General features: G+C 40.8%; 5 protein-coding genes and 1 pseudogene across 17 annotated transcripts; 1 reads left to right on the plus strand and 5 right to left on the minus strand.

The window, feature by feature from the left end:
• Positions 1–2,493: 2,493 nt before the first annotated feature.
• SYNE2 (spectrin repeat containing nuclear envelope protein 2) lies at positions 2,494–432,410 on the minus strand. Of its 13 annotated transcripts, none has more exons than XM_060174840.1 (116): positions 432,068–432,410; positions 371,131–371,260; positions 346,448–346,509; positions 343,615–343,710; positions 343,443–343,520; positions 343,272–343,364; positions 340,664–340,845; positions 335,568–335,764; positions 326,413–326,513; positions 322,690–322,791; positions 319,977–320,114; positions 302,187–302,351; positions 300,093–300,205; positions 298,705–298,867; positions 297,989–298,067; positions 296,474–296,661; positions 294,556–294,720; positions 293,012–293,161; positions 286,297–286,470; positions 281,397–281,555; positions 280,268–280,441; positions 275,351–275,485; positions 269,813–269,971; positions 266,215–266,426; positions 265,509–265,599; positions 264,019–264,131; positions 263,355–263,481; positions 261,385–261,542; positions 259,389–259,536; positions 257,899–258,488; positions 252,411–252,590; positions 246,708–246,858; positions 235,018–235,176; positions 234,259–234,420; positions 231,246–231,347; positions 228,677–228,859; positions 227,908–228,079; positions 227,261–227,373; positions 225,091–225,293; positions 223,914–224,033; positions 223,528–223,816; positions 219,858–220,009; positions 217,441–217,750; positions 215,353–215,517; positions 205,962–206,303; positions 201,809–201,964; positions 199,864–200,129; positions 194,499–196,587; positions 192,210–192,532; positions 186,239–186,383; positions 184,416–184,634; positions 177,301–177,557; positions 175,034–175,202; positions 171,858–172,013; positions 169,584–169,724; positions 167,788–167,970; positions 166,612–166,749; positions 162,557–162,742; positions 159,175–159,297; positions 157,284–157,466; positions 150,624–150,755; positions 148,236–148,430; positions 147,640–147,714; positions 145,331–145,441; positions 140,245–140,361; positions 134,424–134,654; positions 129,417–129,599; positions 126,107–126,232; positions 124,743–124,819; positions 124,099–124,240; positions 122,479–122,610; positions 115,944–116,096; positions 115,599–115,808; positions 113,899–114,000; positions 112,363–112,482; positions 112,006–112,206; positions 110,598–110,771; positions 108,173–108,304; positions 103,245–103,441; positions 102,331–102,463; positions 100,867–101,049; positions 100,305–100,451; positions 98,407–98,583; positions 97,305–97,460; positions 94,719–94,871; positions 91,699–91,869; positions 87,607–87,737; positions 84,844–85,048; positions 84,085–84,264; positions 81,213–81,344; positions 78,096–78,250; positions 77,844–77,988; positions 75,662–75,756; positions 73,972–74,206; positions 69,812–70,012; positions 66,642–66,767; positions 54,481–54,636; positions 51,178–51,336; positions 48,637–48,803; positions 28,844–29,006; positions 25,374–25,561; positions 24,710–24,860; positions 23,529–23,711; positions 20,259–20,396; positions 18,725–18,919; positions 17,164–17,443; positions 16,544–16,612; positions 15,485–15,627; positions 11,554–11,668; positions 10,659–10,861; positions 8,967–9,167; positions 8,005–8,133; positions 5,843–6,034; positions 4,783–4,869; positions 3,776–3,825; positions 2,494–3,509 (listed from the first exon to the last, which is right to left on the minus strand). In XM_060174840.1, the coding sequence occupies exons 2-116, from the start codon at positions 371,207–371,209 to the stop codon at positions 3,287–3,289; spliced, it is 20,655 nt and encodes a 6,884-aa protein (XP_060030823.1). In that variant the 5' UTR covers positions 371,210–371,260; positions 432,068–432,410; the 3' UTR covers positions 2,494–3,286. The 13 variants fall into 13 exon arrangements, with proteins under 13 accessions (XP_060030823.1, XP_060030825.1, XP_060030824.1 ...); XM_060174842.1 differs by having other exon boundaries at positions 3,776–3,822; positions 432,068–432,409; XM_060174841.1 differs by having other exon boundaries at positions 2,494–3,512; positions 3,776–3,822; positions 432,068–432,409.
• LOC132533559 (U4 spliceosomal RNA) lies at positions 67,855–68,028 on the minus strand (annotated as a pseudogene).
• On the plus strand, positions 250,169–250,772 carry LOC132533334 (histone H2A-Bbd type 1-like). Its single transcript, XM_060174136.1, has one exon. The coding sequence runs from the start codon at positions 250,292–250,294 to the stop codon at positions 250,640–250,642; it is 351 nt and encodes a 116-aa protein (XP_060030119.1). The 5' UTR covers positions 250,169–250,291; the 3' UTR covers positions 250,643–250,772.
• Positions 432,411–461,993: 29,583 nt separating the features above from the next.
• LOC132533532 (uncharacterized) lies at positions 461,994–463,465 on the minus strand. Its single transcript, XM_060175719.1, has 3 exons — positions 463,334–463,465; positions 462,543–462,843; positions 461,994–462,334 (listed from the first exon to the last, which is right to left on the minus strand). The coding sequence occupies exons 1-3, from the start codon at positions 463,463–463,465 to the stop codon at positions 461,994–461,996; spliced, it is 774 nt and encodes a 257-aa protein (XP_060031702.1).
• A 33,135-nt stretch (positions 463,466–496,600) lies between these two features.
• Positions 496,601–498,079, minus strand: LOC132533533 (uncharacterized). The gene is made up of 3 exons (XM_060175721.1): positions 497,948–498,079; positions 497,150–497,450; positions 496,601–496,941 (listed from the first exon to the last, which is right to left on the minus strand). Exons 1-3 carry the CDS (start codon positions 498,077–498,079, stop codon positions 496,601–496,603), a joined length of 774 nt encoding a protein of 257 aa, XP_060031704.1.
• A 33,153-nt stretch (positions 498,080–531,232) lies between these two features.
• LOC132533534 (uncharacterized) lies at positions 531,233–532,707 on the minus strand. The gene is made up of 3 exons (XM_060175722.1): positions 532,576–532,707; positions 531,782–532,082; positions 531,233–531,573 (listed from the first exon to the last, which is right to left on the minus strand). The coding sequence occupies exons 1-3, from the start codon at positions 532,705–532,707 to the stop codon at positions 531,233–531,235; spliced, it is 774 nt and encodes a 257-aa protein (XP_060031705.1).
• Between the last annotated feature and the right edge of the window lie 44,009 nt (positions 532,708–576,716).

Genomic DNA, 576,716 nt, shown 5'->3' on the forward strand with positions numbered 1-576,716 from the left:
AAGATGAATTCTATTGTTCCTACTCTTCTGTTCTAGGCTCTTAAAGCTAGCGGGTAGATTTCTACTGCTGCCTCTTGTTTATTAACGCTTTCCCAGATGCATTTGAGTGTGTTCTTTGGAAACTTAAACTTACCCATGTAAAATTCTCACTTTTTTTTAAAGCAATGATACTTTCCTGTGGAGTTTGGCATATTATGGTGTAAAAGTTATGTCACTTATCCTTTGTAGCTCACAAAGTTGCTGGAAGTTGTGACTCTAGTGGCAGCTCTTAGGTATGTGTTGTCGCTAATGCAATCTAATATCTTCTTACAACCCTTGCCACTGCTGTGGAGTTGAGGATTATGTTCACTTGTGGGGCCACTATTATGTGATGGCGTGTTTTTTTTTTTTTTTTTTGAATGGTTTGACAAGACTTTCCCAGGACAGCTCCTGTTAATTGCACAATCTATGCCCCACATTTGTTTCTATATGGGTGTCTGAATGCCGTGGTTATGGTTCTTATACCTTTATGATTCAGTGATCCTGTGTACCTCAGTCTCTTGGTGGTTTATGATTTGTAATTTCCCACCCTTAAGACAAATGCTTTGTACCATTAAGCAGGCTTTGATATTTTGGCCCTTTATACAAATATTTCCAATTGTGTGGAAGCAGATTTTAAGATATACTTTCCATTCCTCCGAGTACTACTTTTTATTTGCTGTGCTCTTTAAATGTCTATAGAACTGTCACAGAAAGAAATTTAATGTGATATAAGCTAAATAAAATGTTTTTTCATATATCTGCTTTTAAGAAAGCATTTATTGGGAACTGAATGTAAGACCTCTCTAACCTAGGCTAAGTGGTCGGTGTTCTCATTCTATTCTGAAATCTATTTTAGGTTTAAAGAGCCTTTAAAGAATTCGATAACAACGGTAGCTGCTCTTCCTACAGGGGAAAAGACAGCAGCATAAGATTGCATCCAGTTTCTGGAACATTAAGAATCTCCAGTCAGCTAATCTCATACTTGTGATTTATGACCATGAGTACTGTGTGCTCAAGTCAAATGTAGCCTCACATGCTGTGTGTCAAACAGTTCAGTAGATTTTTCCAGTCATTACTCATCTGCATTAGTTGTTTTATCCCTCTAGGGGTGATCGGACAACTACTTCACTCACAGTGAAGCTATCTTAGTGCTACTAGTCACTTGAAATTTTTCTCATGTGTGGGAGTGATGGTGTAAGACAGATTATGTGGTAATGATGTGTCTGTCCAGAGGTTCGGACTGAGGTAAGTTTTTTTTTTTTGGGGGGGGGTGGGGGCAGGGGAAGGAGTGGGAAGCAGGCAGGGTGACAGAAGACTATATATAGTAGACTCCAGACCCTCAGGCCTTTACCGTGAGCACTGGAATGCACAGCGTGGCAAACCAGCTTTCCTTTTACTGCAATTTGCAGTAGAGTTCTCTGAAAGTATCTTTATTTATTTTATGACCAGAGCACGGCTCAGCTCCGGCTTCTAGTGGCACTGGGATAGAACCTGGGAGAGCCTCTTTGCATCACCATTATGCTATCTCACTGGCCCAGAACTTAATCGGTTACTGGAAAAGTGATGATGCATTTTTCCATTGATAAACACGCCATGACATTTCCAACAGCCCATTATCTTTAGAATAGTTACCTCCTTTGGATTAAAGATAGAGGACAGAAATTCTGCCTTTTGTTTCTGGCAAATGTAAAAACAAGGACCATTCAATAAAGTAACTCAAAAGGCTTGGGTAACACTATTCTCTAAATTGCCCCCTAGAATTCTTATGTGTGAGATGAAGTGCATTCTTTTAAATAATTAACTTCGAAAGTGTGTGCCAAACATGTCCCTTTCCATATCACTAACAGTCTGTAACTTGAAACTCTTGAAGGAAAAAAATGAAGATGGACTCTCTCTGCCCGGTCCCTTTCCAGCGTGTTGTTCATGAACCCTGCACCTTGGACCCCAAGCACTGGCCGCCTGAGCTTCACATGCTGACGAGCTTCCCCTGAGGTGTGTGCTTTGCAGAAATGGGAGGGACTGAGGTTGCTGTTAGGCTATTGGTGTCAGGAGGTGTAGATACAGGTTGTGAACAGTTAACCAAGGAAGTGGTTTAGTGACTGGGAAGGAAAGCAGGTGTCTGGAACAACTGTTCCACTTAATCTGTTTGTTTGCACTAGAAACAGGCAAGTTTGGGTGAAATAGTTTTCCTGTGCACCTGCTATGTCAGCCTTCCTGCTATCCTAGTGGGTTTCTAGAGCTTAGAACTTATTCTGTGCAAAGTAGAATTAAAACTCTCAAATTTTGCCAGATTTTACATTTTTTTGCCCTACTTGGGCTTCATGCACATGCAATTTAACTTCTCCCAGGCCAGCTGTTTTCATTATTTTTGAGACAGAGAGGAAGAGACACAACTCATGTGGTGCCAGGGCTCAAGCCTACGCTGTCATTCCCAACCACTAAACTGTTTGAAATAATCTAGTACAACAAAAGCATGGCTATTTTGTTTTAATGAGAAACATCTTGAGTTGTGCATATCACAAACAGCTTCAAGTTTCTGCACCAATCTCTCTGTTGCCAAACAAAACCTGAAGCAGCACATTAAATGTGAAGTCTTATAAAATTAACTTACAAAAATGTCCTTAGTCAAGTCTGTCATTTGGCATTTACTGTACATTAGTCAAAAGCTCAAGCTAAAATCTGATTTTTTAAAAAAAAAATCAAAGTTTACAATATTCATACACATTGAGCATTGTTAAAAATATGCACAAATACCCACATCCATGCAATATAAAAGAGCAGACCCCCCACCCCCAGTACTGAACAGAACATTCTGGTTTAGAACCTATATAGTTCAAGATAGCTGATTGGAATAAAATTCATTCTGAGCATTTAAAATGATTGTTTCAAACAATTAGTCAGGAGTTTAAGCCGGTTTCTGAACCATCTCTAAGGTAAAATCTGCTAGCTTGTTTCTACAGTGTAATTAAGTGATGGGCACTACTGCTTAATAATGTTGTTTCACAAAGTGCTTGGCTTTTCAGGAAACAGCAGTTTCCAAGGATCCTGAAACCAATTACCTTTGCCAAAATGCCTTAGGACTGTTGCGCAGGCTCCCTGGTGGGGAAAATTATCACTGGACAGCTGCCCCGGATCCCTAGAGAGAGGTCTCTGCAGCAGGTCCCTGGATGTGTCCCTCAATGTCACTCACACAATGCCCGGGGGCCATGAGCTGGGTGCGGTGTAACAGGCTGGTGGTGGTGTGGTGCAGGTCAGGCGGAGCCCTCTATGTGGGGGGTGGCCCATTGGTGTACCTCAGCATGGGGTAAAAGGACCTGGCGAAGTTATTGGCTTGAGTGCAGCTATAGTCCTCTTCGGAGGATGGCAGCAGGCAGGCCAGAAACAGGAGCAGCAGCAGGAGCAGCTGTAGGGGCAGCGCTGCCCTGATCACCCGGGAGAGGAAGGAGCGCGGAGGTCTGGAGCTGCTGGAGCCTGAGGGGCTGGGTGCCCTGCTGGCAGAGGAAGTTGAGAGGTGATCAGTAGGTTCCAGATGGGAAACCCATTCACATCACCCACTCCTTATGTAAAGAGGTCCAGGACCTGAGACAGGCCCAATAACTGGAATTTTGTGTTGGAAGGGAAGCCCAGTCCTCTCCACAACAAAAGAAGGGTTTTTGTTTTTTTTTTTAGAAGGGCGTTGAAAAGTGAGTGGCACTGACTGGCAAGACTGGTGAGGGTAAGCGGGAACTTGTATCTGCAGCTACACTGTCCTTACCTGCTGCCTGTCTGGTTCTTGCCTTTCGTAGTTTTCTCTGCTCCAAACTGCTGGGTGAAAAATACAGTTAGTCAGTTGAAGATTATACCTGTAAGTAGTAAATAACTTTTCCTTTTTAGTTATTCAATATATACCTGCCTTACATTGTCTTTCTGACAATGTACAGTGAAAGTCTATGAGGTAAGAAATTGTGTCTGTCAAACTGTCAAGTTTCACATTCGTGTTTTTTGTTTGTTTGATATTTTTTAAATTTTTTTATATTTATTTTATTTATTTTTTCCCTTTTGTTGCCCTTGTTGTTTTATTGTTGTAGTTATTATTGTTATTGGATAGGACAGAGAGAAATGGAGAGAGGGAGGGGAAGACAGAGAGGAGGAGAGAAAGATAGACACCTGCAGACCTGCTTCACCGCCTGTGAAGCGACTCCCCTGCAGGTGGGGAGCCGGGGTTCGAACTGGGATCCTTATGCCGGTCTTTGTGCTTTGCGCCACCTGCGCTTAGCCCGCTGTACTACAGCCCGACTCCCTGTTTGATATTTTATGAAGAGATGAGGACCCTTCCCCACTACAAGTTATGAGGGCTCTTGTTTTTCTCCCCCCACTCTGGTCTCAGAGTAGAGCAGCTAAGAGAAGACAACTTTTGAGTTATTTTCACTATAAAGGTTCTTTGGATCAAGTCTCTCCATGGATCAGCAGGTTGAAGCAGATCTGTATTACCTTGAAATCTCCTGGTGGGCTCCTTCACCCACAGAAGGTGAAAGAGAGGGAGGAGAGACATCATAGCACTGCCTGAGAAATTTCACTTTATATGATGCTCCAATCCAGGCCCTTGTGCATGGTCAAGTGTGCGCTCTACTAGGTGAGCCACCACCCAACTCCCTTAGTAACTTAAAAATTACTAATGACAGACCACCACTGTCATAGGGAGTGTCAGGGGTTGGACTCAAGGCCTACACTTTCAACAGCCTCCTAAGCCACTTAACTTAAACAAACCAGTAGGTTTCTCACCTTCACTTGGGGAGCACGCAAGGATGCTGCTGACAGCTGGTCTCCAGAGTCTACCTTGTCAAAGCCAGGCAGAGGTAGGTCTGGGTTCTGAAATCCACAAGCCAGAAATTCAGCATGGGGAACCAGAAGGTTCTGAATAGTTTCAGAGCACAAAAATGCACTTGGTGCAGATTCTTCATTACACCACTCACCCCTTTCCTAATTCAAATCTTTCTTAAAAGGAGAGCACACTTCTCCCTTCAACAGGGCTTTTTGGAAAAAAAAAAAAAAGACATGGGCTGGGCGGCAGGCTAAGTGCACATGGCACCAGGACCAGTGTAAGGGTCCTGGTTCAAGACCCTGGCTCCCCACTTGCAGGGAGGTTGCTTTACAAGCGGTGAAGCAGGTCTGCAAGTGTCTTTCTCTCCCCCTCCTCTCTCGATTTCTCTCTGTCCTATCCAACAACACTGATAAACAATAAGGGCAACAAAAGGGAAAAAAATAGCCTCCAGGAGCAGTAAATTTGTAGTGCCCCAGCAAAAAAGAAAAGAGAGAGAGACACCTGTATCATTGCTCCACCGCACATAGAGCTTCCTCTTTCCCTGCAGGTAGAGTCTGGGGGCTTGAACCCAGATAAGACTTTTTTTTTTTTGTCCCTGGGGTTATAGTCAGTGTCCTTACCAGATTTCTTTTACTTTTTCTTACTCTCAGAGAGAGACAGACACCTGCAAGCACTGCTAGTGAAGTTTCCTCCCTGCAGGTGAGGAGCTGGGGCTTGTACCCGAGTCCGAGTCCATGCATATGGTAAAGTGTGCGCTCTACCAGATGTATTCCCAACCCCCACCGGTTTTTAGGATATAAAGAAATGTAAACAAGGGAAAGCCAACCACATGCAGGTAGTGTGGAAACTGAGATTAAAGGCAGCATTTCCAGTGGATGGTGAGTTTGCTGCAAGTAGTGAAGTGATCAATCATGTGGCCATCAAAACAAGACAGCCCTGGCAGCACAGATGAGTCTGTTTAGTGAGGCTAGGTGTACAGATTTCCTTTTGAGTTGACTACATTTGTATTTTGAGACTTACCTGGCTTTCCTGTAAGGACATTAAATCTTGGGATACTTGCTCCAGTAGCTGTTTGAGTTTCTTCTCAATAACATGAACCTTTTCTTCTGCTTCAATGTAGTCTTCACCATGTCCCTTGATCAGAAGGCTGTTTGAAATCTCTTGCAAGGAGTTTACTTGAGGTTGACATTCCACTAGCTCCTTTTCTAGTTGCTAAAAACAAACGTATATTAAAATAGTTGCTGATCAAAAGAGAAGCGAGTGTGACCAGCTGCGATTTGTCAATTATCAGGGAAGCTCCTGTCAGGATGAATGTGGGTGGTGCCGAATCCAAAACCTTCTAATTCTGTATGTGGATCATGGAGTGAGCAGGCAAATGTACATCCTATTCCTTTTCACTCTAGAGATATCTGTGATGCTGGAAAGAACTAAAGCATCAAGGGAATAGTCTGAGAGGACCAGGTTTTTAGGGCCAGCAAGGTAACTCACCTGCTTTGTCCTGCAAATAACCCAGGTTCCAGCCCTGCCCTCTGCTATGGAGCAAACTCTGGTATCTACTTTTTCTCCCTCCCTCTCTGTATGAAAAAACTGGCCTGCAGTGGTGAAGCCAGAGCATATGAATCAACACAACAAAATCCAGAAATTTGAAATATACGTTTGTTCAAGGATTTAGGAGTTTCTACAAAACAAAGTATGTATGTGAAAATATGGTGATTAATATGAATGAATAGGCTATTTTCTATTGGGGGGGCTTCAGGTGCATGATGGTGGAGGAGGACCTAAGTTAGGGGTAAGAAACTTTACACAGGTATCAACAACTGTATCTACTGTAAACCATTACTCCCCGCAAAAGAAAATAGCAAAGAAACACTACATACTGCGAAAAATTATTTCCTCATCTAGATTTGACTATATATTCCTTAAGCTCACTATAGATGTTTTCCTTTATTTATATTTAAAAAAATTAAAAAAGGAAGAGTCCCTCATCCACTATGGCAGGAAGTCAAGGTTAAATATAAAGTAAAAACATTAAACAATCTAGAGGTAAGTGAATCAGGTTTAGTCATCAGGGTGTGTCTCTTCCTTGCAAGCCAATTTAGTAGTCACTAGACAACCTCTGGCTATTTCAACTGAAGTGAATTCAAAACAGTTTATCAGAATATAAGCACTCAGTTGCTACCGTCATTACCATCTTAAAATCTAGAACATCTCCTTGCTGCAAAAAGTTCTTAACAGTGCTGCTGTGGAAAACTGAGCTTCACAAAGGTCTTAGCACACTTTCTTTTTTTCTTTTACTTTTACTTCAGGATTATCAGTGGGGCTTGGTGCCTGCCCCATAACTCCTCTGCTTGTGGTGCTGATTTTTCCTTTTATAATAGAGACAGACAGACACCTGTAGCACCGTGTCACTACTTGTGAAGCTTCACTCCTGCATGTGGGGACTGGGTCTTGAATCCACTAATTCCAGTGGCCTTTTTTTTTTTTTTAAATAGAGATTGGGAGGGATGCAGTGCTTCACTGCCTGAAGATGAGGACTGGGGGCTTGAACCCAGGTCCTTGTGCATGGGGATGTGTTTTTTACCAGGTGTGGCCTAGTCCACAAATATTTTTAAAACAGTGATCAAGATTTTGATTAGATTTAACTTATTTAAAATTAATGGACATGGGAAACTCAGCCACAAATGACCCCTAGCACATTGCCTGCCCATCACATGAGCTGTATTCACAAGAGGGGGAAAAAGACTTTTAGTCAAAAGAACAGAAGATACTGCTTAAATATCTTTGTCCTCAATTCCTGAATATTTTGAAAACCCTGGACCAAGGCTGCTCAGCAAACACTAACTGGGACACGAGAGCAGCACTCCTGAGCAGGACTTTGATATTCACACCACCGGTTTCCTTGCTCCCAGAAATGCCAGGTGAGGAAGCATAAAAGAAAAAAAAAATTTTTTTTATCACCACCAGGGTTATTGCTGGGCTGAGTGCCAGCACTATGAATCGACCACTCCTGACAGCCATTTTCTCTGTCACTATTTTGACAGGAGAGATAAAGACACCTGCAGACCTGCTTCACTGCTTGTGAAGTGTCGTCCCTGCACATGGTGCAATGTGTGCTTAAACAGGGGATGCCACCACCTGGCCGCATACAGCGGCATGTTTAGAACTCCTAGAAAGAAACTTACCATGAGTTCATCCCGACACTCCAAGAGAACCTGGGGGTCTGCATTTGGCTCGGTGACATGGGCCTTCTGCCTGCGGCTCTCAGCGTTTGCTAACCACAGTAGCAGGTTTTGACTCAACTGGTGGAAGTCCTTCCAAAGAGAAAAAAAAATTCTGAGCATTGCAGGTGTGCTGGTTGGTGTTTCTAATTCATTACAGACACTGTTTACTTACTCAGTGACTAAAAGGGCCCCCAGCCAGGGGAAGAGGGATGTAGGGAAGGAGTTTGGCCCAGCCCAGAAGGTCTGATGCATTTTGCCAAATGAAAAGTGGGCTATCAGAATGTCCCCAGTGATGTAAAGGAAGAGGGCCATCCATACCAACTGGCCAACAAATCTGTGGGGTTGAGTGGCTAAGGGAGCCCTACAAGACAGGCCATGGCTACATGTGGTGAGTGGCCTTATAATGGAGCCAGAGGTACAGTGTGGTGCAAAGCTGATGAGTGCTGAGTGTTTACTGAGTCAGGTACTGGGCTAATTCAGTGCTCCGAGTTCTACAAAAAGACCCAGTGAGGTACGTGCTAAATTTACTCCCCTTTTCAGCTGAGAAAACTGAGGCTTTAGAGGATGCAACGAAGAGGCCAAAGTCAACACAGCTGTTACACTGTAGAGCTGGCTTAAAAATGTACTTTGAATTAATCACTGTGCCCTAGGGCTTTCCTGACACAGGCCAATACAGAGATGGTGCTTCAGACCTACGGGAACATTTGTGGATGCCATTCTGAGAGGAGTGGGCCTGGGCAACAGAGCAAGAGGCGGCAGGCGGGCCTCTCTGAAGTGGATGGTAAAGGCATGTTTCCTAACACAAGGCATAGCTGGCTATGCCAAAGCAGTCTGCTGATGATAAAAATATCTGCTTCTGCCACCCATGTTGGTCCGGCTGTGCCAGGACAGGACATAGGCAGCTGGGTGCTGAATCAGCGTACCTGGCACTGCATGAGCGACCGCCGCAGGCTCTCTCTCCAGCTCTCCACCGCGCACCGTGCCGAGTCCCAGTGCAGACTCAGCTGGCCCACTCTACTCTGGAGCTCTTTGGATTCGGCGCTCTCGGCTTGCAGAAATTCCCTGCTGTTCACGCTGACAGAGACCATTAAAGCTTTGTAGGCTTCAAAAGCCTTTAATATCTCCTATTGTAGAGGGAAAAGACCAAGTTAGGCACTTTGAAAATAGTGATGTGGGGTTCACTGTGACCCTCAGAAGAGAAAGGATCTGCTCAATGCTCTCCCAAGTGGCAGCCACAGAAATAAGCATGACCTTGCCTGTGACTGGCTGGGCAGCATCAGGTGACGGAGCTGCCTTATACAGAGCCAGTGCACTTGGCCAGCCGGGCCCATGAGCTGAGGCCTGTTTCTGGCTGGCAGGCAGATGTCATGGGAGGGTTGAACAGACACTATTTACTAAATAGTAGTAAACAATCATCCTGCATTTGCCCAGAGCTGCCAAAGAAGTGTTATTCCTTTGTATGAATGATAACCCTTAACACAAAGTAAAATAAACGTACAGATCTAAAGAATTGTCTTTGTGTTTCCCCAAGCCATTGCCCTGAGACCTCTTAGGAGCTCAGGCTAATGGTCAGGACTGAGGCTGCCAGTTCCTGTGAGGTGAGCGCTGACAGTGTGGAGAACAAACTGTAACTGCACAACAGAAGAGCCAAGCCATAGAATTCATCCAGGTGAGCTGGTTCTTCCAACGCTCTACCAACAGACTTGGGAGAGACAGAGAGGAGAGATACCTCTGTACCGCCCTGGAGCCCCCATGTGGTGTCAAGGCTTGAACCCAAGGCCTTATGTATGGTAAGGTGTGCACCTTACCAGGTGAGCTATTCCCTAGTCCTCCACCACCAGTCTTGGTTGGAACCACTGCACACAGTTTGGAAGGGTGGTGTGAAGCTACCTAATGGTGGCTGCTAGCACTTCCATAGAGTTCAGAGGGGCTAGATGGTGTTGCCCCAACTTAAGCACACATAGTATGAAGTATCAGGACCTGGGTTTGAGCCCCCGCTCCCTACCTGCATGGGGGATGCTTCACAAGTGGTGAAGCATGTCTGCAGGTGTATCTTTCTCTCTCCCTCTATCTCCTCCTCTTTCAATTTCTCTATCCTATAAAATGGAAAACATGGCCTCCAGGAGCAGTGGATTCATAGTGCTGGCACCAAGCCCCAGAGATAACCCTAGAGGCAAAAAAAAAAAAAAGTCCATAAAATTCAGAGGTAGGGGCCAGGTGATGACACACCTGGCTGAGTGCACACATAGTGTACAAAAACCTGGGTTCAAGCCCCTGGTGCCCATCTGCAAGGGGATAACTTCATGAGCAATGAAGCAATGCTGTAGGTATCTCTCTATTCCTCGGTCTTCCCCTCTCCTCACAATTTCTCTGTCTCTATCCAAAATAAAGATTTGCTAAAATCTTTTTCCCCAGAGGTGCCTCTGAAATTAGTTGTTTCTAGAACTAGGCATTTGGGCCTCACCTGCCCAGTGCTGCTTTAGGATCATTTGTAAAATGCTCTGCACCTGGGTCCTTGCATGTTCCAAGAAGTGAGATGCATGAGATTCTACCCTTGTACAACTGCAAAGTATCCCCTGCTCCACTAATCATGCCTCTCCATGCTTCACACGCACCTGCATTCTCTTCACTCTGAGCTGCATTTCCTGGACATCAGAGGGAGGCTTTTCCACCTTGAATGTTTCTAGCTCTGCTTCAGTTTTTTTCAGCCATGTGGTAATGTCACTAATATCAGAGTTCAGCTGCTGCAAGTTCTGTTTTAGTCTGAGTTTATCATGGAATTCTTGTGCTTGAATCAACTCCCATCTTTCAAAGGCACCTGGAATAAAAAGCCACCATCAGAAAGAATCAATAATGCAAACATATGTCTCTTCCTTCAACTATTTCAGGGTCAGTGTGATAATACTTGTAAGGAATGCCCCTTACAGGAGGCTCAGGCGTTTGAAGTTATCATTTCCCTTAGAAAGCAGAATAGCAAGTTTCCCTTGCTCTGGTTCAAGGCCAATGTCCCTACACTCCCATGAGGGCTGGAATGTGCTCCGTGTATGCGGAGGAGGGCAGGGAACAGAACCTAACATGTTGCCAGTATGTGCTGTAGGAACAAGTTCAGAATTTCAGTCCACACTATTTGAGGGGATTTTTTTTCCCTTTGGTCTGTGAATGATGAGGCCAATATGATCAACCTGACTCTGACTTAGTCAAGAAGTTAATTTCATAATTGTTGAACGTGAGACACCAAATGGTCTTTGATCACCACCTTCATGTGTAACCGTACAAGTGAAGTTTTTAAGAGCGATTTCGAAAGTCAAGAGAAAGCATAGGGAATTTGATCATCTACACAAGAAAGCTCACTCTGTGATGGCATTGGCTGCTGTAGAGTAAGAGCAGCCGCTTTGGTGAGATAGATATTGAATTGACATTTATCTTGACATTCCATTAAGCAATGAAAAAACAGATGCCCAATCAGCACCAAACTCCACGTCCTGTAGCTACAGCCTGATGTAACTGTACCTGGCTGCTGCCCAGCTAGACTGGCCAGGTCCTCATTGCCTTGCTGTGAGTCACCTTTCAAGACACTGGGGTCTTCCTTGCCACCATCGGTGCCTGGAGATAACAGCAGCTTGACCTAGAATGAGCCAGTGCTTTAGTTACCACCTATCCATTTTCAAAGCCAGCAAAAGAGTAACTTAACCTATGTCAGGAAGTCAAAAATGAAGTTAAGAGCCCTTCCTCATAAGGTTAACTGTTAGCAATATATGTGTATTTTGGTATATTTGCACAGCTAACAGTTAAGGACAAGCAGGGCTGGGGGCTGGTTAGTAGCACAGCGGGTTAAGCATACATGGCACAAAGTGCAAAGACCAGCATAAGGATCCCAGTTTGAGCCCCTGGCTCCCCACCTTCAGGGAGTCACTTCACAAGTGGTGAAGCAGGTCTGCAGGTATCTGTCTGTCTTCTCTCTCGATTTCTCTCTGTCCTAGACAACAATGATAAACAACAAAAACAATAAAAGGGGAAGAAATGGCTTCCAGGAGCAGTGGATCCGTAGTGCACGCATCAACCGTCAGTGATACCTTGGAGGCAAATAATAATAATAATGATAATAATTAAAAAAAAAAAAGAACAAGCAGGGCTTTGGGCAGAGAAAAGGTCGAGGGAGGGGAAAGCAGGTGAGCCTTCAATATTGGAAATAAAGTGGCCTGATTTAATTTGCAAGTGTTCACACAAACCATAGAAAAGAAAGTCACTGAGGTGACCAGAAAACTATTGTGTGAGCACTTTTACATTTGTAGCATCTCATACTATTTTAGTCATCTCTCTCAGATCCTGTCTGGAGCTGGCTGACATTATTGTCAATGGCAATCGGAAGCAAAGAACAAACCCGCCTTCAAGGGTCATTTGTGACCAAGTATTTATCTTTCATGTACTGACTTTTATTACTGACTCTTTTGCTATCACAGAGCTGATTGGGCTATTTTACTTACCCAAAGGAAAAAGTCTTTTCCAAAAATAAGTGTATTCTTTTTTTAGAAAAGTCATGCTTTCTTTGGGCAATGCCCATACAGGATCTTTTTGTGGAATGAAAAACACTTCCTAGATTTGTTACTCATTTCGGATTAAAAAAAAAAAAGAAGAAATTGAGTTTTTGCAACTTCCCAGGTGAGGAACACAAGTACCAAACTGATGAAGCCAAATTATGTAGCTGTGGTTATACTGCAAAAATGAGACCCTGGGGTCTCTCTCCTCCACACTGTGAGGACTTACTCTGCACCAGAGAAGGGGCAGATCGAAAGTGACACACTGGCAGTGTCCTCAAGGGGCCCCTTTCTAGGAGTGAATATTATTAGTGGAGAATGTTCTGCCTGTACATGGTCAGACCCAAGGTACTTTGTAAAGGGGTGTCCATGCCCACTTCTGGTCAACATTAAACCTTGGGCTGTGTGCCCTCCATCAGCTGCCAAGACAGGGCATACCAAGGATTCATGTTGTCTCAAGAACATACCTCATGGCCCAGCCAAAGAACACCTATGTGTATACCTATGCTCACAGAAGCACAAACTGTAATAGCCCAAACCTGGAAGCAACCCAGATGCCCAACAACAGATGAAAGGGTAAGAATGTTGTGGTACACAAAAGGGAATACTACTCAGTCGTTAAAAATGATGAAGTCATCCCCTTACCCTCACCTTGGGTGGAATTTAAAGCAATCAGGTTAAGTGAGACATGCCAAAAAAGAGGACAGATACTGATGATCTCACTTGCAGGTGGAACTTAAGAAAACAGGGACAGAAAGGGAAAATCTCAAGTGAAACTTGAACTGGGCATGGCGTGTTGCAGTAAAGCAAAGGGAAAGGAGGGGATGGAGCGAGAGGTGGGAGTCCTGGCCTATGACAGTGGAACTGGACCTAAGTTGAAGGTGAGAGTGCTATACAGACACCTATCACAGGGAGATGAGAAATTGGACCCATATGTCAACAACTATACTGTAAACCACTAAGCCCCCAGTAAAATTATTAAAAAGGAGAAGAAAGAGGAGGAGGAGGGAAAGGAGGAGGAGGAGGAGGAAGGCAGCAAAGAAAGTCACAAATGTCTGCCGAGGAAGAGGAGATTCTGGATTGGGTATGGACATCCCTTTACAAAATAACTTGGGTGGGGGGCTGGGTGGTGGACACTCAGTTAAGCACACATATCACCATGTATAAGGATCCGGGTTCAAGCCCCTACCCCCCCCCCCACCTGCAGGGAGGACACTTTGCGAGTGGTGAAGCAGGTCTGCAGGTGTCTGTCTCCTCCTTCCCTCTCTGTCTGTCCTTCCCTCTCAATTTCTCTGTTCTGTCAAAATAAATAAATATAAAAGAAAGGGAATGGAAAGGGAGGGGAAAAAAGGAAAAATGACTATCAGGAGTGAACCCCAATAATAACCCTGGTGGCAAAAAACAAAACAACAGCACAAACTTGGATCTGAACAGGTGCAGGCAAAAATCTTCCCCAATGATTTAACAATGTTCATGCCTAGAAAGAGGGCTCTTTGAGAACGGAGTCAGTGATGTTCATATTGCTTTGGTTTTAAGCAGTGATACTAAATGTACACGAGATATTATATTATCTATTTTTGTTTTGCTTTGTACCAGAGCACTGCTCAGCTCTAGTGTATAGTGGTACTGGGGATTGAACTTGGGACCTATGGTGCCTCAAGCATGAAAGTCTTTTTGCATAGCCATTATGCTATCTCCCTAGCCTTACATAAAACATTTTGATTTTAACCTACTCATCACTCATCCTCTGCACTGAAAATCATTGTGGCAGACATTAAACCTCAGGATGGCTGCCCTCTAATAGCCACCAAGCCAGAGCAAGCCAAGGATTCACGCTGTCTGAAAATGAAGCAGAAGGAACTGTCACTGTTATAAACAGTAACTCAGAGCCGTAACAGGAGTGGTGATGATCACTTCTGAGGGCCTTTCTTTTTTTTTAAATTTTATTTATTTATTTATTTATTTACTGGCTAGAGACAGCCAGAAATTGAGAGGGAAGAGGATGATAGAAAGGGTTAGGGACAGAAAGTCACCTGCAACACTGCTTCACCACTTGCGATGCTTTCTCCCTGCAGGTGAGGACTGGGGGCTTGAACCTGGGTCCTTGTGCATTGTAACATGTGTGCTCAACCAGGTGCGCCACAACCTGGCCCCTTGAGGGACTTTCTTATATTTTCACACACAGAATCCTGGGTGGGAAGGTTGACACTCAGGTGAGGAAAACTTAAAGGGAAAGGCAAAGTGCTTGTCCCCCAGAGGAATCCACTGGTAGTGCTAGGATTCAAACAAGTCTGCAGTAGCATACTGGTAAATCTGTATCACCATCATCTTAATTTATTAGATAGAGACCGTCAGAAATCAAGAGCAGAGGGAGAGAGGCAGAGAGATACCTACAGAACTGCTTCAGCACACTCAAAGCTTTCCCCCTGTAGGTAGGGACGGGGGCTCGAACCTGGGACCTTGTGCATTGTAACATGTGCTCTCAACCAAGTGCACCACCACCTGGCCTCCCTGGTAAGTCTTTCTGAATATGAAGTTGTAATTTTCTGAACAGGGTGTGTGATCAAAAAGTAAGTAACGGTTTGGGAGATCAGGAGCAACCCAGAAAAGCCAGCACTTTGCTTTTCCACTATTTGCATGGATCACTGAGTCGACAATAATAATCACCATGAGATCACATCCACAGAGAGATGGGTTTGGGCTAGAAAGTGACTTCTAACTCTGGTCATTCCCCCCCCCCCCCGGAATTCTAATAAAGTATAAACAACTCAGCAGAGAGAGTGAGTGACAAGGGAAAACTAAAAATATGTCCAGCGAGTGAATACAGGCGGTATACACCAAAATCTCCTAAAAACTCTAACTGGTATTCATGCACTTGGATTTACTCCTGGGTGTTCAAGACTTACATAGCCTGGCTTGTAAGGGGTGCTGGAATCTTCGGGGGGGATGGGCTGAATATTCCTCTCGCCTCCCATTTGTTTGTAGCGATGCTTGGGGCTGGAAGGGCTGTCAGGAACATGCCATGAGTGGCCCTCAGAGATGGATTTACCTGCAACAACAAATACCCAGTAACAATCCATTCTCTCCAGAGGACCCATATTTGGTTACACAGAAAAGGTCATGGGTAACATGGATTACAGTAGGACATGGATTCTGCAGCTTTCCTTGCAAAGCATGCACGTTTGCAAAATGTCAGTATGTCCCAGAAGGGAATGAGATGAGAGTCATGCAGCTGAGCAACACTGGGCCTCCACAAGATGGAATCACAATGGAGTATGACAAACATGGTTTGCTGCAGGATGTGGGGTGTTTTGGAGCCGAGGTCGCTAGTGAGGGGGGGCGGGGACAATGGGCAGCAAGGCCGGGTCTGAGGTTAAAGAGGTTGGGGGGCTGGAAGCACTGTCAGGAGTGAAGGGGAGATTGAACACCAGGGTGGACATGGGGATCACAGGTAGCTGTTTGTGGCTCTACCCCATCACTACAGATAGACATGAGATGGGGATAAAGATTAAAGCTGCAAGTCAAGGAAGAGGAAGCTTCTTCTGGTAGATGAAATAGTACCTCTGTCCCTCCCCACATGCCCTCACCGTCTCCCCAGGAAGTCACCATAAGCAAGGAAATAGTTCCAAGCTAAGCCACCATGAAGAAAGCCTGGCCCATCCCAAAGGACGTCAGTTAGATGGAAGGAAAAAAAACAAAACACAAATCGTAAGGCATCATGAAAAATCCACTCTGCACAGGCCTGAGGGGGAGGAGAGGGGTGGTGCTGAGACGTTGCGATCTGGGTAGAAGGAGCACGCAGGTATGTGTGAGTACAGCAGTGTAAATACACCATGACACAAGGACCAAGGCGCATGGTGTCCACAGAAGGCAGAGGTCAGACATGACATGGGAGCGAGGTTTAGGATGCAGTGTGTGCCACAGGATGCTGCCATGTTGAGACACATGCACAGGCAGGGGCCTACCAGAAGACGCTTTCAAAGTGTTTGTGGTCATTTTAAGATATGCCTCAGGATTTTCAGGGATTTCTACATCTGAAAAAGAATAATGTCGGTTTCCTCACTGCAGGAGTCTGTAGATGAATGCCCACAAGTATTAAGTTAAAACAGTAGAAACATTGTTGGCGGGGAGGAGAAAAGTAACTACCTTTTTATCTGTTTTCTTAAAAAGTTTTCAAGAACCAGAGGGTTTGTTTTAGCCAACTCCTGAGGGCCTGAAGTACTGAAGGGGGTGGGGTGAGGGGGAAGTGCACAGAAAAGATGGAGACACACAATCCTCTGACGCTCTGAAAGACCCAGCAGAAAACGTCACTGATGAGCTTCCCAAAGAATCAGAGACACCAGCCAATGGGCTTCATGTCCCAAATGTGAATTTCATTTTCCTCCCCTTACTCTGCTTGTAATAGAAGTGAGCCAACTCTCAGGTAAGTCACAGGTGGGCAGGACAAGACACAGGAAGTCACAGGAAGTCTGGGCCAGCCATTAGCTGAGCCCTTTGTGCTTGCTGAAAGGTGGCCATATTGCTAAGGTGCTAAAACCATAGCCCATTGGGTCCATTGCCAGGGCTCTGGAAATGCAGCTGTTACCTGACAGTGCACTGTAGAATGGGGCCTCCTCGTCGTCTTCATGAGAGGACGAGCCCCCCACGTCACCTGTGTGGTCCCACTCCAGGGGGATGGAGTCCACACTGACCGGGGTCTCACAGCCAGATCGCTCAGGCCCAGGTGCCGGGGGCACCAGATGACAAAGGGACTGTGGGGATGAGGGTTCACTCTCTCTCCTTTTACGCCAAGTGTCAGTCTGGATCTCTCTGGGGTCTTCCATGTCTGCTTCATTCTCAGAGGCCTCCTTTTCATCTTCCAAGCCCTAAAATGGAAATAGCAAGGGTTCAAAACGAACTAATCACAGGTATTGTGGTTACAGGAGCATCAGAATTCTGAGGCACCAGCAGTATCTGAAAAAAGATCACCGCCAGCATTTGAGGCTTTTTCCTCCCTCTTCTCTCCCTCCCTCCCTCCCTCCCTTCCTTCCTTCCTCTCTCTCCCCCCACCCTCTTATTCCTAGGTCCTGCTGTCAGATTTTTCAATTTACATGGCGAGTTAGGCGTAGCAAGGGCACTACAGTCTGATTTTTCTACAAATTCCAGCTTCTGTCCAAGGCAAGCTGTAGGTTAAGTAACTTTATCTAGAAGAAAAGGAAATGAAGGCCAAATTTCATTGGTGGTCAATGGCAAGTTCTGAAAAAGAATAGTTAAAAATGATTTTTAAAAGCTTTTAGAGTGTTATGGATAAGACTCACAGGCTCCAGGACCACGTGTCCTAGGCCCATTCTTTCTTATTCCCTAATCTTGTTTAAAAGACAGACTGTCCTGTAATGCCTTCAAGAAACATGACTGTAAATTACTATATTTAAGAATGAGATATTACAGGGTAATTTTTTAGGCTGACTGGTGAAGAAATAATTACAAGTTAGTTAGATGGACATTAAAAAAAGGAAGAGAGTGAGTGAAGCGAGTCAGTTACATTGGCATACAAACCCAGTGAACCCTAAAATTCCCCAATACTAGAATGAAAAGGTTACTACTTCCCAAGTTACTACTATATAAGCAAAACCAGAACAGTGAATGATATATTCAGAAGGGTTGGCACATGCTGGAAAAGCCTGAACTGAACGGAACATAAAGAACACAGGTTATAAGAGTACGGATTTTCAGACATGTCATCCTTTTCACTGGGTAATGCAAACTTCCAAGTCACTGTGGCTCTGTATTAGTGAAAACAGGAAAAAAAAAATTACAGGTTTTCTGCCACATAATAAATCATAATTAAGCAAAGCAGAATATGTCTGATTATTTTTTAAAAGAAGAAGAAGGAGGAGGAGGAGGAGAAGAAGGAGAAGGGGGCAGTGACACATCTGGTCGAGTACACACATTACCATGTGCAAGGACCTGGGTTCAAGACCCTAGTCCTTGCCTGAATGGGGCAAGCTTCACAAGTGGTGAAGCAGTACTGCAAGTGTCTCCTCTTCCTATTTCCACTTTCCCTTTCAATTTCTCTGTCTCCAGAAAGAAAGGCAAAACACAAAAAGAGATTTGGCCACTCAACTGTAAGTGTCCCAGAAGCCCTCTGTGGGCAGAGACCCCCTTACCGGAGCATGGGAGGTGAGCCGTCGGTGGAATCGAGAGACTCTGCCAAATACTTCCTGGCAGTACCGGTGCAGTTCCTCCAACTCATCTTCAATCAGTACAGCATCTAGGGGCTCACTCTTTTGAATGAGCTGCTCCCCAAAGACAATGAGCTGATCAATCTTGTTGGTATTTAATGTGATCTCCTGCTGGAAACCCTAGTCAGAACACGAGAGAAAGGTATTTCCCTAAGGATCCAAACAATCTCTCTTAAAACTCATCATTACTGTTTTATTCTTTTGCCTGATACACTAGCTTCCTCAATTTCCAACTAAGCGACAGCCACTAATAATTTTAAGTGATCATATATACTTTTTTTCTTCTCTTCTTGGCACTGACTTTTTCAACTAAAGTAATTTTGAAAGTTTGCATGGATGGACACCAACTGTTAGTGGGTATGCAAGACAGAACCTGTCTTACCATCCTACTGACACTGGAGGGAAATAGGAAAATTTCCCACAATAACCATGCAACAGGCATTGACTTCTGCTGACAGTAACAGTGCTCACTGGTCCCATTATAGCAGAGAAGGCAAATTTCTAGTTTCAACTTCTTGTAAAATATGTAACCAAGGGGGAGTTGGGTGGTAGCACAGCCAATTAAATGCACGTGGCGCAAAGCTCAAGGACCGGTAAAGATCCCAGTTTGAGCCCCCAGCTCCCCACCTACTGGGGAGTCGCTTCACAGGCGGTGAAGCAGGTCTGCAGGTGTCTATCTTTCTCTCCTCCTCTCTGTCTTCCCCTCCTCTCTCCATTTCACTCTGTCCTATCTAACAATGATGACAACAATAAAAACAAGGGCAACAAAAGGGAAAAATAAATAAATAAAATTTTAAAAAAGATATGTAACCAAGAAGGGAATTACAGTGAGGTTTAAGTGTGACTGGGAAGCAAGACTGTATCTGCTCCTGACCTCACTGCTGATACAAACTTTCCTTCTGAAAAATCAATTGGCCTCTAGTGCTAGAGAAACAGGATCTTATCAGGCTGTGAACTTGATGTATATTCCCTCCTTGAATGATTATAATGACAGAGGGTCTCATTCTAGTGACCCCTCAACTGAGAGGAACAGTATCCTTGCTCTGATGACCCTAAGTGCCTACATACAGCCTGACTGCTTCAGTGATTCTGGAATCTGTTCTTGGGGTATCAAGCATGCTCTTGGCCAGCTCTGCACTGCAGAGGCACCTTCTTTTTTAAATTAATTAATTAATTAATTAATTTTGTTGCCCTTGTTTTGTTGTTGTAGTTATTATTGATGTCATTGTTGTTGGATAGGACAGAGGGAAATGGAGAGAGGAGGGGAAGACAGAGAGGGGGAGAGAAAGACAGACACCTGCAGACCTGCTTCACCGCCTGTGAAGTGACTCCCCTGCAGGTGGGGAGCCGGGGGCTCGAACCGGTCCTTGTGCTTAGCACCACCTGCACTTAACCCGCTGCGCTACCGCCCGACTCCCGAGGCACCTTCTTTTAAGAGAAGCTAAGGAAGTGGTCTTACATTCAGTTGACGCATCTTGTCATCAGCATCACTCTCCGAGAAATGCTCTACGTTGGTCAGCTGCAGGTCCATCTCTGTGAGCCACACCAGGATGCTCTCTCTCGTCCCCTCGAATTCTTCTCTCTGGTTAGTGAAATGCTGTGAAGGGGGAAAGGAAGGCACATATTTGTATGGATGGTGAAAGGGAACACAGGAGATCAAGGTCACTATGAGCCAATAGAAAAAGGGGTCTGGGTGCTGATAGTATGAAATCTGCCATAGATCTCACTGGGGTACCTGGAGTGTGTCTCACAAAGCATTTGTGGCCAGTGTGGGGCCAGAAACTTGCAGTCTACTTTGGTGGTGGGAATGGGGTGAAATTATACTTCTATTAACTTAAAATACTTAAAATCTCATAAATCACTATTAATTCAACATGTCAGGGGAAAATAGATTTAATACTTCAAGTTCTCTAACTGCCTAGCCCATAGTTCTGAGCATACATATTTTCTTTAACCGAAGTAGTTAATGTTTCAGATCTGTAAGATGATCAAATTCTGACACTAGGCTTAAATTGTTTAAGCAGCTCTAAAAATATGTATGTATGTGTGTGTTTATTACCTACAACCTTAGGCCAGATAGATTAAAAAATAAAAAAAAAAACATTTGGCTCTGTCAGTATCTAAGATACGGTGATTAGTAGATAACCCTAAAGGGCATAAAGCATAGTGAGATCAAGTGGACCCTAACCATTGAATTTTCAAAGAAAAACAAGTCCCCAAAGACTTGATTATAATAATAATAATTATCTACTGCTATTTTAAATCCTTTTGAAGACTACAAGGAACCCTGCCACCAAGTTGCAGGTGCTACTGATTCCATTCTGACTTCCCTGGGCAGACAACCTCACCAATGTGTCCTGGAACCTCACAATTCTAGACCCCCTACCCGACTAGGGAAAGATAGAAACAGGCTGGGAGTATGGATCAGCCTTCCAATGTCCATATCCAGTGGAGATGCAATTACAGAAGCCAGAATTCCCACATTCTGCACCCCATAAAGAATTCTAGTTTAAATTCCCAGAGGGCTCTGAGCTCTAATTCCATCAGGACCCAGAGAGAGAAGAAAAAAAAAAAAAAAAGGAAGGACATTTGAAAGTAGCAATAGGTGTAGGTATGACTTAGAAAGGAAGGGGCGGTAGGAACATAGAAAAATAATGGGCAAACATATATAAATATGTATAGATAGTTACAGAAATAATAGTGAACTCATGTGGGTGGGAGGGATGGGTCACAGTCTTTTGGTGGTGGGAATGGTATTTATGTACACTCCTAGCAAAATGTAGACCTGTTCTTTAAGTGGCTCCATGAAGATTCATGCCAGGCTCCTCACCTGTTTTTACTGTTATATGGCAAGCGAAGTTTTGGCTTAGACAAAAGGGATTGAGCAGTTTCAGCCTGGAAAAGTACTGCACTGACGTAATTCTGAGTGTGTATCATTAATGAAAGAGGACCCATAGGAGATTTACACCTCCAATTAAGCATGCCTCTCCTGCTACCACTTCAGATGTGGGCAGCTGATTTTTAGAAAAATATAGCATTTGGTGCCAGATGAAGGGTTAGACTGGTAACAGTCAAATCATCAGGGAATAAAGAAGTTAATAGTGGTCTGGGAGATGGCTCAGTGGATAAAGCACTGGACTCTCAAGTGTGAGGTCCCAAGTTCAATCACTGACATGCACCAGAGTGATGTCTGGTTCTCTCTCCCTGTCTTCTCCTATCTTTCTAATAAATAAATAAATAAATATACTATTAAAAAATTTCACAGTTAAAAAAGAAAAAGGAAGTCAATGTAAGGAAGTAGTTTGAAAAGCTAATCAATTGTGTCCTGAGAGAGCTAAAAAGAAGGAAAATACTGCCTATAGTTTCATCTTTCTACCTTTATTTTAAGAGCATTGTGCCCTTAGAACAGAAGCAGGGATTTAAATGATTTCTTGGGGATTTATGAAACAATGAGGGAGAAGCACATCTGGTTGGAGTGCCTATGTTACAATACACAAGGACCCAGGTTCAAGCCTCTAGTCCCCACCTATAGGGAGAAAGCTTCACAAGTGGTGAAGCATTGTTGCAGGTATCTCTGTGTCTCTCTTTTGTGTCTCCCTCTATTCTCCTTTCTCTCTCAATTTCTGTCTCTATCCAGTAAGAAATTACACACACACACACACACACACACACACACACACACACACACACGAAAAAAAAAAAAAACAAAAAACAAGGAAGGAAAGGTGAAGCTTAGACTAGATGTAGCCTGTTGTTTGAGGGCATCAGGGCCCCAGTGCATGATGGTAAAGAAGGGCCTGGGTTAGTGGTGGGAGTGGTGTGCAGATACCTATTATAAAAACAAAAGGAATGGTACCCATGTGACAACTGGATTGTAAATCATTACCTCCCTAATCAATTTCCTGCAGGGTCAGTATGACAGCTCACCTGAGAAAGTGCCTGCTCTGCTCTGCATGTGACCCAGGTTTGAGCCTGGCCCCCACCACTGGGGGAAACTTCAGTGCTGCAGTGTCTATCCCTCTATCTAAAAAAAGTCCACTGTGGCAAAGCCCCAGTGATAGGTGAATACATAAATTAATTTCTGTAGCCACTATTTACACCAGTTCTGTCAATTTACTTAACTTATTTATTGAATAGAAAGAGAGAAATTTGGAGGAAGGAGGGAAAAGGGGAGAGAGACAACTGCAGTACTACTTCACTGCTTAGGAAGCTTTCCCCTTGCAAGTGGGGACCAGGGGCTTGAACTCAGATCCCTCAATGTTGTAACGTGTTTCTACTGCCTTCCACCCCCACCCCACTGTGACAATGAAGACAGGGTGTAGTCCATTTCCCTCACTGTAAGAACCAAGAAGATATGCAGAATAGGCAAAGGGGGTCTCATGCCAGAGTTCATGGGCACCTTTGCCACACTCAGTGACAGCAGCAGTCAGGCTCTGAGCTACCTGTGAGCTGATGTGCACAGGGGGTTACAGGGTCTGAAAACAGAGGTGTCTGGTGACTCTAATCACATAAGCTCCACCTAAGGACTGTTCTTTGGCAAATACATCTTTTTAAAAAATGAATGCTGGCAGCTTTGGGCTTAGACAAAAGGGAAGGCTGTGTTTGGGAGAATGTTAAGGTAGCACAGACCCCACAGGAAATTGACTCTCGGCTTTGTGACATGCCTGACATATCCCGTCCGCCAGAAAAATCTACAAAGAGCCAAGGGGATGCTGAGAAGGTTAGTTACCCTGAGCCTTCGCAGGATGGCCGTGACCCGCCTCTGGAGGTTGTCCCAGCGCTGGTTGCCCTCGTGCACCATCTGCTTCAGTCGGCTGGCCGTGTCAGTGCGGTTTTCACGGGCCAGGCGTCGGTACTGCTTGTTGATGAGCTCCAACTGCGTGAGCCGCTCGTGGATCTGCCGCTGAAAGGCCTGCGTCCCAAGGGAGAGCCATCAGTGCCAAGCAGGCAGGGTCAGGACACCCCTTCTGGACTCCACCACCTGGTGGAGTGTCAGAAGGCTGACCTCTACAGTCAACAATATTTATACACCTTTCCCATATTTGGGAGCTACTCTCTTCCCTGATCCAGCTTTCTAGCCCTTTTTCCAGCCATGACATCTCCCCAGACAATAACTTCGGTCCACCTGCATATCAGGTGTCAGGCTCAGAAAGAAAAGAAAAAAAGTATAGTCATGGACCCTTTGGAATATAATTAAAATAAGCCTACTAGCTATCTACGAAATGGAGACCCACAAATCTTCATCTGCAATATTCCAGCCTTTAGGTTCATGATTAGTCAACAATTTGTTTGGCTTTATATGTTAACTCTTTTTTTAGCCACCAGGTTCCAGATGCTAGCATGATGCCAACCAGACTTCCCTGGACAGACAACCCCACCAATGTGTCCTGGAGCTATGCTTCTCCAGAGTCCCACCCCACTAGGGAAAGAAAGAGACAGGCTGGGAGTATGGACCAACCTGTCAACGCCCATGTTCAACAGGGAAGCAATTACAGAAGCACCTTCTGCACCCCATAATGAGCCTGGTTCCATAATCTCAGAGGGTTAAAGAATAGGAAAGCTTTCAAGGGAGGGGATGGGATATAGAGTTCTGGTGGTGGGAATTGTGTAGAGTTGTACCCCTCTTATCCTATGTTTTTTGTCAGTGTTTCCTTTTTATAAATAAAAATTAAAAAAAAAAAAAGGCTGATCTCACCTGTCCTGACTGGCAAGGTCACAGCACAGAGATGGCAAACATCTGCCATGCCTTGCACAGCTGTTTTAGTGGCTGGTGGCAGCTTTTGGACTGGGTGGCTACGGCCTGAGGTGGGGGGAATGACTGCCTGCCTCTCAGGGGATGCCTTTAACTAGCTAAGCCTGCATCTCTGCAAGCCTGGTTATCAGGGGCATTGGAATGGAGAGGGACTTTACCTCAAACCTCTTCAGCTCTTCTTTGGCACTTGTGTACAACACCTCTGAGGAATTCGGGTAAGCTGCCGTCCTCTCAGCTGATTTGAGCCAGTCCTCAAAACGGGAGTAGTCATCTAAGAACTTCTGCCACAGGCGCCAGGTCTCCTCAATTCTGACAGAAGACAAGCAGCTTACTGCTAGAAACCCACTTCCACCGTGAGCTTCCAGCTGCTTCTCTCTGAATGGTCCCTTTCCCAGCCTCCCTGGTCATGGTATAGTTGGGGCTGGGGGAGGGGAGATTCTGCCACCCCCTGCAAGAAATAACCAGGGTCATTCCTTTTGGTCAGGACACCATGCTTCTGGGAGCACCAAGTACCTCAGAGCTCCTGCTTCAGAGGTTAAACAGGAGTCAGGACTTTCCTCATGAATTTATAGTTGGATACATCAGAAGGACAGTGGCCAGCTATGCTTATAGCCTGGGACATGGGAGATTTGGGAAAGGACACTGTCCCAGTGATATTTTTCTCAAAGAAGTTCTCTAATAATCACCAGTCACATCACCTGTGCTTCCCTGCTAATAGCCACAAAGTGAAGTGAGCAGAGTGGTTATTGTCATTTAGCTCAGAAGGCTGCACTGAGTTGGGCTGGCCACCCTGAAAGAATTTAGGGGCCGCTCAGTTCTTACTTCATCCGTCGCTCCATGGACATGGCACAAATATTCCTCCAGCGCCTGTCCAGGCTTCGGGTGGTCTGCTGGATGGAGTCACACTCAGTCTCATTGGCACAGGCATCAGAGTCATGCAGAAGCACATCGCAGATGTTAAACACAGACTCCACGCCAGCACTGTGCTGTTCAATGTCTCGCTGCAGGTCCTACACGAGAAGAGAAGCATCTTGACGTGGTGGTGTTGGTGGCAGGGGCAGCGCTAAAGGTCTCCAGTGCCCTCCCATCTCCCAGCCCAGGGGGCATAGTCCTGGGTGCATTCCCACCTGGGAATCAGCAACATGACCCCAATCCCTCTCATTTTGGGGCGATCACTATGCTGTAGCACCTGACAAAGAGCTTAAATGCTGGTGCAGATGAGAATGTACTGAACTGACTATGTGAGTGAGTGGGGATACCCCAAAACTGATTGGTGGGATCTAAAAGTTTTATTATTATTTTCCTCTCTCATATTGATTAAATAGTGATTTATAAGATCATAAGTTAATAGGAGTGTATATTAACACCATTCTTGCCACCAAAGGTCTGTGTCCCTACACCTACCCCCTATAGTGGAGCTGAGAATCTACCCTCCCCCCCCCCAAGTTTTTTTTTTTTACTTTGGTGCAATACTCCAAGCTCAGTCAATTTCTAAATGTCTAATAGCTCCCTCAGTCTCCACATCAGATCATGGGTGCAGTATAGTCTGTAGCCTCCTGGGAGCTACACAGAGCTTTGGGTCCTGGGAGAGAATTCAGGAGCAGAGAAACCACCTCCAACTGTTGGGGTCCACTCAAGGCTTAGCTCAACAAGGAGGTGGGGAAATCTCTGGAATTCTTTTCTCTGATGGTGACCAAGATGCATGCAGTACCCTGGTTTAGGAAAAAGAATGCTCACAAGAGAAACTGTATGGCCATAGGAAATGAAATTATATATATATAGACAGTGACACACCTGGTTAAGTGCACATAATGGTATTTCATATGCAAGGACCTAGGTTTGAAACCCCACTCTCCACCTGCAGGTGAGGGAGGCTTCATGAGTGGTGAAGCAGGGCTGCAGGTGTCTATCTTTCTCTCTTCCACTATCTCTACTTCCCTTCTCAATTTAACTCTGATCTACTGAATAAAATAGGAAAAAGAGGGAGAGGGAGAAGGGGGGGAGAAAGAAAGAGAGAGAAGGAAAATATGTCTAAGATTAAACATGACACTTTCAGCACCGAGAGAAGATTTATTTTGCAACCATGCAACCATCTTGAGAAGAAAGAACAGAACTGGAGACATCACAGTCCCAGATCTCAAATTGTATTATAGGGCCATTGTCATCAAAACTGCTTGGTACCGGAACATGAATAGACACAATGACCAGTGGAATAGAACTGAGAGCCCAGAAGTAAGCCCCCACACCTATGGACAACTAATCTTTGACAAAGGTGCCCAGACTATTAAATGGGTAAAGCAGAGTTTCTTCAACAAATGGTGTTGGAAAAAATGGGTTGAGACATGCAGAAGAATGAAACTGAACCATTACATTTCACCAAATACAAAAGTAAATTCCAAGTGGATCAAGGACTTGGATATTAGACCACAAACTATCAGATACTTAGAGAAAAATATTGGCAGAACTCTTTTCCGCATAAATTTTTTTTATAATATTTATTTTATTCCCTTTTGTTTCCCTTGTTGTTTTATTGTTGTAGTTATTATTGTTGTTGTCATTGTTGGATAGGACAGAGAGAAATGGAGAGAGGAGGGGAAGACAGAGAGGAGGAGAGAAAGATAGACACCTGCAGACCTGCTTCACCGCCTGTGAAGCAACTCCCCTGCAGGTGGGGAGCCAGGGTTCGAACTGGGATCCTTATGCCGGTCCTTGTGCTTTGCGCCACCTGCACTTAACTCGCTGCGCTACAGCCTGACTCCCCCGCATAAATTTTAAAGACATCTTCAATGAAATGAATCCAATTACAAAAGAGACTAAGGCAAGCATAAACCTATGGGACTACATCAAATTAAAAAGCTTCTTCACAACAAAAAAAAAAACCCACTACCCAAACCCAGAGACCCCTCACAGAATGGGAGAAGATATTTACATGCCATATATCAGACAAGAGTTTAATAACCAAAATATATAAAGAGCTTGCCAAACTCAACAACAAGAAAACAAATAACCCCATCCAAAAATGGGGAGAGGACATAGACAAAATATTCACCACAGAAGAGATCCAAAAGGCTGAGGAACACATGAAAAAATGCTCCAGGTCTTTGATTATCAGAGAAATGCAAATAAAGGCAACAATGAGATACCACTTCACTCCTGTGAGAATGTCATACATCAGAAAAGGTAACAGCAGCAAATGCTGGAGAGGTTGTGGGGTCAAAGGAACCCTCCTGCACTGCTGATGGGAATGTAAATTGGTCTAACCTCTGTGGAGAAGTCTGGAGAACTCTCAGAAGGCTAGAAATGGACCTACCCTATGACCTTGCAATTCCCCTCCTGGGGATATATCCTAAGGAACCCAACACACCGGTCCAAAAAGATTTGTGTACACGTATGTTCTTAGCAGCACAATTTGTAATAGCCAAAACCTGGAAGTAACCCAGGTGTCCAACAACAGATAACTGGCTGAGCAAGCTGTGGTATATATATATATATACAATGGAATACTACTCAGCTATAAAAAATGGTGAATTCACCATTTTCAGCTGATCTTGGATGGACCTTGAAAAATTCATGTTAAGTGAAATAAGTCAGAAATAGAAGGATGAATATGGGATGATCTCACTCTCAGGCAGAAGTTGAAAAACAAGATCAGAAAAGTAAACACAAGTAGAACCTGAAGTGGAATTGGCATATCGCACCAAAGTAAGACTCTGGGGGGAGGGGGAAGTACAGCTCCAAAAAGGATGACAGAGGATCTTGTGGGGATTGTATTGTTATATAGAAAACTGTGAAATGTTATGCATGTACAAACTATTGTATTTTGCTGTCGAATGTAAAACAATTCCCCAATAAAGAAATTTTAAAAAAATTAATCTTCCAGTTATATTCTTCACTGCTGCCTTCCCTAAGTTAAACAAAGCAAAGCTAAAATCAAATTACTGCTGCTCCCCTCCCCTTCCCCCAAAAGCACTTCATTCACTTTAAAGTTAAGGCCTGCATCTTAGACACTATTCAAAGCATCTCATGAGGCACTATGGGAATGTTGGTGATGGGGTGGATGCTCAAAAGACAGATGCCTCACATATACAGGAACACTGACAGGCGGCTGGTCTCTAGAAAAGGCAAACTGATGATACGTAATGTGAACAGCATAAATCACACAGATAATCCAGGCGAGGTTGAATGAGCAGAAGACTGTATACTCTCTTACAAAGCTCAGGCCGAGGGGCCAGGCAGTGGCCCCACACCTGGTTAAGCACACACATTACAAAGTTCAGGCCTCATTTCCCCACCTGCTGTTCAGCGAGCCTCTTCTGGATCTCCTGATCATCACAGACATCATAGACAACCGGCTTCGAGAGTTCAGACTCAATCTGAGCCAACCAGGTGCGAAGGTTGCTCATGTTCTTGTCTAACTGCTGAATAAAAGCAAAGGTCTCCTTCAGCTTCTTCACCCTAAACACATGTACAGGGAAAAAATGAGGAGGAAGATAAAAGCTCAACATTTAGTGGTGAGAAGAACGCACCAACAAGGGTGGCAGAGGTTAACAAGTGACCTTACATTGGTTACTGATTTTACGGAGAGTGCCCAGGTCACCAGACAGGGGTGCTCACAGAACTTCCCAAAGTTAAGGATTCAGTGACACAAAAGTGATTTGCTATCATCCTTAGGGTGGGATCCCCTGAGACCTGGTCCATCTTTCTGGGATTTCAGAGGAGAGAGGAGATGCCACTTCTTTCTTCATAGGTTAAAATATACTACTCCTGACTTCTGTCCAGTTCCAATGCGGAGAACACCCCAACTGCAGAAGTCGCTGGTTCTCCTTACAGGTTTTAAAGATACCTGGTCCACTCTCATAGGAGTTCTCCAAAACAAGCACTGAAGGTATTCCCAGGTCCCACCCTATCCAGTCTGAGGGTGCTATAGGATGCGCATATTATGGGGTTGTCAGGCAGTGCTAATGATGATATGCAAACACAGTTTGCATCAAAATCTCCACCTGAGTCAAAAATTCACTGCCTTGGCATGAAGCTGATTTGAACTAACTCACATGGCATTGGTATACTTGGCGAGCTCATCAACATACATACAGCCATGTAGAATTGCTACATCTGCTGAGGGAAAACAAACTTTATATAAAGCCTGGGAAAAAATGCTTCTATAAATTGCTTCCAAGAAAGTTCTAAAGTAAGAGCAGGCGAGGCTTGCTTTGCTCTGGCTACCCGATCTCGGAGACAGTTGGAGACAGTTATAATAGAAACCATGTTATTTCAATGTCTATGTTAGAACTGAGTCCACACTAACGAAAGAGAAACTAGGACAATGCTAATTCAAAAGAATCACACTGCCCTCCCTGCCACCCATTTCGCTCTCCTGCCTGCTTTCTAACCTGCAGCAAAAGTATCCATTCTGGATGGCAGGTCTAATCTTCGCTCAACGCTCTTCCATACTCTCCCTCTAAATGACTTACCAGGTTAACCCGACCCATTCAGTTTGCTCCTTTGCTCTTGGCAAAGCAGTCCACGTTGCCTATTCCTGGAGCTTCTCTCATTGCTCAGCAATGAACCAGGGCCCCTTTCCCACATATTCCTGCAATTCATGGGCCTTCCTGCTGTCCCATGTTGGCATCCCTCCTCCGCAAAGCTCCCACCACAACAGAGCCTGCGCCAACCAGACTGCCTACTTGTGCACAGCTCCTCCCACACTGGCTGGTGGGCAGGTGTCAATAAATATTTCTTAAATGAATAAATGTGTCTGAGTACTTCTACTGCATACTATTATTTTAGGAAACCACAGAGTGCACACACCCCCCCCCCCCGCCTGTGTGTGTGTGTGAGGGGGGGGGAGGGGAAGGGAGAGAGAGAGAGAGAGAAACAGAGAGAGAGAGAGAGAGAATTACTTTGGCATCCTACAATGGACCAAATGAACTATTCTGGGGACTGACTTTTAGCACCAGCTCGATTGCCAGCTAGCTTTATAATTTGGGGAAGCTTTCCTTTACCTCTGTCCCTTTATATCTACTAGGCTTTGGGTGGCAGTGATGGGGTGTTTCTCAAACTTCAGGGAGGTAGTAGTAGCATCTGGGTGACATTTTGGCCAGAGCTATGGATTCCAACAAACCTGGGTCTAAGCCCTACTGCATCACCTCTGCCCTGTGGACCCTGAGAGGAGTCTTAACCTCCTGTCTTCTTATTTCCTTGTTATCTACAAAAGTGCCCATCTTGCATGTGGTTTTGAGGATGAAACAAGAAAATGCATGTAAAACCTTTAGTATATAGTAAGTGCTCAGCTTAACACTAGTTACTACTATGAACTAGGACCATATAATGCTATAATAGCATCTCATTTATACAGTGCTGGACCTCACATAGTCCTTTTACAAATAGCTTATTCTTTTTTTTTGCCTCCAGGGTTATTGCTGGGGCTCAGTGCCTGCACTACGAATCCACTGCTCCTGGAGGCCATTTTTCCCATATTGTTGCCCTTGTTCTTACCCTTGTTGTTGTTATTATTATTACTGTTGTCACTGCTGTTGCTGTTGTTGGATAGGACAGAGAGAGGAGAGGAGACAGAGAGGGGGAGAGAAAGACAGATACTTGCAGACCTGTTTCACTGCCCATGAAGCAACCCCCCTGTAGGTGGGGAGCTGGGTCTCAAACCAGGATCTTTTTTAAATTTTTATTTATTTATTTATTTAAAGATTGTATTTATTTATGAGAAAGATAGGAGGAGAGAGAAAGAACCAGACATCACTCTGGCCATGTGCTGCCGGGGATCGAACTCGGGACCTCATGCTTGAGAGTCCAAAGTTTTACCACTGCGCCACCTCCCGGACCACATCAAACCGGGATCCTTATGCTAGTCCTTGCACTTCGTGCCCATAAATATCTTATTCTCAACAGTCCTGTGAGGTAGGCAAGCTTGGAAAGAGGCAGTAAAGTCTCTCTAAAGAGAATGCATAGCTGTTGTGACCAGGATGTGGGTTTGAGTCCTGACTCTGAAAAATTGTGTCAGCAGCAGTATCTTCCTTCATTGGATGGCAGGGGATGTTGAAGGCATTTGGCATAGTGCCCAACATAGATGAAATCAAAACAAACAAAAAACCATGGCCATGATGCTTTTCAAGAAGGCATGCTTTCTAAATTGCATTCTTGTTGCAAATAACACAAAGAAATGTTCCCTTCAAAGCCATATGATGACTTATTAAAAAGGCAGTAACTGGATCCCAAACCAGGCCTATAACCTAGATCCCTCCTTTGTTCCCATGGCTACAGAAGTATATTCTTCTCTCCTGAATGTCTTGTCACCTTCACTGCCAAGGAGCTAGAAAGGACATTTCAGATAATGCCACCATAGCTGGGAACTCTAAGCTCCATGGGACAAGAAGCCTTGTGTGCAGTGTGTACACAAGGTCCACTTCAGGAAGGCTCTGGCTAGAGAATCCACTCAACAGTGAGCATCCCACAGGTGGAAGGGGAGCTCAGGCTTGGGGTCTCACAGAACCCTCCCTGTGCTGCTTCATCCAGCATCTAAGCCTGGTCCATCCAAAGAATCACATCCTTTCTGTTTTAAAGAGTGGAGGGTTAGAAATCACTACTGTAAATGAAGGGGAACAGAAAGCTATAAAATAAGCCAGGTGTGAAAACAGACATGCAGCAAATGTGGATACCCAGGGTGAGGTTGCCGTAACCAGGGGTAACTGTGGGGAGTATGGAGAAGGCAGAGGCAGGATTTACTTGGCTTCTGCAGGTGATGGTACTCCGTACCACTGGTGCCCAATAGCACGCCAGATAGGCCAAAGGGAAGTGGGGATTAAAATAATGGGCTATAATAAGTATCCATTCCTTTTATATTTCTATATTGGATATACTTTGTAACTCACAAGCTTGATCATTACAAAGATGGAACATATTGCACCAAAGTAAAAGACTCTGGTGGAGAAGGTTCAGGTCCTGAAACATGATGGCAGAAGAGGACCTAGTGGGGGGGGGGGGCTGTTATGTGGAAAACTGGGAAATGTTATACATGTACAAACTGTCATGTATTTTACTGTCAACTGTAAACCATTAGTCTCCCAATAAAGATATAAAAAATTAAAATAAAATACAGATGGTTAGCATTTATAGAGCAAGCTGACATCTACATGCACCAGGTCTAGTGTGCTTTTACAAATGTCAGCAACTTAATTCTCAAAGCAGTGCTGCAGATCCTACTGTTAGCATCCCCATGTCATGAGCTAACAGAGGCATAGAGACTAAACAACTTTCCCCAGTCACATGGCCATTCAATGGCAGAAGTAGGATTCTAACCTTGCCAGTCTGGTCCAGAGCTGCTGTTCTTAAGTACCTTCCTTGTGATGATTTGGACAAACTTGTATATGCCAAGGTGCACGTGAACTAATATTAGGTAAAAGACAGGCTCGTCGCTCTCAGAAAACATGGCCCAAAGTCTAGACTCACATTTCAGGCAAACAGGCATGCACCCACTAGGTACTACATTTGGCACTTAGGGTGTCCTCATTCACCCACCTATGATTTGCTTCCAATAAACACACAACCATTTGCTTTGTTTTTAAGTCCTGTGAAGCCTGAGGACTCAAAGTTAATTGAAATATAGATATTATTCCAAAAGAGCTCAGGAATGAATTTAGATCTAACTTGGACATTATAACAGTGTAGGCACTCAATAAAAATATTTTGTTTTCCATCGGGGTTATTGTGGGGCTCAGTACCTGCACGATAACTCTACCACCCCTACCATACCTGGTGGCCATTCCCCCTTTTGCTGTGACAGAGGGTGAAGCTAAAGGGGAACAGAGAGGGAGAGAGGGAAAGAGTAAGGGAGGCAGTTAGATACAGAGAGATGGAGCTGCAGCACTGCTTTACCACTCATGGAGCTTTCCCCTTTCAAGTGGGGGCCAGGGGCTTGAACCCAGATCCTCATACTTGGCAATGTATGCTCTTTTACTGGGTGTGACACTACCCAGCCCAAATAAATGTCTTTTTTTTTTTTTTTTAACCAGATACTGTTCAGATCCGGCTTACGGTGGTGCAGGGGATTGAGCCTGGGACCTCAGAGCTTCATAATGTATCACCATTATTCTATCTCCCCTGCCTGATAAATGTATTTTCCTTGAGTACATGATGTTAATTCATACCTTCGAATGTGTTTTAGTCATAAAAGATGTAGCCATGCTGGTTTTATAGAAATGAGCTAAAGGCTAGAGAACCTCGGAGCCATTTTGCAATAAATAATCCATCACCGCACTGCAAGGCATGTATACTGCTAAACCTTGTTTCCATACTGGGCAAGTAAAATACTGACAAATAAGCAAACAAATCTCACATATATTTAGGGTGAAATTAAAGAGGAAGGGTAGGGGTCAGTGATTAAAGGACACACCTTACCCAGGGCATGAGCCTCTGGGTTTAAACCCTGGCACCACATAGAGGCACCAAGGACAGTGCCAAAGGAACTCTATGAGAGATAATATGGTCTCGGTCTCTCTCTTTCTCTCTTCCTCCCCCCTCTCTTCTCTCTCTCTCAACATAGAAGGGGAAAAAACTGGGCCATGGAGGCTGCTCAATGGTGTCATGCATGTGCAAGGCCTTGGGTTCAGTCCTCAACTCCACATTAAAAAGAGGGAATGGAAGGGAAGTGGGGGGCGCAGGGAGTAGCACACCCCTCAGAGCATATACATTACAATGCACAAGAACTCAGTTTCAAGGCTTTGATCCCCATCTGCACAGGGAAAGCTTCACAAATGGTGAACTAATATATATGGTCTCTCTTTTGCTCTCTATCTCCTCATTCCCTCTTGAGGGAAGGAGAGAAAGATCAGGTTCAAGAAGCTACAGCACATTCATCCTACAAAAGCAAGATTCAACTTGCTAGTTACTTCCCAACCTCTGATTGATATTGGTAGCATACTAGCCAGAAATGACTAGTGAAATAAATGTTGTTTCTTAGATAATCATGTTACAAATGCTAGGAAACATCAAATGTGTTATTGAATTTATAGCCAGTCCATTCTCTGTATAGACACTATCACCATTCCTAGGACAGGAAGCATGTGTGATTTGCCAACCTAATGCAACTAACCTCCAGGTTCAGTCTCATTAAAATTGATCCTGGAGAAATTTCATTTGGGGAAACAAGGAAGCCTATTCAGAAACCGGACCACTGGCATAGGGAGCAGCCTCAATACTGCATTACACCAACCACTGAGGCAGTTTGTTTACATAGTTGCTCACAGGTGCCCTTGACCATGCTTAACCCAGGTGCTCTCCACATGTATTTCAACAAATCCTATTTCGCCAGAAAAAAATAAGCATGACTTTTGGATCTGGATTCCAATTCTGAGAACTGGAAAAACAAATTTCTTAAGAGCAAGTTTTTCACTTGCACAGACTACTAGAAGACCTGCACAGAAATAAAAACAATTTTATATGAAACCAGACAAATTGAGAACCTTGTCTCGGAATAGCCACAAACCAGAAGTTCTTTTGCAGGGACTGTGGGGAGAAATGCAGAAGTAATCAAGGTGAGTGTGTTGCTTTTTTGTTTAGCTAGTGAAAACAGATCAGAATATAATACTTATGAACTCTGATCTTCCTCTAAAACCAAAACCAAAACCAAAAAGCAAACAATTAGGTATCATTCTATACATTAAGCTTAAGAACCTAAGTCTTACAACGTAAGATGGAGACTTTAAGGAACAATATGGAGTAATTTGCATTTCAGTCCTACTCTTTACATGCTAAAAGGACTAGTTAAGAATCTATATCAGCATTAACAGGAAAAAAAGTCCCTATGTCAGCATAGAATCAAAGAAAACACACACACTAAAAAAAAAAATCTTGAAATAGTCTATCTACAATTTGTGCTGAAATTAACAGATAACTCAAACCAGTGGACAGCTGTCATTTGTCAAAGACACTCCAGAGTTGCGTACAATTGCATCTTTTTAAAGTAACTAAACATCTTTATAGCAAAATAGCCAGTTACTTCAAGATCTTGAAGCCCTGACTGGGGGTGGGGGGAGGTCATGATCATTACAACACATTTGAGCTAATCCCCTACTGAAGCGTCGATGTTGCTAGAGGACTTCCATTTTCCACACAGCATAATCACTGCCTCTCCCCTGCTTGTCAAAGGCTGACTGCAGACACCACACACATGCTGACACTGGGAAAGAACCCATCCCCCGATGGATGGCTGAGCACACGCTCAGCGGCTACCAGATCATCCGTCATTCTATTGTCACCAAACTGAGAGAGAGCAAGACACATAGAGCCAGAGTCTGCCCTGGCCAGATTCAGAGCTGATGACTGAAATGGCACTTACTGTTGATGAGGGAAAATCATTCCTTATGTTTAGCGAGAGCTCCAAGTTCCCAGCTGCATCGCCACCTCCCGGCTGAGGCAGCCCCTCCCCCACTTCGCTGGCCCCTCCATTCACTGCTTCAGCATCTTCCACAGGCCGCCCTCCTGCAGCCTCCCGTGGGCTCACTCTTGCAGCCACAAAGCAACGCCAGCAGGAAAGGAAGAGACCTGCTTCTCCGTTTAATGTGTTTTCTTCCTTCCAATAAACAAGTATCTCCAGTTCTCTCTCACTCACACACACACACACCCTTTGTTCTGATGCTACAGGATTGCAATGTTGGGGTGGGGGGTGGGGGGGGACAAGTCACAATGTTATCTTGGCTATGGGTTATTTATGAAGTGCCATAAACTCAGAAGAGGAACATTTATATTTGGGGTACAGAAAAGTGAATTTCTGTAATCAAACCTCTTTCAAGGCACAGAAGATAGTACGGCTATGCAGAAAGACTTTAATGCTTGAGGCTCTGCAGCCCCAGGTTCAATACCATAAGCCAGAGCCCAATAGTGTTGTGGTTAAAATATTGGGCTGTTGGAAAAGTCAGGAGACATTTTTTTCAATCCAATAAATATGAAATAAATTTCTCTGTTTCAAACGTAAAAGAAATGGTGAACTGTGAAGCCCTTGACTTTAGTAGAGCTGCCTTCCTAATGTTCACCTAGAAAACACTGGGGGAGGGGATGGAGGTGGGAAGTTATTTCTGCCCTGCTATTTTAATTCTGCACATCCAGGACTAGATGGGGGGGGGGGGGTTGGATTCATTCAGTCAATTCGTCTTTCTGCAGAAAATGGATCAAGGATGCTGACTGTCCACGGATCCTGCTTGGGGAAGCAACTGCTCCTCTGAAAGGAGTTTCTGCAGGTCCAGGAGTTAGCTGCAACCACCTGGCTTCTAGAGAAATGACCAGCCTAATGGGAAAATGCAAGCAGGGGGAGGCTAACCTCACATCTGGCTCTGTGTGTGCTAAATCCTCCCAGTCCCAGTGGACCAGAGCAAGTCAACTTTATGACTAGCAGCACTGTTTGGTCTTCCAGGATAGCCTTGAGAAAATGCAGATAAAAGGGGGAACAATGAAACACTTTAATCAGTTTTAAAAGGAACATATGGCCCTTGCCCATTCTGCAAGGGATGGAAAAATGATCTTTACACACCAAGAGCTGCCATGATAATAAGGACTGAATTTAAATGACAACATTTTAACTGTGACTATTACAAAGCAGGTAGGCTTTTCACATTGATTGGCGAAATATAAAAATTGCTTAGTGAAGAAGTTCCTTTAGGGCCAGAGAGAGAGAGAGAGAGAGACCAACCGACCGACCGACCGCTGGGTAGGGTGTGTGACTGAGACTATGTATGTGGCCCAGTCTGAGCACTGACACCATATGGGAGGTGCTATCACACTGGAGGAAGCTCCAGCACTATGTTTTTTCCCCTTTCTCTATCAGAAAGAAAATGCAAGCTATATTGTGAAATTGTATATATGGGAGGCACAGGATTCATAAAATTAAAATAAAATGTAGAATTCCTTTCAGGAACTTGACCCTTCTGATAGTGAGAGAGCGAGCTAGCTAGTCTAAATAGGAAAGGGCATATGGTAGCATGTCTGAATAAGTATTCCTATCATAACATTGGCTTAAGGGTGCCAAGTTTATTTTATTTTATTTCTGCCTCCAAAGTTATTGCTGGGGCTTGGTGCCAGCACTATGAATCTAATGCTCTTGGGGGCCATTTTTTCTTTCTCCCTCCCTCCCTTCCTCCCTCCCTCTCTTTCTTTCTTTTTTTCCTTTCTTTTGTTTTATTTGACGAGACAGAGAGAAATTGAGAGAGGGAGATAAGGACACACACACACACACACACACACACCTGCAGATCTGCTTCACCACTCGTGAAGCATTCCCACTGCAGTGGGGAGCATGGGCTTGAACTTGGGTCCTTGCGCATAGTACTATGTGCACTTAACTGGATGCAGCAAACCCTCCCCAGCCCCAAACCAAGTGTGTTAATAATGCTACCCTCAAAGAGAAACTAAGGAAAAAGAAAAATTAATAACATTCATCATGTCTTAAAGCTAAAACAAATGCCCCCATGGGATCAGCAAAACAGCTCATTTGGCTAGTGGCCAGCTTTGCCATGTACTTAACCCAGGTTTAAGCCCAGCCTTCACTGCATTGGAGGAAGTGTTGTTCCCTCTATCTGAAAGAGTCTGTCCAAAGTGGTGAAGTCCTAGCAACCCATTCCTCTTTCCATGATAAATATTTAGAAAAATATGCAATAAGATATAAAGTATCTTATAAATTCTGATTGGAATGCTGCTAGCACAAGAGATAAAAAATATCATCATTCTGGGATATCTTTCTGCTTACCTGCCTCATCTATTCTAGGTACTGAAGAGCTCTGACCAGATCATTTTTAAATGTTGCTAGAAAAAGTCTTTGTAGAGAGGCCCTCTAATGTCTCCAAAGGGAGCTCCAGAAAGGGGGAGCTTTATTGTCCTGGTACATGATGACAGAAAAGAGCCTAAGATAGGGGTGAAAGTGTTTTGCAGACACCTATCATGGGAGACGAGTACTCATAAGTCAACAGGTATACTCTGAACCATCAGACTCCCAATAAAATGATAAAAGGGTGAAAAGAAATCTCCAAGACACATAACTTCTAGAGCAACTCATGAAAGGCAGCCTAACATGCAGCCACAGGGCTCCTGCTTTCAAGGAAACAGCTAAAGCAAAGATTACTGAAATGGACAGGGGCTTCTGGGAAACAAGCAAACACATTTTTATAAAGTTCAAGTACTGGGATCTGGAAATCAAAGGTAGTGTGTGTCAGTTGAGTATTTCTCTGGCATTAGTCCCATGGAGAGGAGGCTGTCTAGAACCCTGCTTCCATAAGTTTTGTGCTGGCTGAAATAAGTCCACATTTTTTGGGGGGCGCCCAATACCCACATCCTGTGCTTAACCTGCTAATAACAGGTTACCTAATTTCCTACAAAGCAGAGGACTGTCCATATTGGTAGTTCTGAAAAAGAATTTATGTAATTTTGTTGTCTCTCCTCCATTCAGATTGTACTGGGTCCATTTTCAAAGATCTTATTTAACAAAACACTGGGGAGAGGAAGGGGTTATCGCTAAAATTGTAAAATTTGTTATTTTGCTTACTATGTTAAATCAGTACAAGAGTATATTATCATTTCTTTTTTTCCTGAATATTTTTATTTATTTTGGATAGAAGCAGAAATTGAGAGGTGAGGGAGAGGTAGAGAAGGAAGAAGAAAAGGGAGAGGGGGTGAGGAAGAGATATATCATTTTATCATTGGAACAGATGGTTTTTAGAAACACACACACACACACACACACACACACACACACACTGCTTCAAACAGTCTTTCTGTTGATTTGATGGCAGTATGTTTTATAAGAGTTTAGATGTAGGCCAGAAAAATAGCTCCTCTAGATAGTCTGCTGCTTTGTCATGTGTAGAACCCCCAGGCTTGAGACGAGCCCTCGCTGCACTGGAGGATCGGTTTCAGAACCGTAGTGCAGCAGCAACCCCCACCCCAAAAAAAAAAAAAAGGTGGCACAGAGCAGTGAATCACCAGTGACTTTAAAAAAATATCTATTTATTTATTCCCTTTTGTTGCCCTTGTTACTTTTATTGTTGTAGTTACTATTGTTGTCATTACTGGACAGGACAGAGAGAAATGGAGAGAGAAGGGGAAGACAGAAAGGGGGAAAGGAAGACAGACACCTGTAGACCTTCTTCACCACCTGTGAACTTCTTCAAGGAAGTTCATCTACGCCGATGACATCTGCTGTGCAACTCAGGCATCCAAGTTCGACATCCTCGAGGAAACACTCACGAAAGACATGTCTCTGATATCTGATTACTGTAAAAAATGGCGACTAATCCCTAGCACTGCAAAAACGGTATCATCTGTTTTCCATCTACACCATGCCTCGGCCTCGCGTGAGCTTAATGTGCAGCTTGGCGATACGAGAATCCGGCATGAAGCCCAGCCAGTCTATCTTGGCGTTACTCTCGATCGCACTCTGTCATTTCACGAACATCTCATAAAAACTGCAGGAAAGGTGGACGTGAGGAATAACATCATTGCAAGACTGGCCAGCTCCTCATGGGGCGCAAGCGCTTCCACACTACGATCATCATCCCTGGCATTATGCTATTCCACTGCAGAATACTGTGCCCCAGTATGGTTCCGTAGCCCCCATGCCCACTTGGTCGATTCCAAATTATATTACTCCATGAGGATAATTTCTGGAACCATCCGTTCCACCCCGGTTCCATGGCTGCCAGTTCTTAGCAACATCGCCCCACCAGATATTCGTCGGGAAGCGGCATCATCTAAGTTCATTTCCCACATCTACGCTCGACCGGACCTGCCAATATACGTGGATATCTTCGCCCACCCTGTCCAACACTTGACGTCTCATCACCCAATCTGGTCCCCTACGCCTACACTGAACTTCTCTGTTCCAGACTCTTGGAAACAGAGTTGGCAGTCAGCTGAGGTAAAGAACAAACACCTCATCACAGACCCCTGCAAGCGTCAACCCGGCTTTGACCTAGCACGTTATGATTGGGCCCTCCTCAATCGCTATCGAACAGGCCATGGCCGGTGCGCCGCTATGTTCCATCGCTGGGGAGCCAGAGACAACCCGAACTGCCCCTGTGGCTCCAGACAGACTATGACCCACATAGTCAACGACTGCCACCTCTCCAGATTCAAAGGAGGTCTCGAAACTTTACATCAGGCTCAACCTGACGCTGTTGACTGGCTACGGAAGATGGGCAAACGCTAGAAGAAGAAACCACCTGTGAAGCGATTCCCCTGCAGGTGGGGAGCTGGGGGCTCAAATCAGGATCCTTATGCTGGTCCTTGCGCTTTGCACCACCTGCACTTAATCCGCTGAGCTACCGCCCAACTCCCATCTTTTTTTTTTTTTAAAGTTTAGATGTTAAGGGCCCCAAGGACAGCAAAATTTTCAAACAGCAATTTGGTGAAAAGTCAGTATGGTGAACTATAATGTTCACATCAGGCCTATCTTTTTTTTTTTTTTTTTGCCTCCAGGGTTGTTATTGGGGCTCAGTCCTAGCACTACAAATTCACTGCTCCTGGTGGCCATTATTTTTAAACTAACTTTCTTTCTTTCTTTCTTCCTTCCTTTTTTCCTTTCTTTCTTTCTTCCTTCCTTCCTTTTGGATAGGACAGAGAGAAATTGAGAGGGGAGGGGAAGATGGAGAGGGAAAGAGAAAGAAACATCTGCAGACCTACTTTACTGCTTGTGAAGTGACTTCCCTTTAAGTGGGGAACTGGGGGCTCCAACCAGGATCCTTGTGCGGGTCCTTTTCCTTTGTACTACGTGCCCAGTGTGCCACTGCCCGACCCCCAGGCCTATCTACTCTTAAGTGAGCATTTTAATTACTTAGTTATGCTGGGAGATACGTCCTTCAGGTTTTGGCTTATAGAACTTTACAGAAGCTGCAAGATACTTTATGAGAAAAATAGTGTTTTGGAACTAAGTTCCCTTTCTTGATCTCCTTCCTCATCTTGTCAAAGTGAACAGGCTATGAATATGTGGGCATGGACCCAAGTCATCCTGGTACTTTCTCATCCAGGGTCTTGTGCATGGCTTTTCAACAATCAAACAGGTTTACAGAACTCCCAAGATCTGTTCACAGTAACTGGCAAGATTTCTGACTCTTGGTGCCGTACTGTGTTGCTTCAACCTGCTACTTGCTTCATCTGTACTCCCAGACCAGTGCCACTGGCAATAACTAGGTGTGGGGTGGGGCACTGTGAGGTAAAAAGCACAAGGCCGCTGGTTCAAACCCAGTACAAGAGATCCTCACTGTATGTGGTAAGCTTCACAGACAGTAGAGCAGTGCTATGGTGTCTCTTCCTCACTCTTTCTAAAGTAAAAAAAGAAAGAAAAGGTTGGCCTGGTGGTGGTAGCATCATGCACACACAAGGCCCTGGTGCCAGAATAAATCTTTATTAAAAAGAAATGTACATTTTTGGTACCATTCAAATCTAGGGCATCAGAAACTTTGGCGGGGGGAATAGGGTCAAGCAATCTATGTTTGAATTAGTCTTCCAGGTATTCTGATTCATATTCATGGTTAGGAACTATGGTTCTGTAAATTCTTTAGTCATGCCACTTTTTAATATGGGGGAAGGGTACCAGGGCTAAGTCCCAGGGTTGCATACTCATTAAACACATGCTGAGTTATTGAGGTACATTCCAAGCTGTCCTGTTAATTCTAAATTGAGTTCTAAGTTGTACAGCGACTCTGATAATTGGAATGTAAGGTCTCAAAAGAGTCACAAGTTTTATGCTGCCTGGTGCACTGGGGAAGACAGGACATGGCTCCATCCAGAACCACACTGCCCTGGATCAGGGATTTGTCCTCTGAGTTGTACCACTAGTGTAGTAATGAAATGAAGCACATGTGATTTCAACACTTGAAGAAATAAGTAACCACGGTTTCTTTCCCTATCTATTCTTTCCCTATTATCCATAATAAAGTTTGGAATCTGAATTGATTAGAAAATTACTTTAAAAATATTTATTTATTTATTTTTAATATGATAGGACAGAGAGAAATTGAGAGGAGGAAAGAGGAAATATGAGTGAAAGAGAGACCTGCGGCACAGCTTCAGCACTCATGAAGCTTTTCCTTGCAAGTGGAGACCTGGGACTTATTGGGTCTGTGCATATAGTAGCACCTCAACCTGGTGTACCACTGCCTGGCTCCAAAGGTTACCATGTTTTTAAGTTACCCTGTTCTCAATGCTTTATCTGTTCTCTTAAAAGCTATATCTTGGGGGTCGGGCGGTGGCGCAGTGGGTTAAGCGCATGTGGCGCAAAGCACAGGAACTGGCGTAAGGATCCCGGTTTGAGCCCCCGGCTCCCCACCTGCAGGGGAGTCGCTTCACAGGCGGTGAAGCAGGTCTGCAGGTGTCTATCTTTCTCTCCCCTTCTCTGTCTTCCCCTCCTCTCTCCATTTCTCTCTGTCCTATCCAACAACGAATTGCGTCAACAAGGGCAATAATAATAACCACAACGAAGCTACAACAAGGGCAACAAAAGGGGGGAAAAATGGCCTCCAGGAGTGGTGGATTCATGGTGCAGGCACCGAGCCCAGCAATAACCCTGGAAGAGGAAAAAAAAAAAAAAGTTATATCTTGTTGAGAATGAACCTGAAACAACAGGTCTTTCTTTTCATTTCTATACCAGTGAATTAAATCCAATTTTTTAAAAACATTGGATGCCTCAATGCCAAACCAAACTTTGAAGTTAAAGGCTCCTAACTCGTTTTAATTAAATTTTGAAATCATGAGATTGTGTATCAGTATAGGGTGTTCTCACCAAATCCACTTAACATTTTGAGAGAGATGTTGTCCCCTGCCACAATGAAGCTACTGGTTTACCCTGCAGGGCTGCAGGTTCTGGTTGCACTGTTCAAATCTAAATCCTGTAGCCCGTGCTCCCCCTCTTTCCCAGTGGTGATGTCGTGATGTCAATGGCATTGAATCAGACAAGGAGCTGACTCTACATGAAGGTGACACTGAGCCAGCCCAAGTTTGCTGCCTCATCCCATAGATTCACTTGTTAGTCAAGAGTTTCCTATATTCTCTGCTGTCTTTCTCAGTCTGGATTTGAATATAGAAATTACCCCTTACCTATTGACAGTTCTTCAGTTTTGAAGGGATAAGGCTTGTAGTCACACATTCTCTCCCACCTCACCCCTATATAAATATTACTTACTTTCATGAGACAGAGAGGGTGGTGAGAGAGGTCAGCAGTACTTTGACATACGCCATACTAGGGATCAAACTTGGGACCTCATGCCTGCAAGTCAAAAGCTCTACCACCGTGTCACCACCTGGGTTGCAAAGGTTCTGCGTATGTTCTACCCATTTCACATAACAAATTGGAAGTCACTGGAGTGGAAGAAATGCAACACAGCTGCGTGAGCTGAAAATCCTGCTTGTGTTATGTGCTGCCTATTGACTGATCTATGGGCATGTGACTTCCATGCTTCAGTTTGATCAAGCCCTTAGTTTGATAGTTTGGGATAAACTATCTTTCAGAAGTATAACAACAATCAAATGAAATCAAACATAAAAAGCACATTATTAAGAATACAGATGGGAGCCACATATCTGCTATTATTTCAAGTCTTTATATGCTCAATTGTTCTTTCCAAAAAAAGAGGCTAATAAAATCACCTGCTTTTTTAAATCTCTTTCTCACTAAGGAATTATCTGAAGACAGGCAGCCAGAGAGGAGGATGGAAAGAGTCTGTTAAAATGCTGAAGTGGTTGGGAGTTGGGCAGTAGCACAGTGGGTTAAGCGCACATGGCGCGAAGCACAAGGACCGGCTTAAGGATCCTGGTTTGAGGCCCCGGCTCCCCACTTGCAGGGGAGTTGCTTCACAAGTGGTGAAGCAGGTCTGCAGGTGTCTATCTTTCTATCCCCCTCTGTCTTCCCCTCCTCTCTCCATTTCTCTCTGTCCTATCCAACAATGACTACAACAATAAAGCAACAAAAGGGAATAAATTAAAAAAATTTTTTTTTAAATGCTGAAGTGGTATGATCAAGCATGAATAATTAAGGATGGACTGTCATTCTAGTATTCAGGAACAACAATCTAGATCTTGTTACTGAATGATCCATAAACAGGAACAATGTCATCATACCCCAGATCAGTGTCAGGTGCCCAAGACAACTTAGGATATAAAACAATGACAATTAAGAATACTAGATACAACTGGCCAAACAGAAAATTGTCTTTTTCTTTTTTTTTTTCCTCCAGGGTTATTACTGGGCTCGGTGCCTGCACCATGAATCCACTGCTCCTGGAGGCCATTTTCCCCCCCTTTTGTTGCCCTTATTGTTGTAGCCACGTTGTGGTTATTATTATTGCCATTGTTGATGTCATTCGTTGCTGGATAGGACAGAGAGAAATGGAGAGAGGAGGGGAAGACAGAGAGGAGGAGAGAAAGATAGACACCTGCAGACCTGCTCCACCGCCTGTGAAGCGACTCCCCTGCAGGTGGGGAGGCGGGGGCTCGAACCGGGATCCTTACACTGGTTCTTGCGCTTTGCACCATGTGCTTAACCCACTGCGCCACCGCCCGACCCCCAAATTGTCTTTTTCTTATGTACAAGGATATGCATTCATTTCAACAAATATCTGAAGCACTTTTGAGATAATCATGGAGGAAAGAATTCTCACTTCTAGATACAACCAACTCAATCCATTCCCACGCAACAAACACATGTTTTAGACTTAGTGGAAAAACAATAACCACTCAATAAATGCTGGCTCCCATGTGCTGGTTATGTGTCAAATGGAAGACACACATCATTCATTCTCATAGCAGCCTCTGATGTAAACAACACTGTTAGCCACATTTTTCAGATTTAGAAACTGAGGCATAAACCCTCATCATGAGCTACTTAATTTCTACTGTGGACTGTAACCAGAGATAATGAACCTGAGAAGTCACCCTCACAACTCTTCAAATCTGGTGAGACCTTTGCTAACACATAGGACTAACTACATTCACGTTAGATGGCACATCATTTAACTAAATGACAGATACCAGATTAGGCTAGGGTTTAGGGTACTGGGTACAGATGTACATGTATCCATAAACAGGGGGCAATTATATAACTCAAATTCTAAGTGCTCAATATTGGTTGAAGAGCCTAAAGAAGGCATCATAAATTCTCTAATTGATTGGACTTAGATCAAATTAGCTGGGCAGCATAAGCAGAAAGGCCCAAAGAATCCAGATCCCAAAAACCTAAATCTGACTGGGCTCAGCAAATGATATTCAATGCCTAAACAACTGAGAGAAAAATCTTACAACATCAGATGAGGAGAGGACTACAAAAGTTGGATATGGGCAAGAGAGTGGCCATTTAATAAAGGCCCTTTTAGTCAATATCACACCACATCATCACCTGGGGCCCTAGTTAGGGAATCCTTGGATACCCATACACATGATGGGCCTAGACCTCTAAAGGGCTCCTCTCTCCACCACCACTGGTCGCTTCCATAAGGAATGGCATCTTGTGGGCCCTCCCAGGACCTTGTCCTCACCATAAAGCAATGACGGTAGGGATAGCCCCAGTCTCCAAAAGGTTGGGGGTACCCTGCCCTGCCACTTGAAAAAGACTGGTTCTGAAATAAGTGTAGCCTGCAATGTTCCCACTTGTGACCATGAGCTATAAGCTCAGACCAATAGGGACTTAGAGGTTACACAGGCTCTGGCACTAAATATAAATATATATATGGGCCCTGAAGCAGGTGGATGGAGGAAAATAGTTAATTTTAGCTACAGAATTTTTTTTTTTCAAGAACAGTAGCTACTCTCTGCCCTAATCCAACTTTCTAGTCCCTTTTCTCTACTCTGACACCATTCTCTCAGACAATATTCTTATGCAATTTCAAGCTAGCTACCTAACTCAAGCAACACTACCATAGTTGTGTGCCCCCAGGAACATGCCTAAAATGGACTTTCTAGTTTTCTTCGACCCTAAAATCCCATGACTCCATCCTGACTTCTCTGGGCAGACAACCTCACCAAAGTGTCCTGGATCCTCACATCTCCAGAGCTCTGGTCCACTAGGGAAAGACAAAAATAGGATGGGGGTATGGACTGACCTGTCAACACCCATGTTCAGAAGAGAAGCAATTACAGAAGCCAGTACTCCTACCTTCTGCATCCCCAAAACAACCTTGATCCACACTCCCAGTGAGGGAGAAGTTATAGGAGGAAGAGGACAAGAGGGCTCTGACTTCCGCTCCATCAGTTTATGAACTTCCCTTGTACTGTCCATGGTGCTCTCAGGGATCAAATCCAGAAAGGGACAAATGGAGATGCACACACAGATACACAGATACACACACACACACACACACACACACACACACACACGACATGGACTTTTAGAGGCCAAGCCTCCAGTTGAGATTTAAAGTCTTCTAAGATTTTGTCACAATCTATCTTTCTAGCTTCATTTCCAACAACTGAGGCTATGAGCTTCTCCTCAGGGCTGTTCTAGCCCTGTACCTTTTTGTTCACGACATAAACCTCCTCCTTTCTGTCACCAGTATCATTAGAGAATCCCAATCCTCATCTGGGATCACAGCTGTTCTGCAAGGCTCTTTCTAGTCCCCGGCCCCACTCCAGGAAGATGAGACCTGAGTCCTCAAACCACTTGACTGAACAGCTGCTCAGATGTCCACTCCCATTAGTGTAACTGACTCATCTCACTACCTACTTGTAATTTACATAGCATTTAGGTTGATGCTTTTGATGACTGAATCAGGTTCAGTGTTTATAGTGAGGTATAGGAAATGCCACATTATTATTGTTTTCAGCACATATTATGTGTAAAATAGATAGGAGAAACTCTAAAGTAAATAAAGAATTGAGGAGTACTGAAAATAGGATGTTTGAACCATCTTAGCACAATGACATGTAAAAATAGGAACTAGCTAGTGGGCACACAGAGCTGCATAGTTGAGTTACTGTTCATTTAATGCCCGCTTGCAAGTGAAGAACACTTTGGTTGGGGGTCTATCTGGGGGGAACTTAAAGATAAGAGATATTTAAGAGTATGTGTGAGGTATAGATAATTGAAACACCTGAACTTGCAAAAAAAAAAGCATCCAAAATGTCTTTAAGATTGTGAGAATGATGGTGGACATGGCACAGGGGGTGGCATGTGGGACACACAGAACTTCACACAATGAGACATTTCAGTGCACAGTCAAGGTAGACCTGAAGTTCCCCTCTTCCTGCCTGCAGGAGTACAGGACCTCATCTCCAAGCTGCTCCTGGCCCAAGTTTCAACCTTTGGTCCAGGCCCACTCTCAGAGGCTGCTGCCTTTCTTTGCCATTAAATCTGTCCCTTGAATTTCCTATCATTTACTCACTCACTCATGCCTTTGTTTGTATGCCTCTTGTGTGTGTGTCAGGAGGGGTTTTTGGCCTGTTCCCTTCTCTGTCTTCCACCTCCTTTTTATTTAATGAAAGCTTAAGCTTTTTACATTAAAAAATAATGGTGGGTATGGTGTGGAACAGCAGCACTTCAATTTTATAATCTTATAAATCATTATAAGCTCATTAATATAAATTATATTAAATCAAAAATGAAAGTGTTGGGTAGCATCAACATCATTCTGTGAGGCGGGATAGAATTATTAGCCATATTTCTAATAAGGTTGTACCATAGAATATATCTTTGATTTGTGGTTTCCTAAGTCCTCCCCAGGGGATCTGGCATGCTGAGCCCCCACAGAAGTTCCCTGCACTTAAGTGTGCCAACCTTTTGAAGTGAGGGAGATGAGGGACCTCCAGGCCCACATCTAGAAATCAGGGCTATGCCCTGACCTGGTTGCGTTGGCCACATACAGGCAGGAACTTGCAGGCAGGACATACAAATCCTAAAGCAGAGTAAGAATTTCTCAAAACACATAAACATCTCAGAAAGATCTCTTTTTCAAATTTAGTATCCAGTGACTACTTCAACTGAATTTACTTCATATTAAAATTTAAGCTAAAGAAAAATATTAAAGTGCATCATACTAGAACGTAATCTTCCGTGAGCAATCATGTGGCTGTTAAAACTAGAGAGTAGGGATCACTTTTAAGCCCTTACCTCGATCCAATGACATCAAAAAGATGCTGCCAACGGTCGTTAATTTTGTTGAGCTTGTCGTCGATCTCAGCGGCTCTTGTTGTATTGCTGGCCTTGATCAACTGGTCACCCATTTGCTTTAACTGTAACTTGTTTTCACTAAACAAGTTTATTTCTTCCATGCAGTCCTGGCAAAGGTACCAAAACACAAACCCTGAATTACTAGTGAAAATTCATTGATTTCTTCACCACTCAACATAGCTGTCTCTTGAAATTGAAAAAACAAAACAAGGGGACAGTGTGGTGGCACACTTGGCTGAATGCACACATTACAGTGCATAAGGACCCAGGTTTGGGATCCAGGTTTGAGCCCTGGTCCCCACCTGCAGGGGGAAAGCTTTGCAAGTGGTGAAGCAGGTCTATAGTTATCTCTCTATCTCTCTACCTCCCCCAACCCTCTGGATTTCTGGCTGTCTATATCCAATAAATAGATAATTAAAATAAAATTTAAAAAAAAGAAAGAAAAACAAAACAAAAACCTTTAAGGGCTGGGGAGATAGTTTACAGTTAACCTGAGAAAGTGCCTCTTTAAGCCAAGTCCCAGCCTAGAACACACGGCAATGGCATCCTTCCCTTTCTCCCTCTGCTTTTGTATCTTTCTATCTGAGAAGTCAGCCTGGAGCACTAAAACCCCAGTCACAACAAAATAAAAAGGCAGAAAAGACGGGGGCTGGTGGTGGTGCATCCAGTTAAGTGCACATATTACCATGCACATGGGGGCACATTTCACTAGAGGTGAGGCAGGTCTGCAGGTGTTTACCTTTCTCCTCTATCCTTTCTATCTCTTTCCTTCTCAATTTCTCTGTCCTATTTAAAAAAAAAAAAAAGGAAAATGGAAAAAGGAAAAAAATGGTCACTAGGATTTGTAGTGTGAGGCCTGACCCTGGTGGCAATAAAAAAATAAATAAGAAAAGAAACAAAACAGCACAAAGTTATCACCTGTCAGCAACTAACCTCAGAAAGTCGTTACAAACAATGGCCACGTGACACAAGTGGCAAATGAAAGGCCATAGTTAGCTTAATGAGAAAGCCCTGGTTTCCTCTCACAGCTCTCTTCTCAGGAGTTAAGGACAACTGAGTGTGGCAATTAAATTAGCTTAATATGGGTAAAGTTTTCCTGAGGTTTGACTAAGTGACATTTTAGAAGACTGAAGTAAAAATGTTCTTTCTGGAGTAGGGCACCAAAGTAAAAATCTTTGGGTGGAGGATGAGGGCAGATGTTCAGTTTCATGGGGTGGTGGGGGTGGGGGGAATGGGACACAGACTTTTGGTGGTGGGAATGGTGTTAATATACACTCCTATTAACTTATAGTCTCACAAACTAAAAATTTATGAGAGGGGAAAAATGGACCGATTGTCTCAAACTTTTTGTCGCATAGACCATAGCTCTGAGTGTATGTTCCTTCAATCTAAGCACTTAAGACTTAAAATTAGTAATTGGATTCACAGTTAACCCAATTGCCAAATGATTTGATTATAGATATAACTATCTATTGCTTTCTTAAACCCTAAGAAAGCAGGAACCTCCCCCTTTCTCTATAAGGCCCACATTTCTCCCAGTCCTGAGGATCTAGGGCAGGGTTCACTTTCCTGCATGCTTCTCCCAATTCATACCAACTGATACTGCACCTGCTGATCACAACCTAATCAATACAGCTAGTATCACCTGTTTCCCTTCGGACTGCATCCAGAGATGTCAGGCATGGAATGTGAACCCACCAGCTTCATTACTCTTCTACCAGGTTCCAGATGCTACCATGATGCCAACTGGACTTCCCAGGGCAGACAGTTCCACTATGTGTCATGGAGCCCCACCTCCCCAGATCCTTGCCCCACTAGGGAGAGAGAGAGATAGGCTAGGAGAATAAATTGACCTGTCAGTGCCCGTGTTCAGCAATTACAGAAGCCAGACCTCCCACCTTCTGCACCCCATAATGACCCTGGGTCCATGCTCCCAGAGGGTTAAATAATAGGAGTTATCAGGGGAGGGGATGAGATATGGAGTTCTGGTGGCGGGAATTGTGTGGAACTGTACCCCTCTTATCCTATGGTCTTGTCAGTGTTTCTATTTTATAAATAAAAACTTTTAAAAAAAGTTCTTTCTACCTTTCCTTATGGAGATTAATGACCATTTCAAAATTAAGTATCCTGATGTTGCTGGGCTCTCTGAGCAAGGAGCACTTTATAACAACTAGAACAAACCATAATTCACCTGGGTGTGAACTCACACTTCAGGTGTGAGCCCCTTTTCTGGCTAGACTTACTAGGAAAAAGCCACTCCCCTCAACACCAATAACAACAAGCCCAACTAGAATGTCTCACACTTTCCATTATCTCTGGAATTCTAGCCATCTTTCTTTTTCGGAAGGAGTAAAAATAGTGAGAAACTTGTCCTGTTTCTAAGATGTTACTAGAAACATCTGTCACATTATCCTGTATTGGGAGTGAGAAGGACAGTCCCGTGCTTGTCATAAAGTTCACCTCTTGGATGCCCCTGCTTACCTTCTGTAACTTCTCAATCATTTCCTCAATACTAATATCTGCTGTCTGCAGAACTTTGTTTTCCATCTGCACCAGCCATGCACATAACTCTTTATTTTTCTCATTGAACACAATCCAGGAATTGAGTCTGTCTTCGATCTCCTGTTTGCGTATAGCCACCTGGAAATAAAAATGCATTTGGCAGCTTAAAAAGCAGGAAGGAAAGCAGATTCCTCTCTCCCCTCCACCAAAAACACTATAGATTTCAGAAAGGGGGGGCAGAAAACCCCAAACCACTATTAATTTCATTTTAATCAGAAGCCCTAGAGACTTAAATCACTTATTTTTCTTGGTTGCTGGGACTCCGTTCCTTCAGTCTGACTTTTATCAGGAAGGAAAAGGGAGAAGGAATAAGAGAAAGATACCACAGCATAGAAGCTCCATCTGGTGAGGGATTCAAACCTGGGTCATGCACATGACAAAGGGGGCACTATACCCATGTACACTGTCTTGCTAGCCCCATCAGTTTTTGCCTTTGAATCACCGGGATTTAGGGCCAGGTGGTGGTGCATCTGTTTGAGTGCACATGTTATAATGTGCTAGGAGCTGGGTTCAAGCCCCCAGTTTCCACCCGCAGGGTGAAAGCTGTGTGAGTAGTGAAGCAGCATTGCAGGTGTCTCTCCCTCTCTATCATCTCCTCTTTCAATTTCTGGCTGTCTCTAACAAAGATAACAACAACAATAACAACAAAAAGCAGCACCTGGATTTAACATCAACATAAATTTCTTACACCTTTGATGAGTGCCATAGAAAGCAACAAAATAAAATTTCATCAGATGCTCTTTTACCAGTGAACTGTAGCTGACTAAAAAGATTGACTTATTCAATACTTATTAGGTTATATTAAATATTAGAAACAGAAAAGGTTAGATAAATACATGAGGCACCAGCTAAGTTTCTTCCGATTCTTATTCTGTCAGTTCACATTTATTGCTATTTGCTGCATGCTAATTTATAACTTTTTCATCCAAATCCTTTCCCATTTTAAAAACACGCATGTCAGGCCAATGAAATAGCTTCTATAGCGCACCACTTTGCTATGGGTATAACCCAGGTTCTAGCCTAGCTCCCACCACCATGAAGGACACTTTGGTGCTGTGGTCGGTCTCTCTCTCTCTCTCTGTCTGTCTCAAATAAATAAGTAAATAAAATAATTATAACTGAGTCCACCAACAAAGACCTTGTCTTTATTTCTATTTAAGGTCCATGTCCTATTTGTCTAATTATAAAAACTATTGATATAATCTACATTACACTGTAAATTTAACATTTTAGTGCAAACAGAACCACAAAAAAAAAAATCCTCCCAAACCTGAATGTTTTAGAGGTGTTATTTAAAAAGTGAAACAAAATGTAAAAATACTGTTCTTTATTCATCTAGTTTACCTTTCCATTATGAACTATGATTTTGTATGGAAACCATGGAAATGGGACCTAGCATTGGTCAGGAGAAAGTAAGCAGGCTGACCTCAAAATACCCAGCATGCTCTACTACATGTACAACTTCTAAGTTGACATCAGCACAGTCTTTCTCCTTACAGAGTGTAAATGTATTACCTAATACACACATTTAAGGAATGCAAAAAGGTTTCCGGATCTTAAAAATCTTTACTATTTGAGCTGAAAAGGGCAGTTAAGTATTCTTTTAGTAAACTTTTTTTGTTTTTTTTAAATATTTATTTATTTCCTTTTGTTGCCCTTACTGTTTTATTGTTGTAGTTATTCTTATTGTTGTCATTGTTGGATAGGACAGAGAGAAATGGAGAGACGTGGGGAAGACAGAGCGGGAAGAGAAAGACACCTGCAGACCTGCTTCACTGCTTATGAAGTGACTCCCCTTCCCGTGGAGAGCCGGGGGCTTGAACTAGGATCCTTATGGCCGGTCCTTGCACTTTGTGCCACATATGCTTAACCCGCTGCACTACTGTCCGACTCCCTTAGTAAACTTTTTAACACTTCACTTTAGAGATGGGGAGACAAAGGTTGAGTGCCCAGAGATTTTCCTACTATGTACAAAAAGACCCACCACTCTTTTCAACCAGACAAAAATGCCTAGTGTTTGAATATCACCCAGCCATATGTGTTCTGAAGGCTCAAAAACAAAACAAAAGAAAAAACCAATTCCCGAAACACAAGTTTTGTGTTTCCATTCCTCAGGGCATTAAGCTAGCATTTTAAAGCCCCGGAATTTTATACAGGCTTTTTTTTTTTCTTTTCCCCCTGACTGGTTTCATAATGGCAACAATTGGGAACATCTGGATTCCAGTCTGTTCTTCTACCTTAACTTTTAGCATATGCTTCACACGCTCTATTTTTCTTTATATACATATGAATAAAAATCCTGGGACCTCTAAAAGAGTACACTGTGACGATTAAATACTAAACTCAAGAAATATGTGTTTAGCTTTATTAAAATGCAACCCAAAGTATCTGAATTTCAACTTTAAAAATAAATCTCATCACAAAAATGAGATTAACATTTGTTTTACAGAATTGTATATATATATATATATATATATATTTAAATGCCTAATTATTTCTATGAGAGAGATAGAGAGAGAAAAGCATTGGTCATATTCCGTGCTAGGGATTGAACCTGGGCTCTCACATGCAAAGCACGTGCCCTAGCCCTTCAACTACTTCCCTGGCGGCAAAACTATGTTCTTAAAATAAGCATCAGTTTGAACCTTGTAGTTCTGGTAAATTAAAATAATCACAATACAGTTTTCAATAAGTAGATAGCTGCTCAGATACTTTTCTTCAAACAAAAAAAAGCTATCCAAAATAAACACCAAATTCCAAACTGAATGACTGAGGAGTTCTCACATAAAAGACACAGATGCCCACCTAACAGTTTGTCTCGGGCAGAAGAGACCCTGCAGCAGTATTACTCTAAGGTTGGACCTCCGACCTTTCCTCTGATTCCTGATTCTAATATACCAGTCTTTGTCATTTACACAAAGCAGCATGCAGTGTATACAACTGCTTATAATTGCATACCCCCCCCACCCCACACACACTTAGGGTGACTTTTTAAAAAGCTCATTCAAAGTGTACAAGTCTCAGCATTTAAAGCTGGAGAAACAAAGAGTCAAATCTGTTTTAAAGCATGTTGCTGCCTTGTAAAGGAATAGCATCAGCCTGGGCTCCAGCTGAAAAGGGCCACTGGTTCAATGAAATTAAGCTCCTTTTCAACTTTGTTTAGCCTTCTAAGACATTTCTATAAACTACAGGACAGCCGTGCCCTGCAGTTAACTGACTTACTCTTAAGCAGAGGTCCTCCCATTGTCTGTGCAAATGCTCTATTTGCTCCTTCAAAATCATTACATCTTCCACAAGAATGTGCTGGTTTAAGTCGGCCTTCATGGTGTGAAGTTCTTTCAAGTTCTGAATCCAGTTAGCCAAAGCCTTCTCTAGTTCCTGCATTTAAATATTAGAAGGAAAGCAAAACTTCAACACAAGCTGCTGTTGTTTCCAAACCTGTAGGCTAATCCTTTGATTGGACTTTGGGGGAAGGGAGACCAAAAAGGGGGCGGGGCGTGCTGAATGAGAAACAGCCCGTGGAGGGTGTCTGCAGTCCTGGTTGGTCAGTTCACCTTTTCTGGAAAGAAAACTTTTCTACTTGTTTCATCTCTTCAGGTGGTTCAGATTCTTATGTAACTACTTCTATTTTAAATTCACTAAGGACTATTTAGAGAAAAGTATCTTTGAAGTCTAGAAACAATCTCACCCACCCACCTTTAATCCTGAGACCATGTAAGAACATAGTTAATACAATGTGACTCCCCATTTTTCAAAAGCACCTAAGAATGCATCCTTGCTATGAGGCAAGCATAGAACAGTCTCTACTCAAAGGAAATTGTTACAGTCAACTTTCAAAAAGGGTGAACTCGATGGAAGAAAAAAATTAATTGTGCCTTAATAATTGGCAGAGCCAGCTAGCAGAAAAATTCCTCTGGTAACCAAAACATTTGCTTTTTAAAATGAAGCAATCATTAAATTATAAACATTTTTGAATTTAGAACTTAACAAAGGAGGTCATTTTCACCACATGGGCAAGGCAAAAGTCCAAACACTTAAGAGTCCTCCAGACTGACTGCTCTTCTTCTTCCTGATGCTTTTGCACATTTGAAGAGTCTCCATCATATCTGTCTATGAAGCTGAAATGGATTATTTCATGTACATCAGAAATCAATCTCAGGAGTAGCAACAATAAAAATGTGTTAATTCTAAATGATTTCTGGAGTTTTTTAAAAAAATTTATTCCCTTTTGTTGCCCTTGTTGCTTTATTGTTGTAATTATTGTTGTTGTTGGGTAGGACAGAGAGAAATGGAGAGGGGAGGGGAAGATAGAGAGGGGGAGAGAAAGACACTTGCAGACCTGCTTCACTACCTGTGAAGTGTCTCCCCTGCAGGTGGGGAGCTGGGGGTTCGAACCCCCAGTCCTTGCTCTTTGAGCCACGTTCACTTAACCCGCTGCACTACCGCCTGACTCCCAATTTCTGGAGTTTTAACAACTACCTTAGTATGATTTCATTACTTGCCAACTAGAATTCACACTTAATAATCCAGAAACTTCTTTGTTAAAGTTGCATGGAGGTTAAGAAATACCCCTTTCAGAAAGTGAGTCATTAGGTTCTGCTTACCTAGCTTTAGCCTCACAACCTTGACAAAATGAATGAGAGTAGTGGGATATTCACTAGGCCAAATAACAATGGAGAGAACTTAGAAGCAGAGGCAGGGATTTCTGAGATAGGTCATCCTTTACCATGCAGTAAAACAATGTTGTTGTGTCTCTTGTCTCTCCTCTCCCTCTCTGTCTCTTACCTTCTATCTGACTAAAAAAAAACAAGCAAACAAACAAACAGAACAGTCTACCAGGAGTGGTATAATCTTGCAGCCTCCAAGGCCCAGCAAAAATCCTAGAGGCAAAAACATAAAAACAGAGGCCAACTACTCAGTTAAAACTGAAGACCCCTGAGCCTCATCTAGCAGTCAGGCACCAGGAAGCCCCGCATAACCAAAGCCCTGCTGGCTTAGCTGCCTGCACAGTAAGGAGGTGTATTTAAATTATCCACGGCCAGATACAAGTTTGCAGACTTGGTTTTCCTCCTAATCAGGATAACTAGCAGGTAAAGAACTTCTGAATATGAACAGTTGTGTTTCTTAATAAATACTGCCAAACTGTGTTCTCAGAAAATAAAGGAAGGGAGGGAGGGAGGGAGGAAAGAAGGAAAGAAGGAAGGAAGGAAGTTAGGGAAGGAGGGATGGAGGGAAATAACCTTTACTACAATCTTTTGGGTGCTATGCTTCATATATTTGGGGGAGGGAAATGTAGAATGTATAATGATTCCTTGATATTATTAAAATTAGGCAGGCACCAAAGGTCTCAGGTTCAATTCCCAAGACCACTATAAAACCAGACTAAGCATTGCTCTGGTGAAACAAAAAAAAAAAAAAAAGAAGAGAAAAAAGGAAAGAAAAAAGAACAAATTGTATTTCTTAGGGCTGAGATGATAGTATAGTAGTTATGCAAAAGACTTTCTGAGGCTCCAAGATCCCAGGTTCAATACCCAGCACTACCATAAACCAGAGCTCAGTTTTCACTAGGTGAAAAATAATAAAAATAAATAAACAAATGTGCACTTTTCCTATTAATCATCATACTGAAATGTTACCTATTCCTTCATCTGATGCCTTTCAAATTATATTTACGTAAACTTTTGAAAAGACCAACTAGTAGTTGCCACAAAGGAAGAGGGAAGGAGGGCCTGGGTGGATCAGGACATATGGGACAAGTGTCTAGTGAAGGACAGATTTGGACTTCCAGTGGTGAAATTGATATAGTATATACATAAGTTGATTTTCAATGATGCACTATGAAACATACACTATAGTGTATTCTTCAGTTTAAATAGAAATATATATTTAGTCAATTCCTTCAAACACTTTCAGATCTCAGATAATTCCTCAAAGGGACCTTTTCTGAGTCATGTATGAGTCTGGGCCTCTGTTATTTTTTACTGCCCCAAGGTTACATACCAAGTTTACAGTTACTGGCATAGATCTGAGTATGCATATAGTGGGCTCTTGGTTAACATGTCTTTCCAAAGACTGTCAGTACCATGCTGGCTGGGACCAATGACAATCTTGTTCACCAGTACTGCCTAGTGTACTAATATATATCTACCTCTCTCTCCTTTTCTTTCTACCCCTACACACACACACACACACACACACACACACACACACACATTAAGTAATTCCTTTGTGCATCAACTTGGTGACAATTGGAATATAATTTTTCTAGGAGGAAAATAAAGTTTTGATTGATTAAATGTTTACCTTATCTCCCCCATGGTGCCCTGTGCATGGCAAATCCTCAAACTATTTGGAAGGAAGATGATTTTAGAGTATCTCTGAGTTTACAAATGCTCATAAAATATAAGTGAAAAAGGCAAGAAATCAAACAATGTATACTGCAAAGTCTACAGTGTAAGTTTATGGTAGTCCTGGAAATTGAATCTGGGACCTCGGGAGCCTCAGGCACAAAAGTCTGTTGTCTGTTGTGCCTCAGATGCCACTACATCCCCATCCTACAATGAAAGGAAGTTCATTACAGTTGACCATTGCTATTTGTCTTCCATCCAAGTATGAATCAGGGCTGACCCTGCTTAGTGTCTGAGATCAGACAAAATTGGGCATATTTGGAATGGTATGGCAGTAGGATGACAATGATTATTTTTACATTAAAAAATTCTTTCAATGAAAATACTCTAAGCTTGCTTCCAAGTTAGTAACAAAAGAGAACATATTCGTTTGGTTGTACATTTTAATTTTATTTATTTATTTATTTAAAGATTTTATTTATTTATTAATGAGAAAGATAGGAGGAGAGAAAGAAAGAATCAGATATCACTCTGGTACATGTGCCTGCCAGGGATTGAACTTGGGACCTCATGCTTGAGAATCCAATGCTTTATCCACTGTGTCACCTCTCGGACTACTACTTCTTTATTTTTTTATGAGAGTGTGGTAGTGACAGAGAGTGAAAAGACAAGGGGAGAGAAAGCTGGTGAGTGAAGCAATGCTCTACCAGCCATGGAGTTCTGCTTGCTTTGTTTCTGTTGCTCTCACATGGTGGTGGTGCTGGGGATCAAACCCAGGGACTCAACTATAGAAAGCAGGTGTTCTACCACTAAGCTATGTCCTCCTGGATCATTTATTTATTTATTTATTCCCTTTTGTTGCCCTTGTTGTTTTATTGTTGTAGTTATTAATGTTGTCATTGTTGGACAGGACAGAGAGAAATGGAGAGAGGAGGGGAAGACAGAGAGGGGGAGAGAACGATAGACACCTGCAGACCTGCTGAATCTACCGCTTGTGAAGCGACTCCCCTGCAGGTGGGGAGCTGGGGGCTCGAACCGGGATCCTTATGCCAGTCCTTGTGCTTCGTGCCACCTGCGCTTAACCCACTGCACTACAGCCCGATTCCTCTGGATCATATTTTTATTTTATGTTATTTTATTATAACAGGGGTATTGCTCCATACCACATCCACCACCAAAGTTCTCTGCCTCCTACCAAAGATAACCACCATAGTTCTCTCAAACTCTTAAAGACAGATTGGCTTTTTTTTTTTTTTTTTTTTTTTTACTTTATAAGTAGAATGGCCTATGTTTTTCCTTACTTAATTTAATCAGATAAATTGTCTACATTGCAAATATGCCTGAATGGTCATATAGAAAACAATATAAAGCTTAGCGCCGTGTGACAGAGTGTGTTGTTTGGGACTTGACTGGATTCTTTTACTCAGCACAGTAGCATTTACATCTTTGCCTGTGAACTCAGTTGCAGTGGAGTTGTGGAGACTCATATCACTATACTACTACTAAGTGAAAAGAGGACAGAAAGAATGTGTATATATATACACACACACACACACTGGCCTACATATACAAATATTAATATGAGAAGATAATCTACAAATATATACCTTTCAAGGAGCTCTATGCATCCTTGGAAAGATATACAGAGCACTACTGATTGTGCCTATGGAAAAGGAGAAAAAAAATTCACTTAGGGCTTTTGTGCCTTCTAAATTATGAACCATATCAAAACTCATTTTAAAAATAAAACGGGCTGGAGAGCCAGTGGCAGCAATAGCGCTATACGCTCATGCCTGAGCCTTAGAGACTCCAGGTTCAGTCCTTGGCACCACCCTAGTGAGAGCTGAGCTGAGCAGAGCTCCCGTCTTTTTCTACCTGTCTCTCATTAAAATAAATACTTGAAAAAATAAAAACTGACTCAAAGAATTGTTGGTATGCTTCTAAATTCTGCTAAGACCCCTTCTGTTTCATTGGTTTAATTCCCCTGCTTAACACTGTATTCTATTTACATAACCACTGTTACCTAAGCACCGCCCTGCCTCCAGGGCATTGGTTTAATCCTCACTGTTTTGCAAGCTTTTTCCTTTTCCCCACCCCCATCTTACGTACATCCTCTTCGGACCTGACTCTTCCGCCTCAGGATATATAAGGACAAGATTGTGTTTAGAGATAGCTTAGACTGCGCTGCGTTCCACATGACTAAAGACTGAACTGCTACGACTCAGCCATGAGTCCCTGGTCATCTCTCTCTCCCGCTCGCGAAGCTAGCCCGACAAAGAATTAGTCATTTGACAAGTTTTAGAAGCATGAATACCCCTTTTAGCAGTTTCATAATAGTGAAATGCCAGTAAATTGGGGCCAGGCAGTGGAGCACCTGGTTGAGTGTGTGCATTACAGCGCACAAGGACATAGGTTCAAGCTCCTGGTTCCCACCTGCAGGGTTTCAGAAGCGGCCAAGCAGGTCTGCAGGTATGTTTCTTTCTCCCTTTCTATCTCCCATCCCCTTTCAATCTCCCTCTGCCCTATAAAATAAAATAAATATATTTAAAAAGTAATGTCAGTATATTATCTATCTGTATTTACATACACAAACGCATAAAGATGTAAAACAATTTTTTCCAGGCATCAACTTGGCAGGAATGGCAATGCAATTTCCTAAGGAGGAAAGTAAAGCTTAGACAGAACAAATGTTTAACATATTCCTTCCTGTGACTCAGGGGTGATAAAAACCATCGTAGACTGACTTCTTAGCTACTAGGGCTCTTCCAGAATATGGTTTGGGTTGAGTGAACTCAGTGCTCTTGGATTCAGTGCCTCTCTCTCTGACTCTTCCCAATGAGAAACAGAATACTGAAGCTATGGAAACTAGCAGGATATCACTGGAAAATGAGATGTGAGATACTTGGAGAAACTAATTCCTCCGTATAGGTTTACAGTTTATATTCTGTATTAGTTTCTATGCCTTCTGAAAGGAAACTCCAAATGTCTCCATATGCTCTCATTTGTTCATGAAGTCTAGATCTAATCCTAAAGATGTAGAGGTGATTAAAATGGAAAATGAGGAATAGACATAAACCTCCTTAGCTTAACTAAGCCATCTACTAACATGCACTGGCAAATACCCTATCAGTAATGCAATGCTATACTCTTCGTTGTGCTCTTTACAAACAGGAATGACATAAAGGAACTAGCTATCAATGCATATATTTAACACTGTTCTGGAATTACTGACCAGTGTAGAGAGAACGGGGAAAAGTTTAAGAATTAAAAGAAAGAAAAAGTCATTATTTGTAGATAGTGATTTTTATAGACATCTCAAAAGAATATATAGGCAAATGATCCACATTAACAAGAGCTTAGCAAGATGGTTGTAGCAATGTAGACGTCTATAGGCACCAGTAATAACTGAAATGTATAATTAGAAAAAGGCAGCATTTTAAGCAGTCTCAAAAATTACACAATGTTTGTCTTTTGCAAAGGCAACTATCTATCTTCTTTACCAAAGTAGCCACTTCTGACATGAGAGCCTAATTTGCCTGTTTTTGAACTTAATATGAAAAATATATCCAGCACATTTTTAAAAACAACAATATGGGATCCATGATTGCTCAACAAATTGTTTGGCTTCGTATGTTAACTCTCTTTTCAATCACCAGGTTCCAGATGCCACCAGGATGCTGGCCAGGCTTCCCTAGATTGAAGACCCCACCAATGTGTCCTGGAGCTCAGCTTCCCCAGAGACACACCTTACTAGGGAAAGAGAGAGGCAGACTGGGAGTATGGACCGACCAGTCAACGCCCATGTTCAGCGGGGAAGCAATTACAGAAGCCAGACCTTCTACCTTCTGCAACCCTCAATGACCCTGGGTCCATGCTCCCAGAGGGCTAGAGAATGGGAAAGCTACCATGGGAGGGGGTGGGTTATGGAGATTGGGTGGTGGGAATTGTGTGGAGTTGTACCCCTCCTACCTTATGTTTTTGTTCATTAATCCTTTCTTAAATAAAAAATTTAAAAAAATAGTCTAAAATATACAATACTACATAAAGACAATTATAGAACATTGAAAATCACTAAACAAGACCAAAGGAGAAATACAATATAGTCAGGAACAGAATTACCCAATGCCAAGATGATATTAATCTTCACCAAGTTTACTTATAAATTCTACATAATGCCATTATAACTCTAATGAGGACTTTCCTACTATTTAACAAAAGTTAAGGAAGTTCTAGAAGTTGCAAAGATAAAAGACCCAAAGTGGGAGTCGGGTGGTAGTGCAGTGGGTTAAGTACATGTGACACAAAGCGCAAGGACCAGCGTAAAGATCCAGGTTCAAGCCCCCACTCCCCACATGCAGGGGGAGTCGGTTCACAAGTGGTGAAGCAGGTCCGCAGGTGTCTGTCTTTCTCCCTCTCTGTCTTCCCCTCTTCTATTTCTCTCTGTCCTATCCAACAACGAGACATCAACTGTAACAATAAAACAACAAGGGCAACAAAAAGGGAATAAATAAATAAATATTTTTTAAAAAGGACCCAAAGTATCCATACTAAAGTGCAAGAACAAGTTATGGACATAAATCACATCTGAAATGAACATGTTATAATGAAACACAGCACTCTAGATAATTTGATATAAAAATCTGAGATAAGTAGATATCAATAATTGAAATAGAATCAGGGGACAAATCATGCATACAAACTAATACAATATTTAACACTGGATTATTTAATAAATAGACTCCTAGACATCTGGTTATCATAGGAGTAAAGGAAAAAAAGAGATGATTACCTTAAAATATGCTAACCTCAATTCTTCAGTGAATGAAGATGTGCATATAAAAAATAAAATGTGGACCAGGGAGAAAACATAACGGTTATACAAAACAGCTTCCTTGATCACAGTGCAGTGGCACATCTAGTTAAGCACACAAAGTATGAAGTACAAGGAACCATGCAAGGATCTGAGTTCAAGACCCTGGCTCCCCTATCTGCAGGGGGGAAGCTTCATATGCAGCAAAGCAGGTCTGCAGGTGTCTATTTTATCTCTTCCTCTCTATCTCTCCCTCCTCTCTGTTTCTCTATGTCCTAGTGAATGGAATGGAAAAAATGACCTCCAGGAGCAGTGGATTTGTAGTGTTTGCACTGAGCCTCAACAAGAACCCTGGAGGAAAAACAAACAAACAAAAAACAGCTTTCTTGCCTGAGGTTCTGAAGTCTGGTTCAAGCCCTGGCAGCACCATAAACTAGAATTGAGCAGTGCTCGGGGTTAAAAACAACAACAAAAACAAGAGCAAAACTTAAAAACTTTCATAAGGAGGGCTGGGGAGACAGCAAGCACTATCAGTAACACAACAGACGTTCATGCTTGAGGTACCAGAAGTCCTAGATTCAATCCCTGATATCAGCATAAAGCAGAGCTAAGCAGTGCTTTGTTAAAAAAGGAAGTCAAACAAAAACCCTTTTAGGATACAGGAATGCATCTTTGTGTCTTTAGTATTCAATATTCTCCCCGCAAAAGATCATAAGTAAATACACTGATAAACCCAATTGTATTAAAATAATAACAATCTTTTGTTTAACCAGAAGTACTAAGAAAAAATGGAAATCCAGAAGGTTGGGTGTTGGCACACATGTTACCATGTGCAAGGACCTGGGTTCACATACCCAGATCCCATCTGCAGAGAGGAAGCTTTAAGAGTAGTGAAACAGTGCTATAGGTGTCTCTTTTTCTTGCTCCTCTTTCCTCTCTCAATTTCTTTCTCTGTCCTATCAAATAAATAAATATATGTATATAAAAAAAAGTAAAAAATAGAAATCCAAGTTCTGAATGGGAAGGAGAAATTTTCAACATTAACAGCACAGTGGTATTTAAAATAAACAAGCAGCTACTTCAAATTCATAAGAAAAAGACAACATTCCAACAGATGAGTGATTAAAGGCTATAAAAAGGCATTTTGTAAAAGGGTAGGTCTGAAGGAGCAATGAACACGAAAAAATACTCAACTTCCTAGTAATGTAGCTACAGAGAGAAACCATTTCATTCCATCAGAGTATCAAAAGTTTATAAAAGTCTGGCAAAAAAGAGGAGGAAAAGGAGAGCGTTTTTACCTGAAGTAACTGACAGAGATAGACCTTTTACTACAGAAAGCTTTAAAATCCCCAGTAAAATAAAATAAAATAAAATAAAATAAAATAAAATAAAATAAATCCAACCTAAACTCAGCAAGACACATAGTAATTACAATGGCAAAGATCAAAGATAAAGAGGGAATATTAAATGGAACAGACAGAATCAAGGACACACCTATAAAGAGCCACACCATAAATAAGACTACCAGGACATTTTGAGAGCTTTTTATGGGAAAAATACTCACCCAAGGATATTTTATCCTGCTAGGTCATCAATCAGGCTTGAAGGAGTCATGGATTTTTCAGACAAACAATAGTTAAACAAATTCACTAACACAAAGTAAGCCCCATAAAAAAAATACTAAAGTGACATATGTAAAAACGAAATACCTGAATTCTCTCTCTCTGAGTGAAAGAAGAAACAAGAGCATAGGGAACAAGTAAGGTCAATGGAGAATAGCCTTTGGTCTCACTCGGCCTGTAGAACTGAGGTTATTAAGGAGACTAGAGTAAGGGCTGGGTGCCAGCATACTTTGAGGGAGGGATGCTGGTGTTTTGGTGGTGGCTGAGATATGATAATACATTTTGAAGAGATGAGAAATTGGATTTCTAAAAACATTTATAGTCTTATAAACCAAGATAATCTCAAAAACAAAACTATTATAAAACAGATGAAAAAAATGTGATGATACTCCTGTGACTGGTGAAGGGAGATAATACCTCAGAGACCATATCCATTTCAGCTGGACTTATAATTTTTTTATTTTGTCAGCTGGGCACTGATTGCAAGGCAGTTGGTCATATTCTTTATTTATTTTTTATTTATTTTTATTTTTATTTTTTATTTTTCCTCCTCCAGGGTTATTGCTGGGCTCGGTGCCTGCACCATGAATCCACCGCTCCTGGAGGCCATTTTTTTCCCCCTTTTGTTGCCCTTGTTGTAGCTTCGTTGTGGTTATTATTATTGCCCTTGTTGACGCAATTCGTTGTTGGATAGGACAGAGAGAAATGGAGAGAGGAGGGGAAGACAGAGAAGGGGAGAGAAAGATAGACACCTGCAGACCTGCTTCACCGCCTGTGAAGCGACTCCCCTGCAGGTGGGGAGCCGGGGGCTCGAACCGGGATCCTTACACCGGTCCCTGCGCTTTGCGCCACATGCGCTTAACCCACTGCGCCACCGCCCGACCCCCCATATTCTTTATTTTTATTGCCATCAGCGTTATCACTGGGGCTCCATTATAGCACTATGAGTCCTGTGGTTCTTTTCCATTAACAAGACAGAGAAAAATTGAGAGAGGAGGGGAGATAGAGAGGGAGAGAGAAAAATAGACAGTTGCAGACCTGCTTCACCACTTGCAAAGCATCCCCCCATACAGCTGAGAAGCAGGGGTTCAAACCTGGGTCCTTTTGTATGGTGTTATCTGTGCTTACGGTGCGCCAGTGCCTGGCTCCTGGTCATATTCTTTTTATGCTAGACTTTTTAGTATGTTAGAAATTTCTTAAAGATTTTTTTATATTTATTTATTTTCCCTTTTGTTGGCCTTGTTGTTTTTTATTGTTGTTGTAGTTATTGTTGTTGTTGATGTCGTCATTGTTGGACAGGACAGAGAGAAATGGAGAGAGGAGGGGAAGACAGAGAGGGGGAGGTAAAGACACCTGCAGACCCGTTTCACCGCCTGTGAAGCGACTCGACTCCCCTGCCACGTGTGCTTAACCTGCTGCGCTACTGCCTGACTCCCGTATGTTAGAAATTTTTACAATGCAGAAAGAAAGACATTCATTTCTGGCACTCAGTTTCTTGAGCCTGTTTTCTAACTTTAAATGTGATAATAATATTTGTTATGTCTGTCTCCTAAGGTCATTATAATCATGAGATAATGAAATTGAAAATCCTAAGAATCTTAATGATCCAAATTCCTATCCACAAATTTGTCTGTCATCTGCTAAAATATCCAGGAATTATTGCTAGGTTGATATTTACTAGGAAGGCTACTTGGAAAGTTTTACAAAAGGGTATGTTTAAGTTAAAAATCTATTATCTCTTCTTTTTTAGATAGAGACAGACAGAGAGAGAAAGACCTCAGAGCACAGAAGCTTCTGTCAATGCAGTGGTGAGTGGGGGTGGGGGAGAGAGCATCTTAAACTTGGTTAACAGACATAGCAAGCTGTGCACTATCCAAGTGAGATATTTTACCTGTCCCTGTGAGATTTAAAAACAGGAATTGTGGGAGTCAGACAGTAGCACAGCAGGTTAAGTGCAGGTGGTGCAAAGCGCAAGGACCCGCATAAGGATCCCGGTTTGAGCTCCCAGCTCCCCACCTGCAGGGATGTTGCTTCACAGGCAGTGAAGCAGGTCTGCAGGTGTCTATCTTTCCCTCCCCCTCTCTCTCTTCCTCTCCTCTCTCCATTTCTCTCTGTCCTATCTAACAATGATGACATCAATAACAACAACAATAATAACCACAACAACAATAAAAAACAACAAGGGCAACAAAAGGAATAATAAATAAATATAAAAAATAAAATAAAAACATGAATTGTTTACTCAGACATGATCACCCTTGTCTCAAAGACTATGTTATTCTTCAGAGGAGCTGATATCAGTGTAATCTCAGAGGCTAGATCTCATATCACAGAGAAATAGAAAGAGAAAAAGTCACAAGATCCTAGGAAATACATTTCTGTAAAAATCTTTCTCTTCTTCATACAAAATCTGCAAAGTATGCTGGTTCTAATTCCTTGAAAGATTAGAATGCTGTGTTTGTTAAACGACAAGAGAATGCTCTCCGACTATCTATGAGAACTCCATTTCAACAAAAAAAAAAAAAAAAAAAAGAAAGGCAAACACTTGAACTTCTTAGAAAATAGCCTAGCTGTTATCTGGAGCACTACTTTAGATTTCAATACCTTAATCAACTCTTTTTCTTTATGGAGGTCCTCATGAAGCTCTGGAAGAGGCTCTTTGCTTTGTGCCTTTAAAACTTGCAGTCGAATTTTCAACTCCTTGATTTTCTTTTCACATTGGTCCCAGGTCTATTTGAAAATAGTTTTTACAATTTCAGTTTAAGAATGAATTGTAGAAACAGAATAACTTATTTACACCATGTAATTGTTCTCTTGAATAAACATACTTCTGTAAATCACACAGAAACCCCACTTCTTGTTTTGAGCAGGCTGTGGCCTTGTCTAAGAGAGCAAACTGTGTAAGTGTGGCTTGATTTGTTGTTGTTGTCTGGGACTTCATCATCACTCCAGGCTAACTTTTTTAGATAGCAGGGGACAGACAAGATAGAGGGAGAGAGGGAATGACATAGTTGAAGCTTCCTCCAGTGAAGTGGTGGACAAGCTCAAACCTGGGTTGGCAAACTAGCCAAAGCAAGCACCTTCCGAGGTGAACTATCCTTCTGGCCATTTCTAGTTTTAGTCATGGCCCATTTCAGCCATTGGGTTATCTTGTGATTTGAAATGTTTCTTCATCCTCCCCCATGTCCCTGATCTCTATAATATGATCTTTATTTTGATTCTGTAGAAGTTCACATTTGAGGGGACTGAGAGGTATAACACCTGGCTGAGCACACACCTGGGTTTAAGCCCCAGCTCCCCACCTGCAGAGGAGGAAGCTTCACAAGTGGTGAAACAGTTCTTTCTCTCTCACTCTCTACTTCCCTTTCCCATCTCAGCTTCTCTGTCCTTTCAAATTATATATTAAAAAAAATAAAATAAAATAAGCCACCAAGAGCAGCAAAGGCTTAAAGCCCCAGTAATAGCCCTGGTTGTAATTAAAAAAAAAAAAAGGATGAAGTTCACATTTGAAAGGCTACTATAAGGATTAATTCTTTTCATTTAGTCTTGGAATATGCTATCATAGCATCAGAAAGAAAAAGCACTCAACCACTTTTCTTGTCTTCTTTTCTAATGTGATCCTTCTGCTCTTTCTTACCCTTCCAGAAATAGCTTGGCTTTATAGACCCTTTCACAATCAAGCTTCACTCTCCATTCCTTACCACTGCTCTGACTTCCACTTTCTACTCAAACGATTTTACTTCTTATAAAGGATTTTCAATGCTATTATCTCATGATTACAATGACCTTCGGAGACAGACATAGCAAACATTATTACCACACTGAGGGTTGGAAAACTGAGGCTCAAAAAACTGGCTGGCCCAAGTATATGTGGCTAGAAGCAGTCTAAGACTGCAGTTACCTTGCCAGGGTATTGGGAAAAGTTTTTAATTAGCAATAATCATGCCTCGGATAAACCTCATTGGCTACGATACTGCCACTGTGCAAACCTAGATGATCTTATCTCTTTTTTCATTAAAGTTTATTATGAATGGACAAATAGCTGCCTGCACTTTCAATTTTGTTTCATTTCAATTCAATTTTCAATTATAAATGATTCATCGGAGAGAATTTTCATTCCTCAGGTTACTAAAATAGAAAATTAAACACATCTATTCTCAAGTACTTTCTTTTTACCTAAATGAAATAGGGTTGGCCCAATGAAGAGGCTGTTTACCTAGCAACATCCATTCTCTGAAACAGAACCAAGAAGAAAGTAAAGAGAGAAATGGAACTAGCCTTCCCTTCTCTTAGCAAACCCTTAATCGTATCTGCCATCATTACTTTTTTCTGCAAATGAATTGGGCTCAGCAGATGTTTGCTAGCTAATGAATTTCACATAGACTGTATAGAAAAGAGAATTCAGAGACTTTATTCACAAGAGAGATGCTCAGATCTTAACACAGCAGATATTTCTTCTACATTTAGAACAACATCTCTGATAAGCTTGGTTATCTGGTTTTGGTGCATGACAATAGATAGGGGCCAGACTGGACTAGAAGGAATAGCAAAGAGTTTGCACACAGTAATAAAAAGCAGAAATTGACATAAGAATTCAAAAAAGCAAAGCAACGTAGGGTCATTGGTTCAAGGCAGCTTAGAGTCATGGGTAATAACATGTGTATTTTAGCCTAACTAAGTAATGTTCCCACTAACGACCTAAAACTAAACATTTTCTACTAGTTCCAGGGCCAGCTTTTTCTTTCCTTTTCCTTTTTTTTTTTTTTTTTCATTTCATTTTAGAGAGAGAGAAGCAGAGTCAGACATATAGGACTACTCCACTCTCTGTGGAGACTCTCCTGGCCCCACACTGCTCCCATATGGATTTGGGCCTGAAACCCTGCATAGTAATACTTGCACCCTACTGGGTGAACTATTTCCTGGCCCCAAAATATTTTTATTTAAATGGTATATCATAAATTATCTGGGAGATTTACCTGTGGAGAAAAGTGCATTCTCTAGTGAGAGCAGAACAGGAAGGTTTATTTATTTTCCTATACTATACTGGAAGTCAGACCATATATGTGGAAGATTAGTTTTGTGAGCTGACTCTTCAACTGAACATCTGTTAAGTTTCCTGTCCCATAAAAGCAAACATAGAACAGAACTTCATTATATGCTTGACACTGAGCTTCTCATTTTATTTTTTTGTATTTATCGTTATTCTTTCTTTTTTTTAAAAGAATTTATTTATTTATTCATAGGAGAGACAGGAAAGAAAGAACCAGCCATCATTCTGGTACATGTGTTGCTGAGGATCTAACTTGGGACCTCATGCTTGAGAGTCTAGTGCCTTAGTCACTGTGCCACCTCCTGGGTCACCATTATTGTTTTCTTTTCTTCTTCTTTTTTTTTTGTTATTATTTTCTAACTGGATTGGGCCGAGAGAAATTGCGGGGAGGGGGAGACAGATAGACAGAAACATCTGCAGCTCTTGTGAAGCTTTCCTCCTGCAGGTGGGGGCCAGGGTCTTGAATATGGATCCTTGTGCATGGTCATCTGTGTGCCCAGTCAGGTGCATCACTGTCCAGTCAGCACTGAACTTTTTAAATGGTGTAATTTTTCTTTTTCCATTTGGTCATAGGTGTGATTCATGGAATAGCAGGATTCAGGGTTTCTTGGAAAATTCACAATACCGTGATTTCCTAAAATTCCTCCTCTCTTTATGAAGCAAACAATAATTCTAGGTCCTGTACTTAACAGCTTGTGCATGGGAAGGTAAAGGGTGAGGTTACCTCGACTGTGCTCTGTAGCTGCTTAATCATCTCCCCTACTTGGAGCTTTGTGTCCTTCCAGTTGTCCTGAAGGTGATGGATTCTCGTGTTAAGCAACTCTTTAGTTTCCATGTCAGTTGTGCTTGTGTTCTGTAACTTCTCCCCAGCTTCTATGGTTAGTGCATAGGTGGGCTGCCATCTCTGAAAACGAACTTCTTTATTCTGAAACAAAAAAGAAAAAAAAAATAGCTTAACCTCTGGTGTGTTCAAAATGTAATTCCTTCTTAGTTTTTCTTAAATGTCAGACACAAATTAAACAAATCTTGTTGGAATGTAAACACACACTTATTCATACAGAAGCTAATATTTTTGGGGGACCAGGCGCAATGGTACACCTGGCTGAGCACACACGTTACAAAAGCTAATATTTTGCAATGAATAGACAAAATACTACTATATGATGTGTTCTCAAGTTAATTCGCAAGAACTAGTAGGAGTAAAGATTTTTAGTGTAATCACTAGAACCATGAAGGGGGGGCACCAAATATAAGGGCTGGAAGGTGGCGCATCTGGTAAAGCACACATATTGTAGTACGTGAGGAACCAGGTTCAAGCCTTCGGTCAGCACACTCTTTTTATTTATTTTATATTTACTTAGTTATTTTCCCTTTTGTTGCCCTTGCTGTGTTTTATTGTTGTTGTTATTGATGTCATCACTGTTAGATAGAGGCAGGGAAGACAGAGAGGGGGTGAGAAAGATAGACACCTGCAGAACTGCTTCACCACCTGTGAAGCGACTCCCCTGCAGGTGGGGAGCTAGGGGATCGAACTGGGACCCTTATGCTGGTCCTTGTGCTTCACACCACATGCACTCTACCCACTGCACTATTGCCCGACTCCCTGGTCAGCACACTTTTAACCCCACCTGCAGGTAGAATGCTTCATGAATTGTGAAGCAGTGCTATCAGTGTCTCTCTTTTTCCTCCCTCCCCCTCTCCCTCACTACTCATCTTTCCTCTCTATCTCCCCACTACCTTTCTTTTTTTCTGTCTCAATTCATAAATAAATAAATAAATAAATATAATGTTAAAAGATAAAAACACACTTCATACATTAAGCCTATAGGATAAATTAGTTTAAGAGCATTAAGAAAATAATGACAAAATATTAGATGTGAAATAAAAAGCAAATCTTTGTTACCATCATAGTACAAGAATCAGTTTACCCCAGACCCCTAGCTGCTCTCTTCCCTGATCCAGCTTTCTGGTCCTTCTGCCAGCCATGACACCACCTCTCCAGACAATAATTAGGATCCACCTGCCTATCAGATTTCAAGTTCAGTCAAAATAAACAAACAAACAAAAACACAAGTATAACTACAGGCCCTTTGGAATATAACTAAAATATGCCTACTAGCTATCTACAAAATGGAGGACCTCCCCCCAACTCTTCATCTGCACTATTCCAGCCTTTAGGTTCATGATTAGTCAACAACTTGTTCGACTTTATATGTTAACTCTCTTTTCAACCACCAGGTTCCAGATGCTAGCATGATGCCAACCAGACTTCCCTGGACAGACAACCCCACCAATGTGTCCTGGAGCTCTGCTTCCCCAAAGCCCTTTCCCACTAGGGAAAGAGAGAGACTGGCTGGGAGTATGGATCGACTTGTCAAGGCCCATGTTCAGCGGGGAAGCAATTACAGAAGCCAGACCTTCAACCTTCTACATCCCACAGTGACCTATCCATATTCCTAGAATATCCATATTCCTAGAGGGTTAAATAGGAAAGCTATCAGGGGAGGGGATGGGATATGGAGTTCTGGTGGTGGGAATTGTGTGAAGTTGTACTCCTTTGATCCTATGGTTTTGTCAGTGTTTCCTTTTTATAAATAAAAAAAGAAAAAGAAAAAAAAACATCTTCATGGCTCGGGAGGTGACTTAGACAGGTGGATCACAGGACTTGCGTATGTGAGAACCTAAGTGTAATCCTTGGGCCAGAACTGGTGGTCTGGTCTCTCTCACAATGAACGGGGATAAACAAACCTTAAATAACATCTTATAATTGTGGATTTGTCCTTTGAAACTTTTTAAGGATGGTTAGGTGGCTCTGTAGTACAATGGATAGTGCAATGGACTAGTGACAAAACTTTTTAAGGATGGATATTGAATGATATTTGATGTGTTCTTGGCTTTCAACGAGGATGCATCTTACTAATATGAGAAATTATATTGCTGTGTTGTAATGAGCCTTAAAAACTCTTGAATTAAGAGAACTTATTATGTGTAACAAAAAAAACAAACAAAACAAATCAGCTCACTCCTATCCTACAAGAATAGCCCCCACTGCATTACCCTAAGCAAGAACATCCTGAGTGAGCCCTGTCGACCCCCAGAACTTCGGAGTTATCTGTAATACACTGGTATACTTGTTTCTCCTTGGGATTTTCTCCAACCCACCATCCTCACAGCAACTGGAGGATCTGTTAAACACACAAATTGTGCTGCCCCTCTTCCAACTGAAAAGTCTTCATCCCTACTCTAAGTCTTCAAGTTTTATTCCGTGCAGATGGTACAACAGCTATCACACTTTACCTACAAAATGTTCTTCCAAGACTGTTTCACAAATTCATTCCCTATCAAAACTGCCTCACTGGCTGAATTCTAGTCATAACTAGCCTTTTTTTTTTTTTTGCTTCCAGAATTATCGCTCGGGCTCAGTACCTGCACTACGATCCCATTGCTTCTGGAGGCCATTTTCCCCATTTTTGTTCTTTGTTGTTGTTGTTATTGCTGTTGTTGTTGTTGGACAGGACAGAGAGAAATGGAGAGAGGAGGGGAAAACAGAGAGGGGGAGAGAAAGACAGACACCTGCAGACCTGCTTCACTGCTTGTGAAGTGACTCCCCTGCATGTGGGGATCCAGGGGCTCGACTGGGATCCTTATGTGCCATGTGCAATTCACCTGCTGCACTATAGCCCAACCCCCTCATAACTAACCATCTTTTTGATCTTCGGCTTTGTTAAGCTTGTTCCCATCTGGCTAGCTTTAGAGTCCCCCTGTCTGATAGACTCCTCAGATTTGTCCTTCTTGTCAGTTGAGTTTCAGTTTATGTAAACATTCCCAGAGATGACCCAATCAAAAGTAGCCTACTAGCCGTTCCATTATCTATGCATGCTTTACTGCAATATTCTTGATTTGCTATTTATCTGGTTTTATCCCACCAATCTGACACATTAATATGCTCCTGTTTATTAATTTGCATAATTGCTCCCCTATAAGAGTGAATATCTTTTCTTTGCTCAGAACATAATCCCAGCATTTACCACAGTGTCTGGCACAAAGCAGGTCCTCAGTACCTGAAGACTGGATAAATGAATGAAGAAAGCACAGGAGTAGAAGGGTGGTGTTTTGTTTAGCTGTTATTTCTACATTAAAGAGTGGTTCTATAGCTAAATGGAACATGCCCTGAGAACACTACCAACTAATTACTATAATAATGTGCTCATTACCCAATCTCATCTCCTAACTGAAAACCCTGGTGTCGAAATGAGATTTCTCTTTAAGAGGAAGTGTGAGTTCCATGGCAAATACTACACAGGCAATTTTATTATAAATTAGCTCCTTAAGGGGAGCTGGGCGGTGGTGCAGCAGGTTAAGTGTACATGCGCAAAGCGCAGGGACCAGCCTAAGGATCCCAGTTTGAGCTCCCAGCTGCCCACCTGCAGGGGGGGGTCGCTTCACAGGTGGTGAAGCAAGTCTGCAGGTGTCTATCTTTCTCTCCCCTGTCTTCCCCTCCTCTCTCCATTTCTCTCTATCCTATCTGACAACAACATCAATAACAACAATGATGATAAACAACAATGGCAACAAAAGGGAAAAATAAATTAAATTAGCTCCTTAAAAACTTGGCTGTTGTGAATTTATCACCACAGTCTTCCCCTAATTTAGCCATTACTTTATCCATATATCCAGCAGTCAGATTGCTGGGTGAACTGAGAAGCCTGGCTGTCTGACAACACAATATTGGAGCTTTGTTTCTATTACTCAGCTGTTGTTCCCTTACTGCTGAAAGCATCACAGTTGCACCACATCACGGAAACGTACAGCCTATGATGAATAAACCTCTCTGCAATGATTCCCCACTCTGCTGTTCCTGAACTGCTACTGTGCACACGCTACCTTCAGCTTGTGGATCAGGCTTCTGGCTTGACAGTGGCTGTAGCAATCCTGGCTCTTCACTGCAGACAGCAGGTGGCTAGTATTGTTGAGGAAGTGAAGCAACTCCTTCTCCGAGGAGGTGAAGTACTGCCAGCGCCTCACCAGCTCATCTATGTTACTCTTCCTCTGCCGAACACCCTGGGCAGCACTCTGCCACTGGTCTGTCAACTTTGTGAAGTCTGAAACAAACTGCGGTCTTGGGAAAAACACATAGTTAGAGAATTCTGACAACAGCATGGCAAATAATAATTTCAACATATAATAGTGGGCAAGAAGTCAGCAAAATGGTTACTCAAAAGACTTTCATGTCTGAGGCTTTGAGGCTTCAAGTTCATTCTCTGGTACTACCATAAGACACAGCTGAGCAGTGCTCTGGGGTGTCTGATTCTGTTTCTCATTATAATAAAGTAAACATTTAGAAACATGTAATAGAAACTCAAATTATATATATAATTTACATGGAAGAAAACCCTTACAATCTGAGCACCATCCAACTTAAACATGCTGGGGAGTCTGGGGGCAGGGGCTGTGAGTGGGCTGGAGAAAGGCCTTTGGTAGAGTATATTGCCAGTCAGGACCAAGAGCCATTCCCTTGAACAAATGGAAGTTTTAGCATCTGTTATGTCAAATATCAGAAGAAAAACTAAGCATATGGACAGGAAGGTAGCTTACAGTGTTAATAGCCACTTCAAGTTTGTATCTGATGTAACTGCAGCAATAAAGAATGTATTTTCTTTAACTGTGTGACTTGTTCTTTCCCTAGGTATAACACCCTTCACATAATGCTTTTCATTTACTATGTGGAAAGTCATGCTTTGTTGTATTAATCAAATCAAACCTAACTTATCCTAAAACTAACTGGAATTTATTCCAGAACTAGGAAGAATCAGGTTTTATATTTCTTAGTTACATTGAAAGAGACGTGTGTACTGCTGATTGGAAGAAACACAATACCTATAAGGACCTCTATACTTATCAGGTCAAATCACAGCCAGGTTCTGTCTCCTTGTGGAGAAGCACTGCGAATAGTTTGTTATCATCACCAGTCTGGCATTGGCAAGTAATTCCAGTCTTATTGCACATACTACAGAGAGACAGCCATTCCTTCACAACTAGCTCTTTTCACACACCTATCTTCTAGAAACAGAATACTTTAAAACTTAATTTATGGGGCTGGGTGGTGGTGCACCTGGTTGAGTGCACACATTACAATGCACAAGGACCTGGGTTCAAGCCCCCAGTCCCTATCTGCAGGGGGGAAGCTTCACAAGTGGTGAAGCAATGCTGCAGATGTCTCTCTCCATCTTAATTTCTCCCTCTCTTCTCAATTTCTCTCTGTCTCTATCCAAAATAAATAAAGATTAAAAAATTAATTTATATAGTTTTAAATAGCAGAACATCATGATACCATAAGTATAGGGAGATACAATAGAAAATCCTTTGGGATAAAACTTGATAAGTGGGTATTGGCAATATATTTGATCTGCTAACCCCACCTGCCCATCACAAGAAAAGTGCCATAGATGACAATATGGCCACATAGTAAGACCCCCCTGTTAGGAGATTGGTCCCACAGTGGACTGTCTTCAGGCATTCTGGCCTATCCTACCATCCATGTCCTCAGAACCATCACAGACCCCAGATAGCTTACCTCTTATCTATTGCTGTTGTGTCCAGGAGTTGTAAGGACTGGGTAACATAGGAATCAGCAATTGTCTGGTTTATAGAAACTTGAGCATCCAACATCTGTATATCAATTCAAATATAAAAATATCACTTTATGGAAATCAGCCTGTGAATCTAGAACTTCAACTTTCTATTAAAATCTAGGCTCATAGAGTATATATATAAAGTGACTACATTTCAAATTATTTGAGTCTAGCTGCAGAAGGAAAAAAAAAGTTCAACTATCACTAAAACATCACCTCTAGATGCAATTTAGAAGTAAATAGAAGAAATGACAATGTCAGATACCTATTTACTACTTACTAGATCCTATTCAAACATGCATTCTCTTTTATTCCTCACACGTAGAACTTAAGTACTATTATCATTTCCCATAACATATAATAAACTAGTATTTTATTTAACAGCAATAATCATACATTTTTATGGGAAAGGAGGAAATTAAGGTATAAAATGGTTCAGTAAAAAAAACTTAGAAAGGGGACTCAGGCGGTAGCGTAGTGGGTTAAGCGCATGTGGCTCAAAGCACAAGGACTAGCGTAAAGATCCTGGTTCAAGCCCCCAGCTCCCCACCTGCAGGGGAGTCGCTTCACAAGCAGTGAAGCAGGTCTGCAGGTGTCTATCTTTCTCTCCCCCTCTCTGTCTTCCCCTCCTCTCTCCATTTCTCTCTGTCCTATCCAACTACAACGACATCAATAACAACAATAATAACTACAACAATAAAACAACAAGGGCAACAAAAAGGGAATAAATAAATATTAAAAAATAAAATAAAATAAATAAAATAAAATGCAGGAGTTGGGGCTGGGTGGTGGTGCACCCAGTCGAGTGCACACATTACCATGTGCAATGAGCCAGACTCAAGCCCCTGGGCCCCATCTGCAGGGGTGGAGTGGGGATGTTTCAGGTGAAGCAGTGTTGTAGGTGTCTTTCTCTCTCCCTCTGTATCTCCCCTTTCCCTGACTCTATCCAAGTAAACAAAGAAGTAAAATAAATATACAATAAATTTTCATGTAGATAGAAACAGAAGGAGTAGGGCAAGGTGTGTGACCTACTAGGTGAGCTACCCCCCAGTTCTCACCTTTTTGATACAGACTATTCTCATAGGTGTGAAGTGGCAGCTCATTATTGTTTTGATTTGTATTTCCCTGCTAAGGGTAGGGTGGCTCTAGTCATCTTTGGGGTTGTTATAGGATGTGGTAACATACATCAGGAAAAGGTATAAAACTATACCCCTAAACCAGATAATCCTTTTTTGCTTCAATAAAAATCAAAAAGTTGGGAAAAAAACAAAATAAAATGGGAGTCGGGTGGTAGCGCAGTGGGTCAAGCACACACGGCACAAAGCGCAAGGACCTGTGTAAGGATTCTAATTCGAGCCCCTGGCTCTCCACCTGCAGGGGAGTCGCTTCACAGATGGTGACAACAACAGCAACAATAATAACTACGACAGTAAAAACAAGGGCAACAAAAAGGAAATAATTTTTTTTTTAATTTTAAAAATGGGGGTTGGGCAGTAGCGCAGCGGGTTAATCGCACGTGGCACAAAGCACAAGGACCGATTAGGATCCTGGTTTGAGCCCCCAGCTCCTCACCTGTTGGGGAGTCACTTCACAGATGGTGAAGCAGGTCTGCAGGTGTCTATCTTTCTCTCCCCCTCTCTGTCTTCCCCATCTCTCTCCATTTCTCTCTGTCCTATCCAACAACGAACAACATCAATGATAACAGTAATAACCACAACAAGGCTACAACAAGGGCAACAAAAGGGGAAAGATGGCCTCCAGGAGCAGTGGATTCATGATGCAGGCACTGAGCCCCAGCAATAACCCTGGAGGCAAAAAAATTTTTTAAATGTGAAATTTACCCTCTCTGTCTTCCCCATCTCTCTACATTTCTCTCTGTTCTAACAACGACGACATCAATAAAAAACTACAACAATAAAACAAGGGCAACAAAAGGGAATAAATATTTTTTAAAAAATGTGAAATTTGTAAAATGTATGATAATTCTTCTAATTATCATGTGACAACTGAATTTGCTTTAGGTTTAGGGCTTGATGGGTAGCCTCTATTTTATTTTTATACATATTTCCCGAAACCCTGCCCCCAGAGTGAGAGGTGTAGGGTTGGCAGAAGGCACAGGTTTACCTCATATGTTTTCTGTTGTTCCAGGAGGCCTGGAAGACTCCCAGCAAGATTTGCTTTGAGAATTTCTTCTGTCTTCTCCAAAAACTGGACCCACTTTTCACAGCAAGAAAGAAACTTTTCATTCAGTCTAGTTCCCTGAAGTTCACTATAAAGGTTTAAAAATAAACCCAACAGGTCATGTACCATCAACATTACTGAGCTCAAGCTGCTAATCTTACTATAAGTGAAACAATGATTGATGGGGTGCCTGACCTGAAGCGTTCCAGTGCTGTCGCTGTAGCCCGGATCCACTGCCGCTTCATGTTTTGTAATGTCTTGACAGCGATGTCACTAAGTGGGACTTTGAGGCTTTCTTCACTCAAATGTTCAATATCAGGTGACAGCGCTGCCAGTGCCAGCACATGATTCTGTGAAAAAGATTAGATGTCAGATTTTTGGATGACAATAAGGTATCTAAATGATCAGAAAGGTACAAAATTCTGTAGACTACCCTTACCTCAAAATGAGGGAGAACTGAGGCTTTAAACAGGTTAATGCTTGCCCATACTCAAAATCTCTCAACCCTATAGCTTTTCTAGAACAATGAGAAGCATACTTGTCCAGTAATGACTTAAACACCAAAAGAAATAGCAGTTAGCCTCTGATATTACCTTTGAAGAAGATGGAAATGAGCCAGTTTTCTAGAGGATCTAGTCTGCTTTCCATGGACCTTCTAATCTCATTTCGTCTACAATCAAACTGGCCTTGAACAGATCATGCAGTGTGCCCAAACGAAGATGAAATCAAATTTCCCTACTATAGTCCTCAAGCATCTGTATTTTGGTAGGGTGTAAAATTACAAGGAAACAAACTCAACAAAAATTAATTTTTTTGAAACAATATTTCAAGGCCAGGGAGATGCTCAGCCTCTAGAGCACAGAACTTGCACAGCTGAGGCTCCAGAAGCCACACAGTCCATCCCTGACACTACCACATGCCCTAGCTGAGCAGTGCTCTTGTGTCTCACACACATTCTCTTTCATAATCCACAAATAAACCCTGAAAAAAAAAAATCCAGACAACAAAGCTACACCAAAACCACAGATTAAGCTGCACAGAAACAGACCTGAAAACGAGATGAACATGCTTCCAAAACAAAGGACAAAAAACAGCATTCAGGTAACTAGGAGACAGGAGAGAAACCTTCTGCAAGAAAGAACTCCCACAGCACAATAAGGAGCTACAATTAGGAAGGAATCTCTAAGATGCAGAACTTGTTCAGGGGTGTGGGGGAGGGGTCATGATAGGGCTACAGCAAACCCTTGGCTCCGCAATCGAGTTATTATGTTATACTTACAATACTGGAACAGGAGACAAGAAACTATATGATAAATCAGGTGAGAGCTGTGGTAGCCATCTTTCTGATGACCTCTACAACCTTGCAGTGTGAGTGGACACCAAGAACTCTATATCCATAGAAACAGACCCTAGAGGCAAATTCCTGGAGGAATTTAGCAAGTAGCAGATTTAGCTTAGGGACTGAAACATTTATCAAGAATATAATCTCCTGGTAGATAATCAGACCTGCCTCTCACAAGCATGTATCTGATGGTTAGCAAATAAGCCCTAACATTACAACGAACACACCGAGGACCCTCCAAAGCATAGGCAACTAGCATGGGGTCCTCACTGCGTGCTCAGCCCAGAATCTATCAGACTGTGCTTTTAACAATCCGAGGGTGTATGCTCCTTTACCACCTGGGATTGAGGCACTAGGCTCCTTTCAGACCCAATCTATGCCTCAGGAGCCTAACAGCTGTTAGGCCCTTGGAACCTCAAACTTCTGGTTTGATCTAGATTTGCTTAACCTCAGTTTCTATCAAGCACTGGCAACTGCAAATCCCTGGTTTCTGTTCAGTCCTGCTCAAACACAGACCCCTGTCTTAGGTCCTTACTGAACAACACATATAATGAAAAGGAACTATGAGAAATGTCATGACAGAAATTATAGAACTATAGAATGCAACAGATATACTAAAAATACAGTTGGGAGAACAGCAGCAGAAAGGCAGAAGGTAAAGGTTAAATCAATAAACTTGAGAATAGGGTAAAGGGAACAAATATTTTTGTTTTTCATAAGCCATAAGAACTCTGAAGCAAATGATTCAGCTCTGCTCTTGGAGCATGAAGACTTCCACAGATAATACGCAAATGAAAGGGCATGGCTATGAGGAAAATATACCTTAGTAGCCAAAAGAGGTGGTAAGTTATATTTAGACAGCGAATCAGTTTGCTTACTCTTAAATGAAGTTATAAACATTAGGTCTTCAGGCATTTGCAAGACCCTGAAAATTTTTCATTTTTTCCATTCATTTATGTTAACTATTCTATACTAAGAAATGAAAAAAGGAAAACACTCAACTTCAATTAGCCAGAAAAATTCTGTTAATGATGACAGTCAATTCCAGCTTATTTTAGTTCACAGAAACTAAATGGCAATGATATTTTAATACTTATTAAATTACCATGATATGCTACAAAACAGACCACTATGTCATCATAATTTCTGGGTCCTAGAGAGAAAAGCATGATAAATCACCATGCTCAAGAGTTAGCAGCCCACGAGGCTCTGAGATTTCAGGTTTAATCTCCTATATCACCACAAATCAGAGCAGAACAGTGCTCTGGTCTTTCATGAAAGGAAGGAAGGAAGGAAGGAAGGAAGGAAGGAAGGAAGGAAGGAAGGAAAGAGAGAGGAAAGGGGGAGAGAGGCAGGGAGGGAAGAAAGGGGGCAAGGGAGGAAGGCAGAAAGAGAGAAAGGAAAGAAAGAAGAGATAAATAATTAAAAACTATATTTGTGGAGGCTGGGTGGTGGCATAGCGAGTTAAGCACAAATAATGCAAAATGCAAGGACCAGTGCAAGGATCCTGGTTTGAGCCCTGGCTCCCCATCTGCAGAGAGGTTGCTTCACAAGTGGTGAAGCAGGTCTGCAGGTGTCTATATTTCTCTCCCTCTCTCTGTCTTCCCCTCCTCTCTCAATTTCTCTCTGACCTATCTAACAATCACAGCAATAACAACAAAAATGGCCCCCAGGAGCAGTGGGTTCATAGTGTAGGCACTGAGCCCTAGTGATAACCCTGGAGGCAATATATGTATATATCCCAGGAGGTGGCACGATGGATAAAGTGCTGAATGCTCAAGCATGAGATCCTGGGTTCAGTCCCTGACACTGCATTGTGAGAGTAATGCTGATTCTTGCTCTCCTTCTCTTTCTCATAAATAAGTCTTAAAAAAGAAAAAAATTCAGGATGCACACAGATTCTACAATGCAACTATAGTTTGATTTCCATTTATCATTGAGCCCCAGGAAAGGAGAAATTTTGTCAATACCAGGAGTAAGTCAGGAATTTCTTCTTTCTCTTGTTGTTCGTAGAGTTTATTCAAATTCTCTTCTTCAAGCATAATAAGGCTTTTTAAAGATTCCAACTGGTTCCCCAAACCCTGGAACTCTGATAGGACAAACTAGAGATATATAGAGAGATTGTCATTAGAAGCAATGTTCATATGTAACAGAATTCAATGTAGCGTTAGGCACTTGACAAAAGTTCAACCTGTTTTGAACCTCCCAGCAGCTCACTATAAACTTTAAAATTCAGAGACAAATCTTTAGTCTTCTGACTTTTTTCTTTCAGTTGAGCAGTTAATGGTTAAGAGTACAGTTACTGGGAGTCGGGCTGTAGCGCAGTGGGTTAAGCGCAGGTGGCGCAAAGCACAAGGACCGGCATAAGGATCCCGGTTCGAATCCCGGCTCCCCACCTGCAGGGGAGTCGCTTCACAGGCGGTGAAGCAGGTCTGCAGGTGTCTATCTTTCTCTCCCCCTCTCTGTCTTCCCCTCCTCTCTCCGTTTCTCTCTGTCCTATCCAACAACGACAACAACAATAACTACAACAATAAAACAACAAGGACAACAAAAGGGAATAAATAAATAAATAAAATATTTAAAAAAAAAGAGTACAGTTACTGGCACTTGGGTACAACTCCTCATCTTGCCATGATAGGTATCTGCAAAACACTCTCACTCCCTAATTAGGTTCTTTCCCACCACTATGCACCAAGACCTGAAAGCTCTCCCTCTCCCTCACCTTCCTGTCCCCATTCCCCAGAGTGCTTTGCTTTAGTGTAATACACCACATCAATCCAAGTTTTACTTTGTGTGGTCTCTTTCTGTTTGTATTTCTTAAGTTATAACCATGAGTGAGATCATATCATATTAATCCATTTTCTGGATTATCTCACAACATGATTCCTTCAAGCTCCACCTCAGATTTTTACTCTGTGCTTCTGGCAAAGCACTGAGCTTTTAGGGGTGACTTTGTTAGTTTTCAGGAGGACAGACAGAAGAGGATTATTAAGTACAGTGCCCCTCAGGTCTGCTAATTTAAAAAGTTTTCCTGGGGTGGGTAGTGGTGCACCTGGTTGAGCACACGTATTACAATGCGCAAGGACCCAGGCTCGAGCCCCCAGTCCCCACCTGCAGGGGGAAAGCTTTGCAAGTGGTGAAGCAGTGCTGCAGGTGTCTCTCTACCTCTCCCCCTCTCGATTTCTGGCTGTCTCTATCCAATAAATAAAGATGATTAAAAAATTTAAAAAAAATAAAAAGTTTTCCTGGGGCCAGGCAGCAGTGCACTTGATTAAGTGCACATATTACTATGTGCAGGGATCTGGATTTGAGTCCCCACTCCACACCTGCAGGGAGAATATTTTATGAGTGGTGAAGCAGATCCGCAAGTGCCTTATCTTTCTCCCTATCTATTTCCCCCTTCTCAATTCCTCTCTATCCTGTCAAATAAGAAAAAAAAAGAAAGATAATTCCCCAATAAAGAAATTAAAAGAAAGAAAGAGAGAAAGAAAAATATATTCTTTTTAGGGGGCAGTGGTGCACCTAGTTAAGCGCATATAGTAGTAAGTGCAAGGACCTGCACAAGGATCCCAGTTGGAGCCTCCTGGCTCCCTACTTGCAGGAGGAAGGTACGCTTCACAAGCAGTGAAGCAGGTCTGCAGGTGTCTATCTTGCCTATATTACTCTCGCTCTCTCTTCCTCCCCCTCCTTTCTCAATTTCTCTCTGTTCTATCCAATAAACTGGGGAAAAAAATGACCACCAGAAGCAGTGGATTTGTAGTGCGAGTACCGAGTTCCAGCAATAACCCTGGAGGCAAAAAAATAAGTTTTCCCTACTGGTATCCCATTGCCACTGAGATCTGAGAATGGCGATCCCTGACCTTTTTTGTACCTTTTAGATAGCTAATTCCATCCCTCAATGAGCAAAAAAATACAATAAATCAGCTATGCTTTAACAAGTACCTCTATGACTCAATTATTCTACTTAGAGATCCAAATAACTATGTGATCTAAGCAGTGTTAAGAAATACGGCATCTGGAGTCGGGCAGTAGAGCAATGGGTTAAGCGCAAGTGGCGCAAAGCGCAAGGACCGGCGTAAGGATCCCGGTTCGAGCCCCCGGCTCTCTACCTGCAGGGGAATCGCTTCACAGGCAGTGAAGCAGGTCTGCAAGTGTCTTTCTCTCCCCTCCTCTGCCTTCCCCTCCTCTCTCCATTTCTTTCTGTCCTATCCAATAACAACGACATCAATAACAACTACAACAATAAAACAACAAGGGCAACAAAAGGGAATAAATAAATAAAAATAAATAAAATAAAATAAAAAGAAATACGGCATCTAGGGAGTCGGGTGGTAATGCAGCAGGTTAAGTGCACGTGGCGCAAAGCTCAAGGACCCGTGTAAGGATCCAGGTTAGAGACCCCAGGTTCCCCACCTGCAGGGGAGTCGCTTCACAAGTGGTGAAGCAGGTCTGCAGGTGTCTGTCTTTCTCTTCCCCTCTCTGTCTTCCCCTCCTCTCTCCATTTCTCTGTCCTATCTAACAACGACGACATTAATAACAACAATAATAACTACTACAACAATGAAAAACAACAAGGGCAACAAAAGGAAAAATAAATAAATAAAAGAAATATGGCATCTCACTTCCTGAACTAAAATGTTCAAAAAGAAGAACTAGTTTGCTTAAGATATAGCAATTGCTCATGTGCTTGAAGGTAGATATCTGATCGAAGATATCTTCAGGGCATCTCTATCCTCTAGCTTCCATAAGAAGTGTCCACCAAACACTAATAATTGAAGTAATGTGCAAATGTCTGAGACCACAAGTTGAATGAAAAAAAAAAAGAAAGAAAAAAAGATGAACCTCGAATTCATTTGACTTCATAAGCAGCATCTTTTCCAAGTAAGAAGCCCTCTGTATGGGCTGTTGTTGATCACAGAGGGACACAGGGGTGCTGGGCTCCATAGGTTTGGGGAGTCGATCCAGGAGAGTGGAATGTTGGAGAAAGGCTTCTTTTGTCTTGTGCACTTCAAGCTGCAGCTCCTGGAGAAGAAAAGTGATAGCAAAACTCTTAACTCTTTTCACCACACAAATCCCATGCTTTACCACTCAATGAACATTAAAAGAATTTCTGCATAAAACTGGGAAGGTGGGTTATTTTCAAGTGTTGAAAAAGCTAAGAATCTTTTTTTTTTTTAATTTATAAAAAGAAAATACTGACAAAACCATAGAGTAAGAGGGGTACAACTCCACACAATTCCCACCACCAGAACTCCATATCCCATCCCCTCCCCTGATAGCTTTCCTATTCTTTAACCCTCTAGGAATATGGACACAAGGTCATTGTGGGATGCAGAAGGTTGAAGGTCTGGCTCCTGTAATTGCTTCCCCGCTGAACATGGGCATTGACAGGTCAATCCATACTCCCAGTCTGCCTCTCTCTTTCCCTAGTAGAGCTCTGGTGGTGTCAGGTGGCTCTTGCCCAACTGCCTGGACACTGCCTTTGACTTGCCACTTAAGCCTCCCAGGCCCACATCCTCCACAGTCTGCTCATATCCCTGTGGTTTGTCCAGTCTATAGGGCTACAAAGACTTTTGTATTCCCAGTGGGCTCTGCACCCACCTTTATGTCCTGTAGGGCAGGGATCAGGATTTCTTCCAGGTTGTTTCCAGACATATTGATGTTTTCAAGCTGTTGGTACTTTGCTTCCTGCTGTTCTAGCTTTGCCACAGTTTCGGTGTGAGCACCGTTATGGGTCTTCCAGAGCTGCAGCAGACTCTGGGCTTTCAGCAAATGGTCTGCAATGTCTTGGTTTATCTGGGTCCACCTGTCATGGCAACATGGATATCAGAGCCCTTATTCTACCCTGTCCCTTGCAAAAAGTACGGAACACACTTTAATTGCAAGTGAGTAACAGAGAGATTGTTAAGATGAAACACCCCAGGGGAGTCAGGCAGTAGCGCAGTGGGTTAAGCGCACGTGGCACAAAGTGCAAGGACCGGACATAAGAATCCTGGTTGGAGCCCCTGGCACCCCACCTGCAGGGGTGTGGCTTCACAAGCGGTGAAGCATGTCTGCAGGTGTCTGTCTTTCTCTCCCCCCCTCTGTCTTCCCCTCCTCTCTTCATTTCTCTCTGTCCTATCCAACAACGACAACATCAACAACAAAACAAAGGCAACAAAAGGAATAAATAAATAAATAAATAAATAAATAAATAAATAAATAAGTATGACACACCCCATTAAGCACACAAATTACCACGTGCAAGAACCTGGGCTCAAGCCTCTACCTGTAGGGGAAATGTCACCACTCCTGAGCAGTGAAGCAGGTCTTCAGATGTTTCTCTTTGTCTCTCCCTCTCTATCTCTCTTGTCACATCTCAATTTCTCTCTTTCCTATCCAATTAAAAAGAGAGAGAGAGAGAAAAAAGAAAGAAGAAACTGCTGCTGGGAGCAGTGGATAATAACTCTGGTGGAAGAAAAAAAAAGGACAGTGCTAAATAAGTTCTAAAAGCATTATTATTAATGACACCACAGTTATATAAATGGAAGTTCAAATTACAGTGTTTACTTGATCTATAATTCTCAACAAAAATTACAAAATTGTTGATGGGAAAGAAATACCTTGTAATATATTTCTTAGACAATGGTAGGGAAAGGACTAGATTATGTCTGATGGAACTTCTTTACATAGGAAGTAGTGTTATTGTATAGAGGGGTCTTTAATTAGTCTCTATTTTAAATATTTTATTTATTTATGGCTAGAGGCAGAAAGAAATTGAGAAGAAAGGAAGAAAGACACCTGCAGTACTGGTTCACCACTTACAAAGCTTTCCCCCTGCAGGTGGGGACCGGAATTTTGAACCCAGGTTCTTGTGCATTATAACAAGTGCCTGGCCCCAGCCTGTATTTAAATCATGTTTACAGCAAATGTACTTTTCATTTATAAAAGAAATATATTCCTTATATAAAAAATGGAGATAAAGAATGCTTTTGTTTCATATATAGATTACAGTATTTTGTTTCTCACTAACAGGTTTCTTCATGCTATTAATAAAAAGTAAGCAAGCTGAATTTTAACTAGTTGTATAAAACAGTCTATAAAATTGTTTTTGTTTAATCACCAAATTATTTCTTAGTGTGGATATTGAAGGTATTTTTACTTTTTGCTTTCATCAGGATGTTCAGATATAGTTTTTTGTTTGTTTGCCTCCAGGATTGTTGCTGGGGCTCTACAAATCCACTGCTCCTGGAGGCCATTTTATCCCTACTGTTGTTTTTGCTGCTGTTACTGTTGTTGGATAGGACAGAGAGAAATTGAGAGGGGAGGGGCAGACAGAGATGGGGAGAGAAAGGTAAGCATCCGAAGACCTGTTTCACCCTCTGCAGGTGACCCTGCTGCAGGTGGGAAGCTGGGGGCTCAAACTGGGATCCTTGCAGGATCCTTCAGGGATCCTATGTGCACTTAACCTGGTGTGCCACCGCCTGGCCCCCCAAATACAGTTTTTATTCAAAGGTATTTTTCTATATTTCAAGATACTGGTCATAAAGTCCATCTTTTGAGGGAATAATTCAGTCAAGATATAAATGTACACATACTTTAAAGGCTAGCTAAACACGGTCAAACTATTTTCTGAAAGCACTATATCTACTTTCTCACTTGAAGCAAAGGATAATTTACAATATCCTCCATTTTGCTAGATGTGGAAAAAAAAAAGCATTTGTTTCACTTTCATACTCTCAAAAATATCACCAGACATATTTATCATTGGTGAACGAGATGTTCACCAACGATAAATCAACAGAATGCCCACTGGGTACATCCCTTGATCCATTTCTGCCTATGATTCTGGTGTCTTTGAGGGCTGCATTGAGCATTCAGCCTATGCCCTTGAAAGTGACTACACTGGGACTATAATTAGGCATTTCTTGACTGATTACACCAAACACTTGTACAATGATGTAATTAGACTTGACAATTTTAAGTCTTACAAGAATTAGATTATCCTTTGATGCAGAAGACCAGGACAGTATGAAATTAGTCATCTCAGATAATGAAAATAAGACTTTGCAAAGTTCATGTCACTTCATATACTACATGCTATTATGATAAAGATATTTAAGTTTTGTCTTAAAGCATACCTTGGAGGCCAGGCGGTGGCACACCTGGTTAAGCACACACATTACAGTGTGCAAGGACTCAGGCTCGAGCCCGTGGTCCCTACCTGCAGGGGGAGAGCTTCACGAGCGGTGAAGCAGGTCTGTAGGTGTCTCTCTCCCTCTCTATCTCCCCCATCCCTCTCGATCTCTATCTCCGTCCAATAAATAAAGATAATAAAAAAAACCTTTAAAACCTGCTTTATTTAAATATATAAAAAAAGCATACCTTGTGTGAGTATCTTGGCACTTCTCTTTGATTATTTCAGCAACTGAAGGGCAATAATCTTTGAGTTTTCTAATAACTTCCTGAAGTTTCTCCCATTTCCCTTCACTGTTCTCAGCTTCATCTTGAAGAGACTAAGAAAACATAGCAGCAAGGTTAGCTTCAGAATGATGTGGTCACTTCCAAAGAAAGCAACATCTCTTCAACACTTGCTATTATTCCATAATAATAATGATATTCAAACCTTATTCCAACAGAGGTAAATTTTTAAAAAACTGTGAAGAGAAAAAGTCAACTGAGGTTTTCTTTTTGAGTCTGGAACTTTTAAAAGCCTACTACAGGGCTAGAAGATAGCTTAGCTTGTAGAGCCTATGCCCTATAATGCATGAGGCCCCCAGCCTGATGGGAACATCAGGAACAGCACTGGGGAGCTGCATGGATGGTGTAGTGAAACTATAGTGTCTTTCTTTTCTCTCTTTGTCTCTCAAGAATAAAGAATAAAAAATTAAATAGAAGAGGTTGTTCAGCAGTATTATGTGTATAAGAGGCACTGGGTTCATTCCTTGGTGCCACATTAAAAGAAACAAAGAGACCCCTCACAGAATGGGAGAAGATCTTCACATGCCATACATCAGACAAGAAACTAATCACCAAAATATAGAAAGAGCTCAGAAAACTTAGCACCTAAAAAGCAAATGACCCCATCCAAAAATGGGCAGAGGATATGAACAAAACATTCACTACAGAGGAGATCCAAAAGGCTAACAAACATATGAAAAACTGCTCTAGGTCACTGAATGTCAGAGAAATGCAAATTAAGACAACACTAAGATAACACCTCACTCCTGTAAGAATGGCATACATCAAAAAGGACAGCAGCAACAAATGTTGGAGAGGTTGTGGGGACAGAGGAACCCTTTTACATTGCTGGTGGAAATGTAAATTGGTACAGCCTCTGTGGAGAGCAGTCTGGAAAACTCTCAGAAGGCTAGACAGGAGAGTAATTCCTCTCCTGGGGTTATACCCCAAGGACTCCATAACACCCAACCAAAAAGAGGTGTGTACTCCTATGTTCATAGCAACACAATTCATAATAGCTAAAACCTGGAAGCAACCCAGGTGCCCAACAACAGATGAGTGGCTGAGAAAGCTGTGGTATATATACATAATGGAATACTATGCAGCTATCAAGAACAATGAACCCACCTTCTCTGACCAATCTTGGACAGAGCTAGAAGGAATTATGTTAAGTGAGCTAAGTCAGAAAGATAAAGATGAGTATGGGATGATCCCACTCATCAACAGAAGTTGACTAAGAAGATCTGAAAGGGAAACTAAAAGCAGGACCTGACCAAATTGTAAGTAGGGCACCAACGTAAAAACCCTGTGGTGAGGGGTAGACATGCAGCTTCCTGGGCCAGTGGGTGGTGGGAGTGGGTGGGAGGGATGGGTCACAGTCTTTTGGTGGTGGGAATGGTATTTATGTACACTCCTAGTAAAATGTAGACATATAAATCACTAGTTGATTAATATGAGAGGGGGAAAATTAATTGTATGTCTCGAAGTTTTTTAAAACACAAACTGAATCTTTTTAATATATAGGCTGTGTAATTGATATGCAGACTCTCTCAAAAGCCTAGACCAAGTAGAAAAGAAGCAACCAATAGCACAGCTATATACAAGATACTGGGTACTGTACAGCAAACCCTAACAAAAGGACTTTTCAAAGTTAACCCAATTACCAAATAATGTGATGATAACATTAACTATCGATTGTCTTTTTGAACCCTAAGACAGCAGGAACCTCACATCTCCACTATAGAGCCTCTACTTCCCCCAGTCCTGGAACCCTTAGATAGGGCCCACTTTCCCGTATGCCTCTCCCAATCCATATCAAATAATATTGCATCCGCTGATCACAACCTAATCCACGCAACGATTGCTACCTCAACATGCTTCAGCTCAGACTGTGTCCAGAGACTTCACGTGTGGAATGACAACCCTTCAGCTTCATTACTCGGGTGAGACCTTTCCTTTCATAGTATACTCTAATTCCATCCCAGGTGGTTCACTTTCTAACAAAGTCCCAAAACCTAGATATAGACCAGGTTCTGTGAGAGAGAGCATATGTTCACACGTATCCATAAACTAGTGCAAAATATATACCTGAAAGCAGAAGTACACTAGAGTATGCAGAGTACCCCCCTAACACTTCCTCTCCACTATTCCAAGTTTGGGCCCTTGATTGCTCAACAATTTGTTTGGCTTCGTATGTTAACTCTCTTTTCAGTCACCAGGTTCCAGATGCCATCAGGATGCCGGCCAGGCTTCCCTGGACTGAAGACCCCACCAATGTGTCCTGGAGCTCAGCTTCCCCAGAGACCCACCCTACTAGGGAAAGAGAGAGGCAGACTGGGAGTATGGACCGACCAGTCAACGCCCATGTTCAGAGGGGAAGCAATTACAGAAGCCAGACCTTCTACCTTCTGCAAACGTCAACGACCCTGGGTCCATGCTCCCAGAGGGATAGAGAATGGGAAAGCTATCAGGGGAGGGGGTGGGATATGGAGATTGGGTGGTGGGAATTGTGTGGAGTTGTACCCCTCCTACTCTATGGTTTTGTTAATTAATCCTTTCTTAAATAAATAAATAAATAAAAAGAAACACACTATACAGATAGAGACACTTGCAGACCCTAAAATCCAAATCTTTATTAATTGCTTAATCTGGGGAGAGGTGCCGAGGTCTCCTGCATAAATAACTTCACACTCCAGGGTTGGCCTTTTTATTTTTCCCATTCTTTATTTGGGCAAAATCTATATATCTTCGTATGTTGGGAATTGAGCAGTAGTAGCACAGTGGATTAAGCTCACGTGGCGCAAAGCACAAGGACTGGTGTGAGGATTCCAGTTTGAGCTCCCGGCTCCCCATTTGCAGGGGAGTCGCTTCACAGGTGGTGAAGCAGGTCTGCAGGTGTCTGTCTTGCTCTCCCCCCTCTACATTTCTCTCTGTCCTATCCAACAACAACGACATCAACAACAACAATAATAACTATAACAATAAAACAACAAGGGCAACAAAAGAGAATAAATAAATAAATATTTTTTAAAAAACAGCTTCACACTCCAGGGCTGACCTTTTAATTTTTCCCATTCTTTATTTGGGCAATATCTATATCTACATCTATATCTATATATTTCTTTGTCTATGACTATTCTACTCTATTATATTCTACTCTATTATATTCTACTCTATTATATTCTACCCTACCCTACCCTACCCTACCCTACCCTACCCTACCCTACTCTGTTGGTATGCTTCTAAATTCTGCTTATAAGACCTTCTATTTTGATCATCACATTAGGTTCGCTTGTATTACTTATGATGTGGTCTATTTACATAATCACTGTTTTACCTGGGTCCCACCCTGCCTGCAGGGTATTGGTTTAATCCCCACTGGTTAGATGGAAGCTCTCTGTTCTGTTCCAGCTCTTTTTTTGCTCCGCCCCCTCTCCTAGTCATTTCCTTTCCCTTGTCACTTCCAGTGAAGAAATGCATAAAAGGCAAAGTATCTGATTAATAAACAAGATACTGCTTCCCAGCTCAGACATGAGTCCCTGGTTGTCTGTCTCCTGCTCGCGAAGCTAGCCCGGCAAATGGTGCCCTGAACTATACCCTACCCTACCCTACCCTACCCTCTCCTATCTTTTACACCATGAAAGATTTCCTCAGTGCCATAGCACTCCCACATGGTGTCAGAGCCTGGAATCAAATCTGTGCACATGGAAAGACATCCACCTTATCAGGTGAGCTATCTTCTGGCCCTCCAAGCCTTTAAATTTTGAAGTAATATGGACATTAAAATGAAGAAAAATCCAATATATATATATTTACACACACATACACATATAAATATACACACATTACAATATTTAACCCATTTGGCTCATGTGATTTATTCTGGAATTTAGGCTACACTTTTTGATGCTTCTGTTTAAAGTACTTATTTGTGCTTCTCAGTATCCATGCCTGTGCTTGCCTCCATTGGAAATTTTCCACCAGTAATGCACTGTGCCAAGATCCAGTTGAATTTACCTGCAGTTTCTGCACCTGGCATCTCAAGGCCTCCAAGGATAAAAGCACAGGCTTGCTGTGTTCCATGCAGTACTGGAATCGTATTGTCATCACAGTCACTTCATCATACAGTTTATCATACATTTTCCACTCCTGCAAGACAGACTGTGTGGAGGCTTTCAGATCACTGACCTATAAGATAATGGGAAACATATTTAGAAAATCACTAAGAGGAGGTTCACTCATTTCTTTTCCTTCTAAGAATTCTATTATTATACCCAGGTTAGTCATTTCAGTTTGAATAGTACTGGGCGTATTTCAGTAATGAGCTGAAAATGAATCAAAGGACAACAATACTAGATAAGGCTAATTTTTAGAACAGGTGAATGGGAAAAAAAAAAAAACCCTTCAGAACAGAAGGAAAAGCATGCAGAGAACTTGACTTAGGAAAGGAAAGACTAGGGAAAGAATCAGAATATGTGAACGCTATTTTAGGTGTTACAAATTTTTTTAACCTTGGGCAAGTTTTCTAACTTTTGAGTCAGCTTAATTGTCCAAAATCACATTTAATAAACTTCAGAATAAAGGTGCCTGTGAAAATACTTTGAAAACTGTGAAGCACATAACTAAAATATCAAATGGTACTTAAAATAACTTTATTTTAATGAGAGAGATATAGGAAGAGAGACCGGAGTACTACTCAGTTCTAATTATTAAATCACTTAGAAAAAGAAAAAGGAAACCATTAAGCAAAAACTCAAGGAAACATGAAGGGACATTTTCATAAAGAAGTGGAATCAGTGTGTAGGGCAGCATTCACTGAATATCATACAGGCAACACTACAAAGTTAGAGAAATAAGTGAATGAGTACAATCATCTTTATTTTACAAGCCAAATTGAAGCTTAGAGTTAACCATCTGTCACTGAATACACACAGAAAACAGTGCTTGCTGTCAGGGTCTTTATTTAGGCAGAAATTCAAAAGCTGTTGTTCTTAGACACTAGGCTATGCTGACTGGGCAGTTTATGGATGGATGATTTAGCTTCCATGTCCTCAGCATTAAAAATACAACAGTAGTTTTATTGAAATATAGTCCATATACCTGCAATTCACTAACATATACTGTCTGTTTTAGAACATTTTCATTACCTCAAAGAGAGACAGAGGGAGAGAGAAAACCTTTGCTTAGTAGCAGTCACTCTATTTTTCTCCCCAGTCTAATCTACTTTCTGTTTCTACAGATTTGTCTATTCTGGAAATTCTCCATAAATGCAATTACACAATATATATATGGTTTTTTGCAACTGCATCCTTTCACTTAGCATAATGTTCCCACGACCATATATGATATACTGTACATTATCTCTTTTAATGGCTGAATAATATCCCATTGTCTGGATATACCAATTGTATTTGTCTAGACAATAAACTTACCTAGATCTAGATGATGGGCATCTGGATTATTTCTACTTTTTGAATTATGCTGCCATGAACATTTGTCTTCCTGTTTTTAGTGTGGATATGCTTTCAATTCTCTTGGATAATTAGGAGTAGAATTGCTGAGCCATTTAACCACTTGAGGACCCATCAGATTGTTTACCACTCTGCACTCACCAGCATTGTAAGAGGGCTTCAATTTCTCCAAAGCCTTCCTAACAGTTGTTTTTGTCTACCTCTATGAAGAATGTGAAATGGTATTTCATTGTAGTTTGAGTCCATATTTTCTTGATGGTTAATGATATTGAATACCTTTGCATGTGCTTATTGGGCTTAAGAGAATGTCTATTCAGATCCTTTGCTACTTTTTCCATTTGACTATCATTTTATTATGACTTGTAATGATTATTCATTCTAGATACAAGTGCCTTATCAGATATGTAATTTACAATTTTTTCATATTCTGTCATTTGTCTTTTTACATTTATATATTATGTCCTTCAAAGCAATGAAGTATTTATCTATTTCATTTTTTTATTGTGTTTTTGGTTCAAAACTAGAAAATTGATTTATGTCTTTATTTTCCTCTAACAGTTTTATAGCTGTAGCTTTTGAATTTATATCTCTGATCTATTTTGAGTATGCAGTATGAATATGAGGGAGGGTGTCTAACTTCATTATTTTGAATGTGGATATCCAGTTCATCTAGTAACATTTAAAAAAAAATCTTTTTCAATTCCACTGAACTGGAATCCTTGCTGAAATCAACTGACTATAGATGTGAATATTTATTTCTATATTCTCAATTCTATTCCGTTTCTTCGTATGTTCATTCTTATGCTAATAACCATCTGCATTTTTATGTACATTGTATCACTTGATTTTCCCCCTTTCTACATTCTAATCAATGACAAATAACTCACAATGAGGATTATCTAGGAAATACACCTATAGTTATTTAACGCTTTCTCCCTATATTGTGAGGAAATGACAAAGTAGCAAGATCTAGAGATGTCTGTTCTTTCTCTTGAGGCCTTTCTCTTGGAAGAGAGTAGCTGCAGACTTTGGCATACCATCTGTAAAATTATCAGATGTTTTCCCACATTTCCCCCCTGCACTTTCTCCTCACTGTAGTGCTATGTCTCTCCCACTTCTGGAATTTCTTCCATGCTGCCCATGCTCCTAGCTTAATTGAGGGTCCATGAGATAGGGTCATAACCTCTCCCCTATAACTCCCTGTATGTGAGGAATCTGAGCTACTTCTTTACAGCTGCTCCTGTCTATCTGGCCAGGAAAAAAATAAAACACCAGAGGATCTGCTGGGCTTGCACTGAGGGAAACATTTCTGTTCTTGTGAGTACATTAGAAAAAACAAACAAACAAAGGTAACCAAGTATATTTCTAGCCTATCAGTGATGCTATTTTTGGTGGCTTTGCCTTTAATTATCCAGTGCAAAAAATAAGATTTGAGATGTTTGTCCTTTACTTCACCTTAATAACTTTCTCAACTGTGTTTTTGTGTGTGGATTCTTTATGACTAAACAACAATAAGATAACATAAGGATATTGGAACAGGCAGTTTACTTCAAAATAATTCAGTACCTGGTGGATAACACTGTTCCTTTTCTTGAGTAATACATCAATTCTGGATGCTGTATCTTCTAGCAATGGCACTCTCCCACTCTCTGAAGTCAGATAACTTTGATTTAATTCATCTAGTGCTTTGGATTTAATTGCAAGCTGGTTTTCTATATCCTGGAAGGTCAAGAGGAAAGTGTTTTTAAATGTAAAATATTACAAATGAATAAATAACATGATAATAGTAATGTGGGTATAGGAATGCACTCTCTTTTATTTTTATTTATTTGTTTATTTGCCTCTGGGGTTTGATACTTGCACAGTTCTACAGCTCCCAATGACCTTAACCTCTCTTTCTTTCAATCTTTCTTTCTTTCTCTTCTGATAGGCCATGAGAGAGAGAGAGAGAGCTAGTGAGCAAAAGAAAGGTACTTGCAGCACGGCTCCACCTCTTATTACCCTCTGCAGGTGGGGAGCAGGGACTGGGACCTGAGTCCCTGCAAAAAATAATGTGTAAATACTACTGAGTGAGCCACTGCCCAGTCACAGAACTTCACTCTTTTCAAATAAAAATACCATCAGAGTATATAATTAAATAACATTATACAACAGAAAATCTAATCATAGCACACACTTCATTTTTGAATCTTTTATTACTTGGCTCTAGGCTTCAGAAGAATCTCAGAACAAGTCCTTAGCACCATGGTATAGAGAGTTTCGGAGCGCTACTAACCATTCCACATCTACTCCACACTGACTATTTGAGTAGGTGTTCTGTCACTGCACCCTGAAATCAGGAAAAGAGTGATGATACAGTAGGCTACACAGAGCTTAGAATTCAAGTGAATCCAGGGCAATCAGTTGGGTGATGGTATAACACTCAGCTGAGGAATGAAGTCAATCAAGAGGCATGTTGAACCTGAGGTGGCTGTGAGACTCAAAAAGTAGAAATGGCTAAATGTGTAGTTAAAAAAACAAGATACAACCTTTGAAAAGATCTATCATAGTGGTGCTGCTGCTCACATATGATGTTGAGATTATTCTATAACCATGTGAGTAGAACTGGGGTCTGACTTGACTTTCCATCCCAATATGCAGCATAACAAGTACTGCCTGCTGCTATAGGGACTGGCTGTGTTTGGGGCAGGAGTGGTGCAATCAAGAGAGTGCTTAGGGATTAACCTACACACTTAGGAGAGGGCATCTCAGACACTAAATGACCTGGCACATGACAGTCAAATTTAAAAGGGTACAGTGAATACCCTCAAGTCCCAATGTGATTTTGATAGTGCTGCCGAGATACAAGCAGTCCCTTTGAAATGCAGTATAGTTCAGGTGAAAGAAAATAATTTTCCTCTGAAGAAACAGAATGAAACTACCCAGAAGGACAGAAACTATAGTGATTCTTTGAATTTTATGTATGGTAAAACACATTCACAAAAGGGAAAACATCTAAATCAAAACCCTTTTTGAACATTTTTGTGTGTGTGTGGGGGTAACAAACAAACTTTTTTTTTGCCTCCAGGGTTATTTCTTTTATTTATTTATTTCCCCTTTTGTTGCCCTTGTTGTTTTATTGTTGTGGTTATTATTGTTGTTGTTATTGATGTTGTTAGATAGGACAGAGAGAAATGGAGAGAGGAGGGGAAGACAAAGAGGGGGAAGAGAAAGACAGACACCTGCAGACCTGCTTCACCGCCTGTGAAGCGACTCCCCTGCAGGTGGGGAATTGGGGGCTCGAACCGGGACCCTTATGCTGGTCCTTGCGCTTTGCATTACATGCGCTTAACTCATAGTTAATCCGAGTCCCTCAAACTTTTTTTTTTTTGGCTCCAGGGTTACCGCTGGGGCTTGGTGCCTGCACTACGATTCCACTGCTCCTGGAAGCCATTTTTTCCATTTTTGTTGCCCTTGTTATTGCTGTTGTTGGATAGGACAGAGAGAAATCAAGAGGAGAGAAGCAGAGAAAGGGAGAGAAAGACACCTGCAGACCTACTTCACCGCTTACAAAGCGACCCCCTGCAGGTAGGGAGCCGGGGGTTCTAACCAGGATCCTTACACCGGTCCTTGCTCTTCGTGCCATGTGCGCTTAAACCACTGCTCTACAGCCCGGCCCCCACAAACTTCTAAAGAACGTCCATGATAATATCTATAGTAAGAATAACACAGGGAGTCGGGCTGTGGCGCAGCGGGTTAAGCTCAGGTGGTGCAAAGCTCAAGGACCGGCGTAATGATCCCGATTCGAGCCCCGGCTCCCCACCTACAGGGGAGTCGCTTCACAAGCGGTGAAGCAGGTGTCTGTCTTTCTCTCCCCCTCTCTGTCTTCCCCTTCTCTCTCCATTTCTCTCTGTCCTATCCAACAATTACAACAACAAAACAACCAGGACAACAAAAATGGAATAAATAAATATTTTTTAAAAAAACAATAGCACAATGAAATTCTGTCATACTCATAATTCAATGGGAATTCTGTTTGACATAATAAAGTAAATAGTTGGGAGTTGTAGAAGAGGCCCTAGACATTATAGCAACCTGAACTACCCTTGGGGCATGAGTAGGGGCTGACCAGCCGCACCAGGACACATTGGGCAGGGGCAGGTGTTTTCTTACTTGACAATCCAAGAGCATTTTCTGCACTGAGATCACACTTTCAGGCTTCTGCATAGTTTTTAGTCTCTCCTCTTGTGCCTCCATCCAGTTGTTCAAAATTTGTATTTTGTTTTCATTCTCGGTGATACTTTCCAAAAGTTGTTCTAAATGTTGTATCTACAAGTTAGAAGAAAGTTAAACCCTACGAATTAAGTATGATTTGATTAAGTACCCTTCAGTGGTTGGAAACTGAGACATGCCACATTTCCCATCAATAGAAATAATGTAGAACTGAACATTTTGTAAAGACATCTTTTCCTTTCTGAAGGATTACCTACTTAAAAGAAATGTAAGTGGTAGTTTTTGAGCTAAAAAATAAGGTAATCCAGGTTCTTAAAAATCTTCTGAATGTTATTCGAAAGCATGTTTAAGCCATTATCTGCAATCTCCAAATGTGATGGCTTTGGGTTTTATCTTCATCTTATTACAAAATTCTAATTTAATAAGTATATAATACTATAGAAATTTTTTGTTGGATAGTTGAATAATCTGCTCCTGCTGATTTATTGATTTTAATTTTCTCTTCCAAGAACTGTTCATGTTCTTTGTACATTTACATGAATCTTAATAGTATAAAACATGTGCATGTGTTCTCTACATAAAAAAGAAACCAACCAATCATCACTATCAACTATATGTAGATCATGAATGTTTTCCCACGAATAAGTTCATCTTTTTTAGGGCCATGGAAAGTTCCAAATGATCATGCTTTCCTGCCTTTTAATAATAGGTTTAAAACTAAAATACCTCTGCCCTTGTGAACGTTGATTTTCACAGAGAGTATTAAAATCTCTGACCATTAGTCTCCCTAAGCAAATTTTCTCCACTTCTCTTGCATAACTCTATACCCCTCTAAGGAAACTCAGAAGAAATAAGCAATATTTCCATATACACTTATGAACCAGTGAAGAATGCTGAAACACAGACTTTATAAGAGGCGGTTATAGTGGAAACAATGATTAGGCTTGACTGATAATAAACTGTATGAATGTCTTTGAAATTTTTCAGTAATTTTCCAAATGTCAAACTATACATCAAAACCACCCATCCAACAAGAGCACACCTTGGTATTTAGTGATCCATGTATCCGTTGCCATTGGCGGTTCATCTCGCCCAGGTGCTCTGCAAATTCAGTTCTCTCATAGCGCTTACTCTCTACATCACAGGTGCTTAGTTGAAGCAATGATTGGTTCACAAAGTCAACTATCCACTGCTTATAGTCCATTTCCATTCTAAACTCCTAAAGCAAACAAAGTACAACCTGAATTAAAATAGAATAAGAGGTTTTTTTTTCCCTTTAGTATACTCTAGGGGGTGCCAAGCAGCATGAATCACTAAGTGTTCACTTCATGTAAGTGTTTAAGGATTCACATTTCTCGTGACAGAGAAGATCACAGCTTTCAGATAAACTGAAAAGTCAAAGGCAACACCACGTACAGTAGCTAGCTGTATTATCTGAATCCAAATCAGGATCTGGAGCTTGACAAAGGATTCCTGGCTGAGGGCTTCACTGGAACTCAAAGTGAATTTAAAATTCATGTGAGATCATGGTAACACTTGGATTTCGGGTCTGAAGTTAAGACTCACCCAGAGGGGGCCAGGTGGTGGCACATTTGCTACAGTGCTCATGTTACAATGCACAAGAACCCCAGTTCAAATCCCTGGCCCCTACTTGTAGGGAAGAAGCTTCATGAGAGAGGTAACAGTGCTGCTAATGTCTCTCTCTTTCTATCTCTTTCTCTCTTTCTATCTCTGTCTTTCCCTTCCCTCTCAATTTCTGTGTCTATCCAAAATAAATTAAAAAATACATATATTAAAAGCAAAGAAAAGAATGCCCAGAAAAACCAGGGGATTTTAAGGATCTCTGTTAGTTTAAGCAGAGCTTCCATCAACTCCTCTAGGCACCATACCAGCCTCCCTGGATGAGGCAGTTTACAGCAATCTTAACCCACCCAGCACCAACATTGCTGCTACTTTGGGGGTTTTGTCCTGGCAAATTCTAGCATCCACTTTGGAGATGTGGGGACAGCAAGTAAGTGTGTGTGTGTGTGTGTGTGTGTGTGTGTGTGTGTGTGTACACTGTGTGGTACATACATGTGTGGCAAATACAATATCACATAAAATAAATAATATCTGTGGCAAATATAATATCACATAAAAATAAAAAATCATATATGTAAGTAAAAAAAACAACAAATATGTGTAGTTAGCTAAATGTTAGTTAAATCTACTTGATATCAAAAATCACTAGGAAAGCTAATTTTTTATAGTAGGACATCAACTTTCCTTACACTTTCTCAGTCAGTGAACATTCACTTAACACCTACTGGATGCCAGGTATTGAACAAAGTGTGCTATTTCAAGGAGGTAGAGGATACCTCTTGATCTTAGGGCAGGTAGAGAAAAAAATAAGCAAATAATTATCATACCACCGCATAGGGAACTAATGATAGTAGCAGGGAGACACCAAATCCTGTAAAATAAACTCATCGGGTTGGAAAAGTCAGGTCTGGGGTAGATTTCCAGAAGATACTGAGGTGACTCCTAATAAATGATTAAGAGGACTTTTACTAAGAGGAATTTTACAACTAAAAGCAGGTCACTGGAATTTCAGGTGGAAGATGCAACATTTCCAAGGCATGAGGAGAAACTGAGGGCCTCAAATCATTTAGTTAAAATTGAGTTCGAGGTTTACATGGGGGGAAGAGAAGATGAAGACTGAGAAGACCAGAAAGGTCCGAGATAGTCAAAGTCTTAGATTCTGTCTTGTGGTGCTGGTCATTACCAAACTAGAATGATTCTCAGTTGAGCAAATATATTCATGTATCTCTCTTGAGTCAGACTCCACCCTTAGAATTTGTTTTCTAAATTATATCTTGCATGCCTTGGTTCATCATTTCTCCTTGACTAACCTGTCTTCTTATTTAATGAAAAGGCTTTTAGCTCTTTTTTTATAATTACCTTGTATTTCTGAAGAAGATTTTTAACTTGAGATGCAGAACTCAGTGAATGTTCAGAGTCTTCATGTACAGTCTGATGTTCCACATTGTTCATCCAGCTAATCATTTCTGTGATTGCTTTACGAGATGGCAATTTCTCCATCTGAAGCTGCAAGGACAAAATGATTTCCATTTAATTACCTACAGTTAACAAAATGAATCAGGGCATCACTAAAGATGATATCTGGCTTGATAAAAGGTCTTGCTACATAATTATGCAGGTTACTCGTGAAAACAAACCAAGCATTCAGGCTTAGAATAAATGACCCCAAAACAATGACAATGACCTTCACATAAACTAACACAGTGGCACAGATAAATTGGGAAATAAAGTAATTAAGCCTGATTTCTCTCTTAAGAAAGATCCCATTGGAGGAGAGTCCAGTAATTAAGCCACATATTCAGTGGCTCCAGAGAAAAATAGATAATGTCAATGAAAATTATCGCCTCGGAGAAATAATTTTAAAAGAGCTGTGTGCTAACAAGTGAATGCTAATTCAAATGGTAGGGCTTTAAGTACTTACCTGGTGAAGTTTTTCTTGAATATCTGGAAGCTGAGTTATGAACATTGCCCATTTTTGTTCAAACTGTGCTAAGGAAGCCCTCAGGGTAGCTGTATCGGCTTCTTTCAGGTGAAGAAGTTGGTTTCCAGTGCTTATAACTGCTGTCTTTAAGGAGGATTTGTCATCAAGTTCCTTTGTAAACTCCTGAAAAATTCAGAAACTTGTGCTGGGGAGATAGCTGCTGGTTATGCAACAGTTGTGAAGCCTGAGGATGTAAGGTCCCAGGTTCTGTCCTCAGCACCACCATGAACTAGAGCAATGCTCTGGTTAATTTTTTTTTTTAAATAAGAAATATAAAGTCCAGAAACTTGAAAATTTAAATATAGCACAAAGTAATTAAGGATAAATGGTCAAAATGCAAAACTAAATAATGGAATCCAATTCAAACAGTAAATATTTAGAGCTTGGATTGGGGAGATAGCATGATTATGCAAAACTACTTTCATCCCTGAGGCATCAAAGGTTCCCCAGCACCACCATAAGCTAGAGAAGAGCAGTGCTCTGGGTAAAAACAAAACAAAACGTAAATATTTATATATCTATGCATATATATATATATATATATATATATATATATATACACACACACACACACACACACACACACACACTTTTTTTTTCCTACCTGTTGTCAGGCACGAGTCCAGGCATTAAATATAAGATGTTTGGAATTCTTGCCCCTTGATTGGCTATAATCTAATGGATTTGTATTTTTAAAAAGTAGGCAGATCATTGCTTTAACTTTAAAAATAAAATTATAAAACACAACACAAAGTTTATATTAAATGAACTGCATGTACTTTGTAATAAAACTATTTGAAATATTTCTTAGCATTTTTGGATTTTTTAAAGTATATTTTTAAATATCTATAGCTTAATACCAATGTGAGTAATCATAGCCAAAAAATGTGAAAATTGGGGAAAGAAGACTCTGTGACTTTGTAATTTATATTATAGAAGAAATACTTTTCTTAAAAAAAAATAAAACTACCATTAGAGCAAAGATATTTGGCTTATTTATTTATTTATTTACTTTTGTGGTGCTAGAGCCTACTGCATATATGATTCCACTGCTCTCAGACCAAAATTTTCATTCCTATTCCATGATGTATATTTATTAGGGTAAATTTAAAAATGTACTTAACTATTGTAAAGGTATAAATGAAGATTCTAAACATACACTTCTAAGTTTGAAGAATGTAGCTGCTTTTAGTCCAAGTCTTATCCTCTCCCCTTTTTTGTGTCAGTGGTCATACCCAGGAATTCACACACGCCAAGCATACACTCTAACACTGAACTATATCTTCAGACTGAAGACCTAGCCTGTACCCAGTTATTACAGAAACCCTCACACCAACCTGATATTTTTCCAGATATTTATTTCTAGCCATCAGTTATTTGAGTATATATTTTTGTGTGACTTACAAAAAATTTGTTTATGTTGCTTCTGATTGTTTCCAAGTCCTGAGACACATTGAGGGACTGCTCTTTCCAGTAGTTCAGAGTTTGCTGAGAAGATTCTAGCCATTTGGTTAATTGATCTGAATCTCTGTTATAACTAAGAGGAGCAAAGTGAGTGAGAAAGGAAATTAGAAAATGTACTTTATTAATAACAGGTATAATGAGCATAATTTTAGTTTCATGATACATTTTCAGCCCGTTTAGAAAAGCATGAGATATCTGAGGATTATCTCCTTCTATCTTATGTCCCAAATCTAATGGGTTTAGTACTTTTCTATAACTCTTTTTATTTTTGTTTATTTTCCCTTTTGTTGCCTTTGTTGTCTTTTTATTGTTGTTGTCGTTGTTAGATGGAACAGAGAGAAATGGAGAGAGGAGGGGAAGACAGAGGGGAAAGAGAAGGATAGACACCTGCAGACCTGCTTCACCATTTATGAAGCGACTCCCCTACAGGTGGGGAGCCAGGGGCTTGAACCGGGATCCTCATGGCGGTCCTTGAGCTTTGTGCCAACTGCGCTTAACCAGCTGTGCTACAGCCCGACTCCCTATAACTCTCTCTTTACAGATAATTAAGAACAAAGCGATAATTTCTTTTTACAACTACATAAAAGTATAGGAGGTACATCATAGTATAAACGTAATGTGTACCATCTTCTAGGAAATACCTTAGATATCATAAAACCAAATGTAGGCATGAGTCTAGCAAGTCTTTACTGGAGACTCGAGATCTCATTTCTCCCAGGAAGAGGGATGCAATTGCTTTACATTCAAAAAAAAAGAGTAAGAAAGGGGAGGGGAGTTTAAATTTTGGTTGGCTGCAGAAACTCTCCAAGGTCTTTTTAAACAACAAAATCTGATGTAAGTCCCTAAGAACACACCTGAGCAGATACTTGAGAAGAGTTTGTAGTCTGTGGAGTTCATGGTCGATTCTTTTGTTTAAGGATAACCACTGCTCTTCCAGTTTTGCAATCTGCCCCTCTAGTTCAGGACAGCTCACAGATATCACCAGTTGTTTGCCTTCATTCAGAGTCTGGTAAAGTCGGGCACGCTTTTCATCGACGTTTCTTTTTATTTGCTAGTAAAAGTAAAGTCATAAAGTGCATTATTTAAAAATGAAGTCAGTCAATCTACACACAAATAACCTCTTTTTAACATTTTTAAAATAATTTTTTAAAGATCCTTTATTTACTTATTGTTGGATAGAGACAGAAAGAAATTGAGGGGGGGAGGTAGAGAGGGAAAGAGGCAGAGAGACACCTGCAGCCTTGCTTCACCACTTGTGAAGCATTACACCCTGCAGGTGGGGACCAGGGACTTGAACCCAGATCCTTGCGCACTGCAGTGTGTGCACTTAACCGGTGCGCCACCTCCTGGCCGCTCAAATAACCTCATTAACCTGCAGTCAAGTCTGGGAAAAACATTAGCACTCTCCTAAGCTTCAAGGTTCTTGCTGTCTGCTGGAAAAACATGATCAATGGATTATTGATCACTTTGCACTCAGAGAGTTTTTGATTAATGCATTTCTGTGGCACAAGTTCAGCTTTAGAGGTTTATATATGCAAATACTAATGCACAGATCTAAATCTCACACTTAACTCCTCCACTTAAATACAAAAACCAAGAACAAGCTGGAAGTCTACTAGCCACCCTGAGCTTGTTGACAGGTTTTGTGTGATCAGATTATTTTGAAAACCAAGTTACCGTGTTGCAGGGTTCAAAAAACTGGGGTTAGTGTGAGATGATATGCTACATGAGGATGAAGATAAGAGAAGTCATGGGGGCAGGGCGGTAGTGCAGTGGGTTAAGTGCACATGGCACAAAGTACAAGGACAAGAAAAAGGATCCTGGTTCAACCCCCTAGCTCCTCACCTGCAGGGAGGTAGCTTCACGAGTTGTGAAGCAGGTCTGCAGGTATCTGTCTTTCTCTCCCCCTCTCTGTCTTCCCCATCTCTCTCCATTTCTCTCTGTCCAGTCCATCAACAACAACATCAATAACAATAATAATAACAACAACAGTGATAAACAAGGGCAACAGAAAGGGAAAATGGCCTCCCAGAGCAGTGGGTTCATAGTGCAAGCACTGAGCCCCAGCAGTAACCCTGGAGACAAAAAGAAAGAAAGAAAAAAAAAAAGTCATACAAAGGCTTCCTCTGAAATTATTAGGACAGATCTTGCCTACAGAGCTGTGAACAAAATATGAGAATAAATTTCACCTTGACCCATTTCTGAAGTAACCATGTACTTGAAATCTGTGGATGTTATTTGATGAGTCATCTTCAAATAAAGTATTTTTATTATGTGGTTAAATCTGAAATTGAAGAACTATTGAATTTAAGAGTAATTTAGTAGCAAATGTACCAATTTAAATAGATATCTGTCCAAGTATCAAAAAAAAGTTGAAGTAGTTGTTTGAGTTGTCCATTAATTTGTGATATCCAAATGGTAAAGCATTACCATTAATATACTATTTGCATCTCCACCAACACTGAATTCTGTGGGTGAAACTAGTGTACTGTCATACACAGTTGTCTACACATTCGCACACAATTACAATATGCTATCTGCTAAAAAAAAATGTGAGCTTGTTAAGAAATCAGGATCAGCTAACAAAAGTTGCTCAGTGCACATTCACATAGGCTAAATTATATCATTTATACTAAAGCAGTTCAGGTGTACACTCTGGGGAAGGAGGGCAAGGAGAGGGCTGGGGTGGAGGTCTTTGAAGTCCTGGTGAATGATGATGACCTAAGTTGGGGCTGAGAGTCCTTTGCAGACATCTGTCATGGTGAGATAAGAAATTTCCCCCATGTGTAAACAACAGTACTATAACCCATTAACACCACAATAAGATAATGAAAACAAAAATAAAGTAAAACTGAGTTTACTATATTTTATCATGTTATTTTTTCTTTCTTTATTTAAATTTTTTCCCTTTATTGGGGGATTAATGTTTTACATTTGACAGTAAATACAATAGTTTGTACAAGCCATCTGTTATTTTTTCATTATGCCAGTGAAGATGGCTTCTTGACCATAAGAGGAAAAAAGCCCTATGAAGGATCTGTAATATAATTTTAAAATTGTTTTGAAGACAACATGTGTGGTTTTTATAGTATAATATTAAAAAAATTAAAATATTAAATTCTGAAAAAAAATCAAAAAGGTCACGTGTATCCCCACCATTAGATAATACAGGGGTATTCGATATCTCTTTGGTATAGAGGACCTGGACCAAGGTATTGATATGTAATTCATAAAAACATATTAAACAGGGGGCAGGGTGGTGGCACACCCAGTTAAGCGCACACAGTATGGAGTGCAAGGCCCTGGATTTGAACCCCCTGCTCCCTACTTGCAGGAGGGACACTTCATAAGCACTTAAACATGTCTACAAGTGTCTTTTTCTCTCTCTATCTTCCCTTTTCCTCTCACTTTCTCTCTGTCCTATACAATATAATGGAAAAAAATGTCTACCAGGAGCAGTGGATTCATAATGCAGGCACTGAGCCCCCGTGATAAACCTGGAGGCAAAAGCAAAACAAAATAAAACAACTTATTAAATGGAGTACAAAGAAAAATGTGCTCCAGATAAAATTATTTAATACACAACAGGGAATTTCAGATAAAAATCAGAATTCCTTGTGACTTGGGGAAAATGGAATCATCTAGCAAGTGAGCCTGCAATCTCACGCAGCAGATGGTAACCAGGCCGTAGCAGTCTCCCTCTGAAGAGCCTGCTCTGAGGTTTTCCTCCATCTTTGTGCTCTCTTCCCCTTCCACCACAGAGCCCATACGTACCCACTAACTTTTCATGAAAGGGATATGTAAGAAAATCCTCCTCTGCTCAAATAATAGGAATAAAATTAACTTCTAGAGTCTTCTGAGTAAAATAATTTAGTAGGACCTTAGGAGAATTAAAGCAAAGAACCAGATAGCACATCATTAACCCACTGCATGAAAAGAAAAAGTCTTCAAGACTGTGAATACAATGACTCCCTGAAGAGAACACTGTATAGAGACAATTATTTTCCACAGTTAGGTTCAGCTAATGATAGTTATCCTGGCAGCTATTAAATTTAGTCTTTAAAAATCAATCGCCATCGAAACAGGACTTGTGTTATTTTCAAATGAACATAAGTCTCTCTCTTCCCATTTTTTTTTCTCTTTGCCAGAGAGGTTATTGCTGGGGTTCAGCATCTATACAACTTACTTACTGTTCCTGCGGCCTTTCTTTCTTTCTTCCTTTCTTTCTCTTTTCTTTTATAGAAGAGTCAGACTGCACTGGTCACTTGCTTATGAGAAGTCAAGTCAGAACTAGAAAATGGTTTGTTCAACTCCAAAGCCACACAACTAACTGAATGCTTCTTCTCCTTTTTCCTCTTCTTCTTCTCGGTATCTCTCCCCCCCACTCTATTGCCTCCTTTCAAAAAAAAAATGACCACCAAGAACAGTGCAGTTGTGCAGGCACCAAGTCACTTGTGGCAGTGGTATCATCATCATCATATTGTCACAAGTCACATTTTAAGGGCTATGGATCTTTTGGGAGGAAACGATCAGGCTTATATTAGCTTCTTAACAACAGAGGATTCAAACTTACTTCAGAGTTAGATTCAATGTCATTAGATGGCAGAAAGAGCAACTCTAGCTTTCTAGGGATGTAGAGAACACAAATAGAGTAGAGCATTCCAACTTTTGGGGGACATTCCTTATAGAATCTTAAACACCTCTGAGGAATGGTGGGATCCTGCCAAGTATTTCATGCTTTCATTTTCCATCCAGTCTGTTCAGTTAACAAACCTGCTTTTGAAGTTTTAATGTTATCTCAAAACTAACTTTAGCTGGAAAACTAAGATTCTGACTATACACCTAATGTTAAATTCAAGTATGTCAAATTTTTGCTAAGACTTAAAAATTTGTTTCATCTAGCTGTCTGTGTTCTTTTTAAAATTTTTTTCTTTTTTAAATATTTATTCCCTTTTTGTTTTATTGTTGTAGTTATTATTGTTGTTGTTATTGATGTCATCATTGTTGGATAGGACAGAGAGAAATGGAGAGAGGAGGGGAAGACAGAGGGGGGAGAGAAAGACAGACACCTGCAGACCTGCTTCACTGCTTGTGAAACAACTCCCCTGCAGGTGGGGAGCCGGGGGCTCAAACTGGGATCCTTCTGCCAGTCCTTGTACTTTGTGCCACGTGCGCTTAACCCGCTGCACTACTGCCGGAACTCCCCGCTGTCCATGTTCTTAATGCCACTTGAAAAGCATTGATATTTGAGACATAGAGACTTTGAAAATAATAGTCCCAAAAGTTATACGAGAAATACTTTCAAGTTTGAAGTTTTTGCATAATTTTGACAGGCAATAGACTATTTCTGTTTTGTAGAATATGCCTAATTAGGGTTTCACTAGAGTAATAAAACTAAATAATACTTGTTTAGAGACCCATATGGTTTACAAAATTTATTCCATCCATAGGCTGATTTCCACATCCACAGGCAGACAGAACTAACTTGATTATCTACATGCTATAGGTAAAGAAGCTGAGGCACAGAGGCAGAAAGATGATGAAAGTATAAATGATATAACTGGGACTCAAACCAAATTCCTTGACCCTACATCAGACACTGGTTAGCCTAAGGAGCTCACAATGAAATCTACTCTCTCACCAAATACTGCATTGTGTGAGGAGCAGAATTTCACTTCAATTCAAACCATTCACCTTCAAAGTAAGTAATTTATTCAAAACAAGACAAAGACACAAAGTAACACAGACCATTCCGTTGATGGCTTAAATGAATGCAAAATACCTGGTAGAATGAAATCCTTTCCACTAATCTTTCCTCTGTCTCTTCTACCAAACTCACAGAGGGCAATGTAGCTACAAGAATTTCCAGGTCTTTTTCAAGAGATGCATAGTTCTCATCAAATGCTTCCCATTTCTAGAGAAATAAGAATATCAAATCAGTGGGAGCCCTTTTATAGACTAGTTCTAGACAATGACACAATCATAAAGAAAGAAATAAACTGAGACCATACAAAATGAAAGCATCGATGCCAAGAATTTCTGACAGCTACAAACCACACTAGAAGGGGTAAGTCTCTAGTGGAAAACTATTTTACTGCCTGTGAGAAGGTTACCAGAGGGCTAAAGAATAGGAAAGTTATCAGGGGAGGGGATGGGATACGGAGTTCTGGTGGTAGGAATTAGGTGGAGTTGTACTCTTTTAAGCCTAATTTTGTCAGTGTTTCCTTTTTATAAACAAAATTTTAAAAAATCCAATTGGCATCACCATGTGTCTTCTCAAATACAGTATGAATTAATATGACTATGTTAAAATGGAACTCTTGGGGGTCGGGCGGTGGTGCAGTGGGTTAAGCACATGTAGCGCAAAGCGCAGGGACCGGCGTAAGCATCCCGGTTCGAGCCCCCGGCTCCCCACCTGCAGGGGAGTCGCTTCACGGGCGGTGAAGCAGGTCTGCAGGTGTCTTTCTCTCCCCCTCTCTCTCTGTCTTCCCCTCCTCTCTCCATTTCTCTCTGTCCTATCCAACAACAAAGCAACGTCAACAATGGCAATAATAACCACAACGAGTCTGCAACAACTAGGGCGGCAACAACAAAAAAAAAGGGGGGGGGATGGCCTCCAGGAGCGGTGGATTCATGGTGCAGGCACCGAGCCCAGCAATAACCCTGGAGGGAAAAAAAAATGGAACTCTTAGCACATATACATTTGCAGAAACCTGACAATGATAGTCTTTATCTTATTCTTTAGAAACCTTTTTTTTTTTTTCCCCCTCCAGGGTTATCACTGGGACTTGGTGCCTACACTTTGAATCCATTGCTCCTGGCAGCCATTTTTTCCATTGTTGTTACTGTTATTGTTGTTGTTTCTGCTGTTGTTGGATAGGACAGAGAGAAACTGAGTGAGGACAGGAAGACAGAGAAGAGAGAAAGATAGACACCTGCAGACCTGCTCCACTGCTTGCGAAGCAACCTGCCTACAGGTGGGTAGCTGGGGCTCGAACCAGGAGTGCCAGTCCTCGCACTTTACACTATACGTGCTTAACCTGGCGCTACTTGCGGAGCCCCAGAAGCTCTTTTTTTTAGACTACATCTTCAATGTCAGATCCATCCAACACTATCCTACTATGAACTGTTTGAAGAATGTGAGTTTACAATTTCTCAGTGGTACCACTACTCAGCATAGTTTTGTTTCCATTGAAGTTGTCTGCATACTCTACAGTTCATTCATTGACAACAATACTATCGATTGTAAAACAAACATACTAGTTCTCGTAGCTATTAGAATAGTGGCTCACTTGCTCTGAGGTGCACTCATTAGACTCATGGGATCTTTCTTTTAATACCATGAAATGTTATGATAATTAACAATTTGGCACACTGCTTACAAAGTTAATGTTGCTAGTATAAAATAACACCATCATATCATATTATCACATTATACAGCTGAACATTCCCATTGCTTTTTATGTCCTTCATGTGCTAAAATTCAATTTTTTAAAAGATAAAGGAAAGATATAAAAACTAAGGAAGTACTTTATGTACCTGGTCAAGTGCACATAACACTAAGTGCAAGGACCTGCACAAGGATCCTGCTTCTAGCCCCCAACTCCCCACCTACAGGGAGGGCGCTTTACAAGTGGTGAAGCAGGTCTGCAGGTGTCTCTCTTTCACACCCTCTATCTCCCCCTCCTCTCTAAATTTTTCACAGTCCTATTCAATAAAATGGAAAAAAAATGGCCTCCAGGAGCAGTGAATTTGTAGTGTTGGCACTGAACCCTAGTGATAACCCTGGAGGCAAAACCTGGAGGCAAAAAACAAATCAAAACAAAAAATTTTTTTGAATGGGGCAAGATTTCATGAGTCTATTTCAGCAACAGAACATTTGTGTCTGTCCTCTTTGTGAGGCATAGTCTCTGGACTACTAACTGTTTCATCTAAATGATCACATTCAAGATAGTAAATGCCATTGTTTTTATTTGTCCATATACAAACCCAAGAGGCAGACATGCTGTACACCCTAACTTACACATGAGAAATGGCAGCTAGTATTTTATTCAGGGAGTAGTATTGAGAACTGGAACATAGCTCCATATTACTTTGTTAGTTTCACTTAAGCATTGCATAATGATAACTAGATACTTAGGTTTGACTCCTCATGGCAGTGAAAGCTGGAAGTGGCCATTTAGGAACAAAGTTTATGCAGTGAGTACCTGCAACAAACTCTGCAGCTTTATTCCACAATGAAGTGATCTTTCTTCTAGTAACTTAACTTCTTTTACTTGTTCTGCCCACAGTGTCTCTTTCTTTTGCAATAAGGAAGGAAGCATTTTGTTGGAGTAGGTTTGGATTAACAACATGTCAGCAACAAGTTTCTGGAAAAAGAGCTGTAAATTGGAAAAGTTTCAATATTTATTTTTTTTAATTACCAAAAACACCTTAAAACAGAGTTACCTACACTTATATACAATTATTTCTACTTTTTAGTTTAAAACTCCAAGACAGCCAGGAAAAGCTAAACATATGAGGAAAAAGAAAGAAAAAGAAAACTGATTGCCTCTGAAGACAAGTGGCATTTCAGAAAAGTCACCCTACGTAATATTTTCACTAGTCTATGTCAAAGTGCAAACATTAATAACTAAGTTCATTTTCAGTGTGATATTAGTCAGATATTCTGAATTTTTTAAAAAACTTCATAAAAAGGTAAAAAACGGATGTGGTTAAATTCAAGACAACTAAATTGGGTGGGTAGATGTTTAAGCCCAGTAAGTCTGCAAAATCAGCACCCAGGGTTTCTAAACTTTGGCTCTAACTTCTATGCAACAAAATGGTTACATAAAGGGAATTTGTTGATAGGGTCTACTGGGATCTGAGTTAGTAAGAGCTCCCAGAACAGGTTTAAGAACCTTTAGAGAGGAAGGCTTGCCTTCATGTAGTTTTTCTCCATTTATTTTTGTTGCCCTTCTAGTTATTTGGAGGGACCTTGTATTATGTGAAATCCTTCTCCTTTTCCTTGAAAATGGACACATGAAAGTGTGTTTATGAAAGCATCTAGCAATTGTGCCTAGCACACTGGAGATCTGAATTAATATTTATTTTTCCCCTCTGTCATTTATGCAATATCTACCTTCTTATTTTTCCTAGACCAAGGTCTAGTTAACAAAGATTTAGATTACAGTGGGGAGGTGGGGGATGGGGGGTGGGAACTATGTTTACTGAGGTTTTTTTTTTATCACCATAACTTAATTTACTGTATATTTGTAGACATTTATGTATTCCTTTTGATCTCAGCTCTCAGGAAATTAAATTTCCCTTACTAAATGCTTTCCAAGCATGGATCCAAATTTTAACTTTAAATCTATTTGAATGAGTTTGTGATAAAAATCTCCCCAATGGATTCAACTTAAAAATACCATAAAAGAATGAAATGTGCTTCTTTCCACTCAGAATCATATCCTTAGAGTTTAGTACAGTTTTTGGTACATAGTGAACACTCTAATCAATTTTTGTTGATAAGATGAATGAAGAGTATACATTTTATCAAAGAAGAAATAGATGTTCTCTACTTACAACCAGCAAACTGAAAAACTAAAGAAAGATGATCTGATCCTTGCATTTTACCTTGTGATTTTGTATTTCAGTCTGTAAAGCACTTTTACTTTTGGTTTGTTGTAAGAGATCGTGAGCAAGCTTTTCCTTCCCAGTGACCACAAGTTCCGCCAAGCCCTGCAACAGTGCATCTTTCTGGCTCTGAGTGATGAAAGGGCTGCTGAGTTCTGTGTACCAGGCTCTCAGGATTTCCCACATACTGTCCAGTACATCCTGAAAAGAAACAGTAGGTATGCACCAACATTTCCACTTGACCACAAAAATAATTCAGCATGAAGAATAAATCCAAACTGCTTTGGTGAAAGAGAAATGCTTTATTCTTTAGGATTATAGTTACTCATGGACTGAATGTTTTCTGCTCAGACTTACCTCTAATTTGTAAACGTCTTGGAGTAAAACATAAGGTAAATGAAGCCTTTCCCCTTCATCTCTCAGCTTTGCCACTCGGCTCTCAGAATTCTGTAGCTCCATTGTATGTGCATCTGCTTTCTAAAATGAGAGACGATACCAGAAAATGAAACTCTTAAATAATTAAGTGCTACAGGGGAGCTGGGCGATAGCGCAGCAGGTTAAGCACACATGGCGCAAAGCACAAGGACCAGCATAAGGATCCCACTTTGAGCTCTTGGCTCCCCACCTGCAGGGTGGTTACTTCATAAGTGGTGAAGCAGGTCTGCAGGTGTCTATCTTTCTCTCCCCCTCTCTCCATTTCTCTCTGTCCTATCCAACAACAATGACATTAATAAATACAACAATAAAACATCAAAGGCAACAAAAGGGAATAAATATTTTTTAAAAATAGAAAAGATAATAAGTGACACAGGAAAGAAATAAGGGGAAAATTAAAGTCTTGTTGTCCTCCCTTCATCTCCAATTCTCCCCAAACAACTACAATGCCATGTCCTAAGCATGTATCTGAAGAGCTGTCTATGCATATCTTCAGACTCACTGAACTACATAGATTACTCTGCAGCTTGCATCTCTCACTTACTATTTCTTCACATCAGTACATATGCATCTGGGTCTTTTAAGACAAATACATATGATCTCACTGTTAAGGCGTCACACCACTTTAATAAACAGCCTGTTTCTCAATGTTTTGGGCTAATTAGTGTTTTTAATTCAAGAAGTACTACCAAATTCACTTTTGAATATATATACATATATATATATATATATATATATGTATATATATATATATAGCCTCAAGGGTTATTGCTGGGGCTTGGTGCCTGCACCATGAATCCACTGCTGCTGGAGGCTATTTTTTTCCCCTTTTGTTGCCCTTGCTGTTTAGCATTGTTGTTGTTACGGATGTCATTATTGGATAGGACAAAGAGAAATCGAGAGAGGAGAGAAAGACAGACACCTGCAGACTTGCTTCACCGCCTGTGAAGTTACCCCCCTGCAGGTGGGGAGCTGGGAGCTCGAACCGGGATCCTTATGCTGGTCCTTGTGCTTCATGCCATGTCCACTTAACCCGCTGCACTACCATCTGGCCACCACTTTTGAATATTTATTATATCTTTATGCACTTATTTCTATTCCTCAGGATATACTAAATCAGTACCTGAAGTAGGTGCTCAATTAATTCAAGCTGAATGAATGACATAAAATTGTAGCTGACTAGAATATTTATGTTTCAAATTCTGATATAGAGGCAAATTATTCTAAAGAAGCCCAACTGGTCAGCACTGCTATAGCTAGAGGAAAAGATTCATTTCCCAACACAGGAAAATGTCTTTCCAGTTAACAGATGACAACTTTTTGTTAGTTTACATATCATTTTTAAAGGTCAATGTAAAGTTTTTACTTTTATTTATATATTCTGTATACAGAAGCACAACGTACAAACAAGAGTATTTGATCAAGGTTAGGTCAGCTTAAGTTATTTGACTTGGTTACCTGTAGTTGTTCATCAATATTCTGGCTACTAATTTCATTCAAAGACTGTTGTAAAGATGCTTTATTCTTAATTAGTTGATCATATAATCTCTTTATTTCATTCTGGAAGTAAATAGGAAATAAAAATAATAATAAGCAGGAAGCAATGGGAAACTCACTTAGTCCCCTTATTTTTACCTTTTAAAATGTAGTTGTCCTTGAATTAGTGTAATAAATATGATAAATCAGGGGCAAGGAGGTGGACCCCTGGCTGAATGCACACATTGTAGTGTGCAAAGATCCAGGTTTAAGGCCCCATTCTCTGCCGTCAGGGAGGAAGCTTCACAAACTATGCAACAGTTCTGCAAGTCTCTCTCATTTTTTTCTCTCTCCCTACTCAATATCTCTCTCTATATCTAAAATAAATAAATAAATATATAAAACACTATAAATCAGTGGTAATTCATTATTATTAACTATCTAGACAGGCTCACATTTCTCTAATTGCTTACAATTCTTTCTTTGTTTCTTTGGGATCTAAGTGAGGTCATATAGGTTGACTGGATTGGGTGATATTTTCTGGAACGTCCTCCCATTCAATTCTCTTTTATTTCTTGGATCTAAGGGGAGGGTACAAATCATGGGTCACTCCTCTTTCTCTTTTCTCTGCTACTGGGGTCCAGTGCCTTTACAATGACGCCACCTCTCCCAGAGGCCATTTTTCTTGTTGTTTTAACCAAAAGATTCAGAGAAATATAGAGGAAGAAGGGGAGCAAGGGAGAAATAGAAACATCTGAATTCTACATTGCCACTCATGAAGCTTTCCTCCTGCAGATGGGGGCCTGGAGCTTGAACCCGGGTCCTCATACATGGTAATGTGCCTGCCACTGCCCAGTTGGGCCATTTTTCTCAGTACAGCTTCCCTCTGTCTAGAGTTGGCTAACTATACACTAACTGTGCAGCCATTCTACTACCTATGTGAGTATTTTACTAGGGTTCTAGAGGCTTGTTTCAATTCAGGTTTGATTTTATGGCCAAGTCCCATAAGTGGTATGCTTAATTTCTTTCATACGAGTCTAACAGTTTCCTAACTAATCTCCCTGTCTCAAATGTCTTCTAATCCACTTAGATAACTACCAGATGATTCTACCCAAAACACACAGATTGCCATTTCCTCTGCGCAGACATTTTAATGGTTTCCTTTTACCTAAAAAGAGCACAACAGGTGACAAAGAGCCAGGTGACAAAGTACTTGGTGAGCACATACATGGCCATGCATGACAACATGCTTCAAGTTCTGCAGAGGGAAGCTTTACAAGCAGCACTGTAGGTGCTTCTATTCTCTGTCTCTATTTCTCTCTCACCTTCTATCAAAAAAAAAATAAATAAAGAAGGAGGAGGAAGAGGGGGAGGAAGGAAGGGAAAAAAGAAAGCCAAAGGGGTGGGGGAGGAGAAAAAGAAAGACATGCTTACTAAATGACTGACTGTAATACAGGAGAGAAACAATACTTTATCCTAACAAATTCATTCCTGAAATTGTGTAAACTAGCTTCCCATTTAGATAGACTCCAGCAGCAGAATTAATTAAAAAATCTCCACTGAATGTCTCATCACGTTCCTTAGCAATTTCTATTAACAAATACCCAGTGGAAACAAGGGAAACAAGAGGTGCAGGCTGTACCCTCAATAATGCCAAAGTGGGCCCTGTGCCAGGCCCCTACCTGATAACTGCGCTTATAGTCGAGACCCGCTTTCAGGGACTTGCTTCTGGAGGCAGCAGTGGCCTGGGTGTGCTCCAAGTAAACTTGGAGGTTATCCACACAGCCAGGGAACAGGGTGGTGGTTTTTCCAGGCCAGAACATGGCTTTCAAAAGATCATCCTTTCTGTCACTTAGAGCAAAGAAGAGTTTTTTCAACTCCAGAGCCAGCGTCTGCAGCATGCAGAGAGAAAAAAAAAAAAAAAAAAAAAAAAGAGTGAGTGAGTGCTGGTCTTAGGTGACCTCAGCTCTGGCTTACTTAGGGACCTGTGTGATGGCCAATACATGATCCTGTTGGAAGTTACTTACCTCGTAATGGACCTGCTGGGCACAGACATCCTCTCTGAAGAGCTCTGGTGTCTGTAGCATCTCTTCTACACTGCCAAGACACTGGGTGAGGGTCAGGAATAGTTCAAATAATTTTTTATCCAAGTTTAAATATGTTTCTTCTGTCATGTTTTCCTAAATCAAGAGAGGGAGAAAAAAGTCAGATTCTTTGCTTTTGTTTCTTTATTTTAGGATTTTAATTTTGGATACTAAAGTTACAAAGATTTACTTAGTAAGATACTTGTTATTTTTACCAGACCACTGTTCAGCTCTGGCTTATGATGATGTTGGGGCTTGAACCTGAGATTTTGGAGCCACAGGCATGAGAGTCTCTTTTGATAATTATGCTGCTATCTCCACCCCACTCCATCCTTATTTGTTTAAACCAAAGCACTGCTCAGCTCTGGCTTATGGTGGTGCTGGTGATTGAACATGGGACCTCAGAACCCCAGATATGAAAGTCTTTTTGTATAACCATTTTGCTATCTTCTCAGCCCTTCTTGCTTTTATTATTTTTTAAAGAGAGAGTGAAAGAGACCATAGCATAAAAGCTTCCTTCAAAAGTAGAATACTGAGTTATTTTGCCAGCCCAGATAACTTTGTGTTCCTAAACGTACATTTTGCCAGGTTTCCAGTATGGCTTACTTTTGAGGAACAAGTCATTCCAGGGATGGGAAGACAGCTTACTGGTTATGCAAAAGACTCTAATGCCTGAGGCTCTAGAGTCCCAGGTTCAATCCCTAGCACCTCCATAAGCCATAGCTGAGCAGTGTTCTGGTATCTCTGTATCTCATTAAAAATAAATAAAATAGACTTCCTGTTCTGGAGGCGGAGCTACAAGCAGCAGATCGCTTTCTCTCCTCTCCTCTCCTCTCCCGGATCAACTAGGAATACCAAAGGAGACCACCCGGACCGAAACAAGACAGGACTAGAATGACCACAGGAACCCAGTAAATCACCCGTGAGTACAAATACGCGTGGCTGGTGACAGAGAGGAGAGAGGGGCCTAAGGAGAGATTAAGTGACTCCTAACAGTTCAACAGTTTATCAGTGGAGACACCACCTCCAGTCTGCTCCACAACAAGGGGACAGCTGAAGGGAGGAAAGGACTCCCCAGAGACTCACCAAGTGCAACTCAGAGTCTCCATTGCTACTACCCTCAGAATCTGGAGCAGCAACAGGGAGGGACACCAGGGCACAGAGATCTAACCGGGAAACTCAGGAGAAGACCTATACCTCGGTGGCATAGCTGAGGGGCTGTGAAAGTCTCTTTGCATAACCACTGGATTATCTCTGCCACACCCTGCTTTATCTCTTGGTCAGGAGTCAGTGATAAAGCTAAGAAGCCTATTGACAGTTTAAAAGCCCTCAGGCTCCCATAGCCTATAGGGAAGGAAAAAAAAAAAGAGGCTTTTACACCACTGAGCTCCAACTCAGGGATTGAAAAAACTGTTAACTTCTACCACGGTAAACCCTTTAATTAAATTACTTAGACACAAGTCAGTCCAGGCAATAGTGATCAATAATTTGAAAAGTACTGATAAAGGGAACTCATAACATAATATATAAAATGGTTAAAACAACAAGAAAAAATATTGGAGACTCGAACCAGGACAAAAGTCCAGCTAAAAGTCCTCCAGAGGGTGAAGCACAAAACAACGAGTTCAACATCCAAACATTAGTTAAAGAAATAATAACGGGAGTGAGTAAAGAATTTGAAAAAATTGTAATCAGAAATGCAGGAACAACAAATGAGAATATGGAAGAAAATTCTAATTATCTCATGGTTATTAGAGAGCTGAAAGCTGAAATCGCTGAGCTAAGAAGGCAACTAGCTGAACAAGCTAAAACAGTATCAGAGCAGGGCAACAAAATAGATGAACTCCAGAAAGCAGTAGAGGGCAGAGAGAATAGAATCTATGAGGCTAAAGACAGAATTAGCAAGATTGAGGATGAATTAGAGACAACTAAAAAAGAAGTAAGAGATCTCAAAAAGAGATTAAGAGATGCTGAAAACAACAACAGAGTCCTATGGGATGACTTCAAAAGAAACAATATACGCATTATTGGCTTACCAGAGGAAGAAAGAGAAGGAGAGGAAGAAAGCATTCTCCAGGCCATAATAGCTGAAAATTTCTCTAGTCTAGACAACACCAAAGACATAAAGATTCAAGAAGCCCAGAGGGTCCCAAACAGAATTAACCCAGACCTAAAGACACCAAGACATGTCATACTTAGAATGGAAAGGAATAAGGATAAAGAAAGGATCCTCAAGGCTGCAAGAGAAAAACAAAGAGTCACCTATAAAGGCAAACCAATAAGATTAGCAGCAGACTTCTCCATACAAACACTACAGGCCAGAAGAGAATGGCAAGATATCTATCGAGTGCTCAATGAGAAAGGCTTTCAGCCAAGAATACTATATCCTGCTAGACTGTCATTCAGACTAGATGGAAGCATCAAAACCTTCTCAGACAAGCAACAGTTGAAGGAAGCAACCATCACCAAGCCTGCCCTGAAAGAAGTTCTGAAAGGTCTCCTATAAACAACCAGACCACCACAAATAGGACATATATCAAAACACTCTAAAACTCTTCAAGAATGGCGTTAAAATATCTTCAGTCTTTGATATCAATAAATGTCAATGGCCTGAATTCACCTATTTAAAGACACAGAGTAGGAAGATGGATCAGAAAACACAACCCAACAATATGTTGTCTACAGGAAACTCACCTAACTCAACAAGACAAACACAGACTTAAAGTGAAAGGATGGAAAACTATCATACAAGCCAATGGCCCACAAAAAAGGGCAGGAACAGCTATTCTCATATCTGACATGATAGACTTTAAAATAGATAAGATTAAAAAAGATAGGAATGGACACTACTTAATGCTCAGAGGATCAGTCAATCAAGAGGACCTAACAACTATTAACATCTATGCACCCAATGAGAAGCCATCTAAATACATCAAACTTCTACTGAAAGAGCTACAGCAATATATTAACAGTAACACAATCATAGTAGGGGACTTCAACACCCCACTATCTCAACTTGACAGATCATCCAGGAAGAAAATCAGTAAAGACATAAGGGAGCTAAATGAAGAGATAGATAAACTAGAACTATTGGACATTTTCAGAGTCATTCATCCCAAGAAACTGGAATACACATTTTATTCAAATGTGTATTTGAATAAAGCCTATTCAAATAGGATCATTCCTATTAGACCAGAAACTATCAGATACTTAGAGGAAAATATTGGCAGAACTTTTTTCCACATAAATTTTAAAGACATTTTCAATGAAACGAATCCAATTACAAGGAAGACTAAGGCAAGTATAAACCTATGGGACTACATCAAATTAAAAAGCTTCTTCACAGCAAAAGAAACCACTACCCAAACCAAGAGACCCCTCACAGAATGGGAGAAGATCTTTACATGCCATACATCAGATAAGAGTTTAATAAACAACATATATAAAGAGCTTGCCAGACTCAACAACAAGACAACAAATAACCCCATCCAAAAATGGGGGGGGACTTGGACAGAATATTCACCACAGAAGAGATCCAAAAGGCCGAGAAACACATGAAAAAATGCTCCAAGTCTCTGATTGTCAGAGAAATGCAAATCAAGACAACAATGAGATATCACTTCACTCCTGTGAGAATGTCATACATCAGAAAAGGTAACAGCAGCCAATGCTGGAGAGGGTGTGGGTTCAAAGGAACCCTCCTGCACTGCTGGTGGGAATGTCAATTGGTCCAACCTCTGTGGAGAACAGTCTGGAGAACTCTCAGAAGGTTAGAAATGGACCTACCCTATGACCCTGCAATTCCTCTCCTGGGGATATATCCTAAGGAACTCAACACATCCATCCAAAAAGATCTGTGTACACATATGTTCTTGGCAGCACAATTTGTAATAGCCAAAACCTGGAAGCAACCCAGGTGTCCAACAACAGATGAGTGGCTGAGCAAGTTGTGGTATATATACACAATGGAATACTACTCAGCTGTAAAAAATGGTGACTTCACCGTTTTCAGCCAATCTTGGATGGACCTTGAAAAAATCATGTTGAGTGAAATAAGTCAGAAACAGAAGGATGAATATGGGATGATCTTACTCTCAGCCCGAAGTTGAAAAACAAGATTAGAAAAGAAAACACAAGTCGAACCTGAAATGAAATTGGAGTATTACACCAAAGTAAAAGACTCTGGGGTGGGTGGGGAGAATACAGGTCCATGAAAGATGATGAATGACATAGTGGGGGTTGTATTGTTAAATGGGAATCTGGGGAATGTTATGCATGTACAAACTATTGTATTTACTGCTGAATGTAAAACATTAATTCCCCAATAAAGAAATAAATTATTAAAAAAAAGAAATTATGAGACATAAAAAAAATAAAAAAATAAAAAATAAAATAGGGAGTCGGGCAGTAGTACAGTGGGTTAAGCGCGGGTGGTGCAAAGCCCAAGGACTGGCGTAAGGATTCTGGTTCAAGCCCCCAGCTCCCTACCTGCAGGGGACACGCTTCACAAGCGGTGAAGCAGGTCTGCAGGTGTCTATCTTTCTCTCCCCCTCTCTGTCTTCCCCTCCTCTCTCCATTTCTCTCTGTCCCATCCAACAACAATGACACCAATAACAATAACAACAATAAAACAACAAGGGCAACAAAAGGGAATAAATAAATAAAATATTTTTTAAAAATCAAGTCATTCCAGACACTTTGTGAAGTAGGCAGCAAAATAAATAAGGAAAATTCAGCTGTCAATTTCAAGAGAAACAAATGTAAGAAATTTAACATTATTTAATTGACTATTGAATGGAATTAAAAAGCAAGTCATGAGATGAAGAACATTCTTAGCTGGGCTATCCAGGTGAAAACATGGTTTCAGGAAAATAATACTATCACTGTTCCTACTGTTCTCCATTTCCTACATATTCATGCAGGTAGAAGTGGGTTAATTAAACCAAGTAAAGAAAACTTAGTCAAGAATCTCAGGAGGTGGTGGTAGAGAGGTGGGGGCAGACTGATAGATGAGATAATTCACTGGGTAGGTCCACATGTGCATGGTCCAGGTTTGAGCCCCAGTACCACCTGGGAAGTGCTCAAGTATTAGTATCTCTCCTTCTCTGTCTGTTTCTTCCCCTCTGTCTTTCTGTCTGAATGTAAAAGCAGTTGCAGTGGTAAAATGGTACATTTTTCTTGAGGGAAAAAAAAAAATCTCAAAGGGGTTGAATAGAAAACTGTATAAGACCTTAAAGATAGCAATAGGGAGTCGGGCAGTAGCGCAGCGGGTTAAGCGCATGTGACACAAAGCACAAGGACCAGCCTAAGGATCCCAGTTTGAGCCTCTGGCTCCTCACCTGCAGGGGAGTTGCTTCACAAGCAGTGAAACAGGTCTGCAGGTGTCTATCTTTCTCTCTCCCTCTCTGTCTTCCCCTCCTCTCTCCATTTCTCGCTGTCCTATCCAACAACAACGACATCAATAACAACAACAATAATAACTACAACAAGGGCAGCAAAAGGGAATAAACAAATAAATAAAAAGATAGTAATAGACTGTGGAGCAGGAGGAAGTTAGGAGTGTAATCTACAGGTTGATAGAATTAAGATAAGTTTTTTAAGCATGTAACTCCTGAGGACTTCTAGGACTGTGCAACAGTACTCTGGTAAGGTTGGAAGCAACAGGCCTGTGTTAGTCTAGGCTACTGGGCCCACCTCTTTTTCTTTTTCTTTTTTTTTTAATATTTATTTTTTACTTATTTATTCCCTTTTGTTGCCCTTGTTGTTTTATTGTTGTAGTTATTATTGTTGTTGTCGTTGTTGGATAGGACAGAGAGAAATGGAGAGAGGAGGGGAAGACAGAGAGGAGGAGAGAAAGATAGACACCTGCAGACCTGCTTCACCGCCAGTGAAGCGACTCCCCTGCAGGTGGGGAGCCAGGGTTCGAACCGGGATCCTTATGCCGGTCCTTGTGCTTTGCGCCACCTGCGCTTAACCAACTGCGCTACAGCCCGACTCCCCACCTCTTTTTCTGTACTGATAATCACCTTGAAGTCCTGACCAGGCACAAGTGATTTAGGAGCACACAAATCTGGTTACCATTGCCCCAGACTTGAGCTCTGTCTTTAGCTGTCTTCTCTGATGACACTTAACATGACCCAGCAAGCCATTTTAGCATCGAGTCTGCTTAAGGTAGAATCCTTGCCAGTACTCCCTTCTCTCCTCATCCTGCTAATATCAGATCACCAGTACTACCTGTGCTGGTTTCTGCTCATCCAAACTCAATTTGGATGCCTTTACACAAAATCCCCTAGGCCACTTATTACCAAATATCCCAGAGATGGCAAGAGAAATTAATTCCACTTGGAAGCCTAGGGCCCATGCCATGATATGATCTATTATTTGTTCAATAAAATAAAAGATAACTAATTTGTATTGATAATCTTATTTCCCCTCCCTTTTGTTATTGCAATAAGGAAAAATAAAAAGCAGCTGTTACCTGTGTCTGAAGATTATTTGCTTCTTGACGCAGGTCTTCAAGAAGGGTGGTGTATATTTTCAGTTCTTCAGTTGTTGGGTATCTAAAGTTATACACACTCACACTTGGTAGAGTCCTCATATTTGTGGCAACCTTTTTGGAAAAGGGAAATTCTATTATATATAGTTTCTGATGCTATAGATAGTAAGACAAAACATCAAAAATGCCTTTGAATGTTATCTTCCGAGTTAACCTTTTTGGGTACATATGTTTATCTACCTTCCATAATACATACATACATACATATATATAACATCTAAAATCTTGAAAAGACATAACAGATTTTACTTAAGACACTAAGGATCCATTCAGAAAAAAATGAGAGGATATAGAGTAAAATCACTACTAAGCCCTGAAAAAAATGAGTTATAGATTCAAAAGGGAGAATGGCTCAGGGTTCACTTTTTATCAAGGTAGAAAAGTACCTTCTGAAAAGAAGGGGAGCAGGGTAGCAAATATGCTAGTTGCACAAGTAAATACTAATGGCATTTCACCCTTGGAAAGAGAATATATGGTATAGGGAGCCAGTGGTGTCCCACATTAAGTGCGTGTATTATCATGCCCAAGGACCTAGGATCGAGTCCCTGCTCCCCGTCTGTGGGGACACACACACACACACACACACACACACACACACACACACACACTTCACTAGTGGTGAAGCAGTTTTTGCAGGCCTATCTATCTATCTATCTCTATCTTTCTCCCTTCCCCTCTCAATTTCTCTGTGCTTTCAAATAAAATAGAAGAAAAAAAAAAGGAAGAAAGAAGGGGGGAAAATGGCCACTAGGAGCAGTGGATTCAGAGTCCACTGAGCCCCACTGATAACTCTGTTGGAAAGGGGGGAGAAAGAGACAGAGGGAGAGAGAATATGTAATATGTATGTTCAAAAAGGAAAAACCAAGACTGGAACTCTACCACTTAAGTTGAACAAATAAGGTTCTCAGCAGAAAATAATTGAAATGTTTCAACCAAATTAGGCAATTGGGAAAACATTGAAACAGGCAGTATCTGTGCAAAGTTGAAGGCAGAAACTGGATTGCAATAAGTAATTATTCTGCTCATAGGCTCCCTGTTTGAAAAGAAATCCAGCAGAAGTTGGCACAGAATGAATAAACCATGTAATGTTAATGACAAGGTAGGAATACCTTTGGCACAGAAGCCAGCATACTGCAGATTCCAAACACCATTTTGATGAGTGAATTGACACCTATGTAGCATTCTATTGTTTTACATACCCTTTATTCCCCCCAACATATAGTAACTGATACCTTATGATGGTTCAGATACTGTACCAGATAATCAAATGTGAACCGGAGAAATGTGGTTTCTCCATTCAGGGCAGAAAACAGACAAACAGGCACAGGATGTAGTGAGAGCCAAGAAGACAGAAAGAAGCCCAGGGCGCTACAAGAAGCTAAAAGGTAGACACCTTTTAGCTCCTGGAAACCCAGGAGGGTGAAAAGGCATTAGTGAGCGAAAAGCTTTCTGGGCATGCCTGCTTTCTGAAAATATATTGTCCTTTAAGTGATTTTAAAAAACACTGGATTCTCAAAGGTAAACAGGCACATGCAAACCGACCTGAGTCTCCACAAGCTGTGGGGGAGATGGAGTTATTTTTGATGAAAGTTCATTATGTAAATACTGCCACTTATCTCCACTTTGGCCTCGGGTTGCTAAGGCTAAGTCTGGATTGTCAATTTCAGGCTTAGATTCCTTATTGCTTGTAAGGGAAAACAAAAGATGAAAAGAATAATGAATATATAAAACTCTGTATTATATTCAGACAATGTTTTATAAGTTATCTTTAATGATACACTATTTTTCATGCCAAGAGATATTACTAAACTGATTGGGAAGAATACAGACATTTCTGTTTTTTAATGCTTTTCTAAGATCATAAGAGATATTGCTGGGGTCAGGCAGTGGCACACCTGATTAACTACACATATTACAGCCTGTAAGGATGCAGGTTCAAGCCCCTGGTCCCCACCTGCAAGAGGAAAGCCTTACAAGTGGTGAAGCAGGGTTGCAGGTGTCTCTCTGTCTCTCTCCCTCTATACCTCCCCCTCCCATCTCAATTTCTCTGTCTCAATCCAATAACAAATAAACAAATCATATTTAAAAAAATATTTAAAAAGAGACATTGCCTTAAATATAACCTCCCCATGGAAAGATAAAATTATGGATTCTCCAAATTATAAAACGGTGTAAATTTGTTTTACCTGACAGATGATATCTGAGTTTTAAATTCTATAAATTTGATCAAATCTTTCTGTTCCACTGGTTTTAATTCCAGAACCTAAAATTGAATGAGATACAAATAGGTCAATCAAAATTTACAGTAGTGGCCAAGGTCATCTTCTCTTGAGAGATGTGTATTGTATACTACTTTATAAATCATTTCTCTTTCTTGCATGTTCCTTTTAACAAAAAAAAAACCCAAAAACAAAACGTATTTCTTTCATAAGAGAGGTGACGAGACAGACAGAGTCAGAGGCCTATTCTAGCATATGTGACACCAGAGTCTGAATCTTGGGCCTCATGCATGCAAGCACTATTAATCATCTCCCCGGCTACTTTTATTTTGAGAACTTTTAATCAAAATTTACTCAAAATCCTATATAAGACATTTACACAATGATCAACTGTTGTTTAGTATACATTACGTAAAGGAAAAACTACCACAAACAGATGAACACATCTTGAAACAGCTGTAGAAATTGTCTTGTTTATAGAGATAAAATTTACCCTGAAGATATTTGTTCAATTTACATAAGATGCAAGGTAATAAAGGAGTGAGGTTAGTGCAGCAGATGAAAAGCAAAAGCAGATGGCTCAGGAAACACCAAAAATTCTGAGTTCCTGCCCACACATTACATTTTCTACCACTCAGTCACATGAGAAAATAATCCAGTAGCAGTTCAGCCTTCAGTCCAAATGGAAATTTCATTTTTTTTTCTTTTCTTTTTACTTTATTTTTATTTAAGAAAGGAGACATTAACAAAACCATAGAGTAAGAGGGGTACAATTCCGCACAATTCCCATAACCCAATCTCCATATCCCATCCCCTCCCCTGATAGCCTTCCCATTCTCTATCTCTCTGGGAGCATGGATCCAGGGTCGTTGTGGGTTGCAGAGGGTGGAAGGTCTGGCTTCTGTAATTGCTTCCCCGCTGAACATGGGGGGTGGGGGGAGGCGGGGGTGGGGGGGGATGGGACACAGTCTTTGGGTGGTGGGAGTGGCATTTATGTACAATCCTATTAAAGTGTAAACATATAAACCACTATTTAATTAATATGAGAGGCGAAAAACTGATGATATGTCTAGAACTTCGTAAAACACAGACTGAGTCTTTTTAATACATAGGCTGTCTTTGATATGTTGTCTCTCTCAAAAGCCTAGACCAGGGAGAACAGAAGCAACCGGTAGCACAGCTATATACAAGATGCTGGGTATTATACCCCAAACCCTAACAAAGGACTTTCCAAAGTTAACCCTATCACCAAATAATGTGACGATAACAAATGGAAAATTCAAACTGGAAGTCATATTCTGATCCTTAGAATGGTTAGGGACTGAAATTACCTGTGGTTGGAAATCTTTTTGTCTGCTGAATTGTGGCCTTTCAGTTATAACTGATTCAAATCCGGGAAGGTTATCTAGTTGGAAAACTTTTTGATGCTCGGAAGATTTCTTTAGAAAGGCAGAATTCTGTAAAAAAAAAAAAAAAAAAAAAATTAATGATGGTACACTGTTTTAAAAGATGACTCATTTTCCTTCAATTCTAATAATGACAGCACATAATGGAAAAGCATAATGTAAAATAGAATACTTACTTTGCTATTTCCTGTAATTACATACTGATTTAATTGGTTTCATAACTTTACCATTATTATTATGTGTGACTTCACTGCTCTCAGGCAGACTTTTCATTCTATTTTTTAGAGACAGAGCTAGAGACCAGGGCTTTCTCTGATGCCATTGGCACTTCCGTGTGATGGTGACACTTGAATCCAAGAGCTGTGTGTGTAGCAAAGCATGTGCCCTAGCAGGGGAACCACCTTCTGGCCATTATATCATAACAAAACTGCCACTTTTGAAGTAGTCATCCTTTAAAAAAAATACTTATTTGTTAAATAATAAGAGAAAGAGAACCAGAGCATCACTCTGGCCTATGTGATGCCGAGGACTAAACTTGGAACCAAGGCTGCTGAAGTGGCCATTTTACTATTTCATCAATTTAATGCAGCCAGTGGATTATGAAAAGGAAATCTACTCCTCTTCTTTTATTTAAGGAAAAAACTAAAAAAAACCACATTTAAACATTGTTATGTTCTGGCTCTACCCTCCCAGGCAATATTTCTAGTCTACAACCATGTTAACTAGTAAGCTCAAGCAAACATTTCACCCCAGGGTCTCTATCTCATTTGCTTTATTTGTATGCTTTGGTTCCTGGTTATTAAATATTTTGCCCTGCTTACTATTTTACTGTCTTTCAGCCACCAAGTTATAGATGCTGCTGATTCCATCCTGACCTCCCTGGCCAGATGACCTCACCAACATGCCCCAGAATCTCAGCCCTCCAGAGGTCTACCCTTCTTGGAAATGATAGAAACAGGTGGGGTGGGGCCTGGGTAGTGGCGCACCTGGTTAAGCGCACGTATTACAATGTGCAAGGACCAGGTTCGAGCCCCGGGTCTCCACCTACAGGGGGAAAGCTTCATGAGTGGTGAAGCAGGGCTGCAGGTGTCTCTCTGTCTCTCTCCCTTTCTATCACTCCCATCCCTTTTGATTTCTAGCTGTCTCTATCCAATAAATAAAGATAACTAAAAAATTATATATATACATATACATATATATATACATATATATATATATATATATATATATATATATATATATATATATATATATATATATATATAACAGGTGGGGTGATGGATCAACCTGCCAACATCCATATCCAGCAGAGAAACAATTACAGGAGCCAGAACTCCTTGCTTCTGCATTCCAAAAAGAATTTTGGCCCATGCCTGCAGAGGGGGGATATGTTAGGGGAAGATGACCAGAGGGTTCGGGAAACCAATTCCACCATGACTTGAAGTTTTTGTCTCAGGAATTTTTGGTTTTATACCATCACTACAAAGAAAGTGGAAAACTGGAAAACACCAAGAAGTCAGGCATTTTCACTTACCTGACAGAGAAGAGTAAAAAGGAAGGACCCTCAGAAGCAGTAATAGGTGTAGATGTGACTTAGAAAGGAAGTGAAGGCAGAGCCATAGAAAAAATGAACAAAAAATAACCAAAGATATAGAGTCAAATCATATTTGTGACCTTGGGAGAACTATTGCAGTTTCCACTGGATGGGGATGGTGTGGAATTATCCCCCTATTATCTTAGAATTTTGAAAAATACTACTAAAAAACAAAACATTGTTATTCACATGAATTCAAATTTTCCCTGTATTAAAAAATTGCCTTTAGGGGGCTGGGTGGTAGCGCAGTGGGTTAAGCGCACATGGCATGAAGCCCAAGGACCGGTGTAAGAATCCCGGTTCAAGCCAAGCCCCCGGCTCCCCACCTGAGGGGGGGGAGAGTCGCTTCACAGGCGGTGAAGCAGGTCTGCAGGTGTCTATCTTTCTTTCCCCCTCTGTCTTCCCCTCCTTTCTCCATTTCTCTCTGTCCTACCCAACGGTAATGACAGCAATGACAACAATAATAACAACAGCAACAATGATCAACAAAAGGGAAAAAATGGGCTCCAGGAGCAGAGGATTCAAAGCGTAGGCACTGAGCCCCAGTGATAACCCGGGGAGGGGGGAGCTTGCCTTTACTTTTTTTTTTTTTAATGAAAAAGAGAGAAAGACTGAAGCACTGCTCAGTCATATGCAATGCTGGGGATTGAATCTGAGGCCTCAGGATTGCAAGGCATATACTCTGCCTGCTGAGCCACTTTCCCTGTCTAAAATTCAGTTAGATTTCTCTTAAAAGAGCAAATCAAAATAAGGGCAACAAAAGGGAAAATAAATAAATATTAAAATTAAAAAGAAAGAGCAAATTAAGATGAAAGGAGGAACCATAGGTCTGTGAATCTTCAGCTAATCATACATTATAAGCATAGACCCTCTAGGTAAGATTCATCACCTTGTAAGCAAGGCTGCCTACTTGTAAAATAAACAGCTAAAATGATAGACACAGAAAACTTTTAAAGTCACAAAAACATTTAGCTGCATGATACTTTGATCATTATGTATAAATATTTATAAATGAATAACTAAAGTACTCCAGAAACAGGGTTTGTGTTACTGAGGTGAATTTTTAATCTTATCTGGGGGCTGGGTGGTGGTGCACCTGGTTGAGCGCACATGTCACAGTGCACAAAGACCCAGGTTCGAGCCCCTGGTTCCCACCTGCAGGGGGAAACTTCACGAGTGGTGAAGCAGGGCTGCAGGTGTCTTGTCTCTCTCCCTCTCTATCACTCCCTTCCCTCTCAATTTCTGGCTGTTTCTATCCAATAAATAAAGATAATAAAAAATTTTAAAACATTTTAATCTTATCTATAAAGGCTTTATTTTTCATTTGACTGGAATTACAAAATTCCTTTAAAATACATCCTGTCTTTCGGAAGAAAGTTTACACCAGACTTTATAGGCTGCATGATCAATCCAGTCAAGCCAACCTAAACCAAACCAACACCATCACTAACCATCACCTAGATGGAGAAATGCTGAGCAAAATAAAACCCGCAACAAAGCCAGAGCAAGAATTCCTTATAGTTTCAAGAGATATAACTCACTCTTACTTAAATTCTTCTGCAGTTGCCTCCAAGAGTTCTTTTCGAATGAATCTACTATGTATGACTACCTCACACATGTCTATATATAGCCATCTATTACCTGGTCCTCGCTGTACTTCTCCTGAAGCATCATCTGGACTTTTTCCAAATTACACTTCACTGTTTTTAGTTTCAAGGAAAGTGCTTCAGCCTCTTGTTGTGTGGCTCCACTATCTCCCAGGCCTTGTTCTTTGCAATTCTCCAACAGGGAGGCAACCTTGTGCTCAATCTCTGTTAGCATGGTCTAGGAGATAAAAAGCCATTTTACTATTCATAATTTTAGTTTTGAACAAGTGTTATCCACCAAAAAAAATTAAGCACTTTCTCTCCATGGGTTATATATTATACATTTTGATATACAGTGTCTCAGAAACACAGGTTAGAAGTAGGGGGGAACAACTTGTAAATACTATCCGTGCTCTTGGTTGCAAAAATACAACCAAACCAAACAAGGTATAACACAACAGTTAAAAACAAAAATGCTGGGTGTCAGTGGTAGTGTACCTAGTAGAACACACACATTACCATGTTTGAGGACATGAGGTTCAAGCACCCAATCCTCACCTGCAGGGAGAAACTTCATGAATGGTAAAGAAGTGCTGCAGTGTGTCTCTTTCTTTCCCTCTATGTCCCCTTCCCTCTCAATTTATCTCTGTCTTAAAAACAAACAAAGAAACAAAACTGCCAGCAGTGGTGGATTCATTATGTAGGCACAGCCACACTGATAACCCTGGTGGCAATTAAAAACAAACACACCCCACAAATCCTGGAAGTAGACTAATTGCATTCAGATCACAGCCCCGCCAGTTAGTTGAATAAACCTGGGCATCTAACTTTGTATCAGCATGCCTCCAGTTATCTTTAAAACAAGGATCGTTACAGATTTTACTTCCTAGAGCCACTGCAGGATGTTAAAGAGTTCAATTCACGTACTTTGTTTAATAATTCCACTTACTTTGTTTAGTAATTCATGCCCAGTCTATGCTGACTATAACCCACCCCATTTCTTGACCTTTTTTTTTGTTCTAATACAAATGTTGAATAGTAATATAAAAAAGAACTCCACAACACAAAACCATTTGAAAATTATTTCCTTTGCTGTTTTTTCTTCCTCCCTATGACACCAGGAACTGAGGCCAGGTTCTCATGCATATCTTTTTTTGGTCATCACTGAGGTTTTACTGCTCTAGGCCAAGTTTTTCAGATAGAAAGAGATAGAAAGACACTACAGAACAGAAGCTCAAACCTGTATCCCATACCCACAACAAAGCAAGTGAGTAGGTGAGCTATCTTGCCAGCCCACTTTAGAAATAGTAATTTTATTTATACATATGAAAGAAAGAAAAGAGAGAGAGAGAGAGAGAGAGAGAGGTTTACATGAAATAGAGAAAGAAATCAGAGCACCACTCTAGTACATGTCGTGCTGGGGCTCAAATTAGGAACCTCAAACATACAAGTTCAAATCTCTGACCACTTCATGCATGCCTGAAACTACTTCAAATGGGTTCTCTAGTTCAATTTTTCTTTTTTTATTTCTTTGACAGAGGAGGGGGGTTAGATACCACAGCACTGATCTACTACCCATGGTGCTCCCATATGGTGCTGGTGTTCAGATGCAGAGCTGTATTCATGAAAGGTAGTGATCTCTAGCAAGGATACTATGTCCTAGTCTTTCCCTTATTCTTGCTCTATTTCTCAAGTCAAATAACTTCCTAAACTATCAGAAGAAATAATTTGGAACCTAAAACATTGGGTCCTTGTTACACTTGGTCAACTTACAAGTCTAAAAATAAATCAGCTGGATGCAGTCAGCTTCCCAGTAAGCCACCATCATTATATTCTTCAATATATCAAGTTTACCCTCTCCTGGGCACACATGCCAATAGACTGGACATGCAAACACAGCAAGAGCATTTAGACTCATGTTTCAGCACCATGAACACTGGTGCTCAAATTCAGTGCGTGCCTCAGAGTAAGTTGTTTGTTTTTGGAGAGGAAAATAAAGACAAAATATCCTTAAAACAAAATTAGTAAAGCTTATAATGCCTTCATCTAAGATAACTACTTGTATCTGCTACAGACTCTTGTAAGCTTAAATGATATATGCTTGTAGATTTTAGAGTGACTATAAGCAAAGTGTACTACAATTGTGTCCTTATCCACTTAGCTATAATATATATATATTTTTCATGTAGCTATGTCAGTGTACTTCATGATTTTCATTTTTATAGTTCCAAGCTGATACTCCATAATTCCCCATTGTTAACTTCTTTATTAACTTCTCTACTGTTAAGTCTAGAAGCTGTTTTCAGGTTTCCATTTTCTAATAAATGCTTCTTCCATAAGTACTTTTCCCCTTCTGGACTTATTTTTAGAGAGTAAATTTAAAGTAATAGTATTATCTGCCAAAAGAAGAACATCTCACATACTGACAGCTCCAAAACACTGAACTAATCATACAGAACTATCAGACATTAGTGGAGCTATTTTCCCAAAATTAAAAAAAAAATTCTCAATGTAATGTAGGAACAAAATAATAGCAGTTTGAGCCACATGTTCAAGGCTGAGCACCTTTTCTCAAATACTACAGTGCTAAATGTAATTTTTTCCTTGACTGATCTGTTTAATTTTGCTCTTTGGACATTCTCCCACTGAGAACTTAATATTTTTACAGGCTAGTAAAAAGCCTTTTATATATTTCAATATTAAATTGTATTGGTATTGTGTTACAGAAATTAGGCAAAAATGATCCCTCTGTGCTACGTATTTTCTTTACAAAAGGGCTGCTCATATACCATTGGCACCACCCTCAAAACCAGAACCCACAACTGCTTGTCAGGAGAAAGACAAAGAGTTGAAAGTCCTCAATGCCTGCTGCCCTCTGGAATGCTCACCTAGAGACACGTAGTCCCTCTGGATTCCCTGCTCGCTGGGAGTTCACAGGTCTTCCCCTCCTAGTGTGGCCCAATGCCCACCTCAAGTCACACCCTATGGGAGATCTGTGTGATCAATTTCCTAGTCCCTGATGGTCTTGCCCAAACATCGCCCAGCTAAAAGCTGGCTGTGTCCTACTGCCACCTCGTGGTTGTGCCATATCCCCGAGCAGCCGCAAATCCTTGAACTCACTACGAGAACCACGAGGATGAGATTTGAGAGATGACCATGGAATTAGCATTTAGTTTACCCAAGCAGTGAAATAACCAATCAGCAAATTGATCCTGGATGGTATTACATAGATACTGTAGAACACAGTTACTTGGGGAGTCGGGTGGTAGGGCAGCGGGTTAAGTGCATGTGGCACAAAGCGCAAGGACTGGCTTAACGATCTCGGTTCAAGCCCCCGGCTCCCCATCTTCAGGGGAGTCGCTTCACAGGCTGTGAAGCAGGTCTACAGGTGTCTGTCTTTCTCTCCCCCTCTCTGTCTTCCCCTTCTCTCTCCATTTCTCTCTGTCCTATCCAACAACAACAACATCAATAACAAGAATAACAACTACAACAATAAAACAATAAGGGCAACAACAGGGAATAAATAAATAAATAAATAAATAAGAACATAGTTACTTCACAACACCTCAGGCTCAGTTCAGCACAGTATCATTCTGGGCAGCAGTATGCTCTCTTTTTTTAGATTGCTTTTTTGCCTCATACTCAGGCCACATGGCAGTGCCAGTCATGGAGTGAACCCACCTCATCAGAGCACTTGGGGTCACAGCATTTGTTGGATTGAAGAGAAGACAGTTCATCTCAGTTCCCTTACTGGGTTTTCGGCCAGCACTGGATTTAGAAAGTCCATGGGCCTGAATGGAAGAAGAGAAGTACCTACCCAGGACCATTGGACCTCTGCCCTTGCCACTGACGATGCTAGGAAGAGCTCCCTGAGGCCTCAGCAATGACCTGAGGTATTTTTCTTGCTTTAAAAAATATTTTGTTTATTATTTATTGAATAGAGCCAGAGAACAATCGAGAAGGAAAGGGGTGAGAGAGACACCTGCACACTGCTTCCCCACTTGTGAACACAGGTTCTTGCACGTGGTAACATGTGCATTCAACCAAGTGTGCCACTGGCTGGCCCCTGATCTGAGGTATTATGTGAGGATATCTTCCTCCCTGGAGAACCAATAAGGGAGAGACACCAAGCCCAGGCTGGCTCCTAAGAGTCACTGGAGGAGGAGCCTCAGCTGTTGTGACACTCAGTTATGATATCATTCTATCCCCTCCCTGGAGGGAGGCAGAGATCCCAGTCTTTGGGCTCAGGAGGTAGATGTGTTATTCCACAAGATGACTAACCTCAGGGAAGTTTCTATTCCTGCTCCTCCCATATAAGAGTGGGAATACTTGTAGTGAAATAGCAGCAAGACCCTTGATGCTATTTCTGCAATCTTGCAAATGACAGCACTGTCTCATTTATAGTTGATAATTCAAATATTTTGTTTTTTAAAAGAAATTTTAATTAAATTTTTAAAAATTATCTTTACTTATTTATTTGATAGAGACAGTCAGAAATTGAAAGGGAAGGAATGAAAGAAAGGGAAAAAGACAGAGAAACACCTACAACAATGCTCCACCACTCGCAAAGCTTTCCCCCTGCGAGTGGGGACTTGGGCTCAAACCAGGGTCCTCCCTCACTGTAACATGTGCACTTAACCAGGTGCACCACCACCCGGCCCCTAATACAAATATTTTATTATTCCGAATAAAAACCACATTTATCAAGCAATTTTTATGTTTTATATACCTAGTCTCTTTGAATCCTGACAAAATCCTATGAGATAACCTGCATTATACAAAAAAAAAAAAAAAAAAAGAGCCAAGAAGTTAGTATGTGACAGTGACAGAGCAGGATTTGAAACTCCAGATTTTGAGCTTTTACCCACTACTGGCTCCCCAAATACTCTGCTTACATATAGCAATTCAAAGAATTACCTGGAGAACAAAAAACGGAGATCAAGATAAATGGATGGGTCTGAGTAATAGGAAGAAACACACCATTGTTTTAAAAGACATTCGCCCAGGCTAGGGAGGTGATTCGTGAAGAGGCCAGCCATGAACTCTGACCTGTCAGTCTTACCTGGCACCCTACCAGCTGCTGTTCCACTTCCTGTTGCATGTCTGCGTTTAATGTTTCTGGCTCGAATGCCACGTTAGCCTGCTGCAGCCACACCTCCAGCTCGGCCACTTGGGTCTTGCAGACATGGAGGACTTCCGCAGGCTCAAGCCTAGGTGTCTCCACTGTGGCCTCCAAAGCTCCTTGCTCATCAGAAAAGCCCAGAACTGCAGCCTTGGTAGGGGGTGTGGCACCCTAAAATAAATACAAAAATAATCCAGCAGTGAAAAGTCAGGTGTCCTAAATTTTTAGACTTGGACTAGCAAAAACCTATGAACTTGCATTTCCCAGAGAGGAGAAAACTAAAAGCTGGAGAAGGAAGAAAGAAAAAAGAAAAAAGCACCTGCACATTCATAGCAACAATCACGTGACCTAGCGCCCCAGGTTTCCAAGCAGCCGCTCTGCATGTACACAGGTACCGTATTCCGGGGCACAGAGGACGCAGACGGGCTCGCAGTTCATTAAACAGTGGGCCCTTGGAGACAGGTGAGTGGCAGTGGGAGGGTGTGAATGTGGGTGTGTGTGTCTGAAACATTTCATCGAGTTGGTTAGGGTTTAAAGTTACATGACACATGATTAAGCAAAGCTTACATTGCTGTGTACTCTACTCCAACAAAAAATAGTTCTTTTACTACTGGGTGGGGGGTGGGACATGAGAGCGATACTATACACTTTCAGCATCTTGTCAAGTGAGATTACAAACTATTTTAGTGTTTTCCCTAACATTCATATTACAAATAGCTTTAATCAAATAATGAGCTTTAGTGGGATAATTTGGAAACTTTTTTTTTAGACTTTATTTTTTAAGATTTTATTTATTCATTCATGAGAAAGAGGAAGAGAGAGAGAAAGAACCAGACAACACTCTGGTATGTGTGCTGCCAGGGATTGAACTGGGGACCTCACGCTTGAGAGCCCAGTGCTTTAGCCACTACACCACCTCCTGGACCACAATTTGGAAACTTTTCTATCCTGCCAAGAGTGTTGTTAAAATTCGGAGGCTCCAGCTGGCCGGGCTAGCTTCACGGGCGGGTAACAGAGATGACCAGAGACATACGGCTGGGCAGGGAAGCTGTATTTCTTTATTCAAGAACAACGATTCATAAACTAAACCAAACTAATCACCTAACAGAACTCTGCTGCCTCTTTCCCCCGCTGCGGCGCCAAGAACTGTCGAACTCTGCAACTCTGGAACTCTCCGGGGGTTCCTTGGGGCGGGGACAAGTGGGCCGGCGAAAACTAGCAGGACTGAACCAATTTTCTTGGCAGGGGGAGAGCTAGAACAACCCAATGTAAAGCATACAACACAAGAGAAACCCTAAAACTTCTATAAACCTTCTATACATAGGAATACGACTGAGTTGAGGATTAGCTGTTTATAGTACAGCATAAAGACAGCATGATTTTATTTTTTAATAATGCAGTTATTAGGCTGCTTTTAATCCAAAAGAAAACATTTTCATAAATAGCAAATGTGGATGTAAAAGATTGTTTGCTACTTCTATTTATTATCTATTTCCCATCACTATACAACCTATCATTTTTCAGAACACTGATACAGTACACCAACTCTTCTAGAGGAGTTCTCTAGGAACCAGAATTTGTATTTTGGGGACCAGGGGAGATCACGTGATGGTTTTACAAACAACATTCATGCTCAGGTTTAATCCTTAGCACCATCATAAACCAGAGCTGAGCAGTGCTCTGGTTGTCTTGTTAATGACAAAATAGCATTTGATATATCTATATCTATCTGTAGACAAAGATATAGATACATATAGATAGTTACAGAATGAACCCATATTGGGAGAACTACTGCGGTTCCCAATGGAGGGGAATGGGGACACGCAGGGGGTGGGAACTGTACAGAATTATACCCCTATTACCATACAATTTTGTCAATCAATATTAAATCACTGATAAAAATTAAATAAAACAAAATACCATTTGATAAGGCACAATTCTAACCAACTGACAAACTACTAATGGGAAGTGTTTACAGTGGATACCTTAAATACACTTCAAATGCATACTTCTTAAATGTTTGTGAAATTTCATTCATACATAAGCTTTAAGTACAACCGAGTCGGCGTACAGAATAAAGCATGCAGGGCATTCTCACACACACCGACGATGACTATGAAAGCTGGTTTGCAGAGAAGTGTCTCTGGGGTGGACTTACTCCTTTTGAGCATCTATTAACTCTGCATGTGTGTGTTATTTTTCTCCCCAAATGCCATTTTCCCCTTGCCTTCATCAATGTTTTGTATAATTTACTTCAAGAATCACATTCTTGGGAACAAACATGGTGAAACATATAAATTATGTCCCATGTGTGCAGATCTGTAATCAGCTCAGTAAAGGTGGCTGGTGGTGGTGACGTGTGTGCGGGGAGGGCAATCCCCTGCAGTGGAGAGAAAGGAAATGGTGGTGGTGGGTGAAGTGGTCTAGCATGTATTTGAGAAGATGTGAAATTATACTCCTGAGACAATAACACTCTTGTAAGATATTTCCCCAGTAAAAAAAACAACAACAACAAAATACATCAATTAAAAATAAAATACATGTATAAGAAGAAAAGAATCATTTTCTTAAGGAAGTTCTTCCTGGTCTTATTCATACACAGATCTATACTTAAATTAATTTGTATCAGTTTTTAAAAGTGCAGCCTAGAGTGTTCCCAGCTGTGACCACAGAATGACAGCTCAGACCCATAGGGACTCAGAGATTTCACAGACTCTTGTGCTAAATATAAATATATATGGGCCCTAAGTCAAACTGATGGGGTAACAGTTAATTGTATTTATGTACTTTCTCCAAGTTTGGGAGTTACTCTCTGCCCTAATTCAGCTTTATAGCCCTATTCTCAACTCTGATACCATCTCTTCAGACAGTATTTTTAGTCCACCTACCTATTAATTATCAAGCTTAGGCAAAAGCTACTGATGTCATGGGCCCCTTGGAACATACTTAAAACAGATTGCCTAGCTTCTTCCCACCTGAAGACGCCTAATTTCATCGACTCTATTCATAGCTTTGGGTTCCCATTTATTAATAATTTTGTCCTGCTTTGTATCGTACCACCTTTCAGCCACCAAGCTGCAGATGTATGATTCCATCCTGACTTAACCTGAGCAGACAACCTTACCACTGTATCCCAAAGCCTCACTTCTCCAGAGCCCTACCCCACTAGGGAAAGACAGAAACAGGCTGGGGGTATGGATTAACCTGCCAATGCCCATGTCTAGCAGACAAGCAATTACAGAAGTCAAAACTCGGGGCCGGGTGGTGGCGCACCTGGTTGAGTGCACAAGGACCCGGGTTTGAGTCCCTGGTCCCCACCTGCAGGGGGAAAGCTTTGCAAGTGGTGAAGTAGGTCTGCAGGTGTCTCCCTGTCTCTATCTCTCCCTTCCTCCTCTCAATTTCTGGCTGTCTCTATTCAATAAATAAATAAAGATAATAAAAAGAAATTTAAAAAAAAAGTCAAAACTCCCATCTTCTGCTACCCAGAAAGAATTTTGGTCCATACTCCCAGAGGGATAAAGAATAGGGGAAGTTTCCAATGAAGGGGATGAGACACAGAACTCTGGTGGTAGGAACTGTATTGAATTATACCCCTATTACCTTACAATCTTGTAAGTCATAATTAAATCACTAAAACAAACAAACAAACAAACAAACAAACAAACAAACAAACAGTATGCTTGGCCAGCCATGTATGTGAGCCAGGTTTGAGCCCGGCTACAACCACAAGGAGAAAGCATTCGTGCTATGGTATTTTTCCTCATCTAACTCTGGCTCTCGCTACATGTCTACAGGGGTCAGCCTGGAACAGTAAAGCTCCAGTGATGACCAAAAAAATAAACAAATAAAAATTTAAAATAACAGATGTGTGATCTTCATTATAAGATTGTTTTCTGGTATTGCTGTATCTTAGTAGTAAGGATTTTTGGATACTTTCTTTTTTTGGTCCCTTGAGATAACAATCTGTTAATAAACTGACTTACATTTAATAATAGATTTACCACCAACTTCCTTTATTTATTAAAAAAAATTATTTGAGTACCTATCATAGGCCACACACATTTTGAAATGGCAATATTGAATTTCTTTGCTTTCTCACTAGCTCTCTGAATCAATCAGGAAACAAGGAAGCTAAGTAACTAATCTGGGCTTTATATGCTAGTCATTTGAACCTGAAAATAATCCAAAGGTGAACAGAAGGAAAAAGTATTATTTACTGCCCTAGTTGAAGGTGGCCTGGGTACTAGGTTCACCCACCTCTTTTTATAGTAAAACAAAACAAAACAAAAACAAACAAACAAAGTGCATTTACTGTTTAATCCGTCCACACATCTCCCATTTCACCATGTCACTTCTGAGTAGTTCTCGCCTAGACATAAGTTACTTGTCCAAGGTCACACAGTTCTATGATCTTTTAATTCTGAATTCATAATTTTCATAGATTCACAATGGTAACACTGATAACCTCAAGTTTTAAAAGCAGAAATTACTTAAATAAATATTTGCTGTCTAGGAGGTGGGGCAGTAAATAGTGTTGGACTCTTAAGCATGAGCCCTGAGTTTGATCCAGTGCATTGCATGTTCAAGAGTGAGGCTCTGATTCTCTCTCCTTTTTCTCTGTCATTAATAAGTAAATCTTTAAATAAATAAAACAAGACTGGGTGGTGGTACATTCAGTAGGGCACACACATTACCATGTGCACAGACCTGGGTTCTGGCCTCAAGTCCACACATGCATGAGTGGTGAAGCCGTTAGAGGTGTCTCTCTTTCTCCCTCCCTCCCCTTCCCTCTCTCTGTCTCTATCAAAAGAATGAGAGAAAGAAAGAGAGAAAGAGGGAGTCAGGCGGTAGTGCAGTGGGTTAAGCGCATGTGGCACGAAGCGCAAAGACCGGTAAGGATCCCGGTTCAAGCTCCTGGCTCCCCACCTGCAGGGGAGTCGCTTTACAGGCGGTGAAGCAGGTCTGCAGGTGTCTCTCTGTCTCTATTCCTCTCTATCTCCCCCTTCTCTCTCAATTTCTCTCTGTCTCTATCCAATAACAAATAAAGTTTAAAAAATTTTAAAAGAAAGGATTATTCTTAAAAAAAAAGAGAGAGAGAGAGTGAAACAAAGAGGAGGGAAGGAAGAAAGAAAAGGGAGAAGGGGATGGGAGAAATGGCTACCAGGATTAGTGGGTTTATTGTGCAGTCACCAAGCTGCAACAATAACCCTGGTGGCAATTAAAAAATTAATAAAGAAAAATAAATGAAATGCTTAATGATTACATACTGAAAGGGGAGCCACAGATGTATTACATAAGAATTCCTTGTTACAGAGAATTTTGTCATCTCTATGGTATAACTGAAAATTAAACTACGTAATCCTTTACTGGATTCAGAGCCAGGTTAGTTTATGAAGTGTGATACTCAGTCTACCCATTATTTCACAAAACAAGCCATTCAATGTACATCGGAGAAGACTAAGGTTTAGAGGGATTATTCAACTACTTCTAGTCACATAGTTAGTAAATAGAAGCAGGATTCAATACCTGATTTTCTTTTACCATGGAGTCTACAAATCTACATTCCTTTTTTCCCTTCCTTCCTTCCTTTTTAAATTTTTTTCTTTATTTATTTCTTCCCTTTTGCTGCCCTTATTTCTTTTATTGTTGCTGTAGTTATTACTGTTGTTACTGATGTCGTCGTCATTGGATAGGACAGAGAGAAATGGAGAGAGGAGGGGAAGACAGAGAGAGAGAGAGAAAGATAGACCTGCAGACTTACCTCTTCTGTTTGAGTGGGTCTCAAGGAGAATTCTTGGTCCTGCTCAGTTGTTAGTGAGTCTGGTGCAAGACTCTGTGCCATGTTATTAGAGCATGTGCTTATTTTCTTAGCTGCCTCCTATAAAGAAAACATTCAAATGTCCAGAAAAGTTCCTGGCCTGCTTCACCCAATTCACTCCTCCAACTGCTCATTTTATAGAAGCTCTCCTTGCAAAAATTCCCAAAGAAGTCAGGTATACTTAGGAAAAAATAAACTTTTTCTGGCTTGCCTTTAAAATACTTAACTTCTCCAAAGTTACCTAGCTAATGAGCACATAAAGAGTACAGGCCATCACATCTTTAAGTGAATTATGAGAATGAAACTAAATGAGCATAAATGAAAAAAGCTATCAAATTCTAATCATATACATTCAACTTTAAAACTGAGACCATAAAAATCATTGAAGAAAATAAGAGTGAATCTTTTTTTTCTAATCTAGGAGTGGAAAAAGACTTTCAAAGTCACTATTATATAAAAATGTCGAGAAAAAAAAAAAAAGAAAAGAAAATGTCGATATCTGTTTGGTCCTTAATATAATTTAAATTTGGGCAAATTTATTCTAGTTAAGCCATAAGTGTCAACATGTAAACTTGTTTTAATTAAAGACTTTTTCTATATATATAAAAAAAGATTGAACATGGGAGTCAGGCGGTAGCACAGCGGTTAAGCACACGTGGCTTGAAGCACAAGGACCAGTGTAAGGATACTGGTTTGAGCCCCTGGCTCCCCACCTGTAGGGGAGTCACTTCACAGGCGGTGAGGCAGGTCTGCAGGTGTCTACCTTTCTCTTCCCCTCTCTGTCTCCCCTCCTCTCTCCATTTCTCTGTCCTATCCAACAACAACGACATCAACAGAACTACAATAAACAATGAGGGCAACAAAGGGAATAAATAAAAATAAATAAGATTGAATAATACGAAAACACAAATTCAAATAACACAGAGTATCAAGAAAAGTATGAATATTGGAATTGACTGGTCTGGGTTGTCTGAGTCTTAGTTACTTTATCTTCAAAATGGGAATACAATCTTCCTTATTCATGCTTATGATTATTATGCACAATAACATATATAAAATGACTGATAGTTGGGAGTCAGGCGGTAGCACATCGGGATAAGTGCACATGGCATGAAGTGCAAGGACCGGCATAAAGATCCCAGTTTGAGCCCCTGGCTCCCCACCTGGGGACTGACTCGCTTCACACATGGTGAAGCAGGTCTGCAAGTGTCTATCTTTCTGTCCCCCTCTGTCTTCCCCTCCTCTCTCCATTTCTCTCTGTCCTATCCAACAACGACAACAATGACAACAATAATAACTACAACAATAAAACAAGGGCAACAAAAGGGAATAAATAAATATTTATAAAAATGGTTTTAAAAAATGACTGATAGTTTCCAACAAGTATTAGTTCTTTTTCAGCTATTTCTAGTTGACAACAATAACTATTATCAGAAAGGTATGAGCCAGTATAGTCACTATGGTAAATAGTATAAAGGACCCTCAAATTAAAAAAAAATTAAAATTCCACTTATATATTTGCAGGATGTTCTTCATCTGTATATATTCACAACAACATTACTTATGGTATCCAAGAGTAAACAACCACAGTATCCATCAACAGACGAATGGAAGAAGCCATAGTACACATGCACATGCCCAAGAACATTTAGAGAGAGAGAGAGAGAGAGAGAGAAAGAGAGAGAGAGAGAGAGAGAGAGGGAGAGAGAGAGAGAGACAGACAGAAAGAGAGAGAGGGAGAGAGAACTCAGTCATAAAAAATAAGAGAAATCCAGGGGCCAGGCGGTAGTGTAACAGGTTAAGCCACATGGCACGAAGCACAAGGACCAGCACAAGGATCCTGGTTTGAGCCTCTGACTTTCCACCTGCATTGGGGAGTGGGGGGGGGGGTTGCTTCACAAGTGCTTCCCCATCTCTCTTGATTTCTCTCTGTTCGACCCAACAATAACAATGGGAGCAATGATAACAATAACAATAATAACAACAAGGGCAATAAGGGCAACAAAACTGGGAAAAAATGGCCTCCAGGAGCAGTGGATTCATAGTGTAAGCACTGAGCCCCAGCAATAATCCTGGAGGCATAAAGAGAGAGAGAAATCTTATCATTTGCAATAAGATGGATGGACTGTGAAGGTGAATGAAGTTGAAAGACAAATACTGTATGATCTCATTTAAATATAAAATCTAAAAAGCAAAAATCAAAATCCATAGGAAAAAAGATAAAATTTTTGTTGTCAGAGGTAGGGAAATAGGGATGGGCTAATCTGAGAAGTATGGCCTAAAGGTGGTTTGAGAGGATAAAGGTGTTGGACTCTCAAGCATGAGACCCTTCCTGAGTTCAATCCCTAGCAGCACATGTACCAGAGTGATGTTTGATTCTTTTTCTCTCTCCTCCTATCTTTTTCATCAGTCAATAAATAAAATCTTTATATAAAAAAGAAAGAAATATGGTCAAAAGGTACACATTTCTATTTACTACATAAACAAATATGAGGGGGCTAGAGAGATAGCCTATTTTTATGCAAAAGACTTTCATGCCTGACACACCAAAGGTCTAGGTTCAGTCCCTAGAACCACCAAAGGCTAGAACTGAGCAGTGCTCTGGTAAAGAAAAAAAAGAGAGTACTAAGAATGTTATAATATGAAGCATGACTGTAACTAGTATTTCTGTAAGATACACAGAAGAGTTGTAAGAGGGTAAATCCAAAGCATTTTCATCACAAAGAGATGCTAGACTACAATGTAGCAAAAATAATGAGGAGAGATGGATGGAAAGACTGAATGGACTTTATCTGACCACAGAGTGGCTGTGAAACATAAGAGGAATGAAGTATCTGAACTGATTCTGAAGTGCCACAACTAAAGACTGAAAAACTAGTAGAAAGAGAAAGCTTTGATGAAGAGTTGGCAAAATAGGTTTGAGATAACTATACTCCCCACCCCCTCAAAGAGAAGTCAGGAAGGTAGAAATCTGAAACAGATTTTAGGGGGAAATCAAGACTAGAAATTTAACCTGGGAATCACTGACATAGAGGGGACCACCTAAGACATGGGAAGCTATGAAACTGCCCTGAGAGAAAACAAAGAGGGAAGAGAGTGGAATTTTGGGGGAATGTCTACAATTGCAGAGATGGTACAAGAGAAGAAGATGAAAGGGGTTGTAGGTAGATGAGGCAGGCAACTGCAGGATCAAGTCAAAAGAACACTGTATTTCCAGAGGGGAGAGGCGGTCAATAGAGCCTGGTGCTGAAGAGATCAATAAAGATTAGGAAAAATAAATGGGTATTAAGTTGATGTTCTAGAAGTCAATGGCAGTTTAAGTATAGCCAGGGGCACAAACTTGATTACAACAGGAACCCAGGGTGAGGATCATCAAATAAAGATATTTAAATGAGAGGAAGCACTGTAATGGACACAGGAAGCAAGAAATTCAACAAATTTCCATAAAGTACCATATTGAGCCCAGTATAGTGCACAGTAAAGGGCACACAAATAGAGCTCAACTCAGGAGATTGTGCCAGGTGCATGCATAAAAATAAGTAAGAAAACAAAGACTAAGAAACGGGGTAGGGGAGAGAAGGTGAAATGGGGCTTTTTGGAAGAGAAGGGAGTCTGCAGGCAGACACAGGAAAGTAACCCAGTTGCTGCAAAGCAGTTTCTGAAAGACTCACTGAAGAGAGTCTGCTTGTGGGACACCCATCTTATTTGCAGGGGTGGGGTTACTAGGGAGGGAATTTATGTGGCACAGGAACCTCATACTTTCTCAAGGTGGAGAGGGAAGGAACCTGTTCACAAGCAGACAGGATATTCAGGTCCAAAGCAGAGCCATTGTCAGAGATCAATGGAAGAACTGGCCTGAGAGTGGAGGGGGAAGTCAAGCTGGACAGGAGGCAGGAGTGGGGAGTTCATGGATATGTGATTCAGTGATAGTACAGGAGCAAGAGGAAAACAACTGTTTTCATATCAGTTCATAGAGATTTCTCACAGTAAAGGGCACTTGCCCTCTATTTTGAGAGGCTAAAGATTTAGGGGATCAGGGGAGTTGGGCTGTAGCGCAGCGGGTTAAGCGCAGGTGGTGCAAAGCACAAGGACCGGCATAAGGATCCCGGTTTGAACCCTGGCTCCCCACCTGCAGGGGGAGTCGCTTCACAGGCGGTGAAGCAGGTCTGCAGGTGTCTATCTTTCTCTCCTCCTCTCTGTCTTCCCCTCCTCTCTCCATTTCTCTGTCCTATACAACAACGACAACAATAACTACAACAATAAAACAACAAGGGCAACAAAAGGGAATAAATAAAATAAATATTAAAAAAAAAGATTTAGGAGATCATAAGCAACAACAACAACAAAAACCTTTATTATCTTTTACACGACTTTGTTCAGAAAAGGGATTATAGGAAGTCCACTACCCTGTTCCACTTGCAAAGAGTGTGTTAAGTGATTTAAAATACTATGATGAGTCTGTAAGGTGCTCTTTTATGATTTTTTCTTTTCAGCTCAGATTTCTAAATAAGGAACATTCCTCAGAGGAAGTTCTCCTTTATCAATGAGTGCAGAGATGCAAATAGCAAACATTTAGCTGTCTTTGCTTTTGATCAGAAGCAACTATGAGAAGGTTTTAAGAAATTTTCATCCTTACTTTGGAGGTGGTAATAAGGTGTGTTATGGTTTGTAAAACATCTCTGTAACAATGACAACAATAACAATAGCCAGAAGAACAACATTTTAGTGCATGCAGACTCCATCCTAAAGCAATCATTCAGTCAAGAAATTATTTTCTTGGCTGGAGAATAGTTCTTCTGGTGGTAGAGCATGTCTGAGCCTCTAGGTTAGATTTCTGGTACTATGTGTACCAGAGGGGTTCTCTTTAAAATGAAACTGTGTGTGTGTGTGTGTCTATACTGTCTGTAATAAGTGAAATTTATATGACACAATTAAAAAAAATCTTTTAAAAAAAAAGTTCTTTAATTTACTACGCCTTACTATCTCCACCCTGCCCCCACCCCTCCGACAAATGTGTTGTCAGGGTTACCTGAATGACTGTTCCAGAAGATGAGGATTCCCCGTCTTCTTCCATGTCTTTGTCATGTTTCCAGAGTGAAGACCAAGATATAAAAGATGGTTCTGCTTTTTTATCTCCATTCTAGTATAGTAATCAATTAATTAGCAAAGAGAAATGATTTTCAACCACCATAAACAGCATCCTACTTAGCTCTAAAGCATTGGACTCAGCTTACCAGGAAGCATAAATGTAGATCTTAATTATTCTATCCCTTGATTTCTAAAAAAATTAATTTATCTGGCTAATGACATCAAATGTGGCTACATTTCCTGATGGCTAATTTGCCCGAAGGGTGACAGCTGGGGTTTAGTGACTGCATTGTTCCTAGAAACCATTTTTTGTTTTAGTAAAAGGTGAGAGATGGAGAAGTAAAGAGGGAGAGACAGAGAGAAGGAAATACATCTGCAGCACCTCTCCCCTGTAGGTGTGCGCTGTACTGAGTGTACAAAATTTTCTCACAAGCTGGGAGACATGTTACACAAAGGAGATCTTTAAACAGTGCTTCAGGAATGGAACCTGCTTGAGTAAATGTAATCTGTAAGCGCAAGTGGTGCAAAGTGCAAGGACCGGCGTAAGAATCCCGGTTCGAGTCCCCGGCTCCCCACCTGTAGGGGAGTCCCTTCACAGGCAGTGAAGCAGGTCTGCAGGTGTCTATCTTTCTCTCCCCCTCTCTGTCTTCCCTTCCTCTCTCCATTTCTCTCTGTCCTATCCAACAACATCAATAGCAATGATAATAATAACCACAACAACTATAAAAACAACCAGGGTAACAAAAAGGAAAAAATGGCCTCCAGGAGCAGTGGATTTATAGTGCAGGCACTGAGCCCCAGCGATAACCCTGGAGGCAAAAAAAAGAAAAAGGAAAAAAAAATGCTATCTTTGAAATACAGTCTAGTGAATATGTTTTTTTTTTTTTTTGCAGTTAAAGATAAACCATGAACATTATAAATGTCGACTCAGAGGCATATGCAGATCATTTCCAATTAGAACCAAAGTGAGGTATACTGCTTTTGGTCCCTGAAACTGTCTTTATTCTCACAATTCTCTCTGCAATAAAAGGGAAAAATCAGACAGTGAAATTGGTAATCAGGATTAATAAACATGTACTCTTCCTTGACCTGCCACTCAGTTTCACAATGTCCTGGCAATACACTTGGGATAACAGATTGTTCTCTGTGACAATGGTGCTATTTTAAAATGTATAAAATGAGCAGAAAAGAATCATAAGACATAAATACTAAAATCGCTGAATTGCTCTCCTTTTTGGCATAAGATCTGTTATAACTTTTTTTTTTTTTTTGCCTCCAGGGTTCTTGCCAGGGCTCTGTGCCTGCACTATGAATCCACTGCTCCTAGAGACCATCTTTCCCCTTTTGTTGCCCTTGTTGTTCTATCATCGTTGTGGTTATTATTATTGTTGCCGCTGCTGCTGTTGTTGGATAGGACAGAGAGAAATGGAGAGAGGAGGGGAAGACAGAGAGGGGGAGAAAAAGACAGACACCTGCAGATGTGCTTCACCGCCTGTGAAGTGACTCACTCTCCTGCAGGTGGGGAGCCGGGGGCTCGAACGAGGATCCCTATGCTAGTCCTTGTGCTTAACCCGCTGCGCCACCACCCAACTCCCATAACTTTAGTTTTTAAGGTATAAAATAGAAACTGTTGTCAGAAAAGTCAATTGCAAATGTGTCATCCAACCAGTTGTAATGAAGTATTAAGAAGTTGTAGCTGATATGTCATGAACAAGACCCTCGTTCAAGCCTGGCCCCCACTTTGTAGGAAACTTTAGAGTCTCGTATCTTTCCCCCTCACTCTATTTGAAAAAGTCAGCCTGGAACAGCAAAGTCCCACATTGAGAAAAACAAAGACGAACAATTTAAACAAGCAAGCAGTATTAGTAGTCAACACATTTCTCCACTGAAAAAGTAATTCAAATATGAGAAAGCAAATTCTAAAAATCACACCAGGAGAGTCAACCAAACAATATACTCTTAAAACTTCCGAGAAAGTACTCAGAAACCAAGATACAACAAAGGAGTGTCATCTCCTCCGTTAGGCCTACAAGTGTGTCTGAATTACATTTATCCCACTCGTGTGAAGTAGGTTTAGATGGATTTAAACAATGCTAATAACCTAAGAGGATGACTTCAATCACCCTTATTGGAATTAGATTTTAAAGTTCTTTCTCTACACATTTCCATTTCATGTAAGAACTACTCATTGGCCTTCTTGCAGAGGTTTTGGTTCTATATAAGCTTTAAGGAGAAAATCATTTTCCTTACTTCACTCTTCAGGGAGCTCTCTTCTGCCTCTTCCTCCACTGCTGGCAGGAAAGACATAGAGCCTGTTCTGTTCAGCTGAAAGACAGCACAAAGTTACCTGCACTCAGCTTGCCTTTTGATACTATCAAGATCCTGGCCTGGCCAAGATTTTATGTAGCCAATTCTTCACTCACTTTATCTAAACTACCCACCCATTCATTTGCATTGCTCTCTGTGGCCCCTCATCAAACAATTCTAGAATGTGACACGTTGATGTAAATTCAAGGTGGACTTAAGAGAGGTGCTGGCCCATTTTGAGTCAGCAAGGGGCTGGCTAATAGGAGGAGACTTTAAAGCAAGGTTTCCATTTACTTGTCTGTGGAATTTCATAAGCATTACCTTAAGTAACTCGGGCATAAGCATTCTGGGCTGAGTCCAGACAGACACACCCTGAGGATTTATATTTACAAATGAACAATCTCAGGTGGAGTATATCTGGGCTTGAATTTTTCTTTACTATAGAAGCCATGGGCATAGATTGACAGGTTACTCAGGTGAAAATTCCAATAATGTTCTTGTAGAAAGCGGAGCCACTGTCAAAGTAATGTTCGACCCACCTGCCGTGTAGAGACATCCCTCTCAGCTACTCCATCCTCCTCTGATACTCCTCCTGACGGAGCTTCTTTTTCTAGTTCTGGTTCTTGCTGCAGATGCTGATGAAGGTTTAGGAGGGTAGCCTTCAAGTCTACCAACAGATCTTCTTTTTTCTGGTTCAAACTCAGAATCTGCTTTTCCATGTCTTCCATTTCTCCCTGTGCAGAGAAAGAGTGTTTGCAAGGCTCTGGGATCTCTGAGGAACTCTGTATGTCCACAGGAGCTGGCTTCCTTCTGTACAGGGACAAAGCTGTGCCTATGCTATTTGGTTTTCAGAGTCAGTATACTTTTCCATGCAACCTCTTTCCAAATGACCCATGGAGCATTTATAAACTAGGATGTCTGAATCTCACCTGACAACTTGTCAGTCAATCTTTGGGGGTGGAGTTGAGATCAGGACTAAAACAAGCTCTATCCAATCAGGGAGGGGAGCCAGGGTCCCAACAGCACCCCACAGGGTAAGAGCCCTAAAACCTGTGCTTTACCCAGCTCTCCAGGAAATTTGTGAGTTTTTCAACTCTATTTGGGAGCTACTGAGAAAAAAATAAGTTTGGGAATCTCACATGTTTATGTCCCCTGAAGACTTTGTTTAAAAAAAATCCTCTATCTGAAATTCAAAGAAAAAATAAAAAAGAATGATTCAAGGGGGTGGTGGAATTGTACTGGTGTGAAATCCTAGTATCAAGTAAATAAATGCCTGTTCCACTTAAAAATAACCTTCATATAACTTTCTCCACAAAAATGTTGTTTCTGTTATAATGTAATGGATTTATAATTGTTATTTTTAAATTTACTAAATAAGTGTTTTTATATTTTCTGAATTTTAATTTCTATATCAGTAGATGTAACTCACAAATAAAAGCTTTTTAGTATCTTAAAAAAATTTCTTTTGCCTCCAGGGTTATTGCTGGGGCTCAGTGCCTGCACCATGAATCCACTACTCCTGGAGTCTATTCTTATCCTTTTTGTTACCCTGGTTGTTTTATTGTTGTTGTAGTTATTATTGTTATTATTGATATTATTGTTGTTGGCTAGGACAGAGAGAAAACGAGAAAGGAGGGGAAGACAGAGAGAGGGAGAGAAAGACATCTACAGACCTGCTTCACCACTTGTGAAGCGACTCCCCTGCAGGTGGGGAGCCGGGGACTTGAACCAGGATCCTTGAGCCAGTCCTTGCGCTTTGTGCCACGTGTGCTTAGCCCCGCTGCGCTACCACCTGCCCCCCCCTTTACTTTCTCATAGCTGACACGTGTTTAGATGTATCACTTAAGTGTGATGTCTGTTGTGCTTCATATAAAATCAGGCAGTGAGTGCTGAACAACAGTTTGCCAGGCAAGGTGCCTGCAGAACCCTGCTTTCTGGTTGGGTTAGAGCTTAACCCGCCGCACTACCACCCAATCTCCCCCCCAAATTTTTTTTAGTAAGGGAAAATTTGGAATCTTTACAAATATTGAGTCTTCCTTGAATTTATCACTTTAGAGTTGTGTGACCTTGGACCCGCAGTACTTAAACTTAGGTTAAGTACTTGCCCTTGGGCCTCATAGCTAGCAAATGGTGTAACTTATCCTTGAACACCATAGCAACTGCCTGCCTAAATCAACTTGATGGCAGGAGAAAAGCTATTTTCTGCAGTCCTTGGCACACAAACAGGTTTTCTTCATTATAGAAGCATGGCTGCCAAAACAAAGACTGAAAAAGACTCCAGTGTACAGGGTTAATATGAAAATATATAACTGGGTGCACTGCTTTGTAGGGTAGATGGAAATGTTTCTTAGTGTGTGGAAGTCTTCGTTATAATAGGATTCAGGGTCTCTATTTCTCAAGCCCACCTTGCCCACACGTCCTGATGGCCTCTATCCTGGAAAGCTAGTCAGAAGCTCAGGTTGACAACAGTCTCTTTGGTAACAGTACAAATTCAGACCAAGAAAGTGGAGACAGGATAATGGAAGGTCCTTCCATGATTACAATGCTATAACCATGTATTTTTATTAGCTGTAGCCATAAAGGGAAGTACACATAAGAAATGCCTTCATTCAGTGGGGAAGCAATTACTGAAGCCAGACTTTCCACCTTCTGCACCCCATAATGACCCTGGGTCCAAACTCCCAGAGAGATAAAGAATAGGAAAGCTACTAGGGCAGGGGATGGGATATGGAGTTCTGGTGGTGGGAAGTATGTGGAGTTGTACCCCTCTTATCCTATGGTTTTTGTCAGTGTTTCATATATATATATATATGTTTTCAATTTGAAGATAGAAGTAGGAAATAGACTGTGACCATCACAATGGATTCAAACCAATGGGTTGGTGATCACTGAGTAATCTGCTAATAGAATAAATGAAAAAAAAATACCTGTATATGTGGTATGTTGGAAACTTGATCTGGTGACCTGTCTTCATGGGACAACTCAGTTGAATAATTATTTAAGACCTGTTGTAAATTTTCTACTTCTTCATCACATTCATTAGTCTGTTTTATGGCTATCTGTAAAACACCCCCAAAAGAAGGTCTGTCATAATCTAAGGAATGAGTGGGTTACTTCTCACATCTACCTCATCACAAGTTCTAATAAATGACAGCAAAGCTATAAAGGACAACATTTGCAAAGCCGGCATGTTACCTTCTGGTCTACCTAGATTGCAGGACAGAGTTTAGAATGCAGATTAATTAGACATACCTTTGCTTTCCAATATTTCCAGGCTTATTCTGGAAAGTATTTTAATGCATGCCTGCATAAATCTGCTTCATTTTAACAAAATTGCTGATATATGTTACATACACAATATTAATACATACTACACATTAACACATATGTTAATATATATTACACATACATAATACACATAGTAATACATATTTCATATAAGGGTTTCCACACAGAAAGGTAACATTATTAATTCAGAGTAGAAAGGGCATGTGGTTTAAAAAAATAAAATTTCCTGTTCCAGCCACATCCCCACTCAGTCCCCACTTAGCAGTACCCACACCTGATCAGTAATGCATATCTTATGAGCAAGAGGTTGAATTTTTGAGAACCATCAGAGCTTGCACAAAAAGGCAAAAGTCTTATAAGCTAAATAAGTTAATAATAAGATGAAGAAGGCTTTTGGATTGAATGATATGACAAGTATGTTGAAAGGTAAGGATATGGACTTCAAAGGAAAGTCTAGGTATTTTCTTGGTATGCTTCACAGTGAAGTACAATGCCTTTTAAAATACACGAGGGTTTGGCCAGTGCAAATGTCTTCCTTGCACTTTCTTTAATATTTAACCATAGTTTTAGCTGCAGGCCGGAAATGAGTTAGCATATTCACAGCACACACCTGTTCCCTAGTACTAAATACTGACTTATATCCAATTATTACCCCACCACCACTGAGTAATTTGTTTGCCACAAAGACTGCACTTACAATACCTGAAGCAGGAATTAAAAGAACTGCACCATTGTCTAATAATTTCCATCACCACTGGCTTATTTAGTTTTGAGGCCTAGGAGATGGCATCTGACATCCACTAACATCAGAAGATGGAAATTTTTAACAGAACACTTAGATTCCTAGCTCACAAATAGCACAAAATATAATTTCTTCTATTTTTCACCTTTCATCTTGTGAAGAAAGTACTTTAAAGTATAGTTAAGACTTTTATTTTTCTTTCCCTGGCCAGGAGACCAATAAAACACAAAAGATGAAAAATAATAGATAAAAAATTCTTTTTTTCATCTCTTTGTGCTATTTTTAAAAAGAGTACATGGAGGGGTGGATCTGTTTTTCTCTGTATGAATGTTAGAAAATGAAGTCAGCTGATCAGCAGCCAGATCAGAGAGAGTATGTCATTAAAATTCAAAGTGGCGACTGTAGTACCCTCAAATCTTTACAGAACAGAGTGACCACCTTAATGTAGTAAAATAATAAAGTATAAGAAGAAAAATATTAAAGTAGTTTTTCTTTTATATATGTTATTTAATTATTATTGGAGAGAGGCAGAGAGAAATTGAGGGGCAAGGAAGAGAGAGAAGGAAAGAGACAGAAAGAGACCTGCAGTACTGACTGTTTCACCTCTTGTTAGGATTTCACCCTGTAGGTGGGTACCAGAGGCTTGAACCAGGGTCCTTTTGCACATTCATGTGTGTGCTTAACCACTTAACCAGGTACACCATGATCTGTGCTCCAGTATGGTTCCGTAGCCCCCATGTCCACTTGGTCGATTCCAAATTATATTCCTCCATGAGGATAATTTCTGGAACCATCCGTTCCACCCCGGTTCCATGGCTGCCAGTTCTTAGCAACATTGCCCCGCCAGATATTCGTCGGGATGCAGCATCATCTAAGTTCATTTCCCACGTCTACGCCTGACCGGACCTGCCAATATACGCGGATATCTTCGCCCACCCTGTCCAACGCTTGACGTCTCGTTACCCAATCTGGTCCCCTATGCCTACACTGAACTTCTCTGTTCCAGTCTCTTGGAAACAGAGTTGGCAGTCAGCTGAGGTAAAGAACAAACACCTCATCACAGACCCCTGCAAGCGTCAACCCGGCTTTGACCTAGCGCGTTATGATTGGGTCCTCCTCAATCGCTATCAAACAGGCCATGGCCGGTGCGCCGCTATGTTCCATCGCTGGGGAGCCAGAGACGACCCAAACTGCCCCTGCGGCTACAGACAGACTATGACCCACATAGTCAACGACTGCCACCTCTCCAGATTCAAAGGAGGTCTCGAAACTTTACATCAGGCTCAACCTGATGCTGTTGACTGGCTATGGAAGAAGGGCAAACGCTAGAAGAAGAAGAACCATGATCTGACCTGAGAGTAGCTTTTCTAGCCAGATGTTGGTTGGAAAGAAGGGAAAATTACCTTTTCTTTAACCCTGGCTAAAAAAAAAAAAAAATCAGGAAAAGCAGGCAGGTGGGGTGTCTACCAAGAAGGCAAAAATGTGGAATTTAAAGCTATTGCAACAACTCTCTATTCTTGTGAGGGTGTTTCTTAATTTAGGAATCAAATCCAAAGTAAAATATCATTTCCATCTAATGACTATTCATAATTTAAGAATGGAGATCAAACAAAACAACAGAAGAGGGGCCAGGTGGTGGTGCACCTGGTTGAGTACATGTTATACTGAGCAAGGACCCAGGTTTGAGCCCCAGCCCCCACCTGCAGAGGGAAAGCTTTGCAAATGGTGAAGTAGTGTTGCAGGTGTCTCTCTGTCTCTGTCCTTCTCTATCACCACCTTCCTTCTCAATTTCTGGCTGTCTCTATCCAGCAAATAAATAAAAATAATAACATAAAATAAAAAACATAAGAAGCAGCAACTCAGTGGTAAAACACGTGAGTTCCATGTGTGAGCCGTGGGTTCAATCCCCAACAACACATAAGAGCAACAAATAGAAAAACCTAAAAAATTCAGCAAGAAGCTTTTGGAAATTATCAGGCAATACAGTAAGGTGTCAGGATACAAAATTAACATCCAAAAGTCAGTGGCATTCCTTTATGCAAACACTAAGTTAAAAGAAGATGAAATCCAGAAATAAATGCCTTTTACAAAAACAACAGAAACAATAAAATAAACCTAACAAAAGAAGTGAAAGACTTGTATACCGAAAATTATGAGTCACTATTCAAGGAAATAGAAAAAGACACAAAGAAGTAGAAAGATATTCCATGTTCACGGGTTGGAAGAATTAACATCATTAGGTGGATATACCACCTAGAGCCATACACAAATTTAATTCAATCCCCATCAAGATCCCAACTACATTTTTTAAGAGAATAGAAGAAATGCTACAAAGTTTACCTGAAAACAGAAAAGACCTAGAATTGCCAAAACAATCTTGAGAAGAAAGAACAGAACTGGAGGCATCACACTCCCAGATCTCAAACTGTATTATATAGAGCCATCAAAACTGCTTGGCACTGGAACATGAATAGACACACTGACCAGTGGAATAGAACTGAGAGCCGAGAAGTGAGCCCCCACACCTATGGACATCTAATCTTTGACAAAGGTGCCCAGACTATTAAATGGGGAAAGCAGAGTCTCTTCAACAAATGGTGTTGGAAAATATGGGCTGAAACTTGCAGAAGAATGAAACTGAACCACTGTATTTCACCAAACACAAAAGTAAATTTCAAGTGGATCAAGGACTTGGATGTTAGACCAGAAACTATCAGATACTTGGAGGAATATTGGCAGAACTCTTTTCCGCATAAATTTTAAAGACATCTTCAATGAAACGAATCCAATTACAAAGAAGACTAAGGCAAGTATAAACCTATAGGACTACATCAAATTAAAAAGCTTCTGCACAAGTAAAGAAACTACTACACAAAGAGACCTCTCACAGAATGAGAGAATATCTTTACATGCCATACATCAGACAAGAGGCTAATAACCAAAATATATAAAGAAATTGCCAAACTCAACAACAAGAAAACAAATGACCCAGTGGTCTGGGAGGTGGCACAGTGGATAAAGGGTTGGACTCTCAAACATAAGGTCCTGAGTTCAATCTCTGGCAGCACATATACCAGAGTGGTATCTGGTTCTTAATCTCTTCTAGCCTTCTCATTAATAAATAAAAATATTAAAAAAAGAAAACAAATAACCCCATTCAAAAATGGAGAGAGGACATGGATAGAATTTCACCACAGAAAAGATCTGAAAGGCTGACAAACGTGAAAAAATGCTCCAAGTCATTGATGGTGACAGAAATGCAAATAAAGACAACAATGAAATACCACTTCACTCCTGTGAGAATGTCACACATCAGAAAATGTAGCAGCAACACATGCTGCAGAGGTGGGGACAAAGGAACCCTCCTATGCTGCTGATGGTAATGTCGATTGGTCCAACCTCTGTGGAGAACAGTCTGGAGAACTCTCAGAAGGCTAGAAATGGACCTACCCTATGATCCTGCAATTCCTCTCCTGGGGATATATCCTAAGGAACCCAACACATCCATCCAAAAAGATCTGTGTATACCCATGTTCATCGCAGCACAATTTGTAATAGCCAAAACCTGATGCAACCCAGGTATCCAACAACAGATGAGTGGCTGAGCAAGTTGTGGTCTAAATACACAATGGAATACTACTCAGTTATTAAAACTGGTGATTTCACAGTTTTCAGCCCATGTTGGATGGAGCTTGAAGAAATCATGCTAAGTGAAATAAGTCAGAAATAGAAGGATGAATATGGTATGATCTCATTCACAGGCAGAAGTTGAAAAACAAGATCAGAAGAGAAAACACTAAGTAAAATCTGGACTGGAGTCGGTGTATTGCAAAAGACTCTGGGGTGGGTGGTTCTGAAAGAGTACAGGTCCTGGAAAAGGATGACAGAAGACCTAGTGGGGGTTGCATTGCTATGTTGAAAACTGAGATATGTTATGCATGTAGAAACTATTGTATTTACTGTCGAATGTAAAACATTAATCCCAAAATAAAGGAAAAAAATAATACCTTCTTCCCATCTTCCCCTGGTCTTTTTCTTAATTGTGCACATGTGTGAGAGAAATAAAGACACAACTTTGCCACTAAAAAGGGGGGGGCTGGGTAGTGGTACACCTGGTTGAACACACATGTTACAGTGCACAAGGACCCAGGTTCGAGCCCCCAGTCCCCACCTGCAGGGGGAATGCTTTGCAAGTGGTGAAGCAGTTTTGCAGGTTCTTTCTGTATCTCCCTCTTTATCACCACTTCCCTCTCGATTTCTGGTTGTCTCTATCCAATAAATAAAATAAAGATAATAAGAAAATTAAAAAAAAAAGTGGTGAGGGGAGTCGGCCAGTAGCGCAGCAGGTTAAGCGCATGTGGCGCAAAACGCAAGGACCGGCGTAAGGATCCCGGTTCGAGCCCCCGGCTCCCAACCTGCAAGGGAGTTGCTTCACAGGCGGTGAAGCAGGTCTGCAGGTGTCTATCTTTCTCTCCCCCTCTCTGTCTTCCCCTCCTCTCTCCATTTCTCTCTGTCCTAGCCAACAACAATGATGACATCAATAACCACACAATGTTAAACAATAAGGGCAACAAAAAGGGAAAAAAAAAAAGTGGTGAGTCGGGCAGTAGTGGGTTAAGCACACATAGCGCAAAGCACAAGGGCTGGTGTAAGTATCCCAGTTCGAGCATCTGGCTCCCCACCTGAAGGGGGGTCACTTCACAGCAGTGAAGCAGGTCTGCAGGTGTCTATCTCTCTCTCCCCTGCTCTGTCTTGCCCTCCTCTCTCCACTTCTCTCTGTCCTATACAACAACGACGACAATAATAACTACAACAATAAAACAACAAGGGCAACAAAAGGGAATAAAGAAATATTTTTTAAAAAGTGAAAATGGGTGTATGAAGAAAAAAAGAGCAACAAAGACAAGATACGTGAAACTCCATGGATGGGGGAGCTATTTTTTGCTCTCTCTCTCACTCTCTCTATCTCTATCTAGAAATAAATAAGAGAAATAAATAAAATCTTTAAAAGAGAGAGAGAGAGAGATTAAGTGGTGCTATTACTCTATAGGTCTGTTGGCCTTATGAGGTTGCATATGCATTCTTCAAGTTTAAGTCTCCTTTCCACAGTTTTTTCTCCATGTAAGTATTTATCAATGACACTATATAGAGCATAACCATGCTTTAACATGTTGACCAATCTACAACAAAGATAACAGCAATGGGAAATAACCTTAGCTCCCTTTGAGCAAGAAGATAAGCTCTTTTATCAAATGCTTCCTCTTAAATAACACCACAAAAGCCCAACAAGAATTAACAAAGGCAGCATCTAACTGTCATCAGAATTTGATCTACCCAACCATTAAAACAAGAAACAGAGGCCTGGAAGGTGGCACAGCAGATAGAAGGTTGGGTTCTCAAGTGGGAGGAACTGAGTTAAATTCCCAGCAATGCATATACCAGAGTGATACTCTGGTTTTCTCTTTCCCCCTCCTATTTCTCTTGTTAATGGCTAAACTAAACAAAACAAAAACAAAAACTGAAAACAAAGCCAGCTTTTGCTGTGCAAACTGCTTACCTTTAATAACTCATTTTGTTTCTGAGTCACATTTTCCAATACTTTGATATCATGTAAAAGCTGATTTGTTCGTTGAAACACAGGCAGAGACTTCATTCCTGTCTGTGGGAACCTCAGTTCCACATGGTAAGACATTATTTCAGCAATGGCTTTCTTCATGGGACATATGTTTCCCAGTATAACCTTCATTGTATAACATAAGCATGGTACATAAATTAAAAAGGAAGCACATTGCTAAATCTAATTATTGGAAATTAAACTACTGTATAATCTAATCTTTAATCTAGTTTTGATTTTAAAAACACTTCCTTAATCCAGATTGAAAAAAATATAGACATATCACTTGTGATCTTGTAGTTAAAGGTCTCAGAAAAAGTGCCTGGGGCTGGAGTTGCCTATCAACACTTATGCATCCGGACACTTCTTCCCCATCAGAGACCTGCCAGTTTGCATTGAGGCTTACCAGGAAGTGAGCAACGGACTATATGATGATTGGTACTGCATCTTACTCACTTTCATAGCAACTGTACCCAGCAGAGAGTTTTTATATAGTGAGCCCCACAAAAAGTTCAAACATTGAACTGAACTAACTTGCCAAATTTTATACATCCCTCAAATATAAGTGCATTGTTTTAAGAATATTTACATAATAGAAATGTGGATTTATATGCTAAATGAGAAAAGATGATTTACTAAGTATCATACGGATGCTTCATTTAATCCTCAAAACTACCGAGTGTTGGCAAATTATATGCTGCTTTTCCATGTGCAAGACCCAAGTTCAAACCCAGCCCTCACTGCACTGAAGGAAGTTTCAGTGTCATGGTTTGTCTGTCCTGTCTGTCTGCCTGCCTCTCTCTCTCTCTTTCTCTCTCTCTTCTCATTCTCCTCCTCCCCTCTCTTTATATCTGAAAATGTTATCCTTGGAGCAGTGAAGCCACGGAGATGATCAAAACCAACCAACCAACAAAACAAACAAACAACTACCCTGAGAGCCAGGGTAGTTTCATAGATAAGAAAAACTAGGTCATGGAAGTATTTGGTGAGTTCAGTATGTAAGAGGCAAAGCTGGAATTAAGATCTATACTTGCCTGATCTATAATGCATGCTCCTAAATACTAGGGCAAGGAAGAATTAATGTCTGTGTTGTTTAGACTTTCCCAGCTCCTCTGCTAGGAAACTGACCAATATAGTAATCAGAATACCAATATTCAGGTGTGAAAAAGAATACATGAAATGTCAGATAATTACTCTCAGCCAGTAGTATAACTGGGTCTGGAAACTGGCTCTTTTGATGTAGAGGCTGAAGTTCTCAGATTATTAAACGTCTGAATTGGATCTAGAGGCAAAACTTCCAGATTTTTGAAGTTTTAAGCAGAAATTAAATCTTAAAATAACCTACAGGAAAACTAGCTTTATACAGATGATTCTTCAAAAGTGATTCCAAGTACGATATTTCTAGTCATTTTCAACACTGTTACACTATTATGCTAGCCAGACTAAATATATTTTTATTACATCACATTACATATTAAAAGTAACATAGCTAAATAAATATTTTTTTAAAAAGGGAGTCAGGCAGTAGCAGAGCGGATTAAGTACAGGTGGCGCAAAGTGCAAGGACCAACATAAGGATCCCGGTTCAAGCCCCCAGCTCCCCACCTGCAGGGGAGTCGCTTCACAGGCGGTGAAGCAGGTCTGCAGGTGTCTATCTTTCTCTCCCCCTCTCTGTCTTCCCTTCCCCTCTCCATTTCTCTCTGTCCTATCTGACAATGACAACATCAATAATAATAATAACTACAACAATAAAAAAATAACAAGGGTAACAACAGGAAAATTTAAAAAAAATTTAAAAAGTAACATAGCAAGCATAGTAATGATGTATGCTTACCTCGCCATGCTTAAGATGCTCTTCAGGTGAAAAATCAAATATCTCTTTTGATAACAGGATAGCTTTAATTTTTGAAACTCTTTTCTCCATTGATTTTACTTCATTTTCAATAGCAACTACATCCTAGAAATTGAGAAACAAATGAAGACAATTCATGAAGTATATTTAGACACTAGTAACCAATACATTTTATTGGCATTTATTGTATTCTCACATTTAACCAAAATGTTTACCACTAATACCTCTTAAAAACTAACAAAGTACTATTATATATTACATATATATATATATATATATATATATATATATATAGTGAGAGAGGAGGGAGAGAGAGGGAGGGAGGGAAGTGGAGAGAGGGAGAGAGAGAGAGGGAGAGGGAGAAGGAGAGAGAGAGAGAGACAAGGGAGAGGGAGAGGGAGAGGGAGAGAGAAAGAGAGAGAGAGAGAGAATGAACTAGATGAAGAGAGACCAAGGGGCTGGGCGGTGGTGCATAGTACTAAAATCATAGATGCAAGGATCCAGGTTTGAGTCCCTGGCTCCCCACCTGCAGGGAGAATGTTTCACAAATGGTGAAGCATGTCTGCAGGTGTCTTTCTCTCTCCTTCCCCTCTCAATTTCTGTTTGTCCTATCCAATAAAATGGCTGCCAGGAGCAGAGAACTTGTAGTGCCCTCAGGGAGCCCTATTCAAATATAGCCCTGGAGGCACTTGTTCAACTTTGCTTTACAGTGGTGTGGGGGACAGAACTTGGGCCTTTAAATTATTTTGCATAACCATTATGCCATCTCCCCCAACTCCAAGTCAACTTTAAATAAAATCTCAGTTGTCTACAACTATTTTAAATTTATCTTTGGAATGTGTCTCAACACTTGAAAATGAGAGGGGCAAATATTAAATTCTCACCACTTAAAGTAAAATAAGTCACTCTTGAACACACAAGGATTTGGACAACTGACAAAGATTTTCTTTTACATTACTCCCCCCCCCCACTTCAGTATTACTTCATTTGAATTACTGCCTTGTATAAAGTCACTAAGTTATTTCATAAACTGCTCAGATTAAACATTAGATCATTTTCCAGTGTTTATTCTCTTATCAATGTTTATCTAGAAACCAATCAAGAATCTTAAAGTGAAAAAATGTTGCAATATATACTACAAAACCTACATATTGAAGAATTAAATATTATAAAATCTCTATAAAGGGGGTTGGTGGTGGCATGCCCAGTTGAGTGCAGATATTACCATTCCCAACACCACAGTTGGGTTTAAAACCCCAACCCCAATCTGCAAGGGGGAAGCCTCACAAGCAGTGCAGCAGGTCCACAGGTGTCCTTTTCCTCTCTGTCTCACTCTCCTCTTTCAGTTTCTCTCTGTTTTAGCAAGTAAAATGGAGGAAAAGAGAAGAAAAAGGAAGAAAAGGAAGAAAAGAAAAAAGGATAAGTGGCCGCTGGGAGTGGTGGATCTGTTGAGCCAGCACAAAGCCTCAGCGGTAGCCACGGTGGCAATAAAAAAAAAAAAATCTATAGAAAGAAGTCCATTCATACTTAGACATTTTGTTTAAGAATTCAATGCAGTCACTGCAAAAATAAAAAGGTAGGGAGTCGGGCGATAGCGCAGTGGGTTAAGTGCATGTGGCGCAAACGCAAGGACCAGCTCAAGGATCTCAGTTCGAGCCCCCGACTCCTCACCTGCAGGGGAGTCGCTACACAGGTGGTGAAGCAGGTCTGCAGGTGTCTATCTTTCTCTCCCCCTCTCTGTCTTCCCCTCCCCTCTCCATTTCTCTCTGTCCTATCCAACAGCAAAGACATCATCAACAACAATAATAATTACAATGAAACAAGGTCAACAAAAAGGAATAAATAAATATTTTTAAACAGGTATAGCTAGTAATGAAAGAGAAAGAAAAAGCTAAAAAGCAATCAATTAGGGTTACAAATTATAGTACTTTGGCATCATTCACACATAGTATAGAACACACATAATTTTATGTAAAATAATGGAGCAGTTGGTATAGTAATAGTTTATAGTGATATCTCCATACTAAATCACATTGGAATTTTTCCTGCCTTTTATATTTAAGAAGGCATATAAGTGCACTTTCCTATGTGTTTTAGGAGTGATCATCATAAAACTTATAGACATATTTAAATATTTTGGAATATATTTAAATAGCCAAGACTATATAACAAGTAGTATCCCCTGACGTTTCATTGAGTTGTCAGGAATACAGCAGACAAAAGGCAAATAATTCAGGTGTTTCAGTAGGTAGAACATTGGACTTGCAGGCATGTGGTCGTGGGTTTGATCAGCATATTCCAAAATGATTATCTGGGGCCCCCCATTTATTTTAACCAGAGCACTAATCAGCTCTGGTTTATGGTAGTGCTAGGTATTGAACCCAGGATCTCTGTGGCTTTAGGCATGAACAATTGTTGTGCAGTGACCCAGAAGGTAGAACAGTGGATAAAATGTTGGACTCTCAAGCATTAGATTATGATTATGAGATTATGTGCTAAAATAATGCTCCAGTTCTTGTTCTCTCTTTCCACCTTTACCTGTTCTCTCTCTCTCACAAGCACATACCTAAATTTTAAATTAAAAAAAAAATCATTTGGGGTCAGCAAAATAGTTTACTTGGATAGTGCGCTACTCTGCCATGTGTGTTACCCAGGTTCAAGACTGGCCCTCACTATACTAAAGAAGTATTAAGTGCTGTGGTCTCTCTTTCACTCTGTGTCTCTACCTCTGTCTCTACTAAAAAAAAAAAAAAAAAAAAAAAGAACTAAGAAAAAAGCATCTGTTGTGTAAACCACTATCTTATTTCCCTGTCTTGATGCTCTGGTTTTTCTCTGTCTCTTGCTCATAAATAAATCTTAAAAAATAACTACCTATGATTATTGTATTTGTCTTTGCTATAGGACTCCATTCTCAAATAAATACATTGTTTCAAATGAAAATATTAAAAATCCAATGGCAGCTATCCTTCAATAAATATTTAAAAGACTGGGGGACGTCACTTCACTGGTGATGAAGCTGGCAAGAAAAAAAAAAGACTGGGGGGGCATTACCTGTTTAATTGTTTCTTTGCTAATTTGTACTGTAAAAGCAATGATATGTCCTCTCTAACAAGTTTATTGACTAGGAGTTTCATTCTTTATTAATGACACAACTTGTGAAATGAGAGTGGTAACAGGATTTTTTTTTTTTGTAGTTGAACTACACGTTGAAAACTAAAATACAATTAAAAAGTTAATCAAAGATAAGTGAAAAAGTTACCAGATCAAGTGTAATTAGAGGCCAACCATCAGTATAACTCTAATTTACTGAATAAAACATGCATTAAAAATAAGATGTCACATCTTTATAATAGTGCTTACTTACATCAGCTATTTGCTGAATCTGAGGAAGACTTTCCATTATTTTTTGCTGCAAAGCTGCAACTTGATGACTTAACTCTTGTATCAACTGTGCTAAGTTATCTGTTTCAAAAATGATTGACAAGTCTTCTAGATCTGTGAAGATTGAAAGTAGAAGATTGTGCTTCTGTTCGGAATCTTCCAAAGCCATCTAGATTTTAAGAAACAAGGAAAAGTGAGAGAAACATCACAACACTAAAAGAGGCTGACTAAAATTTAAACCAGAGACAATTTTAATTTGCTCAGCACCTTAAACTCCTGTTCATAAGAAAAACAGTGAACACTATCATCAACAGCAGTATTTACTTTGGTGGATTTGCAGTAGGTACTTTTATACTATGTAATATTGCTTCTTTGGCATTCATTAACAGAAACAGCAACACCTGATTCCCAGTCCATTCCACTACAATTCGGACTGGGGACAAAAGAAGTCATTCAGTATATCAATCCAACTAGCTGGACTTAGAACTTTATAGGCTTTGAATTTAAGAGATTCCCTAGGACCCCCATATGCCAGAGTTGAGCAGAGTTCTGGCCTCTCTCTCACTCATAGAAAATAAACCTTTTAAAAGAAATAATAGAAAGACAAACAAACAACCCTATTAAAAGTTAGGTGAACATTTTTTTTTTTTTTAGCAGAGCATAGCTCAACTCGGATTTATGGTAGTGTGGGGGACTGAACCTAGGTTCAATCTGTCCTGCTTTATGTCTTACCACCTTTCAGTTACCAAGTTGCAGATGCTACTATGATTCCATCCTGAATTTCTTCAGCAGACACAGTGTCTGGAACTTCACATCCCCAGAGCCCTATCCCACTTGAGAAAGACAGAAACAGGCTGGGGGTATGAATCGACCTGCCAATGTCCATGTCTAGTGGAGAAGCAATTACAGAAGCCAAACCTTCCACCTTCTGCACCCTATAACCCTATAAAGAATTTTGGTCCAGGGACTGGGTGATGGCACACCTGGTTGAGCACACATGTTACAGTGTGCAAGGACCCAGGTTCAAGCCCACAGTCCCCGCCTACAGGGAGAAGCTTCACAAGTGGTGAAGCAGCGCTGCAGGTGTCTTTCTGTCTCTCTCCCTCTCTATCTCCCCTCCTTCCTCTCAATTTCTGGCTGTTTCTATCAAATAAATTAATTAATTAATAATAGTAAAATTTAAAAAAGTAAAAGATCTTAAAAAAAAAAAGAATCTTGGTTCATACTCCCAGAGGGATTAAAAATAGGGAAGTTCCCAATGGAGGAGATGAGAGATGGAACTCTATAGTTGTTGGAACCGTATGGAATTATACCCCTGCTATCTTACAATATTGTTGATTATTATTAAATCACTAGTGGAAAAAAAAACCTAGTAGCAAATCTGTTAATTCTTTAAACATCATTTAAAAATTGAGCATTCATCCAACAAGAAAGCTTATGTGCTTTGCCATGTGTACCACCCAATGCTGAGCCCATGTTATATCACATGGGAGCACTATGGCATTGGGGGAAGCCTTGGTGCTATGGTATCTCTCTCTCCCTCTCTCTCTTAACAAGTTGGCTCTGAGTGGTAAAACCCTGGTGACAGCAAAAATTTAAATGCCTGCTAACGCTACAAAAACAGAAAAGGGTATTCTAAAATAAGGACAATAGCTTCTAAGATAGGGACAAATAGGTTATGCACATAGGACTAGTACTTTGAGATTTAACTGCCAGAGGGGGGATATACTAGGTTATACTTCATAGAAAATCAGTCTGCATCTCCCATTGTTGCTACTCCCTTAGTTCTAGTTCAGAAACAAGGTCCAGCAATTGAGACTACCTTGAAGAGTTTGAGAGGTGTTTTCATAGTTGTATCAGTAGAAAATAGCAAAACAGTAGCTTTTGCTCAATCTTGTACATTTTTTAACTCAAAATATGAAGAAAATAAGTACTATTCCTCTTTCATATCTTTGCAAACTCCTTGAAAATGATGAAAAAAAATAGGGATGCAGAGCCCCAGATCACATCAAATCAATAGGGTTTACAGTCAACAATATTTATACACCTTCCCCATATTTGGGAGCTACTCTCTTCCTTGATCTAGCTTTCTGGTCCTTTTTCCAGACATGACATCATCTTCCCAGACAACAACCTGGTTCCACCTGCATATTAGATGTCAGGCTCAGAAAAACAAACAAACAAACAAACAAAAACACTCATATAGTCATGGGCCCTTTGAAATACAACTAATATAGGCTACTAGCTATCTACAAAATGGAGACTTCCAAATCTTCATCTGCCCCTTTCCAGCCTTTAGGTTCATGATTAGTCAACAATTTGTTTGGCTTTATATGTTAACTCTTCTTTCAGCCACCAGGTTCCAGATGCTAATGTGATGCCAACCAGACTTCCCTGGGCAGACAACCCCACCAATGTGGCCTGGAGCCCTGCTACCCCAGAGCCCCATCCCACCAGGGAAAGAGAGAGACAGGCTGGGAGTATGGATCAACCTGTCAATGCCCACGTTCAGCAGGGAAGCAATTACAGAAGCCAGACCATCCACCTTCTGCACCCCATAATGTCCCTTGGTCCATACTCCCAGAGGAATAAACAATAGGAAAGCTATTAGGGGAGGGGATGGGATACATAATTCTGGTGGTGGGAATTGTGTGGAGTTGTACCCCTTTCATCCTATGGTTTTTGTCAGTGTTTCCTTTTTATATAAATAAAAATTATATAAAAAAAGAATAGTAAAGATAACATGGCTTAAGGAAGTGGTAAGTCAAGCCAAGTGGGGTAGGAGGCACCATCATGGGCAAGGACAAGTGAAATGTGTAACAATGTAGTACTTATACAATTGTTACCATGGGAAAGCAAAGTGCCAACAAATCTCAAATATCAGGGAGGTATAAAGTCAGTAGCTCACTTAGGAACACACTGTATTATTCTAGAGATAAAGAAATGGAGTTGGAACAACTTTGCGGTTTGATTATAAAACCATTATTGCAACAGTATCACTGTGCTAGAATAAACCATTTCCTATGATAGTCTGTCCTATGACTGAATAATATGAGAAAAGGGAAATATTATACAAACCCACAATAAAGCTTAAGATAATACTAGTTATCTGGAAGATTTTGATTTTGTAACCATACCCCTGAGTAAGAAAAATAAATTGTCCATTTGCTTCATCTTTGTAAGGTAACTTGGAAACCCAGAGCACCTGTAGAATACTAGGATGGAGAGGAAATTTGTTTTTCCAAGGCTATGCAACTTATTGCCATAAACAAGGCAAGTTAAAATAAAACAGTTTCCATGACTCAGGATTTAGGCATAGCTTAGGTGGGTCCTCAGCTTAGGATATCACAAAGCTACACTCAAGGTACCATCTGGAGGTTAGTACTGTTTTCCAGGTTCATTCTGGATGCTGGTAGAAATCAACAGTAGGAGAAAAATCCCAGTTTTCTTGATGGCTGACAATTAGGGGTCATTCTTAACCTCTGAGGGCTGCCTAGACTCATGGTCCCAATTTCCTCTCATTACATGACAAGTTGCTTCTTTAAGTTAGCTAGGGGCTCTCTCTCTAGTCTACCACCACCAAGATTTATAACCATGTAATCATATTCAATGATGCATTCTTGGGACTGACAGTATTTGAGGCATATAATTTAGCCCAATAAATGGAATGATTGTGCTATATTCACATTTCATTCCCCAATCAATGGGAAGTTTATATGGCTGTATTTATAGGAATCATAGCAGTCACCCTAGGACTCTACCTACAAAAAATCATCAATGCAAAATATTTACTTCATAACTGAGGGGAAACTGAGGCCCAGGAGTGGCCTGAAAAAATACTTGAAAAGTTATGAAGTAACTATCAGAACAGAAAGAACTAGATGCAGGCCTTCTGTAGAGCCTACCATTGTCCCAAATTTTACTACCATCTGCCCTGATTACATGTAAATTTGTTTCTCAGAAAGGAAGAAGGAAAGCGGTGCCATAATGGCTAAGTCACTAGTCAGTGTGTAGATTCTATGACAGAAACACACTCACCTGAAGAGTGTGAGCATGCTGACTCAGCATTTTTGAAGAGTCGTAGTCAACGGGATTGTCCAGCAAATGACCAGTGTTTTCTATCCAAGTCTTAGTACTCTTCAAAAGATCATGATATTCCTCCATCTTAACTGTGGCCTGTGAAAGAGTGGTGGCACCAAAACTCAGTCTGCTGCCTTCTACTTGAGTTGAAATATTCCTGAATGAAGTCTTGGGCACCGTTAGGCAATGGTATAACAGGTCCTGGAGACCTATGATCACTTGTTCACAGTCCTTCTAGGTTCTGTTTCTTCCAATATTTCAGACTAATGCTGACCATAAATAGAAAGGCTTTAAGAAGTTAGATCCCAGTGCTACAGGGCTCAGCAAGCGTTACACGTTAGCCTTATAAGTAGTCTGGCTCTCACTTATGCTTCATTCTGGAAGCTGGATTTGTACTTCACTTTCCTGTACAGGGCCTTATCATAGAACATTTGAGTAAATCTGACATTAAAATCTGGCCTTGCTCTGATCATATGTATGACTCATCCACCATGACCCCTACTTTGGAGGCAAGGAGTTTGTTATCTTATTCCTCCGTGATATTCTTTTGCATTTTATGGGAAATATTTTATGAACTTGGGGTCTCATATATACATGATACTGCTGACTGGCCTCCCAAGCCTATTATTTTAATTCCTTTTTATTTAAAGGGTGATAGAGAAAACAAAGAAGACAATACTTCAACACTGCTCCACCATTCATAGAGTTCTCCCTCCCCACCCCCAGTGCTGCTCATGGTGTCCATGTGAAGATAGGGCACAAACCCAGGGCATGGTAAAGCATGCACTTTACTGGGTGATCTCTCCTGGCCCCTGAATGACATTATTTTTTTATTGAGGGCTCCCACTTTGGACTCATAAAGTGTCTGTCCTAAATTCTCCTAAATATTAGAAAGTTTAACATGTGTCTAGACACATACTATGGTATGACTTTTGGATGCTTACTTTTCTGCTAGCTTGATCAGACTTCTATCTTGTACCCCTGAAAGCCCACCTCAACCTCTCTAAGTTTCAGGTCCTAAACTGGCAATTCTCAAGGGAAATGGAATGCATCAAAAATATGTATTTTTGCTGTTTTAAGTCTATCTCAATGCCATTATAAGTGTTGTGTAGCTACTATGGTCTATGGTTGCACCTTATTTAACTGTGAGGTTCTAGATTCTGCTCTCTGTGATACTTGCTGATACCGCTGGAACGGAACCATCAGTTTATCCATCCATTCTTGAGCCTGCTCTGGGTCCTGTTCAACAATGTCATGAACTTCAGAATCCAGCTCATTTAGCCTGGAATGCCAAAGATCTAGATCATCCCACATTTTCTGGAGAAGAAAAGCATAAGTCAACTTGGACGTAGGTATCATGGTCTATTGTGCTAACTGTTAATGTTCACATGGAATTCACACACTTGTAAATGTCCCTAAACCAACATCACAGAGACAGCATCACAGGTTCAGTTATACGTGTATGTATACCCAGAAACAACTTGTAGCCTAAACTGGAAAATATCTTTTTCTGAGATCTGACTGTAAGCATAGCAACTCCAGTATGTACAAGCTGCATAGGAGCAGAAAGACCTGGACATTTCCAGAGATAAATGACACTAAACAAGGTCAATATAACCCTGATTTTTCAAGAGGGACATGTCAAAATTATGAGGAAAAGGGATTTTAGTGAACACTAAACCTACTTAATCTAGAAGACAGCTTTATAGTAAATGCAAAAAAGAAAATTTATAAAAAGAATGTATCAGTCCTGGTTCAGAATTAATGTAGTGACCAAAACTTTTATCCACATATGTTAGCAGCAACTATTTTTGGCTCAAGAAACCAACAGGCTAGTGCATGGTGGTGGCAACAGATCTAGATGGAAGCAAGAGTGTTTTGCAGATGTCTATCACGGGGAGATGAGAAACTGTACCCAAGTGTCAACAACTGTACTGTAAACCATTAAGTCCCCAGTAAAATAATTTTATAAAGAAAAAAAGAAATCATGAGGTTGGACTTGTCTGGGCAGAAGAAATCTCAAAAGGTAAATTGTCCAATCTTAATATTTGCTTGAGATGCATTTTTAAAATTTTTTTTTTTATTATTGGATAGAGACAGAGAGAGATTGGGAAGGGAGGGGGACCTGTGCAAAGATCCTGGTTCAAGCCCCCGGCTCCCTACCTGCAGAGGAGGTCACTTCATAAACGATGGAGTAGGTCTGCAGGTGTCTTTCTCTCCCCTCTCTGTCTTCCCCTCCTCTCTCCATTTCTCTCTGTCCTATCCAACAATAAAAGCAACAATAAAAAAAGGGGGGGAGGGCGTCGGCAGTGGCGCAGTGGGTTAAGCACACGTGGCACAAAGTGCAAGGACTGTCTTAAGGATCCCCGTTCGAGCCCCCGGCTCCCCACCTGCAGGGGGGGTTGCTTCATAAGTGGTGAAGCAGGTCTGCAGGTGTCTTTCTCTCCCCCTCTGTCTTCCCCTCCTCTCTCCATTTCTCTCTGTCCTATCCAACAACGACAACATCAATAACCACAACAATGTTAAACAACAAGGGTAACAAAAGGGAAAATAAATAAATATTAAAAAAAAATCTAAAAAAAAAAAAGGAAATAATGGCTGCCAGGAACAGCATACTTGTAGTGCAGGCAGAGATCCAGCAATAACCCTGGAGGGGAAAAAAAAAGTACTTTCCTTTGTTGTGAAAAGGCTAGCATACAATGAACACTTTTAGAAATTTGGACATATTCCTACCAAGGAAAAAAAAAAGAGAGAGCAATTTTTAAGTACAACCTTCTCTACTAAGCCTTTGTAGGTGAGGCTCTCAGTAAGGGGATCCCTGTGGAAGTGGATCAGGACCTTGGCTTTAGTTTTATCCCAAGAACACACCCTGTGATGCGGGATGAACAGAGGCATACTACATTCTGAAGGGTGTTAAAGGAGGATGTTACCTTTTGAACTTGTTGTGCTTTCTCAATATTCTTGCTTTTCTGCTGCAACATTTTTTCAACATTATGAAGTCCATTGCTAATTTCATCTATTTTTCTACTCATTGCATATGATGGTGAGCTTTTCAAGACTTCACTGCTAATCTGTTACAAAGCAAGAAAGAGACACATTTTGGCTTAGAGGTGTTTTCTTCACCTTACATAGGTTTAAAAGATAAAACTGTCACACTGTTATGTGATTTTACTTAGAAAAGTCTTTTAAGGGCTGAAGGACATTTTCCAATGTAGCCATTTTCCAACTGGCTATTGAAAGAGAAAATTAACAGACCTAATGATGGTGCCTATGCAGACCTGACCTTTTAAATTCAATGTAAAGAAAGAAAAAAGAAGTCAAGAAACACGTGTTGAATATAACCCTTAGTGTGTATTGCAGATATGTGCTGCACTTGGTAAAACTATGAAGTGAACTATCTGAAACACAAAACTGATCAGTGGCCTGTTTGGAACATATCTCAATGGAACAAATGATAAATAGCTCCCCCTCAAAAAATTCAAAAGAGGACTGAAAGATAGCTCATTTGGTAGAGCACACATTATATTATGTGCAAAGACTGGGGTCTGAGATGAATACCACATAGGCACATCAGATATGAGTGCTGTTTCCCACTTGCCCCACCTTTCCTCTGTCTTAAATTCAGAGAGAGAGAGAGAGAGAGAAAGAGAAAGAGAGAGAGAGTGAGTCTGCTGGGGGCAGTGGAATTACACAAATGCAAAACCTTACAATCCCCCCATCCTCTGCATAGATTTTTTTTCCTCTTTACCAGGGTTATATCACCACTCTCAGAAGTCACTTATTTTTTCCTTTCCTTTCTTTTTCTAATAGAGACAGAAAGAAATAGAAAGAAATAGGGAGGGTAGACGGAGAGGAAGAGAAAAAGACAGAGAGATAATACTGTTCCACCGTTTGTAAAGCTTCCCCTTGTGCATGGTAATATGTTCACTCTACCAGGTGAGCTATCACCAAGCCCCTGAACAGATTTAATTTCAATAAAATCAAATTTACCTCAAGTTGTTTGTTTGTTTGGTTAGCTGTTTTTAAACAAAGCACTACTCAGCAATGCCTAATAGTGGTACTGGGGATTGAATCTGGGAACTCAAAGAGTCTCAAGCATAAGAGTGTTTAAATTTAATTTAAAAAAAAAGAAGTTACTTGAATTATACAGAAATACTTTTTTCTGTTCCCTGCATCCTTTAGACATATCACATGACAGATAAAAATCAGTTGCTACTTGTTAAAATATCTAAGTTAATGTACCCTCCTGCCACAATCCTGTAAATCAATGTTCCATAAAGTGATACTGAAATTGGAAATAAAAATCCAAGTAAAAATTTTAAACATCTAAGTATGTAAGGTACAGCTGAAATTTCAACATGAAAATTAAAAGACTTGTTTTGGTTACTAATGAACATCCTTAGAAACTTTTACATAAATTATTCCCAATAACAACATTCCATTTCTCAGAAAGCATTCAGTATTATTTTTAAGATAAAGTGAATAATACATTATTTAAAATCAATTATTCTTATTATAGGAACTTAACATATTTTTTTTTGCACAGGTTTAAATTTTCTTTAAAAAAAACGTCAGAGGTTAATTAAGTTTGAAGTCTGTTTTTATACATTCAATATATATTTGATTTATTAAATCACAGGTAGTCTATGCTTCAAAAAGCAGTGCAAAGGTTCTTTGGATGCTAGACAGAATTTTGTTTTGTTGGGTTCAGGCTGCTTTAACCCAATAATTGACTTGCTAGACTCCCAAGTCCTCAGTTCTATAGAACATTCCCTGTCCTTTCTTCCAACCTGAATTTAACAGATATGAACATTGAGGTATGCCTTATAACAATCCTGCTACCATACCATTATTAGAAAGACACTAGTAAGTCTCACAATTTCCATATTTATTCATCTTAGCTGCAATTTCAAAATGTTCGTAGAGAATATGCTTAAAGTATTATTCACATCCAAGTTCTAAGTGGTTTTCCTGTTTTAAAAAAGTCAAGTGAAAGATAATACATAACTCTATTTTTTTAAATCAAGTAAAATGATATATCATAACACAGAAAATAAACAATTATCTAATTCTCTTCTACACCACTTCTTAAGAGCCACCTCATTTCAGTACTGGATACACAAAATTACTACCTGGTTAAATCTTACATTCACTGAGAGCTCCATAAATAATAACACTAGCACAAAGATTATTATTATTATTACCTTCTCATCTACGTCTTCCAAAGCTTTTCTGCATTCTTCCACCTGGCCTTCAATCTCTGCAGGGACTATAGTGTACATTTCAGAATACTTGATTCTCAGCTTTTCCATAATATTCTCAAAAGTGAGCTTTCCCTTCTTCAGGATGCTTTGAAGCTCCTAAATATACAGAAAGAATGAGTTTCAATACTCACAGGATGGGATGAAAAGTTCAACTATAAACTGAAAGCAGCTTGGTAGCACATCCTTAAGATTTAAATGAGCAAACTTTGCATGACAAAACCTCACTATTGAGACAAGATGATTAAGCCTGAGAGATACTCAGGTTAGTAGGTTGATGCTTTCTAATTTGTAAGAATTAAACTGGCTATCTCTTCAGTGTCAAGTCATTGTCCTGAAAAGACATTACAACATCTCCTGCTTCTAAAGTCCCTCCAGGATTTAATTCTATCTCTGTTGCAGTCTTGACCTAAAAGGCTGTAAGTAGCAAAGAAGTTTCAAAGAAGGTTTTTTTTTTTTTTTTTTTGGTTATTAACTTGTTGCCATTTCTACTTCCTACATTATCATCACAATGATTCAAGGCCACTAAAAGTCCTGAGTTTGAAACAGAAGTGTCTGCTTTCATGTAATTAGACTGCGGAGCAAAGCTCAACATCTATCAAAAGGGAGGGTTCCAGTTCCATGCAAAGAATGTGGGTCTGAGGAGATAAAATAAACCAAACAAATAGCCTATTGGTTGTGGCCTAGAGACAAAATCTGATCTAGGTCCTCTTGCACTAATTATAAAAGAGAAACTCATTTGTTTGGGAAAGTTTCCCAAAGATTAAGTGGAAAAATACCTCTCGACTTCACAGTGGCTTTGGGAGACTTGTTTTGTTTCTACAGTGACTGTGTAGTAGCATTACTTGTATTAATGGACTGAGTCACTACTCTGAAAAATGACTACAATTTTGAATGACTCCACGACGTGTCACTGTTTTCTTTTCCCTGATTCTCTACAGAGAACAAATCCAGAGAGGGAAAGTTAAAGAACAATGGCACTCAGATTATTATAATAGGTTTCAGGTGTAAGTGTCATCCTATTTTTATCTAGTTGAGGAGTACAAAGCTTCATTCAGAGCTACACAGAAATGGCTTCCCATGAGGACTGCTACTGTGAGAAAGTTTCTGTGAGTCAGAGTGAGTGTCCTTTTTCAGCACTAAAAACCAAATGTCTTGATTGATAAGTACACATGTAACTTTTGCAAATATCCTCTTTGCCTATTACCACTAAAGTAAAATTGTTTCATGATCCTTAGCAACTGTATGATACATATAAATATACTCAGACTTTATCCTTGGTTTCTGGCAGTTTCTGAAATCACTATATTCAGAAGTGTCTTTGTTATTTATAACAGGTCTTTTCCATACTACCTAACTCTTAAAGGGAGGGGGGGAGCCAGATAGTTTCAGAATGGGGGCTAGTTGCCAGAGAAAACTACTTGGTTAGAGAACTGCAGGTTAAACTTATCACCAAGGTAATGACTTAATCAACTGTGCTCCATAAAATCTTTAAATGATGGGATATGGAGAGCTTCTGAGTTGGTGAACAGCAGCTTGGATAGCAGCTTGCTTAGGGAGTCTAACTAAACTTTTCCTCATAATTTAGCCTAAGCATCTCTTTAATTTGTCTGTTTCTGGAATATATCCCCTATAATAAACCACTTACAGTAAGCAAAGCATTGTCTTGAGTTCTGTAGGCAATTCTAGCCAATCATCAAACCTGAGGATGGGTTCCTGGGAACCTGTGAATTATAGCTGGTCCTCATTATGCCAAGTATGCAGAATTTGTGACTGGCGTCAGAAGTGGGAATTGTCATATGGGAATGTTCCTTAACCTGTGGGGTCTATGCTAACTCTGAGCATTGTCAGAATTAAGTTGAATTGTAGGGTAAACTGGTATCCAGGTTATAGGAGGGGAGAGTAACACACACACACACACACACACACACACACACACACACACACACACACTTGACGTCAGAAGTGTTGTGAATGAAAACATTTCTACCTCTACTGGAATAAAATACCACGTTTTATTAATACTAAAGCAAACGTTCTAACAAGCTAGTCAAGAGCAATCTGGGGCCCTTATTCAACAACACAGTTATAATGTATCGATCAATTGGGGATACAGAAGAGTTATGCAAAAAAAAAAACTTCCATGCCTGAGGCTCCAAGGTTGCAGATTTAATCCAGGCACCACCACAAACCAGAGCTCAGCAGTGCTCTAGTAAAAACAAACAAGCAAACAAAAGCAAGCAAACAAATAATAATACTCTTTGGGCCCTGGAGATAGAGCATTAATGCAGAAGACAAAGCCTTGGTCTCACAAGCATGGGCCCCTGAGTTCAATTCCCACCATCCTATGTGCCACAATGATGCTATTGTTTTCTCCCTCTCTCTTCCTCATTGATAAATCTTTTAAAATAAAATGTGTTGGAAAATACTGTTTGGTCAATGCTGGTCTCAACTCTGCTTTCTAAAGTCTAAATAAACTAATATTCTGTGACCAACTATAAAAGAAGAAGGGAGATCAAAGTTCCCTTCTGTGGGTCCGATGAGAAATTTGCTTGGAAGAGTTACAAGAGACCACGTGTGATAGTATATGATTTCCAAATCTTCATTTATTGGTTTCTGAGGTAGGATTTGTGCACAAGTAAAACTAAAAGACAAAACTAGAGGACAGATGTTCCCGAGAGCACTGAAAAGCATCCAAAAGGCCTTTCTGTGCAAAGATCCCCTTCTCTTATACCCCATGTATGCCACAACTGGGCCAGCTTCCCACTGGCCCACTGAAACAGCCAGGTATAGTTACCTTATTGAAACTCCTCCCACTGTATGCAGTGCAAAGTGGCTTTCTTGTGTTTCCCTGTCATGTGCTTGTGCAATGTCCTTGTACCCCAATTCTGCTTGTGCAAATTCAGCCCAACAAAATGTCTGTGAGCTCTAGCATCTCACTATGTCCTTGTGCTGCCCCTTAACATATCCACACCGCGCCAATCGGGCCTTTGCATACATTTTCTTCTTTCCTGAGCCACTCACTCCACTGTAGTCACCCAATTATCTCTGTGCCAGGGGCTATGGACTCAAGGTCCTGGGACTGTATGGGCACACTCACTAGTTCACTCCTCACTTACCTCAAATTGTTCTGCCCTTTCTGGGTGATCTTGTAATTCCAAATTTAGGACAGAAGTTGTAGTTTGTTGAAATAAATTCTTCAAGTTAATTATTTCTTCTGTGAAAGACTGCCTTTCTTGGATTTCATTCTGCATTATTTCTTTACTTTCTTGAGCTTTCTGAAAAAGTCTAAGAATATCATCAAAATAAAATTATTCCTTAGAGTTTTCTTCCATGAAATAGTCTCATTTCAACAATTAACACACTATCCTGACTAGCTCACAAAACACATTTCCCCTGAAAGGAAAGCACCATTTTTAAAAATGATTTATAGACTATATATAAACCTATATGAAATTCTAATGACTCAGAAACCTCTCCAAACCTCCCATCTCCAAATAACTTCCTTTCATACTTGAAATTTCAATTGTTATCTCTATTCATTTACAGCACATAACTCTTGAGTTCAACTGAACATAATTCAGAGGTATAAATGGAGTCACTGGTAGGCTATTAAGGATTGATAATCCCACTAACCTCTTAATTTCGTCTAGTCCAACGGGCTGCAGATGTAGTCACCATATTAGCAGAGGAGTTTTAAGTAGATAGAAGCTTCCCTGATATCTGCTACATATCTCAAGCTATATGTTTATTCTATCCTTTGGCCCAGTGATTTTATTCATCTGCTTCTTTCTTAATGAACTAATCACATATTCAGGCAGAGATTCTAGCATAGTAATTCAATAAAGGGAGTTTACAAAAATATGAAAATGCTCTATACTATGGATTTGATTAAATAAATGAGGGCATATTCACATGGTATTTCTCTCTCTCTCTCTTTCTTTTGACTCCAGGGTTATCACTGGGGCTTTGTGTCTGCACCACGAATCCACTGTTCCTGGAGGCTATTCTTTTCCCTTTTGTTGTCCTTGTTTTAGTGTTGTTGTGGTTATTATTGTTGTTACTGATGTCGTTGTTGGATAGGACAGAGAGAAATCGAGAGAAGAGGGAAAGACAGAGAGGGGTAGAGAAAAATAGACACCTGAAGACCTGCTTCACTTCACTTCACTTCACTTCACTTCACTTCACTTCACTTCACTTCACTTCACTTCACTTCACTTGTGAAGTGACCCCCTTGCAGGTGGGGAGCCAAGGGCTCAAACCCGGATCCTACACCAGTCCTTGAGCTTTGCACCATATACACTTAACCCACTGTGCTACCGCCAGACCCCTTCTTTCTTTCTTTTTATCAGAGCACTGCTCAACTCTGGCTTACGGTGGTGCTGGGCACTGAACCTGGGACCTTTGGTGCTTTAGGCATGACAGTCTTTTTTGCATAGCCAGTATGCTATCTCTCCAGCCCTATGGTAAAATTTTAAAGAAAATTTATGAGAAAAGTAAGTAAGGTATGACAGTAAATGATTCAGTAGAATATGAAAAAGGATGAGTACAATGGTCACATTTTTCTGATATATAACTGTAATAATTAAACAAATGTTTAAAAAAGGTTACCAGCAATTTTTTGCTAAGTGGTAAGTTTAGTGGTGGATTTTTATGTTAATCATTATAATTTCTCATATTCTCTAAAGTTCTATAATGAATATGCATTAATAAATTAGAAAAATAGGATGGCTGCATGCCTAGTCAAGTACACGTTACCATGGTCAAGGACCTGGGTTCAAAGCCCTAGTTCCTATTTGTAAAACGAAAGCTTCTTAAGTGGTAAAACAATGCTGCAGGTGCCTCTCTCTCTGCCCCCTCTATCTTCCATCTTGATTTCTCTGTTTTTATCTAATATAGTAAGTAAATTTTTTTTTAAAAAATAGAAATATAGCAGAAAAACTCATACCATACCCCTATTAATATCAAGCTGAAAAATCATGCTTCCTTTTCCATCTCTTATTAAGCTTGCATTAATCTTATCATAAAATTTGCCATTCTATAAAACTTTTATGTTTTTAAAATGTTAAGGTTTTTAAGCATGTTTCCTTAAAGAGTTTTTCAGAAGAGAGTAGTGCAGCGGGTTAAGCACACATGGCTCAAAGCGCAAGAACCAGCGTTAAGGATCCCGGTTCGAGCCCCCGGGCTCCCTACCTGCTGGGAAGTCACTTCAGAGGCAGTGAAGCAGGTCTGCAGGTGTCTGTCTCTCTCTCCTCCTCTCTCCATTTCTCACAGTCCTAACTGGCAACAACGACATCAGTAACAACAACAGTAATGACTACAACAATAACAACAAAAAGCTATAAAAAAAAACAAAAAATCAAAAAAAAGTTTTTCGCAATCTTACTGGTGGCATCGTTCTTGCATAGATATAATCTCCTGAAATGCAGGAATTGTTGCAGTGTTCTCTGGAACATGCTGTATGCTCTTTATGCGCTGAAGTAGTAGTGTGAACAATAGCTGCTGCTTCTCCACATTCTCTTCAAATTGGCATAAACTGTCTTGCAGCTCAGAAAGTTCCTCCTTAGTGGCTGCCTCCTTTGGTTTAGAAATTTCAGGGAGTTCTTCCTGGAGGTTATCTAAAATAATTACTTCTCGTTCAATCTAGTTAGACAAACAAACAAAAAAGAGAGCTTAAATAAGTTAAATACATTCTTACTATTTCAGGACAAGAAAGAGACCTTGTCAACTGTAATTTTCTTTATGTTGGCTTTTTCTGAGTTCCTAGTACTATATCACAGTGCAGAGATAGTGTGTTTTTGTGGACTGGGAGGTGGCACAGTAAAGTGTGGGCCTCAGGTATGGGGTCCCAGGTTCAGTCATTGCATTGCTTATGGCAGAGTGATGCTCTAGTTCTCTTTCTCCGCCCCCCTACTTCTCATAAATAAAAAAATAAATGAAATTTCCTTCAAGAGAAAGAAAATTTATCTTTAAAGCACTGGGAATATTATTCTTGCACTAGAGCAATCCTATAGTTCTCAGCTGTTGATTATGCAAATGTATGATTAATATAAAGAACTGCTATTCTGAACTAAAGAAAACGTTATGGGGGTCAGTCGGTAGGGCAATGGGTTAAGCGCACATGGCGCAAAGAGCCCTGGTTTGAGACCCTGGCTCCCCACCTGCAGGGGGGGTCGATTCACGGGTGGTGAAGCAGGTCTGCAGGTGTCTTTCTCTCCTCCTCTGTCTTCCCCTCCTCTCTCCATTTCTCTCTATCCTATCCAATAACAAAAACATCAATAATAACAACAATAATAACCACAACAATGTCGAAAAGCAAGGGCAACAAAGGGGAAAATGATGGCCTTCAGGAGTAGTGGATTCATGGTGCAAGCACTGAGCCCCAGCAATAACCCTGGAGGCAAAAGAAAAGGAAAAAAATAAAAGAAAGAAAACACTATTGAATATTTTCATAAATAAGTCCTTTTCCTCCTGGGACACCCTACAGTAGTTAGAATGAGCTCCACTACCAAAGCACTTCCATTAAAAAGAAAAGGTGGGGCCAGGCGGTAGCGCAGCAGGTTAAGTGCACATGGCGCAAAGTGCAAGGACTGGCTTAAGGATCCCAGTTCGAGCCCCCCACTCCCCACCAGCAGGGGAGTCGCTTCACAAGCAGCGATGATGGTCTGCAGGTGTCTGTCTTTCTCTCCCCTTCTGTCTTTCCCTCCTCTCTCCATTTCTCTCTGTCCTCTTCAATAACAAAAATAACCACAACAATAAACAAGGGCAAAAAAAAAAGTGTAAAAAAAAAAACATAAAAAAAGAAAGAAGGAGGTTCACTTCCTAACAAAGTCCCAAAACCTAGATATAGACCAGGTCCCGTAAGATAGAGCATATGTTCTCATGTATCCATAAATCAGGGCAAAATATATACCTGAAAGCAAAAATACACAATCGTCTGTAGTGAGTCAATATCAAGTTCATAATGAAATAGTTTCTACTTAGACTTAGATACCCTCCTCACCTACTTCCTATTACAGTTCTCTCACTCACTCCAAAGTTAACCCCATCAAAGCAAGGACTGCAAAAGCTGAGTACGGACAAGAGACTGGCATACTTTAAAGATGACTCTTTAATCACTATCAGGCCACCCCATCAGTTGGGGCCCTAATCGGGGAGTCCTGAGATTCCCAAACAGAAATGATGGGTCTAGAATTTGAATAAATCTCTCTCTCCATTGTTACCAGTCATCTCTATCAAGAACAACAAAACAGACCCCTTTGTGGGCCCCCATAGGACCTTGCCCTCAACTTGGATCAACAATGGTAGAGAATGTTCCATCCTCCGAAGGGAGGCTGTCAATATACTATGCTACACCTGAGGAAGATGGGTCCTGATATTGGGGCAGCTTGGAACGTTCCTACTTATGACCATAGAATGTGACAGGCATGCAGAATCTACAGGCATGCAGAGGTCATATAGGCTCCTAAGCTGAATATGGGCCCTAGATCACATCAAATCAATGGGGTTTACAATCAACAATATTTATACACCTTTCCCATATTTGGGAGCTACTCTCTTCCCTGATCCAACTTTATGGTCCTTCTGCCAGCCATGACATCACCTCCCCAGACAATAATTAGGCTTTACCTACATATCAGATTTCAGGCTCAGGCAAAAAAAAAAAAGAAAAGAAAAGAAAAAGAAAAGAAAAAAAAACCACTCATATAGCCACAGGCCCTTCGGAATATAACTAAAATATACCTACTAGCTGTCTACAAAACGGAGCCCCTCCCCCCCAACTCTTCATCTTGCACTATTGCAGCCTTTAGGTCCATGACTGGTGCACAATTTGTTTGACTTTGTATGTTAACTCTCTTTTCAACCACCACGTTCCAGATGCTAGCATGATGCCAACCAGACTTCCCTGGACAGACAACCCCACCAATATGTCCTGGAGCTCCAATTCCCCAGAGGCCTGCCCCACTAGGGAAAGAGAGAGGCAGGCTGGGAGTATGGATCGACCTATCAACACCCATCTTTAGCTGGGAAGCAATTACAGAAGCCCAATCTTCAACCTTCTGCATCCCACAATGACCTTGGGTCCATACTCCCAGAGGGTTAAAGAATAGGAAAGCTATCAGGGGAGGGGATGGGATATGAAGTTCTGGTGGTGGGAGTTGTGTGGATCTGTACCCTTCTTATCCTATGGTTTGTCAATGTTTCCTTTTTATAAATAAAAAATTAAAGAAAGAAAAGAAAAGAAAAGAAAAGAAAAGAAAAGAAAAGAAAAGAAGGGGCCAGGTGGTGGCGCACCTGGTTGAGTGCACGTTACAGTGCTCAAGGTCCCAGGTTTGAGTCCCTGGTCTGCACCTGCAGGGGGAAAGCTTTGAAAGTGGTGAAGCAGTGCAGGTCTCTCTCTCTCCCATTCCATTTCCTGTTAATTTCTGGCTGTCTCTATCCAATAACTAACTAACTAAATAAAAGATAATGCAAAAAATTAAATAAATAAAGAAAGAAACAAATAGAAAGAAAAGAAAAGGTTAGGGAGTTGTCCAGGAGGTGGCGCAGTGGATAAAGCGCTGGACTCTGAAGCTTGAGGTGCTGAGTTCACTCTCTGGCAGCACATGTACCACCAGAGTGCTGTCTCATTCTTTCTCTCTGTCCTCCTTTTTCATGAATAAATAGGGAGCCAGGAAATTAGCTCACCTGGCAGACCAAACATTTCTCTATAGGCAAGGATGCTCATATTTGATTTCCCAGTGCCCTATGTGAGCGCCATGCAAAGGTAAATCTTCATAAGCACTGGAGCAATGCTGTGGTGTCTTCTCTTTCTGTTTCTCTTTGTCCCTCTCTCTTTCAGGTCTCTCCTTGATCTTAACTTATTTTATTTATTTACTGTTTGTTTATTTATTAAATTATTTATTTATTTATTCATGAGAGAGTAGGAGGAGAGAAAGATCCTGACTACATGTGCTGCTGGGGATCAAACTTGGGACCTCATGGTTGAGAATCCAATGCTTTATCCACTGCGCCACCTCCCAGACCACTTATTTACTGTTTATGAGTCACTTAATAGTAGTGTACTAGATTATAAGATAACAAGGGTATAGTTCCACACCATACCCACCAAAGCTCTTTGGTTACTTCAATGGAATAATGCAAGTGCAAAAATCTTGGTGTATCAAAGTAAATAAACAGATAAAAACTAAATATGGTAAGTGGTGGGGCAACTACTGCATTTGCAAATTTTTTTCTACAGGTCACTTTTCTTTTGAATATTTTTTAAAGTTTTAAATTTTTATTTACTTATTTATTTTCCCTTTTGTTGTCCTTGTTTTTTTTTACTGTTGTTGTAGTTATTATTGTTGTTGTACTTGATGTCATCACTGTTGGATAGGACAGAGAGAAATGGAAAGAGGAGGGGAGAGAAAGACATCTGCAGACCTGCTTCACTGCCTGTGAAGCGACTCCCCTGCAGGTGGGGAGCTGGGGGCTTGAACTGGGATCCTTATGTTGGTCCTTGTGCTTTACGCCACCTGCGCTTAACCTGCTGCGCTACCGTCCGACTCCCTCTTTTGAATATTTTTAAAGATTTATTTATGTATTTTATGTGAAAGAGAGAAAGAGAGCAGAACACCAGTCCCGCACAAGTACTGTCCGGTGTTGAACCTGCATCTCAAGCAGTTCAAATCCTATTATCTACCACCGAGTCACCTCCCTGAGTGCAGGTATCTTTTTTTTTTTTTCTCACTTCTGATCTGTGTCCCAAAAGTAAACACCGAGGCTTAATTACCTTGAAACGTACCACAGAGAAAGCATCCCAAATTACTGAAATAATTATTTGTTTTCAAACCACTACTATGCATAGAACACAGATCTGACCTAATGTCACAAATATGGAAACTGTCGTTCTACGAGTCCTGATCTTAAAATGAAACTAGTGAGGGAAAATCAGATCCTTTTGTTTCTCCCCAAATCCTCTGTCTCCTCAGCCAGCTGAACTATCACATCTCTCTTGACACTGTTAACTCTCCTTCTTTAAATTCAAATTAAACCAAGCATCTTGACATTGCAAGTATTACACCAGTCATGTACATTTATGATAGATAGCATGTTAAAAGAAGCAATGAACAAGAATCTGGATGCTTAATAAGACAAGGCAGAAGGTAAGGAAATAAAAACTATGAAAATCCATGTGCCTTGACATTAAGTCTTCTAGAACCCACTGGTCTGGGGTATTATGACAAAGATTGAGTTGTACCTCTACTGCTAACCAACCCCACCCCAAAACAACAAAACAAAAAAACACCAAAACATCCAGAACTGGATAAACCTCCTGGGATTTAGGAAGCAGTGGAGGTTACACATGGGAATAGTGTTCAGATTCATTAATAAGAAAGCTTACTATTAAAGAAGTGGAATCCAGTGAGGAAGACTAATTGTTATTAGAATAAATTCACTGACAATGAATAGATCATTTATATACATAATGGAATATTATATAGCAACGAAGAAGGACAAAAATCTTTAAAAAATATCTTTTATTTATTTATTGGGTAGGAGCTCATTATGAAATTTGTATTTTCCATCATCTCAAACTTACACTCAGTTGGATTAGAAGTCCCAGTTCTTAGATAGGCAGTAATAATTCCACCAGGGAGTGAGATAAATATTTCACTGTGTTATTTTGTATTTGCCAGCCCCAACCCACTGAATAGGACCAGCACACACAGAAAGGAAATACTCGTGTTGAAAGAAGTAAGCTTTAATCCCAAAACTAGTGTAGCACTTATGGGTGCTTTCCATGCCTGGGGATATTCATAACTAGGCAAGCACAGAAACCAGGAGCCAATAACAGTAAAGCAACTAAGGGCTCTTATCTGTACTGCCTCAGTTCTCCTATCCAACTCCTATTCTCTGGATCCGCTTTCCAAAATTCACCAACTCCTATCTTGGTTTCTCCCATTTGCTGTAAAGTTTGTGATTAAGGAGTGAAACACAAGGGGAATTCTTTTTTTTTTCTTTTAAATTTTTATTTATTGGATAGAGACAGCCAGAAATTGAGAGGGAAGGAAGAGATAGAGAGGGAGAGAGCCAGAGAGATACCTGCAGCCCTGCTTCACCACTTGTACAGCTTTCCCCCTGCAGGTGGGGACTGAAGACTTGAACCCAGGTACTTATGCATTGTAACCCAGGTGCACCACCATCTCCTGGCCCCAGGGAGTTGGTTTTTTTTTTTTTCTCCTTCAAATCATTTTATTGGGAGGATAGTGGCTGGAAGAATAATTTTTATTAGGACAAAAATTTTACTCAAAAAAGTCAAACAAGTGAAAGGATAAGCACATTAGCCAATAAATTACTGCTCAGGACCATGAAGAAAAAATTATTGATGCAAGAAGTCATAGGAGTGATTTTCAAATGCAGAAGATCTTTGAAAACTCAAAAAGTCACAAACATCCTGGAAATTCTGGGAGGGCTTGGGGATTATGGGAGGGACTGGCCACAAGGGAACTTTCTGGGCTTATGAAAATGATCTAAGTCTTGATTATGTTGGTAGTCATGAGGCAAGCAGTCATTTACTTCAAGAAATAACTGATACCCAAAAGAGAATGAATGAATTTGAAAATGAATGAAATAAATTGAATGCTTTCTTATACATTTATTCATTTATTTACTCTCCAGGGTTATCACTAGTGTTTGGTGCCAACACTAAGAATCCACCTCTCCTGGTGGTCATTTTTTTCCTTTTTACATTTTATTTGATTGGACAGAGAGAAATTGAGAGGGGAGGGGGAGACAGGGAGAGAGAAAGAGAGACAACTGCAGACCTGCTTCACCACTTGTAAAGCATCCCCCCTGCAGGTGGGGAGTGGGGGTTCAAACCCAGGTCTTTGCACATAGTACTTTGTGCATGTAACCCAGTGTGCCATGGCCCAGCCTCAATAATTTCTTTAAGATCACTAGGATGTAAACTCTTTAAAAATGTATTTGTGGGAGTCAGGTGGTAGCACAACGTGTTAAGCACAGGTGGCACAAAGCGCAAGGACCAGCGTAAAGAAACTGGTTCGAGCCTCCGGCTCCCCACCTGCAGGGGAGTCGCTTCACAAGCAGTGAAGCAGGTCTGCAGGTGTCTATCTTTCTCTCCCCCTCTGTCTTCTCCTCTCTCCATTTCTCTCTGTCCTGTCCAACAACAACAACATCAATAACAACAACAATAACTACAACAATAAAAAAGGGCAACAAAGGGGTATAAATCAATAAATATTAAAAAATTAATTAATTAGTTAAAAAAATTACATGTGATGTGGAACTCTGGTGGTGGGAACTGTGTTGAATTGTATCCCTTTTATCCATGATCTTGTAGATCATTATTAAATCAATAAAAAAGTTTTTTATTCATGTAATGTAGATAAGTATACAGGTGGATCACTCTTTTTGTATAAAAACGAAGTGAAAGTAGTAAAATTATTGAAGTGTTTAGGAAACCACAAGATTTGACTCTTGCGATAAAGCACTTACTTGTTCACTGACATATTTCCACTCCTGCTTCAGTTCTTCACACCACATCTCCCATTCTCTAGCAGCTTCTAGCAAACTCAACCATTTGTCCCACAAAGATGACACGATTCTTAGCAAACATGTGCCATCGTGTTCTGTGCATATGGGTCTCAAATATCTGAGGACTTGTCGTAGCTTCACTAAACCTTCTTTGGTTGACATAAGATTTGATACCAAGGCCTTAAAGAAAAGGAATGAGAGGGTATAATGTCTTAATTTTTCTAAAACTTGCAAATGAATGAATTTTAATCTTAAGCAATTAATTATTTTAAATGTTCCTTAAGTATTACATGTACTTTTTAATCCCTTTGAAAAATCAATGTGAATCAGGTAAGGATTAATATGTATTGCTGCATTACTAGTGAACTTGGAACTTCAGAGACAAGTATTGACCACAAATCAATTTTTCTAAGTGAGAATGTTTTCAAAGACAGAAATCTATAATTTATTTTATTATAATTTAAAATTATTAATTTACTGGAGACAGCTAAAAATCAAGATAGAAGGGGTGATAGAGAGGGAGAGAGACAGAAAAACCAATAGCACTGTTTCACCATTCACAAAGCTTTCTCTCTGCAAGTGGGGTTTGGGGGCTCAAATCTCAGTCCTTGCACATTGTAACATGTGCACTGAATCAGGTGTGCTTAAATACAGCCCCTTATTATTATTTTATTTTATTTTATTTACTTATTTACTGGACAGATACAGAGAGAAATCAAGAGGGATGGGGAAAATTGTGAGGAAGAGAAACAGAGAGACACCTGCATCACTGCTTCACCACTTGTAAAGCTTTCCCCTTGCAGGTGGAGACTGGGGGTTTGAACCTTGTATGCTCAAGCAGGTGTGCCATCACAGGGATCCCTAGAATTTATTTTTATAAATTTAATATGTCTTATCCATAACTAGGTAGTTAATATGCATGATACTTCCTATATTGAATGCCAATGAACTATTCAGGACTTTTGTCTTTGCCTGAATTTTTTGCTGGGAGGTGAATGTTAAACAATTTAGAATGTTATCACCAAAACCCTAATAGCACAGAAACATCTGCAAATATGCAAAAACAAAAACAAAAACAAACCTAAAATTATTTGGTGACAGTATAAGCAGTATATTTTAGCACTACTGACAGTAGTTATATTAAATGCTCTGTGGACAGTAAGGCTGTCATTGATCCAAGAGCAGACAACAAAATAACACAAAGGGTAAAGCTTTAGAAAGAACAACCAGTCAGGATAACCTGTATCTTGGGAGAGTGAATTCAATGACTAAAAATGTCTGAGAGTCAATTATGCAGACAAGATTTCTGTGGTTGACACTCTTTGCTGCTTCCACCTGTAGCTTATTATTATTATTATTATTATTATTATTATTATTATTATTATTATTATTATTTTGCAACCAGGGTTATCACTGGGATCGCTGGGGCTTGGTGCCTGCACTACAAATCCACTGTTCCTGGAGGCCATTTTATTTCCTTTTTTTTTTTCTTTCTTTCTCTCTCTCTCCCCTCTCCTTCCTTCCTTCATTCTTTACTTCCTTCCTTCCTTCATTCTTTACTTCCTTCCTCCCTTATTTGGCAGGACAAAGAGAAATTGAGAGGAGAGGAGATAGAGAAAGATAGACACCTGCAGATTTGCTTCACTCCTCCCGCCCCATTACTGGGGAGCAGGTGTGAAGCGCACAGTCTGCATAGTGATAATGGCACTTAACCAAGTGAGCCACCACCCATCCCCTGTAGCTTTTGCCACACAGGCTTAGTGAGGACTTGCAAACATTGTTACCTTGCTCTGTTCCACGCGCTCTAAAGCTTCTTTGTAAGACACTGGCAGTGGGGATATGGACTGCCCAAGATCTGTCTCCATTTGACTGAGGTCAGTGTAAAGTTTTTCTTTAATTTTCCTATAACATGTGTAATTTTCAAGACACCTAATAAGACACAGATAGAAAAAAAAGTTGCATTAAATTTTTTTTAATATTTATTTTATTTATTTATTCCCTTTTGTTGCCCTTGTTGTTTTATTGTTGTAGTTATTATTATTGTTGTTGTCGTTGTTGGATAGGATAGAGAGAAACGGAGAGAGGAGGGGAAGACAGAGAGGAGGAGAGAAAGATAGACACCTGCAGACCTGCTTCACCGTCTGTGAAGTGACTCCCCTGCAGGTGGGGAGCCGGGGTTCGAACCGGGATCCTTATGCCGGTCCTTGTGCTTTGCTCCACCTGCGCTTAACCTGCTGCGCTACAGCCCGACTCCCTGCATTGAATTTTATATGAGTAGTAAATCTGAAGCTCCTAAAATTCTGAATACTCAACAAGATATATGTGTATATATACATATATTTTTTTCTTGCTATTCATGCACTTTGACAAAATTTTATTCACCCCCCCCAAGAGTAACCTGCATAAGATTTCGTAAATTTTAACAGGCAGATAAGACTCCTTTCAAACATTTAAATTGGAAAACTGCATTTATGGACATCACTTATGAGGTACAAATTGGTACAGTTCTTATAGAAAACTCACTTAATCTTTAAAATATTCCTGTCTTGACTTAATAATTCAGCTTCTGTAATTTATCTTACATTTTAACATTAACATAAGAAACTTATCCTACATATTATAAAACCCTTTAAAATATTTACTTATTTATTTATTTATTGGATAGGACACAGAGAAATTGAGCGGGGGAAGAAAGACAGAGAGACACCTATACCATTGTTTCACCATTTGTGAAGCTTCCCCCACCCCCCTCCCGCCACAGGTGGGCAGGTGGAGACTGGGAATTTGAACCCAGGTCCTGGAACAATGCAACATGCACACTCAACCAGATGTACCACCATCCAGTCCCATGATAAAACCTTTTACAGAGTAGACATTTTTTATTATTTTTTTTTTAGTTATTATTGTTGTCGTTGTTGGATAGGACAGAGAGAAATGGAGAGAAGACAGAGAGGATGAGAGAAAGACAGACACCTGCAGACCTGTTTCACCACTTGTGAAGTGACTCCCCTGCAGGTGGGGAGCCGGAGGCTCGAACCGGGATCCTTATGCTGGTCGTTGCACTTTGTGCCACCTGCGCTTACCCCGCTGTGCTACAGCCCGACTCCCAGAGTAGACATTATTTAAAGATTTTTTAATATTTATTTATTCCCTTTTGTTGCCCTTGTTGTTTTAATGTTGTTATTGATGTTGTTGTTGTTGGACAGGAACGAGAGAAATGGAGAGAGGAGAGGAAGTCAGAGAAGGGGAGAGAAAGATAGACACCTACAGACCTGCTTCACCGCCTGTGAAGTGACTCCCCTGCAGGTGGGGATCCTTATGCGGGTCCTTGCGCTTTGTGCCACCTGCGCTTAACCCACCACACTACCGCCTGACTCCCTGGAGTAGACATTTTTACTAAGTGAAAAATTAGATAAAATAGCAAAAAAAAAAAAAAAAAAGAGCCTGCTGTATGTGTAACAAAAGGGTTAAGTAAATTACAGCAATTCATTTTGTAAAATATATAGCAATTACAATCAACTTATAAAAATGTTACAATAAGGGAAAAGCTCATCCTATAAAGTAAAATGGCAGCAATTTCATACCTAGCATAATATTTGATTTTTGCCTTCTTTTTTGTTTTGTTTGAAGTTACTTTTTAAAAAATTGAGTATACTTAAACATACGATATAGAAACAGATCAAATCTTCCACTGAAAACCACTGAATTTCTAAAAACTGGATAAAGGTTTAGATGTTTCTCAGAAAAGTAAATTTGAAAGACTAAGCAATAATAAAGAGAGAGAGAGAGAGAGCTTTAAACTTATAGAACAGATGCAAATCAGAAGCATACTCACCCATCACCTTGACAAATCTAAGTCTCACAAAAATGAAACACTGACAAGAATTCGGGACAATTAGCACACTAACATGCTACTGTTTTGAGTAGAAATGAGCAAAATCACTTGGAATATGAAGTCAAAGGTTTGCTTAGCTTCTAACCTGGCAATCACAATCCTAGTTAAAAAAAAAACAACCAAAAAACTCAAGAAGCCATTTGTATTTCTACCCTTAGATAGGGAGGACAGAGTGGTGGTTACCAGAGAGACAAGACATTAAGGTATGGATGAAATGGGAAAGGAGATAACGGTATGTTGGACTGTGGCCATAAAATGTAGTATAAAGTTTTAATGCTGAACACCTACAACTTGTATGTTACAAACCAAGGTTACTTTAGTAACACTTTTGAAGGAAAATATTCTTCAATTAGATAGTGGTGAGAGTTGTACAAATTGCTGAACCATACTTTTTAGAAGGGTCAGTTTTATTTATTTATTTTCAAAGATTATTTTTCCCCCAAGCGGTGGTGAACCACGGGCTTCTGGAGAGGGCAGGCTTTGTACCTGAAGCCCTGTCTTCCTGACTCAGAGTCCACAGGCAGAGCCACTATACCAGCTCAGCAGTCTTTTAAAGATTTTTTAAATACTTATTTATTGATTCTTTTGTTGCCCTTGTGGTTTCATTGTTGTAGTTATTATTGTTGTTGTTACTGATGTCATTGTTGTTGGACAGGACAGAGAGAAATGGAGAGAGGAGGGGAAGACAGAGAGGGGGAGAGAAAGACACCTGCAGACCTGCTTCACCACCTGTGAAACAAACCCCCTTCAGGTGGGGAGCCGGGGGCTTGAACTGATAACCTTTACGCCGGTCCTTGCAATTCGCACCATGTGCACTTAACCTGTTGCATCACTGCCAGGCTCCAGAAGGGTCAGTTTTATGCTATGTGGCTCATGTATCAATATATTCTGGGGATTATGGAAATAACACAGTAGTTTACACAATAGACTTTCACGTATAAGGCTATGAGGTCCCAGTTTCAGTCCCCAGAAATGCTCTGGTGAAACAAAACAAAACAAAACAAAACAAAAAAACGAGTGTGAATGAGAGTGAGAGAAAAGCAAAGCTAAGAAAGTTAAAAAAAAAAAAGATAAAAAATTGTTTTCGGAGCCCAGACACAGTGCAGTGGCAGAATGTACACTTTGCATATATGAAACACTGGATCCAATCCCCCACACTTGAAAAAAAAAAAAGAAAAACGTTCCTATTAGCAAGCACTGTTTGTAAGAAAAAAAGAAGAAAAGGAAACAATCCAAATGTCTATCAATAGAGAGTTGACTAAATTTACTATAGACAAGAGAATAAACTTCAGGCTCTTGATGAGTATGAAAAAAAAAAGTCACTGAAGAAGACATTAAAAGCACATAAAAACAGGACATAGATGTATTGTAAAAATAGTTTTAAAAGCAAAGGAAATGGTAAATAAAATTTAGGATGATGATTACTTCTGAAAAGAGAGGGGAGGGCACACAAGAGCATTAAAAAAATCATGATGGTTATATTTGAACCACTAAAGTTGTTTTTGTTTAAGTAGCAGTTGAGTCTCATGCATATGTGATTTCACTGCTCCTGGGTCAATTTTTCTCATTATTTTAATTTCAGACAGAGAAATGAGAAAGACATACGGAGGAGGGGAAGTGGAGAGAGGAAGAAACATCACAGCACAACTTCACTGCCCACGGGGCTCCCGAGCATGCCACTCCTATGTGGTTGGAGTGCTCAAACCCAAGGTATTTCATGGGGAGGTGCTCAGTCTACACAGTGAGCTATATCCTGGCTCCCTGAAGTCTGTCTCTTTCTTTCTTTTATATTTATTTATTTTCTCTTTTGTTGCCCTTGGTTTTCTTTTACTGTTGCTGTAGTTATTACTGTTGTTACTGATGCCCTTGTTGTTAGATAAGACAGAGAGAAACGGAAAAAGGAGGGGAAGACAGAGAGGGAGAGAGAAAGACACCTGAAGACCTGATTCACCGTTTGTGAAGCGACTCCCCTGCAGGTGGGGAGCCAGGGGCTTGAACTGAGATCCTTACGCCTTTCTTCTTTCCTTTCCTTCCTTCCTCCCTCCCTTTCTTTCTTTCTCTCTCTCTCTTTCTCCTTCCTTCCTTCTTTAATTTATTTTTTTGTTGCCACCAGGGTTATCACTGGGTCTTGGTGGATGCCAGCACTAGGAATTCATGGCTCCCAACAGCCATTTTTTCCTTTTCTCCTATTTTTTTTTTAATAATTATATAGGACAGAGAGTAATTGAAAGAGCGTGAAGAGATAGTGAGAGGGAGAGAAAGACAGATACCTGCAAACCTGCTTCACTGCTCATGAAGCTGACCCCCTGCAGGTGAGGAGTGGGGGCTCACACCTGGGTCCTTGCACTTGGCAATATGTGCTTCACCCAATGAGTCCCCACCTGCCCTCACCTTTCCCCAGCAACTTCTTATCATCATCATTATTGTCATCATCATCATCATCATCATCATCATCACGGGGCTTTGCTGTTCCAGGCAGACATTTTCAGATTAAAAAAGAGAGACAGAGACAGAAAAGCAGTGTGAAAGCAGAAATCAGACCACCAAAAGCTTCTCCCAGCACAGTAAGGGCCAGACACAAATGTAGGATGTACACATGGCAAAAAAAGGCACAACTGCAGATGAGCCCTTGCCATTATTTCATTCATCTTTATCCGCTCAATGATTTTTACGTACACTCCATATCACATAATATTTAACGAGAAAAAAATAAAAATAAAATAATTGCAATAAATATTTGGGATGGTTCTTTTTAAGCAATTTTTAAACTGTTCAATATTTTAAGTTTTTTTTAATGGACACATAATAATTGTAAAGCAAAATAAACTACATTTTGTTCTTAAAATATTACATGTTGAGGCAAAGTAAGTTGTGGTATATATACATAATGGGATACAGCTATTAAAAAAATGATTTCAGGCAGTAGTGCAGTGGGTTAAGCGCATGCGCGAAGCACAAAGCTCAGCGTAAGGATCCCGGTTTGAGCCCCTGGCTTCCCAATTGCAAAGGAGTCGCTTCACAGGTGGTGAAACAGGTCTGCAGGTGTCTTTTTTTTAATATTTATTTTTAACTTATTTTCCCTTTTGTTGCCCTTGTTGCTTTATTGTTGTAGTTATTATTGTTGTTATTGATGCCGTCATTGTTAGATAGGACAGAGAGAAATAGAGAGAGGAGGGGAAGTCTGAGAGGGGGAAAGAAAGACACCTGCAGACCTGCTGGAACTGGCTTCCTTACTCCAGTCCTTGCACTTTGCGCCACGTGCGCTTGACCCACTGCACTACCGTCTGACTCCTGTGTCTTTCTTTCCCCCTCTCTGCCTTTCCCTCCTCTCTCCATTTCCCTCTGTCCTATCCAACAACGACGACATCAGTAACAACAACAACAATAATAACTACAACAATAAAACAACAAGGGCAACAAAAGGGAATAAATATTAAAAAAGAAATTTAAAAATTATTTAAAAAAATATGGTGCTTTCACCTTCCTCACCCCATACTGGACGGAACTTGAAGCAGTCATGTTAAGTGAGATAAGTCAGAAAGAGAAGGATGAATATGAGATGATCTTACCCACAGAAGTTAAAAAACAAGATCAGAAGGGAAAACACAACGCAGAAATTGGACTGAAGCTGGTGCATTGCACCAAAGTAAAAGACTTCAGGGATGAGGGGGGCAGATTCAGGTCCTAGTGGGGGCTGTATCATTATGTGAAAAACTGGGAAATGTTATGCATGTACAAACTATTGTATGTTACCATCAGCTGTAAATCATTAATCCCCCAATAAAGAAATTAAATATGTATATGTATGTATGTATATATATATATATATATATATATGACATGTTGGAAGAAATACCTACCTTTCCACCTCAGCTTCCTTTACTTCTAGTGCATCTCTCATAGCTGAATTCTTGGAAACCAAATCTTGAATTGTACACTGAAGCTGCAGTTTGGCTTCAGGGCTGGATACAGCTCGCAGCTTCTCAGTGAGATTCTGGATGTCTGCTATGGTGGATTCCAGCTCCTTGTGTTTCCAGCGAGGCCTCTCCAGTGATTCTTCTGGTTTCTCAAGGTCTACTTTATGGGATACAAAGATGGCTTCAAGCATGGTGATGAGTCCCTTTGCCCTGTTGACAGCTTCTTCATAGTGTAGCATGTTTTCAGAAGCATCATTTAAGATACTCTGGAGAATAAGAGATTAAAAGTCATGACAAAATTGTCAAAATTTTGGCATTTTTGTCCATCTTGAATTTTGGTCATATATTTATAATATGCCTGAGTCTCTAAACTCCTATCACTGCATGTATTTAAATGTGACAAAATTATACTAGTATTTCAAAATATCTTTATGTTTGCAAAAAGGGAAAATTATTTCTCTATTTTCTGAGAAAACCTAATCTAGATTCATTTTATGAGAATTCTTGATTATTAGAGTGGGATAAGGACATAGGGCTTTGGTGATAGGTGTGATGTTTTACATATACCATGACTGTATAAAACTGTAGCCCTAAAATCTTATAATTTAGTAAGCCACTGTTAAATTACTGATAATAATCTAAAAATTATTTACTCTCTTGGTATGCAGTTTTTTTTTTCTTCAGATTCTGAGGAGTATGAGTCATCTATGAGAACTCCAGAATTAAACAGAATTCTTAAACATGTACATACATGCAAGAAATTTAAATTAACTATATATAATGCATAGAGTCTTAATATTTATGAAACTAAGCAATACCCTCCATAACTCTGGTGCTTTTAAATTAATAGCTCTGTCACTCACTTTAGTTTTAAACACATCACTTAGTATCTCCAGCCCTTAATTTTCTCACTGAAATAACAAATAGCTGAAATAAATGACTTTTTTTTTTCCCTTCAGCAAAGAGAGAGACAGGCTGGGAGTATGGATCGACCTGCCAATGCCCATGTTTAGTGGGGAAGCAATTACAGAAGCCAGACCTTCCACCTTCTGCACCCCATAATGACCCTGGGTCCATACTTCCAGAGGGATAAAGAACAGGAAAGCTGGGAGTATGGCCGTAGCACAGCGGGTTAAGCACATACGGCGCAAAGTGCAAGGACCAGCGTAAGGATCCCGGTTCGAGCCCCCGGCTCCCCATTTGCAGGGGAGTCGCTTCACAGGTAGTGAAGCAGGTCTGCAGATATCTATCATTCTCTACCCTCTCTAGCCTTCCCTCCTTTCTCCATTTCTCTCTGTCCTATCCAACAACGACAACAATAATAACTACAACAATAAAACAAGGGCAACAAAAGGGAATAAATATTAAAAAAATTAAAAACTGTGTGGAGCTGTACCCCTCTTACCCTATAGTCTTGTCAACGTTTCCATTTTCTAAATAAAAATAATAATAATAAAAACCCTGACAGCAAAAATGAAGAGAAGGGGGAAAAGGAAGGGGGGGTACTATTTTGGAGTAGCTCTGCCACACAGGTCATCAGATTTTCCTGTAAATGGCCAGATTAAATATTTTAGGTTTTGCATACCGCCAGAATTATCACAAGTATTCAACTCTGCAACAGGGCACAAAACAGCCACAGGCGATCCAATAAGGAAGAGGAACCCGCATATTCCAGTGAAACTTTACAAAATCAGGGCTATGAGCAAATTCAGCCTACAAACCTTAGTTTAATGGTCTCTGTACTCACATCAGACATACAAGCTTGAATCCTGGTTCCATTTGTTGTTGCAAAAACCTGAAATAAGTGTTGGTGTTTCTGAAAATGTCCTTGCTTTAGTAGGGGGCTAACCATAACACCACCTCACAGATTTGCTATGAGTATCAGTAAATGGTAAAGGTCTCAGCACAGTGCTCATATTTTGGCTTAAGTAACTGTTAATTGTTATTTGCTCTTATTTCCTCTAATGTTTCTTCCATTATGTCCTACTATTCCTAAAAGAATACAGCAACTCTGCTCTTAGCTCAACAGGGGCTACGAGAGACACAGAAAGAAATACTGGAAGATGATTAGGTCCTGTATGCAGATGGAAGCACTGAGCTTATAAACTGGCTCACTGCTACAAAAATGTATGCTAAGTATGTCATCTAACTTGTATTTATTATATTAGAATAAAACATAAAATTACGTGGTGAAAATAGATGCGTTAATCACCCAGATAAAAAGAAACTCACTTTGTGCAAATCAATGCCTGTGTTAAGCTGCAGATGAAGATCGTCAATGTTACATAATTTTGTCTCCATGTCACGAGCTTCAGAAGAGTTTGCTTCCCTTTGACTTCCAAGAACACTCAGAGCTTTAAGGTTATGCATTTCTGCCTGAATTTGTTTTTGAAGTGCTTCACAATTATCCTTTTCATCTTCGATATGTTCAATTTTCAAATTGATAGAAACAGGCTTCTGTAGCTGAGAATTTATTTGGTTTAAAACAAGCAAGGAATTTTCTAGTTTTTCCTGGAAATTCTTTTCATCAACTTCTTTGGGTTGACATTCTAATAGCGCATTCTGGAGAACCCTGTGTAACCTGTCATTTTCTTCTTCATACTGCTTTATTTGTAGTATTTCTTTCTCTTTGAATAAATCATCAAAGGCTTTATTTTCACTTAATTTCTTTATTATCTCACGATTCAAGTGCATGGCTTTCTCAATTTTCTGATTCAAAACATGGGCATTAGACAGACTACTTTCTGGTGAAGTATTAAGAGTTCTTAGTGTAGCTTCAGTTCTTTGTTTAATTTGCAAATTCATAGTTCTTAATTTTCTTAACGATGCTTGGTATTTGTCATATTCTACCACAAATGTATCCAACTGCTTAATTTTGTCTTCCAGCTCATTTTCCTTTTCAATTATTTGGGACTGTAAGTGGTGAAACTGTGAATAATCCAGATCTAGTCCAATACAGTCAGACAGTTCTTTAAGTTTCAACATTTGTAGGATGCTAGATTGAATTCCAGCGAGCTGGTCTTTAAAACTGCAGAGCTCCTCTTTCATATCTTGATTTATTTCTTGTTTTAGTAGCAATTCGTTGTGTTGTATATTATCAACGTCCTTCTGAAGGACAGATGTTTTTTCATGAAATTCCCTGTAAAGATTTATCTTGTGTTCTACATCTATACATTTATTCTGAATGAATCTTTGTGTTCTGTTGACTCTAGTTTTAAGACTTTTCAGTTGATCATCCAAGAAAACTCTCTCAAACACAGTTAGATCCTTGTAAAGTTTTGTGAGTTCCTGAACATATGTTGAGATTGCGCTTTCAGTTTCTTGCAATTCCTGCTGAGATGCCATCAGCATGACATGCTGATGTTCTAGTTCAGCTTCTGTGGAGGCTGTTTCCACTGGAGGAATGATTAACGCTTCATTTCCTTGAAGTAAAAGCTGAACCTTCCCTATTTCTGCTGCATATTTTCTTCTTTCCTCGATTTTAGATTCTAATTGCTGTGACCTTTGAGTTGATTTCAAAACCAGCATTTGATATTCATGCTGTAAGTTGTTTACATCATCATTTTCACGTGCTGTAAGCCTTGGAATGTTATCTTTTACTTCTTCAAACAATGACTCCACAGCCTGCTGCTTTTTCAGAATGTCATCATGCATCATCTTGCATTTTCTAATCTGGGAAAGAATGTCATCTGGGGGATGGGATGTGGGAGGAATGAGTTCACCTAACAGAGTTTTGACCCACACGATGGTCTCTTTCATTTTGGTCCTTACTTCACATTTCTCAATCTGATTCTCTATCTCTCTATTTATAGGTTGCAACACTTCCAACTGCTTCTGCAAATTATTTATTGCATCTTCCAAAACCATCTTTTCTTTTTCTCCCCAAATCCTCTTCATTTGAAGTTCAGTTTGCCTCTTTAAAACAGAAAATCTCTGATGGATAGTTTGGAGTTCAGTGACTATTGCAACCAAGCTTTGGTTCTCTGCCTGTTCTTCTGGAGAGTTGAGCCTTAAATGTAGATAGGGCTGCAGCTGCTGCAGAGAAACCTCAAGGTCTTGGATCTTATTCATGAGAAATGTAAACTCATTGTATTCCACTACTCGCTGAGAATATTTCTTTTGGACCAGTTGTTCCAGCTGTTCTCCACTGTATTCAAGCTTCTTAATCTGACTTTCCAAAAACTTCTTGTCCATGTCAGCCAGACAATTTGATATGTTCTCCCATTCACTTTTTATCTTCCTTAAAGAACATTTCTCTTTTTCTATTAATGTCAGGATTTTTTTGATTTTTTCCAAATAGGTTATACTGTCCAATGGTCCCCTGGTATAAAGGAGTAAAATAAAATTTGTCAGTATTTCCCTTATATCAGAATAATTCTGCATTGAATCTGTAGAAGAAAAGTTTGTTCTTAAAAGTTAAAATCTATTTAAAAATATTTTTTATTTATTATTGGATAGGGATGAAAGAGAGAAATTGAGGGGGGAGAAGGAAGGTAGAGAGAGAGAGAACGAGACCTGCAACACTGCTTTACTACTGGTGAAGCTTTCTCCCTGCAGGTGGCAACCAGGGACTTGAACCTAAGTCCTTGCACACTGTTATGTGAGCACTTAACCAGGTGCGCCACCAACTGGCTCCTAAAGTTAAAATCTTTTTTACTGTGGGAGTCAGGCAGTAGCACAGTGGGTTAAGCGTAGGTGGCACAAAGCGCAAGGACCAGGGTAAGAATGCTGGTTTGAGCCCCTGGGTCCCCACCTGCAGGGGGGTGGGGGGTGGGGGGGCCGTCCCACAAACAATGAAGCAGGTCTGCAGGTGTCTTTCTCCCCCACTCTCTGTCTTCCCCATCTCAATCCATTTCTCTCTATCCTATCCAACAACGATGACATCAATAACAACAACAATAAAAACCACAACAATAAAACAAGGGCAACAAAAGAGAATAAGTAAATAAAAATTTTTTTAAAAATCTTTTTCATTGTGGCTTTTAACTAGTAGGTATGAAAAAAATTCAGAAGACCCACAGGAGCGGGAAAAGTAAAAAGAAGAGTGTATGCAAAAATATTCTATTCTATAACTAGTTAAACTGTCACATCATTCAGTCTTTATAACACTAAAGATAAAGACATGAACTAAGATGGAATAGCAATCAGGTTAATTTTGGATGGGCAATACTGCTCACTTAGTCTGTATGCAAAATTCACTAGAAGGGTGTATGCAAAAATATTTATTATATAGCTAGTTGAATAGTCACATCATTCAATCTTTAGTTTACAACACTAAAGATAAAGACATGGACTAAGATGGAATAACAATCAGGTTAATTTTGGATGGGCAAAATTGCTCACTTGGATAGTGCACTGCTTTGTCATGTGTGTGACCAGGTTCTAGTTCAACCCCCACAGCAACTCTTTCTACCTCTTTGTCTCCTTCTCTCTCTCCACCCCCAAAAATTCTGGAGGGTGAAGCCCTAGTGACAACCAAAAGCAAAAAACTCAGACTAATTTTTGAATATAAAATTGTTCCTTTATGAGGTATCATTAAAAATAAGCCCTGGGGAGTCGGGTGGTAGTGCAGCGGTCAAGCGCACTTGGCGCAAAGCTCAAGGACCAGGATAAGGATCCAGGTTCGAGTCCCTGGCTCCCCACCTGCAGGGGAGTCGCTTCACAAGTGGTGAAGCAGGTCTGCAGGTGTCCATCTTTCTCTCCCCCCTCTGTCTTTCCCTCCTCTCTCCATTTCTCTTTGTCCTATCTAACAACAACAATAATAACTACAACAACAATAAAAAAACAAGGGCAACAAAAAAGGGGAAAATAAATAAAAAAATTTTTTAAAAGAAGCAAAAATAAATAAATAAATAAAAAAGCCCTATGGGGGTCCGGCAGTAATGCACTGGGTTAAGTGCCCATAGTGTGAAGCGCAAGGGCTGGCCCAAGGACTCGGGTTAGAGCCCCTGGCTCCCCATCCATGGGGGGACAGGGGGGTGTTGCTTTGCAGCTGTTTAGCATGCCTGAAGGTGTCTTTCTCTCCAAGTCTCTGTCTTCCCCTCTTCTCTCAATTCTGTCCTATCCAACAACAGCAACAACAACGGGAAAAAAATGGCCTCTGGGGGCAGTGGATTCGTAGTGCAGGCACCCAGCCCCAGCGATAACAATATACTACAGCTAATGATCATTACTTCCAAAGTCATAAGGAGTATAGATTTTTTAAAATAAATCATTAAAATACACACACATATATATTCAATTTATTTCCAATTATTTAAACCTACTATGCCACCATCTCAATTTAGAATAAATTTACTGTTTCTATTTAAAGATGTATTTCAAGAAGAGAGAGAGAGAGGAAGCGACAAAGAACAGGGCTCTGTTTAGTTATGATTTGTTGTGGTGATGGTGATTTTTTTACCAATGCTCTGCTTCTTCTTCTAGCGTTTGCCAGAAGAAGAAGCAGAGCATTGGTAAAAAAAAAAAAAAAAATCACCATCACCACAACAAGGCTCTGCTAAACTCTGGCATCTGATGGTACTGAGGTTTGAATCTGGAACTTTTGGTGTCTCAGGCATGAAGGTCTTTCTCCTTAACCACTACAGTGTCTTCCCAGTCTCTGCTTAGCTGAGTACTGGTGTCAGTGACTGAACCTGGGACCACAGAGCCTCAGGAATGAAAGTCTGCTGTGCTACTGTGGTGCTGTTTCCTTGGCCCTAAAATAAATCCTTGACAAGTAAATAATGAATTCTATAGAATTTAAATAGATTTGATAAAATTTTATAGCATAAATTGTTTAGTAGACTAATTTTTAAAAATTAATGTTTTAGTTATAAAATAAATATACAGTGGTCCGGGAGGTGGCACAGTGGATAAAGCACTGGACTCTCAAGCATGAGGTCCTGAGTTCAGTCCTTGGCAGCACATGTGCCAAAGTGATGTCTGGTTCATTCTCTCCTCCTTTCTCATTAATAAATAAAAAATAAAAATAAATAAATAAATAAATATAAAAGCATATTGTTTGCATGAAACTAAAATTGCTCCCTCATGGAACTGTATCTCATATCACAAAATATTAAAATAACAATAATAGCCTTTCATAAAATAAACTTATAAAACTCTTAGTTTGTCAAAGTTAGCATTTATTTATTTTACCAGAGCACTGCTCAGCTCTGGCTTATGGTGGTGTGGGGGATTGAACCTGGGACTTTGAGGCCTCAGGCAGAAGCATCTCTTTGCATAACCATATGCTATCTCCCTTGCCCTCCCTTTTATTTATTTATATATTTTTTGCTATCAGGATTATCACTGGGGCTCACTGAATGTATCCAGTGTTTTTTTTTGGTCTGATTGAGGAACACACACAGAGTGATGAGAAACACAGAGAGAGAGAGAGGAGGGAGAGGGAGGGAGAGGGAGGGAGAGGGAGGGAGGGAGGGAGAGAGAGAGAGAGAGAGAGAGAGAGAACACCTGCAACACTGCTGCACTGATGATGAGGATTCCCCCTGCAGATGGGGGCCAGTGACTTGAACCTACATTCTTGTGCATGGTAAAGTGTGTGCTCCACTAGGTATGCAACCTCCCGGCCCATCTCTTCTTAAATTCTTAAACTTACACTTTTAGACTTTCCTTTTCTGTCAACAAGGCTTTTGCTGAGGATTCAACTGCAGCGAGGTGTTCCTGAAAATCTTCAAGAAGACGATATTGACTTTCTTTGTTCTTCTTTATGGTCATAAGTGTCTGAAGTAAACTGTCTAAATGGTGTACCGAAAACCTTGCATTATTGAGAACCAAGGCATTTGTTTCTGTTTTGCTGAGAAACTCAGTTTGTCCTGGTCTTTCAATGGCTGCTTTCTGTGCTTCCAACTGCATGTACAGTTCCTAAAAATAAATTGAGGGGCTCTGTAAATATACATTCATTCACCCATTCATTTTCTTTTCTCCTTCTTTTCTCCCTCCTTCCCCACTCCCTTCCTTCCAATAACACATTATCTTTCAGGAAGATGCTTTAAATATTTCAGTTGTAATACACTAGAGTTGGTGTATTGCATCAAAGTAAAAGTAGGGAGGAGGTGGGTGGAGAGTACAGGTCCAAAAAGGATGACAGAGGACCTAGTGGGGGTTGTATTGTTATGTGGAAAACTGAGAAATGTTACGGATGTAACATTTACTGTCGAATGTAAAACATTAATCCCCCAATAAAGAAAAAAAGTCAGACCTTCCACCTTGTGTACCCCATAAAGAATTTTGGTCCATACTCCCAGTGGGGGAGAAGTGATAGGGGGAAGATGACCAGAGGGCTCTGAACTCCAATTCCATCAAGACCCAGAGAGAGAAGAGGAGAATAAAAGTGGGAAGGACAGTCAGAAGTAGTAGGTGTGATTTAGAAAAGAAGAGAAGGCAAGACCACAGGAAAAAAATGGGGAAAAATATATAAATACACATAGATAGTTAGAGTAATAATAGTCAACCCATATCTGTGATCTTGGGAGAATTAATGCAGTTTCCAGTGGAGAGAATGGGATCACAGACCTCTGGTGGTGGGGAAGGTGTGTAATTATACCCTGGTTATCTTATAATTTTGTAAATCAATATAAAATCACTAATAAAAAATTTAAAAAATATTTCAGTTGTATAAAGAAAAACCAAATGACTTTTATTTAAAATTAGTATCATGTTATAATAGCAATTAGATGGCTCTCTTTTGGGTTTGGTAATGTCTAGAGGAAAAAATATCTTATTCCTATTTACAACATCATCCTTTTTTCTTGTCTTAGATATATGCATGTGTTATGTAAACTTAGCTAAAACTATTGGGGATTTAAAAGAAAACTCAACATAGCCATAAGTATATAAATAAACAGAACTATGTAAACATATATGTAAAGAGAAAGGAGTAATGTAGATAATTAGGAAATATCAATTTGTCAAACTCAGAAGAATACATATGATTAAGAAAAATAATGATGGGAGTCCGGCAGTGGGTTAAGCGCATGTGGCACAAAGCGCAAGGACCGGCAGAAGGATCCTGGTTTGAGCCCCTGGTTCCCCACCTGCAGGCGAGTCGCTTCACAGGCAGTGAAGCAGGTCTGCAGGTGTCTATCTTTCTCTCCCCCTCTCTGTCTTCCCCTCCTTCCTTTTCTCTCTGTCCTATCCAACAACGACGACATCAATAACAACAATAACTACAACAACAATGAAAAACAACAAGGGCAACAAAAGGGAAAATAAATAAATATAAAAAAATTAAAAAAAAGAAAAATAATGATAAGTCAGAATCTCTAAATTTTGTTACTGAATAACTAAGTTTTGAGGAACTTTGTAAAAGAGGGGGAAAAAAGAAACCCAATGCTCATTAAACTCTCCCACATTTTAAATGTAAAGATTTATACAACTTACTGATTAGTACATAATTATATAGTTACCAAATTGATCATCAGGCAAAGGTTAAGTAAGACTTTTTCACTCCGTGCAAGCAGGTTTTTGGGTAATTAAAATATATTGTATTGCACTGGGTAAATCATGCAATCAATTTGTCAGTGTTTTTCTTGTTTCCATACCTCTATTTCCTTTAATTGTTCATTTCTTAACATAACATCTAATTCTAAAGGTTGATTTTGCAGCTCATTGACTTTCTGCTCATCTTCAGTGGTTTTCATGCTTTCATGAACATCGGGAGAAAGTTGTTTTGACAAAACCATTTCCACAGATGAATTCTGGAAGCATAAAAAGAATAATTGCTGATCAGTTTAGCTTCCAAACAAATGTTTTTAAAATTTCCTTGATGGATAAGCATTCCAATTTCTTGTATTTACTCAGATTAAAGACATTTTAAAGTCTACATAAGTACTGTCAAAGATGATTTTCCATGCAATATTTAATACTTATGTTGGTGTTGATAAAAGAAACTTTTTTTGATATAAGATAGTATAAAGTCTAACACTGTTCAGTGATATATTAAAACATAACTATAGTCTTTAAAAGAAAAAAATAGCTTCAAACCCCTGTCGACATGTAATTCTGTAATGTAAAAATAAATAATTGAGAAAGAAAAAAGAAATGGGAAAAGAGGTCAGAGTAAACAATAGGCATTCAATGTTATCTATAGGAAATACCAATCTCATACTAAGAATGAATTATGCCTTAAACCAACTGGTAGTAAGAACTTCACCCTCTATTTGAGAGAGAAAAGAAAAAGTCTGTCAGGCACCATGGAGTGGTGAAGGCAAGGGACCTCAACGATAACCCTGATAGGAAGGGGGAAAAAAAAAAAGGCTGCTGTTATTCATGTGAATTTAATACTTATCCATGTGAACCATGGTTAAAATCTACCTGGAGGAGAGGATCTTAGAGAGAAAGACTCAGGAAAACTGCTGGGAGGAAGAAGAGAGGTGCCACACCACAAGTTTCAGAGCCCAGGAGAGCTCTTTGCCGTGAGGAAAATTCATATAAGTCATGTGCCTCCTTTCTACCTTATGGCTACCACCACTAAAGTATCTCCACAGAGTCTCCTGAGGAACAAAAGAATCTGAGGCTCAGATACAAAGGCCTAAGAAAATTTCACTCACTAATCACCTAAGATTTCAGAAGTCACATTCTCCCTTACTTGAATGTCCATTGACCTGGAGATTAATAACACTTGTAAGATGTCATTTTGCAATCTCCCTGGAGTGGTCAGATAGAGAATTCTGAAAAACCTGAAGTCACCCCCACCCCCACCCCCACCCCCAACACCATTTGGCTACCAACTCTAAAAGCCATGTTTCTACTTTGGTTGAAAATCCAACAGAATCCCTCAAAAGAACATTTCAAACGTAAAAGGTAACATTCTTTTGCTCATGGCAACAGGTTGGAAGGCAGACTCAAATCCTGATTGGCTCCTTTGATCAATAACCAAGGCTATTTTTTATTTTGACCTTGCAAGCTTATTTGAAACATTTAATTCATGCCATATTTCAAACATACCTAAAAGAAGGAACATGCTAATTACCCACAATACACAAATAAGTAGATACAACTTTGCATTTTAAAAATATAATTTAGGGGCTATGTGATGCACCTGGTTGAGCACACGTTACAAAGTGCAATGTCCTGGGTTTCAGCACCCAGTCCCCACCTGCAGGGGAAAGCTTTACAAGTGGTGAAGCAGTGTTGCAGATGTCTCTGTCTCTCTTCTTCTCTATCATCCCTTTCCCTCTTGATTTCTGGCTGTTTCTAGCCAATAAATAAAATTAAAAAATTAATATAATTTAAAGATAATTGACCTTTATCTTGGGTAGCTATGAAACTGTACCCCTGTGACAACAGTCTGGTAAATCAATATTCTCTCAATAAACTGATTTGACTGGAAAAAAATTTAAAAACAAAACTATATATTGTTGAAAGTCTAATTCTCATCTTTTTTCACCTTTCTCCCCCAAGCCTACCATTACTCTGAAATGCATGTGAACATGTTTTTAAACTTTTAATAGACACTACTATTCATATAGTTTGATGTTTTTTATTAGTAATTCAATACTGATTTATCAAACTACATGTCAACCGGGGAATAATTCCACACTGATCTCACTACCAGAGTTCTGAACCCCAAGTCCCTCCATTACAAACCACCTCGGTTCTCCCAAGGTTGCAGACATGGGTTGTCATCTCTATAACTATCTGTCTACATCTGTACATAACTGCCCCCTTTTCCTTCCAGGTCCAGTCCTCTCTTCCCCTCTAAGCTACACATATCCCTATTACTACATCCAAATATTTCTCCCCTTTTCATCCTCTCCGAGACCTGATGAAGCTAAAGTTCAGACTCTTCTTATCATCTTCCTCCTATCACTTCTCCCTCACTGGGAGTATGGATCAAAGTTGTTTTGGGGGTGTAGAAGGTAGGAGTTCTGACTTCTGTAATTGCTTCTCTGCTGGATTTGGGCATTGGCAGGTTGCTCCATACCCCCAGCCTAAAAGAAGGCCACTTTGAAGACACAGTTGATAGATACATGGTCCAACCAGGTATTCCATTACAAATATATTTTCACCGAGTTACCAAAGTAAACAACTCCAGAAATAGCCACCATTTATTCCAGGACTAAAAACTCTTTCTCCAGAAGTGGCCATTTTTTTTGTTGTTCTAGTAATGACTAGCTGTGTTCCTGGTGACTCCCTCATAGCTGGACACCCTCTGTGATCATCTACCTTTCATAATTTCCTATGGATGCCATCTTAAATGTAGATTTTTATAAATGCTCAGAATTCTTTTGAAAAGAACAAAGAAATGATTTAGACACACTAAATATTATACCCAATGACAAGAAAATTAAATATGTAATTACAGACAAAAAATTTTTTAAATAGCAATTATATCATATAGGTTAGCATTTGGGAAGGATGGAGGAAGAAAGATAATTCACTATCAGGTAAGCTATAATTTCACTTAGTAATTTTTTAGAAAAATAATAAAACTATTAGTTTCTCTACTTTTTCTCATTATCATCCCCCCTTTTTTGTTTCTACCAGAACACTGCTCAGCTCTGGCATATGGTGATGCCAGGGACTAAACCTGGTAATTCTCATGGCTCAGGCATGAAAGTGGCCAGGGATCTGAATGCAGTACCTTGCACTTGGTGAAATACGTAGTCTACTGAGTGAGTCATCTCCCAATCTCTATATTTTCTTTTTCTATTCATAGATAATATGTTGAATACTGTTAAGAACATTTCTTTTATTACATATAACCTAAAGTCTCATGCACAGGGTCCTTGAACCTTTAAGACAAAATTTTGTAGCAATATCTAATATTGTGGGATTTATAAGAAATCTTTTCTCATTGCCTTTTCTCATTGGCATTTACCCTTATTTTATGCATTCTAGTCTGATTTCGTTAGTCCTCCATGCACTTCTACTTTGGAAAGAAAATAGAGTAAATGGATGCCCTTTTTGTTTCTGTTGGTTTCGTAGTCCATAAAAGACCTGACAAGAACTGTACCTGAATGGTCTAACTTTCACTATGGTTCCACTTGACCTAGGGTTGTGAAATACTGAGACCTTGTCAAAACCAGTTTGTTGGATGGGTCTTTGTGCCTTTTCCATTTCATTCTCTAACTTATGAGAAAATATTTTAAGAGCCACAGGAAAATGTACCCATTTGGGTGTTTAGAAGGATAACAAAGCAACATTCTTCTTTCTTTTCTCCAGGGAAAATTAGGAGCCTGAATGTTGATATTCTCATGCCAAATGATCTGACAACATTTAAAAGTACATTTCCAGTATAGGGTTAATATAAGAAGAAATAGAGAGGAGGCTATCCTTTCAAATAGTCTCTGATACCATTATAAAATCACCCCTCCCCCTCGAAAACCAAAAAAACCTCTTGGAATTTTTTTCCCCTGAGAAAAACAGGCAAAACACATTTTCTTTTCTTTTGTCTTTTCTAATTTGCCTTCGTGCTCTTGACCCAAGAAACTGTATCTGATTACATATCAGAGAGAATAATAAACTTAAATTGATGACTGACATTTCAACCGACTGAGCAGTAATATTTCACCACTGAAATCCTGGGTAGTTTTCTAAGAGCTCTCTTTACAAGTGGGCATCATAAATAGTCATCACATTGAGGGTTTAATTATAAAATCAGAAGGCTTGATTCACGACCCTCTTTTCAGAACCCAACACCTCTTCATTCTCAGATGTGCTATCTTAGCAGATGCAATCACAAGCACTTACCTTGTTTATGTCCCAGTCTTTTTCCAACTTCTCCACAGTAGTTAACTCCTGAGAGGACTCCTGAACATAGAAAACAACTTGCTTCTCACTGTCTTGCAAAGTAAACTTTTCTTTCTTTTCTTCTGAGCATTTTGATTTCAAAATGCTGTTGAGATATTTTTCCAGCTCCTGCTCAGCAGACTGAAGTTTATTTTCCAAACCTTTTTGTTTATCCTTAAGTGATTTTATTTCATCTTTAATAATCTTCTGTCCTGCTGAAGATGTATTTGGATTGATGGATTCGGCTAAGAGTAACATCTTTTCTAATGTTCCATCTTGCAAGTTGAGTCTGTTCTCTAGTTCCTGTAAGTGGAGAAAAAAAAGTCACAAAGTACCTTCGTTCACTTGTTACAAAAGATAACTGACTTGTAAATCATAACATACTCAAGTTCACTAATGAAAAATAGAAAAAATATTTGTTAACCCATCACAAAGAAGAAATCACAAGCTAAACTTAAGTGAATGGAGCAGTCCAGATGAAATACTTTTTTTTTTTTTTTTAATTATTTATAAAAAGGAAACACTGACAAAACCCATAGGATAGAGGGGTACAACTCCACACAGTTCCCACCACCAGAACTCAGTATACCATCCCCTCCCCGGTAACTTTCTCCAGGGTAATTGCTGGGGCTCAGTGCCAGCACCGTGAATCCAATGCTCCTGGAGGCCATATTTTCTCGTTTTGTTACCCTTGTTGTTACCCTTATTGTCATTATTATTGTTGTTGTCATTGCTGTTGTTGTTAGGACAGAGAGAAATCGAGAGAGGAGGGGAGACAGAGAGGAGGAGAGAAAGAGAGACACCTGCAGACCTGCTTCACTGCCCGTCAATCTACCCCCCCCGTAGGTATGGAGCCGGGGGCTTGAACCGGGATCCTTCTGCTGGTCCTTGCACTTTGCGCCATGTGTGCTTAACCTGCTGCGCTACCGCCTGACCCCCCAGCCTTCCTATTCTTTATCCCTCTGGGAGTATGGACTCAGAATCATTATGAGGTGCAGAAGGTGGAAGGTCTGGCTTCTGTAATTGCTTCCCCTGAACATGGCTGATTCCAGATGAAATTCTTAATCAGATATCATGAAAAATCACATAAAGCAACACAGAAAACTCCTACAACACACTTCTGAATATAGTAAGCATTTAATACATATTTGTTGAGTATGTATTTTGTTCAAGAAACAACCACACTAAATAAATGCCTAATACTTGCAAAACAATGAGAAAAAAATAAATCATTCTCAATGTGCTTACATGAATCTAGTGTAACTATCTAAAATTCAGAACAAATAAGTCATTTTATCTAGTGTACTATCTTAAATACAGCAAAAATTTAATCAACATTTAGTCAAATATGAATGAAATAATTTGAGAAATCTAGATTCAAAAGGAATTTGAGATACCATACTGATGTAGAATATACCTTGTAGCTAGCATTTGAACTATGCAGGATTTGCTAGTCACTACCCTAATGGGAAACACATCAAATATTCATTCATTTATCCATTCCATTAATAGTATTATGGTATGTTGTATGCTTTATATTGGGTTGTTCTAGTTCTCCCCCGCCAAGAGAATTGGATCAGTCCAGTTAGTTTTGCGGGCCCGCTTGGCCCCGCCCCTAGGAACCCCGCCAGAGTTCCAGAGTTCCTGAGTTCAAGAGTAAGAGAGAGTGCTTGTGCCGCCGCAAAGAGACAGCAGAGTTCTGTTTGGTGATTAGTTTGTCTTAGTTTATGAATCGTTGTTCCTGAATAAAGAAATACAGCTTCCCTGCCCAGCCGTTGTCTCCATGTCTCTGTTACCCGCCCGTGAAGCCAGCCTGGCCAGCTGGAGCCTCCGAATTTTAACAACAAATGGCGCCCATGTGGACCTGACCTGCGCATCTCTCAGATAAGTAAAGACAATTTGGCTACCTATGCACTATGGCCTTCTCTTCTGCTTGTGAAGAGATCTCCAAAGGCCTCTGCTCTTTCTTCACGAGACTGTTTTGCTGTTTCTGGAACATTTATGTCTGGACCACTCTGTGGTTTCCACTCGCTCGGGCGAACTCAGAACAGCCAGCGGGAATAGCCAGCGGGTGGGAGGCGAGGCGCAGAGCTGCTGTTTCCACCTGGTTAAAAAGCCAGCCAGCTGGCTGCACCCCACGCACCGCGCCCGCAGCCCCGCAGCCCGCAGGAGGCTGACGCCAGCACACAGGAGCCCGATGCCAGCACGCAGGAGCCCGATGCCACCACGCAGGAGCCCGATGCCAACACGCAAGAGCCCGATGCCACCACGCAGAGCCCAATGCCAGCACGCAGGCCAGCCCACAGGAGCCAGCTCTCCACCGTGTGGAGCAGGGCACTGGACGCGTGATACCTCCACGCTGCTCGGCCACTGCGAGCAGGGCAGCAGACATGGCAGGGCCATGGGACAGGGCCTTGGCGGCCCATCATGGCCGCCACCCTTGGGCACCTAGGCCCACGCCTTCTACAAAGCTGGCCTTCCCGCCCTCTTGCTATGAATTCTGGAACGATCCCGGACCTCCTGGACCTCCCAGACCCCCGGGATCCCTGCCGAAACTGGGCACACGAGATCTCCAGCTGCTGGGCCGGTCTGAAGGCAGACAAGCTAGAGTATGCAGAGATTCGTGCAGAGATCGCAACCTACAATTCCTAGAAGTGAAGCTGCGCGGGAAGCCACCTCTGGATGGTGAACCGCCCCCCCAACAACTAAGACAGTACAGATTTAAATTCGTGTTTAAAATGACATGTCTTTGTAACAAAGGTTTCTCTCCTTGTGTATTAATGACCATGTTTATGTGTATGTTTAAAGTTTGGTAAACAGTAACTTTAAGGCTAAATTCTTACTAGTCAAAGTTAAATGAAAAAAGCTTTTCAACGTAATTCTCATAAAGATAAAATTAACTTACATTTAAAGTCTGAGGTAAAAATTAGTTAACAATCAATATATTTTAACTAAGTTGGTCTAAACAAAAGGTTAAATAGACTTGTTGATATGTAAAACTCTCCATTTCCTTCTCTATTAGAAATGGTAGATCGCACAATGGCTATGCTAATTATTCTCATGCCTGAGGTTTCCTTTCCTGACTCCATCTTGAATGGGTGTAACAAAAGGTTAAAAGACGTTGTTGATATGTAAAAGTCTCAAATTCCTTCTCTATTAGAAATATGCTAATAACAAGTTTTGTTTCATAGTAAGTAAATTGCAGCCAGCTGCCTTTGGGACTCTAGGTCGTTCCCCGCCCCCATGCAAATGCCCGTCAAGGCAAGTACGCCCCCCAGAGGCAAGAAATGTTTTTTTTAAGCTGATAAAGTTTTGCCCACAGAGGCAGAAATGGCCCCCTCAGGCCTTCCCTTGGCAGCACACTGGTTCTTGTTACTTGCTTACATGTTTCTCCATGCTTGTGCCAGTTTCTTTTTAAAAAATGCCTGTATGATATATGTTTCTGTTCGCACCACACCCTTGATACTGTAGTCATTTAGTTAAAAAGAAAAGGGGGAATTGTTGTATGCTTTACATTGGGTTGTTCTAGTTCTCCCCCGCCAAGAGAATTGGATCAGTCCAGTTAGTTTTGTGGGCCCGCTTGGCCCCGCCCCTAGGAACCCCGCCAGAGTTCCAGAGTTCCTGAGTTCAAGAGTAAGAGAGAGTGCTTGTGCCACCGCAAAGAGACAGCAGAGTTCTGTTTGGTGATTAAGTTTGGTTTAGTTTATGAATCGTTGTTCCTGAATAAAGAAATACAGCTTCCCTGCCCAGTCGTTGTCTCCGCGTCTCTTTTACCCGCCCGTGAAGCTAGCCCGGCCAGCTAGAGCCGACGAATTTTAACAACAATGGTAGAATTTGAAATTGCTACACTCCACTGAGTAAGATAAAGAAACCAAAGAAGTAGAAAATTGTGACTACTGGAGACATGGCTATGGAATAGGGGCTAATTCAGATCATGCTCCTGATAAACTAGATGAAAAAAAAATCACCTGAAAATTCAACAAAATACAAGGAACTTTCCAGAAATTCACTAAGCCACAGTGCCACCATGCCATGTTATGCTGCCACTGCCTTTTCGCTCATGATTGTATCCAGAGATACCAAGCTTGAGATATCAACCTTTCAACCCCAATAATCTGGTGAGACCTTTCCTAACACATGGACCTTTCCTAGCATATGGTCCCACTTCAGATGGTGCTTTCTCTAAGAAAGTTAAAGATCCTAGATATAGGCTCGGGCCTAGAGGACTGGGTACATGTATCCATAAGAGGGGTACAACTCCACACAACTCCCACCACCAGAACTCCATATCCCATTCCCTCCCCTGATAGCTTTCCTATTCTTTAACCCTCTGGGAGTATGGACCCAAGGTCATTGTGGGATGCAGAAGGTAGAAGGTCCAGCTTCTGTAACTGCTTTCCCTCTGAACATGGGTGTTGACAGATCGATCTATACTCCCAGCCTGCCTCTCTCTTTCCCTAGTGGGGCAGGGTTCTGGGGAATCAGAGCTCCTGGACACACTGGTGGATCAGTGTTTCCATTATGTATGTATGTATATATATATATAACTTTATATATTTATATATATAAAGTTAGGGGCAACAATGTACCTCAAAGTCAAAGTGCTTATAGTCTTTTGTGGTTAGATTTATAACTATTTAACTTGACCAGGTGGTAGTGCACCTGGTTAAATGTACACGCTACAGTACACAAAGACCAGGGTTCAAGCCCCTGGTCCCCATATGCAGGGGGAAGCTTCACAGGTGGCGAGGTAGGACTGCAGGTGTCTTTCTGTCTCTCTTCCTCTCTATCTCCCCTCCCCTCTCAATTTCTCTCTGTCTCTATCCAATAATAAATAAATATATTTTTAAAAGAACTATTTAACTCAGCAATCTAGTAAAAAGACCTAAAGAAGGCACCATAATTTTTTAAATCAATATTTATTACTTAGGCTTAGAGAAACCCTTCCCTTCTACCTCCTACTTCACTGCCTTAAATCACTGTATCTACTCAACTAAGTACACAAAAGTAAGATACATCTCTTAGTCTCATTTCTGTTTCTTTTTTTGGCCTCCAGGGTTATAGGTGAGGCTCAGTGCCTGCATTACGAATCCACAGCTCCTGTGGCCAATTTTTATTTTTATTTTTTTTTTCCCAGGGTAGGACCGAGAGGAATTGAGAGGGGAGGGGAAGACAGAGAGGGAGAAAGATAGACCTGCTTCACCACTTGTGAAACAACCACCCCCCCACAGGTGAAGAGCCGGGGGCTCGAACTGGATCCTTGTGAGGGTCATAGAGTTTCATACTATGTGCACTTCACTCAGTGCGCCACAGCCCAGCCCTCCCACCTCCCATCTCTTAATCTTTCTGACAGCATCAACATTATTATCAACATTATCACCCCCTGATAATCTTTAGAAGAAAGACTATGTACAGCTGGCTAAGAGATAAAAGTATTTATCAACTAAAGGATAATTATTGTCTCTATGACAACTTTTATTAGAGTCATCAAACAAGTAAATGCAGTAAAACATGGTTAGCTTAGACCCCACTAAAATCCTAGGTGTATTTCCTCCCTAACTTTGAGTTCAGACCCATAAACCTTATAGTGGTTTGGATAAAACAAATGATAGTCAATGCTTTAACAACTGGGAGAAAGCTCAAGCTTGTCAGGTAAAGAAGGGACTATAAAAGCTGGATATGGACAAAAGAATGGTTCAGTTAATGATGGTCACTTGGGTCACTGCCAGGCCACCCCATCACCTGGGGCCCTAATGAGGGACTCCTCAGATTCCCTCATAGATACAAAATGGGCCTAAACCTCTAATAGATCCCACTTTCCATCATCATTGGTCACTTCCATCAGGAACATCATAATAAGTCCTCTTCTGGGCTTCTTCAGGACTGCACCCACACTATGAATTAGCAATGGTAAGAATTGCCCCAATCTCCGAAGAGAGGCTGGGTCATCTTAATGTTCCATTCAAGGAAAACTGGTCCTGAAGTGAATGCAGCCTAGAATGTTCCCAGCTGTAACCAAGAACTGTGAACACATACTGACAGGGACTTGGAGGTTATACATGCTTCTATGCTAAATATATATATGAGCCCCGGGTCATATCGATGTGGTAAATAGTTAATTGTATTTATCTATTTTCTTCAAGTTTCAGAGCTACTCATTGCCCTGATTCAGCTTTCTAGTCCTATTCTCAACTCTGACACCATCTTCCCAGACAATATTTTTAGTTTACCTACAGGTTAGCTATCAAGATCCAACTAAAATTACCAGTTATGGGCCCCTACGAACATACCTAAAATAGACTTCCTAGCTTCTATCCACCCTAAAATTTCTATTCCCAACTGCTCTATTCCTACTTGATTGTTACTTTTTTTTAAATTTTTCTTAATGTTTTTCCCTTTTGTTGCCCTTTTTTTTTTATTGTTGTTGTTGTTGTTATTGATGTTGTTGTTGGATAGGACATAGAGGAATGGAGAGAGGAGGGGAAGACAGAGAGGGGGAGAGAAAGATAGACACCTGCAGACCTGCTTCACTGCCTGTGAAGTGACTCCCCTGCAGGTGGGGAACCAGGGGCTCGAACTGGGATGCTTACGCCTGTCCTTGCACTTGGCACCATGTGCGCTTAACCCACTGTGCTGCCACCCGACCCCTGACTGTTCCTATCATTAAACATTTTATCCTAATTTATATCTTACTTCATTTCAGCCATCAAGCTTCGGATACTACTATGCAAATATGGACCATTCTTCTAGTTTAGAATATTTCAGTGACATGCATTTTTGTTAGCATGGAACTTTTTGAATTCTATTACAATTTTCATTTATTAATGATTTAATATTCACTTACAAAATTATAACAGGTGTACAATTCACCACCTTTCCTACCACCAGGAATTTGTGTTCCCGTTCCCTCCACTGGAAACTGCAGTAGTTCTCCCAAGATCACAGATATGGGTTGACTATTATTTCTGTAATTATCTATCTATATTGACATATATTTGCCCTTTTTTCTATGGTCCTGCCTTCTCTTCCTTTCTAAATCACACCTATTACTTCTGAGTATCCTTTCTTTTTTTGCCTCTTCTCTGGGGATGAAATCATAGTAGTATATTTGCATTATAGAAAGATCTAGGTTGTGGTTCGGGAGGTGGCACAGTGGACAGAGCACTGGATTCTCAACCATGAGGTCCCAAGTTCAATCCCCAGCAGCATATGTATCAGAATGATGTTTGGTTCTTTCTCCACCTATATTTCTCATGAATAAATAAATAAATGAAATTCTAAAAATAAAGAAAAAGAAAAATAAAGATGTAGGGCATCCAAAAAGGTGTTTTGGAGAGTGTGGCACTGCAGACCAACAGCCTCTTCAGAAGTGTAATGTAACGAGATGAGGGTTTGTGCTAAGAAGCAAGAATGTGGGTTAGAGTATAGGGACAATTTGTTCAGATGATTTTGGGGCAAAAGAAAAAGCACTCAGTGTCTCACTAGACTGAGGAGCTTAGGAAAGGATGGTTAGATTTTTTTTTAAAAATTTTGTCTATATTTATTTATTCCCTTTTATTGTCCTTGTTGTTTTATTGTTGTAGTTATTATTGTTGTCGTCATTGTTGGATAAGATAGAGAGAAATGGTGAGAGGAAGGGAAGACAGAGAGGGGAAGAGAAAGATAGACACCTGCAGACCTGCTTCACCGCTTGTGACGCAATTCCCCTGCAGGTGGGGAGCCAGGGGCTCAAACCGGAATCCTTATGCGGGTCCTTGCTCTTTGCGCCACTTGCGCTTAACCCACTGCGCTACCGCCTGACTCCCAGTTAGATTTTTTACTTAAAAGCCTTCAGAGATGGTAGAGTTGTTCACAGGCAGAGAATACAGGAGTGAAAGCATGCTTGTTGGTAAAGAGCTCTCATGTAGTGATAAGACAATAAGTTTTTTGGAGGTGTGGGTGGGGGACATGTTTAACTACAAATAAACCAAAGCAGAAGTGTTTTGTCAGAAAGAAATTCTCATCAGACTGGGACTAGATGAGCAAGCCCATCACCTCCCTTGAACTCAGTTTACGTTGTGCAAACTGAGGGGATCTGAACTGGATAGATGTGAAGGTTCCCTCTTCCCATAACAAGAGGTTCTTTTAGTTTTTCTAGAGGACCCTGAACTCCTCAGGGTGAAGTTCATGTCTTATACTTTTCCTAGTATCAGAGACAACTGAAACAGTGCCTAGGACATGGTTAGTCTCAACTGCAAAAAGAGAAGACTACTCTTTTTTTTTAAAATTTTATTTATTTATTTATTTATTTTCCCTTTTTGTTGCCCTTGGTTTTTTTTTTGTTTGTTTGTTTGTTTTGTTTTTTATTGTTGTAGTCATTGTTATACAAGACAGAGAGAAATGGAGAGAGGAGTGGAAGACAGATAGGGGGACAGAAAGATAGACACCTACAGACCTGCTTCACTGCCTGTGAAGTGACTCCCCTGCAGGTGGGGAGCCGGGGCCTCGAACCAGGATCCTTAAACTGGTCCCCGTGCTTTGTATCACATGCACTTAATCTACTGCGCTACCACCCAACTCCCAACAACTCTTTCTTAAGATCAAACTGATCTTCAAAAAAAACTCTTGCTTGAGTCCCATGACCAAGATGAAATGAGGGGCAATAATAATGTCTCAAGCTCACATTAGCAGTGTTGCCATGAAACTCACCCAGGAAGATCTTCAGTCAAGAACTATGAAAGAAGTTGCTGAGAAAAGGTTTTACTTTGCTTTCTTCTAGTAGACACCAATTCGGCCTGTTTGTGTTGGATGTGCAAATGAGAATCCAAGAACATTCCTTTCAACAGTGCAGCTGAAATGCTGCACTACTTACTGTACATGGTGAGGTGTTGGAATGAGGGTGAGGATTTTGGAAGCCCTATAGGGGCTCTGGAGACAGCTCTTGTGTTGTCCATGAGTATGAAAATCAGTAAGATAAAAATTACACAACATCCACACCCCCATGATGAAGAGTGCAAAGTCAAAATATTTTCCTTTGATTTCACTGCATGTGATGCATCCTTTGACTATTTAAGGTCTCTGAAATGAAGACCTTAGGAGCTACAGACTAGCCATGCAAGGCATTTTTGAACATCATGAATAGGGGTATCATTTAACACATTTTATAAGTGTTGAATGACACTACATTTTATAAGTGCAAAAAAACCATTTGCAATCATTCAGTTAAGTCAAGCACATAAAAAAAAACACATTATATTTCTTTCTGGCTGATCAGTATGTTAATGATCTTAAAAGCACCTAAAATTTCTGAGAAAAGAGAATAAGTTAGTTTTGATTGAAATCTATACTGGATATGTGAATACTGTTTTCGTACCTGAAGTTTCTGCAGTTTTTCCTTAGCTGCTATTTGATCCAAAGGCTTATCAAACAAACTGAGAAATTCCTTAGAGAAATTATCCAGTGCAGTATTCAGTTCTGTGACACACACTTGGTATGAGTGGTGTTCTTTAACATGACCTTCCAATTTTTGTACAGAATCCTAAAAATAAAACCATTTAGATTTTACACATTACTTCTATTTTTTTCACTTAGAAAACAATTAAATAAAAAAGAGAATAATTAGACCATTGTTAACTATTTTTATGAGGTTTTATCTCAAAACAGGTATATGGCCAAAAAAAATTACACAATGTTAAGATAGTTAGTGTTTTAAATATTTTACTGTATAACTTCTTTCCTCCTTCCCCATGATTCTTACTGAAACCATGTTTGCTTTCCCCATACTTCTTTATTCTCAGTTCATTCCTTAGGATAATTTGTCAAGAGGTTTACAAAATGAAATGACTACAAATTATATCATCAAATCACAAACATCCATAATAAAGCCGCTCCCTTAATTATCCTTCTTATTAAAACCAAGTACCCACACGTTGAAATGACACTACATTGAGATCAACCTAACCCAAGTTTCCTTTCCTAAGAATCAAACTTAGAAACTCTGTGTTAGGAAAAAAGTAATCCTAACTCCAGAGAAAAGTCATCTTTATGCTGTCTTCCTGGAATAAGAAAATAGGGTGACCACACTTACTCGGAAAAATAGCTATTATTAAACTTAAAAAACTTAGTCATGTAAATTATTTTTTCTTTATTTTATTTTTATTATTATCTTTTTGCCTCCAGGGTTACCACTGGGGCTCAATACCGGCACTATGAATTCACTGCTACTGGAGGCCATTTTATTTTATTTTTCCCCATTTTTATCAGACAGGACAGAGAGAAATTGAAAGGGGAAGGTTAGACAGAGAGGGGGAGAGAAAGATAGACACCTGCAGACCTGCTTCACCACTTATGAAGCAACTCCCCTGCAGGTGGGGAGCTGGGGACTTAAATCTGGATCCTTGCATGGGTTCTTGCCCTTTGCACTATATGTGCTTAATACGGTGCACCACTGCCCAATCCCCCAGATATTTTTTAAATTTTAGTGATTTAATAATAATTGAAAAAACTGAGATAAGCGAGGTACAATTCCATCCAATCCCCATCCCTATCTACTCCATTGTAAGTTTCCCTATTCTTTATCCCTCTAGGAGTATGGACCAAAATTCGTTATGAGGTGCAGAAGGTGGAAGGTCATGCTTCTGTAATTCCTTCTCCACTAGACATGGGCACTGACAGGTCGATCCATACCCACAGCTTGTTTCTTTATTTCCCCACTGGGGTAGGGCTCTGAGGTGGTGAGGTTCCAGGACACATTGGTAAGGATATTATTTTTTTATCCCCATTCAATTCTTGCCAACTTTATAGGCATCTTACATGTCAAGACTTACATTAAATCTGGCTTTCAGTGTACCAAGGATTATAGAGAACTCTAAGATGAGAATGTACTCCCTGATGAAAGCTGGCACCTGACATCTTAAATCTTTCACGGCTTAATATGTGGATTCAAGAGAGGTAAAATGACAAGAAATTTTATATTGAATAGCAGCTATAAGCTATTACAACACATAATGAACAGAGATACACATGTGATGGGTGGATACCTGATTGACTCATGGATTATATTTATTATGTATATTATATTATAATATATACTGCTACATGTTTGGATACATTGGTGATGTATAAATATATAGCTAGACCAATGACAATGTTGTATAAATAACTTTGACCCTGTCAATATTCACAAATACATCTAAAGTATCTTAATCCTCTTCTAGTCCTAATGAGGGGAAACCCGATAAGAGGAAATGACATCCTCATCAAATAATCCACTCGAAAAACTGACTGGATTGATTCCTCCAACCTTGAAGAGATAGTATCGATGCTTCACCGAAAATTGAAAAATTCAAGTTAAAAAAATTTCCATTTCCTCAAATAACAGAAAAGCCAGCACCACATACAAATCTTTTGCAGCCATCCATAGTTAAGTCAATCACATACAATTCTGCATTGACCACGTTACCTGTAGTTGTTGTAGAAGACTTTCATGTAGGTGCTTTATTTCCAACCAAGGCTCTTCGCTGAAGCTGGAATTTTTAGTGCATTCTAAGAGGTATTTTCCTTGAGATTTTAATTCTTTTAGCAAGGATGTCAAATCTTGTGCTTTCTTGAGAAATTTCCTATAAATTTTTAACTGGGCTTCCTTCTCCTGCAAACCATGTTGCAGAGCAAAGCCCATTTCTTGTTTCTTTTTTAGTTCTGTGAGCATTAATCTCAGATCCTCCTTACTCTGTAAATACTTCTCTCCTTCTAACAGAAGCTTTTCTTGATGGCTAGATTTAACAAAATATTTTACAAGTGAAATGACAAACAGAATGCAAACAGAATGGTATTTTACAAATTATATTGCAATAAAAACCATAATAAAAAGCCTATTTTCTATTTTCAGAGACTCTTTGGACATTAAAATGTCTCAAAAACCACTAAAATCAACTCAGAAATTAAGAAAATGTCACTTGTAGCACTTACTAAAAAAATTTTTTTTCCTTTAAAAACTAGGCCACCTATTTCAGTTGGAAAGAGAGACTTAGGTATAGGGATAGAGAGAAAGGGAAGGATACTACAGCACCAAATCTTTCCCCACTGCAGTGGGTAATGGTTCTCAAACTTGGATCATATGCATAGGAGACCAAGTGTCTCCTAGGTAAGCTATCTTGCTGGCCCCAAATTACTATTATTTTAAAAGACATAACTTAGCAGGCTGGGTGGTAGCACACCTGGTAAAATGCATACACTGCTATGTGCAAAGACCTGGGTTCAAGCCCCCAGGCCCCACCTGCAGGGGTGGAAGTTTCATGAGCAGTGAAGCAGGTATACAGGTCTTTCTCTGTTGTTTTTTTTCTTCCTCTCTCTCCCTCTTTATTTCTCCCCTTCCTTTTCAATTTTTGTCTTTATATAAAATAAGTAAATAAATTAATTTTTTAATATTTATTTATTTATTTTCCCTTTTGTTGCCTTTGTTTTTATTGTTATAGTTATTATTGTTGTTGTTATTGATGTGGTCGTTGTTAGATAGGACGGAGAGAAATGGAGAGAGGAGGGGAAGAGAGAGAGGGGGAGAGAAAGACAGACACCTGCAGACCTGCTTTACCGCCTGTGAAACGACTCCCTGGTAGGTGGGGAGATGGGGACTCAAAGTGGGATCCTTATGCTGGTCCTTGCGCTTTGCACCATGTGCACTTAACCCTTTGCACTACCCCCAAGCACCCCCCTTTTAAAAAAAGATCTGTCTTTTTAAATATTTATTTAAATTTTAAAAAGACATAATTTGAACTGAGAGTAACTTAATAGTTTAGATTTTAAACTATTCTAAACATTCTGTTTATATATGATTACATAATTCTGATTCTGTTAGCTCTTTTCCATATAAGTAAATAAAATGTCATTATAATGGTGATAACCAGCACATATCCCCTATAACTGAAATTTAGGTATTTTAAAATTTTAATTGTTTATTTTATGAGCAAAAGAGAGAGAGACCAGAGCACTGCTCTTCCATCATATGTAGTACTTATGATGGAACCTAAGGTCTTACAAGTACAACTCATGAGATTTAACTGCTGAATCGCTTTTCTGGCCCCATTAAATTTAATTTTTATTACATTGCCTTCTTAAAAAAAACAACACAACATTCATATTTCCACCAAACATTAAATCTTTTAAGACTTGATACGAATTATGAATTTACCAGTATTATTCTTACTGAATTCAGACATTACAGTAGGAGTGTATTAGGATATATATGTGTGTGTATTATGTATATTATGTAATATTTATTTATGTATTGGATAGGGACAAAGAAATCAAGAGAGTAGAGACAAAGATACAAAGAGAAAAAGAGAGAGTCCTGCAGCAATGCTTCACTGCTTGCAAAGCTTCCCTCTTGCAAGTGGGGAATAGGGATTTGAACCCAGGCCCTTGCACATTGTGACATGTGTGATCAACTAAGTGTGCTACCACCTAGTCCCAGAATATATACTTAAAAGCATGAACAACATACAGATAATGAGGCAGTCCGGGGGAAGGGGTTTTGTGCAGAAGTCAGTGGTCAAGGTGGAATAATAGGCAGTGTTAACTTGTTGTGGATTGATGCACAAGCCAAAACACTGCAAAAAGTTGACAGAGTGTTTCATATCTGACCAGAGAACTATTTCTTTTCACTTCTATGAAGAGAAACATTATGTAGGTCACTAATGTTAATAATTTACTCCCCAATAGATATTGTATCCAAATCTACAACACAAAACATACTTGTTATTGCTTCCTTATACACACACACACACACACACACATACACACACACACTGACACTCACACACACACACAAACACACTCACACACACACCAAAAAACATAAAAGTGTGAAGACGTGCCCTTTACCTCAGATAAGTGTTGGCTAAATGAAGTGTGTTGTCCCACTGGTCCTTGATATCAGCAAGGTTCTGTGGAACCAACACAGCTTGGCTGCCCTCAGCCTGATTCATGATGGTCTCTATTTTAGCATCCCCTTCAGGTTTTAGTAATATGATTTCCTGAATTAAATGGAAAATATTATATAAATTATTCACATCATTTAGGTATCTTCACATAATTATCTTTTATTTATATATTGTATTGAGAGTCTAACTATGCAAATGAATTTAAAATTATTCTTTGTCACTTGTGACCTCCATCAATTAAAATCTCTTAACGTTATATAGAACTGACTCTTAATAAAGTTTTGTTGGATTGATCTGATTTCACTCTTGCTCCCCTTTTGATTTTTTTTTCTTTATTGGGTGATTAATGGTTTACAGTCAACAGTAAAATGCAGTAGTTTGCACACGTGTGATATTTCTCAGTTTTCCACATAATAATTCAACCCCCACTAGGTCCTCCTCTGCCAATATGTACTAGAACCTAATCCCTCTCTCTCTCACACACACACTTCAGAGTCTTATTTTGGTGCAATACACCACCCTTTTGGTTTCTGGGTTTTTTTTGTTTTTTTTTTTTTGCCTCCAGTAGCTAGGGCTCAGTGCCAGTACTATGAATCCACCGCTTGTGGTAGCCATTTTTTCTATTTTGTTGGGTAGGACACAGAGAAATTGAGAGGGGGAAGGGAGTTAGAGAGAGAGAGAGAGAAATACAGACACCTGCAGACCTACTTCACCAATCACGAAGTGTTCCCACTGCAAGGGGTAGCTGGGGATTCATACCTGGGTCCCTGAGCAGTCCTGGTGCACAGTACTATGTGCGTTTAACCAGGTGTGCCACTGCCTGGTCCCCTCTAACTGCTTTCAAATGAATTATATACCAATAAAGCAGAGGTAAATCCACTATGCTATCACCTTAATAGTCTGTAGATGGAGAGTAGAGGAAATAAAACATTTATACACCCAAATTAGATTTATGACAGTCTCAAAAAAAAAAAGTAATGTCCCTCATGTCAATTCTTGTCTCTCTTGTCATGATGTTATCAATTCCTGTTCTCTTTCTTTTCTTCAAAAACCAGCAGGCTTTTCCTTTCTATGATAATATTACTCCAAATTCATCACAACTAGAAAACTTTTTGGATATAGTCCCAATTTTTTTTTTCAATGTGGCATCAGGGAATGAACTACAGGTCTCATGCATATATATTAATGAGTAGCCTCCAGGTTTAAAATTTTCCCTCTTCTTTAGAGAGAGAAAATATGAAATGAGAGACACCATACAATCATACATGAAGCATCCCCAGGACATATATGGTGTCAGGATTTGAACACAGGATCTAAAGCCTGGTAAGATCCATGCATAGTCATCCAGGTGAACAATCTCCAAGCCTTCCAATTGCTTCAATAAGCTTCATCAACCCTTTTGACATGTTCTTACTCCAAAAATAGCTTTTGGGGTGGGTGGGTTGGACAGTGGCGTGTTGGGCGGTGGTGCAGTGTGTTAAGCGCACATAGCGTGTAGCCTAAGGACCAGCATGAGGATCCCAGTCCAGCTCCCAGCCCCCCACCTGCGGGGGAGTCGCTTCGCAGGCGGTGAAGCAGGTCTGCAAGTGTCTTTCTCTCCCCCTCTCTGTCTTCCCCTCCTCTCTCGATTTCTCTCTGTCCTATCCAACAACAACGACAATGACAACAACAACAGCAATAAACAACAAGGGCAACAAAGGGAAAAAATGCCTACAGAAGCAGTGAATTCATAGTACAGGCACCGAGTCCCAACAATAATCCTGGAGCCAAAAAAATAAGCAAAATTAAAATACCTTTACTGACATTATTTCAGTTCTCCGGAGTTCTTTTTAAGCATATGTACTTCTGTCCTCTGTATTTTTACCCCTCTATCTTTGACTAGCAAGTTTTCTGAATTGCTCCTTAGATAGAAAGTAAGCTCAAGGGAGTCAGGCGATAGCACAGATTCAAGTACACATGGCACGAACCACAAGGACCAGCTTAAGGATCTGGTTTGAGTCCCCAGCTCCTCACCTACAGGGGTGTCGCTTCACAAGTGGTGAGGCAAGTCTGCAGGTGTCTATCTTTCTGTCCCCATCTCTGTCTTCCCCTCCTCTCTCCATTTCTCTTTGTCCTAATAACAATGACAATAAATACAATAATAAAAAACAACAAGGGCAACAAAAGGGAAAATAAATATTAAAAAAATTAAAAAGTAAGCTCAAGGAACATTGAGAGGTCCTTGCCTCTACAACCCACTAAATATTAATAATGTTCATAAGTCACACAGCCCATTTGCTATCTAATAACTTAGAAACCACACAACCTAGTAAAAAATCTAATAACATCTACAAACTATACACAGGCATTCTAAAGAAGAGTTACTCTCTTGGGGGCCAGGTGGTGGCACACTTGGTTAAGCCTGCACATTGTTATGTGTGTGGACCTGTTTGAGTTTCCACTTCCCATCTACTGATGGGAAGCTTCACAAGCAGTGAAGCATGTCTGTAGGTGTTTTTCTTTATATATATATATATATATTTTTTTTTTTTTTTTTCCCCTTTGTTGCCCTTGTTTTTTACTGTTGTAGTAGTCATTCTTGTTGTTGTCGTTGTTAGATAGGACAGAGAGAAATGGACAAAGAAGGGGAAGACAGAGAGGGGGAGAGAAAGATAAGATACCTGCAGACCTGTTTCAACACCTGTGAAGCAACTCTCCCAGGTGGGGATCTAGGGGCTCAAACCAGGATCCTCATGGGTCCTTGGTCCTTGCGCTTCATACCGGCTGCACTACCGCATGACTCCCTGCAGGTGTCTTTCTTTCTATGCCCCCTCCACCTCCCCATCCCCAATTTCTTTCTTTTTTAAAATTTTTAAAAAATATTTATTTACTTATTTATTTATTCCCTTTTGTTGCCCTTGTTGTTTTATTGTTATAGTTACTATTGATGTTGTTGTTATTGGATAGGACAGAGAGAAATGGAGAGAGGCAGGGAAGACGGGGGGGGGGGGAGAAAAAATAGACACCTACAGATCTGCTTCAGTGCCTATGAAGTGACTCCTCTGTAGGTGGGGAGCTGAGGGCTCAAACCGGAATCCTTAAGCTGGTCCTTGCTTTGCACTACGTGCGCTTAACCCGCTGCACTACTGCCTGACTCTCCCCATCCCCAATTTCTATCTGTCCTATGAAATGAAAGGAAAGGAAATGAAAAATGGCCTCCAGGATTCATTGTGCAGACCTAGTCATAACCCTGATGGCAATGAAAACAGTTCCTCTCTACTCCTTTGACATTGCCAGTGCTTCTAGAGCACTGACAGATATTCCCTTTATATCCTAGAAAATCCCTTCCTCCCCTAGAATTCCACCTCTGACTTATTGCCTTTATTTCAAATCTTCTGCATTCAGTGAAGACAGGCAATAACAGGGTGCTGCCCTCCCAAAGAGGATATACTTTCTCTCTTTTGTATGCATTAAAATAATTTTAGATCCATCACAGTCATCTAAATTTCTTCAACCATTACAGTGATCCTTTTTTTTTTTCCATTAAGAGACTTATCTTTGCAGCTTTCTTCTACATCTTTTCAAAGTAAGAGATCACATTAACCTAAGAAATTTAGCTTTCACAGTTATACCTTTATTTTTTGAATTCTCTCCTCAAGTGGCATTTTGCCTTCAGATGAATTCAAAACCATAAGAGACTCTTTAATCTCTGTTATCCATTGAATTACATCATGTGCAAGATCATCAAAGCTTTGGCTTTCAGCAGCTGTTAACTTATCCTCATCCTCAATTTCAGATAATTGTCCCAATAATGTCTGGTATCTACTAATCAAATGTGTTGATTCCATTATTATTTCTTCTTCCGTAATCCCATATTCCTTCAAAGAGTTGTTCACTTGGGCTATAGATTCAAACTGTTCCCTGTAAAATTCAAGTATCAGTGAAGGTTTAGAGAAGCCACAACACCATGTTGGAATCCATATCACAGGAAGTACATTTCATACAAGACAAAGTATACCTTTTTCTATCTAGAACTTGGTAAAATAGGTCCGTTTTCTCTCCAGATTCTTCCATCTCTTTCCATTTCTCTTCCTGATTCGTCAACCACTTACTCAGATTCTTGTGGTCATCCTGGAGTCTGAATATAAATAAGCAAAGGAGTGTTCATCTAAAGAGAAGTCTGCAATCTTGACTAGTCTCATGATCCAACCACATTTATACAAATATTTTTGTTACTTTAAAAAAATTTTTTTAATTTGTAACTTTAAAACCTGAATGAAATTATCCTGAATTATGGTGATATCCTATAAAGCAACGAGTCACACACACGTATCATATGGAAATAATAGGGATTAGCTGATAGGTCATCAGGTAGAATCCATATCTCACCAACCATGAGGCTTTGAATTCAAATACCAGTTTATCACATGGAAACACCACCGTATTGAAGGAAGCTCATGGATGTGGTATCTCTAATTCTCTCTCTCTCTTCTTTTTCTCTAAAATGTTTCAAAATGGAAAACGTTAGCCTAGGAGAGCAGTGGTATTTATTACACATGTTCAAAGCCTCAAAGATACTTTTTTTTTCTTAAAAAAAAGATTAAGAGATGGTGCAACAGTAGTGCACAGGACTTTCAAGAAAGAGGTCAGCTTCACTATCTGGTACCATTAACCTCCAGAACTGAGAAGTGATCTGCTAAAACAAAATAAAAACAAACCAACAGGGGCCAGGTGGTGGCGCACCTGGTTGAGCACATGTATTACAATGCACAAGGATGCAGGTTCGAGCCCCTAGTCCCCGCCTGCAGAGGGAAAGCTTTGCAAGTGGTGAAGCAGTGCTGCAGGTGTCTCTCTGTCTCTCTTCCTCTCTATCACCCTCTTCCCTCTTGATTTCTGGCTGTCCTTATCCAATAAATAAAGATTAAAAAAAAATTAAATTAAAAAAAAAAACCAAAAAGGATGAAGAGGAGGGGGAGAAGAAGAAATAATAGTAAACATTTTTTTTGGACTTTCCCCTGATTCTTTGCCTCTAAATAATTTGAACTTCTATCTTCCTAGAACTAAAATCAAATTTAAAAGTATGCAATATACTTGTGGAATCTGTTTATCCCACACTGCTAGTTTTACCTCAGCAGAGTACCAGATAAAGATCCCAGTAGGTAACACGTCATTTAGCCATCACCTATATTTCCTACCTCAGTAGCTGCTGCACACAGTCATCAAGCTCCTTTGCTCGTGCCTGGCATATGGATTCCATTTTTTCTAATTCTGTTTCTTCACTTACAATCCAGCTGTCAAGCTCCTTAACATATGCTTTGGGCAGATGCTTCTTCACATGATTTAATACAGTTGCCACCTGTTGTATTTCACTGCCTTTTCCTTCAAGAGTCAAAAAATCCTTAAGAAAGACAAAAAGTCAAATGTGTCTTCCTGGCAAGTGTAAGTATGCTATCTCTGCTACCCCTACGGCATTGTCCAAAGCTGACATGTTAACATCCAATACAAGACAAGGACTATGAAGATATGGGCTAACACCAATGGCAAATGATCAAAAGGTCATTTATATTCGTTCTAGAATGTGAGTGAAGAGTTACATTTCCATGTAGCCCCCTGGTAATTTCATCAAGTAGAACAATGAATATAGTGACACCAGGAAGGTGAGTGGGAGTAAAACCAGGAGTATTGCATTTTCCTATCCTGGCTCTATTCAGTTCTACATAGTTGCTCCTTTCTGGTCATCAATACATAAAACTAAACAGACTATTCTGCATTTCATTTTGTCTAAATCAGAATTTTATTTTCATGTTTATATTTCTTTCTTTTTTTATTTTCGTGTCTTTCTTTCTTTTCTTTTCTTTTTTTTTTTTTGCCTCCTGGGTTATCACTGGGGCTCAGTGCCTGCACTACAAATCCACTGCTCCTAGCAGCCATCTTTTCCTTTTTTTTTTTTTTTTTTTTGCTGTTGGATAGGACAGAAAGAAATGGAGAGAGGAGGGGAAGACAGAGAGGAGGAGGGGAAGACAGACACCTGTAGACCTGCTTCACTGCTTGTGAAGTGACCCCCCCCACCACAGGTGGGGAGTTAGGGTCTCAAACGAGGATCTTTGCACTGGTCCCTGAGCTTCATACTTGACCCAGTGCGTCACCACCTGGCCCCTCATATTTATATTTCAAGTTGCTCAGTGGGCAAGACAATTACTCAATGGGTAAAATTAATGGCAAACTCACATACATGACTTCAAACTAAAAAAGAGAAGAAAGGTGATTTTCTCAATAGTGAGGTATCATTGTGCACAGGGAAGAAGCTCTATGAGTAGAGGATAAGTCTGCATGTATAAGGTTCAGGGTCCCTTTTCCTTTCCCTGTCTCTCAATAGATAAACAAACAAACAGGTTTTTAAAAATTAAAAAATGGCATCACCAAAGCAAAGAATTAAACAATAGACAATCAGTACTATCATAATCCCAGAGTTTAAAAATATTTGGGTAAATGCCAGGTTACTTGGAATATTACCTTTATGTAGAAAAACTAGTTAAGTCTATGTGAGAATGTCATACATCAGAAAAGGTAACAGCAGCAAATGCTGGAGAGGGTGTGGGGTCAAAGGAACCCTCCTGCACTGCTGGTGGGAATGTCAATTGGTCCAACCTCTGTGGAGGAGAACAGTCTGGAGAACTCTCAGAAGGCTAGAAATGGACCTACCCTATGATCCTGCAATTCCCCTCCTGGGGATATATCCTAAGGAACCCAACACATCCATCCAAAAAGATCTGTGTACACATATGTTCTTGGCAGCACAATTTGTAATAGCCAAAACCTGGAAGCAACCCAGGTGTCCAACAACAGATGAGTGGCTGAGCAAGTTGTGGTATATATACACAATGGAATACTACTCAGCTGTAAAAAATGGTGACTTCACCGTTTTCAGCCGATCTTGGATGGACCTTGAAAAAATCATGTTGAGTGAAATAAGTCAGAAACTGAAGGATGAATATGGGATGATCTCACTCTCAGGCCGAAGTTGAAAAACAAGATTAGAAAAGAAAACACAAGTCGAACCTGAAATGGAATTGGAGTATGACACCAAAGTAAAAGACTCTGGGGTGGGTGGGTGGATGGGGAGAATATAGGTCCATGAAAGATGATGAATGACATAGTGGGGGTTGTATTGTTAAATGGGAATCTGGGGAATGTTATGCATGTACAAACTATTGTATTTACTGTTGAATGTAAAACATTAATTCCCCAATAAAGAAATAAATTATTTAAAAAAAAACTAGTTAAGTCAAAGTAATGATTAATCTATCAATTTAAGTACAACTGCATGCTGCTAGTATTTTAATTCTATTAAAATTAAGGTCTTACAGAAAGTTTTTGTAGCTTTTCTTCCATGTTGTTTTTTGTTTCTGATGATTCAAAACAGTCCTTAAGGTTCATTTTAATGTCGCTGAACCAGTCATTAAAGTTCTTGCATTGATCTATATGGGGGAAGACAAGGGGGGGGGAAACACACTATAGTTCATTCAAGAAAGACTTCAGGCACCATGTCAAAGTGAGAAATTTTTAAATTTACTTTCTAATCCAACTGTACAAGTCATTACGTAAGTGGCAATAAGAGCTCAAATCTCCTTCCCAAACACAGACACTTGAAGACCTTTGCAGGAACAGCCTGCTCACTGACATGTCCTTAGATCACCAGTAACTCACCATCCCACTGGCCACAATGAAAGACCAAATACCAGAACACCAGGGACTTTCCTTCACAAAATAAAGATTTTGAGCTTAAAAAAAAAAGTTATTTGCAACAGGCACAGACTAGTAAGTGTCCCCCACACTACCCCACAAATATTTACCTGAAGATTATTTTTTTAAATAGAATGTATCCAACCACCTCTAAGGAGATTTAGATGAATTAAAATAAAATTAGATGAATTAGCCTTTGTAGTAATCACACATTGTACTTAAACACGTTAAGATGCCCAGAAACATAGTAAGAGAAAATCAGCACTTACCATTTAGCAACTTAGAAAAGTGATCTTGCAAAACACTTTTCTTGGTATTAAATAAATCACTGACACTTTCATACTGCTTTTTTAATTCATAGAGTTCAGGAGTCAAACAACCAATTTGATTTTCAAGTAATATCATACTGTGCTTTTGCTGTAGAATTTGTTGTTGTATTTCCTAAATATATAAACAAAACACAAAGCATATTAGATCTTAATAGCTCTTGTAAAATCAGATGACTTTCTGAAATTGAGTGCATTTACTTTCACTTATCCAGTGAGTGTAAATACAGTGCATTATGATGTTAAATAATTATGTTCACAGGGAGTCGGGCGGTAGCGCAGCAGGTTAAGCGCACATGGCACAAAGCACAAGGAGCGGCATAAGGATCCTGGTTCGAGCCCCTGGCTCCCCACCTGCAGGGGAGTCGCATCACAGGCGATGAAGCAGGTCTGCAGGTGTCTATCTTTCTCTCCCCCTCTCTGTCTTCCCCTCCTCTCTCCATTTCTCTCTGTCCTATCCGACAATGATGACATCAATAACAATAACTACAAAAAAGGGCAACAAAAGGAAGATAAATAAATATAAATAAATAAATTTAAAAAATTCATTAAAAAAAATAATTATGTTCACAAAGGAATTCAAAGGTTAAAGTACAAAATTACTACGAGCTGTTGTGAGCTTTTTCCTGGCTTTCATTTTTTATTAATCTCAAGAGGCCATGGCTAATCAAAAATAAATATGAACCACAGAAAACAAGTAGCTAGCAAGTACCTCTAGTTTAGTAAAGATCTCCAAGCTGTCGGAAGGAGAAAGGGCCTTTAAGAGAGACTCAGTCATTCCAATTTGGGTCTTGGCTTGGTCAAGATCCTCCTGTAGTTCAGCAGTGCTGATGGATTCTCCCAGTAAACATGCTTTTACAGCTTCTATCTTCTTCAAAATAGAAGTCTTCATGACCTGAAGTTATGAAAAAAAATACAAATTATCATATGGCATAATTGCACTAGACATTATATTTATTCATTATTACATATTTTCATTACTTTTTAGATAGAGTCAGAGGAAGAAAGCAAAGTATCTAAGCTTCTTCAATGCAGTGGGGCCCAGGCTCAAACCTGGGTCATACACATAGTAAAGCAATGTACCATCCAAATGAGTTATTACACCAATTCTAGATAGTATTGTTATTATTACTGATGTAACATTCGTTTACAGTATTACATGATTTTTATCTGGGGCTGGGTGATAGCACACTCAGTTAAGTGCATATGTTACCATGTACAAGGACTCAGGTTCAAGCTCCTGGTCCTCACCTGTGGGCAGGGAGGAGGAAACTAAATGAGTGATAGAACAGTACAGCAAGTGTCTCTCTTCCTCTCTATCTTTCCTTTTCATTTCAGTCTCTTTCTATCCAATAAATGAGTAAATAAAAGTTTTAAAAAGATTTATTATCAGCTAGATTTTAAGACAACAGCATTGCTAGTGAATGGATTCATTTCACTTAATTTCATGGGAAACAACTTTTTTTTCAATAAATACTTTTTCTTTTTAACTTTATTAATTTTATTTGACAGGACAAAGAGAAACTGAGAGGGAAGGGGTATAGAGAGGGAGAGACGCAAAGAGACACCCGCAGCACTGCTTTATTACTCATGAAGCTTTCTTTCTGCAGGTGGGGACTGCAGGCTTGAACCTAGGTCTTTGAGCATGGTAACACATGCACTTAACCAGGTGTTGCATTGCCTGGCTATGGTAAATAAATTATTATGTGCTTAGAATTCACTATTCTATATTACTTCCCTACTAGAATGATGCAGTGCAAAGAACAAAAATAAAATGAAAATCATGAAACATTCTCATTTTTTTTTCTAGGATACTAATTTCAATCATTCCCCTACAACACATTTTATCTAGCACAACACATGAGGTACTAGCCAATGGTGCACACTCGAAAATGTTAAAACAGGAAAATTAAACTTTCAGCATTTAAGTGGTTATGATGCACACAAGACCATAGTAAATACTTTATGTACAAAACATGGGCTCAAAAAGGTTAAGCAACTTGCCCAAGATCATAGAGAGGCAGGAGGCAGAGCCAAGAACTTACTTAGACTCAGAGTTCATGTCTCAGACACCATGCTTTTTGATTTAAATAAAAATTGTAACAGGTGCCTGAAGATGGCTCACGTCATAGAGAACCCGCTGTGGAAGGTCCTGGGTTTGAGAGCCAGTACCACAGGGACACACAGTGACCAGCACTGGGGGAGCTTCGTGAAAGGTGAAGTGGTGCTGAAGTGTTGCTCCTCTCCCTCTCTGTCTCCCTCTCCCTCCCTCCCTCCCTCCCTCCCTCTCTTTCTCCCTCCTTCCCTCTCTCTTTCTCAACAATGAGTTGAACAAACTGGACCCAGGAGGTGGCTTAGTGGCATCACACAAGTAAACTCGTAAGTTTATACCCCAATGACACATTACAAAAAAAAAAAAAAGAGCCACACCTTGAAATAAACAAACAGAAAATAAAATTATAATAATCTCTTCACAAACAGAAACTCATACTTTGTATAATACTGCTATTTCTCACCTCACCTAGCAGTTAGTAAACCAAGAATCGAATCACCTGAGCCTTATTCTCCTTCCCATACCCAAAGCACTCATGATGAAACCCATGTTGTTTCACATGTCCCCTCCAGACAAGGGACTTGTGAAGTAAGTGAAATGACAAAAGAATGCAAAGTATATGATTTGATTTTAAAAAACAGAATATACTAAACCATACCAACTATTTAAAAATGTTATATGCAATATAAAAAATGAATACAGATGATTAAATAGAAACCTTGTTTTTATTTAGATTAAAGATTCAGCATCCTGGTTTATAAACATTACTCTAGAGAATACAGAGGATCTTTTTAAAAATATTTTATTTGTTTATTATTGGATAGACAGAGAGAAATTGAGAGTGGGTGGGGAGTTAGAGAAAGAGACAGACACCTGCAGCCCTTTTCCACCATTCATGAAGCTTTCCCCCTGCATGTGGGGACCATGGGCTTGAACCTGGGACCTTGAGCACTGTAAGGTGTGTGCTAACCAGGTGCACCACTCACTGCCTGGCCCCCACAGAGGATTTTTAATTATAACTGTCAAATAAAAACTATCTTACCTAAATTATGGTGGTTATCTTTTTAGAGGGAGGTAGAGGCACAGAACTTCGTTGGTAGGTGTGCTATGAAACTATACCCTATAATCTCATAAGTTTGTAATCACTATTTTATCAATGATATAAAAAAATAAAATTCTTACCAGCACCAAATAAACAAACAATTGAATAAAATAAAAATTCTCTTACCTGCAACTCAAGAGGTACTTCACTGCTTTGAAGCAAGAGCTGTATTTTCGCCACCTTTTCAGAAAATTCTAGAGACTTCTGTTCATGAATTTCTAAATCTCCCTAAAATACATAATTTTAATGGAAGATATATTTTAATTTTAAACCTTAGTTTCTGGTACTCTCGAGTATTATTATTAACATGTAGAAACTGAAGGAGCATGTCAATTTCCCCCTAATCACAAGTTTTTTTTTACTGAATTCTGTGACTTATAAACTCAAATGCCTTCCTGTGTTAAACAAATGTTACAACTGAAAGAAGCATTCAAGTTACACCACAAAAGGGGAGGCTAACTTGTGCCACCGTTGAATACAAGATCTGTCCAAATAGACTGCATTTCATAGATGTAAGGATAGGAATGGTGCCAACATAAATAAAGACACACACACACACACTCAGAGTATATAAAAACTGGCCCACAGGTTGGTAGTCACATAGTCCTTCAAATGAAAGAAAGAAAAAAAAAAACTTATACATCAAGACAAACTTAATGGATTCAGTGAAAATTCATCCATACTTAGAAAATCACAGCTTTACTTCATGTCTATAGCCACAGAATAGGAAACCTATAACTTTTTAAGCACTATGAACACTTTTCCAAATGTGTGCAAATAGATGTGAATTAGTAAGTGAATATAATGAAAAAAAAATTTACTCAGGGCAAGTACAGCAGTAGTACACCAGACTTGCATGCAGAGACCCCTCAGCCCCTACCCAGAGGCCTCAGGTTCAGTCTCTAGTACCACCATATACCAGAGATGAGCAGTGTCCTAATCTCATTCTCCTGTTCTCTGGCTCTCTCAGAAAGAAACTTTTTTTTTTTTTTTTTGCCTCCAGGGTTATTGCTGGGGCTGGTGCCTGCACTACAAATCCACTGCTCCTGGAGGCCATCCTTTCCATTTTGTTGTCCTTGTTGTTGTTATTGCTGTTATTGTTGCTGGGGAGGACAGAGAGAAATTGAGAGAGGATGGGGAAAAAATAGGGGGAGAGAAAGATAGGCACCTACAGACCTGCTTCACTGCTTGTGAAGCGACCCCCCCTGCAGGTGGGGAGCCAGGGACTGGAACCAGGATCCTTGTGCCAGTCCTTGCGTTTCGCGCCACATGAGCTTAACCTGCTGCACTACCACCTGCACCCTGAAACAAATCTTTTTTTAATTACAAAAATTAAAGGTAAATGAGGTCTGAAGCAGTAGATATGCATACTGAAAAGTCATCAACCATAATATACTTGTATTTTATATGAAATATACTTAATTCCCAATATTTTCGTGACCTATGAAGACTGTGACATTATATGACCCAGTAATATGCAAACAAGCAATTAGAAAAGGCTTCTTTCTAGAGTTAAAAATGTCAACTTATTCTTTCCTAATGACAAAATCTAAGATTACTGTTTTTAAAACTAGCTTTAAAAGAACTGTAAGGGGCCCAGGCAGTGGCATATCTGGTTGAGTACACACGTGACCATGCACAAAACCCGGGCTTGAGTCCCTATTCACTACCTGAAGGGTGGACAATTCACAAGAGGTGAAGCAGGTCTACAGGTGTTTATCTTTCTTTCTCCCTCTCTGTCTCCCCCCTCAGTTGTTCTCTGTCCTGTCAAACAAAATAGAAAGAAAAAAAAATCTGTCAAGATACTGGTCGTGAATCTTCTGTTTTTTTTTTTCTTTCCCCCTTTATCTTTTGAGGGATTGCTTAATGTAAATTAGGAAGGTTATCCCTAACCATTATCTAGTTCAAGGGTTAACAGTCTGAGGGCTGGTTACCTATTTTTATAAATAAAGTTTCACTGAACCCCAACTACTTTCAAGCGTTTATGCATCATAAATGACTGCTTTCATGATACAGCTGGTTGAGCAGTTTACCTAAGTGATTAAATTATCTGAGTCTAAAATATCTACTATTTGACCCTTTAAGGGAAAAATTTCAACTCCTGGGCCCAGGGTCACCACTTAGAAAACTGATTTTTTTAATTGAGGAAATACAATTTTGCATGTTGTTTCAGAGGTTCTGTTTCACCAGAAAATTAAGGCATTTGAAGTCGTTCCTAAAAGTTTCTTCCTAACATTTTTAGGCTATAAACATTTGTGGCAGTCTGATGAATCTTACAGATCCCTTATATAAGAAATTCTAACGACAAAATGAAACAAATTACTTACGATCAAACTGGAAAGCAATTGCACTGGGTCACAGTCATCAAAATATTAATAGCCTGTAGTATAGTAATATATGTGCCTCTCAATGAATACTCTATAATTAGCCAGACTAGCAGTGGAATTGTTGAAGAGGATATTTTCAAAGTAGCGATAAAGGTAACAGTTGCAGAAATTAGCAAGATATCTATGATTTCTTGATTATAAAGTCACGTTTATTCTATGTTTGTTGATTATATTCACAATTGAAACAAATGTTACATTTTAGATGCTCATAAGAAAAAAAATACAGTTTTCCCATGTAAAATAATTTTTATGTACCTGAATTCCTTAAGTGTCTGAACACCAGATAATAATGCTACTGATATATTCCTGGATATCACAAAGGAAACAAAGAGTTCAAGTCCCTCTCTCAGGATGATGAAAGAAATAAAAAATATTTCTTTGTCATTTTACTACTCCATATCAAGAAAGCAAACCCAATATAAAAATATCAGCTGTGTACAAAAAGAGAAAATATCCTATCCTTTTTAAATTACCTTCAGTTGGGAGTCAGGCAGTAGCGCAGCGGGTTAAGCGCACATGGCGCAAAGCACAAAAAACAGCATAAGGATCCCGGTTTGAGCCCCTGGCTCCCCACCTGCAGGGGAGTCGCTTCACAGGTGGTGAAGCAGGTCTGTAGGTGTCTATCTTTCTCTCCCCTCTCTGTCTTCCCCTCCTCTCTCCATTTCTCTCTGTCCTATCCAACAAAGATGACATCAATAATAACTACAATAATAATAATAAAAAAACAGGAGTGTCATTTAAAAAAAATTTACCTTCAGCTTTTCTCTTTCTTCTTCAGTCAGTTGATGTAAGTGCACTGTTCCAAGGATATTTTCAGTCCATTCATCGATTACATTTTTTAAATTAAAAAGTTTTTCCCATAAGGCAAGAGCTCGACCAAGATTTTCACAGTAGTCTTCTGTCTTTTCATTGATCTACCATAATTAAAAAATAGAAATGACAAATCCTGTGGTGCAAGTATGGAAGTTATTGTTTAAGCCAAATACTATTTAAAATGAAAATTTTATTTATATTAACTTGCAAAATAATTTGGTGTATTTATTAACAAACTTTTTCTGTAATACTCATGCGGTTCCTCTACAAAGATTTTTTTTTTGCAAATTTGCTGTTGTTTACATACATTCAAAAGCAACTGTCTTCCTAATTTCCAATTCACATAAATTAAAGATACTCTTAGAAATCCAGATGAAAATATAGCATAAAAATATCATCATGTGTTCATCATCAAAAATATACTATAACATTAATGCATGCAAAATTAACTCATTTCTTTTTTAAATAATTTGGGTATTTATTTTTATAACTAGAGGACTGCAGACCTGCTTGCTACTAATTCATAATTCTGGGGTAATGCTAACTCCTAAGTCATAAAACTTTATTATTTGAAAAATTTTACAATGTTTTTGAATTACTTAATTAGCTAAGAATTATGACAATGAAAAAAGAAGCATAAGACAAGATACAAGTAATATTACAAAATAAAATTTCTAGTCAACTTAATTATCACGTACATCAAGCCATCTGTCCACAATAATGTTAGCTTCCTTCTCAAAAGGAGGGTCTTCAAAGGTCCTCATTTTATTTAGATGAAATTGTAGATTTTTACAGATCTGGTTAATCTTGTCTACAACATCTAAATGTTCATTAAATTCTTCTTTGACAATTTCAATCTGTGAAAACATGTGAGACAGATTTTGATATATTCACATAAACTGATTTGCAGTTCGGTTACTGCCATTGACTATCCCACATATTCTATGGAAATTACTTAGAAATTTGTCCATCTGATTTAACAATAGGCCTACACCCAGTTTTATTTATCTTCTACACGATGAAATATGGTCTGAAACCATATTGCTTATTCATATGAAATAATGTTCCATAAAAAAGTAAATCTGGGGGTTGTACTCTTATGTGGAAAAATGGGAAATGTTAAGCATGTACAAACTACTGTATTTACTGTCAACTGTAAAACATTAATCCCCCAATAAAGAAATAATAAAAAAGTAAATTCATTTAATGGTATAAAAAGTGACTTTCCCAAGACTCCTCTAACAGAAATCATCTCTGTAATATAGAGAACCAAAGTGTTTATCTGAATAAAAGACAGGACTATAAAATTATCCTTACTATAAAACTTCTAATTTAGTCTTCCATTATTCCAATTATAACATTTCTAATACTGAAAGTGAAACATTATATTAAAAGGTTAGTGCTATCCAACTACAAAATAAAACTTGAGTGTTAAGTAATATAATATCAACACTTTATTCAATTTACTAATTTTACATTACTGTTTTTAGTAATTATATGAAATGTGAGAAATAAAAATTTATTATCAGCAAAAATCTAAAACATATATATGAGGGACTTCTGTTTCAGGGAATATGGGTGAAACATATTTTCTGTTCTTCTAAAATAAATACAACTAAAGTATCTAAACATCATAAGCTTAGAAAAGTAGAATATTCAAGATCATGGGCTACAAATGCTGATAAAGAATGAAAGATTTAAATAAAAAAAAAACAGCAAATTCATAGATCAAAAGACTCAACAGAGTACAGAGGTGAATCCTTCTAACATTGATAATCAGATTTAATGAAATATTTTTAAAACCCCAGAAATAGTGGGGAGTTTATTTAGCAGGCAGAGTATATGATTTTCAGGAATCAGGCCCCTGGGTTTGATCCACAGTAACATAAAAGAGCACCAAAGTCAAATTTTATGGATTGAAGAGCAGTGTGCTCCTGGTGGCCATTTTTTTCCATTTTATTCACTAGGACAGAGAGAAATTCAGAGGGGAGGGTTGATAAAGAGGAAGAGACGGGCAGGGTGGTGGTGCACCTGGTTGAGCACACATGTTATAGTGCACGAGGACTCCGGCCAGTTCAAGTCCCTGTCCCCACCTGCAGGGGAAAAGCTTTGTAAGTGGTGAAGCATGGCTGCCAAGTGTCTCCCAGTCTCTCTTCCTCTTTACTTCCCTGTTCTCTCTCGATTTCTGTCTCTATCCAATAAATAGATAATAAAAATATTTAAATATTAAGAGAGAGAAAGATAGGTACCTGAAGACTTCACCACTTTTGAAACAATCCTGCTGTAGGTGGGGAGTGAGGGGCTCAAACCCAGATCCTTGTGTGGGTCCTTGCCCTTAGTACTATGTGCACTTAACCAGGTGCACCACTGCCCAGACCCCCCCCCCCCACATGCACTTTTAAATTTAGAGTCATGGAGATAGTTCAGTGATTGAGCACAAACATACACAAGATACTGAATTTGATCCTTAACAGTGCACTAAATACCTGTAATATTATTTTGTGGATAAAGACAAGATTACTTCTGAAACATGTAAGGAATGATAAACTAAAATAGCTGAAACAGTTGAAAAGAGAAAAATTAAGTGGGAATGGTTTTTGATTTTTCAAAAGTAAGAATGACTAAAATTTTAAAAATTGAGATGATATCTAATGTTGACAGGATATGGAAAAACTTAGTCAATAATACACTGAAAGTGAGCATGTTAAATGGTTCAATAAAAAATGGTACAATAAATCTGGAAAATAATTTAGTAGTTTTTTTTGAAAACTAAATATACAATGAACATAAAATACAACAACTGCACCCTATACTTTTATCTCCAAGCAATGAAAACTTATATTCATACAAGATTTCATATATGAATTTTTGTGACATCTTTACTCATATTAAATTACAAACAACCCAGATGTCTCTCATTGAGTAAATAGCTAAACAAACCATAAAATATTACAGAGTTAAAAAAAGCAAACTATTGATATATACAAGAACTTGAATATCCAGAGACATAATTAGTAAAAACAGCTAATCTAGAAATTTACATATGATATAATTTCATTTATATCAGTTTTCTGAAATGACAAAACTATAGAAAAAACAGATTCATGGATGGGCAGGATGAGTGAGAGGGAAAGAGGATACAGCTATAGGCAAAAGACTAACAGCCTGAGGTAGATTTGTACTGATGGAGGTGTTTTATCTTGACCATGTCGATGTCAATGTCCTGACTGCAATATTATTCTATAACTTTATAAAACTTTATCACTGGGGAAGCTAAGATAAAGGTACACAATACTTCCCTGTGTTGTTTTTCACAGCTGTATGTTAATCTAAATATATCTCAAAAAATATTTTTAATTAAATAGAAACTTTCAAATAGAAAAAAAATATTAGAGGAAAAAGGCATATGTGCTTTATCTCCAGTATGGATAATGAGGTGTACTTCCTCCTAGTTCAGGCCTGAACTGAACTGCAGAAGATAATAATTTTTTGTTCAATTAAATGGAAAAATAATAAATAATTAGATTCCCCCCATTTTTTTAATTTGCAAAGAATGCTGTTATACTGACACGAGAATGAAAAGAAGAGGAGAGGATACTTTTAGTATGTGGGTTTGATCTACAGTGAATGAAAGTGGTAAAATAAAGGAACCCAGGCCCACACCGAAATTTCCCAAACTTTAGTAGTCCCCTGACACTTTATACTTCTAGTTTTACTTTTGTACTTCTTTTTTCCATTAAGCAGAGTAGAAATCTGGCACTGTATCCTAAAGTCCAGGTTTCTATGGTTTTAAAGGACAAAAGTTCCTAGTGGTATCACAGTTCAGTCACTAATTCAAAGCTTCATGACAATATTTATTATTGAAACTTTCTGAAGACAGTACCCAAGCTAAGTCATAACAAAATCAACTGAATGTTAAATTAACAGTCCATTAAAACTTGCTTTGTGCATAAGTATCCCGGTTCGAATCCACGGCTCCTGCAGGGGAGTCACTTCACAAGCGGTGAAGCAGGTTTGCAGGTGTCTATCTTTCTCTCCCTCTCTCTGTCTTTCCCTCCTCTCTCCATTTCTCTCTGTCCTATCCAACAATGACGACATCAGTAACAACAATAACTACAACAACAGTAAAAAAAAAAAAAAGGCAACAAAAGGGAAAGTAAACATAAAGAAAAAATAAATTATTAAAAATTTTTTTAAAAAACCTGCTTTGTTTAGTTTTAAAAGCATCTAAGAAAAAAAATTAAACAGTGTAAAAAAACACTAGTGTAGGGAGGCGGGCGGTAGCACAGTGGGTTAAGCGCCGTGATGCAAAGTGCAAGGAATGGCATAAGGATCCCGGTTCCAGTCCCCGGCCCCCCACACTACAGGGGAGTCGCTTCACAGGTAGTGAAGCAGGTCTGCAGGTGTCTGTCTTTCTCTCCCCCCTCTTTCCATTGCTCTCTGTCCTATCCAACAACAAAGACATCAATAACAACAACAATTACAACAATAAAACAACAAAGGCAACAGAAGGAAATAAATATTAAAAAAAAACTAATGTAGTAGAGAATCTATAAAATAATATATCACTTGAGTAAATATATAAAAGTATTTATATCCAGTACATAATCCAGTATGCTAGATACAGGATTCTCAAAATAACAAGAAAATCCTGGAGATATATATATATATATATTTCTTCAAGGTAATTACAGTTATTCAAATAACTTTTTTTTTTCTTTTTTCCTCCTCCAGGGTTATTGCTGGGCTCGGTGCCTGCACCATGAATCCACCGCTCCTGGAGGCCATTTTTTTTCCCCCTTTTGTTGCCCTTGTTGTAGCTTCGTTGTAGTTATTATTATTGCCCTTGTTGATGCAGTTAGTTGTTGGATAGGACAGAGAGAAATGGAGAGAGGAGGGTAAGACAGTGAAGGGGAGAGAAAGATAGACACCTGCAGACCTGCTTCACCGCCTGTGAAGCGACTCCCCTGCAGGTGGGGAGCCGGGGGCTCGAACCGGGATCCCTACGCCGGTCCCTGCACTTTGTGCCACAAGCGCCTAACCTACTGCGACACCGCCCGACCCCCTCAACTAACTTTTAAAAGCCTTTTGTGGGCAAACATTTACAGCTGACAAAGGAACAATGCACGGTAAACCAGTTTTTAATTCTGCCATATATACATATTTCAAAGGTGTTTCCACAGATGATAATATTATAATGACTGAAATATGACTGGTCAGCTATACTTGGGCTTCAGTAATGGGTCATTTTTAACCATATAACACTTAGCTGCTATCCCCATCTTTCCCTCTTTTTTTTTTTTTTACACAACAAGTTGCTAATCTGTCCATATTCAAGGCATAACTTTGACCACATTATTAAACAGTGAGCAGGAACAGAGTGCATGAAAAATGCAGCCCATGGATATGACTTAAAATTCCTGCTTTGTGTTACTTCTTTATTGGTCAATAGGGAAGATAAATTACAGATCCTAGAGGCCAGCATTATGCATCTATATTCATACATGCCGAAGAAACACCTGGTTGGAAACTAAAACTATATGTCCTGCCCAGACAGTGGCAGAGGACTGCCAGGTACCAGAGTACAGTGTTAAACAGGCAGCAAGAATTTATTCAGTTTAGACCTACCCAAGACTGTATGAGACTTTTCCCCTCTCCCACACCATGACATATAAACAGTATAGATACAGTGCCACCTGCTGACTGAACAGCAGAAACCATGCTTAGCCACGCTTAGGGGAAAAAATTCAACTGTTCAAACTCACAAAGTTTTGTAAAAAAAAAAAAAAAAAAAAAAATATATATATATATATATATATATATATATATATATATCGTTTGAATTCAGAAAGCTTATTATGAAGGCAAGTCAAGACTCTAACCATAACACACAGACATAAATTCAGGATCTCAGAGATCATTTCACCAAAGAACTACAAGACACACAGAAAACTCTGAACAGAGCTACAGGATAAGAAGGACAATTTGGATAAAGTTGAAGCTTACACAAGAGTCCTAGTAAGTAGAATAGATCAAATTTTTTCTTTTCTTCTTCCTTCCTTTCCTTTCCTTTTTTTTTTTTTTTTTTTTTTTTTTACCAGAACACTGATCAGCTTGTACTTATGGTGGTGAGGGGGACTGAACCTGGGACTTTGGAGCCTCAGGCATGAAAGTCTCTTGTATAACCATTATGCTATTTACCCCCCACTCTGAATAGATCAATTTGAGGAGATAATATCAGGGCTAGATGATAAAACAACCACATTCTCTGAGTACAAAGCTGTTGGGAGTTGGTGAAAAATAAAGCAGTTCTCTGTGAAATAGCAGACTCCAAAAGAAAAATGAATGTGAAAGTTACTGGGATACCTGAGGATAAAGAGGAGAGAGGAGCAGAGAACATATCCAAGAAAGTCGTAGCAGAAAACTTCCCACACCTGGACAACACTCAAAACAGAGACATTCAGGAGGCTGATCCAACACTCAAGTTGCTGGATGTAAAACAGCCCACACTATGACACATCATAGTAAAACTACCCAAAGGTAAAGACATGGAAACAAATATTGCAGGCTTCTAGGGTATACATACAGAGGAAGAATCATCAGACTTTCATCAGATTTCTCATCACAAACTCTAGAGGCAAGAAGGGAGTGGAATGACATGTTCACAGTATTAAAAGATAAAAATTTCCAGCCATGAATACTCTACCCTATCAAATTATTCTTAAAGTCTGAAAGAGAAACTAAAGTCTTTCCAAATATACAGCAATTGAAAGATTTCACTGCCAACAGTCCTGCTTTGCAAGAATTACTTGAAAAGAGTCCTGCACGGAAAGAAGCAAAGGAACTCCAACTCTAGATGAGGTGGTCAGTGGTATCAATAGAGTAGAACCAGTAACTCAAACAACAGCAGCAGGAGAAAACAAATACATTGAAAAAGGGAGGGCAAAACAGAGCGATATGATCAATGTTGGTAAACCAAGGTTGACTATGAAAGATCAAAGTACTAGACCAGAAACTCTAAAATCCCAGTCTCTGCCTCACCTTGGATGGAACCTGAAAAAAAAAGGTACTGAGTAGTATGAGTCAGGAAGAGAGGGGTGAATACTGGATGATCTCACACGTAAGTGTAACTCAAGAGATAGGGATAGAAAGAGAAAATAAAAGTTGAATTGTGGATTAGGGCTGGGGCACTGCACCAAAGCAAGGATTTTTACCTTACACATAATAAACACTAGGATAGCTAATTAATGCAGATGAGTCAACATCAGACCTAGATTCCTATTAGGGAGTGGTACCACTTTCCCAGGAGTGGTAGCACTTACCTGTAGGTTATAGAGCGGTGTTTTATTAGTAAGTAACTTAACAGGAAACCACAGTAAGAACTAATGGGGGTAGAGTTGTGGGGTAATGGTGAATGTTCTAGTACCCAAGAAGAAAGAGCATTTAGAATTGCAGATAAGCCATATGTAGTGGTCAGGAATAACACTCATTAAGATATTAAGTCATTCACAGTCTGTCAGGCCCTTTACAGATGCTAGCTCATCTAATTGGAAAGGAATAGCTTTCTGAATGTTAATAGGATCTCACTTAATAGTACAAAGGCAGGAATCTAGTACTGAGGAGAATTAGCAAAAGTCAACAGAAGCTACAGGCCAAAAGGGACTAGGTGGCTGGTCAGCACAGTAGTTCCCCCTTCTCCACTATTTCTGAGGTTTCAGTTACCTGTTGTTAATGGTGGTCAAAATATATTACATAAAATAAGATATTGTGGTGCCTAGAAGTAGCTCACTCAAAAGAGCACATGCCTTGCTACATGCATGATGCCCTGGTTCCAGTCATGGTACCAAATGGAGCATCATAAATGGCACCACGGGAGCTCAGTGGAGATTAGTGTTTCTTCTCTCCATCTGTCTCTCCTTCCCTTCATCTCTTTTAAAATAAAAAAGTAGAAGAATGGAAAATTGAGCTACTAAGTGATATTATGCATGCATGAGGTCATGGGTTCATTTCCCATGTGTCATTAAAAAAAGATACAGTGGTTGCAGAGGAGACCATATTCACATATATTTTATTATAACATATCATTAAATTTTATTTATTTTAAAGATTAATTTAATTGTTAATGAGAAAGAGAGAGAGAAAAACAGAGTATCACTCTGGTAAAGGTGATGCCAGGGATAGAACTCAGGACCTTGGGGAGTTGGGTGGTAGTGCAGCGGGTTAATTTCACATGGTGCAAAGCAGAAGGACTGGCTTGAGGATCACGGTTCGAGCTTCCGGATCCCCACCTGCAGGGGAATCGCTTCACGGGCAGTGAAGCAGGTCTGCAGGTGTCTTTCTCCCCACTCTCTGTTTTCCCCTCCTCTCTCCAATTCTCTCTGTCCTATCCAAAAATGAAGACATCAATAACAACAACAATAAAAACAAGGGCAACAAAAGGAAATAAATATTAAATGTTAAAAAGAACTCAGGACCTTATGTTTCAAAAATCTGAAACTGTAGCAACTGCACCAACTCCAGAGTTACAATTATTAGGGTTTATCTGTTCTATTATTAGTCATTGTTAATCTCTATCTTATCTAATTTATAAGTTAAACTTTATTATAAATATGTATGTATAGAAATAATGTTAGATACAGATGATATAGTTTGGTACTAACCATGGTTTTAGATGTACATGGGGGTTGAAGGGAGAGGAGTTGGAACGTACCCTCTGCAAATAAGGAGGGGCTGTTATCTACAATGTGGGACTCAAGGTCTATGAACAAGGCAGAAACCTTAATCTTTTTCTTTAATATTTATTTATTCCCCTTTTTTGTTGCCCTTTTTTATTGTTGTAGTTATTGTTGTTGTTGTTGATGTCGTCATTGTTGGATAGAATACAAAGAAATGGAGAGGAGGGGAAGACAGAGAGGGAGAGAGAAAGACAGACACCTGCAGACCTGCTTCACTGCCTGTGAAGTGACTCCCCTGCAGGTGGGGAGCCAGGAGATCGAACCGGGATCCTTATGATGCTCCATTAACACTTTAATGGTTTCACATGCATTAACCCGACTCCCCCCAGTCATAATTTTCTTAGTGACATTCTCTTTGGGTTTTATTTTATTTCCTAATATAATTTTAATAAGCCCTCAGATATAGTAAGGAGTAAAGCACATCTGCAGATCTCTCTCTCTCCCTCCCTGCCTCCCCTCTTCACAGACCAACACAGTCTAGCCTTAATTCATGAAGCTCGAAGGTGAAGCTCTCCAATTCTGAGGACTCACTGTATGTGAAGTCATGCAATCTGGCACTAAATTATTCAGAGCTCAGATGCTGAGTTTATATGTAATTAGACCCATGGTGTCTCTGTCTCATTTCTTCCTGCCTTTATCTCACTTATTGGCTACTAATTTCTTATAGTGTGAATGATGATAAAGAAAAAAACAAGTGTGGGTATGCTTTCCTCTTTTTCATAGCTTGAATAAATGATGGAGTAAGAGTTTTAAACTGAGTTCAAAGGAAACTTTTGGTTCTCAGAATAATCTGTTCTAGGGTGGGGGTAGATAGCATAATGGTTATGCAAAGAGACTCTCTTGCCTAAGGCTTCCAAGTCCCCAGTTCAATCCTCTGCACCATCATAAGCTTAAGCAGTGCTCTGATTAAAAAGGAAAAAAAAAGTATAAAGAATATTATTCATTCATTCATTTTTATTATTATTTGCCTCCAGGGTTATCGGCTGGGGCTTGGTGCCTACACTAAGAATCCACTGCTCCTGGAGGCCACTTTTCACATTTTGTTGCCCTTGTTATTGTTGTTATAACTACTGTTGTTGTTGGTTAGGACAGAGAGAAATTGAGAGAAGAGGAGAAGACAGAGGGGGAGAGAAAGACACCTGTAGACCTGCCTCACCTCCCGTGAAGCGACTCTTCTGCAGGTGGGGAGCAGCTCGAACCAGGGGCTCAAACCAGGACCTTATGCCAGTCCTTCCGCTTTGTGCCTTGTGCTCTTAACTCCTGCCCGACCCCTAAGAATATATTTTTTTGCATCTACCCTAGCTTCTACAATACATTTAAATACTTCCTGTTTTCAGTGCTCTTTAACTTTCTTGTCACCAGAACAGTTATTATCAAAAGTTATTATTAATTTTATATTAATAAGTTCTTTATTTTACTGCCACCAGGGTTTTCCCTGGGCCTCAGTGTCAACACTACAAATCCACAACTCCTAGTGGCCATTTTTTCTTTTTATTTATTTACTTATTTATTTTACTTGATAGGACAGAGAGAAATTGAAGAGGGGAGGGTGAGAGAGAGAGCAAGAGAGAAAGATAGACACTGACAGATGTGCTTCACTACTCATGAAGCACTGCCCTGTGGGTGGAGAGCAAGGGCTTGAACGCCTGTCCTTGCTCCTGGTAACGTGTACTTTAGCAGGTGCACTATGGCCAGACCTCCCAAGTTACTTAATTTTTTAACTAATAGGGCACTTAATTTACTTATATTTTGTTTTAAAAGGTTTATTTCAAATGACATTACTTAAAGCTCCTCCAAACCCCCACCTAAATGGTAGTTTTGAAGAAAATTCATACAGGCAGTAAACAGAAAATAATTGACATAGTTAGTAACATTACTGAAAGTGCCAACTGAACAGCTGTACTGTGCCTTGAAGTTATATATACAAGATATTCTCTCTTTCAATTGATCATTTTGACAGCCTGCCCTTCAAACATAAATTAAAAGTGATGCTAATAGACAGGATGACAGTGTAGGAATCCAAAAGGCAAAAGTAATCAGCAATATGAGAAAGTTGAAGTTTAACAGATATGTATATTATTGGGAATAAACCTGGCAATATATACTAGAGGCCACATTTTGTTATAGTAGTTTAACATACCACCCTATCACCAACCACCCGACTCCCCAGAGAACTTAATCTTAAACTAAGAGCACAAGGTAGGAAATTGGTACTAGGAAACTGGTAGCTATGTGAGCTAGGCCACAAAGTTGAATATCTATAAGCTGATCACATTGATTGCAAGTCACTGCTGTTATATCCAACAGGATAAGCACAGCCTTTTTCTAAGAGGAAGACCCCTAAAGACACCTCTGCTGGATGAAACCAGATAGCCTGCATCTGAACAACTACAACTGACTACATGTTCTCCATTCTAAATAACTGAATCTGAGAAAGTGGGTCCTAGACAGTCAATGGACATTATTTCTGGGTATCCCTTTAGTTTCAGGGACAATAATTCTGATAAAGACTGAATTGTCTATAAAACTGTGCTTTTAGGGGGTAGGGTGGTAGCACAGCGGGTTAAGCTCACATGGCGCAAAGTGCAAGGACTGGTATAAGGATCCCGGTTTGAGCCTCCGACTCACCACCTGCAGGGGGGGTCACCTCACAGGCGGTGAAGCAGGTCTGCAGGTGTCTATCTTTCTCTTCCCCTTTTTGTCTCCCCATTTCTCTCAATTTCTCTCTGTCCTATCCAACAACAACACCAATGGCAATAATGACAATAACGACAACAAGGGCAACAAAATGGGAAAAAAAAAAAAGGCCTCCAGGAGCAGTGGATTCATGGTGTAAGCACCGAGCCCCAGCGATAACACTGCAGACCAAAAAAAAAAAAAAAAAAAAAAACTGTGCTTTTAATAACTAGAAGTTTCAGAAATTACTCTGTAAAAACCCAGATGAATCAAGTAGACTATCTTTCACACATACTGTTGACACTTAGACAAGCACTTTAAGATGTTACTAAAAATATATGTATCAATAGGAAAAGTACTCTCTGGCATATCAAAATAAAGTGTAGTACAGAATACTATTTTCTAACTATTCTATTCTTCTGCCACTTTGGTTGACAATGTTATAAAATTGTAGAAAATAATGACACCTAGTGTCCAAAAAAGTTACTCTTTTTAGAATACTAAAGTTATGATCTGTGAGCCTATGAACACAGACAAGCGTTAAATTCATATATTTTTACAGAGAGTGAATAAATAAAGACATAATTTTTCCTTTGTCCATCACCAGTGGAGGAAGAAGGGTCCTACTATCTTCATTCTCTCAAGCTTGTAATGAATCATCAGGTTCCTTCTAGGTAGAAGATCAGTGTGATGACTTTACAACCACACAGAGGTAGCTGCAGGGGAAACCTCAGACTCTGAAAAGATCACATCACTAGTTATCAAAACTCAAAGAAATGCAAACTAGCACCAACCTGAGGTGGTCATTTTTCAAGTCCAGGTGATAGATTAGATAAATTTCTATAGATACCTGGTGAAAACAGAGTCACTAGAAACTTCTTTGAAATCCAGTTTCAAAAATGGCTCCATTTAGCACATGTTCTTTTGTTGGGCTTGTAAGGGAAGCCACTGTACTGAGTTTCTGTTGAAGGACTCACCTCTGCTATCCTTTTTTTCAGGTACTCCTTTCCCATGTACGAAGCCTGAAGGGAGATAACATTCTCTTCTTTTTGAATCAGAGTTGTCAGGATATTTTTTAAAACTTGGTATTGTCTCAAGAGCTCCAAAACTCTTTCACATTGGTCAAGGCTGTGGAAAGAAAAATATTATAAAAAAGTAAGTGTCTGACAATAAGAGGCCCACCCTCTGCCTTTGTAGGCAGGCATAGTATAATATCCCTTTGTAGGACTACTACAATACTGACTAATAAGTTATAGAAATTTCCCTCTTGACATGGTTTCCATTTTAGCCTGCAAATGATATCGTATACATATTTTTTTAACAAGCAGGTAAAAAAATGTAAGGTCCAAAAAGAAGCAAAGAATTTATAACCTTAAAAAAATCAGTATCTCGAGGCCAGGCAGTAGTGCACCTGGTTAAGAGCAGATATTACAGTGCACATGGACTTGGGTTCAAGTACCACTGGTAGGGGGAAAGCTTCATGAATGGTGAAGCAGGACTGTAGTTGTCTCTCTTTTTCTATAGTCTCTTCCACTTTCTATTTTTCTGCCCCTCTCAATTTCTCCCTGTCTCTAGTCAATAATAAATAAATAAGATTTTTTTTTAAAAAAAAAAAAAAAGAAAAATCTTTAAAAATTAGGTTCCAGATGCTAACATGTTGCCAACCAGACTTCCCTGGGCAGAGGACCCCACCAATGTGTCCTGGAGCCCTGCCCCACTAGGGAAAGAGAGAGACAGGCTAGGAATATGGATCAATCTGCCAACGCCCATGTTCAACGGGGAAGCAATTATAGAAGCCAGACCTTCCACCTTCTGCACCCCATAATGACCCTGGGTCCATGTTCCCAGAGGGCTAAAGAACAGGAAAGCTATAAGGGATTGAATGGGATACGGAGTTCTGGTGGTGGGAATTGTGTGGAGCTGTACTCCTCTTACCCTGTGGTTTTTGTCCGTGTTTCCTTTATATAAATAAAAACTTTAAAAAAAATTAGTATCTCACTTTACTGTTGACTGTAAACCACTCATCCCTCAATAAAGGAAAAAAATTAATATCTCAATTTTATCACAAAAGACAACATGAAAATAGTGCTTCCTTAGTATTATTCTTGCAGATTGCTTTAATATTGATTCAGCAAGTCACAGGTTGGTTTGGGGATGTCTATTCAACTCATTTTTGATTTAGATATTTTGAAAAAGTTAAGCAATATAGATAAGGTGGTAATCAGAACACCTAGTTTTTTATTATGACTGAACACTAGTCATATGGCCTTAGATAAATTGCTCTAGCCTCTTTGGACGTCAGTTGACTCCTCTGGGAAACTGAAGGGTAGAATGGATCAAATATACACAGGCTTTATCTTGACTACTGTGCACTCAGGCTCCAGGAAGCAAGAGGAGATGTACTCAGATGGAGTTCTTTGGTGAAAGAATCACAGTGAGTGAGAAGCAGACAAGGAACTGAGGTATCCAGGGACTAAGCAGAATGATAACCAGTAGTCTATTGAGAGAAATCTCCAGATGGTCAAACCATAAATACAATTTATTATATGACCATAATTTTACTTTTAGGTATGTATACAAGAAAAGTAAAAACATATGTTAACATAAAAATTTGTACATAAATGTTCATAGAAGTTTTACAATATCCCCAAAGTAGAAGTTACCCAAATGTCTATCAACTGGACTAGATAAATATAAGGTGCAATAAATAATTTTTCTATCACAGGCAAAAGTAGTGATACATGGCAGAACCCGAATGAACTTTGAAAATACACTAACTGGAAATTTAGATACAAAATATCTAAAACTGTATGATTTTGTTGATATAAAATACTTAGATTGTGCAAACCCTTAGAGACAGAAATTAGACTGGCAGGGTGTTGATGGGGAGGAATAAAATCTAATGCTTAAAGGGTGTGCAAACTCTTTTTGTGGTAATAAAAATCTGAAGCTGCAGCTTCCCAACACTCTGAGTGTATTGAACATCACGGAAATGTCTACTTAAAAACGACTGAAATGGTGAATCTTTATGTTTTGTGAAATTTACCTTAGTAAAAAGAAAAAAAAATAGTAACTAAAAAACCAAAATCCTAACCATCGCTGTCAATGATAGAGATACCATAATGGTTATGCAAAGAGACTCTCATGCCTGAGGCTCCAAAGTCCCAGGATGAATCCCCCACACCACCGACCATAAGCCAGAGCTGAGAAATGCTATCGTAAAGAAAAGAAAAACTTCTTTATGATTATAATTGAAAATAAAAAAAGAGGCACTAAATTAGTAGAAAATAAGACAAAAATGATAGAGTCAACAAATGTGTTACTGGTGTGTTGGAGTCAAACTGAAGAACTAGGAAAATACATTGCTGGGCCTTCAACCTAAAATTTGTGTATTTCTCTGTCATAACACTTTACCCTGTTCTTACAGCTGATTTAGTTAGGTTTGTAGACATGTCTTCCAAAACAGCTATTAAGAATATAAAATCACTTAAAGACAAATACAATTGAAGCATTTTATCACAAAAAGAAACTGGCAAATTTATAACTAATTCACAAAAACTAGAATAATGATCAGAAATAATAAGATGAATATATAAAGAGTTCATTTACCCTGTGAGAGGGAAACAACTGAATATCTCCTAGTGATTATTCTTATCAGTGACTCACAATTCACAAAGAGATATAGAAGATGATGTGGGGCTAGAATCAGATAACCTGAAATTGTGTATAAGGAAATATTTTTCACTGAAAAAAAGATTTTTTTAATTTTCCCTTTTGTTGCCCTTGTTGCTTTTCATTGTTGTTGTAGTTATTGTTGTTGATGATGATGTCATCGTTGTTAGATAGGACAGAGAGAAATGGAGAGATGGGGAAGGCAGAGGGGGAGAGAAAGATAGACACCTGTAGACCTGCTTCACTGCCTGTGAAGCGACTCCCCTGCAGGTGGGGAGCCGGGGGTTCAAACTGGGGTCCTTGTGCTTTGCGCCAAGTGTGCTTAACCCGCTGTGCTACCTACCACCCGACTCCCGAAAAACATATTTTTGTACTAGATTGAACTCAAGTAGAAAGTTGAGTAGGTGTCAGTGTGACTTAGAAATGAAGGCAGGGTAGAGGTGAATAATTGGAGAAAAAACAAAAGTAGACAACAGGCAGACAGAGTGATTCAGGTTTATAGTCAACCCAGATCTGTGACTTTGGGAGAGCTACTGCAATTTCCACTGGAAGGGGTTGGGGACACAGAACTCTGGTGGTGGGAATGGTGTGGAATTACACACACCACTATTATCTTATAATTTTGTAAATCATTAGTAAAAGAAAAAAAAATCTTTAAAAAGAGTTCCCTCAAAAAGAAGCTCTAGTTATTAAATAGACTGGCTTCCTAAAACAGACATTTCCAGTGGGACTCCCAATGACATCATAAAGTCTAAGTTGTCACAAAAGCAGCTGCTCCCTGACCAATGAGGACTGGAGCATGGGGTCCAGTGGACAGGACTAAAAGCTGTGACAGAGACCCAACGGGACAGTCAAGCCCGGCTTACCAGGGCAAAACCCAGGAAACATCATGTCTGGGAAAAGAAGGTGCAGCTACTCCCGTAAGAATAAGAAACAGATCCTCTCCCGGTCCTCAAGAGCAGAGCTACAGTTCCCAGTCAGCCGTGTAGACCGCCTCCTGCGAGAGGGACACAATGCCTACCGCCTATGTTCATCCACTCCTGTGTTTCTTGCTGGAGTGCTCGAGTATCTGACATCCAACATCCTTGAGCTGGCAGGCAAGGAGGCCCACAAGAGCCACAGGATGCGCATCACCCCAGAACATGTGGAAAGGGCAGTGGATGGGAACCAGCACCTGAGCTACCTCTTTGATGAGGATAACACAAATCATACTGAGATGCTCCAAGCCAGGAAGAACTGATCATCTGGGCCCCAGAGCCGGGCAGAACATCATCAACAGCTTTGTTTAACGCTCAAAACTCCATCGATGAGGAGGCCTGGTCTTCTACTGTTAATATGCGGTATTAAAGTGTTTAAATACCAAAGAAAAATATGTTTTTAATTTTTTTTTTCCTCCTCCAGGGTTATTGCTGGGCTCGGTGCCTGCACCATGAATCCACCGCTCCTGGAGGCCATTTTTTTCCCCCCTTTTGTTTCCCTTGTTGTAGCTTCGTTGTGGCTATTATTATTGCCCTTGTTGACGCAATTAGTTGTTGGATAGGACAGAGAGAAATGGAGAGAGGAGGGGAAGACAGAGAAGGGGGGGAGAGAAAGATAGACACCTGCAGACCTGCTTCACCGCCTGTGAAGCGACTCCCCTGCAGGGGGGGGAGCCGGGGGCTCGAACCGGGATCCTTATGCCGGTCCTTGCGCTTTGCGCCACATGCGCTTAACCCACTGCGCCACCGCCCGACCCCCGTTTTTAACTTTTATTACATATATTTATTTGTTGGGTAGACACAGCCAGAAATTGAGAGGGAAGAGGGTGATAGGGAGAGACATCTGTGATACTACTTCACCACTCGTGAAGCTTTCTCCCTGCAGGTGGGGACCAGGGGCTTGAACCTGGGTCTTTGTACACTATAACATGTGCACCCAATCAAGTGCGTTACCACCCAGCCCCGAAAAGAAAAATTTTGTGTTGTCCTGGCTCTGTTGGAATGATGGAAATAGCTAACAGGCAACATTTTCTACTCACATAGGGATATAGGGAAAAATAATATCCCAACTTCCAAAGAGGTTTTTATTTCTTGGATTCTGTGACTAAGTAACCTTACACAGCAAAAGAGACTTTTTAAGGCTGATTAAGGATTTTTTTAAAAATCCCTTTTGTTTGGTATATTATATCAAAAGAAAAACTCTGGGAAGCCAAGAGGAGCAGGGAAGGGGCTAGGGAAAGGGAGAGGGTTGGGGTACTGGTGCATGGATGGTGGAAAAGGACCCGAACTGGAAGTAAGAGTGTTTTGCAGACACCGATCACAATGAGAGGAGACATTTTACCCACGTGTCAGTAACTGTACTGTAAATAACTAATTCCCCAATAAAGTTATTTTAGAATTCCCTTTTCATATATAGAGAGAATGACAGACATAATCACAGGGGTTCTTATAAGAAGGAGGTAAGAAGACTGGTATCAAAAGATGTGACAATTGAAGCAGAGGTGAGGGAGACAGAGAAAAGCTGAGATTTGAAGATGTTATGCTCACGTAAAGATGGTTCTAAAGCTGAAGAAAAATACAAGAGAAGGAAAGCAGAAATCTTCTAGAAGATGTAAAAGGTAAGGAAATGAATTCTCTCCTAGAGTTTCCAGATAGGAATCAGGCTTGATTTTAGGACTTCTAACCTCCAGACTGTTAAGAGGCCTTCTTTTAATAGCAAAAATTGGGTTGTTAGAGTTTTTCTATGTATTTACCTTGCAAAAATGTATCATGACTTATCCAACAACCCAGTAATACAGGTGGGTTGGTAACAAAGGGGTGTTTACTGTGTTTGCTATCCTTCCTAGATGACCTCTTAACTTCATTCCAGCTGTAATCTGAGATGCCAAGTCTTACTCCCAACATGTCCAAGTGAGATCCCAGAATGAAATTCACATTTGTCCTTTCTTCAGATCTATAAGGATTTGTTTTCAACAGCAATTTCAAAAGTTGCAGACAAATTTTCAGGGTTTTCATGAATGTTTTCCTTACCATTCAGTGACTGAAGCTTTTGTATTCTCCCACAAGATTGCTGTATTTTGAAACTGCTGATTCAGAGCCTTTTTTCTGGCATCTTTGAGTTGTGGAAGAGAATTAGTCATTTCTTGCAAGTGTCTCCTCTCTTCTTCATAGTCATCAAGATCCTTATCCAGTCTGATAAGTGATTTTTTTCTTTATGGTGAGAGAAAAAGGTTTGATAGTCAATTATTAGTCAATCAATACAAATGTGGGTAATTTGGAGAGTGTGCTAACTTTCATCTTCGGGAAGTTTTATCAGTGTTTCTTTTTATAAATAAATACAAATGTTTTTTTAATTTATTTTTTTATCATCTTTATTTATTGGATAGAGACAGCCAGAAATCTAGAGAGAAGGGGAGATCGAGAGTGAGAGAGACAGACACCTGCAGCCCTACTTCACCACTCATGAAGCTTTCTCCCTGCAGGTGGGGACCAGAGACTTGAAACCTGGGTCCTTGTGCACTGTAGTGTGTCCACTTAACCAAGTGTGCCACCACTGGCCCCTAATAAAAATGTTTTTTTTAACTTTTTTAAAAATTTTATTTATAATAAGGAAACACTGACGAAACCATAGGATAAGAGGGGTACAACTCCACACAATTCCCACCACCAGAACTCCTTACCCTATCCCATCCCCTGGTAGCTTTCCTATTCTTTAACCCTCTGGGAGTATGGACCCAAGGTCACTGTGGGATGCGGAAGGTAGAAGGTCTGGCTTCTGTAATTGCTTCCCTGCTAAACATGGGCATTGACAGGTTGATCCATACTCCCAGCCTGTCTCTCTCTTTCCCTAGTGGGGTAGGGCTCTGGGGAAGTGGAGCTCCAGGACACATTGGTGGGGTTGTCTGTCCAGGAAAGTCTGGTTGAAATCATGCTAGCACCTGGAACCTGGTGGTTGACAAGAGAGTTAACATATAAAGTCAAACAAATTGTTGAATAATCTAGAGAAAAATTGAAAAAAAAAAAAAACAAACATTATCCTGGGGCCGTAGTCAGGGAATCCTAGGACATGATGGGCCTAGACCTCTAACAGATCCTTCTCTCCACTGTCACTGGTCATCTCCATCAGGAACAACATAATGGACCCCTATGTGGGCCCCCATAGGACCTTGCCCTCAATGTGGATCAACAATGGTAGGAACCACCCCATTGTCTGAAGGGAGGTTGGGCCAAAATCCTCTACCACTGGAGGAAGATGGGTGTCGTAATGGGCGCAGCCTAGATTGTTCCTAGCTATGACCACAGAATTTGAGCTCAGACCTACAGGGATGCAGAGGTTACACAGGCTTCTGCACTGAATATAGGCCCCAGATCAAATCAATAGTTTACAGTTAATGGTATTTATATACTTTTCCCAGATTTGGGGGCTACTCTCTGCCCTCATCCAGTTTTCTAGTCCTGTTTCCAACCTTGACACCACCTCCCCAGATAATACCTTTGTTAGCTGTCAGGCTCAGGCATAAACTAGTAAAGTCATGGAACCCCTGGAATATATCTAAAATAGACCTATTACCATTTCCAAAAAAAAGAAACCCCAAATCTCATCTACTATATTCTTGCCTTTAGGTACCAGATTATTAAACAATTTGTTCTTTATATCTTAATACTTTTCCAGACACCAAGTTACAGATGCTAGCATGATGACAACCTGAATCCCCCGGGCAGAAGGCCTCACTAATGTACCCTAGAACCCCACCTCCTCAGAGCCACAGGGAAAGATAGAAACAGGCTGGGATTTATAGTCATGGGCCCTTTGGAATATAACTAAAATAGGCCTACTAACTCTACAAAACAGAGACCCCCAAATCTTCATCTAAATTATTCCAGCCTTTAGGTTCATGATTAGCCAACAATTTGTTTGACTTTATATGTTAACTCTTCTTTCAGCCACCAAGTTCCAGATATTACCGTGATGTCAACTGGACTTCCCTTGGCAGATGACCCCACTAATGTGTCCTGGAGCACCACATCCCCAAAGCCCCACCTCACTAGAGAGAGGCAGGCTGGGAGTATGGATCAACCTGTCAATGCCCATGTTCAGCAGGGAAGCAATTACATAAGCCAGACCTTCCACTTTCTGCAACCTATAATGACCCTGGGTCCATACTCCCAGAGGGTTAAACAATAGGAAAGCTATCAGGGGAGGGGATGGGATACGGAGTTCTGGTGGTGGGAATTGTGTGGAGTTGTACCCCTCTTATCCTATGTTTTTGTCCATGTTTCCTTTTTATAAAGAAAAAGAAAAAGGAATAAAAAAAAAAAAAGAAAAAGAAACAGGCTGGGAGTATGGATAGAACTGCCAACACCCATGTTCAGTGAAGAAGCAATTATAGAACCCAGACCTTCCAACTTTTGAACCCCAGAATGATCCGGGGTCCATATTTCCAGAGAGATAAAGAATAGGAACACTTCCAGTGGAGGGGATGGGATATGGAACTCTGGTGGTGGGAAATGTGTAGAATTTTACCCCTCTTATTCTATGGTTTGGTCAATATTTTCTATTTTATAAATAAATTTTTAAAAACCTATAAGCAGTGACATTTCTCTGTGTATATACAAAGGGTGTGTATGTGCACATGAGAGAAGAGAGGAAAAACCTGTCTGTATTGAAGAATGGAAAATGAGCATGATATGGAGAGAAGAAAAGAGATGGATGGTAGAAGGGCCAAGGAGAAAGTAATAGAAAGGCAACTGCATTTCATCCTGTGTACAATGTCTCCCATATTGAAAGAAACCATTTGAACTAAATTTAAATCTTCAAACTAGTCCTAGTAGGAATAACTCCATTCACCTAAGTCATGCACTATTAGGTCTAAGTAGTTTTTATCAGATACTCTCTTTCTATTCTTTTTGAAATATACTCCCATAAGGTTTTCACTTCCTACCAAACCTCTAGAACTGCCTTCAAATTCTCTCATATCCTCTATAGCGCCAAAAATAACCCACTCTCTCTCCCTCCCCTCTCCTGCTCATTCTCCTCCTTTTTATTCCCCACCTCCCCTTTCTTCCCCCACCCAGGCTTTTTGCACATGATTCCATCAATGACTCTTTTTTCCTTGCAATATCAGTAGAGAGACAGACATGGAAGAGAGAAGAGACACCACAGAGCCACTCATGAAGCTGCCTCTTGTGCATGATGTTTCCAGATGGTGGCCAGGGTCTTGAATCTGGAACTTTGTACATGGTAAAGTGTACACTTTATAGGTTATCTTATGACCACAAGAACACCTAATCTTTCATTCAGTACTTAATGAATCTTAGTCTTTTCTTTTACCCATCTGGGTTATGATGGTGCCAGGGATTGAATCTGGCACTGAACCTCTGAGCCTCAGGCATCAAAGTTTTATAGCATAATCACTATACTAGCCTCCAGCCCAGTAATTCCATTCTTCTAGTTGTTCAGTGTTTCTTTTACATCTCATGTCCAATGTGTCAATAAATTCTGTAGACTCAAGATTCAAATTAAAATCAGAATCTTAGCACTCTTGCTGCCTCTTCACTGGTCCATGCGACCATCATTGCTCACCTGGATCACACCATATCACAAACTAAACTTCCCTTTGCTCCCAGTCTATTCTCAGCACATCATTTAGAAACTCACACACACACACACACACACACACACACACACACACACACAACCTTCTTTCTCAGAACACTCCAATAACTCCTCATGTCACTCAAAGAAAAAGTCAAAGTTATCACATGGCCCACAACTTCACATAAGTCCCATCCCACCCTACTTTCTCCCTTTCACACTGGGTTCTCACTCCCCAGTCTCTCTCTAAACATGCCAGGTCCAGACCCACACCTGCTTTTTGTATAGTATACTGCTCCATCAACCTACAAGACTATCCAAGTAATGTCACTTGGCTAGCTCTCTCAGCATTACTCAAAGGTTTTACCCTTCTGGGTAAAACTGTCCCTAATGACCCAATGTGAATTGCAACCTCCAGCCCCTGTCCTTAATTTTTCCCCATAGCTTTTATCAACATCAAACTTAATAAAAAATGTATCCCTTCCACTAGATAATAAAGGTTTTTTTGCCTTTTGTGTTAAATACTGTATCCTCATTACCTAAGACAGTACCTGGCACACATGATTCTATTGATATTTTTTTGCATTTATTAAATATATTATTATTTTTTTAATGAAGCAAAGATACAGCGAGTGAAAGAACAGCATTGCTCAGCTCTGGGGATTTAACCTGGGACCTAGAAACCTCAAGCATGAAATTCATTTGCATAGACATCATGCTGTTGTCATGGCCATAAATGACTATTTATGTAAATGTACTTATTTATTGCCTCCAGTTGCTGGAGATCGGTGGTGACATTACAAATCCACTGCTTCTGGAGGCCATTTTTTTCCTTTTTTTTTCTATCATCATTTTATTCAATCAGACAGAGAAATTGAGAGGGGAGGTCAGATAGAGAAGAGAGACATCGCTTCTGAAGTACCCCCCCCCCCCGCAGATGGGGAGCAGTGGCTTGAACCCAGGTCCTTGTGTTGGTCCTTGCACTTAGTACTACTGATAACAAAAAAATTATACAAATTATTATTTCTATATGTATATAGTCTCCCATTTATAAATGAACACTGATTACTTATAAATCTATAATAAATGCATTGATAATCATAAGCAATAGTAAAAACTTAATAGTAAAGTAGTAAGTCAATAGAATACTTCGACACTGCACATATGAAAGCCTCATTGAGACTTAAGGGTTTTGTAAATTTTCAGAAGAAAGGACCTGGTCAGCTAGAGTCTCAAAAGAACACCTTGCATGAGGGCTAGAAATGAGCAGAGGAGGAAACAGAAAATGGGAGAAATATACAGTGGAAGTTCCATAAACATGATGGCTGAATGATAGTTTCATTTTCAAGACCTAGAATCTTACTCCAAATGACAGAACTAAAATAGCAGCACTCACAGCAAAAGCTGAAATCTCAGTGCTCCCTCATTCTGCTCATTCTTCAGAATCAACATTAGGCTCCGCTAGCCCCTCAAAATGAAGTCCATGTCCTCCCAGTTAGTCCTCTCCCTAACCCCACTGGGCTAAGCACTAGAGGCCAAATAATGAAGAAGGAGGTACAAGATATTGCACGTCAATCTTCTATCAATTATTTCCTTGTTATTAGATGTGCGGGGTTTTCTAGCTCTTATCTATCAAGAGACAATATAAATACACAATAATAAAGAGATTCATGTACACATCTATGCACCCATATCTAGCTACAGATAGGCATCTCACTACTCTCTAGGAGAAAGAAAATCATGTAACATTTTGTAAAAGGCACAACATAACAAAAAGGAAACTTGCTAAAAAATTCTAAGAATACCAAAGATTGAGTAGCATGGCATGGAAGTAAAAAGATATTGGAAGCATTAATTTTGCCCAGCAGATACTAAAAAATGCAAAAAAAAAAAAGTATCATCTTGAGTGGAAAATATATTTACCGTTGTTTTATAGCTGGAACAGTTGGGTCTTTGAGACTAATTTTACTGAGCTGACTGTTTACATCTTGGATATTTTTCAGAAGTTCATTATTTTTGAAAATACACGTCTCTAGTAATTTTTCTTCAGAGAGTTCCTCTTGGCTGCCATGACTATGTGTCTCAAATAACTTTTTGGAGAAAGTATCAAGAAGTTTTTCACAGGAGGCATCTTCAGCCAGTCTAGCATCTTTAAGACTTATCCCAAGTATCTTCAATTGCTCATCTAAATCTCTGGCCTTCTCTTTCATCAAATGAATTTCTCCCTCTTTATTTTCCACTGTCAAAGTATTTTCTTGTGCCACTTGTGTATATGATGCTACAGGAGAGTTTTCAGCTATTCTCAGTGAAGACAGGAAATCTTCCAGAGCTTTGAGGCCCTCTTCCTTCATCTGCATTTTGTGATTCATTTCTTCAAGTTGTAGTCTGTGTTTCACTATAATATCCTGTGTTGCATGCAGATCAAGTGGATCTAATTCTTTCAATACAAAGTTGTCTGACTGTTCCAAACTGTTACATATTTCAATTTGTTTTGTAAGAGAATCTTGGATATTCTAAAAATAAATAAAGAAAACAAATAAAATAAAGAAAATCTGTGAAGACTGAGGCAGAATAATAACTGCCTATCAGAAACTAACCTCAAATTATGTGACTAGATCTGATCTAGAAAAACTGTTTCTAATTTACCAAAGAGTTTTGATGGCTGGTAACACTAATTATAAATGGAGAGTCCAGCTGTTTTTTATCATATGATATTATTCTTCGTGGTTCAGTCTCCCTAAAATGCCAAGTATATGAATCTACTGCTTCAGGGAAAATGATTTGAAACTAAAGTGAAACCTAACATTTCATCAGCTGAAAAAGAAAACAAATATTTTTATTTAAGATGAGGTATCGAATAGTAGGATAATTTAAGCAATAAATCCAGTATGTATTTAAGATTCCAGTTATTAGAGAAGTCACTCAAAAGCAAGCTTTCACTTTGAATTAAAAAGAAATACCTACTTATTTACATCATGGTCCCTACTTCCGAATTTGCAGGGAACTAAAGAGTCAAAAAGTAAATAAATCTAATAGAACTTTGGTGGTGGTGCAGTGTGGAATTATACCCTGTACTCTTATAACCTTGTACCCCACTATTAATCACAAATAAAAAATGAGGGAAAAAGAAGCAAATACATCTAAATTGCTAAAAGTTTATCTACTGTGGCATATGTTCTAAATATAGACTATTGATGCATAATTAAAAAACTCATAAGCATGTATAAGCCTCTGACAGTCTTTTTTTTTTTTTTTTTAACAGCACTACTCAGCTCTGGCTTACAGTGGTGAGTGCTGAGTAGTGAATCTGGAACTTCAGAGAATCAGGCAGGGAAGCTTTTTGTATAACCATTATGCTATCTTCCCAAGCCTAATTGATTACTCTATAAATATCCTTCAGACATTATATTTACCCTTAGGTTTTGATAAACATCATCAGCATTAGTCAGACGAAAATCCTGAATGATCATTTCATGGGGGACCAGGTCTGACCCACAAAGAAGGAGTGACTCTTTCTCAACAGGTAGAACAATCTGCAGTGCAGTCTCCAAAGATGTCATTCTGGGTGAAAAATAAATCAAACATGAGGTAAGCCCACCACAGAAAGATATCCTATAAATTATATTAATATTTATTAACCCAGAAGAGAAAACAGCATCCAGTAAGAATATATACATCATCTGCACTATTCCAGCCTATAGGCCCATGATTGGTCAACAATTTGTTTGGCTTTGTACGTTAACTCTCTTTTCAGCTGCCAGGTTCCAGATGCTACCATGATGCCAACCAGACTTCCCTGGACAGACGGCTCCACCAGGGTGTCCTGGAGCTCTGCTTCCCCAGAGACCCACCCTACTAGGGAAACAGGCAGGCTGGGAGTATAGATAGACCAGACAATGCCCATGTTCAGCGGGGAAGCAATTACAGAAGCCAGACCTTCTTTCTACCTTCTGCATCCCACAATGACCTTGGGTCCATACTCCCAGAGGGATAAAGAATAGGAAAGCTATCAGGAGAGGGAATGGGATATGGAGATGTGGTGGTGGGAATTGTGTGGAGTTGTACCACTCTTATCCTAAGGTTTTGTTAATGTCTCCTTTTTTAAATAAATTTTTAAAAAATTTAAAAAAACTAAAATCAGTAATAAAAATGCCAAAGAATTCATTGCTATCTTCAAGTATTAACTATCTAATAGATATCACAGTAACTGGAAAATTGTTGTAAAACTAAGACTTTTTATTTTGAAATAATATTGAAGGTAACTTAATTTTTACCTTAATGATAAAGAAACCCCAATATTAATTATTTGAGTGAAAATAAGCAGGGATTAACAAATAGAGTTTACTGAAAATTGAAACATGCAAACTTAGATAAATAAAATGTCAATCTAGTGCCTCAGTTTCCACCTATGAAAAATGGGGAAATGTATCGGGAACCTGGTAACTTTAGAAATGAGGGAAGTGGGTGGGAAGACAGCACAGCTATTATGCGACAGACTTCTCTGCCTGAGGCCCTAAAGGTATAAGGTTCAGTCTCCAGCACCACCGTAAGGCAGAGCTGAGCAATGCTTTGGTTAAAAAATAAAAAATAAATAAATAAATAAATAAATAAATAAATAAATAAATAAATAAAAAGGAAACAAAAGATGAAACTTGAGGGCTAGGCAGTAATTCATTTGGTTGATTGCACACATTGCCATGTGCAAGGATCTGGGTTCAAGCTCCTGCTCCCTAGTTACAAAAGAGATGTTTCTTTTTCTCTCACCTTCTCTCCTCTTAATTTCTCTCTGTCCTATCAAGTAAGAGAAAGGGGAAAAAAAAAAAAAAGAATTAGCCATCAGGATAGATTCACATTGTTCAGGCACCAACCCTGGTGGTGGGGGTGGAAATAAGGAAACTTGGACTGGATGTGGTCTACTCTGTTAAAGCAAAGGACTCGGGAAGAAAGAGAAAAGAGGGAGGTGGAGAAGGCACTAGGATCCTGGTGCATAAGGGGATAAAGGACGTACTTTTGGGGTAAGAGTGTTTTGGAGAAACCTGTCATAGGGAGACGGAAAATTGTACTATAAACCACTGAGCCCCCAATAAAATGATTTTTTTTAAGGTGGGAGGAGGTAGAAAATGAAGATCTAGGAAGATATGTGATAAAATTAAACTCATGCTCTAGGAAAGATATTGGGAGGAGTCTTTGGGACACTACAGACTCAAGTTCCATTTAAGTCTATGGCCAGTGGCCTGGCTATGTTATTTAAGCTCCCTGAGCAGTTTCTGCATCAATGAAATGTAATCACATTCGCAGCTTCTCTCACAGTTGTTGTGACATCTAACAACATACATTATAGCACAGTTCTTCTTAAAATGGCATTTGTAAATTTAGTAAATTCTGGGTTAGTAGATTTCAGAATTATACCTGGTATTAAGAGTCTTCTGAAGCATTCTTTCTTTTCTCTTTAATTGGTCTCTTGTTTTAACTACAAGAGATTTGTGTGTGTCACTCACAAGCTCTTCTGACTTTAATGAAGTGATTTCGAACTCTTTCCAGCAAGCCTCAGTTTCATTTTTTAATATCTACATAAAACATTAATTGATCAGCAATAGGCAAAATAATTCTGTTTTTTACAAAATGAGACATTTATCAACTATGGACACAAAGTTGCACGTGAAAATATATTTTCAATCTTCTACAAGTGATGTGTCCTTCAGGGAACAATGGCATTAAATGTACTCTCAGAGGGCCCTTCAATCAGTGAATGGAATCACCAATTTGGTGTTCAAAAGAATTCAAACAACCTTCCCCTAAGTTAGATGAGCAGAATGTAGTCAGAAAGACACATGTGGATGTAAGAACACATTTTTCTATTTACTTTAGGTCATAAAACTTTTGTTTTTTCCCCTATACTAAAATAAAATCAGGCTGAGCCAAAACTATTTTTACCAAGGAAATAAAAATTAAATTTGAGTTGTAATTAAGCATTTAAAATTTTACACTATCCAGCTTTTTATCTTCTTCAGAAAAAAGGGGGGAAGCAGCACTACTACTAAATGCTACTGAGTATTCATGAGTATAATTTATTCTCATTTCCATAAGGATTAGTATAGCTTTTATAACCAACTCATTATTCAGTCACAGGAGTAAGGTCCCAAGACAATTCATTAATTGTGATGAAACATGTTAAACCTGTCACTTGAATAACAGAGCTTTCAACATTTGAATTTTGCTTATTCAACTGGAAAATAGGAAGCAGATGGTAGAGAATGACTATGGAACTGGCCACATAACTAGGTAACACAGGAGGGCATTACAGAAACCAACTATGGCTCCCTCCTCCATCTAGTGAGTTTTCCGTGAAGGTTCTCTGCAAAGCATTTCCAATCACACACAGTTTTGCCTAAGATGCACAAATATAATCTCCAAAATAAGGAACTGTGTGTGTCCACCACAGTAGTTTCTTTTTTTTTTCTTCTCTGTAGCTCATGAGTCAAATGTAATGCTTCTCCTGATGGCTCTCTGGAATATGGTTAAGATGATGAAATTTGGTTAAGATGATGAACAATTAAAACACTTTTCTTTTTTTACCTGATTTTTAAATCTTGAATCCCTGTTAACTTTAAAGCAAGACAAAGGGGCTAAAAGACAGCTCACCCAGTAGAGAGCAGCCTTTCACTGCCGGTGAGTCCTAGGTTCAAACCCTATTACCACAGGTGGGTATCAGAGCTGTGCGATGGTGTCTTGCCTTCCTCTCTCTTGTCTCTCTCCCACTCTATCCAGAATTTAAAACCAAACCAAAATTGTCCTGATACTTTAAATGTCCCACTTTAAAGAAATAAAATATACTGGGCGAGGGGTAGACAGCATGGTTATGCAAAGACTCTCATGCCTGAGGCTCCAAAGTCCCAGGTTCAGTCCCCCGTATCACCATAAGCCAGAGCTGAGCAGTGCTCTGGTAAGAAAGGAAGAAAGAGAGAGAGAGAGAGAGAGAGAGAGAGAGAGAGAGAGGAAGGAAGAAAATATACTACTAGTAGCAATAATGGCAATAGCAGCCGAGAAGCAGTGATAGTTGAAATAACCAAACACATTCTTGTGTTTGAATCTCCCACTGCAGTCCCAAGAAAAACCTAAAATTCTACAAGTCACAATATCCAAAGTACCAAATTAGAGCATGTAATCAGAACCCTGAACCAAAGTCTATCCTGGGTCTGGAAACTGATTACAAATCACTTTCTGGAATAAGATGATATTAGGAATGCAGCCCAACACGGAGTGTTTCTTGGAAACATCTACAATGAGTGACCTCAACAAAAATGGTTACGTTTCTACTGATGGTAGTATTATTTTCTAATGAAAGAGATAATTAAAGAAATGATATCTGCAGTCATTACCTGTAAGTCTGTGAGTTTATCCTGTAGACAAGCACTACTCCTTTCCTTATTACTAGGAAAATCAGAAGTAATTCTAGATGTGTTATTTTTAAGATGTAGGGTAAGAGTTTCTTTGTGCATGTCATACCTGAGAAAAATTGAAATGCAACATTACTTAATTTTAAAACCAAGACTAAAATTGTTTTTTTTATATATTTATTTACTTATTCCCTTTTGTTGCCCTTGTTGTTTTATTGTTGTAGTTATTATTGTTATTGATTCGTTGTTATTGGATAGGACAGAGAGAAATGGAGAAAGGAGGGGAAGACAGAGAGGGGGAGAGAAAGACAGACACCTGTAGATATGCTTCACCGCTTGTGAAATGACTCCCCTGCAGGTGGGGAGCCAGGGGCTCGAACCGGGATCTTTACGCCGATCCTTGCGCTTCAAGCCACCTGAGCTTAACCTGCTGCGCTACCGCCCGACTCCCTAAAATTGTTTTAATCACTGCTTACTACTTATGAAACAACCCCCCAGGAAAGTTCTGTTTATGTTATTAGGCCACATACAAAACTTATCACTAAAGAATAATAAAATGTTATTAAAATTTATCCGTAAATTAAAGTAGTATGCTTGCACTAATGAAAGACTTATGGCAAATTTTCATTTGTTTAAAAGACTTTACCTGTCTAGTAAATTATTTTTAGATGCATTATGATCCACTTCATACTTCTCCTTATTTTCTTCCTGTTGGGGCTGTAATTCTGACTCTTGGCCATACATCTTAGATTCCATTGGCTAAGCAAATATGCAAAAAAGAAAACATTATATCTTCACTATACTTAACTGTTGGGAATTTTACTTTATTCTATTAAATAAAAATATACCACTGATTCCTTATATTTCAATGTAGAAGACAAAACACAATTTATTTGAGATTTCTTAGTTCAGAGAAAGGCCTTCCCACAGGTTGGGGACAATTTATTATATTGAGTTTCACCTTATAATTGGTGTGTCGACATGGCAAAAGAGTTTTCCTAACCCCTAACTGCTGTTTCTACATAACAACAGTCAAAAGTAGGTAGAATCCTAATGTGCACAAGCACAGCTCTGCAAGTAAATACATGTTTTTCCCCTTCCCTGCACCTTCTAACCGGTTGTTTAGGTTGTGATATAAAACAAATGCCCAGTTACCTAGAATTCAAGAATTTAGAAAACTTTATTCCCAAAGAAAAGAAAACGACATTAAAGGGTTGGGCAGGGGTTGATAGCATAATGGTTATGCAAAGAGACTCTCATGCCTGAGGTTCAAAGTCCCAGGTTCAACCCCTTGCACCACCATAAGCCAGAGCTGAGCAGTGCTCTGTTTAAACAAACAAACAAAAGGGTGCTCTGTTTAAACAAACAAATTAAAGGGGCTGGGTGGTGGTGCCATTGAGAACACTTTACCACACTCAAGGACCTGGGTTCAAGCCTTCAGTCCCCACCTGTAGGGAGGATACTTCTCAAGTGATTCTCTGTCTTTTTCTCTCTCATTCTCACTATTTTTTTTTGTTCTCTCAATTTCTCTTTGACTTTATAAGAATTAAATATAAATAAAAAACTAACTAAAATAAAAGACTCTAGGGTGGGTGGTGGGGAGAATACAGATCCAAAAAGGATGACAGAGGACCTAGTGGTGGTTGTATCGTTATATGGAAAAGTGGGAAATGTTATGCATGTACACACTATTGTATTTGCTGTTGAATGAATAACATTAATTCCCCAATAAAGAAATAAAAAAAGAAAATAAAAAAATTAACAGATAATATAAAAAAGAAAAATATTAAAGTGAAAAGAGATAAAAGCTAAGTATGTTAGTTCATATCAATGAAACGGAGGTGTCTGCACAGACTAGCAATCTCTTATACACTCAACAGTAATGTGGCCAGACAACATATATTTTTAACAGTGCAAAATGATCTTTTTAAAAGAACTATTTGTATCCTCATAGGAATATTATGGTATGCTTGTATAGATTTGATTTGTTATATTCTAAGTCTTTCAAAACATTTTTTTCTCTATGCAAATTCTCAGTTGATGGAAGAAAGCCAACAATTAATGAATGATGGATTCTTGTACACTTTGTCTAATGCATTGGGTTAACTTCTGAAATACAGTATCCACATGTAATACCTTTTCATTTGGCATCTGATAGTCTGATTTAGCAGATGATACCTCACTGTGGATATCCCTTCCTCCATTCTCAGATGTGCTTGTGGTTCCCCTAGAAAGAAACCAAAATTTCTTATTTCAAATACACACAAGAAGAAAACAGAAATCTAAGAGAATCAATAATAACATTTGGTTTTAAAGGAGGGTATGTTTTATTTTTCTCTGAAGTGTAGTGATCCTTTTTTTTTTAGAAATATTTTTATTTAGTTATTAATAAAAAAGATCGGAGGAGAGAGAAAGAACCAGACATCACTCTGGTACATGTGCTGCCGGAGATCATACTCAGGACCTTATGCATGAGTGTCCAATGCCCTATACACTGCACCACCTCCCAGACCACATAAAGTATAGTGATTCTTTTTTTTTTAATATTTATTTCCTTTTTGTTGCCCTTGTTGTTTTTATTGTTGCTGTAGTTATTATTGTTGATGTCGTTGTTGTTGGATAGGACAGAGAGAAATGGAGAGAGGAGGGGAAGACAGAGAGGGGGAGAGAAAGATAGACACCTGCAGACCTGCTTCACCACCTGTGAAGTGACTCCCCTGCCGGTGGAGAGCAGGGGCTTGAACCAGGATCCTTATGCCGGTCCTTGCGCTTTGCCACGTGTGCTTAACTCGCTACGCTACTGCCCGAATCCCAAGTATAGTGATTCTTATGAAACACTAACTTGTGTTTGGAAGTGCCTCCCACCATGGGCTGCAGCAGCATTTGAATCTCAGAAGCGGATTTTCGAAGTCTTTCTATCTTTTGTTCATAATCTTTGAGCGCTCTCCTCACTTCTTGTTGAGTCTTCTGTGAAGTCAGCTCTTCACACAACTCCCGCAGAACTTGCATGTGGTGATCAAGGTGGTATAGGTAGCCTTCCTCAGAAAAGCAGGCCTAATTGAGGAAGGAAAGAATGAAATGTTCCTAAAGTGAGTTTATGTAAGATGGGATTCAGAACTCTGGTGATGGGAACTATATGGAATTGTGCCCCTCTTATCCTACAAGCTTGTCAATTCTTATTAAATCACTAATTTAAAAAAATGCAATACTGAATAGTCACAAAACTATGTTTAAATAGAGTAACAAATTTAAAAAAAAAGAATTTCAAGCTCACAGACGTGTGGCTTTGACAACAAATTCTTGTACAGGCTGTCCACAGTGGGTCTTGCCTGGTAATTGCCACAAAGATGAGGAAGTCAGCCTTAAAGGTCACTGGGATGCAGTATTATAGTGAAAATAGTCCCCTTTCTACTAGAGATAAGTCTTATCAGAGAGGGCAGCAAAAGAATCTACAAATAAATCTCATTAAACTAATCCTTCTCTTTCAAGATATTTCATTACCATTTACAATCCCTGCTCAAAGTCCTCTGTCTTATCAATGTTTCATACAATATTGTTTGTCTAAAATACATTAAATCTTCATTTACTACTGTGATTCTTCATTCTCCTGTAAGACTTATAAGTACATGCAAATATTCAACAAAATTTAAATGTTCTTCTGTTAATCGATCATTAATGGCTTAATATTCAGACTCAGTCATAGACCATAAGCGGGCCTAGGAAAGTTTCCCCTACCCCCCAGTAGTCATATAAATAGCGATCATATAGTCTATAAAGTGTTGGGACTGAGCCATTACCTTCCTTCAGGAGTCAGAGAAAGCCTGCTTCACAGGAGCAGTGCCATCTAAACTATCAATAGATGTGGAGTGAATCAGAATTATGCAAGTGAAAGAAGACAGAGGTTATTCCCAGCTGAAAAAACAGTCAAGCGATGAAAGAGTATGAGCTGATCTTAAATGGCAGGCAGTTGAGTGTGCCTGCAAAGGTGAGCCACAGGGAAAGAAAGACACACTTTTCAGAATGGGGTCAGAATGAGAACCACTATGTGGCTTTCTTAGGAATCTGGAGATATGCAAGGAGTAACCATAAATGACTTGAACTTAAATGGATCACTCTGGTGATGAATTCAGAAGGTGAGGCAACCTTTACTATAAAAGAAAAACACTCTAGGCTCAAGGATTTGGCAATACACTTGGGGAAGAATGAATGAAAAGTAGCAGCTGGGGGCTTGGAAGATACCTGTCCGAGGTTCCTAGTTTGATCCCTGATACTGCATATAACAGAATGATGCCTCACTTGCCTCTCTCTCCATCCTGCCCCAATGTAAAGCTGTAAAGCCCTCCCCCTCTCTCTTTCTTTTTCTCTTTCTCACTCTCTCTCCCTCTACCCCCCTCGCTCTCTCCCTCTCCCACCCTCTTCCTCTCTCCCTCTCCCTCTCCCGCCCTCTCCCTCTCTCCGCTCTCTCCCTCCCTCTTCCTGCTCTCTCCCTCTCCTCTCTCTCTCTCTCACTACACACACACACACACACACACACACACACACACACACACACTAAAATCAATCTTTAAAAGAAAAAAAAAAGGCTGTTCTGAAAAGTGATAGGTGTGATTTGGTATTTGACTCCATAAAGGCCAAGTGGAAAAGAAAGAAAGATAGGCAATATTTTTCATGATGAGGACATATTAAAAAAAAAAAAAAATTGGCAGCCTTGGTTTTGGATGCTAAATTTAAAGTCTCTAGAGTACCCTTAGAAGCAGAAAGTGATTTAGGGCCAGATGATGGCACACCTAGTAGAGTGTACATATTACAGTCCCCACCTGTAGTGGGGAGCTTAATGAGGAGTGAAGCAGTGCTGTGTCTCTCTTTTTCTTTCTCTCTACTTTCTCTCTCCTTCTATCCAGAGGAGGCAGAAATTAGTCAGGTGGAGGGAAAAAAGCCCTCAAACTAAAACATTAAGATAGTACAGAGAAAAAGGTAAATCTGTGAAGAACAGTAAAAGGAGGAGGAGGAGAAAGAACCTCCCTCCTTCAAAAAAGAAGGAAAAGCAAGACAGACTGGCATTGGAAGAATCACAGCAATAAAGCTTAAAAGAAACACTGTCAAGTGCAGAAGCGACCAAAAATATATCATTAGATTTTCCCCCAGATGATTTATATCCTGATCTGCTGTCTTCTACAAAAGCTGCTCTCTGGATCAACAATGGTAGAGAATGTTTCTATCCTCTGAAAGGAGGATGGACAACATACTCTGCTACACCTGAGGAAGATGGGTGCTGAAATTAGGGCAGCTTGGAATGTTCCTACTCATGACCACAGAATGTGAGCTCAAATATACAGGGATGCAGAGGTCACAAAGGCTCCTAACTATGGGCCCCAGATCACATCAAATCGATTGGATTTACAGTCAACAATATTTATACCCCTTTCCCATATTAAGGAGCTGCTCTCTTCCCTGATTCAGCTTTCTGGACCTTTTCCCAGCCATGACATCATCTCCCCAGACAATAATTAGGATCCACCTGCATATCAGATTTCAGGCTCAGGCAAAAACAAAACAAAAAAACCAAACCAAACCAAAACAAAACAAAAAAACACTAGTATAGCTACAGGCCCTTTAAAATATAACTAAAATATTCCCACTAGCTATCTACAAAATGGAGGACCCCCAACACTTCATCTGCACTATTCCAGCCTTTAGGTCCATGATTACTCAACAATTTGTTTGGCTTTGTATATTAACTCTCTTTTCAGCCACCAGGTTTCAGATGCTAGCAGAATGCGACCAGACTTCCGTGGACAGACAACCCCACCAATGTGCCTTGATGCTCCACTTCCCCAGAGGCCTTCCCCACTAGAGAAAGAGAGAGACAGGCTGGGAGTGTGGATCAACTTGTCAATGCCCATGTTCAGCAGGGAAGATATTACAGAAGCCAGACCTTCCACCTTCTGCATCTTACAATGATCTTGGGTCCATATTCCCAGAGGGATAAAGAATAGGAAAGCTATCAGGGGAGGGGATGGTATATGGAGGTCTGGTGGTGGGAACTGTGTGGAGTTGTACCACTCTTATCCAATGGTTTTGTCAATGATTCCTTTTAATAAATAAAAAATAATTTTAAAACGCTGCTCTTTTGATGACACAGTGTCTTCATAAGAACATAGGAACTTCACAACAGGTAACACAGAAGCAGTCTTCAGAACTGAGTACACTGAGACATGTCAAGGAAGCTCACACAATATTAACTCAACCATGAATTTTTCAAACTGCCACAAAACAAGAAGCACAAGCTCTATTTAGAACCTAGCCACTTAAGGGATAATCACCAAAAGGTAAGACAGCTGGAGTAATTTTCCAAGAAGACTGAACTTTAGGCCAATGGACATACAGAACCATTTAAAGTAAGCCCAATGAACAAGTTTGGATGGAAATGGACTGTTTACCTCATGTTCCTTGATGAGGCCTTTAGTCCTTCCTCTGCGAATTAGTTTCTTTTCTTTATTGATTTGTTTTTCGAGTTTTGAAATGTTGTCACTAAGTTTTCCTTTTTCAATGTCTATTTTCAGCTGTTGAATATACAAAGACATTTCATGATGAAGTGTCTGCAAGGGAAACAAAAGCACATAGTAAGCATGGGAAAAAATATACTGGGGAAAACATTCATTAAAAACACAATAAGAGAAGTTGTAGTAATAAAGGACAGAAAGAGAAGTTAAATGAAAAATTGATGCAATTAGCATCTTTGGGGAGGGTGTTTTAAAATATGACACACACACACACACACACTTTTTTATTTGTTTTAGAATAAAAAATGTGCTTTGCTACAAAAAAATGGGAATAGATGGAAAATTCCTCAAGATAGTGGAGTCTATATATTGCAAACCTACAGCCAACATCATATTCACTGGTGAAACTGGAAGCACTAACCCTCAGATCAGGTACTAGATAGGGCTGCCCACTATCACCATTACTATTCAACAAAGTTTTGGAAGTTTCTTGCCATAGCAATCAGGCAGGAGCAAGGAATTGAAGGCATACAGAGTGTAAGAGAAGTCAAACTCTCCCTATTTGTAGATGACATGATAGTATACCTAGAAAAACCTAAGGAAGCCAGCAATTATCTTTTTGATGTCATCAGGCAATACAGTAAGGTGTCAGTTTACAAAATTAACATCCAAAAGTCAGTGGCATTCCTCTATGCAAACACTAAGTTAGAAGAAGTTAAAATCCAGAAATCAATTCCTTTTACTATAGCAACAAAACAATAAAATATCTAGGAATAAACCTAACCAAAGAAGTGAAAGACTTGTACACTGAAAATTATGAGTCACTACTCAAGGAAATTAAAAAAAGAACTTGCAAATCTCAACAACAAGAAAACAAATAACCCCATCCAAAAATGAGGGGAGGACATGGACAGAATATTCACCACAGAAAGAGATCCAAAAGGCCAAGAAACACAGGAAAAAATGCTCCAAGTCTCTGATTGTCAGAGAAATGCAAATAAAGACAACAACGAGATACCACTTCACTCCTGTGAGAATGTCATACATCAGAAAAGATAACAGCAGCAAATGCTGGAGAGGTTGTGGGGTCAAAGGAACCCTCCTGCACTGCTGATGGGAATGTAAATTGGTCCAACCTCTGTAGAGAACTCTCAAGAGGCTAGAAATGGACCTACCCTATGATCCTGCAATTCCTCTCCTGGGGACATATCCTAAGGAACCCAACACATCCATCCAAAAAGATCTGTGTACACATATGTTCTTGGCAGCACAATTTGTAACAGCCAAAACCTGGAAGCAACCCAGGTGTCCAACAACAGATGAGTGGCTGAGCAAGTTGTGGTATATATACACAATGGAATACTACTCAGCTATAAAAAATGGTGACTTCAGCGTTTTCAGCCAATCTTGGATGGACCTTGAAAAATTCATGTTAAGTGAAATAAGTCAGAAACAGAAGGATGAATATGGGATGATCTCACTTGCAGGCAGAAGTTGAAAAACAAAATTAGAAAAGAAAACACAAGTAGAACCTGAACTGGAATTGTCATATTGCATCAAAGTAAAAGACTCTGGGGTGGGTGGGTGGGTGGGGAGAACACAGGTCCAAGAAGGATGACAGAGGACCTTGTGGGGTTGTACTGTTATATGAGAAACTGGGGAATGTTATGCATGTACAAACTATTTTATTTACTGTCAAATGTAAAACATTAATTCCCCTATAAAGAAATTTAAAAAATGTGCTTTGGATATGCAAGACACTTTTTTTTTAATTTTAGTATTTTTTTAACTTTAAAAATTTTTTTTATCTTTATTTATTTATTGGATGGAGACAGCCATAAATTGAGATGGAAGGGGGTGACAGAGAGGGAGAGAGATAAAGAGACACCTGCAGCACTGCTTCACCACTCGTGAAGCTTTCCCCCCTCAGGTGGGGACCAGGGACTCGAACCTAGGTCCTTGCGCACTGTAGCATGTGTGCTCAACCAGGTGTGCCACCACCCGGCCCTGACACTTTTTTTTTAAATTTTATCAGAAGTTTTACTAGTATCTGCTAGTGGTCATAAGTTATACCTAAAACATATCCATATTCACTAACATATTGGTCTATGCCAGCACATGTTCCTAAGTGATGCTATGGTTCTCCTTTTTCTCCACCTCTCAGATTAATAAATAAAATCATAAAACAGAAAAAGATATACATGTAACTGAGCTTATGCAGTTCAAGCCAATATTGCTCAATGATCAACTACAGTTGGAATCATAGTATTCTTTTCATAGTCACTAATTTCACTTTGTAATGTGCATTAAGTTTCTACCTTGCCTTTTTAGATTGGTAACTCATTTTTTAACCTTTATTGGGAGGATTAATGGTTTACAGTCAACAGTAAAATACAGTAGCTTGTATGTGCGTAACATTTCTCAGTTTTCTACATACACACTAAGCCCCCAACTAGGTCCTCCTCTGCCCTCATGTTCCAGGACCTGAATAAACACCACACTACAGAGCCCTTTACTTTGGTGCAACACAGCAAATCCAGGCCACGTTCTGCTTTTTGTTTTGTCCGCTGTTTTTCTTTAATATTTATTTATTTATTTATTTATTCCCTTTTGTTGCCCTTGTTTTACTGTTGCAGTTATTGTTCTCATTGTTGTTAGGACAGAGAGAAATGGAGAAAGGAGGGAAGACAGAGAGGGGAAGAGAAAGACACCTGCAGACCTGCTTCACCACTTGTGAAGCGACTCCCCTGCAGGTGGGGAGCCCGGGGGCTGGAACCAGGATCCTGATGCTGGTCCTTGCGCTTGGCGCCACATGCGCTTAACCAGCTGAGCTACTGCCCGATCCCCTTCTCTGCTGTTCTTATTCAGCTTCTGGCAAGACACTTACAAGTGCATCAAAAGACAGGGTATGGAATAGGAGAAAGTATATCTAAGCCTACATAAAGAACATATGTAATTCTATTGTGTATCCTGGATGAGATTCTGTACTAAAACAAAAGGACATGAGGGGAAACAAAGAATAAGCATTTGTTAATCATTTATCAATGCTAGATCATTAATTATGAGAAAGGCTCAATATTTTTATTTTTCCTCCTCCAGGGTTATTGCTGGGCTCGGTGCCTGCACCAGAATCCACTGCTCCTGGAGGCCATTTTTCCCCCCTTTTGTTGCCCTTGTTGTAGCTTCGTTGTGGTTATTATTATTGCCCTTGTTGACGCAATTCGTTGTTGGATAGGACAGAGAGAAATGGAGAGAGGAGGGGAAGACAGAGAAGGGGAGAGAAAGATAGACACCTGCAGACCTGCTTCACCGCCTGTGAAGCGACTCCCCTGCAGGTGGGGAGCCGGGGGCTCGAACCGGGATCCTTATGCCAGTCCCTGCGCTTTGCGCCACATGCGCTTAACCCACTGCGCCACCGCCCAACCCCCAATATTTTTATTTTTTTTAAGTATTTTATTTATTTTTAAGAGAGATGCAGAGAAAGACACAGAGCGCAACAGCAAAGCACTGCACAGCTCTGGCTTATTGTGGTGTGGTGGATTGAACCTGGGACTTCACAGAGCCTCAGTCATGAGAGTCTCTGCATAACCATTATGCTATCTACCTCCACCCTATTTTTCTTTTTTTATTAGTGATTTAATGTTGATTTACAAAATTATAAGATAGCAGGGGTATAATTCCACACCTTTCCCGCCACCAGAATTCTGTGTCCCCATTCGAGAAAGGCTCAATATCAATCTAAGTTCTTAATACTAGGGGACACTAGGTTGGATAGTGGGGTAGACTGGAACTCTGGTCTATGTACTGTTTTTGTAATAATTCAATAAATCTAAAGTTATTCTAAAATAAACAATTTTTTTCTCCTCCAGGATTATTATTGGGGTTTGGTGCCAGCACTACGAATCTACTACTCCTGGAGGATATTTTTCCCATTTTGTTGCCCTTGTTGTTGCCTTTGTTGTGGCTGCTATTGTTCTTATCACTTTGTTGTTGCTGGATAGGACAGACAGAAATCGAGAGAGGAGGGGACAACAGAAAGGAGAAAGACACCTTCAGACCTGCTTCACCACTTGTGAAGCGACACTGCAGGTGAGGAGCTGGGGACTTCAACCAGGATCTTTGTGCTGGTTCTTGTGCTTTGTCCCATGTGTACTTAACCCGCTGGGTGGTAGCCCAGGCCCCCTTAAATGTGCTTTTAAAAGCACTTTTTTCTTTCTTTTTTTTATTGGGGGATTAATATTATACAGTCGACAGTAAATGCAATAGTTTGTACATGTGTAACATTTTCCAGTTTTCCACATAAAACTATAATCCCCACTAGGTCCTCCTCTGCCATCATGTTCCAGGATCTGAGCCCTCCCCCCACATCCCAGAGTCTTTTATTTTAGTGCAATACACCAACTCTAGTCCAAGTTCTGCTTTGTGTTTTCCCTTCTGATCTTGTCTTTTAACTTCTGCCTAAGAGTGACATCATCCCATATTCATCCTTTTGTTTGACTTATCTCACTTAACATGATTCCTTCAAACTCCATCGAAGATGAGCTGAAAAGGTAAAATCACCATTTTAAAAGCACTTTTGACAAGAGTTATTTAATTATATTATCTTATTCATTCTTTCCATGTACTTACATACATTTAACACAAACAACCATAAATTGAATATAATCTCTTCATATGGTTCCTGGCAAAATGCTGCCAAGTAGTTGGGTTATTCTCATTTTATCAAAAATCTCCTTCCAATTGAGCAAACTGTCCAGTGTCATAGTTGATGATTCCAGGTCTGTCTGCCACTAACGCCTACATCAGTTTCATTAGAAAACTCTGTCCATGTGTACCTGTCAACATGTCTCATGATTCAACTAGAAAACAATAAATATTTAATGCAGAGGGAACTAAACATAGGGAATTCACTGCAAAAAAGATGAAATGACAGAGAAGGCAAAGAGAGGACTAGAAAACTATCCAGAGATTAGCACTGTCTGAAAACTGCTCCACCTCTAGGCTGGAGGCCAGGCAGGAGGGTCACTGAGCAGAAGCTAAAATCAAAGAATTCACAGCCAAGGGGAGACTAAGCTGACAGAGACACTTCAAGAGTGGAAAGGAAGAAAATAAACTTCTCCCCTCTCCAACTGCTCTCTGGTCTCTGATTAATGTTGTCACTTGCTGAAAGCAGACACAAGTTAGTTGATGGCAGATCTAAAAAGGCAGTCTGTGGGATCTACCCTTCTGTGATCCCACTAATTGGCTCAGGATTTGTGTGTGTGTGTGTGTGTGTGTGTGTGTGTGTGTGTGTGTGTGTGTGTGTGTGTGTAATACAGAGAGAAAAATGAAGAGGGGTGAAAATGGATAGGAGGGAGGAAGAGAGAAAGAGGGAGAGAGAAAGAAAGAGGACACTGAAGCACTGTTTCATCACTTGTGAAGCATCCTCCCTGAAAGTGGGTGACACCAAGGGGGCCCTTTTATGCATGCTCTTACCTCCCACCTTGTACAGATCTCTTTACTCTTTTCTTCCAAAGACAGTTTTACAACCTCAGTTGCATTACTTTTCAGTTCTTCAACAGCTTTCAAATACTTGGTCAGACTTCTAGTATTAAAAATTGTTATTGCTTCCTATGAAAAAGATGCAAACAAAAATATGAAACATTCATTTTACTGATAAATCCTTAAAGATAATTTTAGATGAAAGATTAACAGGTGAGAAGTAGAAAGAAACTTCCTGAAGAATATTTGAAGGCTTAGGGGGGACTTCTCTGTGGAAAAAAAAAATTGAGACTAATATCTCTTTCACAGCCCTTGAAGTCCTCTAAAAGGTTAACAAAGTACTTGTTATACAAAAGCAGGTATACATTCGAAGCCCAGATAAAGACTTCCTTATGGTGGGTAAAATGATTTTCCTAACCTTTTGATAAATAATGAAAAAAAGTTATTATGTATACTTGACTGTGACACACTCAGTACAGTACACACCATGCTCAAGAACCTCTGTTCAGACCACCAGTCCCCAACTGCAGTGAAGCAGTGCTGCAGGTGTCTTTCTCTTTTCCTGCCCCAATCTCCCCCTATCCTCTTAATTTCTCTCTGTCTCTATCAAAAATAAAAGCAAAAAGAAGGAAACAAAATTGTTGCCAGGGGCCAGGTGGTGGTGTACCTGGGCACACATTACAGTGCACAAGGACCCAGGTTCCAGCCCTTGGCGGAAAGTTTCTCAGGTGGTAAAGCAGGGCTGCAGATATCTCTCTGTCTCTCTCCTTCTATCTCCCCTCAATTTCTCTCTCTCTCTCTCTAACCAATAATAAATAAATTCAAATTTTGAAAAAAAAAAAAAAAAGAAAAAGATGGTTGCTGGTAGTGGTGGATTCATAGTGCAGGCAGCTAGCCGCAATGGGGAAAAGATGCTTATTGTGAAGCAAAGAGCCACAGGCAACATTTCCTCTAAAACTTTGATTGACCAGGGAACAGCTCAGCTCTGGTTATTGGTGGCGCCAAGGATTGAACTTGGGACCTCCTACATGTAATTCCTGTCTGCTACTGTTTTGCTAGTTGCCCAGCTCTTTCTCTGAAGTCAAAACTATAGTAAGTATAGTAAGTATGGTTGAACAGACAACCATACTTCTTACACAATTCGCTATGAAAGACCACACTTTCTACACAAACCAATGCAACCATATTTCTCCAACAATGTGATATGAAAACTATATGGGGGGGGGCACAACACAGAACTTTGGTGAGTGATGTGGTACAGAACTGTGCCCCCTTATCTTAGACTCCTATAAACCATAACTAGCTCGCTAATAGAAAATAAAGCAAATAAAACCTGAAAAAGAATATAGCAGCATGTATAAGGGATTAGTGTTGCATATGACCCAATATGTAGCAGGGATAATATGGCAAGTATTTAACATTGTGAATAAGCATTTTGATGCTGCAAGGAGGCAACACTGACTTCAAAGTCTGGCCCAGTATTATCCATACAGGCAGTCCCACCCCTAGGAAGGAGTCACACCTGATGGGTGGAGACTGCCTTGGGGTGTGTGTGTGTGTTTGTGTGTGTATGTGTGTGTAAGATTCTTTTTAAAATTATTATTATCTTTATTTATTTATTGGATAGAGAAAGCCAGAAATTGAGAGGGAAGGGTGTGATAGAGAAGGAGAGAGACAGAGAGACACACAAGCATGGCTTCACCACTTGCAAAGCTTTCCCCCTGCAGATGGGGACCAGGGGCTCGAATCCAGGTCCTTGCACACTGTAACATGTGCGCTCAACTGTATGTGCCACCATCCAGCCCCTTGCCTTGTTGTGTTTGCTGTTTACCTCACACTCATCTGCTTTTCAATAAGATTGTCGTGTTGTAGTAATAGTTGTTGCCAATAAATAATAATAACAAAAGCATTAACCTGGTTTAGGTAACCAATAAACAAAAGAACAAAAAAAATTTTAGAGCCTAAGAAGAGAAGCAAATAATCTACTGGAGGGAAAGGCAACTTCTTTTTTTTTAATTTCTATTTATTTTTTAAAATTTTTTATATTTATTTATTTTCCCTTTTGTTGCCTTGTTGTGGTTATTGATGTCATCGTTGTTGGATAGGATAGAGAGAAATGAAGAGAGGAGGGGAAGACAGAGAGGGGGAGGAAAGACAGACACCTGCAGACCTGCTTCACCGCCTGTAAAGCGACTCCCCTGCAGGTAGGGAGCCGGGGCTCGAACCAGGATCTTTACGCAGGTCCTTGTGCTTTGCACCAAGTGTGCTTAACCCGCTGCGCCACTGCCCAACTCCCGGAAAGGCAACTTCTAAGCAGGATGAGAACTGGCTCATGATGGTCATTACATATTTATTAAGGACCTGCTAGAAGAGGTATATAGCTGAGATTCAGGGACTTTTCCCAAGGCCTGAGTGATGGCTGCCAAATGTATTGACTGAAGGAAGATGCTTGGGTTCTCCTATTATTCATGTACTCTTAGAATTTCAGGGGGTCTCAAAGCAGAAGTTGTTCAGGCAGAGAATGAATCTTCACTGAAAGCCAAAGGCAATGGGGAAGCTCCTGGCTTCACATTCCAAAAGGAATATGGAGGACGGTATGAGGACTTATAACTCTTCTTTGCAGTAGAAAAGGAATCAGGAACCTCACCCTCCTAAAATCCAGTTTATTGAGTATTTAAAAATAAAGTCAATGGGGGTCATTTAAGGCACACATTACCATGCCTACACCCCACCTGCAGTTGGGGCACTTTATAAGTGGTGAAGCAGGTCTGAAGGTGTCTAACGTTCTCTGTCCTTCTCTTTCTCCCCCTCTTCTCACAATTTCTCTCTGTTTTATTCAATAAAATAGAAAGTGAAAGAAAAAAAAAAAGAAAAAGCTGCCAGGAGCAGTGAATCTGTAGTGTTAGCATCGAAATCCAGTGATAACCCTGGTAGCAAACAAACAAAAACAACCCACTGACTTCTAAGACACAATCAGCTCTCTTAGTCACCTGCAGATAAAAAAATGGAGGAAATGGGGAGTCAGGCCGTAGCACATTGGGTTAAGTGCAGGTGGTGCAAAACGCAAGGACCAGCATAAGGATCCTGGTTTGAGCGCCCGGCTCCCCACCTACAGGGGACTCGCTTCACAGGCGTTGAAGCAGGTCTGCAGGTGTCTATCTTTCTCTCCCCCTCTCTATATTCCGTTCCTCTCTCCATTTCTCTCTGTCCTATCCAACAATGACGACAATAATAAAACAACAAGGGCAACAAAAGGAAATAAATAATGTTATTTAAAAATGGGGGAAATGAAGATGAAGGAAGAAAAACAGCTCACTTGGATAGCGTACTGGTTTGCCGTGTGCACCACCCGGTACCCACTGTATTGAAGGAGTCTTTGGTAATGCAGTCTCTTCTCTCTTTCTCTTTCTCTCTCTCTCTCTCTCTAGCTTGAAAAAAAATTTTAAAAGGAAGAGGAGGATGAATAGGAGGAGGTGGGGAAGGAGGAGGAGGGAGAGAAGGGAAGGAAGGAAGGAAGGAAGGAAGGAAGGAAGGAAGGAAGGAAGGAAGGAAGGAAGGAAGGAAGGAAAGATGGGGAATTGACCTAAGTTCACAGCTGTTAAAGTACAAAGAGCAGAAGGTCATTTAAAACTTCACAACACATCTGTTAACTGGGTAGGTCAGGGATTATTATGTTCATGTAACCAATTTAGGGGACAGAGTGGGCCCAGGAGGTAAAGCCACATAAGTAAAGCCTATGCTTTTCATGTGTGAAATCCAGGGTTCAACCCCTGATGTCCCATAAAAACAAGAAAGAAAAAAAATAAGACTATGATAAAAATGATGAAGTTGGGGGAGTCGGACGGTAGCACATCGGGTTAAACGCAGGTGGTGCAAAGCACAAGGACTGCTAAGGATCCCCGTTCAAGCCCCCGGCTTCCCACATGTAGGGGAGTCATTTCAGAAGCAGTGAAGCAGGTCTACAGGTGTCTCTCTCTCCCCCTCTCTGTCTTCCCCTCCTCTCTCCATTTCTCTCTGCTCTATACAGCAACAATATCAATAACAACAATAATAACTACAACAATAAAACAGCAAGGGCAACAAAAGGGAATAAAAAAATAATTTAAGGGGGTCGGGCGGTGGCGCAGTGGGTTAAGTGCATGTGGCGCAAAGCGCAGGGACCGGGTAGGGATCCCGGTTCGAGCCCCCGGCTCCCCACCTGCAGGGGAGTCGCTTCACAGGTGGTGAAGCAGGTCTGCAGGTGTCTATCTTTCTCTCCCCTTCTCTGTCTTCCCCTCCTCTCTCCATTTCTCTCTATCCTATCCAACAACGAACTGCGTCAACAAGGGCAATAATAATAACCACAACGAAGCTACAACAAGGGCAACAAAAGGGGGAAAAATGGCCTCCAGGAGCGGTGGATTCATGGTGCAGGCACTGAGCCCAGCAATAACCCTGGAGGAGGAAAATAATAATAATAATAATAATTTTAAAAAATGATGAAGTCTGGACCGGGTGGTGACACACCTGGTCGAGCATACATGTCATAACGCGCAAGGACCCAAGTTCAAGCCCCCGGTCCCCACCTGCAGGGGGAAAGCTTCACAAGTGGTGAAGCAGCGCTGCAGGTGTCTCTCTGACTCTCTCCCTATCTCCCCCCTTTCTCTCAATTTCTGGCTATCTCTATCCAATAAATAAAAAAGTTAATTTGTCAGAGAAATTAAATTCATGTTCAATGTCATAACCAACTGTGCTCTATAAACTATATCACTGTTTGGTTTACAATAAAATCATAATTGAAAACATTCATCTGTTTATTTTTAATAGCCTCTGGAAAACAATGCATTAAACTGAGAAATTTTGAAAGTTACAGTAATGTTGTGAATAATTACAATAATGAAAATGTGCTGATTTATAATAGGAAAGTCCTACCTTGTATTTTGAAATCAGTTCACTCTTGCTCTCTCTTTGGCTAAGTAACTGTTCTGCCTTTGAAATGGATGATTCAAGTTCCTTTTGTGAATTTTCCACCTTCCACTTGACATCTAGATCTGGTGAAACTTCAATTGAGTTCTTCAAGGCTATAACTAATTTTGTCATGTTGATCTACAAAAAACCAGAAAAGTTCTCAAGATGTAGCCAAACTAGTAAAATAATAAATTAATAGCACTTTGAGTAGCAACTTGTATTTTCCCACTAGACATAAGAATATTCAATTTATTATTTATTTCCTATTAAATCCCAAATAATAAAATATAGTGAAAAGCAGTATTATTTATTTATTTATTTATTGGATAGAGACAGAAATTGAAAGGGGTGGGGAAGACAGTGGGGAAGAGAGACAGAAATACACCTGCAGCACTGCTTCACCACTTGTGAAGCTTTCCACTGCAGGTGGGGACTTGGGGCTTGAATCTTGGTTCTTGCACATTCTAACGTGCACTCAACTGGGTGCACTACCAATGGCTTCCTAAAAGCAAAAAACTTTTTCACTTTTTTTTTGTTGTTGTAGTCATTGTTGTCTGTTGGATAGGACAGAGAGAAATGGAGAGAGGAGGGGAAGACAGAGAGGGGGAAAGAAAGACACCTGCAGACCTGCTTCATCGCTTGTGAAGCGATGCCCCTGCAGGTGGGGAGCTGGGGGCTAGAACCAGGATCCTTATGCCGGTCCTTGTGCTTGGCGTCACGTGTGCCTAACCTGCTGTGCTATCGCCCTACTCCCGAAAAAAAAAAATTAAGTATTTCCAAACTTCAGGGCAATTCCCACCCTGTTTTTTTCACCCCATCCACATAACCACTTGGTTTTAAAGACAAAATTCACTTAATAGGGACTTTATTTATTGGCAGAGGCTGGGCCTTGCACATAAGAGAATCCACCACTCTAGGTCACTTTTTCATCCAGATAGTGAGAGTTGGCACAGCACTAGACTTCCCCTTGGTGCCAAAGTATCCTTTCATGTTGCACTACTGGTCAAACCTAGGCCTCATTCACATGGCAAGGAAAAGGCCCTATTGAGTGAGCTAGCCCTCCAGCTTTAAACACAGACTATTAAAGAAAGACCTGGACTTTTTCTTTAACTTCTTGAATTTTTGTCTGAAGACCAGCTGTGAGAATATGTTGGAGGGACTCATGGCTTGAAATATTTTGTACATCCATTTGTAAAATATCTTCTGTTCTGGACACAAGCTCTTCAAACATAGAGCCTTTGGCAATAAGATGCTATTAAAACAAATGAAAGCAAGACAAAAATTAGAATTCTGGTTAGATCTTAAATGTTAGCCATAATCATCTCATTAAGAACTAATTTAAAAAGTTGTTTACCCCCAAATTATGCAAATTTACACCAAAATGTTATTGTAATAAATTTTGAAATCATATATTAATAGGCTCTAAAAAGTGCACTCCTTTAGTACATTCCTTTTCTTCAGTAAAATAAAGATCAGAAGAAATAATATGCCACAAGAAGGTAAATGAGTTGAGAAAGTAGTCAAAGCTTAAAGTAGAAGAAAACTTAGTAAATGTTACTGGAGAAATGGCCATTAGAAAATAATCTAATTAGAATCATGTTCTATACAGAACACCAAAACTAAATTTTAGATGGATCAGAAATGTACAAATGAGGTGGTGTGCTCAGTTGGACATCCACATCAGCATGCACAAGGACCCAGTTCGAACCCTAGTTCTCTACCTGCAGGGAGGAAGCTTTATAAGCAGTGAGGGAGGTCTGCATGTGTCTATCTTTCTCTCTCTCCCACTATCTCCTCCACTACGCTCAATTTCTCTCTGTCCTAACAATTAAAGTAGGGAAAAAAAAAAAAAAAAAGGTCACTAGAAGTGGTGGATTCATAGTCTTGGCACTAAGCCCTCTCAATAGTGGCAAAAAAAAAAGAAGAAACGTGTAAACAAAATATAAAACTAAAAAATAAGAGAAACTATGCATGGAAGTATTGCTTTTTTGGTGTGGAGAAACTTAAAACATAAGAGCAGAGACAGAAATGACTGTATAATATAAAACATCAATATGAAACAATATAAAATAAAACAAACAAAAGCCAGTATCCTGGTGAAAATATTTGCCATACAAATAAAAGTGAGGCATATTTCAAAATTCTTAAACATTTAATATAAGGGAAAATACTGTGATTCCAAAGAAAATCTAGAAAATTTATGAACAAATAATCCATAGAAACAGATGGCTAATAAATGTATGAAAGATAAGTTCAAACTTCAGTGTAATTAAATAAATACAAATTAAAATATAATGACACACTGACTTTTCAGTTACCAAATTAGAAAAAAATAAAATTGAATTAAAAAATAATTAGCTTAAATTTCTTTTTGTAGATTATTTATTTTATGAAGAAATGGAGAGAGAATTGAGAGAGAAACAGGGTAACACTCGACTTTGACTTGTGGAGCAGGGAGAAATTGAACCGGGGGCCTCTGACAAGCCCATCTTGTGCTCTACTATGGTGAACATTCTCCCTCCTCAATAAGTGGGCAAAATAAAACTAAAATTATATTTGGTGGTGACACTGATGCAAACATTAATCATATGTATCCTAGAGCAGTGAAATAATGTAATTTTTTCTTTAGACTTCTATACATCATTTAAATGTCAAAAAATTAGTACACTTGTTTATAACTCTTTTTTCTCTTCAATTATAAAAATAACAAAACCTCAAGGGGAAAGACAAAGGGGGAGAGTTGGGTGGTAATGCAACAGGTTAAGCACAGGTGGCATAAAGCATAAGGACCAGCATAAGGATCCCAGTTCAAGCCCCCAGGTCCCCACCTGCAGGGGAGTCGCAAGTGTCTATCTTTTTCTCCCCCTCTCTGTCTTCCCCTCCTCTCTCCATTTCTCCCTGCTCTATCCAGCAACAACAACATCAATAACTACAATAAAACAACAAGGGCAACAAAAGGGAATAAATAAATACGTATTTTTTAAAAAGTAAGGAAAGGCAAGTCTTATAAGAAAAAGTTCCTCTTTTACCTTATCCTTTCCTTGACTGCCATTAAACCATCCATTCATTCATTCACTTGAAAAATATTTATGTTATGTCTACAATATACCAGGAAATATGGGCACAAGATAGAGTTACTTATTTGCATATTTTTTTTACAAAATTTTAGGGACATAAAAGCATAAATTATTTCTAAATCAACCGTTTCAAAAGATAAAAGATACACATAACAAAAAAGGGAGTATGTCACTTACGTTCATCATATTGAGTTTACTTTACAATATAGCTGGATCCATTAGATTAACAGAAATGTATTCCAGCATCATTGAATTTACCATTCCCAAGAGAAATCACCCACTGTTAATGCTTTTGAAAACATGATTAAAAGACTGAATTTCCCCCCAGGCCCCAGCTGCAGAAAGTAAGTTTCACAAGTGATGAAGCAGCGCTGCAAGTGTCTCTCTTTCTATCACCTCTTCCCTATTGATTTCTGTCATCAAATAAATCATTAAAATACTTTTTAAATATTAAATTTGGGGGCTAGGTGGTGGCGCACCTGGTTGAGCACACGTTACAATGCAAAACGAACCCTAGACCCCACCTGCCAGGGGAGAGCTTTGCAAATGGTGAAGCAGGTCTGCAGGTGTTTCTCTCTCTCTTCTTCTCTATCTCCCCTTCCTCTCAATTTCAGGAAGTCTCTATCCAATAAATAAATAAAGATAATAAAAAATAATTTTAAAAACATACTAAACTTCTGCTTTATTTCAGTAAAATAAATTCCAGAAAAAAATTACTAAGTATAAAAAATGAAAATGAAATAAAGCACAGGCAATCACAGGAAGCGACTCAGTGGCAGAATGCATGTCTTTCATGCCTGAGAACCTAGACTGGATCCCTGGCATCACACAGTAAAACTATAGACAGTACCAAGAGGGTCACATGGATGGTGAAACAGTGCTATACAGTTTCTACTTTGAGAAAAAGGACTGGGGATGTGGCTCAGTGATATCATACGTGATAGGGCCTGGGTTCATTCACTGACACCACATTAAAAAGGGATGTAAGGAGCCGGCAGGTGGTGCACCTGGTAGAGTACACACATCACCATGTGGGAGGACCCAGGTTTATGCCGCTGCTCCCCATTCCCAAGGGTAGGGAAGTTTTATGAACAGCGGAACTATACTGCAGGTGTCCTCTTTCTCTCTCCCTCTCCCTTCCTTCTCTCTCCCTCTGTTTCTACAAGAAAACGAAGGGAGGAGTCAGGTGTAGTACAGCGGGTTAAGCGCACGTGGCTCAAAGCACAAGGACCGGCATAAGGATCCCAGTTCGACCACCTGGCTCCCCACCTGCAGGGGAGTCGCTTCACAGGCGGTGAAGCAGGTCTGCAGGTGTCTATCTTTCTCTCCCCCTCTCTCTGTCTTCCCCTCTTCTCTCCATTTTCTCTCTGCCCTATCTAACAACAAGGACATCAATAACAACAACAATAACTACAACAGCATTAAAAAAAAAAGGCAACAAAAGGGAAAGTAAATAAATTAATTAATTTAAAAAAGAAAAAAGAAAAAGAAAGTGGAGAGGATGGGGAAGACTACCACCAGGAGTGGTAGAGCTGTACTGCAGGCGCTGAGTCCCCATGATAACTCTGGTGGTAAATACATAAATAAATAAAGAGATGTAAAAAAAAATGCAAAAGGATAGGAGGGAGAGGAAAGCAAAGGGGGTAGAGAGGGAAGAAAGGGAAAATGGAGGAAAGGAGGGAGAGAAGGAAAGGTCTGCCAGATGGCACAGGTAAGTTTATACACTACTTTTATATACTATTTTTAAAATAATAAAGAATAAAATACACATTTTATAAAATGTGAACAAACACATCTTATAAACAATAAAAACCCACATTAAATGTAGACCTTTTAGAAGACAGTATATATTCTTCAGATCCAGAAAAATTATAGAAATGTATCTTAACTCCAGAGACCTCCTATAATTGATGACATACTTTGTAAATTATTTGTTTCATTTGTCTGTTTGTTTACCTCCTTGTTTCCATATGAGGGTGATAGAGACTGATCAACACTGCTCAACTCTGGCTTACAATGGCGGCAGGAACTGAACCATGCAGCCACCTCTGTGATCTCAGGCATGGAAGTCTGGTGAGCTGCTTCTTCACATCTCCTTCGTAATGTTTATACCTGTGCTGGAGCTCAGAAATAACCAGCCTGGATTGTATTGATAACTTGCTCCCGGGAACACCAGGTGGTACTAAAAATTGCTGTTGCCTCACTGCTTTTCTTTTTTTCTTTTTCTTTTTTGAACAAATTTCATTTCTTTTTCTTTTACTTATTTATTTATTATTGGATAGAGACAGAGAGAAATTGAGAAGAAAAAGGGAGACAGAGAGAATGAGAGACAGAGAGACACCTGCAGCCCTGCTTTGTCGCTTGTAAAGATTTCCCCCTGCAGGTGGGGAACAGGGGTTGAACCTGGATCCTAGAGCACCGGAGTATGAACGCTTAACCAGATGCACCACCACCTGGCCCACTTCATACCTTTTCAATTAGTCAATTGCCTAAGGATAAAGACAGAACAGAGTTCTAGTATGTCATCTTCCACACAATCAAGTAAAGAGGGGGACTTAATCAGTGAATGAACTTTCAAAGTAAAGATTATATAATCTCTTATAGTCACATTGCATTGAGATGTAGGAGACTGAACTCACTCATCTCTTCAGTGGCTTCTGACATAAGAGAATATTATAGCCTCCACTCAATAGCTACAAAAACTAAATTAGAAATATAGATGAGGTATTACTAGACTCTATTCTGTGTCTTCAAGAAAAATCATTGCAATGATTTAGAGAGGGAAATTCAAGCTGTTTGAAAGAAAATTCAAACTGTTTTTCTTCTACTTACTTGAAAAAGTTTTGATCTACTTACTTGAAAATTTTTTTATCCACAACCATAACAGCTGATCCTTTAATAGTTTTACACTCATACCTGCAAAGATTCTTCCACTGAGGGACTGATATCATCTTTATGTTTTAGAAGATCCAGCACAGATTTGGCTTCTGCCTCCCAGACTTGTACTTGTCCAATGAGTTTCTCAAAATCTTCAGCAACTTTTAATTGCCCTGTGAATTCTTCACATTCTTTTTCCTGTTCTTCTCCAGACTACAATGTTCAAAATTATCACTAACCAAGAGGTAACATTTACATTTTGGAATGATTTTAATGTTTTAAGTTACACCTTCCCCCACCCCAGGAATGCTAATTCAATATTTCAATGATGACCTAAATCTTAAACAATAATGACATATAAGTTTAATGACATGCATAGTTTCTTTTTATGAAAGATTCATTTATACATTAATGAGAAAGAGACAGAGAGTGGAGAAATCAAAATATTACTCTGGTACAGGTCATGTCAGGGATCTAACTTGAGGTCTTAGGTTTAAGAGTTTAATGATTTATCCACTGTGCTACTTTCTGAGCTTTTTATTTTCCTAATAATAATTTTATTTCTTTTTGAGGTAACCTTGAAGTATAATTTCCCATTTCAAATTATGTTAACACAACACACCTGCCACCAAAGTATCAATATTTTTCCATCAAAGTCTTATTTATTTATTTACTTATTTATTTATTGTCTCCAGGGTTATTACTGGAGCTTGGTGCCTGCACTACGAAAACACTGGTCCTGGAGGCCATTTTTTTCCTTTTTGTTGCCCTTGTTGTTATTGTTATTGCTGCTGTTGCTGTTGGATAGGACAGAGAGAAATAGAGAGAGGAGGGGAAGGCAAAGAAAGAGGGAGAGAAAGATACCTGCAGACCTGCTTCATTGCTTGTGAAGCAACCTCCCTGCAGGGGGGTAGCCAGGGGCTCCAACCGAGGTCTTTATACCGGTCCTTGCGCTTCACACTATGTGCACTTAACCCACTGGGCTACCGTCTGGCCCCTTATTTATTTTTTAACTTTTTTTAATTATGATTTTATTTATTATTGGATAGAGACAGCCAGAAATCAAGGGAGGATGGAGAGATAGAGAGGGAGAGAGAGACAGAGAGACATCTGCAACTCTGTTTCACAACTCACAAAGTTTTCTCTCTGCAGGTAGAGATCAGGGGTTTGAATGTGAGTCCTTGCGCACTGTAACATATGTGCCACAACCCAACCCCTTGTCTTATTTACTTTTTTTTTTCTCTTTTTAAAATTTTTTGTTATCTTTTTTTTTCTTTTCTGATTTTTTTTTTATTGGGGAATTAATGTTTTACATTCAACAGTAAGTACAATAGTTTGTACATGCATAACATTCCCCAGCTTCCCATATAACAATACAACCCCCACTAGGTCCTCTGAATCCTTCTTGGACCTCTATTCTCCCCACCCACTCACCCCAGAGTCTTTAACTTTGGTGCCATACGCCAATTCCATTTCAGGTTCTACTTGTGTTTTCTCTTCTGATCTTGTTTTTCAACTTCTGCCTGAGAGTGAGATCATTCTATATTCATCCTTCTGTTTCTGACTTATTTCACTTAACATGATTTTTTTCAAGGTCCATCCAAGATCAGCTGAAAACGGTGAAGTCACCATTTTTTACAGCTGAGTAGTATTCCATTGTGTATATATACCACAACTTGCTCAGTAACTCATCTGTTGTTGGACACCTGGGTTGCTTCCAGGTTTTGGCTATTACAAATTGTGCTGCTAAGAACATATGTGTACACAGATCTTTTTGGATGGATATGTTGGGTTCCTTATATATCCCCAGGAGAGGAATTGCAGGATCATAGGGTAGGTCCATTTCTAGCCTTCTGAGAGTTCTCCAGACTGTTCTCCACAGAGGTTGGACCAACTGACATTCCCACCAGCAGTGTAGGAGGGTTCCTTTGACCCCACAACCTCTCCAGCATTTGCTGCTGTTACCTTTTCTGATGTATGACATTCTCACAGGAGTGAAGTGGTATCTCGTTGTTGTCTTTATTTGCATTTCTCTGACAATCAGAGACTTGGAGCATTTTTTCATGTGTTTCTCGGCCTTTTGGATCTCTTAGGTGAATATTCTGTCCATGTCCTCCCCCCATTTTTACTTATTATTTTTACTAGAGCAAGGCTCAGTTCTGGATCATGGTGGTGCTGGAAATTGAACCTTGGACCTTTAGTGCCTCAGGCATGAAAGTCTTTTTACATAATCATTATGTTCCCACCAAAGTCTTTAGACTGGCTCTTCCTTCCATCCTACTCAATTCCCTTTGGTAACTTCAGTTCTACTGTAGTCTGAATCCAAAGATTATGCTTATTCCCTCACTTTATTTACCATGAATACAATATTTTCCTTTTATATAATTTCCTTTATTATTTCATATAGGATCACTTAGTGGTAATGAATTAATTTAATCTCCCAACAAAGAAAATTCAAACTCTGGGTTATTGCTACTTACTTGAAAACTTTTTATCTTGGGATAGATTAGAAGGCCATTACAAATACTTCACTTACCTACATCTCTAATTTAAGTTTTCCATCTATAGAATGAAGATTATAATATTCTCTGTGTGTCAGTGTATTTGAAAAGTGCTTCACTAAACAGACTGATAACCTAGTTGGTCAGAGCACTCTTGGGTGGAGGCTTTTCCACTTGAAACACTGAATATATTCTGTCAGTCCTATCTGGACTTCTGAGTTTCTGCTGAGATTCAACTGATAGTCTTATAAGGTTCCTTAATAAGTGAAAGTGACTCTTCTTTTGTTGCCTTTAAAAATTCTCTCTACTCTCTGCCCTAAGCCAACTTTCTAGTCCTATGCTCAACTCTGACACCATCTTCTCAGATAATATTTTTGTCTAACTCCGTTTTAGCTATCAAACTAAAGCAAAAACTACAAGTCAGAAGCCCCTAGGAACATACATAAAATAGACTTCCTAGCCTCTTTCCACTCCAAGAACTCTATTCTTATCTGCTCTATTCCTACTTTTTGGTTTCTGTTCATTAATCATTTTGTCCTGCCACCTTTCAACCACCAAGTTGCAGATGCTATCAAGATATCATCCTGACTTCCCTGAGCAGACAACCTTACCAATGCTTCCTGGAATCTCACCTCTCCAGAGCCCTACCCCACTAGGGAAAGATAGAAACATCCTGGGAGTATGACCTGCGAACACCCATGTCCAGTGAAGAAACAATGACAAAAGCCAGAACTCACACCTTCTGCACCCCCAAAAGAATTTTGGACCATACTCCTAGGGGGGGAGAAATGAACTTCCTAGGTAGGGGAAAGATGAACAGAGGGCTCTGAACTCCAACTCCATAAGGACCCAGAGAGAGAAAAGGAAATAAAGGAAGGGCACTTGGATCTAGTAATAGATGTAGGTATGACTTGGAAAGGAAGAGAAGATGGGACCATGGGAAAAATGGGAAGATCTATATAAATATAGACAGACAGTTACAGAAATAATAGTGGGGTCATGTAATAGTGCACCTGGTTGAACACACAAGTTACAATGTGCAAGGACCCAGTTTGAGCCCCAGGTCCCCAGCTCCAGGGGGAAAGCTTTGCAAGTGGTGAAGCAGTGCTACACATGTCTTTCTTTCACTTTCCCTCTCTATCTCCCCTACCCTCACAGTATTTGGCTCTCTCTATTCAGTAAATAAAGATAACTTTTAAAAAATGGAAATAATAGTCAACCCATACCTGTGACCTTGGGAGAATAGTAGATTTGAATGGAGGGAATGGGGGATACAGAAATCGTGGTGGGTATAGTATGGAATGATATCCCTATTATCTTATAATTTTGTAAATCAATATTATGTCACTAATACAATATAAATAAGTAAAAATATATCAACAAAATCTCCCTTTACTTTTGATCTGTCATTTTATACTGTGTCTTTGTGAGTTTAGGTTTAGACTTCTTTTGTGTGGAACTCTGAAATCTTCTTACATTTGAGAGTTTATTTCCTTATTTAATTTGAGGAAATTCTTTTTTTTTCTTTTTTTTTTTTTTCTTTTACCTCCAGGGCTATCTGTCACTGCAGCTCAGTGCCTGCACTACAAATCCATAGCTCCTGGCAGCCATTTTTTCCATCTTATTGGGTAGGACAGAGAGAAATTGAGAGGGGAGGGGAAGACAGAGAGGGGGAGAGAAAGATAAGAGACCTGCAGACCTGCTTCACCACTTGTGAAGTAACCCTCTGCAGGCAGGGAGCTGGAAATGACCCTCTGCAGGTGGGGATCTGGGGTCTCGAACAGGTCCTTGTGCTTCGTACTATGTGTGCTAAATGAAACGGGGTGCTCTTAATCTGGGGTGTGCCACTGCCCAGCCTCTGGGAAATTCTTAGTTAATAGTTCTTCAAATGAGAATTTTTCCCCTTTCTCTAACTCTATTCTTCTGACATTCCTTTGGTGCATATATTCTTCTTCTTGATGTTCCATAACTCTCAACTTCATCTGTTTTAGTTTTTAGTTTTCTTCCTTTTTTTTTTTTTTGATGGAGGGAGAACTGAAAACGTTGAAGAAGACTTCCTCTGCCTTATCCTCTAGTCCAACACTTCGCCTTTGTCTTCTTCCTGTTAGTGTTCAATTCCACTAAATATATATATATATTTATATATATATTTAACTCACTTTCATTCTCTGATTATTGTTATAACTTCTTTCATACTTTCTCCTCTGCTTTCTCTGACTTTGTTGGTATTTTCTTCTATTGAACTTTTGTTGCATGTGCATTCTTAGGACCACAGCTTTGAAATTTTCTTTAAGAGCCTATACAGCTCTTTTGAATTTGGAGTTTTTGTTAAACTGATATTTTCATCCATCAGTGGATCCAACAAGCTTCCAACAAGCTTCACTAGCTCAGCTACTGGGTCTTCAGAATGGCTACAGCTGCAATACCCATCTCTTGTATAGCTTTCCTGTTTCTGTTTCTCAATGTTGTATAATTGCAGGCACAGAACTGTAATAGGACTGGGGAGCTGGGAATTCAGTTCAGTCTTTCTCCTGGTTGCCTGATTAAATTTCAGTACTTCATTGCTTTTTCAATTGCTGTTCATTGTGTAATGGAGAGACCTTTTTTCCTTGGGGAAGGATTTCTGGAGGGCCAGGTGGTGGTGCATCTAGTTAAGTGCACACAGTACAGTGCACAAAGAACTGGGTTCAAGCCTCTGGTCCCCATCAGCAGAGGGAAAACTTTACCAGGTGTCTTTCTGTCTCTTTCCTTCACTGTCTACCCCCACCTCTCAGACAAGAGGCTAATAGCCAGAATATATAAAGAACTTGCAAATCTCAACAACAAAAAAACAAATAACCCCATCCAAAAATGGGGGAGGACATGAACAGAATATTCCCCACAGAAGAGATCCAGAAGGCTGAGAAACACATGAAAAAAATGCTCCAAGTCTCTGATTGTCAGAGAAATGCAAATAAAGACAACAACGAGATACCACTTCACTCCTGTGAGAATGTCATACATTTTCAGAAAAGGCAACAGCAGCAAATGCTGAAGAGGGTGTGAGGTCAAAGGAACCCTCCTACACTGCTGGTGGGAATGTCAATTGGTCCAACCTCTGTGGAGAACAGTTTGGAGAACTCTCAGAAGGCTAGAAATGGACCTACCCTATGATCCTGCAATTCCTCTCCTGGGGATATATCCTAAGGAACCCAACACATCCATCCAAAAAGATCTGTGTACACATATGTTCTTAGCAGCACAATTTGTAATAGCCAAAACCTGGAAGCAACCCAGGTATCCAACAACAGATGAGTTGCTGAGCAAGTTGTGGTATATATACACAATGGAATACTACTCAGCTATAAAAAATGGTGACTTCACCGTTTTCAGCCAATCTTGGATGGACTATGAAAAACTCATATTAAGTGAAATAAGTCAGACACAGAAGGATGAATATGGGATGATCTCACTCTCATCCAGAAGCTGAAAAAACAAGATCAGAAAAGAAAACACAAGTTTTCTGAACTGGAGTTGGCATATTACAGCAAAGTAAAAGACTCTGGGGTGGGTGGAGGGGAGAATACAGGTTCTAGTGGGGATTGCATTGCTATATGGAAAACTGAAACTGAGAAATATTATGTATGTACAAACTATTGTATTTACTGTCAAATGTAAAACATTAATTCCCCAATAAAGAAATAAAAAAATAAATTAAATAATACTGGTTATGAACAAAGACTTTTATGCCTGAGACTCCTAGGTCCCAGGTTCAATCTCCAGCACCACCATAAGCCAGACCAGAGCTGAGCTTTGGCCTGGTAAATGCATAGATAAATAAATTTAAAAATAAATACAGTTGTATGGGTACATTTCCAAAGAAGTATATTAAAAACAAAAAAGCACATTTACAAAACCATAGCTCTGTGGGGACATGGAAATAGCACAATGTGTATGCCCAGACTTCCATGCCTGAGACTCCTAGGTCACCAGGTCTTCCTCTGCCATCATGTTCTTGGATCTGGACCTGAACCCTCCCCCCAGAGTCTTTCACTTTGGTGCAATACACCAACTCCAGTCCATGTTCTGCTTAGCAAACACAGGATTTTAAATAGTACTTCATAAAAAGAACCACTTAAGCATTAGTCTAGGAAATAGTCATATTTTAAATATCGGCATTTACCACTAAATCAATAATTTGGTATTCAAAATAAAGATGGTAGTGTTAAATTATTTACATATGCAAATGAAATACAGAAATTGTTGTTACTTACCTTTATATTTTGATTGTGGTTCTCAGGACATTCTACTGGCATATCAGCTGAAAAATCAACAGTTCGTTTTTCTTCTTCAGACAGATGAATACTTCCAGAATTGTCAAGAACGGGCTGATCTTGTGTTTTTAAAAGTGGTTGTTTCATTTCCTAGAGAAAATTAATTTTACAAAATTCAATGCTAGTATTCTTTTGTTAATTTTTTATATTTATTTTCCCTTTTGTTGCCCTTGTTGTTTTTCATTGTTGTTGTAGTTATTATTTTTGTTGTTATTGATATTGCTGTTATTGGATTGGACAGAGAGAAATGGAGAAAGGAGGGGAAGATAAAGATGGGGAGAGAAAGATAGACACCTGCAGACCTGCTTCACCGCCTGTGAAGCGACTCCCCTGCAGGTGGGGAGCCGGCGGCTCGAACCAGTATCCTTACTCTGGTCCTTGCGCTTTGCGCCACATGCACTTAAGCCGCTGCGCTAACGGCCGACTCCCCAAGGCTAGTATTCTTATACTAAGAGATATTATTATGCACAATTGGACATAGTATATTCAAAATACTATTAATATTTATCAGTTAATAACAATTCTATAAAATATAGGCATATCCCATGAAGTTCCTCAATTTCAAATTAAACTAGAAAACCTTTATCATTTAAGTTAAGGAATTATTAAAGATATGCTTTCATAACTCCAACTATGCTAAATAAGAAAGAAAGTATATAACAATGAAAATATAAGCATACTTATAAGCATATGTAAATATAAAGTAAAGCTCAGAGTACATTTCAGAGGAAAGTTGAAATCTAGCAGGCAGAAATATTTTTGTCAGTTTTTAACAGGAATTGAAGTTCAATTAGAAAACTACTTGATATGTCCACACAAATGCCTGTACGTGGGCTGAGGAGTTAGCATAGTGGCTATGCAAAAAACTTGTCATGCCTGATGTACGAAAGGTCCTTGGTTCAATTCCCAGCACCATCATAAGTCAGGGCTGAGAAGGGGTCTGGTGTAAATTAAAAAAGTCTGTACATGAAAGTTCAAATCAACATTATTTGTAATAGAAAAAAAGTAAAGAGAATCCAAAATGTACATCAACTAATCAATGACTTAAAAAACAAGGCATATTCATATAATTGACTTTGGTCTCATTAAAAAGAAATATGTCCTTAAAAATTAGAAATGAAGCTACAACATGGATAAATATTAAAGACATTATATCCATTGACAAGATGTCAGAAACAAAAGCACTCACACATTACATGATTCCATACATGTAAAGTATTCAGACTAGGCATAAATCTATGAAAGCACAATGTGGATGAATAGTTAGATTAGAATGGGGAGGTGGGGGGGAAGCAGAGTGAGGTGACTATTAAGCTATACAGAGTGTCTTTATTGAGATGACAAAAGTTCTACAAATGATTACAATGATGGCTGCAAAACTCAGAATATACTAACAATCACTCAGCTCCGTAATTTAAATGAGTGAATTACATGAAATGGACTACAAATCAATAAAGATACTACTAAAAAAAAAAAAAACTTACAAGATGAGCTTTGGGGATAAACTTTCTCCACCTTTTATTCAGTCTTCTTAGTTCTTTAGAAATAGATGTTCCAACTTCATCACTGCTGACTTGAATAAGGAAATCTCCTGCTTCGTTTAAAGTAACATGGGCTAGGTTCCATTGGGATAGTGTTTCATAGGGAACCTATATAATATATAATCAATGCCATATTTTTATGACATAAGATTTATTTACCATCTAGAACTGAGGTTTAACAAGGCTGATTTGAAGCAAATATGATATTTGACAGAGGTTCTACACTGCAGTTGGAGAATTCCTTCATCTTTGTTGATTTAGCTTTTCATCCCTAATTCAGTTGGCAGGTACCAACTGAACTCCTGTTTTTTGGACTCTTAGGAAGCATCTGATCTTCTAACAATCTTACCAGTAATCTTACAGAAGAGGTTCCCAAGTCTTTATAGGTCCTCAAACCATATGTATCTTAGTAACTTTTTCATGGACTCCTAGGCTAGAAGAAATATCTAAAAGTTCCCATTTTGAAGTATGCTGGTTCAAAAAACTTAGTAGTAATTTGTATAGTGTCTGAAAGACAGATGCTGCTTTGGCTCCCTCAAAATCTGAATAATCTTAAGAGTTCTCTCAGGTCTCCTTTGCATTGAGTTTAGGAGATAACAGCTTTTTTTTTTCAGACTTATTTATTTTTACTATATTTATTTATGGGATACAGATAGCCAGAAATCGAGAAAGAAAGCAGTGATAGAGAGGGAGAGAGGCAGAGAAACACCTGTAGCACTGCTTCACCACTTACAAGGCTTTCTCCCTGCAGGTGGGGGCTGGGCTCAAACCCAGGTCCTTGTGCATGTTAACATGTTTGCTCAACCGGATGCACCACCACCTGACCACTATGATGCTATTTCAATAACAACAAAACCCAACTTTTAAAAACAAAAGAACAGCTGGATTTCTCATATAAGTACTGATAACTCACTAACTCCTCACATGTTCTTTGTACTCACACTTACTACAGATTTGGCTTTCATACAATCTATTTTCTGCTGTCTCTGGCACTTACTTGATATGAAAATTTGTGAGGAAAATGTATGAAAAAAAAACAGTCTCAGAGAATAATTACAAAACAGATTATTAAATGAATAGTAAATGGAAATAATGAATTACACTGAATTTCTCTCTCACCTCTTTACATACGTCTAAGATACTTGATACTTTCTCTTCCAGAAATCCAGGAAGAATTTAAAACTTCATAATATTCACCCAAATAGAGTACTAAACACATTATTTTTACTTTTATTTATTTTGTCACCAGGATTATCACCAGGGCTTGATACCTTCACTAAGAATCCACTGCTGCTGGGGCCAATTTTTCCATTTTTTGTTGGATAGGGCAGAGAGAAATTGAGAGAGATGGGGAGGATAAAGAAGGGGAGAGAAAGACACCTGCAGACCTGCTTCACAGCTTGTGAAGCGACCCCCTGCAGATGGGGATCTGGGGGCTTGAACCCGGATCCTTACACTGGTCCTTGAGCTTTGTACTATGTGTGCTCAACCTGGTGCACTACTGGCCGGCCCTGAGTACTGAATACTTTAAAACAATTATTTATTTTGAATGTGTCTGTACATTATCTCATACTGTAAGACTTTTATTTCCTTTACAAAAGCCCTACAAATACATCTTTCAAAAGCTATATGCTGAATGAAAATTATGGCTTAATGAAGCCACGTGTGTAAAACCTACATACAATTCATATCTTTTTATTTTTTTGGTCAATTTTTATTAGGAAGAATCTAAACTCTTACCGAAGAGTTTTTCCAGTAATTATATCTACTTTTCTCATTTTGGGACTGAAAGTTAGGTACTCCAAACAAAATGGGAAAAAACAAAAACACAACTGAGCAGGTGTTTTTAGACTATAAATACCTCCTTAATGTGCTCCTTCTTGGTCTCCTCAAAGCATGCCTTTAGTAAGCGGAGGTTTTCCACATAAGTAGCCCAACACTTCAGAACATTTTGTAGAGTGGATTTCACATTATCAATGTTTGTTCTATACATACAAAAATCACGTTCCACCATCTCATATTGTTCACTAGTGTCCTGACATTCTGCAGCTATAATGTTGACAGAAAAAAGAAAATAATCTTAAAATCCATTTTTATTAATCAAGTAACACTTAGAAAAAAATGCATACTAATTGACAGTGCCAAAATCAGTATCTACTCTGAAAACATGAAAAGAGATTGTGAAGGGGCTGGGCAGTAGTGCAGAGGGTTAAGTGCACCTGGCACAAAGCACAAGGAACAGCCCAAGGTTCCCAGTTCGAGCCCTGGCTCCCCACTGCAGGGGGGTAGCTTCACAAGCAGTGAAGCAGGTCTGCAGGTGTCTATCTTTCTCTCCTGGTCTCTGTCTCTCCTCCTTTCTCTTCCCCCCCTCTCTCCATTTCTCTCTGTCTTATCCAACAACAACAATAATAATAATAATAACGATGATGATGAACAACAAAGGCAACAAAATGGGAAAAATGGCCTCCAGGGGCAGTGGATTTATAGTGTGGGCACCAAGCCCCAGCAATAACTCTGGAGGCCAAAAAAGAGAGAGAGACGGAGAGATTGTGAGAATTTTCCAAAGAGAATACATATATAAAACCAATTTTTAAACAACGAGAGTTAATAATCAAAACTTTTTACAAACTATCACCCCCTATTTTTCCCCAAAAAAACTAAGTTGAACTCCAGAGCTCAAATGAAAAGCAAAAGCAAACTGGTCTGAGGTGTGGCATAGGGGGTGTGATACTCTTTCCTTGAGAACCAAGTCATAAATTTATTTTCTTATGATTTTAATTAAATCAAGAGAGAATCTTACAAATACCACTGCACTGATAAGAACCTTAGACACTTGAATGGACAGAGCTGAACAGACAGACTTTTCTGCACAGTGGAGCCCACAGTGATGTTTGGTTACCTATCTCCTCATTACCACAGTACAAATCATGCCCCTGTTGACATTTCTTCCACCATTTTCTTACATATATTATAAAATAGTTGTATGTCCTCCAATTGTGCATGTCTGTTCCTTCCCTTCAAAAATATGCATGATTTTCCCCATAAAATTCCCAAGTGTGTAGACAATTAAATAACCCCAACTATACTCTATATAAAACCAGAATCCCTCTGTCTCTTCTTTGAAACTTACCACCCAACTTCCCAACTTAAGTTCTTTTTCAAACCAATAAGCCCTTCCCTTTTATATAGTTGTTCCTGTGAATTCTGTGGCAGCATAGCATATTAAAGTAAGAGAAACAGGAAAAATGTTATTTTAAGTGTTAATCATTCTATTTATAAAGTAACTAAAATCTGAAACTTATAGTGTTAAAATGCAGTTACTCAAATAAAAACAAATGAAAAATGTTCAGGTTTAAGTAATGGTATATAGCATTACCCAAATTCTTGTAACTTTCTTCACATTTTTTAAAAGAACTTTCAAGTTGAGCTAGGAACTCTTTTTCTTCAATAAATTTCTAGGAAAGAAAATATTAACAGTTTTAAATTTTAAATACATGCCAACAAATTCAGATAGAGACTTCCAAACACAGATGAAGCATCAAATTTCATTAAGGTTTTAATACTACAGGTTTGAATAGGAAAAGACGAGTTCATAAAGTGTAGAAGATATGTGTGGATTATGAGCATCATGTAGCAATGAGACCTCCAACATTTAGCTTAAAGTTGTTTTTGCCCTTATCTCATATCTTATTAAAGTTGAATAGTTATATTAGAGAATGCTCTGAGATGTCATCCATCATACGAAAAACATTTGAGAAATTACCATAAGCCTAATCATTATGCATCTGTCCCAAGCAAGAAAATTCTGCTGTACAAAAATTCTAAACTAATTAAAAACTCACACTTATTGTACACTTACTTTTAGTGTAGTGTAAGATTGCTTAAATGAAAAAATAAAAAAGCAAAAAGAACAAAATAAATTAAAATATTCGTAATTGGGGCTAGGTCCTGGTTGAGTGCACATGTTAGATAATCAAGCCCCAGAGATAACCCTGGAGGAAACAAACAAACAAACAAATAAATAAATCCAGCATCCACATATGGAAACTAGTTGCTTAATACATGAACTAAAACTGAAATAAAACAGCTTACCTGCCAGTCTACCAGTAATAATTCCACGGATTCTTTGGTCCCATATTTGATATTCCAAATGTCCAATTTTGATTTCACTTCCTTTAGTAAACCAAGCACTGCGTATTTATAGTAATGGAATTCTAGAAGTGTTATGAATTTTTTTCCTGAAATGTTGTTGATTCTGGAAAATAGTGCAGATTTTAGATTTTAGTATAGCATTATTGGTCAAATGTAGTATCTCTTTGACAGTTTAAAAATGTAACTTTAGTTTTTTTTTTTAATTTTAGTATGTGATGCTCAGATGATGCCTAATTATTTTTTCTTGAATAAAAGAAAAACAAGCATAATGGCAAGATATATAACAATATTTCAAAGGTGAAAACAACTACCGTTTTCTGATGAGACTATTACCCCAAGGCCAGCAAAATAGCTCACTTGGTATGCTACTTTGTCAGGTATACTGCCTAGGTTTGAACCCAACCCTCACCATACTGAAGGAAGCTTTGGTCTGTGGTCCCATTCAACCTCTATCTCTATCTAGAAAAAAAAAAAAGCCCATTATTCTACCGAGAAATTCAATAATAAATTGTAATATGTTTGGAAGTAAAAATCTCCAAAATATTGTGTCAAATTAGAAAACTGGATATGACCTAACACAACTACAAATTAAATGTTCACATATTAAAATATTTTTATTATTAAAGCTAGTGCCCTTTCATTACAACTAGTAAGATGTTTATGAATAATGAGAAATGAGATTATGGAAAAGTCACAAATGAAATAATGTCTATATTTTTAGTATTTTATAGCTTACAAAAAAGCACTTTCATGTGCTTTCTCCCATTTCACACAATATCCTTTATGAGACCTGAGTCAACCTATATTCATAAATAGGAAAACATGCTCAGAAAGACGCAATAACCTATCCAAAACCAAAACACAGACCTCAGTTTCTGATTCTTTTTTTTTTTAATATCTTTATTTATTTATTAGCTAGACAGCCAGAAATTGAGAGGAAAGGGGTGATAGAGAGGAAGAGAGAAAGAGACACCTGCAGTCCTGCTTCATCATTTATGAAGTGTTCCCCCTGCAGGTGGGGACTGGGGGCTCAAACCTGGGTCCTTGCGCACTATAATGTGTGCTCAACCAAGTGCACCACCACCCAGTCCCATCAGTTTCTGATTCTTAAATCTTAACTTCTTCCACTGCCATATTCTATCACCCGATAAAGATGTTATTAGTGCGGTGTTGCTGTTACATAACACATGAAGGGACTGTTACTAGGATTAAAGTGAGTAAGTTCTAAAAGGGAGATCATCTGCAAGGCCAAACTGTGGCTTCTATAACACCATGGTAGTACTCAAGTTAAATGGAATCAACAATTGTCAAAGGGTCATGCTACAAACCGTCTTTTCATTTCCTCCAACTTGTTAGCTGGTACCAATGGCAAATGCTTTTCATCTCTGTTTTCAAATGCCAGTAGAATATTCAAATAATAGTCAGATTTATCCATCAAAGCCTGAAAAAAAAATTAGTATGACACTGTTTAAAAAAGAAAGCAACAGGCCCAAAATGGAAGTGCTTAAATGAATCCCAGTAATACTCAATACCTAATGGGGGCCTCAAGCACCCTGCAATTTCCACTTCCCCTGGGAATACAGGTCTAACTGGTCAAAATGAAACTCTCTCATCAGCCCCAGTGAAGTCATCTTTTCCACCTCCAAAAGGAAGATGAGATGATCTGTAGGAGACCTTTCCCCACTCTTTTTAGGTTACTTAATGCTAAATTAATTCCCTCTTCTTTTATCTTGCTCACTTTCTGCCTATAAAAAAATATATCAATTTGCAGAGCTTTTTGGAGTACGTTTGCTTCACGGTACACTGTATAATTCATGGATTGCTTAATAAAGCCAATTTGGTCTATAGAATTAATTTAGTAGAATGTTTTTTTAGTTGGATTTTTTTGTTATTCAACATAAGCCAAAGTTACTGACAAGCACTGTAATTTAGGGTTTGTTAATTTCATTAGTTTTGTGCATGTTTGCACCATTTCCTTTTTGTAAGCATACATCTCTTTTTTTAGCTACAATGTTGTGAATATTTTCATCATAAGGGTTTTGAACTAGAACTTTTTAATGCATCTTATTATATTTTATTACTGGGTAGAGACAGAGAGAAAATGAGAGGGGGAAAGAAGTTAGAGAGAGATAGAGAGACAGACGCTGCAGCCCTGCTTCACTACTTGTGAAGCTTTCCCCCTGCAGGTGGGGACCAGGGGCTTGAACTTGAGTCCTTGTGCACTGTAATGTGTGCATTTAACCAGATGCACCACCTTCTGGAACCAGAACTCTTTTTTAATTAAAAAAAAAATTGGGGGTCGGGCGGTGGCGCAGTGGGTTAAGTGCATGTGGCGCAAAGCGCAGGGACCGGCGTAAGGATCCCGGTTCGAGCCCCCGGCTCCCCACCTGCAGGGGAGTCGCTTCAGCGGTGGTGAAGCAGGTCTGCAGGTGTCTATCTTTCTCTCCCCTTCTCTATCTTCCCCTCCTCTCTCCATTTCTCTCTGTCCTATCCAACAACGAATTGCGTCAACAAGGGCAATAATAATAACCACAACGAAGCTACAACAAGGGCAACAAAAGGGAGAAAAAAATGGCCTCCAGGAGCGGTGGATTCATGGTGCAGGCACCGAGCTCAGCAATAACGCTGGAAGAGGAAAAATGAAAAAAAAAAAATTGAATTGCCAGCAGGGTTATCACTGGGGCTTGGTACCTACATGAGAAATCCACTGCTCACTTTTTTTTCTCTTTATTTTATTTTGGATAGCAAAATAATTGTGAAGCATTTAAGTATGAAGTTTACTTGATACGACAGAAAAATTAAGAGGAAGGAGATAGAGAGGGAGGGAGAGAAAGACATCAGCAGTTCTACTTCACAGCTTATGAAACTTCCCCCTTGTATGTGGGGGCCAGAGACTTGAACCCTAGTCATTGCATAGGCTATGTGTATGCTCAACCTGGTCTACCACCACCTATCTCTGAACTGGAACATTTAATATAGAGAGAGAGACTGCAGTTTCTTTAGGAGAAAGCATTGTCAGCATCTTTTGTCTTCTGATATATTTTCCATTCCTTTATGGGCCTAAACTCTACAAATTTCACATGTTAAATAATTTCATGCTTTTTTGATAAGAACTCTATTTCCTACATTTTAAGTTAGCCTACCCCCCCTTCTTTCCTCTTTTTAACAGAATTAATTATTGCTTTAGAACTTACTGGACTCTAGCTTCTTATGGCTTCAATCATAGATTAATGAAGCACTCATTAATGCTCATTAGTGTGTGGGGGGGTATTTTCCGTACTCCCCAAATTGCCAGGAAATATTCCAAAATACCCTTAAACATCCATTATATTTCTTTCACTCTTTTTATGATAGTGATTTCCTCACAAATAATCTTGAACAAATTACAATTGTTTCCCACCTCCCCTTCACCGCCCCCCAACCTTGAATAAAGTCATTTTCTCTTGTAGTAGAGTCATGGCTGCAAAGTAATCCTGGGAAGCTGGTAAATCTTCATCTATAAGCTTCTCTGTCTCCTGCAGCCAAGCTTCAATTTGATGGAGAGGAGAGGGCAAGGCATCATTCAGCTTTGTTTTCCACAAATGAATCTGAAAAAAGAGGGGAAGATGTTCTTCAGTAGGCATTCTTCTAACTTATTTCTTCATGAACTGTAGGTTTAGTCATTTAAAGTTTCTCTTAAGCATTTGAAGTTGTTTTGATATGTTTGTGAAGGAGATCTTTATCAATAGATAAACATCCCAGTTCTAAAGTTAGAGATACTAGATACGGATACCAGATACTAGATACCTAGGGTACTGTGTACATGTGTATACACAGACACAAACAAGGGACAATTATAGACCTCAAAGTAAAAGTGCTCAAGAGCCCTCTGTGATTAGACTTAGACCAAACAAGCTTGGCATTCTAGTAGAATGGCCTAATGAAGGCATGGTCAATCATGTTATCACATATTTATAACTTAGGCCTAAACACCGTGCTCTCCTACCCCTTACTTCACTTCCCTCATTCATTATATCTATTCATTTAACTATACAAAATGAAGGAAGATATATTCTTCTATCTTTTTTTAATCTCTTCTGACAGAGCATCAGCACTATAAACTTTAGAAAAAAAATGATACAACTGGCCAAGAGATAAACCGGCAAAAATTATATATCAAGTAAAGGACAATTACTGTCCCTATGATAACATTTACTGGAATCATCAAAAAGTAAATGCAGAAAAACTTGAGGCTAACTCAGATCCCACGAAAGTCCTAGGCCTATTTTCTCCCTAACTTGAGGCCAGGTCCCATAAACCCATGGTTTGGATTAAAAAAAAAATGACAGTCAACACTTTAACAACTAGAAAAAAAAAATCTAAGCTCATCAGATAAAGAAAGAACTACAAAAGCAGAATAAGGGCAAGAGACTAGCTCACTTAACAATGGCCTTTTTGGCCACTGTCAGGATATCCCATCACTCAGGGTCCTAGACAGGGAATCCTTTGACTCCCCCATAGACAGAATAGGCCTAGATGTCTAATAGATCCCTCTCTCTACCATCATATCCATTGAGAACATCATCATAAGCCCTTTTGTGACATTTTGTTTTGTTTTGTTTTTAGGTCCGTACCCTATGAACTAGCAATGCCCCACTCTCTGAAGAGAGGCTGGGTCATCCTACTCTGCCACTCGAGGAAGACTGGTTTTGAAGTTAGTGCAGCCTAGAATGTTCCCTGCTGTAACCAAGGACTGTGAGCTCAGTCTGACAGGGGCTCAGAGGCTGTAAAGGCTGCTGTGCTAAATATGTCCTCCTTCTATTGCCTCCCCTAAGAACAGTACAGCTTCATTTCCTGTCTACAGACACACCTCTTTCCGAGACTCTACCAACTTGTCTTTGAGATAGTATTCAGCCTTTGATTTCACAAAACCAAACCTAGTAGGTGCTAACAAAGATGCCCTGCTCAACCTTTCTCCTTCCTTCCCTCTTTCCCTTCCTTCCTTCCAGCATTCCACAAACAAATATAGCTACCCACATATACTTAGAGCTCCTTACGAAACCAAACCAGACTTATGAGTGAAATATAAAGAAATCTAGACACTGCCAAGTAGGTGTGTGTGTGTGTGTGTGTGTGTGTGTGTGTGTGTGTGTGTGTGTGTGTGTGTGTGTGTGTGTGTGTGTTACTAGCAGGTTGCAAACTGGAGAGGTTACTCCAAGTCATTTGGGTTGGTGCCTCAATGTTGATGATTTCACAGCTCCTAGTGGCTTTTTCTTTTTTCTTTTTTTATAGCAACAGAGAGAAATAGGGAGGGAGAGAGACAGAAAGAGAGACACCTGCAGCACTGCTTGTGAAGTTTCACCCCTCAGGACAAGAGGACCAGGGACTTGAACCCAGGCCTTTATGAGTGACAATGTGTGCAGTTTGGGGTGTGCCACCAGCTGGCTGTGGAATTTCCAGTCTTGGAGAAACAGTACTCTGAGACTGGTTCTTCTGATGTGATCATGCTCAGTTCATGCTCTTGTTTGGTGATTATAATAGAGGTTGCCATAGGGACAACAGCTGTCTTTTAATTGAGATATCTCCCCCCCTCCATATATATATATATATATATACTTCTGCCACTATCACCTGGCCATTTGTATGGAGTATTTCTTCTCAAGATTAAGAGGGGGTGCCATTAATGTTGGCGTCAGAAGAGACTAGGGTTCTCTCCTCCTTCTGTTTAGTTGATGGAGATGTGTGTATATGATGCGAGTGTGTAGATAGGAGAGAGGAAAAGTACAAGAGGAATTGCTGTGTTATATCCTTCGTGGTAGAAAGGGATGTTGAGAATTGGTGCTGGAAGAAGACTGTGGAGTTAGTTTGGTGTCAAGGTGTGAAGTGTGTGCATTTGGAGGTGCAGGGAGAGCGTAGGGAAAAGTTTAAGGGCTTCGTAGGTGAAGGGGATGGGGGATTTCTACCTGTCTTGTTCTACCCTGTGGGCACGCAGGTCAAGTGAAAGTGGGGTATGTAGATATTGTTTGGTCCTTGAGATAAGTTGTAGAAAGAGAGGAAAGAGGGCAAGAGTGAGACGGCTAAGTGCAATGATGTGAAAGGTGTTATGGGAGCCAGGAAGTAGGTGGTTGCAGGTTTTCTTTACTATCAATAGGAGCTAAGGTTACTTAGGAACCTTCCCCCGGCACGGCTGAAGGGCCTGGGTAAGTGGTTGAGTTGCTGGATGTGAAGCCAGGGATTCGTGTTCAAATCCCGTAAGTGGGGTGCCATTATGTTCCCGTACCTGAACTCTCCACTCCAACTCAAGTCTTTTACTTTGGTGCAAAACTTTTGGTGTCATTCCAAGTTCTGCTTTGTGTTTTCTTATTTTCCACTATTTTTTAAATATTTCTTTCTGACATCTACATATGAAGAAGTTGGCATGGAGTGATGAAATTGTGCTTTGCATAAGACCCACATAATGCTAAAAATAAATGTTTTATAAAACATTCCATTTTGTTTTAAACACCAATATTTGGCACCCACCACAGGGATTCCTTAATTGTGGACTTGGGAGGAGGAGGGAGGGGGGAGGGAGAGGAGAGAGGGGGGAGGAGAGAGGGAGGGGAAGGAGCTCTGTACCAGCATTTCACCAGGACCCAAAGTGTTTGTCACCAGGAATCTTGTTTATATGTCATCAATGAAATGAAAGTTAGTCTGGAAAACACCAAAGAAAGCCAGGCACTATTTCTCATATCTGAGAGAGAAGAGGAAAAAAGGAAAGACACTCACAAGTAGTAATAGGTATAGCAGTGAACTAGAAAATAAGTGAAGGCAGGGCCATTGAAAAAATGACAGGAAAATATATATACATAGATATAGATACCTATATAATCAGCCTGTATTGGTGACCTTGGGAGCACTAATGCAGTTTCCAATGAAGGGGATAAGATACAGAAATCTGGTGGTGGGAATTGTATGGAATTATAACCCTATTAAGTTACAAATTTGTAAATCAATATGAAATTACTAGTACAAAATAAAAATGAGTGGTCTGGGAGGTGGCACAGTGGATAAAGCATTAGATTTTCAAACATGAGGTCCTGAGTTTAGTCCCTGGCAGCACATGTACCAGTGTGATGTCTGGTTCTTTCTCTCCTCTTATCTTTCTCATAAATAAATAAATAAATAAAATTTTAAAAAATAAATTAATTAAAATTATATATATAATTGCAGTTTTTAGAATAATTTAGACAATGAAGAATATAATTTTTGTAAAGATCGAGAAGGCTGGCAAAATAGTTCACTTGGATAGTGTGTCTGCTCTGCCACAGGTGCGATCATCACTGCATTGAAGGAAGCTTCAGTGCTGCTGTGTCGTTCCTTCTCTCTCTTGTCTCTATCTCTATCTGAACAAGCTGATCTAGAGTGAGGAAGCCCTGGTAACTACAATAAACCAACAAACATGGATGTAAACAAACGTTTTGGTAAATCCACAATCACTTATAAGATTATCTCTAATAGGCATGAGTAGGTTACAGTATAAAATGGGCATTGTTTGAAATGTTATATGCCCAGTTTTCTGATATTATCACTCACACACAGATTAATGTATCATTTTTTTCATTAGCACTAAATTTATATTCACAGTAAATGTCTCTAGCATGTCTCTTCAATATATGTTCTTCTCCAAAGTCCCTCCACCTCTGGCTAAGAAAGCAATCTCCGGAGCTGGGCGGTAGCACAGAGGGTTAAGCGCACATGGCGCAAAACACAAAGACCGATGTGAGTATCCCGGTTCCAGCCCCCGGCTCCCCACCTGTAGGGGGTCGCTTCACAGGTGGTGAAGCAGGTCTGCAGGTGTCTCTCTTTCTCTCCCCCTCTCTGTCTTCCCCTCTTCTCTCCATTTCTCTCTGTCCTATCCAACAACAACAGCTATGACAGCAAAACAATAACAACTACAACAAGCACAACAAGGGCAACAAAAATGGCCTCCAGGAGCAGTGGATTCATAGTGCAGGCACCGAGCCCCAACGATAACTCTGGAGACAAAAATAAATAAGTAAGTAAATAAATAAATAAATAAGCAATTTCCTCTTTCCTCAGACTTCCCTCTACTGCCTACAAGCTATTGAGTCACACAAATGCCAACTACAGTGAAGCACTGTTTAACAATGGGGATACTTATGAGAAATGCAACATTGCACAATTCGGTTACTGTGAGAACATGACTGTGCTCTTACACAAACTTAGTGTATCCTACTACGCGTGTGAGGTATATATGTAGGTGGCCCATCCTTGACTGAAAAGTCATCATGCAGAGCATGACTGCTTATCCCCTCCCCAAATTGGCAGCACTGTCACATTTCTGCAGCTTATGCCCCGTTCTGGCTTAATTTTTTAGGCATACACTTGTGAATACTTTCTTGTGTTAACAGGTAGATATAAAGCTATAGGAGGTTTTTAAACTGAAGAGGGGGATATTCAGTGGCTGCACTTCACAAAATAGCTAAATGTAAACTAGATGTACACATAGAAACATAGAAACAATTTAAATACATGAGTTCAGGAGTGTGATAGATGATTTAACAGATAATTCACATGCCTTACCATGTGTGAAGCCATGGGGCCAATCCCCAGCATCACATGGGAGAAGCATGGATAGCACCAAGGAAATTCCAAAGATGGTGTAGCAAAGCTTTGGTATAACTCTATCTTGTCTCTCTTTTTCCCCTCTGTCTCAAAAATTTAGATTAAAAAACTGTACTGGGGAGGCAACTCAGTAGTATTGCAGATGTGTTAAACTCTGGGATAAATTATTTTATGGCAACCCAATTACCAAATAATGTGATGATAACATTAACTATCCATTGTTTTTTTGAACCCTAAGACAGCAGGAACCTCACATCTCCACTGTAGAACCTGTATTTCTCCCAGTCCTGGAACCTTAGGATAGGGTCCACTTTCCCACATGCCTCTCCCAGTCCATATCAAATAATATTGCATCAGCCGATCGTAACCTAATCAACACAACGACTGCCACCTCAACATGCTTCAGCTCAGACTGTCTCCAGAGACTTCACATGTGGAATGACAACCCTTCAGCTTCATTACTCAGGTGAGACTTTGCCTTTCATAGCATTCTTTAATTCCATCCCAGGTGGATCACTTTCTAACGAAGTCCCAAAACCTAGATATACACCAGGTTCTGTGAGAGAGAGCATACATTCACACGTATCCATAAATAAGTGCAAAATATATACCTGAAAGCAGAAGTACACCAGAGTTTGCAGTGAGTACCCCCCAATACTTCCTCTCCACTATTCCAAGCTTTGGGTCCATGATTGCTCAACAATTTGTTTGGCTTTGTATGGTAACTCTCTTTTCAGCCACCAGGTTCCAGATGCCATCAGGATGCTGGCCAGGCTTCCCTGGACTGAAGACCCCACCAATGTGTCCTGCAGCTCTGCTTCCCCAGAGACCCACCCTACTAGGGAAGGAGAGAGACAGACTGGGAGTATGGACCGACCAGTCAATGCCCATGTTCAGCGGAGAAGCAATTACAGAAGCCAGACCTTCCACCTTCTGCAACCCATGAGGGACAGAGAATGGGAAAGCTATTGGGGAAGTGATGGGATATAGAGATTGGGTGGTGGGAAGTGTGTGGAGTTGTAACCCTTCTACCCTATGGTTTTGTTAATTTATCCTTTCTTAAATAAAAAATAAATTTAAAAAACACACACAAAAAAATTAATTTATGGCACTGCATAAAAATATGTATGTGTGGGAGTAGGGCAGTAGCGCAGTGGGTTAAGCACACGTGGCGCAAAGTGCAAGGACCGTCATAAAGATTCTGGTTTGAGCCCCCGGCTCCCCACCTGCAGGAAGGTCGATTCACAGGCGATGAAGCAGGTCTGCAGGTGTCTATCTTTCTCTCCCCCTCTCTGTCTTCCCCTCCTTTCTCCATTTCTCTCTGTCCTATCCAACAACAATGACATCAATTAATAAGAATAATGACTGCAACAATAAAAAATGGAAATGACAATACTTCAAAAAATATGTATGTGTGTGCAGAAATAAAAAATAGAGACATAAAAGCATACAGAAATAACTTACACAGCCTAAAAACACATGGACACTTATATAGATATAATAACATATGAAACCAAAAGATATACACTAGTAATGTCTCAAGGATGGCCTAAGAAGAAGGGGGGGTGGTTTTATGGTTTTTAGGTAAGCAAAGAAATAAACACACAATTAAACAAGTGAATGGAGGTGAAGAGTAGGGCCTTGCCCAGACCATGTGGCACGAATAGAATAGTAAAGTCAACACAACCCTCTACATCTGAGAACCAACCAGATAACAAAAGCTGTAGCTCCTGGCTAAACCACCAGCAGGGGAAACAGATAAAAACATGGTTATACCCCACCTGCAGGGGAACCGCTTCACAAGCAGTGAAGCAGGTCTGCAGGTGTCTATCTTTCTCTTCCCCTTTCTGTCTTCCCCTCCTCTCTCCATTTCTCTCTGTCCTATCCAACAACAACAACAACAATAATAACTACAACAATAAAACAACAAGGGCAACAAAAGGGGATAAATAAATAAAATAAATATTTAAAAAATACTTTAAAACAAACAAACAAAAACATGGTTATAGACAAATGGTCAGTAAAATAAGAGTCAGTGAGAGGCTTGCCTGAACATGTGCCCCCCCCCAAATACTGACTCCACACATATAACCAGAAAAAATTTTTTTTTTGTAATTGCCATCAGGGTTATCACTGGGTCTCAGAAGCTACAGAATGAATTCACTGCTTCCTACCATCGTTTTCATTTCCTTTATTTAGTTTTTCTTTCTTTTATTTGCTAGGACAGACAGAAATTGAGAGGGGAGGGAGATAAAGATGGAAAGAGGAAGAGAGACACCTGCAGCGCAGCTTCACCAATTGCGAAGTTTCCATCCTGCAGGTGGGGACCAGCGACTTGAACCCCAGTCCTTGTACATGGTAACGTGTGCCATTTGTCAGGAGTGCCACCCCCTGGCCCCAAGATCAGAGTAATTAAACACCATTCTTCTCCTAATGACCCCATTAGGAATGTGGCTTTTTTTTCTTCATTTTTGCCTCCAGGGCTATCAATGGGGCTCAGTGCTATTGGTAGGGTTCGTTAGGTGCTAGCACTACAAATCCACTGCTGATGGTGGAGATTTTTTTTTCCATTTTATTGGATATGACAGAGAGAAATTGATAGAGGAAGAGGAAAGAGAGAGGGAGAAAGCGAAACACCTGCAGATCTGCTTCGCTGCTCGTGAAGATCCTCCCTGCAGGTGGGGAGCTGGGGTCTCAAACCCAGATCAAACCCAGATCCTTGAGCTTCATACTATGTGTGCTTAAAAGCGTATACCACCACCACCACCTGGTCCAAAAATGTGGCTTTCTTTTTTTTTTTTTTTTATTTCAGGGTTATCTTTGGGGGTCGTGCCTGCACTACAAATCCACTGCTCCTGGAGGCTTTTTTCCCCCCATTTTTGTTGTCATTGTTGTCGTATTTATTGTTGTCATTGCTATGGTTGTACATGTTGTTGGATTGGACAGAGAGAAATCGAGGGAGGAGGGTAAGACAGAGGGGGAGAGAAAGAGAGACACCTGCAGACCTGCTTCACTGCTTGTGAAGTGACTCCCCTGCAGGTGGGGACCCAGGGGCTCAAACCGCTATCATTACACCATGTGCACTTAAACCGCTGTGCTACTGCCTGGCCCCCAGAATGTGGCTTTTCATATGAACTCATTTGGTTCTTTTGTTTGTTTTGTTTTGGTTTTTGTTTTGTTTTGGACTCTAATAGCAAAGACAACTTCAGTGAAATTAAGCACAAGTTCAAATTTGTTTCACCTGAACGACTACTATAATACACAAATTTTAAGTCTGTATTTTCTCCTCCCATACAGTTCTACTAGGTAATTTGTCACTTGCTTTTCCCTCTTTCAGATTGGGGATAAAAGACAGCAAGAGAGAAAGAAAAAAAAAAAATAGCATCAAATCTTCTTCCAGTGAAGTAGAAGTTGGACATGAATCTGAGTAAAAAACATGGCAAAAAAGCAGACACACTACCCATGCAAGCTATTTTTCTAGTTTAAATTAAATTGTTTTAACAGAGAAAAGGATTAGCAAAGATTTTAAATTACTGGGTTTCTTGATTTATTGTCAAGTCATTCACACACTTATATACCATTACTACATGTAAGACAAATATAAAAAAGAAAAACAACCAACTGCCCAAATAAAAAGATATTAAATGAGAACAAAGTTATGCTTTTTTAAGGCAGTCAAATAAAGCTATTCATGTGATGTTTTAAATATTATGATTTTATTATTTTTAAGGTTTATTGAGTTATAATCAACATATAAAATTGTAAGATATTTTTTAAAATATCACTTGATTAAGTATACACTGTCAAAGGAATCCCATAATTAGTTAATAAACGTATACATGATTTCACATATTACATATTTATCTTTTTTGAACTTTTTTACATTTATTTATTTTCCCTTTTGTTGCCCTTTTTCTTTATTTTTTATTGTTGTTGTAGTTATTGTTATTGATGTCACTGTTGTTGGATAAAACAGAGAGAAATGGAGAGAGGAGGGGAAGACATAGAGAGGGAGAGAAAGATAAGACACCTGCAGACCTGCTTCACCACCTGTGAAGCAACTCCTCCAAAGGTGGAGAGCTCAGAGGCTCGAACCGGGATCCTTACGCTGGTCCTTGTGCTTCGAGCCATGTGCGCTTAACCCCCTGTACTACCGCCTGACTCCCATATTTATCTTTTATTTACTGATTTATTTTGCCTCCAGGGTTAATGCTGGGGCTTGGTGCCTGCACTATGAATCCACTGCTCCTGGAGGTCATTTTATTTCTTTTTGTTGCCCTTGTTGTTTACCGTTGTGACTGTTGTTGGATAGGACAGACAGAAATCAAAAGGAGAGAAAGACAGAGAAGGGCAGAGAAAGACACCTGCAGACCTGCTTCACCACTTATGAAGCTACTCCCCTGCAGGTGGGGAGCTGGGGGCTCGAACCGGGATCCCTATGCCGGTCCTTGGGCTTCTCGTCTTGTGCATTTATCCCGCTGCGCTCCCGCCTAACCCCTAACGTATTTTTCTTTTTGTGGTGTATGAGAACATTTAAGCTCTATTCTCAGTAAATTTTAGTGATTATAATACAGTGTTAACAACTATAGTTACCAGGTTCTACACTAGATTCTCAGAATTTTGGGGTTTTTTTATTTTAATCTTTACTTATTTGACAGAGACAGCAAGAAATTGAGAGGGTACGGGGGAGACAGAGATAAAGACACCTGCAGTACTGCTTCACCACTTGTAAAGCTTTCCCCCTACAGATGGGGACTGAGGAATAGACCTGGGTACTTGTATATTGTAACATTTGTACTCAATCAGGTTTGCCTCACCCAGCAGGCCCAGATTCTCATAATTTATTAAACTCAGAGCTGAAAGTTTGTTTATTTGTTACCAATTTCACCCTGTTTTCTCTACCCTATGCTTCTTGATAATAATTTTTCTAAATTTTTTGAGTTTGACTTTTCTTTATTTCACATATAAATGAAACCGTACAATATTTAATTTTGCTATTTATCTTCTTACTAGGTATATGCCAAAAGACAACTGTATAATCTTGCTCTCCTTCTTCTTCCTCCTCTTCTTCTATCTCTCTTTTCATATTTTATTTTCATGAGAGAAAGAGATAAGAGAGCAGAGCACTGCTCAGCTGTGGCTTATGATGGTTCTAGGGATTGAACCTGGGACCTTGGAGCCTTAGACATGGAAGTCTTTTGCTATCTCCCAACCCCACAACTCTACAATCTTAAATCATAAATGTATATGCCATTAAGACTCTAGCTGGGTATATATACACAATGGAATACTGCTCAGCTATTAAAAAATGGTGAATTCACCTTCTTTACCCCATCTTGGATGGAGCTTGAAGGAATCATGCTAAGTGAGATAAGTCAGAAAAGGATGGATATGGGATCATCTCACTCATGGGCAGAAACTGAAAAACAAGATCAGAAGGGGAAAAACTAAGCAGAACTTGGACTGGAGTTGGTGTACTGCACCAAACTAAAAGACTCTGGGGTGGGGATGGGGAATGTTTCAGGTCCTGGAACAGGATGGCAGAGGAGGACCTAGTGAGGGTTAAATATTTACGTGGAGAACTGGGAAATGTCACACATGTACAAAATATTGTATTTTATTGTCAACTGTAAAGCATTAATCCTCCAATAAAGAAATTTTAAAAATAGTGATCCAGGAGGTAGCGCAGTGGATAAAGCATTGGGTTCTCAAGCATGAGGTCTTGAGTTCGATTCCTGGCAGCACACGTACCAGTGTAGTGTCTGGTTCTTTCTATCTCTATCTCCTTCTATTCCTCATATTAATAAATAAATAAAATTTTTTTTTAAAAAAAGACTAGTTGTAAATGTGTGAGGGAGGGGTAATCCACGAGATTTTTGTGTTTAAGGACACATTGCTATAGTTTATATGTGTTACCAATTGACCTGTATTTCTCTGAAAGACAACTACTGGTGGCTTCCTCGTATGTACAACATAAAGAATGGAAATACAGATTGGTGAAACAGCTCACTTGGATAGTGCACATCTTTATCAGGTTCAGGTTTGAGCCTGATATCCACTGCATTTGGTCTCTCTCTTTCCTCCTCTCTCTGTCTAAAAATCAAAATCAAAAGAAAAAAAAGGAGGGGGGATTGACACACATAAGCCTGTAAAAAAATAATAATAATAATTTCTAAGATTTTGAGAGAACCATGGTTGTTATTCAGTTATTCTTGGGTAAGGGCAGGGTGTGTGTATGCACAGAACCAGTGGTGGGTTCAGTATGGAATTCTAACACTGTAATCCGATGATCATTGTAAACCATTATTAAATCAGTAGTGAAGATGACCTTGGAAAAATTAAAGAAATAGTTTTACAATGATGAGTTGTAAATATAAATAGATTAGTATGTATTTGTTTAATTTTACTGCCTCTAGTTTATCGCTGAGGCTTTGTGCCTACACAAAAAATGCACAGCTCCCAGTGACTTTTTTTTTTTTCTGCTTTACTTTGTTGATAGAGGCAGACAGAAATTGAGTGGGAAAGGGGAGATAGAGAAAGAGAGACACCACACCTATAGCACTAATTCACAGCTGGTGAAACTTCCCCCGCTGCAGGTGGGGCTGGGGTCTTGAACCCAGGTGCCTATACAATGTACCATGTGTGCTCTACTGGCTACACCACTGCCCAATCCCGGTATGTACTTTTTTTTTTTTTTTTTGCTTCCAGGGATATCGCTGGGGCTCCGTGCCTGCGCTATGAAACCACTGCACCTGGAGGCCATTTTTCCCATATTTTTTGTTGTCATTGTTGTTATTGCTATTGTTGCTATTGGATAGGACAGAGAAAAATTGAGAGAGATGGGGAAGAGAGAGAGGGGGAGAGAAAGACAGACACTTGCAGACTTACTACACCACTGGTGAAGCGACCTCCCTGCAGGTGGGGAGCCAAAGGCCCAGATCCCTATGTTGGTCCTTGGGCTCGCCCCATGTGCACTTGCTTAATCCATTGTGCTACCGCCCAGCCTCCCCAGTATATCCCACTTTTATAGTATCTTCAGTATCTTTGCATTTGCCCAAATTGAGAAATAAACCAGAAAACTGATAAATTATTGAGGCATTAAAGGTTAAGATAACTGGGAAAATGGCTCAATTAGTAGAGCATCAGAGATGAGTGCCTGAGGTTTCTGGTTCCATCCTCAGCCTTGAATGTAGGACAGTGTTGCTCTGGCACCTCTCTCTCTCTCTCTCTCTCCACATATATATTTATCTCTACCTTTATCTCTAGCTCTGTGTGTCTCATATTTAAGCTCTCCCGTATAATAAAATAAATCTCTTTTAATCTTTCTTATTTACTTTATTATTTATTATTGAATAGAGACCAAGAAATTAAGAGGGGGAGGGGAGATAGAGAAGCAAAGAGACAGAGATGCACTGGGGGTGGGCGGCAAACCTCTGGTCCCAGGAAAGAGACAGAGAGACACCTGCAGCCTCACTTCACCACTTCTGAAGCTTTCCCCCTGCAGGTGGGGACCAGGCTTGAATCTGATCCTTGTGCACTATATGTGCACTTAACCAGGTGTACCACCTCCTGGCCCCAATAAAGTAAATCATATATAGATATATATATATACACACACAGAGGCTGTGGTCTGGGAGGTGGCATAGTGATAAAGCTTTGGACTCTCAAGCACGAAGTCCTGAGTTCGATCCCTGGCAGCACATATGCCACAGTGATGTCTGGTTCTTTCTCTCTCCTCTTATCTTTCTCATTAATAAGTAAATAAAATCTTTAAAAAAAAAAAAAAAGAGGCTAAGAATGATACTATTAATTCAACTGTTATCTTTTTTCCCAACTGAAAATACCAAACTGTACATTTTGAGTGAAACCCAGCATGTGCTTCTGGACTCAAGGATGTACTCAACATTTATGTTGCAATTAGAAGAGAAAAGACTGAAAGCAATGTTTCTCTTTCTCTCATTTCCTTTCTCACTTCACTTAAAAAAAAAAAAAAAAAAAAACCTAGTTCCACACCTTCTCACTGTTGAAAATTACTTTAGAATTTAGCATAGAACTTGGAAGATCTTGTCAGGTCAAAAGAACATAATGTTGCTATTTTCTAAAGCAGGCTTAAAATGAAGTAATTTACTGTGATGCCTTGAGATGCCTGAATTCTCAAACAGTTGAACAAACCAAGAAACTTTTATGTCACATTTTGCCACAGTAAGAAAATGAGCTGCATTCTACCACACGATTGAAACTTCAAGCCACCACCAATTTGCAACACTTAATCTTGGAAGATATTTCTCTTTAGAGGTTTCTCTCTCTCTCTCTCTCTCTCTCTTATTTTTCTTACTTAGAGTAATTTTCCAAATCACACTTTACAAAATTAGGCTGGGTCTCTGTGGCCTGGAACAGTCTGAACTATACAGACAATATCTGATTGCTCTCCTGCCATTTTGTTCGGGACTTGCAACAGAGACTTCTTGCCTTGCACAGAGTTCAGATACAAAGCTGAATCAGACAGGAGCTACGAACGAATGCATTCAGCAATTTCACGGGATCAAAAAACTGGATATGCACTCTCCTCAAAATTAGGTGCTCTAAAAGGGCAATACTTTCTTTTCCTTTTAAAAGATTTTATCATTCTTATTTTTAATTAGCAATTTACAAGATCATAAATTTACAGGGCAGGAGTTCCACATCATACCCACTCCACCAGCAGTTTTGTAATACACCTAGTCCTTCTATGCCCTCTTAACAGAGTTGCTCTTTTAAGCAACTAGACTACTATTCATTTATTTCTTTATTTACTTACTTGCTACCAGGGTTGTTACTGGGGAGTGATACTTACATGGCAAGTCCACTGCTCCCAGGGGCTTTTCCTTTTTTTAAATAATTTATTTTTTATTTATTTTTTTTTTTTCCCTCCAGGGTTATTGCTGGGCTTGGTGCCTGCACCATGAATCCACCGCTCCTGGAGGCCATTTTTCCCCCTTTTTGTTGCCCTAGTTGTTGCAGCCTCGTTGCGGTTATTATTGCCATTATTGACGTTGCTTTGTTGTTGGATAGGACAGAGAGAAATGGAGAGAGGAGGGGAAGACAGAGAGAGAGGGGGAGAGAAAGATAGACACCTGCAGACCTGCTCCACTGCCTGTGAAGCGACTCCCCTGCAGGTGGGGAGCCGGGGGCTCGAACCGGGATCCCTGCGCTTTGCGCCACGTGCGCTTAACCCACTGCGCCACCGCCGACTCCCTATTTTGTTATTTATTGGATAAAAACAGACAAAATTTAAGAGAGAAGGCAGAGACAGAAAGAGAGAGAGCGAGACAGAGAGAGAGAGAGGAAAAGAGACCTTCAATACTGCCACTGTGAAGCTACTCCCTTGTAAGTGGGGACTGAAGGCTCGAATTCTGGTTTTTGCATGCGTACATGCAACCAGGTGCACCACCACCGTAGTCCACTTCTTGTCTATTCTCTTTCTTTTATTTCATAGAGACAGAGAGAAACCGAAAGTATGGGAAGAGGGAGAGAAAACAAATGAGAGAAATGGAGAGCAAAAGGGAAAGAGCAACAGAAAGAGAGGAGAGGAAGAGAGAGAAAACACAAAGAGGGAGATAAAGAGAAACAAAGAGTGAGAGATTGAGGAGAGAGAGAGAGAGAGGTAGAGAGGGAGAGAGAGAGAAATAGGAAGAGAGGAGGGAGAGGTCAGTATCCCCTATGCAGACAGAGACTGGGGCTTGAACCTGGCCCTCACACATGCATGCGCTACTAAATGCACCACTTTCAGTCCCTAGACTACGCTTTAACACACTTTATAAATGTGTGAAAACAGAATGCCATTCATGGTGGGCAGGCCAACAGACCTGAGCAAAGACTGGCAAAATTTTCCAAGATTAGCCATTACTTGCAGATCATACAACTTCTGTTGCAACTTTGTTAATAAACTAAATATCAATTAATTATATAATGAAATGTGTTAATTCTGTAGTACATATATTATAACTCACCAAAAATGTTTTTGGAAAAAAAGAAAGCAAAATAAATATATTTGGAGACGAGAAAGAGAATTTGTCGCTGGTGTAATACACAGAAGTGCATTACAAGCTAAAGGAGGATTTTTAGGCTGTAACAAAAGAGTTGAGAAGGAAACTCAAGTCTCTAAAGATGGTCAGGACTGCCAAAGATGTTCAGAACAGATTTTACCAAAGCATGCCACTTCAGCACGTGAGTTATTTTGTGCTGAGTCTGATCAAGGTCCTGGAGGCTTATGAGGAACTTTTACCACTCCTTTAACTATGCAGAATAATGAAAAGAGAAAGTTGCAATTATATGGCATCTATAATTATACCAAGAGATACACTTTAAATATAAAGACTCAAGTAAGTTGAAGGTAAATGAAAAATAAAGATGTGCTATAAATAGTATAAAATGACGGGAATGATTCTACTGCTATCAGAATAGATATCAAAAAGAGGACCTTTATCAGAAATAAAAAGCAGTATTTAATAATGGCAAAAATATCAAATTACTAAAAGTTATAAATGTATACTGCCAGTGGCTGAGCAGTGGTGTACCCAACAGAGGACATGTTACTACAGGGAGGGAAGCTTCACAAGCAATGAAGTAGTGCTGTGGGTGTCTCTCTCTCTCCCCCTTTCTCTCCTTTTTTTACTTCTCCCACTCTCTCAGAAAGAGAAAGAGTAAAAGGGTAAAAAGCCAACAGGAGGTCCAGGAGGTGGTGCAATGGATAAAGCATTGGATTCTCAAGCACGAGGTCATGAGTTTAATCCCCGGCAGCAAATGTACCAGAGTAATGTCTAGTTCCTTCTCTCTTTCCTCCTATCTTTCTCATTAATAAATAAATAAAATCTTAAAAAAAAAAAAAAACACCAAGAGGGAGTCAGGTGGTGGTGCAGCGGGCTAAGCGCACGTGGCACAAAGTGCAAGGACCGGCGTAAGGATCCCAGTTCGAGCCCCTGGCTCCCCACCTGCAGGGGAGTCGATTCACAAGCGGTGAAGCAGATCTTCAGGTGTCTATCTTTCTCTCCCCCTTTCTGTCTTCCCCTCCTCTCTCCATTCCTCTCTGTCTTATCTAACAACAACAATGACATCAATAAAAACAACAATAACTACAACAGCAACATGAAAAAAAAAGGGCAACAAAAAGGGAAAATAAATAAATAAAATATAAAAAAAAAAAAATTTTAAGCCACCAGGAAAGGTAGAGTCGCCACATAGGACAAGGTCCCAGCAATAACATTGGCGGCAAAAACAAAAATTGTACACTCCTAATAACAGAGTTTTAAATTACACAAAACCAGGTTTGACAGAATTAGTGGGAGCATTCTGCACACTTAATTTTAAGATATATTTTATTTATTTCATGATAAAGACAAGAGAGAACAGAGCTGGTTCAGAATATGTGATGCTGGGCACCAAACCTAGTATCTCAGGCATGCTTGTCCTGCACTCTGCTGCTTCCCTGACTGCTCAACATATTGTAATGCCTTCTCTTAACAAATGTACAACAAACAAGATGTTAGTCAAGGCACAGAAAGTCTGAACACTATAAGTAGCTACAAAATACATATTTGTAAGTGCAAATAGTATATGTACAAGTATACACCATACCAGAGATCTCAATAAATTTAAGAGTTGAAATCACAAATCTATATGCACACACACTCGTACTAATGCTTTCTCCCGTGTTTGTTCCTAACACATTAAGCCTCTAATTGATCGTGACACATGACAACAATCTATGGCAAAGAGGAGGCTGTAAGTCAATCAATATAGGAATAACATACTGTGGAAAAAAACAAGAAATTGGGGCTAGGTGGCACACTTGGTTAAGCGAACATATTACAATGCGCAAGGACCAGTTGGTCCAACAGTTGTGGTTTATTGTTAAGCTGTTTAACAATAAGCAAGGATCAGGGTTCGAGCCCTTAGTCCCCACCTGCAAAGGAAAAAGCTTTGTAAATGGTGAAGCAGTGCTGCAGGTCTCTCTCTCTCTCTCTTTCCTTCTCCTTCTCTATCTCCCCCTACCCTCTTGATTTCTGGCTGTCTCTATTCAATAAATAAAGATAACATAACAGATAATTAAGATATATTTATATGGAGAGAGAGAGAAAGACAGAAGAAAGGCGTCTGAGTGGTGGCACACCTGGTTGAGCACATATTTTACAATATGCAAGGACCCGGATTTGAGCCCCAGGTCCCCACCTGCAGGGGGAAAGCTTTGTGAGTGGTGAAACAGTGCTACAAGTGTCTCTCCATCTTTCTCCCTCTCTGTCTTCCCTTCCCACTCAATTTCTCAGTCTCTATCCAATAAATAAATAAATAAATAAATAAAATAAGAAATTTTTTAAAAGAATGAATGGTAAATAGAAGAGTCTAAGATAAGCCTTCAATTTCTCTAAACTGAATGCTATAAATTCTTACTTTAATTCCGACCACTAAATAAGGCCATGGGAAAAAACACAAGAACACTATCACAGTTTTCTAAAGAAGCATGTATCCTATCTTTTCAAGAACTTCTCTGATAGTCTAAAGCAAGTCCCAATCCCAACAAAACAAAACTGCCCCATAAGAATGTTCTCCTAATCAACATAAAAAGTCACCTTGGAGTTAAGGCCATTCCAGGTGACTGACAACTGTAGCTGGTCTTCATTCGGCTCATCCAGATTGTCCTTTAATGGCAGGATATCCAAAAAGGGCTTTTTTTCTTCATTGAATGACTCCAAATAGGATAGTAGGCTCTATCATTAAAAAAAAAAAAAAATTAAAAAAATAAATGTATTAATGAAAATGCCTTAGTCAATCCATAAAGTGTGATCTCTTATTGTAAGGTCTCTAACTATGAATTATATTTAATTTTTGACTTAAAGTTAAAATTCCTACAGTTCAAGATTCTCTCACTGATCTGGTTCCTATCTTCAGTGTACACTGATAACTTAGTGGGTGGTATCAAAGAAACCTAGGTCATGGCTTGTGTCAGCATTGCTGTGTTTCTACTGAAATGTCAGGGTTATGCAACTCTAAAGCACCAATCATGAAGCTACATGGAAAGTGTGAGTTTGTTCTCTCCAAATATGAGTTCACAACAAAACAAGGATGGACAAGAGTGAGAACTAGGTACCAGTAGTCAACCTGTACAAACCTTTTTTTGATGTGATATCCCTATGCTTAACTGAGCTTGAGCCAATTCCTCCCACATAAGTTCACACAGACTTAAGATACTTTATCAGTTAAATGTTGACTGGGCATGGTATATAGCAACAAAGCAAAGGACTCTGGGGAGGAGGGGGTGAAAGGACTGGAAGAGAACTTTGGGGTCCTGGTGCATAATAAAATTACACTCAAATATCAATTACTGCACTGTAGAGCATTAAGTCCTCTCAATTAAAAAAAAGAAAAAGGAAGGGGAGATAAAATCCAGTATCATGTACTATTGTAACTCTTTCTGATCAATTTTATTTCAGAAATTTTAATATATTACTAAATCAATAACATGTGAGAGCAAGATAGTTCCAATGGACACTAAACATCTCATCAATGAAAAAGCAATTCTGCGCAGGGACCGGCATAAGGATCCCGGTTTGAGCCCCCGGCTCCCCACCTGCGGGGGAGTCGCTTCACGGGCGGTGACGCAGGTCTGCAGGTGTCTATCTTTCTCTCCCCTCTCTCTCTGTCTTCCCCTCCTCTCTCCATTTCTCTCTGTCTATCCAACAACAAAGCAACGTCAACAATGGCAATAATAACCGCAACGAGGCTGCAACAACTAGGGCAACAAAAAGGGGGAAAAATGGCCTCCAGGAGCGGTGGATTCATGGTGCAGGCACCGAGCCCAGCAATAACCCTGGAGGGGGAAAAAAAAAAAAAAGCAATTCTGATCAAAGCTGAGAGGAAAGAAACAAAAAACTCTACACAGTTTCACTGGAGAATATCTCTTCCCTTCTTTCCCTATGACTCCAAACTGAAAAGGATAATGTGGCTAGAATGTCACAAAATCCACTAAATGTTACTGTGGCAAATACATTGTTTCAGCAAACAGGAAATGGAAGCCTAGAGGTGATAAATGCTCTACAGGGTTAGAAAAACAAAATCCCCAGCTAATTATAAGAAAAGGGACTGCAACCTTCACATAGGTTAGTCTCTTTGAAGATGGCACAGGGAGTAACTGTTAACCCTAGAGAAGCATCATGATACAAAGAAAATTAGGTTTTAAAGATAGACTTCTATTCAAACCCTACCTCTACCATTCAGTAAAAAAACGTAATCTAAGGGTCAGAGGGTAGATAGCATAATGGTTATGCAAAAGACCCTCATGCCTGAGGCTCCAAAGTCTCAGGGTCAATTCCCTGAGCCACCATCAGCCAGAGCTGATTAAAAAAAAGTGCTGGTTAAAAAAAGAGGATTATTTTGGGGGGTTGTATTATGTGGAAAACTAGGAAATGTTATGCATACACAAACTATTGTATTTACTGTTGACTATAAAACATTAATTCCCCAAATAAATAATTTTTTTAAAAAAGTAATCTAAGGCCAAGCATTTAATCTCTCTGATGTGTCTTCATCCAGCAAAAATGTAACAGCAATCGCAAACTCAGCAAGATGCTATATCATGTGAGATGTCTGTCAGTAAAGTGTCTGGCACATCGCAGATTCAACATGTGGTGACAACAGCACCTACTGTTGTTATCCCCCTAAAGAACTCCTAGGTTGACTGTTAAAATTCTGGGGTGGCTCCAATGCTGATTTTCTTATTTCCTTTGCTCTCAATATTGGTTTTGCTCTAAATTAAGGGCTAGAAATTTGTATTGTCACGGTCAGTCAAGATAGTAAACATCTTAGGCTTTGTGGGTCAATAGCTTCTGTTATAATGGTCTAGTCAGGATTGTAGTGTGAAAACAGCTACCGATAATAATTAAAAGTGAGCGTGATGGCTCTATTGCAGTAATCTTTTAGTTACAGAGACAGGTGGTGGGGCCCCAGCCTACCATCAGCTAATCTCCACTCTAAAAACCTCACCACTCAAAGTACTTTAAGGGACAAAAAGAACCATCAGTGTCACCTGGGAACATGTTGGAAATAGACTCTCAGGCCACACCCCAAGACAACTGAATGAGAATCTGCACTTTCATAAGATTTCCAAGTGATTCATTTCCAGTGATTTCCACTTAAAAATGTGAGAAGCAATGTCCTAGAGTTCAACCCTAACACTTGAAGTTCATTTAGTATTTACATTATTAGCTTTAAAAGACTTCTTCTAGAAACATTATAAGCCTCCCTAAGAGTAAGCTAAAATAAATTTCTATTTACAGCCATACTTACTTCATACTTTTCTGAGTAGGTCTTATTTTCTGAATCCTTTAGCACATTCTGTAGTTTTGTCTCTTGCTGAGCTACCCAGGCCATAGCTTCTTTCATCTTTCCCTGTAATTCACACATATATACACATTTCAAACTCTATCCTAAATAGACCTGGTGATTTAACAACAAAATTAACAACTTTAAACATCAGCAAAATAATCATTACACACCAATGATTCACTGTGCTAAAGAGAAATTTTGCTTATTCACATAACACCTTAAAATTTAAAATGGATCAAAACCAGTATCTGCACATAATAATGGGTTAAGAGAACAGAACAAGCAAGTACCTTCTTTCTGGTTTATCTACTTTCACTGTTCTTAAATTCTAGACAATATTGTTCTAAATTACTTCTTTATAGTGTCATACTGAATTTTACTTTCCAACAAATATATATACAAGACAATTCAAGGTGTACACATTTAACAAATATAATAACATAAAAAAAGAGTCTTAAAATGATTCTACTAAAGGTTTTGATTATCTCATCATATGGATTCGAGCAAAGATTATTTCTTCGTTTAGGTCATAAGCTTGTCTACATTTAGAAGCAGTTTACTGCTGGAGGATAAAAAAGAATTTAAAGGCACTTCTCTCACATCTTTTCTTTCTAATAATCAAGAGTGTTTTCTATATATTTTCACTTCCAGTTTCATGGACAAGTGGATTTTAATTTTCTTTTTAATATGAGAATTAATTAGAAAAGAGCCGCTCCTCAGCAGGTCAGAAATAAGAGAATTTCTAAGTCTAAAACTCAGTTTGATCTCCTTTTCAGAGCCAACAACAACCTGGTTTTGTACCTCAAACATAACAATTGGGGAAATGTGGGTCTAAAGTTGACAAATAAAATAATAATATAACTGCATGAAAGCATGTCCAAGAGAGCAATTCAAATAAAATATTAAACATTTTGCTAAAGTCACAGCATTCATTTATCTTCATAAAAGCAGAATTGTTTTATTTCAGCTCAGTGATTTTTGTGGAATTTCTACCCATAATCTTTTGTGTGATTGACTGAAGAAAAATGAATAATCAAAGGAGAATCTGGTAACTTAAAAGTATCTGATCAAACAAGGGTGGAGAGTAGACTATAAAACTTCCATCTATCTGACTGATATAATGCCATTTATATGTAAGCAGAGAGTGGGTAAGATGGAAGTATGCTAAAATTAAACTAAGGTGATGGTTGCACAATCAAATAAGTACATTAAAAAACCACTGAAGTGGGAGTCCGGCGGTAGCGCAGCAGGTTAAACGCACGTGACGCAAAGTGCAAGGACCAGCATAAGGATCCCAGTTTGAGCCCCCTGGTTCCCCACTTGCAGGGGAGTCGCTTCACAAGCAGTGAAGCATGTTTGCAGGTGTCTGTCTTTCTCTCCCCACCTCTGTCTTCCCCTCCTCTCTCCAATTCTCTCTGTCCTATCTAACAATGACATCAATAAAAACAACAATAAAAAACAACAAGGGCAACAAAAGGGAAAATAAATAAATAAGCATAAAATTTTTTTTAAAACAACTGAAGTTTATTATTTATCTAACTTTCTTTTTTGTTGTTGCTTTTTTTTGTTTTGCCACCAGGGTCATTATTGAGATTCATTGCCAGTACAGCCACATTTTTCATGGTAGTCATTTTCCCTTTTTCTTTCTTTTTTTTTTTAATTTTTTTAAAAAAATTTTTTATCATCTTTATTTATTAGATAGAGACAGCCAGAAATCTAGAGGGGATGGAGTGATAGGAAGAGAGACAGAGAGACATCTGCAGCCCTGCTTCACCACTCACAAAGCTTTCTCCCTGCAAGTGGGGACCAGAGGCTTGAACCTGGGTCCTTTCACACTGTAACATGTACTCTCAACCAGGTGCACCACCACCACCTGGCCCCTTCCTTTTTCTTTCTTTCTTGTCCTTTTTTTTCTTTATTTTTTTAACTTTATTTAATTCAACAGAACAGAGAGAAACTAAGAGGAAAGTGGGATAGAGACAGAAAGAGATACAGAGAGACACCTGCTGGACTACTTCACCACTTGTGAAGTTTCCCCTCCACACAGGTGGAAACCAGAGGCTTGAGCCTGCCTGGGTCCTTGTGCATGCTAACATAAGTATTTAACCAGGTGCACCACCACCTGGCTCCTTTGTTGTCTTTATTATAGAGATAAAAACAGAGAGAAACAGACAGACAGACAGACAGACAGAGGAAAAACATCAGCAGCACTGATCCACTACTCATGAAGCTTCCACCTTCAGATAAATAACAAGACTTGAACAGGGTCCTTGCACATGGTAACATGTATGCTCTGCCAGGTAAGCCAATACTCAGTCCTTCAATTGTAAACATTTAAATGGCTGAATTTTATGGAATTGAATTCCTCCACAACAAAGGTGTTAAAAATTACAACAGACAAAAAAAAAAAAAATGACAACTATAATTTTGTAACTTAGTTTTGAGGTAACCCTGAAATATATATATGTATATATATAATTAATTAATTGGCTAGAGAGTGAATGAAAGCAAGAGGGGTGGGGGTGATAGAGAAGAAGAAAGACATCTGCAAAATTGATGCACTGATTGTCAAGTTCCCCCTTGCAGGTAGGGACTAGGAGCTTGAGCCCAGGTCCTTGGTCATTATAACATGTACCCTCCACATGTACCCTTCTGACTGGGGACAGAAAGATAGACACCTGCAGATCTGCTTCACCTATTGTCAAGTGACACCCCTGCAGGTGGGGAGCCGGGGACTTGAACTGGGATCCTTACGCCGGTCCTTGCGCTTTGCACCATGTATGCTTAACCCACTGTATAAAGTGAGTTAAAATGACTCCCCAAATGAGTTATTTCAAGCCATTTAATAAAGAAAATAAATCACCAAAATTAACTTTACCATAAGAAGAATGAGCAAAACTAATGTACAGAGAAAGAAACCAGAATACTGGCTGCTTATATCTGGAAGTGTAGAGCGGAAAGTGGTACAGTGGATCAGGCTGAGTAGTAGAACCGCTTCACACCACACTGGAGTATGACTTACATAGTGTATGCATTTGCCGAACTTACAGAATTATAATTGCAAATCATTCTTTTAAAAATTTTTTTGGTATTTATTTATTCCATTTTGTTGCCCTTGTTTTATTGCTGTAGTTATTGTTGTTATTACTGATGTCGTTGTTGTTGGATAGGACAGCGAGAAATGGAGAGAAAAGGGGAAGATTGAGGGGGAGAGAAAGATAGACACCTGCAGACCTGCTTCACCGCCTGTGAAGCGACTCCCCTGCAGGTGGGGATCCGGGGGCTCGAACAGGGATCCTTCTGCCGGTCCTTGCGCTTTGTGCCACATGTGCTTAACCCGCTGCACTACCGCCCAACACCCACAAATCATTTTTTTAAATTGAAGTTAATGTTCAATTTATTTGAAAAAAATCAAATGGAAAAACTTTTAAAAAATTAGCCACTAGCAGAAAAAAAAAATAGCTATTAGGGGGAGATAGCATAATGGTTATGCAAAGAGACTCTCATGCCTGAGGCTCCAAAGTCCCAGGTTCAATCCCCCCACACCACCATAAGCCAAAGCTGAGCACTGCTCTGGTGTCTCTCTGCATCTCTCTCAAAAATAAAATAAATTAAATATTTTTTAAAAAATTAACCACTAGTAGGAGACAAAGCTGAATTTGATTGGTGCTTATAAAGGCATACCTGAGCTTTATCTCCAGTCCCAAGTTTATCCTTTGAATACTGGAGAAACTGTGCAACGTAGGTCATGATTGACTTCTCATCAGGATTGACAACATCCACATCTGCAAGATACATCACTCTTATCAATTAGCTATACATGTGATTTACTGTAAATAACACTCAGAACAGGCTGGTCAAAGGACAGTCTTGAAATGACGCAATGAACTACGCGATTCTGTAGCCATATATGCCTTTGTTCCAAAGGCTATGGGGTGGATAAAGCTCCAGTCTAGAGTTAGAGAGCTAGTTAAGTACTGCCAGTTGTATATGCATGATCTTTTTTTTTTTTTTTTGCCTCCAGGGTTATCTCTGAGGCTCCGTGTCTGCACTTTGAATCCACTGCTCCTGAAGGTTATTTTTTCCCTTTTGTTGCCCTTGCTGCTTTTAATTGTTGTTGTTGTTACTATTATCATTGTTGTTATTGCTATCATTGTTGTTGAATAGAACAGAGAGAAATGGAGAGAGGAGGGGAACACAGAGAGGGAGAGAAAGATAGACACCTGCAGACCTACTTCACCCCTTGCCAAGCTACTCCTCTGTAGGTGAGGAGCCCGGGGCTTGAACTGGGATCCTTGAGCCAGCTCTTTTCCTTTACACCATGTGTGTTTAACTTGCTGTGCTACCACCAGGGCCCCTGATCTCAGAATCTTAATAATAAAATGTGGGAGGCAGTTCGAGCCCCCGGCTCCCCACCTACAGGGGAGTCGCATCTCAAGCAGTGAAGCAGGTCTGCAGGTGTCTTTCTCTCCCCCTCTGTCTTCCCCTCCTCTCTCCATTTCTCTCTGTCCTATCCAACAACGACTTCAATAACAACAACAATAATAACTACAACAATAAAACAAAAAAGGCAACAAAAGGGAATAAATATTAAAATAATAAAATGTCATATGTGTGCTCCATGTAGGAGGGAAAAATAGTGAAAGCAAATGAAAGAAGAACATTAAATCTTCCTTTTTCTTGAGACAGTGCAAAAAAAATTCCCCAAAAATATAGGAACACACAGCAAATGGAATCCACTCCCAAGACACTGGTCACAGCAATTGTGAAGTAAAGCATTTACAAAAGTAGATGGGAAATTTTCTCAAGACATCCAGGTTTCATTCATTCATACATTCATGAAATAAATATATTTACTAAGAAAGAGTCTTCTATGGGTCAAGCTTGGTGCTGTGCTGTAAGATCCATGGTTAAAGTTAGCTTGGATAATGCTGAATTGGACTGAACATATTATAAATCCCTTAGTGCAGAACTTTCCAAGCACATAATAAATCCATTAGACCAGAATATCACAAAGCAGAGACTGCAATATATTACAGACAAAATAAATACACAATTCCAGAGGTCTCTTAACATGTTACCAAAAGAAGCAATGAAGATTACTAAAAAGTAAGTCTTCTCTGTCTACTAATTCAGTTAAATGCTATTCAATAAAAATGTATGAATAAGGAGTCGGGCAGTGGCGCAGAGGGTTAAGTGCACGTGGTGCAAAGCACAAGGACCGGTTTAATGATCCCGGTTCGAGCTGCAGGCTCACCATCTGCAGGGGAGTCGCTTCACAGACAGTGAAGCAGGTCTGCAGGTGCCTATCTTTCTCTCCCCTTCTCTGTCTTCCCCTCCTCTCTCCATTTCTCTCTGTCCTATCCAACAACAATGACATCAATTACCACAACACGGGCAGCAAAAGGGAAAATAAATAAATATTTTTTAAAATGTATGAATAGTCAGCAAATGCAGGTGATAAGCAGGGACTAGAATGACAAGCAGATCTCCTGTCCTTAGGACTTTATGTTTCATTACTTTAGTCATTCAACAATAGATGCTAGAGGGGCCAGGCAGTGGCGCACTTGGTTAAGCGCACACACTACAGTGCACAAGGACCCGGGTTCAAGCCCCTGATCCCCAACTACAGGGGCAAAGCTTCACGAGTGGTGAAGTGGGACTGCAGGTGTCTCTCTGTCTCTCTCCATCTCTTTATCCCTTTCCCCTCAATTTCTCTCTGTCACTGTCTAATAAAAATAACTAAATAAATTATAAAAAAACAATAGATGCTAGAAACTTGAGCAGATATTGGATGCTTTTAAACATTATCTGCCCTCAGAAGGTTTACTCTGGGGGTGGGAGGGGATACAAACCATAAGCAAATACAATGATACACTACTCAAACCACAGTGAATATGTTTACTAGATCCAGTAAGTTTTTCTAAATTTGAGGGAAAGTGAATTTAGTCTAAGAGTGTTCTGCAGACAAATTGTACCCATGTGCCAACAACTGTACCATTAACCCTCTATTAAAATGATTTTTAAAAAAAATGCTCCACTAGGGAAAGAGAGAGACAGGCTGGGAGTGTGGATCAACCTGTCAATGCCCATTCTCTGTTCAGCAGAGAAGCAATTACCTTCAACCTTCTGCACCCCACAATGATCCTGGGTCCATACTCCCAAAGGGATAAAGAATAGGAAAGCTTTCAAGGGAGGGGACTGGATATGGGCCTCTGGGGTTGGGCATTGCATGGAAATTTACTCCTCTTTTCCTGTAATCTTGTCAAAATTTCCATTTTATAAAAAACAAATAAATTGGGGGGGTCGGGCAGTAGTGCAGTGGGTTAAGCACCCGTTACAATGCGCAAGGACCCAGGTTCAAGCCCCCAATCCCCACCTGCAGGAGGAAAGCTTCACAAGTGGTGAAACAGGGCTGCAGGTGTCTCTCTATCTCTCTCTTCCTCTCTATCACCCTCTTGATTGCTGGCTGTCTCTATCCAATAAATAAAGATAATAAAAAAAAATTTTAAATAATAAATTGGGGGAAAGTGATAAAAAGGTGAATGTAGTCTATATCCAATAATAATATTCAAGGCAGTAAGTATATACAAGTACTAATAAAAAAACTTGGGTTGAGTATTAATAAAGAATCTACGAGTTGGGGCCAGGCAGTGGCGCACCTGGAATTATAGTGTGCAAGGACCTAGGTTCCAGCCCCTTGTCCCCACCTGCACGGGGAAAAGTTCATGAGTGATGAAGCAGGGCTGCAAGTGTCTCTCTGTCTCTCTTCCTCTCTATCTCCCCACTCCTCTCAATCTCTGGCTATCTCTGTCCAATAAATAGATATTTTAAATTTTTTCTAAAAAAGAATCTACAAAATGATGTATTCTCTTTTACTAAAGCAGCATGAACATCAAAAGGCACATAAAATAATGAAACTCAAAGCCCAATAACTCTTCACAAAGCTTCTCATTGCATATAAAGTTTCACATGAAAAGTGAATGTTGTAACACTTTAATTTAATGTAGTTCTCTTGTTCAAATACGTCATGGTGTTTGGTTTACATGATTAATCACAAGGCATTTCATGCTTTAAACTATTATTTAAGCTGTTTAAAATGAATGATGAGCAATTATTCAAACAGTGGAAACTTGTTTTTATTGTCTAGCCCATTAGTTGCCTAGTTACTTTCACATACTAACAGAGAAAATAGTTCACACTCATAATAAATGTTTGAAGGCTCATGCCATGAAAGAAGTATTAAGAGAAAAATAGAAATGGGAAGTAAGGAATAGAGCAAAGCATTAAGTAGGAGGCTAAATAAGAGGAAGATAACGAAAACAGAAACACTGAATCTAGGAAAAGCATACAGGATGAGCCTGGAACATCAGAAAGTATCAGTAAGTTTGGACATGACAAAAACAACAACAACAAAAAAAAGGTAGTGGGGCGGTAGCACAGCAGGTTAAGCGCACGTAGTGCAAAGCACAAGGACCCTAGTAAGGATCCCGGGTAGAGCCCCTGGCTCCCCACCTGCAGGGGAGTCGCTTCACAGGCGGTGAAGCAGGTCTGCAGGTGTCTTTCTAGCCCTCTCTGTCTTCCCCTCCTCTCTCTATTTCTCTCTGTCCTGTCCAACAACAACGACAACAATAATAACCACAACAAAAAAAATGCAAGGGCAACAAAAGGGAATAAATAAATATATAAAAGAGAACAGGAGTAAATGGTCAGAGCACTGAGCTTTAAAAAATAAAAACCCTCTTAAAAAGCTAAAGCAAGGGGAGTCGGGCGGCAACGCAGCGGGTAAAGCACACATGACCTGAAGCACAAGGACCCGCATAAGGATCCTGGTTCAAGCCCTCGGCTCCCCACCTGCAGGGCAGTCGCTTCACAGGCGGTGAAGCAGGTCTGCAGGTGTCTTTCTCTCCCCCTTTCTGTCTTCCCCTCCTCTCTCCATTTATTTCTCTGTCCTATCTAACAACGACGACATCAATAACCACAACAATAACTACAACAACAATAAGAAACAACAAGGGCAACAAAAGGGAAAATAAATTTTAAAAAAAAACTAAAGCAAAATTGAAAATAAAATTAGCTCATCTCTTAATCCTTAGTTGAATGGGAGTTGGGGGGTAGGAGATACATTAGAGGTGGGTGCTGTGAGTTATAGTTATACACATACACACACGTATGAAACTATACAAATCATATAATTTTGTAAATTGTTCTTAAATCATTAGTAATACAAATTATTTTAAAAGAATGCTTGAGCCAGGGAGATTGTTGTAACAGCCAGCACATGAGAGAGCAACAAAAATAAGTGAAACTCCCTCTTTCACAAAAAAGAAGTGAAAATTCAGATGGAGATGACCCAGCAGCAAAATACATGAACCATACGTGTAAGGCCCTGGGTTCATTTCTTAACACCACAAAGATTTTATTTAATTAAATAAACAAATATTTTGAATTTGAAGAGTAAAATAAGCAAAGAAATATTAGATTATATTTCATAAAATAAGATCCCCTTGATAAATAGCTGGATAACTGAGTGAATAAAGGAATAAAAAAATAAATTTATGTAGACAATGTATATTCAAGAAAGGCAAGGAAAAAAAGCAATCAAACTGTTTCTAAGAGTTTGTGAAAACTATGATGGAGATGGGAGAAAAAGGGTGGGGGGGGTGCCACAGAACTTTAGTGGTAGGCACAGTGTGGAAATATACCCCTATGATCTTATAAAGTATTATTAAGTTACTAATAAAAACGTAACAACAACAAAAAGACAATAAAAAAAAGCAATCACAGCTCCCTCAAGTGTGGGCTGAATGCATTATGGAGACAAAACAAAGAATCACTTTACTTGGGGAAGCACTAAGTCAAGTAATCAAGGTTAATGTCAACAGTGATGTCATGTTAACAGTATGCTCCCTTGATAACATGTTATGAGAATGGCACTTTAACACTGTGATCTTCCTCCTATGAACTTCCTCCTATGAACATACTCCCAATATAGTAGAAAGAGAGTTAACAAATTCCAGTACTGGACCAACCTACAAAAACAGGTGACCAGTAATCTTCAAAACAGTCAAGGTCACCAGGAAGAATAACAATCTGAGAAACTGTCAGAGTCATGAGGAACCCAAGGAAGCATGGCCACTGAATGTCATAAAATATCCTCAGCGGAGTCTTCAAGAGAAAGAGGCACTAGGGGAATACTAGGGAAATACAAATAAAGCAAGGTTTAGGGAGAAAGTGGTGACTTACAACCATGTATGAGAGTGAAGTTATGCCCCTGAAATCTGTTAAGTTTATAAAACACTGTGATTAACTAATAGGTATTAGAAAGGGAGTATTACCTTACAACAAAAGTACAGTGCTAGTAATGTAAAGTGTTAACAAAAAGAGAAATTGAGTATTTGAGAACCTACTGCACTATCTTCCCTTGAATCTAGATGTGTTCTTAAAAAAAAAACTATTATATTGGTGTATTACACCAAAGTAAAAGACTGTGGGGTGGGTGCAGGACAGAGTACAGGTCCAAAAAGGATGACAGAGGACCTAGTGGGAGTTGTATTGTTATGTTGAAAACTGAGAAATGTTATGCATGTACAAACTATTGTATTTACTGTCAAATGTAAAACATTAATCCCCCAATAAAGAAATTTTAAAAAACAATTAGAAATAAAAAGGAATCAAGTTCTAAACTTGACTATCATGGTGGTTACAAGATTTTTAAAGTTATATTAAAAACCAACAAATTATTACAATTTAATGGGAAAATCGTATGATTTGTGAATTCTATCAAAATAATTTCTAGTATCCTTGATGATAGGCAGCATTTACACTTTTGCTATTAATAATCCAGTACAGTGGGAGTCGGGCTTAAGTGCACGTGGTTAAGCAGGTTAAGTGCATGTGGCAAGAAGTGCAAGGCATAAGGATCCTGGTTTTAACTCTGACTCCCCACCTGCAGGGGAGTCACTTCACAAGCAGTGAAGCAGATCTGCAGGTATCTATCTTTCTCTTCCCCTCTCTGTCTTCCCCTTCTCTCTCCATTTCTCTTTGTCCTATCCAACAATGACAACAACAATAATAGTAACTACAACAATAAAACTACAAGGGCAACAAAAGGGGATAAATAAATATTTAAAAATAATAATAATCCAACACATTTTACTATAAGCACAATCATTGGCAAGATGCAGGCAGAAATACAAAGGAAAACAGCCTGTTTTAGCCCTCATGGAGGTTTAACTAGGGGCTGTAGGGTAGGCAGGGGAAGGGAGAGAAAAAACTGAAAGAAACATCTTACTTAGAGCAGAATCAAGGAAAACACAATATAGAATAGAATACAAGAGAAAGATGGCGGACTGAGAAGCTGCTAGTGGCTTGAGCTCTGACCACATCCTCTGGAAACGGTAGGATTTTCTGCCTTTAGTAGGCCAGTCAATAAAGGGTCCTAGTGGTGACACCAAGAAGGTGATTATAACTTAATTTGGGTTAAAAAACAGAGTAGAAAAAAAGAGAAAATTTTTTTTTTCTTTTAAATTATTATCTCCAAAGCGTACCTTCTCCCCCTTCTCCTCCCCCATAACCAGTCCCTGGGGACAGCTCCTAGCAGGCTCCCCTGCTGAGCTTCTTTCTTTACCAGGATTCCCATCCCACCAAGGAGTATCATTCATTCTAAGTCTAGTCCCTTCTGAAACCTCTGGCCCAAACAGTGTGCTTTCACTAATACACGTTTGGGAATTATTTTGGGGAAGAATTCTGACTCAGAGTGGACTCTCACTGCAAGTATCTCTGCTCAACTTCCCTTCCTCCTTTAGCTACCCCTAGAAAATACAGTGGATAGTAGATTTGCATAACTGTCTATTTCAGCTATCCTTGTCTAGTCCTGAGGGGTTTTTTTGTTTTGTTTTGTTTTGTTTTTCTTTCTTAACAATCAGCTGCCACTGCTCACGAGGTTTGAGGTAATCTCGGACATGGTTTTTTGGACCCTGCTCTATTTTATTATTAATATTATATAAAGGCATATATCTCCCCCCCCCCCTTTAGGTTGATCAGAATTAACTCTGAGGGTATCTTTCATTGCTAGGGTAGTGGGCATCTTATCTATTGTGGGAGGAACTTGTCTCGTTACTCCTACCTCCTCTACAGACTCTCCCCTTCCTCCTCCTCCTAGCTAATAAAAAAAAATAAAATACAATTAAATTAAATTAAAAATAATCAAAAAACACTTTCCTTTCCTTGTAATTGATATGCAGACTCTCTCAAAAGTCTAGACCAAGTAGATCAGAAGCAACCAATAGCACAGCTATATACAAGATACTGGGTACTGTACAGCAAACCATAACAAAAGGACTTTTCAAAGTCAACCCAATTACCAAATAATGTGATGATAACATTAACTATCGATTGTCTTTTGGAACCCTAAGACAGCAGGAACCTCACATCTCCACTATAGAGCCTCTACTTCACCCAGTCCTGGAACCCTTGGATAGGGCCCACTTTCCCGTATGCCTCTCCCAATCCATATCAAATAATATTGCATCTTCCGATCACAACCTAATCAACGCAACAATGGCCACCTCTACATGCTTCACTTTAGACTGTGTCCAGAGACTTCACGTGTGGAATGACAACCCTTCAGCTTCATTACTCGGGTGAGACCTTTCCTTTCATAGTATACTCTAATTCCATCCCAGGTGGTTCACTTTCTAACAAAGTCTCAAAACCTAGATATACACCAGTTTCTGTGAGAGAGAGCATATGTTCACACGTATCTGTAAACTACTGCAAAATATATACCTGAAAGCAGAAGTACACTAGAGTTTGCAGTGAGTATCCCCCTAACACTTCCTCTCCACTATTCCAAGCTTTGGGTCCATGATTGCTCAACAATTTGTTTGGCTTTGTATGTTAACTCTCTTTTCAGTCACCAGGTTCCAGATGTTATCAGGATGCCGGCCAGGCTTCCCTGGACTGAAGACCCCACCAATATGTCCTGGAGCTCCGCTTCCCCAGAGACCCACCCTAATAGGGAAAGAGAGAGGCAGACTGGGAGTATGGACCGACCAGTCAACGCCCATGTTCAGCGGGGAAGCAATTACAGAAGCCAGACCTTCCAACAACCCACAATGACCCTGGGCTCGTGCTCCCAGAGGGACAGAGAATGGGAAAGCTATCAGGGGAGGGGGTAGGATATGGAGATTGGGTGGTGGGAATTGTGTGGAGTTGTACCCCTCCTACCCTATGGTTTTGTTAATTTATCCTTTCTTAAATAATAATAGAAAAAGAATAGAATACAGGAAAATTAAAGCAGAGGCTCACACTACTCACGAGAATAGCATTGCTGCTTTTTGTTGCAGCTTCATCCCTATAATTACTGAGGTTAACTAACTGGCAGAAATTCTTAATTTTATGAAATCTAACGGCTTTATGTTAAACCTTCTAGGACTAAAGTACAATGTTACTTTCGTTTCTTTCTAGATACTATTTTCAAATCAACTTCATACTGAATTTCTTTCCTTTTTTTTTTTTTTTCCACCAGACTTTTTGATGGAGCTTCATGTCTTCATGATTCCCTCACTGGCAATTTTTTTTTTTTTAAGACAGAGTGTGAGACACAGAGAGGAAACATGCAGAGACAAGAGACACAACAGCATCACTCCACCACTCACAAAGCTTCTTCGTGGCATGGTGCTCTCATGTGGTAGTTAAGGATTCAAACCTGAGTCCTTCGCACAAGGTAAAGTACGTGCTCTACTAGATGACCTATCTCCTGACCCACAAAATTAGGGGTTTTTTGTTTGTTTGTTTTGTTCATTTGTCTATTGTTTTTAAAAACACTTGTTTACCTTCCGGTTCCAGCAATTTGGGTATTTTTAATTCTCGTTCTGCAATTCTGAAGGCCTCGTTCAGATTGTCCTTGTTGGATCTATGCTTCACACTCTTCATGTCAATCAGGTCTGGTCGCAAGGCATGAATTATGGCTAAAAAAGCCATGCCATTTCTCCAGCTTGTCTTAAAATCTGTCACATTGACAGACTCATCACTATCACAAAAGGACAAAAACATGATTAAGTGCTACTATAAATAGCATATCAAAGCACTTCCATTAAAACAAGTTTCAATAAATCATGCTAGGATAATACTTTAATCTAGTAGTCAAGTTAAGTGTCAAGTTTGTTGAAGCTTGGGACACCACAGAGGACTGGTTCTCGGGGCCTGACTCCTAGACCAGCATCAGCCTCACCTGGGCTACAGGTTAAAAATGCAAATAAATAGAACATTCTGACACATGCTACATGATAGACACTAAGAATAATATACTGAGGGGCCTGCAAAATACTTCATTTGGATAGTGTGCTGCTTTGACCCAATTTTGAGACTGGTCCCCACCATGTTGAAAGAAGTTTCAGTCCTGTGGTCTCTTTCACTTTCTCTATCTACCTTGCTGCCCCTCTGTCGCTATTTTAAAAAAGGGGGGGGATACCACACAGAATAAGACAGTCATAAATGTGCAAATTCTGTATTATTCTACTCATCTGAGGTATCCAGAGTGGTCAAATTAATTCATAAAGAAAGTAGACTGGGGGGGCCAAGCGGTAGCGCAGCAGGTTAAGTGCACATGGCGCGAAGTGCAAAGACCAGTGTAAGGATCCTGGTTTAAGCGCCTGGCTCCCCACCTGCAGGAGGGTCGCTTCACAGGTGGTGAAGCAGGACTGCAAGTGTCTATCTTTCTCTCCCCGTCTTCCCCTCCTCTCTCCATTTCTCTCTGTCCTATCTGACAACAACAACAACATCAATGTCAACAATAACAATAATGACAACAACAAGGGCAACAAAATGGGGAAAAAAGGCCTCCAGGAGCAGTGGATTCATTGTGCAGGCACTGAGGCCCAGTGATGAGCTGAGGCAAAAAAAAAAAAGTAGACTAGGGAGCCAAGTGGTAGTGCACCTGGTTAAGCACATATGTTACAATGTGCAAGGACCCAAGTTTGATCCCTTTTCCCCACCTGCAGGGGGAAAGGTCTGCAAGTGGTGAACAATGTCTGCAGGTGTCTCTCTTTCTCACTCCCTCTTTATGGTTGTATTTATCCAATAAATATATATTTTAAAAAATTTTAAAAATAACGGGTGCCAGGCGGTGGCACACCGGGTTAAGCACACATAGTTCAAAGCACAAGGACAGCATAAGGATCCCGGTTCGAGCCCCCAGGACCCCACCTGCAAGGTTAAGGTTAGGGTTTAAAAAAAATTTTTAAGTTATCTTTATTCATTGGATAGAAACATTCAGAAACAGAGTGAAGAGGAAAATCAAGAGGAGGAGAGGGGAATGAATAAACATTAAAAAAAAGAGGAAGAGAGACACCTTTAGGACTGCTTCACCCCCAAAGCAGTTGGGGACCAGGGGCTCGAACCTGGGTTCTTGTGCAATGTAACATGTGTGCTCAACCAGAAGTACCACCACACAGCCCCTAAAAATTATCATTATTTTTTTATTATCTTTATTTATTGGATAGAGACAGCTAGAAATCAAGAAGAAGGGGAAGATACACCTGCAGCACTGCTTCACCACATGCAAAGCTTCCTCTCTGCAGGTGGGGACTGGGGGCTTGAACCCTGGACCTTGTGCACTATAACATGTGCACTCAACTAGGTATGCCTCCTAGCCCCTAGAAATTATTTTTTAAAAAGCATGTTATTCAAAATAGTACAATGGTGTCATAGGTTAGATAATATTTGTGTCTTGTGTAAAGACATACATACCTTGGATCCTGTCTCTCCCACCTTTCTATCTCCTCTCTTACAGTGTTTCAGCCTCACTGGCTTCATTCATGTTTTTTCAGCAAGCATAACCTTTTTAATCCATCTACCTGAACATTCTTTCTCTGAGAGCTCCACTCATCTGAAATCTCTCCTTTCATTCAGCCTCATCTTAAAAGTCTCCTTTTCAGAAAGGCTCTATTCAAGAGCAACTACGGTTTCCTTTAATATCTCATAAATACATGAGGAAATTCAGTGGACTAACTTAATGTAGGAAACAAATAATAAAAGCTACTCAGGAAATAGCCTGAACCAGGTGACCTGGGTTTTACTGCATCACTTAGGAAACAAATATCTAAACTATGACTTTGACAAACTGCATAGTTGCCAGTAATGTTTGTTTTGTTTGACAAATACTTAGGTGCTGCCCACTATGCCCAAAAACTTCCCAGTGTTTTAAACAAATAATCAAAAAACCAAAAAAACAAAAAGCTAATGGGAGTCGGGCGGTAGCGTAGCAGTTAAGCACATGTGGTTGCGAAGCACAAGGACCAGCATAAGGATCCAGTTCAAGCCCCCGGCTCCCCACCTGCAGGGGAGTCTCTTCACAGCCAGTGAGGCAGGTCTGTAAATGTCTCTTTTTCTCTCCCCATCTGTTGTCCCCTCCTCTCTCCATTTCTCTCTGTCTTATCTAACAATGACAACAACAGTAACTACAACAACAATAAAAAGGCAACAAAAGGGAAAACAAACAAACAAACAAGCAAACTAGTTACTGGGCACTGGTGAAATAGGTCCCTTGCTGCTTTTTTCATGTGTCTGACTCAGTTTCTAGCCTTGCCCCCACTGCAAGAAAGGAAATGTCACAGAAGTTTATACAACATTCATGCCCAAGGCAGCATAACTTCCAGCTTCTATACCTGGCACAATCACAAGTCAGAGATGAGGGATGCACTAGTTAACAAACAAACAACAAAAAAATACACACACACTTAAACACATAATAAGCTTATGAAGTAAGTCTACATTTTATGACTGAGGAAATTTGAATAGAAAGAGATCAGTGTCTAAGGTCGCTGATCAAAAAGTGCAGGAATCAGAAGTCAAAACCAGGTATTCTGGCTTGAGTGTGTGGCTTAGATACTAAGCTAAATTAATAGCTAAAGGGTAAAGGTTAGGGTGGAAGAAAGGGGAGGGGAGGGTCATCCTGGAGGTGGAGGGGGACAGAACCAACTCAAGCATTTTATTTCATAAAGCAGTTGGCTGTGGCCGGGGCAGGCAGTAGAGCACCTGGTTAAGAGCACACAGTACAGTGCACTAGGACCCAGGTTCAAGCCTCTGCTCCTCACCTGCAGGGGGAAAACTTTATGAGTTATAAAGTAGAGCTGCAGGTGTCCCTCTGTCTCCTTCTCTCTCCAATCCCCTTCCCCTCTCAATTTCTTTCTGTCTCTATCCAATAATAGATAAAATAAATAAAATAAAATAAAATGCAATTGGTTATATACTAGATTATCTCTGAACTGAGGAGCAGAAGCCAATAATGCCAAGGCTATATAGCTGCTAGGTTATACAGATGACTGCTTTAGGCTCCATCCTGACTGGCAAAATCTTAGGATAATTAGGAACTGTGAGTAGGGGCTTGATTCATCTACTTTTGAAATAAAAAGGGAATATGGTACCACACTGAAGTGCAAGAGAGTCAAAAGATTACTGAAATAAAAGTTACCAAATAATGCTACCAATTATGACCAATGTCAGGATGAACTCTTGATTACTAATTCCTTGTATTTTATTAAGTTTAGTATAAACAAACACTATAACTGAAAAATAAAGAAAACCTTGGGACAAAAATAAATTGACAAAAATGATTTTTTTTGTAAAAGGTCAAAGTTCACTTATACACAGATGAAACAATCTGAACATGGCGCATCCTTGAGTACAAGAACCTGGGGGTAAGCCCTGTATCCCCAACAGCAGTGGGGACGCTTCATTAGCAGAGAAACAGGTCAGCAGGTATCTATCTTTTTTCTCTCCTCTCTCTCCCCCTTTACCATTCTCTTTGTTCTATCAAATAAAAATAGAAGGAAAAAGAAAAAAAGGAAAGAAAAAAAATGGCCACTGGTAGCAGTCGATTCATAGTCCTAGCACTAAGTCAGCAGTAACCTTGGTGGTGATGATAAAAAAATTTTTTTTAAAAAGTCAATATAAAGTACAATGCTTTCCACGCATGTTGTGCTTTAGATTTCAAAAACTTAGGGCTAACAACATAGCTCACCCAAGAGGGTTCTTGGTTAGCCATGTGCACAACTCAATTTCAAGTTCAGTTTCCACCACACAAGTGGAAGAAACTTTGTTGCTGTGATCCCAAAAGGCAATAAATAAATAAATAAATAAGGAGTTTGGCAGTAGCACAGCGGGTTAAGCGTACATGGTGTGAAGCGCAAGGACCAGCGAAAGTATCCCGGTTCGAGCCCCCGGCTCCCCACCTACAGGGGAGTTGCTTCAAGGTGGTGAAGCAGGTCTGCAAGTGTCTATCTTTCTCTTCCCCTCTCTGTGTTCCCCTCCTCTCTCCATTTCTCTCTGTCCTATCCAACAATGATGACATCAAGAACAACAACAATAACTACAGCAACAATAACAAACAACAAAGGCAACAAAAGGGGAAATAAATAAATATTAAAAATAATAATAATAAATAAAATAAAAGCTTAGGAAGGTGAAATAAAATTATATAATATGTGAATGTTCATAGACTTAAAAACAAAAGCTGAGAATGAAAACGTCTGGAGCAAAAATTAGCACCTTAAACTAGGAAAGAATTGCTCAGAAACCCAAATTTTGAGAAAACTTAACAAGATTTGAGTCTTTTTACTCAGATAAGGCTATTGTATGACTAGGAATGCCTTTTAATCTGTGGACCGTAACAGAGCATCTGTAGTTGGGAGAGAGATAGCTTGCCCAAATAATACCGCCTTCTGGTCTTCAAAGAAAGCCTGAACCCACAGACTTCCATATGTGGAAGATTCACTGTGAGAAAAGGGGAAATGGCAAGCATTGTTTTTATGAGAAGGAAGTGTTAGGGTGACTTTCATACTTAGCCTAATTTTTGGATCTGGGATAAGATCTGTTATGTTACCAATACAGCTGCCCTGCCTGTCTCCTCTGCTTAGAGTAAATGACTTACGTGGCACATTGCTCTTGAGCCCATGAGAGAAGAGCTTTTTTTGCAGACATCTGCCATCTTGCTCGAGTTTTGGAGCATTTCTTAGCTGGAGGACTTGAGGTAGGAGATGAGTCAACTGCACTCACACTATCCAGGGAAGGTGAATTGTAACTGCAAGAAAGAGTCTGGGCAAGTTTCTCAATCTAAGGAAGAGATAAGAAACATTCACATATATAGAATCTTAAGTTTGTAACATTGAAGCAAAACCTGTAGCCAGAACAAGACCTTAGGTATCAATCAATATTAATAATAATAGGGGTTTACTCATAAAATGAGCTCTATTACCTGAGAAATGCAAATAAAGACAATAGTGAGATACCACTTGAGTCCTATGAGAATATCATACATTTGAAAGGGTAATAACAAATGTTGGAGAGTAAAGGAACCCTTTACATTGCTGGTGGGAATGTAAATTGGTCCAACCTCTGTGAATAGCAGTCTGGAAAATTTTCAGAATGCTAGAAATGGACGTACTCTGTCACTCAGCAATTCCTCTCCCATTAAAATAGCATTTTAAAAGATTATATGCAGAAGTTTCATCTTAAAGCACAGTTCAATTTTGATTTATGGTTGTCTCAAGTATTGAACCTGGGACCTCAGTGCCTCAGGCAAGAGAGGTTGTATAAATGGTTGCACTATCTACCTGGCCCAATTCATCTTTTTTAAAGAAAAAATACAGGGGCCAGGTGATGGAACACCTGGTTATAGTGCACAAAGTTCTAGCCCTGGTCTCCACTTGCATAGGGAAAGCTTTGTGGGTGGAGAAGCAATGCTGCATGTGTCTCTAGGTCTCTCTTCCTTTCTATTTTCCCCATTCCTCTTGATTTCTGTCTCTATCCAATAAATAAATAAAATATTTTAAAAAGAAAAAATATACAGATATAGCTTAAGCATTGTCTTCCACTCTTAGACTCCAGTTGCTTCCTTTTCCAGAGGAAGAAACTACAACCCTAAATTTAGTTTTCATCATTCTCATACATATTATACTTTTACTTATAACTACAAATGTAGGTAATCCAGAAATAATATAGAGATTGGTTTTGCACATTTTAAATTTTATGTAAGTTGGCTGTTATTTTCCAGCTTTTCTTAAACAAACATTTGTTCTTTCACACAATTTTGTAAATTTTTTTCCCCATTTATTTATTTATTGTTGTTCCTGGGGCTTCACCACCCTGGGCCAACTTTTTCAGTTAGAAATAGAGAAATAGAGATAGAGAGATTCAGTGGAATACACCACAGCATCAAAGCTTGTACCAATGCCATGAGCAAGGCAGGTGCACTCCTAGTGAACCTATCTTGCCAAGTCCCTTAAGTTATTTTAAAAGTAATTACAGAGGAACCAACCCCCACTACACTGAAACAAGCTTCAGTAGTGTGTTTTCTCTCCTTGTCTCTCTCCTGGAGAAGAAAAGTCATTATAGAAAGATGGAACAAGCAGACTTTTAGAAAGTTGTAGAATATCTTCACAAATTCAGTATTATAAGCCTCAAAGAGAAAGAGAGAGAGAAGAGATGATATCAGAAGTGTTGTAATATTGAAATTACAAACACATCATCATTACTTTATTGGGATAGCACATGGTACCTATAGCTACTATGTATCTGAAAATGAAGAAAACCTATAAATTAAGTCGTGGGACAGAACTAGACACTGCAGGATTATTTTTAAATATTTTTATTTATTTCATTATATTTCTTTTTCATGAAAGAGCGATGGGGGGTGGGGAGGGACTAAAACCAGAGCACTGCTCAGCTACTGTTTCTGGTGGTGCTGGAAATTGAACTTGGGACCTCAGAGATTCAGGCATGAAAGTCTTTTGCATAAACATTATGCTGTTTCCCCAGCCTAAGACTGTAAAAATTCTTTATGTTAGATAAGAATTCTCAATAACAGCACAGGTTTTACCAAGTTTAATAGGTCTGCTTTCAAGAACTTATTCCAGAATTTTCCTACCATCCTGTCTTCCAAAATAAACAAATAAAGCTAAGAAAATTTATAATGGTAGGTTTTATTTAGACTGGTGCTAAAAATGGAAAAAATTCAGGATTCCATAACAATCCTCATTCAATTTTCAGTTTAAAAAAAAAAAAAAGAGCGGGAGTCGGGCCGTGGCGCAGCGGGTTAAGCGCACGTAAATAGCCTTACGCAAACAGCCAGGACCTGCGTAAGGATCCCGGTTCGAGCCCCCGGCTCCCCACCTGCAGTGGAGTCGCTTCACAGGCGGTGAAGCAGGTCTGCAGGTGTCTGTCTTTCTCTCCCCCTCTGTCTACATCTCCTCTCTCCATTTCTCTCTGTCCTATCCAACCACGACGACGACATCAATAGCTAACAATAAATACAACAATAAAACAACAAGGGCAACAAAAGGGAATAAATAAATATTTAAAAAAAAAAAAAAGAGCAAGATTTCTACTATACATTTGCTACCTGTCGAGATTTCTAGACTATCCTATTTCTGAAAGAATCCCTGAATCTAGCTTCAAGTCACACCTACTGCAATAGACTTACTTCATACTGTGTGTGGTAATTAGAGCAGAAATAATTTCTGTATCATCAAACTACTTACATGAAAGTGCAGTATAATTGTCCAAATTAGGCCAAGAATAATGGATGGGTTCCCATCTATAATATCAGTAACATGAATATTAATGAGCTTGATCTGAAAAAGAAGAAATGCAGGTTAATATTTCACAGCATTCATCTCTCCAGTGAATTTTCACGTGAAACTCATACTCACTGATCTTTTTTGTATGAATGTCAAGGCATGTTCTATATTGATTCTACATTGGAATGTATTTGTCCCTTTATCTCGAGGCTATGAAAATCAAGCAAAATACGTTATTCAGAAATATTAAGGAAAAAAATGTCTAATCAACATGATATTTCTTAGCATCACTTAAAAAACTTACCAGCTGTTGTCCTGAGAGTACTTCCAGCAGGTCCAGGAGGATATGCCCTTGTTTAATGTCTGTGAATAGGTCTGATACAACTGAGGGAGGGGTGTGCTATAATAGGTAACAAGAGAGACAACCATTCAAACTTTATTCTAAAAGTACAGTATCTTTCAGAATCCCACAGGTGTGCTTTGTATTTTTGCCATAGCTAATATTTGATAGTAGTTTTCCTATTTTTTAACAGTATGATAAAGGACACACAAAACTCCCTAGCAAAACATAATAAGGGAAGTAGTAAACAATTTATCGCAAAGTTCCAATAATGCACCACTCTTTCAGCTTTTTCTGAAAGCTCAGAATAATCTGTTCATTAAGAACATTTCAGAATCAGATGGTAATGGTCCATTTGAGAAGCAGATTACATTTCTGAATTAGTTTGGTTATGACTTTACCCTTTTAAGAAGTAGCAAGATCCATAGGTCAACAACTATATTGTAAATCCCCATGCTCAATAAAGTGATTTTTAAAAAAGAACAAGAATTGTGTTGGGATGAGAAAATCAGCAAGAAAATAAGGACACTTAGAAATAGTAATAAGTGTAGGGGTGAACTAGAAAAGAAGTGAGGGCAGGACCATTAAAAAAAAAAAAGGAAGATAGATCTATTGACAGTGAGGCATGGCTAAGGAGTAGCAGCTGCTGTGTTTCACTCTCCTGGCTCAACTAGGAATAGCAAGAGGATCAACTAAGAACACAACAAGATAAGACTAGGATCACTCCAGAAACCCACCAAGCCACAGGTAAGTGCAAATACGTGTGGCTTATGGACAGAGGGAAGTAAGGAAAGATTCCTGGGGCTCAAAGTCCATACCTAGTCGGAAGTGGCTGGTAGCAGTCTGGCAGTCTGCCAGTTGAAACACTAGCTCCAGTCTGAGTTTTATTAATAAAAAGACTACTGAGGGAGTCGGACAGTAGCACAGCAGGTTAAACACACATGGCGCAAAGCGCAAGGACTGGCATAAAAATGCCGATTTGAGTCCCTGGCTTCCCACCTATAGGGGGGTCGCTTCACAAGCAGTGAAGCAGGTCTGCAGGTGTCTGTCTTTCTCTCCCCCTCTCTCGATTTCTCTCTGTCCTGTCCAGCAACATCAGTGGCAACAATAACAATAATGACAACAAAAGCAGCAACAAGGGCAACAAAATGGGGTGGGGGGGGGATAGCCTCCAGGAACAGTGGATTGGTAGGCACCGAGCCCCAGCAATAACCCTGGAGGCAAGAAAAAAAATTAAAACGACTACTGAAGGGAGCAGAACTTGCTCCTCACCAATATAAAACTGTGGGTCTCCACTGCTATTGCCCCTCACAGGCTGGAACAGCAGCAAGGAAGCCCTACAGTGACATCAGAGAGCAGAGAGCTGGCCAGGTGACTCAGAAAGTCTACAGTCCTGGTGGTCAGAAGGTGTGACTGACTACAGTAGGAGCCTTTCACATCATTCTTGTGATAAATTAGGAAAAAGGATGAATAATTCCCTCAGAAATCAGAATTTATTCAGAAACACAGGGCCACGCGAGTGCAGCTTGGCTAGGCTCCAGATAAGGGTGAGGTGTGGATTAGGCCCAGGATTTAGGACCCTAAGGGCATGGAAGCCGTTTAGCATAATCACTGTGCTATCTATCCCCCACCCTGTTTTATCTCTTGGTCTTGAGTGAGTGATTAAGAGAATTAATCTACTTATAGTTAAAAAGACCTCAGGCTCCCATAGCCTTCAGGGAAGATAAAGAAGATAAGAGGCTTTAACAGCCACTGTGTTTCACCTCAGGGACTGAGATAACATTAAAACAACTGTTAATTTCTAAAACTATGAACTCTTGATACCTTACTTAGACACAAGTCAATCCAGGCAAGTGAGATAGGTGAATTAAAAAGTACTGAGAGAGGGACATCATATGACACCAAATATAATGGTTACACCAAGAAAAAACATTGGAGAAAAAGAATGGAAGATAGATAATTATAGAATCAGCCTATATCTCCCAAGTAACCTTGGGAGAACTACTGCAATTTCCAATGGAGGGGAATGGGGACAAAGAAGTCTGGTGGTAGAAACTATATGGAATGATACCCCATTACAATTTTATAAATCAATATCAAATCACTAATAAAATTAACTGAAAAATTAATTGAAATTTGATTTTATTTTTAAAATTTCTTTATTGGGGGATTAATGGTTTGTACATGTGTAACATTTCCCAGTTTTTCACATAACAATTCCACCCCCTCAAAGTCCCCCTCTTCCATCATGTTCCAGGACCTGAACCCTCCCCCCCACCCCAGAGTCTTTGAATTACAAAATTTTAATTTAAAAAAGTGAAAAAGTGGGGGTAATCTGGACTGAAAAGCATTATGAGATAGCGGGGGGGGGGGGGGGAGGAGGGGGAATCCCAGAAGGTTCTAGGTGGTTGAGTTTGTAACATGGTCAATGGATATCGTGATCATACGTCAGTGGTCATATCTTTCCTATCAAGCCCCAGCCTGGTGTAGTGCTATGCAGCTGAGTCCTGTGGTAGAAGATAAAAATTCTAGGAGCCCTAGCATAGTGCTGGTCAAGACCCTAAAAATAGGAAAGGCAAATTCATATTCAGTTTACATGTTCACTCTCGTCAGGATTAAATCCTTATCCTTCCTCAGGGAAACAAGAACAATAAAAAGCCAACATCAAGGTGATATCTAGCACATGCTCTTAATGTCTTACATGTCACCAGTGTCCTTTGGCAGACAAAACCAAAAGGGGAAGAGGAGTAACTTAAATATACTTACAACTTAATTTGTCCTTTCTTTTTTTCCTTACCTTTGCCAACTTTGAGTTTATCCAGCAGGTGAAGGCTTTCTTCTGAGTGTCTTCTTGCTCAGCTATTAAAGAAAGGGCAACAGATACAGTGAGGAGCCTCGGAACCCTTCTGAACACAGCAAAGCTTCAGGTGTCTGTCACACTGGGTAGGTAAGTGCATGCGTTTCACAATTTTGCAAACTTCCTAGAACTTGGTCTGAATTTTAAATAATCTCCATAAAAAGTGCTTTGAAAAAGCATGTTGATATAATATAGTTTTTAAAACCAATGGTTAGCAGATAGTGGTTTTTGATACCTTCGACTGACAAAAGAATTAAATGCAAACTTGGTCTTGACAGGCCCTGTGAGCCGTGACTTAGGAGAAAAGTGTTCCTAGTCCAAAAGAACTTAAGTCTTAACCAAAATCAAATCATCCGAAGTCATTAACAACAACAACAACAACAGCAACAAAAAAGGCTGGTAGTGGTGCAACTAGTTGAGCAGAGCACACAAGGACCCAGGTTCAAGCCCCCAGTCCCCACCTATAAGGGAGGAGCTTCAAAATCAATGACGCAGTCAGTGCCCATCCCTTTTCAATTTCTCTCTGTCCCAGCAAGTAAAATGGGGGGAGGGTGTGGGCGGCTGGGAAATGGCCATGTGAAGTGGTAGATTCATTCTGTAGCTACTAAGCCCGAGATAACCCTGGTGGCAATAAAAATTAGTGGTCCGGGAGGTGGCACAGTGATAGGGCTTTGGACTCTCAAGCATGAAGTCCCGAGTTCAGTCCCCGGCAGCACATGTGTCAGAGTGATGTCTGGATCTTTCTCTCTCCTCCTATCTTTCTCATAAATAAATAAGATCTTTTTAAAAAAATTAAAAATAGGGAGTCGGGCGGTAGCACAGCGGATTAAGCGCACATGGCGCAAAGTGCAAGGACCCGCGTAAGTATACCAGTTCAAGCCCCCGGCTTCCCACCTGCAGGGGAGTCGCTTCATAGGCGGTGAAGCAGGTCTGCAGGTGTCTATCTTTTTCTTCCCCTCTCTGTCTTCCCCTCCTTTCTCCATTTCTCTCTGTCCTATCCAACAACAACGACAGCAATAAAAACAATAATAATAACTACAAAAATGATAAAACAACAAGGGCAACAAAAGGGGGGAAAAATAGCCTGGGGGGGGGGGGTCAGGCGATGGCGCAGTGGGTTAAGCGCAGGTGGTGCAAAGCGCAAGGACCAGCTTAAGGATCCCAGTTCGAGCCCCCCCCCCACAAGCAGGGGAGCCGCTTCACAGGCGGTGAAGCAGGTCTGCAGGTGTCTATCTTCCTCTCCCCTCTCTGTCTTCCCCTCCTCTCTCCATTTCTCTCTGTCCTATCCAACAACGAACAACATCAACACTGGTAATAATAACCACAACGAGGTTACAACAACAAAGGCAACAAAAGGGGGAAAAAATGGACTCCAGGAGCGGTGGATTCATGGTGCAGGCACCAAGCCCCAGCAATAACCCTGAAGGCAATAATAATAATAAATTAAAAACAAATACCAAAATCATTTAGTCTAGACATTTATCATGACTAATTATCATGGAGAATATACTGTGGTTGAATTAACTGAAAATGACTACCAATAGAGCCAGAGTCCTGAGTTCAAGTCCTGCTTCTGTAACAGAGTAGCTGTGTGACCTCAAGGAATAAGAAAATTAGCATTCCTGTTCCAGAGATTGCTATGAGACTTTAGTAATTCGCTTAAAAGACTCTAGGACATAGTAAATACAGAGAAGTGCTAACTTTGACTCTTACCAAGTGGAAGTCCAGGGAAAGATCAGAATATATATTCCCTCCAACACCAACCACCCTCACACCCAGGAGTGGACCCCACCCATCAAGATCTTATTCCCCTGTTTTCTACCCCCCAACTTCAGCTGGTTTATCTCTAAGGTCAAGGGTTAGCCCTGCACACAAGGCCTAACTTTCCATTCCCCAGATCTCCTCACCCCTGGACCTCAACAGGACAGACACCACTACTCCCTGTTGTCCAGTTCTCACAGTCATGTCACCACCCTTGAGTTCCCTAGATCTCACCTCACAGAGCCATTATTCCTGCCTAATGTCAATCAACACACACTTGCAGACACACAGCCCCAGACTCTCTGGTTCCCTTCTAATTTCCATGAGATTCTTCATGTATCACCAATGTTCTCATCTTCACCTCTCAATGCTTCAAAACCCTTTCACTGATGATGAAATCCGTTCTTTTACCATAGGGTGTCCCTTGTGCCTACTCCCTCCCCTGGGAAAACTCTACCTTTCGACTATAAGTAAAAACCTGGCCCTTCCTCTGAACACTCTGCTTCTAAGAGTTCTCTGACAATCAGCAGTTCTCTCAAGTGGTGGATTTCCTGTCTCTTAGCCCTGTGCCACTTGTTCCTTGCTCTTCACTGCTATTTCTAGACAATGCTACATTCTCTTCTTAGTTCCTGTCTAACACAGTTGTAAGGACAGGCATTGTTGGCATGACGTGGCATGAGTTTTCAAAATATTTTATGGCCCAAATGATGGTGCAGCAGTAGTGCAGGCATGCGTGAAATCCTACACTGGACATCCAGTACCACCTGTATGATGCATTCATTCTGGTTCTCTTTTCTTTTGCCCATTAACAAACAAAAAAACAAAAAAATTTTAAAGATTTATTCTTTAATATTTATTTATTATTTATTCCCTTTTGTTGCCCTTCTTGTTTTTTATTGTTGTAGTTATTATTGTTGTCATCATTGTTGGATAGGACAGAGAGAAATGGAGAGAGGAGGGGAAGACAGAGAGGGGGAGAGAAAGATAGACACCTGCAGACCTGCTTCACCACCTGTGAAGCAAACCCCCCTGCAGGTGGGGAGCCGGGGGCTTGAACCGGGATCCTTACAGGTCCTTGTGCTTTGCACCACCTGTGCTTAACCCGCTGTGCAACCGTCCAACTCCTCCCCAAAAAAAATTTTAAATAATCACTCAGATCATAATTTTTTTTTCATTTGGTTTGAGTTTTGGTTTTGGAACAGAACCTGTGATAATTCAATCTTACTTCAACTTGCAAAAGTCAGGCAAACAAGGGGGCCAGGCCGTGGTGCACCTAGTTAAGTGTGCACGCACTACAGTGTGCAAGGACACAGGCTCAAGCCCCTGGGCCCCATCTGCCGGGGGGAAAGCTTTCTCCCTCTCTACTTCCCCCTTCCCCTCTCAATTTATCTCTGTCTCTATCCAATTATGAATAAATAAATAAATATATTTGAAAAAAAGTCAAACAAACAGATGAACAAAAATTTGAAAAAGAAAATATATATGGGCCTGCAAGTAGAATGCACATGCTACCACACAGAAGAGCCTGGGAGCATCTGTGTAGAGGGCTTCAAGTACAGTGGAAATCTGCTACAGTGTTTCTCCTCACTGTTTCTCTCTCTCTCTGGCTTTCACTCTATCAAAAAAAGGAGGTAAAGAAACAATGGGAAGGGAGTCGGGCGGTAGCTCAGCGGGTTAAGTGCAGGTGGCACAAAGCACAAGGACCAACATAAGGATCCCAGTTCAAGCCCCCAGCTCCCCACCTGCACGGGAGTCGCTTCATAGGTGGTGAAGCAGGTCTGCAGGTGTCTATCTTTCTCTCCCCCTCTGTCTTCCCCACCTCTCTCCATTTCTCTGTCCTATCCAACAACAACAACATCAGTAATAATTACTACAAAAATAAAACAACAAGGGCAACAAAAGGGAATAAATAAATATAATTTTTTTTAAAAAAGAAACAATGGGACCAGTGGATATCTACAGGTGCACTGAGCCCCAGCAAGAACCCTGGTGACCAAAAACAAAACAAACAAACAAAAAAACCAATCTAAGTATTGGATGTTTACAATTGTGAGTGATTAGAGACTAATGAAATACTTGGTCTTTCTAGATTTTTTTTCTTTATCTTCTTTAACTCACTTTTTTTTTCCTGTATCACTAGTTAATATTAGTAATAGCCCTGTGACTTACACATTGTAGGACACTCAATAACTGTGCGCTGAACTGAATTGACATTGAGGGGGGTTTCTGTTTTATACAAATTTCACTTAGCAAAAGATTACAAAGAAGCACCAATTCTGTTCTACACATTCAAATGTTAAATATATTCTCTAATCCTTGAGGTATGTTTTTTTATTGTAATTTATTTTAATGACCATCAGGTTTTTCACTGGGGATCAATGTCTGCATGACAAATTCACCACTCCTAGAGGCAATTTTACATCTTCCTTTCTTCTCCCTGCCTTCTTTCTTTTTCTTTCTTCCTTCCTTCCTTTCTTTCTTTCTTTCTTTCTTTCTTTTAAATTTGATAGGATGATGGAAATTGACAGTACTTCTCTACTATGTTGACTGCAACACTTGGGGTGTGTGTGTGAGGGGGGATGCATTCTTTTCTTTGCCTTTCCTTTAATTAAAATAAAGATAAGAAAGTCTTGGGGCCGGGTGGTAGCTCACCTGGTTCAGTGCACATGCTATATAATACTCAAAGACCTGGGTTCCAGCCCCCAGTCCACACCTATAGGGGGAAAGCTTTGAGAGTGGTGAAGTGGTGAAGCAGTGCTGCACATATCTCTCTGTCTCTCCCTCTCCCTTCCCTCTAGATTTATGGCCATTTCTATACAATAAGTAAATAAGTATAATTTTAAAAATTTTAAAAGAACATCTTGTACATAAGGAGATTTAGAATTCCATATCCATCTCAAAATTTATTTTACTTTAATCTATTTTGCAATAATATGAAAACTCATTTAATATCCATGTGATACAAAAGGGGTCTTGGTATTAAGTGAACTTAGAACTAGGAATTTTTCTCATTTAAAAAGAGGCAGCATTGCACTGCTGGTGGGAATATAAATTGGTCCAATCCCTGTGGAGAGCAGTCTGAAGAACTCTCAGAATACTAGAAATGGACCCACCCTATAACCCTCTCCTGGGAATATATCCTGAGGAACCAAAAATACCCATTCAAAAAGATTTGTGTATACCTATGTTCATAGCAGCACAATCTGTAATATCCATAACCTGGAAGCAACCCAGGTGTCCAACAACAGATGAGTGGCTGAGTAAGTTGTGGTATATATACACAATGGAATACTACTCAGTTATTAAAAAATGGTGGTTTCACCATTTTCAGCCCTTCTTGGATGGAGCTTGAAGGAATCATGTTAAGTGAGATAAGTCAGAAACAGAAGGATGAATATGGGATGTTCTCACTCTCAGGCAGAAGTTGAAAAACAAGATCAGAAGAGAAAACACTAAGCAGAACTCGGACTGGAGTTGGTGTACTGCACCAAAGTAAAAGGCCCCCGGGGGGGGGGGGGGCGGAGGTTCAGGTCCTGGAACATGATGGAAGAGGACCCAGTGGGGATTGTATTGTTATGTGGAAAACTGGGAAATGTTATGCATGTACAAACTACTGTATTTTCTGTCAACTGTAAACCATTAATCCCCTAATAAAAAAATTAAAAAGAAAGAAAGAAAAAAACAGGCTGCATGGGGCTGGGTTGTGGCACATCCAGTAAAGCATATACGTTATAGTGTTCAAGCCCCCTGGCTCCACATGAAGAAGGAAAGATTTATGAGTGGTAAAACAATGCTGCAAGTATCTCTCCCCTCTACCTCCTCCCTTTCCTCTCAATTTCTCTATCCAAAATCAAATAAAATAATCGAGAGAAGAACAGGAAAAAAAAAAAAAGAGGAAAGAAAAGAAGAGAAGCTGCAAAACTAGGACTTAAACTGGATTGCCTGCATCAAAGGACCTCATCTCGTATGAGCTAGAACAGAAGGGCACCCTGAAAGGGATATAAATGGCAAGTTAAAATAATCCCAAAAGTTTCCAATGAAAACTTTAACCTATCCCTGTCCTGATTTGATTAGAATCTAACAGAAACAAAGGGGAGAAAAATGTCAGAATAACCCCTACAGGTACTCTCCAGTTAGTCAAGGAGAAAAAAAAAAAAAACAATAAAAGAAATCTTCATGAAAGGCTTTAGAAAAGTAACTGTGTATCTTTCAACTAACTCATTGTCCAATTCTTCATGCTGGAAATCAGAACCCTTCCAATGCAACAAGAACCCTTTGCTACCTCAAACAAAGATGTCCCAGGAGCAATTAAACACTTTTGAAGCAGCTCACTTAAATGGTTTCAGATGTCCCGTTTCATTTATTCCTTGACACACTTTTCTCACGTTTTTATATTGTCTTATCCATGAAAAGAGATATTAATTTCACAGGAATGAGAGCCAAATAGTTCACCCTATAGTAGGATCAATAACTTTTTATTCTGTTCAAAGGCTAGTCCATTGGGGGAAAAAAAAACAATTGAGAAGTACATCTTTTAAAGGGACCTAATTTGAGTGGTAAGACTTAACAGTTGGAGTGCAGGTGGCGCAAAGCGCAAGGACTGGGATAAGGATCCTGGTTTGAGCCCCCAGCTCAACACCTGCAGGATGAAGCAAGTCTACAGGTGTCTATCTTTCCCCCTCTGTATTCCCCTCCTCTCTCCATTTCTCTTTCCTATCCAACAATGACGACATCGATAACAATAACTACAACAACACAAAACAAGGGCAACAAAAGGGAATAAATAAATATTTTTTTAAAAAAGACTTAACAGAAAAAAAAAAAAAAGACTTAACAGTTGGGTTCAATTTCTTAATTTCTTGTGTAACTTTCTGAATAAGTACCGCACACTAACCACTGAAGCTCCTTGTGTAACTTTCTAATCAAATAACAGAAATTCTCAAAATGGCATACTAGGAACAGAGTGATTTAATCAGCACATGTGAAATATACACAAAATCAAGGAAAGAGTAATCGATAACAATAACTACAACAACACAAAACAAGGGCAACAAAAGGGAATAAATAAATATTTTTTTAAAAAAGACTTAACAGTTGGGTTCAATTTCTTAATTTCTTGTGTAACTTTCTGAATAAGTACCGCACACTAACCGTCTGTGCCACTGAAGCTCCTTGTGTAACTTTCTAATCAAATAACAGAAATTCTCAAAATGGCATACTAGGAACAGAGTGATTTAATCAGCACATGTGAAATATACACAAAATCAAGGAAAGAGTAAACTCTGCTATGAGTATCTAAAAATGTCAACAAATGTAAATGACAGCTTCTCTGCCCTGACCTTTTTAAGATAAACAAGAAGTGTGTCTGTGTGTGCGTGTGTGTGTGTGTGTGTGTGTGTGTAAGAGAGAGAGGGAGAGGGAGAGAGAGAGAGAAAGAGAGAGAGAGGGAGAGAATGTGTCTAAAATATAGTCAGTAAATTTTATTCAGATCTCATGTAGGTATCCTTGGTGATCAGTTTTGGAAAAGATTTTAATTTGAGGGAAAAAAAGACACAGAAGGCCAAAATTTTCTGTAGTTGTTACTACCATATTTACATTTAATCCCTGAGTTTGATTTTATTCAATCTGCCTTGTGTGAGTTGGCAACTCAAATCCTTAGCTAAAAGGAAGCTTAAATGAAAATGAATTGAGTTAAGCTTGATTGAAGAAGATAGATTGTAAGTTCATTATACAGCGTATTATGAAACTATTACAGCTCTTAGGTACTGCCAAGGATCAGTTTCATAAAAGTTCATCTAAGAGGTCTTTTTTCTTTTTTTTTAATTTTCCCATAGAATTCCACAGCTCCGAATGGATTTTCTTCCTTTCAATCACAGACAGGAGACAAGAGTGAGAAGCAGAGAGATGACAGACACCAGAGATCTGCTCCATTTGTGAAGCTTTTCCTTATATATAGTGCTGAAGGCTTGAACCCAGGTTCTTGCCCATGACAGTGTGCACCTCTATTGGTGAGTGAACTCCAGGCACCTGGGTAGTAAGAATTCTAAGCACTCACCAACATACCAAAAGAAAATCTTTATGTGTCATACATTGGAAGAGGATAATAACCGAAACACACAAAGAACTTGCCAAACTTACCAATAAAAGTACAAACAACCCCACTGAAAAACGCGGGAAGATAAGGGAAACAGCACCTGACTTCCTCAAGTGTTCACTTGTGCACTTTTCAGCTTTGGTTTATGCCGGTGTCTGAAATTGAACCTGAAATTCTGTAGCCTCAGGCATGAAAGTTTTTTGCACAAAGACTGTGCTACTATGGAACTGGTATACTGCACCAAAGTAAAAGACTCTGGGGTGGGTGAGTGGGGAGAGCACAGGTCCTGGAACATGATGGCAGAGGACCTAGTGGGGGTTGTTATATGGAAAAGTGAGAAATTTATGCATGTACAAACTATTGTATTTACTGTCAACTGTAAAACATTAATTCCTCCAATAAAGAAAAAAAAAAAAAAAAAGACGGTGCTACCCCCCTCCCCTGGTTCTGCATTTAACAAAAACATGAGGGAGGGGCAGTAGAGTGAAGGGATTTTATCCTCCAGGTTTTTTTTTGCTTGTTTGCTTGTTTTTTGCTCAAGGACTCTTATTGCTATAGTTGATAATTGTTACCAGATGATCTACATTTCTCTGAAAGACAATTACTGCATGGTTTTGTTTATGAATACAATATAAGGAATTGAAATGCATGAACTTGTGATATATAAAAAAAGAATGAAGAAACACTAACTGCTAGAGATGCTGTGCGGGGAAAGGAAACTCTCCTACGTTACTAATAAGAATGTAAATTGGCCCAGTGCATGTGGAAAACAGTTTGGAGATTCATCAAAACACTAGAAACAGATCTACCTTATGGCCCAGCAATCCTACGTCTGGGGAATATACCCAGGGAAAACAATGCTACCTATCAAAAAAAAAAACTGTGCACACCTATGTTCATAGCAGCGGTTTGTAATAGCCCAACTTTGGAAGCAACCCAGATGGCCAACAGCACATGAATGGAAGTTGCGGTACATAGATGTAATGGAATACTATGCGGCTATCAAAAATGATGAGGTCATCTCCCTTGGTCAGAACTTGAAAGTATTATGTTGAGTGAGATAAGTCAGAAAGAGAAAGATCAATATCAAGTGATCCCATTCATAGGTGGAACTTGGTGAAACTTGGTCTGGGTGTGGTGTATTCACCAAAGCAAAGGATTTTGGGGAAGGAGTGAAGCAGATGGGATGAAGGGACATTAAAGTCTTGGTGTATGATGGAGGAAGGGACCCTCAGTTGGAGGAAGCAAGTATCTCCCAGATATCTCTCAAGGGGAAATAAAAGGTTGTGTTTATGTGTCAAAGAGTATACTGTAAGCAATTAACTCCCCCACCCCAATTTAAAAAAAAAGAATTCTTTTTTATCTTTATTTATTGAATAGAGACAGCCAGAAATCAAGAGGGAAGGAGGAGACAGAGAGACACCTGCAGCCCTGCTTCACCCACTTGCAAAGCTTTCCCCCTGCAGGTGGGGGCCAGGGGCTCGAAACTGGGTCCTTGAGCACTGTTACATGTTGCTCAACCAGGTGCGCCACCACCCAGCCCCATAATAATAAGAATTCTGGGAGTCGGGCGGTAGCACAGTGGGTAAAGTACAAGATCAGCGTAAGGATCCTGGTTCGAGCCCCCGGCTCCCCACCTTCAGGGGAGTCTCTTCAAAGGTGGTGAAGCAGGTCTGCAGGTGTCTATCTTTCTCTCCCCCTCTGTCTTCCCTCTCTCTCTCCATTTCTCTCTGTCCTATCCAACAATGACATCAGTAACAACAACAATAATCACTACAACAATAAAAAAAAAATTCTAAGCAGTCACCCTGAGCATGAGAGTCATTAGTTTCCATTTGCATTTAAATGCAATGTATTATTACAAGATTGGACTATTCCAAGACTGGTCTTACTGCATTCGAATACTAATATAAAGTCTATTGCGGAATGTTCCAGATTCACTACTGTAACCTGTCACTCTCCTCACTAAAATCTTTTGATCATTCCCTAATTCCTTAATAAGCATATTATAAATTAATAAACTAACATTCTAGGTTATTCATAATTTGACATCAATATACTTTTTCCTGACTTTTCACAACTTTTCCACTCCTACTCTATTCCCCTACCCAAGCTAAATTACATACAATTCTTCAATTAAGTCTCACTTTTTGCTGCACTGTCAGGTACCCTCTAGATTTCTAGAACAGAACATTTTCATAAGGCCCGGTGGTTGGGCACCTGGTTAAGCATATACATCACAGTGCACAAGGACCTAGGTTCAAGCCTCTAACCCCCACCTGCAGGGGGAAAGCTTCACAAGTGGTGAAACAGGACTGCAGTGTCTCTGTGTCTCCTTCCCTCTCTACCTCTTCCTCCCCTCTCAGTTTCTGTCAATAAAATAGAATTTTTAAAAATTTAGAAAGAAAATTTGACTGTGTTTCATGTTATACAAATTCAGAAAACAATTGATGAAGCAGTTAAATGGTTGGCAAAGGAGGGAAAGGGAACTTAGTACTATTTTCTTCTGATCAATGTGGAGAATTAAGTATTTTTTAAAGTTGCTAGGAAAATATAAGGCACAGAGCAAATGATTTCTACTTTGGACCTTAACTTGCCCTGAAACCAGCAATTTCATGTTGCCACATGAGTGAGCCACACCCTTATGTAAACACCTGAGATCTTCACACTGAAGCTTTTGTTTCCAATTTCACTGGCTCTCCAAGTAAACAAATCTAATATTTCTAGCACATAATGAGTCCTCCAGTGAGATAAAAATGCTGAGAATCTAGGGTGTATTTTGTCTCTCTTACCCTCTTCTGACTCATCCCAGTTGCTCAAGAAATATTTGTGGAGTCACAGAAATCACATTCCTTTTTACACAGATTTCTTACACCTTATTTGCTATCTTTTATCTACCAAGTAGATCTGAGGGTGTTCCTGTTTTGGAAATAAAGATGTGAGAGCCTAAATGCCTTCCTCTGGAACAGCAACCTAAGCACCTCTGACTTTACATAGAGATAAAGAACCAGACTGCATGAGAAAGATCTGTACTGTACTACAATTACAAATCTGGGATTTGCAGGACACTATCTACCCAGCTCTCAAAATACAAACGTCTTAAAAGAGTTATGTACACTTGACACCTTCACGTTCCCAATCCACTAAAGAATGAATTGTTTATCTCCTCTCTCACACATGCACTAGTAAACATACTTTTTTAAAAAGCTGGCTCCTACTCCAATATATCCACTTAAATCTCAAATCACCAGTAACATTCCCATTGCTAAACTCAGTGTATACTTCTCAGTATTTGCTGAATATCTCAGAACTTTGATAATGTTTTCTATCCTTTCCATCAAACATTCTCCTTCTTTCAAGAAGGTCCCATGAGACCATGCTCATGTGGTTTTCTTCCTGCCTATCTGGATACTAATTCTCAGGCTCTATTATGGGATTGTTTTGCTTTTTTATTATTTGTGTACTATTCTTCCTAGAACCTTTTTCTCGTTCTAAATATTTTCATTTATTCCAAAGGAATAAACTATCAAGTATATATATATATGTATATGCTCATGACTTCCAAATATTTCTCTTCAACCCAGGTGTCTACATCACACTGTTTTCTGGGTGTGTCTATTTATTATTCCATGGGCATCGCAAGCACAGATTTTTTGGATGAGTCATCATCATTAACCACAACTCTTATCCCCACACATACCAAAGTTTTTCTCATGCATCTTTTCCCAGTGAGTGTTTCCATCATCCGCTCACTTGGACAAGAGTCATCTTTGCTACTTTCTTCTCCCTCATCCACCTCCACACAGTCTGTCAAATAGCCCTAGTCATTGTGCCTGTCAGGAATAACTGTTTCTTTCCGTCTCCATGGACAACCCCCAGATCAGGGCATCATTGTACCTCACCTGCTGGACCACCACAAGTAGATTTACACTGGATTTTCTGTCTCCATAATCATTTCCATAAGGCCACAACCCACACTGCAGCCTTGGGTGATTTATAAAACCAGTTCAGAACTAATGAAAATCCTTCCAATTGCTTCTCCTAGTTGTTGGAAAATATTCAAACTCTTATGTGTACGCAAGAGCCTTCACAGCTTCACCTCTTCACATTCCCCTTCAAACACTAATCCTCAGTTTCACCAAGCATGCATTTTGTTTGAATATGCTATGTCAGTCTTATCATCTGGCCTTTCACATGCTATCACCACTGCATGGAGATTCTCACATCTCCACCCTGATTATTTGCTAGCATCATCTAGCTCTCAGCTTGGATCTCCAATCCCAGAGTTTACGTAACAGACTAGTTAGTGTCCTTTCTTCCCTCACTTGCAGCTCACATCATATATTATGATGAACTCTGTACTAGTTTGTTGCTCTGCTGTCAGAACACACACTATAGGCTTAGTGGTGACACATCTGATTGAGCACAATGCACAAGGCCAGGGGTTCAAGCCCCCACTCCCCACCTAGAGGGGGAAAGCATTGTGAGTTGTGAAGTAGTGTTGCAGCTGTCTTGCTGTCTATCTACTTATCTCCCCCTTTCCTCTCAATTTCTTTTCTTTTAATATTTATTTATTCCCTTTTGTTGCCCTTTTTTTATTGTTGTAGTTATTATTGTTGTCGTTGTTGGATGGGACAGAGAGAAGTGGAGGGAGGAGGGGAAGACAGAGAGGGGGAGATAAAGATAGACACCTGCAGACCTGCTTCACTGCTTGTGAAGTGACTCCCCTGCAGGTGAGAGCCAGGGGCTCGAACTGGGAACCTTACGCCAGTCCTTGTGCTTTGCGCCACCTGCGCTCAACCCGTAGCGCTACCGCCCAATTCCCTCTTCACAATTTCTGTCTCTATCCAATAAATAATTATCTACCCAGTAAAATAATTAAATTTTTTAATTAAAAAAGAGCATATGTTATAGGGTAACACCCCACATGCTCAGCATGGTACACCATGGTAGTCATGGTATCCTCGGCAAAGTACACCATGGGTATTCAAAAACACTTGTTGAGGGGGCCAGGTGGTGGTGTGAGACTGGTCAAGTGCACACATTACAAAAACACTATTTAATATTACATGAACAAATAAGTGAATGGAACTCTAGGAATATGTAAACTTGTAGTTAAGACAAACTGAACAAATAACAGAGAAGCATTTCCTAAGAGATCCTATAATAGAAAAAGGCACAAAGAAATGGAAAGATATTCCATGTTCATGGGATAGAAGAATTAATGTCATTAAAATGAATATACTACCCAGAGCCATATGCAAAGTTAATCCAATTCCCATCAAGGTCCCACCCAATTTTTTTTAGGAGAACAGAACAAAAGTTATAAATGTTTATCTGGAACCAGAAAAGACCTAGAATTGCCAAAACAATCTTGAGAAGATAGAAAAGAATCAGAGGCATCACACTCCCAGATCTCAAATTGTATTTCAGGGCCACAGTAATCAAAACTGCTTGGTACTGGAACATGAATAGACACACTGACCAGTGGAATAGAACTGAGAGCCCAGAAATAAGCCCCCACACCTATGGACATTTAATCTTTGACAAAGGTGCCCAGACTATTAAATGGGGAAAGCAGAGTCTCTTCAACAAATGGTGTTGGAAAAATTGGGTTGAAACATGCAGATGAATGAAACCAAACCACTATATTTCACCAAACACAAAAGTTAATTCCAAGTGGATCAAGGACTTGGATGTTACACCAGAAACTATCAAATACTTAGAGGAAAATATTGGCAGAACTCTTTTCCATATAAATTTTAAAGACAAATAATATGAGTCCAATTATGAAGAAGACTAAAACAAAAACAAACCAATAGGATTATATCAAATTAAAAAGCTGTGCACAGCAAAAGAAACCAACACCCAAACAAAGAGAACTTCCACAGAGTGGGAAGAAGATCTTTATATGCAATATATCAGGTAAGAGGCTAGTAACTAAAATACATAAAGAGCTGACCAAACTCAACAACAACAACAACAACAATAACAAAAATAACCCCATCCAAAGATGAAGAGAGGATATGAACAGAATATTCATCATAGAAGGGATACAAAAGGTCAACACACATATGAAACAATGCTCCAAGTCATTGATTGCCAGAGACATGCAAATAAAGACAACAATGAGATACCATTTCACTCCTATGAGAATGTCATACAACAGAAAAGGTAGTAGCAACAAATGAGAGGTTGTAGGGACACAGAAACTCACTGAACTGCTGGAGGGAGTATCAATTGGTCCAACCCCTGTGGAGAGCAGTCTGGGGAACTCTCAGAAGGCTAGAAATGGACCTACCCTATGCAATTCCTCTCCTGGGGATATATCCTAAGGGACCAAACACACTCATACAAAAGATCTGTGTATACCTAAGTTCATAGCAGCACAATTTGTAATAGCCAAAACCTGGAAGCAACCCAGGTGTCCAACAACAGATGAGTGGCTGAGTAAGTTGTGGTATATATACACAATAGAATACTACTAAGCTATTAAAAATGATGAATTCACCTTCTTCACCCCATCTTGGATGAAGCTTGAAAAAATCATGTTAAGGGAGATAAATCAGAAAGAGAAGGCTGAATATGGGACGATCTCACTCATACACAGAAGTTGAAAAATAAGATCAGAAGGAAAAAAGAAAAAAAAAAACACTAAGCAGACTTTAGCCTACAGTTGGTGTATTTCTCTAAAGTAAAAAAACTCTGGGATGTGGCGCAAAGTGCAAGAACCGGTGTAAGGATCCCGGTTCAAGCCCCCAGCTCCCCACCTGCAGAGGAGTCGCTTCACAGGCGGTGAAGCAGGTCTGTAAGTGTCTGTCTCTCTCCCCCTCTCTGTCTTCCCCTCCTCCCTCCATTTCTCTCTGTCTTATCCCACTACAACGACATAAATAACAACAATAATAACTACAACAACAATAAAAAAAACAAGGGCAACAAAAGGGAAAAATAAATAAATTTTTAAAAATTAAAAAAAAACAACTCTGGGATGGGTAGTGGGGAGGGTTCAGCTTCTGGAACAGAAGCAGAGGATATATTGGGGGTTGGATTGTAATTTGGAAAACTGAGAAATGTTTTGCATATACAAGCTATTATATTTTACTATTGACTGTAAACTATTAAACCAATAAAGAATTTTTTAAAATCCTGTATTTTTCTTCAACATTTACCCCTTTATAAGAAAAAACTATTTTAATGTGGCATCAAGAAATGAAGGATTCATGCATGTGTGATACCACAGGGAAGTCTTCCTAGCCCAATATTTCATTCTACTTAGAGAGAGAAAGGAGAGATAGAGATAAAGATATACAAAATATGATACTCGCAAATGATACTAAGGATCAAAGCTGTGCCTCACACAGGACAAAGCATGCACTCTACCTGCTGAGCTATCTTCAATTCCCAGAGCAAAATTTCTTGAAAGTGTTAATTCGCTGTATATACTTCTTTATTTCCTACATGCTTAACAGCCCACTGCACAACTTGAGTAGTTTTGTCAAAGCCACCCTCTAACTCTCTGAGCCCAATATAGTAGCTATCTCTCTACTCTGCAAAGTTTACCATCTGCTTCTTGAAATAACTTCTCTTCTAGTTTTCCTTATTTGGCCATGGCTATTCCTCAGTGTTGTTGGCTTGCTTCTCTTCTGCTTGTCTTTTAAACACTGAAAGACCCTAGAGGACTGTGCCACTTACACATGCCACAGCTGATCTCATCCCATTCATAGTTTTAAATGTAAATATAGCAGCCACATGGTAATAGCTCCCAAACCTATGGCTCTCTCTACAACTCTGACTCCTTATATACAGCAGTCCACTTAATATTTCCTTTACTCGGAGTTACCCTAAAACTTACCTACTAATTTTTTTATGTTTTTGGTTTTTTATTATCTTTCTTTCTTTCTTTATTGGATAAAGACAGCCAGAAATCGAGGGAAAGGGGGAGATAGAGAGGAAGAGAGACAGAGACACCCTGTAGCCTGGCTTCACCACTCTTGATGCTTTTCCCCCTGCAGGTGGAGATCAGGGGCTTGAACCTGGGTCCTTGCACATTGTAACATGTGCAGTCAACCAGGTGTGTCAACACCCGGCCCCTCTACTAATCTTTATTACAATAAGTTGTTGTATTGTTATAAAAGTCATGACCCATTTTCTGTTTTTCTATGCAGAAATTCATCTTGACTTTTCCAGTAACCCAGTAATAACCAACTTAGTCAACTGCTCAAGGGGAAAATATATATTTTTTTCTTTTTTCACTCATGTCACATAGCATTCACAACTATTTTTTAGAAACTGTTTATCAACCTTATTGCCATAACATTTTGCCTAGACTACAACAAAAATATCCTAACTGGTCTTGCCACTTCTGCTCCCAGATAACAGTCACTCCACACAGCAGCCAGAGTGATCTTCTAGAAAATATAAATCAGATGACCCCCCCCCCACCCCCCTAACTAAAATCTTGCAACAGTTCCCATCTGTAAACTGTACCTTACCTAAAGTTGTAGTGGATCCCTCTCTCTACCACCACCACTGGTCACTTCAAACAGGAACCACCCAGGACCTTACCCTTGCCATAAAGCAGCAAAGGTAGGGATAGCCCCAGTCTCCAAAGTGAGGCTGGGGTATCCTGCCCTCCCATTTGAGGAAGACTGGTCCTGAAATAAGTGCAGCCTGCAAAGTTCTCAGCTGTGACTATGAGCTGCAAGCTCAGACCAATAGGGACTTAGAGGTTACACAGGCTCTGGTGCTAAATATATAGATAGGCCCTGTATCAGGTAGATGACAGTAAATAGTTCATTTTACTCACAGAAGTTTTTCAAAAATGGGAGCTACTCTCTGCCCTAATCCAACTTTCTAGCCCTTTTCTCTACTCTGACACCATTCTCTCGGACAGTATTCTTACCCAACTTCAGGCTAGCTATCAAACTCAAGCAAAACTACCATAGTTGTGGGCCCCTAGGAACATGCAAAAAATAGACTTCCTAGCTTTCTTCTACCCTAACATCCCTAATCTCATCTGCTCTAGTCCTATGTTTTGGCTGTGTTCATTAACCATTTTGTCTCATTTTATGTCCTGCCACCTTTCAGACACCAAGTTGCAGAAAAGGAAAGGAAAGGAAAAGGAGAGGGACATATGGAGGTAGTAATGTTGTCATGAGTGGCTTGGAGGGGAAGAGAGGATTGGATAAGGAAGAAAAAGGGGAGAGTTATGTATAAATGTAGACAGATAATTGTAGATATGATGTTTGGCCCATGTCTACAATCTTGGGGGAACTGTGGTGGCTTGCAGTGGAGAGACTAATGATTCAGAACTGGTGGTGGGAATGGTGTGGATCTAACCCCCAAGTAACGTTTTTAAAATACAACAAATAATTAAAATAAATTTAAAAATAAAACAAAGAAATAAACTGTATCTTAGAGTTGATGAATCACTGTCTGGCCCAGCCCTGTCTTGCCTTGCTCTCTAATCCCAGCTCATGCCAACCCTTACCCATTACAACTCAGCCACACCAGGCTTCAACTACTCCATCAGCTCACCAAGTTTGTTTGTACTTTGAATAAGCACCTCAGACTTACCCAGTTCCTTGTATTAATTAAATGCTCTTTTTTTGTGTCTCCCGGGTTATCTATCACTGGGGCTCTGTGCCAGCACTATGAATCCACTGCTCCTATGGCCATATTTTCCATTTTATTGGATAGGATAAAGAGACATTGAGAGAGAAAGGAAGATAGAGAGGGGAGAGAAGGACAGACACCTGCAGACCTGCTTCGTCACTTGTGAAGCGATCTCCCTGCAAGAAAGAAATTAGTAAACAGGATTAGGTTTGTGTAGACTCAAAAGTCATAATTCTGTAGTTAATAAAGTGGTGTATCCTTTCCCATATTTCCCATATTTCTCTTCCTTGATCCAGCTTTCTGCTCCTTTTTCCAGCCATGCCATCATCTCCCCAGATAATAACTTGAATCCACCTGCATATCAGATTTCAGGCTCAGGGAAAAAAAAAAAAACTAGTATAGCCACAGGCCCTTTGGAATATAAGTAAAATATATTTTTTAATTTCTCTTCCTTGATCCAGCTTTCTGCTTCCTTGATCCAGCTTTCTGCTGGATCTCTTCCTTGATCCAGCTTTCTGTTCCTTTTTCCAGCCATGCCATCATCTCCCCAGATAATAACTTGAATCTACCTGCATATCAGATTTCAGGCTTAGGGGAAAAAAAAAAACTAGTATAGCCACAGGCCCTTTGGAATATAAGTAAAATATTCCTACTAACTATCTACAAAATAGAGACCGCCCCCCAACTCTTCATCTGCACTATTCCAGCCTTTAGGTTCATGATTAGTCAACAACTTGTTCGACTTTATATGTTAACTCTCTTTTCAGCCACCAGGTTCCAGATGCTACCATGATGCCAACCAGACTTCCATGGACAGACAACCCCACCAATGTGTCCTGGAGTTCCACTTCCCCAGAGCCCTTCCCCACTAGGGAAAGAGATAGGCTGGGAGTACAGGTCAACCTGCCAATGCCCATGTTCAGTGGGCAAGCTACAGAATCCAGACCTTCAACCTTCTGCTTCCCACAATGACCTTGGGTCCATACTCCCAGAGGAATAAAGAATAGGAAAGCTATCAGGGGAGGGGATGGGATACGGAGTTCTGGTGGTGGGAATTGTGTGGAGTTGTATCCCTCTTATCCTATGGTTTTTGTCAGTGTTTCCTTTTTATAAATAAAATAATTTTTTAAAGAAGATTTTTTTATATTTATTTTATTTATTTATTCTCTTTTGTTGCCCTTGTTGTTTTATTGTTGTAGTTATTATTGTTGTTGTCGTTGTTGGATAGGACAGAGAGAAATGGAGAGAGGAGGGGAAGGCAGAGAGGAGGAGAGAAAGATAGACACCTGCAGACCTGCTTCACCGCCTGTGAAGCGACTCCCCTGCAGGTGGGGAGCCGGGGTTCGAACTGGGATCCTTATGCCAGTCCTTGTGCTTTGCGCCACCTGCGCTTAACCTGCTGCACTACAGCCCGACTCCCATAAAATAAATTTTTTTAAAAAGAATATACCTAAAACAGACCTACTAGCTTTTTCCAAAATAGAGACCCCAAATCTTCATCTGCAATATTGTTGCCTTTAAGTTCATGATTAGTCAACAATTTGTTCTGCTTTATATCTTAACTCTTTTTCAGCCACCAGGTTCCAGATGATACCATGATGCCAACCTGACTTTCCTAGGCAGATGACCCTACCAGATGACCCTGCCTCCCCAGATCCCTGCCCCACTAGGGAGAGAGACAGGCTGGGGGTATGGATATACCTGCTAATGCCCACATTCAGCAGGGAAGCAATTACAGAAGTCAGACCTTCCACCTTCTGCACCCCATAATGATGCTGGGTCCATACTACTAGAGGGATAAATAATAAGGAAGCTATCACGGGAGGGGATTGGATACACAGCTCTGGTGGTAGAAATTGTGTGGAATTGTGCCCCTCTTATCCTATAGTTTTGTCAATATTTCCATTTTATAACTAAAACTTAAAAAACTAAATTAAATTAAGTGGTGTGTATCACCTGTACTAGTGAAACTTTCTGTTTTTAAAACATCAAAATCTCCTAGAATTTATGTCAAAACACATTAAGACTGAGGCAGCTAAGTATGGAGCTAGTTCCCACTATTAATAGTCCTGCTTAACTGAAGACAGAACCAAGAATTTCAATATTTTGAAAAGTTTTTAGGGGGCCGGGCGGTGCAAAACGCAAGGATCAGCCTAAGGATCCTGGTTCGAGCCCAGGGCTCCCTACCTGCAGGGGAGTCGCTTCACAAGCGGTGAAGCAGGTCTGCAGGTGTCTATTTTTCTCTCCCCGTCTCTGTCTTCCCCTCCTCTCTCCATTTCTCTCTGTCCTATCCAACAACAAAGACAGCGACAACAATAACAACAACGATAAACAACAAGGGTAACAACAACAACAAAAAAGGTTTTAAATGTTTCTCATATCTGAAAAATGTTTCTCATATTTGAAAAGTGTTAAGGGTTGTTTGTGTTCAGCATTTGGTTAGGTGCCCTTCATCTTGTAACACTCCCCCATGATTCCACCAGGTAGTCCTTGGGCAGTACAGACTAAAGTGACCTGTGTGGCTTATGAGTGCGGCTCTACCCACCCCTCCCCCACAGGCAGACAACTGAGTGGCTACTGTCCTGCCAGTTTCTTCCTTTGCACACTTAACATGCACCACCACACAGGCGGTCAGTGATAAGGGACATTAGTCTCCAAGAATCTCACTCTCTCCTCCAGAGATAAACAAAGTTAGAACTGTAAACATTCCAACTCTCTTATCAATCATATCCTTTTACCTACCACTTTTAAATGACTAAAATACTTAGTGGTAGTAAACTTCAGTTCTTATAGTGAGAACAAAGTTACCTTTTGCCAAAACTTCCCTGAGTGTTTTTTTTTTTTGGGGGGGGGGGAAGGAGTCATTCAGAGAAACTGCAATCAGCAATGTTGAAGTCAAATGAGATTGAAGTCAAGTGAGAAAAGAATTCCTTGAAAAGGCATATTTAGACTGACCTCTGATTTTTAGACTATAAGATCACACACTAAACCTAACAAAATGTTCTTTATTAATCTCTTATGTTGACTTACTATGCTGTGTTCAAGAGGAAATTATATGGAGTTTTTTTTTTCCTAAGATACTACTTCATGCTTTGAATAATTATACCCCCTCCCCAACACACACTCATACTAAAGCACAGAACATCTATGACTCCCATGGGGCTAATTAAAAAGGATTTTGATTTCTATAAGGAATGAATGAGATCTTTGTTAACCTACTTTAACAGGACTCTAAATGACCCTGGATTTATCTTGCCCTAGTTTTCAAAATGTAACTGACCCAGAAGAAAGTAAGCTTATCTCTATACACCTGGCAAAAAACAAATCAAAGTTCCCAGAAGCCAAAAAACTGTGTATAAATAACCTAAAGGGGGGGGGAATCTGCTGTGAAAACACTACACAGCACAGATCCCACTATTTGCAGAGCTCTTGCTATATTTTATATAGTATGTAATGATATATAAAAATGTTGATATTTACATAATAACATACTTAAGGCTACAGTGTTTTACAGTATCAACGTAAGTAATCTTTCAAGAAAACACAGCAAAAGGTATCTTCAGCTACTAATGTATCAGAACAGTATAGTATTAATGGCCTGTAAAGAACTACAACTTTGATTGTTTTCTATGGATGTAATAATCACCTAACTAGCTAAGAAATACCCCAGAGGTGACTTGATTTTATTCATAATAACAGTATAACTGATTAGGGAAATTAAAATTGTGCCTACATTTTAAGCACATTCCTTTCTTACTTGCTATCATTTCCATCAAAATTACACATTGGGGACTTGGCTGCAAAAAGGGTTGAAATTTGACCCAGAAGTCTTTTACTAATCCTGTTCCTCTTTCTCAGACTTCCCGTGATTAGATTCACTCACAATCATAAGGGAGAACAGAATTTTTGTCTCAGAAACAGAATACTAAAGCACTACTGAGGCCCCAAATATCATATACACATGCTGCTGCCCAATGTCAAAATAAACATCCACGTTTTTATCCTGTTTAATAGATTTTCCTAGAACAATTCTTCAAATTCAGACTACTTTATATACTTTTGTATCGGAATGGCAGATCATTAACTGTATTTCAGTAAAGTTGCTTAGTGAAAACCTATCTGTCAAAACCGTCATTGGCTAGACAGATAGAAGAATACCCTACACAGAGCACCTAGCACACACACTTGGGGTGGTCTCAGATGGCTCATTTCCAGAGACAAGGAAGCACAAGAATAAGGAACAACTATAGGTGCTTCAGTAAGAAGAAAACAAAAGCCAAAGGAATTCTTACCAAAATATTTGATTTTTACAGTGAAAAAAATTAACCCACCTTGCAAATAACAAGTTACATAAAATATATCTTTATTCTTCACCTCTCTAAAAAGATAACCCAGACAACAAACTCAGTCATGCTTTGGGTTGAATTTATATGCTAGGTACTATGGAAGGCCAGGGCCCTATATATCCAAAGACCTCAACTATTTTCATAAGACTGATCTGTACCTCAGGTCCTTTTCTCACTTCTAATATTTATTTATTTATTTATTTATTCATTCATTCATTCATTCACTTTTGTTGCCCTTGTTTTATTGTTGTAGTTTTTATTGCTATTGTTATTGATGTCATTGTTGTTGGACAGGACAGAGAGAAATGGAAAGAGGAGGGGAAGACAGAGAGGGGGAGAGAAAGATAGACACCTGCAGACCTGCTTCACCGCCTGTGAAGCGACTCCCTTGCAGGTGGGGAGACAGGGGCTCCAACCAGGATCCTTATGCCGGTCCTTGACCTTTGTGCCATGTGTACTTAATCTGCTGCATTAACCACCCTACTCCCCCCTTTTCTCACTTCTACATGACATCCAAAGTACAGGTGAACATGTTTCTCTCAAAGGGGCACAACAAATTCACATTTGTTCTTTTAACACCCAGCCTGTTGAACATGGCCGGAACTTAGCATTTACTGACCAACTAAATGAAATTAAACAGTGTATCATGTTATTTCGCTTGTTGTCAGACCCACTAAAAAAAGTCTACTGCTATTAAAAATAATATGTAAATTGATAGCCTTCTTCTTAGCAAAAAAAAAAAAAAAACAGAAAGGGGAAATAAATCACAAACTGAGTCAATCAGGTCAGTGAATTTGCTCATTAATTTGACTTTGAAACAAGTCCTTCACTTAGGTTCTGTTTTTGTTTTGCTGGGCACGTCATACATATAAAACATGTATTCTACCACTGAACTATATTCCTAACCCCCTAGATCACACTGTTAACCTTACTATGACATCATAATTTATTTTTTTTTTAAAGTTGCTTTGAGAGAACCAACTAGTGGCACGCCAGGTTGTGTACACATATTACTAAGCACAAGGACCTAGGCTCGAATCCCTGGTCCCCACAAAGTATAAAGATAAAGCTAATAATCTGGACATGATAAGCACTACCATTAATATTCCAAGATGCTCGGCTTCTACACTTGATAGTCCTTCTACCCTAATATCCATGTTTAATAGTTGAAAAATCCTTTTTCCCCTCTTAACAATCCAATCATTTCAATGCTGTTCTCATCTCTATACTAAGAAGACATAAATATCTCCCTATAGTAAGTTCCCTCAAAATCCCTTCATAAAGGTTTCTCCAGTATCACACAAAAGACAAACAAAAAAAAAGGACAAAGTCACTTGTTTTGTTTTTTGGTCCTGTTCTATGAATTTCAGCAAATCACAGTCTGATTCCTTGCAGACTCTGCAAGGATGGAATATCTGTTCTTATAGTAAACCAATAATGAACCACCACAGTTCAATAATGACACCTGAATCTTTTGTTAATTGTGTGATTCTATGTCAGGGTATGGCCACAAAAGCCTCACTTGAGACAATTTGGATTAAAATAAAGTAGGCATGATAACTTAAATAGACCATGCTATTACCTCCAGCTGCCTCTAAAAAAGGATTCTAAAATGTTTAAAGAGGAAAAGAAAAACTTTCTTATGAGCAGTGACCCTGAGTCTCTTATATTACATCAAATCTCTTTTTCTCATATTACTTCAAGGATCATTAAGCACATGTGAATTTTGTGAAGAACAAATCTGCCTTCATAATGTACAAAGCCATATGTGTTTCAGACTACTGCCAACAGGCTGCTTTAGTAATATCTAATGTATATCAAAGTGTCTATCAAGTTTTGTCCAAAAGGCCAATCAATCTCCCACGAAATCAATGCTACCTAGAAAAACATATACAATTATCTTCTTGTTTTCTTTTCAGCATCTTAAGCTGGGAAAATCATATATTTGCTGGCAACAATATAAAACTCAATTTGGAGGACTCTATCCATTTCAGAGTTTACCCTTCATTCTATAATCACTGGCTGATACATCTGATGATATATGGCTAACGTGAGCAATCCCACACAGTGTCTACTTGACTACATTATATTGGCTTTCCACTTCTTCTCCCACAGAGCAAAGAATTGGAACCACATTCTTCTGAAGGCATTATGAAGGAAAATCATTCGCACTGCAAATAAGTGTATATCACATTTCCAGTGACAAATACAGCTCAGACTCTGTCACCTGTCTTGTAGTATAGATTTTATAACCAGATGTAATTCAAAATGTGCTTTAAGAAAACACTCACTTCTCAGTTATGTGCTAAATATTATGAGTTTACTGTAAATCTGAGATTATTAATGCTACTTAAAGATGCTTACCCAATTTCATGATGTGGATTTTCTAGAGGAAGTTGCTAAGGAAATCTATCTTCCAAGCCAAAACTCAAATCTGACCTTCCACCTTCTGTTCCCCATAAAGATCTTTGGTCCATACTCCCAACGGGATAAAGAACAGGGAAACTTCCAATGGAGGGGAGGGCATATGGAACTCTGGTGGTGGGAATTGTATGGATTGTACCCCTTTTATACCACAATCTTGTCAATCATTATTAAATCACTAATAGGAAAAAAAAAAAAAAAGAAACTCAGCTCTGTGGTCACCAGCTGTGTGACTCCAGAAAAGTGGTCCCACCTTCCTGAGCTTTCACTGTACCTTCAAGACTACATACACATAATAAGAAGATAGGAATCAATATGCTTGAATGAATGAGTGTAAAGTTTCCATAGGTGTGACTGGTGCTACCCCACCCAATTTTAATTACCGTGCAGTGAAATATGAAGATCATCGATGCCCAAGGAAACCTGTCCATCTTCATTAGGAAGTACAGGACCAGATGCCATCCTTCGATTCAGTGGAGATTATACCATGCCACTGTCAGTTAAAGAAAAGTACTAAAAGGGAAAAAAGGAAAATGCTCATTAGTAATTGTGCAGTTGTGCATTTCCAGTAGACACACATTGCCCAAAAAGAGCAGCAACCCCAAAACAGCAGCCCTCCAAAAGAAGTTTTCTAGTATTTACTTCATAAGGAACAAAGTGGCTACGCCTTCTCGAGAGCTTGTTTGGAGGTTCTAGCAGTGGAGCGCAACTACTTGTATACCCTCTACCGAAGACCAGTCCGTCTCTATTCAGGGAAGGCCATCCTTCACTGCTTGTGAAGCATACTCCCTGCAGGTGGAGAGCCTGGGGCTTGAACCTGGATTCTTGAATGGGTTTTTGCGTTTAGTGTAGTATGTGTGTTTAACTGGGTGCACCTCTACTTGGCCCCCTTAAAACATTTTTTGTAGTTTCTTGGTTTTTTCTTTTCTTTCTTTTTTTTTTTTTTTGTTTCACTTTGCAAACTATGCAGACTCAGGTCTTACTATTTCTAGCAAATAGCAAATTTTTTTTAATGCAGGAAAAGACATATTGAATAGAAATATATATATTTATATAACCCTTGCAGACTGAGGTTAATGGTAAAATATTCCCAGATAGTACAAATGTCAATTTGTTTCAACTTTATTTTCTCTAGAGTTACGAAATCTTAATTGGCTAGCTTTCCTTTTCACCACTATTGTAGAATCTGCAGTACTAGTTCTTTTGGATTTCTGCCACACATCAAATAGCATGACTAAGTCGCAGGGCAATATCTTGATTTGGATTCAAACGAGAAGGCACATGCTACAATGCACAAGGGCCTGGTTCACAGCCCCCAGTCCCCACCTGCAGAGGGAAAGCATTGCAAGTAGTGAAGCAATGTTGCAGGTGTCTCTTTGACTCTATCCCTCTCTATCTCCCTCTTCCCTCTTGATTTCTGGCTGTCTCTATACAATAAATAAAGATACTTAAATTAAATTTTAAAAATTTAAAAAAATTTAAATAAATGTTCTGGGGGCTGAGCAGTAGCACAGCAGGTTAAGCACACATAGCACGAAGTGCAAGGACCTGCTTAAGGATCCCGGTTTCAGCCCGCTCCCCACCTTCAGGGGTGGTCGCTTCACAAGGGGTGGTCGCTTCACAAGCGGTGAAGCAGGTCTGCAGGTGTCTATCTTTCTCTCCCCCTCTGTTTCTCCCTTCCCTCTCTCTCTCTCTCTCTCGATTTCTCTCTGTCCTGTCCAGCAATGACAACAATATTAACAACAAGTGTAACAAAAATGGAGGAAAGAAATGCTCTTGTGCTAAAAATAGGTGTGTGAAATGTAGAGAGAAAAACAGTACTGGCAAAAAGGGCTAGATATTAAAATGATGATCTGTCTATAACATTTCTCTTTTTAATACTGAAAAGTTATTAGCAAACCTCGTAATAATACTATATGAAGAATTTCCTGAGTATCTTAAAAAATGATCATCCAAAGTAAAAACCAAACTGAATCAACTGGAAGGATTAGACTAGTTTACTGGCCTATATACTGTCTGAATTACAATTATTTGTCAGAACGCACTACACATATAATGGGGATCTAACTAAAAATAAATTCTGACATTCCCAGCACAATTGGTTTTGGTGAGAAATGACTGACACCTCCAGAGAGAAATTTGCTTGTCAAATAGGGCCAAACTTTTCAAACTAGAACAGAGTCAAGAAGAAAAACTTTGAGAATTGAAATAAGAAGCTTTGAGAGCTGTAGTGAAAAACTAGAAAGAGTACAGAAAAGGAGAGCCAGGAGAGGAATGAGGGCTTGAGCAAAATGCTACTTGAGTCACAAGGGTTATCAACCCACTCTAGCTCCACATTTCTTTTTCTAAAATACGCCAAAGAAGATATAGGCAAAACACTCCATAATATTGCCTCCAGAGATGTCTTTAGTGACTTGACTCAAAAAGCAAGGAAAACAAAAACAAGAGTAATCAAGTGGGATTACACCAAACTAAAGAATTTCTGCACAACTAAAAGATATCCTACTGAATGGCAGAAAAATGTTCACACAACATGTGTCTGCCAATAGGCTAATATGTAAAGAGCTCATAAAACTCAACAACAAAAATATCAGTTCCCTAAATCAGTGCAAGCATGTATCAATAAATTAGGGGAAACTATATTCCTTAAAGACTTATTAGACTTAGACCTAATAATCTCAGAAAGCAAGTAGAAAGGCCTAAAAAAGGTACCATATTTACTACTTAGGCCTATGCAGCCTCCTCTCATACCCCTACTTCACTTCCCTCAATCACTCCATCTATTCAAATAACTACACACAAAAAAAGTAAGTTAGACATATCTCCTAATCTATTCTAACAGCACCAGCATTATTGTCAACCTTGATGAGCTTTAGAAAAAACAATGTATACAATTGGCCAAGAGATGTACTGACAAATGAACTAAAGAACAATTACTGTCCCTATGACAACTTTTATCAGAATCATCAAACAAGTAAATGCAGTTAAACTTAAGGATAACTTAGACCCTACTAAAATCCTAGATATATTCCCTCCCTAGCTTGAGGCCAGACCCTACAAACAACAATGACATCAATAATAAACTACAACAATAAAACAATAAGGGCAACAAAAGGGAATAAATAAATAAGTCTTTTGAAAAAAAAAAATAGGCTGGGGGTATGGATCAATCTGGCAATGCCCATGTCCAGCAGAGAAGAAATAACAGAAGCCAAAATCCCCACGTTCTAAACCCCCCCCCAAAAAAAAGAATGTGGGTCCATACCCTCAGAGAGGTAGCAATGTTAGGGGAAGATGACCAAAGGGTATGAACTCCAATTCCATCAAAACCCCAAGACCCAGAGAGAGAAGAGGGGAAAAGGAAGGACATACAGATGTAGCAATAGGTATAGGTAGGTGTGACTTAGAAAGGAAGGGAGGCAGGGGTGGGGGGGTGAGTCAGGTAGTGTGGCGCACACAGGTAAAGCACTCACAGCACCAAGTGTAAGGACCAGCACAAGGATCCCGGTTCAAACCCCTGCTCCCCACCTGTAGGAGGTCACTTCACAAATAGTGAAGCAGTCTGCAAGTCTGCAGGTATCCCCCTCTCCCCCTCCACTCTCAATTTCTCTCTTTACTATCCAATTAAAAAAAAAAGGAACAATGGCCTCCAGGAGCAATGTATTCGTAGTGCAGGCACTAAGCCTTAGCAATAATCCAGGAGGCAAAAAAAAAAAAAAGGAAGGGAAAGCAGAAGGCAGAACCATAGGGGGAAAATGGGCAAATATACATAAAATAGATAGTTACAGAAATAATAGTCAATTCTGGAACATGATAGCAGAGGACCAAGTGGGGGTTATATTGTTATTGGAAAACTGGGAAATGTTATGCATATACAAACTACTGTATTTACTGTTAGTCAACACCAATAAATTAAAACATTAACCCCCTCATAAAGAAATTTAAAATATACATATATCCTTGATATACAAAAAAGAAAGAAATAACAGTCAACCCATATCTGTGAAGAACTATTGCAGTTTCCAATGGAGAGAATGGGGACACAGAACTCTAGTGGTGGGAACAGTGTAAAATTATACCTCTGTTGTCTCATAATTTTGTAAATCAATATTAAATCACTAATTTAAAAAAAATCAAGTCCCTCAAAAAGAAGTATTAAGAAGTGATTAGACATTTTAGCAAAGACATAAAGGTGACAATAGGCACATAAAAAATATTCACTGTGGGGGTGCGACAGTAGCACAGCGGGTTAAGCGCACATGGCACAAAGTGCAAGGACAGGCGCAAGGATCTCCACCTGCAGAGGACTCAGTCGCTTCACAGGCGGGGAAGCAGGTCTACAGGTGTCTGTCTTTCTCTCCCCTCTCTGTCTTCCCCTCCTCTCTCCATTTCTCTCTGTCCTATCCAAGAACGACGACGACATCAGTATCAACAATAGTAATAATAACTACAACAATGATGAAACAACAAGGGCAACAACAACAAAAAATATTCATTGTCACTACTAGGGAAATTCAAATAAAAGCAACAATGAGATACCATCTCACAGCTGTGACAATGGTTTACATCTAAAAGGCCAGAAATAACAAGTGCTATCAAGGATATCAAGATAAAAGAACCCTTCCACATTACTCATAGGAATATCAATTGGTTCATCCTCTATGAAAAACAGTACAAACGTTTCTCAAAAAAATTAAAAATAGAACTGACATATGATCCAGCAACACTACTCCATAGTATCTACCCTAACACAAAAGGACCCATTTTAAAAGATACATGCACATTAAAGTTGACCGCAACACCATTAACAATATCCAAGATGTTTAAAGATGTTTAAACAAACTAAGTGTCCAATGCTAGAAGGGTGAATTAAGAAGTTGTGGAATAGGGAATCAGGCAGTAGCGCAGCGGGTTAAGCGCAGCGGGTTAAGCACAGTTGGCACAAAGTGCAAGAACCGGCATAAGGATCCCAGTTCGAGCCCCTGTTTCCCCACCTGCAGAGGAGTCACTTCACAAGTGGTGAAGCAGGTCTGCAGGCGTCTTATCTTTCTTTCCCCCTCTGTCTTCCCCTCCTCTCTCCATTTCTCTCTGTCCTATCCAACAACAACGACATCAATAATAACTACAACAATAAAAAAAAAAAAAACATGGGCAACAAAAGGGAATAAACAAAGTTGTGGAATAGATACACAATAGAATTCTCTTCTGTAGTAAGAAAAGATGAAATCTTTCCCTTTGCTACAACATGGGTGGAACTGGCAAGGATCATGCCAAGCAAAATAACTCAGAAAGAGGAGAACTGCTGAATGATTTCACTTATAAGGGAAACGTAGGGAGTTGGGTGGTAGCGCAGTGGGTTAAGCGCACGTGGCATGAAGTGCAAGAACTGGCATAGGGAAACATAAAGAGAGGAAAATCAGAAGAATAGACAAAGGCAAATGAAAACAAACCTTTAGACTCACTAAGGTCAGGTAAGAAGGAGGAGGAAGACAGACTTATAAAAGACAGATTTTGGTAGAGAGTTATTGATATTTTGGTGTGATAACACACATCATGAAGAGGTTTGAGATTACACCCATTGTAAATTAACATTAACAAAAATAATTAAGAGTTACACACAATTATGCAACAAATCCAGGGTTTAGGATAAAAGTGAACAAAACCATTGTGAAAATTTAATAATGGGGTTGGGAAGCTGGCTCTCAGCAATAGAGTGTGCAGTTGTATCTGTTAGGTCCTAGGTTGATCTCCAACACAAGCACCGCATAACAGCAAGGACAAAGCCAAAATTCAGCCATCACAAATGGAGAAGTGATGTTCTGGGGTCTCCTCCCGACCCCGAACCCCTCTGCTACACACAGAAACAGTTGTTTTTTGTTTTTCAAGTGAATAATGGCTCACATTCAGGTGCAAAACCAAAGACTGGTAATGCAGTAGCATTATGTAGTGACAAAGAACAAAGAAACAGTGTAACAGCATTAATGAGTCTAAGAGCAAGTGTAATCATGTAGAATAACATGTTTTAAATTCATGCAAATTAATATTCACTCTCTTATAAATGGCATGAGCTACTTTGAAAGGATTGAGATTTGCTTATGAAATCTAAATGTGCCTCTGGTAACTTTCTAAGACCTCAAAACACCAGGGAATTTTTCTTTTTTATAAGAATCTTAGGATTTCCTTTCAAACTATTATGATTAGTTTTTTTGTTTTTTTTTTTTGTTTTTTTTTACCAGAGCACTGCTCAGCTCTGGCTTATGGCAATGTGGGGGACTGAACCTGGGACTTGAGAGCCTCAGGCATGAGTCTCTCTGCAGACTGTCATGCCTGAGGCTTTGAAGTTCCAGGTTCAATGCCCTGCACCACCATAAGCCAGAGCTGAGCAGTGCTTTGGTGTTTCTCTGTGTCTTTCTCTCTCTGCATCTCTCTCAAAAATAAATAAAATACTTTTTAAAAAAGAAAGAAAGAAAGAAAGAAAGAAAGTCTCTTTGCATAACCATTATGCTATACCCCCACCTAGATTTTGTTTTTTAACTCAAAACTGAAAGCTGAATAGAAATTGTTTCTAATGAATGGAATTGTGGGTGGCTTTAATTTTCTTCTTTCTGCTGACCTGAATTAAAAAAACAAATCAAATGATGAATGCATATTTCTGATACAATAAGAAAATATTTTGCAGGGGTCGGGTGATAGCGCAGCGGGTTAGGCACACATGGTGCGACAGGCAAGGACTGGTGTAAGGATCCCAGTTCGAGCCCGGGCTCCCCACCTGCAGGGGGTTGTCACTTCATAAGCGATGAAGCAGGTCTGCAGGTGTCTTTCTCTCTCCTCTCTGTCTTCCCTTTCTCCATTTCTCTCTGTCCTATCCAACAACAACGACATTGATAACAATATAATAATAACCATAGCAATGATTTAAAAAACAAGGGCAACAAAAGGGGAAAAAAATAGCCTCCAGGAGCAGTGGATTGGTAGTGCAGACACAGAGCCCCAGCAATAACCCTGGAGGCGGAAAGGAAAGGAGAGGAGAGGAGAGGAGAGGGGAGGGGAGGGGAGGGGAGGGGAGGGGGGAGAGGAGGGGTGGAAGGGAAGGGAAGGGAAGGGAAGGGAAGGGAAGGGAAGGGAAGGGAAGGGAAGGGAAGGGAAGGGAAGGGAAGGGAAGGGAAGGGAAGGGAAGGGAAGGGAAGGGAAGGGAAGGGAAGGGAAGGGAAGGGAAGGGAAGGGAAGGGAAGGGAAGGGAAGGGAAGGGAAGGGAAGGGAAGGGAAGGGAAGGGAAGATTTTGCAGGAGTTAGGTGGTAGTGCAGTGGGTTAAGCACAGGACCAGCATAAGCATCCCGGTTGGAGCCCGTGGCTCCCCACCTGCAGGGAGTCGCTTCACAAGCGGTGAAGCAGGTCTGCAGATGTCTTTCTCTCCCCCTCTCGGTCTTTCCCTCCTCTCTCCATTTCTCTCTGTCCTTTCCAACAATAACATCAATAACAACAATAATAAAAAAGCAAGGGCAACAAAAGGGAATAAATAAATATTTTAAATAAAAAGGAAAATATTATGCATTTTGTTAATAATTTAAAATATTAACAAAATGCAAAAAAATGAGGAACAAAATACTGTGAAGATCAGGTTTGATTCTTCAATCCACGTGCTACGGGATCTGTATCTATGTATCTCCATAGTGGGGGGGGGGACGGACCTCTTTTCACACAAATGATACAACAGAACATTTCTCCTGAGTTTGTCAGATATTTATAGAAAAGACTCCTAAAAGTCTTTTTGGCAGCTCAATTGTTCTCTTACTGGCTGTTTCATTTCTAAGTAGTTTCTTTATAAGCATTGTGAGTAGGAAAGCCTTAGGAAGAAATCACTGTCAACAGGAGAAAGGGGCATTCATCTAACTTCTAAGACTGATCAAGTGAATACTCAGGTAATTCTATAACAGAGTGATTTAAATGTCAGTGTTTTCCCTCCAGTGCCTCTCTTGTTCTTTTTCTCTTCTTTAGCCACACTCTATTATTTGTGATCTTCAGAGGAATGCTAAAGGACTGCAGCAGTTATAAGTTAAGTTACAGAGCTATCTTTAGCAACTGACAGTTACTTTGATCTTAACAACCTCACAGAAGTAAGCTGGTGACACTTTCACAGTCAAGTTTCTTCATCATTTCTGCATTGACTTTTCCTATCTATCTTTTTATCATCATTTAAGTAGTCCATATAAACTCTCAGATCCAGTGATTTATTAAGTACACTCTAATATTCTATTTCAGGCATTTTGTTTTCCTAACAACCAACACAAAAAAATGCCATAAATCAACCCTGGTTAAGTGCTCACATTACAGTGCACAAGGCCCCAAGTTCAAGCCCTGGTCCATACCTGCAGTGGGAAAGCTTCCTGAGTGGCAAAGCAGGGCTGCAGGTATCTCTTTGTCTCTTCCCCTATCTCGCCCTCCCCTCTCAATTTCTCTCTGCCTCTCTCTAGTAATAAATAAATAAATAAATTTTATAAGTTAAAAAAAGTCAACCCTTACTATTGATAATAGCCTTGGAAAATAAAAATGTAGCAACTTCAGAACACGCTGCAAACTGAGGTTACAACCTCACAAAGAACCAAGAGTCACCAGGCTCTTGTACTAAATATAAAACATATGTTGGCCATGGATCAGGTGGAAGGAGTAAATAATATTATCCACAGAATTTTTTCAAGAATGGGACCTACTCTTTGCCCTAATCCAACTTTCTAGCCTTTTCTCTACTCTAACACCTTTTCTCAGACAATATTCTTACCCAGCTTCAGGCTAGCTATCAAACTATTAGTTTTGCTATTAAACTCAAGCAAAACTACCATAGTTGTGTGCTTTTAGGAACATGCCTAAAATAGACCTCTCCTTGGGATCTACCCAAGTAAAGAAAAAACACCAAGCTGAAAAGACCTATGCACACCAATGACCATATCAGCACAGTTTGTAAGAGCCCAAACTTGGAAACAACACAGATGCCCAACAACAGATGAATGGTTAAGGAAGTTGTGGTATACATACACAATGGAGTACTATGCAACTGTTAAAAATGATGACATCATCTCCTTTGCGATAGCATGGTCAGAACTCAAAGGCATCATGTTGAGTGAGAGATGCCAGAAAGAGAACGACCAATACTGAATGATCCCAATTATAGGTGGAACTTAAGAACAAAGAACAGTAAGGGAAAATATAAAGTGAAACTTAGACTGGGTGTGGTGTATTACAACAAAAGAATGGGCTCTGTAGAGTGAGGGAAAGAAACAAGAGGAAGAGTCATTGGGGGCCTGCTGTGTCTCCTGGACACCAGGCAAAGGGAGATGAGAGGCTGTGCCTATGTGTTAAAGGCTATGCTGTAACCTGTTGTGATGCAGTATGCTGGCCGACGAGAGGAAGGATACAGCACACGGCTGACATCAGCCTGGTGACAGAGCAGACAATGACCATCACAAATGCCTGTAGGTGGATCCAAACAGACTTAAGCACAGGCAGCTGGAAGTCCAGCCCTTTTGGCTCTGGCTTCTTCTCCTGCTCAGATGCATCCTGGCTGAGGGAGCTCTAAGTGCCCACCATGGCTGCCTGCCCTGGGAACTGAACACATGTGACTCAGCTAGCCGGTGAACTGTAAGACTCCTCTACAATCATGAGTAACCTATACCTCTACTGGTAATTGTTCATCTCATGGGACCGGGCTTTTGTTAACTAATTCATGGGCTTATGAGACTGGCTTATTTACCCATGTCTATAATTTCTTATTTTGTGGTACCTAATATATTAAGTCCTACACTACTGAACCACCATAGTAAAGTTTTGATTGTTTAAACCCACTCAGTCTCGAGCCAGCCAAGTCCAGACACACCACAGCCATGTCCTTTTATTTTAATTACAACAGTAAACCACTAACTCCACAATTTAAAAAATAACAATAAGTAGCTGGGAGATAGCTCGACTAATTATGTACCCTTTGACATGTGGGAAGATCTGGGTTCAAACCCCTGGCCACTCCATGAAAGCACCATGGAAGGGGAAAATACACAATGGTGGAATAGTGCTGTGGTGTTTCTCCTCTCTCTACCTCTCACTATCTAGCTGCAGAAAAGGAGGTTTTATTTAAAAAAAAAAGGGGGGGGGGAGTCGGGCAGCAGCACAGCAGGTTAAGCACAGGTGGCAGAAAGCGCAAGACCAGTATTAAGAATCCCGGTTCGAGCCCCCGATTCCCCACCTGCAGTAGGGTCACCTCACAAGCAGTGAAGCAGGTCTGCAGGTGTCTATCTTTCTCTCCCCCTCTCTGTATTCCCCCCTCTCCATTTCTCTCTGTCCTACCCAACAACAACATCAATAACAACAACAATAATAACTACAACAACAAAACAAGGGCAACAAAGGGAATGAATAAATAAATAAATATTTAATAAAATTATTTTTTTTAAAGGGAGGGAGTTGGGCGGTAGCACAGCGGGTTAAGTACACGTGATGCAAAGTGCAAGGACTGGCTTAAGAATCCCGGTTCAAGGGAGTCGGGCTGTAGCGCAGCAGGTTAAGCGCAGGTGGCACAAAGCACAAGGACCGGCATGAGGATCCCGGTTCGAACCCCGGCTCCCCACCTGCAGGGGAGTCACTTCACAGGCGGTGAAGCAGGTCTGCAGGTGTCTGTCTTTCTCTCCTCCTCTCTGTCTTCCCCTCCTCTCTCCATTTCTCCCTGTCCTATCCAACAACGATAACAACAACAATAACTACAACAATAAAACAACAAGGGCAACAAAAGGGAATAAATAAAATTAAAAAATTAAAAAAAAAGAAACCCGGTTCAAGCCCCCAGCTCCCCACCTGCAGGGGAATTGCTTCACAGGCGGTGAAGCAGGTCTGCAGGTGTCTATCTTTCTCTCCCCCTCTGTCTTCCCCTCCTCTCTCCATTTCTCTCTGTCCTATCCAACAACGATGACATCAATAACTACAACAATAACTACAACAACAATAAAAAAAAACAAGGGCAAGAAAAGGGAAAATAAATAAATAAAAAGAAAAGAAAAAGGAGCTCAATGGAAGTAATAGAATCATGTAAGCATCAAGCCCTGCAGAAATAAGTGAAGACAGCACACGTGTGAAGGTGAGTGCTTCACCATATGCGAGATTCAAGCCTCCAGACCCCATATCACTGGTGGGGCCATGAAATCTATCTCTTGCTCTCTCTTGTCTCTCCCTTTCTCTAAACCAAGGACAGTGAGCTCCCAGCAATGACAAACAAAAAAGGAAATACCTTATGATTCCACAATATCACTCCTAGGCATTATCTGAAAGATATGAAAACACTAATCTGAAAGGATATATGCACTCCTATGTCCACACCAGTCAAAAGATAGAGACAACCTAAATATCCATCAACAGGTGACACTGGATATACCCTCAATGGAATACTACTCTGTTGTGTAAAAAGATGGTGTCATACCATCTTGGATGACAAAATGGATGAAACCTGAGGAGTTTATAACTAGGAAAATAAGTATGGACGTGAAAGACAATTACAGTTTCAGTCAGAGGAGGAATATAAATTACTAAAACAAGCAAACTTGCAAAAGAAATAAGAAAACTCTCAGACACTAAAAAATTATAGTGATTATCAGAGGAAAGGGGGAGGAGAGGAGGAAGGAAAAGTGAAAGGCCCCCTCTCCTCTCCACTGTGATGGGTGAACTGTGGTGGTGGGTATGGGAAGAAGTACACATCCTATATTTCTATGGTTTTATAATATTGTCATCCAATGTCAGTTATTTTAAAAACTATGAATTTCATTCTTTTTTTAAATAATATTTATTTTCTTATTTTCTAGATAGAGAGAAACTGAGAAGGAAGGGAAAGATAGAGAAGGAAAGAGATGACACCTACAGCTCTGCTTCACTGCCCCTGAAGCTTTCCCCCTGTAAATGGGGGCTGGGGACTGAACCCAGATCTTTATGTTGTAACATGTGCGCTCAGCCAGGGGTGTCACCACCTATCCCCCACCCAATTTTTCATTCTTAACACTTTAAAATTGTAATAGAATTTACTCAGAGCAGAAAGAGACTAGCTGAAGGAGCTCTAGCTAGACTTAGAATCAGAAGAATGTGGCTTTAGTCCCAGGCCTGCCCTTTACCACATGGCCTTGAATAATCATCATCTTCTCCATTCCTTCATCTGTAAAATGAGGATAATGATTTTGTCTGAGCCAACTCACTGACTTTCAGATACTTGCCAACAAATCTAACCTAAAGCTCTTTGGTGCACATTAAAAATACTGGATAACAAGAAATAATATTCATGGAATACTCAAGACTTAAGAGTCCACCCATTCCTGGATGTTGTGCTTGGATCTTGTCCAGCCATCAGGAAGCTATGTACCCAGACTGCATTGTTTTACCCCCTCAGAGAACTGTTTTTATTAAAATGTATTCTGGTACAATCCCATAAGCCTTACCGAGCAGGATATTATAGGAAACCATCAAGAGAACACTCTACTGTTGTACTTGCTAAGCAGGAATTCAGTATAGTTCATAAGTCACAGTGCTCTTTTTATGAGAACATGCTGTGGAAAGTTCTCACAGGTCTCCCAACCATGTGAAACTGTGACCCTGACCATTTACTCTCTTGGTCTAGTAACTATTTTATTTTTATAAACAAACTCTTCTCTTTCTGGCTGGTGTCAGTCAGTTCGAGCAACTATAAATTACTAGGGATAACAAATTGTTTTCCTCCTTGCTTTACTCATCGACCCCTTTTTCTTCTTCTTCACTACAATCTCTTCTTTTTTTACTAGCATTATTCCACTGAATTTTATGTTTCTCTGTACACTGATTCAGACGTTCTCTGGAGTAAAGGAAGGTATCAATAAGTGAGTAAGTCTGTGATGACTTTATGAACACAATGAGATAACACATACAGCATGCTGGAAATTATAAACCAAGGTAACAAAGGTATACTGTTACTCACTGGTGAGATAAGCAAGTATTAGTGGAAAATTAGAGATTATGATTTTTTTAATAAATGGCATTAATATTTCTCAGTGTCATGTCAATTGAAGACATAGAAATTGTAGTTTTAGGAAAAGATCTCATTAGCACACAGCAAAATGAAGCATTCCTTAAGTACTGTGAGTGGCTTTGTGACCTCCTCTATCACTTCAGCCAGGTACTGTTTGTTCCTGCCCCTTATTTTTCTTTTACGTAAATCAACTAACATGTAGACTCTGCTGCATGGTGACTGGAATTGATGGACAATCTTTCCTAGAAGTGATGAGTTAACAGAGCATCCAGTTGGGAATAAAGCAATGTGGGAGACAGTAAGGAAACCCTAAGGGCCTTAATATACGGGCCTGTTGCAATTGTGCATAAGAAACAATATATTCCCTGGGCCTGGCAGTGGTGCACTCAGTAGACCACACACATTACTGCTGTGCAGATGTCCCCTCAGGCTAGTGCCAGTTCCCACAAGAGCTGGGACATTCTCTGAGCACCTGTTCCACCATGTTGTCCCCTCAGGCTAGTGCCAGTTCCCTCGAGAGTTAATACAATATTCTCAAAGTGCCCTTCCCAACCAATCCTGTCCCTGCTCGTCACTCCCGGTTTTTGCCCTATAAAGTCTTCTTCTTCCGCCCCTCTCTCTCTTGCCTGTTTTTCACATCGGTGAACGGAAGGGTGCCGTGTAGCAGGGGGCAGCCATTTCTGCTACCTCCACGTGGTCTGAACCACTGCGCTTTCACCCAACTCTGAGGTGCCTGTGAAAATAAAAAATTGTGTTTCCTCTCCACTCCGGATCTCCTCTCTCTCTCCTCTGAGTCGCAGCTGACACATTACTATGTACAAGGGCCTGGGTTAAAGTCCCCCGCCCTAACCTGCAGGAGGACAGCATCAGAAGAGGTGAAGCAGTGCTATAGGCATCTCTCTCTCCTCTCTCTCTTTCTCTCCTATCTCCTCTCTCCTGTCTCTGCCTGCCTCTCCCTCTCTCTCTCTCTCTCTCTCCCCCCCAGGGTTATTGCTGGGGCTCAGTGCCAGCCACTTCAAATTCACTGCTCCTGGGAGTCGGGCGGTAGTGCAGCGGGTTAAACACATATGGTGCGAAGCCCAAGGATGGATGTAAGGATCCCAGTTCGAGCCCTGGATCCCCACCTGCAGGGGAGTCACTTCACAAGCGGTGAAGCAGGTCTGCAGGTGTCTATCTTTCTCTCCCCCTCTCTGTCTTCCCCTCCTCTCTCCATTTCTCTCTGTCCTATCCAATAACAACAAAAATAATAACTACAACAATAAAACAAGAGCAACAAAAGGGAATAAATATTTTAAATAAATAAATAAAAACAAATTTACTCCTCCCAATGGCCTTTTTCCATTTTTTTTCTATTTTGACAGGACAGGGAGAAATTGAGAAGGAAGGGAAGATAGGGGAAGAGGAAGATAGACACTTGCAGCCCTGCTTCACCACTCATGAAATGTTCCCCGTGGGTGGGGAATGGAGGCTTGAACCGGGGTCCTTGTGCATGGTGATATGTGTGCTTAAATGGGTGAGCCACTACTTGGCCCCTCTCTTTCTCAATTTCTATCACGTCCTTCCCTCTCATTTTCACTCTGTTCTATCAAACAAAAGAAGAGAAAAAATGGTCATCAGGAGCAAAGAATTCATCATGGCAAAAAAAATAATAAAGGGGGGGGAGAAGAAAGGGAAAAAGAAAAATATATTCCCACAAATTCTTTGCATATATTTTTGATTAAGAATATATTTTTGATGAGCATACTCTTCATGAATACAGTCATACTTTTCCTCCTCCCATCCTCTCTTCCTCATTCACTGTCCATCATCTCTTACCTTAGAGGTCAGCAGTCCAGACTCTGAAAAGAGTCTTTTCCGTTCTCCAAACCCACCTTCCCATTATATCAGGGCCAACACAGTTGAATAGCTCATAAAATTTCAGCCAACTAAAATAGGAAGCAGTCATCTTACACATCACATACATCATCAAAAAGTTGGGAAAATCATTGTCTTGTATATGGATTATTTAAATGTTCCAGATAGTGAAATAATAATGACAATTATTAGATCAGCTTGTTAGTTCATTGGCTTTGTATGATTTGGCCTTTTTCCCCAAAGAAGGAGTTCTACAACTTACAGATCACTTATCTCTGGTCCTCACTCCAAGAATACCATTGGCCCTGTACAGGTGTCTATCTTTCTCTCTCCCAAGCATGTGCGTGCGTACACACACACACACACACACACACACACACACACACACACACACACATTGTGCCACATGAAATTCTCTCTGAAAGGTAGTAATTTTTTTTTTTAAAAAAAAGCAAGCTTTGGGGAAAAAAATGACAAAGCTAAGGAGCCTGGGTAACTACCACAGTAGTTGCCTACCAGACTTCCCTGCCTGGGGCTCCAGAAGGCCCCCGGTATCACCATAAATAAAAGCTGAACAGTCCTCCAGTTTCTGTCTGATGACAATAAATGAATAAAAATCTTTTTTAAGTTTGCAAAGCTGGTTGACCAATGTTCTGGTAAAATAATAACAATGATAATAATAATGATAGCTGGGCAGTAGCACAGTGGGTTAAGCGCACATGGCACAAACCATGCGGACCAGCATAAGGATCCCGGTTCAAGCCTCCAGCTCCCCACCTGTAGGGAGCGTCACTTCACAGGCGGTGAAGTAAGTCTGCAGGTGTCTATCTTTCTCTCCCCCTCTCTATCTTCCCCTCCTCTCTCCATTTCTCTCTGCCCTATCCAACAACAACAGCAATGACAACAACAAAAAATACAACAAGGACAACAAAAATGGGAAAAGATGGCCTCTAGGAGCAGTGGATTCGCAGTGCAGGCACCGAGCCCCAACGATAACCCTGGAGGCAAAAAAGAAAAAAATCCAGAAAGCTATCAGTAGCTAGGAAAAAAAAATAATAATGATTTTTTTTTACTTTTAAAAAGTATTCATCTTATGTATAAACCAATAAATGTATAAAATTAAAAAAAATAAATATTTACAAAGGTGAACTAGTGCTGGTGAGCTATGGTTAAATGGCTACACATAATCCTACAAAACTGAGAGCAGAAATTACCAAGACGTTTGGGGGAAATGTATGAAAACTCTCTATATGGACAGGTAAATAAATAGCTAGGAAGGCAGACTACCTGGTGTGCATGCCTGACACCATACATTCAATCCCCAGCAACACATAGGACCAAACAGTGCTCTAGTGTCACTCTCTCATAAATAAAGGACCAAACAGTGCTCTAGTGTCACTCTCTCATAAATAAAAGTCTCACCGTGGGGGGTCGGGCGGTGGCGCAGTGGGTTAAGCGCACGTGGCACAAAGCCACGTGGCACAAAGCGCAGCCGGCTCCCCACCTGCAGGGGAGTCGGTTCACAGGCGGTGAAGCAGGTCTGCAGGTGTCTATCTTTCTCTTCCCCTCCTCTCTCCATTTCTCTCTGTCCTATCCAACAACAAAGCAACGTCAACAATGGCAATGATAACAGCAACGAGGCTGCAACAACTAGGGCAACAAAAAGGGGGGAAAATGGCCTCCAGGAGCGGTGGCATGGTGCAGGCACCGAGCCCAGCAATAACCCTGGAGGAAAAAAAAAAAAAAAAGTCTCACCGTGATTTTTTTTTTTTTTTGGTGCCTCCAGGTTTTCAGTGCCTGCACTACGAATCCACTGCTCCTGGAGGCTACATTTTTCCCTTTCGTTGCCATTCTTGTTTATTGTTGTTATTACTATTGCTGTTGTTGTTGTTGTACAGGACAGAGAGAAATCAAGAGAGGAGGGGAAGACCGAGAGGGGGGAGAGAAAGATAGACACCTGCAGACCTGCTTCACTGCCTGTGAAGTGACTCCCCTGCAGGTGGGGAGCTGGGGGTCCGGGATCCTTATGCTGGTCCTTGCGCTTAGTGCCATGTGCGCTTAACCCGCTGGGCTACCACCCTGCCCCTTCACCGTGATCTTTAACAGAATTTTTTTTTTTTGGTCAAGAGTTTTAAGCAACACAACCATATACACATTTTTACACACGCTTCTGTTGAACAGCATTTCCCACAATCAGGAAGGATTTGTTATCTTTAAAGTTCCAAACACTAGTCTCTCTGAGATTTTTAAAAGAAATATCTCTGAATATGAAATGTTTGCCAGCAAAAACAACGGCCAAAAATATGTTGACTGTTAAAATGAGAAGCTTGTTTCTAACATGTACTATTTCGTTGGAAAAATATTTGCCAATTTTAGTGGCAGCTACAGAAATGCTTTCACACTCACATTAATTTACTATTAAAAATGGGCAAAGGTAGAGTGACTGGCTTTTTCCTTTTTGGTCAGCACTACTACAACCAACACAAATTATATATGCCTTATATGTGTGTATTCTGTGTATATGACTGCTAATTGAGATCTTTCTGACTCAGTCTTATTCTAAAACTCTGGCTTGAGCTAAATAAAAACATAAACCAAACTCATAGAGGACTAAGAGTTCTAGAAGAGACCTGTTGAATGAATGAATGAATTCTTTTTTTTAAGATTTTTTATTTATTTATTTATGAGAAAGACAAGTGAGAGAAAGAACCAGACATTCACTCTGGCACATGTGCTGCCAGGGATCAAACTCGGGACCTCATGCTTGAGAGTCCAAAGCTTTACCACTGTGACACCTCCCAGACCACTGAATGAATTATTTCTTACTTTCTAAGCACTGTACCAGCACTGGGAACACAATCGTGAGTGAGTAGGAATGGGTTTCCAGAAAAGAGAACATACTGCACTGGATATATATCTAAACAACAGCTGTAAACTAATTGCATGAAGAAATACAAGAAATCAAGGCTTAACAAAAAACGAAGACATAAATGATGTTTTAAAAGCAGTTTTTCAATTCTCCCTCAAGATTTCTCTGCTAAAGCAGGCAAGACATATGTATTGGTAGAGGGGCAGGGGAGACAGCATATGTAAAAGACTCAAATGAGCCTGAGGTTCAAGCTCCTAGGTTCAATCCCCAGCACCACCATTAGCCAGAGCTGAGTAGTGCTCTGATCTTTGTGTATTTCTCTCTGTCTCTCTCCTCTCTTTCTCTGCTGATATTTCTTTCTCTCCATCTCTTTCTATCTGTATCTCTCTCTGTAAATTGGGGCGGGGGGTGTACTGGGCAGTAGTGCACCGGGTTAAGCTCATATGGTGTGAAATGCAAGGACCCACTAGGATCCTTGCTAGGATCCTGGTTCGAGTCCCTGGTTCCTCACCTGCAGCAGATCTGCAGGTGTCTGTCTTTCTCTTCCCCTCTCTGTCTTCCCCTCCTCTTGTTTTCTCTCTGTCCTATCCAACAACAACAATAGCAATAACAACAACAAAGCAATAAAAAGAACAAAATGGAGAAAATGGCCTCCAGGAGCTGTGGATTTGTAGTGCAGGCACCAAGCCTGAGCAATAACCCTGAAGAGAAAGAGGGAAAAAAAAAGTAAATCCACTATTTTCACGTTCCTTGGGTGGATGTCTTTTCCATCCAAAACTTTGAATATATCTGCCAGTCCTTTCTGGCCTTTAGATCTCTATGTAGCAATCAGCTGATAATCTGACTTACAGACAGCTCTGCTTTTCTCTCGCTGCTTTTGAATTTCTTGATCTTTGCTATTTTATTATTTTTTAAATATTTTTTAATATTTATTTATTTCCTTTTTGTTGCCCTTGCTTTTTTATTGTAGTTATTATTGTTGTTGTAATTGATGTTGTTGTTGTTGGACAGGACAGAGAGAAATGGAGAGAGGAGGGGAAGACAGAGAGGGGGAAAAGAAAGAGAGACACCTGCAGACCTGCTTCAACACTTGTGAAAGGACTCCCCTGCAGGTGGGGAGCCGGGAGCTGAAACCGGGATCCTCACACCTGGCCTTGCGCTTTGTGTCAGCTGCGCTACCGCCCGACTCCCTATATTGATTATTATGTGCCTTGGTGAACTTAGGCCTAGATTTATTTTGTTTGGGGTTCCTTTTTTCCCCTTTTGTTGCCTTTGTTGTTTTATCATTGTTGTAGTTATTATTGTTGTTATTGACGTAGTTCTTGTTGGATAGGACAGAGAGAAATGGAGAGAGGAAGGGAATACAAAGAGGGGGGAGAGAAATATAGACACCTGCAGACCTGCTTCACTGCTTGTGAGGTGAGCCCCCTGCAGGCGCTCGAACTGGGATCCTTATGCTGGTCCTTGCGCCATATGCACTTAACCCAATGCGCTACTGCCCCACCCCTTGTTTGGGATTCTTACAGCTTCCTGGAAGTGGCTGTATGTCTCCTTGAGTTTGGAGCAAATTCTAATATTTATTTAAATAAGAATCCTGAGGGCCTAGGAGATGGCTCACCCAGTAGGGTTTATACTTTATCATGCACAAGGACCCATGTTTGAGTCTCCAGCCATGACATCAGAGTACCTGCTTCGTGAGCAGTTGTGGTGCATTTCTTTCTCTCTCCGATTCCCTCTCCCTTCTCCTCTCTCTCTCCTTCTCTACTTCTTACCCCCCTCTGGCTGGGGGTTGGGGGGGAACATCCATTAGGAGTGAGGGCATCAAGCAGGTACAGAGCCCCAGCAACAATCTTGGTGGCAAAATAATAAAAGTAAATTCAGGGCTGAACAGTGACACACCCAGTAGAGGATACAAATGGACCAGCGTTCAAGCCCCAGTCCTCGTCTTTACGTGTGGCAAAGCAATGCTGCAGGTTTCTCTCTCCTCCTCTATCTCACCCTCTCCCCTCAATTTCACGCTGTCTTATCAAATAAAAAGAGGAAGAAGGCGAGGTCAGGCGGTAGCGCAGAGTGTTAAGCGCATGTGGCAAAGCGCAAGGACTGGTGTAAGAATCCCAGTGTTAAGAATCCCGGTTTGAGACCCACGCTCCCCTGCGGCGAAGCAGATCTGCAGGTGTCTTTCTCTCCCCCCTCTCGATTGATTTCTCTCTGTCCTATACAACAATGACATCACTGGCAACAATAATAATAATAATAATGACAACAAGGGCAACAACAAGGTCAACAAAATGGGAAATAAAATGGCCTCCAGGAGCAGTGGATTCGTAGTGCAGGCACTGAGTGGCACAGACAACCCTGGAGATGAAAAAAAAAAAAAAAAAAAAAGGAAGAAGGAATAAAATGACCACCAGGAGTGGTGGAGAAAGAAAGAAGGGAAGGGAAAAGAAGAAAAAAAAAGGAAAAAGACATTTGAAAATAATTACTTTACTTTCTTTTCTCCATCCAGCACCCCTATAATGCAAATGCTGTTCCTCTTTGTGTCATCTTGCCCCTTAACTCACTTATATTTATTTTAGTTCTTTTATTCTTTTCTTTGCAGGTATTCTTAATAATTCACTCTTCCTCATTCTGCAGCCTACCACTTTGATCTTTGGTTTCTGTCTTTTTGCTGGTGGATTCTACTGCATTTTTTTTTTCATAGCTCAGTTATTGTGTCTCTAATTTCTGGTATCACTCTCTTGTGCTTTCTCTGACTTTCTCGAGTTTTTATTTCATTGAATTGTTCACTTTGGTGAGCATCCTTAGGGCCACAGCTTTGATGTCCTTTGTAAAAGGTTTACTTTGGGTTAGGGAGATAGCTTAATTCTGGCAGAGTGCATGCCTTGCTGTGTGTGGAGCCCATGATCAAGTCATAGCACCACATGGGAAATGCTATGGCAGCAGAGGAAGCTCCAAGGATGTGTTCTCTCTCTCTCTTTCCCTCCCTCCATCCCTCTCTGCATGTGCATGTACCTATATGTCTGTTTCTCTATCTGAACAGAAAAGAGGCCTGGAACAGCAAAATTGTACATACATAAGGTCCCAGTTTGACAAATGAGAGAGAGAGAAAAAAGATTTACATAGCTCCGTAGGTTTTAGGTTTTCTTTCAGTTGCTACCTTGGTCCAACAGTACACACTGTCTTCTCCTTGGTTTTGAGGCTCTGTGAAGACCTGGGCACAGGTGTATATGTTTGAACCTGGATATCATTCAAAAGCTCTGGGTTGCAAGTGTTGGGCATTCAGATCTGATGTCTAGCTTGGGCCTCAATCTAGGCGATGACAGTGCTGCTCACACAGGGTCTCACGGGTCACAAATTCCAAGGGGTTTTGAGCCAGGAAGCCACCCCTGGAGTCTGTTGTTATGGAAACTGAATTCCAGTATGGCATCTTCCAGAGTTCAGGCAAGTCTCTTCAGGGAGGGCAAGTGCCTTAGTAAATCCCCCTCTTCCTTTTTGCTGCTTTTCATTTCCTGTTTTGCATTGTTGTAGAGATGTAGGAGTAAGTGCCTGGACTTTGGCAAAGGCTTCCCCTGCCAGATTCAAGTCAAGCACCTTTAAGTTCTTTAGTGATTGCAGTTTGTTGTCACGTGGAGGGGTTCTATCTCCTTTCTGTCTTTTTGTCTTTTTGTATTCTGCCTGGATGTTGACCCTTTGTCTCCTACCAGAACATGTCAACTTCTCTTTCTTTTTTATTATTTCATTCTTTTATTACTGATTTAATAATAATTTACAAGGCCATAAGATTGCAAGGATACAGTTCCACACTGCATCCACAACCACTATTATGTGTCCTCCCTCCACCCTCCCCTCCAAAGTCTATTTCTATACATATTTTTATGTGTCATTGTGACTTTGCTGTTGATGTTTGGGAAAAGGACACATGGGTCCTTTCTATTTGGCCATCTTGACCCTAACTCTACACACACACCATATATTATTAAAAGCAACTCCACCAATAGTCTGCAGTGAGTACCCCCTAACACTTCATCTGCATTATTCCAGCCTTTAGGTCCATGATTGCTCAACAATTTGTTTGGCTCTATATGTTAACTCTCTTTTCAGCCACCAGGTTCCAGATGCTACCATGATGCCAACCAGACTTCCCTGGATAAACAACCCCACCAATATGTCCTGGAACTCAGCTTCCCCAGAGCCCCAACCTACTAGGGAAAGAGAGAGGCAGGCTGGGAGTACGGATAGACCAGACAACGCCCATGTGCAGCAGGGAAGAATTACAGAAGCCAGACATTCTTTCTACCTTCTGCATCCCACAATGACCTTGGGTCCATACTCCCAGAGGGATAAAGAATAGGAAAGCTATCAGGGGAGGGGAGGGGAGGGGATATGGTGATCTGGTGGTGGGAGAGGGGAGGGGATGGGATACGGAGATCTGGTGGTGGGAATTGTGTGGAGTTGTACCCTTCTTGTCCTATGGTTTTATTAGTGTCTCCTTTTTTAAATAAACAAAATAATTTTTTAAAAAAGCAACTCTAGTCTACCTATCTCTTGAAATGAATGTCTATGATTAAAAAAAGGAGAACAGGATGAAAATTCTATATAATAAATAATAGGGTATGCAGTCTATTCTTCTTGACAGGAATTACAGTCAATTACTATTTTTTTATTTAAGTAAGTAATTTATTCAGTAAGCAGGTAATTAGTCCATTAGCAAGCAAAGTACCCTTAGAGAAGAGTCTCAAAGTGAACAAGAAGCAAGAAGACAGCATAGATTAAAGAGTGATCAGCTCCAGAGCAGGATTTTTACAACATCTTCTCTATGTTTAATTTTGGTCACCATTCTTCCTTATTTTACACACACACACACACACACACACACACACACACACACACTAGTTGAACCATGTTAAACAAAATTATACGGTTTCAGGAGTATTTTCATACCCATACATAGTGCATGTGAGTCACCATACCCTTCATGAAAGTTCTGTGTCCCTCAGCCCATAACCACGTTAGTTCTTGTGAAGCCCAAGAGACAAGTTACCATTAAAAAAAAAAAAAACATTACTTATCCGAAGATCATAAAGCCCACATGAAAGTAGCATCAGATCTCAATTACTCAAATACACACCTTACTTTTGGTGCAAAACTAACCAGAGTCCTATCCCTCAGGCAAGAATAATAAACAGGCAATAAGTTTTTCTGTCTGCCTACATGTATGTAAGCCTTTGTAAGGAAGGAGCCACTCAACAGAGGAAATGGGAGTGTTCCGGCTGCCTTCTTTCATGAAATAGAATTATCTGTGCTAGTACAATCCGAGTGGCTGTGGGGCTTAATTACTTAATTATAAGAAGCAACAAGATCCCACAGTGCCAGTAGAGGGGTTGAGGGTGGCCAGGTGTAATTAAGAACCTCAGCATCCATTCATCTTGCTTATTCGCAGAACCTCATCCCTCTGCTTCAATTAAGTCTTCAGTAAAGGTATGTTGAAAATCTCAAATGAATACATACTTAGCTGAACACTGAATAACTTTACCTCACCAGCACATTAAACATATTCAAAAAAGAACAGGCAACTTCATTTCTTTCCATGAAGGAATTATAGGATTCAAAAGTAACTCATTTATATACAACTAGAAAACTGCAAGTAGTAAGAGGAAACAATTATTGTGAGACAATAAAACATTATAGAATATCTGCCTTCTGAGAAGCATAGAAGGCATGTTCGCAAGAGAACACCATAGCTGGGGAGACAGCGTAATGTTTATGCGAAAGACTTTCTTTCATGCCTGAGACTTCAAGGTCCCAATTTCACACGACCATAAACCAGGGCTGAGCAGTGCTTGCAGTTTAGAATAAAGTTTTCAATGGGAACCCCCAAATGAAGGCCAACACCTTTATGAAGATCAGAACTCAGAAAGAAGGGTCACATAATTGTGCAGCTGATTACGTGCACGTTACCACACATAAGGACCAGATTCAAACCCCCCAGGCCCCACCTGCAGAAGTGGTAAAGCAGTGCTGCATGTCTCTCTCCATCTCTCTCTCCCTCTCTACCCCTCTTCCCCTCAATTTCTCTGTGTCCTATCAAATAAGATAAAGTTAAAAAACACTTTTTTAGGGGGTTGGGCGGTGGCGCAGTGGGTTAAGCACATGTGGCGCAAAGCGCAGGGACCAGCATAAGGATCCCGGTTCGAGCCCCCGGCTCCCCACCTGCAGGGGAGTCGCTTCACAAGCGGTGAAGCAGGTCTGCAGGTGTCTATCTTTCTCTCCCCCACTCTGTCTTCCCCTCCTCTCTCCATTTCTCTCTGTCCTATCCAACAACGAATAGCGTCAACAATGGCAATAATAATAACCACAACGAGGCTACAACATGGGCAACAAAAGGGGGGAAAATAGCCTCCAGGAGCGGTGGATTCATGGTGCAGGCACCGAGCCCAGCAATAACCCTGGAGGGAAAAAAAAAAAAACACTTTTTTAAAAAAAGAATTCAAAAAGGAAGAAGCAGTGAGATGGGGAAGGAAGCAGAGCTAAGCAGATGTTGAGCTGCAAAGCAAACACAAAACTGACAGCCTCTCCCAGCACCACAGTGATCTCTGGAAGTAAGAAGACCCTTCAGTTTCCACACCAGACCGACAGTGGTCAGCATTTACACCCCCATTTCATTAGTGGCTTGATGGATAATCCTCCTCATACCCCCAGCCTGGCGAAGGGCATAATCTCAGGTGAAGTGGTGCACTGTAGCTAAGGCAATTCCTCAAAGGTCAAATGTATTCGCACAGGCTGGGCAGTAAGCTTGCCCCCCAATAAATAAATAAATAGAAAATATGTCTTTTCTATCACCTCATTTCAGATATAAAATGCCCCGCAATTAATTAATTAATTAGAAATATGTCTTTCCTATCACCTCATTTCCCAGATAGTATAAGAAATAAAATGCCCCGCAATAAATAAATAAATAGAAAATGTGCCTTTTCTATCACCTCATTTCCCAGATTGTACAAGATATAAAATAGGCAAAGGCAGGAAATGTGAAGGACAAGAATATAAATGTGTGCAAAGTCTAGGTAAGCAATTTTATTAAAAGTTATTTAATTTATATTGCCACCAGGGTTCTCACTGGAGTTCAGTGCCTACATGGTAATTTCATTGTTCCAGATGGTCATTTTATTTTCCATTCTCTTTGTTTTATGATAGAGACAGAAAGAGAGAGGGAGAGAGAGATGGAAAGAGAGACACCTGCAACACTATTCCACTGCTGCTGAAGCTCCTACAGGTGGGGACCAGGGACTTACAGATTTATGTTTTATATGTTTGTATTTTTATATATCTTAATGATAAATATGGAAGCACCTTAAGTGTCCATTGACAGATGATCAGATAAAGAACTTATGGACCTGTGTAAGGATCCTGGTTCAATCCCCCAGCTCCCCACCTGCAGGGGGTCACTTTACAAATGCTGACGCAGGTCTGCACGTGTCTGTCTATCTGTATATCTATCTATCTATCTTCCCCTCCTCTCTCAATTTCTCTCTGTTCTATCCAATAAGATGGAAAAAATGGCCACCAGGACCAATGGATTTATAGTGCCAGCACTGAACCCCAGAGATAACCCTGGAGGAAAAAAAGAAATTATGTGACATACACTCCAGTGGAGTATACTCAGCAATCTAAAAAGATGATACTGTGTCCATTCAGACAAATTGATGGAAGTGGAGGTGATTATGACTACTGAAGTAAGTAAATAAGTTAAAGACAACTACTGGATGGTTTCATTCATATGTGGAACATAGAGAATTGAAACACATGATCTTGAAAAAAAATGGTCAGCCCATATTTAGACCTTGAAAGAACTATGGTAGTTATTGTTGGGGGGTAGGACAGGCACAGAACTTTGATGTTGAGAGTGCTATGGAACTATAACCCCTGTTGTTTTATAATTTTGTAAATCATTGTTAAATAACAAGAAAGTACCCAAAAAAGCCTATATGAGAGAAGTTACAATGAATAATGATTGTGTTAAGAAGTCAGCTGTTATTTCTCATTTCTGATCTTTATATATAATAAAAATTCAGACCAAGGAACACATACTTGACATTGAATTTTAATATATTGAGTTGCTGGAAAAGTCATGGTTTTTTATATGAAAAAAATATATGTTGGGGGCAGGGTGGCGGTACACCTGGTTGAGTCTACGTGTTACAATGTGCAAGGACTTGGGTTCAAGCCCCCAGTCCCCACCTTCACAGGGGAAGTTTTGCAAGTGATGAAGCAGGGCTGCAGTTATCTCTCTGTCTCTCCTTCTCTAGCTTCCCCTTCCCTCTTGATTTCTATCTCTTTCCAATAAATAAAGATAATTAAGGGGCCAAGCAGTGGCACACCTGGTTAAGTGCACACATTACAGTTTGCAAGGGCCCAGGTTCAAGCCCCTGATCCCCACCTGCAAGGGGAAAGCTTCACAATTGGTGAAACAGAGCTGTAGGTGTCTTTCTGTCTCTCTTCCTCTCTATCTCCCCTTCCCCTCTCAATCTGTCTCTATCTATCCAATAAAAGAGATTAAAAGAGGAAATCTTTTTTTAAAAAAAAGATAATTAAAAAAATTAAAAGGAGTTGAGCGGTAGCGCAGCAGGTTAAGCGCACATGGTATAAAGCCCAAGGACCAGCTCAAGGATCCTGGTTCGAGCCCCTGGCTCCCCACCTGCAGGAGAGTCGCTTCATAGACGGTGAAGCAGGCCTACAGGTATCTATCTTTCTCTCCCCCTCTCTGTCTTCCCCTCCTCTCTCCATTTTTCTGTCCTATCTAACAATGACGACATCAATAACAACAATAACTAAATCAATAAAAAACAAGGGCAACAAAAGGGAAAATAAATAAATATTAAAATTTTTTAATGTCATGACTCTTCTGACAACTCAATATAAAAGAGTAAAAAAAAATACTGAAGTATACTTACCAATAAATAGCATAAAGTCAGTATTTTCTGTGCACTAAGCATTTTACATATGTTATTGAACTTGTATAAAATGTCTCTGACACAGATATTAATAACATCACCAGTTTACAGATGAAACCAAAGTTCAGGTTAGAAAAAGCACTTTACCCAAGTTGGTAAGCCCATGAGCTGGGACTCAGCCATGTCTCACTCCTAAGTTCACGATGTCATTCCTATTTCATATATTACCCAAATGGGATAGTAAGGATAGTCAGCATTTGTTTTTTAATCAGTAAAGATGGAAATTCCTTAACCTACTAAACTAATAAATAATATTCAGAATATAATCTTCTTTGGTAACTTAATCATGTGGAACTATATCTAGCTCCTCACTATAGTCATCCAAACATGTAAATTATTCAAACTGGCATTTTTCAGGTCAAAGAACTGTTTCTTATCTATACCTATAAAATGACCATCGGCAAGTCCCTAACACCCCCTGAGCTTATGTCACCACCGTTATGATACAGAAGCCATGCTTTGGAGGGCCAGGTGGTGGCACACCTGGTTGAGCGCATGCATTACAATGCACAAGGACCCAGTTTGAGTCTCCGGTCCCCACCTGCAGGGGGAAAGCTTTATGGGTGGTGGCGCAGGGCTGCCGGTGTCTCTCTGTCTCTCTCCCTCTCTATCACCCCCTTCCCTCTTGATTTCTGGCTGTCTCTATCCAATAAATAAAAATTTTTAAAAAAAAAGAAGTCATGCTTTGCAAAGCACACATAGTTAATACAAACACAATGACAAAAGTAAATATGAGATTGTAGACTTTATTATTTCCCCACTAAGCAATTTTGGATTTAAACTCTTCCTCTCAGCTATTATTCTAAAGAGGAATGAAATTCACATATGGTTAACAGTCCTCACAATCCAATAGCTAATTTGTCTGGCTGGCCAGTCAGCCAAGCAGAAAAGCTAATTATTGACCATATTTCTGGTCAGCCAGTTTCCAATGATAAACATCACTAAGTGTGCCCTTTTTTCTAATGGTTCTCACAAGGCTACAATGCTATGGTTATGGGAAGTTTCTGTTCTTTTCAGTATGGCTAATAAGCAGTACTTTAGAGGGGTTGGATATAGCAGTAGAATATACATTTTCCTAGGGATGGGGACTCAAGGTCAAGCCCCCAACCACGACATAGAAGCACTATGCGAAAGGGAAACTTCCTAAGTGGCGAAGCAATGTTGTGCTGTCTCTCCTTCTCTCTGTGTATCTCTTTCTCTTTCACCCTATCTTTCATTTTTGGGGAGGGGGGAGTCCATCAGTAGTGGTAGAATCATGAGGTTCAAAGTCTCAGTGAAGCATAGGCAGCAAAATAATAAGTCAAAACAAAATGCAGTACCTTAATCATTGGGAGTATTAGCACACTCACAAAAAAAGAAAGAGGATTCTTGCTGTGGCAAGTTACATTCATTGAGAGAGAATTTAATTAATTTGGAATTTTCCATTTTGGTAAAGAAGGTAATCTGTGCTTTATCTGAGACACAAGGAGAAAATTCTTCTATAGCAATATCCAACAAGGCAACTGGAAACAAGAAACAGTCATGTCAACAGCTTCAGAAGTATTTCAGAGATGTAAGATTCCCTCTAAAAGGCAAACCAAATTCTGACATGTGAATAAATAATTCACAGAAGAGGTAATAAAAATACCAGACAAAGGCAGGAAAGACAGCATACTGCATAAAGTCTTTTTTTTTTCTGAGCAATACCACTAAGATTTACTTACTTATTTTTTTAATTTTTTTCTTTATTGGGGGATTAATGTTTTACAGTCGACAGTAAATACAATAGTTTGTACATGCATAACATTTCTCAGTTTTCCACACAACAATACAACTCCCACTAGGTCCTCTGCCATCCTGTTCCAGGACCTGAACTCTCCCCGCCACCCACCCCAGAGACTTTTACTTTGGTGCAATATACCAACTCCAGTACAAGTTCTGCTTTCTCTTATGATATTGTTTTTTAACTTCTGCCTATGAATGAGGTCATCTCATATTCATCCTTCTCTTTCTAAGTTATTTCACTTACTGTGATATCTTCAAGCTCCATCCAAGCTGGGCTGAAAATGGTCAAATCGCCATTTTTTTGTAAAGACTTCCTTTATTAAATTTATTTATTTTTATTTTTTTCCCTTTTGTTGCCCTTGTTGTTTATTGTAGTTGTTGTTATTGCTGTCGTTGTTTTTGGATAGGACAGAGAGAAATCAATAGAGGAGGGTAAGACAGAGGGGGAGAGAAAGACACCTGCAGACCTGCTTCACCACCTGTGAAGCAATTCCCCTGCAGGTGGGGAGCCAGGGGCTCGAACCATGATCCTTACGCCGGTCCTTGTGCTTTTCACCACTTGCACTTAAGCCTGTCTTCTCCTCCTCTCCATTTCTCTCTGTCCTATCCAACAATGACGACATCAATATCAACAATAATAACTACATCATTGAAGATGTCTTTAAAATTTATGCAGAAAAGAGTTTTGCCAATATTTCCCTCTAAGTATCTGATAGTTTGTGGTCTAACATCCAAGTCCTTGACCCACTTGGAATTTACTTTTGTGTTTGATGAAATATAGTGGTTCAGTTTCATTCTTCTGCATGTTTCAACCCATTGTTTCCAACACCATTTGTTGAAGAGACTCTGCTTTCCCCATTTAATAGTCTGGACACCTTTGTCAAAGATTAGATGTCCATAGGTGTGGGGCTTATTTCTGGAGTCTCAATTCTATTCCACTGGTTCAATGCCCAGTACCACTAGAGCTGAACAGTGGTCTGGTTAAAAAACAAGAACAAGCATACACAAAACGTCTACATTCACTAGTAGACATGAAGACACACACACACACACACACACACACACACACACACACACCAACTGGGGCCAGTAAGAGAGTTCAAGCTACATGGGAGAGTGCCTGCTTTGCCAACTGTGAGACACAGATTGAGGCTCCCAGGAGCCCAGTGCACCATATGAGAGTTCTATGGCACTGAGGGAAGATTCAGTGTTGTCTCTCCCCTATCTCCTTTCTGTCTTTCTCTCACTCTCTATCTGAAAAAGGTGGCTCAGAGTTTAGCCCAGCAATGAGAGGAAAGAAGATAAACTTTCACATATATATATATATATATATACGTATATATATATATATATAATAACCATTTTGGACATCATTATGGTGATATACAGCTTGAATTTGATTCAACAGTCCCACTACTGGGAACTTAGCCTAAGAAGTAATAAACTGGAAATAAAAAGCTGTGTATATGAATATAAATTCTCAACATTAAAATGCTTTGCATCAATGTTAAAAAATATTTTTAATGAGAGCAAAAGCAATCAGTAAAAAGTCCGTGGAAAAATATTAAATAAGAAAACAAAGTAAAATAAAAATAATACAAAAGTTTACATTTAGTAGGAATGTAACTATACAAATATGTATATACATGGATAGACTAAAATATAAAATGCAAAAATTAAAACTGTATTAGATATAATACTGAGTGACATATGTCAAAGACAAATACTATGAGTCCACTTTTATGAAGAATCTAAAAGCAGAACAAAGCAAAACGCATAAATGGAACAAATTGGTGGCTGCCAGAGGGAAGGGTGAGCAGACAAAATGAATCAAAAGGGACAACAGGTACAAACTTTGGTTTTTAAATAAATAAGCCAGGGGCCAGCCAGTGGCCAGAGCGTTAATTAAGCACCCACGGAGAGAAGCGCAGGACCAGTGTGAAGATCCCAGCTGGAGCCCTTGGCAACACACCTGCAGGGGGGTCACTTCACAAACTGTGAAGCAGGTCTGCAGGTATCTATCTTTCCCTCCCCCGTCTTCCCCTCCTCTCTTGATTTCTCTCTGTCCTATCCAACAACAACAACAGCAATAACAGCAAAGGCAACAAAAATGGGAAAAAATTGCCTCCAGGAGCAGTAGATTCATAGTGCAGGCACAGAGCCCCAGTGGTAACCCAGGAGGCAAATAAATAAACAAATAAGCCATGGGAATGTGAGGTACAGTATGCAGACTATAGTGAATAATAGTACAGAACAGAGACAGGAAGGGAGGGGAATAATGATAGCTACACAACAGTGTGAATGTGCTCAGTGACACTAAATTGTGCTAAGGAAAATGATAAACTTGTATATTTCACATTAAGTATATATTCTTTTAGTCATCATTATTTATTGGATAGAGACAACCAGAAATCAAGAGGGTAGAGTGAGAGAGGGAAAGAGAGGGGCCAGGTGGTAGCACAGCAGGTTAAGTGTGTGTGGCACAAAGCGCAAGGACCCGTGCAAGGATCCAGTTGGAGCCCCCAGTTCCCCACCTGCAGGGGGATCACTTCACAGGCAGTGAAGCAGGTTTGTAGGTGTCTATCTTTCTCTCCCCCTTTGTCTTCCCCTCTTCTTTCAATTTCCCTCTGTCCTATCCAACAACAATGACAATAACAACAATTATAATAACAACAACAATAAACAACAAGGGCACCAAAAGGGAAAAAATGGCCTCCAGGAGCAGTGGATTCGTAGTGCAGGCATCGAGCTCCAGCAATTACCCTGGAGGCAAAGAGAGAGAGAGAGAGAGAGAGAGAGAGAGAGACCAACCTGTAGCCCTGCTTCACCACTCAGGAAGCTTTCCCCCTGAAGGTGTGTGTGTGGGGGGGGGTTCATACCTGGGTCCACTGTAACATGCACTCAACCAGGTACGCCACACCCAGCCCCTACATTAAATATCAATAAACATTGCTAATAATTTATAGCAATAAACATTGCTGAGTCAGTGATCTAGTTTACAGAATTCTCTTTCAAAATCTTAAAGGATTATTGTTTCCCACCTGCAGGAGGGGTCCGCTTCACTAGCAGTGAAGCAGGTCTGCAGGTGTCTATCTTTCTCCCTCTCTCTATCTCCCTGTCTCTCAATTTCCCTCTGTCTTTGCTAATAAAAAAATTAGAAAGAAATAATAAAAGGGGGGTGGAGGTAGTGCACTGCATTAAGCGCACATAGTATGAAATACAATGACCCACGCAAGGATCCTGGCTGGAGCCCCAGGCTCCCCACCTGCAGTGGGGTCAAGGTAAAGCAGGACTACAGGTGTCTTTCTCTCCCTATTTCCCACCTCCTCTCTCAATTTTTCTCTGTCCTATCCAAAAAATTGGGGGGGGGGGGGATGGCCACAGGAGCGATGGATTCATAGTGCATGCACCAAGCCTCAAGGATAACTCTGGAGTCAAAGGAAGAGAGAAGAGAGAGGAGGAAGAAATTGGCCACCAGGAATGGTGAATTCGTAGTGCTGGAAATATCTCTGGTGGCAATAAAAAAGAAAAGTAAATATGGCTATCTGTGATGTATGCAAAGGAAAACACAAGAATATCTTTCTCTTTTGTTGCTTATTTATCTGAATAAATTTAATTCTCTTCCTTTGTCTCAGACCTTGGAAGATAAACTTTTGAAAGTCCTTTTGTTTCTTAGTCAAGTTACAAATTACCACCCTACCTTTTCTGTGTGTGTGCAAAATCTGTAGTCCATGCGGAATGGGTTTTTCCACCTTCCCAGGTTTTTTTCTAAGCTACACAACCCACTCCTCCATGACAGCATCAAGAAAGAAAGGAAAGCCTACAAAATACATACAGTTAACAGTCAGAATTCAAGAGTGGAGACCCTTTGTGTGCTTGTAGGCTCACATGAATTGATGGCTCAGATCTCTGGGGTTATGCCTATCTTCTTTCCTTACCCACACATACATAGTTCAGTGCTCACAAGACTGACTTGGGGCTGGTGGCCTCTCAATCACAGAAGTGAATTTTTAGGAGACGATGTTACCTTTTTTATAGTCGTATGTCATTGTGCATATATACCACAAACTTCTTTCTTTTTTTATTACCACCAGGGTTATCTGGGGCTCAGCATCTGCACTATGAATCCCCTACTCCCGGCAGTCTTTTTTTTTTCTTCTCTATTTATTTATTTTATTTATCTCTATTTATTTATTTTGGATAGAGACAGAGAGAAATTGAGAAGGGAGGAGGATACATATAGAAAAAAAAAAAAAAAGATACAAGCAGACCACTTGTTAAATGGTGCAGGTGGGGAGTGGGGATCCAGCCTGGGTGCTTGTTTACAGTAATGTGTGCACTCAACAGGATGCACCACACCTGTCTTCACAACTCATGTGTCATTGTACATCCAAGTGGCTTCCAGGTTTAAGCTACTACAAATTGTGTGAATATATGTGTACAAAATTCTCTTTGGATAGGCGTTTTTATTTTCTTTAGATAAAATCCCTAGGAGAGGAATTGTCTGATCATAGTGTAGGACTATATTCAGTGTTCTGAGAAATCTCCAGACAACCATCCACAGGGGCTAGACCAACTTAACATTCCTATAGTAACATAAAACAGTACCTTTCTGAGAGTCGGGTGGTAGCGCAACGGGTTAAGCGTACGTGGTGCAAAGAGCAAGGACCGGTGTGAGGATCCCGGTTCAAGCCCCTGGCTCCCCATCTGCAGGAGGGTCGATTCACAGGCAGTGAAGAAGGACTGCAGGTGTCTTTATCTTTCTCTCCCTCTCTCTGTCTCCCCTCCTCTCTCCATTTCTCTCTGTCCTATCCAACAACGACGACATCAATACAACAATAAAAAAATAACAAGGGCAATAAAAATGGAAAGAAAGAAAGAAATAAAACAGTACCTTTCCCCCACATCCTTGCCAGTACTTACTGTTTCTGTCTCTTTCTTTCTCCCCCGCTTTCTTTGTTAATATTTATTTATTTTACTGAAAGAGAGATACAGAGAGTAAGCTACAGAGACACCAGAGCACTGCACAGCTCTAGTTTATTGTGGTGCTGAGGTTTGAACCTGGGACTTCATAGCTTCAGGGATGAAAGTCTTTTGCATAACCATGATGCTATCTCCCCAGCTCGTTTGTTTTTATTTTAAATAGGTATAGAGAAGGCAGAGAGAGAGAGAGAGAGAGAGAAAGAGACTACGGCACTGAAGCTTCCTTCAATGTGGAAGCAGCCTGTTTCTGATGTATAACATGCTCACCGGTGTAAAGTGGTAGCTCACTGTTGTCTTTATTTGCATTTCTTTGATAATCAATGACTTTCAGCACTTTTTTTTCCTATGTCAATTGGTCCTCTGGATATCTTGGTGCAGATTTTTTTTTCTCTCTCTCTTTTTAATTTCTTTATTGGGGAATTAATGTTTTACATTCGACAGTAAATACAATAGTTTATACATGCATAACATTTCTCAGTTTTCCATATAACAATGCAACCCCCACTAGGTCCTCTGTCATCCTTTTTGAACCTGTATTCCCCCCAGAGTCTTTTACTTTGGTGCAACATACCAATTCCAGTTCAGGTTGTACTTGGGTTTTCTCTTCTGATCTTTTTTTTCAACTTCTGCCTGAGAGTGAGATCCCATATTCATCCTTCTGTTTCTGACTTATTTCACTTAATATGAATTTTTCTTTTTTTAAATTTTTTTATATTTATTTTTCTTTTGTTGCCCTTGTTTTTCATTGTTGTTGTAGTTATTATTGTTGTTGTTATTAATGTCGTTGTTGTTAGATAGGAAAGAGAAATGGAGAGAGAAGGGGAAGACAGAGAGGGGGAGAGAAAGATAGACACCTGCAGACCGGCTTCACCGCCTGTGAATCGACTCCCACTGCAGGTGGGGAGCCAGGGGCTTAACCGGGATCCTTACACTGGTCTTTGTGCTTTGCACCATGTGTGCTTAACCGCTGTGCTACCTCCCGACTCCCTACCTGAATTTTTCAAGGTCCATCCAAGATCAGCTGAACCATTTTTTATAGCTTAGTAGTATTCCATTGTGTATATATACCACAACTGCTCATCCACTCATCTGTTGTTGGATACCTGGGTTGCTTCCAGGTTTTGGCTATTACAAATTGTGCTGCTAAGAACATATGTGTACACAGATCTTTCTGGATGGGCGTGTTGGGTTCCTTAAGATATATCCCCAGGAAAGGAACTGCAGGGTCATAGGGTAGGTCCTTAACTAGAATTGGCATGTTGCACCGAAGTAAAAGACTCTGAGGGGGTAGGGGGAGAATACAGGTCCAAAAAGGATGACAGAGGATCTAGTGGGGGTTGTATTGTTATATGGAAAACTAGAAAATGTTATGCATGTACAAACCATTGTATTTACTGTCGAATGCAAAACATTAATTCCCCAATAAAGAAATTTTAAAAAAATGAAAAAATAAAAATAAAAAAATTCTGATGTTGCTTGCAAAAAAAAAAAAGAAAGAAAGAAAAGAAAGCAAAGGAACAGGAACACATACACAGAAAAGAAAAAAAATTAAAAACCACAATTCCTATGGAAAATAAAATATGCCTCTGTGATCTCAGACACCATTGGTAAGCTCCAAACTCTACTTACTAGTTTTAAACAATGTTCAGAAATCAAAATTGTGATACTTTACACTACGAAAATGTGCACAGTAGCTCGTAAGAATCATCCTAACCAACGCAATGATTGCCACCTCAACATGCTTCACTTCAGACTGTGTCCAGAAACTTCACATGTGGAATGACAACCTTCAGCTTCATTACTCGGGTGAGACCTTTCCTTTCATAGTATACTCTAATTTCATCTCAGGTGGTTCACTTTCTAACAAAGTCCCAAAACCTAGATATACACCAGTTTCTGTGAGAGAGGGCATATGTTCACACGTATCCGTAAACTACTGCAAAATATATACCTGAAAGCAGAAGTACACTAGAGTTTGCAGTGAGTACCCCCCTAACACTTCCTCTCCACTATTCCAAGCTTTGGGTCCATGATTGCTCAACAATTTGTTTGGCTTTGTATGTTAACTCTCTTTTCAGTCACCAGGTTCCAGATGCCATCAGGATGCTGGCCAGACTTCCCTGGACTGAAGACCCCACCAATGTGTCCTGGAGCTCCACTTCCCCAGAGACCCACCCTACTAGGGAAAGAGAGAGGCAGACTGGGAGTATGGACGGACCAGTCAACGCCCATGTTCAGCGGGGAAGCAATTACAGAAGCCAGACCTTCTACCTTCTGCAACCCACAATGACCCTGGGTCCATGCTCCCAGAGGGATAGAGAGTGGGAAAGCTATCAGGAGAGGGGGTGGGATATGGAGATTGGGTGGTGGGAATTGTGTGGAGTTGTACCCCTCCTACCCTATGGTTTTGTTAACTAATCCTTTCTTTAAAAAAAAATAATAAAATAAAAAAATTAAAAAATAAAAAGAATCATCCTGTAATTCTATTTCAATCATATTAAAATGTAGGGGAGTGGTTCTTATTTCTCTTTCCATATTTTCCTTAATTTCCATTAAGGCAGAGAATGAATAGAGGTAACCAAATCAATAGCCTCAGAGTAGAAAATAGGGAAACTCTCAGAAACCTTTGTTCCCCTTAAAACTCCTGCCAAGCTTTTGAGCTATTGTCTCTAAATCCAACTGTTGGCAAGAGAGATAATAAATTCAAAGATTAAAGTTTTAGTTATAAATCACAGTTCCTATTTTGTTACAAACCTCCCAGTTTTTTTTTTTTCTTTAGGTAGCATGGATCTGATATTTTCCACAGGAAAACAAACATGATGCACATTTTTTTCTCTCCCTGAGGAGAGAAGGAATAATTTTATTTCATAATTTGAAATTAAAAAAAGAAAAGCCTGAAAGTTTTCCAAACCAAACGTAATTCACAGTGCCATTTCTCATGACTGACAATTTTGGTTTTGTTTTTCTTTTATCCTATGGGAAAATCAATTACCCAGCAAATTAATGTATCCCTCATCCTTTCATCCTCAGAGACCAATGATCAAAATTGATTTAGGTCTCAGTTGGTTTATTCCTGGCTCTGAGTACACGCTAATCCTCAGTAACAGGTTTGTTGGGCTAAATAATAGACTGGGCATCTGGAAACAGGGGTCCTAGTACCTTTTAACGTTTTAGGACTCACTGGAAGACCTTGAACAAGTCACTGTGTTACCTTAATTTCTCTGAGCATGAAAGATGATTCCCAAGGCTGTCAAAAGGGACATATCTTGATTTTTTAATTAAGAAATGTAATGGTATGCACTAAGACAATTATAAGCTCTAAGCAGCCAACTTAACCCACAGTCATCCAATCCATAGCGGTACAATCATAAAAACAATGCCTGGCCTGAAATTAGAAACCAGGATAAGGCTATTCCGTAGCTGGATTGGTAATGGGATATCTTTCCCAGAAGCCCTGGACTCAGTATATAAGCATAAGACTACTAAGTCCTCCTGAGTTCTGATAACACTAAATTTATGGAACCCCAAATAATTATCCAAGATTCAATCAAGAACTTGCATTATAAAAAAGAAAAGGAAAAGGAAAAGAAAGAAACTGTCTCTCAGATTTTGTAAAAAACAAAACAAGGGGGTCGGGCGGTGGCGCAGTGGGTTAAGCGCATGTGGCACAAAGCGTAAGAACTGGCATAAGGATGCCGGTTAGAGCCCCCTTCACAGGCGGTGAAGCAGGTCTGCAGGTGTCTATCTTTCTCTCCCCCTCTCTGTCTTCCCCTCCTCTCTCCATTTCTCTCTGTCCTAGCCAACAACGAACAACATCAACAATGGCAATAATAATAACCACAACAAGGCTACAACAACAAGGGCAACAAAAGGGGGAAAAAATGGCCTCCAGAAGTGGTGGATTCATGGTGCAGGCACCGAGCCCAGCAATAACCCTGGAGGAAAAAAAAAAAACAACTATGGTTATTAATAGGGAGTGGGAGGGAGGGGACACACAGAAATTTGGCTGAGGGTGTGAGATTATACTCCTGAAAGCTCCTACTGTTGCAAAACACTATTAAAGCTCTAATTTAAAAAAAAAAAATCTATGAAAAGAAAGATATTGCATTATCCAAGGTAAAATTCTAATGCATCACTGCTGTTAGAACCTCCCAAGATTTCATCAGGCTCAGGCTTTGGTCTAATTCAAATCCCTGAGTTCATGAAGGAGTCACACTAGTAGAATCCAGAGAGTTTAGGCCACTATGTGTAAAGTCCCTTAAGAAATTCTATTGGGGGAGTTGGATGGTAGTGCAGCGAGTTAAGCTCATGTGGCACACGTGGCACAAGCACAAGGACTCGCATAAGGATCCCAGTTCAAGCCCCTGGCTCCCCACCTGCAGGGGAGTCGCTTCACAGGCAGTGAAGCAGGTTTGCAGGTGTCTGTCTTTCTCTCCCCTCCTCTCTTCCCTTCCTCTCTCCATTTCTCTCTGTCCTATATAGCAATGACTACATCAATAACGACAATAATAACTACAACAACAAGGGCAACAAAAGGGAAAATAAACATTAAAAAAAATTAATTCTATTGGGAAGCTGGGTGGTGGCACATCTGGTTGAATGCACATGTTATAATGTGCAAGGACCCAGGTTCAAGCTCCCAGTCCCCATCTGCAGGAGGAAGCTTTTTGAGTAGGGAAGCAATACTTCAGATATCTCTCTCTGCCTCTCTCCCTCTGTCTTCTCCTTCCTCTCAACCTATGGATGTCTCTATCCAATAAATATAGAAAGAAAGAAGAAAGAAAGAAAGAAAGAAAGAAAGAAAGAAAGAAAGAAAGAAAGAAAGAAAGGAAGAAAGAAGAAAGGAAGGAAAGGAAAGAAAGAAAGAAGAGAGAGAGAAAGAAAGAAAGAAAGAAAGAAAAAGAAAGGGAGGGAGGGAGGGAGGGAGGGAGGAAATAAGTAAGTCTACTGGAAGGAACCAGGGTGGTGGCACACTAGGTTGAGTGCACACGTTTCCTTGTGCAAGGTCCAGGATTTAAGCCCCTGGTCCCCACTTGCAGAAGGGAAACTTCATGAGCAGTTCCACAAGTATCTCTCTTTCTCTCTCATCTTCTCTAGCTCCCCTTCTCTCTAGACTTCTTTGTTTTAAAAAAACTATTTTTAAAAAAATTCTAATGGAAAAAGGAAGGCAACGAGAGAGAGAGAGAGAGAGGCAGAGAGATAGCTCACTTGGTAGAGTGCAAATTCTGTGATGTATGTGCACTAACGTTTGAGTCCCCGCCCACCACATGGAAGCACCATGCAAAAGGGAAACTTCACAAGAGGTAGAATGAATTATGCTGTCACCTTCTCTCTCCCTCTCTTTACCCCTCATCCCTTATGGGGGTGGGGGGGCTCCACCAAGACTGGTGGAATTGTGCAAGCATGAAGCCCATGCAAAAGCCCTTGGGGGGTAGAAATAAAGAGGAAGAGAGAAGAATATTGATTGATTGATTTTATATTTCTTTCTTTCTTTCTTTCTTTCTTGCTTTCTTTTTTTTTTTTTTTTTAACCAGAGCACTGCTCTGCTCTGGCTTATGGTGATGTGGAGAGATTGAACCTGGGACTTTGGAGCCTCAGGCATGAGAGTCTCTTTGCATAACCATTATGCTATGTACCCTCCACCCTGATTTTATATTTCTAAGTCAAGTCATAAGAACTTCTGATAAGCTAGGAAAAAGGTAAAAACCTGAGGTCCATCATAGTTTAAAGCAGAATCACTGGTATGGCTGTAGTTCACAGAACTCTCCAGAGCACAGAAAAGTCATACAAAGGACTTCTCTCTTACAACAGGCATTTTGGCCAGAGATCTTCTTCTGTCTTTCTGGCATGATCCGGGTATCAGCCGGCTCCTCTATCTCAATGGCCGAGCACCACTTCATGACAAATTGTTAGTCCCACAAATACACCTGCTAAGGAGTAAAGCCAAATAAAGAAAGAAAAGCAATTTACAGTAAATATTAACTTTTTGGTTGTATTATTTGTTATTACAATATATGGGAAGATTTCTCTGTGATCTGGCTATGATGAGTAATTCTTAATTCACTCAAGATTTTTTCCCTTCCTATTCTGTTAGGCTAAATCAATCAACGTACTTTCATTTCACCGGTCCCATTGTGCAATGTCCCATGAAGGTCTGCCATTCCACAAAAGCCAGTGACAGCTTGAGCACGCTGGTCCAGGAACACTACTGGACCCTCTCCACCCCCTGCTCAACTTCCCATTACGAGAAGGAAGTAAGAGTACTGGAAGAAAGCCCTAACATGTCATTTTTATTGTGAGCCTCTAAATAGACCTTTGTATCTTTAAAAGGTTGGAGGTTCTGCTTACAAAGATACTATGGGAAGGTCTGCTTCTAGCCCCATCTTTTACTTCTGTTTTCATCACATGTTACATTATATTAGAAACTGGGACTCATACAATCAATACTACCTCCCCAAAATGAAAACATTCATTATTAAAAAAAAAAAAAAATCAAAGTCTTAAAAGGATTCCTATTATGCATGTGATTTGGAGGAGCTAGAAATTAATTAGAATGACAACATCTCTGAAAACTCTGCTTGCCTGCTAGTGTGAATACCATGCCCTTTGCAGTAATATTTCCTTAAGCAATATTCCGTTTGATATACTCTGTTTTCTATGTTGTTAAATCAATTTTATATTGTTAGATATGTTACAAAGAAGACAATTTCAGAGTAATAATGGCGATGTTGATTTTGATTAAACAAATATTAAAGCTAGAAACAGTGCAGCTTGTCTTCAGAATGTTTATATATACACATTGCTAAGTCTTTCAAAGAGATTTTTGTTTTTTGCTTTTATCCCCTTAAAAGTTCATGGTTTTTATATCTTTAAAAAGCAGTTATGGCAAATGGGCTCAAAACAGTTTTTCCATCTCCAAAAATAAACATCTTTCTGTTGAGCAACATTCATAAATTTTTAATGATCCAGTGACTCCCAAGAGAAGACAGGAGTTAATCAGCAATTTTTAAGAGAAAGGAGCTCAAGCAGGTTGCAGAAATTCTTCCAGGAACCCCGTGGCCTGTCCTTCAACAACATATGCTGCAAATCACAGTACTTTGTTAGCTCCCAACAACAAAAGGCTTACAGAACTAGAGAGTGGTAGTGAGGCAGTGGCGAGGAGGAGGAGGAGGAGGAGGAGGAGGAGGAGGAGGAGGAGGCAGGGTTCCAGGACCAAAGCTATGCTCCAGGAAAAGACAGCCTCTAAGACTCAAAGCATTTTATTAGTTGTTATCACTTTGTACAATAGGAAATCTACACATTATATGTCAAATACATTTCAATTTTTAAAAGAAATCACATTAAAATTTTAATGAATAAAACGTTGGATGCTCAGAAGGCTATCTAATAGATGTAAATTAGAGAAAGGTGGAAAGATAGAAAGAAGAGGAAAGGAAAAGAAAGGAAAAGGGAAAGGGAAAGGGAAAGGGGAAGGGGAAGGGGAAGGGGAAGGGGAAGGGGAAGGGGAAGGGGAAGGGGAAGGGGAAGGGGAAGGGGAAGGGGAAGGGGAAGGGGAAGGGGAAGGGGAAGGGGAAGGGGAAGGGGAAGGGGAAGGGGAAGGGGAAGGGGAAGGGGAAGGGGAAGGGGAAGGGGAAGGGGAAGGGGAAGGGGAAGGGGAAGGGGAAGGGGAAGGGGAAGGGGAAGGGGAAGGGGAAGGGGAAGGGGAAGGGAAGGGAAGGGAAAGGAAAGGAAAGGAAAGGAAAGGAAAGGAAAGGAAAGGAAAGGAAAGGAAAGGAAAGGAAAGGAAAGGAAAGGAAAGGAAAGGAAAGGAAAGGAAAGGAAAGAGGGATAAAGAAACAAATAAGCCAGGAGAGCAGAATGAAAAGGAAGATTACACTACCCAAGCCAAGGGAAGATTTAACAGTCCTAATCCCAGGGCTTAAGTCCTAATCCCAGGGCTTAAGATCCTGGAAAACAATAACCTTTGAGAGAAAGCAGATAACAAACAGCCAAGAAAAGAACAAATGGTCTAACTTGTACCCTTGTCCAATCAAGTCAATGGTAGATGAAAAAGGGAGAAAACTAAAATCATTAACCACCTAGAGAACTTAAATAAATAAAAATCAGAAAAGAACTCCTCAGTGGCGGTCTCAGCTCTCTCACTCACTTTATAGTTTCCTTCACAGCTTGTGGCCCATCTACAATTCACCAGTGAAACAAAGTGTACAAGATTCTGTGATCCTGCTTTAATGAGTGGAAGGACTGAACTGTACATAATTATAGGTAGATATGTAAAATGGTACGCCTGGGTGGCAGTGGCACATCTGGGGCTCGGTGGTGGCACACCTGGTTGAGAGCACATGTTACAAAGCACAAGGACCCAGATTCAAGTCCCCTGGTCCCCACCTGCAGGGAGAAAGCTTTGTGAGTGGTGAAGTAGGGCTGCAGGTGTCTCTGTCTCTCTCCCTCTCTATCTCCCCCTTCCCTCTCAATTTCTGACTATCTCTATCCAATAAACAAATGAAGATTTTAAAATTTTATAAAATAAAATAAATCCGGCATAAGGATCCCGGTTCGAACCCCGGCTCCCCACCTGCAGGGGAGTCGCTTCACAGGCGGTGAAGCAGGTCTGCAGGTGTCTATCTTTCTCTCCTCCTCTCTGTCTTCCCCTCCTGTCTCCATTTCTCTCTATCCAACAACAACAATAACTACAACAATAAAACAACAAGGGCAACAAAAGGGAATACATAAATAAAATAAATATTAAAAAATAAAAAAAAATTAAATAAACCAATACAATGATATGCTGATAATATTATAGACCTTCCTCCTACCTTTAAAGAACATGAGGTCAACACCTTTGCCTGCATGACAATGTAAATATGGAAAAGTTAAATCAAACTTTACACTCAAGGATGTAAGGATAATGTCAAATCCATTCTAAGTAAAGTGATATGTTCATATCTACAGGCAAGAAATATAAATACTCAGATAATACCAAGGGTGTGCTTCACATCAGTTTGACCTGAGGGTACTGAAAGGACTTTTTCAAATATGAACTGTTGTATATAACTCCAATAATGATTGAAACAAAGGCAATTACAGGGAATATGCAACTTGTTAATTGCAATGTCAATAAGTATTTGTGGATTAAACAAGTTTCCCCCAAAATAAAACAAAAATACACTTAAAAATCAATAAGGGGAAGACAAACAACCAATATGGAAAATGTGCAAATGACATAAATGAATGAGTCCAAGAAGAAGAGATTTAAAAACTACATATCCAGGGAGACAAGAGAGCTCACTTGGATAGTGCACCTGCTTTGCCATCCATTGTTATCCAGGTTCTAGTCTAGTCCCATTGCACTGGAGGAAGCTTTGATGCTGTGGTGTCTTTCCCTTTTTCTCTTCCTCCCTCTGCCTCTGTCTCTCTCTGTCTGAAAGAGTCAGCCCAGGGAGATGAAGCACAGAGATAACAACAAAGAAAAACAGTGTTTACAGTAAACTACATGGGGGCCTGGAGGTAGTTCTCCTGGTAGAAAGTGCATGACGCTATGTGGTAGGACCTAAGTTCAAATCCCTGGCCACCACATGGGAGCACCTGCAGGAGGAAGGCTTCACAAATGGTATGATGGTACTTCATTATCTTTCCTCTTTCTGTCTCGCTCCCCCTAGCTTTCTCTGTCTGTCACACTCTGTATTGCAGGATAGAGGAGAGAAAGGATAAGGGAATGACTGAGGAGCATTGGAACCATGCAGGCACAGAGCCCCAGGAATGACCCTAGTGTTGGAGGTGGGGGAATTACATATACAAAATTTAAGTAAATAACCAGACTCAGTAAACCTAATAAGAGCTTGGAGACAAACAAATGACATTCAAGGCTTTATTTAATAAGTGGGAGAAAGTCTAAGCTTGTCAGACTACAGAAAGGGACTACAAAAACTAGAAAAGGGCAAGACACTGGCTCACTTCATGATGGCCATTTTGTCCAATACCAGGCCACCTCATCACCTGAGGTCCTAGTCAGGGAAACCTTGGATTCACCCATACCGACTATGAAACTAAACTTTTCTTACTTGTTTGCCTTCATTTTTTATTAATGATTTAATAATGATTGACAAGATTGTGGAATGAGAGGGGTACAATTCCCACCACCAGAGTTCCATACCCCTTCCACTGGAAAGTTCCCTGGGATGCAGAAGGTGGGAGGTCTGGCTTCTGTAATTGTTTCTCTGTTTGACTTGGGCTTTGGTAGGTCAATCTATACCCCCAACCTGTTTCTATCTTTCCCTAGTGGGGGTGGGGGTAAGGGTGGGGGTAGGGGTGGGGGTGGGCTCTGGGGAGGTGGAGTTCCAGGACACATTGGTGGAGTTCCAGGACACATTGGTGAAGTTGTCTGTCCAGGGAAGTCAGACAGATCCCTCTCTTTACCATCAATGGTCACGTCCATCAGGAATATCATCATAAGCCTCACTGTGAGCCTCTCCAGGACCTTAAAAACCTCACAATAAACTAGCAATGGCATGGACTGTCCCACTCTCCAAAGACAGGATAGTCCATCCTACTCTGCCACTTGAGGAAGACGAGTCCTGAAATAAGTGCAGCCTAGAAGGTCCTAGAAGTGCAGTGGAAGGGATGGGATATGGAACTCTGGTGGTGGGAATTGTACCCCTCTCATCCCACAATCTTGTCAATCATTATTAAATCACTAATAAAAAATTGCAACTATGGACTGTGAGCTCAGATTGACAGGGACTAGGAGGTTTTACAAGTCTTCTATGTTAAATATGAATATATATGGGCTCCAGGTCAGATCAATGTGGTTAACAGTTAATAGTGTTTGTACTTTTTTTCAAGTCTGGGAGCTACTTTCTGCTTTCAAGTTCTCCACATTTATTTTTTATTTTATTTTTTTTCCTTTTGTTGCCCTTGTTGTTTATCGTCATTGTTATTAGAAAGACAAACAACTACAGACCTGCCTCACTGCCTATGAAGCAAAGCCCCTGCGGGTGGGGAGTCGGGGGCTCGAACCGGGATTCTTATGCCGGTCCTTGCGCTTTGCGCCATGTGGGCTTAACCCCCCTGTGCCACCACCCGGCTCCCAAGTTCTCAACTCTTACACCATCTTCCCAGACAATATTTCTGGTCCATCCTCATGTTAGCTATCAAGCTCAAGCAAAGATTACTAAAGTCACAGGCCCCTAGGAACATACTTAAAATAAACATTCTAGCTTCTTGCCAACCTAGGGTCCCTATTCTCATCTGCTCGATCCCTACTCATAAGCTCCTGTTTATTAAACATTTTTTTCCTGCTTACTATCTTACTGCCTTTTGGCCACCAAGTTACAGATGCTACTAAGATTCTACCCTGACCTCCCTGAGCAGATGACTTCACCAACATGTCTGAAACTTCAGCTCTCGATAGCCCTACCCTCACTGGGAGAAATAGAGACAAGTAGGGGGTTAGATCAACCTGCCAACATCGGTGTCTAGCAAAGAAGCAAAAGAATTTTGGTTCATACCTGGGGGGGGGGGGGCAGGGAAGGTAAGGGAAGATGACCAGAGGGCTCCAAACCCCAATTCTACCAGGACCTGAAATGTGACAGCAGGAATCTGTTTTTTTACAATCACTGAAAAGGGAGAAACTCTGGAAAACACCAGAAGAAGTCAGGCATTGTTTCACTTACCTGAGAGGGAAGAGGGGAAAAAAAGGACACACAGAAATAGTAAGAGGTAGATATGACCTAGAAAGGAAGTGAAGACAGGACAACAGAAACAATAAACAAAAACAGATATAGGGTGGAGGTAGATAGCATAATGGTTATACAAAAAGACTCTCATGCCTGAAGCTTCGAAGTCCCAGGTTCAATCCCCTGTCCCACTATAAGCCAGAGTTGAGCAGTGCCCCAATTAAAAAAAAAAAGATATAGATAATGCAGGTGTAGATGCTGACATAGAGGAGCCGGGAAGTGGTGCACCTGGTTGAGTTCACATGTTACAATACCCAAGGACCAGGGTTTAAGGCCCCAGTCCTCACCTGCAGAAGAAAACTTCACAAGCTAGTGAAGCAGGGCTGCAGGTGTCTCTCTGTCTCTCCCCTCTCTATCTCACCATCTCCTCTCAATTCCTGGCTGTCTCTATCCAATAAATAAGTAAATAAATATAATAAAATTTTCCCCAAAAAGATATAGACATAAATATAAAGTTAACCCGTATCTGTGACATTGGTAGAACTACTACAGTTTCTGTTGGAGGTACAGAGTACTCTGATGGTGGGAATGATGTGGAATTATACTCCTGTTATCTTATAATTTTGTAAATCAATATTAAACCACTAAAAAAATTGTAAAGATCATGTAAATTAACAAACTGTGACATATGCATACAAGGAAATATTAAACAATAGAAATAACTCAGAGTTATAGATATCAGTATTAATGTATCTCAAAAATACACAGCTGGAGAGATCAACTTGAAAAATAGAATGTGTCCAGCATGAAAGCAGCTGCATACAGTTTCAAAATATTATTTATGCCGGTCCTTGGCCTTAGTGCCACCTGCACTTAACCCGCTGCGCTACCACCCAACTCCAGGAAGTTATTTCAATTTAAAAAGTCTCTAGGAGGGGCCTGCAAAAATGCACACCTGGATGGTTCGCCTGCTTTGCCTGGCTTCTACTACATTAAAAAAAAGCTTCAATGCTGTGATAGCTCCCTGCCCCACCCCCACTCTGTGAAAAACAGCCTGGAGTGGTGAATCCTTGACACACACACACACACACACACACACACACACACACACACACACACACACAAAAACCTTTATAGCAATCTCCCTAAAATTCTAATATAAAAAGCACAATTTGAAGTGGCTAGTGCCATTTTTTTAAAGTGCTTTCTTCCACTAAAATTTTTGCACCAGAGTCTATGTTATGTTTATTTTAGGTCTACAATGATTTATTGAGTGGTCTAAGGATCTAGATCATAGGCTTACTTGCTTTATGCACTGCTAAATTTTTTTTGAATTTTTGAATAGGATGCTAGGGAGTGGAGGGTTATCTTTCCTCTCAGCTGAGTCTTTAGGGTAGAGAAATGATGGTCTGTAGGGGAAAGATCAGTAGTTAAGAAAGAACAGCATCTTTTCTTAGATATTAGTAATGAATTTTAATCTTTGGTTTGACCCAAATTTATACTCTTGAATAATTACTAATGGCAATGGTCTAAGTTCCCCCATCTTAGTGTATAAATGGTTATCTAAAATAGCTAGTAAGCAACAGCTAAAGAAAGGTGTGTTTTCTCTCTCCCTCTTTGTCTCCCCCTCCTCTCTCCATTTCTCTCTGTCCTATCCAACAATGACGACATCAATAACAACAACAATAACTATAACAATAAAACAAGGCAACAAAAGGGAATAAATAAATAAATATTTTTTAAAAAATTCAAATAACTTCCCAATAAGAGTTCTTTTCTGCTCTCTTTGATTTTGGTTCTCTTTAACTATTTACTTCTAAAGAAGCATCTGTCAAAATGGACAATTCTAACAAATTAATTGACATACTATCCCTCTCTCTCTCTTTTTTTTTTTCCAAATCATTTTCTTGGGGAAGGAGGACTAATGATTTATTGTTCAGTTGCTGACACATGGATACAATTTCTCCTCTCCCTGTGATATGTGCAAACACTCTCATCCCCGAGAGTCCGGGAGTAGTACAACAGGTTAAGCGCAGGTGTCGCCAAGCGTAACGATGGGCGGAAGGATCCGGGTTCGAGCCCCGGCTCCCTGCAGGGGAGTCGTTTCACAGGGGTGCCTATCATTCTCTCCTCCTCTCTGTCTTCCTCGCCTCTCTCCATTTCTCTCTGTCCTAACAACGACGACATCAATAACAACAACAATAATAACCAGAACAACAATAAAAAGCAACAAGGTCAACAAAAGGGAAAATAAATAAATATATTTTAAAAAGACACTTTAACCCCCCCAACTTAGGTTCCTTTCCACCAATGATGGAACGTAGTAGAATAATGTAGTAGAAGTCAGGCAAAGCAGGAAAACCAGTGAGCACTTTTGCAGGCTCTTCCTAGAAACTTTTTAAATCCAAATAACTTCTGGAAGTCGGGCGGTAGCGCAGCGAGTTAAGCGCAGGTGGCACAAAGCGCAAGAACCGGAGTAAGGATCCCCGTTCAAGCCCCTGGCTCCCCACCTGCAGGGGAGCCGCTTCACACGCGGTAAAGCAGATCTGTAGGTGTCTATCATTGTCTCCTCCTCTCTGTCTTCCCCTCCTCTCATGCACCAGTGCCCCAAGGTCCCCTATACACACACACCTCCCACTCCTTTCTCAGAGTCCTTTGCTTTGGTGCAATACACCTTGCCCAGTCCAAGTTTTATTCTGTATATTCCCTTTCTGTCCTTGTTTTTTCCCACAATTTGCGAAAGCCCAAACTTGGAACCAATCCAGATGCCCAATGAGAAATGATTGATTAGAAAGGTTGTGGAATATATACCCAATAAAATAGTACTCAGCTGTTAAAAATGATATGGTCATCTCCTTTGCCTGAGCTTGGATAGAATTTAAAGAACATATTAAGTGAGATAAGCCCAAAAGAGAGGGACAAATTGTGGATGATCTCACTGGGTGAACCTTAAGACTCACAGACTTTTTTTTAATTTAATTTTTTTATACTTATTTATTTTCCCTTTTGTTGCCCTTGCTGTTTTTTATTGTTGTAGTTATTATTGTTGTCGGATCGGAAAGAGAGAAATGGAGAGAGGAGGGGAAGACAGAAAGGAGAGAAAGATAGACATCTGCAGACCTGCTTCACAGCCTGTGAAGTGACTCCCCCTGCAGGTGGGGAGCCAGGGGCTCCAACTGGGATCCTTACACGGGTCCTTGCGCATTGTGCCAAGTGTGCTTAACCCGCTGCACTACCATCCGACTCCCAAGACACACAGTCTTAACTACTCATTATATTTTAGCATTCTAACTGAACACTAGGAAAGTAGAGAAGTAAAATATAGCTGAAAATTAGCAACTACTTGATTTCAACACTATTCTTCTAGGGTTACATTGAGCAGTGCAATTCTTAAAAAGGTACTCTCTTACTAAATAATTTTTGACAAGGAACTATGGAAATAGTGAATATTTCTGAAAAACTGATTAAATTTCTAAGACAGCAGACCCTCAAACTATGAAATTATCCCTTAGTCTAGATTTCCCTTGAGACTTGATACAGAACTTGCAAACTATCAATCGTCCCCATTTTCTTTCTAAACTGGGGTAAAAGCTTCTCACCTGAAAACATACAGCCAGAATTATTTGTTTCTCAGTTTTCTCTAGAGACACATAGTTGCCAGTATGGTGGGTACAATTTCAATACCTGTTCTGAGGGCATTTCATCTCAGGGAAAGAACACAGTGCACTTTGGTGGCACTAAATTATCTCTTATTAGTCACAACATATGCGGCAACCGCATACAAAATCTGTCTGAAATTTTTTTAATGTTTCTATTTCCGAGACTAGTTGTTCTTTACTATATCTTCTTTTCATCTTTTTTTTTAACAACTTTTTTTTTTAATGAGAGACACAGACTAAAAGATAAAGAGACCAGAGCACTGCTCAGCTCTGGCTGGCTTAAAATGGTGCTGGGGAGGGGCTGAACCGGGGGCTCTTGCAATTTCAAGCATGAGAGTCTTTTATATATCCATTAGGCTATTAACCCAGCCTCTGTATTATATCTTCTAGTTTATTAAAATATTTATAAAGTGTATACTGAAGATAAACGTCCTAAAAAGTAAATAAGTCTTCTGATTCTTTGCCTCCAACAACTGAAGACTACAAAAATTTTTAAGATTTATTTTCAGGAGTCAGGCGGTAATGCAGCGTTAAGGTTAAGTGCATGTGGCGCAAAGCACAAGGACCAGCATAAGGATCCCTGTTCAAGCCCTGGGCTCCCCACCTGCAGGGGAGTCGCTTCACAGGTGGTGAAGCAGGTCTGCAGGTGTCTATCTTTCTCTCCCCCTCTCTGTCTTCCCCTCCTCTCCCCATTTCTCTGTCCTATCTAACAATGACAACATCAACAACAACAATAATAACTACAACAATAATAAAAAGGGCAACAAAAGGGAAAATAAATACATATAAAATTAAAAAAAATTTTTTTTTAAAGATTTATTTTCATGGAATTAGAGACTACACTTTTAAGGTTTTTAAGGAATACTTTTCCTTCTCTCAAAACCTTACTTATGGAAATATTCTTGACCCCAACTCGGCCCCCCCCCAAATATATATGACTATCAAAAAGTGTCACCATAGCTGTTTTATCCTTATGGGTTAATAATTAAAAGAATTGTTCAAAAATCCTTTATTGCATTCTACAGTATTTTCCTAAGTAGAACCAAAACTGGAAGCACCAAAGAATTTTTAGAAGACCACTAAGATCAATTAAGTTTATGTTGAAACTCCACTGAGCAACTGGTCAACTTCTGAACCCCTGGTATACCACACATAGGTACTGTTGCACTGAGGGGTAGCTTAGGTGTTGTGGTGTCTCATGTTATCATTTAAAAAAGGGGGGGGGGGCGGGAGGTAGCACAGTGGGTTAAGCGCACATGGCGCGAAGTGCAAGGACGGGATGAAGGATCCTGGTTTGAGCCCTCGGCTCCCCACCTGCAGGGGAAGCAGGCCTGCAGGTGTCTATCTTTCTTTCCCCCTCTATGTCTTCATCTCTTCTCTCCATTTCTCTCTGTCCTGTCCAACAACAAAGACAGCAATAACAACAACAATAATAACAACAATGGCAACAAAATGAAAAAGGTGGCCTCCAGGAGCAGTGGATTGATAGTGCAGGCACCAAACCCCAGCAATAACCACAGAGGCAGAGGGGGGGGGAGAAAACTTGGCCAACTAAGGTGCAGAGATTTGTATCTGTTAAAACACATATTTAAATATTTTACACATTCCTTTCACAATCTACAGTGAAATAAAAATGAAACTATTATCTATAATTTCTCCTTTGTTTACATCAGTATGGACAAAGGACAGTAGACCCAAAATTACAGATTCTCTATTTGATCACAATGATCGAAGATTATTTTAATAAACTAATATTTACTTAGCACTTAATTTGTGTCATAAAATGATACAGTTTACATGCATCATTTCTTTAATGCTCAGGAGTAAATGAGGTAGGTATTATCTACTCTATTTAGGGAAACAGGGAAAGCTAAGAGCAAGACCACACAACCAGCTGCTAGCAAGACTTGCTTGAACACAAGAATGTAGGCCCCACACTCCATCTCCTGAAAAGAAAGTTGCTAATGGACAAAGTGTATCTAACCTGCTCCCTTACCCCACAAAGGAAATTACCAGATTGTCCAAGCAATCACTATATGAGAGAATTAACAAATTAATATAGTGGTCAAATCTGTGTTAGTTTACATTTTCAGTCCTCTGCCCTTTCTTTTCTTCAACATAAAAAAGATGAAACATGTCTTTTGCCCACTGCTGTTGTTAACTAGCAAACGTGTAATTAATTAACTAACAGAACTGGTTTAGCAACAAATGAGAAGCTCAAAGTTTCTAAATTCTAACCCTAGGTATGTCACTGATTTAAAAGGTGATCCTAGGGCATTTAAGTTAAATTGTTGCCGTATGAGCTTTCAGACCATAGTCTTAAAGAAAAACTGACATCTATGAATCACCAATAATAAAAATGTTATCAAATATTAGATGAAAGAGGGAAAAGTTCATATTCTAGATACTTTGCACAATTACTGACAAGAATCCAAGTGTAAGCAAAGAGTGTAAACATCAGATTGTCCACAGTGATTCTCTCTAGGGAAAACGGCTACAGAAATGGAAAGTGAAAACAGCACGAAGGAATTTTGCTTTCAGTGTATATTATGTATTAAGTGCATATGTTTGGATTTTTGCAATAACAACAAAAAAAGTTAAGAAATGTCCAAATCCTTATCTGACTTCTTATTTGAATCCATGAACTTGACCTCAAATTACATTTCATCATGTAACAAAGGGGTAATATTAAGGGAAAGAGTATCATTCTGTTTGGCCCTCACATCCTCTCCAGTTCAACTAAAACAAGGCTCACTTTATAAAGTTTTTCCCCACTCCTATCCAAATGTTTCCATCCCAGTAGAAGCAAGAGGAAGAAAAAGAAGAAGAAAAAAATCTTGAAGGAGTTTAACCTTCAAGTAGTTCTACAAAAAAAAAAAAAAAAAAAAAAATACTGAAACTTCAGAAATAAGAGTAGGAATGAAACTTCAGGGGGAAAAACAGGGTATGAAACTCCCTGCTCAGGTAACAAGAGAAACTGCCCAGTTGGAGGGCTGTCCTCTCCTTATGTTCCAGAATCCTTAGTGGAAGCCTGAATGTGAAAAGGATACGAAATAGCTGCTGCCTTCAGTAGCCACTCACTCTTCCTAGCCCTTACTCTCCTTTTGCTCCAAAGAGCCTGAAGAGAATATACAGATAGAAGCTTTGAAATTAAGATGCTCAAAAATGTTAGGCCAGTTCTGAACCTCCATTTGTTTCTTAAGGGATAAAAAAACTAACGTCCAATAATTTGTGAAAATAGTTTACATGCAACCTGAGATATAGCAGGTTCACAATAAATGTTAGCATCCTTCTTTCAGAACGAACTGTTCAACTGTCAGCTAGGTGTCAACTATTGGAGCTCAGAAGACCCCTTGCTTTACCCACTGTTGATAATCTGTTTTCTCCCACACCTTCGCTTCCTGTACCCTCTCTCAGGTAATGGCACCAACATTCTCTTTTGCACCTTGGATAAAGTCTTCTCTTTCTACCTCCTCTTAATTGTCTCTATCTCTCTGTCTCTGTCTCTCTCTGTCAAATTTCTTCATTATGCAGCTGATTTCTGAAAACATCCTTTTCACTGGATGTGTCTCCGACACATCTTTCAGAATATTACCATAGTCTATAGCAAGCACCTGCTGTGATTCCCCACTGATAAGAAAAAATATAGTGCAAACACTTGCATATGCACAACCTAACCATGAATCATCTATCCAGATTTCTCTCCTCCCAACATGAACCCCAGCTTGAGCCCTGTCTGCTATTCTTCAATCTGCAATCTTTTTATTTTATTTATTTATTTATTTATTTATTGCCTCCAGGGTTATTGCTGGGGCTGGGTGCCTGGCACCATGAATCCACTGCTCCTGGAGGCCATATTTTTTTCCCTTTTGTTGCCCTTGTTGTTGTAGCCTTGTTGTGGTTATTATTGTTGTTGATGTTGTTCGTTGTTGGATAGGACAGAGAGAAATGGAGAGAGGAGGGGAAGACAGACAGGGAGAGAGAAAGACAGACACCTGCAGACCTGCTTCATCACCTGAGAAGCGACTCCCGTACAGGTGGGGAGCCGGGGGCTCAAGCTGAGATCCTTACGCCGGTCCTTGAGCTTTGCGCCACGTGCACTTAACCCACTGCGCTACCGCCCGACCCCCTCAATCTGCAATTTTTTCTCTTCCGTTCTCCTCTACCCTTATGAAAAAGCCCTACTCATCAGTCTAGGTCTAGATATATGCCCAGCTCACGTGTCAATATGTTCAAAAGTATCCCCAACTTTCCCAAAGTTGCCAGTAAATACCCCTTACTTTATGTATACACAGCACTTTACTTGTACTTTAATTGAAGCTTCTTTCATTCTGGATTATACTACTGTGATTTGTTTACAAGATGATCTCCCACTTCGGAACAATAGAGGCCATGCCTGATTCATGACTAATTGCCTCGAACACCTGTCACTTAACATCTAGTTCTCTGCAGCCTGAAATTATATGTGATTACTATGTGTTCTATAAGTAATGTGTAGTCTAATATGTGTATTAACTCAGTAATACTCATAACACTCCTATTAGAGAAATGCTATCTTGGTTTCCATTTTACAGATGAGCAAACTCTACTCAGAGAAGTTATATAATTTGCTCAGAGTGAACCAGCTAAAATATGGCAAAGTCAGAATTTGACTCAAGATCAGTCTGAATTCAGAAACTGTGCTCGTAACCATTACAATGTTACCACAGATGTTGCTAAAATTCATTGATTGCTTTAGCACTGATATATACTGGCATATTACTGAAGACCAAGGCCCCAATAATTTGTATTTTATTCTATCAGCAAATGACGATCACCTTGGTTCTGCTCTAGTCCAGGGATATAATAAGTCTAAAAGTATAAATAAGCAGGTCCACAGTATCCCAGATCAAATTATTTTTCTCCATTCTTAGCTCCCATCTGCAACCTCTTAAAAAAAAAAATCAGGAGAAAAAAATATCTGGAAAGAAGAATGAAAAGTTTCCTTCTTAGTGGGACACGTGACAAGTTTGTAAGATTCAACAAACATATGTAACCTAAAAGGACAGCATTTACGATCATCTAATTAACCTGCCCTGTTTGCATTTAATTGTTGTCTGTCTTCCCTCATTAGACTGTACACTCTATCAGAGCCCTACTCACTGTTGGATTCTTGAATCTGAAGCAGTACATTAGGTGCTCAGGAACTACTGATTAAAAGAATGTTGAATACAAAGAAGGAAACAACAGGATGCTGAAACCTAGATAAGCCAGGGCCTTCTATCATAATGGTGAGGAGGTCTCCATGGAGCTGACATTTAAATTGAGCCTTTGGTAAGTAGGAGCAAGTCAGAACCTGTAGAGAGGGGAGAGACATGGAAGAAAGCAAAGAAGATAGTGTGAGCCAAGACCTTGATTGGGGTGGGGCTGGGTGGTGTGTAGATTTATTGGAATTGATAGAAGGTTGCTGTGATTAAGTGCTGTCACCTCCAGGGAGAGGAAGAAACAAGAATGGAGTGATAGTCAGGTGAAGGACCATGCAGATCTTGCAGACAAGGTTTGGATGAACTCAGAGACCTCCAATATACCCTACCAATCCTGTTTTTACAGTTTAGAGAGTAATAAAATAGGGAAACTAAGTAACCTTTTGAGGCTAGACAATTGGTGAATGATAGAGTCTAGGCTAGGAAGCCAGGCTCTCTGACTTCAAAGCACATAGGACTACTATGCAAATATCAAAGGACATAATCGGCCTTACTGTTTGTCTATTGGGACACAAACCACTGCAAGATATAAGTGGTGGTGCTAGGGAATATATATGAAGATATGTGCCAGAGGGGCATGTGTCATCACTTTACTCTTTAAAAAAAAATACTGAACTGGGGAGTTAACTTAGAGCTTTGAACAGGTGTAATACCACTGGACAAACTTTTTGGCCCATTTTTCTTCAAACTCTAAATAGTTAGAGAGACACTAAAGCATCACTCCTCCATCCACCAAGTGTCTGTTGCTGCACTCATGTGCTCCATGGTGCTGCCGTGTGCTCTTGCCTCTGAGCCATCCGCCAACTCTCCATATATCCTCTTTGTTGAAATGCCCATTTATACTTTGGGTTGGCTGCTTATTCTTTTCTTTTCATTATTATTATTATTATTGTTTTGTAAATTTGCTTCCCCCCTTTTGTTGCCCTTGTTGTAGTTATTATTATTGTTGTTGTTATTGATGTCATTGTGCTGGAAAGGACAGAGAGAAATGGAGAGAGATGGGGAAGACAGAGAGGGGAGAGAAGGATAGACACCTGCAGACCTGCTTCACTACCTGTGAAACGACTCTCCTCTAGGTGGGGAGCCAGGGGCTCGAATCAGGATCCTCATGCTGGTCCTTGGCTATTCGCACCACCTGCTCTTAACTCACTGCGCTACTGCCCGACCCCCTGCTTATTATTTTCTGTCTGAGTTTTGTTAGTCTGCTCTGGGAGCAAATAGTTTATCAGATACATAATTTGAAAATAGTTGCTTTCAGTCTGTCCCCCCCTTCATTTCTGTCCCTGGTGCTTCCATTTGGTATTGGAACTCCAACATAGGCTTTGTACACAGTAAAGTACAAGTAGTCTACCAGGTGAGCTATCCCCTGGTTCACTTGCCTTATTATATTTTCATAACAGTATATTTGAAGATCAGCAATTTTAAATTTTAATACAGTTCTCGGGGCTGGATGGTGGTGCATGTGGTAGAGCACACATATTACTATGCCAAAGGACCTGGGTTCAAGCTCCTGACCCCTATCTGCAAGGGGTCTGGTTTCCCCATCTCTCTCAATTTCTGTCTTACCCAACAATGACAACAATAACAAGAAGGGCAACAAAATGGAAAGGATGGCCTCCAGGAGCAGTGGATTCGTAGTGCGGGCACCAAGCCCCAGTGGCAACCGTGGAGGCAATAACTAACTAAATAAAAATAAAATAAAATAAAACCAAGATTAGAGAGAACCTGTACAAGTCAGAACTCAGGTTATGTGAGGAGAAATTGGGCAGTATTAATTCACACAGATACACTGCCTACTTTCTTTCTGGCTTTGGAGTCCAAGTTGTGATATCTTGGCAAAAAATGACTATGATAATAGAGGTCGCTATGTTTATATTTTAGGGTGTATTTCCTTTTTTTTTTTTTGTCTCCAGGGTTATCGCTGGGGCTCAGTATTTGCAGTATGAATCCACTGCTCCTGGAGGCTATTTTTTCCCTTTTTATTGCCACTGTTGTTTATTGTTATTATTGCTGTCATCGTTGTTTTTATTATTGCCTTCATCGTTGTTGGATAGGACAGAGAGAAATTGAGAGAGGAGGGGAAGACAGAGAGGGGGAGAAAAAGAGTCACCTGCAGACATGCTTCACCGCTTGTGAAATGACACCCCCCCCAGGTGGGGAGCCAGGGGTTTGAACTGGGATCCTTATGCTTGTCTGTGCCCTTTGTGCTATGTGCGCTTAACCCACTATGTTACCACCTGGCCCCCAGTATTTCTTTATTTAGAAATTGCTGGTTTTCGCTGCATCAAGCTTACTTTTTCAGAATTAAAGAGACAGAGGCCGAGGGAGCTAGAGATCACAGCAGTGATGCTTCCCCTAGTGTGGTGAGGGACAGGCTTGAACCTGGATCATACACATGACAGACCAGATTTCTTCCCAGGTGAACTATCTTGCTGAGCAGAGATATATTATTTGTAATGGTTCAGATCATAGGAGTTAGCTAGTATAAGTTTAACATTCTAGTTATTCAGAAGTAGTTTTATCTTGTGTAAATTACAACAAAAGAAAGCTGTTCTAGATGGTCTCTCCCCTATACTCCCTAAAACAAACAAACAAGTCCTCCGAGCTCAAATATACCTAGGCTGTTAATACTTCTGTAGATTATAATGAATATATGGTGGGATAATTTTATTTAAAAAATGCATGTTCAAGCTTTTAATTAAAAAATTTGGACAAATTCAGTAAAAACCAAAAAGGAATAACATAAATTCTATTTATACAAGCGTTAAAGATGTGTTTTATTATTCATATTTGTATGCGAATAACGGATTACTAGCATTTTAGTGAATGTCCTTTGTAGTCACTTACTTAATGACAGCAAGTAATACTTTTTCTTCTGTTGACAGACCTTTGTTTCAAAGAAAGTCTGTTACCGGGCAGTAGCGCAGTGGGTTAAGCGCATGTGGCACAAAGCACAAGGACCTGCATAAGGATCCCGGTTTGAGCCCCTGACTCCCCACCTGCAGGGGAGTCACTTCACAAGCGGTGAAGTAGATCTGCAGGTGTCTATCTTTCTCTCACCTTCTCTGTCTTCCCCTCCTCTCTCCATTTCTTTCTGTCCTATCTAACAATGATGACATCAATAACAACAATAATAACTACAACAACAATAAAAGACAAGGGCAACAAAAGGGAAAAAATTAATATATATATATATATATATATATATGAAAGTCTGTTACCTTTGTAGTCCTTATATTTTTAGTTATAGGAAGCTTCCACTCAGTTGGCTAATAATTAATTTTATAAATAGTGTTTAGTTCATCAGAGCTGGATGAGAAGGCACTGCTAGATGTTCCTAACCACAGATTAATGATTTGATACCAGACTTTGTTGGTGAAGGTTTCTGAGACTTGGAAGGTAAGCTTGCTCTTTCATGAGTCATCATGTTGTCTCACAGTTGGCTGTGTTTTCTTAGCAACTGCCACTGATTTCAGGTTGGAGCAGGGAAAGTATGTTTTGAAATGATCCAGAAGGGAAAAGGAAAGGGGGTGGGGTGAGTTATCATGTGAAGCAGGCCAGTTGTTTGGCTAAGGATAGAATTGGACTATAAGTAGTAAAATTAATGTAGTATATACAAACATCAACTTACAATGCTGCACACTGGAATCTTATGTAATGTTACAGTGCTGTGTTACTTTGATAAACTTTTTTAAAAATAAAAAATAAAACAATTTAAAAAAGAGATGATAAAAAACATTTTAAAAACATTATTTTCTTTTGATAGGGCAGAGAGAAATTGAGAGGGGGAGAGGAAATAAAGAGGGAGAAAGAGAGACACCTGTAGCATTGTTTCACCACTGTAGGTGGGGACTGGGGACTTGAACTCAGGTCCTTATCCATGGTAATGTTTGTACTTAGCCAGGTGAGCCTGCCCAATTCAAAATGCTGTGGGGGAACAAGATAAATTGTGAAAGGGTTAGTGGGAGATGTGAGGGTGGTTGCAATTTTTAATCTGGGGCTTAGTGAAAACTTATTGAGACTTTAACATTAAGTAACAAAGTAGAGGTGGATGGCCTGGGAAGTGAAACAGTGCAGAAAGTGTTGGATCTATGAACATGAGGTCTTGAATTTGATCCCTGGCATTGCATGTGCCCGAATGACGATCTGGTTCTCTCACTCTCTCTTGTTAATAAATAGGTCTTTTAAAAAGGAGAAGAAGAGGTGGTGGTGGAGGGGACCAGGAGGTGGTGCACCTGGTTAAGCACACACATTACAGTGCACATGGACCTGGGTTCAAGCCTCTGGTCCCTACCTGCAGGGGGCAAAGCTTCACAAGTAGTGAAGCGTTGCTACAGGTGTCTCTTTCTGTCTCTCTCCCTTTTTATCTCCCCCTCCCTTCTCAATTTCTCTCTCTATCCAATAATAAATAAATAAATAAATAAATAAAGCATAAAAAGAATATTTTTTAAAAAGAAAAGTACTCAAGAGGTGGTGGTAATGGTAGTGAAGATACTCAAAGAGAAAGGCCACATTCCAGGGAGGAGAAGCAGCAAGCCCAAAGGTGCTCAAACAGTAGGAAAGCTATTTTGACTATGAAAATAGGAATAAGAGAGATTCGGACAGTAGCACAGCAGGTTAAGTGCATGTGGCGCAAAGCACAAGGACCAGCATAAGGATCCCAGTTCGAGCCCCCGGCTCTCCACCTGCAGTCTCTTCACAGGTGGTGAAGCAGGTCTATCTTTCCCCCTCTCTGTCTTCCCCTCCTCTCTCCATTTTTCTCTCTGTCCTATCCAACAACTATGGCATCAATAACAACAATAACTACAACAATAAAACAACAAGTTCAACAAAAGGGAATAAATAAATATTTTTTAAAAAATAGGAATAAGAAAACAAGTGAGAACAGAAAGGGATCAGGATAAGGAGTAGGGAGAACTTGATGGGGGGGGGGGTGAGGGGGTGGGGGCCGCAGTCAGGTTCTTGTCTTTTACTTGGTGAGCTATGGGAAACCCGGGAAAATATGAACAGAGAGTGGAGTGACCTGACTTATGTTTTAAAGCCTGCAAAGTGTTTAGTAATATTATTTTCTTCCTAGTTTCCCTGAGCAGGAACCACAGCTGTCTCATGCAGTATTATAAATACCACACCCTACACAATACACTAGCCATTCCAATGCTCATTAGATGAATTAAGTGATCTATCTAAAAATCTACTCTTACAAAATAAATATTCCCCAAACAGTAACTACTATTACTATTTAATTCCTGAGAGACTGGCACAGTAGTTGGCATACAGTAAAAGCTTGTTGGAGTAAACAAACAAATAATTTTGTAAAGTTACTGAAAAATCTACATTTAAAACACACGATGACTTAATGCAATTGAACTGATTGCTTTTTATCCTTTCCCTTATATATTAAAATGTGACCGTTTTCAAGATTCACATTCAACTCTCACATTATGCTACTTAGGGCACTACCTAGAACAACCCTTTGTGACTAAGTTCTTTAAAAAGACTACAACCCCCCACAAACACAATTAGTTTTAATGTGCTGAAATGCTTGTAAAACTTTGAGTTGCATAAACTTAGTCACATGATTTTTTTTTTTAATAGTCTTAATGTACGAGTGACTGAGCTGACCCAAACTGGCTTGATGTTGATCTCTGTGGAATTCAAAGGAAGCTCAGGAACTCAAAAAACAAAACAGAAACTGACAAAGAACTTAAGTATTTCCACTTTTTACTTAGGTCATTATCTCCAGAGTCTCCATTACAAAGAATTGAACAAGGATAGCACCTGTTCTCCCCCTCCTTGGAGATGCTGAAGGGTGGGAAGGAGTGGGAGGGGGGCGAGCTGGTGGAGCTAAGGCTATTCAATGTTTATCTCAGGAAGTCTAGGGAGCATCGAGTTTTTCAGAAGAATAAATAAGTAAATAAATAGAGAGTTTTATGCACATTAAAGCATAAAACACATCAAACGCTCCATCTCATAAAATACACCCCCCCCCAAGAGCTTTACATCTCAAAGGCAAAGCTCAGGGTGGTGACAAACGTCAATTATGAGTCAGGTGTGTTTGTATTCCCCCCAGTTTTTTAAAAGTGACCAAGTCCATCCCAGCACGACCACATAATATCTGCATGGAAGTCGTCGAAGCTATGGGAACTTTAAGAAAGGAGAATGGAAGTTGCCTGAAATTAAACTTAATGGAAATAGGAGAACGATGCCAAGTGTGAAGACAGAAAGAACCTCCTGATTTTGCCGACTTGCTGGTGCTTGTACACAATCGTGCCTCCAAGCATCTCGCCCAGACGCTCCCTTCCATAAGGGGAGGGAAAAATAATAACTTTCGGAAATAGCAGGCGTTCACAAAGGCGCATGTAACACGGGACTTCTCCATCAAATAAGACGCCTAATTTTGTTTCCAGCAGCACTGATTCTACACAAGCCCTCACCCACTGACCCCATACATATTTCTTTTCTTTTCAAAAGAGGAAAAATAATCTCTGGAGGAGAAGGTGCTACCGTCAGACCCCAAAGGCAGTTTCAGACAACAAAGACCCCTAGTAATCAAAATGGAATTATAATCGGCGCGGTGCGCGCGGCCCCCACCGCGAAGACTCTCTGCCGCCGCGCCCATCGCAGCTCGGGTGCGCGGGGTCTGGTGGGTTCCGCGCCTTCTCCAGCGCGGCGCGTCCCGGCCCGCGGGCTCCCGGGGAGCCCGGGCGAACCTCGCGCCGCCCGCGGGCCAGCAATCTCGGCGCCACGGCTCTCTGCGTGTTCCCTCACGCTGCGTTCAAAATGTTTCCCGCCCAGGCGTGACGCAGTGGATGAAAACAAACAGCAGACCCCCAGTTCCGGTGCCTGGGCCCCACCGGGGTGGCGGGGGACAGACTCTGCCGCGCAGCTCCTTCCCCGGGCGGGCGGGCCGGCGGGCTGGGGCCCGGAGGTGACACAAAGAAGCCGGAGAGACAAACGCCACCCGCCGGCGCTCTCTGCAATCCCCGGAGCGCCCCGCCCGCTGACAAGTTTGCAGCGCCTTCCACGCACCCCGCTGTCCCCACCCGGGGAAAGTTTCCTGTGACCAGGCTTGGACCTCGACATGGGGTCGGTTCCCGTCTCCCACCACCACCACCCCCGGGTTCGGAGATCCTTCCCTCCCTGGCCCCCGCCCCTTCCCGTCCCTCCAGTCCTCCCTCCCTCCCCTGCACAGCCCGCTCTCTCCGGAGCGCACCGAGTGCAGGGGCCCCGCGGCCGCGCTCACCCGCTGCGGGCCCAGCTAGGGCGAGGGCGCGGGCCAGGGGCGGCCCAAGTCGCGGTCCCACTCGCCTTGTTCCTTAGAGCGCGCCTTCGGCTCGGTCTCCCGCTCGCTTCTCCCGTCCAGCGGAAGGTTGATGGCAATGCAGTGCGCGCCCCGCTCCTTGGCGCTCTGAGAGCTGCAAACCACGCCCCGCGCCTTCCCCGCCCGCCGGGAGTCCCGCGCTCGCTACCGCTCGGCGGCCAGTGTGGATCCCGCCCGTCAATGCCAGAGGCGGAGCATCCCTCCTCCCCCCGCAGGCCGCGCGGGCTGCCCCGACCAGCAACTTTCTTTCCAGATTTTGTGGTATCTGAAATGTTACGAGAAAGATGTGAACTTCAAATACAGGTCAACCACTGCGAGTGTCAGGGGAGTGTCACCACTCAAAAAAAAAAAAAGCTTTTCTAAATCACTTTGATGGGAAACTTCTCTAATATTCCTGGACTCCTGACTCTGAGAACTGAGACTTTTTTTTTTAATTCCCTTTTGTTGCCCTTGATGTTTCATTGTTGTAGTTATTATTGTTGTTGTTATTGATGTCGTCGTTGTTGGATAGGACAGAGAGAAATGGAGAGAGGGGAAAATACAGAGAGGAGGAGAGAAAGATAGACACACCTGCAGACCTGCTTCACTGCTTGTGAAGCGAAACTCCCCTGCAGGTGGGGAGCCGGGGGCTCGAACCTTGATCCTTATGCCAGTCAAGAGACTTTTTAAAAGAGATCTGCGAATTAGCTACCAGGACTCAACTGATTAGATGTCCTTTTTAAAAGGATATTTAAAACCAGTAGCTCTTCTAGCATGGTCCAGACCTCAAGCCACATGGAGGGAAAGGGAAGAAAGGGCTGTTGACACTCAGATTACTGCGTCTCTCCCTCTCCATGGACACGGGGGAGAATGGAGACGATCTCAACACTAAGACACCAATCAGATCTCCCAGATGTAAAACTCAGTGGAAGTGGATCCCTGAGACTCTGTCCTGCAGGAGCCAGCTTGACTTTTCAGCAAATTACTCAAGGCCTATGGATTCAGAACTATGTCAGTCTACTCTCACTTATCTCTTGAGCTTCTATTACAGTATTAAAGACACTTGAGGTCCTAAATGAAAGTTACTGTATCAATTTACTATTATTGCATAATGAAACAATTACTATAATTTCTCTACTCAGTTCCTGTCTCAATCAAATCTAACTTCTTGTAAATCCAAGTTCATACATGTGGTGTGACTATAGAATCTTACATTAAGATTGCTTGGTGTGATGCTTATGATCCAAACTAAATGGAAGAGCAGAGATTTTAATGAAGTTTAACGATGCATTCAATTAACATACATTAATGAAACAATAGTTGAAAATTGTACCCACAATTTCAGACAATATTTCAAAAATTTATCCCTCTGGAAGGACTGCACTGACTTTTTTTTTTACAATGCTTATTTGAAATATACATTTTAATTAGCAGTCAATAAATAGCTCAATTCTTTACAAAATAGTTCATTACCAACCTATATGTTATTCTTTGTATTTTAAGATAATTTCTCAGTATCATTGCCCTTTTTGGGCTACCGAGGTTTGCCAATTTATTAATATTTCAGATCACAACAAAAGTCTATGAAGCAAGATGAACCTTCTTGTACAAGCAAGGTGAGGTGTCTAAGAATAATTCTATCTGATATAAACCAGGCAAATCAAAGAATCCATTTTGGGGAGAAGATAATCCCCAGGGATCATGATACTGCCTAGAAAACACTGCTATTTTCCTTCTCTGGTCTGTTTATTTTCATTTTACATCACTTGCTCCCTTTACAATAAATGCTGCAAAATCATCATGGCAACAGTCTCTGGAGAAAAATGTCATAAATTATTTCTTAATTACTCTTCCCCCTCTGGGCATCTATGCTATAGTCATCAAAGTGAAAGGATTATTGGTCCATGTTATATTTAGTGCACTTAAGTGAGTCCAGAATAAAGTGTCACAAAACATCTTCAGATGTCCTCAATCAGTCAGTTATTAACTGTGGTGTCTCCCCACATGCCAGTTTGGACATTATATTAACTCTACCTTCTAATTAGATTAATAGTGGGAGCACTGAAACAGATCCAACACAGTTGAAAAGAAAATGTAATTTGAAACCAAGCACACACCTGATTCTTGTGAAACAAAACACTTGGGCATGTGAACAGATGACTCATGTGCTAACATATCTGACAAACAGAGTAAGGGTTTCCATGAGCCCCACCATGCCCACATTCATGTAGGCATCAAAACAGTCCCAGTAAATAACATAGCATTGTGTTGTGTGTGTCCTAGCTATAATTTACATGTAGATATAATTATTCCATAAATATTCCACACCTAGGAGTCAGGTGATAGAGCAGCCAGTTAAGCGCATGTGGCACAAAGCGCAAGGACCGGCTCAAGGATAACGGTTAGAGCCCCGGCTCCCCACCTGCAGGAGAGTCACTTCACAGGCAGTGAAGCAGGTCTGCAGGTGTCTTTCTCTCCTCTTCTCTGTCTTCCCCTCCTCTCTCCATTTTTCTCTGTCTTATCCAACAATGACAACAACAACAATAATAACTATAACAACAATAAGAAAAACAAGGGCAACAAAAGGGAAAATAAATAAATATTAACAAATTAAATATATATTTCACATTTATGTATTTACATATATAGATAGGTATTTATAATAAATTACCTTTGAAGCTCAACAGCTCTCCAGACTTTGCTCCAATTGCAATAAATAAAAGTTTGGCAGTTTCCTCAAACTGAAAGCAATTTTTTTTTTTGCTTAGCTTAATTTTGTATTAGTGATTTAATAATGATCAACAATATTATGGGGAAAGAGGGATACAATTCCATACAATTCCCACCAACAGAGTGTCATATCCCATCCCCTCCATTGTAAGTTTTCCTATTTTTACCCCTCTGGGATGATGCACCAAAGATTTTTTTTAATTTCTTTATTAGGGGATTAATTTTTTATACTCAACAATAAAATCCAGTAGTTTCTACATGTGTAACATTCATTGGTTTTCCACATAACAATTCAACCCCCACTAGGTCCTCCTCTGCCTTCATGTTCCAGGACCTGAACCCTCCCCTTTACCCCAGAGTCTTTACTTAGGTGCAATACACCAACTCCAGTCCAAGTTCTGCTTTGTGTTTTCCCTCCTCTTCTTATTTTTCAACTTCTTTAAGTGAGATCATCACATATTCACATCCTTCTCTTTCTTTTATTTATTCCCTTTTGTTGCCCTTGCTGTTTTATTGTACTTATTATTGTTGTTGTGATTGATGTCGTCATTGTTGGATAGGCCAGAGAGAAATGGAGAGAGGAGGGGGAAGACAGAGAGGAGGAGAGAAAGATAGACACTTGCAGACCTGCTTCAGTGACTCCCCTGCAGGTGGGGAGCCAGCGGCTTAGGAGTCTTACACTGGTCCTTGCACTTTGCCACCTGCACTTAAGCCTCTGTGTTTAACCCCACTGCACTACCACCAACTACCCCCCATCCTTCTCTTTCTGATTTATCTCACTTAACAAGATTTCTTTAAGTTTCATCCAAGAGGAGGTAAAAATGGTGAGTTCATCATTTTTAATAGCTGAGTAGTATTCCATTGTGCATACATACCACTACTTACTCAGCCACTCATCTGTTGTTGGACACCTGGGTTGCTTCTAGGTTTTGGCTATTACAAATTGTGCTGCTATGAATATAGGTACACACAAATCTTTTTGGATGGGTATGTTTGGTTCTTCAGGATATATTCCCAGGAGAGGAATTGCAGGATCATAGGGTAGGTCCACCCCCAGCCTTCTGAGAGTTCTCCAGACTGCTCTCCATAGGGGTTGGACCAACTTATATTCCCACCAGCAGTGCAGGAGGGTTCCTTTGTCCTCAGAACCTTTCCAGTATTTGTTGCTGCTACCTTTTCTGATGGATAACATTTTTACAGAAGTGAAATGGTATTTCATTGTTGTCTTTATTTACATTTCTCTGACAATCAATGACTTGGAGCATTTTTTCATAGCACTAAAGATGTTTATGGGAAGCAAAAGGTGGAAGGTCTGACTTCTGTAATTGCTTCTTCTCTGGACATGAGCATTGACAGGTCAATCCATACCCCCGCCTGTTTCTTTCTTTCCCTAGTAGGATAGAGCTCTGGAGAAGTGGGGTTCTAGGACACACTGGTGATATCATCTGCCCAGGGAAGTCAGGTTGGTGCCATGGTAGCACTTGCAACTTGGTGCCTGAAGCATTAAGATATAAAGTAGAACAACCTGTTTAATTATCATGAAACTAAAAAGGTAAGAGTATAGAAGATGAAATTTGGTGTCTTCATGTTGGAAGAAGCTAGGAACTCTATTTTAGCTATATTCCAAGGGACCCATGACTATTAATTTCTGTCTGTCTGAGCCTGACAGCTAACATGTAGGTGGGCTAAAAGTATTTATTGTCTGGTAAGATGGTGTCAGAGTTGGTAACAGGACTAGAAAGGTGAATCAGGGCAGAGAAAAGCTCTCAAATGTGGGAAAAGTATATAAATGCTGAAAGCACTTCTATGACTTGGTACGATGAGTGCCACCTAGCCAGACAACCAATACCTATCGGCACATGGTGCTGAGGAGGAAAGAAAACATGTTCTGAGGTGCTCACCTAAATTGGACATGTTCAACCCATTAGAGAAACAAATCAAGAGTGGGACAAATAGCATAATGGTTATGCAAAGAGATTGTCATGCCTGAGGTTTTTAAGTCCCGGCTTCCATCCCCAGCAATACTGTGAACCAGAGCTGTTAAGTGTTCTGGTAAAGAAAGAAAGAAAGAAAGAAAGAAAGAAAGAAAGAAAGAAAGAAAGAAAGAAAGAGGAAAGGGAAGGGAAGGGAAGGGAAGGGAAGGGAAGGGAAGGGAAGGGAAGGGAAGGGAAGGGAAGGGAAGGAAAGGAAAGGAAAGGAAAGGAAAGGAAAGGAAAGGAAAGGAAAGGAAAGGAAAGGAAAGGAAAGGAGGAAGGAAGAAAGAAATTACCTCTCTTTGAGCTAGGCAGTGACTTCTCTGGCATAGCACAGCTTTCTCTAATTTGCATCCTTATATCCCAAACTAGATTACCAGTTTTATGACTATTTTGGGTGAAGGTTTCTTTTCCCATGCAGAGGCTTTTCTATTTTATGTAGTCCCATTGGTCTATTTTTATTTTTGTTTTCCTTGTAAATGGATTTGAGTCACTCAAGATGCCTATAAAACTTAGATCAAAAAGGTTTTGCAAGAATTTTGGTCCATACTTCCAGAGAGAAATAAATAATAGGGAAGCTGCCAATAGAGGGTTCAACACAGAACCCTGATGTTGGGAACTTTGTGGAATTGTACTAGTGTTATCTTACAATCTTTTTAATCATTATTAAGTCACTAATAAAAAATTCAAAAAAGAAAAGAAATAAAAAGGTTTTGCAAATGTTTAAATATTTGATGGTTTCTAGTGTAACATCCAGATCTGTTTGGACTTTACTTTTGTTTATGGTCATTAAATGGTTCCATTTCATTTTTCTGCATGTTTCATCCCAATTTTCCCAAATCCATTTGTTGAAGAGACTCTTCTTTCTCTATTTAATAGTTTTCCCCTTGTCAAAAATTTGATATTCATAGGTGAAGAGGCTAGTTTCTGAGTTCTCAATTCTATTCCAAAGGCCACTGTGTCTATTTTTGTTCTAATACCAGGCGGCTTTAATTACAATAGCCTTACAGATGAGAGACTAAGAAAATTGTGGTATATATACACTGGAATACTACTCCACTATTAAAAGTGAAGTTAGGAGTCAAGCAGTAGCACAGTGGGTGAAGTGCTGGTAGCACAAAGCACAAGGACTGGTGAGAGGATCTCCATTGGAGCCCCTGGCTCCCCACCTGCAGGGGAGTCGCTTCACAAGTGGTGAAGCAGGTCTGCAGGTGTCTATCTTTCTCTCCCCCTCTCTGTCTTCCCCTCCTCTCACCATTTCTCTCTGTTCTATCCAACAATGATGACATCAATAACTACAACAATAAAACAACAAGGGCAACAAAAGGGAGTAAATAAATATTTAAAAAAAAAGAGAAGAATGATGAAGTTACCTTCTTCACCTCAACTTGGATAGAGCTTGAAAGAACCATGTTAAATGAATTAAGCCAGAAAGTGAAGGCTAAAACTGCGATGATCTCACTCATGGGCAGCACTTAAGAAATAAGAACAGAAAGGGGAAACACAAAATAAAACTTGGGTTGGTGTTGTATTGCACCAAAGCAAAGAGCTTTGGGGAAGGAGGGCAGAAAGAGGGCTGGAGGGGAGGAGGGGCATTCTGGTCCTGATGATGGACCTAATTTGGGCATGAGAGTGTTTTTGCAGACATCTATCTTGGTGAGATAAAAAATTGTTCTCATGTGTTAACAACTATACTGTAAACTGTTAACTTACCAAGAAAAAATAAAGAAAAAATATATTAATTTTAGCCAGAGTGTTACTAACAACTAAATGAGGCATAACTTGGAGCTACACATTTATTTTATTTATTTATTTATTTATTTATGAGATGAATAGGAGAAAAAAAGGAGCAGATATCACTCTGGTACATGTGCTTGCCGGGCACATGGAACTCAGGACCTCATGCTTTAGAGTCCAACCCTTTATCCACTGCACCACCTCTTGGACCATGAGCTACATATTTATTTAAAGATACTATCTCTGCTGATCTCAAGGAACAAATTTTGCTACTGCTGCCTTTCTTTTTAAACCACATTGGGAGCATTTCTAGAAGGCTGAGATGAAAATAGCTAGCCAGGAAAACAGCTCTGTTTCTCTTTGTCCAAGAGGCCACTCACACCCTGTAAAGGCCTGAGCTCCTTATCTTATTCTGGACTTGTTTCCTGCCAAACCTGGAAACTGGCAAAAATAAACATTGCCTAATTGCTCATTTGACCAGTGTGAGTATTCCAAGGGGCCCAGGACTTTACACATTTTCCCTGCAGGCAAATATGTGTAAAGTCATGCAGGCAAATATGAGTAAAGTCCTGGGCCCCTTGGAATATACCTAAAATAGACTTCCTAGCTTTTTCCAAAATGGAGACCCCAAATCTCATCTGCTATATTCTTACGTTTAGGTTCCTGATTATTAAACAACTTAACCCCTCGTTGTACTTTGCACCATGTACTCTTAACCTGTTGCGCTACAGCCCAACTCCCTGTTGTTGTTTTACTGAGCTAGGGCCTCCCCCATGCACACTCCTACTCATCTGGCCAACTGTTACATTAATTGCTCTGTTTTGGTTATCATAGATATTGCTGGGTCTCATACCAACATGGCTGCCCCAATTATATTCTTTTCCTCTGGAAAGAGGGTGGCAACGCTGGATCGAGTAAAAGAGAGAGAGAGAGAGAGAAGTATTAGCCCCATGCCTGCCATTTTGAAACTTCCCCTTTCAGCCACTCCCATATAATGAACAGGACTGAAACCTGGAGCACAGGTTTGACATGGCAGGACCATGAAGGGAAATATCTATCTGACCCTAAAACTTTGTTTTATTAGATGATTTCATGAGTGTTTCCATTTCATATGCAATCAAATAATACTTTCAAATTATCTATTTGTTTATTACATATATGTTGGTTATTAAACTCTTGTCTGATGTATGGCATGTAAAGATCTTCTCCCATTCTGTGAGGGGTCTCTTGGTTTGGGGAGTGGTTTCTTTTGCTGTGAAGAAGCTTTTTAATTTGATGTAGTCCCATAGGTTTATACTTGCCTTAGTCTTCTTTGTAATTGGATTTGTTTCATTGAAGATGTCTTTAAAATTTATGCGGAAAAGAGTTCTGCCAATATTTTCTTCTAAATATCTGATAGTTTGTGGCCTAACATCCAAGTCCTTGATCCACTTAGAATTTACTTTTGTTTTTGGTGAAATACAGTGGTTCAGTTTCATTCTTCTGCATGTTTCAACCCATTGTTTCCAACACCACTTGTTGAAGACACTTTGCTTTCCCCATTTAATAGTCTGAGCCCCTTTGCCAAAGATTAGATGTCCATAGGTATGGGGACTCACTTCAGGGCTCTCAATTCTATTCCACTAGTCAGTGTGTGTCTATTCATGTTCCAGTACCAAGCAGTTTTGATGACAATGGCCCTATAATACAGTTTGAGATCTGGGAGTGTGATGCCTCCGGTTCTGTTCTTTTTTCTCAAGATTGTTTTGGCAATTCTAGGTCTTTTCTGGTTCCAGATAAACATTTGTAGCATTTGTTCTATTCTCCTAAAAATGTGCTTGGGTTCTTGATGGGGACAGCATTACATTTGTAGATGGCTCAGGGTAGTATATTCATTTTGATGATGTTAATTCTACCGATGACCCATGAACATGGAATATCTTTCCACTTCTTTATGTCTTTTTCAATTTCCTTGAGTAGTGACTCATAATTTTCAGTATACAAGTCTTTCACTTCTTTGGTTAGGTTTACTCCTAGATATTTTATTGTTTTAGTAGCTATGGTAAAAGGAATTAATTTATGGATTTCAACTTCTTCTAACTCAGTGTTTGCAGAGAGAAATACCACTGACTTTTGAATGTTAATTTTGTAGCCTGACACCTTACTGTATTGCCTGATGATATCCAAAAGCTTCTTGCTGGATTCCTTAGGTTTTTCTGTGTATGCTATCATGTCATCTGCAAATAAGGAGAGTTTGACTTCTTCTCTTCCCATCTGTATCCCGTTAATTCCTTGCTCCTGCCTGATTGCTATGGCAAGAACTTCCAACACTTTGTTGAATAGTAATGGTGATAGTGGGCAGCCCTGTCTAGTACCTGATCTGAGTGGAAATGCTTCCAGTTTTTCACCATTGAGTATGATGTTGGCTGTAGGTTTGCTATATATAGACTCCACTATCTTCAGGAATTTTCCATCTATTCTCTTTTTTTGTAGTGTTTTGATCATAAAGGGATGTTGGATTTAGTCAAAGGCTTTCTCTGCATCTATTGATATGACAATGCGGGTTTTGGTCTTGCTTTTGTTGATGTGGTGGATCACATTGATTGATTTACGTATATTAAGCCAACCTTGCATGCCTGGGATAAACCCCACTTGGTCATGATGAACAATCTTTTGAATATACTGCTGTATCTGGTTGGCTAGAATTTTGTTCAGTATTTTAGCATCTATGTTCATCAGAGATATTGGTCTGTAGTTTTCTTTTTGGTTGTGTCCCTGTCAGCTTCTGGTATCAGAGTAATGTTGGCTTCATAGAAGCTGGCAGGGAGTATTCCAGTGTCTTCCATCTTCTGGAAGACTTTTAAAAGTAGAGGTATTAGTTCTTCTTTGAGGGTTTTGTAGAATTCATTTTAAAACCATCTGGTGCAGGACTTTTATTTTTGGGGAGATTTTTGATAACTGTTTCAATTTCATTGGCTGTGATGGGCCTGTTCATGTTATCCACTTCCTCTTTACTTAGTTTTGGGAGTTGGTAGGTATCTAGGAAATCATCCATTTCTTCCAGGTTCTCTAGCTTGGTGGCATATGATTGTTCATAGAAGCCTCGCATGATATGTTGAATTTCTGCGGTGTCTGTTTTTATAGCTCCTCTTTCATTTAGTATCCGATTTATTTGGGTCTTCACCCTTTTTTGTTTTATGAGTCTGGGTAAAGGTTTGTCGATTTTGTTCACCCTTTCAAAGAACCAACATTTACTTTCGTTGATCTTTTGTGTGGTTTTCTTATTCTCAATGTTATTTACTTCTGCCCTAACTTTAGTGATTTCTATCCTTCTGGTTGCCTTAGGGTTCCTTAGTTCTTCTTCTTCTAGGTCTTTAAGATGTACAATCAGGCTGTTTATTTGTGCTTTTTCTTGTTTCCTAATGTGTGCTTGTATAGCTATGAACTTCCCTTTCAGTACTGCCTTAGCTATGTCCCAAATTTTTGATAGCTTGTGTCTTCATTTTCATTGAAGTCATGAAACATTTTGATTTCTTCCTTGATTTCCTCTTTGACCCAGAGGTTGTTAAGAAGTATACTGTTGAGCTTCCACATTTTGGGACTATTTGTAATCTTTGGTTGATTGTTAAGTGTTAGTTTAGTTCCACTGTGGTCTAAGAAGATGCTTGGGATGATTTCAATGCTCTTGAATTGGCTGGTGCTGTCTTTGTGGCCTAACATATGGTCTATCCTTGAGAATGACCTATGTGGATTTGAGTAAAATGTGTATTCCAGTTTCTTGGGATGAATGACTCTGCAAATTTCCAATAGTTCTCGTTTATCTATCCCTTCATTTAGCTCCCTTATGTCTTTATTGATTTTCTGCCTGGATGACCTGTCAAGTTGAGAGAGTGGGGTGTTGAATTCCCCTACTATGACTGTGATGCTGTTAATATATTGCTGTAGCTCTTTCAGTAGACGTTTGATGTATTTATATGGCTTCTCATTGGGTGCATCGATGTTAATAATTGTTAAGTCCTCTTGATTGACTGATCGTCTGAGCATTAAGTAGTGTCCATTCCTAACTTTTTAAATCTTATCTATTTTAAAGTCTAGTGTTTCAGATATGAGAATAGCTGTTCCTGCCCTTTTTTGTGGACCATTGGCTTGTATGATAGTTTTCCATCCTTTCACTTTGAGTCTGTGTTTGTCTTGTTGAGTTAGTTAGGTGGGTTTCCTGTAGACAGCATATTGTTGGGTTGTGTTGTTTGATCCATCTTCCTACTCTGTGTCTTTCAATAGGTGAATTCAGGCCATTGACATTTATGGATATCAAAGATTGAAGATATTTTAATGCCATTCTTATAGAGTTTTAGAGTTAGAGTGTTCTGATATGTGTCTTATTTATGATGGTCTGTTTATAGAAGACCTTTCAGAACTTCTTTCAGGGCAGGCTTGGTGATAGTTGATTCCTTCAATTGTTGCTTGTCTGAGAAAGTTTTGATGCCTCCATCTAGTCTGAATGACATTCTAGCAGGATACAGTAGTCTTGGTTGAAAGCCTTTCTCATGGAGCACTCGATAGACATCTAGCCATTCTCTTCTGGCCTGTAGTGTTTGTGTGGAGATGTCTGATGCTAATCTTATGGGTTTTCCTCTGTAGATGACTCTTTGTTTGTCTCTTGCAGCTTTCAGGATCCTTTCTTTATCCGTATTTCTTTCCATTTTAAATATGATGTGTCTTGTTGTGTTTAAGTCTGGGTTAATTCTGTTTGGGACCCTCTGGGCTTCTTGAATCTTTATGTCTTTGATGTTGTCTAGACTAGAGAATTTTCAGTTATTATGGCCTGAAGAATGCTTTTTTCCTCTCCCTCTCTTTCTTCCACTGGTAAGCCAATAATGTGTATATTGTTTCTTTTGAAGTCATTCCATAGGTCTCTGTTGTTGTTTTTTTTAGCATCTCTTAATCTCTTTTCTTTAGATCTCTTACTTCTTTTTCAGTTGTCTCTAATTCATCCTCGATCTTGCTAATTCTGTCTTCATCCTCATTGATTCTATTCTCTCTGCCCTCTACTGTTTTCTGGAGTTCATCTATTTTGTTTCCCTGTTCTGATACTGTTTCAGCTTGTTCAACTAGTTGTGTTCTTAGCTCAGCTATTTCAGCTTTCAGCTCTCTAAGAACCTTGAGATAGTTAGTGTTTTCTTCTAGAGTCTCATTTGTTGTTCCTGTATTTCTGATTATGATTCTTTCAAACTCTTTACTCACTCCTGTGATTATTTCCTTAGCTAATGTTTAGATGTTGAACTCATTATTTTGTGCTTCACCTTTTGGGGGGCTTTTAGCTGGACTGTTTTCCTGGTTCGTTTCTCCAATATTTCTTCTTGTTGGTTTACCCATTTTATATATTATGTTGAGTTCCCTCTCTTAGTACTTTTCAAATTACTGATTACTATTTCCTGGATTGACTTGTGTCTAAGTAAGTTAATTAAAGGGTTCACAGTGGTGGAAGGTAACAGTTGTTTCAATAGTATTTTAATCCCTGAGTTGGGGCTCAGTGATTTAAAAGCCTCTTTTTTTCTTCTTCTTTTCTCTGTAGGCTATGTGAGCCTGAGGGCTTCTAAACTATAAGTAGGCTTCTTAGCTTCATCACTGACTCCTGACCAAGAGATAAGGCAGGGTGTGGCAGAGATAGTCCAGTGGTTATGCAAAGAGACTTTCACAGCCCCACAGCTATGCCACCTAGGTATAGGTCTTCTCTTGAGTTTCCTGGTTAGATCTCTGTCCCCCGGTATCCCTCCCTACTGCGCTCCAGATTCTGAGGGCAGTAGCAATGGAGACTCAGAGTTGTACTTGGTGAGTCTCCAGGGAGTCCTCTCCTCCCTTCAGCTGTCATCTTGTCAGTGGAACAGACTGGAGGTTGTGTCTCAACTGATAAACCACTGGGCTGTTTCCAGCCACTTAGTCTCTCCCTAGGCTCCTCTCTGTCTCTAGCCACACGTGTTTGCACTCACCAGTGATTTGGTGGGTTCCTGTAGTTGTTCTAGTCCTGTCTTGTTTCGGTCCCAGGTGGTCTCCATTGGTATTCCTAGTTGATCCGGGAGAGGAGAAGAGAGGAGAGGAGAGGAACAGATCTGCTGCTGCTAGCTCCTAGCCCTGCCTCTGGAAGTCTCCTGTTTTTTGTTCTGTTTTTTGTTCTGCATGTTTCCACCTGTACCCACCCTGTGATAACAATAAAAGGGTGGGATGAAAAATGATCGGGTCGCAGACCCTCCCCTTGCTTGGAAGAGTGTCGGTGGCCTATGCTTAAGCTTCCTAATAAAGGCTCTTGCATGTGATTCTGGTCTTCTTTGCGTGAGATTGAGACTCACACTTCTGGGCATAACATATGGGGGCTCTTCCCGGATCCCCATCTCACTAAATGAACATCAGCCTCACTGAGCCTTCAGGACTGGTCAAACTTCAGGTATCTGTAGCGATAGACCCTTGGAGTCAAAAGTGGACACGCTGGACACCTCCAGGTCCAGGGTCCTGGGAGACGTACAGGATCCTGTTGTAGGAGATTGGATCCCCCTTGCAAATTTTCAAGGGAGAGTGGGTCACTCCCACGAAGCGGTGAAAGGCTGTCCTCACATCTGTAGGGAAGCGGTGATGAGAGGCTGTCCTCCAATCTTTAGGGAAAAGGCGAGAGGCCATCCTCCCATCTGTTGGTTCAGAGTGTTGGTGGCTGGCCTGCTGGAGTTTTTTTGAGTATGTTGTCTCTTTATTTTCTTTGTGTGAGTTGTCTGTGTATTTTCTTGGTGTATGTTGTCTCTGTATTCATTATTAGTTTTGTCTTTAAGTCTAAAGTCAGGAGTCAAGCTACTTCAACTCCTCTGACTAAGGTCCTGAATCATTTTAGAAAATTTAAACAGAGAGCTCATGATTTGGGTCTAGAGGTAAGACAGGACCGAATGATTACTTATTGTCAAAATGAGTGGCCAACCATCTCTTCCAATAGGCCCCCAAAAGAACCTGGGACCTGCCTACTATCTATGCCACCAAAGACCTCATCTTAGGACACCCAGGACAGTTTTCAGAAAAACCAGCAGCACTCATTGACCTGTTAGATTCTGTTATTTTTACACATCAGCCAACTGGGGCCACTGCCAGCAGCTTTTACAGATTCTTTTTACCACAGAAGAAAGAGAAAGGATCCTCTTGGAAGCCTGAAAACTGGTGCCTGGGTCAGACGGGAACCCCACCTTACATCAGCCCTGAGAGATGCCGGTTTGCCTCTGATAAGACCCACCTGGGATTCTACCTCACCTGAAGGTAAGGACAAGCTCCAGGTCTATGACCAAACTCTAATGGATGGTCTCCGGGCAGCAGCACGCGTACCCACTCATTTGGCTAAGGTTAGTAGTGTGCAATAGGAAAAGACAGAATCCCCAGCTGCTTTCTTAGGAAGAATTATGGAGGCGTATCAAATGTTCACTCCCTTAGATCCAGAAGCTCTAAAGAATAAGTCAGCAGTAATTATGGCCTTTGTAAACCAGGCTTCCCCTGATATCCAGAAAAGTCTCCAGAAAATAGATAGATTAGCAGATAAATCTTTACATGAACTACTGACAGTAGCGGAGAAAGAAAGTCTTTAACAACCGAGAGACCTCTGAAGAACACCAATTATGGACAGTGACAGCAGCTAATGGGGGATAGACTTGCAACCTCACTAAGGTATTGTTGGCAGCTACCGCAGAACGCCCTTGGTGCAAAGGCTGAGAGGCTCATCCTCCCGAAAGATTTGAAAAGAGCAGAGGTCCATATGGGGAGGTTAAAAAGAGGCTCCTTCTCCGGACACATCTCGTGTAAACAATAGGATTTTCTGCCTTTAGCAGGCCAGCCAATAAGGGGCCATAGCGGTAACAACAAGGAGGTGTCTATAACTTAATTTGGGTTAAGAATTAGAGTAGGGGAAAAAATTCTTTTTTCTTCCTTATAATTTTCAAGCATACATCCTTCCCGCCGCCCCCCCCCCCCCCCATAAGCAGTGCCTGGGACCAGCTACTACTAGGATACCCCATACCACCAAACAGGGTGTTTTTTTTTTTTTTTTTTTTTAATTCACTGATACACATTTGGGAAGTTCCTCACACTGCTCTTTAATTACAACTCTTCTTCTTATCTTCTCCCTTTTCTCTCTCTTATCTCTCTCTATCTCTTTTTTTTTTTTAATCTTGTCATACACTTCTTTCTTCTTTGCCTTTCTGAATTTGTGAATTACTTTGGGGAAGAAATCTGACCCAGAGTGGACTCTCTATGTGTGTATCTCTGCTCTAGTTCCCTTTACACTCTTGTTACCCCTAGAATATACACTGGATAGTAGATTTGCATAACTGTCTATTCTTGCTATCCTCTCTTTCTTTTCTCTTTCTTCACTGGGATTTGGTTACTATTTTTTCACGGACTGGAGAAATTGTTTGGCTAACTGGTAACGATTAAACTCCTTCAATACTTACTTCAGTTGCTACTGTTATTCCGGAGGTTGGTGAGTGCAATTGTCATAAAGGTATTTAGTACAGTGTTACTTGTGCTCAAAACACAACAACTGAGGAACAACAGAGCATAAAAAAAAGAGAGAGAAACACATAAAAAAATGGGTAGATTAAAAACAAATAAAACTGCTACCCCAATGAATGAAGACAAGAGCCCAGAAGAAACCACAAATCAGTCAGAAGTAACCATAGATAAGAAAAGTATGCAAGCAATAATAAACTTATTAATCACAGAAATTAAAACAACATTGGAGGAAAGGAATGGAAGTATTAGGGAAACAACAGTTGAGACCCCCAAGGAAAATACTGATTATCTTGAGACAATTAGAGAACTGAAAGATGAAATAGCTGTAATGAAGAAAGAAGCTGAGGCAAGGGAAAGCAGACTAACAGAAGCAGAAAACAGAATTAGTTAGACAGAGGATGAGTTAGAGAAAACTAAGAAAGAGGTGAAAGAGCTTAAAAAGAGATTGAGAGACACTGAAAACAACAACAGAGACATATGGGATGATCTCAAAAGAAGTAACAATCGTATAATTGGCCTGCCAGAGGAAGAAAGAGAGGAAGGGGAAGAAAACATTCTAGAGGAAATAATACAAGAAAACTTCCCAGACCTGAATAACAGAAAGGATATCAAGGTTCAAGAGGCCCAGAGAGTACCAAACAGAATCAACCCAGACCTGAAGACACCAAGACACATCATAGTCACAATGAGAAGAAGTAAGGATAAAGAAAGGATCCTAAAGGCTGCAAGAGAGAAACAAAAAGTCACATACAAGGGAAAACCCATAAGACTATCTGCAGATTTCTCAACTCAAACTCTAAAAGCCAGAAGGCAGTGGCAAGATATATATCGATCCCTGAATGAAAAAGGGTTTCAACCAAGGATAATATATCCTGCTAGACTTTCATTCAAGCTAGATGGAGGGATCAAAACCTTCTTAGACAAACAACAGTTAAAGGAGGCAACTATCACCAAGCCGGCCCTGAAAGAGGTACTAAAAGACCTCTTATAAACAAGAAAATCACTATAATACTTGCAATATATAAGAGTAAACAAATTGGTTTTTAGAACAATGGCACTACAATACATTAAATCCATAATATCAATAAATGTCAATGGCTTAAACTCACCCATCAAAAGGCACAGGGTGGGGGGATGGATCAGAAAACATAACCCAACCATATGCTGCTTGCAAGAATCCCATCTGTCACAACAAGATAAACACAGACTTAAAGTGAAAGGATGGAAAACTATCATACAGGCTAACAGTCCACAAAAAAGGGCAGGAGCAGCCATTCTCATCTCAGACACGATAGATTTTAAATTAAATAAAGTAATAAAAGATAGGAAAGGACATTACATAATGATTAGAGGATCAATCAGCCAAGAAGACTTAACAATTATTAACATCTATGCACACAACAAGGGACCATCTAAATACATTAAGCATCTACTGAAAGAATTTCAAAAATACATCAATAGTAATACAGTAATAGTGGGAGACTTCAATACCCCACTCTCACACTTAGACAGATCAACAAAGCAGAGAACCAATAAAGATACAAGAGACTTGAATGAAGAGATTGACAGACTAGACCTCTTGGACATTTTCAGACTCCTCCACCCCAAAAAACTGGAATACACCTTCTTTTCAAATCCACATAACACATACTCAAGGATAGACCACATGTTAGGCCACAAAGACAGCATCAATAAATTCAAGAGCATTGAAATCATCCCAAGTATCTTCTCAGACCACAGTGGAGTAAAACTAACTTTTAACAACAAACGGAAAATTATTAAAAGACATAGAAATTGGAAACTAAACAACATGCTCCTTAAGAACCACTGGGTCAGAGACTCACTCAAACAGGAAATTCAAATGTTCCTGGAAACTAATGAAAATGAAGACACAACCTATCAAAATATTTGGGACACAGCGAAAGCAGTACTGAGAGGGAAACTTATAGCCATACAATCACATATTAAACACCAAGAAGAAGCCCAAATGAACGACCTTACTACATACCTCAAGGACTTAGAGGAAGAGGAACAAAGGAACCCTAAAGCAACCAGAAGGACAGAAATCACTAAAGTTAGAGCAGAAATAAACAACATCGAAAATAAAAGAACCATACAAAAGATCAATGAAACCAAATGTTGGTTCTTTGAAAGATTAAACAAAATTGACAAACCCCTAGCCAGACTCACCAAACAAAAAAGAGAGAAGACTCAAATTAATTGAATTGTAAACGATACAGGAGATATCACAACTGACACCACAGAAATCCAGAGAATTCTGCGAAACTTCTATAAAGAACTATATGCCACCAAGCTAGAGAATCTGGAAGAAATGGAACAATTCCTAGAAACCTATGCACTTCCAAAACTGAACCAAGAAGAACTACAAAATCTAAATGCACCAATCACAGGCAAAGAAATTGAAACCGTTATTAAGAATCTCCCCAACAACAAAAGTCCTGGACCAGATGGCTTCACAAACGAATTCTACAAAACTTTCAGGAAACAGTTAATACCCATACTTCTTAAGCTATTCCATAAGATTGAAGAAACAGGAATACTCCCTTCCACCTTTTATGAAGCCAACATCACCCTGATACCAAAAGCTGATAGGGACAGAACAAAAAAGGAAAACTACAGACCAATATCTCTGATGAACATAGATGCCAAAATATTAAACAAGATCTTGGCCAACCGGATACAGCAACACATCAAAAAGATTGTTCATCATGACCAAGTGGGATTCATCCCAGGAATGCAAGGCTGGTTCAACATCTGTAAATCAATCAATGTCATTCATCACATCAATAAAAGCAAAGCCAAAAACCACATGATTATCTCAATAGATGCAGAGAAAGCCTTTGACAAAATCCAACACCCATTCATGCTCAAAACTCTACAAAAAATGGGAATAGATGGGAAATTCCTCAAGATAGTGGAGTCTATATATAGCAAACCTACAGCCAACATCATACTCAATGGACAGAAGCTGAAGGCATTCCCCCTCAGATCGGGGACTAGACAGGGCTGTCCACTGTCACCGTTACTCTTCAACATAGTATTGGAAGTTCTTGCCATAGCAATCAGGCAAGAGAAAGAAATCAAAGGGATACAGATTGGAAGGGAAGAAGTCAAGCTCTCACTATTTGCAGATGATATGATAGTATACATAGAAAGACCTAAAGAATCCAGTAGAAAATTACTGGAAGTTGTTAGGCAATATAGCAAGGTATCAGGATACAAAATCAATGTACAAAAATCAGTGGCAATTCTTTATGCAAACACTAAATCTGAAGAAGAAGACATCCAGAAATCACTCCCATTTACTGTTTCAGCAAAATCAATCAAATACCTAGGAATAAAGTTGACCAAATAAGTGAAAGACTTGTATGCTGAAAACTATGAGTCGCTACTCAAGGAGATAGAAACTGATACCAAGAAATGGAAAGATATCCCATGCTCATGGATTGGAAGAATAAATATCATCAAAATGAATATTCTCCCCAGAGCAATATACAAATTTAATGCAATACCCATCAAAGTTCCACCAGGCTTCTTTAAGAGAATAGAACAAACACTACAATCATTTATCTGGAACCTGAAAACACCTAGAATTGCCAAAACCATCTTAAGGAAAAGAAACAGAAATGGAGGCATCACACTCCCAGACCTTAAACTATATTATAAAGCCATCATCATCAAAACAGCATGGTACTGGAACAAAAATAGGCACACAGACCAGTGGAACAGAATTGAAAGCCCAGAAGTAAATCCCAACACCTATGGGCATCTAATCTTTGATAAGGGGGCCCAAAGGATTAAATGGAAAAAGGAGGCTCTCTTCAATAAATGGTGCTGGGAAAACTGGGTTGAAACATGCAGAAGAATGAAATTGAACCACTTTATCTCACCAGAAACAAAAATCAACTCCAAATGGATCAAAGACCTAGATGTCAGACCAGAAACAATCAAATACTTAGAGGAAAACATTGGTAAAACACTTTCCCACCTACACCTCAAGGACATCTTTGATGAATCAAACCCAATTGCAAGGAAGACCAAAGCAGAAACAAACCAATGGGACTACATCAAATTGAAAAGCTTCTGCACATCCAAAGAAACTATTAAACAAACAAAGAGACCCCTCACAGAATGGGAGAAGATCTTCACATGCCAGACATCAGACAAGAAACTAATCACCAAAATATATAAAGAGCTCAGCAAACTTAGCCGCAAAAAAGCAAATGACCCCATCCAAAAATGGGCAGAGGAAATGAACAAAACATTCACCACAGAGGAGATCCAAAAGGCTAACAAACATATGAAAAACTGCTCTAGGTCACTGATTGTCAGAGAAATGCAAATTAAGACAACACTAAGATACCACCTGTAAGAATGGCATACATCAAAAAGGACAGCAGCAACAAATGCTGGAGAGGATGTGGGGACAGAGGAACCCTTTTACATTGCTGATGGGAATGTAAATTGGTCCAGCCTCTGTGGAGAGCAGTCTGGAAAACTCTCAGAAGGCTAGACATGGACCTTCCATATGACCCAATAATTCCTCTCCTGGGGTTATACCCCAAGGACTCCATAACACCCAACCAAAAAGAGGTGTGTACTCCTATGTTCATAGCAGCACAATTCATAATAGCTAAAACCTGGAAGCAACCCAGGTGCCCAACAACAGATGAGTGGCTGAGAAAGCTGTGGTATATATACACAATGGAATACTATGCAGCTATCAAGAACAATGAACCCACCTTCTCTGACCCATCTTGGACAGAACTAGAAGGAATTATGTTAAGTGAACTAAGTCAGAAAGATAAAGATGAGTATGGGATGATCCCACTCATCAACCGAAGCTGACTAAGAAGATCTGAAAGGGAAACTAAAAGCAGGACCTGATCAAATTGTAAGTAGGGCACCAAAGTAAAAACCCAGTGGTGAGGGGTAGACATGTAGCTTCCTGGGCCAGTGGGGGGTGGGAGTGGGCGGGAGGGATGGGTCACAGCCCTTTGGTGGTGGGAATGGTGTTTATGTACACTCCTAGTAAAATGTAGACATATAAATCAGTAGTTAATTAATATGAGAGGGTGAAATCAATTGTATGTCTCAAAGTTTCTCAAAAGACAAACTGAATCTTTTTAATATATAGGTTACGTATTTGATATGCGGACTCTCTCAAAAGCCTAGACCAAGTAGATTAGAAGCTTCCAATAGCATAGCTATATACAAGATACTGGGTACTGTACAGCAAACCATAACAAAGGGACTTTTCAAAGTTAACCCAATTAACAAATAATGTGATAATAATATTAACTACTGATTGTCTTTTTGAACCCTAAGACAGCAGGAACCTCACATCTTCACTATAGAGCCCTTACTTCCCCCAGTCCTGGCAACCTTGGATAGGGCCCACTTTCCCGTATGCATCTCCCAATCCAAACCAAATAATATTGCATCCGCCAATCACAACCTAACCAAAGCAACGATTGCCATCTCAACATGCTTCACCTCAGACTGTATCCAGAGACTTCAGGTGTGGAATGACAACCCTTCAGCTTCATTACTCGGGTGAGACCTTTCCTTTAATAGTACACTCTAATTTCATCTCAGGTAGTTCACTTTCTAACAAAGTCCCATAACCTAGACATACACCAGTTTCTGTGAGAGAGAGCTTATGTGCACACGTATCCATAAACTACTGCAAAATATATACCTGAAAGCAGGATTACACTAGAGTTTGCAGTGATGACCTCCCTAACACTTCCTCTCCACTATTCCAAGCTTGGGATCCATGATTGCTCAACAAATTGTTTGGCTTCATATGTTAACTCTCTTTTCAATCACCAGGTTCCAGATGCCACCAGGATCTAGGCCTCCCTGGATTGAAGACCCCACCAATGTGTCCTGGAGCACAGCTTCCCCAGAGACACACCTTACTAGGGAAAGAGAGAGGCAGACTGGGAGTATGGACCGACCAGTCAACGCCCATGTTCAGCGGGGAAACAATTACAGAAGCCAGACCTTCTACCTTCTGCAAACGTCAACGACCCTGGGTCCATGCTCCCAGAGGGATAGAGAATGGGAAAGCTATCATGGGAGGGGGTGGGTTATGGGGATTGGGTGGTGGGAATTGTGTGGAGTTGTACCCCTCCTACCTTAAGCTTTTGTTCACTAATCATTTCTTAAATAAAAAATTTAAAAATAAAAAAAAATAAATTAAAAAAAAAGAGGCTCCTTGAAGATCAGTGTGCATATTGCAGGAAGATGGGTCACTGGGCAAGAGAGTATCTGAGAAGAAAGGGGAGAGAAAAAGACACTGGGGCCAATAAGCCAAAAATCCTAGAATTGGGTGAGCTCAGTGACTAGGGACGATGGGATTCGGGTCTCCTCCCCAAACCCAGGGTAACTTTAAAAATAGAGGGGAAACCTATTAGCTTTCTAGTAGATACGAGGACACAACATTCAATGTTAACCCAATCCATGGGAAAACTATCCACACAAAAGACCTGGGTACGAGGACCGTCTGGTGTGAAGCAATATTCCTGGACCACCCAGAGGACTGTGTACTTAGGGAAGGGACACGTATCTCATTTTTTTATGCTTATTCCCAAATGCCCCTACCCCCTTCTTGGGAGAGACCTCCTTTCTAAGAGGGGAGCAACCATTACTTTCCAACCCCAAGGACCAGTAGTTGTGACCACCAACTCCATGCCAGTTCCTATCCTTACCTAAAATTTGACTGTAAAGCTTCCTTGAACCCAGCGACCTTGCTCCCTGACCCCGAAGTAGACGCTCCCTTACATGACTGCTCTGAGATTCTGAGCTGCACATCCAGCCTCTGGGAAGTCCTGAAAGACCAGCCTTTCAAAGGAACTGAAGTGAACTGGTATGCTGATGGGAGCAGCTTCATCAGAGATGGGGTAAGGTATGCTGGGGCTGCGGTAACTACTGAATGGAGGCTGTGTGGGAAGCCACCCTGCCCACTGGGACATTGGCCCATAAAGCTTAATTAATTGCCCTCACAAAAGCCCTCAACCTAGGAACAGGGAAAAGACTTAACATCTACACCAATAGCCTCTATGCCTTTGCCACTCCCCACATCCATGGGGCTATATATCGAGAAAGGGGACAGCTAACAGCTGAAGGTAAAGCTATCAAAAACCAACAAGACAATGAAATGAATCCAATTACAAAGAAGACTAAGGCAAGTATAAACCTATGGGACTACATCAAATTAAAAAGTTTCTTCACAGCAAAAGAAACCACTACCCAAACCAAGAGACCCCTCACAGAAAGGGAGAAGATCTTTACATGCCATACATCAGACAAGAGTTTAATAACCAACATATATAAAGAGCTTGCCAAACTCAACCACAAGACAACAAATAACCCCATCCAAAAATGGGGGGAGGACATAGACAGAACAGTCACCATGGAAGAGATCCAAAAGGTCGAGAAACACATGAAAAAATGCTCCAAGTCTCTGATTGTCAGAGAAATGCAAATAAAGACAACAACGAGATACCGCTTCACGCTTGTGAGAATGTCATACATCAGAAAAGGTAACAGCAGCAAATGCTGGAGAGGGTGTGGGGTCAAAGGAACCCTCCTACACTGCTGGTGGGAATGTCAATTGGTCCAACCTCTGTGGAGAACAGTCTGGAGAACTCTCAGAAGGCTAGAAGTGGACCTACCCTATGACCCTGCAATTCCTCTCCTGGGGACGTATCCTAAGGAACCCACCATATCCATCCAAAAAGATCTGTGTACACATATGTTCTTGGCAGCACTGTTTGTAATAGCCAAAACCTGGAAGCAACCCAGGTGTCCAACAACAGATGAGTGGCTGAACAAGTTGTGGTCTATATACACAATGGAATACTACTCAGCTGTAAAAAATGGTGACTTCACCGTTTTCAGCCGATCTTGGATGGACCTTGAAAAAATCATGTTGAGTGAAATAAGTGAGAAACAGAAGGATGAATATGGGATGATCTCACTCTCAGGCAGAAGTTGACAAACAGGATCGGAAAAAAAACAAAACAAAGCACAAGTAGAACCTGAACTGCAATTGGCGTAGTGCACCAAAGTAAACGGCTCTGGGGTGGGGATGGGATGCTTGGGAGAATACAGGTCCAAGAAGGATGACAGAGGACCTAGTGGGGGTTGTATTGTTATATGGGAAACTGGGGAATGTTATGCATGTACAAACTATTGTATTTACTGTTGAATGTAAAACATTAATTCCCCAATAAAGAAATAAAAAAACCAACAAGAAATATTATACCTGTTAGAGGCTATCTGGATGCCAGATGAGGTGGCCATAATACACTGCCCTGGACACCAAAAAGGAGAAAGTCCTGTGGCACGGGGCAACCGCCTAGCAGATACCACAACCAGACAAGTAGCAGTAGAAAGAACTGATGAATTGGCTCTTTGTCTGCTGGACCCTGGAAATCCCACCCTACCTGATAAGACAGAATATACATCAGATGATGATTTCCAGATCAAAAATTTACCTCTCGCTGACAAGCGCGGTAACTGGTGGGTAACAGCTGATGGTAAACTCATCTTGCCCCAAGCCGTGGCCAAACACCTGCTGCAGCATATACACAGAACCACCCACCTGGCATGAAGAAAAATGGCTGAACTTTTGGAAGAATCCAGCCTGATACTCCACACCAAGAGCCAACTGATTAAGGAAATAGTTGCAAAATGCAAAGCCTGCAGACTTATAGGTGCTGGCCGCCAACCTAGAACACCTGGGGTGTGTGAGAAAAGAGCCAGACCAGGTGCCTACTGGGAGACAGACTTCACTGAGGTAAGACCGGGAAAATGTGGGTATAGATGTGTGTTAAGTGTCTGTAGATACCTTTTCAGGATGGACTGAAGCATTCCTGACTGAGAGAGAGACGCACCAGACAGTGGCAAAGAAACTACTTGAAGAGATTTTTCCCAGCTTTGCTATGCCCATTCAATTAAGCTCAGATGGGTCCATCCTGAGCTTCCCAGGTAACCCAGAACTTGATAGGTGTCCTTGGGGAAAAATGAAAATTACATAGCGCCTATAGGCCCCAAAGCTCAGGACAGGTAGAAAGGATGAATAGAACTCTAGAGGAGACCTTAACAAAATTTAACTATGGAGACTGGTGTAGAGTGGGTAACTTTCCTTCCCTTTGCCCTTTCTAGAGTAAGGAATGCCTCCTATACTGCAAAGCTGACCCCATTTGAGATCATGTTTGGTCATCCCCCTCCCATAATACTAGCCTTGAGATCGACTTGCTCGTGATATTAACGATCAGAATCTGCTTGCCTCTTTACAGACAATAGCTCAGGTCCAAAAGCGTGTGTGGCCAAGACTGAGGCAACATATGAAGCTGCACCCCCTCCAAACCCTCATCTCTTCCAGCCCAAAGACTCAGTATTGGTAAGACGCCACCAAAAAGAGACACTTGAGACCTGGTGGAAACGACCTTATACCGTCATCTTAGCCATCCCCAGGACCCTGAAGGTGGATGGTATCGGCCAGTGGATCCACCACTCCCACATCCGTGCAGCAGAGACAGAAGAGTTCAAGACAGATGGCCACTCCAGTCTGTCCCCACACACCTGCTCAAGCTCCAGTTGCTCTGCTCGTGACTCTAATCTTCGTTCCTGTTACTACTGCTCCTCATGCCCAATTGATACCAAGAAAGTAGTCAGAAACAGAGATTGGCCCAAGATTGGGACATAGAAGTTAAAAAAAAGACATGGGGGGAATGTGAGGTTAAAGAAAAGCCCCGAATATTGAGAACAGCCACTAACCCAAAACCAACTGTTCCTTGTTCTGCAAAAATATTTCCACCTGTACCCACCCTGTGATAACTATAAAAAGGTGGGATGAAAAATTATCGGGGTCGCAGATTCTCTCCTTGCTTGGAAGGTTATCAACGGCCTATGCTTAAGTTTCCTTATAAAGCTCTTGCTACTGCATGTAATTCTAGTCTTCTTTGGGTGAGATCGGGACTTGAACTTCAGGGCATAACATAACTGCGGATCCGGACAGGCCCCATATGTAAACTGTAGGGGGAAATCTTGATGAGTGGTGAAGCAGTGCTGCAGGTGTCTCTTTCTCTTTCCCTATAACCCTCTCCCCTCCCAATTTATGGCTGTCTCTAAGTAATAAACAAATAAAGACTATTGTTTTAAAGTTTAAAAAGAAAAAACTTGTGCACAACAATAGACACCACCACTCAAACAAAGACACTTCCCACAGAATGGCAAGGAGCTAATAACCAAAATAGACAAAGAGCTCACCAAACTCAGCAACAAGGAAACAAACAACCCCATCCAAAACTGTGGAGAGGGTATGAACAGAACATTTTCCACAGAAGCGATACAAAAGGCCAACGAACATATGAAACAACGCTCCAAGTCATTGATTATTAGAGACAGTCTTCTGTGAGAATGCCATATATCAAAAAAGGCAGCAGCAACACATGCTGGAGAGGTAGTGGGGACAAAGGAGCCCTCCTGCACTGCTGGTGGGAATGTCAATTGGTCCTACCCCTGTGGAAAGCAGTCTGGAGAACTTTCAGAAGGTTAGAAGTGGACCTACCTTATGATCCAGCAATTCCTCTCCTGCGGATATAGCCTAAGGAACCATACATTCCCATCCAAAAAAGATCTTTGTATTCCTATGTTCAGAACAGCACAATTTTTAAAGTCAATACCTGGAAGCCACCCAGGTGTCCCACAACAGATAAGTGGCTGAGTAAGTTGTGGTATACATACACAATGGAATACTACTCAGTTAGTGAAAATGGTGAATTCACCTTCTTTACCCCATCTTGGATGTAGCTTGGCGATATCACGGTAATTGAGATAAGTCAGGAAAAAAAGGATGAATATGGAATGATCTCACTCATAGATAGAAGCTGAAAAACCAAATCAGATGGGAAAACACTAAGCATAGCTTGGACTGGAGTTGGTCTACTGCACCAAAGTAAAAGACTCTGGGGTGGAGGGAAAGGTTCAGGTACAGGAACATGATGGCAGACGAGGAACTAGAGGGGTCTCAGTTGTTATGTGGGAAACTGAGAAACATTACACATGAACAAACTATTGTATTTTACGGTTAACTGTAAACTGTTAATTCCCCTAAAAGGGGGAAAAAAAGACTTTATATTGCTCCAGTAGAATAACTCACATGGAAAGGAAGGGACCTACTTTGCTATGCATGGAACTCAGGTTCATGTCTGACACCCACCATACTAGGGGAAGCTTTGCTAGTATGGTGTCTCTCCTTCTCTCCTTCTATCTCTCTGTTTTATTTAAAATTTTTTTACAATCTTTATTTAGTTATTGGATAGAGACAGCCAGAAATCAAAAGAGAAGAGGGTGATAAACAGGGAGAGAGACAGAGAGACACCTGCAACACTGCCTTACCACTTGCAAAGCTTTCCCTCTGCAGGTAGGGACTGGGGGCTCAAAGCCAGGTCCTTGCACATTGTAACCTGTGCGCTCAATGACAGGCGTCACCACCTGGCCCCTGTCTCTCTCTCTTTCTTTTTAAATTTTCTTTTCTTTTCCTCTTTTTTTTATTATAGTAGTTATTATTGTTCTTGTTGTCAGTGTTGGATAGAACAGAGAAATGTAGATGGGAGGGGAAGACAGAGGGGGAGAGAAATATAGACACCTGCAGACCTGCTTCACTGCTTGTGAAGCGACTCCCCTGCAGGTGGGGAGCCTAGTGCTTGAACCAGGATCCTTATGCTGATCCTTGTGTTTAGTGCCACGTGCTCTTACCCCCTGTGCTACCGCTTGACTCCCCTATCTCTCTTTCTATGTGGAAAAAAAAATGTCAGAGTCGTGAAACCCCAGAGATGGAAAAGATAAAACAAGAAAGATCGAAAGAAAGAAAGAAGAAAAGAAAGGGAGAAAGAAAGAAAGAAGAAAGAGAAAGAAATAAATATTTTTATACAATCTTATTCCTTGGTATTTAAACAAATGAAAACCCTCTATCTACACATAAATATGCAAGCTAATGATTATAGCAATCCTAGTCATAATTTCCATAGTTTGGAAAGAGCTAAGATGTCCATCACTAAGTGAGTGAATAAGCAAACTATGCTACAACTAGCAATTTAATATTATTTAGCACTAAAAAGAAATAAATAAATGAGTAATAAATCCAAAGGGAAAATTGGCAAAAGACATGAAGAGACAACTCAGAGGAACAATGCACCATGGATCTCAAAGATATGATGCAATGTTCAACTCAGTAAAATAAATCTAAATTAAGACTACAATGAGGGGGCTGGGCAGTGGCACATCAGGTTAAGCACACATAGTGCAAAGCACAAGGATCAACACAAGGATACCAGTTTGAGCCCCTGTTTCCCCACCTGTATGGGGGTCACTTCACAACTGGTGAAGCAGGTCTCTCCATCTGTCTACCTTTCTCTCCCCCTCTCTTCTTCCCCTCCTCTCTCAACTTGTCTCTGTCCTGTCCAACAATGGGAAAAGATGGCCAAAAGGAACAGTAGCACCAAGCACAAGCATTAGCCCTGGAGGCAAAAAAAAAACAAAACACTATAATGAAACATCATTTAATATCTATCAATTTGACAAAAAAAAAATTCAGAAGTGATCATGCGCTTCCTATGGAAAATCATTATCATACTTTTTTCTTAGAGTGCAATGATCCAACCCTCTTGGAGAGAAAACTGAACTACAGTTACAAAATACATTTCATCCCACTAAGAATTTGAGAATTCCCATTTTAACACTGCTCAGGCTAACAATTCATGAATACAGAAAGTCTGTTTCAGAGATTTTTATCTCTGCATATTTTGCAAAATATATGCATATATGTGTATTTGTTTTTTGCTACTGTAGGTTTGTTTTGTTTTGTTTTGTTGCCTCCAGGGTTATTACTGGGGCTCGGTGCCTGCACCACGAATCCACTGCTCGAGGAGGATTGTTTTTTCCCTTTGTTGCCCTTGTTGTTTAACATTGTTATGGTTATTGTTAATGAATTTTATGGTTTGTTTTTACTATTGTTGTTTTTATTGATGTTGTTGTTGGATAGGACAGAGAGAAATAGAGAGGGGAGGGGAAGACAGAGAGGAGGAGAGAAGGATAGACACCTGTTGACCTTCTTCACCTACTGTGAAGTGACCACCCTGCGGATGGTGATTGGGCGGGGGTGGAGGGGGGCGTAAACCAGGATTCTTACACCTGTCCTAGTGCTTTGCACCATGTGCTCTTAACCTGTTACACTACAGCCCAACTCCCTGTTGTAGTTGTTTATTGAGCTAGGGCCTCCCCCATGCACACTCTTACTTATCTGGCCAACTGTTACATTAATTGCTCTGTTTAGGTTATCATAGTTATTGCTGGGTCTCATACCAACATGGCTGCCCCAATTATATTCTGTGCCTCTGGAAAGAGGGTGATAAAGCTGGATCGAGTGTGTGTGTGTGTGAGAGAGAGAGACAGGCAGAGAGAGAAAGAAAGAAAAGTATTAGCCTCATGCCACCCATTTTGAAACTTCCCCTTTCAGCCACTCCCATATAATGAACAGGACTGAAACCTGGGCTCCAATCATGGCAGGACCGTGTCCCGATGAGGGGAAATATCTATCTGACCTTAAATTTTGTTGATTAGATGTTTTCATGAGTGTTTCCATATCATATGCAATCAAATAATACTTTCAACTTATCTATTTGTTTATTGATTGATTGATTGATAGTCCAGAGAAACTGAGAGGGTAGAGGAAGAGTACAGTGCACAAGGACACAGGCTCACGCTCCTGGTTCCCACCTGCAGGGGGGAGACTTCAGGAGTGGTCAGGCAGAGCTGTAGTTTTGTCTCTGTCTCTCTCCCTATCTCCCCCTCCCTCCTCAATTTCTTTCTTCTCTACCAGAGAATTAGTCAATTAAAAGAGAGAGGGGGAGATACCTGTGCCTCTGCTTCACTACTCCTAAAGCTTAACTCAAGCGGGTAGAGACCAGGGGCTAGAACCTGGGCCCTTGCACACTGTAATGTGTGTGCTTAACCAGGAGCATTACCACCCCAAGAGCTATTTCCTTATTTCTTTTCTATATTAGCACACAAAACCCTCAGGTTTTATAGACTAATACAGCATCCAGGATACTTGAAAATTATTTAGGTTAGAGTAGTTTAGTTATGTTTTTATATATACTTTTAAAAAAGTTCATTTATTCCCTTTTAGTGCACTTGTTTTTATTGTTGTATTGATTATTGTTATTGATATCATTGTTGTTGGATAGGACAGAAGGAAATGGAGAGAGGAGGGGAAGAGAGAGGGTGAGAGAAAGATAGATACCTGCAGATCTGCTTCACCACCTATGAAGAGGTTCCCCTGCAGGTGGGCGAGCCAGGGGCTCCAACCAAGATCCTTAAGGCAGTCCCTGAGCTTTGTGCCACCTGCGCTTAACCCTCTGTGCTACCGCCTGACTACCATACTTCTTAATTTAAGAAAATCTTGTGACCATTTGATTAAAGACAACTTAATTGCTCTCATCAAAACTTCTTTCCTTTACATTTATGCACTGGCTGCTCTGCCAGTTCACCTTCCACACACCCTCCAGATGTTGCCAGGAGGCCCACACACCCTCCAGATGTTCAGGGTCCAGCTGTTGAGTAGCAGGGTAGGGACTGGGCCATGGAGGATGGTTGGGCATGCAGGTGGGCTGTGGTGGTGGCCCTGCAGCTGGACAGAAGCTAAGGAGGAGCTGCAGGGTGGGCAGATGGACTGGGGTGGATGCTCTGAGTCCCGGATTTCCTGTGGGGTCTAAAAAACTCTGTGTGACTCAACAGAGCAAGGGCTGCAGAGAACTGTGGGTGCACTGAGGACCATGGAGTGAGTGAACAAGCTCAGAACAAACACACATTTTATTTCAATTGAGTAAAAGCAGAGCAATATATCTGAAGAGTATAGGGCACATCAACAGGCAGTAGACCAAGAAAGCCATGCAGGACTCCCTCAGGGAGGGGAGGGCCAGCTGAGGGGTGAGAGAAGGGCGCAGGGCCTTCTCCACAGCTGGATCTGGGAGTGCAGCTCTGAACCTCTGGCTCTGAGCAAGAAGTGCCTCTGCTAGCTGTGCCTCTGGGGTCCTTGCTGTCCGGGCTGAGGGTCCTGGCTCCAGTGCTGCTGAGGGCTCCACACCTGCAGAGGACACTGGCTCTTGGGCCTCCTGGCAACAGGGGGCTGTTGGCACCTCCTCACCATCCCAGGGACCTGAGAAAGAGAAGTCACCCCATCAGCTCTCGGGGCACCAAGAGTCACACCCATCCAGGGAGCTCCATTCCTGCTGCTGTCCCCCAGGAGGGCTGAGGTCAGTCTCTCTCCTGATGTGATACCAGCTTCTGGGGCTCCTCCCTGTGGGGCCCAGTGCCCCCCTGCTCCCCACTTCCCTCAGAGCTCACACAGCCCAACCCCCTCTCACCTGCAGGCTGTGTGTCCAGAACACACAGGTCCCTTGGGGGCTCATGGAGCAGGATGTCACTATACAGAGGGCTGCTCCCCACTACCAACTGCACGCAGCCCTGGGGGAGGACATTCTCTGCTGTCTGGGCAGGAGGTTCCCCCTGGTCATCCACGGAGCCTTCTGAGGACGTGTCCAGGGACAGCAGCCTCCTCCTGGATCTCAGTTGCTCCCAGGATTCTGTCCCCTGAGGCCACTCTTCCTCAGACAGGGAGTCACAGTGCACACTGGAGACCTCCTCCAAGTACCCGGACTGAGATCTCTGCAGAAACAGAGACCAGAGTGTCATAGCCTTCCAGCCCTGCACACTGGCCTGGACACTGCTCTACCTCAGCCCAGCACTGTCTGCTCAGACCTGCATCCAGGAAGGGGGACAGACTCTTCCAAGGTGAACATGGACCTCGGGAAGTAGGAGCCACCCAGCCCTCCCAATAAATACTGCCTGCCTGCCTTGACCTGTTGTATGACCAGACCCTCCCTCCTTCTCCGGGAAGGACACACACACACACACAAACTATCTCTTTCTCTCTCCCTCTCCCTCTCCCTCTCCCTCTCCCTCTCCCTCTCCCTCTCCCTCTCCCTCTCCCTCTCCCTCTCCCTCTCCTTTTCCCTCTCCCTCTCCTCTCTCTCTCTCTCTCTCTCTCTCTCTCTCTCTCTCACACACACACACACACACACACATACACTCATAGGGGAAATGTCTGTCCTGCCATCATCTGAGTTGTGGCTAAATATGGACACCACTCTGGTACCTGTGTTTCCCTAGGAGCCTTGCAGCAGCAACAGCAGAGGCTTCTACACTGATCCCTCAGCCAGACTCTGAACCGAGTCCTTCTGCCTCCTCGGAGGCCATTCTTCAGGCCATCCTCAGCAGGGTGTCTCATGGTAGAGAGCATCTTTCTCTCAGCTCTGAGAGCTAAGTGAACTGGGCAAGGGTCTGTAGACAGAATGTGGTTGCCCAGTGACCAGGGTTCCAAGTCAGTTGGTCTAGCAAAGGGAGGCGATGTCACTTCCTGTGCCCTCTGACCTGGGCTTCTCCTCAGAGATCTTCCCCCCCTCACAATGGCTATATGTGCTGATGACAGTTTACACTCCACCGCATGCCACACACACACAGTGATGACTACAGACACTCCACAGCCCCTGGAGGTATGGGGTGCAGCCAGGGTCCACCCATGAGGGCATATTCCTGGGGCAGATGCTGAACTTCCTTATTATCAAGATGACTCTGGAGTAGTCAGGAGCCTCTCAGGAACCCCAGTCTCCTAAGGAGATTAAATGTCCCCAGCTATGTGCCTGTTAACACCTGGGTTCCCTGTAGCCAGATCTGGTCCCTCATGGGACACACACACACACACACACACAACACAAACACAGTGAGATGGACATGTGATCTGTGGGCTGGCAGCAAACACACTCATACAGGATGGGCCTGTTCTAGGCACAGGGATGGTCACAGGCATTGTGGTGTCTCTCCCTCTCTGTCTCCCACACTGTCCTGTTTTCTACAGGAATTATCACACTTCATGATTCTGCAATGTACCTGGATTAAAGAAGTTAGGATATCAGCTAAAAGCAGTAAGGGAAAGATCTGAGGCCAAGAAATCTCTTGAATTCAAACTTTTCAGAACACTTGGCCTCTTGTGGCTTTGTGACGGTTGTGTGTGACTAGCAGAGCTGATTAATATTTGGACACCTCGCCTTCACAGATCAACACAATGAAGGTGCAAGAGTTATTCTGCTTAGGTATAAAAAGAAACAGCGAAGGGCAGGTGGTGGCGCACGTGACTGAGTGTACATGTTATAATGTACAAGGACCTATGTTCAAGCCCTTTGCCCTCAGCAAAAGGGACTCAGGTAGGGACTGGGGGCTCAAAGCCAGGTCCTTGCACATTGTAACCTGTGCGCTCAACCATGGCCACCACCACCTGGCCCCTATCTCTCTTTCTATGTGGAAAAAAATGTCAGAGCAGTGAAACCCCCGAGATGGAAAAGAAAGAAAGAATGGAAGAAAAGAAGGAAGAAAGAAAAGAAGGAAGAAAGAAAAGAAGAAAGGAAAGAGGAAGGAAGGAAGGAAGGAAGGAGGAGAGAGAGAGAAAGGAAGAAGCATATTTATACAATTTCACTCCTTGGTATTTACACAAATGAACTAATACCCTCTATCTACACACAACTCTGCACCATGCTAGTGATTATAGCAATTTTATTCATAATATCCAAAGTTTGCAAACAAATGTCCATCACTAAGTGTCAGGATATCCTGAGGGTGCTTCTTCCCGAGCTAGTGCTCTCTGGGTTGGAGAGAACTCAACTGGAGCTGATCTAGGCTGCTGCATGGGAGAGGGATCAGGAACTCGTGCCACACGAACTTCGCAGGAGATACACTCTGGAACTCTCAGAGCCGGAAAGCAATTTCCAAGTGTCTTTAATCAGAAGAGCAGCTGTTTTTATACTCTCCAAGTAGGGTGGAAACAGGATGTGACATAGATAGGGTGGAGCAAAAAGTGATTGGTGGAAGATCAGTGTGTGACAAGGAGAGGATCAGGATGTGACAAGGAGAGGGGGTGGAGCAGGTGAGAATTCTACCACTAAACCACCAATGCCCTGGAGGGAGTGTGGTGCTTTATGTAAATGTAAAAGTGATTTATGTAAATAGACCAAAGCTTTTAATGGGATCAGATCAATCCCTATATAGGCATATGGTTAAGCAGAAGCCAGCGGGAGCTGGCATACTACCCAACAACTCCCCATTTCTTTTTAACTATTTGCCATAGTATCAGGAGTGCGGGGCACTTTGTGAAGCAGGGAGACTGTTAAGAGGCCCACTTTTTGGGGTTCTACTGCCCCTCCTTGCTCAACCTATGCACAGAGAGAGAGACTAGCAGGATTGACACTCCCCTCAGGCTCAAGCCCTTCCAAGCTCAACCATATCCTCACAATTCCCCAACATCTCCCTCTTACTTAATGGCCATATATAACTGGGTCAATGTCTGTAAAAGGCTTCATCTCTGTCAGGGGAATAGCTGTGTAGGGGTGAACAGAAACCTGTTGGGAAGAAAGCAGAATGATAGCGTGTAATTGTCTTCAAAAAGAACTAGCACAAGACAGGGAGGGATAAGTAAGAGTAGCAAGAGTCAGAGTGAGCCTGATGGGTGGAGGAGTGGGGGCCTGATAGGCCGAGGGGCTAGAGGGGTGATCTGGCATTGCAAAATCCTGGTCAGCTGGCGGAAAGTTCTATGAACTGCTACAGTGATTCTTCAAGAAGTCCAGCAGTATAAAGGGAGTGTCCAGCAAGTTCTTATAGAAGCATCAGTCCAATGTCAATGGCCAGGAAATAAATGCCACACGTCTATCTTGATGGAGGAGGACAGCCACTGGAACTTTTCTTCTCTGTAGAGAGTGACCTGGAACTGCCAAAACATGATGGGTGAAACAGAAGCAGGAAGAGCAGACACCGATGGTTGAGAGAAAGGCAGTAGGAAAGTCTTGTCCTTTGGATTCTGTGAATCAGGTTCTCCAGATCGTGTCAGGTCACATCATGGGTTTTGGGGGATGGCTGTAATTGTGGGTGATGTCAGAGGTCAGGGGTCCAGGATGGATTTCTGGGGATTCTATATGAGCAGATGCTCCTTTATGCGAAGGCTTGTCATAGCTGTAGTCAATTACTTATGAAAAAACTTTGTAACAAATTAGAAGTTTACTACAATTGATAACTCAATGGTTATAATTGGTTTCGGTATCTTTATAATTTCGTGTAAAGGTCATCTTATGTGACCTCATGTAGCAGTCTCTGTATAGCAAAATTTTCATACCATATATTGATTCTTAACTATTTTTACATTGGGTTTTTAAGCAAACTCAGGTTACTAGAGAGTTAACACATTTTAGTGACAATTTTTTTTTGTACATTTACAATGTCAGATGGATGCCAAATTTGTTGTGGATTAATTTCCACAAGATAGTTTACAGGACATTTTTGGGGGCCCTCCAAAAATGTCCTGTATAGAGGATTTGTATTTTAACTTAGGAGATGATGAATTGTCACATTGAATATTTAGAGTTTTACCTTAAACACTCAGTTACTTTAATGAATTGATTTTACCTCTCCTGGTAAGAATGTAGCTTCAAAGTTACACTTTAACCATTAAGTTAATTTTTACCAAACTTGAAACACGCATATCAAACATATAGTTTATAACACACAGGAGGAGAAAAACTTGTTAATAAGACATATCATTTCAAATGCGAATTTAGATCTATGTCATAGTTGAACCATCTTTACTCACACAGTTTTAGACTAAAACATTTCATATTTATATCAAGACTTAAAAAAGAAATGAAAAGAGGAATGAACAATTTTGGACTGTTTCTGGACGTCTCCAGAAACCATGGGCAGCATCCAGCCGTTTTATATAAAGTCAGTTAACTTTCAGAGTACTCTGAGCACAATGGGTTGTACAAAAATTTTGGTCACTCAACTCACTCAATTTTTTTTTTTACTCACTCATTCACTCACAAAAAATGCAACTGGCCAGTCATAGCATAAGACATTCAGGGGGGGGGGGAAGAGTTCTGTGAATTAGATTTTTTTGATTTTGCCATGCTGTATTATGGATCCTGGGGTGCATCCTGCAGCCAGTCCTCTTGCAGCCAGTCTTCTTGCAGTGTTTCTTGTTCTTCAGGGATATCAGCGCCATCATGTGGGTATTGCTGGACATGGCAGGCAGGAACCCAAACAGGCTTGGAGTAATTTTGTGGAAAAATGCATGCGAAACCCCTCCCCACAGTCAAAAGGAGGTCAGGTGCTTTCCAAATTTTATCAAGTGGGTCTTTCCATTTGACTTTAATAGCTGGGAGGGTGGGTGGTGTTTGCCAATGAAGAATAATAGGAGGTTGGTCTGAGTTTTTGTAAATATTAAAGAGATTTAATGTAGTTAAGGCTTTTGCCAGCTGGATAATAGGGGGGGACATTTCCCCTTTTTCTTTATTTAATTGAGCCTTAAGAGTTTGATGGGCCCTCTCAACAATGCCTTGTCCCTGTGGATTATACGGAATGCCTTAGTATGAGTAATGTTCCAGAGGGAACAAAAGTCTTTAAATTGTTTGATGGTAACAGTATGTCCATTATCTGTTTTAAGTGAAAGAGGTAATCCCAGTACAATAAAACCGGAGAGCATATGGCTTATAAGCTTTTTTGAGTTTTCTCCAGTCTGAGCTGTAGCCCACATAAACTTAGAGAAGGTATCAATTGAGACAAACCCATCTTTTTGTTTGCCAAAGTTGGGTATGTGGGTAACATCAATTTGCCAAAGAGCGTTGGCTTTTAAACCTCGAGGATTAACCCCTAGAGTTTGAATAGCAGGTGTTTTAATTAGACCTGCACAGGAGGAACATGTAGCAAGAATACGTTTTAACTGTGGTAGAGGAATATCAGGAAATCGAGCTCGAAGACCTTTAAGATTAACATGGGTTAGGGAATGAAAGTCAGCAGGATTAGAGACAGAGGCTAGGAGAATTCCTGAGGAGGCAAGGTGGACGGCTGCAGCATTCCCCTCGGACAAGGGACCAGGAAGAGGGCTGTGGGAACGTAGGTGCTGAACATACAGTGTTGCGTTCGAGAACAGAGCATAGAGGCAATTTGAATTAAAAGAGGAGAAAGCGGGTTGTCATCAATTGTTACATAAGATCGAGCAAGCCATGGAAGTAAGTTAACAGTATACACACTATCAGAAAAAAGGTTGAAGGGTTCTGGTACAACTTTTAATGCAAGGAAAACAGCATAAAGTTCTTTGTACTGAGGGGAATTATCAGGAAGTTCAGTAAAGAGAGGTTTGGGGCATTGCTGGTCTGGATAATATATAAGGGCAGCAGCTCCCTTTTTTCCACCATCAGTGAACACTGTAGGAGCAGGGGTGATGGGATCTCGAGAGAAAAGTTTAGGTACTAGTAGAGGTAACAGAGGTAAAGAAGCTATCAAACTATTAGAGGGAAAATGATTATCTAATTGTCCTGGACCCATTAAACTTATGGCAAAATGAGAATGGTGGCATATGAGCCATTCTGTATCTGTGAGAGTAAAGGGAAGAATGATTGAATCTGGTTCCCTTCCTAAGACTTGAACCGATCTGTTTCTTCCTTTGCGAACTATAAATGCTAAGGCATCAATTTCGGTAAGGAGTTTTGGAGCTCTGCCTACTGGCATATGAAGCCATTCGAGAACGCCATGCTTCTGCTCCCATAGGTGGGGGTAATCGCTCCCATGCTTTTAATGCACACAGGCATACCTGATCAAAATACCCCGGTGGAAACTTGGCTTCCGCCTGTTGAATCCCTGTTTCTAATTGGCCTGTTCCAAACAATGCATCAAAATTCCCCTCTGGCTGATTTTGAATATTTTTCTGCTATTGTTGTAAACATTCGTCGTGTAAGAATGCCTCCCATTGCAGGAAGAGGGGGCCTGGGAGCGTAGCGTGAGTTAATCCCTCCAATCTTGGGGGGTATTAAGGTTCTGAAGCAGGCCCTGTAAAATGGACCTGGTCCATGGGGCATGAAGACCATCATCCTTGATAGCCTGGCATAGTTCCTTCAGGTCTGTGGTGGAATATGGATACCAGGCCTGAGGTTTTTGTCTATTGGGGGCAACATTGACCAGAAATGTGTGGACTTGCTCTGATAAGTGTGTAGCGGTAGGCGGAGTCACCAAAGTGGAAGCTTCTGGACAAGCGGCCGAAGAACTTGTTTTGGAGGCTACAGGAGAATTCGGACATGTGTCTGTCAAAACGGGGGTGGGCGAAGAAGCAGCCGTGGAAGCAGCAGGAGGTTCCGGACATGTGTCTGCCAAAATGGGGGTGGCCAAAGAAGTTTCTATGGAGTCCAAAGGAGAATTTGGACATGTGTCTGCCAAAATAGGGGCCTCAGGGCAAGATGCCATAATAGGGGCCTCAGGGCAAGATACAGAGGAATTAGGGTGGGTCAGGATCACGACAGGCCTTTGCTTCTTCTTGTTTTTAAGGTGCTGGTTAAGTTCTATGACCACTTCCTTTATCTCTTGGACCTCAGCCTCTAGGTCCTTAAGCCTTTTGAGAGGTTGCCCTATATATCCCTTAAAAGCTGCTATGATGATCAACAGGATATAAGGTGCAGCCCCGAGAAAAATGTCCCAGATATATAAAAATTGTATACTGGAAAAAGAATGCAGAATTTGGAAAAGGTTTTCCATGGTGGAGAGATCTCAGGAAAACAATAAGAAAGAAAAAAATCACAGTGCCTTAACACAATATTGCAGATACCCAAAAGGTGTGTACTTATCTAGGATGTATTCTTGTAAATCTGCTGCTTACGTGTGCCTGTTCTGGGCACCAGAAACCAGGAAACCTGAGGGTGCTTCTTCCCGAGCTAGTGCTCTCTGGGTGTCTTTAATCAGAAGAGTGTCTTTAATCAGAAGAGCAAGTGTCTTTAATCAGAAGAGCAGCTGTTTTTATACTCTCCAAGTAGGGTGGAAACAGGATGTGACATAGATAGGGTGGAGCAAAAAGTGATTGGTGGAAGATCAGTGTGTGACAAGGAAAGGATCAGGATGTGACAAGGAGAGGGGGTGGAGCAGGTGAGAATTCTACCACTAAACCACTAATGCCCTAGAGGGAGTGTGGTGCTTTATGTAAATGTAAAAGTGATTTATGTAAATAGACCAAAGCTTTTAATGGGATCAGATCAATCCCTGTATAGGCATATGGTTAAGCAGAAGCCAGTGGGAGCTGGCATACTACCCAACAACTAAGTGAGTGAATAAATAAACTGTGGTACAACTAGTAATTAAATATTATTTAGCACTAAAAAGAAAATAATACATGACTAATAAATCCAAAGGAAAATTTGGCAAAAGACATAAACAGACAGCTCATGGGAAAATGCATCAATGGATCTCAAATATATGAAGCAATGTTCAACTTAGTAAAAATAAATCTAAATTAAAACTACAATGATGGGTCCTGGCAGTAGCACACCAGGATAAGCCCACACAGTGCAAAGCACAAGGACCAGCACAAGGATCCCAGTTTGAGCCCCTGGCTCCCCACCTGCATGGGGGTCGATTCACAACTGGTGAAGCAGGTCTCTCCATCTGTCTACCTTTCTCTCCCCCTCTCTTCTTCCCCTCCTCTCTCTACTTGTCTCTGTCCTGTCCAACAACAATGGGAAAAGATGGCCAATAAGAACAGTGGCACCAAGCACAAGCATTAGCCCTGGAGGCAAAAAAAATAAAGCTAAAATGAAACATCATTTCATATCTATCAGTTTATTAAAAAAAAGTCAAAAGTGATGATGTGATTCCTTCAGAAAATCATTATAATATTTTTTTCTGAGAGTGCAATGATCCAACACTCTTGGAGAGAAAACTGAACTACAGTTACAAAGTACATTTAATCCCACTAAGAATTTGAGAATCAGTTTGAGAACTCCCATTTTAGCACTATTCAGGCTATCAATTCAAGAAAATAGACAGTCTGTTTCAGAGATTTTTATCTCTGCATATTTGGCAAAATATATGCATATATGCTTATTTGTTTTTTGCTATTGTTGGTTTTTGTTTTGTTTTGTTTTGTTTCCTCCAGGGTTATTACTGGGGCTCAGTGCCTGCACCACGAATCCACAACTCCTGGAGGCTGTATTTTTTCCCTTTGTTGCCCTTGTTGTTTAACATTGTTATGGTTATTATTATTGGATTTTATGTTTTTTTTACTGGTGTTTTTATTGATGTTGTTGTTGTTGGATAGGACAGAGATAAATATAAGGACAGGGGAAGACAAAGAGGAGGAGAGAAAGATAAACACTTGTTGACCTGCTTCACCTACTGTGAAGAGACCACCCAGCAGGTGGTCAGTGGAGGGGGGAAAGTACCAGGATTCTTATACCAGTCCTTGCACTTTGCACCATGTGCTCTTTTTTTTTTTAATTTAAGAAAGTATTAAATAACAAAACCATAGGGTAGGAGGGGTACAATTCCACACAATTCCCACCACCCAATCTCCATATCCCATCCCCTCCCCTGATAGATTTCCCACTCTCTATCCCTCTGGGAGCATGGACCCAGGGTCATTGTGGGTTGCAGAAGGTAGAAGGTCTGGCTTCTGTAATTGCTTCCCCGCTGAACATGGGCGTTGACTGGTCGGTCCATACTCCCAGTCTGCCTCTCTCTTTCCCTAGTTGGGTGGGTCTCTGGGGAAGCGGAGCTCCAGGACACATTGGTGGGGTCTTCAGTCCAGGGAAGCCTGACCGGCATCCTGATGACATCTGGAACCTGGTGACTGAAAAGAGAGTTAACATACAAAGCCAAACAAATTGTTGAGTAATGATGGACCCAAAGCTTGGAATAGTGGCAAGGAAGTGTTAGGGGGATACTCACTGCAAACTCTAGTGTACTTCTGCTTTCAGGTATATATTTTGCAGTACTTTACGGATATGTGTGAAGATATGCTCTCTCTCACCGAAACTGGTGTATATCTAGGTTTTGGACTTTGTTAGAAAGTGAACCACCTGAGGTGGAATTAGAGTATACTATGAAAGGAAAGGTCTCACCCGAGTAATGAAGCTGAAGGGTTGTCATTCCACACGTGAAGTCTCTGGACACAGTCTGAAGTGAAGCATGTTGAGGTGGCAATCGTTGCGTTGGTTAGGTTGTGATTGGCAGATGCAATATTATTTGATATGGATTGGGAGAGGCATACAGGAAAGTGGGCCCTATCCAGTGGTTCCAGGACTGGGGGAAGTAGAGGCTCTATAGGGGAGGTGTGAGGTGGCTGCTGTCTTAGGGTTTAAAAAGACAATTGATAGTTAATGATATCATCACATTATTTGGTAATTGCGTTAACTTTGAAAAGTCCTTTTGTTAGGGATTGCTGTACAGTACCCAGTATCTTGTATATAGCTGTGCTAGCACCATGTGCTCTTAACCTGTTGTGCAACTGCCCAACTCCCTTAGTTGCTTTACTGAGCTAGGGCCTCCCCATGCACACTCTTACTCATCTGGCCAACTGTTACATTAATTGCTCTGTTTTCGTTATCATAGATATTGCTAGGTCTCATACCAACATGGCAGCCCCAATTATATTCTTTTCCTCTGGAAAGAGGGGGACAATGCTGGATCGAGTGAGAGACAGAGAGAGAGAGAGAAAGAGAAGTATTAGATCCATGACTTCCATTTTGAAACTTCCCCTTTCAGCCACTCCCATGTAATGACCAGAACAGAAACCTGGGCTCCAATCATGGCAAGACAATGTTCCCATGAGGGGAAATATCTATATGACCCTTAAATTTGGTTTGATTAGCTGATTTCATGAGTGTTTCTCTTTCATATGCAATCAAATAATCCTTTCAAATTATTTATTTGTTCATTTATTTTTGTATTTATTTTTTTCCATTTTTTTAATTGGGGAATTAATGTTTTGCATTCAACAGTAAATACAATAGTTTGTACATGCATAACATTCCCCAGTTTCCCATAAAACAATACAACCCTCACTAGGTCCTCTGAATCCTCTTGGACCTCTATATTCCCCACCCACCACCCCAAAGTCTTTTACTTTGGTGTGATACAACAATTCCATTTCAGATTTAATTTGTGTTTTCTTTCCTGATCTTGTTTTTCAACTTTGGCCTGAGAGTGAGATCATCCCATATTCATCCTTCTGTTTCTGACTTATTTCACTCAACATGATTTTTTCATGTTGAGTGAAATAAGTCCAAGGTCCATCCAAGATCGGCTAAAAAGGGTGAAGTCACCATTTTTTACAGCTGAGTAGTATTCCATTGTGTATATATACCACAACTTGTTCAGCCACTCATCTGTTGTTGGACACCTGGGTTGCTTCCAGGTTTTGGCTATTACAAACTGTGCTGCCAAGAACATATGTGTACACATATCTTTTTGGATGGATATGGTGGGTTCCTTAGGATACATCCCCAAGAGAGGAATTGCAGGGGCATAGGGTAGGTCCACTTCTAGGCTTCTGAGAATTCTCCAGACAGCTCTTCACAAAGTTTGGACCAATTGACATTCCCACCAGCAGTGTAGGAGGGTTCCTTTGACCCCACACTCTCTCCAGCATTTGCTGCTGTTACCTTTTCTGATGTATGACATTCTCACAGGAGTGAAGTGGTATCTCTTTGTTGTCTTCATTTGCATTTCTCTGAAAATCAGAGACTTGGAGCATTTTTTCATGTGTTTCTCAGCCTTTTGGATCTCTTCTGTGGTGACTATTCTGTCTATGTCCTCCCCCCATTTTTGGATGGGGTTATTTGTTGTCTTGTTGTTGAGTTTGGCAAGCTTTTTATATATGTTGGTTATTAAACTCTTGTCTGATGTATGGCATGTAAAGATCTTCTCCCTTTCTGTGAGGGGTGTTGGTTTGGGTAGTGGTTTCTTTTGCTGAGAAGAAGCTTTTTTATATCGACAAAGGGGACAGCTAACAGCTGAAGGTAAAGCTATCAAAAACCAACAAGACAATGAAATAAATCCAATTACAAAGAAGACTTAGGCAAGTATAAACCTATGGGACTACATCAAATTAAAAAGCTTCTTCACAGCAAAAGAAACCACTACCCAAACCAAGAGACCCCTCACAGAACATATATAAATAGCTTTCCAAACTCAACAGAGCAAGGGCTGCAGAGAACTGTGGGTGCACTGAGGACTATGGAGTGAGTGAACAAGCCTCAGAACAAACACACATTTTATTTCAATTGAGTAAAAGCAGAGCAATATATCTGAAGAGTAAAGGGCACATCAACAGGCAGGAGACCAAGAAAGCCATGCAGGACTCCCTCAGGGAGGGGAGGGCCAGCTGAGGGGTGAGAGAAGGGCGCAGGGCCTTCTCCACAGCTGGATCTGGGAGTGCAGCTCTGAACCTCTGGCTCTGAGCAAGAAGTGCCTCTGCTAGCTGTGCCTCTGGGGTCCCTGCTGTCTGGGCTGAGGGTCCTGGCTCCAGTGCTGCTGAGGGCTCCACACCTGCAGAGGACACTGGCTCTTGGGCCTCCTGGCAACAGGGGGTTTTTGGCACCTCCTCACCATCACAGGGACCTGAGAAAAAGAGAAGTCACCCCATCAGCTCTCAGGGCCCCAAGAGTCACACCCATCCAGGGAGCTCCATTCCTGCTTCTGTCCCCCAGGAGGGCTGAGGTCAGTCTCTCTCCTGATGTGATCCCAGCTTCTGGGGCTCCTCCCTGTGGAGCCCAGTGCCCCCCTGCTCCCCACTTCCCTCAGAGCTCACACAGCCCAACCCCCTCTCACTTGCAGGCTGTGTGTCCAGAACACACAGGTCCCTTGGGGGCTCATGGAGCAGGATGTCACTATACAGGGGGCTGCTCCCACTACCAACTGCACGCAGCCCTGGGGGAGGACATTCTCTGCTGTCTGGGCAGGAGGCTCCCCCTGGTCGTCCACGGAGCCTTCTGAGGACGTGTCCAGGGACAGCAGCCTCCTCCTGGATCTCAGTTGCTCCCAGGATTCTGTCCCCTGAGGCCACTCTTCCTCAGACAGGGAGTCACAGTGCACACTGGAGACCTCCTCCAAGTACCCGGACTGAGATCTCTGCAGAAACAGAGACCAGAGTGTCATAGCCTTCCAGCCCTGCACACTGGCCTGGACACTGCTCTACCTCAGCCCAGCACTGTCTGCTCAGACCTGCATCCAGGAAGGGGGACAGACTCTTCCAAGGTGAGCATGAACCTCGGGAAGTAGGAGCCACCCAGCCCTCCCAATAAATACTGCCTGCCTGCCTTGACCTGCTGTGTGACCAGACCCTCCCTCCTTCTCCAGGAAGGACACACACACACAAACTATCTCTCTCTCCCTCTCCCTCTCCCTCTCCCTCTCCCTCTCTCTCTCTCTCTCTCTCTCTCTCTCTCTCACACACACACACACACACATACACTCATAGGGGAAATGTCTGTCCTGCCATCATCTGAGTTGTGGCTGAATATGGACACCACTCTGGTACCTGTGTTTCCCTAGGAGCCTTGCAGCAGCAACAGCAGAGGCTTCTACACTGATCCCTCAGCCAGACTCTGAACCGAGTCCTTCTGCCTCCTCGGAGGCCCTTCTTCAGGCCATCCTCAGTAGGTAGCCTCATGGTAGACAGCATCTTTCTCTCAGCTCTGAGAGCTAAGTGAACTGGGCAAGGGTCTGTAGACAGAATGTGGTTGCCCAGTGACCAGGGTTCCAAGTTGGTTGGTCTAGCCCAAGGAGGCAAAGTCACTTCCTGTGACCTCTGATCTGGGCTTCTCCTCAGAGATCATGCCCCCCCCCCCACAATGGCTATATGTGCTGATGACAGCTTATACTCCACCGCATGCCACACACACACAGTGATGACTACAGACACTCCACAGCCCCTGGAGGTATGGGGTGCAGCCAGGGTCCACCCATGAGGGCATATTCCTGGGGCAGATGCTGAACTTCCTTATTATTAAGATGACTCTGGAGTAGTCAGGAGCCTCTCAGGAACCCCAGGCTCCTAAGGAGATTAAATGTCCCCAGCTGTGTGCCTGTTAACACCTGGGTTCTCTGAAGCCAGATCTGGTCCCTCATGGGAGACACACACACACACACACACACACACACACACACACACAACACACACACAATGAGATGGACATGTGATCAGTGGGCTGGCAGCAAACACACTCATACAGGCTGGGCCTGTTCTAGGCCCAGGGATGGTCACACGCATTGTGGTGTCTCTCCATCTCTGTCTCCCACACTGTCCTGTTTTCTACAGGAATTATCACACTTCATGATACTGCAATGTACCTGGAATAAAGAAGTTAGGATATCAGCTAAAAGCAGTAAGGGAAAGATCTGAGGCCAAGAAATCTCTTGAATTCAAACTTTTCAGAACAATTGGCCTCTTGTGGCTTTGTGATGGTTGTGTGTGACTAGCAGAGCTGATTAATATTTGGACACCTCCCCTTCACAGCTCAACACAATGAAGGTGCAAGAGTTATTCTGCTTAGGTATAAAGAGAAACAGCGAGGGGCAGGTGATGGCGCACGTGACTGAGTGTACATGGTACAATGTGCAAGGACCTATGTTCAAGCCCTTTGCCCTCAGCAAAAGGGGAAACATTTTTTTAGCGGTGAAGCAGTGTTGCAGGTATTTCTCTGTTTTTCTCCCTCTCTGATTTCTGACTGTCACTATTCAATAAATTATAAAAGGATAATTAAAAAAATAAAAAATAATTTTTATAAAAATAAATAAAGAGGAGTTGTGCCAGAAACTATGAAATACTTAGAGGAAAGGATTGGTAGAATTCTTTGCTATATAAATTTTAAAGACATCTTCAATTAAATTAACCTAATTTCAAAGAAGACTAAATCTAAAAGAAACCAATGAGACTACATCAAATTAAAAAGCTTCTGCAGGGGGCCGGGTGGCGACACACCTGTTTGAGCATGCATGTTACAGTGCACAAACACCTAGGTTCAAGCCCCCAGTCCCTACCTGTCAACTGTAGGGGGAAAGCTTGATGAGTGGTGAGGCAGTGCTGCAGATGTCTCTGTCTCTCTCCCTATAACCCTCTCCCCTCCCAATTTCTGGCTGTCTCTAAGTAATAAACAAATAAAGACTATTGTTTAAAAGTTTAAAAAGAAAAAAGTTTCTGCACAATAAAAGAAACCATCATCCAAACAAATAGACTTCCCACAGAATGGGAAAAGATCTTTAAAATTCATACATCAGACAAGGGGATAATAACCAAAATAGATAAAGACCTCACCAAACTCAGTAACAAGGAAACAAAACAACTGCATCCAAAACTGTGAAGAGCTTATGAACAGAACATTTTCCACAGAAGCAATACAAAGGGGCAACAAACATATGAAACAATGCTCCAATTCATTGATTGTTAGAGACATTCTCCTGTGAAAATGACATACATCAGAAAAGGCAGCAGCAACGCATGCTGGAGAGGTTGTGGGTCCAAGGAACCCTCCTGCACTGCTGGTGGGAATGTCAATTGGTCCAACCCTGTGGAAAGCGGACTGGAGACCTTTCAGAAGGTTAGAAGTGGACCTACCTTAAGACCCAGCAATTCCTCTCCTGCGGATATAGCCTAAGGAACCAAACATACCAATCCAAAAGAGATCTGCGTATTCCTATGTTCAGAACAGCACAATTTGTAATAGCGATAACCTGGAATCCACCCAGGTGTCCCACAACAGATAAGTGGCTGAGTAAGTTGTGGTATACATACACAATGGAATACTACTCAGTTAGTAAAAATGGTGAATTCACCTTCTTTACCCCATCTTGGATGGAGCTTGGTGATATCACGATAATTGAGATAAGTCAGGTAAATAAGGATGAATACGAAATGATCTCACTCATGGACAGAAGCTAAAAAACAAGATCATAAGGGAAAACACTAAGCATAGCTTGGACTGGAGTTGGTCTCCTGCACCAAAGTAAAAGACTCTGGGGTGGAGGGAAAGGTTCAGGTACAGGAACATGATGGCAGACGAGGAACTAGAGGGGTCTCAATTGTTATGTGGGAAACTGAGAAACATCATACATGAACAAGCTATTATATTCTACGGTTCACTGTAAACTGTTAATTCCCCTAATAGAAAAAACAAAAACAACAACTTTATACCGGTCCAGTAGAATAACTCACATGGAAAGGAAGGGACCTACTTTGCTATGAATGGAAATCAGGTTTATGTCTCACACCCACCTCACTGGGGGGAGCTTTGCTAGTATGGTTTCTCTCCTTCTATCATTCTATCTTGCTGTTTTATTTAAACATTTTTTATAATCTTTATTTAGTTATTGGATAGAGACGGCCTTGATAGAAATCAAGACAGAAGAGGGTGATAAAGAGGGAGAGAGACAGAGAGACACCTGCAACACTGCTTCACCACTTGCAAAGCTTTCCCGCTGCAGGTGGGGACTGGGGGCTCGTCCTTGCACATTGTAACCTGTGCGCTCAACCACGGCCACCACCACCTGGCCCCAGTCTCTCTTTCTATGTGGAAAAAAATGTCAGAGCAGTGACCCCAGAGATGTAGAAGAAAGAAAGAATGGAAGAAATAAGGAAGAATGGAAGAAGGAAGGAAAGAAGGAAGGAACAAAGGAAGGAAGGAAGGAAGGATGGAAGAAAGGAAGGAAGGAGGAGAGAGAGAGAAAGAAAGAAACATATTTATACAATTTCACTCCTTGGTATTTACACAAATGAACTAATACCCTCTATCTACACACAAATCTGCACCATGCTAGTGCTTATAGCAATTTTAGTCATAATATCCAAAGATTGAAAACAGCTCAGATGTCCATCACTAAGTGAGTGGATGAATAAACTGTGGTACAACTAGTAATTAAATATTATTTAGCACTAAAAAGAAAATAATACATGACTAATAAATCCAAAGGAAAATTTGGCAAAAGACATAAACAGACAGCTCATGGGAAAATGCACCAATGGATCTCAAATATATGAAGCAATGTTCAACTTAGTAAAATAAATCTAAATTAATACTACAATGATGGGTCCTAGCGGTAGCGCACCAGGATAAGCCCACACAGTGCAAAGCACAAGGACCAGCACAAGGATCCCAGTTTGAGCCCCTGGGTCCCCACCTGAATGGGGGTCGATTCACAACTGGTGAAGCAGGTCTCTCCATCTGTCTACCTTTCTCTCCCCCTCTCTTCTTCCCCTCCTCTCTCTACTTGTCTTTGTCCTGTCCAACAACAATGGGAAAAGATGGCCAATAGGAACAGTGGCACCAAGCACAAGCATTAGCCCTGGAGGCAAAAAAAAAAAACTATAATGAAACATCATTTCATATCTATCAATTTGACCAAAAAAAAATTGAAAGTGATGATGTGATTCCTTCAGAAAATCATTGTCATATTTTTTTCTGAGAGTGCAATGATCCAACCCTCTTGGAGAGAAAACTGAACTACAGTTACAAAGTACATTTAATCCCACTAAGAATTTGAGAATCAGTTTGAGAATTCTCATTTTAGCACTGCTCAGGCTATCAATTCATGAATATAGAAAGTCTGTTTCAGAGATTTTTATCTCTGCATATTTGGCAGAATATATGCATATATGCTTATTTGTTTTTTGCTATTGTTGGTTTTTGTTTTGTTTTGTTTTGTTTCCTCCAGGGTTATTACTGGGGCTCAGTGCCTGCACCACGAATCCACAACTCCTGGAGGCTGTATTTTTTCCCTTTGTTGCCCTTGTTGTTTAACATTGTTATGGTTATTATTATTAGATTTTATGTTTTTTTTACTGGTGTTGTTATTGATGTTGTTGTTGTTGGATAGGACAGAGATAAATATAAGGACAGGGGAAGACAAAGAGGAGGAGAGAAAGATAAACACTTGTTGACCTGCTTCACCTACTGTGAAGTGACCACCCAGCAGGTGGTCAGGGGAGGGGAGCAAGTACCAGGATTCTTACACCAGTCCTTGCACTTTGCACCATGTGTTCTTAACTTGTTGTGCGACTGCCCAACTCCCTGTTGTTGTTGTTTTACTGAGCTAGGGCCTCCCCCATGCACACTCTACTCATCTGGCCAACTGTTACATTAATTGCTCTGTTTTCGTTATCATAGATATTGCTAGGTCTCATACCAACATGGCAGCCCCAATTATATTCTTTTCCTCTGGAAAGAGGGGGACAACGCTGGATTGAGTGAGAGACAGAGAGAGAGAGAAAGAGAGAGAGAGATAAGTATTTGACCCATGGCACCCATTTTGAAACTTCCCCTTTCAGCCACTCCCATGTAATGAACAGAACAGAAACCTAGGCTCCAGTCATGGCAGGACAATGTTACCATGAGGGGAAATATCTATCTTACACTTAAATTTTGTTTTCTAAGCTGATTTCATGAGTGTTTCCATTTCATATGCAATCAAATAATCCGTTCAAATTATTTATTTGTTCATTTATTTTTGTATTTATTTATTCTTTTTTTTTCCATTTTTTTAATTGGGGAATTAATGTTTTGCATTCAACAGTAAATACAATAGTTTGTACATGCATAACATTCCCCAGTTTCCCATATAACAATACACCCCCACTAGGTCCTCTGTCATCCTTCTTGGACCTGTATTCTCCCCACCCACACACCCCAGAGTCTTTTACTTTCGTGTGATACAACAATTCCATTTCAGATTTAATTTGTGTTTTCTTTCCTGATCTTGTTTTTCCACTTTGGCCTGAGAGTTAGATCATCCCATATTCATCCTTCTGTTTCTGACTTATTTCACTCAACATGATTTTTTCAAGGTCCATCCAAGATCGGCTAAAAAGGGTGAAGTCACCATTTTTTACAGCTGAGTAGTATTCCATTGTGTATATATACCACAACTTGCTCAGCCACTCATCTGTTGTTGGACACCTGGGTTGCTTCCAGGTTTTGGCTATTACAAACTGTGCTGCCAAGAACATATGTGTACACAGATCTTTTTGGATGGATATGGTGGGTTCCTTAGGATACATCCCCAGGAGGGGAATTGCAGGACCATAGGGTAGGTCCATTTCTAGCCTTCTGAGAGTTCTCCAGACTGTTCTCCTCCACAGAGGTTGGACCAATTGACATTCCCACTAGCTGTGTAGGAGGGTTCCTTTAACCCCACACCCTCTCCAGCATTTGCTGCTGTTACCTTTTCTGATGTATGACATTCTCACAGGAGTGAAGTGATATCTCCTTGTTGTCTTCATTTGCATTTCTCTGAAAATCAGAGACTTGGAGCAATTTTTCATGTGTTTCTCGGCCTTTTGGATCTCTTCTGTGGTGACTATTCTGTCTATGTCCTCCCCCCATTTTTGGATGGGGTTATTTGTTGTCTTGTTGTTGAGTTTGGCAAGCTCTTTATATATGTTGGTTATTAAATTCTTGTCTGATGTATGGCATGTAAAGATCTTCTCCCATTCTGTGAGGGGTCTCTTGGTTTGGGTAGTGGTTTCTTTTGCTGTGAAGAAGCTTTTTAATTTGACTTCTTTTATTCCCATCTGTATCCCTTTAATTCTTTGGTCCTGCCTGATTGCTATAGCAAGAACTTCCAACACTTTGTTGAATAGTAACGGTGATAGTGGGCAGCCCTGTCTAGTACCTGATCTGAGTGGAAATGCTTCCAGTTTTTCACCATTGAGTATGATGTTGGCTGTATGTTTGCTATATATAGACTCCACTATCTTCAGGAATTTCCCTCTATTCTCATTTTTTGTAGTGTTTTGATCATAAAGGGATGTTGTATTTAGTCAAAGGCTTTCTCTGCATTTATTAATATGACCATGGGTTTTTGGTCTTGCTTTTGTTGATGTGGTGGATCACATTGATTGATTTACATATATTAAACCAACCTTTCATGCCTGGGATAAACCCCACTTGGTCATGATGAACAATCTTTTGAATATACTGCTGTATCTGGTTGGCTAGAATTTTGTTCAGTATTTTAGCATCTATGTTCATCAGAGATATTAGTCTGTAGCTTTCATTTTTGGTTGTGTCCCTGTCTGCTTCTGGTATCAGAGTGATGTTGGCTTCATAGAAGCTGGCAGGGAGTATTCCAGTGTCTTCCATCTTCTGGAAGACTTTTAAAAGTAGAGGTATTAGTTCTTCTTTGAGGGTTTTGTAGAATTCATTTTAAAACCATCTGGTCCAGGACTTTTATTTTTGGGGAGGTTTTTGATAACTGTTTCAATTTCATTGGCTGTGATGGGCCTGTTCATGTTATCCACTTCCTCTTTACTTAGTTTTGGGAGTTGGTAGGTATCTAGGAAATCATCCATTTCTTCCAGGTTCTCTAGCTTGGTGGCTAGAATTTTGTTCTGTATTTTAACATCTATGTTCATCAGAGATATTGGTCTGTACTTTTCTTTTTGGTTGTGTCCCTGTCTGCTTCTGGTATCAGAGTGATGTTGGCTTCATAGAAGCTGGTAGGGAGTATTCCAGTGTCTTCCATCTTCTGGAAGACTTTTAAAAGTAGAGGTATTAGTTCTTCTTTGAAAGTTTTGTAGAATTCATTTGGAAAACCATCTGGTGCAGGACTTTTATTTTTGGGGAGATTTTTGATAACTGTTTCAATTTCATTGGCTGTGATGGGCCTGTTCATGTTATCCACTTCCTCTTTACTTAGTTTTGGGAGTTGGTGGGTATCTAGGAAATCATCCATTTCTTCCAGGTTCTCTAGCTTGGTGGCATATAGTTGTTCATAGAAGCCTCGCATGATATGTTGAATTTCTGCGGTGTCTGTTTTTATAGCTCCTCTTTCACTTAGTATTGATTTATTTGGGTCTTCTCCCTTTTTTGTTTGATGAGTCTGGGTAAAGGTTTGTCGATTTTTTTCACCCTTTCAAAGAACCAACATTTACTTTGTTGATCTTTTGTATGATTTTCTTATTCTCAATGTTATTTATTTCTGCCCTAACTTTAGTGATTTCTGTCCTTCTGGTTGCCTTAGGGTTCCTTAGTTCTTCTTCTTTTGCAATCAGGCTGTTTATTTGTGCTTTTTCTTGTTTCCTAATGTGTGCTTGTATAGCTATGAACTTCCCTTTCAGTACTGCCTTAGCTATGTCCCAAACTTTTGATAGCTTGTGTCTTCATTTTCATTGAAGTCACAAAACATTTTGATTTCTTCCTTGATTTCCTCTTTGACCCAGAGGTTGTTAAGAAGTATACTGTTGAGCTTCCACATTTTGGGACTATTACTAATCTTTGGTTGACTGTTAAGTGTTAGTTTAGTTCCACTGTGGTCTGAGAAGATGCTTGGGATGATTTCAATGCTTTTGAATTGGCTGATGCTGTCTTTGTGGCCTAACATATGATCTATCCTTGAGAATGACCCATGTGGATTTGAGTAAAATGTGTATTCCAGTTTCTTGGGATGAATGACTCTGCAAATGTCCAATAGTTCTAGTTTATCTATCTCTTCATTTAGCTCCCTTATGTCTTTATTGATTTTCTGCCAGGATGACCTGTCAAGTTGAGAGAGTGGGGTGTTGAATTCCCCTACTATGACTGTGATGCTTTTAATATATTGCTGTAGCTCTTTCAGTAGATGTTTGATGTATTTAGATGGATTCTCATTGGGTGCATAGATGTTAATCATTGTTAAGTCCTCTTGATTGACTGATCCTCTGAGCATTAAGTAGTGTCCATTCCTATCTTTTTTAATCTTATCTATTTTAAAGTCTAGTGTGTCAGATATGAGAATAGCTGTTCCTGCCCTTTTTTGTGGGCCATTGGCTTGTATGATAGTTTTCCATCCTTTTACTTTGAGACTGTGTTTGTCTTGTTAAGTTAGTTAGGTAGGTTTCCTGTAGACAGCATATTGTTGGGTTGTGTTGTTTGATCCATCTTCCTACTCTGTGTCTTTCAATAGGTGAATTCAGGCCATTGACATTTATGGATATCAATGATTGAAGATATTTTAATGCCATTCTTACAGAGTTTTAGAGTTAGAGTGTTCTGATATATGTTCTATTTATGATGGTCTGATTGTTTATAGAAGACCTTTCAGAACTTCTTTCAGGGCAGGCTTGGTGACAGTTGATTCCTTCAACTGTTGCTTGTCTGAGAAGGTTTTGATGCCTCCATCTAGTCTGAATGACAGTCTAGCAGGATACAGTAGTCTTGGTTGATAGCCTTTCTCATGGAGCACTCGATAGACATCTAGCCATTCTCTTCTGGCCTGTAGTGTTTGTGTGGAGATGTCTGATGCTAATCTTATGGGTTTTCCTCTGTAGGTGACTCTTTGTTTGTCTCTTGCAGCTTTCAGGATCCTTTCTTTATCCGTATTTCTTTCCATTTTAAATATGATGTGTCTTGGTGTCTTTAAGTCTGGGTTAATTCTGTATGGTACCCTCTGGGCTTCTTGAATCTTTATGTCTTTGATGTTGTCTAGACTAGAGAATTTTCAGCTATTATGGCCTGAAGAATGCTTTTTTCCTCTCCCTCTCTTTCTTCCTCTGATAAGGCAATAATGTGTATATTGTTTCTTTTGAAGTCATTCCATAGGTCTCTGTTGTTGTTTTCAGCATCTCTTAATCTCTTTTTGAGATCTCTTACTTCTTTTTTAGTTGTCTCTAGTTCATCCTCGATCTTCCTAATTCTGTCTTCAACCTCATTGATTCTATTCTCTCTGCCCTCTACTGTTTTCTGGAGTTCATCTATTTTGTTTCCCTGTTCTGATACTGTTTTAGCTTGTTCAACTAGTTGTGTTCCTAGCTCAGCTATTTCAGCTTTCAGCTCTCTAATAACCTTGAGATAGTTAGTGTTTTCTTCTAGAGTCTCATTTGTTGTTCCTGTATTTCTGATTATGATTCTTTCAAACTCTTTACTCACTCCTGTGATTATTTCCTTAGCTAATCTTTGGATGTTGAACTCATTATTTTTGCTTCACCCTTTGGGGGGCTTTTAGCTGGACTGTTTTCCTGGTTCGTTTCTCCAATATTTCTTCTTTTTGGTTTACCCATTTTATATATTATGTATGAGTTCCCTCTCTTAGTACTTTTCAAATTACTGATTACTATTTCCTGGATTGACTTGTGTCTAAGTAAGTTAATTAAAGGGTTCACAGTGGTGGAAGTTAACAGTTGTTTCAGTAGTATTTTAATCCCTGAGTTGGGGCTCAGTGATTTAAAAGCCTCTTTTTTTCTTCTTCTTCTTCACTGTTGGCTATGGGAGCCTGAGGGCTTTTAAACGATAAGTAGGCTTCTTAGCTTCATTACTGACTCGTGACCAAGAGATAAGGCAGGGTGTGGCAGAGATAGTCCAGTGGTTATGCAAAGAGACTTTCACAGCCCCACAGCTATGCCACCTAGGTGTAGGTCTTCTCTTGAGTTTCCTGGTTAGATCTCTGCCCCCGGTGTCCCTCCTTACTGCCGCTCCAGATTCTGAGGGCAGTAGCAATGGAGACTCAGAGTTGCACTTGGTGAGTCTCCAGGGAGTCCTCTCCTCCCTTCAGCTATCCCCTTCTTGGTGGAACAGACTGGAGGTTGTGTCTCAACTGATAAACCACTGGGCTGTTTCCAGCCACTTAGTCTCTCCCTAGGCTCCTCTCTGTCACCAGCCACACGTGTTTGCACTCACCAGTGATTTGGTGGGTTCCTGTAGTTGTTCTAGTCCTGTCTTGTTTCGGTCCCAGGTGGTCTCCTTTGGTATTCCTAGTTGATCCGGGAGAGGAGAAGAGAGGAGAGGAGAGAATCAGATGCTGCTGCTAGCTCATAGCCCTGCCTCTGGAAGTCTCCTGTTTTTTGTTCTGCATGAATGTTTCCACCTGTACCCACCCTGTGATAACAATAAAAGGGTGGGATGAAAAATGATCGGGTCGCAGACTCTCCCCTTGCTTGGAAGAGTGTCAGTCGCCTATGCTTAAGCTTCCGAATAAAGGCTCTTGCATGATATTCTGGTATTCTTTGCGTGAGATTGAGACTCAAACTTCTGGGCATAACATATCAGGGCTCTTCCGGGATCCCCATCGCACTAAATGAACGTCAGCCTCACTGAGTCTTTAGGACTGGTAAAACTTCAGGTATCTGTAGCGATAGACCCTTGTAGTTGAAAGTGGACACGCTGGGCACCTCCAGGTCCATGATCCTGGGAGACGTCCCAGATCCTGTTGTAGGAGATTGGATCCCCCTTGCAAATTTTTAAGGGAGAGTGGGTCACTCCCACGCAGTGGCGAATGGCTGTCCTCACAACTGTAGGGAAGCGGTGATGAGAGTTTGTCCTCCCATCTTTAGGGAAAAGGCGAGAGGCCATCCTCCCATCTGTTAGTTCAGACTGTTGGTGGCTGGGCTGCTGGAGTTTTCTTTGAGTATGATTTCTCTTTATTTTCTTTGTGTGAGTTGTCTGTGTATTTTCTTGGTGTGTGTTGTCTCTGTATTCATTATTAGTTTTGTCTTTAAGTCTAAAGTCAGGAGTCAAGCTACTTCGACTCCTCTGACTATGGTCCTGAATCATTATAGAAAATTTAAACATAGAGCTCATGATTTGGGTCTAGAGGTAAGACAGGACCGAATGATTACTTATTGTCAAAATGAGTGGCCAACCTTCTCTACCAATAGGCCCCCAAAAGAACCTGGGACCTGCCTACTATCTATGCCACCAAAGACCTCATCTTAGGACACCCAGGACATCCAGACCAGATTTCTTATACCCTCACTTGTCAGGATCTGGTAGAGAACCCCCCCTTGGGTAAAACCTTTTCTTCCTCCACAGGGTTCGTGACCCACCATTCTTGCTTTAAAGGATTCTTATCATCAACCTACTGCTCCCTCTGTGTCCACTTTCACTTCCCCCTCCTACCCTATTCTCCAAGGTGGTCCAGAAGAAGACCTCCTAGAGTACCCTCCTCCCTACCAACCTCAACCTCCCCCAGTTCCACAGGAACCCCCGGCAGCAGGCCAAGATTTAGGGGGCCCTCCTCGTATGAGAGCCCATACAGCCCAGAGAAATCCCGATTTGGTAGCCCTGCCCCTCTGAGCCCTAGGACCCCCGATAAGAATGGTGAACAATTGATGCAATATTGGCCATTTTCCAATAGTGACCTTTATCATTGGAAAATGCAGAACCCCAAGTTTTCAGAAAAACCAGCAGCACTCATTGACCTGTTAGATTCTGTTATTTTTACACATCAGCCAACTTGGGGCCACTGCTAGCAGCTTTTACAGATTCTTTTTACCACAGAAGAAAGAGAAAGGATCCTCTTGGAAACCTGAAAACTGGTGCCTGGGGCAGACGGGAACCCCACCTTAAACCCAGCCCTGATAGATGCCGGTTTTCCTCTGATAAGACCCACCTGGGATTGTACCTCACCTGAAGGTAGGGACAAGCTCCAGGTCTATCACCAGACTCTAATGGGTGGTCTCCGGGCGGCAGCATGCCAACCCACTAGTTTGGCTAAGGTTAGTAGTGTGCAACAGGAAACGACAGAATCCCCAGCTGCTTTCTTAGGAAGAATTATGGAGGCGTATCAAATGTTCACTCCCTTAGATCTAGAAGCTCTAAAGAATAAGTCAGCAGTAATTATGGCCTTTGTAGACCAGGCTTCCCCTGATATCCAGAAAAGTCTCCAGTAAATAGATAGATTAGCAGATAAAACTTTACATGAACTACTGGCAGTAGCGGAGAAAGAAAGTCTTTAACAACCGAGAGACCCCTGAAGAACGCCAATTATGGACAGTGACAGCAGCTAATGAGGGACAGACTTGCAACCTCACTAAGGTATTGTTGGCAGCTACCGCAGAACGCCCTTGGTGCAAAGGCTGAGAGGCTCATCCTCCCGAAAGATTTGAAAAGAGCAGAGGTCCATATGGGGAGGTTCAAAAGAGGCTCCTTGAAGATCAGTGTGCATATTGCAGGAAGATGGGTCACTGGGCCAGAGAGTGTCTGAGAAGAAAGGGGAGAGAAAAAGACACTGGGGCCAATAAGCCAAAAATCCTAGAATTGGGTGAGCTCAGTGACTAGGGACGATGGGATTCGGGTCTCCTCCCCAAACCCAGGGTAACTTTAAAAATAGAGGGGAAAACTATTAGCTTTCTAGTAGATACGAGGACACAACATTCAATGTTAACCCAATCCATGGGAAAACTATCCACACAAAAGACCTGGGTACGAGGACCGTCTGGCATGAAGCAATATTCTTGGACCACCCGGAGGACTGTGTACTTGGGGAAGGGACAGGTATCTCATTTTTTAATGCTTATTCCCAAATGCCCCTACCCCCTTCTTGGGAGAGACCTCCTTTCTAAGAGGGGAGCAACCATTACTTTCCAACCCCAAGGACCAGTAGTTGTGACCACCAACTCCATGCCAGTTCCTATCCTTACCTAAAATTTGACTGTAAAGCTTCCTTGAACCCAGCGACCTTGCTCCCTGACCCCGAAGTAGACGCTCCCTTACATGACTGCTCTGAGATTCTGAGCTGCACATCCAGCCTCTGGGAAGTCCTGAAAGACCAGCCTTTCAAAGGAACTGAAGTGAACTGGTATGCTGATGGGAGCAGCTTCATCAGAGATGGGGTAAGGTATGCTGGGGCTGCGGTAACTACTGAATGGAGGCTGTGTGGGAAGCCACCCTGCCCACTGGGACATTGGCCCATAAAGCTTAATTAATTGCCCTCACAAAAGCCCTCAACCTAGGAACAGGGAAAAGACTTAACATCTACACCAATAGCCTCTATGCCTTTGCCACTCCCCACATCCATGGGGCTATATATCGAGAAAGGGGACAGCTAACAGCTGAAGGTAAAGCTATCAAAAACCAACAAGACAATGAAATGAATCCAATTACAAAGAAGACTAAGGCAAGTATAAACCTATGGGACTACATCAAATTAAAAAGTTTCTTCACAGCAAAAGAAACCACTACCCAAACCAAGAGACCCCTCACAGAAAGGGAGAAGATCTTTACATGCCATACATCAGACAAGAGTTTAATAACCAACATATATAAAGAGCTTGCCAAACTCAACCACAAGACAACAAATAACCCCATCCAAAAATGGGGGGAGGACATAGACAGAACAGTCACCATGGAAGAGATCCAAAAGGTCGAGAAACACATGAAAAAATGCTCCAAGTCTCTGATTGTCAGAGAAATGCAAATAAAGACAACAACGAGATACCGCTTCACGCTTGTGAGAATGTCATACATCAGAAAAGGTAACAGCAGCAAATGCTGGAGAGGGTGTGGGGTCAAAGGAACCCTCCTACACTGCTGGTGGGAATGTCAATTGGTCCAACCTCTGTGGAGAACAGTCTGGAGAACTCTCAGAAGGCTAGAAGTGGACCTACCCTATGACCCTGCAATTCCTCTCCTGGGGACGTATCCTAAGGAACCCACCATATCCATCCAAAAAGATCTGTGTACACATATGTTCTTGGCAGCACTGTTTGTAATAGCCAAAACCTGGAAGCAACCCAGGTGTCCAACAACAGATGAGTGGCTGAACAAGTTGTGGTCTATATACACAATGGAATACTACTCAGCTGTAAAAAATGGTGACTTCACCGTTTTCAGCCGATCTTGGATGGACCTTGAAAAAATCATGTTGAGTGAAATAAGTGAGAAACAGAAGGATGAATATGGGATGATCTCACTCTCAGGCAGAAGTTGACAAACAGGATCGGAAAAAAAACAAAACAAAGCACAAGTAGAACCTGAACTGCAATTGGCGTAGTGCACCAAAGTAAACGGCTCTGGGGTGGGGATGGGATGCTTGGGAGAATACAGGTCCAAGAAGGATGACAGAGGACCTAGTGGGGGTTGTATTGTTATATGGGAAACTGGGGAATGTTATGCATGTACAAACTATTGTATTTACTGTTGAATGTAAAACATTAATTCCCCAATAAAGAAATAAAAAAACCAACAAGAAATATTATACCTGTTAGAGGCTATCTGGATGCCAGATGAGGTGGCCATAATACACTGCCCTGGACACCAAAAAGGAGAAAGTCCTGTGGCACGGGGCAACCGCCTAGCAGATACCACAACCAGACAAGTAGCAGTAGAAAGAACTGATGAATTGGCTCTTTGTCTGCTGGACCCTGGAAATCCCACCCTACCTGATAAGACAGAATATACATCAGATGATGATTTCCAGATCAAAAATTTACCTCTCGCTGACAAGCGCGGTAACTGGTGGGTAACAGCTGATGGTAAACTCATCTTGCCCCAAGCCGTGGCCAAACACCTGCTGCAGCATATACACAGAACCACCCACCTGGCATGAAGAAAAATGGCTGAACTTTTGGAAGAATCCAGCCTGATACTCCACACCAAGAGCCAACTGATTAAGGAAATAGTTGCAAAATGCAAAGCCTGCAGACTTATAGGTGCTGGCCGCCAACCTAGAACACCTGGGGTGTGTGAGAAAAGAGCCAGACCAGGTGCCTACTGGGAGACAGACTTCACTGAGGTAAGACCGGGAAAATGTGGGTATAGATGTGTGTTAAGTGTCTGTAGATACCTTTTCAGGATGGACTGAAGCATTCCTGACTGAGAGAGAGACGCCCCAGACAGTGGCAAAGAAACTACTTGAAGAGATTTTTCCCAGCTTTGCTATGCCCATTCAATTAAGCTCAGATGGGTCCATCCTGAGCTTCCCAGGTAACCCAGAACTTGATAGGTGTCCTTGGGGAAAAATGAAAATTACATAGCGCCTATAGGCCCCAAAGCTCAGGACAGGTAGAAAGGATGAATAGAACTCTAGAGGAGACCTTAACAAAATTTAACTATGGAGACTGGTGTAGAGTGGGTAACTTTCCTTCCCTTTGCCCTTTCTAGAGTAAGGAATGCCTCCTATACTGCAAAGCTGACCGCATTTGAGATCATGTTTGGTCATCCCCTTCCCATAATACTAGCCTTGAGATCGACTTGCTCGTGATATTAACGATCAGAATCTGCTTGCCTCTTTACAGACAATAGCTCAGGTCCAAAAGCGTGTGTGGCCAAGACTGAGGCAACATATGAAGCTGCACCCCCTCCAAACCCTCATCTCTTCCAGCCCAAAGACTCAGTATTGGTAAGACGCCACCAAAAAGAGACACTTGAGACCTGGTGGAAACGACCTTATACCGTCATCTTAGCCATCCCCAGGACCCTGAAGGTGGATGGTATCGGCCAGTGGATCCACCACTCCCACATCCGTGCAGCAGAGACAGAAGAGTTCAAGACAGATGGCCACTCCAGTCTGTCCCCACACACCTGCTCAAGCTCCAGTTGCTCTGCTCGTGACTCTAATCTTCGTTCCTGTTACTACTGCTCCTCATGCCCAATTGATACCAAGAAAGTAGTCAGAAACAGAGATTGGCCCAAGATTGGGACATAGAAGTTAAAAAAAAGACATGGGGGGAATGTGAGGTTAAAGAAAAGCCCCGAATATTGAGAACAGCCACTAACCCAAAACCAACTGTTCCTTGTTCTGCAAAAATATTTCCACCTGTACCCACCCTGTGATAACTATAAAAAGGTGGGATGAAAAATTATCGGGGTCGCAGATTCTCTCCTTGCTTGGAAGGTTATCAACGGCCTACGCTTAAGTTTCCTTATAAAGCTCTTGCTACTGCATGTAATTCTAGTCTTCTTTGGGTGAGATCGGGACTTGAACTTCAGGGCATAACATAACTGCGGATCCGGACAGGCCCCATATGTAAACTGTAGGGGGAAATCTTGATGAGTGGTGAAGCAGTGCTGCAGGTGTCTCTTTCTCTTTCCCTATAACCCTCTCCCCTCCCAATTTATGGCTGTCTCTAAGTAATAAACAAATAAAGACTATTGTTTTAAAGTTTAAAAAGAAAAAACTTGTGCACAACAATAGACACCACCACTCAAACAAAGACACTTCCCACAGAATGGCAAGGAGCTAATAACCAAAATAGACAAAGAGCTCACCAAACTCAGCAACAAGGAAACAAACAACCCCATCCAAAACTGTGGAGAGGGTATGAACAGAACATTTTCCACAGAAGCGATACAAAAGGCCAACGAACATATGAAACAACGCTCCAAGTCATTGATTATTAGAGACAGTCTTCTGTGAGAATGCCATATATCAAAAAAGGCAGCAGCAACACATGCTGGAGAGGTAGTGGGGACAAAGGAGCCCTCCTGCACTGCTGGTGGGAATGTCAATTGGTCCTACCCCTGTGGAAAGCAGTCTGGAGAACTTTCAGAAGGTTAGAAGTGGACCTACCTTATGATCCAGCAATTCCTCTCCTGCGGATATAGCCTAAGGAACCATACATTCCCATCCAAAAAAGATCTTTGTATTCCTATGTTCAGAACAGCACAATTTTTAAAGTCAATACCTGGAAGCCACCCAGGTGTCCCACAACAGATAAGTGGCTGAGTAAGTTGTGGTATACATACACAATGGAATACTACTCAGTTAGTGAAAATGGTGAATTCACCTTCTTTACCCCATCTTGGATGTAGCTTGGCGATATCACGGTAATTGAGATAAGTCAGGAAAAAAAGGATGAATATGGAATGATCTCACTCATAGATAGAAGCTGAAAAACCAAATCAGATGGGAAAACACTAAGCATAGCTTGGACTGGAGTTGGTCTACTGCACCAAAGTAAAAGACTCTGGGGTGGAGGGAAAGGTTCAGGTACAGGAACATGATGGCAGACGAGGAACTAGAGGGGTCTCAGTTGTTATGTGGGAAACTGAGAAACATTACACATGAACAAACTATTGTATTTTACGGTTAACTGTAAACTGTTAATTCCCCTAAAAGGGGGAAAAAAAGACTTTATATTGCTCCAGTAGAATAACTCACATGGAAAGGAAGGGACCTACTTTGCTATGCATGGAACTCAGGTTCATGTCTGACACCCACCATACTAGGGGAAGCTTTGCTAGTATGGTGTCTCTCCTTCTCTCCTTCTATCTCTCTGTTTTATTTAAAATTTTTTTACAATCTTTATTTAGTTATTGGATAGAGACAGCCAGAAATCAAAAGAGAAGAGGGTGATAAACAGGGAGAGAGACAGAGAGACACCTGCAACACTGCCTTACCACTTGCAAAGCTTTCCCTCTGCAGGTAGGGACTGGGGGCTCAAAGCCAGGTCCTTGCACATTGTAACCTGTGCGCTCAATGACAGGCGTCACCACCTGGCCCCTGTCTCTCTCTCTTTCTTTTTAAATTTTCTTTTCTTTTCCTCTTTTTTTTATTATAGTAGTTATTATTGTTCTTGTTGTCAGTGTTGGATAGAACAGAGAAATGTAGATGGGAGGGGAAGACAGAGGGGGAGAGAAATATAGACACCTGCAGACCTGCTTCACTGCTTGTGAAGCGACTCCCCTGCAGGTGGGGAGCCTAGTGCTTGAACCAGGATCCTTATGCTGATCCTTGTGTTTAGTGCCACGTGCTCTTACCCCCTGTGCTACCGCTTGACTCCCCTATCTCTCTTTCTATGTGGAAAAAAAAATGTCAGAGTCGTGAAACCCCAGAGATGGAAAAGATAAAACAAGAAAGATCGAAAGAAAGAAAGAAAGAAGAAAAGAAAGGGAGAAAGAAAGAAAGAAGAAAGAGAAAGAAATAAATATTTTTATACAATCTTATTCCTTGGTATTTAAACAAATGAAAACCCTCTATCTACACATAAATATGCAAGCTAATGATTATAGCAATCCTAGTCATAATTTCCATAGTTTGGAAAGAGCTAAGATGTCCATCACTAAGTGAGTGAATAAGCAAACTATGCTACAACTAGCAATTTAATATTATTTAGCACTAAAAAGAAATAAATAAATGAGTAATAAATCCAAAGGGAAAATTGGCAAAAGACATGAAGAGACAACTCAGAGGAACAATGCACCATGGATCTCAAAGATATGATGCAATGTTCAACTCAGTAAAATAAATCTAAATTAAGACTACAATGAGGGGGCTGGGCAGTGGCACATCAGGTTAAGCACACATAGTGCAAAGCACAAGGATCAACACAAGGATACCAGTTTGAGCCCCTGTTTCCCCACCTGTATGGGGGTCACTTCACAACTGGTGAAGCAGGTCTCTCCATCTGTCTACCTTTCTCTCCCCCTCTCTTCTTCCCCTCCTCTCTCAACTTGTCTCTGTCCTGTCCAACAATGGGAAAAGATGGCCAAAAGGAACAGTAGCACCAAGCACAAGCATTAGCTCTGGAGGCAAAAAAAAAACAAAACACTATAATGAAACATCATTTAATATCTATCAATTTGACAAAAAAAAATTCAGAAGTGATCATGCGCTTCCTATGGAAAATCATTATCATACTTTTTTCTTAGAGTGCAATGATCCAACCCTCTTGGAGAGAAAACTGAACTACAGTTACAAAATACATTTCATCCCACTAAGAATTTGAGAATTCCCATTTTAACACTGCTCAGGCTAACAATTCATGAATACAGAAAGTCTGTTTCAGAGATTTTTATCTCTGCATATTTTGCAAAATATATGCATATATGTGTATTTGTTTTTTGCTACTGTAGGTTTGTTTTGTTTTGTTTTGTTGCCTCCAGGGTTATTACTGGGGCTCGGTGCCTGCACCACGAATCCACTGCTCGAGGAGGATTGTTTTTTCCCTTTGTTGCCCTTGTTGTTTAACATTGTTATGGTTATTGTTAATGAATTTTATGGTTTGTTTTTACTATTGTTGTTTTTATTGATGTTGTTGTTGGATAGGACAGAGAGAAATAGAGAGGGGAGGGGAAGACAGAGAGGAGGAGAGAAGGATAGACACCTGTTGACCTTCTTCACCTACTGTGAAGTGACCACCCTGCGGATGGTGATTGGGCGGGGGTGGAGGGGGGCGTAAACCAGGATTCTTACACCTGTCCTAGTGCTTTGCACCATGTGCTCTTAACCTGTTACACTACAGCCCAACTCCCTGTTGTAGTTGTTTATTGAGCTAGGGCCTCCCCCATGCACACTCTTACTCATCTGGCCAACTGTTACATTAATTGCTCTGTTTAGGTTATCATAGTTATTGCTGGGTCTCATACCAACATGGCTGCCCCAATTATATTCTGTGCCTCTGGAAAGAGGGTGATAAAGCTGGATCGAGTGTGTGTGTGTGTGAGAGAGAGAGACAGGCAGAGAGAGAAAGAAAGAAAAGTATTAGCCTCATGCCACCCATTTTGAAACTTCCCCTTTCAGCCACTCCCATATAATGAACAGGACTGAAACCTGGGCTCCAATCATGGCAGGACCGTGTCCCGATGAGGGGAAATATCTATCTGACCTTAAATTTTGTTGATTAGATGTTTTCATGAGTGTTTCCATATCATATGCAATCAAATAATACTTTCAACTTATCTATTTGTTTATTGATTGATTGATTGATAGTCCAGAGAAACTGAGAGGGTAGAGGAAGAGTACAGTGCACAAGGACACAGGCTCACGCTCCTGGTTCCCACCTGCAGGGGGGAGACTTCAGGAGTGGTCAGGCAGAGCTGTAGTTTTGTCTCTGTCTCTCTCCCTATCTCCCCCTCCCTCCTCAATTTCTTTCTTCTCTACCAGAGAATTAGTCAATTAAAAGAGAGAGGGGGAGATACCTGTGCCTCTGCTTCACTACTCCTAAAGCTTAACTCAAGCGGGTAGAGACCAGGGGCTAGAACCTGGGCCCTTGCACACTGTAATGTGTGTGCTTAACCAGGAGCATTACCACCCCAAGAGCTATTTCCTTATTTCTTTTCTATATTAGCACACAAAACCCTCAGGTTTTATAGACTAATACAGCATCCAGGATACTTGAAAATTATTTAGGTTAGAGTAGTTTAGTTATGTTTTTATATATACTTTTAAAAAAGTTCATTTATTCCCTTTTAGTGCACTTGTTTTTATTGTTGTATTGATTATTGTTATTGATATCATTGTTGTTGGATAGGACAGAAGGAAATGGAGAGAGGAGGGGAAGAGAGAGGGTGAGAGAAAGATAGATACCTGCAGATCTGCTTCACCACCTATGAAGAGGTTCCCCTGCAGGTGGGCGAGCCAGGGGCTCCAACCAAGATCCTTAAGGCAGTCCCTGAGCTTTGTGCCACCTGCGCTTAACCCTCTGTGCTACCGCCTGACTACCATACTTCTTAATTTAAGAAAATCTTGTGACCATTTGATTAAAGACAACTTAATTGCTCTCATCAAAACTTCTTTCCTTTACATTTATGCACTGGCTGCTCTGCCAGTTCACCTTCCACACACCCTCCAGATGTTGCCAGGAGGCCCACACACCCTCCAGATGTTCAGGGTCCAGCTGTTGAGTAGCAGGGTAGGGACTGGGCCATGGAGGATGGTTGGGCATGCAGGTGGGCTGTGGTGGTGGCCCTGCAGCTGGACAGAAGCTAAGGAGGAGCTGCAGGGTGGGCAGATGGACTGGGGTGGATGCTCTGAGTCCCGGATTTCCTGTGGGGTCTAAAAAACTCTGTGTGACTCAACAGAGCAAGGGCTGCAGAGAACTGTGGGTGCACTGAGGACCATGGAGTGAGTGAACAAGCTCAGAACAAACACACATTTTATTTCAATTGAGTAAAAGCAGAGCAATATATCTGAAGAGTATAGGGCACATCAACAGGCAGTAGACCAAGAAAGCCATGCAGGACTCCCTCAGGGAGGGGAGGGCCAGCTGAGGGGTGAGAGAAGGGCGCAGGGCCTTCTCCACAGCTGGATCTGGGAGTGCAGCTCTGAACCTCTGGCTCTGAGCAAGAAGTGCCTCTGCTAGCTGTGCCTCTGGGGTCCTTGCTGTCCGGGCTGAGGGTCCTGGCTCCAGTGCTGCTGAGGGCTCCACACCTGCAGAGGACACTGGCTCTTGGGCCTCCTGGCAACAGGGGGCTGTTGGCACCTCCTCACCATCCCAGGGACCTGAGAAAGAGAAGTCACCCCATCAGCTCTCGGGGCACCAAGAGTCACACCCATCCAGGGAGCTCCATTCCTGCTGCTGTCCCCCAGGAGGGCTGAGGTCAGTCTCTCTCCTGATGTGATACCAGCTTCTGGGGCTCCTCCCTGTGGGGCCCAGTGCCCCCCTGCTCCCCACTTCCCTCAGAGCTCACACAGCCCAACCCCCTCTCACCTGCAGGCTGTGTGTCCAGAACACACAGGTCCCTTGGGGGCTCATGGAGCAGGATGTCACTATACAGAGGGCTGCTCCCCACTACCAACTGCACGCAGCCCTGGGGGAGGACATTCTCTGCTGTCTGGGCAGGAGGTTCCCCCTGGTCATCCACGGAGCCTTCTGAGGACGTGTCCAGGGACAGCAGCCTCCTCCTGGATCTCAGTTGCTCCCAGGATTCTGTCCCCTGAGGCCACTCTTCCTCAGACAGGGAGTCACAGTGCACACTGGAGACCTCCTCCAAGTACCCGGACTGAGATCTCTGCAGAAACAGAGACCAGAGTGTCATAGCCTTCCAGCCCTGCACACTGGCCTGGACACTGCTCTACCTCAGCCCAGCACTGTCTGCTCAGACCTGCATCCAGGAAGGGGGACAGACTCTTCCAAGGTGAACATGGACCTCGGGAAGTAGGAGCCACCCAGCCCTCCCAATAAATACTGCCTGCCTGCCTTGACCTGTTGTATGACCAGACCCTCCCTCCTTCTCCGGGAAGGACACACACACACACACAAACTATCTCTTTCTCTCTCCCTCTCCCTCTCCCTCTCCCTCTCCCTCTCCCTCTCCCTCTCCCTCTCCCTCTCCCTCTCCCTCTCCCTCTCCTTTTCCCTCTCCCTCTCCCTCTCCCTCTCTCTCTCTCTCTCTCTCTCTCTCTCTCTCTCTCTCTCACACACACACACACACACATACACTCATAGGGGAAATGTCTGTCCTGCCATCATCTGAGTTGTGGCTAAATATGGACACCACTCTGGTACCTGTGTTTCCCTAGGAGCCTTGCAGCAGCAACAGCAGAGGCTTCTACACTGATCCCTCAGCCAGACTCTGAACCGAGTCCTTCTGCCTCCTCGGAGGCCATTCTTCAGGCCATCCTCAGCAGGGTGTCTCATGGTAGAGAGCATCTTTCTCTCAGCTCTGAGAGCTAAGTGAACTGGGCAAGGGTCTGTAGACAGAATGTGGTTGCCCAGTGACCAGGGTTCCAAGTCAGTTGGTCTAGCAAAGGGAGGCGATGTCACTTCCTGTGCCCTCTGACCTGGGCTTCTCCTCAGAGATCTTCCCCCCCTCACAATGGCTATATGTGCTGATGACAGTTTACACTCCACCGCATGCCACACACACACAGTGATGACTACAGACACTCCACAGCCCCTGGAGGTATGGGGTGCAGCCAGGGTCCACCCATGAGGGCATATTCCTGGGGCAGATGCTGAACTTCCTTATTATCAAGATGACTCTGGAGTAGTCAGGAGCCTCTCAGGAACCCCAGTCTCCTAAGGAGATTAAATGTCCCCAGCTATGTGCCTGTTAACACCTGGGTTCCCTGTAGCCAGATCTGGTCCCTTATGGGACACACACACACACACACACACACACAACACACACAGTGAGATGGACATATGATCTGTGGGCTGGCAGCAAACACACTCATACAGACTGGGCCTGTTCTAGGCACAGGGATGGTCACAGGCATTGTAGTGTCTCTCCATCTCTGTCTCCCACACTGTCCTGTTTTCTACAGGAATTATCACACTTCATGATACTGCAATGTACCTGGATTAAAGAGGTCAGGATATCAGATAAAAGCAGTAAGGGAAAGATCTGAGGCCAAGAAATCTCTTGAATTCAAACTTTTCAGAACAGTTGGCCCCTTGTGGCTTTGTGACGGTTGTGTGTGACTAGCAGAGCTGATTAATATTTGGACACCTCGCCTTCACAGCTCAACACAATGAAGGTGCAAGAGTTATTCTGCTTAGGTATAAAGAGAAACTACGAGGGGAAGGTGGTGGCACACGTGACTGAGTGTACATGGTACAATGTGCAAGAACCTATGTTCAAGCCCTTTACCCTCAGCAAAAGGGACTCAGGTAGGGACTGGGGGCTCAAAGCCAGGTCCTTGCACATTGTAACCTGTGTGCTCAACCATGGCCACCACCACCTGACCCCTATCTCTCTTTCTATGTGGAAAAACATGTCAGAGCAGTGTAACCCCTGAGATGGAAAAGAAAGAAAGAATGGAAGAAAAGAAGGAAGAAAGAAAAGAAGGAAGAAAGAAAAGAAGAAAGGAAAGAGGAAGGAAGGAAGGAAGGAGGAGAGAGAGAGAAAGGAAGAAGCATATTTATACAATTTCACTCCTTGGTATTTACACAAATGAACTAATACCCTCTATCTACACACAACTCTGCACCATGCTAGTGATTATAGCAATTTTATTCATAATATCCAAAGTTTGCAAACAAATGTCCATCACTAAGTGTCAGGATATCCTGAGGGTGCTTCTTCCCGAGCTAGTGCTCTCTGGGTTGGAGAGAACTCAACTGGAGCTGATCTAGGCTGCTGCATGGGAGAGGGATCAGGAACTCGTGCCACACGAACTTCGCAGGAGATACACTCTGGAACTCTCAGAGCCGGAAAGCAATTTCCAAGTGTCTTTAATCAGAAGAGCAGCTGTTTTTATACTCTCCAAGTAGGGTGGAAACAGGATGTGACATAGATAGGGTGGAGCAAAAAGTGATTGGTGGAAGATCAGTGTGTGACAAGGAGAGGATCAGGATGTGACAAGGAGAGGGGGTGGAGCAGGTGAGAATTCTACCACTAAACCACCAATGCCCTGGAGGGAGTGTGGTGCTTTATGTAAATGTAAAAGTGATTTATGTAAATAGACCAAAGCTTTTAATGGGATCAGATCAATCCCTATATAGGCATATGGTTAAGCAGAAGCCAGCGGGAGCTGGCATACTACCCAACAACTCCCCATTTCTTTTTAACTATTTGCCATAGTATCAGGAGTGCGGGGCACTTTGTGAAGCAGGGAGACTGTTAAGAGGCCCACTTTTTGGGGTTCTACTGCCCCTCCTTGCTCAACCTATGCACAGAGAGAGAGACTAGCAGGATTGACACTCCCCTCAGGCTCAAGCCCTTCCAAGCTCAACCATATCCTCACAATTCCCCAACATCTCCCTCTTACTTAATGGCCATATATAACTGGGTCAATGTCTGTAAAAGGCTTCATCTCTGTCAGGGGAATAGCTGTGTAGGGGTGAACAGAAACCTGTTGGGAAGAAAGCAGAATGATAGCGTGTAATTGTCTTCAAAAAGAACTAGCACAAGACAGGGAGGGATAAGTAAGAGTAGCAAGAGTCAGAGTGAGCCTGATGGGTGGAGGAGTGGGGGCCTGATAGGCCGAGGGGCTAGAGGGGTGATCTGGCATTGCAAAATCCTGGTCAGCTGGCGGAAAGTTCTATGAACTGCTACAGTCATTCTTCAAGAAGTCCAGCAGTATAAAGGGAGTGTCCAGCAAGTTCTTATAGAAGCATCAGTCCAATGTCAATGGCCAGGAAATAAATGCCACACGTCTATCTTGATGGAGGAGGACAGCCACTGGAACTTTTCTTCTCTGTAGAGAGTGACCTGGAACTGCCAAAACATGATGGGTGAAACAGAAGCAGGAAGAGCAGACACCGATGGTTGAGAGAAAGGCAGTAGGAAAGTCTTGTCCTTTGGATTCTGTGAATCAGGTTCTCCAGATCGTGTCAGGTCACATCATGGGTTTTGGGGGATGGCTGTAATTGTGGGTGATGTCAGAGGTCAGGGGTCCAGGATGGATTTCTGGGGATTCTATATGAGCAGATGCTCCTTTATGCGAAGGCTTGTCATAGCTGTAGTCAATTACTTATGAAAAAACTTTGTAACAAATTAGAAGTTTACTACAATTGATAACTCAATGGTTATAATTGGTTTCGGTATCTTTATAATTTCGTGTAAAGGTCATCTTATGTGACCTCATGTAGCAGTCTCTGTATAGCAAAATTTTCATACCATATATTGATTCTTAACTATTTTTACATTGGGTTTTTAAGCAAACTCAGGTTACTAGAGAGTTAACACATTTTAGTGACAATTTTTTTTTGTACATTTACAATGTCAGATGGATGCCAAATTTGTTGTGGATTAATTTCCACAAGATAGTTTACAGGACATTTTTGGGGGCCCTCCAAAAATGTCCTGTATAGAGGATTTGTATTTTAACTTAGGAGATGATGAATTGTCACATTGAATATTTAGAGTTTTACCTTAAACACTCAGTTACTTTAATGAATTGATTTTACCTCTCCTGGTAAGAATGTAGCTTCAAAGTTACACTTTAACCATTAAGTTAATTTTTACCAAACTTGAAACACGCATATCAAACATATAGTTTATAACACACAGGAGGAGAAAAACTTGTTAATAAGACATATCATTTCAAATGCGAATTTAGATCTATGTCATAGTTGAACCATCTTTACTCACACAGTTTTAGACTAAAACATTTCATATTTATATCAAGACTTAAAAAAGAAATGAAAAGAGGAATGAACAATTTTGGACTGTTTCTGGACGTCTCCAGAAACCATGGGCAGCATCCAGCCGTTTTATATAAAGTCAGTTAACTTTCAGAGTACTCTGAGCACAATGGGTTGTACAAAAATTTTGGTCACTCAACTCACTCAATTTTTTTTTTTACTCACTCATTCACTCACAAAAAATGCAACTGGCCAGTCATAGCATAAGACATTCGGGGGGGGGGGGGGAAGAGTTCTGTGAATTAGATTTTTTTGATTCTGCCATGCTGTATTATGGATCCTGGGGTGCATCCTGCAGCCAGTCCTCTTGCAGCCAGTCTTCTTGCAGTGTTTCTTGTTCTTCAGGGATATCAGCGCCATCATGTGGGTATTGCCGGACATGGCAGGCAGGAACCCAAACAGGCTTGGAGTAATTTTGTGGAAAAATGCATGCGAAACCCCTCCCCACAGTCAAAAGGAGGTCAGGTGCTTTCCAAATTTTATCAAGTGGGTCTTTCCATTTGACTTTAATAGCTGGGAGGGTGGGTGGTGTTTGCCAATGAAGAATAATAGGAGGTTGGTCTGAGTTTTTGTAAATATTAAAGAGATTTAATGTAGTTAAGGCTTTTGCCAGCTGGATAATAGGGGGGGACATTTCCCCTTTTTCTTTATTTAATTGAGCCTTAAGAGTTTGATGGGCCCTCTCAACAATGCCTTGTCCCTGTGGATTATACGGAATGCCTTAGTATGAGTAATGTTCCAGAGGGAACAAAAGTCTTTAAATTGTTTGATGGTAACAGTATGTCCATTATCTGTTTTAAGTGAAAGAGGTAAGCCCAGTACAATAAAACCGGAGAGCATATGGCTTATAAGCTTTTTTGAGTTTTCTCCAGTCTGAGCTGTAGCCCACATAAACTTAGAGAAGGTATCAATTGAGACAAACACATCTTTTTGTTTGCCAAAGTTGGGTATGTGGGTAACATCAATTTGCCAAAGAGCGTTGGCTTTTAAACCTCAAGGATTAACCCCTAGAGTTTGAATAGCAGGTGTTTTAATTAGACCTGCACAGGAGGAACATGTAGCAAGAATACGTTTTAACTGTGGTAGAGGAATATCAGGAAATCGAGCTCGAAGACCTTTAAGATTAACATGGGTTAGGGAATGAAAGTCAGCAGGATTAGAGACAGAGGCTAGGAGAATTCCTGAGGAGGCAAGGTGGACGGCTGCAGCATTCCCCTCGGACAAGGGACCAGGAAGAGGGCTGTGGGAACGTAGGTGCTGAACATACAGTGTTGCGTTCGAGAACAGAGCATAGAGGCAATTTGAATTAAAAGAGGAGAAAGCGGGTTGTCATCAATTGTTACATAAGATCGAGCAAGCCATGGAAGTAAGTTAACAGTATACACACTATCAGAAAAAAGGTTGAAGGGTTCTGGTACAACTTTTAATGCAAGGAAAACAGCATAAAGTTCTTTGTACTGAGGGGAATTATCAGGAAGTTCAGTAAAGAGAGGTTTGGGGCATTGCTGGTCTGGATAATATATAAGGGCAGCAGCTCCCTTTTTTCCACCATCAGTGAACACTGTAGGAGCAGGGGTGATGGGATCTCGAGAGAAAAGTTTAGGTACTAGTAGAGGTAACAGAGGTAAAGAAGCTATCAAACTATTAGAGGGAAAATGATTATCTAATTGTCCTGGACCCATTAAACTTATGGCAAAATGAGAATGGTGGCATATGAGCCATTCTGTATCTGTGAGAGTAAAGGGAAGAATGATTGAATCTGGTTCCCTTCCTAAGACTTGAACCGATCTGTTTCTTCCTTTGCGAACTATAAATGCTAAGGCATCAATTTCGGTAAGGAGTTTTGGAGCTCTGCCTACTGGCATATGAAGCCATTCGAGAACGCCATGCTTCTGCTCCCATAGGTGGGGGTAATCGCTCCCATGCTTTTAATGCACACAGGCATACCTGATCAAAATACCCCGGTGGAAACTTGGCTTCCGCCTGTTGAATCCCTGTTTCTAATTGGCCTGTTCCAAACAATGCATCAAAATTCCCCTCTGGCTGATTTTGAATATTTTTCTGCTATTATTGTAAACATTCGTCGTGTAAGAATGCCTCCCATTGCAGGAAGAGGGGGCCTGGGAGCGTAGCGTGAGTTAATCCCTCCAATCTTGGGGGGTATTAAGGTTCTGAAGCAGGCCCTGTAAAATGGACCTGGTCCATGGGGCATGAAGACCATCATCCTTGATAGCCTGGCATAGTTCCTTCAGGTCTGTGGTGGAATATGGATACCAGGCCTGAGGTTTTTGTCTATTGGGGGCAACATTGACCAGAAATGTGTGGACTTGCTCTGATAAGTGTGTAGCGGTAGGCGGAGTCACCAAAGTGGAAGCTTCTGGACAAGCGGCCGAAGAACTTGTTTTGGAGGCTACAGGAGAATTCGGACATGTGTCTGTCAAAACGGGGGTGGGCGAAGAAGCAGCCGTGGAAGCAGCAGGAGGTTCCGGACATGTGTCTGCCAAAATGGGGGTGGCCAAAGAAGTTTCTATGGAGTCCAAAGGAGAATTTGGACACGTGTCTGCCAAAATAGGGGCCTCAGGGCAAGATGCCATAATAGGGGCCTCAGGGCAAGATACAGAGGAATTAGGGTGGGTCAGGATCACGACAGGCCTTTGCTTCTTCTTGTTTTTAAGGTGCTGGTTAAGTTCTATGACCACTTCCTTTATCTCTTGGACCTCAGCCTCTAGGTCCTTAAGCCTTTTGAGAGGTTGCCCTATATATCCCTTAAAAGCTGCTATGATGATCAACAGGATATAAGGTGCAGCCCCGAGAAAAATGTCCCAGATATATAAAAATTGTATACTGGAAAAAGAATGCAGAATTTGGAAAAGGTTTTCCATGGTGGAGAGATCTCAGGAAAACAATAAGAAAGAAAAAAATCACAGTGCCTTAACACAATATTGCAGATACCCAAAAGGTGTGTACTTATCTAGGATGTCTTCTTGTAAATCTGCTGCTTACGTGTGCCTGTTCTGGGCACCAGAAACCAGGAAACCTGAGGGTGCTTCTTCCCGAGCTAGTGCTCTCTGGGTGTCTTTAATCAGAAGAGTGTCTTTAATCAGAAGAGCAAGTGTCTTTAATCAGAAGAGCAGCTGTTTTTATACTCTCCAAGTAGGGTGGAAACAGGATGTGACATAGATAGGGTGGAGCAAAAAGTGATTGGTGGAAGATCAGTGTGTGACAAGGAAAGGATCAGGATGTGACAAGGAGAGGGGGTGGAGCAGGTGAGAATTCTACCACTAAACCACTAATGCCCTAGAGGGAGTGTGGTGCTTTATGTAAATGTAAAAGTGATTTATGTAAATAGACCAAAGCTTTTAATGGGATCAGATCAATCCCTGTATAGGCATATGGTTAAGCAGAAGCCAGTGGGAGCTGGCATACTACCCAACAACTAAGTGAGTGAATAAATAAACTGTGGTACAACTAGTAATTAAATATTATTTAGCACTAAAAAGAAAATAATACATGACTAATAAATCCAAAGGAAAATTTGGCAAAAGACATAAACAGACAGCTCATGGGAAAATGCATCAATGGATCTCAAATATATGAAGCAATGTTCAACTTAGTAAAAATAAATCTAAATTAAAACTACAATGATGGGTCCTGGCAGTAGCACACCAGGATAAGCCCACACAGTGCAAAGCACAAGGACCAGCACAAGGATCCCAGTTTGAGCCCCTGGCTCCCCACCTGCATGGGGGTCGATTCACAACTGGTGAAGCAGGTCTCTCCATCTGTCTACCTTTCTCTCCCCCTCTCTTCTTCCCCTCCTCTCTCTACTTGTCTCTGTCCTGTCCAACAACAATGGGAAAAGATGGCCAATAAGAACAGTGGCACCAAGCACAAGCATTAGCCCTGGAGGCAAAAAAAATAAAGCTAAAATGAAACATCATTTCATATCTATCAGTTTATTAAAAAAAAGTCAAAAGTGATGATGTGATTCCTTCAGAAAATCATTATAATATTTTTTTCTGAGAGTGCAATGATCCAACACTCTTGGAGAGAAAACTGAACTACAGTTACAAAGTACATTTAATCCCACTAAGAATTTGAGAATCAGTTTGAGAACTCCCATTTTAGCACTATTCAGGCTATCAATTCAAGAAAATAGACAGTCTGTTTCAGAGATTTTTATCTCTGCATATTTGGCAAAATATATGCATATATGCTTATTTGTTTTTTGCTATTGTTGGTTTTTGTTTTGTTTTGTTTTGTTTCCTCCAGGGTTATTACTGGGGCTCAGTGCCTGCACCACGAATCCACAACTCCTGGAGGCTGTATTTTTTCCCTTTGTTGCCCTTGTTGTTTAACATTGTTATGGTTATTATTATTGGATTTTATGTTTTTTTTACTGGTGTTTTTATTGATGTTGTTGTTGTTGGATAGGACAGAGATAAATATAAGGACAGGGGAAGACAAAGAGGAGGAGAGAAAGATAAACACTTGTTGACCTGCTTCACCTACTGTGAAGAGACCACCCAGCAGGTGGTCAGTGGAGGGGGGAAAGTACCAGGATTCTTATACCAGTCCTTGCACTTTGCACCATGTGCTCTTTTTTTTTTTAATTTAAGAAAGTATTAAATAACAAAACCATAGGGTAGGAGGGGTACAATTCCACACAATTCCCACCACCCAATCTCCATATCCCATCCCCTCCCCTGATAGATTTCCCACTCTCTATCCCTCTGGGAGCATGGACCCAGGGTCATTGTGGGTTGCAGAAGGTAGAAGGTCTGGCTTCTGTAATTGCTTCCCCGCTGAACATGGGCGTTGACTGGTCGGTCCATACTCCCAGTCTGCCTCTCTCTTTCCCTAGTTGGGTGGGTCTCTGGGGAAGCGGAGCTCCAGGACACATTGGTGGGGTCTTCAGTCCAGGGAAGCCTGACCGGCATCCTGATGACATCTGGAACCTGGTGACTGAAAAGAGAGTTAACATACAAAGCCAAACAAATTGTTGAGTAATGATGGACCCAAAGCTTGGAATAGTGGCAAGGAAGTGTTAGGGGGATACTCACTGCAAACTCTAGTGTACTTCTGCTTTCAGGTATATATTTTGCAGTACTTTACGGATATGTGTGAAGATATGCTCTCTCTCACCGAAACTGGTGTATATCTAGGTTTTGGACTTTGTTAGAAAGTGAACCACCTGAGGTGGAATTAGAGTATACTATGAAAGGAAAGGTCTCACCCGAGTAATGAAGCTGAAGGGTTGTCATTCCACACGTGAAGTCTCTGGACACAGTCTGAAGTGAAGCATGTTGAGGTGGCAATCGTTGCATTGGTTAGGTTGTGATTGGCAGATGCAATATTATTTGATATGGATTGGGAGAGGCATACAGGAAAGTGGGCCCTATCCAGTGGTTCCAGGACTGGGGGAAGTAGAGGCTCTATAGGGGAGGTGTGAGGTGGCTGCTGTCTTAGGGTTTAAAAAGACAATTGATAGTTAATGATATCATCACATTATTTGGTAATTGCGTTAACTTTGAAAAGTCCTTTTGTTAGGGATTGCTGTACAGTACCCAGTATCTTGTATATAGCTGTGCTAGCACCATGTGCTCTTAACCTGTTGTGCAACTGCCCAACTCCCTTAGTTGCTTTACTGAGCTAGGGCCTCCCCATGCACACTCTTACTCATCTGGCCAACTGTTACATTAATTGCTCTGTTTTCGTTATCATAGATATTGCTAGGTCTCATACCAACATGGCAGCCCCAATTATATTCTTTTCCTCTGGAAAGAGGGGGACAATGCTGGATCGAGTGAGAGACAGAGAGAGAGAGAGAAAGAGAAGTATTAGATCCATGACTTCCATTTTGAAACTTCCCCTTTCAGCCACTCCCATGTAATGACCAGAACAGAAACCTGGGCTCCAATCATGGCAAGACAATGTTCCCATGAGGGGAAATATCTATATGACCCTTAAATTTGGTTTGATTAGCTGATTTCATGAGTGTTTCTCTTTCATATGCAATCAAATAATCCTTTCAAATTATTTATTTGTTCATTTATTTTTGTATTTATTTTTTTCCATTTTTTTAATTGGGGAATTAATGTTTTGCATTCAACAGTAAATACAATAGTTTGTACATGCATAACATTCCCCAGTTTCCCATAAAACAATACAACCCTCACTAGGTCCTCTGAATCCTCTTGGACCTCTATATTCCCCACCCACCACCCCAAAGTCTTTTACTTTGGTGTGATACAACAATTCCATTTCAGATTTAATTTGTGTTTTCTTTCCTGATCTTGTTTTTCAACTTTGGCCTGAGAGTGAGATCATCCCATATTCATCCTTCTGTTTCTGACTTATTTCACTCAACATGATTTTTTCATGTTGAGTGAAATAAGTCCAAGGTCCATCCAAGATCGGCTAAAAAGGGTGAAGTCACCATTTTTTACAGCTGAGTAGTATTCCATTGTGTATATATACCACAACTTGTTCAGCCACTCATCTGTTGTTGGACACCTGGGTTGCTTCCAGGTTTTGGCTATTACAAACTGTGCTGCCAAGAACATATGTGTACACAGATCTTTTTGGATGGATATGGTGGGTTCCTTAGGATACATCCCCAAGAGAGGAATTGCAGGGGCATAGGGTAGGTCCACTTCTAGGCTTCTGAGAATTCTCCAGACAGCTCTTCACAAAGTTTGGACCAATTGACATTCCCACCAGCAGTGTAGGAGGGTTCCTTTGACCCCACACTCTCTCCAGCATTTGCTGCTGTTACCTTTTCTGATGTATGACATTCTCACAGGAGTGAAGTGGTATCTCTTTGTTGTCTTCATTTGCATTTCTCTGAAAATCAGAGACTTGGAGCATTTTTTCATGTGTTTCTCAGCCTTTTGGATCTCTTCTGTGGTGACTATTCTGTCTATGTCCTCCCCCCATTTTTGGATGGGGTTATTTGTTGTCTTGTTGTTGAGTTTGGCAAGCTTTTTATATATGTTGGTTATTAAACTCTTGTCTGATGTATGGCATGTAAAGATCTTCTCCCTTTCTGTGAGGGGTGTTGGTTTGGGTAGTGGTTTCTTTTGCTGAGAAGAAGCTTTTTTATATCGACAAAGGGGACAGCTAACAGCTGAAGGTAAAGCTATCAAAAACCAACAAGACAATGAAATGAATCCAATTACAAAGAAGACTTAGGCAAGTATAAACCTATGGGACTACATCAAATTAAAAAGCTTCTTCACAGCAAAAGAAACCACTACCCAAACCAAGAGACCCCTCACAGAACATATATAAATAGCTTTCCAAACTCAACAGAGCAAGGGCTGCAGAGAACTGTGGGTGCACTGAGGACTATGGAGTGAGTGAACAAGCCTCAGAACAAACACACATTTTATTTCAATTGAGTAAAAGCAGAGCAATATATCTGAAGAGTAAAGGGCACATCAACAGGCAGGAGACCAAGAAAGCCATGCAGGACTCCCTCAGGGAGGGGAGGGCCAGCTGAGGGGTGAGAGAAGGGCGCAGGGCCTTCTCCACAGCTGGATCTGGGAGTGCAGCTCTGAACCTCTGGCTCTGAGCAAGAAGTGCCTCTGCTAGCTGTGCCTCTGGGGTCCCTGCTGTCTGGGCTGAGGGTCCTGGCTCCAGTGCTGCTGAGGGCTCCACACCTGCAGAGGACACTGGCTCTTGGGCCTCCTGGCAACAGGGGGTTTTTGGCACCTCCTCACCATCACAGGGACCTGAGAAAAAGAGAAGTCACCCCATCAGCTCTCAGGGCCCCAAGAGTCACACCCATCCAGGGAGCTCCATTCCTGCTTCTGTCCCCCAGGAGGGCTGAGGTCAGTCTCTCTCCTGATGTGATCCCAGCTTCTGGGGCTCCTCCCTGTGGAGCCCAGTGCCCCCCTGCTCCCCACTTCCCTCAGAGCTCACACAGCCCAACCCCCTCTCACCTGCAGGCTGTGTGTCCAGAACACACAGGTCCCTTGGGGGCTCATGGAGCAGGATGTCACTATACAGGGGGCTGCTCCCACTACCAACTGCACGCAGCCCTGGGGGAGGACATTCTCTGCTGTCTGGGCAGGAGGCTCCCCCTGGTCGTCCACGGAGCCTTCTGAGGACGTGTCCAGGGACAGCAGCCTCCTCCTGGATCTCAGTTGCTCCCAGGATTCTGTCCCCTGAGGCCACTCTTCCTCAGACAGGGAGTCACAGTGCACACTGGAGACCTCCTCCAAGTACCCGGACTGAGATCTCTGCAGAAACAGAGACCAGAGTGTCATAGCCTTCCAGCCCTGCACACTGGCCTGGACACTGCTCTACCTCAGCCCAGCACTGTCTGCTCAGACCTGCATCCAGGAAGGGGGACAGACTCTTCCAAGGTGAGCATGAACCTCGGGAAGTAGGAGCCACCCAGCCCTCCCAATAAATACTGCCTGCCTGCCTTGACCTGCTGTGTGACCAGACCCTCCCTCCTTCTCCAGGAAGGACACACACACACAAACTATCTCTCTCTCCCTCTCCCTCTCCCTCTCCCTCTCCCTCTCCCTCTCCCTCTCTCTCTCTCTCTCTCTCTCTCTCTCTCTCTCTCTCACACACACACACACACACACATACACTCATAGGGGAAATGTCTGTCCTGCCATCATCTGAGTTGTGGCTGAATATGGACACCACTCTGGTACCTGTGTTTCCCTAGGAGCCTTGCAGCAGCAACAGCAGAGGCTTCTACACTGATCCCTCAGCCAGACTCTGAACCGAGTCCTTCTGCCTCCTCGGAGGCCCTTCTTCAGGCCATCCTCAGTAGGTAGCCTCATGGTAGACAGCATCTTTCTCTCAGCTCTGAGAGCTAAGTGAACTGGGCAAGGGTCTGTAGACAGAATGTGGTTGCCCAGTGACCAGGGTTCCAAGTTGGTTGGTCTAGCCCAAGGAGGCAAAGTCACTTCCTGTGACCTCTGATCTGGGCTTCTCCTCAGAGATCATGCCCCCCCCCCACAATGGCTATATGTGCTGATGACAGCTTATACTCCACCGCATGCCACACACACACAGTGATGACTACAGACACTCCACAGCCCCTGGAGGTATGGGGTGCAGCCAGGGTCCACCCATGAGGGCATATTCCTGGGGCAGATGCTGAACTTCCTTATTATTAAGATGACTCTGGAGTAGTCAGGAGCCTCTCAGGAACCCCAGGCTCCTAAGGAGATTAAATGTCCCCAGCTGTGTGCCTGTTAACACCTGGGTTCTCTGAAGCCAGATCTGGTCCCTCATGGGAGACACACACACACACACACACACACACACACACAACACACACACAATGAGATGGACATGTGATCAGTGGGCTGGCAGCAAACACACTCATACAGGCTGGGCCTGTTCTAGGCCCAGGGATGGTCACACGCATTGTGGTGTCTCTCCATCTCTGTCTCCCACACTGTCCTGTTTTCTACAGGAATTATCACACTTCATGATACTGCAATGTACCTGGAATAAAGAAGTTAGGATATCAGCTAAAAGCAGTAAGGGAAAGATCTGAGGCCAAGAAATCTCTTGAATTCAAACTTTTCAGAACAATTGGCCTCTTGTGGCTTTGTGATGGTTGTGTGTGACTAGCAGAGCTGATTAATATTTGGACACCTCCCCTTCACAGCTCAACACAATGAAGGTGCAAGAGTTATTCTGCTTAGGTATAAAGAGAAACAGCGAGGGGCAGGTGATGGCGCACGTGACTGAGTGTACATGGTACAATGTGCAAGGACCTATGTTCAAGCCCTTTGCCCTCAGCAAAAGGGGAAACATTTTTTTAGCGGTGAAGCAGTGTTGCAGGTATTTCTCTGTTTTTCTCCCTCTCTGATTTCTGACTGTCACTATTCAATAAATTATAAAAGGATAATTAAAAAAATAAAAAATAATTTTTATAAAAATAAATAAAGAGGAGTTGTGCCAGAAACTATGAAATACTTAGAGGAAAGGATTGGTAGAATTCTTTGCTATATAAATTTTAAAGACATCTTCAATTAAATTAACCTAATTTCAAAGAAGACTAAATCTAAAAGAAACCAATGAGACTACATCAAATTAAAAAGCTTCTGCAGGGGGCCGGGTGGCGACACACCTGTTTGAGCATGCATGTTACAGTGCACAAACACCTAGGTTCAAGCCCCCAGTCCCTACCTGTCAACTGTAGGGGGAAAGCTTGATGAGTGGTGAGGCAGTGCTGCAGATGTCTCTGTCTCTCTCCCTATAACCCTCTCCCCTCCCAATTTCTGGCTGTCTCTAAGTAATAAACAAATAAAGACTATTGTTTAAAAGTTTAAAAAGAAAAAAGTTTCTGCACAATAAAAGAAACCATCATCCAAACAAATAGACTTCCCACAGAATGGGAAAAGATCTTTAAAATTCATACATCAGACAAGGGGATAATAACCAAAATAGATAAAGACCTCACCAAACTCAGTAACAAGGAAACAAAACAACTGCATCCAAAACTGTGAAGAGCTTATGAACAGAACATTTTCCACAGAAGCAATACAAAGGGGCAACAAACATATGAAACAATGCTCCAATTCATTGATTGTTAGAGACATTCTCCTGTGAAAATGACATACATCAGAAAAGGCAGCAGCAACGCATGCTGGAGAGGTTGTGGGTCCAAGGAACCCTCCTGCACTGCTGGTGGGAATGTCAATTGGTCCAACCCTGTGGAAAGCGGACTGGAGACCTTTCAGAAGGTTAGAAGTGGACCTACCTTAAGACCCAGCAATTCCTCTCCTGCGGATATAGCCTAAGGAACCAAACATACCAATCCAAAAGAGATCTGCGTATTCCTATGTTCAGAACAGCACAATTTGTAATAGCGATAACCTGGAATCCACCCAGGTGTCCCACAACAGATAAGTGGCTGAGTAAGTTGTGGTATACATACACAATGGAATACTACTCAGTTAGTAAAAATGGTGAATTCACCTTCTTTACCCCATCTTGGATGGAGCTTGGTGATATCACGATAATTGAGATAAGTCAGGTAAATAAGGATGAATACGAAATGATCTCACTCATGGACAGAAGCTAAAAAACAAGATCATAAGGGAAAACACTAAGCATAGCTTGGACTGGAGTTGGTCTCCTGCACCAAAGTAAAAGACTCTGGGGTGGAGGGAAAGGTTCAGGTACAGGAACATGATGGCAGACGAGGAACTAGAGGGGTCTCAATTGTTATGTGGGAAACTGAGAAACATCATACATGAACAAGCTATTATATTCTACGGTTCACTGTAAACTGTTAATTCCCCTAATAGAAAAAACAAAAACAACAACTTTATACCGGTCCAGTAGAATAACTCACATGGAAAGGAAGGGACCTACTTTGCTATGAATGGAAATCAGGTTTATGTCTCACACCCACCTCACTGGGGGGAGCTTTGCTAGTATGGTTTCTCTCCTTCTATCATTCTATCTTGCTGTTTTATTTAAACATTTTTTATAATCTTTATTTAGTTATTGGATAGAGACGGCCTTGATAGAAATCAAGACAGAAGAGGGTGATAAAGAGGGAGAGAGACAGAGAGACACCTGCAACACTGCTTCACCACTTGCAAAGCTTTCCCGCTGCAGGTGGGGACTGGGGGCTCGTCCTTGCACATTGTAACCTGTGCGCTCAACCACGGCCACCACCACCTGGCCCCAGTCTCTCTTTCTATGTGGAAAAAAATGTCAGAGCAGTGACCCCAGAGATGTAGAAGAAAGAAAGAATGGAAGAAATAAGGAAGAATGGAAGAAGGAAGGAAAGAAGGAAGGAACAAAGGAAGGAAGGAAGGAAGGATGGAAGAAAGGAAGGAAGGAGGAGAGAGAGAGAAAGAAAGAAACATATTTATACAATTTCACTCCTTGGTATTTACACAAATGAACTAATACCCTCTATCTACACACAAATCTGCACCATGCTAGTGCTTATAGCAATTTTAGTCATAATATCCAAAGATTGAAAACAGCTCAGATGTCCATCACTAAGTGAGTGGATGAATAAACTGTGGTACAACTAGTAATTAAATATTATTTAGCACTAAAAAGAAAATAATACATGACTAATAAATCCAAAGGAAAATTTGGCAAAAGACATAAACAGACAGCTCATGGGAAAATGCACCAATGGATCTCAAATATATGAAGCAATGTTCAACTTAGTAAAATAAATCTAAATTAATACTACAATGATGGGTCCTAGCGGTAGCGCACCAGGATAAGCCCACACAGTGCAAAGCACAAGGACCAGCACAAGGATCCCAGTTTGAGCCCCTGGGTCCCCACCTGAATGGGGGTCGATTCACAACTGGTGAAGCAGGTCTCTCCATCTGTCTACCTTTCTCTCCCCCTCTCTTCTTCCCCTCCTCTCTCTACTTGTCTTTGTCCTGTCCAACAACAATGGGAAAAGATGGCCAATAGGAACAGTGGCACCAAGCACAAGCATTAGCCCTGGAGGCAAAAAAAAAAAACTATAATGAAACATCATTTCATATCTATCAATTTGACCAAAAAAAAATTGAAAGTGATGATGTGATTCCTTCAGAAAATCATTGTCATATTTTTTTCTGAGAGTGCAATGATCCAACCCTCTTGGAGAGAAAACTGAACTACAGTTACAAAGTACATTTAATCCCACTAAGAATTTGAGAATCAGTTTGAGAATTCTCATTTTAGCACTGCTCAGGCTATCAATTCATGAATATAGAAAGTCTGTTTCAGAGATTTTTATCTCTGCATATTTGGCAGAATATATGCATATATGCTTATTTGTTTTTTGCTATTGTTGGTTTTTGTTTTGTTTTGTTTTGTTTCCTCCAGGGTTATTACTGGGGCTCAGTGCCTGCACCACGAATCCACAACTCCTGGAGGCTGTATTTTTTCCCTTTGTTGCCCTTGTTGTTTAACATTGTTATGGTTATTATTATTAGATTTTATGTTTTTTTTACTGGTGTTGTTATTGATGTTGTTGTTGTTGGATAGGACAGAGATAAATATAAGGACAGGGGAAGACAAAGAGGAGGAGAGAAAGATAAACACTTGTTGACCTGCTTCACCTACTGTGAAGTGACCACCCAGCAGGTGGTCAGGGGAGGGGAGCAAGTACCAGGATTCTTACACCAGTCCTTGCACTTTGCACCATGTGTTCTTAACTTGTTGTGCGACTGCCCAACTCCCTGTTGTTGTTGTTTTACTGAGCTAGGGCCTCCCCCATGCACACTCTACTCATCTGGCCAACTGTTACATTAATTGCTCTGTTTTCGTTATCATAGATATTGCTAGGTCTCATACCAACATGGCAGCCCCAATTATATTCTTTTCCTCTGGAAAGAGGGGGACAACGCTGGATTGAGTGAGAGACAGAGAGAGAGAGAAAGAGAGAGAGAGATAAGTATTTGACCCATGGCACCCATTTTGAAACTTCCCCTTTCAGCCACTCCCATGTAATGAACAGAACAGAAACCTAGGCTCCAGTCATGGCAGGACAATGTTACCATGAGGGGAAATATCTATCTTACACTTAAATTTTGTTTTCTAAGCTGATTTCATGAGTGTTTCCATTTCATATGCAATCAAATAATCCGTTCAAATTATTTATTTGTTCATTTATTTTTGTATTTATTTATTCTTTTTTTTTCCATTTTTTTAATTGGGGAATTAATGTTTTGCATTCAACAGTAAATACAATAGTTTGTACATGCATAACATTCCCCAGTTTCCCATATAACAATACACCCCCACTAGGTCCTCTGTCATCCTTCTTGGACCTGTATTCTCCCCACCCACACACCCCAGAGTCTTTTACTTTCGTGTGATACAACAATTCCATTTCAGATTTAATTTGTGTTTTCTTTCCTGATCTTGTTTTTCCACTTTGGCCTGAGAGTTAGATCATCCCATATTCATCCTTCTGTTTCTGACTTATTTCACTCAACATGATTTTTTCAAGGTCCATCCAAGATCGGCTAAAAAGGGTGAAGTCACCATTTTTTACAGCTGAGTAGTATTCCATTGTGTATATATACCACAACTTGCTCAGCCACTCATCTGTTGTTGGACACCTGGGTTGCTTCCAGGTTTTGGCTATTACAAACTGTGCTGCCAAGAACATATGTGTACACAGATCTTTTTGGATGGATATGGTGGGTTCCTTAGGATACATCCCCAGGAGGGGAATTGCAGGACCATAGGGTAGGTCCATTTCTAGCCTTCTGAGAGTTCTCCAGACTGTTCTCCTCCACAGAGGTTGGACCAATTGACATTCCCACTAGCTGTGTAGGAGGGTTCCTTTAACCCCACACCCTCTCCAGCATTTGCTGCTGTTACCTTTTCTGATGTATGACATTCTCACAGGAGTGAAGTGATATCTCCTTGTTGTCTTCATTTGCATTTCTCTGAAAATCAGAGACTTGGAGCAATTTTTCATGTGTTTCTCGGCCTTTTGGATCTCTTCTGTGGTGACTATTCTGTCTATGTCCTCCCCCCATTTTTGGATGGGGTTATTTGTTGTCTTGTTGTTGAGTTTGGCAAGCTCTTTATATATGTTGGTTATTAAATTCTTGTCTGATGTATGGCATGTAAAGATCTTCTCCCATTCTGTGAGGGGTCTCTTGGTTTGGGTAGTGGTTTCTTTTGCTGTGAAGAAGCTTTTTAATTTGACTTCTTTTATTCCCATCTGTATCCCTTTAATTCTTTGGTCCTGCCTGATTGCTATAGCAAGAACTTCCAACACTTTGTTGAATAGTAACGGTGATAGTGGGCAGCCCTGTCTAGTACCTGATCTGAGTGGAAATGCTTCCAGTTTTTCACCATTGAGTATGATGTTGGCTGTATGTTTGCTATATATAGACTCCACTATCTTCAGGAATTTCCCTCTATTCTCATTTTTTGTAGTGTTTTGATCATAAAGGGATGTTGTATTTAGTCAAAGGCTTTCTCTGCATTTATTAATATGACCATGGGTTTTTGGTCTTGCTTTTGTTGATGTGGTGGATCACATTGATTGATTTACATATATTAAACCAACCTTTCATGCCTGGGATAAACCCCACTTGGTCATGATGAACAATCTTTTGAATATACTGCTGTATCTGGTTGGCTAGAATTTTGTTCAGTATTTTAGCATCTATGTTCATCAGAGATATTAGTCTGTAGCTTTCATTTTTGGTTGTGTCCCTGTCTGCTTCTGGTATCAGAGTGATGTTGGCTTCATAGAAGCTGGCAGGGAGTATTCCAGTGTCTTCCATCTTCTGGAAGACTTTTAAAAGTAGAGGTATTAGTTCTTCTTTGAGGGTTTTGTAGAATTCATTTTAAAACCATCTGGTCCAGGACTTTTATTTTTGGGGAGGTTTTTGATAACTGTTTCAATTTCATTGGCTGTGATGGGCCTGTTCATGTTATCCACTTCCTCTTTACTTAGTTTTGGGAGTTGGTAGGTATCTAGGAAATCATCCATTTCTTCCAGGTTCTCTAGCTTGGTGGCTAGAATTTTGTTCTGTATTTTAACATCTATGTTCATCAGAGATATTGGTCTGTACTTTTCTTTTTGGTTGTGTCCCTGTCTGCTTCTGGTATCAGAGTGATGTTGGCTTCATAGAAGCTGGTAGGGAGTATTCCAGTGTCTTCCATCTTCTGGAAGACTTTTAAAAGTAGAGGTATTAGTTCTTCTTTGAAAGTTTTGTAGAATTCATTTGGAAAACCATCTGGTGCAGGACTTTTATTTTTGGGGAGATTTTTGATAACTGTTTCAATTTCATTGGCTGTGATGGGCCTGTTCATGTTATCCACTTCCTCTTTACTTAGTTTTGGGAGTTGGTGGGTATCTAGGAAATCATCCATTTCTTCCAGGTTCTCTAGCTTGGTGGCATATAGTTGTTCATAGAAGCCTCGCATGATATGTTGAATTTCTGCGGTGTCTGTTTTTATAGCTCCTCTTTCACTTAGTATTGATTTATTTGGGTCTTCTCCCTTTTTTGTTTGATGAGTCTGGGTAAAGGTTTGTCGATTTTTTTCACCCTTTCAAAGAACCAACATTTACTTTGTTGATCTTTTGTATGATTTTCTTATTCTCAATGTTATTTATTTCTGCCCTAACTTTAGTGATTTCTGTCCTTCTGGTTGCCTTAGGGTTCCTTAGTTCTTCTTCTTTTGCAATCAGGCTGTTTATTTGTGCTTTTTCTTGTTTCCTAATGTGTGCTTGTATAGCTATGAACTTCCCTTTCAGTACTGCCTTAGCTATGTCCCAAACTTTTGATAGCTTGTGTCTTCATTTTCATTGAAGTCACAAAACATTTTGATTTCTTCCTTGATTTCCTCTTTGACCCAGAGGTTGTTAAGAAGTATACTGTTGAGCTTCCACATTTTGGGACTATTACTAATCTTTGGTTGACTGTTAAGTGTTAGTTTAGTTCCACTGTGGTCTGAGAAGATGCTTGGGATGATTTCAATGCTTTTGAATTGGCTGATGCTGTCTTTGTGGCCTAACATATGATCTATCCTTGAGAATGACCCATGTGGATTTGAGTAAAATGTGTATTCCAGTTTCTTGGGATGAATGACTCTGCAAATGTCCAATAGTTCTAGTTTATCTATCTCTTCATTTAGCTCCCTTATGTCTTTATTGATTTTCTGCCAGGATGACCTGTCAAGTTGAGAGAGTGGGGTGTTGAATTCCCCTACTATGACTGTGATGCTTTTAATATATTGCTGTAGCTCTTTCAGTAGATGTTTGATGTATTTAGATGGATTCTCATTGGGTGCATAGATGTTAATCATTGTTAAGTCCTCTTGATTGACTGATCCTCTGAGCATTAAGTAGTGTCCATTCCTATCTTTTTTAATCTTATCTATTTTAAAGTCTAGTGTGTCAGATATGAGAATAGCTGTTCCTGCCCTTTTTTGTGGGCCATTGGCTTGTATGATAGTTTTCCATCCTTTTACTTTGAGACTGTGTTTGTCTTGTTAAGTTAGTTAGGTAGGTTTCCTGTAGACAGCATATTGTTGGGTTGTGTTGTTTGATCCATCTTCCTACTCTGTGTCTTTCAATAGGTGAATTCAGGCCATTGACATTTATGGATATCAATGATTGAAGATATTTTAATGCCATTCTTACAGAGTTTTAGAGTTAGAGTGTTCTGATATATGTTCTATTTATGATGGTCTGATTGTTTATAGAAGACCTTTCAGAACTTCTTTCAGGGCAGGCTTGGTGACAGTTGATTCCTTCAACTGTTGCTTGTCTGAGAAGGTTTTGATGCCTCCATCTAGTCTGAATGACAGTCTAGCAGGATACAGTAGTCTTGGTTGATAGCCTTTCTCATGGAGCACTCGATAGACATCTAGCCATTCTCTTCTGGCCTGTAGTGTTTGTGTGGAGATGTCTGATGCTAATCTTATGGGTTTTCCTCTGTAGGTGACTCTTTGTTTGTCTCTTGCAGCTTTCAGGATCCTTTCTTTATCCGTATTTCTTTCCATTTTAAATATGATGTGTCTTGGTGTCTTTAAGTCTGGGTTAATTCTGTATGGTACCCTCTGGGCTTCTTGAATCTTTATGTCTTTGATGTTGTCTAGACTAGAGAATTTTCAGCTATTATGGCCTGAAGAATGCTTTTTTCCTCTCCCTCTCTTTCTTCCTCTGATAAGGCAATAATGTGTATATTGTTTCTTTTGAAGTCATTCCATAGGTCTCTGTTGTTGTTTTCAGCATCTCTTAATCTCTTTTTGAGATCTCTTACTTCTTTTTTAGTTGTCTCTAGTTCATCCTCGATCTTCCTAATTCTGTCTTCAACCTCATTGATTCTATTCTCTCTGCCCTCTACTGTTTTCTGGAGTTCATCTATTTTGTTTCCCTGTTCTGATACTGTTTTAGCTTGTTCAACTAGTTGTGTTCCTAGCTCAGCTATTTCAGCTTTCAGCTCTCTAATAACCTTGAGATAGTTAGTGTTTTCTTCTAGAGTCTCATTTGTTGTTCCTGTATTTCTGATTATGATTCTTTCAAACTCTTTACTCACTCCTGTGATTATTTCCTTAGCTAATCTTTGGATGTTGAACTCATTATTTTTGCTTCACCCTTTGGGGGGCTTTTAGCTGGACTGTTTTCCTGGTTCGTTTCTCCAATATTTCTTCTTTTTGGTTTACCCATTTTATATATTATGTATGAGTTCCCTCTCTTAGTACTTTTCAAATTACTGATTACTATTTCCTGGATTGACTTGTGTCTAAGTAAGTTAATTAAAGGGTTCACAGTGGTGGAAGTTAACAGTTGTTTCAGTAGTATTTTAATCCCTGAGTTGGGGCTCAGTGATTTAAAAGCCTCTTTTTTTCTTCTTCTTCTTCACTGTTGGCTATGGGAGCCTGAGGGCTTTTAAACGATAAGTAGGCTTCTTAGCTTCATTACTGACTCGTGACCAAGAGATAAGGCAGGGTGTGGCAGAGATAGTCCAGTGGTTATGCAAAGAGACTTTCACAGCCCCACAGCTATGCCACCTAGGTGTAGGTCTTCTCTTGAGTTTCCTGGTTAGATCTCTGCCCCCGGTGTCCCTCCTTACTGCCGCTCCAGATTCTGAGGGCAGTAGCAATGGAGACTCAGAGTTGCACTTGGTGAGTCTCCAGGGAGTCCTCTCCTCCCTTCAGCTATCCCCTTCTTGGTGGAACAGACTGGAGGTTGTGTCTCAACTGATAAACCACTGGGCTGTTTCCAGCCACTTAGTCTCTCCCTAGGCTCCTCTCTGTCACCAGCCACACGTGTTTGCACTCACCAGTGATTTGGTGGGTTCCTGTAGTTGTTCTAGTCCTGTCTTGTTTCGGTCCCAGGTGGTCTCCTTTGGTATTCCTAGTTGATCCGGGAGAGGAGAAGAGAGGAGAGGAGAGAATCAGATGCTGCTGCTAGCTCATAGCCCTGCCTCTGGAAGTCTCCTGTTTTTTGTTCTGCATGAATGTTTCCACCTGTACCCACCCTGTGATAACAATAAAAGGGTGGGATGAAAAATGATCGGGTCGCAGACTCTCCCCTTGCTTGGAAGAGTGTCAGTCGCCTATGCTTAAGCTTCCGAATAAAGGCTCTTGCATGATATTCTGGTATTCTTTGCGTGAGATTGAGACTCAAACTTCTGGGCATAACATATCAGGGCTCTTCCGGGATCCCCATCGCACTAAATGAACGTCAGCCTCACTGAGTCTTTAGGACTGGTAAAACTTCAGGTATCTGTAGCGATAGACCCTTGTAGTTGAAAGTGGACACGCTGGGCACCTCCAGGTCCATGATCCTGGGAGACGTCCCAGATCCTGTTGTAGGAGATTGGATCCCCCTTGCAAATTTTTAAGGGAGAGTGGGTCACTCCCACGCAGTGGCGAATGGCTGTCCTCACAACTGTAGGGAAGCGGTGATGAGAGTTTGTCCTCCCATCTTTAGGGAAAAGGCGAGAGGCCATCCTCCCATCTGTTAGTTCAGACTGTTGGTGGCTGGGCTGCTGGAGTTTTCTTTGAGTATGATTTCTCTTTATTTTCTTTGTGTGAGTTGTCTGTGTATTTTCTTGGTGTGTGTTGTCTCTGTATTCATTATTAGTTTTGTCTTTAAGTCTAAAGTCAGGAGTCAAGCTACTTCGACTCCTCTGACTATGGTCCTGAATCATTATAGAAAATTTAAACATAGAGCTCATGATTTGGGTCTAGAGGTAAGACAGGACCGAATGATTACTTATTGTCAAAATGAGTGGCCAACCTTCTCTACCAATAGGCCCCCAAAAGAACCTGGGACCTGCCTACTATCTATGCCACCAAAGACCTCATCTTAGGACACCCAGGACATCCAGACCAGATTTCTTATACCCTCACTTGTCAGGATCTGGTAGAGAACCCCCCCTTGGGTAAAACCTTTTCTTCCTCCACAGGGTTCGTGACCCACCATTCTTGCTTTAAAGGATTCTTATCATCAACCTACTGCTCCCTCTGTGTCCACTTTCACTTCCCCCTCCTACCCTATTCTCCAAGGTGGTCCAGAAGAAGACCTCCTAGAGTACCCTCCTCCCTACCAACCTCAACCTCCCCCAGTTCCACAGGAACCCCCGGCAGCAGGCCAAGATTTAGGGGGCCCTCCTCGTATGAGAGCCCATACAGCCCAGAGAAATCCCGATTTGGTAGCCCTGCCCCTCTGAGCCCTAGGACCCCCGATAAGAATGGTGAACAATTGATGCAATATTGGCCATTTTCCAATAGTGACCTTTATCATTGGAAAATGCAGAACCCCAAGTTTTCAGAAAAACCAGCAGCACTCATTGACCTGTTAGATTCTGTTATTTTTACACATCAGCCAACTTGGGGCCACTGCTAGCAGCTTTTACAGATTCTTTTTACCACAGAAGAAAGAGAAAGGATCCTCTTGGAAACCTGAAAACTGGTGCCTGGGGCAGACGGGAACCCCACCTTAAACCCAGCCCTGATAGATGCCGGTTTTCCTCTGATAAGACCCACCTGGGATTGTACCTCACCTGAAGGTAGGGACAAGCTCCAGGTCTATCACCAGACTCTAATGGGTGGTCTCCGGGCGGCAGCATGCCAACCCACTAGTTTGGCTAAGGTTAGTAGTGTGCAACAGGAAACGACAGAATCCCCAGCTGCTTTCTTAGGAAGAATTATGGAGGCGTATCAAATGTTCACTCCCTTAGATCTAGAAGCTCTAAAGAATAAGTCAGCAGTAATTATGGCCTTTGTAGACCAGGCTTCCCCTGATATCCAGAAAAGTCTCCAGTAAATAGATAGATTAGCAGATAAAACTTTACATGAACTACTGGCAGTAGCGGAGAAAGAAAGTCTTTAACAACCGAGAGACCCCTGAAGAACGCCAATTATGGACAGTGACAGCAGCTAATGAGGGACAGACTTGCAACCTCACTAAGGTATTGTTGGCAGCTACCGCAGAACGCCCTTGGTGCAAAGGCTGAGAGGCTCATCCTCCCGAAAGATTTGAAAAGAGCAGAGGTCCATATGGGGAGGTTCAAAAGAGGCTCCTTGAAGATCAGTGTGCATATTGCAGGAAGATGGGTCACTGGGCCAGAGAGTGTCTGAGAAGAAAGGGGAGAGAAAAAGACACTGGGGCCAATAAGCCAAAAATCCTAGAATTGGGTGAGCTCAGTGACTAGGGACGATGGGATTCGGGTCTCCTCCCCAAACCCAGGGTAACTTTAAAAATAGAGGGGAAAACTATTAGCTTTCTAGTAGATACGAGGACACAACATTCAATGTTAACCCAATCCATGGGAAAACTATCCACACAAAAGACCTGGGTACGAGGACCGTCTGGCATGAAGCAATATTCTTGGACCACCCGGAGGACTGTGTACTTGGGGAAGGGACAGGTATCTCATTTTTTAATGCTTATTCCCAAATGCCCCTACCCCCTTCTTGGGAGAGACCTCCTTTCTAAGAGGGGAGCAACCATTACTTTCCAACCCCAAGGACCAGTAGTTGTGACCACCAACTCCATGCCAGTTCCTATCCTTACCTAAAATTTGACTGTAAAGCTTCCTTGAACCCAGCGACCTTGCTCCCTGACCCCGAAGTAGACGCTCCCTTACATGACTGCTCTGAGATTCTGAGCTGCACATCCAGCCTCTGGGAAGTCCTGAAAGACCAGCCTTTCAAAGGAACTGAAGTGAACTGGTATGCTGATGGGAGCAGCTTCATCAGAGATGGGGTAAGGTATGCTGGGGCTGCGGTAACTACTGAATGGAGGCTGTGTGGGAAGCCACCCTGCCCACTGGGACATTGGCCCATAAAGCTTAATTAATTGCCCTCACAAAAGCCCTCAACCTAGGAACAGGGAAAAGACTTAACATCTACACCAATAGCCTCTATGCCTTTGCCACTCCCCACATCCATGGGGCTATATATCGAGAAAGGGGACAGCTAACAGCTGAAGGTAAAGCTATCAAAAACCAACAAGACAATGAAATGAATCCAATTACAAAGAAGACTAAGGCAAGTATAAACCTATGGGACTACATCAAATTAAAAAGTTTCTTCACAGCAAAAGAAACCACTACCCAAACCAAGAGACCCCTCACAGAAAGGGAGAAGATCTTTACATGCCATACATCAGACAAGAGTTTAATAACCAACATATATAAAGAGCTTGCCAAACTCAACCACAAGACAACAAATAACCCCATCCAAAAATGGGGGGAGGACATAGACAGAACAGTCACCATGGAAGAGATCCAAAAGGTCGAGAAACACATGAAAAAATGCTCCAAGTCTCTGATTGTCAGAGAAATGCAAATAAAGACAACAACGAGATACCGCTTCACGCTTGTGAGAATGTCATACATCAGAAAAGGTAACAGCAGCAAATGCTGGAGAGGGTGTGGGGTCAAAGGAACCCTCCTACACTGCTGGTGGGAATGTCAATTGGTCCAACCTCTGTGGAGAACAGTCTGGAGAACTCTCAGAAGGCTAGAAGTGGACCTACCCTATGACCCTGCAATTCCTCTCCTGGGGACGTATCCTAAGGAACCCACCATATCCATCCAAAAAGATCTGTGTACACATATGTTCTTGGCAGCACTGTTTGTAATAGCCAAAACCTGGAAGCAACCCAGGTGTCCAACAACAGATGAGTGGCTGAACAAGTTGTGGTCTATATACACAATGGAATACTACTCAGCTGTAAAAAATGGTGACTTCACCGTTTTCAGCCGATCTTGGATGGACCTTGAAAAAATCATGTTGAGTGAAATAAGTGAGAAACAGAAGGATGAATATGGGATGATCTCACTCTCAGGCAGAAGTTGACAAACAGGATCGGAAAAAAAACAAAACAAAGCACAAGTAGAACCTGAACTGCAATTGGCGTAGTGCACCAAAGTAAACGGCTCTGGGGTGGGGATGGGATGCTTGGGAGAATACAGGTCCAAGAAGGATGACAGAGGACCTAGTGGGGGTTGTATTGTTATATGGGAAACTGGGGAATGTTATGCATGTACAAACTATTGTATTTACTGTTGAATGTAAAACATTAATTCCCCAATAAAGAAATAAAAAAACCAACAAGAAATATTATACCTGTTAGAGGCTATCTGGATGCCAGATGAGGTGGCCATAATACACTGCCCTGGACACCAAAAAGGAGAAAGTCCTGTGGCACGGGGCAACCGCCTAGCAGATACCACAACCAGACAAGTAGCAGTAGAAAGAACTGATGAATTGGCTCTTTGTCTGCTGGACCCTGGAAATCCCACCCTACCTGATAAGACAGAATATACATCAGATGATGATTTCCAGATCAAAAATTTACCTCTCGCTGACAAGCGCGGTAACTGGTGGGTAACAGCTGATGGTAAACTCATCTTGCCCCAAGCCGTGGCCAAACACCTGCTGCAGCATATACACAGAACCACCCACCTGGCATGAAGAAAAATGGCTGAACTTTTGGAAGAATCCAGCCTGATACTCCACACCAAGAGCCAACTGATTAAGGAAATAGTTGCAAAATGCAAAGCCTGCAGACTTATAGGTGCTGGCCGCCAACCTAGAACACCTGGGGTGTGTGAGAAAAGAGCCAGACCAGGTGCCTACTGGGAGACAGACTTCACTGAGGTAAGACCGGGAAAATGTGGGTATAGATGTGTGTTAAGTGTCTGTAGATACCTTTTCAGGATGGACTGAAGCATTCCTGACTGAGAGAGAGACGCCCCAGACAGTGGCAAAGAAACTACTTGAAGAGATTTTTCCCAGCTTTGCTATGCCCATTCAATTAAGCTCAGATGGGTCCATCCTGAGCTTCCCAGGTAACCCAGAACTTGATAGGTGTCCTTGGGGAAAAATGAAAATTACATAGCGCCTATAGGCCCCAAAGCTCAGGACAGGTAGAAAGGATGAATAGAACTCTAGAGGAGACCTTAACAAAATTTAACTATGGAGACTGGTGTAGAGTGGGTAACTTTCCTTCCCTTTGCCCTTTCTAGAGTAAGGAATGCCTCCTATACTGCAAAGCTGACCGCATTTGAGATCATGTTTGGTCATCCCCTTCCCATAATACTAGCCTTGAGATCGACTTGCTCGTGATATTAACGATCAGAATCTGCTTGCCTCTTTACAGACAATAGCTCAGGTCCAAAAGCGTGTGTGGCCAAGACTGAGGCAACATATGAAGCTGCACCCCCTCCAAACCCTCATCTCTTCCAGCCCAAAGACTCAGTATTGGTAAGACGCCACCAAAAAGAGACACTTGAGACCTGGTGGAAACGACCTTATACCGTCATCTTAGCCATCCCCAGGACCCTGAAGGTGGATGGTATCGGCCAGTGGATCCACCACTCCCACATCCGTGCAGCAGAGACAGAAGAGTTCAAGACAGATGGCCACTCCAGTCTGTCCCCACACACCTGCTCAAGCTCCAGTTGCTCTGCTCGTGACTCTAATCTTCGTTCCTGTTACTACTGCTCCTCATGCCCAATTGATACCAAGAAAGTAGTCAGAAACAGAGATTGGCCCAAGATTGGGACATAGAAGTTAAAAAAAAGACATGGGGGGAATGTGAGGTTAAAGAAAAGCCCCGAATATTGAGAACAGCCACTAACCCAAAACCAACTGTTCCTTGTTCTGCAAAAATATTTCCACCTGTACCCACCCTGTGATAACTATAAAAAGGTGGGATGAAAAATTATCGGGGTCGCAGATTCTCTCCTTGCTTGGAAGGTTATCAACGGCCTACGCTTAAGTTTCCTTATAAAGCTCTTGCTACTGCATGTAATTCTAGTCTTCTTTGGGTGAGATCGGGACTTGAACTTCAGGGCATAACATAACTGCGGATCCGGACAGGCCCCATATGTAAACTGTAGGGGGAAATCTTGATGAGTGGTGAAGCAGTGCTGCAGGTGTCTCTTTCTCTTTCCCTATAACCCTCTCCCCTCCCAATTTATGGCTGTCTCTAAGTAATAAACAAATAAAGACTATTGTTTTAAAGTTTAAAAAGAAAAAACTTGTGCACAACAATAGACACCACCACTCAAACAAAGACACTTCCCACAGAATGGCAAGGAGCTAATAACCAAAATAGACAAAGAGCTCACCAAACTCAGCAACAAGGAAACAAACAACCCCATCCAAAACTGTGGAGAGGGTATGAACAGAACATTTTCCACAGAAGCGATACAAAAGGCCAACGAACATATGAAACAACGCTCCAAGTCATTGATTATTAGAGACAGTCTTCTGTGAGAATGCCATATATCAAAAAAGGCAGCAGCAACACATGCTGGAGAGGTAGTGGGGACAAAGGAGCCCTCCTGCACTGCTGGTGGGAATGTCAATTGGTCCTACCCCTGTGGAAAGCAGTCTGGAGAACTTTCAGAAGGTTAGAAGTGGACCTACCTTATGATCCAGCAATTCCTCTCCTGCGGATATAGCCTAAGGAACCATACATTCCCATCCAAAAAAGATCTTTGTATTCCTATGTTCAGAACAGCACAATTTTTAAAGTCAATACCTGGAAGCCACCCAGGTGTCCCACAACAGATAAGTGGCTGAGTAAGTTGTGGTATACATACACAATGGAATACTACTCAGTTAGTGAAAATGGTGAATTCACCTTCTTTACCCCATCTTGGATGTAGCTTGGCGATATCACGGTAATTGAGATAAGTCAGGAAAAAAAGGATGAATATGGAATGATCTCACTCATAGATAGAAGCTGAAAAACCAAATCAGATGGGAAAACACTAAGCATAGCTTGGACTGGAGTTGGTCTACTGCACCAAAGTAAAAGACTCTGGGGTGGAGGGAAAGGTTCAGGTACAGGAACATGATGGCAGACGAGGAACTAGAGGGGTCTCAGTTGTTATGTGGGAAACTGAGAAACATTACACATGAACAAACTATTGTATTTTACGGTTAACTGTAAACTGTTAATTCCCCTAAAAGGGGGAAAAAAAGACTTTATATTGCTCCAGTAGAATAACTCACATGGAAAGGAAGGGACCTACTTTGCTATGCATGGAACTCAGGTTCATGTCTGACACCCACCATACTAGGGGAAGCTTTGCTAGTATGGTGTCTCTCCTTCTCTCCTTCTATCTCTCTGTTTTATTTAAAATTTTTTTACAATCTTTATTTAGTTATTGGATAGAGACAGCCAGAAATCAAAAGAGAAGAGGGTGATAAACAGGGAGAGAGACAGAGAGACACCTGCAACACTGCCTTACCACTTGCAAAGCTTTCCCTCTGCAGGTAGGGACTGGGGGCTCAAAGCCAGGTCCTTGCACATTGTAACCTGTGCGCTCAATGACAGGCGTCACCACCTGGCCCCTGTCTCTCTCTCTTTCTTTTTAAATTTTCTTTTCTTTTCCTCTTTTTTTTATTATAGTAGTTATTATTGTTCTTGTTGTCAGTGTTGGATAGAACAGAGAAATGTAGATGGGAGGGGAAGACAGAGGGGGAGAGAAATATAGACACCTGCAGACCTGCTTCACTGCTTGTGAAGCGACTCCCCTGCAGGTGGGGAGCCTAGTGCTTGAACCAGGATCCTTATGCTGATCCTTGTGTTTAGTGCCACGTGCTCTTACCCCCTGTGCTACCGCTTGACTCCCCTATCTCTCTTTCTATGTGGAAAAAAAAATGTCAGAGTCGTGAAACCCCAGAGATGGAAAAGATAAAACAAGAAAGATCGAAAGAAAGAAAGAAAGAAGAAAAGAAAGGGAGAAAGAAAGAAAGAAGAAAGAGAAAGAAATAAATATTTTTATACAATCTTATTCCTTGGTATTTAAACAAATGAAAACCCTCTATCTACACATAAATATGCAAGCTAATGATTATAGCAATCCTAGTCATAATTTCCATAGTTTGGAAAGAGCTAAGATGTCCATCACTAAGTGAGTGAATAAGCAAACTATGCTACAACTAGCAATTTAATATTATTTAGCACTAAAAAGAAATAAATAAATGAGTAATAAATCCAAAGGGAAAATTGGCAAAAGACATGAAGAGACAACTCAGAGGAACAATGCACCATGGATCTCAAAGATATGATGCAATGTTCAACTCAGTAAAATAAATCTAAATTAAGACTACAATGAGGGGGCTGGGCAGTGGCACATCAGGTTAAGCACACATAGTGCAAAGCACAAGGATCAACACAAGGATACCAGTTTGAGCCCCTGTTTCCCCACCTGTATGGGGGTCACTTCACAACTGGTGAAGCAGGTCTCTCCATCTGTCTACCTTTCTCTCCCCCTCTCTTCTTCCCCTCCTCTCTCAACTTGTCTCTGTCCTGTCCAACAACAATGGGAAAAGATGGCCAAAAGGAACAGTGGCACCAAGCACAAGCATTAGCCCTGGAGGCAAAAAAAAAAACAAAACACTATAATGAAACATCATTTAATATCTATCAATTTGACAAAAAAAAAATTCAGAAGTGATCATGCGCTTCCTATGGAAAATCATTATCATACTTTTTTCTTAGAGTGCAATGATCCAACCCTCTTGGAGAGAAAACTGAACTACAGTTACAAAATACATTTCATCCCACTAAGAATTTGAGAATTCCCATTTTAACACTGCTCAGGCTAACAATTCATGAATACAGAAAGTCTGTTTCAGAGATTTTTATCTCTGCATATTTTGCAAAATATATGCATATATGTGTATTTGTTTTTTGCTACTGTAGGTTTGTTTTGTTTTGTTTTGTTGCCTCCAGGGTTATTACTGGGGCTCGGTGCCTGCACCACGAATCCACTGCTCGAGGAGGATTGTTTTTTCCCTTTGTTGCCCTTGTTGTTTAACATTGTTATGGTTATTGTTAATGAATTTTATGGTTTGTTTTTACTATTGTTGTTTTTATTGATGTTGTTGTTGGATAGGACAGAGAGAAATAGAGAGGGGAGGGGAAGACAGAGAGGAGGAGAGAAGGATAGACACCTGTTGACCTTCTTCACCTACTGTGAAGTGACCACCCTGCGGATGGTGATTGGGCGGGGGTGGAGGGGGGCGTAAACCAGGATTCTTACACCTGTCCTAGTGCTTTGCACCATGTGCTCTTAACCTGTTACACTACAGCCCAACTCCCTGTTGTAGTTGTTTATTGAGCTAGGGCCTCCCCCATGCACACTCTTACTCATCTGGCCAACTGTTACATTAATTGCTCTGTTTAGGTTATCATAGTTATTGCTGGGTCTCATACCAACATGGCTGCCCCAATTATATTCTGTGCCTCTGGAAAGAGGGTGATAAAGCTGGATCGAGTGTGTGTGTGTGTGAGAGAGAGAGACAGGCAGAGAGAGAAAGAAAGAAAAGTATTAGCCTCATGCCACCCATTTTGAAACTTCCCCTTTCAGCCACTCCCATATAATGAACAGGACTGAAACCTGGGCTCCAATCATGGCAGGACCGTGTCCCGATGAGGGGAAATATCTATCTGACCTTAAATTTTGTTGATTAGATGTTTTCATGAGTGTTTCCATATCATATGCAATCAAATAATACTTTCAACTTATCTATTTGTTTATTGATTGATTGATTGATAGTCCAGAGAAACTGAGAGGGTAGAGGAAGAGTACAGTGCACAAGGACACAGGCTCACGCTCCTGGTTCCCACCTGCAGGGGGGAGACTTCAGGAGTGGTCAGGCAGAGCTGTAGTTTTGTCTCTGTCTCTCTCCCTATCTCCCCCTCCCTCCTCAATTTCTTTCTTCTCTACCAGAGAATTAGTCAATTAAAAGAGAGAGGGGGAGATACCTGTGCCTCTGCTTCACTACTCCTAAAGCTTAACTCAAGCGGGTAGAGACCAGGGGCTAGAACCTGGGCCCTTGCACACTGTAATGTGTGTGCTTAACCAGGAGCATTACCACCCCAAGAGCTATTTCCTTATTTCTTTTCTATATTAGCACACAAAACCCTCAGGTTTTATAGACTAATACAGCATCCAGGATACTTGAAAATTATTTAGGTTAGAGTAGTTTAGTTATGTTTTTATATATACTTTTAAAAAAGTTCATTTATTCCCTTTTAGTGCACTTGTTTTTATTGTTGTATTGATTATTGTTATTGATATCATTGTTGTTGGATAGGACAGAAGGAAATGGAGAGAGGAGGGGAAGAGAGAGGGTGAGAGAAAGATAGATACCTGCAGATCTGCTTCACCACCTATGAAGAGGTTCCCCTGCAGGTGGGCGAGCCAGGGGCTCCAACCAAGATCCTTAAGGCAGTCCCTGAGCTTTGTGCCACCTGCGCTTAACCCTCTGTGCTACCGCCTGACTACCATACTTCTTAATTTAAGAAAATCTTGTGACCATTTGATTAAAGACAACTTAATTGCTCTCATCAAAACTTCTTTCCTTTACATTTATGCACTGGCTGCTCTGCCAGTTCACCTTCCACACACCCTCCAGATGTTGCCAGGAGGCCCACACACCCTCCAGATGTTCAGGGTCCAGCTGTTGAGTAGCAGGGTAGGGACTGGGCCATGGAGGATGGTTGGGCATGCAGGTGGGCTGTGGTGGTGGCCCTGCAGCTGGACAGAAGCTAAGGAGGAGCTGCAGGGTGGGCAGATGGACTGGGGTGGATGCTCTGAGTCCCGGATTTCCTGTGGGGTCTAAAAAACTCTGTGTGACTCAACAGAGCAAGGGCTGCAGAGAACTGTGGGTGCACTGAGGACCATGGAGTGAGTGAACAAGCTCAGAACAAACACACATTTTATTTCAATTGAGTAAAAGCAGAGCAATATATCTGAAGAGTATAGGGCACATCAACAGGCAGTAGACCAAGAAAGCCATGCAGGACTCCCTCAGGGAGGGGAGGGCCAGCTGAGGGGTGAGAGAAGGGCGCAGGGCCTTCTCCACAGCTGGATCTGGGAGTGCAGCTCTGAACCTCTGGCTCTGAGCAAGAAGTGCCTCTGCTAGCTGTGCCTCTGGGGTCCTTGCTGTCCGGGCTGAGGGTCCTGGCTCCAGTGCTGCTGAGGGCTCCACACCTGCAGAGGACACTGGCTCTTGGGCCTCCTGGCAACAGGGGGCTGTTGGCACCTCCTCACCATCCCAGGGACCTGAGAAAGAGAAGTCACCCCATCAGCTCTCGGGGCACCAAGAGTCACACCCATCCAGGGAGCTCCATTCCTGCTGCTGTCCCCCAGGAGGGCTGAGGTCAGTCTCTCTCCTGATGTGATACCAGCTTCTGGGGCTCCTCCCTGTGGGGCCCAGTGCCCCCCTGCTCCCCACTTCCCTCAGAGCTCACACAGCCCAACCCCCTCTCACCTGCAGGCTGTGTGTCCAGAACACACAGGTCCCTTGGGGGCTCATGGAGCAGGATGTCACTATACAGAGGGCTGCTCCCCACTACCAACTGCACGCAGCCCTGGGGGAGGACATTCTCTGCTGTCTGGGCAGGAGGTTCCCCCTGGTCATCCACGGAGCCTTCTGAGGACGTGTCCAGGGACAGCAGCCTCCTCCTGGATCTCAGTTGCTCCCAGGATTCTGTCCCCTGAGGCCACTCTTCCTCAGACAGGGAGTCACAGTGCACACTGGAGACCTCCTCCAAGTACCCGGACTGAGATCTCTGCAGAAACAGAGACCAGAGTGTCATAGCCTTCCAGCCCTGCACACTGGCCTGGACACTGCTCTACCTCAGCCCAGCACTGTCTGCTCAGACCTGCATCCAGGAAGGGGGACAGACTCTTCCAAGGTGAACATGGACCTCGGGAAGTAGGAGCCACCCAGCCCTCCCAATAAATACTGCCTGCCTGCCTTGACCTGTTGTATGACCAGACCCTCCCTCCTTCTCCGGGAAGGACACACACACACACACAAACTATCTCTTTCTCTCTCCCTCTCCCTCTCCCTCTCCCTCTCCCTCTCCCTCTCCCTCTCCCTCTCCCTCTCCCTCTCCTTTTCCCTCTCCCTCTCCCTCTCCCTCTCCCTCTCTCTCTCTCTCTCTCTCTCTCTCTCTCTCTCTCTCTCTCACACACACACACACACACATACACTCATAGGGGAAATGTCTGTCCTGCCATCATCTGAGTTGTGGCTAAATATGGACACCACTCTGGTACCTGTGTTTCCCTAGGAGCCTTGCAGCAGCAACAGCAGAGGCTTCTACACTGATCCCTCAGCCAGACTCTGAACCGAGTCCTTCTGCCTCCTCGGAGGCCATTCTTCAGGCCATCCTCAGCAGGGTGTCTCATGGTAGAGAGCATCTTTCTCTCAGCTCTGAGAGCTAAGTGAACTGGGCAAGGGTCTGTAGACAGAATGTGGTTGCCCAGTGACCAGGGTTCCAAGTCAGTTGGTCTAGCAAAGGGAGGCGATGTCACTTCCTGTGCCCTCTGACCTGGGCTTCTCCTCAGAGATCTTCCCCCCCTCACAATGGCTATATGTGCTGATGACAGTTTACACTCCACCGCATGCCACACACACACAGTGATGACTACAGACACTCCACAGCCCCTGGAGGTATGGGGTGCAGCCAGGGTCCACCCATGAGGGCATATTCCTGGGGCAGATGCTGAACTTCCTTATTATTAAGATGACTCTGGAGTAGTCAGGAGCCTCTCAGGAACCCCAGTCTCCTAAGGAGATTAAATGTCCCCAGCTATGTGCCTGTTAACACCTGGGTTCCCTGTAGCCAGATCTGGTCCCTCATGGGACACACACACACACACACACACAACACAAACACAGTGAGATGGACATGTGATCTGTGGGCTGGCAGCAAACACACTCATACAGGATGGGCCTGTTCTAGGCACAGGGATGGTCACAGGCATTGTGGTGTCTCTCCCTCTCTGTCTCCCACACTGTCCTGTTTTCTACAGGAATTATCACACTTCATGATTCTGCAATGTACCTGGATTAAAGAAGTTAGGATATCAGCTAAAAGCAGTAAGGGAAAGATCTGAGGCCAAGAAATCTCTTGAATTCAAACTTTTCAGAACACTTGGCCTCTTGTGGCTTTGTGACGGTTGTGTGTGACTAGCAGAGCTGATTAATATTTGGACACCTCGCCTTCACAGATCAACACAATGAAGGTGCAAGAGTTATTCTGCTTAGGTATAAAAAGAAACAGCGAAGGGCAGGTGGTGGCGCATGTGACTGAGTGTACATGTTATAATGTACAAGGACCTATGTTCAAGCCCTTTGCCCTCAGCAAAAGGGACTCAGGTAGGGACTGGGGGCTCAAAGCCAGGTCCTTGCACATTGTAACCTGTGCGCTCAACCATGGCCACCACCACCTGGCCCCTATCTCTCTTTCTATGTGGAAAAAAATGTCAGAGCAGTGAAACCCCCGAGATGGAAAAGAAAGAAAGAATGGAAGAAAAGAAGGAAGAAAGGAAAGAAGGAAGGAAAGAAGGAAGGAAGGAAGGAAAGAAGGAAGGAGGAGAGAGAGAGAAAGGAAGAAGCATATTTATACAATTTCACTCCTTGGTATTTACACAAATGAACTAATACCCTCTATCTACACAAATCTGCACCATGCAGTGGTTACAGCAATTTTAGTCATAATATCCAAAGTTTGCAAACAGCTCAGATGTCCATCACTAAGTGTCGGGATAGCCTGAGGGTGCGTCTTCCCGAGCTAGTGCTCTCTGGGTTGGAGAGAACTCAACTGGAGCTGATCTAGGCTGCTGCGTGGGAGAGGGATCAGGAACTTGAGCCGCACTAACTTCGCAGGAGATACACTCTGGAATTCTCGGAGCTGGAAAGCAATTTCCAAGTGTCTTTAATCAGAAGAGCAGCTGTTTTTATAATCTCCAAGTAGGGTGGAAACAGGATGTGACATAGATATAGGGTGGAGCAAAAACGATTGGTGGAAGATCAGGGTGTGACAAGGAGAGGATCAGGATGTGACAAGGAAAGGGGGTGGAGCAGGTGAGAATTCTACCACTAAACCACCAATGCCCTGGAGGGAGTGTGGTGCTTTATGTAAATGTAAAAGTGATTTATGTAAATAGACCAAAGCTTTTAATGGGATCAGATCAATCCCTATATAGGCATATGGTTAAGCAGTAGCCAGGGGGAGCTGGCATACTACCCAACATCTCCCCCTTTCTTTTTAACTATTTGCCATAGTATCAGGAGTGTGGGGCACTTTGTGAGGCAGGGAGACTGATAAGAGGCACAATTTTTGGGGTTCTACTGTCCCTCCTTGCTCAACCTCTACGTAGAGAGAGAGACTAACAGGATTGACCCTCCCCTCAGGCTCAAGCCCTTCCAAGCTCAACCATATCCTCACAATTCCCCAACATCTCCCTCTTACTTAATGGCCATATATGACTGAGTCAATGTCTGTAAAAGGCTTCATCTCTGTCAGGGGAATAGCAGTGTAGGGGTGAACAGAAACCTGTTGGGAAGAAAGCAGAATGATAGCGTGTAAGTGTCTTCAAAAAGAACTAGCACAAGACAGGGAGGGATAAGTAAGAGTAGCAAGAGACAGAGTGAGCCTGATGGGTGGAGGAGTGGGGGCCTTATAAGCCGAGGGACTAGAGGGGTGATCTGGCATTGCAAAATCCTGAGTCAGCTGGCGGAAAGTTCTATGAACTGCTACAGTCATTCTTCAAGAAGTCCAGCAGTATAAAGGGAGTGTCCAGCAAGTTCTTATAGAAGCATCAGTCCAATGTCAATGGCCAGGAAATAAATGCCACACGTCTATCTTGATGGAGAAGGACAGCCACTGGAACTTTTCTTCTCTGTAGAGAGTGACCTGGAACCGCCAAAACATGATGGGTGAAACAGAAGAAGGAGGAGCAGACACCGATGGTTGAGAGAAAAGCAGTAGGAAAGTCTTGTCCTTTGGAGTCTGTGAATCAGGTTCTCCAGATCGTGTCAGGTCACATCATGGGTTTCGGGGGATGCTGTAATTGTGGGTGATGTCAGAGGTCAGGGGTCCAGGATGGATTTCTGGGGATTCTATATGAGCAGATGCTTCTTTATGCGAAGGCTTGTCATAGCTGTAGTCAATTACTTATGAAAAAACTTTGTAACAAATTAGAAGTTTACTACAATTGATAACTCAATGATTATAATTGGTTTCAGTATCTTTATAATTTCATGTAAAGGTCATCTTATGTGACCTCATGTAGCAGTCTCTGTATAGCAAAATTTTCATACCATATATTGATTCTTAACTAATTTTACATTGGGTTTTTAAGCAAACTCAGGTTACTAGAGAGTTAGCACATTTTAGTGACAATTTTTTTTTGTACATTTACAATGTCAGATGGATGCCAAATTTGTTGTGGATTAATTTCCACAAGATAGTTTACAGGACATTTTTGGGGGCCCTCCAAAAATGTCCTGTATAGAGGATTTGTATTTTAACTTAGGAGATGATGAATTGTCACATTGAATATTTAGAGTTTTACCTTAAACACTCAGTTACTTTAATGAATTGATTTTACCTCTCCTGGTAAGAATGTAGCTTCAAAGTTACACTTTAACCATTAAGTTAATGTTTACCAAACTTGAAACACACAGGAGGAGAAAAACTTGTTAATAAGACATATCATTTCAAATGCGAATTTAGATCTACTGTCATAATTGAACCATCTTTACTCACAGTTTAAGACTAAAACATTTCATATTTATATCAAGACTTAAAAAAGAAATCAAAAAGAGGAATGAACAATTTTTGGACTGTTTCTGGATGTCTCCAGAAACCATGGCTGCGTCCAGCCATTTTATATAAAGTCAGTTAACTTTCAGAGTACTCTGAGCACAATGGGTTGTACAAAAATTTTGGTCACTCAACTCACTCAATTTTTTTTTTTTTTACTCACTCACTCACTCACTCACTCACTCACTCACTCACAAAAACACAACTGGCCAGTCATAGCATAAGACATTCAGGGGGCGGGGGGAAGAGTTCTGTGAATCAGATTTTTTTGATTCTACCATGCTCTATTATGGATCCTGGGGTGCATCCTGCAGCCAGTCCTCTTGCAGCCAGTCTTCTTGCAGTGTTTCTTGTTCTTCAGGGATATCAGCGCCATCATGTGGGTATTGCCGGACATGGCGGGCAGGAACCCAAACAGGCTTGGAGTAATTTTGTGGAAAAATGCATGCGAAACCCCTCCCCATAGTCAACAGGGGGTCAGGTGCTTTCCAAATTTTATCAAGTGGGTCTTTCCATTTGACTTTAATAGCTGAGAGGGTGGGTGGTGTTTGCCAATGAAGAATAATAGGAGGTTGGTCTGAGTTTTTGTAAATATTAAAGAGATTTAATGTAGTTAAGGCTTTTGCCAGCTGGATATTAGGGGGGGACATTTCCCCTTTTTCTTTATTTAATTGAGCCTTAAGAGTTTGATGGGCCCTCTCAACAATGCCTTGTCCCTGTGGATTATACGGAATGCCTTAGTATGAGTAATGTTCCAGAGGGAACAAAAGTCTTTAAATTGTTTGATGGTAACAGTAGGTCAATTATCTGTTTTAAGTGAAAGAGGTAATCCCAGTACAATAAAACCGGAGAGCATATGGCTTATAAGCTTTTTTGAGTTTTCTCCAGTCTGAGCTGTAGCCCACATAAACTTAGAGAAGGTATCAATTGAGATGAACACATCTTTTTATTTGTCAAAGTTGGGTATGTGGGTAACATCAATTTGCCAAAGATCATTGGCTTTTAAACCTCGAGGATTAACCCCCAGAGTTTGAATAGCAGGTGTTTTGATTAGACCTGCACAGGAGGAACATGTAGTAAGAATACGTTTTAACTGTGGCAGAGGAATATCAGGAAATCGAGCTCGAAGACCTTTAAGATTAACATGGGTTAGGGAATGAAAGTCAGCAGGATTAGAGACAGAGGCTAGGAGAATTCCTGTGGAGGCAAGGTGGTCGGCTGCAGCATTCCCTTCGGACAGGGGACCAGGAAGAGGGCTGTGGGAACGTAGGTGCTGAACATACAGTGGTTGGGTTCGAAAACAGAGCATAGAGGCAATTTGAATTAAAAGAAGAGAAAGCGGGTTGTCATCAATTGTTACATAAGAGCAAGCCATGGAAGTAAGTTAACAGTATACACACTGTCAGAAAAAAGGTTGAAGGGTTCTGGTACAACTTTTAATGCAAGGAAAACAGCATAAAGTTCTTTGTACTGAGGGGAATTATCAGGAAGTTCAGTAAAGAGAGGTTTGGGGCATTGCTGGTCTGGATAATATATAAGGGCAGCAGCTCCCTTTTTTCCACCATCAGTGAACACTGTAGGAGCAGGGGTGATGGGATCTCGAGAGAAAAGTTTAGGTACTAGTAGAGGTAACAGAGGTAAAGAAGCTATCAAATTATCAGAGGGAAAATGATTATCTAATTGTCCTGGAAAACCCATTAAACTTATGGCAAAACGAGAATGGTGGCGTATGAGCCATTCTGTATCTGTGAGAGAAAAAGGAAGAATGATTGAATCTGGTTCCCTTCCTAAGACCTGAACCGATCTGTTTCTTCCTTGGCGAACCATAAATGCTAAGGCATCAATCTCGGTAAGGAGTCTTGGAGCTCCGCCTACTGGCATATGAAGCCATTCGAGAATGCCATGTTCCTGCCACAATGCCCCCACTACCGTGGGGGTGGAGTTAAAGATTAGAAGATTTACTGGAGAGGAGGGGGAGAACCGAACGAGGTGCATGTCCTGGAGAGCTTGGTTAACTTTTTCCAGTGCCAAGGAGGCTTCGGGGGTTAACATACGCTTTGAGGAGGGCTGTTTGTTTCCTTTTAACAGATCGAACAGTTGTTGCAGGCAGCTCGTAGGCAGATAAAGATACTGCCTAAGCCAATTCAAATTTCAAGAAAACTTTGTAAAGAAGCAAGAGTGACATGAGAAGGAAAAGTAACACAAGGTTTTAAAGGACGAATCTGCGTTAGGGTAATCTCTGAGCCTAAGAAAGATATTGGAGGAATTAGCTGTATTTTCTCAGGAGCTACATTAAGTCCACTTCTCTTTAAGGCAGGGATTAGAAAATCACGTAGGGCGGAGAGATCTGTATCTAATTCTCCCCATATTAACACGTCATCCATATAACGAAAAACCTTAAGGCCCTTATGAATATATGGAAAAGGGGCAGATTTAACAGCCTCTTGACAAATAGTAGGACTATTAGCCATGCCCTGGGGCAGTACCACCCATTCAAATCTGTCGGCAGGGCTGGCATTATTAATAGAAGGAACAGAGAAAGCAAAACGTTTACAATCTTGTGGGTGTAAGGGAATAGAGAAAAAACAATCCTGTATATCAATAGCTATGATTGGAATTCCTGTGGGAATTGTGGAAGCAAGAGGCAAACCCCTTTGCGGGGAGCCCCAAACCTGCATGATTTTATTAACTGCATGAAGATCTTGGAGGAGGTGCCATTTTCCTGAGCGCTTTTTATTCACAAAGACTGGAGTATTCCATGGGCTCCGAGAATGACAAATGTGTCCCAAGGATAACTGCTCTTGGATGAGTTCTTTTAAAATTTGTAGCTTCTCCCTAGGCAAAGGCCACTGTTCCACCCAGACAGGCTCATTAGAAAGCCAATCTAAGCAGGGAGTTCTGTTACAAACAGTGGCAGTTAGTATTGGGGGTGCTGGTTGGGTCTAGCAGTCTCACAGGAGTGAGTGTGGTGTCCTGTAGAGGTGTCTGAGGATATCACTACATCTAAAGATTCCAGCAAGTCTCTTCCCAATAAATTGGTGCTTATATCAGCTATTAAAGGCTGAAAGCGTCCGGTAGTCCCTTCTGGATCTTCCCACACAAGGGAATCTCGTGTGCGGAATGCCTGAGTCAATCATCCATCACCATGTAAGCGTGGTCCCGGGAGGAGTTCCCAACTCTGGGGAACCTCTGCTTGTCTTAATATTGTCTTATCTTCTCCCATGTCAATCAAACACTTAAAAGGAATATTACCGATCTTTACTGTCATAGTTGGGTGACCCCTTTCTAAAACAGGGGTGGTCCATAAAATCTCAGGCTCCGAATTCGAGCTGTTCTCTTGCTCCAGCAGGTTATTTCTATGCTGGAAGTTCCCACATACCGCGGGTTCCTCCTTCTGCTCACCCTTTGTTATTGTTACTTGGCGTTGTGGGTGTAGTGACGGATTGGGTCCCAAGCTGGGCTTTTGTTTGTAGAAGAAGGGCACAGCACCAAGCAGGCGACCTGCTTCCTTCCCTCTTGGGGGCGGGGCTAAGGGAAGCCCCACACCTTGTTTAAATCCCTGTTTACATTTGGCAGAGGCGTGCCGTTCCTATGGAACCTTGACCAACAGTCTCTCCTCCAGTGAAATCCTTTCTGGCATCTGGAACAAGGCATTCGTGGTCTCTGATTCCCTGTCTGGAGGCGGGGTTGCCCTGACTGGAGGCGGGGTCACGGTCTATTTTCTGGACATTGGTTACGCCAATGGCCTTGGCGACTGCACTGAAAGCAAGCCCCTTTTTGCTTATGTAAGGTAGCTGCATAGGCCTGTAACATAGGTCCTTGAAAAGAGCTTGATCTGAGATCCTGTGTAGCTATAATCCAAGTATCTGGGTGTTCGTTTTTAAGAGTGATACAGGCCTGTCGAAAATGCGGAAGCACTCCATCCCAGACTATGGATCACAGGAGGAGAAAACGAGCATCAGGATTATAAATCTTCCTTTCCAAACTCCACTGGAACCTGGCAATGAATTTAGAGAGGGATTCATCAGGTTCTTGTTGAAGGCAGAGAATGGGGGCTGAGGCCGCTCCCATAGGTGGTGTTAATCGCTCCCATACTTTAAATGCACACAGGCGTACCTGATCAAAATACCCCAGTGGAAACTGGCTTCTACCTGTTGAATCCCTGTTTCTAATTGGCCTGTTCCAAACAATGCATCAAAATTCCCCTCTGGCTGATTTTGAATATTTTTCCGCTATTGTTGTAAACATTCGTCGCGAAAGAATGCCTCCCATTTCAGGAAGAGGGGGCCTGGGAGCATAGCACGAGTTACATCCCTCCAATCTTGGGGGGTATTAAGGTTCTGAAGCAGGCCTTGTAAAATGGACCTGGTCCATGGGGCTTGAATACCGTCATCCTTGATAGCCTGGCGTAGTTCCTTCAGGTCTGTGGCGGAATATGGATACCAGGCCTAAGCTTTTTGTCTATTGGGGGCAACATTGACCGGAAATGTGTGGACTTGCTCTGATAAGTGTGTAGCAGTAGGAGGAGTCACCGAAGTGGAAACTTCTGGACAAGCGGCGGATGAAGTGGTTTTGGAGGCTACAGGAGAATTCGGACATGTGTCTGTCAATACGGGGGAGGGCGAAGAAGCAGCCGTGGAGGCAGCATGAGGTTCCGGACATGTGTCTTCCAAAATGGGGGTGGCCGAAGAAATGGCTGTGGAGTCAAAAGGAGAATTCGGACACGTGTCTGGCAAAATAGGGGCCTCAGGGCAAGATGCCAAAACAGGATCACGACAGGCCTTTGCTTCTTCTTGTTTTTAAGGTGCTGGTTAAGTTCTATGATCACTTCCTTTATCTCTTGGACCTCAGCCTCTAGGTCCTTAAGTCTTTTGAGAGGTTGCCCTATATATCCCTTAAAAGCTGCTATGATGATCAACAGCATATAAGGTGCAGCCCCGAGAAAAATGTCCCAGATATATAAAAATTGTATACTGGAAAAAGAATGCAGAATTTGGAAAAGACTTTACATGGTGGAGAGATCTCAGGAAAACAATAAGAAAGAAAAAAATCACAGTGCTTTAACACAATATTGCAGATACCCAAAAGGTGTGTGCTTATCTAGGATGTCTTCTTGTAAATCTGCTGCTTACGTGTCCCTGTTCCGGGCGCCAGATGCCGGGATAGCCTGAGGGTGCTTCTTCCTGAGATAGTGCTCTCTGGATTGGAGAGAACTCAACAGGAGCTGATCTAGGCTGCTGCGTGGGAGAGGGATCAGGAACTTGTGCTGCACTAACTTCGCAGGAGATACACTCTGGAACTCTCGGAGCCGGAAAGCTATTTCCAAGTGTCTTTAATCAGAAGAGCAGCTGTTTTTCTACTCTCCAAGTAGGGTGGAAACAGGATGTGACATAAATAGGGTGGAGCAAAAAGTGATTGGTGGAAGATCAGGGTGTGACAAGGAGAGGGGGTGGAGCAGGTGAGAATTCTACCACTAAACCACCAATGCCCTGGAGGGAGTGTGGTGCTTTATGTAAATGTAAAAGTGATTTATGTAAATAGACCAAAGCTTTTAATGGGATCAGATCAATCCCTGTATAGGCATATGGTTAAGCAGAAGCCAGGGGGAGCTGGCATACTACCCAACAATTAAGTGAGTGAATAAATAAACTGTGGTACAACTAGTAATTAAATATTATTTAGCACAAAAAAGAAAATAATACATGACTAATAAATCCAAAGGAAAATTTGGCAAAAGACATAAACAGACAGCTCATGGGAAAATGCACCAATGGATCTCAAATATATGAAGCAATGTTCAACTTAGTAAAAATAAATCTAAATTAAAACTACAATGATGGGTCTTGGCATTAGCACACCAGGATAAGCCCACACAGTGCAAAGCACAAGGACCAGCACAAGGATCCCAGTTTGAGCCCCTGGGTCCCCACCTGCATGGGGGTCGATTCACAACTGGTGAAGCAGGTCTCTCCATCTGTCTACCTTTCTCTCCCCCTCTCTTCTTCCCCTCCTCTCTCTACTTGTCTTTGTCCTGTCCAACAACAATGGAAAAAGATGGCCAACAGGAACAGTGGCACCAACACAAGCATTAGCCCTGGAGGCAAAAAAAAAAAAACTAAAATGAAACATCATTTCAAATCTATAAGTTTAACAAAAAAAAAGTCAAAAGTGATGATGTGATTCCTTCAGAAAATCATTGTCATATTTTTTTCTGAGAGTGCAATGATCCAACCCTCTTGGAGAGAAAACTGAACTACAGTTACAAAGTACATTTAATCCCACTAAGAATTTGAGAATCAGTTTGAGAACTCCCATTTTAGCACTGCTCAGCCTATCAGTTCATGAATATAGACAGTCTGTTTCAGAGATTTTTATCTCTGCATATTTTGCAAAATATATGCATATATGCTTATTTGTTTATTGCTATTGTCGATTGTTTTCTTTTGTTTTGTTGCCTCCAGGGTTATTACTGGGGCTCAGTGCCTGCACCACAAATCCACAACTAGTGGAGGCTGTATTTTTTCCCTTTGTTGCCTTTGTTGTTTAACATTGTTATGGTTATTATTATTGGATTTTATGATTTTTTACTAGTGTTGTTATTGATGTTGTTGTAGTTGGATAGGACAGAGATAAATATAAGGACGGGGAAGACAAAGAGGAGGAGAGAGAGATAAACACTTGTTGACCTGCTTCACCTACTGTGAAGAGACCTCCCAGCAGGTGGTCAGTGGAGGGGGGCAAGAACCAGGATTCTTACACCAGTCCTTGCACTTTGCACCATGTGCTCTTTTTTTTTTTAATTTAAGAAAGTATTAATTAACAAAACCATAGGGTAGGAGGGGTACAATTCCACACAATTCCCACCACCCAATCTCCATAACCCATCCCCTCCCCTGATAACTTTCCCACTCTTTATCCCTCTGGGAGCATGGACCCAGGGTCATTGTGGGTTGCAGAAGGTAGAAGGTCTGGCTTCTGTAATTGCTTCCCCACTGAACATGGGTGTTGACTGGTCGGTCCATACTCCCAGTCTGCCTCTCTCTTTCCCTAGTAGGGTGGGTCTCTAGGGAAGCGGAGCTCCAGAACACATTGGTGGGGTCTTCAGTCCAGGGAAGCCTGGCCGGCATCCTGATGACATCTGGAACCTGGTGACTGAAAAGAGAGTTAACATACAAAGCCAAACAAATTGTTGAGCAATCATGGACCCAAAGCTTGGAATAGTGGCAAGGAAGTATTAGGGGGGTACTCACTGCAAACTCTAGTGTACTTCTGCTTTCAGGTATATATTTTGCAGTAGTTTACGGATACGTGAGAAGATATGCTCTCTCTCACAGAAACTGGTGTATATCTAGGTTTTGGAGTTTGTTAGAAAGTGAACCACCTGGGACAGAATTAGAGTCTACTATGAAAGGAAAGGTCTCACCCGAGTAATGAAGCTGAAGGGTTGTCATTCCACATGTGAAGTCTCTGGACACAGTCTGAAGTGAAGCATGTTGAGGTGGCAATCATTGTGTTGGTTAGGTTGTGATTGGCAGATACAATATATTTTTTGTATGCTTTACATTGGGTTGTTCTAGATCTCCCCTGCCAATAAAATTGGATCAGTCCTGCTAATTTAGTGGGCCCGCTTGGCCCCGCCCCAAATAACCCTGCCAGAGTTCCTGAGTTCCAGACTTCCAGAGTTCGAGAGTTCTAGAGTTGCAGAGTAAGAGAGAGTGCTTGTGCCGCCGCAAAGAGACAGCAGAGATCTGTTTGGTGATTAGTTTGTCTTAGTTTATGAATCGTTGTTCCTGAATAAAGAAATACAGCTTCCCTGCCCAGTGTTATGTCTCTGGTCGTCTCTGTTACCCGCCCATGAAGCTATCCCGGCCAGCTGGAGCCTCTGAATTTTTACAACAAATGGCCCCCAACGTGGGCCACAAACCCACCACACTGAGATTAAGAGTCTCATGCTCTACCGACTGAGCTAGCCGGGCTAGAGCCTACAAATTTTAACAACAAATGGCGCCCACGTGGACCTGACCTGCACATCTCTCAGATAAGTAAAGACAATTTGGCTACCTATACACTATGGCCTTCTCTTCTGCTTGTGAAGAGATCTCCAAAGGCCTCTGCTCTTTCTTCATGAGACTGTTTTTCTGTTTCTGAAACATTTATCTCTGGATCACTCTGTGGTTTCCACTCGCGGGCAAACTCAGAACAGCCAGCGGGAATAGCCAGCGGGTGGGAGGCAAGGTGTGGAGCTGCTGTTTCCACCTGGTTAAACAGCCAGCCAGCCGGCTGCGCCCAGACAACCCCACGCACCTCGCCCACAGCCCCACATCCCCGCAGCCCTCAAGAGGCTGACGCCAGCCCGCTGGAGGCTGACGCCAGCACGCAGGAGCCCAGTGCCACCACGCAGGAGCCTGATGCCACCACGCTGGAGCTCAACGCCAACACGCAGGAGCCTGACGCAGCACGCAGGAGCCCAATGCCAGCACGCAGGCCAGCCCACAGGAGCTGGCTCTCCACCGCGTGGCGTAGGGCACTGGACGTGTGATCCCTCCACTTTGCTTGGCCACTGCGAGCAGGGCAGCGGACATGACAGGGCCATGGGGCAGGGCCGTGGCAGCCTATCATGGCCGCCACCCCTGGGCACCTAGGCCCACGCCTTCCACAAAGCTGGCCTGCCCGCCCTCTTGCTATGAATTCTGGAACGATCCCGGACCTCCCGGACCCCTGGGCTCCCTGCCAAAACTGGGCACAGGAGATCTCCAGCTGCCGGTCCGTTCTGAAGGCAGACAAGCTGGAGTACGCAGAGATTTGTGCAGAGATCGCAACCTGCAATTCCTGGAAGTGAAGCTTCCCAAGAGACCACCACTGGACAATGCACCCGCCCAACAACTAAGACAGTACAGATTTAAATTCCTGTTTAAAATGACATGTCTTCGTAACAAAGGTTTCTCTCCTTGTGTATTAATGACCATGTTTATGTGTATATTTAAAGTTTGGTAAACAGTAACTTTAAGGCTAAATTCTTACTAGACAAAGTTAAATGAAAAAGCTTTTCAACATAATTCTCATAAAGATAAAATTAACTTACATTTAAAGTCTGAGGTAAAAATTAGTTAACAATCAATATATTTTAACTAAGTTGGTCTAAACAAAAGGTTAAATAGACTTGTTGATATGTAAAACTCTCCATTACCTTCTCTATTAAAAATGGTAGATCGCACAATGGCTATGCTAATTATTCTCATGCCTGAGGTTTCCTTTCCTGAGTACAACTAGGGTGTGTCTCCATCTTGAATGGGTGTAACAAAAAGTTAAAAAGACGTTGTTGATATGTAAAAGTCTCAAATTCCTTCTCTATTAGAAATATGCTAATAACAAGTTTTTTTTCATAGTAAGTAAATTGCAGCCAGCTGCCTTTGGGACTCTAGGCTGTTCCCCGCCCCCATCAAATGCCCGTCAAGGCAAGTACGCCCCCCAGAGGCAAGAAAGTATGCCCCCCAGAGGCAAAAAATGTTTTTTTAAAGCTGATAAAGTTTTGCCCACAGAGGCAAAAATGGCCCCCTCAGGCCTTCCCTTGGCAGCACACTGGTTCTTGTTACTTGCTTGCATGTTTCTCCATGTTTGTGCCAGTTTCTTTTTTAAAAATGCCTGTACGATATAGGTTTCTGTTCACCCCACACCCTTGATACTGTAGTCATTAAGTTAAAAAGAAAAGGGGGAGTTGTTGTATGCTTTACATTTGGTTGTTCTAGATCTCCCCCGCCAATAAAATTGGATCAGTCCTGCTAATTTCGTGGGCCCACTTGGCCCCGCCCCAAGGAACCCCGCCAGAGTTCCTGAGTTCCAGATTTCGAGAGTTCCAGAGTTGCAGAGTAAGAGAGAGTGCTTGCGCCGCCGCAAAGAGACAGCAGAGTTCTGTTTGGTGATTAGTTTGTCTTAGTTTATGAATCGTTGTTCCTGAATAAAGAAATACAGCTTCCCTGCCCAGTGTTATGTCTCTGGTCGTCTCTGTTACCCTCCCATGAAGCTATCCCGGCCAGCTGGAGCCTCCGAATTTTAACAACAATTATTTGATATGGCTTGGGAGAGGCATACGGGAAAGTGGGCCCTATCCAATGGTTCCAGGACTGGGGGAAGTAGAGGCTCTATAGTGGAGATGTGAGGTTCCTGCTGTCTTACGGTTCAAAAAGACAATCGATAGTTAATGTTATCATCACATTATTTGGTAATTGCGTTAACTTTGAAAAGTCCTTTTGTTAGGGTTTGCTGTACAGTACCCAGTATCTTGTATATAGCTGTGCTAGCACCATGTGCTCTTAACCTGTTGTGCAACTGCCCAACTCCCTTAGTTGCTTTACTGAGCTAGGGCCTCCCCATGCACACTCTTACTCATCTGGCCAACTGTTACATTAATTGCTCTGTTTTCGTTATCATAGATATTGCTAGGTCTCATACCAACATGGCAGCCCCAATTATATTCTTTTCCTCTGGAAAGAGGGTGAAAACGCTGGATCGAGTGAGAGACAGAGAGAGAGAGAGAGAAAGAGAAGTATTAGACCCATGACTTCCATTTTGAAACTTCCCCTTTCAGTCACTCCCATGTAATGACCAGAACAGAAACCTGGGCTCCAATCATGGCAAGACAATGTTGCCATGAGGGAAAATATCTATCTAACCCTTAAATTTTGTTTTACTAGCTGATTTCATGAGTGTTTCCCTTTCATATGCAATCAAATAATCCTTTCAAATTATTTATTTGTTCATTTATTTTTGTATTTATTCTTTTTTTCCATTTTTTAATTGGGGAATTAATGTTTTGCATTCAACAGTAAGGACAATAGTTTGTACATGCATAACATTCCCTAGTTTCCCATATAACAATACAACCCCCACTAGGTCCTCTGAATCCTCTTTGACCTCTATTCTCCCCACCCACCACCCCAGAGTCTTTTACTTTCGTGCGATACAACAATTCCATTTCAGATTTAATTTGTGTCTTCTTTCCTGATCTTGTTTTTCAACTTTGGTCTGAGAGTGAGATCATCCCATATTCATCCTTCTGTTTCTGACTTATTTCACTCAACATGATTTTTTCAAGGTCCATCCAAGATAGGCTAAAAAGGGTGAAGTCACCATTTTTTACAGCTGAGTAGTATTCCATTGTGTATATATACCACAACTTGCTCAGCCACTCATCTGTTGTTGGACACCTGGGCTGCTTCCAGGTTTTGGCTATTACAAACTGTGCTGCCAAGAACATATGTGTACACAGATCTTTTTGGATGGATATGGTGGGTTCCTTAGGATACATCCTCAAGAGACGAATTGCAGGGTCATAGGGTAGGTCTACTTCTAGGCTTCTGAGAGTTCTCCAGACAGCTCTCCACAAAGTTTGGACCAATTGACATTCCCACTAGCAGTGTAGGAGGGTACCTTAGACCCCACACCCTCTCCAGCATTTGCTGCTGTTACCTTTTCTGATGTATGACATTCTCACAGGAGTGAAGTGGTATCTTGTTGTTGTCTTCATTTGCATTTCTCTGAAAATCAGAGACTTGGAGCATTTTTTCATGTGTTTCTTGGCCTTTTGGATCTCTTCTGTGGTGACGGTTCTGTCTATGTCCTCCCCCCATTTTTGGATGGGGTTATTTGTTGTCTTGTTGCTGAGTTTGGCAAGCTCTTTATATATGTTGGTTATTAAACTCTTGTCTGATGTATGGCATGTAAAGATCTTCTCCCATTCTGTGAGGGGTCTCTTGGTTTGGGTAGTGGTTTCTTTTGCTGTGAAGAAGCTTTTTTATATCGACAAAGGGGACAGCTAACAGCTGAAGGTAAAGCTATCAAAAACCAACAAGACAATGAAATGAATCCAATTACAAAGAAGACTAAGGCAAGTATAAACCTATGGGACTACATCAAATTAAAAAGCTTCTTCACAGCAAAAGAAACCACTACCCAAACCAAGAGACCCCTCACAGAACATATATAAAGAGCTTTCCAAACTCAACAGAGCAAGGGCTGCAGAGAACTGTGGGTGCACTGAGGACCATGGAGTGAGTGAACAAGCTCAGAACAAACACACACTTTATTTCAATTGAGTAAAAGCAGAGCAATATATCTGAAGAGTAAAGGGTACATCAACAGGCAGTAGACCAAGAAAGCCATGCAGGACTCCCTCAGGGAGGGGAGGGCCAGCTGAGGGGTGAGAGAAGGGCGCAGGGCCTTCTCCACAGCTGGATCTGGGAGTGCAGCTCTGAACCTCTGGCTCTGAGCAAGAAGTGCCTCTGCTAGCTGTGCCTCTGGGGTCCCTGCTGTCCGGACTGAGGGCCCTGGCTCCAGTGCTGCTGAGGGCTCCACACCTGCAGAGGACACTGGCTCTTGGGCCTCCTGGCAACAGGGGGCTGTTGGCACCTCCTCACCATCACAGGGACCTGAGAAACAGAGAAGTCACCCCATCAGCTCTCAGGGCCCCAAGAGTCACACCCATCCAGGGAGCTCCTTTCCTGCTGCTGTCCCCCAGGAGGGCTGAGGTCAGTCTCTCTCCTGATGTGATACCAGCTTCTGGGGCTCCTCCCTGTGGAGCCCAGTGCCCCCCTGCTCCCCACTTCCCTCAGAGCTCACACAGCCCAGCCCCTTTTCACCTGCAGGCTGTGTGTGCAGACTCCCCTATCTCGCTTTCTATGTGGAAAAAAAAATGTCAGAGCAGTGAAACCCCAGAGATGGAAAAGAAAAAGAAAGAAAGATCGAAAGAAAAAAAGGAAGAAAGAAAGAAAGAAAGAAGAAGGAGAAAGAAATAAATATTTTTATACAGTCTTATTCCTTGGTATTTAAACAAATGAAAACCCTCTATCTACACATAAATATGCAAGCTAATGATTATAGCAATTTTAGTCATAATTTCCATAGTTTGGAAACAGCTAAGATGTCCGTCACTAAGTGAGTGGATAAGTAAACGGTGGTACAACTAACAATTTAATATTATTTAGCACTAAAAAGAAATAAATAAATGAGTAATAAATCCAAAGGAAAAATTGGCAAAAGACATGAAGAGACAACTCACAGGAAAAATGCACCAATGGATCTCAAATATATGATGCAATGTTCAACTCAGTAAAATAAATCTAAATTAAGACTACAATGAGGGATTCAACTTCCGGAGGCGGAGCTACGAGCAGCAGATCACTTTCTCTCCTCTCCTCTCCTCTCCCGGATCAACTAGGAATACCAAAGGAGACCACCCGGACCGAAACAAGACAGGACTAGAATGACCACAGGAACCCAGTAAATCACCCGTGAGTACAAACACACGTGGCTGGTGACAGAGAGGGGAGAGGGGCCTAAGGAGAGATTAAGTGACTGCTAACAGTTCAACAGTTTATCAGTGGAGACACCACCTCCAGTCTGCTCCACAACAAGGGGACAGCTGAAGGGAGGAAAGGACTCCCCAGAGACTCACTAAGTGCAACTCTGAGTCTCCATTGCTACTACCCTCAGAATCTGGAGCAGCAACAGGGAGGGACACCAGGGGACAGAGATCTAACCGGGAAACTCAGGAGAAGACCTATACCTCGGTGGCATAGCTGAGAGGCTGTGAAAGTCTCTTTGCATAACCACTAGATTATCTCTGCCACACCCTGCTTTATCTCTTGGTCAGGAGTCAGTGATTAAGCTAAGAAGCCTATTGATAGTTCAAAAGCCCTCAGGCTCCCATAGCCTACAGGGAAGAAAAAAAAGAGGCTTTTACACCACTGAGCTCCAACTCAGGGATTGAAAAAACTGTTAACATATATAAAATGGTTAAAACAACAAGAAAAAATATTGGAGACTCGAACCAGGACAAGAGTCCACCTAAAAGTCCTCCAGAGGGTGAAGCACAAAACAACGAGTTCAACATCCAAACATTAGCTAAGGAAATAATAATAGGAGTGAGTAAAGAATTTGAAAAAAATTGTAATCAGAAATGCAGGAACAACAAATGAGAAAATGGAAGAAAATTCTAATTATCTCATGGTTATTAGAGAACTGAAAGCTGAAATCTCTGAGTTAAGAAGGCAACTAGCTGAACAAGCTAAAACAGTATCAGAGCAGGGCAACAAAATAGATGAACTCCAGAAAGCAGTAGAGGGCAGAGAGAATAGAATCTATGAGGCTGAAAACAGAATTAGCAAGATTGAGGATGAATTAGAGACAACTAAAAAGGAAGTAAGAGATCTCAAAAAGAGATTAAGAGATGCTGAAAACAACAACAGAGTCCTATGGGATGACTTCAAAAGAAACAATTACGCATTATTGGCTTTCCTAGGAAGAAAGAGAAGGAGAGGAAGAAAGCATTCTCCAGGCCATAATAGCTAAAAATTTCTCTAGTCTAGACAACACCAAAGACATAAAGATTCAAGAAGCCCAGAGGGTCCCAAACAGAATTAACCCAGACCTAAAGACACCAAGACATGTCATACTTAGATTGGAAAGGAATAAGGATAAAGAAAGGATCCTCAAGGCTGCAAGAGAAAAACAAAGAGTCACCTACAAAGGAAAACCCACATGATTAGCAGCAGACTTCTCCATACAAACACTACAGGCCAGAAGAGAATGGCAAGATATCTATCGAGTGCTCAATGAGAAAGGCTTTCAGCCAAGAATACTATATCCTGCTAGACTGTCATTCAGACTAGATGGAAGCATCAAAACCTTCTCAGACAAGCAACAGTTGAAGGAATCAACCATCACCAAGCCTGCCCTGAAAGAAGTTCTGAAAGGTCTCTTATAAACAACCAGACCACCACAATTAGGACATATATCAAAACACTATAAAACGCTACAAGAATGGTGTTAAAATATCTTCAATCTTTGATATCAATAAATGTCAATGGCCTGAATTCACCTATTAAAAGACACAGAGTAGGAAGATGGATCAGAAAACACAACCCAACAATATGTTGTCTACAGGAAACCCACCTAACTCAACAAGACAAACACAGACTTAAAGTGAAAGGATGGAAAACTATCATACAAGCCAATGGCCCACAAAAAAGGGCAGGAACAGCTATTCTCATATCTGACACACTAGACTTTAAAATAGATAAAATTAAAAAAGATAGGAATGGACACTACTTAATGCTCAGAGTCAATCAGTCAATCAAGAGGACTTAACAATTATTAATATCTATGCACCCAATGAGAAGCCATCTAAATACATCAAACTTCTACTGAAAGAGCTACAGCAATATATTAATAGTAACACAATCATAGTAGGGGACTTCAACACCCCACTCTCTCAACTTGACAGATCATCCAGAAAGAAAATCAGTAAAGACATAAGGGAGCTAAATGAAGAGATAGGTAAACTAGAACTATTGGACATTTGCAGAGTCATTCATGCCAAGAAACTGGAATACACATTTTACTCAAATCCACATGGATCATTCTCAAGGATAGACCATATGTTAGGCCACAAAGACAGCATCAGCCAATTCAAGAGCACTGAAATCATCCCAAGCATCTTCTCAGACCACAGTGGAATTAAACTAACACTTAACAATCAACAAAAGATTAGTAACAGTCCCAAAATGTGGAAGCTCAACAGTACACTTCTTAACAACTCCTGGGTCAAAGAGGAAATCAAGGAAGAAACCAAAATGTTTCGAGAGTTCAATGAAAATGAAGACACAAGCTATCAAATTATTTGGGACACAGCTAAAGCAGTCCTAAGAGGGAAGTTCATAGCTATACAAGCACACATTAGGAAACAAGAAAAGGCACAAATAAACAGCCTGATTGCACATCTTAAAGACCTAGAAGAAGAACAACAAAGGAATCCTAAAGCAACCAGAAGGATAGAAATTACTAAAGTTAGGGCAGAAATAAATAACATTGAGAATAGGAAAACCATACAAAAGATCAATGAAAGTAAATGTTGGTTCTTCGAAAGAGTAAACAAAATCGACAAACCTTTAGCCAGACTCACAAAACAAAAAAGGGAGAAGACCCAAATAAATCGGATAGTAAATGAAAGAGGAGATATCAAAGATTGTTCATCATGATCAAGTGGGGTTTATCCCAGGTATGCAAGGTTGGTTTAATATACGTAAATCAATCAATGTGATCCACCACATCAACAAAAGCAAGACCAAAAACCACATGGTCATATCAATAGATGCAGAGAAAGCCTTTGACAAAATACAACATCCCTTTATGATCAAAACACTACGAAAAATGGGAATAGATGGAAAATTCCTGAAGATAGTGGAGTCTATATATAGCAAACCTACAGCCAACATCAGACTCAATGGTGAAAAAATGGAAGCATTTCCCCTCAGATCAGGTACTAGACAGGGCTGCCCACTATCACCATTACTATTCAACATAGTGTTGGAAGTTCTTGCCATAGCAATCAGGCAGGAGCAAGGAATTAAAGGGATACAGATTGGAAGAGAAGAAGTCAAACTCTCCTTATTTGCAGATGACATGATAGTATACATGGAAAAACCGAAGGAATCCAGCAAGAAGCTTTTGGAAATCATCAGGAAATACAGTAAGGTGTCAGGCTATAATATTAACATTCAAAAGTCAGTGGCATTCCTCTATGCAAACACTAAGTTAGAAGAAATTGAAATCTAGAAATCAGTTCCTTTTTCTATAGCAACAAAAACAATAAAATATCTAGGAGTAAACCTAACCAAAGAAGTGAAAGACTTGTATACTGAAAATTATGAGTCACTACTCAAAGAAATTGAAAAAGACACAAAGAAGTGGAAAGATATTCCATGTTCATGGGTCATCGGTAGAATTAACATCATCAAAATGAATATACTACCCTGAGCCATCTACAAATTTAATGCTATCCCCATCAAGATCCCAAGCACATTTTTTAGAATAGAAAAAATGCTACAAATATTTATCTGGAACCAGAAAAGACCTAGAATTGCCAAAACAATCTTGAGAAAAAAAGAACAGAACCGGAGGCATCACACTCCCAGTTCTCAAACTGTATTATAGGGCCATTGTCATCAAAACTGCTTGGTACTGGAACATGAACAGACACACTGACCAGTGGAATAGAATTGAGAGTCCAGAAGTGAGGCCCCACACCTATGGACATCTAATCTTTGACAAAGGGGCTCAGACTATTACATGGGGAAAGCAGAGTCTCTTCAACAAGTGGTGTTGGAAACAATGGGTTGAAACATGCAGAAGAATGAAACTGAATCACTGTATTTCACCAAATACAAAAGTAAATTCCAAGTGGATCAAGGACTTGGATGTTAGACCTCAAACTATGAAATACTTAGAGGAAAATATTGGCAGAACTCTTTTCCACATAAATTTTAAAGACATTTTCAATGAAACGAATCCAATTACAAGGAAGACTAAGGCAAGTATAAACCTATGGGACTACATCAAATTAAAAAGCTTCTTCATAGCAAAAGAAACCACTACCCAAACCAAGAGACCCCTCACAGAATGGGAGAAGATCTTTACATGCCATACATCAGATAAGAGTTTAATAACCAACATATATAAAGAGCTTGCCAAACTCAACAACAAGACAACACATAACCCCATCCAAAAGTGGGGGGAGGACTTGGACAGAATATTCACCACAGAAGAGATCCAAAAGGCTGAGAAACACATGAAAAAATTCTCCAAGTCTCTGATTGTCAGAGAAATGGAAATCAAGACAACAATGAGATATCACTTCACTCCTGTGAGAATGTCATACATCAGAAAAGGTAACAACAGCAAATGCTGGAGAGGGTGTGGGGTCAAAGGAACCCTCCTGCACTGCTGGTGGGAATGTCAATTGGTCCAACCTCTGTGGAGAACAGTCTGGAGAACTCTCAGAAGGCTAGAAATGGACCTACCCTATGACCCTGCAATTCCCCTCCTGGGGATATATCCTAAGGAACCCAACACATCCATCCAAAAAGATCTGTGTACACATATGTTCTTGGCAGCACAGTTTGTAATAGCCAAAACCTGGAAGCAACCCAGGTGTCCAACAACAGATGAGTGGCTGAGCAAGTTGTGGTCTATATACACAATGGAATACTACTCAGCTGTAAAAAATGGTGACTTCACTGTTTTTAGCCGATCTTGGATGGACCTTGAAAAAATCATGTTGAGTGAAATAAGTCAGAAACAGAAGGAAGAATATGGGATGATCTCACTCTCAGACAGAAGTTGGAAAACAGGATCGGAAAAAAAAACAAAACAAAGCACAAGTAGAACCTGAACTGCAATTGGCGTAGTTCACCAAAGTAAACGGCTCTGGGGTGGGGATGGGATGCTGGGGAGAATACAGGTCCAAGAAGGATGACAGAGGACCCAGTGGGGGTTGTATTGTTATATGGGAAACTAGGGAATGTTATGCATGTACAAACTATTGTATTTACTGTTGAATGTAAAGCATTAATTCCCCAATAAAGAAATAAATTATTTAAAAAAAAAAAGAAAAAAAAACCCTTTGGGGCATCAGCTCTGAAGACTGGCCTTTCCAGCCCTTGCTGAGTAATCAGCAACAACCTTGATTTCCTTCCTTCCTTCCTTCCTTCCTTCCTTCCTTCCTTCCTTCCTTCCTTCTTTCTTCCTTCCTACCTTCCTTCCTCTCTCTCTTTCTTTCTTTCGATTTATTTAAAAAAATAATAAAAAAAAATTTTAAAAGACTACAATGAGGGGGCGGGGCAGTGGCACATCAGGTTTAGCACACATAGTGCAAAGCACAAGGATCAACACAAGGATACCAGTTTGAGCCCCTGTTTCCCCACCTGTATGGGGGTCACTTCACAACTGGTGAAGCAGGTCTCTCCATCTGTCTACCTTTCTCTCCCCCTCTCTTCTTCCCCTCCTCTCTCAACTTGTCTCTGTCCTGTCCAACAACAATGGGAAAAGATGGCCAAAAGGAACAGTGGCACCAAGCACAAGCATTAGATCTGGAGGCAAAAAAAAAAAACAAAATACTATAATGAAACATCATTTAATATCTATCAATTTGACAAAAAAAATTCAGAAGTGATCATGCGCTTCCTACAGAAAAGCATTATCATATTTTTTTCTGAGAGTGCAATGATCCAACCCTCTTGGAGAGAAAACTGAACTACAGTTACAAAATACATTTCATCCCACTAAGAATTTGAGAATTCCCATTTTAACACTGCTTAGGCTAACAATTCATGAATACAGAAAGTCTGTTTCAGAGATTTTTATCTCTGCATATTTTGCAAAATATATGCATATATGTGTATTTGTTGTTTGCTATTGTCGGTTTGTTTTGTTTTGTTGCCTCCAGGGTTATTACTGGGGCTCGGTGCCTGCACCACGAATCCACTGCTCGAGGAGGATTGTTTTTTCCCTTTGTTGCCCTTGTTGTTTAACATTGTTATGGTTATTGTTAATGAATTTTATGGTTTGTTTTTACTATTGTTGTTTTTATTGATGTTGTTGTTGGATAGGACAGAGAGAAATAGAGAGGGGAGGGGAAGACAGAGAGGAGGAGAGAAGGATAGACACCTGTTGACCTGCTTCACCTACTGTGAAGTGACCACCCTGCAGATGGTGATTGGGGAGGGGTGGAGGGGGGCATGAACCAGGATTCTTACACCTGTCCTAGCGCTTTGCACCAGGTGCTCTTAACCTGTTACACTACAGCCCAACTCCCTGTTGTAGTTGTTTATTGAGCTAGGGCCTCCCCCATGCACACTCTTACTCATCTGGCCAACTGTTACATTAATTGCTCTGTTTAGGTTATCATAGTTATTGCTAGGTCTCATACCAACATGGCTACCCCAATTATATTCTGTGCCTCTGGAAAGAGGGTGATAAAGCTGGATCGATTGTGTGTGTGTGAGAGAGAGAGACAGGCAGAGACAGAAAGAAAGAAAAGTATTAGCCTCATGCCACCCATTTTGAAACTTCCCCTTTCAGCCACTCCCATATAATGAACAGGACTGAAACCTGGGCTCTAATCATGGCAGGACTGTGTCCCGATGAGGGGAAATATCTATCTGACCTTAAATTTTGTTGATCAGATGATTTCATGAGTGTTTCCATATCATATGCAATCAAATAATACTTTCAACTTATCTATTTGTTTATTTATTTATTTATTTATAGTACAGAGAAACTGAGAGGGAAGTGGAAGACCAAGAGGGAGGGAAGGGGCCCGGTGTTCATGCACCTGGTTAAGTGCGCACAGTACAGTGCACAAGGACACAGGCTCACGCTCCTGGTTCCCACCTGCAGGGGGGAGACTTCAGGAGTGGTCAAGCAGAGCTGTAGTTTTGTCTCTGTCTCTCTCCCTATTTCCCCCTCCGTCCTCAATTTCTTTCTTCTCTACCAAAGAATTAGTCAATTAAAAGAGAGAGGGGGAGATACCTGTGCCTCTGCTTCACTGCTCCTGAAGCTTAACTTATGCGGGTGGAGACCAAGGGCTTTAACCTGGGCCCTGTAATGTGTGTGCTTAACCAGGAGCATTACCACCCCAAGAGTTATTTCCTTATCTCATTTCTATATTAGCACACAAAACCCTCAGGTTTTGTAGCATCCAGGATACTTGAAAATTATTTAGGTTAGAGTAGCTTAGTTATGTTTTTGTATATACTTTTTTAAAAGTTCATTTATTCCCTTTTAGTGTACTTGTTTTTATTGTTGTATTCATTATTGTTATTTATATCATTGTTGTTGGATAGGACAGAAGGAAATGGAGAGAGGAGGGGAAGAGAGAGGGTGAGAGAAAGATAGATACCTGCAGACCTGCTTCACCACCTATGAAGAGGTTCCCCTGCAGGTGGGCGAGCCAGGGGCTCCAACCAAGATCCTTAAGGCAGTCCCTGAGCTTTGTGCCACTTGCGCTTAACCCTCTGTGCTACCGCCTGACTATCATACTTCTTAATTTAAGAAAATCTTGTGACCATTTGATTAAAGACAACTTAATTGTTCTCATCAAAACTTCTTTCCTTTACATTTATGCACTGGATGCTCTGCCAGTTCACCTTCCAGATGGAGGCCCACACACCCTCCAGATGTTCAGGGTCCAGCTGTTGAATAGCAGGGTAGGGACTGGGCCATGGAGGATGGTTGGGCATACAGGTGGGCTATGGTGGTGGACCTGCAGCTGGACAGAAGCTAGAGAGGAGCTGCAGGGTAAGCAGATGGACTGGGGTGGATGCTTTGAGTCCCGGATTTCCTGTGGGGTCTGAAACACTCTGTGTGACTCAACAGAGCAAGGGCTGCAGAGAACTATGGGTGCACTGAGGACCATGGAGTGAGTGAACAAGCACAGAACAAACACACATTTTATTTCAATTGAGTAAAAGCAGAGCAATATATCTGAAGAGTATAGGGCACATCAACAGGCAGTAGACCAAGAAAGCCATGCAGGACTCCCTCAGGGAGGGGAAGGCCAGCTGAGGGGTGAGAGAAGGGCGCAGGGCCTTCTCCACAGCTGGATCTGGGAGTGCAGCTCTGAACCTCTGGCTCTGAGCAAGAAGTGCCTCTGCTAGCTGTGCCTCTGTGGTCCCTGCTGTCTTGGCTGAGGGTCCTGGCTCCAGAGCTGCTGAGGGCTCCACACCTGCAGAGGACACTGGCTCTTGGGCCTCCTGGCAACAGGGGGCTGTTGGCACCTCCTCACCATCACAGGGACCTGAGAAACAGAGAAGTCACCCCATCAGCTCTCAGGGCCCCAAGAGTCACGCCCATCCAGGGAGCTCCTTTCCTGCTGCTGTCCCCCAGGAGGGCTGAGGTCAGTCTCTCTCCTGATGTGATACCAGCTTCTGGGGCTCCTCCCTGTGGAGCCCAGTGCCCCCCTGCTCCCCACTTCCCTCAGAGCTCACACAGCCCAGCCCCCTCTCACCTTCAGGCTGTGTGTGCAGAACACACAGGTCCCTGGGGCGCTCATGGAGCAGGATGTCACTATACAGAGGACTGCTCCCCACCACCAACTGCACGCAGGGTTCCAAGTCAGTTGGTCTAGCCCAGGGAGGCGATGTCACTTCCTGTGACCTCTGACCTGGGCTTCTCCTCAGAGATCATCCCCCTCCACAGACAATGGCTATATGTGCTGATGACAGCTTACAGTCCACCGCATGCCACACACACACAGTGATGACTACAGACACTCCACAGCCCCTAGAGGTATGCGGTGCAGCCAGGGTCCAACTATGTGTGCACAATCCTGGGGCAGATGCTGAACTTCCTTTTTATCAAGATGAATCTGGAGTAGTCAGGAGCCTCTCAGGAACCCCAGTCTCCTAAGGAGATTAAATGTCCCCAGCTGTGTGCCTACAAACACCTGTGATCTGTGTAGCCAGAGCCGGTCCCTCATAGGGGTCACACACACACACAGTGAGATGGACATGTGATCTCTGTGCTGCCAGCAAACACACTCATACAGGCTGGGCCTGTTCTGGGCCCAGGGATAGTCACAGGCATTGTAGTGTCTCTCCATCTCTGTCTCCCACACTCCTGTTTTCTACAGGAATTATCACACTTCATGATATTGCAATGTACTTGAATTAAAGAAACTTGGATATCAGCTAAAAGCAGTATGGGAAAGATCTGAGGCCAACAAATCTTCTTGAACTGAAACTTTTCAGGACACTTGGCTAGCATCACGCAGGCAAGAGAGATCACCCAGGAACGAAGCTTGTGGTGGCAGGACAATTCAAATCTTCATTCGAGTGCCCCAGAGTCAGCCGGTAGTACACCTGGTCAAGCCACATGGCGCAAAACCACAATGTCTGGCGTCAGCCTCCCAGTCTGCATGCCTGCCCTCCTCCTCCAGGTCGGGACAAGGAAAAGACACAAAGGGATGAGGCTTGACAATACCATATACATGGTTAGGAAAGGGGTGAGAAGCCATCATCATCAAAACAGCATGGTACTGGAACAAAAATAGGTACACAGACCAGTGGAACAGAATTGAAAGCCCAGAAATAAATCCCCACACCTACGGACATCTAATCTTTGATAAGGGAGCCCAAAGGATTAAATGGAAGAAGGAGGCTCTCTTCAATAAATGGTGCTGGGAAAACTGGGTTGTAACATGCAGAAGAATGAAATTGAACCACTTTATCTCACCAGAAACAAAAATCAACTCCAAATGGATCAAAGACCTAGATGTCAGACCAGAAACAATCAAATACTTAGAGGAAAACATTTGTAAAACACTTTCCCACCTACACCTCAAGGACATCTTTGATGAATCAAACTCAATTGCAAGGAAGACTAAAGCAGAAACAAACCAATGGGACTACATCAAATTGAAAAGCTTCTGCACATCCAAAGAAACTATTAAACAAACAAAGAGACCCCTCACAGAATGGGAGAAGATCTTCACATGCCATACATCAGACAAGAAACTAATCACCAAAATATATAAAGAGCTCAGCAAACTTAGCACCAAAAAAGCAAATGACCCCATCCAAAAATGGGCAGAGAATATGAACAAAACATTCACTACAGAGGAGATCCAAAAGGCTAACAAACATATGAAAAACTGCTGTAGGTCACTGATTGTCAGAGAAACGCAAATTAAGACAACACTAAGATACCACCCTCACTCCTGTAAGAATGGCATACATCAAAAAGGACAGCAGCAACAAATGCTGGAGAGGTTGTGGGGACAGAGGAACCCTTTTACATTGCTGGTGGGAATGTAAATTGGTCCAGCCTCTGTGGAGAGCAGTCTGGAAAACTCTCACAAGGCTAGACATGGACCTTCCATATGATCTAGTAATTCCTCTCCTGGGGTTCTACCCCAAGGACTCCATAACACCCAACCAAAAAGAGGTGTGTACTCCTATGTTCATAGCAGCACAATTCATAATAGCTAAAACCTGGAAGCAACCCAGGTGCCCAACAACAGATGAGTGGCTGAGAAAGCTGTGGTATATATACACAATGGAATACTATGCAGCTATCAAGAACAATGAACCCACCTTCTCTGACCCATCTTGGACAGAGCAAGAAGGAATTATGTTAAGTGAACTAAGTCAGAAAGATAAAGATGAGTATGGGATGATCCCACTCATCAACAGAAGTTGAGGAAGAAGATCTGAAAGGGAAACTAAAAGCAGGACCTGACCAAATTGTAAGTAGGGCACCAAAGTAATAACCCTGAGGTGAGGGGTAGACATGCAGCTTCCTGGGACAGTGGGGGGTGGGAGTGGGTGGGAGGGATGGGTCACAGTCCTTTGGTGGTGGGAATGGTGTTTATGTACACTCCTAGTAAAATGTAGTCATATACATCACTAGTTAATAAGAGAGGGGGAAAATTAATTGTATGTCTTGAAGTTTTTCAAAACACAAACTGAATCTTTTCTCAATATATGCAGTGTAATTGATATGCAGACTCTCTCAAAAGCCTAGACCAAGTAGATCAGCAGCAACAAATAGCATAGCTATATACAAGATACTGGGTACTATACAGCAAACCCTAACAAAAGGACTTTTCAAAGTTAACCCAATTACAACAATGGGGCCTCAAGAACCCACAGTTGTAAATTGGTGAGTTTTCCTAGTTGATCAAATATAGCAAAATGTAGCTGCTGCTACTCTATAGCCATGCCTCTAGAAGTCCTAGGATGTTCTTCAGAGAGGATTGAATCCTATCATCTCAGAATCCTTCATTTGAGGAGTGACTCCATGGTGGCCAGTAACTCCACCTGTGTCCTTCACATGTGGTAAATTGGGATCCCTGTGCAGGTCCTTGCACTTTGTGCCATGTGCGTTTAACCCACTGCACAACCCCCTGATACCCAGGAAAATGTCTTAACTTCTGATGTGTGTGATTGTAAGTAAATGAAGAATGTTTAAAGTCCAACTTTTATTTTGTTTTGTGCTTAGTTTAACCGTTTTGGTAAATGTCCTGGTAACTTAATACGCACTGTATAAAATAGGGTTAGGCTTTACTTTTACACTCAACAGTGTTAGTGATAATTTGAAATTGTTGTCTGTTATCCTTAAGAGCACTCCCGCAAGTAAGCTTTTAGCTAACTACTTTTGCTCCCTAAAGGGAGAGAATGGTGGCCTGACTTCAAGTCCTCTGCCAGCTACAATGAAAAGAGTGTAAAAAACAAATAAACAAACAAACAAAAACAATTCCAGTACTGTTCTTGACGCTGAGGAATTATTCTGATGCAGTCTCCGCTCCCAGGTTTTACTACGCCCCACGAAATCCTAGCAGTGCCCCCTTAAACCAATCCTGCCCCCACACATCAGCCCTGGTTGTCGCCCAATAAAAGCCCCCGCACCCCCTCTCGCTCTCTCTGGGCTCTTGGCTCCCCCTCTCTCTCTCGGTTCCTTCGGCTTTCTCTTAGATCTCTCTCGCCTCTCTCACCCCGTGGTCAGGTAGTGGGGACGGCCATTGTTGGCTGACTCCACGTGTCCTAAGCCACCCCCCCATCATATAATAAAGATTTGTGTACCCCACTTGTTCTGGACTTCCTCTCTCTTCTCCGTGGTGCAGCCTGACACCTGACCACAACAACAACATCTGGCGTCCATCATGTTCCACACCCACGCCCCGCTGGGTGGCCCGGCCTGAGGTCCCCGAAAGCCGCCCAGACACAGGTAAGTGGCATCCGCCCACCTCTGTGGCCCCGCGTTTCCCTCCACCATGGGAATTTTTTCGTTTTATGAGGAGGTGTCCCAGTTATTATCTCCTACTCTCTTGGGACAGATTCGCACTCTCAGAGACAGTTTAATTTTCGCTACACCATGGGTTCTCATAGCTATAATCGCGACTTACAAGATATGTACCACGTGGTCTGCCTTGAGGACACGGGACCTTGAGGCTGAGATACGAGAGTTAAAGCATATGTGCTTAAGACTTAGACGCCCTAAGCGATCAGAAGCTAGACCCAGAACTTCCGTTCCCACAGACATGTACACGTGTTCGGAAGCTCCTCCTCTGACCCCGCCCCCTGCTGATACGTCATCATTAAGGGACCTTGTGGCTGAGATAGGAGAGTTAAAGGATATTTTTTCAGCATTTAAGGACTTTAAACCATGTGCAGTCCGCCCCGAGAATTCTGTCCCCGTAGATATGCGTTCAGTTTCCCCTGCGGCCACTACAGCAGTTTCCACGGCACCTTCCCCTTCTGTAGCTCCCTCTCCCGCACCATCGGACCAAATCCACACCTTCCCGGTAAACGTGGCCCCCTCTAAACAAAACCCTCAGCCGTGGCAGCCATACACCTCTAAATAGTTTGGACAACTCAGACAAGCGGTCAGGGAGGATGGCATTCACGCTCCATGGACCAAGTCCGTTTTAAGGAGTTTTTACCAGCATCTTAACATGCCCCAGGACTGGAAAGACCTGGCTCGTGCTGCACTCCCAGACAACCTCTACCTACAGTGGAAGGCATGCTTCTGTGATGAGTGCTCTAGACAGTCGCAGGAAAATAGTAACAAACAGGTAGAATGGAATTCTGATGCTTTGTTTGGAGCAGGAGCTTATGAATCTGGAGCTCAGCAGGCAGAAGCCAGGTTTCCAACCGGTTATTTTGAACAGGTACGCATCTGCGCAACACAAGCATGGGAAAGGGTGACCCCGCCCAATGTAGATTCGTCAGTTCCCATTAACTCTCTTTGCCAAGGCACTGATGAATCATTAGCGAGCTTCATCTCAAGGGTGAAGACAAGCTTAGAGAGAAAGGTTTATAATCCAGACATCCACTCACTACTCCTGCGCTCTATTGTCTGGGAAGGCATGATACCACAATTCCATCAGGCATGCCTTAATCTTAAACTCCTACACCCAGATAATTGGATTTTAGTGACACAGGAACTTACATCAGGCAATTATGGGGCATCCACTACAACACAGGTTTATGCAGTTACCCCACGTAATCAAAACGGGGCCTGCTTTCAGTGTGGTCGCAAAAGACATTGGCTTAACCAATGTCCTGATAAGCTGCGACCACACCTCCAGTCAGGTAAGCCCTGCCTCCAGTTAGAGCAACCCCGCTTTCAGTTAGGGAGCCAGAAGCCACGTACGGTGTGTACTAGGTGCCGTAAAGGGTTTCACTGGAAGAGAGATAGTTGGTCAAATTTTCACAAAGATGACACGCCCCTGAATGGTGCAAATTTGGGGCCTGAGATTTTGTGGACCACTCCTGTTTTAGAATGGGGTCACCCTTCTATGACAGTAAAGATTGGCAATATTCCTTTTAAATTTTTGATTGACACGGAGGCAGCAAAGATGATTTTAAGGCAAGAAGAGGTTCCCCAAGATTGGGAACTTATCCCTGGACCCAGTATACATGGAGTAGGAGGGGTGACCCAATCATTTCGCACACGAGACTCGCACATGTGGGAAGACCCAGAAGGTTCTACCGGACACTTCCGCCCTTTGGTAGCTGATATTACCACCAACCTACTGGGAAGGGATATTCTGGAATGTCTTGATGTTAGGATATCCACAGATGCCTCTTCAGAGCGTAACACTCGCTCCCGCAAGACCAGATCTAATCAGCACTAAATGCCACTGTTCATAGCCAAACACCCCGCTTAAGCTGGCTTTCTAATGAGCCTGTCTGGGTGGAACAGTGGCCTTTACCTAGGGATAAACTAGAAATTTTAAAAGAGCTCATCCGAGAGCAGTTGTCCTTGGGACACATTCGTCATTCTCAAAGCCCATGGAATACTCCTGTCTTTGTGACTAAAAAGCACCCAGGAAAATGGTGCCTCCTTCAAGATCTCCATGCGGTAAATAAAACCATGCAGGTCTGGGGCTCCCCCCAAAGGGGTTTGCCTCTTGCTTCTGCAATTCCCACGGGAATTCCAATCATAGCTATTGATATACAAGATTGTTTTTTCTCTATTCCCTTGCATCCGCAAGATTGTAAATGTTTTGCCTACTCTGTTCCTTCTATTAATAAGCTAGCCCCACTGACAGATTTGAATGGATGGTGCTGCCCCAGGGTATGGCCAATAGTCCTACAATTTGTCAGGAGGCTGTTAAATCTGCCCTTGTCCCATATATTCATAAGGGCCTTAATGTTTTTCATTATACAGATGATATTTTAATATGGGGAAAATCAGATACAGATCTCTATGCCTTATGTGATTTTCTCATTCCTGCATTAAAGAAAAGCGGCCTTAATGTAGCTCCTGAGAAGATACAGCTAATTCCTCCAATATCTTTCTTAGGTTCAGAGATTTCTTTAACACAAATTTCGTCCCTTAAAACCTAATGTCACCTTCCCTTCTAACCTTACTCTTGCTTCTTTACAAAGTTTTCTAGGAAATTTAAATTGGCTTAGGCAATATCTCTATCTGCCTACAAGCTGCCTCTAACCACTGTTTGACCTGTTGAAAGGAAACAAACAGCCCTCTTCAAAACATAAGTTAACTCCCGAGGCCTCCTCAGCATTAGAGAGGGTTAACCAGGCCCTCCAGGACATGCACCTTGTTCGATTCTCCCCCTCCTCTCCGGTAAACCTTTTAATCTTCAACTCCACCCCCACAGTAGTAGGGGCATTGTGGCAAGACCATGGGGTTCTCGAGTGGCTTCACATGCCAGTAGGAGGAGCTCCAAGACTCCTCACTGAGAGACGTGTTAGCATTCATGGTTCGCCAAGGGAGAAATAGGTCTGTGCAGGTCTTAGGGAAAGAACCGGATTTAATTATTCTGCCCTTTTCTCTCACAGATACAGAGTGGCTTATACACCATCATTCCTGCTTTGCCATAAGCTTCCTGGGGTTTCCAGGACAAATAGATAACCATTTTCCTTCTAATAAATTGATAGCTTCTTTACCTCTTCTGCCTCTACTAGCACCTAAACTTTTCTCTCGAGATCCCATTCCCTCTGTTCCTACAATCTTTACTGATTGTGGAAAAAAGGGAGCTGCTGCCCTTATATATTACCCAGACAAACAATCTCCTAAACCTCTCTTTACTGAGCTTCCTGAGAATTCCCCTCAGTACAAAGAACTTTATGCTGTTTTCCTTGCATTAAAAGCTGTACCAGAATCCTTCAACCTTTTTTCTGACAGTGTGTATACTGTTAACTTACTCCCATAGCTTGCTCGTTCTTATGTGAAAATTGATGACAACCCACTTTCCCCTCTCTTGATTCAAATCGTCTCTATGCTCTGTTCTCGAACCCAACCACTGTATATTCAACACCTTCATTCCCACAGTCCTCTTCCTGGTTCCCTGTCTGAAGGGAATGCTGCAGTTGACCGCCTTGCCTCCACAGGAACTTTCCCAGTCTCTGTCTCTGATCCTGCTAATTTTCATTCTCTAACCCATGTTAATCTTAAAGGCCTTCGACCTGATTTCCTGATGTTCCTGTACCACAGTTAAAACATATCCTCGCTACATGCTCTTCTTGTGCAAGTCTCATAAAGACACCTGCTATCCAGACCCTTGGGGTTAACCCCCGAGGTTTAAAAGCTAATGCTATTTGGCAAATTGATGTCACCCACATACCAAACTTTGGCAAACAAAAATATGTGTTTGTCTCAATTGATAGATACCTTTTCTAAATTTATGTGGGCTACAGCTCAGACAGGAGAAAACTATAAAAAGCTTAAAAGCCATATGCTCTCCTGTTTTTCTGTGATGGGTTTACCTCTTCAACTGAAAACTGACCGTGGACTGGCGTTTACCAGCAAACAATTTAAAGATTTTTCTTCCCTCTGGAACATTACTCATACCACAGGCATTCCCTATAATCCACAGGGACAAGGCATTGTCGAGAGGGCCCATCAAACCCTTAAGGCTCAATTAAATAAAATTAAAGGAGGAATGTACCCCCCGAATATCCAGCTAGCAAAAGCCTAAACTACGTTAAATCTCTTTAATATTTACAATAACTCAGACCTACCTCCTAGCATTCTTCACTGGCAAACACCATCTACCCTCCCATCTATTAAGGTCAAATGGAGAGACCCACTAGATAAAATTTGGAAAGGGCCTGACCCACTATTGACCATGGGAAGGGGTTTCACATGCGTTTTCCCTCAAAATTTCTCTAAACCTGTCTGGGTTCCTGCCCGCCATGTCCGACAATACCCACAGGATGGCGCTGTTAACCCTGAAGAACAAGAAATACTACAAGAGGACCAGATGCAGGATACATCCCAGGACCCATAATACGACATGGCTGAACCTACAAAATCTGGCTCACAGAGACCTCTCTCCTTCCCTTTCCCTGAATGTCTTATGTTATAACTGGCCAGTTGTGCTTTGTGAGTGTGTTGAATGACAAAAAAAAATTTTTTTTTTGCATGATCCATCTGCTCGGAGTACTCTAAAAGGTAATTGGCTTTATATAAAAATGCAGGATGCAGCCAAAGTTTCTGGAGACATCCAGAAACATTCCAAAATTTTTGGTTTTCTCCCTCTTTTGATTTTTATATATATAGTTTTGGTATATATGTAAGTGTTTAGTCTTAAACTGTGTGACTAATGACAGATATAAATTTGTTTTTAAAAATAATATGTTTTTATAACAAAAGTTCTTTTTCCTCCATTGTGTTATAACTAAATGTTTATGGGTATGTCTCAAGTTTGGTACACTAACTTAACGGTCAAAAGTGTAACCCTACAGCTACACTATTACCAGACAAGGTAAATATTAATTTGTTAAGGTAACTAACTATTTAGGTAAAAGTCTAAATGTTTAACGTGACTATACATTCCCAAAACTAAAATATATAAATTTTATATACAGGACACCTTTGAAGGACCCCCAAAGGTGCCCTGCAAACTTTTTTGTGGAAATTAATCCACAACAGATCTGGCATCAATCTGGCACTGTAAACCTTAAAATCATTGTCACGAAAATGCGTTAACTCTCTAAGCAATTTGAGTCTGTTTAAAATACATATTTTAGCTAAAATTGGTCTCAAGATCCTGTGGTAGAGACTGCTACAGGAGGTCACATTAGATGACCTTTAAATAAAATCATAAAGAGATTTTAAACCAATTATAATCATCGAGGTATCAACTATAACAAACCTATAACTTGTTACAAGTTCAAATTAACCACGAGAAGCAGATTGTTTGTGTTTCTTTCACAGGAATCCTGGAAAAACCATCTGAACCCCTGCACACCCTGACGTCACCCACTAGATGGCATGACTACAGTGGCACACCTCCCAAAACCCTAGATGTCACTTAACGCGATCTGAAGAACCTAATACACAGACTCCAAGGACAGAACTTTCTTAATGCCTGCTTGCCGTTCCTGCTTCTGATTTGCCTGTCACGTGTTGGTGGTTCCAGCTGGCTATTTACAGAAAAGCAGAATTCCAGCAGCTGACCTCCCTCATGCAGCGTCTCATCCCCTGCCAATTCTTCCCCTAGCCATCTACTTTGGACAGAGACTTCTATCAGACTTTCTGGCATACCCTATAGACATTTTACACAATTTTAAAGCAACTTATTTCCCTTCACGCTGCTGGTTTTTTATAGACTGATCCTGAGTAATTCATAGACTTTACAGACTGTTGCCTTGAGGACTATACAATGCCAAATAGCCCCTCTGTTTGGTGGGTCATGCCCTCCCGCCTCCCCCTCATTATGTACCCTTGCCCCTTCCCCCCCCAAGCAGGGAACGTTCCTTTACACACGAATCCTCCCCTTACCTCACACTGGCTTTTACTACTCCCCTACTTGTCCCTTCCTGTTTTCTTATATCATTTAGGTTTATGCCCAAAAGGTTTCTGCTCCATGATAGTCTTTTATAGACTTTGAACCATCTTATGCTATTACTAGGTAGAAAGATAGAAAAGGTGAAGAGATGGTTGAGCAGGCTGCGCTTAAACCTATGAGATGAGTTCCTCCAGGTCTCTCTCTATAAAGAGGGGTTGAGCACAGGAGGACGCATAAATCTCACAAGGTTGGCAGCCATTTAAGCCTTCCCTCCTCCACAGAAAGTCCTACATCTTCCCACCTGAGCACGGCACTCTTTAATAACATTTAAGCCTGCTCCATTCCATTTTTCTTTACTGTGTCCATTTAGATATAAAAGGAAAGGAGGAGATGATGCTGAAGAATTATTCTGATGCAGTCTCCGCCCCCAGGTTTTACCACGCCCCGCGAAATCCTAGCAGTGCCCCCTTAAACCAATCCTGCCCCCACATGTCAGCCCTGGTTGTTGCCCAATAAAAGCCCCCACAACCCCCCTCGCTCTCTCTGGGCTCTCAGCTCCCCCCTCTCTCGGTTCCTTCGGCTCTCTCTCAGATCTCTCTCCCCTCTCTCACCCCGTGGTCAGGTAGTGGGGACAGCCATTGTCAGCTGACTCCACGTGGCCTGAGCCACCCCCCCATCCTATAATAAAGATTTGTGTACCCCACTTGTTCTGGACTTCCTCTCTCTTCTCCACCGTGCAGCCCGACTTTTGTTTTGTGCTTAGTTTAACCGTTTTGGTAAATGTCCTGGTAACTTAATACACACTGTATAAAATATGGTTAGGCTTTACTTTTACACTCAACAGTGTTAGTGATAATTTGAAATTGTTGTCTGTTATCCTTAAGAGCACTCCCCCAGGTAAGCTTTTAGCTAACTACTTTTGCTCCCTAAAGGGAGAGAACGGTGTCCTGACTGCAAGTCCTCTGCCAGCTACAATGAAAAGAGTGTAAAAAACAAATAAACAAACAAGCAAAAACAGTTCCAGTACTGTTCTTTGTGGTAATGTCAAGATAAAAAATATTTGTCAATGTAGATAAGAACAATGTTTAAAACAGATGTCAAATTCTCAGAAATGTTTGCCATATGACAATTCTTTATCCCCAAATTATGAAATCAAATTATATATGTGCATGTGTTTCATTAGGTAAGGGATTACAAAATTAATCTGAAGGCCCCAGATTATTCTGGAACTCTTTGTAGAAAATTAATCCACAAAAATGAGAAATGTTATGCATGTACTAATTATCGTATTTACTGTTGACTGTAAACCACTAATCCCCCAATAAAGAAATTTAAAAAATTAATCCACAGAAAATTTGGCTTTTATTTGACACCGAAATTTCTGAGAAGCTTTGTCACAAACATGTATCTTAACTCTCTAAGTAACTTGATCTTGTTAAAGGTTTAAAAGAAAAAACAAAGTTAAAATCAATATACTTTACCTCCATGTGGTTGGGGTTGCTAGTGTAGGGGGGTCTACACAAGGTTAAATAAGCTATTTTTAAATTTTTGGGTTTTTTTAAATGTTTATTTATTCCCTTTTGTTGCCCTTATTGTTTTATTGTAGTTATTACTGTTGTCGTCATTGTTGGATAGGACAGAGAGAAATGGAAGACAGAGTGGGGGAGAGAAAGATGGACACCTGCAGACTTGCTTCACCACTTGGAAAGTGACTCCCCAGCAGATAAGGAGCTGGGGGCTCGAACCAGGATCCTTACGCCGGTCCTTGAACTTTGCACCACCAAAATTTGTTTTCTTTTAACTGAAAGTATCCCACTTAGCACGCATTTAAATCTTACTAAACTAAAATATGGGTAGAACTTAAAGAAGTAAAGATTATTAACCCAAGTCTTTTAAATCTAATAGTGGATAAGGCTAAGGACAATGATAAGATGATGGCTATACAAACTTTTCAAATATTTTAAAGTTGGGACAGACCTAGAGGTTACCAGATCAAATATGAAATCGTCATAATAGGGCTGGGGAGATAACAAAATGGTTGTGCAGGTGAATTTCATGCTTGAGGCTCTGTAGGTCTAGGCTCGGTTCCTAGCACTGCCTCGGGGCAGAGCTGAGCAATGCTCTGGTGTCCTCTGCATCTCTCTCTCTACATGATTATTTCATCAAGGTTTAAGGCTGTTTTAAAATCAATTTGATTAAAATGCTTATGTTATAAAATTGCTGTTCATATCCGCAGGTTGTTATGTTATACATAGGTTATCTGGTTACCTTCGGTGTCTAACTCAAAGTGCTTTGTTTTCAAGATAATATCAAAAGTTTATTCTTGATAAATTAATATGGTACATGTGTTTCTGATCTGACAGAAAATTTAATGTTGGGCGGGGATAGATAGCATAATGGTTATGTAAAGAGACTCCCATGCCTGAGACTCCATACACAGAATAAAAGATGGCGTTCTTAATAACTGAGTTGTCTATGCCTTTTAATATAGTAGACTCATTTTACTGATAACATTCTACCATAAGAAAATAACTTAACATTTTTTTAATTATCTTTATTTATTGGATAAAGACAGACAGAAATCAAGAGGGAAGGGGAGGATAGAGAGGAAGAGAGGCAGAGAGACACCTGCAGCACTGCTTCACCACTGGTGAAGTGGTAGGGATCAGGGACTTGAACCCGGGTCCTAGCGCATTTTAACACCTGCCCTCAACTAAGTGCGCCACTACTTGGCCCCGAAAATAACTTATTTTTCAACACACTTCCCATCTGTGGACATTTTGGAAACTTTCACTTGTTTTGCTACTATAAATAATACTGCCACAATAAGAAATGCCAAAAGAAGCTCTTAAGGATACAGAACATGATATAAGGGGGTCAGGCGGCAGCACAGCGAGTTAAGCACAGGTGGCGCCAAGCACAAGGACTGGCGGAAGGATCCCAGTTCGAGTCCCCCCCACCTCACCTGAAGGGGAGTGGCTTCACAGGTGGTGAAGCAGGTCTGCAGGTGTCTTTCTCTACCCCTCTGTCTTCCCCTCCTCTCTCCATTTCTCTCTGGCCTGTCCAACAACGACGACATCAATAACAACTACAACAATAGAACAACAAGGGCAACAAAAGGAAATAAATAAAAAATTTTTTAAAAGAACATGATATAAGCCCACACCTATGGTGATCTCATTCTTGACAAGAAGGGCAAAACTATTAAATGGATAAAGGGGTCTCTTCAACAAATGGTGGTAGGAAAATTAAGTTGAAACATGCAGAAGAAAAAAACTGAAACACTACATTACCCAAACACAAAGTAAACTCTAAATGGATCAAGGCCTTGGATGTTAGACCAGAAACTATCAAATACTTAGAGGAAAATATTGGCAGAACTCTTTTCCATCTAAATTTTACAGGCATCTTCAATGGTACAAGTCCAAATACAAAGAATACTAAAACAAAAATAAACCAATGGGACTACATGAAATTGATGACAATAGCTTCTGCACAGCAAAAGTAACAACCACCCAAACAAAGAGATTCTTCACAGAACAGGAGCTCTTTACATGCCATACATCAGACAAAAGGCCAGTAACCAAATTAAATAAAGAGCTCGCCAAACTGAGCAGCAACAACAACAACAACAAAATAAATGACTCCATCCATAAGTGGGGAGAGAATATTCACCAAAAGAGATCCAAAAGGCCAACAAACATATGGAGAAATATTCAGGGGGCAGGAGGTGGCACATTATTAGAGTGTGCAAGATCCAGGTTCAAGCCCCTGGTCCCCACCTTCAGCGGGAAAGTTTCATGAGTGGTGAAGCAGGGCTGCAGGTGCTTCTTTCCTTCATTATCTCCCTTTCTCCTCTCAATTTCATCTCTATCTAATAATAAATTAAAAAATGCTAAAAATATTTTTAAAAGAGAAATATTCAAAGTCACTATCAGAGAAATGCAAATAAGGATAACAGTGAGATATCATTTCACTCCTGTAAGAATGTCATACATCAGAAAGGATAGTAACAAATGCTGGAGAGGGGGCCAGGCCCTGGAAACTTTTAGACACAAATAAAGAAAAAATAAAGTCTCTAAGAGAGATATGTTGAAATATGAAATATATGAGCAATTTAAAATAAGAATTTTAGAAGGTGGCTTACTGAGAAGTGTTAAACATGTAAAAACTATTGTATTTTACTGTTGATTGTAAACCACTAATCCCCCAATAAGGAAATTATAAATGAAATAAAATAAATTAAGAACATCAGAAGTTATTTAAAGGTTCTTTGTTATATATGTTTTGGACTATGTCTATTCTTAGATTACAAAAATAAGACCTCCTCTAGAGACAGAAGATAAAACAGCTCATGTGCTATACCACAGGATTCTGCGTTGATATCTTTATCATTCTTGCTTGGTGATAGCAAAGCCGACTTGAATAACAGTTATTCAAATGTAGTTATCATGTCTCTGCGGATTCACTTGATTATTCTAGCTGATGATACACACACCTTTGAAAAACAAATAAAGGCTTCATGGAGATGAAATTCTAAGTTAAAGGAAAACGAGTGAGCTTAAAATTATCTTCAAATGATAACACTGTTGGTTTAGTGATAATGCAAGAATTGTGAAGATAAGTAAAAGAATGATGTCTTATAAACATTGGGTTAAATGAATAAGAAGGGATACAAACCACCTCGTATGACAGGAATAAAGAGTTATTACCATAAGATTGTGAAGGAAATTCAAAGTTTGTACAAACACCACTTCTAAATGATCTGCCCACAGCAGTTCAAGGACATAGTTTTAAGGAAAAGGTGACAAGACTGAGCTGTGGCTTTATCATATTGTGTCAGTCAGTAGTCAGCTCACTGGGTTTTGGTCTATAATAAGCCTGTCTTCACATACAGTATCTCTGAGAAAGAGGTGTATAGGCAAGAAGACAGGAACTAAATACTCTATGTAGACCCTTTAGTATTTTCAGTAGCAAAACCTTCATATTAATGTTTAATAAATATTTTAATGTGGAAGGGGGCCGGGAGATGGTACACTTGGTTGAGCACACACACTACCATGTGCAGGGTATCTGGTTAGAGATACCCCCCAACCTGCAACAGGGACACTTCACAAGAGTTTAGCAGGTCTTCCTTCAGGTGTCTGTCTTTCTCTCTCCCTCTCTATTTCCCCTGCCTCTCTCAATCCTATCAAATAAAAAAGAAAAAGTGGCCACCAGTAGTGCTATCACTGATCCCCAGAGATAAATCTGGTGGCAAATAATAATAATTAATAATAAGAACACACTTTATATGACTTGATTCTGAAACATTTTTAATAATAGTACATACAGAAAAAATTATATGTAATAACTACACAGTCCAATTAATTTTCATAAACCAAGATACCCATTAAACATCATTCACCATTATTTATTTTTTCATTCACCATCATTTTATTTATTACTTACAGGGTTGTCAGTGGGACTCAGTGCCTGCATAACTCCACTGCTCCTCATGTTTTTTGTTTGTTTGTTTTTTCCTTTTCTAAGAAGATGAGAGACAAAAAAGGTAAGACACCATACCACTGCACCACTGCTTGTGAAACATCCTTCCTGCAGGCACTTCCATGTGGTGGTTCAGGGCTTAAACCTGGGTTCTTCTGTTTGGCATATGAAAGACCTACTGGGTGAGACATCTGCCAGCCCATTACCGTCATTTCCTAAGCTAGCTGTGTTGTCTAAATTTACTTACTCACTTCCACTACAATAAAATAGAACATTTGACTGTGCGTCAGGATTTTAAGTCATGTCACACCTCTTAAAACTTCATAACTGTTGGTGCTTTTAATTTTTAAATCTACATGTAAAATGACTAAAGTTGTTTTTGATATTATTTTTCTTCTGCCTTGATATGGGGGAAAAATCATTATGCCTATAGTGCCAGATAAAATCCTATTTTAGAAAGGATTTTAGAAAGAATTCCAACAACAATGTTGTTGGTTTGTTGTATTTTTTTTATGTCCTTTATTTTTCCTGGGAAACCTCTTCTCCTTTTACTTTATTAGAAATGTAAATAGTGCAGCCTGGGAGTTGGCTCAGTGGTTAGAGTATTAGACTTGAAAGCATGAGGTCCTGAGTTCAGTTCCCAGCATTACATGTGCTAGAATGATGCTGTGGTTCCCTATTTCCTTTTCTCTGTTAGTAAATAAGTATTTTAAAATAAGTACAAATAGGAACATATACATTTTTGTTTACTAATGAAGCTTTAGTATCCTTTTGGTAACTTGCTATGGTTTTATTTTTTTAAAACTATGACTTTCTCCAGGTCATTTTTCTTCTTTTTCTTTTATATTAATTATTTTACTGGGGAATAATGGTTGGTCATCTCCTATAACAGTAGTCAAACACAGTAAAACAGTGGAGAATCAATCATACTTAACCCTTTTCCTGTTATCATTGTGCTGTGGATGACTTAACTGCAATATAAAAATTCTGGTGATCCAGGAAGGTGACTCAGTAGATAAAGCTATTGAACTCTCAAGCATGAGGTCCTGAGTTCAATCCCTGGCAACACATGTACCAGAGTGATGTCTTGTTCTTTCCCTCTGTCTCCTCCGGTATTTCTCATTAATAAGTAAATAAAATTTTTAAAAAATTCTGGACAAAGAGGCAGCACAGTGGATGAAGAGTTGAAGCCTTAAATGTAAGATCCTGAGTTTAATCTCCAGTCACATGTATTAGAGTGATGATCTGATCTATTTCCACCAGCACCCTTTTTTTTTCCCTCCAGGGTTATCACTGGACTCAGTACCACCATTAGTGGCGGCCATTTTTTTTCTCCTATTTTATTAGATAGAACAGATAGAAATTGCGGGGGGGGGGGGGGGTAAACAGGGAAAGAGAAAGATAGACATTTGCAGACTTGCTTTACCACTCGTGAAGCGATCCCACTTCAGGTAGGGTGTGGGGGTTCAAACCCTGGTCCTTGAGCAAAGTACTGTGTAGGTTTAATGGGGTGTGCCACCACACAGCCCCTTTCTTTTTTTTTAATTTTTTTTTTTTTTACTTATTTTCCCTTTTGTTGCCCTTGTTTTTATTGTTGTCGTTGTTAGATAGGACAGAGAGAAATGGAGAGAGGAGGGGAAGACAGAGAGGGGGAGAGAAAGACACCTGCAGACCTGCTTTACCACCTGTGAAGCGACTCCCCACCGGAGCCGGGGACTCAAACCAGGATCCTTATGCCAGTCCCTGGTGCCACATGCGCTTAACCTGCTGCGCCACCGCCTGACTCCTGACGCAGCCCCTTTCTATCTCCTCTATTTTCCCCCTTCACCATTTCTCTCTGTCTCTATCCAATAAATAAATTTTTTTTAAATTATAAATCTGGGAGTCAGGCGGTAGCGCAGCGGGTTAAGCGCATGTGGCGCAAAGCGCAGGGACTGGCGTAAGGTTCCTGGTTCTAACCCCCAGCTTCCCACCTGTAGGGGAGTCGCATCACAAGCGGTGAAGCAGGTCTGCGGGTGTCTATTTTTCTCTCCCCCTCTCTGTCTTCCCCTCCTCTCTCCATTTCTCTCTGTCCTATCTAACAATGACGACATCAATAATAACTACAACAATAAAAAACAAGGGCAACAAAAGGGAATAAATAAATTTTTTAATGTAGAAATCTAAACAACTTTATTAAGATGCTAGTCTCCTGCACAAAACTGACTAAGAAAATTTTGATCTATTCAACTCCAGTTCCATTGATGTTTATTTCTAATTACTGGCTAAGATCAGTTGTTCTTAAAATTAATTGAGCAAGATTGGGGGAGATAGTTCAGTGTGTTAGACCACAAGATTTGTGTGCTTTAGAACCCCAGTTCAGTTCTTTTTTTTTTCTCCCGAATTATTGCTGGCGCTTTGTGCCTACACCATAAATCCACTGCTCCGGGAGGCCAGTTTCCCATTTTGTTGCCCTTGTTGTTGTTACTGCCATTCCTGTTGTTATTGGATAGGACAGAGAGAAATCGAAAGAGAAGGGGACATAGAAAGGGAAAGAGAAAGATAGACACTTGCAGATCTGCTTCACCGCTTGTGAGGCAACCTTCCAGCAAATGGGGAGCCAGGGACTCAAACCCAGATTCTTGTGTGGGTCCTTGCGCTTCAAACCATGAGCACTTAACCTGCTGCGCTACCATGTGGCCCCCTCCGCTTTAGTTCTAATCATAATATATGCCAGAGTTGAGAAGTGCTCTGGTCTCAATCCCCGTCCCTCTCATAAAAATAATTACATCTTTAAAAACTTACAATAACAAAGTTGAGATTAAAAATTCTTTTCTTTTTTTGCCTCCAGGGTTATTGCTGGGGTTCGGTACCTGCACCACGAATCCACTGCTCCTGGAGGCCTTTTTTTTTTTCCCCATTTTTGCTGCCCTTATTGTTTTTATTATTGTTATTGTTGTTGGATAGGACAGAGAGAAATCTAAAGAGGAGGAGAAGACAGGGGAGGGAAGAGAAAGACACCTGCAGACCTGCTTCACTGCCTGTGAAGTGAGCCCCCTGCAGGTGGGGAGTCAGGGGCTCAAACCAGGATCCTTACACTAGTTTTTGCACTTCCCGCCCTGTGAGTTTAACCCACTGCGCTGCTGCTGGGCCATGAGATTAAAAATCCTTACAAAATAATGATGCTCTAGTCTCTCATAAGCGAATAAACACATTAAAAATTTTTTTTCTTAGTGGATTATATGCTTTTTTTAGTTCAGAAGAGACCCTTTCAAACTTTCAGATTACAGGAGATGCAAAGCAAGCTAATTAACTAATTTTTAGGCTATATCCCACAATTTTAGTATGCTATATTCCTTTTAAAATACCTTAAAATTTCCAGTATTTTCTTAATTCATCTATAATTTATCAGATGCATTTTGCTCAATTTCTAAAAATCTAAGTATCTATAGTCATCTTTTTGTTAGTGGTTTTCAGTTTAATTTTATTGTGATCAGAGAAAATATTTTTAATTACAAAAC

This window comes from Erinaceus europaeus, chromosome 16 (assembly GCF_950295315.1).
Source record: "Erinaceus europaeus chromosome 16, mEriEur2.1, whole genome shotgun sequence".
In the NCBI taxonomy this organism is placed as follows: Eukaryota; Metazoa; Chordata; class Mammalia; order Eulipotyphla; family Erinaceidae; genus Erinaceus; species Erinaceus europaeus.

Bases quoted from the DNA above. Each gene is read 5' to 3' on its own strand.
- LOC132533334 (XM_060174136.1), top strand. From the start codon at position 250,292: ATGTCTGGGAAAAGAAGGTGCAGCTACTCCCGTAAGAATAAGAAACAG.
- LOC132533533 (XM_060175721.1), bottom strand. From the start codon at position 498,079: ATGAGACACCCTGCTGAGGATGGCCTGAAGAATGGCCTCCGAGGAGGC. The intron at 497,451-497,947 runs GTACCAGAGTGG...CTGTTTCTGCAG, and splicing joins AGGCTCCTAGGGAAACACAG to AGATCTCAGTCCGGGTACTT. The intron at 496,942-497,149 runs GTGAGAGGGGGT...TCTCTTTCTCAG, and splicing joins TCTGGACACACAGCCTGCAG to GTCCCTGGGATGGTGAGGAG.
- LOC132533534 (XM_060175722.1), bottom strand. From the start codon at position 532,707: ATGAGACACCCTGCTGAGGATGGCCTGAAGAATGGCCTCCGAGGAGGC. The intron at 532,083-532,575 runs GTACCAGAGTGG...CTGTTTCTGCAG, and splicing joins AGGCTCCTAGGGAAACACAG to AGATCTCAGTCCGGGTACTT. The intron at 531,574-531,781 runs GTGAGAGGGGGT...TCTCTTTCTCAG, and splicing joins TCTGGACACACAGCCTGCAG to GTCCCTGGGATGGTGAGGAG.
- LOC132533532 (XM_060175719.1), bottom strand. From the start codon at position 463,465: ATGAGACACCCTGCTGAGGATGGCCTGAAGAATGGCCTCCGAGGAGGC. The intron at 462,844-463,333 runs GTACCAGAGTGG...CTGTTTCTGCAG, and splicing joins AGGCTCCTAGGGAAACACAG to AGATCTCAGTCCGGGTACTT. The intron at 462,335-462,542 runs GTGAGAGGGGGT...TCTCTTTCTCAG, and splicing joins TCTGGACACACAGCCTGCAG to GTCCCTGGGATGGTGAGGAG.
- SYNE2 (XM_060174839.1), bottom strand. From the start codon at position 371,209: ATGGCATCTGGTCCTGTACTTCCTAATGAAGATGGACAGGTTTCCTTG. The intron at 227,374-227,907 runs GTAAGTGCTGAT...TCCCCCATATAG, and splicing joins CTTTTCTAAGTTGCTAAATG to ATCAATGCAAGAACTTTAAT. The intron at 157,467-159,174 runs GTAAGCATACAT...TATACAATGAAG, and splicing joins AGCATCTTAAGCATGGCGAG to GTTATACTGGGAAACATATG.